This window comes from Eubalaena glacialis, chromosome X (genome assembly GCF_028564815.1).
Source record: "Eubalaena glacialis isolate mEubGla1 chromosome X, mEubGla1.1.hap2.+ XY, whole genome shotgun sequence".
Taxonomy (NCBI): Eukaryota; Metazoa; Chordata; class Mammalia; order Artiodactyla; family Balaenidae; genus Eubalaena; species Eubalaena glacialis.
The window spans coordinates 3,902,153-4,478,868 of record NC_083736.1 but is presented as its reverse complement, the minus strand read 5'-3'; the positions used below and the strand labels follow the sequence as shown (position 1 = coordinate 4,478,868).

At 40.1% G+C, this 576,716-nt stretch overlaps 1 protein-coding gene and 1 non-coding gene across 3 annotated transcripts; both read left to right on the top strand.

The window, feature by feature from the left end:
• Positions 1-49,577: 49,577 nt before the first annotated feature.
• On the top strand, positions 49,578-49,682 carry LOC133082835 (U6 spliceosomal RNA). The gene has a single exon (XR_009699052.1). It is a non-coding gene; the product is annotated as a U6 spliceosomal RNA (small nuclear RNA).
• Positions 49,683-233,477: 183,795 nt separating this feature from the next.
• LOC133081565 (neuroligin-4, X-linked) lies at positions 233,478-489,666 on the top strand. 2 transcript variants are annotated; one of them, XM_061177758.1, is made up of 6 exons: positions 233,478-234,237; positions 361,662-361,721; positions 364,985-365,137; positions 474,735-474,920; positions 478,810-479,599; positions 488,734-489,666. In XM_061177758.1, exons 1-6 carry the CDS (start codon positions 233,766-233,768, stop codon positions 489,581-489,583), a joined length of 2,511 nt encoding a protein of 836 aa, XP_061033741.1. In that variant the 5' UTR covers positions 233,478-233,765; the 3' UTR covers positions 489,584-489,666. The 2 variants fall into 2 exon arrangements, with proteins under 2 accessions (XP_061033741.1, XP_061033742.1); XM_061177759.1 differs by lacking the exon at positions 361,662-361,721.
• Positions 489,667-576,716: the final 87,050 nt, after the last annotated feature.

Genomic DNA, 576,716 nt, shown 5'->3' with positions numbered 1-576,716 from the left:
AATGAATCACTATTTGCTCTTATTCAATTTCACCCCACTTCACTTCATGAATATCCCACTGCTTGGCAACTTCTAGGAAATTGCTTGAAGCTTTTATCGCTGTGAACCTAAGTGCGTATGTTCATACAAATGTAATTCTGCATAAATGCATGATGAATCACTTAATGGAACTCTTTTAAAATAATGGACCCAACCCATGAATCCAAGTGTAATTTGTCAGTGTTGTCATTACCCCACTATTTTCACAATTCCTTTGGTATAAGTTGTTTTTAAAAGACAACACATGGCATACCCAAAACAATCAGTTTAATTGCTTCAGAGGTACGAACTTCCACTTAAAAGATAAATAAGTACTAGGGATATAATGTACAGCATGGTAAATATAATGAACGCTGCTGTGTGTTATATATGAAAGTTGTGAAGAGAGCAAATCCTAAGAGTTTTCATCACAAGGAAAAAATGTCTATTTCTTTAACTTTGTATCTATATGCGATGAGGGATGTTCACTAAACTTATGATGATAATCATTTCATGATGCGTGTAAGTCAAACCATTATGCCATACACCTGAAACTTACACGGTGCCGTATGTCAATTACATCTCAATAAAACTGGAAGAAGAAAAAGGTCTAGACCCTAACAAAGACAGTATTTCCCAGTTTGCTAATGTTTGTTTTACCCATCATCTCTGTGACACTTATGGGCCCCATTACTCATCTCGAACTTTACCAGTGTAACACACTGTACACGTACTGTGTCAACCCACTACCAGGCATGTAGGGAAACTGAAGCACAGGGACCCAATTACTTGTTCAGTGTCCCATGACCACGAGTCTCTGAATTATACCAGAATTCACGGGCTTCGCTTAATTTTCCAACTCTCTTTCCCTTCTCTCCCTTCCAAGTTCTGCTGCCATTTTGATTACCCGCCATATTCACAGGCGTTGCCTCAGAATAAATGTGGCTGTTTCCCAGATCAGAAGCCACATCAGAGCTAAAAAAAAACAAAAATCACCATTGAAGACAGAAGAATAACGCATTGCTACCTCTGAAAACAATTGCAGTTATATTAAAATATGTGGACCATATGGTGTAACCAAAGTACAGAGTGTAGAGAACAGCTGCTATGGAAAGCACTTACTAACTTTTACTGAGGCTTTTCTCCGTGAGTGTCAGATCTGCATATTATTCCCCCCACCACATTTTTATTTTGAAAAACTTCAAAACTATGGAAAAGTTGCAGTGATAATACAATGAACACGTGCATATACTTCCTTGAGTCGCTACTAATATTTACCATTTTCCCACATTTGCTTTCTCCCTTCTATTTCTGCTTATGCATCCTCTCATACATATATCTATATATAAAATATACATAAAATACATACATATATAATGCACACATATGAGTTATATGTATATATACGTATATATATATGTGTGTATGTATGTTCACATCCTTCTGAATCATTTGCACGTAATGACATTTTATCGATAAATACTTTGGTGTGCATCTCCTAAGAACAGAGGCATTCTCCGATGTAATCATAATACCATGATCACATCCAAGACATTTAAAATGGATACAATAATATCTAAAATTTAAAATTTCCATTTATCGCAAAATCTCATACATATGATGCAGAGCACATATACATAAATAATTTGGATATACTTACATATAAACCCAAGCTTCAGTTAATAATTATGCTTGGCACTTGGCTGTCATGTCTTCTTACCCTCTATAAATCCAGATTGCCCCTCTGCAATTCTTGGTTTGTTTCTAAAAACTTGACCGGCTTGAAGAGTCCATGTTCGTGGCTGTTTTGTAGACTGCTTCTCAACCTGGATTTGTCTCGTAGCTTCCTTCTTGTGACTAGACTCAGGTTAAGCTTTTTGGCAAGAGTACTACATAGGGAATTTTGAGCAAATCGCGCCAGGAGTCAGATAATGTTTGTATCTGCATTTGTTCTACGAGATTCTCTTTGAAGATGTGGATACACTCAAATAGGGACAGATGCTGGCAAGTTAGGCTTCCACGCAGTGACTTGTTCCTATCATTCTGTTTCTCAAGAAATGTAAAGAAAGGAAAAGACATACAAGATATTTTAATTAAATCACACATTGGCCTCTAACTGACTCTGGAACCAGATACAACATTTTCGCATTGAAACCTAAAAAATTTAGGGCATCAGTTTAGCCGTGAGTGGAGATCAACTCAACGTGTAGCTCAGTATTAGAAATCTCAGGGTCTCCAGGTGGCTTTTATTGCCCCAAATTGCTACAGTTTTCTGTAAGACCTACACGGCACTTGACCACACCTTTCAGAAGTTTTCAAAACACACAGTATGAGGCAAAATGGGACTTTTCTTATAGACCAACTTGAAGTCAGACAGGTTTATTGGAAGGTTGCTGACTTGTTTCACCTTACAGGGTGGCTGTAAGGATTTAATAATAATGGCCATCTAATGCCCAGCCCACTCCATGGATGAAATCTTGGACTCAGTACATGTGCATCCCTTTTTACAAGGTCAAGCATATATGCTGGGACTTTTTAGCATCTGTAGCATTCACAGAGAGTATGCATGTTATGTTGAAAGGAGTTGTGGTGAAAGAGAAAAGAGCATGCTTGGCTTTCAGAATCAAGCACTAAAGTTCAGAGCCTAGTATCTTCATGTGAATGATGATATAGTCATACATACATTTAATAATGTGCCCATACGGCTGTCAAAACCTTGAATGTTGGACAGGCAAAATCTGGGGATCCATTCACAATATTCACAAAACAAAGAAAGACAACATCAGTGCCATATGATCCAGCAGTCCCACTCCTGGGCATATATCTGGACAAAACTATTGATATAATTAAAAAAGATACATGCACCCCTGTGTTCTTAGCAGCACTGTTTACAACAGCCAAGACATGGAAACCACCCAAATGTCCATCGACAGATGAATGGGTATGGAATATTACTCAGCCATAAAAAAAGAATGAAATAATACCATTTGTAGCAACATGGATGGACCTAGAGATGATCAAACTAAGTGAAGCAAGTCAGACAGAGAAAGACAAATATCTTATAATATCACTTATATGTGGAATCTGAAATATGACACAAATGAGCTTATCTAAGAAAGAGAAACAGACTCGCAGACATAGAGAACAGACTTGTGGTTGCCAAGGGGGAGGGGAGTGGGGTAGGGAAGGATTGGGAGTTTGGGGTTAGCAGATGCAAACTAATATATATAGGATGGATAAACGACAAGGTCCTATCATGTAGCACAGGGAACTATATTCAATATCCTGTGATAAACCATAATGAAAAAGAATGTATATATATGCATAACTGAATCCCTTTGCTGTACGGCAGAAATACAATATTGTAAATCAACTATACTTCAATAAAATAGATTTTTAAATAAGACAACATCAGAAAACTAGTAAGCAGTTAAAGTCTTTTCACCAACAATCTATATTGTAGCTTTATTACTGAGGCACATAGGTTAAATTTAAATAATTGCCAGTATAACATCTGTAGCTTTGTGTTTCCATCCTTGAAAAAAACAGAAATGTTTCCCAATTGTGTCTAGACTTGCCTGTAAATACATACTAAACATGCAGAAGTTCCTACAAGTTTAAAGTTATAAAAATTTGTGTGATGTGATACCTTCTTCCTAAATACTTCTCATCCTGCCTTTATTTTCAGAACCAATTTTTGACTCAGAGATGATCGAGCACTCGTTTAAGTCACACATTAAAACACCCTCTGGACTGGAGATAGCATTGGCTGAATTATTAAAGAGATTGGGAAGAGAAAATACATTCTTTCTAAAGGTCATTTCTAGTGTCACAGCCTTCAGCATGTCATAATTTTAAGTCTTCTTTTCGTTGAAGATTTCCTCTCGGTAAAAATGTCGAATGGTTGGATACAATGGGCTCGGCAATCCTTGTTCAATCATATCTGTTCTTCAGGCAGTAGTGCCTGGGATTCTTTTTCTTCTGTATTGTTTTATTTTCTGATGGCACTCGGGCAGTGGAGTTTTGCATTCCTAATTGAAGGTCACCTTCACTCGAGAATCAAATAGCCAAGAAAGGTTTCAGCATCTTCATATTTTTCAAGAAGAACACTATTTTTCAAGTCACGAGATCGGAATTAGCTTTTGATCTCTAAGCCGTAGGTCTTCATACTACATCAGTTATAGCAAGTTGATGATGGAGGATGGAATGACCTTTCCAGGATGGGACCTTTTCCTAAGGCAGAAACCCATTGTTTTGCTCTTGTTTTGCTTGGAATCAATTCTCCTACTTTCTATAAGCCTTGTGATTCCCACAGTTAGTTTCCATGTTGGAATTGTTTCCATATATTTAGACTGGAATTTTTCTTCATGTGGTAAATCTAGCTAAGACTTTTTCATCAAATAGTACAAAGCCCCCTCCACTCTCTAAAATATGACTTTTTCTTTCATAGGTTCTAAAATTTAGCCATTACAGAATGGATCTTTCTCTGCTAATGCCATCATGAAGGAATAATTTTGCACAAAAGTAAAATTTTCGGTGGGCTGAAATATACTCTGATGAGATCTTAAGGAGACTTTCAAGGATGTGAATTTGATAATTCCTCCCAATACTATCTTTATCTAAAGCCCAGTGTCCTTTATGCTGAAGATTCAAATCCCTGCCCCCTTGTAGACTCAAACCTCTGTATCTCAAGACAGATCTTGGCTCCAACCAAACTGGTCAGATCAAAGCTTCCATGTTCTTTGAGTTTCCCGACCCCGTGCGTTAGTGCCATCAAATACTAATATTCTACTTCTCATAACTTAGGTGACTGGCTTCTGTATTGATTCCTCTCCATCCACTCTGAGAGCCAGCTAAGATAGGAATATTGCCACAGCCAGTGCAGCTGCCCATCTCTTGTGCTTGGTGTTCATGCATTTGTGTGCATGTGTGTGTGTGTGCACTTTCTGTATACATAGCATGCATACATTCCCACAAGCACACACGTGCATCTTCCTCTCCACCACGAAGCCACGTGACATCATGCAGAGCACACAGGTTCTTAAGTCAAGCAAGCCAGATTCTGCATCATAACTCAGCCGTGTGGCGATGTGGCTGCTTCTGCATTTCTCACCTCTAAGAAGTGGATCACGACCCCAGCTTTCTGAGATTGCTGTGGATGTAAATGAAACAATATACATTAAAAAAAACAAAAACTGTGTACAAAACATCATTCCCATCCCTCCTCCTTAGAAGAATAAGGAGCACCCACCTTTGCATCTTGCACAACAGTATAAGGAGGGAAGGAGCTCGATAATTATGTTTTCTTGCATCCATTGATTTTTTTTAAATTGATTAAACATCAACCCAGTAAATTATGCCTCATCAATTTTCAAATTGTGGAAAATGAAATGTCAATCTGTCATCTCCAAGACCCAGATTCTTAAAGTAGAACACATTAGAGTGTTTACAATATCTTTTGACAACTTCCTTTAAAAAGTTCTTAAATCATTGAAAGCCAAGAAATGCATCTTTTCTCTTCTTCCACACCCAGATGGCAAATTGTTCAGTAATTCTGACGATATCTGAGACAGTGCTGGTTTTCACCTCTTCCTTGGATAAATCAACGCCCCCCCCCCCATTTGCCCTCAAGCTACATTGTTTCTTTAAGTTAAAAACTAGTCAAGGGAGGAGAGAGAATCTAGTTGCAGTTTAAGGAAGACCTGGGTGGGTAGAGAGACATTCCTGGAGTGTGTGGAAACAAATGAATTCACTTTACTATTGCAGAAGTGGTCTGGGAAGCTTGCTTCTTCACCAGCTGGGGAGAGGCAGTTAATTTCAGCTCATTGAACTGAGTGCTGGATCTTGCTAAGTGGTGAATGAAACACAGCTCGACTTATCAGCTTTCCCGAGCACATAATTCTCCAACAGAAACGCCAGGTAATTGAGTTGGCGTCGATGGGATGTCAAATCAGTGCTGCCAGAGTTCAGGTATCTACTTAATTTTCCCCAAAGTGGAAACCGAATGAGTGATGAATTTCCTACATATCCGTCCTGGCATTTGGTGTCCCACCGTCCATATTAAGGATACTTGTAAGCGGAATTACATCTGTTTCCATCTCTTCTTTTATTATTAACTATTACGAAGTAAGGGGAGAGATCTTAAATTGTTTTTCTCATGAAATGCTGAATATGCTTCACAAAATTAGCCTTATGAGTATTTTTATAGTAGGCACGGAAACTTTTTGTCTGTGGATCTTATTCCAGATTCGAATTTTCACCCTTAATAACAACGGATTTTTAAATCAGTCGCTCTCTTTAAGTCTTAGTTTCCAATGTGTAAAACGAGCATAGCATTACTCATTGTTATGACTGACTGATATCGTTGTAAACTGTATGTGTTTAACAAAAAGAATCAACATTATAAAGCAACAAAACCAATTAAAGAATGACCCGTTAGACGTTTAATCTTGAAGGGCAGCCTTGGAAGTCCATGGGAAATATCTTCTTTTAACACTAGTGATTTTATTAAAAGTCAACATGGACAACCTTACTTTCCTTTTTATTTTTTATTAGAGTAAGACTAGCTCATGGATATTTGCATACAGATACACCTGCATATGTATAGGCACTTAATTAATAACATCTAGATGAGTGGTCATCAAACTGTAGCCTACAGCCTGTTTTTGTAAATAAAGTTTTATTGGAACACAGCCATGCTCATTTCTTTATATATCATCTATGGCCGCTTTCACACCATAATGACCCAGTTGAGTAATTCTAACACAGACTGTATGTCCTGCAAAGCCAAAAATATTTACTATCCAGCCCTTTCCAGAGAAAGTTAGAATACACACAAGTTTTTCTTGTCAAGATGTTTTTCAGCTGATGGAAATAATGTGGAACATGTTGAGTCATTCAGATAAGGAAAACAGCATGAAACCAAGCTAAATTATTACGATTGTTACTTAAAATAGATCTCCTCCAGCTGGAAAAATTATAGAGACCAAAACGCAACAATCTAGATGCAGCCTAGAACCTAAGTAACTCAACCAGATGGCAGATAAAACCAACCAGGGTGCTCTTTATCTGGTTCAACTTTGTATGTTTTTTCCTGTGTCAGGATGAATGACATTTGATAATGACCTGAGGCCAAAGACAAGAGCAGGGAAAGCACGTAGTAAACATTTTAGATGGTAAACTTACCTCTGATTGAAGACGGTCCTTAAGACGTGTGCTGGATGTTTGCTTTCCTAGGTCCTGGATTCAGATAAAATATAGGTACTTTTTGTTTTCTTGTTTTGTTTTTGTTTGGTTTTTGGGTTTTTTAATTGAAGTATAGTTGATAATACAGTATTAATAATATAGAAGTTACAAGTGTACAATATAGTGATTCACAATTTTTAAAGGTTATATTCCGTTTATAGTTATTACAAAATATTGGCTGTATTCCCCGTGTTGGACAGTGTATCTGTGTAGCTTATTTTATACCTAACAGTTTGTACCTTTTTTTCCCTTTCTCCTATCTCGCCCTCTTCCCTCACCTCTCCCCAGTGGTAACCACTAGTTTGTTCTCTATATCTGTGAGTCTGCTGCTTTTTGTTGTTGTTGTTTATATTCACTAGTTTGTTGTATTTTTTAGATTCAACATATAAGTGATACTGTACACTGTCTCTCTGACTTACTTCACTTAGTCTAATACCCTCCAAGTCCATCCATGTTGCTGCAAAAGGCAAAGTTTCATTCTTTTTAATAGCTGAGTAATAATCCATTCTGTATATGTGTGTGTGTGTGTGTATATATATATGTATTGTATATATGTATTTATATATAATCACATCTTCTTTATCCATTCATCTGTTGATGGACATTGAGGTTGTTTCCATGTCTTGGCTATTGTAAATAGTGCTGCAATGAGCACTGGAGTTCATGTATCTTTTCTAATTAGTGTTTTCATTTGTTTCCAGACATATACCCAGGAGAGGAATTGCTGGGTCACATGGCAGCTCTATTTTTAGTTTTTTTGAGGAACCACCTTACTGTTTTCCATAGCGGCTGTACCAATTTACATTCCCACCAACAGTTTTGGGGGGGGGGGTCCCTTTTCTTCACATCCTCTCCAGCATTTGTCATTTGTGTTCTTTTTGATGATGGCCATTCTGACAGCTGTGAGGTGGTATCTCATTGTGGTTTTGATTTGCATTTCTCTAATGATTAGTGATGTTGAGTCTCTTTTCATGTGCCTTTTGGCCATCTGTATCTCTTCTTTGGAAAAATGTTATAGGTACTTCTGATTTCCTTACAATATATGAAATATTTCTAAACTGATGTCATAAAGGACACAAAGCTCTCCACAGTCTAGAATCCTGGAAGCCTTTTTCTCATTTTGTCCAGCTCCTCTGACTTTGAATTTTCATCATGCTGTATTTGTCCGTCACTGTGCATCTTTGTGTGCCTTGGGATTCTTTGCCCCAGCTCCCCTCCTCTGCATTTCCCTGCTCTGTTGCACATCATAGGGAGGTTGAACCCTGCAGGCAGTGTTTCCCAGGATCCATGCCCCCGGGCTTCCTCCTACATGACACCAACGGGAGATTGGCTGATGGGAGCGAGGGGGAATCCAATGTATTTCTCACCGTTCTCCTGGTGTATCTCCCCCATGACTCAAAATCCTGCCCCTTCCATGGTTGTAGCCTCCACTGGGATCACCAACATCGCTCCTCGCCTTTGACCCTCCAGCTTCAGGGTGGTAGCAGCTGTCTCTTATTACTAGTCTCTGAGTTTCCTCACCACCCCTCAAGATCACCTATGTTACAAATCTCCTCTATTCAATTCCCTCTGTGATACACACTCTTCCTGGATGGTTCCTCATTGACTCACCACCATACTTTAAGGATAGTCATTTGGAAGCTTTTCCTGGGTTTCCTTATAACCCTGGTTCTCTCTGCTCCCCCCGCCCACCAACCTCATAAGCATCTTAAAGGCATAATCAGTGTCTGGCCATCTTTGAATACCCCATAGTGTCTAACTCATAGCTTGGCACGTAATAGATATGCCATAATTATTTGCTGAGTTGAATTCAGTTGAGATGCCTGTGCTGTGGCAGGTCCATACCATCTTTCACCATTAATCTGGCACCCCAGCTCCATCACTCACCCAGTGGATGGATGGCTGAGACATGGAAGAGTCCAAGATATTCTCAATGTGTGGACAGTAGGCTGCTGTAAACCGTTCACCCAGCTCACTGGTATGGCTTGTGGTCTTAAGTTTTCTCCCCACCTCTAACTTCAGGGGCAGGAGGATAAAACAACATCCAATATGGTACTCACATCTGGTTGGCTGATGCAAAGCCCAGCTTCTCCCCCTATACCAAGGAGAGAAATTCTTCAATTATTTATTGGTTACTTTTCTAATTTTGAAGTCTTTTAACGCAGACAATTTGTAATATCAAGCAGAGGAGAGTGAATGGGGTATTCTGCTTCTCTTTCTAGTAAAGGACCTGGTAAATAAGAAATACCCAGTCATGGTCATTGAACTCACTGAAGGTATCACCTATTCCCAGTACTGTAGGTATTTGCTGAAAACATTTATATCTTCTACAAAAATATTATGCTCATTTAATACAGGGACTGTCTAATTGACAGATTTCTTAGGGGGTGCCTTGCATCTAGGAGTCATGGTTTACAAATGGGCACCCTATTTCCAAATATGACCTGCCGTCCATGTCAGAATGCATCATGATTCTGGTCTGCCCTTCTTCTGGTACAGCCTAAGCCATTATAACTTACCATTCCTGAGATGCTCAGTTATTTGAGAAGATAACAGCTTGTTGGAGGAACAGAAATGGAAACATTGAGAGGCAGCTTTTCATATAGTTTTAGAACCACCTGCATTTCATACTTAAGGATTCCCCAGATGAAATTTTTATGTGAAAAGTAAAGACATAGGAAATATACTTCATTCAGCCACATTGATTTTTTTTTTTTTCCTGCTTACATCTATGGGACCAGTGATTATAGTAGGAACAGCAGAAATAAAATGTTACAGATGGCCTTTGCTCTCCAGGACAGCATTATGTAATAGAATCCCCAAGCATGATACTGTACCTTCTTTAGGAACGCAAGTAGAGAATTCTGGTGTGCTTTACATTCTTTCTTCTAGCAAAAGATTCCTACATAAATATGCTCACAAAAAGTTATATCTGTTTACAATATATAGAAGAAACGTATTCAAACATTGTTAGCACAATCACTTCGTAGGATTTACCTTAAAAACCACATTGTCCACAAATGATGAAAAAATCCTTGAGCAGATCAGTCCTATATGAAAGATAAAATGATATCAAAATTTAATGAACCTATGTAAGCAACTTTGTTTGTTTCCAGAGGGAACCTGGGGTACACATGCAAATAGATAATCCACTTAGTACATGGGAGTCATGAATCGATTGAAAAGGTGCTGTAGTGAGAATCAGATGTGTGTCTGGTTCTACAAGCCTCTGGAGATTAACGGGGATGTAATTGATTCACTGTTGTTCTCTGGGTGTCACTTTATTCTTTGTAATAAGAGGGCACTAGGACTAACTGTGCTTCTGTTAGAAAATAGTGGCAGCGATAGATGTGACCACCACACAGGGAAAGTCGAGTTAGCTCTTTTATTAAATTGAAGTATAGTTTGTTTTTTTTTTCTGAATTTTAGAATTTTATTTATTTATTTTTAAATTTTTTTATACAGCAGGTTTAAACTGAAGTATAGTTGATTTACAGTGTTTCAGATATCCAGCAAAGTGATTCAGTTACACACACACATATATATTACACATATATACATATGTGTATATATAAATTGTGTGTATGTGTGTGTATATATTTATTTGTGTATATATATATGTATGTGTATATATACACACTTTTTTCAGATTCTCTTCCATTATAGGTTATTACAAGATATTGAATATAGTTCCCTGTGCTATACAGTAGGACCTTGTTGTTTATTTGATATATGGTGGTGTGTATGTGTTAAACCCAAACTCCTAATTTATCCCCCCCACCCCATTTCCCCTTTGGTAACCATAAGGTTGTTTCTGTGTCATTGAATCTATTTCTGTTTTGTAAATAAGTTCATTTGTGTCATGTTTTCCACATATAATTGATATCATGGTATTTGTCTTTCTCTGTCTGGCTTACTTCACTTAGTGTGATAATCTCTAGGTCCTTCCATGTTGCTGCAGATGGCAATATTTCATTCTTTTTTATGGCTGAGTAATATTCCATTGTTTGTGTGTGTGTGTGCACGTGTGTGTGTGTATAAATAAATATATATATATTATATTTATTATAATATATATATATGTATATATACCACATCTTCTTTATCCATTCATCTGTTGTTGGATATTTATGTTGTTTCCATGTCTTGGCTATTGTGAATAGTGCTGCTCTGAACATAGGGATGCACGTATCTTTTCAGATTAGAGTTTTCATCTTTTCTGGATATACGCCCAGGAGTGGGATTGCAGGATCATATAATAGCTCTATTTTTCGTTTTTTGAGGAACCTCCATACTGTTCTCCGTAGTGGCTGCACCAATTTACATTCCCACTAACAGTGTAGGAGTGTTCTATTTTCTCCACAGCCTCTGCAGCATTTATTATTTGTAGACTTTTTGATGATGGCCATTGTGACTGGTGTGAGGTGGTACCTCATTGTAGCTTTGATTTGCATTTCTCTAATAATTAGCGACGTTGAGCATCTTTTCACATGCCTATTGGCCATCTGTAGAGTTAGCTCTTGACTTACATTTTCTCTTTTAAACCATTCAGGAATTCTGTGAGATAAGGATTGTTATCCCATTTTACAGATGAGGAACAGTGCTCTAAAGCAGGAGTTGGTGAGGCCTCATGGTCTTCATTTGTGACCGCTCAACTCTGCAGCCACATGAAAGCAGCCATGGATGGTACCAATGAATGGGCATGTCTGTGTCCCAGTAAAGCTTTATTTATAACAGCAGGCAGTGGGCAGGACTTGGTCCATGGGTCATGGTTTGCCAACCCCTTTTCTAAAGGTTGGTAAGTCAGACCTTAGTTGTGTTGTTGTGCAAGGTTTTGAACACATCTTGAGTGTATGTTCTTATTCACTATACAATATCCACTGTGAAAACATTGGAAACACAGAAAATTATAGAAAATGACAGTCATGTGCCTTCCAGAGACAGTCACTAATAACACTTTGGTGTATTTCTCTCTCCTCTTGGTTCACCGTATTTTTGTGCCTGGGTAAGATTGTATACTGTTGTATGCTCTTCCTTCACATACATCATAACCAGCTTCCTTTGCTACTAAAATCCTTCCCGAACAGCATCTCAATGTGGAGGTTTTGCTCAGCCCACCAACACCTGCTGCCTGCAGCCAAGGACAGGTTGAACCTGGGGGACAGAAGGTTGCACTTTCGCCTCAAGGTGGATGCTGTAGACTGAATGCTGGCGTCCCCCCACATTCATACGCTAAAACTTAATTGACAGCGGGATGGTATTAGGAGGTGGAGTCTTTGGGAGGTGATTTGGTCATGATGGTGGGTCCTTCATGAATGTCATTAGTGTCCTTATAAATGAGACCCCAAAGAGCTCCCTCACCCCTCCCACCATGTGAGGACACAGGGAGAAGATGCTGTCTATGAACTAGGAAGCAAACTCTCACCAGACACTGAATCTACCAATGACTTGATCTTGGACTTTCAGCCTCCAGAACTGTGAGAAATAAACATCTTTGTTTATAAGCCCCCCAGGCTATGGCTGTGGTATTCTGTGATAGCAGCACAACAGACTAAGATCATGGTCCTAACTGTGAGATGCAGGTCATGCTCCAGACCTCCCTGTGGGATCCGGTTGAAGTACATGTCCATCTGGGACCATCACTTCCACGTTGGACCCTGTCTACCTTGGCTTCCCTCACCCTCTCCCTCTTCTGCTGTCCTGCCCTCCCCCTGAGAGTGCTCCCTCAAAAATTCACATGCACAAGAATCCTTCTTCCAGAAAACCGGACCTAAGACACTGGTTATATACCCTCAAAAATTCACATGCACAAGAATCCTTCTTCCAGAAAACCGGACCTAAGACACTGGTTATATATTTGTATCTTGGTCTTAAAAACCTAATTTCAAGACATCCTAGGTGTAAAATTCTACTTTTTAATTCCCATCATTTCATATTATTTGAAAATGAACAAGAAAAAAAAATTCACTGTGATTTCCTAAGAAAAGTCTAACAAGTTGCTATAAAAGCTTACAGACCTAATCACTTATCTTAGGCATGAGAAGATCCGATGCCGAGTAAGATAATGGCTCTGGCTTCCAAGCATTCGGCAGCATCTGACAGTATGTTGGTAAGCTGTAGCCTTTATGGTTGGGAAAACTAAACTCAGAGGATTACAATACGTAGAATAGCCGGAGACCAACTTAATTTAAAAGTACGCCATGGGAGGGACATAAAAGCAAAGTGTTTAGTTCGTGATCTTCAGTACAGAATACAAAGAATGGTATGTGCTTGGGAGGGAAAGAAAACATTTCTAAAGTTGCAAAGAAACAAGTGTATGTCTAGGTTCTGCATTGAAGCGCCAGGGCAGTCGACCGTCAGAATCCACCGTCTCCCCTCCACGTGGTAACTTCGTGAAACCACCACTTTCCCTGCTCTTAACTCAACCAAGCTGCTTTTTGTCATTGATGTGTGTTTGGTGTAATGTCCCCACATAGAAATATATTTAGCCAAATAACCACTATCACTAAAACCAACCAAAATGAAGGAATAATCCAACTCCTTGACATCTTTCTTAAGGTTTTTTAAAGTCACCTGAAAATACCTTTGAAGTAATAGAAGCATGACTTTCTACCTTTTCAAAACACATATAAATGCTTATCTGGAAGCCAGATTTTTCCCTAAAGGATAAAAGGTCTAAGTGTTTCAAGCCTGTTTGTTGTTCATGGATGCCCTGATCTGTTCAGTGAGACCTGAGTCGGATTTACTCTGATGCATGAATTATCTGTCTTTTGCCTGGAGCGCAGCTCTAATTTTAGTAGACTGCTATAAGGCTGTCAGTATTTCCACATTCCTCTCCTCTTCACGTGTCTGATGACAAGCGCCAGCCACTTCTTGGCATGAGAAAAGCTGTAAATCTCATGCACATCAGTGCTGGTGGGTGTATACTACCAGATTTGAAACCCAGCAGCATGATTCTCTGCTGTGTGCATTGCATTTTTTGTGTGTGTCCAAGCTGTATACTGAGATACCCAGTGTAGAACCTCACAGTTACAAGTTTATTGCTGTTATACTATAGGTGATGGAGTCTCCTCAGATTTCCATGCGTTTAGAGGTAGCCTTCCTAAGAGGTCCTATGTGGTTTGATTTCAATCAGTGATACCTGGCATTGCTTTACTATGGGTGGTCCCCACAAAACTCAACTGGGTCCATCTCTTCCCATCTCCCCACTCAGCCACATCGCAGTAGTAGCTTGAAATCAGCCACAGTGGGAGTAGTGACACCACAGAAACTGGCAAACACTGCAAATCAGTGTTCTCCCCCGCCCCCTTTGAAGAGTCCTTATTAAACAACTGCTATAACATATACACACTACTATATATAAAACAGATAACTAACAAGGACCTACTGTATAGCACAGGGAACTCTAATCAATATTCTGTAATAACCTATAGGGGAAAAGAATCTAAAAAAGATATATATATATATATATATATATATATATATATCTGATTCACTTTGCTGTACACCTGAAACAAACACAACAGTGTAAAGCAACCATACTCCAATAAAAAAAAAGATATTTAATACCGCAGAGACCAACTTCCCAATAAATAATGGTCATTAACATTAAAAAAAATAATAAAAAAATAAATCTCTGACACAGCAAGAATGATGAAGAATAAGGCCAGAAGCAAAAATAGCCTTGCATGGGAGTACAGAAGGTCGGGGATTCTGACCAAGACACAAACAGCTGAAGACCTCACTGCTGATGAATGAAATGGCAAGATGTAAAAGGATCAGATTCCCCTGAGTTACCCCAAAGGGCACATCACTCCAGAGGAGAGAAACAGATGTTCAGGAGGTGCAGCCTAAGGAAGCCCTTGTGGTAAAAACGTGCCTCTCAGCAGATCTGGTGCTATGGTCTTTTCCAATACTCCTGCTTTTCCTGGAGGGTCACATCATAACTTCACAGCATGCACTCATGCAAGCAGTGCTGTCTCTCCGTGCATGGACAGTCAGTTATTTTGAATTATACTGATAGTGCATTATGTGGTTTGTATGTGTTATGCTTATATTTAGTGGATATAGAACTGATTATCATTGACACTTAAAGACCTGCCAGCATCAAGTGCTAATTCCTCTTTCTGAATTTCTTTAAACACTACCTTCCTTCTATTTGCTTTTTCCATTCTGTCCATCTAGACTGTCAATTTTCCTAAAACCAATTTTTCCTTTATTTCTTAATTCTACTTTATATTCTGTTCTTCCCACCTAATCTACCCATAACGAGCACTCCATTCCTAGTTTATGCCTTTGCTTTAGAATATTTTGCATACACCTATTACTATTGGTATATTTCATGTGCTGGCATTCCTTCGCTCATGGACCTGAATCATTCCAACCATCACATCTTCTCCGACCCCCACGCATCCCTTGTATAAAGATCCACCTGCATATTCCAGGAAAATCTCCCTATCCTGAGATTGTTAACTTAATCACATCTCCAGAGTCCCGTTTGCTATGTAAGGTGACATATTTTCAGACTCTGGGGAAAAGGACATGGACATCTTTGTCGGCGGGGAGGGGGAGGGGGGGAGCATTATTCAGACTCCCAAAGAGTGAATTAAAAAAAAACTAAGACATGCTCTGTCTTCACTCACTTTTCCTGGTTTTATGGACTGAATGTTTTTGTCTCCCTCCCCAAGATTCATATGTTGAAGTCCTAATCCCCAGTAAAGGGTATTTGGAGGTGGGACCTTTGGGATTTAATTAGCTATAAGTCATGAGGGTGGGGTCCCCGTGATGGGATTAGTGTCCTTATAAGAAGAGGAAGAGACCAGAGTGCTTTCTCTCTCTACTACGTGAGGACACAGCAAGAATGCAGCTGTACAAACCAGGAAGAGAGCCTCACTGGGAACTAAACCTGCCCACACGATGATCTTGGACTTCCAGCCTCCACAACTGTGAAAAACAAGTATCTGTTGTTTAAGCCCCCAGTCTGTGGTACTTTGTTATGATAGCCTGAGCTGATGAAGACATATGACAAGGAGGAGATGTGTTGTGATTGATGATTTTAACTGTGATTTACAAAGTTTTAGAATGTCTGCTCTGATACCCTTGGCAGGTAACTGCTTTCTCAGAGCTCTACCATGTGTGCCCCCTAATTATGTTTTAAAGATGGGTGTTTAGAAACCAAAGTCTCACAACAATTTTCTACTGCAGACAGGTCCCTCCTGGATGGAACGTTTAAATTAAGATCTACATTTCAACAGGAGATTAAAACACTCCCGTTGGTCGAGCCTGGCCAAGCAGAGGTTCAAATGGGTGGATAGAGACGTTGAGATGTCAAAAACTGTCATTTCCCACCATTTCTAGGTTTACCAGATGTAAAAAATTGTTTTCTAAAGTCTCCTTAAAATAAAATAGTCCATGACAATTCTGCCAACATGTTAAAATAACTGTCTGCTGTGTTTCAGATCAAATTTTATTTATGGAAAGAAGATCTGGTTGGAGTGAGGCCAACATTGATAAAAGTATAAAGCTGGCAACATGTCAGAGAGTAATGACCAAATCTCTCTCTCCCAGGAAAAAAAAGCTTTTTTTTTTTTTTTTTGAGAAATGCTTAAAATATATTCTGGGAATTTTACAAATTCTGATGTTTATCAACATTCAATTTACTTACAAAGTTGTGCCCCCGACTCATTTGGAAAGGCCTTGTAGCTGTTTGAAGAGTTGGCCAGTGTCAGGAAGACTGCCAGAGCTCGGCCCTGGATGTCCCAGCGGGGGTCACGGCTCTGTCCTCACCACTCTTATAAAGTAGACGCACACCTGAGGTAGATTAGGAGTAGAATGGACTTGAGAAGAAGGTTCTAGAAACCCAGGTTTTCATCCCAGTCCTGCACCCAACATCTTTCAGGTGTTCCATCCACTCCCACGAAAAAGGTTTTAGAAGGAAGTTTTTCTGGGGGGATCAGTTTGTCTTGAGAGAGATCAAGTCTTCTGAACTGAGAAAAGGGAGGAGGGATGTTAGAACACCTCTTTTCTCACTCCAAGACGGGACAGTTCTGTAATGGGTGAAAGCATGTTGGAGGTAGAGTATGGAGCAGAAGGGAGATATTTTATATGGAAAGGGGGTAAAGCACATGATTCAGGAAAGGTATAAATCCAGTGAATTCAGGAGAACGCTTTTGTTATGAAGAGAACAAAGTCAGGGCTTTAAAGAGCCAAGGGGTGAACAGGAAGCCCACTGGAGAGGGAGTGCTCAGGGGATAAAGTTAGGGATGCATCCATGAACACCCAAGGGGACCCAGACCATCTTCCTGCTGAGTTGCCTGCTGGGGCAAAGCCAGGAGTAACTGAGCTGAAGAGAGAAGTGAATTAATCAATGTGGGTCGCGCTGAATGGTGCTGTCCAATGGAAATGTCATACAAGTCATATGTGTAATCTTAAATTTTCTAGTAGCCATACTAAAAAAAAAAAATGTAAATAAAATGACATTGATTTTATTTTTGTTTTAACTTTTTATTGTATATTGGAGTACAGGTGATTAACAATGTTGTGTTAGTTTCAGGTGTACAGCAACGTGACTCACTTTTATGTGTACATGCATCTATTCTTTTTCAAATTCTTTTCCCATTTAGGTTGTTACATAATATGGAACAGAGTTCCCTGTGCTGTATAGTAGGTCCTTGTTGGTTACCCTTTTTAAATATAGCAGTGTGGACATGTCAATCCCAAACTCCCAATCTGTCCCTCCCCCCCACCCTTCCCCCCTGCTAACCATAAGTTCATTCTCTACATCTGTGAGTCTGTTTCTGTTTTGTAAATAAGTTCGGTTTTATCCTTTTTTTTTTGATTCTGCATGTAAGCGATATCATACGATATCTGTCCAGTGGAAATGTAATACAAGTCACGTGTGTCATTTTAAATTTTCTCGTAGCCATACTAAAAAAATGTAGGTAAGATAGGTGACATTGATTTTAACAGCATACTTTACTTAACCCAGTGTATCCAAAGTATTATCATCTCCCCACAGGTAATCAATATTAAAAGTGTATTGAGCAGATATTTCACAGACTTTGAAATCAGTATGCATTTGGTCCTTACATCCCACCTCAGTTCAGACTCACCGCGTTTCACGTGCTTCATTGCCTCTTGTGATGAGTGGCCGCCATATTGGAGAGTGCAGGTCTGGTGAACTTGTTACTGTGGCTTGGGTCTCTGCATTTTAAATGTAGCTTCTCTATCAAATCAAAGCCACAGTCAACCTCCATGAGGTCTTGTGGGTATCATGATCATGCTTCCCCACCAATTTATCTTACCTGTTTACTATTATTGTTGTTGATGTTGTTATTGTTATTACTATTTGTTTAAACTCTGGATGGGCAAGAGCAGGGTCCTCTTTTGCCAGTCATCCTGCCCCTCTCTCCCAAGTACTCAGCTTCTCTACCTGATGGCGACACAGTTTCAAATGGTCTCCTTTCTTCCAGTCTGGTCTCTCCTCTTTATTGCCACACTTAGCCGCTCCTGTGAGCTCCATGCACTGGCAGAAATGAGACAAGAAAACATTCGCTGTTGCTTTGAACGTGATAAATGGCTAAGAGACATCCAGATTTTCCACATACAGCAGGCTTGGTTCTCTTTTCTCCATCAAAGAGAGAGAAACGGCATCAAGGGATAGGATTATGGGACGTGTCCCAGCAAAAGTGGTCTCAAGGTGGTGTCCCTTCCCCAGAAACTGCCTTCTAAAGGGGCTGAGGTGTCCACAGCTGAGAAGCCAGCCTCCAAGCACTTGTAATTGCACACAGAATGTTCTTCTTGAGATGTATGTTTAGCTGTTTATCGCGTATGTTGCACTGGGAAGTTGGGTGCAGGTAAAATAAGAAAGACAGCCATCTCCCTGGAGGAACTGATGGACCCTTGATGTGCTCTTGTTTCCTTCACCCACCTCTGACAGACTGAAAACAGTATCTCACAGGACTTATAATTGCTTATTTAATAATTTTATTATTTTAGCAAGCACCCCTTCTCTTCTTCAAAATCCATCTTATTCCCTTTTCTCTTCTGTGAACCATCAGTTCATATCCTTGCCATCTAGTGGTTGTCAGTCTTGTAATGATCACTTCCTAGGTTGGGGACTAAGTTCAGCCCTTTGCTTGTGACGTGAATGGCAGTGTTGCCTTCCTAGCCTGCCGTTTGGGAATTCAGTGTGGGATACAAAATAATGTATAAAAATAAGTGACTTTCACATAGAGAAGCAACAACCAATTAGGAGAACATATGGAAAAACGAACAAAGAAGAATAACTAGAAAACTTTTGAAAAATAGGAACAGTGAGGATGATTAGAAGCCTTTGAAGTAGTATTGTAGTGTATTATAAAGTCTCAATGGTAAAACATGATGTTGTCAAAAAGACACAGAGACAGACCAGTGGAACAGATCTGACAGTTCAGATATAGGCCAAAATGCATTTAGGAATTTTGGACGCCAATAGCTAGCACATCAATCAACAGAAACAGATAAATTTGAATAATGTATTGGGATGTTTGGCTAGCCACATGGGAAAATTAAAAATGATCTATGTCCCAGAGCATACAGAAGGATAAATTCCAAATAGATCAATGATTTAAATATAAACAATTAAACCATAAAGTGTACTAGAAGGAAGGATGGGAGAATTTATAATCTTGGAGTGGGATGATCTTTCTAATTATGGCAATATAAATATGTCACCAAAGAAACATGGATTTATCAAAATTTCTGTGTGGTAACAAACACCATTAATGAATCGTATTAAAGAAAGATTTGGTTTTTCCTTTACTAGCGTTTTCTGGTGTTTCTATGAGATAATTAAATGCACATAGACTAGTCACTGGAAGAGAAAATAAACATTTCATTCCTATATTAAAAATACCAAATGTAAACACCTAGCCATGTCCTGGCCATTATGGTAACCACTAGCTGCATGTGGCCATTTAAATTTTCTTTGATTAAAAAACTGTTCCTCACATCTGCCGCATTTAAAGGGCTCAGTAGCCACGTATGACTAGTGGCTACCATATTGGCTTTTTTATGATTAGAACTTTTTGTTTTTATTTTTTTATTGAAGTATAGTTGATGTACAATATTATATAAGTTACAGTTGTACGATATAGTGATTCACAATTTTTAAAGGTTATACTCCATTTATACTTATTGTAGAATATTGGCTATATTCCCTGCAGTGTACAGTACATCCTTGTAGCTTGTTTCATACCTAATAGTTTGTACCTCTTAATTCCTTGTCTCTTTATTACCCCTCCCCATTCCCTCTCTCCACTGGTAACCACTATTTTGTTCTGTGAGTCTGCTTTTTTGTTATATTCACTGGTTCGTTTTATTTTTTAGATTCCACCTATAAGTGATATCATACAGTATTTGTCTTTCTCTGTCCGATTTACTTCACTTAGCATAATGCTCTCCAAGTCCATCCGTATTGCTGCAAATGGCAATATTTCATTCTTTTTTATGGTTGAGTAGTATTCCACTGTGTGTGTTTGTATGTGCACGCATGTATACATTCATCTGTTGGTGGACACTTAAGTTGCTTCCATATCTTGTCTATTGTGAATAATGCTGCTATGAATGTTGGGGTGCATGTATCTCTTCAAATTAGTGTTTTTGTTTCTTTCAGATTTACATCCAGGAGTGAAATTGCTGGGTCATATGCTGTGTCTATTTTTAGTTTTTTGAGGAACCGCCATACTGTTTTCCATAGTGGCTGCACCATTTTACATTCCCACTTACAGTGTACGAGGGTTCTCTTTTCTCCACACCTTTGCCAACATTTGTTATGTCGTGTTCCTTTTGATCATAGCCATTCTGACAGGTATAAGGTGGTATCTCATTGTAGTTTTGATTTGCACTTCCCTGATGATTAGCATCTTTTCATGTGCCTGTTGGCCATCTGCAGTTCCTCTTTGGAAAAATGTCTATTCAGTTTTTCTGCCCATTTTAAAATCTGGTTGTTTATTTATTTATTTTTTTGATGATGAGTTGTATGAGGTGTTTATATATGTTGGATATTAATCCCTTATCAGTCATATCATTTGCAAATCTTTTCTCCCATTCAGTAGGTTGTCTTTTCATTTTGTCAATGGTTTCCTTTGCTGTGCGAAAACTTTTAAGTTTAATTAGGTCCCATTTGTTTATTTTTGCTTTTATTTCCATTATTGTAGGAGACGGATCCAAAAAAATATTGCTGTGACTTATTTCAAAGAGTGTTCTGCCTATGTTTTCCTCCAGGAGCTTTATAGTATCTGGTCGACATTTGGGTTAAATCCATTTTGAGTTTATTTTTGTATATAGTGTTCTAGAGTATGTTCTAATTTCATTCTTTACATGTAGCTGTCCAGTTTTCCCAGCACCACTTATTGAAGAGACTGTCTTTTCTCCATTGTATAGTCTTACCTCCTTTGTCATATATTAATTGGCCATAAGTGTGTGGATTTATTCTGGGATTTCTACCCTGTTCATTGATCTCTGTTTCTGTTTTTGTGCCAGTACCATACTGTTTTGATGACTGTAGCTTTGCAGTATAGTCTGAAGTCAGAGAGCTTGATTTCTCCAGCTCTGTTTTTCTTTCTCAAGATTGCTTTGGTGGCTATTTGGGGTCTTTTTTGTTTCCATGTAAATTTTAAAATTATTTGTTCTAGTTCTGTGAAAATTGTAGTGGCTACCACTTTGGATACCACTGATGTGGAACATTTCCCTAACTGCAGAAAGTATTATTGGATAGCTGCAGTTATTTGTCCATTCAGTACGTTTTTCTTGAACTATATTCCAAGCCCTGCTCTAGTTGCTGTGGATACAGCAGAAAATAAACCAGAGAGATGCTTGCCCTGGAGAAGCTTAAATATCACATAGTAAGTGCAGGAGCCATATTTAGCATCTGTTTTCTCCATTTTATATCATCTCTGGAGAATCTTGGAATTATCAGTGATGGCTTTCAGAGCAAGCCATGCTATAAAGAAACATATCTGGATGTTAAATATTTGAAAAAAGATAATTATCATTAGAAAAATTGCTCAATCTATTTATCTGGTAAAACTTTCCAAGAGAACATGTGGTAGGTGAAAACTTCTTGCTTCCCTTTACATTAGTTCCTTTGGTGTGTGTGTGAGATGTACACTCATGCATGTAAGATTCCTCAGCTCATCACCAGTGTTTTCGTTGAGAAAGAAGGGAAGGAACTGAGAAAATACTTGGAGATGGTGAATTGTTATAATGCTTCTTGGTGTTCATATTGAATTTGACCTTATGATACCTTCCTTTAACCCAAATAAGTACATAATGATTTAAATACATACAGTTATATGCTTTTAGTCAAAGTGCTCATTTTCTTTTTAAGTTGAATTCAGTTAATCCAAGTGCTTACAAAGTGTTTGTTTTCAATATGTGTGATTATCTGAATTTCACTTTTTCTCTTACGGCCAGTTTTTGTGAACATAAATTAAGTCCTATACAAGTTCCCAGAAAACCAAATTAGTTACTAGTGGGTTAAATTATAAGCCATAGATATTTGGAAGGAAAAGTGTATCTATCACATTAAATATGGATATTTAGGTCAATATCAGAGTTTTATATGTGTCCTGGAAAGTTGTGGAATATTTGTTAAAGCTGAGCAAATAACATTGTTGAACTAGTCCTTCATATAGTGACATGGATTATTTAAATTGCATACTCAAAATTTTAAAATACATTTTGTAAATTTTTTAAACTATTACTTTATTTTGACAAACAGTACACATTACTTTAGAAGGGTGCTGAAAAGAGAAAAAAAGGCAGAAAACACAATCACTCATGACTCCTAAAGTTCTTGAAATAAGTGCCAAATATTTTTTGGCATATTTCCTTTCAAGTTTCTTTTTTCAATGTTCATTTTCACATAATTAAATACACCGTATCTAAAAGTCTCATTAAATAGAATATAACCTAATGATTGCCATTTCAGCTCTTTACCTTAAAAATCTTCATTGCTTATTTCTTCTCAGAATCAAAGCCATGACTTTTGAATACAGGCAGACCTCATTTTATCGCACTTTGCAGATACTGTGTTTTTTACAAATTGAAGGTTTGTGCTAAGCAAGTCTGTTGTTGCCGTTTGCTCACGTCACGTCTCTGTGCCACATTTTGATAATTCTCGCCATATTTCAGAATTTTTCATCACTGTTATATTTGTTATGGTGATACGTGATCAGTGATCTTCACTCTTAACGATTGTAATTGTTCTGGCATTTTTTCAAGCAGTAAAGTATTTTTAAATTAAGGTACGTGCATTGGTTTTTTTAGACATAATACTATTACACATTTAATAGACTACAGTCTAGTTTAAACATAACTTTTATGTGCACTGGGAGACCAAAACATTTGTGTGAGTTGCTATATTGCAATATTCCTTTATTGCCTGTGGTCTGGAATCGAACCTGCAATATCTCCGAGGTCTGCCTTTATATTAAAATTAAGTCAGTAATTTTAGCTGCCCTAATCTAGACGAGGACCTAACATTACATATGAATCAGATTTGGAGGCAGCAGGATTCTTTACCTGAGCACTGAGGATACCAGGGCTTCTTTCCTAAGTCTTCCCATTGGACAAACACATCTCAAGGACACCTGTAGATGCCAAGCTCCTTAATAAGCAAAACTTGGATCTTTCTTTGTCATCACACTGAATGGAATCAAATTAGGTGTAGAATACATCTTTATTATTCATTCTTAGTCTTTAGCATATATCCCCAACGTCCCCTCTCTGCCTCTGCCCCCTCCCATCAGAAAGTACCTGCCTACATTATTTTTTATCTGTTTTCTCATCCTGTTTCTACTCAGAGAGAGGACCACATGTGCTTTTGATTAATTCCATTTAAATATTTGCACGGCTAGCCAAGACACTGGGTAGGCATTTTGAAAGACACCAAGGCAAGCAAAAGATAGCCCCCACCCGCAGTCACGGAGTTTAAATCTAGAAGGTGGTAAAATAGAAGATTGCTTTAAAAATAAAGGATGGGATTACCTACCCCCTTTATCTCAGTGTTGCATATCCCAATTAGGTTGCACGTTGTCACTATTTATCATTCAATGAAGATGAGGATTTGATTCCCAATAATGAGTAGAATGTTCATGTGAGTTCTATTATGTGTATAATTGACCTCAGGCTGATTAGGATTGTAGCCAATTAGGGACAATATAATATTAATGACTTGGGGCTAAGTGATGGAGAAGCTCAGTCTAAATTAGTGAAAACTGTCGATTTCCAGAATGCTCATTTACGAATTAAGTGCTTGCGAAATATGTCCACAGTGCATGAACAGAACATGCTCCTTTGTATTAAATTAATTATGGTCAAACCCATAGCCTTTCTTTTTTTTTCTCACCTGACCTAGGCTAATTTAGCTTGGCGACTCTCAGGTGCTTTTGATAAATATCAGAAGCTTCTGGACCTAATATCAACCCAGTACCTTGGCTGTCAGGTGGTTGAGTCACCACGAAGATCAGCCCTGCCAACAGTACACATGTTCATAGCCCAACAGGCACATTTTCAGGAACTCAAGAAAGTCTCCAGTCTCTGTCTTCAGACACAAGCCCTTTTCACAAAAGATACACATCAAGAAAGAATGATACATATTTTTAAATTTTATTGGAGTCTAGTTGATTTACAATGTTGCATTCATTTCAGGTGTACAGCAAAGTGAATCACTTATACATATACATGTATCCATTCTTTTTCAGATTCTTTTCCCATGGAGGTTATTATAGAGTATTGAGTAGGGTTCACTGTGCTTATTCTGATGAAGGCAGGATTAGGCAAGATTTAGGTTGGTGTGGGCAAAAGTCTCCCTTTGAAGTGTGTGTGTGTGTGTGTGTGTGTGTGTGTGTGTGTGTGTGTCTGTTGGGGGAGGGGCGTGGCATGAGACTGATAGGATTGTAGACCAAGAACATTGTCCTGAGGTACTGGGTACGGAGCTGGCCAGTCTGTCAAAAGCATGCCCATTTGCTTGGTGTATTAGTTCTTTACGGCTGCTCACACACATTGGCACTCGCTTGATGGCTTAAAATAGCACAAATTCATTATCTCACTGTTCTGTAGGTTAGAGGTCCAGCATGGTCTCAGGAGGCTGGTAGCAAGGTGTGGGCAAGGCTTCCTTCTTTCCGGAGGCTGTAGGGGAGAATGTGTGTTTTGCCCTTCCCAGCACATAGAGGCTGCCTGCATTCCTTGACTTGTGGTCCCGTCCTTCATCTTCCAAGCCAGCAGCCACAGTTGGAGTTCTCACACCACATCCCTCTGACCTCTTCTGCTTCCCTCTTCCACTCCCCGCCCACCTGCTACCCCGGGCCACCACACAGCCTGTGGGATCTTAGCTACCTGACCAGGGATTGAAGCCACGCCCTGGCAGTGACAGTGCTGAGTCCTAACCACTGGACCACCAGGGAAGTTCCCTCTTCCACTTTTAAAGACCTTTAGGCTTCTGTTGAGTCCACTTGGATAATCCAGGAGAATCTCCCTATTTTTTTTTTTAAATTAATTAATTAATTTGTTTATTTTTGGCTGTGTTGGGTCTTCGTTTCTGTGCGAGGGCTTTCTCCAGTTGTGGCAAGTGGGGGCCACTCCTCATCGCGGTGCGCGGGCCTCTCACCATCGCGGCCTCTCCCGTTGCGGAGCACAGGCTCCAGACGCACAGGCTCAGCAGTTGTGGCACACGGGCCCAGCCACTCCGCTGCATGTGGGATCTTCCCAGACCAGGGCTCGAACCCGTGTCCCCTGCACTGGCAGGCAGACTCTCAACCACTGCGCCACCAGGGAAGCCCAGAATCTCCCTATTTTAAGGTCAGCTGATCAGCAATTTTAATTCCATCTGTAACCTAAATTCCCCTTTGTCATGTGAGGGAACATTGTCATAGGTACTGGCATTAATATGTGAGCGTCTTTGGAGCCAGGCGTTATTCTGCCTACCACACGGTAAAACCACAGACCTTGTCTCCATCCATCACCAGAGAAAAATTATTTCTAATATGTTTTATGATAAATAAGGAACTTCTTTTACAGATTTCAAAATTATATTTGGAATATATCCTTTATGGATACTTCTAGATTTCTGATACGGGCCTTAAAATGCTACCTTTCCACACGAGGTGGCAAGTAAAGTTAATTTTCATACATAAATATATCACTGCTGCTTATAAAGAGGCATTTTAAGGCAAATTATCAAAAAGCAATGTAACACCGTGCAGTCAATGCAATTTCTACCATGGATTTTATCTCTTCAATTTTATTTGCAAATAAAAGTGTCCAAACCATAGGCTTAAAAAAAATCTCAGGATAAGAGTAACTGGTAGAGAGGTTTAGTGCAACTTCCTTATTTTAAAGATGAGAAATGTGAAAGTGAAGGATTTCAGGTGACCTGCTAGAAGTTATAAATATAGTTAGTGACACAGGTAAGACCTCATTCTTCTAAATCCAAGTCTAGTTTTATTGCCAGAAATAAAAGTCTGTCCCTCATCTCTGATAATAATCTTCAATGGCTTTTCATTTAGAACTATTAAAATTTTTCAAATTAGAATTAGAATTTACAATAACAGGTCTGTACATTGTTTAACTATAAGAAGCCATCATTTGATGGGCTGTGTTCTAAGTTCAGATCTCAGCTAGCGCTTCATTGATTTTATTTAGCATCTAGCAAGATCAAAGGTGAGGGTACTTCTGGATAGCACTGCATAACCCACAGATGCCACTTTCCCAGGAAGATCTTAAAAGACACATTTGGAATTGTGGTAAGAAAGACCCAAATAAACCTGCTGCGCTCCACAGATAATGCTTTCTGTGCTCTTCGGCATGCATTGTGGTTAATTGTACAGAAACATGGGAAAAAAAGAAAGGTTTCAGTCTCCATGGAAACCACCTTGTGTGCTCTTGTGACCAACTTGAATGTCAAACTTTGAGAAACTGAGGAAAGGGTAAGCGATTTTAGATGTGTGTTGTTACTGAAACAGAGAAGACATCGTTACTGCAAGAGATTCTGAAACAATGTGACTGCATGACAAGTTGTGGTGTATATGGTATTGAGATAACCAAACACAGTCTGTCTCTCATACACGCCAACGAAAAAGAACGGCCAACACTGTTTGTCCCAGCAGATTCTCATGTCTGACAAGGTATTCATTCAAACCTCGCTGAGATTTAGGTACAGAATCATCACAGCTTCCAATGCCGTTTTTGTACTTTCTTATTCCAGCTCACCCCAAACCCCAGGCCAGTTCTCATTTTACAGCTGAGAAAACTGAGGAGAGTGGAAAGGATCCATGGCTTTTATCCAGGTTCACGCTAATGGGCAGGGTTCTCACGTAGTCAGTGACTCGAGATTTTTTTCACCTTCTGGCTGAGTTGCATTTGCTCCTGTTTTTCTTACTTTCCCGGTGCGTGTTTCACCCAGTATGGAGCACTCACAGAAGCGTCTGGTCCTCTCGACGCGCAGAATGCTGTCTTACCCTTTGGCTGTAGAAACTTTCTTGGAAGGTCTCTTTGTGGTGCAGGGGCTGCCCCCATTTCACCATCACCCGGCCTCACTGACCTTCTTCTAAAGGTACACGAAAGCCATCTTTACTCTCAGGCCAAATGACGTTAAGACGACAGTCTAAAGTCAACCACATAGAGCCTGCAATAACAGTCCTGTATTGGGCGGCATGTGGTTTCGACTGATACACTCAGTTGGGATGTGTCCCCTAGTTTGTTTTGCTTTTTACTACTTAATTCCCAGTGCTCAAAACGTCAGCACTGTTCTTGAATGAATGAGTTTATCCGGTACGTAGAATTCCCTAGCCCAAAGATAGTGCTTAATAAATGCTACATAAATAGATGGATGAATGGCTGGACAACTGGATGGATGTATGAATAAATGAGTGAATGAGAATAAAAATAATAAAGGATGCATCTGAGGAGAGAGCGCGCTTCAAAGATGAAGAGAAAACCTACTGCCTAGAAAAGGAAAAGGTCGAATTCTCCTAACTTTCGATGTCGCATCACAAACAAGAAGAGTAGATTGGAGAATAAAAGATGGAGACGACATTTCCAGTGTTACAGGTTTGAGCAATGTAAATATTATCGCTAACATCTCGTGTTACTTAATATGAAACATACTACCTTGAAAACTAACTCAGAGCAAGTTTCGTCAGTGGAAATGTAGTGCTCAAGTCACGTTCCACTTTAAAATTTGTCACAAATACAGATGAATTAAAAAGAAAAATAAATAAATAAAACGTACCACCTTTGATTCAGTGAGTACCAGATGCAGTTGGTGTGTCGCCAGTTTTATAACACTTAGGCAGCCTGTAGTTTTCGTATATTCTGCACTGCTTTAGATCACTTACATGCAAGAAAATAGTCTTTCAGGTATGCACAAGGAACTAGTTGCTTTAACTGTGTTTTCCGACATACAAAATCCTACATATCAATTCAGATAGGCTAAACAAATGACAGACCTATACAGTGGGTTCAAACAAATGGTAGAGGCTTATTGAGTGATTCGAGAATTTTTACATTCAACAATTTCAGAAATATAGTGCAATCTTAATTACATTCTCCAGAAAACGGAATGCTAAATTCCCGGCGTCTTCCATGATACACGATCATTTTGTCTAAAATGTGTTTGCTTTCCTGATATTGGACGCCTCTGAGGCTGGCCCCCCTGGCTTAAACTTATAGAGAAAACATGACTAAATAGTGGAGTTCAGGTTCTTGCATCAGTGTGTCAGTAAAAAGCATTACAAAATAAAAGAAAAGCACTCTTGATTCTCCACTTAACTGGTGATAGAGTAAGCCTGTTCTTTGGGAAACAAAGAGAAAATGGTTTGAAAATCCAGGTTCTCCTGGAAAGGGTAATGTCTTAGGTCCATTAAGAAGGCAAGAGATTCAGGTGTTCCGTGCAGTTTTAAAGACATCACTTGAAAGTGGCATCCTGCACTCTCTCCTGCTGGAGGTTGCCCAAGGTGAGCAGATGCAAAGCACTTCTTCTCCATCCCTTGCTGGACCACGTGGAATAATTTCAACTTTCTCTTTTGCTCTTACGAACGCAGAGACTAGTTGACATTCCTTAATTTGCTTTCATAACCCTTGCGAATAGAAAAGGGTTCTTCTTGTCAAGAACTTCCTACGGTTTACTAAAAGGGTTCTAATCTCCCTCCAACTTATCTGCTACTCACTGGCACGCACACCACAAAAGCCCACCAGTAAGTAGCCTGGCAAAGTGATACGGACAACTGTTGTCACCAATAATTTCTGAATGACGGCGTGTTATTTCCCACAGAAAGGCTTTGTGGAGAATCAGTCTTCTGGACTTTCAGAATGAGACGTTTCCATTCAGTAATTTCAAGCTTGGCCAGCTCTTGACATTATTCTCTCAGGTAAATATGAGCTCCAGGAGAGAAGACACGTGAACTCATTATAGGCGAAGGGAAGTTAAAAGGATTTTCCCTTTCCGAGTTTATCCAGCTGGATTTATAGTTGATCCAATAATTGCTTTAATAGGGGTGCATGATTCAGAGCACATCTCCAAGCATCTCTCTCCCTCCGATAGTCCCGTGGAACTCGGGACTTAACGATCTTTCGAGTTATAATCCCAAGGGCTGACCAAACGGGCCAAGGGCTATGCTGGAGACGTTTTGTGATCCTGAGTTAACAGGCAAAGTGCCGGCATTGCTGTGAATATTTGGATGGTAGATTCTTATTTTACATGAAACGGAAGATCTGTTTGAAAGGTCTGTTTGTTAGAGAATAAATTTTTAAGAACAAGCATACCAACTCGATAAGGGAATGCTATGGGAACCCCTGAATGTTCTTATTAATGTTCTTGGCAGTTACGTCCAAGAGGAACTGATTGCTTTGGATGGTGGAGCAAACACTGTGCTTAATGCAAATCCCTGCAGACCATTTTCAGAGCCACTTCAAGGAAGTCTTGACTGTCTTCAACACCTGAATGCCCAGTGTGTTCTCAGGATTACCGTTCTGAAGAGTGTTAGTGAGTATTTGCTATGGATGGGCTGCATTGTGGCCACCCCCACAAATGCATATGTTGAAGTCGTAATTAGGACCTCAGAATATGACTGTATTTGGAGTCAGGGTCTTTCAAGAGGTGATGAAGGTAAAATGAGGTCACTAGGGTGGGTCCTGATCCCATAGGACTTATGTCCTTATAAGAAGAGGCGATCAGGACACAGACACACACAGAGGGACGACCACATGAGGACACAGGGAAGAGGCGGCCGTCTACACTCCCAGGAGAGAGGCCTCAGGAGGAACCAGCCCTGCCCACACCTGGATCTCAGACTTCCTGCCTCCAGGAGTGGAAGACATAAATGTCTGTTGTTTAAGCCGCCCAGTCTGTGGTCCTTTGTTATAGTAGCCTTAACAAATTAATATTCCATAAAAAAATAATCCCCCTTGCCAGGAAAATTTGGGAAGACTGAGTAAACTACACTTAAACACGTATGTTTTTCACGTTATATTCGGCACAGTATTGTGTGTTGTGACTTCACAAGAAACAGTATTCGTATGCAGTGTTTTCCAAACTTCTTTGGCCATAGATCCTTTTACCTTAGATAATTTTGAGAAACCTTTGTTCTAGTAAATATCCTTTTGGAAACATCGCCCTACAGCAAGGAGCTCTGATGAACAGAAATACCCATTTACCCACAAATACCCTCTGTGTGCATATCAAATTTTCCCAGCATCCCATTTTACTTTTCTGGGTGGAATTATTAATTATCCACCAGGAAGAGTGTTCTGAAAAGAGATCCAGTCCTGGTTCTTTCACCAGACACATTTTCCAACATAAACGAAAAAATTGCCTGTACGTTTAAAATGATAAACGTAACGTCTCATATTGTTGTAGTGATTTGAAGTTTACCATATCTTCTTAAAATATTCCTGGATCCCAAACATTTTGTGAAAGGAGGTAGAATTTTTTTTTTAACAGAGAAGGAGATGAAGAAATAAGTGAAACAGTTTTTTAGGCAGCTTTTTGGAGCATTTGAGAGCATAACTTTGGAGTCCGTTCCAGCTACGCAGAAGAGTCTCTCTAGGAAAGCCAGTTAACCCATCTGAATCACAATTGCTTCACCTTCTCACTGAGAGAAAATATAGGACACAGCTTTCCCTGTCAGGATTGAAGAGAGAATTAAAGGAGCCGATAAAAATAATTAACAGAGAGCCTGGTGCAGTACGTGCTCAGTGGGTATTAGGTGTTATTTCTCTTCACCGAGTTTACCTCAACCCATGAAGGAGCGTTACCGCTGGTTCCCAAATGATGTCTTCCGATAGTCAGTCTCCTGTGCTTTTTACTCTATATAATCCCATTAAAAATCGAAGTGTCGTTGATTTCCAATGTTGTGTTAGTTTCTGCTGTATAGCAGAGTGATTCAGTTATACATATATATGTAATGTGTGTGCGTATATACACATATACACACACACATTCTTTCATATTCTTTTCCATGATGGTTTCTCATAGGATATTGAATAGAGTTCCCTGTGCTCTACAGTAGGACCTTGTTGTTTATCCATTCTGTATATAATAGTTTGCGTCTGCTAACCCCAAACTCCCAATCTATCCCTCCCAACCACTCCACTGCTGGCAACCACAAGTCTGTTCTCTAGGTCTGTGAGTCTGTTTTGGTTTTGTAGATAAGTTCATTTGTGTCATTTTTTTTAGATTCCACATATGAGTGACATCATATGGTGTTTGTCTTTCTCTTTCTGACTTACTTCACTTAGTATGATCATCTCGATGATAATCTCTAGGTCCATCCATGCGCCTGCAAATGGCATTATTTCATTCTTTTTTTATGCTGAGTAGTATTCCATTGTATATATGTACCACATCTTCTTTATCCATTCATCTATCGATGGACATTTAGGTTGTTTCCATGTCTTGGCTCTTGTAAATAGTGCTGCAGTGAACATCGGGGTGCATGCATCTTTTTGAATTATGGTTTTCTCTGGATATATACCCAGGAGTGGGATTACAGGATCATATGGCAACTATTTTTAGTTTTTTGTGGAACCTACATGTATGTTTTCCATAGTGGCTATACCAACGTGCATTCCCACCAGCAGTGTAGGAGGGTTCCCTTTTCTCCACACCATCTCCAGCATTTGCTATTTGTAGAGTGTTTTAATGATGGCCATTTTGACTGGTGTTATCACATGTTAGATTTTGGCTAATAGGAACTGATTGCCCGGACCTTAATCATAACTAAGAGAACTGATAAAACTGCTATTCTCATGTACAGATGAAGGTATATATACCATCAGGATCCAAATCAGCAAAACTCTGGAATCCTCCACACATTTACGAGCAAACATAGAAAGTCAAAAATGTGTCTCAAAAAATAGCGATGCCAGAAGTTCCTCAGAGAGACCAGCCAAATTTATTAAGTGTGAAAATTACCTAAACACCGCAGGAAACAAAGTTTAGACTTGGCATGGGAAAGTAGAGTCCCAAATTCTGCCTTATGATCCACAAAGTCTGTAATTCAAATATAATTTTAATTTGTTTTGTTTTACAGTTAGCTTTGGACAAGCATTTTTGAACCTTGGATGAGAGTCCCTTATAGCTTCTACCTACACATCCTGAGTTCATTTTTGTGCTCAAATCCATATTTTTGTTAAAAAACACTATTACAGAGTGTCAGAGGACATGCCTCCTTGGAAACCGGTAGGGAATTCCAAGACACACACACTTTATCATTCAGTGAATCATGGGTATACATTACAAATATAAGCTGCTTTTTGCCAAATTTAAAGGTAAAACCTTTCATGAGGTCAGTTTTTGCCAGAGCAAATGTATGTCAACAGTAACCACAAAAAAGAGAACAGTCATATCGTGGCAGTTCAGCCAGAGCCATCATTTTATACATCAGAGGTTACAGAGTTCCCAGCTCACAGTGTTGAGGTGTTTTTCACAGTATTTTCTTGTTGTTTTTCTTAACGTAAGCTTTTTTTTTTTTTTTTGGAAATAATCATAAGTTCACATGCAGTTGCAAGAAAAAGTAGAGAGAGATTGTGTACCCTTCACCCATTTTTCCCTGATGGCAACTGCTGTCTTTATAAATGTAATTTATTAGCATTTAAAACTGGTTAAATTTTGATTTTATAATTTGAAACAGTCATATCGTGGCAGTTCAGCCAGAGCCATCATTTTATACATCAGAGGTTACAGAGTTCCCAGCTCACAGTGTTGAGGTGTTTTTCACAGTATTTTCTTGTTGTTTTTCTTGACGTAAGCTTTTTTTTTTTTTTGGAAATAATCATAAGTTCACATGCAGTTGCAAGAAAAAGTAGAGAGATATTGTGTACCCTTCACCCATTTTTCCCTGATGGCAACTGCTATCTTTATCAATATAATTTATTAGCATTTAAAACTGGTTAAATTTTGATTTTATAATTTGATTTTATGTTTCTCTTAAAAATTGGAAGACCTGGCAACACGAGGCCTATATTTTCACATGGCCTACAGAGTCTGGTGCTAGGTGATCCCACATCAAATAGGGAGATCTGTAGGATTTTTAACAAGAAGTGATTTTGTTTCTTTGTAATCGCTAATCTCAGGCGGATAGCTTCGTATAAGAATCATGCGTTCACAGTTGACCAGTCGTGTCCAAATTGCCTTTCAGTGTAAGACCAGACCCGTGTTAGTGTGGGGTAAGCTCCATTGCTACTTAAGAACGCCTGGGCATTTATCAAGGCTCAGATTGGTCTGTGTTCTCTTGGTATTCTCTTGATGTCCAAGACTTGAGGGCTCTTCAAACCTGCCCAGTAACAAAAACTGAGTGTCCCAGCAGCCAATGTGATGCCACACACATTGAGAATGACTCTACAGAAATTCCCTAAAGGGATCAGTAAGGAGGACCGCTCACCTGCCTTAGCAGAAAGCGAGTGTCGATGACGTTGGCATGGTTTTGTCATGGGCTAAGGTAGGGCAGTTGTCATCAAGTAGGAGGTGAGTGCCCAGTTTTAATGCTCGGCGACTGGAACATACGCTTTTCTGACAGAGGTGACCATGGGAGTGGCAAGCTTAAATTCCCCCCGGTCCCCGGCGTCTTAGGAATCACAGATGTCGGAACAATCAACTTATAAAGAGCCCTCCTGAGCGTAGCTTATCTGAAATGGCTCAGAGTTGCTTTTTTAGTTCCTGATGTTGGAGGGACCCAACCATGTCAGTCCTCTGGGATCAGCAGAACTCAAGGGCATCACCTATACACTCTGGACACTTGCCCATTCTGTTTTCTTCTTCCTTTTATACTAGCAGCCTACCTTATGGAAGCATCCGTCTTATCTGTGTTCACCCTTCTGTGCTGTCCAGCAGGGAGGCGTCTGTGGGCGTGAGATTTTCTTCCTGTAGTGCACACATGCTGCTTTCTCCTCATGCAGCCCTTGCTGTCCTTAATAAGCCTTGTTACATGGGTGCTGGTGTGGAAGGATGTTTGCTGTGCTACCTGCCTGTTAGACAGACCAAACACGTTAATCCCCATCTTACACGTTCAGCGTCTCTGACGTTTAGCTCAGTGTTGTTGATGGCTTCGAGCATGTTCCTTTCAGTACTAAACGCCGAGGCTTTTTGAACCCGTACTTTAAAGATACCATGGGAATTCCCTGCTGGTCCAGTGGTTAGGACTCCGTGCTTCCACTGCAGGGGGGCACAGGTTTGATCCCTGGTTGGGGAACTAAGATCCCAAATGCCATGCGGTGCAGCCAAAAAAAAAAAAATACAATGTCTTATTTCCATTGACAGATCATCTTAGAACATGTAAGATTTAATTCAGTTGGGCATGTTTAAAACAGAAAAGCATTAATATTCTCAAAATAGAAATAGACTTATAGGGGCTTCCCTGGTGGCACAGTGGTTAAGAATCTGCCTGCCAATGCAGGGGACACAGGTTTGAGCCCTGGCCTGGGAAGATCCCACATGCCGCGGAGCAACTAAGCCTGTGTGCCATGACTACCGAGCCTGCGCTCTAGAGCCCGTGAGCCACAACTACTGAGCCCGTGTGCCTAGAGCCTGTGCTCCACAACAAGAGAAGCCACTGCAATGAGAAACCCGCGCACTGCAACGAAGAGTAGCCCCCGCTCGCCGCAACTAGAGAAAGCCCGCGTGCAGCAATGAAGACCCAACGCAGCCAAAAATAAAAATAAAAAATAAATAAGTTTATTAAAAAAAAAAAGAAATAGACTTATAATCAACCCTAAATAAAGAAGAAAAACATAAACTATAAAGTTGTTTTTTCCTAACACAGACGTTTACATTTATAATTGAAAAATTAATCTGTCCTTAGATTACCCACAGGAATTACAGGGAGCTTAGCTACTTTAAATAATTTTTTAAAAAGCGCTCCAAGGTAATTATAAATAGACAGTACTGGTATTCAGTCTTTCTAAACTTTTGTTATTTGGATTCTGGATCTTTAATTAATTGACTGATATTATTCAATGATAATCCTATTTCATTTGCTCTTCAGAAAATGAAGATATGAAAAAGATGTAGCCCCAAATCCGTAATTATTTCCACTTATTTTGTTTTTCTGCTTTAACTTCAGGACTCACATATTCTATTATGTAAGAGGCCTCATGCTTTCTTTTATTTTGAGCCATTCAATTTTTTTTTTTAACATCTTTATTGGAGTATAATTGCTTTACAATGGTGTGTTACTTTCTGCTGTATAACAAAGTGAATCAGCTATGTATATACATATATCCCCATATCCCCTCCCTCTTGCATCTCCCTCCCACCCTCCCTATCCCACCCCTCTAGGTGGTCACAAAGCACCGAGCTGATCCCCCTGTGCTATGCAGCTGCTTCCCACTAGCTATCTATTTTACATTTGGGTAGTGTATATATGTCCATGCCACTCTCTCACTTCGTCCCAGCTTACCCTTCCCCCTCCCCGTGTCCTCAAGTCCAATCTCTACATCTGCGTCTTTATTCCTGCCCTGCCCCTAGGTTCTTCAGAACCATTTTTTGGGTTTAGATTCCATATATATGTGTTAGCATATGGTATTTATTTTTCTCTTTCTGACTTATTTCACTCTCTATGACAGACTCTACGTCCATCCACCTCTCTACAAATAACTCCATTTCGTTTCCTTTTATGGCTGAGTACTATTCCATTGTTATATGTGCCACATCTTCTTTATCCATTCATCTGTCGATGGACACTTAGGTTGCTTCCATGTCCTGGCGATTGTAAATAGTACTGCAGTGAACACTGTGGTACATGACTCTTTTTGAATTATGGTTTTCTCAGGGTATATGCCCAGTAGTGGGATTGCTGGGTCGTATGGTAGTTCTATTTTTAGTTTTTTAAGGAACCTCCATACTGGTCTCCATAGTGGCTGTATCAATTTACATTCCCACCAACAGTGCAAGAGTGTTCCCTTTTCTCCACACCGTCTCCAGCATTTATTGTTTGTAGACTTTTTGGTGATGGCCATTCGGACAGGTGTGAGCTGATACCTCATTGTAGTTTTGAGTTGCATTTCCCTAATGATTAATGATGTTGAGCATCCTTTCATGTATTTGCTGGCAATCTGTATATCTTCTTTGGAGAAATGTTTATTTAGGTCTTCTGCCCGTTTTTGAATTGGGTTGTTTGGTTTTTTGATATTGAGCTGTATAAGCTGCTTGTAAATTTTGGAGATTAATCCTTTGTCAGTTGCTTCATTTGCAAATATTTTCTCCCATTCTGAGGGTTGTCTTTTCGTCTTGCTTATGGTTTCCCTTGCTGTGCAAAAGCTTTTAAGTTTCATTAGGTCCCATTTGTTTATTTTTGTTTCTATTTCCATTTCTCTAGGAGGTGGGTCAAAAAGGATCTTGTTGTGATTTATGTCATAGAGTGTTCTGCCTATGTTTTCCTCTAAGAGTTTTATAGTGTCTGTCCTTACATTTAGGTCTTTAATCCATTTTGAGTTTATTTTTGTGTATGGTGTTAGGGAGTGTTCTGATTTCATTCTGTTACATGTAGCTGTCCAGTTTTCCCAGCACCACTTAATGAAGAGGCTGTCTTTTCTCCATTGTATATTCTTGCCTCCTTTATCAAAGATAAGGTGAACATATGTGTGTGGATTTATCTCTGGGCTTTCTATCCTGTTCCATTGATGTATATTTCTGTTTTTGTGCCAGTGCCATACTGTCTTGATTACTGTAGCTTTGTAGTATAGTCTGAAGTCTGGGAGCCTGATTCCTCCAGCTCTGTTTTTCTTTCTCAAGGTTGCTTTGGCTATTCGGGGTCTTCTGTGTTTCCATACAAATTGTGAAATTTTTTGTTCTGGTTCTGTGAAAAATGGCACTGGTAGTTTGATAGGGATTGCATTGAATCTGTAGATTGCTTTGGGTAGTATAGTCATTTTCACAATGTTGATTCTTCCAATCCAAGAACATGGTATATCTCTCCATCTGTTTGTATCATCTTTAATATCTTTCCTCAGTGTCTTATAGTTTTCTGCATACAGGTCTTTTGTCTCCTTAGGTAGGTTTATTCCTTGCTATTTTATTCTTTTTGTTGCAATGGTAAATGGGAGTGTTTCCTTAATTTCTCTTTCATATTTTTCATCATTAATGTATAGGCATGCAAGAGATTTCTGTGCATTAATTTTGTATCCTGCTACTTTACCAAAGTCACTGATTAGCTCTAGTAGTTTTCTGGTAGCATCTTTAGGATTCTGTATGTATAGTATCATGCCATCTGCAAACAGTGACAGCTTTACTTCTTTTCCGATTTGGATTCCTTTTATTTCTTTTTCTTCTCTGATTGCTGTGGTTAAAACTTCCAAAACTATGTTGAATAATAGTAGTGAGAGTGGTCAACCTTGTCTTATTCCTGATCTTAGAGGAAATGGTTTCAGTTTTTCACCATTGAGAACGATGTTGGCTGTGGGTTTGTCATATGTGGCCTTTATTATGTTGAGGTAAGTTCCCTCTATGCCTACTTTCTGGAGGGTTTTTGTCGTAAATGGGTGTTGAAAGCTTTTTCTGCATCTATTGAGATGATCATATGGTTTTTATCCTTCAGTTTGTTAATATGGTGTATCACATTGATTGATTTGCATATATTGAAGAATCCTTGCATTCCTGGGATAAACCCCACGTGATCATCGTGTATGATCCTTTTAATGTGCTGTTGGATTCTGTTTGCTAGTATTTTGTTGAGGATTTTTGCATCTATGTTCATCAGTGATATTGGCCTGTAGTTTTCTTTCTTTGTGAATGAGCCATTCACTTTTTGTTGGAAGTAGAAAACTGGATTTTAACCTTTTTACTTGCCCCCTTTTATATTTAGATTGGGGAAACTTACTCTGTTGTAGCAATTATTTATTTCTAGAAAGAACATGTATGACTTTCCTAGGTTATTTTTCTTAACACTAATTAGATATTAAATAATAATAATATCAAATCTAGTAATTGTAGGTAAATCTCATTACTGGAATTTGATCAATTTGTGAATTTTGAGAAAAATAAATGATCGTATTTTCCAAAATAACCAACTTTAATATATCTGTTTATTAATTTTTGAGTCAATAGAAATTTATTAATCTCTTATTATCTTCCTCTTATAAATTATCTTTTTTAAAAATTGAAGTATAGTTGGTTTACAATATTGTGTTAGTTTCAGGGGTACAGCAAAGTGATTCAGTTATACATATATTGATATTTTTAAAGATTATTTTCTAATATAGGTTATTACAAGATAGTGAATATAGTTCTCTGTTCTATAGAGTGAATCTCTCATAAAACACCTTAAATTGATTCAATATAAAATAAATAGAGAAAATCTTGAAAGGCAGTTACTCTCAGTATAAAATATCATGTAGTTATTGATGCACTTCTGTTCCCTATGAATGCTTGTGTTCCATATATTTTCAAAGGAACTTTACTAACCATAGTGTTCACTAATTATGGGGGTTAGTTTCTTTCATCTTAGGGTAAGTATATTTTAGTAGGAATGTACTTATTCAGAATTTACTCTGTTGTACATCACAGTTTAAAATCACGTTCAGGCATATCTAATTCCACAGTGATGATGTTGTATGTACATTTTTTAGAGTCCAGTTGTGTGTGTTTGCTAGAAATAAAATGTGCTGGCCCTGTCACCCGAACCTTTTTAGTTCCATGGTTTGCATGATAACAAGGACATAGGTCATTCACGCAGCTGGGTTTGGTGTCTTCTTGTCCAGGCAAAGAATAGATAAGACCACAATTAATTCACTATTGCCTTGACCAGAACAAAGCCTGCATGTCTTAGGTTGGAATTCTTTGGGATTGCAGGCTCTTGCATTTCTGTGTGGTTTGCAGTAGTTGTTCAGCTTCCTGAGTCCGGTCCACAAGTGGAATAGCTAAAAGGAAAACTCTGACACAGGGTATAGTGTCTCCTGAATGGAACAAGAGTTAAGAGACTGTCTACTAACAGACAGTCAAGCTTGACCTTACACCCTGTGAAAAGTAGAGAGAGCCCATGCTCAAGTAATGACGAAGCTTAGTTATTTATGAAAGTACATTTTCAAATAGTAGTAGTAGTAGTACTGTTTTAAACTGGGGGCTAAGTTAGCAGCATTGGTAGCAATCATGCCATGGTCTTTCTCTTCATCATTTTAGTTTCTCTCATACTTTACCTGGAAATTAAATGATATTTTCTTGGCTGTAAAACACACACACAATAAAAGGATAGAAAACGTGTGTAAGACATGGTTCATGAGTACGTGTTAGAGGAATTGAGTTTGCATAGACAAAAGGGTAAAAACTAGAGAGAGGTATATCTTCCATAAAGTATGGCTCAGGAGGGACACAGATTCCTGGCTGATTCTGTGTTAATTCTCTCTGTTGGTAGTTTTGTAAATGGTCCACCTAAGGCACTTTCCTTTTAACAGCTTAAGGGGAGTAGCAGCGGCAGTGTTGTATCTCCTGGTGGAACCGTTTGCAGGGAGGTTACGCGTCATGCATTTTAACTTACTATGTGAGCGGCTTGGAGGACAGGTGAGGGCAGAGCTTAGCTGCTGGGGATGATTGCATCTTTGTGGGCCACTTCTTCCAAGCTGAGGTTTGGCTACACATGTTAATGCTTCGGGTGGTTTTCCTCCTCCTGAAAACCATTGTAAACTGCATAACCTCAAGGTGGATTTCTAGAATAACAAATGTGCACAGCGGACGCCTGATTCCCCACTGAGGTGGGTGTTGAAAGCTCAGTTCTGTCTTGAGGCTCTCAGAGGAGCACGGTTGAGCTCTCCAGAAGGAGAGGAAAGAGAAAATTCCCGTGCCTCCTTTCTCTGGCTCCTCAAGAAAGAGCAGGTCTGTCGTGTGTGAGATGGGGATCCAAGGCAGCCGGACGCTGAGCTGAGCAGAGCGGCAGCTGAGACCGTGGCCCCTAAGGAAGATAAAGAATATTTTACAATTTCTGGATGAAATAACGTGTATACCCTAAAACCAGTTCCCAGATGCGCTTGCAGCAGCCTGAATATCAGAATAACCTAAGAGCTAGAAAACAAGATACTCATCTTATTACACCAGGATGACCACACCTGAGTCACGAACTGTCTGTTCTCTCTGAGAAGAACCTATAATGAGTCAAAACTCACGTGTTACTGAAGAGAGTAACTCTTAGGCAAGCGGGAGGCTCGAGTCTCTAGAAATAAGAAGAGAAGTCATGACTCAGCACATTTATGGAATTAAGTCATGAGCGTCAGAAGATGGGAAAAATGGCAAGTAGCTGGGTGTGGGGAAAGGGAGTCGTTTGGGAGGGGTTGTAAACTGATGCACACTTTTAACCAAGTATATCTCGGGGTGACAGTGGCCCCCAGCTGTTTGCCTCTGGGGAGTAACTAAGAGTTGATGCAAACGAGCGCAGTTTCCAGGGCAGGAGAAATGAATCTGCCCACCAAGACAAAGAAGCAATAGTCTGAAAGAGAATTCTTCTGCATCCTCACTTTGAATTTGACTTTTGATGGCTAAATTCACCGCTTATTTCCAAATCCCTCTGAACATTTGCCTGGCATGGGGTTTGTAGGGTAGGTTCCTCGGGTAGAAGCATGCGTGAAAGAATAAAGCACATATACAGAAAGTACGCTGTGCCTGACTGCTGAGCGCTCCGTCCCGTGCTCAGCGCAGTGAGATGTAGCTTCAGCTGAAGATGGATGTGACACCGTCCCCGCCTTCCGGCAGGGCAGCCAAAAGTCAGCTCGGGACAAAAGCTGCCAGTACTAGGACCTGATACTTGACAACGTGATAACGTTCTCTTGCTTCCTTTTCTTCCACCCACTAAATGAAAGAATAGCAGCAGATCACACACAGGATCCTTTTCCAGCTCTGAAGTTCTGTGATCATCCGGGGCCACACAGGTGCTAGAACTAGTCAGGGCTCAGAAGAGAAGGAAGCCATGGCCTTGGGTTGGAACTCAAAGCTGCGTAGCAGAGAGAGGGAAGCGAGGAGCTCATTCTGTGGGTGAGACTATGAGCAGAGAGTTAAGAAAGAACTGTTTATGTGTGAGATCCTCAGACAACCTCAGTTCAACAGACAGTGTTCTCCGAGAGGTAAAAAGCCGTCAAGATTGACACACGCATGTTTTCCAGATTTCACGTGGCCTCGGATGACATGTCAACGGGTTAATCCTTGATATGTAGGAATAGGCAGGAAGTGATGCAGTGCAGAGAGCGATTAAAGCTCCCACCCCTGCAGGATTCAGAAAGCAGGATGATGTAGAAATGTGATTTCCTATGTAATGTTCAAATTGTCTATGAGCTTTAAAAGGAGACATACTACCTACCACTGATTAGGAGAGAAATATGTGGGGAAAAGGATGAGGGGGGGATGCCTTATACAGACAGAGACAAGAAATTTAGAAATAGATGTAAAACGTAGAGGTGTACTTTTGGAAGAGGAGAGGGTACCAGTAGAATTACAACATTTAACGTGTCGGGTATCGGCTGAACCAGTACAGGTTCAGAAAGACATTACACCAAAAGCAACCAAGAGAACAAGCAGGGGATATTTGTACCCTGCAAACCACAGGAACATGACAGAAAGACAGGGAGTTTGGTCGGATGGAGCAAACAGAGTAACAGAGACAAAACATGCGTCAGTCTTAGGGGCTTGGGTTTTGGTCCAGCTAGCCCTGCCCTGGGGGGCAGGGGGTGGGATCCAGAGAGGATTTAGGTGGAAAATGCAGTTTCTCTGACCTTGCATATTTAGCCACATTGTAGCCACTGAAACATACCTGTTGCATCTCTGACCACTAAATATGAGGGCTATTTAGATAATCCTTCCGTTGCATGGTGCACACAATTCTCACCAGACAGGAGAAACTGAGTTTTGATATCACGATGTCACCTGCCAAAGTGACTCGTAAAGGCTGAGATGGCTGTTTCCTCCTTACTCGGCGTCAGGGTGTCTCCACCTCGGCACTGCTGACTTTCCGGGTCGGATGCCACTTGTCCTGGGCACTGTGGGATGTTTAGCAGCATCCCTGGCCTCCGCTGCCTAGAAGCCAGTGACAGCCTTCCCATTCCGACAGTGAAAACTGTCTCTAGACAGTGTCAGAGTCCCCTGGGGAGGGGCACCCAGTTACTGCCGGGCTCCCCCTTAGCTGCTAAGCACAGCCAGACGCCTTACATTTGTATGAACGAAAGAATGAATAACCTGTTCTTCCTCCTCATGGTGACTCTAAGCTTTAAATGCCAGGCTCCCCGCAGCCCCCTGTCTGTCCCCCATGACTTTATAAACACAGAGATAATTTGGGAAAAGTCTAGGCATCACATTTTTCTACTGGGTGGCCTTGTTTATGCAAGAAAACCCCTACCCCTTCCATCAATATTTTGGGACGTGAAATTGCAGGAAAAATAGGGTGTTTACAAGTCGCCGTTCATTTCCCTTATAAACACCATTTTGATAAACAGTGTTAAGTCTCTGAAAGACTTGCTTTCCCCATCCTGTAAGATTCTTCCAAGAAGATTCGTTTCAAAGTGGGTTCGGGGACTGTTTTGGGGGGACAGCTTTCCCTCTGAGCCTCTCAGGCGGTTTCTCACACCCATGACGCACCAGCGCAGGAATGCTTTCAGGAGCCAAGCAGAGGCCTGTGCCTCTTCTCTTTCTGGCACCAAGACGCACGAAACCCGAGCGGGCGCGCCCAGATGGCTTTCCGGGCTGTGGGAAAGCTTCTGTGAATGGGCTCATTCAAGGGCATCCATGAAAATGAGGGCACTTTGCAACTGGCAGGGCGTCCAAAGGATTCCAGGGGGCATTCTTGGCCAGGAAAAGGAGCAAGTAAGAAACCTGAAAGCCCGAGGATCCCTCTGCTTATGGGAGGCCTGGAAAGCTCCACCCTCTCCTCTGCCTTAAAAGTAAAGCTGTCCAGGATCCTTCAGACGCCAGACAGCACAACACATCACTTCGCCAAACGTGCCCCTTGAAGCCCAGGCGCCTCTGCTCCCGGGAGCGGCCTTCTGTATCTGCGCATCCCTGGAAGGTGCGCTGCTATTCGCGCATTTACGCACGTGCTCCGTAAACCACGCCCCCCCATCAGTAGGGATAGGATGTGAAAGGATCGTGCGCTGTCTGCTCTGTGCTGGGCGGGGGCTTGCGGGGAGTGGCTGTGGAGATGCTTCCAGAACGAGGGTCCTCTGCATAGAGGAGCGAATGAATGCGATTAAAGGGGTTTTGATTTACGTCTTGAACGTGGAATTCCTTTCTCTTTCAGAGATTATGAGCTCAGTCCTCCCCTTGAAAGAGGAAGATGGGAGACGATACCAAAGCCCTTCCTCCTCCATGCCACTGAGGTTCGTTAGCGTTTGTAAAAGGCTGTAGGGTTGGGTGCCCTCCCCACTTCTCCCTGCCCGGAAGCTGGATGAAAACATCTGGCACCCCAAATCCTGCTCGCGGACCTTGCTTCTATCACCCCTTTGATCCCTGGACCCTTCACGGGCTTAAATGTCATTCGCACATTTCTGATTCCGGCGGAAGACTCCCACCCTCCTCAGCATCCCGTCACCCCTGGCTTCTCCTGGAGTCTCTTAAATCTCATCAGGCATCTTGCTCTGCAGCCTAGGAGGGCCCCTTCGGACGCGCGCGTACCGGTCGCGGTGAACACGTTCTCACGCGCACGTGCCTATCAGTGTTTGCTCTTCTTGGTGGAGACGGTTGGAAACCTTCCATGCTCACCAGACCCTTCGTCTCCTCCCAACAGGAGAAGATCCCCAGAGTGGGCAGACCACCCCGTTGTGATGTCTGGACACCAGCAGGGTTTCCAGGGGCAGTGGGCTGCCACAGTTTTGAGGACAGAGGACCACGGGAGGCCCTTGGCTTTGGGGCAGATGTGTTCAGGGGCTTGAGATTGGCAGCTCCACCCAATGACACTGCCCCACTATTGGAACACTCCAGATTGCCTCTGGGAAAGACTGCCCCTTCCTCTACTCCCTGGAGACTTGTATTTATGGGAAATCCCACGTAAGAATTCTGTGCACAGCAGAGAAAGGTCAGAAGAGGCTTTACTTGTAAGGAATGTACAAGAGCACCGTGGATGTGATGCAGTTTGACAGCCCAGGGTTCCATTTTCATAATTCTATGTCTGTTGCATGTGGTACATATCCGAAACCTACAGCAGAGGGAGGCTGCAGCCCTACATGCAGACCTCTCTCCTACGTAAGTTAGGCTTCCTTCACAACTGTAAAGCAAAGAAACGATAAGACAAATGAGCAGGATTTGAATTCTGGGAAACATCCTGCTTTTTCTTACAATTGTATTATTCGTATATGAGATAAAGTAAGTTTGTTGCAGGGTTTGTTTCTTTTTTTTTTTTTTTTTAAGAGCAAGACTGGTGTAAAAATCAATAAACAGCTGGATCAATAACTCTTTCTGAACGAGACCAGCTGACAGATCAGTATCTCCACGAGATCTTTTCTTAAATGTCAAGTGACCAGTTAATTTTCCTGAACTTGTTGTTAGTTTCAAGCTTCAGGAAAGCCCCCCTTTGGAGCATCTTTGTGTACACCTGTGCACTGTCAAGAGCTTTGCCCAAAATGCATGAAGCCCAGATTTCCCCGTGCTTTCCTAGCAGCCTGGGTTCTATTGAAGTTTGGCCATGGCAAGCTGGTTTTTCTAGAAAGCCTGGAGTAATTAAGTGAAGAGAGTCTGCTCTGCTAACGGGTGCCGAGAAAAAGATTAGATACAAGAAGGTCACTGGTGACCAAGAGGGGCGAACGCTTGCTTAATTTTTAATAGACACCATGCCTCCAAATCATAGCTGCTTTCCACCACTGCGTAGTTCCTGAGACATGAATTGAATAAACGGATGATTTAAGCAGACTGAACAATGGCACCAAAAAGAATACTTTTGTTATTGGTGAGCATGGTTTCAAGATTATAGAATGATGGGGTCTCAAAAGGACAGAAAGAAAAACTATGACCGAATTATTTTTAGATTGGACCCAATTTCTAGGTATTTAGTGAGATGCCAAAATAAATTTTTAAATGTTTCTGCTCAGGTACCATTTCTGCTTTCCATAGGCATTTCTTTGGAAGCTGGAAGCTAAAAGAAATCTTACCGAATAACTGATACATCCAGAATGAGCCTGGGGGCTGGGTCGGGGGGGGGTACTGAAAAGGAAATAGTCTAAGCTATATGTTCAGTTACACACCATTACATCCACCATTACCTTAAAAGGCTAATCAGCCATGTTTAAAAATTAAAATTGTTAAAAATAAAATAGGTTGATAAATATAGAGGGAATGCAGAGTTGGCCGCATCGCATACGGTTTAAGGATGAAGCAGGCTGCTAAGGGGCTCCCGAAATTAGGGCTGGTGGGTATAAGTGAAATGATGACATACGTTGCCATGTGCAGCACCCAGTACAGAGGTGTGTGGGTCTCTTCCAAAAAGTGAATGTTACTGAAAAGAAAGCAGCAACAGCGACAAGAAAATGAGGGGGAAACAGTGGCGTTAAAAAGCCTCAGGAGAGGTGACAACCTGCAATATATAAACCTTTTCTATTATATTAATTTGTATGACATTCCCCAGCCCTGTCTCAGAATCCATGGAGCAGGTGCATCTGAGTTCAAGCCTGGTGGACAAGGGCACAGGTGCATGGGGGATGCTCCCAATAGATGGAGATGCAGGTACGGAAGCAGAGTAGGAAGACAGGGGATGCCCTGTCTGTGGAACTCCAAGTGGGTTCCCGTGGCTCAGTACCACCTCTCACACGTGGGAGGCCCAGACTGACAGCCACTCTGTAATTCTTATGAGACCGTGCCTTCAGGCCATGACCTTGCCCTCGCTTCAATTGCCCCAGCCTAACATGGAAATCGCCATCCCATCCGAGGGAGGTATTTCTCGGACCCTGCAGCAGTAGCAAGACCTGAGAATACAGGCTTTACTGAAAAGCACGGCAGTGAAACAAAATTAACACTCAGGGCACACATTGTGTGCCCTTGAGTTTTGGGTGGTCCTGTCTTAAGGAGCCTGCCATGCAGACCTAGAAACAGTGCTCTTTAGAGAAATGTTTATACCAGGGGTGAGATTCATGGGTTCTGCTGATTGGGTGTTATTATTGAATGGCCGCTAAGAGCAGGAGAGATTCAGCGCCCTTAAATGGTTACCAGGGAGTGGATCTTACCCATCGCAACATGAATCAGTCCGTTGACGGGCACGTACTGTGTACCTTTCAGCTGCGGAAGGCTTTGCAGAGGGTGGAGTATACAAGGAAGCAGAGCCCAGGGACCCTGCCATGCAGGAACCTGCAAGGAGGACGCAAGGATAAGATGAACACACACTAAAAGGCTCACGGACGATGCAGGTAAAAGTTCAAATCCTGTGTTGGGTGTTGCACACAAAAGCCCTGAGCTCATTATCTTTTAACAGCATTCATGAAGATTTGGATGGGTGACTGACCTCTTATGCTTTGAAGGGGGACAGCTTTCGTTTCAGGATGGGACTTCTGGTTTTTTGCAGGATGGGAGAGCCTTGAGATTTCATAAGGCGAGGGAGAATATATAGGGGAGTTGATGCAGGGATGAAGAGTGGAGTGATGGGGCTGGAGGTGAGGAAGCACGGGGCGTCTTTGGGGAAATGATAGTGACTTGGTTAGACAGAAGCCAGAGATGGGTGTGCCCCAGGGCCTGAGAACCAGGAATATTGATGGTGTAACTCCCAGTGCAGGAAAAGACGGACGTCCCATCTCACACAGTCGGGAAGAGAGCAAAGTCAACCTTCCTCTGCCTTTGGTTCCACGCAGACTCTCAAGGGATTGGGTGATGCCCACCCACACTAGGGTCAGGGCGTCTGCTGTACCTCATCCACTGATTCAAATGCTAACCTCTTCCGGAAACACCCTCACAGACACACCCAGGGTTAATGTCTAACCAGCTGTCTGGGCAGCTGTGGCCCCGTCAGGCTGACACATCAGATTCACCATCCGAGTGTCCAGTCCCCATCTGGGTGGATGGACTGTGTCGTCTGAGCTGAGCTGGGGCTGCACTTCCCGACACACCCTTCTGTGTAGGTGTTCAGACCTCCTTCACTTTCTCCTACTCCAGCTTTAAGGCTTTCCTATACATCGTTGCATTTTATTCCTCCAGCAGTTGTCTAGGCTTAAACTAGGTGGTATTTTTAGTACCACCATCACCTCTTTGTTACTTCCTCCTTTACAGATGAGCAAACTCATACAGGGACACAGATAGTAATGGATAAACAGAATTTGGTCTTCTCATGCGGACCTCTTATTCTTCTTACTACACGACGCTCATTATATCATAGGGTTCCTGTGAGCCCTGAAATTACATGTCTGCGTTTACATTTCTTTTTTTTTTTTTTCATTGAAGTATAGTTGATTTACAGTGTTGTGTTAATTACTGCTGTAAAGCAAAGTGACGCAGTTATACACATATATATTCTTTTTCATATTCTTTTCCATTACGGTTTATCACAGGATGTTGAATATAGTTCCCTGTGCTTTACAATAGGACCTTGTTGTTTATCCATTGTATATGGAATAGTTTGCATCTACTAACCCCAAACTCCCGGTCCTTCCCTCCACCACCCCCAACCCCCTTGGCAACCACCAGTCTGTTCTCTATGTCTGTGATTCTGTTTCTGTTTCATAGATATGTTCATTTGTGTCCTATTTTAGCTTCCACATATAAGTGATACCATATGGTATTTGTCTTTCTCTCTCTGACTTGCTTCACTTAGTATGATCATCTCTAGCTCCATCCATGTTGCTGCAAATGGCATTATTTCGTTCTTTTTTTATGGCTAAGATTCCATTGTATGTATGTACCGCATCTTCTATATCCATTCATCTGTTGATGGACATTTAGGTTGCTTCCTTGTTTTGGCTATTGTGAATAGTGCTGCTATGAATATAGGGGTGCATGGATCTTTTTGAATCATAGTTTTCTCTGGATATATGCCCAGGAGTGAGATTGCTGGATCATATGGTAGCTCTATCTTTAGTTTTTTAAGGAACCTCCATCCTGTTCTCCATAGTGGCTGCACCAACTTACATTCCCACCAACAGTGCAAGAGGGCTCCCTTTTCTCCACACCCTCTCCAGTATTTGTTATTTGTAGACTTTTTAACGATGGCCATTCTGACCAGTGTGAGGTGCTACCTCATTGTAGTTTTGATTTGCACTTCTCTAATAATTAGCGATGTTGAGCATCTTTTCATGTGCTTATTGGCCACCTGTATGTCTTCTTTGGAGAAATGTCTATTTAGGTCTTCTGCCCATATTTTGATTGGGTTGTTTGTGGGGTTTTTTGTTGTTGTTGTTACGTCTGCATGTAGAGCACAGTGCTAATGCATAGTATACCTGGAATAAACAACCACTATAGAAACAATTATCAGTTCAGATCAAAATGCTGTTAACAGTCAGTAAAACAGCAGTTCTGTACAAATGAGTAAAGAAGAATTTTGTGAATGGCGAACCTTCATGGAGGCTCTGTTCATACAGATTTCAGTTCAGACTGGCCAAATGTGTTACCTAGAAGCCAAACATATGTGTCTTTTCTAGAAATAATTTCTTGCTTAAACCCTTTCATGATTGTCTGTGCACACTCTCTCAGGGGGTTAAAGTGTTGGGTGAGAGAAGATGTTTCAGCAACAGACATATGTGAATGTTTGAAAATCAGAGCCCCCAAAATAGAGGGAAATTTCTCGGCAAGCACTTTGAGGAATGCATAGCTGTGCTTTAAAGCGCACAGGACTTAAACAGCTCCTGAGTGATTAGAAATTGTCCTTCCGTTACCCGTCACCCTGTTTAGAAAGTTATTAGGTGCTCACTTCGGCAGTGCATATGCTAAAATTGGAACGATACAGAGAAGATTAGCATGGCCCCTGCACGAGGATGACACACAAATTCGTGAAGCGTTCCATATTTTTAAAATAAAGATTCTGAATGCAAAAAAATAAATAAAATAAAATAAAATAAATGCTTAGAGGCAAAAAAAAAAAAAAAGGAAAGTTATTAGGCTGATACCTTAATAAGAATTGTGTAAATAGTATTAGGAGAATGACAAATGGTTTCCTCCAGAAGATTAACGTCTCTGCAGCTAAACCACTTTACTAGTAATTATTCGAGAAATTATCTCTGGAGCAGAACAAAAGTGAAACTCTTTAAGTTACAAAATGTGTTTTATGGACTCTAGAGAAAAAGCACATTCACATATTTGGGGATTTCTTTTGTAATCCTTCAGTGACATGGGCCCTACTGCACAAACGCTCAAAATCATATTTGACCTGGGTGTAATATTCATCCCGCTCCTTGCAGGTTCTGTAGAATATCCTTTGATGCCCATTTTGAATTAAATATGTATAAATGTAAGGCGGGGTTCTGCAAACTACTTCTTAAAGTAAATATTTTAGTATTTTAATATCTTAAATATCTTAAAAGTAAATATTTTAGACATTCAACTTGGTGAACCAAGATGTAAAGTTGAGGAAATTAACATAGGTATATATACAGCCATTTAAAATGTAACCATTTGGAAATGTTCAGACCATTCTTAACTCACCAACCCTTAAAACACACAGATACAGGCAGCTGGCTAGATTTGGCACACTGGTTGTAGTTTGCTAAGACCTATTTTTAAAGTATCAAAAATGGTCTAAAATATCTCATTAGTAGTGATTTTAATTGTAATAATAGCATCCATAATCACAATCACTGAAAGCCACGTGTTAAAGCTTATGGAAACATTTCACATGCGTTACCTTGTGTGATTCAGCCGACCCCCCGCCTCCCAACTATCATTCTAAGTGCTATTCCATTGGGAGCTTTGGGGTGGGAACCGATTTGATTAAACTCAATGAGGACAGAATCATCTTTTGTCTGAGCTATTCATAAAAGGCACGTGGTTTGTGGGATCAGCGGGCACGTGCATGATGGCCAGGCAGCCCTGTGCACTGTCTTCTTGACGTTGCCCTCGACAAGACAGGATTTAGAGAAAAACAACAAGCAATATACAGTACCACGTAATCACAAGGAGTTTCAGGGATAAAAGATGTGTGGCCAGGTTTCCAGTGTGAACTTTAGACTTTCCCTGATTTGCATCGATGATCCTCTACTGAGTAGTGGGTTTTAAAGATCGCTAACAGGTGCAACTTATATCACAGACACTTCTGTGCATTTTTTTGGAAGCCCCAAGCAAAGCACGCCCAAACTCTTCTTGCAGAAATCATCCTCATGTGTGAGACAGTCGACATGGTCAAATGAAGTATTGAGTATCGAAGAAAAAAAAAAGTAGGTCAGGAAACAGTTGCCCTGCTGAACTTCAAAATTGATGTTATAGAGAAAAATAATGGACGAGATGTCCAATGTCATCTCATCAAAGTGCCAGGAGACAGGAGATCAGTAAAGGTCATGGCGGAAGACGCATCACTGGTTTCTGGATGTTGAAGGTGGAGCAAGTTGTAACCCCAAGGTCCGAAGATCGGGATCTCCAGCCTCTTCACCCACCAGCGATCTTCCTGTGGTTGTTAACCTGTTTTCCCCTCTACTCCACACCCAGGAGTTTGAAATTGCACTGGAGGAGCTCTAAGATTCTGGCCAGGTATAACCATCGCTACGACACCTATCTTTTCTCCAACTCTGGCTTTTAGAAATTAGCACACAAATGACTCGATTCCAATTACCTGGTCTGTACTTCTTGAAATACCAGCACTGTAACTATTCCATAGAAAATACCTTGAAAAGACATGATCATTATGGGATGTGCTGAAGGTGCTAACTAGTGTTACAATGGCGACCATATTACAGTACAGAAATATATCAAAAGAACATATTGTACCCCTTAAGTGTACACAGTGTTACAGGGCGATATATTTCAGTGAGGAAAACGCTCATAGAAAATATCTTAGCAAGGGCCTGCTTTTTTGTGTGTGACCTGTACCAACATGGACCAACATAAACCATGAGGATGCTGGAATGACCAATGGAAATCACTTCTTCAGGCGATATCATTTCTTCTTTTGCTCACCTATGCTATCTTTGTACAATGAGAGTGCACTGATCAGTTTTAAAGGGAGTTAAAATATTTTAAATTGTGGTAAAATACACATAACATAAAAGTTACCATTGTAACTGTTTTGAAGTGTACGGTTCGGTGGCATTAAATACATTCCCACTGCTGTGCAACCATCTCCACCATCCATCTCCAGAGCTCTCATCTCACTCAACTGAGACTCTGGCCCCATGAAACACTACCTCCCCATTTCCCCTCCCCCAGCCCCTGGCACCCACCCTTCTACTTTCTGCCTCTATGATTTTGACTGTTTTCAGCACCTCGTATAAATGGAATCATACCACTGTGTCCTTTTGTGACTGTCTTATTTCTCAAGGTTAGCCAAGGGAATTTTGTAAAGCTTGTTTCACAAGACATAGAATTACAGGATACAATAACCCCCATTTAGAAACCTTTAGAACAAGCTTGGGTAGAATTTATTTTTCTAAAATCCAGTGATGGGTTCCTGGTTGTGCAAAGATGAACAACATAATTAAGATGCACGCATTCCTCCTTCAAATGGTGTCTACTTCCTGTAAAAAAAAGAGGTGGGGACAGATTTCATAGTGTAGTCTGGGGATTTAATTAGGAATTTAGTACTGAGAGGGAATGCTTTCCAATTAAAAAAACTAGGGCACAGGGTAATAACAAATAAAAATGATGTAAAACTACTTTGGAAACATACCCTGATATATCTGTGTAACGTGATAATGGTGAGCTTGGTGTTTATGGATCAGTTGCTTCCAATAATAGCCAAATGTGCTCAGTCCAGAACAACAGCATAACATGCCTTTAATGTTGGTATCTTCTTAAATGGTCGTCCCATTTTTGTCCTTATGTAATAGGAAATGCCTCATTAGGCATGCTATTTAAGAAAGATACGAAACGGCTAGAGTTTAGCGGCATCGTGAAGCAATAGTCTTTCCTGAATTTAAGACACAAAAAGAACCAATTATTTTAATTGGTCAATTTGAATACGCAGATGATTAATAGTTCTAAAAATAAAATATACCATCAACAAAGAGAAAAGCCAAGAATCTGTGAAGACTATTCACCCCAAATGTTTATGATTACTATCAAGAATATATTATAGTACACTCATATATATAAGAATATACGTATATTATATGTCTATGACATACAATTGACTTGAAGACCAAAGCAGGGAATAGAGGCTAGGGACATCACATCATCCTAAACACATCCCACTAAAAATCCATAATAATCTCAAACTTGCATTCTAATGCTGACGACAGTCTTGACATATCTAAAGCTTAAAATGACAGTAAATGAATATACATGTTTGTAAGAGTATATAAAAGTACACACACACACAGATAACGACAAATCAAAAAGAAGAAGGGGGAAAATACCTCCATAGAAAATAGGAAATGCATAGCACTTAGAAGACAAAAACCTGAATGGCAGTAACATTCTATGTGCATTACTATGGACAGGGAAACTCAAGTTAAAGCATGAATAAGACTCCCTTAAGTTGGGCAAAAATTTAAGTCAGATAGTCTCAAGCACCGAGGAAATTGTGAAGCAGAAATGGATCTCCGTACTGTTACAGGGCGTGTGGATTGACCAAACCACTTTGGGAAGACTTCTCGAAGCATCAGTTGAGTTGAAGATGCACTCAACTCTCCAGCCAGCTGTCCACTCCACAGAAGCTCAGGCCATGTGCACAGAGTATGGGCAAGAATGTTCACAGTAACTTGCTCGTAATAATGAAAAAATTAGAAACTACCCTCAATGGAATAATTATAAGTAAAATAAATAAACTGCAGTTATAGGTATCAATTTAATGAGTCTCAAGTTGAATGATGAATAAAAGAAGTGACCTTCCGCATGATACCATTTGCTTAAGTTTTCAAAATGAATAGATAGATAGGTGATAGATAGATAGATAGATGATGGATAGATGTAGGTGGGTATGTAGAGAGATATAAATAGATGAGAGACGAGATAGATGATTGAGATAGATGATAGATTAGATGATAGGTAGATGGGTAGATATAGGGAAGGAGAGAAAGAAACAGAGGAAGAAAGAAAAGAGAAGGAAGGAAGGAAGGTGGTTGGATAGACATATACATGATGTATGGATAGATGTGGGTAGGTAGGTAGATCAGATAGATAGAACTAGATGATAGATGATTGAGATAGATGATAGATAGATGGGTAGATATATGGAAGGGAGGAAGGAAGGAAAGAAGGAAGGAAGGAGAGATGGATGGATAGATATAAATAGGTGACAGATTAGATAGATGATAGGTGGATAGATATATGGAAGGAAAGAAAGGAACAAAGATGAATAGATAAATATTGATAGAAAGGTAGACACATATGTATTAGAATGATAAGACAATTCAGGGATCCAGGACACTGTGAAAACCAAATTGAGTTTGCTGGGAAGCGAAGAAGGGAAATGAAATTGAGGGCAGGTACACAGGGGACTTCAAAATACAGTACTTCTCTAATGTGCTATTATGTTTTAAAAACCAACATAAAGAAGGCATGAGGGACTTCCCTGGTGGCACAGTGGTTAAGACTCCGTGCTCCCAGTGCAGGGGACCCGGGTTCGATCCCTCGTCAGGGAACTAGATCCCATATGCATGCCACAACTAAGAGTTCGCATGTCACAACTAAGGAGCCCGCCAGCTGCAACTAAGGAGCCCACGTGCCGCAACCAAGGAGCTGGTGAGCCACAACTAAGGAGCCTGGCTGCCGTCACTAAGACCCGGTGCAACCAAATAAATAAATAAATAAGTAAATAAGGCATGAAGGAGTTATGGCAAAACTGATCACACCATTCTTTCCTCCACCCCCTTCAGAACTCTTTTCACCCCCCTCCCCACACATACAAGGCTGCATTCTAAAAATATCAAACAGCTCAAGTTATCTTTTCAAAACCATCTTTTAGGACAGGAGGAAAATTGCATGCGTTATTTTCCTCGTGTGACATAGTTTCTCCTAAGTTTCAACTGCAATGAGAAATATCCTATTAATAATTCCCTATTTTCCTCTTTCATTCATTTCATGGTTTTTTTCTGTTTAAATGTCATTTTTATATATCAGCAAACACTCTATCAAGCAATAAATAGTAGAGATCTTCCCATTTGAAAATATAAAGTTTTTTTTTTTTAAGGACTAAGGCCCCTGGGAATCTTGGACATATGTTCAAACACGTGGGCATACGCTCATGTACTTAGATAAAGAGATTCAATCGTGGCAGTTGAGTTGCACTGATTTCATTCCTAGCAACAGTTACAGGAGTGTAAGTACCCATTATCCATGAATTGAACAAACCTACATCCTTGTCCATGGTATCTTTTCTATTCTTACTGAGTCACTTTCTTTCCCGTGACCAGATCTTCTAGTCTGGACTTTCTCTTCCTTTCTCTGAGTAGGGTAATCTTGACAGTGGAGTGATGAACATATCTAATGCTTCATACGGTGTAAAGGAGTATAAAATTGGATGTTTCGGGGAGTATGTGTGAGAAGAGAACACAAGATGTCCTGTGACAAGGAGCCTAGAAATGGTGCCGGCTCATAGGGGCCCTTGTCAGGTCATTATTGTTTGAAAATGAAGAATGCAAGAGACTTGTTAACTGCATGTACCATTTATATACATACAACACACATGTGCACATATGTCTATATATATGTCTCTTCTCTGCCTCTTTTTATATATATAAATTTATTATATTACATTTTATATTATTTTATATTTCATATATTATATATATTTTATATTTTATATTGTATATTAACAAATTGATCATTAATTATATTGTAATTATATATTATGTTACATACGTATAATTATAATATATAACATAATATATAATGTATAATTACATATAATATGTATAATTATATTTGTATATAGAATATAGTACACAATAATGTATATATAATAATTGTATTAGTATATTGATTAATAATATTTTTGCACAGAATTTAGAGTGTTTCATATCAGGTAGCTTTCTAAGTATGCTACATTTGCTAACTTCACAATTTAATCTTTACAACAGCCATGAGCCAGAAGTTACTCTTAACACCCATTTTTACAGTGAGCACCGATGCCCAGAGAGGCATCCATACCAAGCAAGAAGTGCTGAGTGCAAGCAGTGTTTTGATTCTAGGCAGTGTGGTCCAGAGATCCTCTCCCAGCCAGCATGTGCTGTCACGAGTCACCACTGGTTTCCACTTCTCCCCAATAGCAAGATGGCATCTCAAGGGGATACAGATATCCACAGAAATCCGCCATGTTGAATTTAGCATTCCAGATTCATCCTCACCCTGTAGATTCAACATCCATTCTTGCTCTTATGTGTACGGAAGCAAACCTCCTCTGTATAATAGTTGCACGTGCACCTCAGAGCCAAAAGAGGATGACAGAAGATGCTCTGTAGATCTTGTTTCTCTTGCTAGGGATACAGATGTTGCAAAGGAAAAACGTTAGATGCCTCTAAGTTAATCGCCAAAGAGAGTCACCAATAGCCTTGGATCTATTTAAGTAGCTCCTGTATGGAACGTTCTTTATGTACTGAATATTTTAAGCCCCGTTATTAGCATCCTCATCCATAGCTACATTCATCATCATTGGCCAAGTAATGGGAAATGTTTTGCTAGCTACCAAAGTGCTGTGTGCTCATTTCAGAACGTCTTGTGCTCTTAATGTATTTCTTAATGATGCTTCCAAGTTGTGATGGGGAACAGGGGCTTTGGCAGTCAGAAAGCCCGTGTCTCATTGCAGCCTTTGCTTCAGGTGGAGACATCTTCGCCCTTCTTAAAACAGACACCGATACGTAAAGCTCAAATGACCAAGACTTCGATTCATTTACTGAAACCAAATGAAACATCAATATCCCTTTTTAGGATAATAATTGCACTTACAGTCACTTCTGAATTTTGTATGAGCAATCACAAAATGGGAGAACAAGAAGATCCTGTTGATACGTTCAGATGTTGAGACTCTGACCAAGGAGCGTCACTAGACAAGAAAGAACGTGTTGCAACTTGAAAGGTGATCCCGCTTGTCTTAAATGGGTGTTGGTCATCCAGGTGAACTAGAATGGCAATACGCGTGTAAAGAATCGTTGGAAACAGCTGGAGTCTTTGGTTGGGTTCCCTACAAGAAGAACCTGAGACGGGAATTTGAGTGCCATTGATTCACTGAGGGAAAAACCAGCAAGGAAGGTGCAGAGAAATGAGAAAGGACCAGCCCCTGGTAAAATAGAGCCTTGGTCTGATATCATGGTGGCAGGGCCCCTGGAGCACAGATTGCACCATCCAGCTTTGAAGCAAGAAGGACCACCATTTGTAGCCCCCATGTCAGGAGGTCTTTGGCTGTGCGGTCTTCAGGGTGGGTAGGTCGGGGGTAACTTTCCAGGCGGGGCAACTTATTCTCCACCAAGGGCAGTTCTCTACAGAGGAGAGCAGCTGTGACCTGTTAATAGCACCCAGTTCCAACGGCTGGAAGAGATCTCCATCGGCCCTGTAAAGATCTGGGCAAGGGGTCAAAACAGCATCTATCCCCCTACTAACTCCTGCAAGTAGAAATCCCTTTAAACGTTCATTTAAAATAATACTTCGCACGCTGTGATTCCTAATACTTACCACTCGGAAATTCTCCTGTGTTAAATTCAGGTTAGGTGATGACTTATGCTGGCCATCATTGTATATAGTTACGGTCATGATTTCTGAATCTTTCACTTATATCCCAACTGTAAGGTAAGGATTTGTTTTAAAAAGTTTTTTTGGTTTTTTGGGTTTTTTTAAAAAAGATTTATTGGTACAGTTTCAAACCCTGGGGTTCCTTTTGCACACGTATTTTCCTGGCTTATAAGTCCTCATACTTAGCTAGAGTTGACGCTTAGAATAATGATTTCTCAATGAGAAGCTGAACTGGATTTATTAGCAGATTTTAGAAATCAAGTGCAAAATATATAGTTTAAACTTCTAAAGCACAGATTTATGTATCCTTGCAATAAATCATGAGAATGAATATCCATAAAGTCCTATTTTTTTCACTAATCCAGTCAACTGCTGGGTAGACATGTCTTGTCTTTTAATCCATTTCATACTCATAATTAGAACTCATTATTTCAGTAAAAATCTGTTGATTTATGGTTATCCTAAATGCATGCATTTGGAGGAGTTTGGAAGCCTGCCCGCATATTAACAGTTACAGAGGAGAACTAATGCAGTCACCACGAGAATGCATGAAAAATGTTCAATAATAATACTGGATCCCAGACGTAAAGGGCAAGGCAGAATTTAAAACAGCCCCACTTCCATTCTCAAAAAGGCGCCACTTAATAATTATTATTAGGAGGGAGTCATTCAGATTTATCATTGTATAATGTTCTATAATGGACTTAACACTTTTATGCCTACGTCTTTATTTCATTCTGACACTAGGAAATAGGCAGGGTGCCTATAATTCTTTTTACCGACAAGTTGATGAAACCAAGGCTCTGATGCTCAAGGCATTACCCAAGGTCACAGAGATAGTTTGGAGATCGTCTCCTTGCCCCAGGTCCTGGCCTCCAGCCTTCCTCAGGCTCCCACCCCAACACGTTTTAGGGTGGACGTGAATGGCCGCTGCATGAGGAAAGCTCTCTCTAGGGCAACTGTGATCTCTCCTTCAATGTCTCCATACACAGAGAATCCTATTGCAGATCAAAACTCTGAAATTTCACTCCTTTGTGTTGGATACCTTCCTCCATCATCCTGGGAGGGAACAGTGTGTAAACAGGTCACCGTCCACACAAAACCCTTTTACAGTTGGTCCAACGAGTCATCCTTCTCAGCCAGGATTCATTTATTAGGGTTGACAGAACCAACAGGGATGCCTGGGGAGGAATCCCATGAGCCTGGGAACTAGGGAGCTGGTTTGATAGCTGTCACACGGTCCGCCAAGAAGAAATATGGATTTAATTTTCCAGAAGGGATTAAAGAATTTGTTAATATTGTGAAACATTAAGGTAACGTTTTAAAATTTTAATCGATGGTTAATGCCATTATGAGAAGGCCGCACACGAGGGGACTGTCAGAGAATGGTGTTCGATATTCTCTGTAAACGACTAACCGTTTAAAGGAGAGAAATGAGGAGGAAAGGAATTGGAATTCGGGAGTGTCTGGGTTAAGAGGAATTTGAACAAGGTGACTGTATAATTTCACCATTCCACTAGGTCTCTTGAGAGAAATGGGGACACAAAAACAAAAGCATAAATTTATAAATTTTATGATTAATTGTTTAAAAAAGTATTGGCTGAGAAATAAATTTTATTGAATTGGTGGAGCTGTATATTAGTTCTCTTAAAAGGGGTTTCTACCCACACACATATCATTAAAAATATTTCTTAACAGAGAGTAATCCTAAGGGTTCTCATCACAAGGAAAAGAATTATATGTATATGTGTGTGTGTATATATATATATATATATATATACATATATGTATATATATGTTTCTTGCATTTTAGTTCTCAATAAAATGGTGTATTAGCCTGCTTGGGTTGCCATAATAAAGTACCACAAACTGGGTGGCTTAAAAAAATAGAAATTTATTTTCTCACGATCTGGAGGTTGAATGTCTAAGATCAAGGTGTCAGCAGAGCTGGTTCCTCCTGAGGCCTCTCTCCTTGGTGTGTAGACGGCCGTCTTCTCCCTGTGTCCTCACATGGTCATCCCTCCTTGTGTATCTGTGTCCTAATCTCGTCTTCTTATAAGGACACTGGTCCTGTGGGATCAGGGCCCACCCTAATGACTTCATTTAACCTTAGTGACTCTATCTCCAAATACAGTTATATTGAGTCCTAGGGTGTCAACACGTGAATTTTGAGGGCATACAATTCAGCCCGTAACACATGGGAACAGTATGTAGTAATGCCCACTGAATGCAGCTACAAAATCTGGGCAGGTAGCTGAAGACCCTGACCGTGAAATGGACAGTGCGTATCTATCAGAATGGCCAAACACAAATAAATAACAGTGGATTTATACTATAGCATTAATGACGAAACTACCATCGCAGACATTCACAGAATATTTATATGCACTTAGACAGTACTATTGAGCCTTCCTTTCTCCAGCACACATTTGCCATATTCCCGATAATGTCCTATCGCTACCCTGAACCTTGCCCTGATGGCTTCACGTATCGTCTGGGTCCTGGCAGCAGCCGTGGCTCAACTGGTATACCAAATAGCCAGTACTACTGGACACCATCATCGGAGACCAGAAAGAGTCCACAGCATCAGCTTCTGCCCCAACACAAGTTGCATTATTAGCCAGCACCCTGCATACTGCCCTTCAAAGGAGATGCTCATGACTTTGCACCTGGAAAGGGTTGGGGAAAGAGGTTCTGCAGCTTGCACTTCAAATGTAACTGTATGTTTAAGCAATGACTCTGCACACCACCTCTGCATTGCACGTAGAACCAGCAAAAAATCACGGCAGAATCTGGGAACTTTAGAGTGGCGCTCAACCCCACCTGTCCTAGCTCATTTTAATGCAGCTATGGGCAGTGTTCGGCATCGTTCACTGGAAATGAGAAGTCTGTAATAGAGACTTCCGCGGTGGTCCAGTGGTGAAGACTCCATGCTTCCACTGCAGGGAGTGTGGGTTCAGTCCCTTGTCAGGGAACCCAAGATCCCACATGCCGCAGTGCGGCCAAAAAAAAAAAAAAAGTCTGTGATGGATGCTAAGTTGAGAAGGATGCTGAGGCAACAGTCAAAATCATGCAAGTTTTGAACTTGCAAAGAGTGTCCTCTGCAAACCAGAAAGAATGGTTACCAGATGGAAAAGGGATTGGAAAAAGCAGAATATCGTGGAATACCCAAGATCAATGGTTCTTAACTTTTGGGGGAATAGATGTTAATTATGATTTGAGAATTTGCTGAAAGTTACTGGTAGCTCCCCAAGAAGAATGCACCTACACTCAACGTTTTGCCTAGAATTGCAGAGTTCAGGCCATCCTGAATCCTATCCATGGATTCCTTAGGACAGTAGCTCTTCAATGATGGTTATAGCACTTTGTTGTTATTACTGTTATTGTGATAATTTAGTGTCACTACTGTCATTTAGCAGGCGGCAGCCAGGAATGATAAAAAGTTCTGCAGTGTCCATAACGTTGAAACAGAACATAATTTAAAAAAAGCAAAAAAGAATGGTACCATTTCCCACACAACTTTGAAATATCCTTCCAAGTATCTGTTTACATAAAAAAGCTCTCCATTATTATCTGCACGTAGAACCTAACTGCATTTTATATCTAAATTCAAGGCGTATTTTTTTTTTTTTTTTTTTGCACAGTTACAATAGGCACTGAATTTTCCAAGAGCACAGCTGCCAAGTAATTAGAGGGAAAATTGTAGTTTATTTGTTTGGAAACTTACCAAGAGTTGTTAACAATTTTAGAAGAATTCCGACACTGCTCATGGTATTTGCGTCACTGGCACAAGCAGTTTAACCCCCAAAGCTTTGGACCACTTCATCGTGTCATATGGTGAAAATACATACTGTATCATCACATATTACTTGCAATTTATTTCTTTTTTATACTGTAATTAGGGAATTCACTGTTATTATTATTATTAAATAATAAGTTATAGCATAATGAGTAAGCGTGCTGGTTTCATAATTCATCATTTATAACCTTTGCAGTCTTGGGCAATTCCTTTACCTTTGTGCCTCAGTTTCCTGATCTATAGAATGGTGATAAAAAACAACTTAACCTCTTAGAGCTTTTGAGAATTAAGTGAGTTACTATTTTGTGTGTAAAGCATTTGTGCCTGACACCTAGTAAACACTGTATAAAGTTAGCTATCAGTATCATTATTATTAGTTATTAATATGAATTAATATATCAATGTGAGAATAAGAGGTGTATTTCAAATATTTGTTATGTAACAGTATGCAAGCAATATATAAAATACTGTCATATACATGGGAGATTTTTGTCTCTTAAGGTTTAGAACAACTGTTCTCAAAATTTAGGTAGACCCATGTTGAGAGGTTTTAGGAAAATTGCCTTGTAGTGAGAGATTTAATTTTTTTTAAAGTCCTACCTTTAACAAGACAGGCGTACTTTACTCCTCTTTCATGAAATTTGTTTTGTTCTTGACGTCATTGAAATGTTCCTCCAACCTAGAACATTCTTCTTTTCTTTGACTCAGTACATGAGTCCATTTCCTTCACATTTACTAAGCGTTGATTGAAAGGGTTGTCATTACGAGAGATGTCTTTTGCCTTCAATATTGAAAAGCCGTTTTGCTCCAACAAAAGAAACTTCCTGGAGTCCCCTGCAAACAATGGCCATGCCACTTTCCTTCACGGGGCTATTCATGAGGTCTGTGGTTACCACGTCTGCTTGCCTCACATGCCACTGGGATTGCAACCTCGCCCGTGAACAGTGTGTTAAAATCAATCATTTTCTTCCTCTGTGTTCTCCTAGGGTCCCCAATGCACCCAGCCTACTAAAATGGTGATATTTCAGCATCTTGGTGTTGCACAGTCTGTCTTGCTGAGAAGCAAATATGATCTTTGATTTCTGCTGGTAAAAGTTGGCAACCTTTAGACCAAAGAGATTCTGAGAAATGGCATGGATTAAATAACTTCTTGTAATAAAAGTCAAATCATGCATTATTTTCTTGGCTCTGTTTTAGGGAATAGAACCAGGGAGTTTTGTTACTTATGTATATTCACCTTCCTGAAGGAATATAGATTGCTTACATTTTTTTTCTTATTCTTTGGTTCTCACCAGCTTAACTAATTCCTATTTGCCCTCCATGAACCCAAATGAGTCTTCTTTATAAACTTTTACTTTTTTTTTTTTTTTAAAGCATTTATTTATTTATTTTTGGCTGTGTTGGGTCTTCGTTTCTGTGCGAGGGCTTTCTCTAGTTGTGGCAAGCGGGGGCCACTCTTCATCGCGGTGCGCGGGCCTCTCATTGTCGTGGCCTCTCGTTGCAGAGCACAGGCTCCAGACGCGCAGGCTCAGTAGTCGTGGCTCACGGGCCCAGTTGCTCCGCGGCACGTGGGATCTTCCCGGACCAGGGCTCGAACCCGTGTCCCCTGCATTGGCAGGCAGACTCTCAACCACTGCGCCACCAGGGAAGCCCATGAGTCTTCTTTAGAATCTGTAAGTTGCAATATAGGATGTGGATACTGTCCTGTGTTTCATGTTCCTTAAAGTGTGTAGATCCACTGTCTTTCAATATCAGGGAAGAGTGAACTCTAATTACTCATCAGAAAAAAAAAATTCCATAGTGTCTCCTGCCCAAGTTCTCATCACACCCATTCTGAAGAATTAACTTAATGAGGATTGATTGAAGGAGAAGTAGCCCACCTACCTTCCAGATTTCTAAAACATCAAGGATTTGCTGTTCTCTGTTTACTTGGACAACATTTTCTTGAATGGCACCAAATGGCAGTGAAGTTTAGCTTGGATACTGTGTCATTTGCTTCTGTTTAGGATACAGCACATGGAGACACGGTGCATCTGCTGGATGAGCTCACGGTCTTGGAGAGAAGAATGGACCTAAAGGTCTGGGAGCATGGAGAATGCTTTACCTCCCCCGCCCACCATGCTGCATGTTAAGTGATGGATCTACTATGAACTCAGTGGTGCCCAATCCTAGCAGGCAGTATCCTAATTAATTGAAGAAATGCCGTGTTCTCCATTCTCAGAAAAAGAGATAATTAAACATTAGTTTACAAGTACTTTACATAGACCATTCTTGAAGCATGCCTTATGTGGCTCTTCTGTTAAGTACAATGAACATTCGGATAGGCACTTTGTGATGAATGGATCATTTTTTAAAATCTTTGTTACAATTAAAACTAATTGGGAGTATGAAGTAAATGCCCATAAAACAACGAACAGTAAAAGTCTCAGTATTTACCTGTCCTTCGGAGCAATTACAAGAAATGCTTCAGGGTATTATTGGGGTCAGAGCTACTTTGATTAGTAAAAAGCCTCGTAAACAAGGATGGACTTGCAGAATGATTTGGATTTACCTCCAAAATAAAGGAGAAGAGAAATTGTTTCACAGAAGAAAAGGATAATATGACCAACGGCACTGAGAATGAGAAGAGAATGTTTTGAGAGACCTCACTTAAGTCAGACTGATGAAGAAAGAGCCCAGTCATTGAGAAGTAGTCAACATGAGTTTGTCCAAGTAGAGTCGTAAAAACTGAAATAGACCTAGAAATCTCAAAATTTGGATCTATAATTGGACAATGGAAGAGCATAGTAAGGTTTGGAGCAGGGTATTGGCATGTAAATAAAACACTTCAGTAAAATTAAACTCAGAAGTCATTGCCAGTAGACAGAAATAAGAAAAAGTCTGTAGTCAATGAAGTTCACTGGGAGGCTGCTGGCATCCTTCACTCAAGAAGGTGAGTAGGAGAAGTAAAGGCAGGACGCATGGGCAGGAAGAAATGTAGGATTTTTGTTCCTACCAATATGGTAGACTGTTTTTACCAAAGCAACATTCCCACTGGAGAATACATAAAAATTCTGGATGAGGCGTGGCAAACATTCTTTAAAACACACAGCAGATTATAAGAAAGTGGAAGTAATTAATTGCTAGGGGGAGAAATGTGACAGGACAGGGAATAAGAGTGTTCAGAGGACTCAAAACTTCTTTGAGGGGATTAGACATTTCCACTTGTAACAAAGGGAGTACACAAGACCTTGGTCTTATACCAAGGATGGAGTAGAAATTGAGATCCCTTTCTGCAGCCAGGAACTCAGAAGGCTCTTCTGCCAGTCAAACATTGCACTAGAAAAGAAAAACCCACCTGCTAAAACAAGGAAGTAAGAAGAAAATGTACGCAGGGGACTTCCCTGGTGGCGCAGTGGTTAAGACTCTGTTCTCCCAATGCAGGGGGCCTGGGTTCGATCCCTGATCAGGGAACTAGGTCCCACATGCATGCTGCAACGAAGAGTTTGCCACAACTAAGGAGCCCGCATGCCGCAACTAAGGAGCCCTCAAGCCACAACTAAGGAGCCCTCGAGCCGCAACTAAGACCCGGCGCAACCAAATAAATAAATAATAAATAAATATTTTTTTAAAAAAAGAAGAAGAAAATGTACTCTTCTGATCTGAAATCCAGGTTGGAAAAATGTTTCCTCCAAGACTTTGTAACTATAGAACTGTTGTTGCAGAGTTTGGGAGGTTAGACCTTACATTTCTTGCACGATTTAAGAAGACCCAAGACAATAATAACATGATTACCTTGAAATGCCCTAGTGTTGTGAGGACACAGGGTGCCTGGCACCTGGAAAGTGACTCTTCCTTAGACGGATGTATGCTCAAAATGAGCATAAGGCTTCTCACAGATAAAGCACACGTTACCATAAGCACACAAACCCAAATTACAAAACACACTAGGGGACAGGCTACTAGGAACAAGATTTAGCTGTAGAAGCAAGCAGCAGGTGAGATCTCTAAGAAATTAATATTTGCACCACGCCCAATAAACTATATCAATTTCCTTCATCCTACTCCCGATAAAATGTTTGTTTTGTACAAATTATAGTAACTTCCTTTGCCCTGTACCTAAAAAATATTTACGCCGTCTTCCATCACACTAGTCCCAATAAACTCTTTGTACCAACTTCCATCATCCTGTCCCCAATAAACTATATCAAATTCTTCCATTACCTTTCTCCAGTAAACTATTTATACCAATTTCCGTCATCCTATCCCCAATAAACTCTTTCTCCTGGGGATGGTTCCATGATTGGGGCGGCTGTACCTTCTGAGACCACATTCTCTCCTACAGCCTCATTGCATCCATTAGCTGCCTACCTTGGTCCGGTCCAGCCATAATTGCTTGGACTACCAAGGTTGGCCGAGTTCTGAGATGAGCTGCTTACCAACCTACTGCCAAGAAGCCAGGCAAAGCCACAGCACCGGTCCAGTGATGGGGACAGAGGGCTCTCCAGTCTTTGAAGGGAAATGAACACCTTGCATGAGAACCTAGCACACAGGGTACTAGTTCAGACCAACTACACAAGACATCGGGTGCTCCATCTTGGACAGTTGTGTAAAGACTCTTGCTTAGATGAAGCAAACGTCCTACGTAATGTTGTGTCTGTAGATAGACATAAATCATCGCTATTTTTCTACATTCCTTGTGATTCATCCTCTCTGATTTTATCATGGTCCTTCTATGCCTACTTATACTCTCCATCTGTTATAGACCCTTCCAGAAATGAGTTCTACATCCTTCCTGCCTGGTGTGTAAACAGTGAGTCCTTTTGTCATAAAGCTATCACCTTCCAACTTGCAGGAACGTGTCCTGGTTCTGGAATTCTGGAATACATGAACAAGAAAATATGTGTCTCCAATGCCACGATTTTATAAAAGTCAGTCATGACTTATTGCTTCCTTAAACTTTCCAGAACGATCAACACTTACCCTATAGCTCCCTAATGACCTTTGTTTGTTTTTTCAATTTTATACTGAATTGGTAGAAGAAAATCAATCTTCTGTTACCCTATCACCTTTCCCAGGGAAAAATTGATGCAAAGGCACCTTGAATATTCTTGAGATTGTTGATTTCGGATCTCGAGTGTTGCAGACATAAATTTTGGCTTGTGATTCTCTAATGTCAGAGGGCCTTGAAATCATATTGTTTTTGTTGTTTGGAATGCATCTTAGATTTGGGACTACTATCAGGTATGTTTCAGATTGGCTTTTAAGTGCTCATGGAGTTTTTGGAAGTTTATCTTTTGCAAAACTTGCTGAAGGTAGTAAGAGGCAATGCATAGCCTAGCTTTCTTGGTCTTTAAGGGTAATGAAACCTGTTTTAGGCGAAAGAAATGCAAAGTACATGCCCAAGAGAGGTAAAGCCATGGATGTTGATGTGCAGGGTAAATGATTTTTAGCAGAGTAGGACTGGACCGATTAAAAAGTTTGAAAACTAGCAGGTAAGATCCTGCTAAGTATATAAAAATTCTTTATGATATATTAGATGAAAAAATATGGTGCAAATTAATGTATGTAGAAAGGTAACTTTTGTGTTGGAAAGGGGTTAAAAGGATTATATATTCATTTTTTATTTGCATAAAGGAAACACTGGATGGGTGCATAAAAATCTTAACCTGGAGAAAACAAAAGTATGAGCATGAAATATCAAAAGAAACATTCATGAGTTTTGAATTATCTGGATGTCTCACTCATTTTAACATTAAGTGAAATTTAAAATTTAAAAAGTGGTATGTAAAAGTGATTTTTAAAAAAAGAGGTAGGTTAAATTATTAATTCCTAGAATTCTAGTGGAAATCCATTACTCGGACATAATTCTGACCACGATGGAAGAATTGATTTAAAACAGTTCACATTTTGGAGTTAGGTACAATTCAAACACTTTGCAGAGTCACTCATACTCATACAAGGGGGAACTTTGAGTGTTTCCACTTGATTTTAGGTAAGCGATCAATTGATATACTATGTTTTTGTAGCTTGAGATTCTCCACAGAAAAATGACTCAGTCAGAATAGATATTCTTGGAAATGAAATTTTGCACATAAAATCCCAATCCTTGAGGCTGCAGATCTAGGAGGTTTCTGACTTTGGCATATTCAAAGACTATGTCCACATTCTCTGACAAGCCCTCAAGGGAAAAACGACAGACAGGCATGGGCTGTGAGTTGGGTGTCAAGAAAGCTCAGTTTCAGAATTAAGGTGGCACTTACATAAATGCTGAGTACAACAGAAAATGTTCATAATTTTATAGTTCTACCAGAGTATTTTGGTAGAATTTTATGGTTCTCCCAATAACACAACCTACTGCTTGCTGTAGAAGACATGGTCTTCATTGCAGGTGAAAAGAGAGCTTAGTTGGTCTACAGCTTCTCTTCAATGGGACTGATTATTAGGCTGGACAGGATAAAACGAGCCTGGTTAGATAGGAGTGGAAGTCAGGGAGCTCTTGAGAGTGGCCTGCCCAACGTTCATCGTCCTTTCTCTCAAACTGAGTGGTCCTCTTGCTTTGTTCTGAGTGGTAATGTCTCCCAGTAGAAGAGGACTGCACGGTGTATCTTCCCTTGAAGCTAAGTGATATCATTGCTTTGGCTTCCACAGGGGTGCCTTGACCTGAAATGGATTTAGCTGACTTCTCCCTTTTATTCTCTCCTTTTCCCTTCTTCCTGCCTGTGATGGAGACATGGCTGGAGCTACAGCTGACATGTTGTGACCATCAAGGAAAGAGAGACCAAGAGAATGGCACCACATGTAACTTTGACATTCCAGGACCCCTGAGCCAAAGTAGACGCGTGTCTCCCTCCAGAATTCTGGTTAAATGACAACAGAAACAGAATTCATTTAATAATCCCATGAACAAGAGCTAACTTTTCTTTAGTGTCCACTCTGTGTCAGGTCTTTCTCTAGAACCTTCTCCTGTACTAATATATTTAATCCTTACAACATCTTTATGAAGTAGATACTGTAATTATGCCCATTTGACAGATGAGGAAATGCAGTGGTAGCCCACATTAGCACAGGAACTAAGAATTTTGTTATATATCTTTGAAGAGCTTTGACCAATGGGAAAGTAGAAAATACATAAAGATGATGTAAATGTAACACCTTCTTTTTTTTGGACCTCAGTTCCAAAAACATACGTGAAACATGAGTCTTGACTCACGACCTACTCTCACCATTAGTCTAGAAATGGCTCATGCATTCTTTGTGTGTTTATAGTCGTCAAAGAGGCAACCACACAAAAACAGAACCTTAAAAATAACCTACATACTGTTATCTGGTTCCCTACCCCAACTCCTTCTATTCCTCTATCCAGGGAAGCGGCTGTCCTCAATCCTGTGTTCATCCTTTTCTTGTTTTCTTTTGTATGTCATCTTACTGCATAAATAAATGTTCGTCATACACACACACATACCCAGAATGACAGAGATGTAAAAGTAAAATAAAAGGCAGTGCAGTGGACACAATAAAACAAGGACAAATCAAAAGGAGGAAGCATCTAGACATCCCTGGAGTAGGTTAGCAGCGTTTGGATGAAGGGGTGATATTTAAAAACTGAACTCCAGAGGAAATTGATGGGGCAGGGGCTTGAGCGGCGCTGGAAGAAGATGGGAAAGTTGGAGAAGAAATAATTAAGTGGGGAGGGTGTGGAGTTACGAAATGAGTTGGCTTATCTGAAAAATAGGATTTTTTTTCCCTGTAAGAAATAACAGAAGTAGGAATAGGGCCACATCTTTATCCTCCTGACGTTGGGTTCTTCCACTTACATGTGGGTCTGTCAACGCCTGTTACTGCTCTGAGCAGAGAATCCCTGAACTAAATCTCTATTTGACCTTCATGTGCAGGCTAGTCGGGACTATACTGATATTATTTCAAGCCATTGGTTCCCATGACAACTCCATTTTCCCCCCAAATAATTTATTCGCCCCCAATTCTACAACATAGCTGGGCATGGCCATTTAACCCAAGGGGCCTTACAAATTATTTAAATCATCTTAAAATGTAATGAGCTCTCATTCACTTAGGCTAAGAACATACTTCATGTGACCTGTAGAAATTATTTTGTTGAGCTGATGCATGTAGGGAGGTGCGATAAAAGCAAACTTCTCTAGCCTCTGAGGGAGTTCTCTCAGCGAAGAATAATTCCTGGAAACATGGAAAAGCTACAGGGCTCTTTCACATAAACGACTTCTTGCAAAATAAGAGCAGTTGCAGCTTAAAGTAAATGTTAGTCGTTTTTCCAGTGTCTGTATCTCCCATATTTATTTTCCTGAAAACTCTGTATATTCTCCTGAGAGAGTGACTTTCACGGTTACAACCAGGAGTAGATGCCTCTCAATTTGCACCCCTTGCTGCAAATCAGACATCTGGACAAAATAGCGCCTGAGAGATTGGTCAAGGATTCTTCCATGAAGTCATATTCTAGAGTTGAAGAGTTCTCTACAATGTTAAGAGGTGCAATCATAGAAACTTATCTTCTTTTCTTCTTGAATACTAAGCCAGCACTTGTTATTTATCAAGGATGCTACAGATTGGCTGTGCTGGGTATGATACTTACTATAGATGTATGTGCATCTGAGGGTTTATTGATTTTATTATAGAACGCCCTGGGTACGTGAACTAGGAATGCATTTTAGAATTCAGATACGCGGGAATCCATTTGAGTAGGGAAGGTAGGTGAGAGCAAAAAGAATCAGCATGTGAAGCTTACGATGGGGAGGTGATAAAGCAGGACCATTGATCTGTGTATTGTTTACTGGATAAGCCAGAGTTATTAAGGCAAAGAGCCCCACTGGTTGAAGTTGCTGTCTTATCTTCCAGGTCAGTACTCTCTGTAGCATAGCTGTGTCTTCGTTCTTCGGATGGTGAACATTTGGCTGTCTGTTCGGGAAATACCAAAACATAGTTCCCATTTGTGGAAAAAAGAAATATAAAATTTCAACAACGTATTACGACAACATTTATTCTAGTTTTATAGGCACCTGCCGTCGCTGGCAGTTGTCAAAATATTGGAACTCAAATATTCGTGGAATGTCTCGCTTGAAAAATACCGATTCTGCGTTTCTTGTATTTTGCTGTGTACATTATTACGCTAGCATAGCTGTGGAGTTGGCTGCTGCTTCTCTGAAGTCCCTTCACATTTGCTTATTTTTTTAAGACGTTTCTTTCTTCCACACTTTTCCCAAAGGATGGGTGATAGTAAATCATTCTGATTTTATTCATTAAATTTCTTGCTCTTCTTAGCTAAGCTCTGTGATTGCATGCTCATAATCTCATGCCAGAATTCACTGATTTTTTCTTTTTACTTTCAATTTTGAATCAAAAATGAATGGTATTGATTCCCAAGCACTGTCATCTACTAGCTTCAGTTGTCAATAAGATGAGAGACTTTATTGACTCTGAAATGAGAAGAAAATTCACAATTCTGTCAAAGAATTTGGAATTTGAGAGTGTGTTACTTCCACTCCCATTAAAATTCTTCACTCCATAATATGGATTGAAAACCCACAATGTCGTTATAAACATTAAACCATAAATTATAACCATTCCATTTTGTGTGAATATGATGTAAATTACAAAGCAAAGATTTTACATTTTATATGAATGTTATGTAAATTGTAAAATAAAGGTTTTACATAAACATTATATACATTATAAAAATTATAAGCACCCTAGTACTGAACATGGGTCTCTGTGGCTCACAAAACGTGATAAGAGGGAACAGGCTTCAGAGAAAGGAGTGCAGGTGTAGCAGCTGGAGAGCAGCATTGCCTTGGGGAAATAATCAAAATAACGTCCCCTTAAAGGCATGGCCATCTAGGGAAAAACGGAACAAGGAGGGAAAATTGATTCCCCTTCCCAACGCTACCACCCCACCACAATCATCCATTAAAAAGACCACATTTTAGAACAGTCACCGTAGAAAGTGATGTAGACCTAGAACCTGTGTTCACAAAATGCCGAGGAACAGGAAGAAAAATCCAACGAAACAACAGTGCTGTCAAATGAAGACAGGAGATGTGAACCAGCTGATGAAAATTCTCACTACAAGCAGAAAAGTAAAAGTAGCAAAACTCTCCAGCACATCCTAATCCCAGGAAATTCCAAGACAACAATATTTCTACAGAACCCCAGTGTGGTCATTGAGCTACCCCCGGTCTGGCAAACTCCTCCGCAGGTCCCCGGTTTTCTGGTTTCCTGAGGACGATCTCTAACAGCAAGGATGCCCCTGCACGCAGCCAGAATTCCAGGTGTCCGCGGTTCCATTGGTTGGCCTTTAAGCCTCTCTTTTTCTGAAAGATGACGCTTCTCCAAACACAAAGCATGTCCAGCATTTGAGGAGAAAATCCAAATATGTAAAACTCAAACTTGTCTCCTGTGGTTTTTAACTAAAACGTATAAAACTAGGCAACAAGGAATCTTACTCCATTCCCCTAATGCTTATCAGAGAAGGAATGTCACAGCTGCAGAGGTCTTGAAAAGGAGATGCCGGGCATTTCCAAAGTAATATTTGATAAGAGGGAGTTTAAGAAGCGAGACAAGGAAGTTATCTTACTTTATTCATTGTGCATCTCTGAATGGATTCTGGGCGATATATGACTGATAATTATAGAATGTTTCCCTGTGACTAATTCCAGTTTCTCTCCCTTTTTGTCCTTTCTGTCTCTTCCATATGAATAGTTCTAACTCCCATTTGTTTCTCTCTCGCTTTCTCTCTTTCTTTAGAAAGTCTTGGTGTTACACACAAACACTGCAGTTCTTTCCCCATGCACGTCTAGTTCTACCAAGCCTTGAGAAGTTCCTGGCTGCCTGGGTAAGTTTCATCATATTCACCCATATTTTACTAAAGTGATGATGGCAAAAGGGAAAGAGGACCCAGTTGAAGGGTGGCTACAGTGATGGGCAAAGCCTCTGGTGATGACCAAGTAAGACCGTAAACTAGGACATTCAGCGATGATGCTGATAGTCGTCGGTGAGACAGCACTTCCGTCATCTTTGTGTGTAATTGATGCTGACATACTCCTGATGGCTCCTTAAATATGAAGTCTCATGGGAAACTTGGGAAAGTAACGTGCAGTAAAAGTGACTCCAGTCACGGCTGGGTCTTCACTCCCTACGGGGAGTTCAGACCTCAGTCCATCCCCTCGTCAGTCCATCAGAGACTCTGACAGTTACTCACATTGAAAGGTTAACTTGAGACTAAAATGACTCTTAGCTCTGATTCTCATCCATATGATAATATGCAAATAGACATTCCTTTATAAGCACGTGCTTTAAAAAATTAAATGAAATCATCATTGAAGACCAGTTTATGATATGCACATTCCAATTGAATTTTATATAAATCTAAATTCTATATAAGTTTTATTCGTTTTACAATACTGATTTAAGACACATTTGTTGAGTGTGTAGTATGTGCTAAGAACAAACTATTCCTAGGGAAACCATACTTTTTTTTAAAAAAAGCCTTCTTTTTTTTTGTAGCTTGACATTAGTTGAAAGTTGTGAGAATGCTACAATCAGCATACCTTCTGTCCAGATTTATCTAGTGTGATATTTTGCCCCATTTGTTTTATTTTTGCTCTTCAATATCTTAGTATATTAGGAGTATTAGTCCTTTATCTGTAATAAATAGTGCAAATATTTTCTCCTCATTCATCTTTGTTTTTGATTTTATTTATGGAATTTTATACCATGTGAAGGTTTTTTTTTTTTTTAATGTAGTCAAATTTATCAATCCCTTCTTTTATTAAATCTGGGCTTTGCATCATTGTTAAGAAAGCCATTTCCCTACACCCAGCTCATAAAAGAATTTTCCCACTTTTTCTCCTAGTACTTTTGTGGTTTCATTTCTTTTTACATTTAGATCTTGGGTCCACTGGGGATTCATTCCTGGGTATGGTGTAAGGAATGAATCTAATTTTAATCTTCTCTCAAATGGCTGAAGACATTTACAATATAGCCATTCATTAAAACATCCATTATTCCCCAAATGATTTGAGATCCAGCTTCATCTGATATATGAAGCTTCTATATATCCCTGGGTCTATTTCTCTTATTTTCTATTCCATTCCATTCCATTCTTTGTTTTTTTGTGCCAGTTCAACATCATCATCATTATAAAGATTTTGTATATTCTAATATCCAGTGTAACTCCACCCCCTTCATAGATCTTCCTTTTCAGTATAAAAACGTGCTTTCTTTTTTCTTTACAGCATTTTTTTAATTGAATATATTTGACGTAAAACATTGTGTACGTTTAAGGTGTACAACTTGTTACTTTGATACATTTATATAATGTACTGTGATTGCCACTGTAGTGATATTTATCACATTACATAATTATAATACAATACTGTTGTCTATATTTATTATACTGAACATTAAATCTCTGTGGCTTATTTACTGCTCATTGCAGGTTCGTAACCTTAAACGACATCGATCTTATCCCCCAACCCCATCCCCCGGTAACTGCCATTTTACTCTCTGATTTTTACGAGTTTGACATTTTTAGATCCCATGTATAAGATTAATCATACCATACTTGTCTTTCTCTGTCTGACGTTATCTCACTTAGCATAATGTACTCAAAGGCCACCTGTGTTGTCACAAATGGCAGGATATCTTCTTTTCTCTTGGCTGAATAACATCCCATTGTTTATATATACCAGATCCTCTTTATTTATTCATCTGCTGATGGGCAGTTGGGTTGTTTCCATATCTTGGCTATTGTGTATAATGCTGCAGTGAACAGGGAAGTGCATATATCTCTTGGAAATCACTGTTTTCATATCCTTTGGGTATATTCCCAGGTAGTGGAATTGCTGGATCATGTAGTAGATATATTTTTAATTTTTTGAGGAGCCTCCATCTTGTTTTCCGTGGTGATTGGGTAAAACATGCTTTTTTAATGAAAACAATCAGAATTGGTGGGACCCTTTAGGTCCAAAACTGCTGTTGAACTTGGAAGCTTAAAAAAAAAAAAACTTCAGAGGCATCAGCCTACCCAAACACTCTTCAATCCACTGACGTCCCTCTGAATGCATTTGTATACATCCGCGGGAATACACACCCATGTTCTATATTTGCACTGTACAAAGGAACAGCACTACCTTGATTTCTTAATTACTGATGACACAGGCTGTTAAATTTTCTCCTCTGTAACTGAACAGAACGAGCATTAGGGTTTTAGGTGGAAATGCTTTAGGATTGTCTTTTATAAACAAACGAAGACATGATAGAGAATTATAAGGCTTGCTGATATTCTATTCCACTGTCGAACCAAGGTAATTTAATGTTCAGTTAATCTCAGGAGGGGGGACATGCTGTCTCATGTAGTCCCCTGTTGCCAATTTATATGTGTTATATCAAGTAATAACCTCATCTGAACTGTAATGAAGAAGAAGTACATATTTCGCCAAACATTCTGTCTCCAAGTAGCCCATATGTCTAGAACAGATATTTCACAAGAATTTTTTAAATGTGTAGGAGAGATTTAGAGTATGTTTTTCGCTGTAAAATATACTCTCTTAAAAGCTCTCATTAGTTTATTACCATAGGTATAATTGATAATGAATTGTTAGTAAATAATTTTGAAAATTCCTTTGCAATTAAGATGCTGTAATTCTTATTTTTAATTGTCCCAGTCAATGGATCATTAAAAGCTTTCTGATAAATTTTCTGTTGACAATGATTAGGAATGCGTAAATGCGGTAAAATCCTGACTAATGGAATGCCACTGATCAAACCCCAAAATATTTTCTTTTTGTTTAAAGAGGTTTATAAGGAACAGGAAAATATTTTAGGGTTTAAAAAAATCAGACCCTAAAAAACCAGGATGCCTATTTTGTACTACTTCCTAGTCTTTTCAGTTTTCTTTACTATAAAAAAAATTGAGACTGAATTTTATTCTGAAAATATTACAAATGGATATATATCATTAATGAATTGTCATTAACATATAGAATGGCCATATTTTCTTTTTTTAAAAAATTAATTAAATTAATTTATTTATTTCTTTTTGGCTGAGTTGGGTCTGTGTTGCTGCACACAGGCTTTCTCTGGTTGCGGTGAGCGGGGGCTACTCTTCATTGCGGTGCGCGAGCTTCTCATTGCGGTGGCTTCATTTGTTGTGGAGCATGGGCTCTAGGTGCATGGGCTTCAGTAGTTGCAGCACATGGGCTCAGTAGTTGCAGCACGTGGGCTCAGTAGTTGTGGCGCACGGGCTCAGTTGCTCCATGGCATGTGGGATCTTCCCAGACCAGGGCTCGAACCCGTGTTCCCTGCATGGGCAGCCGGATTCTTAACCACTGCGCCACCAGGGAAGCCATAGAATGGCTGTATTTTCATTTTATAAATATATCTTAATTTATTTTGTAGAATGATATTAATTGTATTTGATCCAGACACATCATTTTTTAAAAAAAATTTGGGGTCATGCTGCGCAGCATGTGGGATCTTACTTCCCCGACCAGGGATTGAACCCGTACCCACCATGTGCAGTGGAAGCACGGAGTCTTAACCACTGCACCACCAGGGAAGTCCCTAGACGCATCATTTTAGAACATATGGGTGGCATGTAACCCAATAAGGAAAAATACATGTATAAAGACAAGTTAATCTTTTTACGCTTATGACTTACAGAATTGGAAAATTGCTTAGATAGTAGAATAAACCAATAAGAATATGAAAGAGCACATTTTCAATTGGGTATTTTTTCAGATAAAATATGATTAGCCTTCCTAGTTTCATTCTTGTTAAAGATGCTTATTAGATCATAAATGTCTTAAGCCAACAAATGTAAAGGTAGATCAAATAAAAGTGTCCTATGGTACCAGGCTAATTTTGGACAATTTAGCTGCTTATATTTATCTGCACCATATTTTGCACCTGTCCTACTGAGTTTTGAGTTATTCTGTCTTCTGGCCCGTCATCTACAGGGCACTGGATTGGAATTAAGGGATGGATTTCTTGTTCTGAATCAACCTCTAATGATCCCCAATTACCAGTGCCCTGTTTTCTCACCCGTAAAATGACATGTGGGCTGGTCAACATCCAAGACAGTGGATTGGATTTGTCATCAGGTAGAAATGGCTACATCATATTCTTTGCTGAGAAGGAATGAAGGCTTAGCTGGAAACAGTATTGATCATTTAGTCTACATGGGAGCTGAAAGATGATCTAGTGGTGTGCGCCCCAAACACCTGCTCCTGATGACCCTCAAATGTTGACTCTGTGTGTGCGTGTTTGCACGTGTGCGTCTGTGTGTGTGTGTGTGTGTAGAAGGGAAGTTTGCCGTATATGTGTAGATCTATTCCTCAAGTCCCTATTCTGTTCTGTTGATTTGTTTCTCTGTCTTAAGGCCAATATTATACTGTCCTGATTTTTATAGCTTGAATAAGTCTTGAAATCAGGTAGTGAGAGACCTCCAAGTTGGTTCTTCTTTGTCAAGTTTTTTTGTTTTGTTTTGTTTTTAGTTATTCTAGGTTCTTTAAATTTACATACAAATTTTAGAATGAGTTTATCAATTTTGACAAAAAGATATCCTGCTGAGATTTTGACTAGGATTGTGTTGAATCTATAGATTGATTTGGGGAGAGCTGACATCTTGGCAATACATAATGTTCCAACCCATGAACAAAGTAACCTTTTCATTTCTTTAGGTGTTCTTCAAATTCTCTAAGCAATTTTTCTGTAGTTTTCAGTACACAGGTCTTGTACACCTTTGTCCGAATTATCCCAAAGTATTTCATACATTTGATGCTGTTGTAATTGAGGTTGTATTTTTCATTTCAATTTTTGAGTGTTCATTGCTAGTATATAGAAATATAATTTAGATATTGATCTTTCATCTTAGAACCATGCTAAATGCACATAATAGTTCTAGTAGTTGTGTATATACCGTGGGATTTTCTACACAGATGATCGTGTCATCTGCAAATGCAGTTTTAATTCTTCCTTTCCAATCTGGAGGTTTAAAAACTTTTTTTCCTTGTTTTACTGGGTAGAATCGTCAGTGCATTGGGCTGAGAGTGCCTCCGCACACAGTCTGCTGAGCTGAAGTGTCGGACACAGCCATTTCACACGAGAAACCCTGGTCTGAAGGGTGCAAGGTGCAAGGCCTCTGCACTCGGCACCCTATGAGCAAGTGAAACTACACTAAGCACAAAGGAAAAAAAAAAGACTGGCCTCCTCGGAGAGCAAGCCTCAAGTGCAATCCCTCCAGTCCTATTCTTGAACAGTGGGCACGTTGTTTCAAGGGCACTGATGACTTCTTGATACTTCAGTGGCTGGCCAGATATGTAGTTGGATCACATCCTGAGGTGACCCTGGTGGGGCATTCTGTACAGCCGTGCGGCTGACAGGGTCTTGGTGCTCCGGCTGGGTGTCAGGCCTGAGCCTCTGAGGTGGGAGAGCCGAGTTCAGGACATTGGTCCACCAGAGACCTCCCAGCCCCTCGTAATATCAATCACCAAGAGCTCTCCCAGAGATCTCTGACTCAACGCTGAGATCCAGCTCCACCAAACAGCCAGCAAGCTCCAGTGCTGGACACCCCATGCCAAACAACTAGCAAGACAGGAACACAACGCCACCCATTAGCAGAGAGGCTGCCTAAAACCATAGTAAGTTCACAGACACCCCAAAGCACACCACCAGATGCGGTCCTGCCCACCAGAAAGACAAGATCCAACCTCATCCACCAGAACACAGGCACCAGTCCCCTCCACCAGGAAGCCTACACAACCCACTGAACCAACCTTACCCACTGGGGGCAGACACCAAAAACAACAGGAACTACAAACCTGCAGCCTGCGAAAAGGAGACCCCAAACACAGTAAGTTAAGCAAGATGAGAAGACAGAGAAACACACAGCAGATGAAGGAGCAAGGTTAAAACCCACCAGACCAAACAAATGAAGAGAAAATAGGCAGTCTACCTGAAAAAGAATTCAGAGTAATGATAGTGAAGATGATCCAAAATCTTGGAAACAGAATGGAGAAAATACAAGAAACGTTTAACAAGGACCTAGAAGAACTAAAGAGCAAACAGACAATGACGAACAACACAATAAATGAAATTAAAAATTCTCTAGAAGGGATCAATAGCAGAATAACTGAGGCAGAAGAACGGGTAAGTGACTTGGAAGATAAAATAGTAGAAATAACTACTGCAGAGCAGAATAAAGAAAAAAGAATGAAAAGAATTGAGGACAGTCTCAGAGACCTCTGGGACAACATTAAATGCACCAACATTCGAATTATAGGGGTCCCAGAAGAAGAAGAGGAAAAGAAAGGGACTGAGAAAATATTTGAAGAGATTACAGTTGAAAACTTCCCTAATATGGGAAAGGAGATAGTCAATCAAGTCCAGGAAGCACAGAGTCCTATACAGGATAAATCCAAGGAGAAACACACCAAGACACATATTAATCAAACTATCAAAAACTAAATACAAAGGAAAAATATTAAAAGCAGCAAGGGAAAAGCAACAAATAACATACAAGGGAATCCCCATAGGGTTAACAGTTGATCTTTCAGCAGAAACTCTGCAAGCCACAAGGGTGTGGCAGGACATATTTAAAGCGATGAAAGAGAAAAACCTACAACCAAGATTACTCTACCCAGCAAAGATGTCATTAAGATTCAATGGAAAAATTAAAACCTTTACAGACAAGCAAAAGCTAAGAGAGTTCAGCACCACCAAACCAGCTTTACAACATATGCTAAAGGAACTTCTCTAGGCAGGAAACACAAGAGAAGCAAAAGACCTGCAGTAACAAACCCAGAACAATTAAGAAAATGGTAATAGGAACATACATATCGATAATTACCTTAAATGTAAATGGATTAAATGCTCCAACCAAAAGACATAGACTGGCTGAATGGGTATAAAAACAAGATCCGTATATATGCTGGCTACACAAGACCCACTTCAGACCTAGGGACGCATACAGACTGAAAGTGAGGGGATGGAAAAAGATATTCCATGCAAATGGAAATCAAAGCTGGAGTAGCAATTCTCATATCAGACAAAACAGACTTTAAAATAAAGACTATTACAAGAGACAAAGAAGGACACTACATAATGATCAAGGGATCAATCAAAGAAGATATGACAATTGTAAATATTTATGCACCCAACATAGGAGCACCTCAATACATAGGCAAATGCTAACAGCCATAAAAGGGGAAATCGACAATAACACTGTCATAGTAGGGGCCTTTAACACTCCACTTTCGCCAATGGACAGATCATCCAGACAGAAAAGTGATGTGTCTCAGGGAGATCAGCTCGGTGCTTTGTGACCACCTAGAGGGGTGGGATGGGGAGGGTTGGGGGGAGATGCAAGAGGGAGGGGATATGGGGATATATGTATACGTATAGCTGATTCACTTTGTTATACAGTAGCAAGTAACCCAACAATGTAAAGCAATTATACTCCAATAAAGATGTTAAAACAAAAACACCAAACAAAAGGTTCCGATTCAATCTTCAGTAATTTCATAATTTTGTAAGGGTGCACAGAATCATGTAGAGATGAACAGTAACGGATAAAGGGCTTTCACAGCTGTGACTTCAGCCGGGATTGATGAGAAAATGCTACTGGAGGGAGAAAAGGAAAATGAATATTTATTAATAGAATAAAGTGTCGGGGGCTTAAAATCTAAGGAGATCCATCATTTCATATTCAAGGCTGGATGCATTCAAAACAGAAGGTTCCATACAATGACCCCATGGCTGAGCCATAGACCAGAAAATTTCACAGGCGCTTCCGTCATTCGGGCCATGGGGGACTTTCTGGAGATGTTATTCCCGTTTCATCCTCTGTTAACACCACCTGAACAGGGCAACATCACATGAGTTATCACTTCAAGAATGCTATGACAACAGTTGCCTTCACGTTTTAGAATACCCAGAGCTATGTGGTCTGGTCATTCACCCAGAAATTAATATATTATGGCTGCATACTTTCTCTGTATATGGTAGTGACGGTCTCTGTGCTGACAGCTTCAGAGTTATTAGTAAGATTTTTTTCCCTCCCATGACTTCATCTGTTCTCCCCTGTACCTTTTAAGTGCAGTGTTTAGCCAGGCAACAGAACCTCTTCAAATCTTCTTGCATATTTTGTCTCCATAGATCCCCTTCCATGACTTCATCTGTTCTCCCCTGTAACTTTTAAGTGCAGTGTTTAGCCAGGCAACAGAACCTCTTCAAATCTTCTTGCATATTTTGTCCCCATAGATCCCCTTCCCTGTGCTTCTTCTATTTCGGTCAGTTAAGACCCAGAAAAGACTTTCCTTTTGGTGAAATGTTACTCACCGGACCTGAACATCTTAAAAAAATTAAAATTGGGAATCCAAAAAAAAAAAAAAAGTGCTGAGAGCAAACATACTTGCCTTGTTTCTGATTTTATGGGTGAAGAATCCACCATTAAGAATGCTATTAATTGTACGTTTTATGTAGATGCCTTTTATTGTGTGGAGGACTTGCCCTTCTTTTTTTTTTGAGCATAATTTAAAAAATTAAGACTACATTTTGAATTTCAATAATTTTTTTTGAAAATATTAAGATGATCTTTTTTTCTTTTTTAACTGGTTAATAGGACATTGATTTTGAATGTTAAAACACACATTTTTGAAATGATCCTCCTTGGTCACGATATATTATCCTTTTTACACTGTTTTAATACAGTTTGCTAAACATGCATTTAGAATTTCCAACTCTATGTTTATGAGGAATATTGGTCTGTAGTTTCCTGTTCTGTGCTCTGTCCAGTTTTGTACAACAGTATATTTTCATTTTTCCAGTCGTATATGGCAGCATATATATTGTTGTCATGTTTTAGTTTTACATATATTATAAACTTCACAGTACATTCCTATCATTTTTGTTTAAACCATCATTTTTTTTTAATTGGGGTATAGTTGTTTTACTATGTTGTGTTTCTGCCGTACCGCGAAGTGGAGTTCCCTGTGCTATACAGTGGGTTCTCATTAGTTATCTATTTTATACATGTTAGTGTATACATGTCCATCCCAATCTCCCAATTCGTCCCACCCCCCCTTTCCCCCCTTGGTGTCCATACATTTGTTCTCTACATCTGTGTCTCTATTTCTGCCTTGCAAACTGGTTCATCTGTACCATTTTTCTAGATTCCACATATATGTGTTAATATACGATATTTGTTTTCCTCTGTCTGACTTACTTCACTCTGTATGACAGTCTCTGGGTCCATCCATGTCTCTACAAATGACCCAATTTCATTCCTTTTTATGGCTGAGTAATATTCCATTGTATATATGTGCCACATCTTCTTTATCCATTCATCTGTCGATGGACACTTAGGTTGCTTCCATGACCTGGCTATTGTAAATAGTGCTGCAGTGAATGTTGGGAGGCATGTGTCTTTTTGAATTATGTAAACCATCAATTATTTTTAAAGATATTTAAATAAGAAAAAAAATATAGGTTTATCAAGGAGGTACTATTGTGTTCTTCACTCTTTTATGTAAATGCAGATGTCCATCTAATATCATTTTTCTTACGCCTGAAGGAATTCTTTGGACATTTATTGTAGTGCTGGTCTGCTGGTCATGAATTCTTTCTGGATTTGTATATATGTCTTTTCTCCACCTTTGTTTGATTTAAAGATATTTTTGCTGGGTATAGAACTGTACGTGACCGGTTTTGTTGTGGTTTTTTAGTACCTCAAATATGTTTGTTACATATTTAAGAAGTCTAAAGTTATTCTGATCTTTGTCCTTTATACAAAACATGCTTCTTTCCTCTGGTGCTTGTGAATACTTTGTCACTGGTTTTGAGCAATTTGATTATGATGTGTCTTGGTAAAATTTTTCTCGTTTCTTGCACTCAGAGTTTGTTGAGATTCTTGGATCTATATAGGCTTCTAGCTTTTTTTAAGTTTTGAAATTTTCTGGCCATTATTTATTCAAATTATTTTTCAGTCCTCTTCTCTTTCCTTTGTGTATTCCAAACACCAATATATAAGGATACTTGATGCTGTACTACAGTTAATTTATGCTTTTTTTCTGTCTATGTACAGTTGACCTTTAAAGAACTTGAGGGTTGGGGGCACTGACTCCTGGGTAACCCCCTATAACTTTATAATTGGCTGTCCATATCCATTGTTCTGCATCTGCTGATTCAATCCACCAAACATCATGTAGCACTGTAGTATTTATTGAAAAAAAAAAATCCACTTATAAGTGGCCCCCACACAGTTCAAACTCAGGTTGTTCAAGGGCCAACTGTATTTCATTTTGGATAGTTTCTGTTGCTATACTTCAAATTCTCAAATGTTTGAATGTATTGCTACAACATTGTAGATTTTACCACTTTGGAGTGGAGTAGTTATTATTCCTATAAAAATGTTAGGTTTTATTCTGGGCTGTAGTTAAGCTATTTGGAGGGAGATTGATCTCTTCAAGTCTTGCTTAGCACGTTTGGCCCGCAGACCCTGAGCAGTGCGCAGGCTACGGTGAATGATTTCCTTCTTACCAAGGCTGCACCTTCCTCAACACTCTGCAATGTCTTATGGTTTGTGGGATTTTTTCCCTTCCAGCTGGTGGGGACAGGCAGTATTTGTGGTCCTCTGTGAGCACTGAGCAGTGTCCTACAGAGCCCTTTTGGAGGGGTACATCCCCATCCGTGGGTCATATGCATGCAGTGTGTTAGTCACATGTGTTCGCGTGTTAGTCATCTGCTAAATACCCGGCGGGGGGACCCTGCAATCCTTTGGGGTTCTCTGTGCAGCTCTCGCTTCTCCTGCAAACTCTATCCTGACAACTCTCATTGCCTTGTTCTCTCTAAACTCTCAGGTGCATCACCTCAAATCAGGGCGTCTGCTGGGTTCTGCCTGGATCTCCTCCTTGCACCATGACCTAGAATCCCTCTCTGTGCAGCAGCTTCACCATCAAAGCGCTCATCTCATTTATTCCCCATCTTTCTGGAATCACTGTTATCCATTCATTGATATCCAGTGTCCTGAAAGCCATCGCTTTACTTTTTGTTTCTGTTGGGAAAGTAACTCTCCAAGAAGTAGAAGTCTTAACTTACTACACCTCAAGTTATATAATTTCTCGTTAGGAGAAGACCTCTGTAACATTTGATCTGGCTATGAGGATTATTGACCTTCTGTATTCGAGAGCATTTTTTACACCAATAATATTGCCACCTGGCTACTTTCCCAAATGCAAATATGTATTTGCTACTGTCTTCAGGCCCAGTTTCCCTTGGTTTTAGAGAAGGAATGTGGAGGAAGGGTTAAGAGGCTATAGAGTCAGGGTCCAGAATCTGTGGGTTTTGTATCATGGCTCCCAGACTCACCTGCTGTGTTCCACTGGGGAACTTCTCAAAACTTTCCATACCTACATTTTCTTATGCATAATGTAGGATTAACAGTAAAACTGCCTTTTAAGGCAATTGTGAGCACTGTTTGTAAGACATTTGGACCAGTGGCTGGCACTTAATAAGTACCACATATGGTTGTTTAAAAAAAAAAGGTAAATCCAAAAAGGAATTACAAATGTTGCAGGGAAATAATGGGAAAGTACTATCTGTGATTTCAGGAACCATTATGTAGACAAATAGCTCTCTCATTCCAGTTGTAATGGTTTTATCAATAAATTATGCTTAAATCTTTTATAGCATTATATCACATCAGTATTTTTTTAAATGAGTCATCTTGACAAGACTGAAATTAAATCATTAATCTTATTTTTAATTCAGAATTCTAATGGTACTTGCTACTAAATACATAGAGTAATTACCAGCCCTCCAGCTACTCACTAACAAAAGAAAAAAAGAAAAGGGTTTTTTTGTGTTTGTGTGGAAAAAGGATGAACATGTACTTAAAAGGGAAATGTTAAATGATCTGACGGAAGAATCAGGTGAGTGTCCAGAAACTCAAACATTTGGTGGATTCAGGAGAGCACATTTTCTAAGATTTGCTGTTTGAAATTGAATGTATAGCAATTGAAACTGAATGTATTTCATGTGTTTCCCAGGAGGGCAGGACAGAATGGTGAGGTTTCCCAACCATGATGGTATAACCCAAATTTATTTTAATTTAATTTTTTTTAACTTTTTATTTTATACTGGAGTATAGTTGATTAACAATGTTGTGTTAGTTTCAGGCGTACAATGAAGCGATGCAGTTATGCACGTACATGTATCTATTCTTGTTCAGAATAGATGTCCCAATTAGGTTTTTACAGAATATTGAGCAGAGTTACCCAGTCACTTTCTGCCTTGAATCCTTTTGCATATAAAGCTTAATCCTGCCCTCTCCATAACTTCTTTATAATTCCAATTCAGTGGTTATAAAACAGCAGTTATGGATTTAGAGGAGACATGAGTTCAAGGTACTACATCAGGTGATCAGAACTGGACACATGGGTTGGGAAAACAGGGTCCTACAGTAGGACACTTATTTGGGCATTTTCTCTTGTCTGTATTCTGAAAGGTCAGTGTTCTTGGAGCAGGAAGTTTGGGTTTATGTAAGTTCTGATTCGCCAGTCTCAAGAGGCAAGGTGCTGGTTATTGAATGCTACATGAGCTCAGAGAAATAGGAGAAGGCAGGCGTGCCTTTGTCATGTGTCATCTTGACTTTGCTCAGTGGCATTTCCCAGAAATCCTTTTCCTGTATAAATCACCACAAAGGAGATCATCCTTGGCGGGGGGAGGGGTCAGGAGGGTGGGAGGGAAGCAGCCGTCATTTTGCGGGTCACCCCCATTGTCTCTGATCTACTGACTCACCGTGTTGGTGTGAAGCAGCGGCTGGGTCTGCACGTCCTCCACTTTCTCCGGCTCCTCCCACAGCTTCTCCAAGTCACAGGTCAGGCATGGATGTCTGTCAGCTCCCTGAGGAGGGGCCCCACGTTCTGCAGGAAGCCCTCATCGCCAGGGTCAAGGCAGCAATCATGACCAGCGTCGGTCCACCCTTGTGTGGTTCCACTAGTGCTTGTGGGCTCAGCCTGCTTCCCATCCCTCCCACCCGGGGCTCCTCTTGCCTTCCTGACTGCTGCCCTGTGGGCTTCCAGCTCCAGCTGGAAGCATCGGACGCAGAGACAGCAGCCTCATGGCAGCAGCTCGCCCAGCTCTGCAGTGGTGTCAGCAAAGCTCTGTAACAAATCCCTCTAACTGTGTGTAACTCTACAATGCCTGCGACTGGATGGAGAAAAGTATAGCTTATACCTATAATCAGTTTACCTGTATCTATAGGATATACTGGATAGGGAGTTATATATGTGTGTGGTGTGTGTATATATGATGTACACATAAAATATAGAGAATATATGTGATACATAGATAGATGGATATGCCTTATATACATAAGGTTGCCCAGAAAGTTTGTTCAGGTTTTTCCGTAACATCTTAAGGAAAAACCCGAACAAACTTTTTGGCCAGCCCAATATTTATATGGAATATATGTAATATCTATATCTTATGTAATATCTATATCTTTCTATATCCTATATATATCCATCAGTGTACGAATCTACATATCTATAGATATACCTCTATGATTATATATTATCTATCAATATATTGTTGATATTGATAACCATCTATATGTGTATCTTATATCAAAGCTCTGTAACAAAGTTACATGCATTCTATATGGGGTGTGCTTCTGTGATAGCACCCTGATTGATTTTCAGGAATAGAAAAAAAGTAGGAGTCACAGTCAACATATACATAAGCGTCATGCCCCGGCAGTGAGAATAAATACCTTCCTTTCATTGCAGTGCATCTTGACACTCTTGTTAAGCCCACACATCGAATGAAAGTACGCACCGGGGTGGGTTTTTTCTTCCACGATTTCGAAAGAGAAATGATCGCCAGTGGAGATAGCGCTGGGATGCTTTAGTTTAATAAGTAATGAAAAGAGAATTGCTTTTGAGTGTCTGAAGAGTGAATTTTTTTCATGCTAGATAATATTCTTTAGATTCATTGGTTTATAGTCTTCAAGAAACAACAAAGAATAGGATTTTCTTCCTACTCCTTTAAAAGTAAACACATGGTAAAATGAATGCAATCATGAATTATAGATTTGTTTAAAAGAGCCAGAAATTAGATAATGAGAGTGACTGTCTTTAAAGATTTTTATCTTTCTACATTTCTTAAAAAATAAGAGGAAAAAAATAAATAGGGATGCCCATGTCTTTTGATCAGGAAGGAAGTAGCCAGAGGTAGAAGGTGACAACTCAGCGCCTCATATTTCCAAAGAGGGGAGTCGCTTGGCTGGGATTCAGAAAGGCAAATCCCTTTCTTTTCTTTTCTTTTCTTTTTTTTTGTTCTGTTGTTGTGGCAACTTTAAGTCCAAAGTTTGTCTCTCATCTCTGACACACGTCTCATGTGTCCTAACACCAAAGATTGATGATGCTTTAATGCATCATTGATGATGCATTGATGATGCACGACAGTTCCTACAAGACCAGAATAGCTAGTCAGATGTTTAAGAATGGAATCCCCAAATCTTCAATGTTTCAAAGAATAGTTTCCCTTAAAGAGGTGCTTCTCAAATTTTAATGGGCACATGAGTCACCTGGGAAACTTGTCCAAATGCAGATTCTATAATAGATGGAAGAGGCATCCTAAGGTTCTGCATCTCTTACAGGCTCCCAGGCAATGACAATGCTACTGGTCCAAGAGGCATACTTCTTAATAGCAAAACCTTAAAGACCATGGATTCGTAAGTTCCTTAAATGTGTTTCTTTTCTTTTTAAATTTTATTTATCTTATTATTTATTTGGTTGCACGGGTCTTAGTTGCGGCTGGCAGGCTCCTCAGTTGCAGCTCGCCGGCTCCTTAGTTGTGGCATGCAAACTCTCAGTTGTGGCATGCATGGGGGATCTAGTCCCCTGACCAGGGATCGAACCTGGGCCCCCTGCATTGGGAGTGCAGAGTCCTAACCACTGTGCCACCAGGGAAGTCCCAATGTATTTCTTTTTGAGTGAGGGGTATGGTGACTAAATTATATCATAAGTAGTATCTTCAAGACATATTTATTTGCCAGTGTAGGGTGGCACTGCTTTTATGAATGTTTTGAACTTTTTCTCAGCGACTTCACAATAAAGGATTTGGGATTGTGATGAATAGTTTGGATATTCTTTACTTCTTCTACAGCTGACTTAGATGTGCATTGCAAAGCTTTCTTTGTAATTGATGGTACAGTGTGTACCTGTTTTCTTCAATTAAGGAGCCAATTTATCTACCTATCCCCATGCAGAATTTTCAAGACTAGGGTTTAAAAGAAATGGTCACAAAACATGTTTGATTTTGAAACACTCTTTAGTTACATCCCGACACCCCAAAGTGAAATGGAAATTTAGCAATTATTCTCTTAATTCAGAGCCCAAGCCATGTTGAGACCTGAATTATGAGGTAAGGTTATTTTGACACGAAACAAATTAACAGCTGAAGGCTTAAGAAGAAAGCAACAGATTGGCCATAGAAAAAGCAAAGGGGAAGAAAGAAATGTGCTTTATAAAAGACAAAAGACAAAGCAAATTCACAAACAACAGTGATATTTAGAAACAAGATAACAGATAAAGAATAAACACATATGAAATCCAGGCTGCTTTCATAATCTGTTGGTGATTTAAATTTAAAGATAACTCTAAAAATGCCTTTGTAAAGATGGAAGTTCATCATTTGTTTTCTTTGAAAATGTAATAATGCTTCCATGAGTCCCATAATTTCTATGGTATTTTGCAAGCAGTTGGCAGTAAACACAAGATAGAAAAAAAAATGATACTTCTTTAAAAAGTGGTGATAATATTCAAGTCTGTGTAATGGTAATTGGATTGAGGATGTTATTCATTAATTAATTATCCTTTATTTTTCATAAAGGATCACAGAGAGCAAATAACCTGTGATGTATAAATTTTTAAAATATGTATTTTTTTCTTTTTAAAGGGTAAAGAGAAATGAGATTCTAGTATGGTGCCCATTTTGGGGATGCAAGTATGTGTAAGATTTGAAAATCAAAGACGTGGTACTAATTTTCAATTTAATGGCATGACGCCACCTAAACCGTGGATGACGTGTTTGAGCCTATCTTTCAAGCCATCACACTATCCTGCATAACAGCCAAGGTTCCTTCTATGTCTTAATTCTATGGCTTCTCTCCAGTAAGCCTGCGATGGGATCTGAGAATGTGCTTTTATAACAAGTTGCCAGGACCACTTTCATATTGCTGATGTAGAGACCACAGTTTGAGAACTACTGTTTTATATCATAGCATCTCCAATGGGTTGCTTAGAATGTTCTTACCTTTTTCGTGTGTTGGTGTGTGTATGCGGGAATTAATTACCAATTAGAAGTGCTCAATTTTCCTCTTCTTGCTCTTGTATGATACAAATTATAAATACATACCTATGTGTGCTGTAGAAGAAAATAAAGAAAAAAAAAAAAGGAAGAGAAATGGCTTCAATATAAACAGAAACCTTCCGTTGCTTTAGAAATACATAAATTTGTAGCTGAGGCTTCCTATTGAAGGAAGAGCTCATAGAAAAATTTTCAGAGGATTTGTAACCATTTAAGAAAAAAAAGATGCTTAAGATTTGATTACATCTTAAAATGAATTGATGTTGCCCCTTCTAACATACCACTTTTGCTATTAAAACATTCCATTTTCAATGAAGAAATCTGGTATGATTCAAGGTACCATGAAGGACAATCAATTCTTACGTCTCTTGGCCCCAGGGAATTCACAGCAGGGGTTGTATCCAAAAAATCGTCCTGCAGAACAAGACTGAAGAGGCCATGCCCGATGCCGTGTATCTGGATATGTGGCAACGGCCCATCCTGATCCGGACTGATTTCTAGAGTTTCATTCCTTTACAGAAAGGGGAGTTTTCTCATAGGGGGATAGAGACGGTTCATGAATTTACTGGCCTAAAACAACACAACCTTATTATCTTTTTTTTTTTTTTAATTTATTTTTTATTTATTTTTATTTATTTTTATGGCTGTGTTGGGTCTTCGTTCCTGCGCGAGGGCTTTCTCCAGTTGTGGCAAGCGGGGGCCACTCCTCACTGCAGTGCGCAGGCCTCTCACTATCGCGGCCTCTCTTGTTGCGGAGCACAGGCTCCAGACGCACAGGCTCAGCAATTGTGGCTCACGGGCCCAGCTGCTCCGCGGCATGCGGGATCCTCCCAGACCCGGGCTCGAACCCGTGTCCCCTGCATTGGCAGGCAGACTCTCAACCACTGCGCCACCAGGGAAGCCCAACCTTATTATCTTACATTTCTGGAGCTCGAGATTCTGACATGGGTCTCGCCAGGCTAAAAATCAAGGCGTTGGCAAAATTGTGTTCCTTTTGGAGGCACTAAGGGAGAATTTACTGCTTTGTCTTTCCCAGCTTCTAAAAGGTGCCCCCATTCTTTGGCTCAGGGGGGCCTTGCTTCATTTTCATAACCAGCAACAGAAGTTGGATTCCTTCTCACTTTGAATCACCCCCTTGCCCCCCTCTTATCTGTGTAAGAGCCCTGTGGTCACGCTGAGAACACCAGTATAATCCAAGATCATCTCTCCAACTCAAGATCTTGAACTTAATCAAAATCGCAAAGTCTCAAAAATAAATGCAAAGTCTCTTCTGCCATGTAAAGTAATATATTCACACATTTTAGGGATCAGGGCGCAAGTGTCTTTGGGGTGACCATTTTCCTGCCTGCCGCAAACTAAAACATAACCAGCCAGTCTTAGGAAAGAATGAAATAAGGCCATGTCTTTAATCTCATCCCTTTCCCAACAGATTCTAGTAGGATATGGCAGGCTTTGGCAAACAGCAAGTGGATTTGTTTGCTTCACATTATCTCATTAATTCATTTTTGCTGGCTTCTCTCCTGATAAATGGTGTTCTATAGATCCATGAAAGAACTAGTTGGCAAAATTAGCTGTCACCTCTTACCTCATTTGACTTCTATTTTGGATAGAAAAGAGGCTGTTGAGAAGAGGCTGCCTGTAATTTGCTTCGTTCTTATTTTTAATTTATATAATTTTTAATATATAATTTTATATAACTACAGTTGATTTATAATATCATGTTAGTATGTGGTGTATACAAAGTGATTCAGTTTTATATATATATATATATATACACACACACACACATATTCTTTTCCAGATGTTTTTCCATTCTAGGTTATTACAAGATACTGAATATACTTCCCTGTGCTTTACAGTAGGACCTTGTTGTTTACGTGTTTTATACATAGTAGTTTGTATCTGCTAATCCCAAACTCCTAATTTATCCCTCCCCTCCACCTTTTCCCTTTGGAAGCCATAAGTTTGCTTTCTATGTCTATGAGTCTGTTTCTGTCTTGTAAATAAGTTCATTTGTGTCATATTTTAGATTCCACATATAAGTGATAGCTTATGATATTTATCTTTCTCTGACTTACTTCACTTGTATATATGTATTTTTAATCAAAATTGGATGACACTGTACATACTGTGCCTTTCCCTGTTTTCCTCACTTAATATATTCTTATCCTCCATGTCAGTTTAGAGCTCTGTCATTATTGGATGAGTACAGAGTATTCTGTTATATATCTGTGCAAGTGTATATAGGAAATAAATATCCCCTCTCCTTGACACTCAAGTAGTTTTCTACATATTGTGTTGTTTTTTTAAAATTTATTTTATTTATTTATTTTGGCTGTGCCGGGTCTTAGTTGTGGCATGCAGGCTTCTTAGTTGCAGCATGAGGGATCGTTTAGTTGCGGCATGTGGACTTCCTAGTTGCGGCATGCAGACTCCTTAGTTGCAGCGTGTATGCGGGATCTAGTTCCCTGACCCAGGCCCCCTGCATTGGGAGTGCGGAGTCTTACCCACTGGACCACCAGCAAAGTCCCTATATATTGTTTTAACTTGACAAAATATCTTAATGTCTTAAACGTGTCTCCTTGCTTAATTTTTCAAAAATTTCTTCAATAATCTATAACACGTATTCATCCAAGTGGATTGTAAAACATTTCTTCAAGTTAGTACTTTGATACTTTGAATGAATTTGCATTAATTTGCTTTCAGTAGAATTCATCTTTATAATATTAAGACCTTCCTAGACCTGCAGGAGCTATCTCTCCCTATCTAGTCAGGGATTTTTATTCAGTCAGGTCTTTTTTTTTTTTTGTCTTCCCCCTGAGTTAGGAATCCATCTTTCTTCATATAGATCCAGAAACTTATTAATTTTGTTCCTCTTTCTATTTGTAGCTATTGTAACATTTTAACATTATGTTTCCTAATTGATTATGGGTTGAACATAAGCAAACATTGATTTTCTGTTTTATAATAGTTAACGGTAACATTTTTTTAAACAGTGAACTCTTTTATCACTGGGCTTCATCATGAACATATATCATTTTGACTATTTTAAGTTGAGCCTTTCGGTCAAATATTAGACCATCTTCATATATCAGTGATTTTGCTTCTCCTATCAGATGTGTCCCATTATCATTTTCTGAAGAAAAATTGTAAACAAAAACAGTGAGAATTCTTATCATATCATTGATTGACATTAAGGGAAAATGTCTGGTGTTTCACCTTTAACATGACTATACTTTTGAAATTAGTATTTTTTGAAATCATGTTAGGAAGTTTCCTTCTCTTGCTATTTTATTAAGAATTATTAGGTATGGATATTGAATTTTATCAAATTTATTAATGTTATCTAATTTGTGAAGGAAACTGCTTACTCTTTCTGCCATGTGTCATTTATACATTGAGCTATATATTTGGACTTTGGAATATTGACCTGCCTTGCAGTCCTGAAATAAACCATGTTTGGTAATGACATTGTTCTTTTAATGGTCTTATTACTTTCTCTATTCTTGGAAATTTGTAAACACATAGGAATCCTGTGCTTCTTCAAAATTTAAAACAACTCATTACATATTATGACATAATTATCTGACAGCCTTCTCAGTTCCTTTTGGAGTCATTGGTCTAAATCATGGGTCTTCTTGAGTCAATTTTGATAATTTATGTTTCAGCAAAAATAATACCCCAATTCATCCTCAATTCCAAATGTTCTATAATATGTGAAAGATTTTTGATAAGTGTTTTAATTTCTCTATTTGATATATAATTTTCTTCCCTCTTTTTGGATATCTGTTAAGTTTTAAAAAAATCTTTTATAGTTATATATCTGACATTGTATTTTGTCATTTGTTCCCTAGAAAGTCATACCTTATGTGTCTGTTTTTGTGCCACTACCATACTGTTTTGATGACTGTGGCTTTGTAGTATAGTCTGAAGTCAGGGAACCTGATTCCTCCAGCTGTATTCTTCTTTCTCAAGATTGTTTTGCCTATTCGGGGTCTTTTGTGTTTCTATACAAATTGTAAAATTACTTGTTCTAGTTCTGTGAAAAATGCCATTGGTGATTTGATAAGGATTACATTGAATCTGTAGATTGCCTTGGGTAGTTTGGTCATGTTAACAATATTGATTCTTCCAATCCAAGAACATGGTATATCTTTGCATCTGTTTTGTGTCATGTTCAATTTCTTACATCAGTGTCTTGTAGTTTTTAAAGTACAGGTCTTTTGCCTCCTTAGGTAGGTTTATTCCTAGGTATTTTATTCTTTTTGATGTGATGATAAATGGGATTGTTTCCTTAATTACCCTTTCTGATATTTTGTTGTTAGTGTATAGAAATGTAACAGATTTCTCTGCATTAATTTTGTATCCTGCAACTTTACCAAATTTCTTGATGAGCTGTAGTAGTTTTCTGGTGGTGCCTTTAGGATTTTCTGTGTATAGTATCATGTCCTCTGCAAACACTGACAGTTTTAATTCTTACTTTCCAGTTTGGATTCCTTTTATTTCTTTTTCTTCTCTGATTGCCGTGGCTAGGACTTCCAAAACTATGTTGAATAAAAGTGGCAAGAGTAGGCATCCTTGTCTTGTTCCGATCTTAGAGGAAATGTTTTCAGTTTTTCACCATTGAGCATGATGTTAGCTGTGAGTTTGTCACATATGACCCATCTATTCCTGCACCCCTCTACCTGGGCTGCCCGGAGCCCATACCTGCTATGTTGACTGCACCCCCAGCCCCAGTCTCCTGGGTAAACCAGGAAAACCTGCTCCAGGAAAATGCAGCTCTCAGACCATCCAAACAAAAAAGGAATAATCAAAATATATTAAGAGGCAGTTTAAAGAATTCAGTTTAAGGAAGAAGAAGAAGAAGAAGGGGAAGGAGAAGGAGGAGAAGGAGAGGGGGAAGGGGAGGGAGAAGGAGGAGAAGGAGAGGGGGAAGGGGAAGGAGAAGGAGGAGAAGGAGAGGGGGAAGGGGAAGGAGAAGGAGGGGAAGGAGAGGGGGAAGGGGAAGGAGAAGGAGGAGAAGGAGAGGGGGAAGGGGAGGGAGAAGGAGGAGAAGGAGAGGGGGAAGGGGAGGGAGAAGGAGGAGAAGGAGAGGGGAAGGGGAGGGAGAAGGAGGAGAAGGAGAGGGGGAAGGAGAAGGAGGAGAAGGAGAGGGGGAAGGGGAAGGAGAAGGAGGGGAAGGAGAAGGAGAAGGAGAAGGAGAGGAAGGAGAAGAGGAAGAAGGAGAGCTCTTACCGCTGTTGCTAATCGGAGTACAAATCGGCATCATTTTGGGAGGAAAGCTTTTCAGCAGTGTGCTTTAGCGACTGGACAACCGTTGCTTGTCAACACTGTAGATGAATCAAGGTGGCCATCCTCTTACTTGTGAGCGTCATGGCCCATCTCCTAGAAACCCCTGACGTCACAGCTGGGCAGGGCTACAGCACTGTGACATCACTGTGGGCTGGGACCTGCTCCGGCTAAGAGACGAGAGAGGCCTCTCAGGCTTGGTCTTGTCCAGCCCAGCGGAAGGTTCAGGACAGGTGTCAGCTCACCTGCGCTGGGACCTGTTGTAGAAAATGATCATTGTAGGGTACAGGAAGTAGAAACCACTCTTCTCCTCCCGTGGCTGGTGTTAGACATCCATGGGGGCACAGAAATGGAAGAAAGTTCATAGGAACTGTGTTTATGGATGGAGGCTGGTCAAGGAGTTGACACACTCCAGACTGGATTCTCATCAAGGATGTTGATATTGGATTCCCAGAAGGATCTTCACTTCAAATGGGACCGTCCCTTGTGCCATCTGTCATGGCAGTGGGAATATGTAGGTGAAGAGATTGAAGCTGGAAGACCCTTTACCACTAGAAAACAGACTCTGAAGGAGTCCCCCTCCTTCACAAGGTTCATCTCCATATGCAAAGGTATGGTACATTCCTCACAACTTATGGTCTGATCTGGATACATGATCGTTAACTCACGTCCATACATTATTCCTATTTCCTTTTTACCAAACATCCCTTGTCTGTTCTAGCATCCCGTCCGGGACACCTCATTCCATTCAGTCCTCAGTCACCTTAGGCTCCTCTTGTCTGTGACAGTTTCTCAGATGACCTTGACAGTTTGGAGAAGGACTTCTCAGGTATTTTGTAGAATGTCACTCAGTTGGGATTTTTCTCATGTTATAATCAGGGTTGTAAGGTTTGGAAGAAAGACAGGCAGCTACAGTTTTCATTACATCCTAGGAAGGGTACAGTCTATCAACATGATACCACAGTTGCTGTTAAACTTCATAACCTGGCTGAGGTAGTGTGTTAGGTTTCTGCACTGTAAAGTTACTGTTTTTTGTTTAATAATATATTTGATACACACAGAATATGCAAAGAAGAAAGTTATATTAGCTGTAATTGTGCCACTGTTACCTGTTGGGTATATATTCTTTTAGTTACCCCTATAGGGGTAAATGTATCTGTATCTCTGTATATCTATATTTGTATCCAGCCAATAGTTTTCACTTATTTTGTTAATTCATATACTGAACCTTTGGTCTACGTCATTAGCTGTCCTGAAACACCTTCATTAAATAGGTGCCTTGAAGTTCAACTCATTTTTATTTTAACAGTTCTTCATTTGGGGCGTTCAGCTTCTGACCATCTCTTCACTGTTAATAAATAGAACGTGAAGGAACATACAATTAAATCTTTGCCCACATCAGCGATTGTTTGCTTAAGATGTATTTCTTGGAATGGAATTGCTAGGTCAAAGGATATTCATTTGCTTAAAGCCTTTGCTGTATATTTCCTTCCGGAAAGTTTGTAACAACTTGCCTCCCATCAGAAGCCCTTAGATATGCTTATTTCCCCTGGATGACACCAATATTTAATGTTAATATAGTGTGTATATTAATTGCATATATAGGTACATATAGCAGAGAATTATATGTGTATATGTGTGAAATTGGTTCTGTTTCTCTGGAGAGTCCTGACCAAAGCATCCTGTAATCTTTCCCTAAGCTAACCCTAGCATGACTTAGGTATGCCAAGGAATAAACCGAGGGAAAAGACCTGCAGAATAATGAACTAGCATATTTGCCAACTTCCCCATTTATTTCTGAGACCAACTCAGATTGCTGTCTGGAAACCCAAAACACAACCCAGATGTGACTCATGCCCTCTTCTGACAATATTTTCCAAACAAAACCATGTATTGCTGTCAGCAAGTCCAAGCTAATATGTGATTATGCCTGTGTAGGTTGCAGGATGTGTGTACGATTTCAGTGCAAACAGGTAGCTCTTGGGCTGTCACTGGTGCTTCTGATAATTGCAGTACCAGGTCCCCAAGTGCTGCACCAGTTCTTTGTTCATTTCCATGGTGCCTGAAAGGAGAATTTGCCCCATGTGGCTGGCTAGGTAGCAGGAAGGCATTTGGCTGTTATAATGCCACAGGCATAAGCAAATGTGTTTGGGACAAATCAGACTTAAAGGATTGTCAGGAAATTTGCAGGGTCATCATTTACCTTTCCGTTAACAAGCAGGTGTCCTTACTTTCATGTTCACAAGCAGTGTCGCTTTCAAAAATGCCTCCTGGCCCTAAATCTGAAAATGCTTCCATCATGGATGAATAACAGTTCATCTTGTCAACCCGCTTTATTGACTGAATGGATCATTTTCACTTTATAGCTCATGGTAACTCGTGAAATGCCTTCTTTACAAGGAAAATTCTCAGGGAAAAAAAACTCTTTCTTTTTTTTAATATCTTCGAGTTGTTTAATATGATCTAGAGGTCTTGAAACTAAAGACAGAACTATATATTGAATTCTCGCTAGAGTTTGTTGCTGTCTCTTTAAACATTTTTAAAATTGATTTAATTATGGATTGTTGATTTCCAACTGTTGAGAAAATAGTTGATCTCCAGCTTTGAGAAAATAGTTTCCATCCTGGAAATTGGAGCGTTTTTTAACCTAAAATTTGTGTTTAGAAAAGTTTTGAACTGGCATCCTACATCAATTAACTCACCCCAGCTAAGCACCTGAATAGTAAAAATAAATTAAAAATAAATTAATATTAATTAGTGCCAACAGCCCATAATCATACTTATAAATACAGTTTTTATTTTCCGTTGAATGCTCTTTTGAATTCCTGAGCTTTTAATTTTTTTTTAATAACAGATTCAACTTTTCCCGTTTTTGCTCTCTGATGAAAACTATAGGTGATGGTAAGGTTGACAAGCAATTCTGCCAACATCAGGGCAAGTGCAGGAGCACTGAGTGGAGATGAGAACTCTGGGAAGGGGATGAGGAAAGTTAATTTCTAGGACAAACTTCACCACTAAAACACTGTTCTTTACATTAGCTAATAGATGTCTCTGAAACACAGTTTCCTCATTCCTCAAATGAATATATGCTTTACTACTCTCAAAATTGAGAGTTAACACAGACATAGAGAACAGACGTGTGGTTACCAAGGAGGGGGCGTTGGGGAGGGATGGAGTGGGAGTGTGGGATTCGCAGATGCAAACTATTATGTTTAGAATGGGTCAACAACAAGACCCTACTGTACAGCACAGGGAACTGTATTCAATATCCTGTGATAAACCATAATGGAAAAGAATATGAAAAAGAATGTACGAAAAGGTATAACTGAGTCACTTTGCTGTGCAGCAGAAATTAACACAACATTATAAATCAACTAGACTTCAATAAAATAAATTTTTTTAAAACTGAGAGTTAAAATGAGATAATGGTTACAAAGTACTTTGTAAAAAAGTGCTTTATGTTTGTAAGATAGCATTATTGTTTTTCAACTGAAACTGATAAGTGAATTAAGCCACTTAGTATAATTTAAAAATACATTTTTCTTAACCTATTTTCAGTAATTTTTAAGATTACCAATAATGCTGTTAGTATTGCTATATCATGATTAGAATTTGTATTTGAATATCATGGGGTCAATCTTACATCTGTTATTTTTTTATTTTTTTTAGTTTGGGGGAAGCATTAAAATGGAATTTGAATTTTGGTAAATGTCAAATTCTCCTAATGCTCTTTGGGAATTTGCACTTTATTAATGCAAGTTTAAGATCATTTGTTAAATAGTAGCACAGTGGCTATATTTTGTAAGAATGAGTGGTTGTATATATGTCAAAATTTGAACACGGACCATTAACTCGATTTGAGTACTCTTCTTACATGTGTAGAAAAATCTCTGCAGGACATGTCCAAAAAACAAGAGCTAACATTTTACTTAATGGTGAAAGTCTGGATTCTTTCCCCCGAGGGTCAGAAACATGACAGGGTTTTTTTTGGCCACTTCTGTTCAACGTTGTGCTGGACATTTCAGCCAGGGCAGTTAAAGGAGAAAATAATATGAAAGGCATGCAGACTAGGAAAGGAAGAAGTAAGATGATTTTCATTTGAAGATGTCATGATCCTGTATATAGAAAATTCTGTGGATATAAGATCAACATAAAAACTCAATCAAATTTCTGTACATTCGCAATGAAACATAAAATTAAGAAAACAATTCCCGTTTATGATAGCATTGAAAATAATAAAGTGCCTAGGAATAAATTATATGAAAAAGGTACAACTTACACTCTGAAAACTACAAAACATTGCTGAAGGAAAGTCAAGAAGACCCCAATAAGTGGAAAGACATCCGTGTTCATGATTTGGAAGACTTCATATTGTTAAGATAAGCAATACTCACCAAAGTGATCTACAGATTCATTGAAATCCCCACCAAAATCTCCATGGCCCATTTCAGTAATGGAAAAAGTTGACTCTAAAATTCATACGGAATTGTAAGGGACCAGGATAGACAAAACATTCTTCAAAAAGAAGAACAAAGCTGAAGGACTCACATGTCCATCAATGGATAAATAGGTAAACAAGTGTGGTCTATCCATGCAGTGGAATATTATTCAGCCATAAAAAGAAATGAAGAATTAATTCATGCTACCATTTGGATGTTTCTTCAAAGCATTATGCTAAATGAAGAAGCTGGTCACAAAAGACCACATATGGTGGGATTCTATTGATATGAAATGTCTAGAATAGGGAAATCTATGGACATGTTAAGTATATTAGTGGTTGCCTAAGGTTGGGAAGAGGTGTAATGAGGAATTGCAGCCAAAGTGTGTAGGTTTTCTTTTTCAGGTGATGAAAATATTCTAAAATTTCCTGTGATGATTGAGCAATTCTTCTGATGTACTAGAAACCATTGATTTGTACTTTAAATGGGTGAATTGTGTGGTACATGAATTATATCTCAATAAGGGTGTTACCAAAAAAAAACCACCAAAAGCAAAAACCTGCGGAAATCAAAGAGTTCTGTAGCTTGGATCACTTTTTATAATTGATTCAGTTCTCGGTGTTTTATTTTTCCTCTTGTATCCCACAGCTTATATTAAGCTGAGACAGAGGACAAATTCTTGAAACTTCAGCTTCTTTTACTTTCTTAGGATAAGTGAGCCAATTCCTTCCTGCTTGGATTTGGAGAAAAAATTTCCTATTTGAGAGTACGGAGTTCTGATCAACACGATGAATTGATGATGAAATGTGTATAGAGTGATTGTTTATTCAGCGTGCTGTGCTGAGGGCTTTTGATGATACTAAATAACTAAATGAACAAATAGAAGCATCTTTGTCCTCAAATCCTGTATGACTAGGCAAAGAGATATGTCTTGTTAAAAATCTGTCTTTTAATTTCAATATAGTTTATTTTTGAATGCACAAATTGTAAATTTAGAGTGGCTAAATCAATAAATCAATATGTCGCGCAGTTTTATGTCTTGCTTTGAAAGTTGTCTCCGCTTCAGCACTGTACTTGTAAAATGAGCCCTGTTCCCTTCTAGAATTTCTACCCTCATATTTAAATTTATATAAGGAATAAAATAAGCCATAGGTAAATAAATGGAAATGAAAATATCATCTATCTATCTATCTATCTATCTACACACAGATACTATTTAGTATATAGTCTGTGTATATATAGTATATAGTTACTATATATAGTAACAAATATAGTTTAATAAACATATATACTCATATATATGTATGTACATATGCACATATATGTATTTTCCCTTGATGGCCACATCACTATCCCACTATTATTTGTTAAATGTATTCTCTTCCTCACTGATTTAGGATGTTCTCTTTGACATACACTAAATTCCACGTTGTATGTCAATCTACTTATGGCCTCTGTCCTGTCTGTTGCTCTCTACGTATATTCCTGTACCAACATCAAGTAGCTCTAATAAATGTAGCTTTATAATACATCTGAATATCTCGAGGGGCTGGTCCTTCCTCATTAGTCTGAGAATTAGCTTTTCTAGTTTCAAAGTAATCCTGTTGGCATTTCTATTGAGATTGCCTTCAATTTACAAATTAATTTAAGAAGATTGACATGTTTACAATACTGAGTCTTCTTTGTCAAGGAAAAATAACATGTTTTTCCACTTACTTAATTCTTATTTATATGTGTCAACAATGTTTCAACATTTTTCTCTCTATATATTGTACATGGCTTGTTAAGTTAATTTTGAGGTACTTTATTTTTTTGCTTATTTGGTAATATGAGTTATCTTCCTGTCAGTTTATTCCCTAACATATTATTACTCATATCTGGGGAAAATATTGAATTTCTGTGTTAATGTCATAAATAACCATGTTCCTTTAATGTCTTAATATCTTCATTTTTATTTTCCAGTTGATTCTCTTAAGTTTTTGTTATAAAACTAACCCGTCAAAAAATAATGACCTCACCTCCTCTTTTATAATAGGTACATATTTTATTTCTTTCTCCGATGTATTGTGTTCGATAGTAATTCTCCAATAACGTCAAGCATTAATATTCTTAGTCACCATGAAAGCAAATAAAGAAAATGTGGTCTCTCAAAGGCTCAAGACAGGCAAGGTAGAAATGAAACAACAGGCAAATTGGTGAAGCTGCAGAAATAAATGAAAGAATGAGGGTTGGTTGTTCTGCACAAGAAAGAATCTTAATGGTGTTTTGGTTGTATGAGTCTTGTTTGTTCTCTTTTCCTTCTAAGGTGGCTTTCATCTCTTTGGTGGTTTAATTTCCTTATTCCCGTCTCCCCACGTTCTTGCTAGCATCAAGCTTCCTGATGAACGCTCTTGCCAGCAGTATGACCCTGGAGAATTTTCTTAGCTTTTCTGTGTTTCCTTCTCCAAGAACAAGGGGCCCATCATTTTTTAAATTTTTTTATTTTTGGAAATCCAGGTTTCATGTTCAGTTTGCAGGCATGACTCATGATGGGGGTCTGTGGTAATTTTCATATATTAAAGAGAAAGGTTATTATAAAAAAAGAGAGAGAAAGGTTATTTTTTTCCCTCTAGTTTTCATTATTTATTTTCTTTATGGAAATTTTAAGGAAGGAGAGTCTTTACTCAACCACCTTTGGCCAGAAACTTCAATAAATGCTTGTTGACCAAAATGTGTAAGCACATCAATTTTACGTAAACCCAAGGACTCATTAAAAATAGTGCTATCAGAAGTGTAGATTCCTGGCACAAGCCAAATTTCTGGGAGCTTACACCCCCTTTTTATTGGAGTGAATCTCAGGGTTGAGTAATAGGAAAGATAACTCAGATGACCTTGTGTATTTTCTTGCCAACACCACTTCCGATGAATGTGTTTTGGAAACCAACATTATCTAGACAGTGTCAAATGTGTAAATTTTAAAAAGAAAAACATGTAAAGCATGACAGCGACTGTGTTTACTGAATGCTTAGGCTGGGAGCTGTACTGTACTAAAGGAAAGGATTCATGGACTTCATGTGCTAGCTTTCTTTGTTCCAAGTCCTTTGGTGTCTCTTGGGAAACATTTCCTTTTCCTCACGTTAAATGGATCATATCTAGCAGATCAGTTTTGTCTGCAGATCAGGAAAGAACTAAGTGGTAAGATCTTTAGCTCAGTACATTTTTTATAGATTATTGATTCAAAACTAATAGCACTAATTGTTAGTAAATATTTTTAAAGTACAGAACTGCTGTTGAGGAAAGAATTTTCAAGGATATATATTTTTATTTTTTTTTAGTTTTTTTTTTTGAGACTCTGGCATCACCAGACTTTGCCAGTCAGTAAGTCAACTCCGAAAGAGTAAGGGGTGAGAGGGTCTGGTCCAAAGATCAAGATGAACTGAGAAAGGATGAGGAATCAGGGGAAGCAAGACAGAGGTCACAGAGCTCCACCCGAAGCTGGTATCAAGTGGACAGCATTTCTACCATGAGAGATGGAGAGTCCTGGCCATCACCTGCACAACTACATTAGCCTTACATCAGCAGCCGTGTTGTCTCTCCAGTTGACTACGGCTGCTGCATTACCCCTCCACACGAGTGCAAATATATGACCAGAGTCATTGCAAGTCTTGTTTCTGGAATTCCTTATGAGCACCAAGTTCATGGAGAAAACAATTTCCATTTCCACCTCACAGTAGATGACCTCCATGTTTCTATTTAGTCATGATAAAGATGGAGTAGAGTGTAACATTTAAGGAATACTGAAGGGGAAAACTCTTTTTATGGCATCATAGGCATTGACTGGAAAGATGATCATTTACTCCGTGTGAATTTAACTAAAAAGGTCATGGCTGAGTTGAAGACCTCTATGTTTGCACAGGGTAATTAGAGGGGCGGGTGGTGTTAGAAGCCAGGTGGGTACCATTCCATGCAGAAGAAGAAGCCTTTGGAAGGGATGTTCTCCTCCGCAATGAACGGAGACTGGGAGAGTGGAATCTCATCTCTCTTCTGAGGGGAAATGCCCTCAGACCAGTCACAACCTGGAAGGATGTGGAGCCCAGGGGGGAGACAGTAAGGCAAACACAGTGGTCGAAATCAAGGAAAGCTCCTAAAAAAGTGCAGCCCCAGCTTTTCATGGAGGCGCAAAATCTGGGTTTCAGCCTTAAATAATTAAAACAGCACCGAGTAACTCAGAGCAAGGGTAGTCGAAACCTGGTGGATGTACCAGTAGCTGGGTGAGCTCTCTCATTGTTCGCTTTCGTTATTTTCAAAATGGAACTGTGCATATCTCCTTTACAAATTATTTCTGAAGATTTAAATGGACCGTATTTGAGAAGCTTCTGACAGACATCAACGCCTCAGGAAGTAGAGGTGTCTCCTCTCCCGGCATCCTGAAACTTGGTTCAAAAATGCTGGTTTGTTTCAAACCTATTCTTAGGAGTCGCATCGGGTACTTTCGTGATGCTAATTGGATTTTGAAAGCAAACCTGCCAATGACGAGGCTCAGAGCTGATACACTCTCTGCAGACATCAGGCTTTTAGGGCTTTTACCTCACTCAGGCTCTTCCCTCACTCAAAGGGGACGTTCGTAAATATTTAATGGCTGCAAGAGAGATGGTGAATCATTCTTGCTTAAGATGCAATGAGATAATGCTCTCGACCGTGTAAACAGACGGATGAACAAGACATATTTTTCCTGCCTTTGTAGAGCTTTAACTATACTGGGGGCATTCTGCTGGTTCGTATGGAGAGTACCCCAGAACACATTTGAGGAACACCTAACAGGGTGTCAGGGCACATCCCCCTAGGACGGTAGGAAAGGCTTCTTGTGAGGGATGATGTATCTGTGAAGAGAAAGAATAAGGATGGGCCTGGTGGATGAGGGAAGAGGAAAGAGTGACCCGGACAGCTAATATGGACCAAAGCTTTAGGCGGAAGGGACCTTGCTGTACTTTTCTTTTTCGGCTTAAACAATAGATACTCATTTTCTCATAATTCTGGAAGCCAGATGTTCAAGATCAAGATGTCAAAGGCTTGGTTTCTTCTTTTTCTTTTTGTTTCAAATCGAGGTATAATTGACATATAATATCATATTCCTTTCAGGTGTACAACATAATAATTTGATATGTGTATACATTGTGACATTGTTACCACCAGAAGTCTAGTTAACATCCATCACCACACATAGTTACAGATTTTTTTTTCTTGCGATGAGAACTTTTACCGTCTACCATCTTAGCAACTTTCACATGTATAATAGTCTTGATAACTGTAGTCACCATGCTGTACACTACATCTCCAGGACTAGTTTATTTTACTTTTTATAATGTTTTAAAATTTATTTTATTGAAGTATAGTTGATTTACAATGTTGTGTTAATTTCTGCTGTACAGCAAAGTGACTCGGTTGTACATATATATAATTTTTCACATTCTTTTCCATGATGGTTTATCACAGGATATTGGATATAGTTCCCTGTGCTGTACAGTAGGGCCTTGTTGTTTATCCATCCTATATATACTAGTTTGCATCTGCTAACCCCAAACTCCCACTCCATCCCTCCCCCACCCCACCCCCCTTGGCAACCACAAGTCTGTTCTCTATGACTGTGAGTCTGTCTCTGTATCATAGATAAGTTCATTGGTGTCATATTTTAGATGTGGTTAGATTTCTACACATCCCCAGTGTATGATATTTTACCTATGATGAATTAAGATCCAGTGGCATACATTAGGTTAGGTGTATCTTGGACTTGAGTGAATCTTCGAAATCTCTCATATATGTTTACTTTTCCTGAAACACAACTGAATAAGGAAATCAGTGACACTTTATCAATCATAAAATAATGGTTGGAAATGGCCTGTTTCTGTTTTGTAGATAAGTTCATTTGTGTCATATTTTAGATTCCATGTAGAAGTGATAACATGATATTTGTCTTTCTCTGTCTGACTTACTTCACTTAGTATGATCATCTCTAAGTCCATCCATGTTGCTGCAAATGGCATTATTTCATTCTTTTTATGGCTGAGTAATATTCCATTGTATATATGTACCATATCTTCCTTATCCATTTATCTGTCGGCAGACATTTAGGTTATTTTCATGTCCTGGCTATTGTAAATAGTGCCGCAGTGAACATTGAGGGGCACGTATCTTTTCAAACCATGTTTTTCTCTGGATATATGCCCAGGAGTGGGATTGCTGGATCATATGGTAATTCTATTTTTAGTTTTTTGAGGAACCTCCAAAAAACTAAAAATAGAAATCTCCATAGTGGCTGCACCAATTTACATTCCCACCAACGGTGTAGGAGGGTTCCCTTTTCTCCACACCCTCTCCAGCTTTTATTGTTTGTAGACATTTTGATGATGGCCATTCTGACCAGTGTGAGGTGATACCTCATTGTAGTTTGGATCTGCATTTCTCTAATAATTAGCAATGTTGAGCATCTTTTCATATGCCTCTTGGCCATCTGTATGTCTTGTTTGGAGAAATGTCTATTTAGGTCTTCTGTCCATTTTTGGATTGCATTGTTCATTTTTTTGTTGTTAAGTTGTAGGAGCTGTTTGTATATTTTGGAAATTAAGCCCTTGTTGATCACATCGTTTGCAAATATTTTCTCCTAGCAGGACTAGTTTATTTTATAACTGAAAGTTTGTACCTTTTGACCCCCTTCACCCATCATGCACTCCCCACTCCCTGAAACCACCAGTCTGTTCCCTGTATCTATGAGTTTGTTGTTTTGTTTTGTTTAGATTCTATATATAAGTGAGATCACACACTAATTGTCTTTCTCTGACTTATTTCACTTAGTGTAATGCCCTCCAAGTCCATCCATGTTGTCACAAATGATTTCTTGTTTCTCACACTGAATCATATTCCTGTGTGCGTGTGTGTGTGTGTGTATTTACATTTTCTTTACCCATTCCTCCATCAACGAATACTTAGATTATTTCCATCCATAATTGTGTGAGTCTTGAAATATTATTGTGATGCCTTTAGCGAAAGCCTCTCCGACGCCGTGAGTTTATGCCCTGGCTCCAGCACTTCCTAATTGGTGGTCCCAGTTGCATTACCCTCCTTATTGGTTGTAGGGCTTAGAATCCTGACCAGTATATGGTAACAATGTAAGTGTGAGTTCCTGCTCTCATTCACGTGTCCATTCATTCATGGATTTAATGAGGTTTTTGAGCAACCAATAAGAGCTGGATATGAAGGATGTACCAGTGAGGAAGGTCCTGCCGCTGTCTTTGAGGTCCTCACATTTGTGAGGAAGATGCTCTTCTAAATGACCGGTGTGCTTTCTAAGTTCAAGTAGTTAAGAATACCTGAAGTGTGAGGTGAGAGGCAAAGGGCTCCAGGAGGTGAACCTGGAGACGTACACAGGTGAAAGAGTCAACGGTTGGGGTCGGAGAACTACACGGGGATTAGGACAAAACTCCGCATGTGAAAGAAGGGTTGCAATTCTCAGAAGGATGCAAGGAAGCGTTCTTAGTGAATGGATTGGAGTGACAAGAACAGAGATTGTTGGAGAATGACTGCTCTGAGGTACTAAATATAGAATCAGATTGCTTATGAGGAATAAAAAAAGCAACAGGCAAGGAAGCGATAGGCTGAGATGGATGAGTACCATGAGGACATAGAGAGAGAGTTTGTGGAATTCAGAAATGCTCTACCAAGATGAAGATTCGCTTTGTAATGAGTAAAAAGAAACAGCGAAACTTGGAGAGATCAAGTCGGTACTTTGGAAGATAATTTGAGACGCTGTACATGAGTGCAAAGGAAATGGATGAATTTTTTTTTTAGTGAAATGAGAGGAATTTATTTGATTTCTTGAGGCTAAAGTGTCCTCCAGAACCTTACTTTAAACTCCAAATAATATAGTTGGAACTTAGGAAAATAAAGACCAATGGAAGACAGGAAAATATTGAACACGTCATAGAAGACATTTTCCTAAGCTGAGAACATAATTGAGTTTGGTGACTAAGAGGGCTCACCAAGAATTGATGGAAAAGGCAAGAATAATCTGTATGCATTCGAGCAGGAAATATACATGACCTAAAAATTGGAAGGAAAAAATAGATTATCCTCAAGGTTTTTCCACAACAAATACCAAAAGATTATTTAAAAATAATGCAGAGCCTTTAAGGAAAATGGTTGTATGGTGTCATGTGTACTTGCAGTTCATCTGTGAAAATAAAACAAAGTGAGGGTGAAAAAGGGTCAATAATTTAAATGTCGACTGTTGGTACATGTTCAAATAAATCATATCATATCAACTCAATGGGTTGTTATATATCAAAAATAAAGACTGTGAAAGGCATATACAAATTTAGAAAATGTCATATACTATATTAAGTATTAAATAAATTCAATTTGATATAAAGATGACAGAGTATCAAAACATGCTTGAAAAAATTGTGGGATGAAAAATAGGCATGACTTAATAGGAATTTTATGTCACGGAACTTACTATGATGTTTTTCCCCCCGTTCTTAATTATCTGAAATGTAAAGCTTTCCACATTTAGACTGCGTTAATTTAATACAGGAAAATCGAACTTTAATATTTGATTTATTTATGTTTCATTTATCAGCAGTTAATAGATATTTACTCAAGTAGCCTTCCAAATAAAGATCATTTTACTCTCAAGGTGTTCATGCCTAGAAGGGGAATTGGAGGGACTTCCCTGGTGGCGCAGTGGTTAAGAATCTGCCTGCCAGAATACTCTATGACATAAATCACAGCAAGATCCTTTATGACCCACCTCCTAGAGAAATGGAAATAAAAACAAAAATAAATGGGACCTAATGAAACTTAAAAGCTTTTGCACAGCAAAGGAAACCATAAACAAGACGAAAAGACAACCCTCAGAATGGGAGAAAATATTTGCAAACGAAGCAACTGGCAAAGGATTAATCTCCAAGATTTACAAGCAGCTCATGCAGCTCAATAACAAAAAAACAAACAACCCAATCCAAAAATGGGCAGAAGACCTAAATAGACATTTCTCCGAAGAAGATATACAGATTGCCAACAGACACATGAAAGGATGCTCAACACCACTAATCATAAGAGAAATGCAAATTAAAACTACAATGAGGTATCACCTCACACCGGTCAGAATGGCCATCATCGAAAAATCTAGAAACAATAAATGCTGGAGAGGGTGTGGAGAAAAGGGAACCCTCTTGCACTGTTGGTGGGAATGTAAGTTGATACAGCCACTATGGAGAACAGTATGGAGGTTCCTTAAAAAACTAAGAATAGAAGTACCATACGACCCAGCAATCCCACTACTGGGCATATACCCTGAGAAAACCATAATTCAAAAAGAGTCACGTACCACAATGTTCATTGCAGCTCTATTTACAATAGCCAGGACATGGAAGCAACCTAAGTGTCCATTGACAGATGAATGGATAAAGAAGATGTGGCACATATATACAATGGAATATTACTCAGCCATAAAAAGAAACGAAATTGAGTTATTTGTAGTGAGGTGGATGGACCTAGAGTCTGTCATACAGAGTGAAGTAAGTCAGAAAGAGAAAAACAAATACCGTATGCTAACACATATATATGGAATCTAGAAAAAAAAATGGTTCTGAAGAACCTAGGGGCAAGAGACGGGAATAAAGACACAGACCTATTAGAGAATGGACTTGAGGACACGGGGAGGGGGAAGGGTAAGCTGGGACGAAGTGAGAGAGTGGCATGGACATATATACACTACCAAATGTAAAATAGATAGCTCGTGGGAAGCAGCCGCATAGCACAGGGAGATCAGCTCGGTGCTTTGTGACCACCTAGAGGGGTGAGATAGGGAGGGTGGGAGGGAGACGCAAGAGGGAGGGGATATAGGGATATATGTATATTTATAGCTGATTCACTTTGTTATACAGCAGAAAGTAACACACCATTGTAAAGCAATTATACTCCAATAAAGATGTTAAAATAAATTTTTAAAAAAAAGAATCTGCCTGCCAATGCAGGGGACATGGGTTAGAGCCCTGGTCCAGGAACATCCCACATGCCGCGGAGCAACTAAGCCCGCGCGCCACAACTACAGAGCCTGTGCTCTAGAGCCCGTGAGCCACAACTACTGAGCCCGAGTGCCACAACTACTGAAGCCCGCGCGACTAGAGCCCGTGCTCCACAACAAGAAAAGCCACCACAATGTGAAGCCCGCACTGCAACGAAGAGTAGACCCCGTTCGCCACAACTAGAGAAAGCCTGCACGCAGCAACAAAGACCCAACGCAGCCAGAAATAAATAAATTAAATAAATTTATTTAAAAAAAAGAAAAAAGACATTGGACCTGGTTGTCAGGTTGTCACCGGGCTAACTGCATGCATGCCTGCCCACTTCTTTCTTCCTTTTGACACTGTCGGCCCCTGTGCTTGTGTCTCGTGTCTGGTCCTTTCTTCCCTGGTTACCAGCTCCTTCACTGTTTTCCTCTTCTCCTTCCCCCTACTGTCTACCTCTTAACCCCTCCTACTAACTCCTAAGCCTGGGTGTCCTCACTGTGTTGCATGCCATGATCCCTTTCCGACCTCATGTTCCTTCTGCATTCTTACAGACCCAGCTGTCATTCTTCCAGACCTCATTTTCAAAGAGTTATCTAGTTGAGATTTCCGAAAGGAGCATATTACTCGCCTGTCTCGCCCCTGCACACCATTCCACATCTGAGGTATCCAAGCTCTCTTTTACTCTTGGGTCAGATTCCCTCCTCTGGTCCAATCAACAGTATTCAGGGCATTAAAACAACACTCTTCATAGCAGGTCCTTCAAACGGGGGATTGTAGACAGGGCCGTGAGCATGGTAGTCACCGAGATTGAAAATCAATGGATAAAACCATCGACCATTTTAATAACAGACCTTTAGTTAATTGCTAGTACTCACGATGAATCATCCTGTCACCATTTAAGGCATCGCACGGCAAGAGAGCAAAACAAATGCTGGCTTCAAATCACGTCTAGTTCTTTTCTCCCTTTTTTTTCCCCTTGAAACCACTGGATGATTTTTAAAAGCATATGTTCATTAGATTCATGAATTCCTGAAAATAACTGTAATACTCCTTATTGAATAATGCGCTGTATGCGTGTCACTCATTTAATTACTCTAAATATCTCAGGAGGCTGGGGCTTCCCTGGCGGTCCAGTGGTTAAGAATCCGCCTTCCAGTGCAGGGGACGCGGCTTCGATCCCTGGCTGGGGAACTAAGATCCCACGTGCCACGGGGCAACTAAGCCTGAGCGCTGCAACTACTGAGCCCACGCTCTCTGGAGCCCGTGCACCACAGCTGGAGAGAAGTCTGAGCGCCACAGTGAAGATCCTGCGTGCCGCAACTAAGACCTGACACAAATGAATGAATAAATAAATATATAATGAAAGGAATAAGTACTTTAAGAAAAATCTCAGGAGGCTAACGGTATTGGGATCACGGCCAAGTCGTGGCTAGAGCTCAGGGTTCGTTAACTTGCCAAGTGTGGTCCCTCTATGTATTCCCCATCAGGTCACAAACACACGTCCGTATCCTCTGTGCACTCTTGATTATAGGAAATGAAGTTGCTAATCACTTTCCTGGAGAAAGATTGCTATGACTTGGACCTAGCGCAGAGTGAGAGACGGCGGCACCTACTCGAGAGTCACAGACAAAGGCAGAGCAGTAATTAGCCAGGCAAATCAAGATGGGCGTATATTCCGTGTCTTTGGGACACCTTCGTGTGTGCTCAGTAAAATGGGAGTGTGTATGGTAAGTGCATGTGGGTGGCCTCCCATTATTTTATCTTTGCTCTTTCAAATTCCCTTCGTATAGACTTCCCTGGCGGTCCAGTGGTTAAGACTCCACACTGCCAATGCAGGGGGCATGGGTTCGATTCCTGGTCGGGGAGCTGAGATCCCGCATGCCACGCGGCACGGCCAAAAAATAAAATAAAAATTAAAAAAAAAATAAACAACTTCGCTCTATCTACACAGGCCCTACAATGCCATGATAAAGCAAAACCAAGGAAGAACCTGAAGCAACAACAAAGCACTACTTCAGGTTTGAATCATCCCTTGAAGAAAATGTCAATCAACAAATTAGTGGAAATAAGCTAAATGGAATGAGTTTCCCCAGTACAGAGGACAAGGCAAACAACTGGAGATTAAACCCTATGTGCATAAAAACTGTAAAGTAGAACATTGGAGATAATTGTCCAGATAACTCAGACGTTACACAAAAGAGTTTGCCAGAAATAGCAACTTCATATGTTGACCCTGCCGTATTTTATATTGAATTAAAGGAAATAAAACACCCATACGGATATGATATTTTCTTCTACAGGTGACTTAGATCCATTATAAAATGTTTTCTGTAATACAAAGGGCAAGGTTCTGCAATCAGAAAGAACAGAAAGATGAGAGATGAGAAAGTATTTTGAACTTTAACACCTTGTCTACTGCGAACAAAATTGCAACCTTGAGAGAGCTAAGTAAGCCTCTGAGTCCAATTTTATTTCTAACTCTAACCAAAGAATAACACGGCTTTGGGTACCAGCTAACCTGTCTGCCTGCAATAAAAGAAACAAGAAGGGATTTAATGAAAAGATGCTCCATATCGTATGTCATCAGAGAAGTGGAAATTAAAACAAGGGTAAGACGCCGTTACACACCTATTCGAATGGCCACAATCTGCAACACAGACAACACCAAATACTGGTGAGGATGTGGAGCCACAGGAACTCTCGTTCATTGGTAGTGAGAACGCAGAATGGCGCAGCCATTTGAAATGTCACGAATGCCCAAACTACCTCATTCATCTTGGTCATTTATTCCTTTGTTGGCCTTTGACCAGGCTATTTACAACTCTCTACATTATAGCAAATTGATAGCAATGCAAATAATTCCTGCCCAAAGCAATGTAAGTTATGTCCAGTGGAATGCAAGTGCTTCTCACCATGTAGAATTTGCCAGTGCGATGCTTTTTCTTCTGATGTGCCCTCTTGGCTGAGCTACACAACAGCCAGCGAACGCAAGCAGGTGGTCAATTTTACATCCATCTGTAAATTCATTTCGGCATTCTTTATCGCACAGTAGATGTACAAAGCTACAACACGATTGTATGTCTTACTAATTCCCTCGTTCATTAATAAGCTAAATAAGATATTTGGCACTTGCTTAGTTTATATCTTAATGAAAGTCATGAATGTACCTTTCAATTTTGCCGGTATCCTCCGGACCCCAAGCACAAGGGGAATTGGCACTTAGAGAATCTCAACTGGTCCTGTTGTTTCCTCATGAGAAAGATTAGAGGCAGTGTGGGAGAGGTGAGAGAGCTCACCTCAGTGCTGCAGGCATGAAGGAAATAACCAACAGCTGCCTGGGGAAAGGCACGGACACCACAGGCTTCCTGCACTCCTCCTAGGAAGAAAAATATTAAACCACTGATAGAAGGTGCAGCAAAACCCGTCACCCGCAGGGCCCAGGCAAAAACCCTTTTACAGCTGGGTCAAGAGCAGCAGACAGACCCTCGCATCCTGTCGAGGATCCTGTGTTGATAACAAGCAGAGCTCTGCTACCTTCAGGTATAGGGCGCCAACTCTGTCCCACCCAAGACCAAACATCAATGCCAGGTGAAGCCCAAACATCCGTGGGCTGCCATGGAAAGGAAGCCAGGGATGCTGAGAATGTCCCTGGTGCAAACCTTGTGAGCTCAGGACCTGCCTAAATGTGGGGCTGGATGATGAAGACAGAACCCTACACCTCCGTCCCCTCACCCTGCCCATCCCTGCCGTGAGCTTAGCATCTGTTATCACGCAACATCGATGGAATACTGGAAAAAAATGAAGAGCCTGGAGACATCCCCTCTATGAGGGGAAGGAGGGTAGGGAAGCCAAAAGCTGAAGACAAAACAGAAGCCAGGAGAAAGCCATCCAGCCTCCTCGATTCCTGCCTAGCACATAATAACAGCCCTCACCACCAGACAGATTTGAATCTTGTGGTGTCCTGAAGTTATCTCAAACCCAGCTCTCTTCAGCCCCGACATTACAGGGAAAAATACAATTTATTTCCATCTTTACCTGGTCTAGCTTCATTTGCATGTGACCTATTCTTAGAAGGCTCCCCACTTGGTTTCACGCTCTCCTGTCACCATCTTGAAATGCATGATGATGTTTGATCCACGGGCTCCCCATTTTCATTTTGTCCTGATCCCTGAAAATGACGGAGCTGATCCTGGTCTCTGCGAGAGCCACCGTTCAACCAGTTAAAGCACATGTTTTCCATACCGTGATCAGGAAACCCTGAGCGTCTACGAGACCCTTTCAAGGGGTCCTTGGGACAAAACACTTTTCGTAATAACTCTCAGACACTGTTGCCTTTTCTCCCCCCTCATTCCCTTGTGAGTTTACAGTAAAGTTTTCCAGAGGCTGCATGCCATGTGATATTATAACAGATTGAATTCAGAAGCAGATATGAGGCTCCAGCTGTCTTTTATCAAGCTCACTTAGGAGATTTGCACAAACACAAAACAGTGGAGCCCTAATCACTATTTCTTAAAATATCATCATTTTTAATGAAAAATGTAATTTATGTTAGCATACAGAGGGTTCATTATATTATATGTAAAGTGAATAGACTAATAAGTAAATATTTTTAATGTGTCTAGGTTTTCACTTCTACTTTGGGAAATATCGATAAATATAACGGACATTAAAGGTCTTTGAGGTCGTCAATCATTTTTAAGAAGGTAAAGTGGTTCCCTAGGTCAAAAGTGATGGAGACTGCTGACTTAGAGCAGGTGGCTGCCTGCCTGCTCCCTAAAATAAAAACTGGGGAAAGGTTAAATTCTGTTTCGCCGAGCTGATTTGTGTTGACTTTGAGACTCTGTGGATGAGCCCTGATACGACCTTCAGAAAGGACACCTCCCTTCTTGGCTCTGAATGCCCCTTCCTTTCTAAATCTCAGAGACACAAATGCCATGTTCTGGAGCTTGCAGAAGAGTTGCCTGTTTCTGTTCTGTGCTCTCGGAGAAGGTGGGTAGGGATGACAACCAGGCATCAGGACAAAGCACCAGGTGAACCGAGATTGGCGGGGGAAGGGGGCGGGATTTTGTGTGTGGGTAAATGTGGCTTTTTCTGCACACACCCATATAACAGACGATTACAGGTGTTGGAGCCCAGGGCAGGCCACCCCCAAAATATGCCTCCATGGCATACTGATTATTTTGAACTAAAGTTACTTAAGAAATGGCCGATACAAGGGGGGCACGCTGACCCTTCTCTCGGTCTCCCTGAAGTAGGAGAGAAATCTCTCCAGTGAAAGGTGCCCCCCCCCCCACCATTTGGCGGTAGAAGGACACCCTTATCCCCAGAGACAGGGGAATTTGGTTGAGAAGCCTGTAAAACAAACCTTGTAACGTCATTAACTGACCACCGCAAGCCCAAACTCTGCTTAGATTCTTCACTAAGGAAGCACCCAAAGCCCAAGCTTCTTTGTCCCAACACAGGTATAGAATTGGGGAGTCATATGACAGTATGACTTTCACCAAGTATTGGTGAGTGTGATTAATTGTAGTTGTTGTATCAAAGAATTCCATCTCTCAGTGACTCAACCCTGCCAACATTGACTCTCCCTTGGATGCAGAGACGTCTACCGTTTTTCTCTACGTGCGGCTTCTCGTAACATAATGTGCACACGAATCGCAGGGAGGGTTTTGTTGTGATGAAAACTCTGAGCACGTGTAAGATGAGGTTGAGAGTCTGCTTTGTTTAAAATGAGCTCCCGGACAGTGCTGACGTTACAGCCCACGGACCAGATTTTGAGCATCAAGGCTACAAGCAAAGTAATGCGGGTCTCTTTAGCAGATGGTCTTGCTGTGCTCCCAGGAAAAGCAAATGGCGACACTCAGCACCTAACCAGCTTCTGCCACATAGATACTTGCGTGTTAATATTTATTGGGGGTCTTTTTTTTTCAGTGTAGGTGTGTCAGGTGCATGCATTTAGCTTGGAAAGAACATTCTCAGTTGTGAAAACTATTTTCATATTGCTAGTTAAGGAAAAGAGAGTCAAATCTTGCTACCCTTAAAATTGTAAGACCTGTACAGTAGAAACTAACACAACATTGTAAAGCAACTATACTCCAATAAAAATTAGTAAAACTTAAAAAAAAAAAATTGTAAGGTCTGCCCCGTAGAGATTCACTCAAAGTGCATAACATGTTCCATAGTTTTCAGCTACGTCCGGAAAATTCCCTCTAAAAAAAAGTCCATGCGTCCTCTTTGTGCCAACAACAAGGGGTTTATAAGTCTGTAAATGCAGAATCAGCAAAGCCCAATGAATTTGAATGGCTGTACAGGAAGATTGTTTTAATCCGTGTTTGTTCAACTAATTAAAACTTGGTTCTATTTTATAAAACATAAAAATTAAATATGGACGGTCTCTGAAGAGAGCAGTTTACATCTAAATTTTTTTAAGTTAACCTTTCAGTGATTTACATTTTATTTTCCCATCTAAGCCCGAAAAGGTTTGATTAAAATTTTATCTACTTGGCTATCTGCTATTTTATGCCAGTACTATCCCCTTGGATACTTGTCTCTTTTGATGATTCCTTAAAGAAAAACTGCAATGATAACAGACAGATAAAGTTGAAGGATTTTTACAGTCAGGCAGTTTTCTCCAGTTGAACAACTGTTACACTTGCACAAAATTTTGAGTGGGAAAATCCAAAGTAGAGTTTGGAGGGGGGGATGTTAAACTGGGGAGCAGGTGCTGCCTGTATCTCATGATGAGTTTGGAGGATGTACAGTAAGTCCTCTACATACGAACGAGTTCCGTTCCAAGAGAGCATTTGTAAGTCCAGCAACGTTAGCCTAGGTACCCAGCTAACACCATGGGCTCTGTAGTACTGTACAGTAACAGGTTTATAATACTTTTCATACAAATAATACATAAAAAACAAACACAATAAAGAAAACGTATTTATCTTACAGCACAGTACCTGGAAAAGTACAGTAGTCCAGTACAACAGCGGGCATCCAGGGGCTGGCATCGAGGGAACAGGCAAGAAGAGTTACTGACTGGAGGAGGGAGAGGAGGTGGGAGATGGTAGAGCTGACGCATCGTCAGCAATAGGAGACGGAGGGCCAGCTGCAATTTCACTCGTGCCTGACGCTGATGGCACAGGTTCTGGTTCCTTGCTGGAACCAGATGCACGTTCGCATCTTTGAAAGTTCGCGACTTGAAGGTTCCTATGTAAGGGACTTACCGTATAGAGATGCGCAGAACGCATCTCTATACGGTAAGTGCACAAGTGTGCACTTGTGCTGAATGAAGGCTTTCTGAGTTGGTGACACCACTCAGGAGCTCAGAGTTCCTTTTTTGTTTTATTTTTATTTTTTATTGGAGTACAAGTGCTTTACAACGTTGTGTTAGTGTCTGCTGCACAGCGAAGTGAATCAGCCACACGAATACACACATCCCCTCCCTCTTGGACCTCCCTCCACCCACTCCCCCATCCAACCCAACTAGACTATCACAGAGCACCGAGCTGAGCTCCCTGTGCTATACAGCAGGTTCCCACTAGCTATCTGTTTTCACATGGTAGTATATATATGTCAAATCTAATCTCCCAATGCATCCCACTCTCCCCTTCCCTCTCTGTGTCCACACGTCCGTTCTCTACGTCTGCCTTTCTATTCCTGCCCTGCAAATAGGTTCATCTGTACCATTTTTCTAGATTCCACATATATGCATTAATATATGATATTTGTTTTTCTGACTTATTTCACTCTGTATGACAGACTCTAGGGCCATCCACATCTCTACAAATGACCCAATTTCGTTTCTTTTTATGGCTGAGTAATATTCCATTGTATATATGTACCACATCTTCTTTATCCATTCATCTGTTGATGGACATTTAGTTTGCTTCCATGTCCTGGCTATTGTAAATAGGGCTGCAATGAACATTGGGGTACCTGTGTCTTTTTGAACTATGGTTTTCTCAGGGTATATGCCCAGTAGTGGGATTGCTGGGTCATATGGTAATTCTATTTTTAGTTTGTTAAGGACCCTCCATACTGTTTTCCATAGTGGCTGTACCAATTTACATTCCCACCAACAGTGCAAGAGGGTTCCCTTTTCTCCACACCCTCTCCAGCATTTATTGTCTGTAGATTTTCTGTTGATGGCCATTCAGACCTGTGTGAGGTGATACCTCATTGTACTTTTGACTTGCATTTCCCTAATAATTAGTGCTGTTGAGCATCATTTCTTGTGCCTCTTGGCCATCTGTATGTCTCAGAGTCCCTTGATATATATATATTGGAATGTGGAAATGACAGAGCCTATGATGGCAGGATGGAGTGTACTACTCCTGCATCTAGATGTGGTTGTTATGGAGCCTGTCTTAAATCAAGTGGGATGAGAAGTCATATGATATGGGATCCTTTGCTAGCCATTGCACTTGGCACCAATCTAATTACCCCATTGCCTCTCTGAGAAAACCTTCGGCGGTGCAGGAACTCCATTGCAGAAAATCTACTGGCCTTGAAAAGGTAAAATGTGGCTTCCGAATCCTGAAATACACAGAGAAATTTCATTGAAAAGTCTGCAGGACTACAGCAGACCCATTTTCTCCTGAGTAGAATAGTTTTTTGGTTTTTTTGTTTTAACTTAAGGAGTCTGAGGATGGCAATACTGATAAAGGGAAAGGTATTTATTTTAGGGAATTTTTATAAAAAAAAAACAAATGGCTAAATAATTTAACAAGAATACACATAAGGAGGTGGATAGTAGATTGAACTTTATTTTTTAATTTATTTTTTGATTGAAGTATAGTTGATTTACAATGTTGTATTAGTTTCTGCTGTACAGCAGAGTGACTCAGTTATATCTATATTCTTTTTCATATTCTTTTCCATTACGATTTATCACAGGATATTGAATATAGTTTCCTGTGCTATATAGTAGGACCTTGATGTTTATCCATTCTATATATAATAGTTTGCATCTGCTAACCCCAAACTCCCAGACCATCCCTCCCCCACCCCCCTCCCCCATGGCAACCACTAGTCTGGTCTCTGTGCCTGTGAGTCTGTTTCTGTTTAGTAGATAAGTTCATTTGTGTCATGCTTTAGATTCCACATATAAGTGATATCATACGGTATTTGTCTTTCTCCGTCTGACTTACTTCACTGAGTATGATAACCTCTAGGTCCATCCATGTCCCTGCAAATGGCTATTTCATTCTTTTTTATGGCTGAGTAGTACTCCATTATGTATATATCACATCTTCTTTATCCATTCGTCTGTCAACGGACATTAGGTTGTTTCCATATCTTGGCTATTGTCAGTAGTGCTGCTATGAACATTGGGGTGCATGTATCTCTTTGAATTATAGTTTTGTCCAGATATATGCCCAGAAGTGGGATCGCTGGGTCATATGGTGACTCTTATATGTCTGTCTTATTCAGTAGGCTGAGCTCCTATATGAAAAACAAGCAGTGGGCTAGATTTGGCTTGTTGGCCATCATCTGTGGACCTCTTCTCTTGTTGTAGAGTATAAGTGTGTTAGAGCTTGAGTGACAACACTGGCCTTCTGAGCCGTGTCATTGATTGAATCTCCCTTTTATTTTATTTTTTAATTTATTTATTGAAGTATAGTTGTTTTACAGTGTTAATTCCTGCTGTACGGTAAAGTGACTCAGTTATAGATATTCTTTTTCTTTCTTTTTTTCCCATACATCTTTACTGGAGTATAAGTGCTTCACAATACTGTGTTAGTTTCTGAAAAATTAAAAATAGAACTACCATCTGACCCAGCAATCCCACTACTGGGCATATACCTTGAGAAAACCATAATTCAAAAAGAGTCGTGTTCCACAATGTTCATTGCAGCCCTATTTACAAGAGCCAGGACATGGAAGCAACCTAAGTGTCCATCGACAGAGGAATGGATAAAGAAGATGTGGCACATATATTCTTTTTCATCTTCTTTTCCATTATGGTTTATCAGAGGATATTGAATAGAGTTCCCTGTGCTGTACAGTAGGACCTTGTTGTTTATCCATCCTATTTATAATAGTTTACATCTGCCAACCCCGAACTCCCAGCCCATCCTTCCCCCACCCCCTCCCCCTTGGCAACCACAAGTCTGACTGAACTTACTTTAAATGGAGGAAATTCAGGATGGACCTGTATCCGACCAAAGTGGGTTTCATAACGTGACAAACATTAGAAAGAAAGAAAAAAAAAACTACTTCCCTGCTGCTATGTCTGTCCTGAAGAGGAGCTTTTTATTTCTTGGTAATACTTCACACTGATAACATAAAAAGAGGCAACCATTATTGTGACAAAGAATTAAAGACAGCTCAGATCCTTCAGGCTCCTGTGGAAGAGAATTAATGGGAACAAGGGAAAAATAACAGGAAAATGGTACTGTTTTAAAAAACACATGGAAGTCCCCCAACATAGAAAAACCTTAGGTAGCATTCTTTGTCAGGACATTTTTTTTGGTAGGGCATGGACATCATAAAATGCATTCTCTTAAAATCCCAGGCATGTACTAGTAGCAGAGTAGAGTATGTGTCATGCATAATGTGAGTATGCTTTGAAGTAACGTAGGCAGCTTTTCCTTTCTTACACAAAATGTTCCTAAAAATTAACACAACATTTGTTTTTTCTGTTTTTTTTTTTTTAATATTTATTTATTTATTTGGCTGTGCCGGGTCTTAGTTGCAGCATGCGGGATCTTCGTTGCGGCACGCGAAATCTTAGTTGCAGCATGCATGCAGGATCTAGTCCCCTGACCAGGGATCGAACCCGGGCCCCGTGCATTGGGAGCACAGAGTCTTAACCACTGGACCACCAGGGAAGTCCCACACAACATTTGAACATGAGAAAATCAGATAACAAACTCCACGCTGAAAAGAGAACTTCAGGTCCATAAAACAAAAAATGAACACTGAAATATTTATTTTAGGCAAAATCATCAATAACACTAGACCAGCATTTCACACTTTTTTGGTTTTTTGGTGTTCATTTCCGTCAGAATGGCACCCACCATTGGCAAGTCTGAGCCCCAAAAGCTGGAGATTCCATTTTTTCATCTCACTGAATGATGTTCACATTGGTCTTCAATCTCATTAACTTTTTGAAACATGTACGTCATATTTTTTTTTTGGCTCTGCCGTGTGGCTTGCGGGATCTTCATTCCCCAACCAGGCATTGAACCTGGGCCACGGCAATGAAAGCGCTGAGTCCTAACCACTGGACCACCAGGAAATTCCCTGTACTTCATATTATAATACTAACACCTTCATGGCTCCCTTTTCTACCCTTTTAAAAACAAAAAAATAAGGTCAAAAATCAGTAAGATATTTAAAAAACCTTATCGGCATCACTGTACAAGGATGACAAGTCTATCAAAAAGTAACCATTGACTGACTGAGAATTCTGCTCTTTGGGAACACATGGTACTGAAGTGTCAGATGATACAGGGAAACCTATACCTAAATATGTTTTTACATATTTAAAATATATAAATAATACAGATATGTGATCTCTATACAATGCATGCATAAATATAGATGTATAAATAAACATATGATGCCTATGTATTTGGGTATTTAAATAATAGTATTTTAAAAATTCTTCTTAAACAGCGAAGTGTTAATGTTCTGGTTACCAGTAGCATCAAGGGCTATATCTTTTCACACTTGACGAAGGATCTGTATCTCAGCATTTCCCATCAAATTCTCATTGAGTCTTCTTCACTTTGGGTCACATGATGATCTGTGAACCAGTCTCTGTGGTCAGGAAGTATAACCTCCTGGTTGACTGAAGTCTAGGTTAGAAGTTCCACTGTGGAGCATGGGTTGGACTCAAGTCTATCAGAAATGTTGAGCTGAAGGGAAGAAAACAGTTGGTCCCCCAAAGAGAAACAACTGTAGTTACTGGGATAAACTAGATGGAACCAAAACGGGTATCCACCAGACACAACAAATCAGTGACAGCGACAGGGCAAGAATGCATACCCACTGACCTGACATTGAACAGTCCCATGAACAAAGAAGGAAAGGCAAGACATGAAGTGATGCAGGACTTGTGTGGGAAAGGAAAGAAGTGTTGCAGCCACGCTGAGAGCTTGGAAATGTAGATCAAGGCCAGATGACGGAAGAATTGAAAGCCATACTTGGGAGATTAATGATTAACATCCCCCAGCAGAGTGGGGCATTTGTTGCAACGGATGAACCTACACTGACATATCATCATCACCCAGAGTCTGTAGGTTTCATTAGGGTTCACTCTTGGTGCTGTACAGTCTATGGGTTTGGACAAATGTATATAATGACAAGCAGACTGATAACTTTTTTGGTCAACCTCCTATGCTGGACAGACTTTAAGGAAACCACCCCAATAATCCTTGACTTCTTGACTTCTGGCCTTTGTATCCTTGTATCCGCCCCAATGCTTTAAGTGCACCCAGGGTTATGATGTCACTCCTGTGTTATACAACATAAAACTGCATCTTTCTAGCAGACTCTCTCTAGAGACTTTCTCTGTTGCTGACATTGAAGAAGTCGCTGGTCATGCTGGGAGGCCATGTGAGCTGAGGATGGCCCAGAAAAGCAGAAGGTGGCTTCTGGGTGATAACCAGCAAGATGGTGTCCTCTCAAACCAACAGCCACTAGGCAACAGAATCTTACAGTGACCTGCCCGAGCTTGGGAATGGATTCTTCCCCAGTCAGTCCTCCAGATGAGAGCTCAGCCCAGCCCAACACCTCTACGGAAGCCTCGCCAACCTCTACCAAGGGGATTCATCTGTGCCTGAACTCCTGACCTGCAGAAACTGTGAGATCATGCATACACATTAAGTTCGGGCTAAGTCACAGTCTCTTTCAGAGAAGGGAGAGCCCTTTGCTCACTGCCACCAGCTCAGTTCAGTGTGAACCCTGAACACAGGATACTAATGATGTCTTGAATGGAAAGGATGCCTTCAAGAAGCAAAGAAGGGAGAAGTCATGGGTTGGAAACGAATGGCTTTGCATTCTGCAAAGGGCGTCGTCTTGTTTCTAAATGCTTTCTGACGCCAGAGAAATCTCTAAAGTGAAGACAAGTGTAGCATGAACTAATTCATGTTCATTCAATAGATATCAGTAGAGAGGGAACAGCTCTGGACCTGGGCATGGAAGATAAGGGTTAGAACCCCAGTGCTTCCATTTATCAACTGCTTGAAACTGCCAACACAGTTAACCTTCTTCAGTCTCACATTCCTTATTTGAGCAGTGCAGATAATCATATGTCACGGAGAGGTGATTACTCAAAATAGGCAGTGGGCAGGCACCTCTGAAAGCACTGGAGGTTGTTCTCCATATGCTAGGAGCTTGATCAAGGTGATTTCTCTCCCTTTCTTTCTTCCCAGAAGTATTAAGGAGCAGGATTTTTAAAAATATATGTATTTTTATTTATTGTCTAAGAACACTTAACATGAGATCTACTCTCTTAGCAAATTAAATGTACAACACAATGTTGTTAGTCCTAGGCACAGTGTTCTATGGTGGATCTCTTACTTTTTTAAAATTTTAATTTTATTGCAGTATAGTTGATTTACAATGTTGTGTTAGTTTCAGGTGTACAGCAAAGTGATTCAGTTATATGTATACATATATCAACTCTTTTTAAAGATTATTTTCACATATAGGCTATTACAGGATATTGAGTAGAGTTCCCTGTGCTATACAGTAGGTCCTTGTTGGTTATCTATCTTATATATAGTAGTGTGTGTGTGTATGTGTATGTGTGTGTGTGTGTGTGTGTGTGTGTGTGTGTGTGTGTGTGTGTTTTCATCCCAAGCTCCTGATTTATCCCTCCCCCCAGTGTTTCCCCTTTGGTAACTAAGTTTTTGATATCTGTAAGTCTATTTCTGTTTTGTAAATAAGTTCATTTGTATCTTTTTTTCAAATTAGATTCCACATATGAGTGATATTGTATGATATTTGTCTTTCTCTATCTGACTGACTTCACTCAGTATGACAATCTCTAGGTCCATCCATGTTGCTGCAAATGGCATTATTTCATTCTTTTTTATGGCTGCGTAGTATTCCATTATATATATATATATATATATATATATATATATATATATATATACACCACATCTTCTTTATCCATTCCTCTGTCAATGGACATTTAGGTTGCTTCCATGTCTTGGCTATTGTGAATAGTACTACAGTAAACATAGGGGTGCATGTATCCTTTTGGATTATGGTTTTCTCTGGATATACGCGCAGGAGTGGGATTGCTGGGTCATATGGTAGCTCTATTTTTAGTTTTTTAAGCACCCTCCATACTGTTCTCCATAGTGGCTGCACCAATTTACATTCCCACCAACAGTGCAGGAGGGCTCCCTTTTCCTAAGGAGCAGTATTAATCAACTGTAGCAAACCCTCCATTACGGTTCTCTGGAAAACAAGATGAATCTGGGGCATTCTATTCCAGGCATCCTATTGTTTTTCTTATTATTTTTATTACTCTCCTGCAGAAAGGCAACAAATGGTAAGCTCCCTGCTATGAGGGGTTTTCAGTAGAGGGGGAGAACTCTTCATGTCTCTATCTTGATGGCTAGTGGTCTCCCAAATTGCAAGGCACAGTATAACTTGGAGTCATTCATTCAGTCATCCACCCGGTAACGACACAGTTGACCCTCGAACAACGTGGGGCTTAGGGGCAGTGACCCTCCGCACAGTAAAAAGTCTACCTATAACATACAGTTGGGTCCCTGTATCCCCGGTTGCATCCTGGGATTCAACCAACCTCGGATTACTTAGAACTGTAGTATTTACTGTTGAAAAAACAATCCATGTATAAGTGGACCTGCATAGTTCAAACTCATGTTGTTCAAGGGTCAACTGTATATTGAGAACATCATTTGGGCCAAGCATGGTAATAGACTCTGTGGATTAAAAAAAAATAGGAAATTGGCCATAATTCTTCAAAGAATTTCGATTGTTCTGACCCTTAACATTTTCCTTTGATTTTATTGTGTATCAGCAACGAAATTCTGCAGCATACCTGGTAAAGGTCAGAGCAGAGTTGGCCCGGATGCTACGTTAATCTAAGTATCATTCCCAGTTATAAGATGAACAGGAATTTGATAGCGAAAACCCTATCTTCCTAAACTTAGAGGAAGAATTGAAAGCAGATGGTTTGCATATATTCCCAGCTTTTGCTCTGAATCAGTGTGGCCAAATTTTTCATTGGTATTCAGTGTCTTTTCACATTCACATCACTTTGGAATACATGCTCTTTAAGACGATACTTCTAAGAGATTTTTTGCCCATTTTACTAGTAAGTACGACATACCCGCTTTCATCTAACCCCTTAAACTGAACTTTGGATGAATTATGTGTACCTGGGTCAACTTAATTCAATTGCTATCATGGTTCACTCAAGAAGGAAAATGAGAATAATCTATTTTTTTAATGGATGAAAGAAGGTAGAGTTCTGCCCTCAGTGAATTTACATTAAAAACAAACACTAAATACAGATGGGAATTAAAGAAGAAAAAAACACTCGACAAGATCTATTTAGGGACTCTGAAACTCTAAAGCATTAGAAAAAACAGATTTCAAACATGGCACATGTTTTTACTGACACCTGTTTTTGATTCTCACCAAAGTGAATAGATTCCACGGAATGATTTAATTCCAATGATAAGTAAAACTGAGCAAACACAGAAATCATAAATCAGCTCTCTACTCACTAAAGTCCTGTGTTCACTAGAGCATTTCATGTAGAGTTTAAAAGGAATGCACAATGGATTCAACCTCCTCCATCTCCGAAAAATAAAGAAGGTAAATTATCTTGTTTGGAGCTCTCAAGGCACTCCTGGGGGCTTCTAGTTGTTTTTCCAGCCCATTCTGGTTCCATTAATGACTTAAATCCACAGTACAAGGTACCTCGGAGTATATTTGAATGGCAATTTGAGATTTCCTTGTCGTAATAAGATGCCTTTGAGTACTTCCTTTTCATTGAAAAGGAATGAAAGAAAACCTTTTTGAAACCATGGTGAGGGAAGGTTAATCTTGACTTCCAAGCTGTACAGTGCCCCCAAAGTCTGGATTTCATACCAGTGGGTATCCAAGAGTAGACTTAGAAGATGTCAATCCCTCCAAAATTCTCCAACTCCCTTGGCTTGGGGGCTTTCCCCCTGCAGTCTGTCCTCTTCTGTGAACCCAGCCTGGTCTGTCACATCCTCAACTTGATGAGCTCACCATCTCTCTCCTGTTTTACTTTCTTGGAGAATCTGGGCTGTAGAAATGCAGTGAAAACATTTACATCTCACTGTTAGAGCACTAGATGTTAAAACACTCATTTTACAACTTAACCCACCGCTTCAGCGGCACTGCCAAGACTGCAGAGATTAAGTCATAACTCCCAAGAGCAGTGCAGCTGTAGAACTTCATGAAGAAGAAGGGTCCACTGAAATAAACATCTTTTATATTGCTTCTAGGCAAAGCAGCTCATGGTGGATCCGTCTAGAAGTTCGTTTAAAAAGAAAAAAAAAAAATCAAGGAAGCAAGAGTATAATGGCAAAGAGAGTTACCTGATTCTCCAGGTTATTTTTAGAATCATTTCCGTGGTGTGAAAAATAACTGCGGCAAGAATTAATAATGTGCATCTAGCTTCCTAGTAACCCGCCGAGCTTTCCGAGCAGTGGGGTGGCTTCCCCTGCATCGACGAGAGGAGCCTGGTGGAGGGTCAGCCTTGCTGTAACATGTCATGGCTGACAATGCAGAGCAAAAGTCATGTCGTTTTCACCTCTTATTTCCGAGCTTGGGAGTCACTGAAAGAAGGGGGAGCGGTGTGCTGATTCGGGCTGCCAGTAGTTTACAGAAGGGTTTCTCGTCACCAGTTTGGGGTCCTCTGTCTTTTCTTGCAGCCATGCTCAACTAGTATCCCTGTATTCAGCAGTTCCTGTACCTGCCTTTTATTCACTCTTCTCAAGATAAGGTAGAGAATCGATAAATATCAGTGCAGTTTCCTACTGCCCTTTGTCCTCCCGGTGTTCTTCTTCTCCCAAAGCCTGCTTTCTTTGGAGACCAGCCTGATTTCTTTTTGAGCCAGCAGGCAGGAGCTAATCAACACAGTTGTTCCGTGGCCACCGTTCCTTTTAGGGTGTTGCGGGAAAAGACATTACCGTGACCACCAAGCTCTATGTTTCCTAATATTGCGGAAACATTAACTCCACTGATGGGGATGGTAAGGCGCACGTTACAAAAAGAAGTGAGTTTCGTGGTAAAGATGCCAAGCGGGGACAGCCACAGGAAGATGGTAACCACTGAACAGGACACGGGGAGACTCCCAAAGTGTCTTCATGGTGAGCATTGCACTGCTCTGATTCCAGAGACCAAAGCCCTGTTACTCAGTAGGGCTGGGAATTCCAGACAAAGTTCCTCCTTTCTCTGGCTGTGCAGATTTTGTGCTCATAGGTCCTGAAAGAAGCAGCCCGCACACCTGCAGACATCTGCCTACACCCAAGGGGCTCAGAGAATGCTGAGTGGCTTTCAGACTGTTCTCTTTGTTACCGAAAGTGGGGTCTGGCTGCCCGCTGCTCAAAAGCCAATAAAGAGGCAAGGTTGGTAGAAAGGAAAGTCTGCTCTGTTTGCAATGTCAGCACCCAGGGAGGAGGGCAGACTTCTGTCCAGAGGCTGACTCCCAATCCATCCCTCCCCCACGCCTCTCCCCCGGGCAACAACAAGTCTGTGCTCTATGTCTGTGAGTCTGTTTCTGTTTTGTAGATAAGTTCATTTGTGTCATATTTTAGATTCTACATATAAGTGATATCATATAGTATTTGTCTTTCTCTGTCTGACTTACTTCACTTAGTATGATGAGCTCTAGGTCCATCCATGTCCCTGCAAATGGCATTATTTCATTCCTTTTTATGGCTGAGTAGTATCCCATTATATATATGTACCACATCTTCTTTATCCATTCATCTGTCGATGGACATTTAGGTTGCTTCCATGTCCTGGCTATTGTAAATAGTGCTGCTATGAACATTGGGATGCATGTATCTTTTTGAATTAGACTTTTTGTCTTTTCTGGATATATGCCCAGGACTGGGATTGCTGGATCATATGGTAGCTCTATTTTTAGTTTTCTGAGGAACCTCCATACTGTTCTCCACAGCGGCCGCACCAACTTACATTCCCACCAACAGTGTAGGAGGGTTCAAAGGATACAGAGTTTTGGTCATATACATGACAAATTAAGTCCTAGACATCTACTGTACAGCATAGAGCCTATAGCTAACAATACTGTATTATAGACTTAAACATGTACTGAAAGGATAAATCTTATGTTCTATGTTATCACACACAAAAAATAGTAGTAATAAATAGAATGGGAGGAAATTTTTGGAGGTGATAGCTGCGTTTATGGCAGAGATTGTGGCGATGGTTTCATGGGTGTAGACACCATCTCCACGTGTCATTAAGTTCTATATATTAAACATGCACAGGGCTTCCCTGGTGGTGCAGGGGTTAAGAATCTGCCTGCCAGTGCAGGGGACACGGGTTCGAGCCCTGGTCCGGGAAGATCCCACATGCCGCGGAGCAACTAAGACCGTGCGCCACAACTACTGAGCCTGCGCTCTAGAGGCCGTGCTCCACAACAAGAGAAGCCACTGCAGTGAGAAGCCCGCGCACCGCAACGGAGAGTAGCCCCCGCTCGCTGCAGCTAGAGAAAGCCCATGTGCAGCAATGAAGACCCAACACAGCCAAAAATAAATAAATTTTAAAAAGATGCACAGCTTTTTTATGCCAGTCATATCTCAAAGTTTTTTTTTTTTTAAGTTGTCCTGCTGCAAATTTGCAAAAAAGGGAGTTGTCTACCACGGATATGAGTTGGAGAACTTTTTCCATGAAGGGAATTTTGAGTGTCAAATTAATAAAACCTGTCACCTGTGCTGGCACCCTGCATTGTATAAAAAGTCAAGACGTGTGCCTTTTCCAAATGCCTGCGGTGGCCAAGGTGACAAGGATTAGGTGTGCGAAACACAGCTCCCTGCCCTCTGCCCTGCTCTGCTTTTTTCCCCTGTTGTAAGTTGGGTGCCGGGCAAAGGTGCCCCCTCCATGTTAATAACGCTTCCCAAAATAGGTCTCTCAGCCTTGGTCTGAAATACCTCCTATCTCATGGCCGGCTCATAATTCTCCCTCCCTTCTTCCACTTAATTTGAAGGGTGCACGCTCTCCTTTGTGGTCTTGAGAGCAACCCTTTGGAATTTTAAAACTTTGCAGGTGGTCTTAAAGATGTCATCCTTTGTAAGCATCAGGAGCAGCTAAGGACCAACAGTAAAAGGAGTCTCTCTCTGAGCCCTGGTTGCATTTCAGGTTTTAGCCATCCGAATAAAGGAATATGAGGCAACCTTGAGTGTCAGGGAAATTTCCATGACCTTCTTCCCCTGGGCTGGGCCTGTCTTCCAGTTGTCAATCATAGGAGCAAGCTGAAGTCCCCATCATGGGAGTTGGCAGGGTAAAATGTTGAAACTCGCCCAGTTTGCTTAAGTGCCTCCTGAAGATTGGCTTATAGTTGACGGGACAAAAGTCCGGTGTCCATGCAAAAGAGCTGGTATTTTCTTGGTGCCGATGGGAAGAGACCTCTATCCCTCCTGGTCTGGGTTGACTTGTGTGATTCTCCCAATTATAGGTTGCAGTTCCAAATTCCAGCACCTCAGAATGTGACCTTATTTGAAGAGGTAACTGAGTTAAGATGAGGACATAATGGTGGGCACTAATCTAATTGGACTGGTGTCCTTAGAAAAAGGGGAAATTTGGATACAAGGACACAAACACAGAGAGAATGCCTGGTGAAGAAAAATGGGGAGAAGACAGCCATCAACAAGCCCAAGGGCTTCCCTGGTGGCGCAGTGGTTAAGAGTTCACCTGCCAGTGCAGGGGACACGTGTTTGAACGTTGGTCCGGGAAGATCCCACATGCCGCGGAGCAACTAAGCCCGTGCGCCACAACTACTGAGCCTGCGCTCTAGAGCCCGTGAACCACAACTACTGAGCCCCCATGCCACAACTACTGAAGCCCACGCGCCTAGAGCCTGTGCTGTACAACAAGAGAAGCCACTGCAATGAGAAGCCCGCGCACCGCAACGAAGAGTAGCCCCCACTCGCCACAACTAGAGAAAGCCCGCGCAGCAATGAAGACCCAACACAGCCATAAATAAATAAATAAATAAATAAATAAATAAATAAATAAATAAATAAATAAATTTATTAAGCAAAAAAAAACAAGCCCACGACAGAGGTCTGGAACTGGTCCTTCTTCCCAGCCCCCAGAAGGAACCAACGCCCAAAACACCTTGATCCATATCTTATATAATATGTGGTTTATATATATGTAGGAGATAACTCTATTTATCTATCTAAAGATGTATATACATATCACATATATTTATATTACAAACACAAAAGTATATTATCTATTTATGTTATATACACTTTTTATTTTATAGATCACACATAGGATTTATTTCAAGGGATTGGCTCCCACGTTTGCGGGTGCTGTGACATTCAAAATCGTGTGTATGTGTCAGTCCCAATCTCCCAATTTATCCCCCCCGCCACTCTGCTTTTCTTAAAGTCTACTGATTCTGGATGTTAACCACATCAATCAAATACCTTCACAACAACATATAAACTAGTGTTTGATTAGACTACTGGGAACTATAGCCTAACCCAGCTAAGATGTGATGTGATGAATTGTGCCCGCCCCCGCCAAATTCACAGGCTGAAGCCCTACGCCCCAGAACCTCAGAATGTGGCTGTATTAGGAGATGGGGTCTTTAAAGAGGGGATGAAGGTAAATGAGGTCACTGGGGTGGATCGTTATACAATAGGACTGGTGTCCTTATAAGAAGAGGAGATTAGGACACAGACGGACACAGGGAGAAGGCAGCCATCTACACGCCCAGGAGAGAGGCTTCAGGAGGAACCAACTCTGCCCACACCTGGATCTCAGACTTCCAGCCTCCAGGACTGGGAGAAATAAATGTCTGTTGTTTAAGCCACCTGGTCTGGAGTACTTTGTTATGACAACCCTAGCAGACTAATGCAACACATAACACTAACCATTAAACTCTATAACAGACTGTGGGCTACCATACTTAAAATATGTCCAGAATATTAACCACAAACAACAAAGCCTGAACAGAGAGTTTGAGAAGAACAGAAATATACATAAATTTAAATAAGTGAAAAAATTCTCTTTTTCCCTCATAAGGGAAGAAATGCAAATCCAAACGTGGGTGGGAACCCATATTTTTAACCTTCCAATAGAGAGATAACTAAAACATTGATAACACCTAGGAAATGTTTTGATAATAAGTGTGTAAAAGTGTGAATCAGCCCCTTGAGAGGGAAATTTGGCAAAGAAGATTCACACTTAAAAAACAAACAGCACAATGAAAAAATGGGCAGAAGACCTAAATTGACATTTCTCCAAAGAAGACATACAGATGGCTGAGACGCACATGAAAAGATGCTCAACAGCACTAATTATTAGAGAAATGCAAATCAAAACTACAATGAGGTATCACCTCACACCAGTCAGAATGGCCATCATCAAAGAATCTACAAACAATAAATGCTGCAGGACTTCCCTGGTGGCACAGTGGTTAAGAATCCACCTGCCAATGCAGGGGACATGGGTTCGATCCCTGGTCCGGGAAGATCCCACATGCCGTGGAGCAACTAAGCCCGTGCGCCACAACTACTGAGCCTGTGCTCTAGAGCCCGCAAGCCACAACTACTGAGCCTGCGTGCCACAACTACTGAAGCCCATGTGCTGGAACTACTGAAGCCCACGTGCCTAGAGCCCATGCTCCCAACAGGAGAAGCCACCGCAATGAGAAGCCTGCGCACCACACGAAGAGTAGCCCCTGCTCGCTGAAACTAGAGAAAGCCCACGCGCAGCAACAAAGACCCAACGCAGCCAAAAATAAAATTTTAAAAATGTTGGAGAGGGTGTGGAGAAAGGGAACCCTCTTGCACTGTTGGTGGGAATGTAAATTGATACAGCCACTATGGAGAACAGTAGGGAGGTTCCTTAAAAAACTAAAAATAGAACTACCATATGACCCAGCAATCCCACTACTGGGCATATACCCTGAGAAAACCATAATTCAAAAAGAGTCATGTACCACAATGTTCATTGCAGCACTATTTACAATAGCCAGGTCATAGAAGCAACCTAAATGTCCATCAACAGATGAATGGATAAAGAAGACGTGGTACATATATGTAATGTAGTATTACTCAGCCATAAAAAGGAACGAAACTGGGTCATTTGTAGAGACGTGGATGGACCTAGAGACTGCCATGCGGAGAGTGAAGTGAGTCAGAAAGAAAAAAACAAATATCGTATATTAACACATATATGTGGAGTCTAGAAAAATGGTACATATGAACCAGTTTGCAAGGCAGAAATAGAGACACAGATGTAGAGGACAAACGTATGGACACCAAGGGGGGTAAGGGGGGGGTGGTGGTGCTGGGATGAATTGGGAGATTGGGATTGGTATGTATACACTAATATGTATAAAATAGATAACTAATGAGAACCTGCTCTATAGCGCAGGGAACTCCTCTTCGCTGTACAGTAGAAACTAACACAACCTTGTAAAACAACTATACCCCGATAAAAATAAAAAAATAAAATAAAATGCACATGGCTTGTGACTCAGCATCTCCTTCCACTTCTAGGGATGCACTCAGAAATACACACACCCATGTGACAGAGAGATCTATGTTTTAGGGTGCATACACTACAGAACTGTTTCATAATAGTGCAGAAAAACACTAAAATGACCATTGATGGAAGTCCAATGACAGTCATTCATAAATGGAATATTAGGCAGCCATGAAAAAGATTGCCTGTGTGTGTGTGTGTGTGTGTGTGTGTGTGTGTGTGCGCGCATTCATGTGTGTACTCTGTACTAACCTACACTATTTCCAGAAGCTTAGAAGAGAAATTTGTATCAGCCTCTAGAGAACAGTGACTCTGAATCTGCTCTCCAAGAATGTTTAATTCTTGCTTATATAACTGTGTATTCTTGGACTTTTAATTTTCCCATTTGTGCTCTGTCAGTTAAAATCGCCAGTTAAATACTCTTGAATTCCTTCACTTAATACAATGCCATACTGGGTTCCGTTTTAATAAAATAGTCATGGACTTTCTATGGCAGTCTACAGAAGAGACTTGTAAAACACTGGCTTCTGTAGGTGGATTCTGCTCATTTGCATCACTCTTACTGAAGTAGTAATTTAAAATTAAATGCTGCTTCACATGCAAGTCCCTGTATGATAAAGATTAATCATGAGTTCATCTCTGGACAAAGAAAATCTCAACCTTTCCTTGAAGGTATGAAATATCTTTGAAACATCCAGTTCTTAAGATTACCCATCCTAACTTCTACCTTTTACATAAGAAACCTACATCCTAACTTCTACCTTTTACATAAGAAACCTACATTTTGAGGGCTGGGTTAAAATTTGCCATGTCCACACAGACGGTTATATAACTACTGATTTAATTACTGAGCACACTTTTAAACCTGTGTTTTATGCTTATAGATACAGAAGGAATCAGTAGTAGTAAATATGGACCATAAAACTTGGGTTAAATAACTACTAAGGGAAAAACATGAGATCTTAGCCTTGCAGGTTTTAATCCAGGTTCTAAAAATTCTGCCAGGAAGCACGACAAACTTAAAATATTCTCAAGTGCCAACAATTGTCAATGCTGGTGCTGAGGAGACAGGCTGTAATTGTTAAGAACACATGTGAGGAATGTGCAGAAAATAAAGTACTTGACATCTATATAGTCATGCTACATTAAAAAGTGAAGAGTTACCAAGGTGGATAATACAATGATGCAAATTTGAATGCAAATTTGAACTCATTACCTTTGGCATTCAGCAAAGCTTCTTTGATCAGCCAGACTTGGGATAATTTCTAGATACCAAGTGAATTTCGGAGATTGTGCTGCGTAATTCAGGAAACCTGACAGCTTGGCAAGGCGGGAGCAGGATGCTTCTTTCAAAAGTTGAGCCAACTTTTGTCATGGAATCGAGCCGCTCCTTTGCCAAGTTTTGAGCATCCCTGGGCAACCCAGTCACGGCTGAAGTTGGGTCCTGAAATGGTGATTTATGTCTGATTCACTGGAGTTGTGGGTTAACACTGAAAACTCATAACTGAACACCTAACTAACTCCAGGTACCTCAGAAAGTGACCTTACTTAGAGATAGGGTCAGTGAAGGTGTATTTAAATTGGGATGAAGTCATTAGGATGGGCTTAGTCCAATAGGTCTGCTGTCCATATACAAAGGGCAGATTTGGACACAGACACAGGAAGAATGCCATGTGACTCTGATGGCAGATATCGGGGTGATTCTTCTACAAGCCACGGAACACCAAAGATTGCCAGTAATCCACCAGAATCTAGGGGAAGGGCATGGAACAGATTCTCTGGCACAGCCCTGGAAGGAACCAACCCTGCCCACACCTAGATCTCAGACTTCTAGCCTCCAGAACTGAGAGAAGATAAATTTCAGCCAGGACTCGGATATCACTCCAGAACATCTATGGCTGACAATGAAGAAGGAGAAATCGATTTCCTTGACCATGGGCAGAACATCTGAATTGCGGATGAGGCTAAGCTCAAGAAATTTCAAGAAAAACATGCTGGACGTCCCTGGAGAAATTATATTAGAGCAAGACCTAAATTTGAAAGGTTGACACGGACCCCACCGCCCAGCTGTGTGGAAGTTCACAAAATAGAGCTGCAGTCTCTAGAAGAAAACCGTGCTCTTTAGATAAGAATTTAAATGTGCATTCCCAGTGAGATTTTATTATTTCTGGTAGACACAATTTTAGAGAATAAATGCGGCAGTTTCAATGGATGTATGTGAGTTTCCCCTACTGGGAAAAAGGAGAGTATAAAACAAAATATAACCAGAAGACTCACACGTGAGGGTCCGGCAGGAAGTCCAGCATGGTACTGCATTTCTCCTAAAGCTAGCCATCTGCAAAGAGTAGGCACCCAGCCCCAGAGATCTGGCCCCATCTTCCCCAGCCCCTGTCATCAGGGCAGCTGAGTGGTCAGCCTTGAGCTTCTGTATGGGCCCCTCCTGCTGCCCTGTCAGGCCAGGCATCCTTAGGGCCGCCACTATACCAAGCCTGGACACATGCTGGACCCTCAAATTCCCACAGCTCAGCAAATTTTAAGCTGGGACACTACACAAAACTTGATGTTAAAGCAGTTGAGGCTGACAATGCAGGAAAAAAAAAAAAAAAGAATCAGGTTCCTAGGTGCACCTGCATTGCAATTCCATGCTCTGGAATCAGGTGCTGTGGGTCCAGGAGAAACTCCCTGTGACGAAATGCCCCTTGAAGAGCCATAAAAATGTGGTTCTCAGGCCCTCCACTGCAGAGAATGTGGTTGTCAGGGGCTCCAGCTGCTGTGCTCTGAAAGCCATCACCTCGTTTGTATGGTGGCCATACTTCCCCCAGACTGATCGCCCCCTAATGCCTGAGTGTGTCAGGCAGGGCAGTTCTGGGGAGACAAAAGACTCCTCTGATGATCAACTTTGGCTTCAAGACCCCCAAACCGCCTTTCCCAATCTTCCTACCCCTTTCCTCTCTCTTCCGCTGAAAGTCAGACTTTGCGTTCAGCTCTGCTGGGTCTCCCAGCCTTACCCAGATCGTCTGCCATCTTCCCTCACTTGGGTTTTTCTCCTGAAACAATCCTGTCCAGTTGAATCGCGTCTTGTCTGCTTCTCCAAGGGTGCATCTTGGAATCTCCTTCTCAGCGAACCCAGGAGAACCCAAGCATCCTTGTGTTTAAGCACTTCCATGCAAGAAAGCATGTCTGTTTGTTTTTCCAGAGGTGGAGCTGTTCTCCATCAAATGAGAAGTTGAGGCTCCATCAATTCAGGGAGAGGAAAAAAGAGCCTTCAACTTTCAAGTGACTCTTTCTCCCTTCTGGGGCCATGACTGTTTCAAAAATGATTAGGATCCAGTTTGAGTGAAAGCATAAGGCACCCTAGGAATTATTATATCTTTACAGTCGCAAGAGAAGTTGGCCTGTGTTTAACGGATGTATGCAATTCTTTTGGGATCCTCGTCAGGACAAAAGAAAAAAAAAAGGTAAGGCAGAGGTCATACATATCAGCATTTTTAAAAAAGTAGTCTCAGGTGTAGGGACTTCCCTGGTGGTCCAGAGGTTAAGGCTCCGTGCTTCCACTGCAGGGGGCATGGGTTCAATCCCTGGTCAGGGAACTAAGATCGCGCAAGCCATGCGGTGCAGCCAATAAAAATTAAAATTAAATAAAAATTTAAAATGTAAAAAAAAGTCTCATGTTTAGAATTAAACAATGGCTGAGAGCTAAAGAGAAAGTCCTAGCCCCAGACACAACATAGCATGATTTTTTTTTCCTTTCTTCCTTCCTTTCCCTCTCTCTCTCCTTTTCTTTCTTTCTTTCTTCTTTCTTTTTCTTTCTTTCTTTTTCTTTCTTTCTTTCTTTCTTTCCTTCCTTCCTTCCTTCCCTTTCTCTCTCTCTCTCCCTTTCTTTCTTTCTTTCCTTCCTTCCTTCCTTCCTTTCCCTTTCTCTCTCTCTCTTTCTTTCTTTTCTTTCTTTCTTTTTCTTTCTTTCTTTCTTATTATTATATAAGTACATGTATACGATATACTGTTTCACAATTTTTAAAGGTTATACTCCATTTATAGCTATTATAGGATATTGGCTATAGTCCCCATGTTGTATAATATATCCTTGTAGCTTATTTTATACCTAATAATTTGTACCTTTCAATCCCGTACCCGTATTTTGTCCCTCCCCCTTCCCTCTTCCCACTGGTAATCACTACTTCATTCTCTGTATCTGTGAGTCTGCTTCTTTCTTGTTACATTCACTAGTTTGTTGTATTTTTTAGATTCCACATGTAAGTGAGATCATACAGTATTTATGTTTCTCTGTCTGACTTATTTCGCTTAGCATAATACCGTCCAAGTCCATCTGTGTTGCTGCAAATGGCATTATTTCATTCTTTTCTATGGCTGAGTAGTATTCCATTGTATATATGTACCACATCTTCTTTATCCATTCATCTGTTGATGGACACTTAGGTTGCTTCCATGTCTTGGCAGTTGTAAATAATGCTGCTCTGAATACTGGGGTGCGTGTATCTTTTAAAATTAGTGTTTTAGGGGAATTCCCTGGCAGTCCAGTGGTTAGGACTGCACTTTCACTGCCGAAGGCATCGGCTCAATCTCTGGTTGGGGAACTAAGATCCCACAAGCCACATGGTGTGACCAAAAAAAATAATAATAATAAAATAAAATTAGTGTTTTTGTGTTTTTCGGATATATACCCAGGAATAGAATTGCTGGGTCGTATGGTAGCTCTATTTTTAGTTTTTTGAGAAGCCTCCATACTGTTTGCCACAGTGGCTGCACTAATTTACATAAGGAAAGTTGAAGATTTCCTTTTATAAAATCAAGTAACTTGGGAACATAAGAAATTGTCATGAATAACACAAAGGCTAGTCATGCACAAACAATTAGAATTTTTAAAAATTTATGACGTTAAGAGTTGCATAATTAGAGGAGAGCATTATATTTTAGATTTTGGTCGGGGGTCACAGTCAAAGCATTTACAAGCCTAGATGACCAGAGTTTCAATGCCAGAGCCTTAGCAATGATTCTGCTTATCTGTCTGGCTGCTATCTTAATAGCTGCTCCATCAGGGGGACTTGTGTTAGTTCACATAAAGGCCACCGCTCATTTATTAAAAGCTGTTGGCATTGTAATGTAAGAGAGAGAGAAAAAATCAATGTGCTCACTTCAAACATCAATAGATGGTTGAAGTTTGGGGGTGAGTGTAAAAGGCACATAATTACAGAGACTTTGGACGAGTAGAGACCTGATGTTTAAACCTATCACACAACCCAGAGAGTGTCCCATGTTCTGAAAGCATGGCTCTTCAGGGAAGCCCTTCCTGTCTGAGTAAGAGTCCTGTTTGATCTCAGAAGTTGAAAAAGTACTAGCAGAGCAGCATTAACCACTCTGCATGTTCAGTTCCTGGGATAATAATCACAACAATGAAATAATAATGATAGCTTTATTAAATATATACCCTAGGTCCCTCTGGCAGGGCTCTAACAATCAACACTATCTGTATAATGACTCTAGGATGGAGGGGCTGTTATTTACCCCAGTTGATAGATGGAGCAGAGTCAGTCAGAGAGAAGCAAAGGCTGTTTGGATTCAGAACCAAGGTCTTACACTCTCTGCTTCACGGACGTTGTAACGGGATCATTCATGGACTCCTTAACTATTGCTAATTGTGTGACAGTCATCCCAAAACGTAGCAGCTTAAAGCATTTATTAAATTAAATCATCTATCATCTCACAGTTTCCACAGGTCAGGAATTTGGGCACAGCTTGGGTGAGTATGGTGTTTAGGGTCTCACAAGGGAGCAATCAAGCCTTTGGCCGGCTGTGTTCTCATCTGGAGGTTCAAGAGGAGAAGGATCCACTTAACATTCCTTGTGGCTATAGAACTGAATGCTCTGGCCATTTCTGACTATCAGGCAGAGGCCACGCTCATATCCTAGAGGCCAAACTCGTTAGCTCACCGTGTGGGCCCAGCATCAGGACCCCCTGCTTCTTCAGCATCAGCAAGAGAATGTCTCTAAGAGCGTCTGCTAGCAAAATGGAGTGTAATGTAGCATCAGGAGAGAGGGAAGTCACATCCTAAGATCCTGGGCACGCCCAAGGACAGGGGCATATACAAGAAGGTATACCAGAAGATGGGGGGTCATTGGGGGTCTTCTTACAATCTGTCCAACACAGGTGGAGCCCAAGACATCTCCAGTATGGTCTTCAACTTCACCAACCCATGGGGAGAGCCTTTGTCTTAGGGAGGACCCATTCTCTCCTTTAAAACCTTCCATGGGATAAAGTCAGACCCACCCATGATAACCTTCCTGTAGATGAACTCAAAGTCAACTAATGTGGAACTGTCTGCAATCTCCCTTAAAATCGTCCATGTCTAGAAACAAATCTCCTTGACCACCGACACTCTATGGAAGGAGATCACACAAAGTTATGAACACCAGGAAGCAGGAATCATTGGGGTCACCTTAGAAATATCTTGTCTCTCCCAGTGTATTTGAAATGTTTGTGTACAAAATCTGAGAATATAAAATTCCAATCACAACCATCGATAATGCAACAGTTAATAAAAGAAATAGAGATATTCTTCATGCATAAATGACTCTAAAAAATGTTTTACCCAAAGATCCTTTATAAAGACACTATGAAAAGATATACTTTAGCCCAGAGTAATAAACATGATAGGAAATACTAGATTCAATGTGAAAGATAAGGAAAGATCACTATGAGCCATAGTGGTAAATCTATAAATAATATGTGTTAATTGCAAAAACAGTTGTAATACAATACTAAAATTTCATACCAAAAAAAAAAAAAAAAAGGACTTCCCTGGCAGTCCAGTGGTTAAGACTCCATGCTTCCAGTGTAGGGGGTGCAGGTTCAATCCCTGGTCAGGGAGCTGAGATTTCACATGCTGGATGGTGCAGCCAAAAATAATTGTTTTTTATACTAATATCTAAGCTGGAGTAGAAATGCTAAATAATATGAATAAGGAATGGGGAGGGGTAGGTATATGCCTAGTTGGAGTATGTTGCCACCCTTGTCTGGTGCAGAAATAGGATCATCATACTTACGGGCTTTAAAATTCATTAAGAGATTGGAAATTTGAATATTTAAAACAACAAGTAGAAAAAAGTAAGGAAACCAAGCCAACAATGAAGAAAATCACCTGACATCAAGAAGACAGATACAATGAAGGCAGATACATAGTATCAATAGTGTATATCTGTCAATCCCAATCTCCCAGTTCATCCCACCCACCCCCCTTCCCCCTTGGTATCCATACATTTGCTCTCTACGTCTGTGTCTCTATTTCTGGTTTGTAAATAGGATCATCTGTACGAATTTTTTCAGATTCCACATATATGCATTAATATATGATATTTGTTTTTCTGACTTACTTCCCTCTGTATGACAGTCTCTAGGTCCATCCACGTCTCTACAAATGACCCAGTTTCGTCTAAAATAGATAACTAATGAGAGCCTACTGTATAGCACAGGGAACTTTCTCAGTGCTCTGTGATGACCTAAATGGGAAGGAAATCCAAAAAAAGAGGAGATATATGTATACGTATAGCTGATTCACTTTGCTGTACAGTAGAAACTAACACAACATTGTAAAGCAACTATACTCCAATAAAAATGAAAAAAAAAAAAAAAACGAAGCCAGATAAAGGGCAGGGTGAGACACGAAAACACAATTTGAAATAGTAGGAATACGTCAGTATTAATAATAATAATAGATAATAGTAGTAATAATAATAATAATAGAATTACGTCAGTCATCACCATAGATATAAAAGCTTAAACCCCTTCAACATAGTAAAAGGCACACATACTCTGCTTGGATTAAAACTAACTAAATAAAATAACGCATCTCTAAATGATTTACTGGTGACATACCTATAACAAAATGACAAAAAGAGTTTGAAAATGATAGAAATGGAAATCTCACACCCGGAAAAAAAATAACCAAAATGAAACTGACATACAATTGACTTGAAACCAAAAGCAGGGAATAGAGTTTAGGGATATCACATAGTCTGAAAATCATCCCGCTAAAAATCCACAGTAATCTCAAACTTGCTTTCTAATGCTGACAACGGTCTTGACGTACATAAAGCTTAAAATGACAGAATCCCCCAAAGGTATTTTTAAAACATATCTTTAGTGGGAGAATTAAATGCATCTCTGTCAAGTATTGCGAAAGGAAACAAAAAACAAAGCAAAGATAAAACCTGGAAAGTCATAATTAACAAGCTTGATCTAATTGATAGAGTCCCCCAAAGATAGTGAAATATATATATAACAAAAAAAGACGTTATGCATTATTTTTGCAAGGCATCTGAATCATTTACAAAATTTAACCTGTGCTGATCTGAATCACGTGCTACAAAAGAAAGCTCAAAAAAAAAAATCCAAAGAATCAAAACCATCAAGACATCGTTTACTATCCATTGTGCAATTATATTAAATATCAACAATAAGAAAGTATAAAATAGGGAATTCCCTGGTGGTCCAATGGTTAGGACTCCGTGCTTCCATTTCCAGGGGCCCAGGTTCAGTCCCTGGTCGGGGAAACTAAGATCCTGCAAACCGTGCAACGTGGCCAAAAAAAAAAAAAAAAAAGAGTGTAAAATATATACAGAATCTAAATATATCTTAGTGCCACTGCTACATATGAAAACATGCAGGACACACTGGATGGAAGATGGAATGGAGAAAAAAATGTTTGAGTCATTATTAGAAAACGTGGAAGAATGATTTTAAATTCTTGGTTTGAGGACAAGCCTTCTGGAAACTTAAATTCACACATTTCTCAGGGCAATTATAGCGACTACCTACTGTTAATGTTCATACAGACCTAAAATTATTCAGATTTTCTCATAAATTCTGATTTTCCACAGGTTGGCTCATAGTTTCTGGAACATGTTTATCTATATTGAGTATAGCGTAGCATGGTCAGCCTGTTATGTTTCCTTGGGCTCTGGACTTCGAAATCATAGGGAAACAGGGCTGCCCAGTTGTCACTACTTGGATTATTGATTGATTTTCTTCTATGATAGAAGCGTTTGCTCTTCCTTGCTGTGCTTCTAACAAGTTTGCCTGTAGAATCTTCCTTTTCAAAACAAGCATTAGTCTTAGAAACATCTTTTGGGCCCCTCAAACATTGCCTAATCGTCTAGAGAAACCATATGGTACCTGAAAAGTCAGCACCTTTCCTTATAACCTCATCTTATAATAAAAGGAACTGTGAAAATTCAATTAGAAGTCGAAAAGTATTAACCCAGGCACACTTGATTGTAAGTGTGAAGCAATTAAAGAGAAAACAACATTCATTTAATTATTTTCTCTGAAATTAGATTTTCTTCAGAATCCATTTGGTACTTTTCGAAAACATGATTATTTTCCTATCTCCTTTCTGTATCCAAAAATATATTTGGAGAGTGATTCAGGCGTAGGTGGTCCGAACATTTAATAGCTAAGAGAATAGGTCAAATTCAAGTTATTAATTGGAGGATATTGGGTGATAATTGCCATCATGCAGGCCACGTACCTGAGTATTTTCCACTTTGTAACCGCAGAATGGAACTGGGTGTCACCGACAAGCCTGCCCCTAAATTCTCCTGTCTTTTGAGGTCCCCTTGTCATAGGCACCTCTTGAGTGATCAGGGAGCTCATCCCATATTCTGCCTTGGTGGCCCATCACCGTTCTCGTAGGGTCGAGGGGCCTTGCAAACTCTGAGCAGTCAACGCTTGGGGCTGGAGCTGCACTTTACATGGCTTCATTCTCGCGCACAGCCCCTTCCTCAGTAACTTCAGACTGTGGACAAAAGCCAGCGCCTGCCCTATCAGTAACAAAGGATGTTGCAGCCATCAAGCCATCAACCACCGTAGCCGCCCCAAACTGGGCACCCTGAGGGGACTCGGGATGGAGAAAAGCAGGATCCTGGCCCAAGATAACTGAGGTGCGTATCAGAGGAAAGATTTCAGTGAGCCCAACCTCTTGCATCTTCCCATACAGAGAAAAATGCTAAATTCATTTCCTCCAGATGCCTGGTTTCTTTAATCAACAGTAATCTTTTGATGTTCTACCTGGTTTTTGTTGCAAAAACTCCTGTATATCCTGGCTCCCCCCTTACCTCTTAGGGGCAGTCCCTCAGAACTGTTTGAGAGGCTGCGTCTCGGGCTTAAGACCTCAGAAAGTCCGCCAAATAAAACATAATTTTCAACTTTTAGGTTGTGCATCTTTTTTTCAGTCGACAAGACCTTCCAATGGAAGGTGTCTTCCAAGACCATGGAAAGTCTAGGGCATTGAGGAGAGAGGACATCAGGACCAATTCCTATGGAATAAATATTGGAAGTTCTGATCTTAACAATCTTTGGTTGTCCCTGGCAACTCGGGAATTTCATGCTGACCATGAACTTCTGCACCGTCCCCCTCCTTCTATGTGGATGGATGTTCCGCTCCAGCATCTTCCCAAGCTATTCCCCCACCCCGACTCTCATCCCTGACGTATCTTTTCCCAGCACTCGCCCTCTGACCTGTCCTTGGAAACCCCAGATCCTTCAATGATGGAGGACACTTGATTTTTTGCTTTCTTGTGTCTTTGTCTTTCCAGGTCAGGCCCAGAGATACCACCCTTCATACCCGAGGAGGTATTTATTTCAAGGTATTTCCCTAAACCTGGATTGTGAAGGCAGGAATCGTGGCTCTTTTAGACTTTTCTGGTCTCTTGCAACTTCTCAATTTCCAGGGCAGCATGAAGCATGAAGGCATCCACGCAGCACAGAGAAGCATGGGCGGGCATGACTGTGTGCCCATAAAGCTTTATTGGTGGACGCCAGAATTAAAATTTCATATGATTTTCGTGGGTCAGCAAAGATTCTTCTGTTTATTCTTCACCATCGAAAACGTACAATCCTTTCCAAGCTTGTAGCCATACAGATACAGGTAGATGTTAAACCTTGCCAGGGACCATTGTTTTCCAAACCTTGTCTTTAAGGATAAGATTCTCCTTTGCTATGAGTCTCGACACTCGGTATGTGAAGATCACTGCTGGCTGATTTTTTAAATAACATTTAAAAAATTTTACAACCTCAAGAGGAACAGCATTTCTGTTGTACAACCAGAAAAACGGGATTTCACACACATTTATTGTGCACTTTCAAGAAACAACTCCTGTGTGAAATGACATGATAGTAATTCCTCTCTTGCCCAGTTCTGTGGATTTTTCAGCGGAAAACCCAAAGGCACGTAAAGAGAGACCATCTTTGCGCTACGTGCTGTTTCCTGCAAATGCAGAGCCTACGGAAGGGATGTGGCTCGGATATGACTCTTCGATCCTCGAATGAGGAAATGTCTTCCAATCATTGCTAAAAGCACCCCCAGAGAGAAATGGAGTTTGACTATATTGACTGTCCTTCATTCTGACTTTTATAAGTAATTAATGGATACGGTATCATTCGCAAGTTTTAGTTGCCACTACGGGATTGCCCCCGAGGTGAAAATCATTCTGCCGTGCTCTGGTCAGCACTCAATCTTCAATTCAAAGGTTGATGTCAGTTGATAAAGGGGTGCTTAAAGGAACCAGATTTGCCCTAGAAACTTCTGCTTTCCCCATCCTTGGCCTCGGAAACAATTGCAGATTGCAAGCACCCTCTTTCTAATGATCAACAGACAGATGGTTTGAGCATAAATCCATGACTTTGAAAGTTTATGGTGCCAGTCTCTCTTGACGTTTTTGTTTTAAATTATTGTAATTTTTTTATTAATTAAAAATTTTTTTTCATTACCCTTTTATCTTTTGGCTGAAAAAAAAAAATCTGCCCAACCCCATAGTCAACTTTCCTAGATATTTTAGGCACACACATCACTGAGTCTACTGCTGAGGTAACTATGGTGATCCTGACGGTTTATGTTGGAATTGACGGAATAGAGCAAACCCATCCTTCCAGGAAATGCATGTTAATTATGTTAAATGCAATGCCCCACGGAGAATGACGAGGTATTGGGTTGTCAAGTTTTCATGCTGGATGTTTTCTCCACAGAGTGAAACAGGTAGTGCATTGAGAACAGGGTATGCATACAGTAGTCTTATCTAGCCTAACAGCGATAATCCTTGTTTAAATAAATGACTTCATTGTTTAAGGCCCAGTGTAACTATGGGAGAGGTTTCTTCTATTTTTGTCTCTAAAGTTTTTAAAGAATGAAATGGGAGGAAGAAAAGCATAAATGTAGGGTGGGAAATCCCATCACATTCAAAGTGGAGAAAAACGTTCTTAAATTGAGTTCTTCACATCGTTTTTCATATTTGAGTTTCTGGGGGAAAAAGCTTTAATGTGGTTTATTATTCTTTCTATAGTCTTGAAAGCAAAACTTTTTCTAAATGATGCACAACACTGAGTTTAAAAGTTTTGTTTTTTGTTTTTTAAATCATTCAAATTGGTTGAAGGTTTTCTTAATGCCCAGACCAAATCAAAACTGACTTAATGGCCAGACCAAATTGGTTGTTCAATTTCAAGGTCTACCAAAACAAATTGAGTGTGTCTTCCATCCAGATCACTGAAGACCTCTTAGGACAGCCAGTCTACTTCTTTAAAAAACAAACAACACAAACAAACAAACAAAAAAACACCTTAATTTCAGCTTTGGGTAAGCTCTGACTTACCTGGAAACAGAATCGACTGTCTTTGGCTTGAGGTTTTCTAAGATAAACCCACAATACTGTCTTTCAGGGCAGTATTTCTTTGGGCTATGTATGGATTTGTTTGGGGATTAAACACTTGAGTCTTTCAACCCATGGTTTAGTCAGAAGACTCTTTTGAGTGTGAGATGGGACCATAAGAGATCATTTGTCCTCTCCTCCTTATTTTCCAAATCCCAAGGGAAGACACTCTTCCAAATGGTTATAATAAGTTATATATTTGTTTATCTCGATAGGAAGAGGTGCCATGAAAATGCACAGAGCAATGTGGCCACCACCCCCAGTGAGATTTGCAAACCTTAAAATGAAGCTGGGTTCCTGGTGGCTGTGTAGGTTTCAGAAACCTCTTTTCCTCAGCTAAATGCCGCGTCCTTGTATTTGTTCATCCTTAAAACAGGCAGTGCTGCAATTCCCAGGGCAGATGTAGCCAACTCCATCCAAATGGTAACAACCAGCGCAGACTGGGAAAGTCTTGTGGTTCCCAGCTAAAACTCACCCACGTGCATTTGAGGGCACTTCTGTAAATTCAAGTCTGCTGCAAATGCAGTGTTGCCAAGAGGGAACCAATTTGACAGTAGTAAGGAGCTCAGTATTTCAAGATGGTTAAGGGCTCAAGCGTTTGGGAAGCAGTGGAAATATTCCGTGACTGATTCTTCTGGGGGAAAAATGCTGTTACACAAAGGTTATCCACACCCTAAAATAAACACGTACACTGCACATTACCTACCTATTCTTAACACACACAAAGTGCTGCGATAAGCTCATTGACTTTATCACCATACAAACATATAATTCACTGTGGTTCTACACTGTTGTGGAAATAGAGACAAAGTAGCCTCTAGCACATTTTTTGTTTTAAACACATTCGTAGCTTAACTGTAGCTCTCTGATGTTCATCCCCAGTAAAATGGCTAGCCATGCGCCGTGAATCACAGGTAAATGAGAACACATTTAAAGAAATAATAAGCTTGCCATTAAAACCAGCAGAAAGATCTTTGATCTCAGTTATTTGCCTTCCCAGAAATATCCCCCATTGAAAAACCAAGGGCTTTGCACAGCTTTTTAAAAAATGTAACATCATTTCCATAAGTGTTTTTTTTTTTGAATTTTATTTTATTTTATTTTTTTATACAGCAGTTCTTATTAGTTATCAGTTTTATTCATATTGGTGTGTCTATGTCAATCCCAACCTCCCAATTCATCCCACCACCACCCCACGCCTCCATCCCCTGCTTTCCCCCCTTGGTGTCCATCTGTGTCTCTCCGTAAGTGTTTTTAAAACATCAAACTTGACCAACAGAACATTTCTACTGACACTCTATGAACGTAAATATGAATGTCCTTGTAGAAGTAGAGCATTGCAATCTGCATAACAGCCTTGGTCTTCTTGGGGAAAGCCTCCTGCATTTTATCCTCCGCATCACTGAATGGAAGAAATCAAATTTAGCACATTCCTATATTCGAGTTCACCAGTTGTTTCCTGCCTGTCTTTTTTTTTTTTCCACTCATGCAATGAAATAATCATCTATTGCAAATGTTCAAATTCAGTCACGACATTACTTTTACTGAAATGTCTACTTAAATAAGAGAAAGAGGGAGCTATTGTAAGAACTGAATGGTGTAAAAGGTTTTACTAAAATCAACTGCAATTCTGTGTCGTCATTATTAATCCCTTTAAAGTGTGAGATACATGTTTCAATTCCTCTCCATCAACAAAACAAACCTCCATAGTCTCACGGTAAAGAAACTGCTTTTAATTTTGTGTTCTTTAATTATCATTTAATATCGTTGGCTTGTGATTAAAAATGAAAAGTTTGCCAACCCTCAAGTTAGATTTTTTTTTAAATTAATTTTTTAATTTCTGGCTGTGTTGGGTCTTTGTTGCTGCGCCCGGGCTTTCTCTAGTTGCAGCGAGCGGGGGCTACTCTTCTTTGCGGTGCACAGGCTTCTCATTGCGGTGGCTTCTCTTGTTGTGGAGCATGGGCTCTAGGTGCACAGGCTTCAGTAGTTGCAGCACTCAGCCTCAGTAGTTGTGGCGCACGGGCTTAGTTGCTCTGCAGCATGTGGGATCTTCGCAGACCAGAGCTCGAACCCGTGTCCCCTGCATTGGCAGGCGGGTTCTTAACCACTGCGCCACCAGGGAAGCCCCTCGACTTAGACTGACGGATGTAGAATCTTCTCGTGATGACTGCAGTTGAGTCAGAATATCTGCTGTAACCGTGCCTGATTCATCCCCAGCCGGAGCGAGGCAGGTAAACGTCCTCATTCTGGATTGTGTCACTGGGGTAAAGAGCTGTTTCTGGAACCTTCAATACGCAGGGAGCTTTTGTGTGCCTGGAACAATTATCACTTGCATTTTGTCCATTTGGTCGAAATATAAAACTTCTAAAGCAGGCTCTTATAAAATCTTCAAACATCCGTAAAAAGAACAAATGCAATATATAAATTATAGGATGATATTATCGAATACATTGAACTACCAATGCAACCAATAATACCTTTTCCTTAAACCTATTAATAAAATCCCGTGCCTCAGTTGCTCCCTCACCCATATAATCCTCACTCCCATCCTCCAAATCAAAAGAATTTGACCCCATCTCCTTTGGAGAATTGGGGATCTCAGGAGAAGACAGGAAACAATCACCAATCACATTATAACCAAATCTGCATTTTTATTTAAATCTAAATGTGCATGTTCACATGGTAGGTGTGATGAAGTTTGATTTTGAAGAGTTATTAACTTTTTTAATTGAAGTATACTTGATTTACAATATGTTAATTACTGCTCTACAGCAGAATGATTTGGTTATACATATATATATATTCTTTTTTTAATATTCTTTTCCATTATGGTGTATCACAGGGTATTGAATGTGGTTCCCTGTGCTATAGAGTAGGACCTTGTTGTTTATCCATATGTCTGTAATTCTATATATAATAGCTCACATCTACTAACCCCAGTCTCCCTCACCAGCCCCCCCTTGGCAATCATATGTCTGTTCTCTATGTCTGTGAGTCCGTTTCCCTTTCGGAGATAGGTTCATTTGTGTCATATTTTAGATTCCACATATGCTTTATCATATGGTATTTGTCTTTCTCTTTCTGACTTCCTTCACTTAGTATGATCATCTCTAGTTGCATCCATGTTGCTGCAAATGGCATTATTTCATTCTTTTTTATGGCTGAGTAATATTCCATTGTATATATGTACCACATCTTCTTTATCCATTCCTCTGTTGATGGACACTTAGGTTGTTTCTGTGTCTTAGCTATTGTAAATAGTGCTGCTGCGAACATAGGGGTGAATGTATTTTTTTGAGTTAAAGCTTTGTCTGGATATATGCCCAGGAGTGAGATTGATCATATGTTACCTCTATTTTTAGTTTTTTGAGGAACCTCCATCCTGTTCTCCATAGTGTCTGCACCAACTTGCATTCCCACCAACAGTGTGGGAGGGTTCCCTATTCTCCACACCCTCTCCAGGGTTTTTTATTTGTAGACTTTTTGATGATGGCCATTCTGACTGGTGTGAGGAGATACCTCATTGTAGTTCTGATTTGCATTTCTGCAATAATTAGCCATGTTGAGCATCTTTTCATGTGCCTCTTGGCCATCTGTATGTCTTCTTTGGAGAAATGTCTACTTAGGTCTTCTGCCCATTTTTCGATCGGGTTGTTTGTTTTATTGCTACTGAGTTGTATGATCTGTTTATTTTGGAAATTAATCCCTTGTTGGTTGCATCATTTGCAAATATTTTCTCCCATTCCGTAGGTTGCATTTTCATTTTGTCTCTGCTTTCCTTTGCTATGCAAAAGTTTGTAAGTTTGATTAGGTCTCTTTTGTTTATTTTTGTTTTTATTTCTGTTGTCTTGGGAGACTGACCTAAGAAAACATTGGTATGATTTATATCAGAGGATGTTTTGCCTATGCTGTCTCTCTTCTGGGATCTTTATGGTGTCATGTGTTATGTTAAAGTCTTTAGGCCATTTTGAGTTTATTTCTGTGTATGGAGTGAGGGCGGGTTCTAACTTCCTTGATTTACATGTGACTGTCCAACTTTCCCAGCACCACCTGCTAAAGAGACTGTCTTTTTAAATATGAAAACTCAATTACTGGAAAGAATGGTTGCTTTGAAAAAACGTTCTGGGTCCATACTGAAAGGACACAGGTATCAGATTAAAAGGATTTACACAAGACCAGTCACATTCATGTGAATATTTTACATAATATAATAATAAAACTACCTGGAACAAGGTCAGTTTGTGAAACATCATCAAAACCCAAAGAAACTCAGAAAAAGAAAAGTAAAGTCCACAAACAGGTAGTTATGGACAGGACAAAAGGGAATAGAATGGAACTCTTCTATTAATTTGAACAGCTGATGCATCAATTAATTAATTTTTAAGTTCTTGAAGGACATCCTATACAATGAAGGACACCATCTCCTAATTCTCTGCAGGTGTGTCTGACTCAGTTCATTCTGGCTTGAGATCACCAATGGCTCACTCCTTAGGAATTTTGAAACGCGGTTGATAAAGGTAGCCCTCCATTAAAAACTTAATTATATAATCTTAAAATTAAATACATTATTTAAAATGCTAATAAATGCCTGAAACTCATCAGTGACTAATTATTTTACTGCATTTTGGTCTTCTCCATGCTCTTGAGGTTATTAAGTGTACTGTAGCTTCATGGTGGAAATTCTCTATCATAAACACCCCTGAACATCTTCCAGTTTCCAAGCTCTGGGACTTCATGTTCATATAGGAAACTGGCCAAGATCCAAGTATTTCACCATGGAAATCATCAAATGATACACCGGGTTTCCCAGAAACCCGATGGTTAAATATTTTTCAGCATGATGTCATGCTTCACATATGTGTTTTCCATGTGTATAAATTAACGTTTCTTGAGGACCATGCCTTAATACCATTTTTGGAACTCATTCAAGTGTCTCGCAGTGTATGGAGCTTGTACACACTAATAAATTCTTCTTCATTTACTTTTGGCGAGTGGCTATTGATGCTATTTGAAGAAACTAATATATAATTTGTCCCTTCTCTCATAGATTCGATGCCTTGTGGCAGTATTTATCAAACTATTGTTAATTATCCACCCCTTACCCCTAGGGAGAATTTGTAAACATGTTTTCCAAATTTCCCATCCCCATGTTATTTTAATACCATGGATCACAGATATACTCTACATTTGCTTATGGAATATATATACATATACATATATATGGAATATATATATATATCTCTTATTCTGAGTGTATATATAAATATACATATATATAACTTTGAGTGTGTGTATATATATATATATATATATATATGTATATATATTCAAAGAGTAAGATTTTTATTGCCCCTTAAGAACCAGTTTTTACCCCCTTTAAAGTGATACATATCACCCCTGTTGAGAATGCAAATCTTGTAATTTCCATTACTATTTGTCACTGTCATTTCCCATTTCTTTTTTTTTAAATGTTTACTGTTTTTATTTTTTAAATTTTTATTTATTAATTTATTTTTGGCTGTGTTGGGTCTTCGTTGCTGCGTGTGGGCTTTCTCTAGTTGTGGCGAGTGGGGGGCTACTCTTCGTTGCGGTGCACGGGCTTCTCATTGCGGTGGCTTCTCTTGCAGAGCGTGGGCTCTAGGCATGCGGGCTTCAGTAGTTGTGGCACGTGGACTCAGTAGTTGTGGCTCGCGGGCTCTAGAGCGCAGGCTCAGTAGTTGTGGCGCACGGGCTTAGTTGCTCCGCGGCACGTGGGATCTTCCCACCCCAGGGCTCAAACCCGTGTCCCCTGCATTGGCAAGTGGATTCTTAACCACTGTGCCACGAGGAAGGTCCCACAGTGATTGTTTATGGCCAAAAGCATCTCAGGCTGGGGACCCCTCAACCTCTGAGTCTCATCCTCCCCCCACCATTATAGGCTTGGGGGGGGGCTGGCTGCAGGGGCCTGGAGACTGGCCAAGGGAAGGCTGTCCTGGAAGGGGCAGCCCCAAGTGCCCATGGACAAATGGACGGGTCTGAGAGAGGCTGTCCAGGGCTTCTCAAGGGAGAAATGAGATGCATCCTGAAGCCTGGAGGACTTGTGAGGTCCCTGCAAGAAACAGGAGAACTTGCTCGAAGATCTAATCCCTGCTTCCTGCTGCCTGGTCTTAAAAAAAATGTGTGTGTTTGTGTGTGTGTGAGAGAGAGAGAGAGAGAGAGAGAAGAGGGAGAGAAGCAGGAGAGACCAAGAGAGAGAATGAGGGAGAGATTATTTGTCCTTAGTACTATGGAACACACTTTTCATATGAATTAAAAAATATGATCTAGGGCTTCCCTGGTGGCACAGTGGTTAAGAATCTGCCTGCCAATGCAGGGGACACGGGTTCGAGCCCTGGTCCGGGAAGATCCCACATGCCGCAGAGCAACTAAGCCCGTGAGCCACAACTACTGAGCCTGTGCTCTAGAGCCCGCAAGCCACAACTACTGAGCCCACCCGCCACAACTGCTGAAGCCCATGCACCTAGAGCCCATGCTCCACAACAAGAGAAGCCACCGCAATGAGAAGCCCGCTCACTGCAATGAAGAGTAGCTCCTGCTCACTGCAACTAGAGAAAGCCTGTGCGCAGCAACGAAGACCCAACGCAGCCAAAAGTAAAATAAAAAAAATAATAAATTTATAACAAAAAATATGATCTATAAGTAATTTTTATTTTCTTTAAATTGGCCAACTTGGAATAAATATATTCCTCTGTAGTCTTGCAACCCATGTGCTAGGTGCCCCCATTAAAGACTCTTGATCCCCAATTGCTAACAGAGAGGGCTTGTTTATAATCCTTAATCATGCTAGCTATGTTCGAGCTTGACTAGAAAATGGCAGTGCAGTGGGCAAGGGGATTGTGTGGATCTGGGACTTCAACCGTTTCATGTTATTAGTAAAGCCATGTGACTTCATATCAGAAGGCTCATGACTGTAAGACGGGATTAGATCACATTGGCAAATGACTTAATCGTGGTCTACCCAAGGTGGAAATCTCAACCCTCAGGAATGAGATGTAGGAAGACAAGGTAACATCCATCCTTTCCAGTAAATTTCCACTGATGTTTTTGGACGAATCTGCCCAATTTATGAGATGAAAGTGAACTGAAAAAGAGGAAACAAAATTCAACTTTTGTTATATTTCATTTTGTTATATTAAAACTAACACACCTTTTCTTTAACTGAAGTATAGTTGATTTACAATGTGTTAGTTTCAGATGTACAGCAATGTAATTCAGTTATATATATTTTTTCAGATTCTTTTCCATTATAGCTTATTACTAGATATTGAATGTAGTTCCCTGTGCTATGCAGTAGGACCTTGTTGTTTATCTATTTTATATATAGTAGTTTATATATTGCTAATCCCAAACTCCTAAGTCATCCCTCCCCCTCTTTCCCCTTTAGTAACCATAAGTTTGTTTTCTATGTCTGTGATGTTTTCTATTTGTTTTATAACTAAGTTCATTTGTATAATTTTTTAGATTCCACAGATAAGTGATATCATATGATATTTGCCTTCTCTGTCTGACTTAGTTCACTCAGTATGACAGTCTCTAGGTCCATCCATGTGGCTGCAAATGGCATTATTTCATTCTTTTTATGGCTGAGTAATATTCCATTGTATATATGTACCACATCTTCTTTATCCATTCATCTCTCGATGGACATTTAGGTTGCTTCCATGTCTTGGCTATTGTAAATAGTGCTGCTCTGAACATTTGGGTATGTGTATCTTTTCTAATTACAGTTTTTGTCTTTTCTGGATATATGCCCAGGAGTGGGATTGCTGGATCATATGGTAACTCTAAAAAATAGCAAACATTTTTAAAGTGAGGCATTAGGGATAGACATCTAAATGCAGCCTACCGTCCAGTGGACAAGATGTGTGCACATACACAGACACACACACGCCCTCTATGTGCCACCGGGAGTAAGTGGTTTCAGTGCTATCAGAAGGTCAACATGCTTTGAAATGAGGGGAGGTGGAATGATGAATTTTTCTGCAGGAGGATGTGGGGGAGAATGAGTGATTATATCAAGAAATTATACATCCTTTGGAATTGCATAATATCTCCAAGACTCTCACATCCTGATTAGCACAGAGCTGACCAGATAGAGGGTGGGTTCCCTAATCATTCCCTGATGTGACAAATTGTGCAGACATCAAGGGTGTTGATGAGTGTTATTTTCAGCCAGAGCACAGAAAATCTGTTTTGCTGGATGCAGGAAGTACAGATTTGGTTGTCAAGTTCCGCCTCTCCCTAAGTGGATACCTTTTGTCAGCCTTCACGGACAGAAGATGTCCTTCTTCCTCTGGTTCATTCGTCTACAGTGTCTCTCGAAGAGCTGTCCCAACCATGCTGCAAATTGTAAAATCTTTAGCATCTTGGTTCGACTTGATCAACATTCTTTTACGATCCTGATTGCTACAGCTTGTTTACAGCCCTCCACATCCGTATCCATCCATGCATACATGCAGGCATACCTATGTGTTTAAGTAACATTAGCTACCTGTCACAGTGTAACAAATTACCAGATGTAGAGGCTGGGACACACAGTGGCTACAACTGGAGCATAGCTTGGCAGAGTCCTCTGCAACAAGATGTTCATAGGCTGCAATCCAGGTGTCAGCTGGGGCTGGAGTCTCAGGAGAAAACTCGAGTGGGGAAGAATCCATTTCCTCTACCACATGGTGGTTGGTGGGATTCAGTTTCTCACAGGCTGCTGGACTGAGGATTTCAGTTCTTCACCAAGTTTTGGCCAAAAGATACCATCAGTTTCTTTCCTTTTTTTTTTTTTTTTTGTAATTGAAGTATAGTTGGTTTACAGTGTTGTAATTTCTGCTGTACAGCAAAGTGACTCGTTATATGTATAGATATACATTCTTTTTCGTATTCTTTTCCATTATGGTTTATCACAGGATATTGAATATTGTTCCCTGTGCTGTACAGTAGGACCTTGTTGTGTATCCATCCTATATATAATAGTTTGCATCTGCTAATCCCAAACTCCCAATCCTTCCCTCCCTCCCCCCCTCCCCCTTGGCAACCACAAGTCTGTTCTCTATGTCTGTGAGTCTGTATCTGTTTTGTAGATAAGGTCATTTGTGCCATATTTTACATCAGTTTCTTGATATGAAGATATTACACAGGTGTGGCCGTTTTCTGTGTAATTTGGGTCATTCATGACTATTCCAGGAAAACATTATCTTATTACTCTTGTACCAATGCCTTAGAACAGACGTTGATCCCTATTCAAAACTAGTTCATTCGTATTAATATACATCTTCTTCCTGCTCTGGTTCCACATGTATGCAAACCCACATATGTTTACATGTCACGTGCAAAACACAATTGGCAATACTTTCCCTCTCCTCTCAAGGAAGGATAAAAAAAAAATTGAAATGATGATTTTAAAGAAAAGATTCCAAAATAAACCTTGAGCTTGAAAGGATACAAGAGAGCAATGGTGCTAATAATATTTTGGTCAACCTCATGTTATTTAAACTGAAATTATAAACCATGTTCCATTCACCAGAGAAGTTCTATTTCCCTACTGGTATAGCTGGTACAGGTCATTAATAAGACAGAAGGTTCTTTGCATCAATAAACAAAGCACATCTATGCCAGTTCTTATTTTGTCGCTACAAACTTATTTTGTCCCTACTAAACTTATTCTTATTTTGTCCCTACTAAACTTCTTTCTTTTTAGATATAGATTACCTGAAGTATAAGGTATAAAGTAGGAAGTGAGGTCGTGTGTATACACAGAACAAGGATACAAGGACAGAATCAGGAATCAATCAACCATTCTGGGAATATAAACATCTCTATAATGTATTTTATATATATATATATGATGTATATATTTACATATTATAGAGAGGAATTATATATAACATATATATATATATAAAACCCTTTATATGTCATATATAATGCTATACAAACATACCTCATTTTATTGCACTTTGCTTTATTGTACTTCACAGATGTTGGTTTTTGTTTTTTTTTTTTTTTACAAATTGAGGGTTGGTGGCAACCGAGCTTGTAAATAGTTTAGCTTGTAAAAGCTTGTAAAAGCCATGTGAATAGCTTGTAAATAGCTTGTAAAAGACCCAACGCAGCCATAAATAAACAAACAAACAAACTCTATTTGGAGCCACTTATTGGGATCCAGTGTCCTTGGTTTTCATACAAAAGCAGTAGCTAATGGGTTTCTCAGCCTCAATGAATGTCCTGAAATTCAGGAGCTTGAACCCTTTTTAAAAAATCAGGGCCATTTAAAAGTCATTTAGGCTAATCATGTCCAGAGATGAAATAATAACTAGCAAAGGATTTTTAAAAATCAGATGGAAAGTCAGAGCATATTGCCACACAGTATATGCATCTTACATAATTAATGGTGTTTTGGGCGGTTTAAAATAACAGTCAAAGGACAAGGGCATGGTAGGGGCTAGAAGCAGACTCCCACCCAAGAGGATTTCATTTTTCTTTTTTTTCATTTCTTAGGTGCACAAATTGAATTAGGGGAATGTACAACCTTCTTGTTGGAAAATACAAACTTGAACATCTCTCCTCAAAGCTTAGAAAACACTTCACCCACAAAAACCGATGGGGTCCATCTCTGTGTCTCTTGTAACTAAATTTCTATAATGATATTTACATGTATGAAAAGGTACCTGCTAGGAAACTAGTATGTGAAAACCTCATTTAAGTGATTGACATTAACCTGGAATTCATGATAATTCAGGTTCAACTGGTCTGAAGTCTACTTTGTATCATTGAAAGGACACTGTTTCTCAGGAACTTCGGAGTATAAAGTAAGATGGAATGAGACTAGCTAAGCAAGCTACCTGGCTCACAGTTAGGTACCTTCAACTTTCAGAGCCCCTACCTACTCCATGTCTATTTTTTTTTTTCCCCAGACTTTGTTCATTTGGAGGGATTCCCCACCTCTGCTCTCCAGTTCCCCATGAAAACCTTGTTTATCTCTGAAGAATTTTCTCATCATCCCTACAGGAAGCCTGCTATGCCTCTCATATGCTTCTAAGATGGCACAGACCATATACTACCTTGGATTTTAGTCATCGAAGAGGCTGATTTATCACCGCCTTAGATTTTAAGCACCTTACAGGTTATTCATATTTGTATCTCCAATAGTATGTGGTAATACAAAGTAGTATATATTAGTATTGCACTAAAAATTATCCTACATAATCATAGTTCTATTTTATTTTTCCCATTGTACTAATAGAGCCAATATGAGTTAGTATTGCCTGATCATCTACCTGGCTTAGGCAGCATTGCATTTAGGGTTGAACATGCCAGGCACATGGGAACACGAACGTTATGTCAGAATGTAGGTTAGAATCGTTCAAGGTTGCTGCACTCATCGCAGGGAGCTATGGTACTTTATAGATTATTTCTCAGGTTCCTTCCTGTTCTCGTGAATCAAATCCACCCCCTATAGCAATGGGTCCTTCTCTGGACCCTATTGTTTAGTACCTTTTTATGACATGTTTCCCCAACTCGCCATACTCCATAATTAGATTTCAAATGGAAACATGAAGAATTCTCTCTTCCAAGAATCCCGGATTTAAAACTTTATAACTTTTTTTTTTTTTTGCTGTATTAGCGTACAATCTGTTCTCCCAATGGTTAAGTTGGGTTCTTGCTTTTCCTGGTGTTTTGTGAGGAAGTCGGGATTAGGGGAAATTATAAACTCATAAACGTATACATTCACTTTTTCTTAAAATAATACTGTGGCTCTTTAAGTACTTTTAAAAAATCTCAACAGGGTCATTCTTCCTTCCTTCCTTCCTTCCTTCCTTCCTTTTTCTTCTTTTCTTTGTTTCTTTCCTTCTCTTTCTTTCTCTCCTTCTTCTCTTTCTTTTTTAAATTTTTAAACATTTTATTTTGTAACTGAAGTACAGTTGATTTACAATGTTGTGTTAATTACTGCTGTACAGCAAAGTGATTCAGCTATACATATGTACATTCTATTTTCTTTACATTCTTTTCCATTATGGTTTATCACAGGATATTGAATGTAGTACTCTGTGCTATGCATTAGGACCTTGGTTTATCTTCCTTCCTTTCTTTTTCTTTCTCTTCCTTCCTTCCTTCCTTCCTTCCTTCCTTCCTTCCTTCCTTTCTTTCTCTTCCTTCCTTTCTTTCTCTTCCTTCCTTCCTTTCTTTCTCCTTCTTTCTTTCTCTTTCTTCCCTCCCTCCCTCCCTTCCTTCCTCTCTCTCTCTCTATCTGTCGGTCTCTCTCGCTCCCTCTTACTCAGGACTTCATTTCTCTGGGATCCATCCTTGCAGCAGTCTCAGAAAATGTATCTTTGCTTTCTGTCTTGTGCTCCTCTGGCGCCTTCTTCTCATTGCCACCAGAGCAATTGCCCTAAAATATAAATCTGATTATTCCTCCCCTACCCCCTGCTTAACATATGGTATTGGTGCCCCACTGCCTGCTGGATAAATTCCAGCCATTCAGTATGGTATTCAAGACCCTCCATAAATAGGTCTCAGAAGAATTCTTCACCCTCTTGTCTTCTTTCTCTTCTTTTCACACTCTCTACCCTGCCCATACCACACCCTGTGTATTCCAGATCCCCACATACAGGTTGTTGCTGCTGTGCCTTTATCCATGCTGTTTCCATGTTTTTTCCCCCAACTTCTGCACCTGATGCATGTTTATTTACCATTCTGTTACCTATTCCAAGCTTGCACTGCTCACCGCATGACAGGCCAATAAATCTGGAGAGGAAGTGTTGGGGCAACAAATAAGGACTTTATTCGGGAAGCCAGGAGACTGAGAAGTGTCCCAAAGAACCATCTGACCAGAGTTAGAATAGAATCCAGGCTTCTTTTTTAACTAAAATGGGAGGAGGTATGGCTGATTGTGGTCACAATACAATGTTCCAAGAAAACTTCAACAATTGTTACTTTCTTTCTATCTTTTTTGTTTGTTTTTTGTTTTTTTTATTTATTTATTTATTTATTTATTTATGGCTGTGTTGGGTCTTCGTTTCTGTGCGAGGGCTTTCTCTAGTTGCAGCAAGCGGGGGCCACTCTTCATCGCGGTGCGCGGGCCTCTCACTATCGCGGCCTCTCTTGTTGCGGAGCACAGGCTCCAGACGCGCAGGCTCAGTAACTGTGGCTCACGGGCCTAGTTGCTCCGCGGCATGTGGGATCTTCCCAGACCAGGGCTCGAACCCGTGTGCCCTGCATTGGCAGGCAGGTTCTCAACCACTGCGCCACCAGGGAAGCCCTCTTTTTCTTATTTTTTTTTTTTTTCTTTTTTTAATCTGCACGGGCCACGGCTTGTGGGAATCTCAGTTCCGTAACCAGGGATTGAACCCAGGCCACGGTAGTGAAAGCGCTGAGCCCTAACCATTGGACCACCAGGGAACAACCCACAATTGTTATTTTCTGTTCTGCAACTTTTTATTATGCCTTTAAAGGTCAAGCCTGGGAGGCAGAGCCCTGAGAACGTGCTGTCATGTATATTTCAGGCTCTAGGCAACGTTCTTTTACAAAAGGTGCAGAGCCAGCCTGACTAAGCACAGACAACAGACCACGAAGGTGAGAGCTAATGGAACAGATTGAACAGGGAGTCAGGTTTGTTCTTCTCTGCTACGCTTCCTTCTCTGCTGAGAGCACTCTTTCTCTGAAGACTGTTTTCTCCATCATTTCCATCTGCATGGATGCCGACGAATTCATACATCATAGGTATTTTCACACCTTCTGGTGATCATTTTTTTCTTACGCTGTTGGCGCCCTTATCCACTAGACTGTACGCTTCTCCAAAAAGAAATGGATGTGTGTTGCTCACAAATGCATATTTAGTGCTTACGATTATACCTGTGCTCAAGAGACACTTGATAAATTTAAATCAGTGAATTCACACCTTCTCGGCAAAGCCAGTGACTTTCTGGCCTGCTCTTAAGTTATTGTGTTTAACTCAAGTCTCTGCTTCTAAACTCTACTTTGGGAAGAATAGATGTCTCTCTCTCTCTCTATATATATATCTGTGTATATCTATCTATATTTTTGTGTCTACAGTTATGTGTGTTACTAATTTGGGGGAAAAACTATACTTATTGGCGATACTATTATGTTACTGGATCTTAAATAATTATTAAATGATAGAAGAAAAATATATATTTATATAAAACATATGTATGTTTCTTCTATTATTATATATTTATTTTGGGTATATATATTGTATATATAACAGTGATGAAAATAGCATGCTCTCTGTACCTGTATGTGTGATATATATAGACATCTTTTTGGTGATGCATGTTTTCGTGCCTATTATCTCATTTATTTGTCCCAAGGAACCACAGAGAGCTATTTTAATCACTGTTTAAAGGATCTATTCCCTAAGGTTCACAGAACCTTAACAGACTTTCCAACAGGTTAAAGCTAGCAGGGTTAAGACACTTGATCTGAAACTAGGTCTCCTAAATCAGTGTATATCACCTTCCCCACTATTGGCTATGTTCCCCAAGAGTCCTTCTCTTAAAACTCCTGAGGAATCCCTAATTGTGCCATCACACCAGATAATGACAGCAGATTGGATGCCTGAGTTTGCTGCCTAAATGCAGAAGCAAGTGTGAGGATGTCCTATGGATAGAAGACATTATGTTTTTCCTTTAATAAATAAGTCCATAGGCCTGTGAAATAAGGTTAAGAAAAGCAGACATTTATTTGGAGCTTCTTGCATGCCTAGTCCTGTATCACATATCACATCACAAGGATATCACAAGGTGATTACTTTTGTCTTCTCCACGTTACAGAGGCAGAAACCCAGACGAAGTATTTAAACACACAGCGAAGGTCATATGCCACTTGAACCCAAGCAATCTAGTTTGAGAATCTGTGTTCAGACTGCCACAGCACTCTATAGCCTTCCCTGATTTATCAGAGAGGAGCTTCAGACATCACACAATTGACAGCCAGCTCCCTCTAACCCAGTGATAAATACCAGGTCCTATTACCAAATTCTGAGTTGGCTGAAAAAGATGAAATCCTGGATCCCAAAAGTGAAGAGGGGTATTTCAATAGAACTGGCAGATGCTAAAAACTTCTTCAATATTTTATTCATCAAAACCACTACTGTATAAGAAACAAACAGGGGCTTCCCCGGTGGTGCAGTGGTTAAGAATCCGCCTGCCAGTGTAGGGGACAGCGGTTCGAGCCCTGGTCCAGGAAGATCCCACATGCCGCGGAGCAACTAAGCCCGTGTGCCACAACTACTGAGCCTGCGCTCTAGAGCCCACGAGCCACAACTACTGAAGCCCGTGCGCCTAGAGCCTGTGCTCGGCAACAAGAGAAGCTACCACATTGAGAAGCCCATGCACGGCAACGAAGACCCAACGCAGCCAAAAAATAAATTAAAAAAAAAAAAGAACCCCAAAAGGTATTAACCCATCACCTGGGCATAAAAGAGGTTCTGTCCTTTACAGGTCTTCATTCTAATTTTGCTAATTTATCTATCTATCTATCTATCATTGTTTCCCAGTACAAGCCGAACCATCCAGAAACAGTAACACATTTGTCAGCCTGACCCCCGGGGAAGAGCTTGCACTGCTGGCACTCACCCTTGGATAGCACAGCCTTAAAGGGTTAAGGGTGTTTGCAAATACGGCAGCGTGTTTGGTGTCTCTGAAGGGTATCTGGAGAAGCCAGGGAAGCAAGCTTTCCCGTGCGCTCTGGCACGGTGGCCCAGTGAGACGCGCGCTCACCTGTTCCACCACCCCGGCGGCACCGGAATCTCTCTGTTCCAGCTGGTTTGCACTGGGATTAGCTGCTCTTTGCATGCGCTTGTAGCCGTGGATGTGGTTTCTGTAGCGATGGGGCCGACCGCGGGGATCTATTGGCTGCTGGCTTTGTGAATTTCATTCAGTTTGGTCCAATAGCAGAGGGGGAGCTGGGAGCCATCAGGACCTCTCGCTTCAATCTCGCTTTTTCTTGCAGACGGGTCTCTGTCTCTCCATACAGAGCTCTTATTCAGACGTAACGCTGCCCTTCCTGCTCCGACTGTGTTCCTATTCCTTCTTCCCCATCAGACTACGACAGAAACAACGAATTTCCTGCAAACGGCAGCGTCGGTGGTCCTCGCGTTTCTTCGGGGGAGCGAATCCAGTTGGGATTCGAGAAAGCCAAGGCGCTTGGACTTAGTACATCCTCCTGAATCATAGCCTCGGTCCCTGGAAAAATCTGGATGCATAAAAAGAACACTTACAGCCGATGCAGCTTTTCCACGGCTAAGGTAGGTGCCGTTTTAAGATGTGTCTGTGGGTTTTTTTTTTTAAAAGCCTATTTAACGTTTTGACTCGTGTGTGCTTCCCAGCAAAAGATGATAAGCCCGACTGCTAACGTTTGCGCTTCACTGCATCCGACATTTTTAAAAAAAAAATTTTTTTTTTTTAATTTTGAAAATTTGGATAGGACTTTTTCTTCCATCGGTCGCTCCGTTTCTTAGGTGTGGGTGGGAGTGTGGACATATATGTACGGCGTGTCCTGTGCAAGCTTCGTGCACATCTCTACAGAAACAGTACATTTTTTTTTCTTATGACTTAAAAATATTGGGACCACCGTGCTTTGGAAGCATTTTGCTGCAATCAGCTATTTGAACGGCTCTGGGGCCGTGTGTGATGTGTTTACAAAATAGCGCTGTGTTACCTACAAATAAACAGAAGAGTGTGGCGGACACAGGAGGAAAAAAAATACATCTGCAGTACAGGGAGAGAAAGAGCAAAGTGCCAGATCTCTGCAAAGCAGGACTGGCGGGGAAGCCAGAAGCACTTCTGGAAACTGTGAGCCACCACGGGCTTTTTTCTCCTCCTTCTTTAAGGAAACTGTCAGCTACCACCTCCCGGGGTGCGTTTTTTTGGGTTAACCAGAGAGAAAAAAGGAAAACAGGCTTGGCTGGGTTTGCATTAAGCGATTTTTTTTTTTTTCTTCCCTCCTTCCTCTGCTGGCCTTGGCTAAGATGACGGCTTGTGTGATGCACGAAATAACGCACGTGATTGATTAGGACCTGGTTGGGCTTTGCTGGGGAGCGACCCGGGCGCGCTGGAGACCCCGGGTGAAGACGACATAGCTTAGCGCCGTTTCTGCAAAGCTGGGGAGCGGGCCACCTGCCCTCCCACTCCCATCCGCCCTTCACCCGTGCGTGTGGGCTGTGGGAAGGCAAGCGGCGGGAGATGGAGGCGGGGGGGCGGGGAGGAGTGAGGGCGGTTGGTGGTTTTGCTGCTTCGGGAGCCTTTGGGTCTGGCCTGGACGTCTGCGCGGGGCACGCAGCTGCCGCCCGAGCACCGTCCCCGAGCTGCTCGCTTCTCCCCGAGGACCACAAAAGTTGGTAGCTGCGGGGACCGGCGCTGGGCGCCCTAGCCGGGGTCTCCGGGGATGCGGACCCCCGTCGGTGCCCACGGAGAACCCTCGTTTCGGGAGCAGAGCCCGCGGGGCGCACGGCGGGCCGGTCCTCTCGCCGGAGGCGGGGGGCGGAGGTCCGGGGACTCGGTTCGGATGTGCGGACCACCCGCAGAGCCTTGGGCCACGTAACAGACAACCCTCCCCCCTCCCTCGCTCCATCCCCCCCCCCCGCCGTATCCCAAAGCTCGCAGCCGTCCCGCGCTTCAGATCCCGCCCGCCTCCCACGCTTTCGCAGCCGATTTCATCCCGACCCCCGCCGCCGCCCCCTGCCCTTTCCCGCGCGGCTCGGCCTGACCCCCGTCCCGCTCCAGCGGGCCGAACCGGCGTGCCGCTCGGCTGCAGACGGCGCGGGGGTCGCGGGCCGGCGGCGGCCGGAGGAGAGGCCGAGGTCCCGGCTGCACCCCGACCCCAGCCCACGAGTGTTCCCTCCCTCCCGCTCCGGCTCTCCGGGAAGCCCGCCGCCTCTTCAGGGCGCGCGGGCACCCTTCAGTCTCCCAGACGCCCCCTCTTTCCCCGACCGCACCCCTCCCCTGCCCTCCCCCGGCTTCTTCGCCCCTCCGAGAACCGGTAGGTTCCATTTCTCCGCCCGGCTCTCCCGGGCAGCCCCCCGGGCGCTGCGCCCCCGGATCCGGGCCCGGGGCCCCGCGCATCCCTGGGCCCGGCGCACCATTCCGGCGCCTGCCCGCCGCCAGACACAGCATATCCTTTCTCCCCGAAGCGGCGGGGGCGGCAGCCGGGGGGTCCCCCCGCGCACCCTCGGGGCCTGGCCGGGGCCGCCCTGGGAACGGAAGCCCCCCTCGGAGGGCGAGGGGCGCCCGGAGGACGTCTTCTGCCTCCCTCCCGCCCCTTTCCCTTTTCTGTTTTGTTTTTTGTGTGGTTTTTTTTTTTTGGCTGCGGGTTTTCTTCTGGTGTGCCTCCCTTGTCTGAACCGACCAGCAGGTGCGGGCCTCTTTTCGTCTATTTTTGGAGCCACGAGGCCGCTCTCTCGGGCCGGCGGGAGGGGGCGGGGCGCAGGAGGCCGCGCCGGGGGGCCGGGGAAGGCGGCTCGCGCCCGCGCGGGGAGCGCGCGTCGGCAGTGGAGCCGAGCGCGCGCGCGCCTGCCGGAGCCGGGCCCGGCTCGCCCTCCGTCATGCGGACCCAACTTGGGAGATCTGGGGTGAGGTGTGTCCGGTGGCGGGTGTCGAACTCAGCAGGTACTGTTCTTGCGAGCACAATCCACAAGGTGGTAGTGTGGATGCTTCCTTCGATTTCTTTTTTTTTTTCCTACTGGGTCAGTGGCGGGGAAACGGCTTTCTGTGCTCACAGCCTAGGCTGTTTGAAGGGTCCCCTGGCTGACCCGGCTTCCACATCCTGAGCGCTCTCCGTGCAGCTGTTTTGTGGTGCGAGGTGGTACGAGCTAGCTCCTTTTCGGAGTCAGCCTTTACCACGATTGGAGGGACGGGACGCAGAGGAAAAAAAGAAAAGAAAAGAGAAAAGAAAGTTTGGGGAGACTTAGTTATCTGAGGGAGCAGAATTTCCAGTTTGTGTAGGGTTCTGCAGGCAACGTAGGAGTGCGTGCATAAGGCATCGTCGGTAGGTATATACTTCAGCTAGAAATTAACCGGGGCTGCAAGACCTGACTTTCCATCAGAACAAAGCAACCTCAGCTGCTAAGAGAACGGCGTGGTTTGAATGGCGATGCTTCGCGTTTTTCCTAGAGAATGAGAGAGCCTGGAGAAAGGGTCCGGTGGCACAGAAATCTGCATCTTTCTGGGGGCAGATTGAGGGGGTGGGGAATTTTTCATGCCTTTAGTTGCCTTTAGTGGGCTGTGGAAAGAGGTTAACAGCCAGCCTTGAAAATCCTCAGGGTAGATTTCCCCGTGTAGATGCAGCAGAAGGTGTGTGTTTGTGTGTGTGTATGTGTGTGTGTGTGTGTGTGTGTGTGTGTGAGTGTAGGGGGAGGTGGGTGTTTTGGCACAGGGCTGCATTCATCCCTTATTTCCAGATTTTAAAAATGTGGATTTTAAAAATGCATCCCTGAAGTAAGAACATAAGAATCTCACGGAAGACTCTGCAAATATTTATTTATTTTTCTAGATTAAAACGTCAATATTCTATTACCCAAAGAAATGTACTTGGAGATATATCTCTCTATATATCTATATCTATCTCTCTCTATATTTATAGATATATATATGGCAATTTTAAAGAATATTTTCCTTGACATGTAAGAAAATCATGAGGGCCAATAAGTAGCAAGTGGAAAATTACTTCATCAGTTTTAAATTACTGGATTAAAATGACAGGTTTAATTTTTTGGAAACCGGAATGATTTCGAGCAGGGAGTTTAATGATCATTGCATTTTCATACTAATGGCTGTGCTTTGATGCCGTTTTCAAGGTGTTTTGACACGTTTTTCTTTGGTGGTAGAATTGTTGCTTTCCTTTGTAGTTTTTTTTTTTTTTTTCCCCTGAATAAAAAGAGTGCTGAATGTACATTTGGCCCTAAACCCAGCTAATTTTTACCCAAATCTAAAAACAGATATAAGATACTTGATAAGTGACGATTTGCTACATAAGGTAGATAAAGCAGGTATTTCCATGCTATGAAATTTATAAGTGAATAGATGTGGGCAATGTAAAAGTTCTTTTTGGGGGGCCTGGAATGTAGACCCGCAGTAAGTATGTGGGGTGTTTCTTTATTTCTGAACTTGGCCTTTTCATGTTTTTTCCTTTGTAGTAATTTGTGCAAAGCCTCTCGGTCTCTGTACAAAGATGACAGTGTCTCCTCTCTATACACATTACGTTGCTTTCAGAATGTGTAAGCATCTCTTTAAGAGCTCTTTAGAATATTGTGCTTTGATGCCTGGGCCGCAACAAAAAAACCCAGAGAGGGTTCTCACAAAAGTAAATATTCAAGTGCACAGAGTCTGGCGTGGCTTTACTGTTCTTCCGTTTTAATTGGTACTCCAGACTCTAAACCTTTCTTGCACAGCTAGGTATTGTCAACAGTACAACCTGTTGACAGAATTTATGTGATTCCAGTGAAGCCACCGTATGAAAATATTTAAAGCCCTTTAATGCCCTCACTCTGATGACAGCCTTCTCTGGTTAAAATATACTTAAATTCCAAACCCGATGAGAGCTGATTTTTGTATGTGAAAGTCAAGGGCAAGGAACAGATTTTTAATATATCAACCACAACTGTATACTCTCTATAATGCTCTTGATCCTTAACAGTATACATTTATTCCCAAATGAGAAAAATACGCTCAGGGTTTAGTGTAAGTCAGTTGCCCAATTTAAAAAAAAAATATCCTGGATACTGTATCTTTTCAGAAGAGGCACCTCATTTTCCGCTTAATTATGTTAAAAAATTCTAAAACAGACTAGGCCTTGGATGAAGCGACAGCTGATTTCTTAAACTTGTCAGCTACCAGTTTCAAATCAGATATTCCGCTTTGGGCCGGATAAGGGGAGACAGTGAGAATCTCAAAATTGAGCCCACGTGGTTCTAGGCAATTAGGTCATCTGTTGTGGGCTGCAAACCATTCATGGGCCATTCACGCCATGAATATTTTCCAGTTTTGTCATTTTTCTCTAAACAACCTACATTTGGCCTTTCAAAGCCTCTTCTGTTCTGTGCTCCGTGAGTGGCGGGATGGGAAACCCTTCCTCCTTTTTCTTGGGGACGGGCAGAGTAGGACAGATGAATAAGGGAGAAAAAAACAGTGGGACCGCCTAGAAGTTTGAGGTTGGCCATTTATAGGCTTTGAACAAATATCTCTGAGAAGGATTTGTGTCTGCAGTGGGTATACGACACAAAAAGGAAATAAAGGGCTCATAAAATCAGCACATGAGTGGAGAATAGCCAGGCTACTTAGGGCTCTGATTTCAGACTTCAGACATTCACTGTTGAGATCACCTGCCCCAGGTGTCTGTGGAACCCCTGAGCGCCACCTGCCTGTGGAAATTGGCCAGTTTCCAGAATGAGCATCTTCTCTGCACCCGCCCCCGGCCCCGCGGCACCTCCCAGAAGGGGTGCCTGACCCAACACGAACCAAACCCCAACAAACGTGAAATGTATAGTAAGGTGAGGTTTTATTGAATTGATTCCAGAGGAGAAAAGAGTAATCGTATTAGGGAAGAAATGAGGAAGAATAAACCCTACAGGGCCTCACTGGAGGCAGATCTTTATTTCACGATGGTATTAATGAAATGGCATGTGCTTTCACAGCTCTTTGGAAATGAAGGGAAAGAACCCAGAGTTTTGTTTGGTGGTTTTATTTAAAATGTGTGTTGTATGAATAGTGATTTACCAAGGTAAAAGAGCGCTCTCTTTTGGATGGCAAGTGGACCTTCTTGGTTTGATGTGTTGATATCGGTGATCATTTTGGTTTCCAGAGGCTAATCCCTGATTGGATGATGAAGTCATCCTTCGATCTCGGAGTCATCGTCCCAAGGGTATGTTTTTTTATTTTATTGCTTTGTGGTAAAAACATGTGATACGAGAATCCACTATACTGTACACTTAAACACACGTTTAAGTGTACAGTATAGTCCTGTCGACGGTAGGTCCAATATTGTACAGCAGATCTAGAAGATACTCATCTTGCTTTATCTAAACTTTACGACCTTTGATTCGTAACTCGCCATTTCCCCCTGACAACCCCCATTCTGCTCTTTCTTTCTGTGAAATTGACTCTCTTAGGTTTCTACAGGCATCCACCCTCATCCCGACTCATCTCTCATTTTTCTTTTTTAATTGGAGTATAGTTGTTGTGTTTCAGGCGTACAGCAAAGTGATTCAGTTGTACACATATATGTGTATATTCTTTTTCAGATTCTCTTCCCGTATAGGTTATTACAAAACATTGCGTGTAGTTTCCTGTGCTCTACAGGAGGTTCTCATTGTTTATCTATTTTATATGTATATAGTGGTGTGTATCTAATCCCAAACTCCTAATTTATCCCTCCCCCACTTTCCCCTTTGGTAACCATTTTTGCTTTTGTTTTGCTGGTTGGGACTTTTTTTCCCGGGGGGGGCGGTGATGGGGGAAGAAGTCATATTTTGCCAAGTGCACTTCTTTGAAATGGGGAATTTCACCTCCGATTTTTCTACATGAAAAAGAAAGTTGGTTAAGCTTTTGGATCCTTTAAAAAAAAAAAAAGGAATCAAAGTGAAAGAAACTGTGATGGGCAGTGACGAGAGGTGTATTAACCGTGAGTTGCTGTTTATTTCTGCGAAGCACAGAAAAGATCTCTGTGGTTGTGTTCTTACAGCTGTGATGGGATTTGCACATGGTGTCATTTTCCGGGTTTCATCTATCAACATCACCAGTGTTTGGTTTAGACCCGTGGCAGGGATGTGGATTATGTGACCTTGACGGTCAGCCAGCTTTGGCTACTCAGCCTGCAGCATCAAACTGTGGTCTCAGAAACAACCAATGGGGATGGGGGTGTGCAGGGCATTGGGGAGGTGTGTGTGTGGAGACCAGAACCCACTGAGATGGAGTGCCTATAGTGTTTTCAGTTTTTTCCTACTCGAGTACCCTCTGTGAATGGGCCAGGTGGTGGGCAGCGATGAATTCATTTTTAAAAAAATTAATTTGATTTACATAATTCTATTAGTTTCAGGTGGACAGCATAGTGATTCCATATTTTTACAGATTATACTCCATTAAAAGGTATTTCGAAATAATGACTATAGTTCCCTGTGCTGTACAATGTATCCTTGTGGCTTATCTGTCTTATACATAGTAGTTTGTACCTCTTTTTAATTGAAGTGTAGTTGATTTACAATGTTGTGTTAGTTTTAGGTATGCAGCAAAGTGTATTGTTTGTCTTCTATGTTTGTGAGTCTGTTTCTGTTTTGTAAATAAGTTCGTTTGTATCCTTTTTTTAGATTCCACATGTAGGTGACATCATATGATATTTGCCTTTCTCTGTCTGACTTACTTCCCTTAGTATGATCGTCTCTAGGTCCATCCATGTTGCTGCAAATGGCATGATTTCATTCTTTTTATGGCTGAGTAATATTCCATTGTATACATGTACCCCATCTTCTTTATCCATTCATCTGTCGATGGACATTTAGGTTGCTTCCATGTCTTGGCTATTGTAAATAGTGCTGCTATGAAAATTGGGGTGCATGTATCTTTTTGAATTAGAGCTTTTGTCTTTTCCGGATATATGCCCAGGAGTGGGATTGCAGGCTCACATAGTAACTCTACTTTTAGTTTTCTGAGTAGCCTCCACACTGCTCTCCATAGTAGCTGCACCAATTTACATTCCCACCGACAGCGTAGGAGGGTAGTTTGTACCTCTTAATCCCCTATCCCTGTCTTGCCCCTCGCCCTTCTCTCTCTGCACTGGTTACTCGTTTGTTCTCTCTGTGAGTCTGAAGAAACACATTTTTTCAAGCAAATAAAGTATGTCACTGTTAACTGCTTTTCTCACTCGGATGCGTACGCCCTCATGGCCTAAAGGCATGTGGTGAGAAAGGAAGTGTGTCTGTGTGTGTCTGCGTATGTTTATACGCATAGGTGTGCCCGTATGCACCAGCATAACCAAGAGCAATCTCATGCATCAAATGTTTTTTCTCAGCCACGGCAACACATTAGATCAAAACAAAAAAACAAAGTACCAAAATGAAAAATGGGATTTTTGTCTTGGTCATTTTCCACTTCTTCTCTCCATCGTTCACCAAACGTAAGTGATATTAGAAAATTCATGGTGTAAGTTACCTGAGATGGACCTGCAAAGACTCCTCATTGGAGGGGGAAGACATTAGTTTACAGTGTTGTGTCAGTTTCATGTGTACAGCACAATGATTCAGTTATACATACGTATACATATTCTTTTTCATGTTCTTTTCCGTGATGGTTTATGTCAGGATACTGAGACCTAAATAATTTGAGAGTGTATGTTGAGGGGCAAGCACCTGCTTTCTCTAACTTTCCTTGAAGCTTTCCCTTCTGACGTGAGTAATAGTTTCTTACAAGGTATCATTGTCCAGGTCCAGGGTGAAATAATCTATGTGGTAGGAGTGATAACACGCTGCCCTTTTATGTCCATCCATATTCCTCCAGGTTACATACTGGGATGGAGAAATTGACAATTTTTGCAAGGATCACACTGGACACTCTTTTTTAAAAAGGCGAAACTAAATAGCCCTTTTGTCTGCCTGGTAGGAGATGCAAGCCTTTGTGTCTCTCGGTAAGTAAGGGCTCTGTGGAGAGGCTGTCGCCATCGAAAGCTCCTGGCGCAGTCGAAGAAGCATCGTATCAGCACAGCAGACAAACCCAGAGTTCACTTGCCATGAACACCGAGAAGCTGGAAGTCCCCAAAGTTGAGAAGCTCATAATAGTCTCTTTGTGGTTTGGGGTCCCTGCCTTCCCGCGGTCCCTTTGCATCCCAATTTCACACGGAGCACTCATCCACGGTGCACCTACCAAGAAGCACGGACACACCCCAGCTCACGGGAAAGCCACGGCAGCCGTGAACTAATGCCAGAGGATTTCCTGTCCTGGGTTGTCACTTTGCCAATGGGCTCAGGTTCTTTGGAAATGGGATTGCACGTAGACTGCAAACAGATGTAGTAGGTCCCTGACATGTCAGTAGGCTGGCGTGTGGACCCAAGTGGTCTCAGGACAGTTAGAGCCACAACATCACAAAGCTATTTCTTGCACAGGGTCATTTTATTGGCAGATCATATCTAGAAAGACTTCATCCTCTAAACTAGCTAAATTTCATTTAAATATGTATGTATATAATTATTGCTATGTTGTACTTATATATTTATATAATTATGTGTATACACTATACATTTTTTAAGTTGAAGTTTAGTTGATTTACAATGTTGTGTTAGTTTCAAGTGTACAGCAAACTGATTCATATATATATATATATATATATATATACACTTTTTCAGATTCTTTTCCCTTATAAGTTATTACAAAATATTGAGTATAGTTCCCTGTGCTATACAGTAGGTCCTGGTTGGTTATCTATATGTAGTATACACTATGCATTTATATATTTGTATTTGCATACAATTTATATAATTGATGAAAGACTCATCAAAACATGCTTTATTTTATTTTATTATTTTTTATAAAAAATATTTATCTATCTATTTATTTATTTATTTATTTGGCTGGGCCGGGTCTTAGTTGCCGTGTGCAGGATCTTCGTTGTGGCGTGATCTTTAGTTGTCATATGCGGGATCTCTTTTTTTTTTTTTTTTAGTTGCGGCATGCAGGATCTAGTTCCAGGGATGGAACCCGGGCCCCCTGCATTGGGAGCGCCTAGTCATAACCACTGTGCCACCAGGGAAGTCCCAAAACATGCTTTATCTTAAAATTGGAAAGCCTTTATATAGATAATGAAAAGAATTCATTTAGCCATGTAACGTATTATATAAATATAATTGTGTATTATGTAATGTATATACATATTTAACTTATATAAGAAATCAATATATATATATAAAATTAATACAAGTAGAGACTACATATATAGATGGATGTAGAGACTACATATATAGGTGGATGAAGAGATAGTTTGATGTGCATTTTCCAGAAGAAACTGTGTCATATCTGGTAAGACCATTTCCAGGCTGGTCCCCAGAATCTACATTTAATGGTTCACAGAAACTACCTCTTCGCCTTCAAGTGAAGTTCAGGAGTTATTAACGTTACTATGGTAACAAGCATATTCCAGCCCTCACTGAAACATAATTAGTTGATACTTAGTAAGCAACCTCATGGCAGTGGAAACATATGTATCAAGTCAAGCCCTATATCTTTCCTGCCTGGATGAACAGGCATCTTCTGGCCCTAGAACACAAGACCCGAGAATCTATCTCAGCAGGACAGAAGCCACAGCAAGTCAGTGCTGCCCACCACGGGCACGGGTTGCTGGTGATGGCCGCCATGGCTCTCCATCTGAGCATCTGTGGGCTAGATTCTGTGGGCTAGATTCTGTCGGCTAGGTGTCTTGTGTGGCCTTGCTCAAGATGGGAAGTCAATATGGTAGGCTCGGGAATGGAGCTCCTTAGTCTTGGCAAGAAAGAAATTCGGTGACTGAGGTATACGCATCTTTTTCTGGAAACTAGCTTCTGAATCCTATTCCTTCTTTCATTCATCACTTTTCTTGAGCGTGTCCAAGTTGCAGGCTTGGAAGGAAATTTAGCCCTGGTAATGTTGAGATGATTTAGGCATATATCGCCTCAAAAATCCTTGCCTGTGTGTGAATGTTCATAAATAAGTTGTTAAGATATTTAGTTCACATGTGTATCACCTCTTCCCGTTTTCTGGTATGTATTACGGACTTTCCTTCTTTAATCTCTCCCCCCCTCCCTCTCCCTTCCCCCTCTCCCCCTCCCCCCTTCCTCTCCCTCCCTCCTCACTTTCTTCTGTTTGCTGACCGATGAGAACTCAGAGGTCCTTAAAGGCTTAAAGGATCAATGAAGGTAACTAGATAGAGGGTAATTCTTTCCATCAGTCAGGAAAGAATAGAAAAATGAAATGGCAAAGAAGATTTTCCAGGACAATTTAATAGAATTCTTCACATGCCCTATTTGTTTAGCTGCTTATATTTTTAAAAGTTGTCAAACCCTATATTTGTGAAACATTGATTTTCATTTTAAGTAAATTGTGTGAGTGAATACATATTTAAACAGATTACTTTGATTCAACAAAGAATTGAGGGCCCATCAAATATTGTTTCTTTTAAACATAAGGTAGTGGATCTAGCCTCATTAATTAATGACTGTATCCTATGGTTGTTATAAAAATCAATAAGCAAGTTAGACATTTCAGCATTTTTGTGATAATGAAAAATATCATGGATTCTGATGTACCGGAGTCTCAAAGATTGTAAAATCACAGATAATGTTCTCAAACTCCACCACCCCTCGTATAATCTATTTTTCAGCTAGTTAGGGTCTTTGTCAGGAGCTCCCAAATCAGGGATTGTCTGTTTTTAAAATTTATGTTACTGAAGTATAGTTGATTTACAACGTTGTGTTAATTTCTGCTGTACAGCAAAGCGGTTCAGTTATACGTATATATTCAATCTTTTTCATATTCTTTTCCATTACAGTTTATCACAGGATACTGAGTATAGTTCCCTGTGCTATACAGTAAGACCTTGTTGTTTATCCATCCCATATATAATAGTTTGCCTCTGTTAATCCCGAACTCCCAATCCTTCCCTCCCCCAGCCCCCCTTCCCCTTGGCAACCACAAGTCTGTTCTCTATGTCTGTGAGTCTGTTTCTGTTTTGTAAATAAGTTCATTTGTATTATTTTAGATTCCACGGAGTGATATTATATGATATTTGTCTTTCTCTTTCTGACTTATTTCACTTAGTTTGGTAATCTCTAGGTCCATCCATGTTGTTGCAAGTGGCATTATTTCATTCTTTTTTATAGCTGAGCAGTACTCCATTATGCATATATACCACATCTTTGTTAAGGGATTCTCTTTTAGAGAGGCTCCCAGATCAAATAATTGGGAGCCTCTCTAATAGCTGTCATACCCCCGTCTTAACTTTTACACAGAAAACAGACACATTAAGGACTTGAAGAGCCTCACACTGATGGATTCAGGAGGCATAGCATAATTTGAGATTCTTTGTAACAAGTGTTACCCAAATTACCTAACTGGAATCACATAGCAGGCTTCTATGATATCTTATTGTCACAGAGGTAAGGGGATCTAAGATTACTTGAAAGTGTTTAAATTGCCAAGGTAATCTGGAAAAATGAACTTGTTGGTATTTTTTTTTTCGTTTCATTCACTTATTCAGCATTGATTGAGGGCTGAGACATGGGGCAGATGAAGAAGACCAGGTTGTTTATCTTTCATGTACTATCCATGTGACAAAGCCCCCCAGGAAAAATAGTGTGCGGGGGATGGGTGGGCACGACAAGACAGGAACCAGACTCAGAGTTAACAACAAAGAAGTTTTCTATCAGAATCTCCCTTCTGGTGTGTGTGTGTGTGTCTGTGTGTCCGTGTGTTGTACTGTGTGTGTGTTGAATTTCTCATGTTCTATATCCAATGTTAAGGAAAATAACAACTTAATTCAAATCTTTTGTAAATAGTTGAAGGCAAGTCATTAGGGCCATATAGCTGAAATATTGAGAAGGTAGGAAATTTTATAATTTTCAGCTGGAGATGACATACCTTCAAATTTTTAGCTTCTTCAACAGCACAGGCTACTAGGGTTAATTAGCAAAGAGATGATTTGATAAAGGATGAGAGGATTAACCAGGGGCTTTGGGGAAAAGAAGGCTACGTGTCCTAGTGGATGCCCGGATGGCACCTGTATCCCAGCCCTTAGCTAGCAGGCTGGGTCTGTCTGCATTTACATCGTGTATCATTACCCGCGAGCCAAGCTTATGCTGGAATAGTTCAGGTCACAGTACAGAAAATTACTTGGAACTGGTACCCCTGGAGGATCAGAACCATGGAAAAGGAGAGGACATTTTGAAAACAAAAACCAAATACAGAACACAAGGCAAAAACCTTCCTTAAGGATTGATCTTTGCCTCTTAGCACAGAGTTGAGGGTTAGCAGTTGTGATGTCACCCAGCAGGCCAGGCAGGAGAAAATACTTCTCCCTGAATACAAGGGTCAGGGAAAAGTAACAGTTACACAAAGTTAAATAGTAGCTAAAATGAGAAGACAAAGGAAGTTATCAGACAGAGAAGCTATGATGGCAAAACAGAATGGGGGAGAAATCTGAGTTTTAAGAACATAAAACCAACCAACCTCAGTGAAAGGGTGATAGGTAGGTGAGTTGTAGGTGCATCACAATAAAGCTGTTATAAAAATACGACAATGGAGGAGAGTCTTAATGCCTATCCTGGGAAAAATCCCATCTCAGCACACGTCTTTGGACAATTTCGGTTCATGGTGGAAATCATGGAAACAGCAGCATATTATGGGGAGAAACGCGTACTTTACACATTGCTTCGCTTCAGATTTGTGTGGAGGTGTTTCATGATGATTCTGCTAAAACAATTTCACAGATAAAGTGATGTCCATGAATTTATGTGATGATTATATTGATTGAAAAGTCTCCCTTTGATGAATAACAAGAATCAGCTATTAAAATTTATCAAAATTATATTAAAATAACAGCAGTAAGCATGTGTAATAATCTCACAGGTTTTGGGGTGTTTAATCTGATCACGTCCAAATTGATAAGAAATTACTCAGTTCTATGAATATATGTATAAAATATCAGGATACATGTTGGCCGTTTGTAGAGCCAGCCAATTTCTTGTTCATTTAGATGTGACCGGATTAAATCAATAGATGTATGTCTATATATAATTTACACATATAAATTATATGAACACATACATATATATTGACATATGTATAAATATTAATAGCTTACTTTTTATCGTAGCACATGTCTTCCTGAAGATTTAAATGAAAAGACAATAGTTGTTCTGCATTGTGCAATACCATAACAGAATCAGCAGAAAAATCCAAATGCATTATTTGTATTGACAAAACTTGACTGTTAACAGTTCTATTGCTAAATCATTCCAAGATGTGTATTTACCTTTTCTCTCTTTAAATGTCACTGAAGGAAGAGAAAAGTAAAAGGGGAAGGAATTTGAAAAATTATATTTAACTGTGAACTGTATCTCCCCTCCCCTACCCCCAGTATGCTGTTAATTTAGAGAAATCACAACCCAGTCTTTTTTTTTTTTTTTAACACTGGAATGTTAGTATTTATTTATTTAACAGGGTCTTATGAAGGTAAAATGGAAGAAGGGTATTGAAATTGCTTTGGAGATAAACCTCCTTTTGAAAATGCCCCAAATGCGATTAACATTTTGATCAGGTTCAAGAATTAAAGAACACAGTGTTTGTTTTCATTTGCCAGGATTGTTGTAACAAAATACCACAGATTGGCTTAGACAACAGAAATTTATGGTCTTACGGTTTTGGAGGCCAGAAGTCTGAGATCAAAGTGTCCATAGGGTTGGGTCCTTCTGACCCTGTGAGGGAGAATCTGTTCTGTGCTTCTTTCCTAGCTTCTGGTGGGTGACTGGCATCTTTGGTGTTCCTTGCACAGCCCAGTCTTAAAACCCACAGCATCTAATGGGGCCTGAGGGCATCCCTGAAGCGTGGAGCTGAGCCCAGGGGAGTTTAGTCACACCTAGGTGGGCATCCCTGGATTTACTGGTGCTGAAACAACTATCTATTCCCAAGCGATGGTCCTCACTTCTTCCGGTTTCTCTTGAGGGTGGCCTTTCTTCAGAGGGAAGTACCCACATGTTCTACGGATGTCACGGCCAGGGTAGGGGGGCAGGTAGCTCCCTGTGGGTCTCAGTGGTGCTGGGATTCTCACCGGAGCAGATCAGAATGAAACACAGCTGTTTCCCTTCCTTCCTGTTCCCCCTCTGGTCTGATATCCTTCCAAACCTACTCAGCAGGAAAAACAAATCCTCTCTTCAAATTAAAAACAGTATTCAAGCAGATACTATACATTTTTTGGGGGGCTGTTTCAGCTCATGGGGTGGGGAGACGGAAGATGATGATAATTCTAGGAAAGTGTGCCTTTTTATCCACCTTTAACTCCAGGAATATAAAAATGAGCTTAGACCATGATTGACTTGCCTATAGTAAATATTAAAAAATATAGTTGGTTGGGATATTTGTGATAAAATAAGAAAATACCTTAGAGTCACAGGTTATGAGGATTTGAAAGAAACTGAATAATCATTTGTATTCATTCATTTACACAGAAGGAAACTGAGTCCCACAGAGGTCCAGTGATTTATCCCCAGACCACACAGCTGGGCAGTACTTTTAAACACTATTCTGGAAATGAAGATTAAATACCTGAAAGTTCAGGATTTGATATCTCTATTTTTGCCAGTTTTATGAGAAGCATATGAAATCAGAGGCATCATCAAACACGTTAATAAAGCAAAGCACATAATTTCATTTTCAAAAGCTACTTTTCTGTATCTTGTGCCGCAGCGATTGCAAAAGAGAAATCTTTTTGATGAAAAGAACTAGGGGAGGACACAGGAAAAAAAAAACTCCAAAATTGAAAGCAAAACTTGTTACTGGAAACTCAGGTTTTTGGTTTTTTTTTCTGAGTTACTATGAAAGCAGCTTAGCTGCCTCTGGCCTTCCTTGTCTCTTGATTCTTAATTATTATCTGTAAGAACCCAATGCCTCTCCAGTTTTTTGAAATGTTAATTAATTGCACTTGTTTATTATACCTTGCCATGTTTCACACATTTGTAGGAAGGGATGAAACTTTTTCAGGGATGCTGTCTCCTCTCTCCCCATAGGGTTTTGTTGTTGTTGTTTGTTTTTTTGTTTGTTTGTTTGTTTTTGGCGGTATTGGGTCTTCGTTGCTGCACGAGGGCTTTCTCTAGTTGCCGCGAGTGGGGGCTGCTCTTTGTTGCGGTGTGCGGGCTCTAGGCATGCGGGCTTCAGTAGTTGTGGCACGGGGGCTCAGTAGTTGTGGCTCGTGGGCTCTAGAGCGCAGGCTCAGTAGTTGTGGTGCACGGGCTTAGTTGCTCCCTGGCATGTGGGATCTTCCCGGACCGGGGCTCAAACCCGTGTCCCCTGCATTGGCAGGCGGATTCTTAACCACTGCGCCACCAGGGAAGTCCCTCCCATAGGGTTTTGTCCAAGATGAGAACTTTGTAGCTTTCATCTCTGCAAACGCTAGTGGATTCTACTTCTCTGTTCATGTCTTTCTAGTCCGTTGAGATAGACTCAAGAGGAAAGAAACATCTACCATCCCCTAAATTTTAAAGACAACCAAAGGGTCCTAGAGGCAAAAAGCACCCGGAGCCCCTCTTTCTGGTGAACATAGGGGTCTTCATCTGCATGGAGGGAGAGAAGGCAGAACAGGAAGGTCAGTCAACTCACAGGGGCTGGTCTGTGTCATTTCACCTTGAGGAGTTTCCAGGGCAATTGTTGACTCTCCAGTAGGGAGGTGACTCGGTAAAATGTGTATTTTTATGAGGATTCACCTGTATCCGAGGGCTGATCCAAAGGGAAACAGGCATTAGGATAAGTGGATGCTGACTTACCATGAGCATAATATTCTACCTTATGCATCAACATGGTCCCCTCCTGACCCCCATGTTTTTGTTTTTTCTTTTTAAATATTTATTTATTTGTTTTTTGGCTGCCTTGGGTCTTAGTTGTGGCACGTGGGCTCTTCGTTGCACTGCACGGGCTTCTCTCTAGTGGTGGCACTGGGGCTCCAGAGCCCGCGGGCTCATTACTTGCAGTGCGCAGGTTCAGTGGTTGCCCCACGGCAGGTGGGATCTTAGTTCTCCAACCGGGGATCGAACCGGTGTCCCCTGCGTTGCAAGACCGATTCTTAACCAGTGGACCACCAGGGAAGTCCCCGTGACCCCCCCCCCCCCGTATTTTTGGATAACGGTTTGTTGTAATGTGCGTCCAAGAAGCCTGGAGTGTTAGTGTCACAGCTTTGTGTACTTGCTTTGTCATGGCCCTTTTATGCTTTTTTACTCTTACCCACCTAAGAACTTGAGCACAGAGCTAGGAGTAAAGATCTCTCTGTGTCTGAGACCCACTGTTTTTCCATGATGCTTTAAAGTAAATACACTTGAGATGAATCCTTTCTCACTTCAGTAAGAGGCATTTTTAAAAATTTTTAACTATGTTGTTTTTGCTTACATGGGGCTTTGATTCTGCAGGAGGAAAACCAGCTGATTTTTCCACTGGACAGAACATTTCAGGGTGGGAAGTTGGCATCCCAGCCTCACTGAGATTATAATGCTCACGCCGATTCTTCCACGTTGATTAATTGCACAAAATAGAAACCTATTTTCTTTAGGACAGTTTTGCAATACAGGCAGACCTGGTTTCATTGCACTTCACAGATACTGTGTTTTTTGGTTTTTGTTTTTAACAAATTGAAGGTTTGTGGCAACCCTGTGTCGAGCAAGTCTCTCGGTACAATTTTTCCAACAGCATTTGCTTACTTTGTGTCTCTGTGTCATACTTTGGTAATTCGCACAGTATTCCAGACTTTGTCATTATGACTGCATGTGTGATGGTATCCGTGACCCGTGATCTTTGATGTTACTGCTACAGCTCTCTGAAGGCTCAGAGGTTGCTGAGCATCTTTTAGCAGTAACTTATTTTTAAATTAAGGTCTCTACATTGTTTTTAAAGACATAATGCTATCTCACACTTAATAGACTACAGTCTAGTATAAATATCACTTTTATATGCCCTGGGAAACCAAAACATTTGTGTGACCTGCTTTACACAAATGGTCTGGAACCGAACGTGCAGTATCTCCGAGGTATGCCTGTACTGTTTTCATTTTTAAAAATACACTTCATTAAAAATAGTTCTAGACGTACAAAACACCCTGTAAAGAAAGTACAGAGAGCGCCTGTTTACCCCATATCCTCTTAATGTCTTATTTTACCATGGGACATCTGTTGGAACTAAGGAACCAACACTGGCACAGTACTATTCAGTAAATGCCAGACTTGATGTGGTTTTCACCAGTTTTTACCTAACGCTCCCTTTTTGTTGTAGAATCCCCTCCAGCGCAGCACGGCACATTTAGCCGTCATGTTTCCTTCTTCTCCTCTGTTCTGTGACCTTGTTTTCCATGATTTTAACAGTTTTGTGATATTATGTAGGAAGTCTCCCAGTTGCAGTTTGTGTGATGTGGGGTACATTTCTGGAGGAGGGAACCCGCAAAGGTCAGTTGCCTTTCTCGTCCTGTCAAGGGCACAGCCTATCAACATGTTGATGTTGACCTTGATCCCCTGGCTGAGGTAGTGGGTTTTTCCACTGTCGACTCACACCACCTCCCTCCCCCGTCACCTTTTCATAGTCTGTTCTTTGGAAGCCAGTCATTTTAAAGTGCCTCAAGGTGGGGAGGTGGGGCGATTCAGCTGCGTGTCTTGGATGATGGAGTATTGACGTCAATTATTTAGAATTCCTCTGAAAGGGAGATCTGTCCCTTCTCCCTCATTCATTTATTGATTCATTGAATCATTCCTTTATATCTGTCGGGACTCATGGATATTTATTGTATACTTGGGATACTAACTACATTGTAGGATTACAATCCAATACTATGTTGCTGTTTGTTTGTTACTTACTGTACTTTGTTGCTATTGCTTGGACACCTAAGAGTCTTTTCATTTTGGTAGTTGCTAAATGATGCTCCATTGTAGAAGGACTAGGGGAAAACTCCCGTCCAGGGTTTGGACGTGGGGGGAGGATTCTGTTCTTGGAAGATCTGGGGCAGCAAACGTGACTCTACTGTTTGCTTGAGACTCTGGCTTGTGTGGGTCAGCTCTGCTCACCCCGCTGGCCCGGGGGTATTCAGCTTACAAAACGGCCGCCTTCCATCTGGAAACCTCAGCCGACTGGCAGAGTCCACAGTGTTTTGCACGGTCCCTCATCGCATTAATCTGTAGCCCTCCTGGGCAGCAAGCAAGGCGCCCTTTCCACAGCTTCAGAGCGGCCTGGGGTTCACGCCTTCTCACAGCTCATCCGAATATTTTTCTAGCAAAAGGCATAAAGTTGAGGGAACGTATTCCTGCCCAGATTTCCACTGGCACCCCGTGGAGATTAGATTCCGAAATGCCCATAGGCGTGTGCCCATCTTTTCACCATGATCGATATTTAAAAAAGTGATCTCATCCTCTTAACATTATGGTGTGGGTTTTAATATAAAATTGTAATATGCACACAGGTGGTTATCGCTTAAGTGTATCTTAAGAAGCCTTCTCTTTTAAATTCTATGGGTCCATTTTATGAATAAGTCATCAAAGCACACTGTAGCCTTTTCAAGGAGATTTTAAGGACAGTGTGGTTTTCTTTACAAAGAAGGGAAGAAGAGTGTTATAGAAATACAGAAGTTTGGAAAAAAAATGTAAACATCAATCTTCGTTCCATAAACCAGTGGTTAAACAGTAAACAACTTGTATAATTTCTCTCAGAATTTTTCATATATTTTAATATTTTAATTATCTGAATATTTTAATATTTTAGTTATCTATCTATATGTACATCTTTATCTGTATGTGTATATAAATATATGTGTATATATATGCATGCATATTCCATCAGTATCTATGTATCTGTATCTTCTATCTCAATCTATATCATAACCATATCATATATATAACTTTACGTATATCATGTTGTTCCTACCTGTATTTATGTCTGAATTACATCCATCTTTCTATCTCTATCCATATCTTTATTTATGTACGTATTATATATCTATTGGGTTGGCCGTAAGATGATATGGAAAAACCCAAACGAACTTTTTGGCCAGCCCAGTATATCTATGCCACTCTGAACTTTACATTTCCCAAAATATTGTAGCAAAAGCCTCTTTAGGATTGTTGCAGGTCTTCATAAGCATTATTTTTCATGATTAATTCTCTCAGGAGGTTATGTCTTAAATCATTTATTTTCTTTTCCATTATAGGTTATTACAAATATTGAATATAGTTCCCTGTGCTGTTAGTAGGTCCTTGTTGTTTATTTTATGTATAGTGGTTTGTATCTGCTTAATCCCATACTGCTAATTTATCTGTCCCCCCACTTTCCCCTTTGGTAACTCTAAGTTTGTTTTCTATGTCTGTGAGTCTGTTTCTGGTTTGTATATAAATTCATTTGTACAGTTTTTTAGATTTCACGTGTAAGTGATATCATATAATATTTGTGTGTCTCTGTCTGACTTACTTCACTTAGTATGATCATCTCTAGGTCCGTCCATGTTGCTGCAAATGGCATGATTTCATTCTTTTTTATGGCTGAGTAATATTCCATTGTATATATGTACCACATCTTCTTTATCCATTCATCTGTTGATGGACACTTAGGTTGCTTCCATGTCCTGGCTATTGTAAATAGTGCTGCTATGAACATTGGGGTGCATGTATCATTTCGAATGAGAGTTTATGTCACTTCCGGTTATATGCCCGGGAGTGAGATTGCAGGATCATTTGGTAGCTGTATTTTTAGTTTCTTAAGGACCCTCCATACTGTTCTCCATAGTGGCTGCACCAGTTTACAGTCCCACCAGTAGTGTAGGTGGGTTCCCTTTTCTCCACACCCTCTCCAGCATTTTGTACACTTTTTGATGATGGCCATTCTGATCTGTGTGAGGTGGTATCTCATTGTGGTTTTGATTTGCATTTCTTTAATAATTAGCGATGTTGAGCATCTTTTTGTGTGCCTGTTGACCATCTGTATGTCTTCTTTAGAGAAACATCTGTTTAGATCTTCTGCCCATTTTTTGATTGGGTTGTTTGTTTTTCTGTTATTGAGTTGTATGAGCTGTTTATCTTGGAAAATAAGCTCTTGTCAGTCACATCATTTGCAAATGTTTTCTCCAATTCTGTAGGTTGTCTTTTCATTTTGTCTGTGGTTTCCTTTGCTGTGCAAAAGCTTTTAAGTTTGATTAGGTCCCATTTGTTTATTTTTGCTTTTGTTTATTTTGCTTTCGGACACTGACCAAAGAAAACATTGCTACAGTTTATGACAGAGAATGTTATGCCTATGTTTTTTTTCTGGGAGTTTTATGGTGTCATGTCTTAAATTTAAGTCTTTAAGCCATTTTAAGTTTATTTTTGTGTATGGTGTGAGTGAGTGTTCTAAAACTTCATTGATTTATATGCAATTTCCTTATTTTTTAACAGGTAGAGTGTTTATATAGTTTTGCACCTATAACTTATTTTCAAAGCCATACATATAAATCCCACATTCTTCATCGAAGGGACATTACTTATTTTGTTTTGTAGATTTGTGCATATTGTTTTAATTCGTAAACTTGTTTTTCTTTTGTCTTTTTTTAAAAAAAAAATCTTTTGTATGTGCTTGAAATCTTATGGAATCTTTTAATGTTGAAGAGTTCAAGTACTTGCAAGAAAAAAAGGAAAGAAAATGGAATAATGAATCCCATGTACCCATCACTCACCCTCAACAATTATGAACGCCTAGCCTAAGCATTCCTATTTAATCTCATCCTTTTCCCCCATTCTCATTATGGCACTGTGTAATTCATCTCACGATATGTCAGTATATTGCTTTAAAATAAAAGAAATAATTTTTTCCCACATAGCTGTTGTATCTTTACCACTCCTAAAATTATCAACAGTTCCTCAATATCACCATCAAGTCATAAAAGTCAAAGATGATTTTTTTTTTTTTACTAGTTTGCTAGCTCACTCGAGGTCTGTGCATCGCAGTAGGTTGATTTATCTTTTGAGTTTCTTTTCAAGGGCTTGTGTCCCTCTCCATCATTTTCATGCAAATTCTTCTTGAAGGAACTGCTCTTTCTTTTTACTCTCTATGAAAGTAGGTTATAGATTCAGCAAAATGGAGTACTCAAGTTATTTTTAAAAGAACCTGAGTGTTTTCTGTAATACTCGGTCTTAGCTTACCAGCTCCTTAGGGAGGAAGCCTGCCTTACCTGAGGCAGTGCTGTCCCCAGAAGGAAAGCTGTGTAAATATGGCCAGGTGTGTGTGGGTGCCCTCTGGGCTTACTGGACCTCATTTAATCTGGTACCCCTAGTGCTGTGGACAGGCAAAGATGGAGAGGGGGGAGGGTAACCTTTGTTCCATCATTACACAGGCGCGCACACACACACACCCCTGCAATTTTTTCCCCTTTGCCAACTCATACTTAACCAAATTATATCAGTTTGATTGAAGTCCGTGCTACGTATCATATTTACAAAAATAAAGACCAAGCAGTAGCAACCTAATCTACAAAATTATAGTTGGACATCATTCTCATGCTGCCGTAGTTATGCCCCAGATTAAGACAGTTTAGGCACAGGTGGCTGACCAAGATGGTCTCTCATCACTCTTGGTTTGTTTCATCCTTATTCCCCCCACCATTTTATTGAGATATAATTGATACATAACGTTGTAAGTGGAAGGTGTACCATGTGATGATCTGATACAGTTATATATTGTAAAATAATTACCACCCTAGCATTAGCTAACACCCTGGTCGTGCTGTATAATTACGATGTCTTTTTTTGTGGTGAGAACATTGAAGATCTACTCTCAACAATTTTCAAATGTCTAAGACATTATTGTTAACTAGAATCACCATGCTGTACATTAGACCCCAGAACTTATTCATCTTCTAACTGGAAGTTTGTATCTTTTGACCACCATCTTCCCACTTCCTCTACCCCCCAGCCCCTGGCAACTACCGTTGTGCTCTTTGGTTCTAAGTTTGTTTCATCCTTTAGCGCAATGGCATAGACCCTTTCGGTAAAAGACTGCATATTTGAGAAAAATGATACTTATTAGATACTTAACTTATAGAGCAAAATAAAATGAATGACATATCAACCCTTTTAAAAAATGGTCTTGCAAGAAACAGCAAGATATGCCCTACACATGTTTGTACGTTTGTGTGTGTGTGTGTGTGTGTGTATGTGTGTGTGTGTGTGTGTGTGTGTATGTGTATGTGTGTGTGTGTGTGTGTGCACACACATGCTCATGCTTCAGAACTCAAGTTCCCATAACATAGATTAGGGATATTAAACTACCGTTGCTAGAAGATCATTGGAGTCTATTACAGAAGGATGCTTTAGAGAATTTTGCAATCTAGTAGGTGCCGTATAATATTTAAAATGTGATTTGATTTACTCAGATATGGCAGGAATACACCTTTCTTATGAAAGATGTATGACCTTGGTGCTCTTGATATTGGGGTGGCTAATTCGTTTTTTTTTTTTTTTTTTTAATTTTATTTATTTAGTTAGTTTTGGCTGTGTTGGGTCTTCGTTTCTGTGCGAGGGCTTTCCCCAGTTGCGGCGAGCGGGGGCCACTCTTCATCGCGGTGCGCGGGCCTCTCACCATCGCGGCCTCTCACGTTGCGGAGCACAGGCTCCAGACGCGCAGGCTCAGTAGTTGTGGCTCACGGGCCCAGTTGCTCCGCGGCATGTGGGATCTTCCCGGACAACGGCTCGAACCCGTGTCCCCTGCATTGGCAGGCAGACTCCCAACCACTGCGCCACCAGGGAAGCCCCGCTAATTCGTTTTTGTGGGTAGCTGGCCTGTGCGTTGTCACACGCTTAGTCGTGTCCCTCAAGCCTCTAGGTGTCAGTGACACGTCCGTCCCCTGGGGGTAAAAATGCATCAAAGTGAAGGACCTCTGTTATAAAATGAGTTCTTACACAGGGAATTTCATTGTCTTTGGGATTCTCTTAGCCCATATGTGTGCTGGGTGTGATCAGAACACTTGGGCCAACTATTCACAATGAGAGGTAGTAACCGTATTATTTTGGAAGCTCTTTTTTCATAGAGTCGACTTTACGAATTGTGTCGGTCGTAATGAGGGTGATGTTTGGGGATAGTGATTATCAGGCACTTTATCACAGAGGAAGATGGAATTGATTTATGTAAGGCAGAGCTTTCGAACAAATCAAAGCAGAAAACAAGCACAGAAAAATCCTCGATAGGTATCTTTCAGAACAAAGGGCCGAGCGAAATGCAGCTAGCTTATCTAAAATTGGGCAAAATCGCATTGCAATTGGAAAGCTCGGTAGATGGGGAGACAGTATGTGAACATTTGACGCCCAGAATATGATTTGCAGTTCTATAGATGAGCACAAATTGGTGAGAGCTGTCCGTTATTGAGAAGTTATTGGCATCAGTGGAAACGGTAGAAACGTTCTGTGCAGAGAATTTCAGACTCCTTGAAAATGGTGTTATGTTTTCTGAACTGTTGCATTGATGGATTAAAATTAGATCCTTCAACATAAGAAGACTTAATATTCTGTGAGTGAATACAGGATGGATTTGTATGGAAAAATGTGTTTTTGAGAAATGTATTATTAACCTTAGAGGCTCAGAATTAATATCACTCACCCCAAAGAAGGCAGTGTAAGATTTGTCATAAGTGACTGCATATTAGGTTGCTTTATATTATTGTTTTAAATTTCAATAATAAATGAGCACCGTTTGCATTTTTTATGATAAAAGGATTATGCAAAAACAGTGATTTTTATTCAGATGGTAATAAAATAGCAGTACATTGCCGTGCTTCATTTAAACTGCTGATATCAACTCCATAATTGTTCCTGAAAGTCTGGATGAGATACCCTAACTAACGATTAAGAGTTTGATTCTGTAAAATTGGATTGTGGAGATGTATGCTGTTCTTTCTTCCTTACACATTTCTTCAGTATTTATGTTTGCTACAATGAATAGTATTTCATTGTATTCATTTCATAGTTCCTAAATAGAAATGTTTTACTTTTCCCTGTCTACATTTTTAAGACTGGGTTATACGTTTGAGATGTTGGTGCCATGGCTACAATGTTCAAATTAATCAACGCAACAGACTTAAAATAAGTGTCTGCTCCACAAGGAAAGAGGCGAAGAAGCTGGGCTCCAGGAAAATACAAAGAGACAAGGAAAAGTAAATTTATTATGCACTTATTGCAAAGAGCTTTTGATACCTGTACGCATATGGTTCCCACATGCAATCTGGTGACAGCCTCACGTTTCTGGTGGATGCATGTGTGGATGTGAATTCTGCAGATAGCACACATTCTGGCTTCATGCAAATGTGTAGAAGGTGGTTTTTGTATAAAAAATACAATAAATACCTGGTTGAAGGTAAATACACCCAACCAGTCATCAGAGTGTTCCAATTCCACAATTCCAAATGTGTGTGGGAGGTGCGGTGGGGGGAGGGAGGGAGGGAGGGAAGGAGGGAGGGAGAGGAGGAGAGAGAAAGAGAGAACTAGAGCGGTGTTCATAAATTTCTTTTCAGGTTTAACACTTAGAAACTAAAGCCAAAAATTCATGAGCCCGACCATCTCATTTTACAAATAAACCCAGTATGGTGGGTTGAACTGTGTTTCTCCAAGAGATATGATGCATTCCTAACCCTGAGGACCTCAGAATGTGAGGTTGAAAGTAAAGTCTTTGCAGATGTAACAAAGATGAGGTCATCGAGTCGGCTCTGATCCAATACGACTGGGGTCCTTTTAAGAGGGGAAACTGCAGCGAGAAGACACAGGCATGCATAGTGGGAGCCAGAGTGAAGGCAGAGTCACACGGGGAGAAGACGGCGACATGAGTGCAGAGGCAGAGATTGGAGGGATTCAGCTACAAGCCAAGGAACCAACCCAATGGATGGCCAGCAGCCACCTGAATCTAGAACAGACCAGGAGGGACCCTCCCCGGGAGCCTTCAGAAAGGAAGGAGACCCTGGGACACCTTGATCTAGGACTTCTGGCTCCCAGAATAAATTCCTGTTGTTTTAAACCATCAAGCCTGTGGCCCGTAGTTACAGCAGCCTTAGGAATCTCATACACCAGCATGCAAGGCTCTCTATAGGATTCATCCAAAGCGCCGCAGCCGGTTGGGGTAGAGCTGAGGTGAAGTGCAGACCCGTCAGCCAGCTTTGTGCCTGTTCTCAGCCTGCTCCTGTCTCTCCGATACACTCCTCCAGTCGGGGCTGGGTGCGGGGGGACGCTTGTCTCCCACGATCACCTCCGTTTCATCCAGACTTTAAGGATGCTGCTGCATCCTAGCACAGCATCACACCTTCTGGGACGGCGTGGGACCCCCTTTTGAATCACAGTCCTTGGAAGGGAAACAAGTTCCTGCCCCTCAACTGTAAAATGAGTGGGTGGCACCCATCTCCATGTCCTTTCCCGTTCTAATTCCGCCTGAATCGAGAGCCATGATCATTGTAATTAAGACTCTTGATGTGAATACGGCTCGTTTTACACCATAATTAGCGAGACCACAGGCTTCAGGGATTTTTCTCAATAAACGTCTTTGTGACCCGGTGAAACGTCAGAGGCAAACTGGGAGGGGGGGGGGGTTTGCAACTCAGAATTGTGTCATTTAAAACAAATTCATATTGGCATATACACACTACTCCATATAAAATAGATAACTAACAAGGACCTACTGTGTAGCACAGGGAACTCTACTCAACACTCTGTGATAACCTATATGAGAACAGAATCTGAAAAAGAATAGTTACATGTCTATGTATAACTGATTCACTTTGCTGTACCCCTGAAAGTAACACACATTGTAAATCAGGTATACTCCAATAAAAAAAAAAAAAAATACAGAGCAAATAAATAAATAAAAGGAAAAAAAATAAAGCGAATTCAGAGGGATGGACCTCTGAGTGACATGTAGCCTGTCCAAAGCCTGGATCGTAAAACACAGGGTGGCACTTATGTTAGAAAATCGAAATGGCACAAAAATTGAAACTGGAGGGAGGTACGATTCGTCGTATTTCGTCTTTGCCTCTTTTTCTGCTGTGTCTGGCGCTGAGGAAATATAGGGTCCCACGTCCGTTTGCCTCAGTATATTTTCCGCTTGTAGCTTGTGCATTGTAAACAATTAAGCGAGAGAGCAAGCATTTTGTCTTTCCCCTGCTTGTGTGCACAACATGACATACTGTCCAGTTATTCAGGCCTTCTCTTTTCTTCTCCCTGAGGAGGTATTTCTTGACCTCTATAAAGTGGCTGAATGGGAACTTTAAAAATCTCCCAATCGGCATGAATGTCAGAACCTTTAGAAGCACGATCGTATGTTTAATACATGGGGCATTGAGTGTCTGATGCCTGGCAGGCTCTGGACTTCCCGTGGCGGTCGGTAGGTAAGAGGGAGACACCAGCTCCATCACGGATAACGTGGTCTGTTGGAGGAGCATGGCACTTCTCAGGTGATGACATACGTGCAGGTGACATCATTCCTTTAATGAAGGTGGCGAAGTCAATGTGTACAGAGCCAGGAGAACGGGAGGGTTCCTGGTAGGGTATGCTGCCTTAGGTCTGGTTCACGGGATGTCTTCGGAAGGAACTGAGACCACCAATTGGGAGGGTCTTGAAGGGATGGTGGGAGAGGGGAAGACTTGGGGGACAGAAGCGGGTAGAGTTCAGAGCAGGTGCTGAAAAAAACCTAGGTGATGTGGATGAAAGAGTTGGCTTCTGGTCTCCTGGTTTTGCCTGATTGCTGTGTCCTTAGGTCCGTGGCTTGGGGGTCAGTTCCCATCCATTTTATAATCTGACCTCAGAATAATACTATTGGAAAGATTATTCCTGGAAGGAGGCTTCGGGTCTTAAATCTTTATTGCTTTTGGAGCAGATGATGGAATGGAGTGTTTCTCCAAATTCAGCATCAGTATCCCCTGGGGGGCTTGTTGAACACAGACCCCTGGGATCCACCCATCTGAGTCTCCGAGTCGCCAGGTCAAAGGTGGGACCCAGTATGTTCCCATGTGAACTTGCTTCTGCTGGTGCAGGGGTCACACGGTGAGGACCACTGCATTCCAACCCTTTCAGGTTGTATGTCCACAGGCATCCTGTTTGCTTTTTGACGGCCACCTCCTATGCTGGTCTTTCCTGTTTGGAAGGTGGTATTAAAATCTCTGGGTCTCCTCGTTTGCTTTTGGCATTCAGACTTGCTCTGGATTTACAGGTTATCTTTATGTTCTCAGGTCCCCGGACCATTCAAGCCAATGCATATTTATTGGACGTCTACCATGTGCTATGGACCGTGAGGGGTGTAAAGATGAATAATAACCCCCATAAAACCTCATCAGAGGCTAGACGTTATTTATTCCTCCGTGGCCTCCAAATGCTTGGCTCGTAATTCAAAACAGTAGAGTAACTTGAAGACAGTGATTGTTTCCCGTTTCAGGGATCCAAGAGCACTTTCTGTCTTAAAAGTTCTGGTCATTCTGGGCTGCGTGGAGCTATTCCTCCTTCAGAGAGTGAGAAACTGAATGGAGTTTCTCACCATGCATTTCTCATCATTCATTCATCCATCCATCCATTCATTCATTTGATAGCCATGTGTTCACATCTTATTTTGAGAAGGTCACTATGCTAGATACCAGAGAACATAGAAACATTGATAAGATTCAACCCCTGACCTGATCCCAGCAAGATCACATTCTTAGTAGAGAAGACAAAATAATCCTTGAGAACACCTACACCACAAGGCAAGCACATCCTACATGCCGTGAGAAGGGAAAACACACAGACCTTGGGAATATAGAATCTTATTTTCCACTAGAAAACTGGTATCACGTAGGACAGTTCCAAATTTGCCTATGGCCGCTTAAAGAATGACCCCAAACTGCCAATATTTCTTATCTCATACATTTTCTGTAAGTCAGGGATTCAAGAGCTGCATAGCTGGGTGGTTCTGATGCAGGGCCTCTCAGGATGCTGCCGTCCACTTGCGGACCAGGGATGCAGTTCTTTGAAGGTGTAAGAGAGCCTCACGTGTGCCCATCAGCAGAGGGCTTCAGTTAGCTGTCCCGTGGGCCTCACCTTAGGGCTGGTCACACGGCATTGGCAGTGGCTTTCTGGGCAGTGAAAGAAGGGAGAGTAAGAGGGAGTGGCTGAGAGGAATCCTAGGACCCGCCGTAGTCTTTGATACCTTGACCTTGGAAGACACACATGATCACTTCTGCCGCACACTACCGGTCACACAGTCCAGACCAGGTACATTGGGGAAGGGGTCAACGGGAGGGTGTTGATACACCTTGGGAGCTAGGCTAGCACCAAAGCTTTTCCAAAGGAGATGGCTTGTGAGCTGCATCTCAGAGGATGGAGAGGATTTTTTCAAAAGGGCAAAGGGAACAGTGAGTAAACACATGGACGCAGCAAGTGTTGAGTGAAGGGATGGATTGAGCGCGCTTTCAAGTGCCTGTTGCTGGGTACAGACAATTAAACTGAAATCAGAGCATTGTAGGTGGTGGAACCCAATGGTCAAGCCAATGGATGTTCTTCTGTAGGCTGTGGAGAGCCCTGTCAGGGCTTCAGCAGCGTGGAATCATTTATGGAACGCCACCTTTGTGCTGGTGCATATGATTGAGGCAGGTAGCAATGTAGGTAAACATTGACGACATCAGGCTAATAATGTACATTAAGGTGGAATGATGGCAGAGACTGCGGAAACAGAGAAGGTTTCACATTCCCCAGAGGCGCTGGGAATATGGTATTGACGGGACCTGGCCTCCTATTGGACAGAGAACAAGCCAAGGAAGTAACTGTCGGAAGTTGGGGTGATATTTTAGGTACTTTAACAAAGGGGAGAGAGAAAGCTCAGAAGCCAAGGAGGCGCTCATCATTGTCAGATGCAACATCCTCACGTCGATGACACTGATGGGGAACGTGCTATTTTCTGGTGATTATAATGAAATGGATAGACTGTAAAAGATGATCATTATTTATTTTAAATAAATTTATTCATTTTTTTTTGGCTGCGTTGGGTCTTTGTTGCTGTTCCTGGGCTTTCTCTAGTTGCGGCGAGCGGGGGCTACTCTTCGTTGAGGTGCGTGGGCTTCTCATTGCGGTGGCTTCTCTTGTTGCAGAGCACAGGCTCTAGGCTAGCGGGCTCAGTCGTTGTGGCTCGTGGGCTCAGTCGTTGTGGCTCACAGGCTCTAGAGCACAGGCTCAGTAGTTGTGGCGCACGGGCTTAGTTGCGGGATCTTCCCGGACCAGGGCTCGATCCCGTGTCCCCTGCATTGGTAGGCGGATTCTTAACCATTGCGCCACCAGGGAAGTCCCAGATGATCATTTTTTAATCCTACCTATTCTCTCCCTCTCTCTTTTTCTTTTTCTTTTTTTTTTTTTTCTTTGGCCACGCTCTGCGGCACGTGGGATCTTAGTTCCCCGACCAGGGATCGAACCCGCGCCCCCTGCAGTGGAAGTGCAGAGTCAACCACTGGACCCCCAGGAAAGTCCCTAATCCTACCTATTCTCTTGATAGTCTTTTCCTTTTGAAACTGGTCTGACATTTTCATTATCAAGACCTTCTCAACGGCTCTAATCGTCTTTCCAAAATCCTATGGGTGCCCTGACACATATGCCCTGAAGGGACTCTTAAGAAGGAACATTTCTTTATTTACCCTCACATCCCTTCTGCTTTCTTTTCAGACAGCACACCTGGACCCCATCAGTTGCCCTCTGGAGGGCCTGACCATCAACAAAGCCCTCTTCCTCCTTGGAGTTTCTCTGTAGCCTCTGACATGTTCATTGACCCTCCGCTAAGGGACTTTATCCTTCCTTGAATTCCAAAACTCTCTTCTCTGGCTTTCTTCTACTGCCTCTCTATTCCTTTACATAGCTTTTCTGACTTTCCTGCTTCTTCAGGTCACGTTGCTCCTTAAATTGCAGCTTCCAGACCATCCCGCATAGGTTTGCACCTACCCCTGGTTAACAATGCCTTCCACCCCGGAGACCGCCACGTCTCTACTTTCTGCTCTTGTATTCCCCTCTCCCATATTGCTTGGGAAAAACTCTCCTGATTCTTTTACTCATAGAGTCAACAATACTTCTGACAACAGATGTGTGCGGTGTTCCCCCCCCCCACCCCAGGTGCCCGCACACCAAGCTGTTCTCTGTGACACCAGCTGGGTGTCCTGTGATTCAGTTCAGTCTGACACTAACAGAGAGTTAGTCCAGACCCCACAGATTAAGGACTCACCCGATGGCCCCCCTACCCACACTTCAGAAGCCAATTGCAGGCAGTGGGTCCCCAGCTTACCCACAACTTTTCTCTCACTTGGCTCGACATCGGAGAGTCTCATAACTTCCTCCTTGGATTCCATCATCTGCTAGAACAGTTCATGGCACTCAGGGAAACGTTTCCTTAATGCTTTCCCGGTTATTTTATAATAAAGGCTATGATACAGGATACAGGTGAACAGCCAGATGAAGAGATACAGAGAGCCAGCTGTGGAAGGAGCCTGACAGCAGGAGCTTCTGTCCTCGCGGAGTTGGGGTGCACCAGCCTCTCCGCATGGGGATGTGTTCACCAACTAGGAAGCACCGTGAACTCTGTACTTTGGGGATTTTCATGGACGCTTCGTCACGTGGGCTTTATTGATCATGGACTCAGTCTGAAGTCCATCTCCCTGTCCAGAGTGTGGATGGTGAGGCCGAAAGTTCCAAGCTTCTAACTATGGCTTGGTCTTTCTGGTGCTCAGCCCCCATCCTGAAGCCACCCAGGACCCCACCAGGAGTCATCTCATTAGAGCAAAACACACCCCTATCGCCCAGGAAATTCCAAGGGATTTAGGAGCTCTGAGTCAGGAACCAGAGTCAAAGACCAAATAGTAGGGCTTCCCTGGTGGCACAGTGGTTGAGAATGCCCCTGCCAATGCAGGGGACACGGGTTCGAGCCCTGGTCTGGGAAGATCCCACATGCCACGGACCAACTAGGCCCGTGAGCCACAACTACTGAGCCTGCGCGTCTGGAGCCTGTGCCCCGCAACAAGAGAGGCCACGACAGTGAAAGGCCCGTGCACCGCGATGAAGAGTGGCCCCTGCTTGCTGCAACTAGAGAAAGCCCTCGCACAGAAACGAAGACCCAACACAGCCAAAAATAAATAAATTAATTAATTAATTAAATTTTAAAAAACCAAAACAAACAAACAAACAAAACCAAAAAAGACCAAATAGTAGAACAAAAGATGCTGCTAGTATTCTTATCACTTGGGAAATTACAAGGGTTTTAGGAGCTCCATGCTAGAACAGGGGGCAGGACTTGTATGTATATTTTCCACTATTTCACGCATAACCACCCTTTGTCTATCACATGAGGCCACGATTCTGTTCCACTCACTCACTTTGACATGCATTATTGGCAGTCCTCTTTGGTACTCACCAGTTTCCACCAGGGGAGCTAGACCACCTGATACTTCCTAGCTGTGTGAATTGCAGTAGCTGATTTTTTCACGTTTCCGTTTTCTCCTCTGTTAAGAGGGTTATATGAGAGTACCTACCTCTAGAGATGTTTGCAAAATAAGTTACTGAAGCATCGAATGTGCCTTAAAATAGAGGCACATAGCCACTAGAGGCAGGCTTTTCAGATTATTTGTCTTTGACCTTATGTTCCTCCTTCTTAGCCTAAAATATTGCACAAAGAATGGCTTCGTATTATGCTTAGCATTCACTCCAGATTCCTTTCAGTGACCTGTTTGGCTTTGCAGAATGAGCTTCCTGCCTACCTGCAAGCTCCGTCCTGCAGCGTTCTCTGATGACGGCACTGCTGGTCTACCAGTTGTCTTTAGGTTTCCAACTAAGCAAATTAGGACACGGCCTGTGCCACTCCCCCTGCCCTCTTCCCACTTCGAGTGGGCTGCACGCTCTATCCTTTTCATATTTCATCTGCTGTTTACTTCCTTCTCTGTGCTCACCCACACTCGACTGCATTTTTCCTTTTTGACCACGTGTGGTGTGTGTTTAAATGTTTTCCGGCTTTTCCTTAAAATGTGTGTTTCATGAGTCCAGCCTAGATGGGGTACTCATTGGGTATTTGTTGAAGAAATGAGTAGTTGTTAGGCACTCTATAAATATTCATTGAGGGAATGAGAACATCAAATCTTGCATGTTAGCAAGTGTTAGCAACCGAGGCATCACAGTTTTTTGAGACATGTAGCCAAGTCAGAGAGACTGAGAGAACACCTTTGATTATTGAATCAGTTTGTGGTCGGAGGAGTTGGTCTTTCATCTACGGGAAGATGGGGTCTTTCTTGATGGTTCAGGTTGGTTATAGGCTAGCATGATTTACTGAAATGTATGGGTCGTTCAACATACTTACGTGATTTGTTTCTAAATGCCTATTTATCTTTTAAAATCTTTGCCAGTCTTCACATCCCTAGAATTTGTACACATTTTTTTCCTGTATTTTTTTCTTTTAAAGACAGTGTCATAGAAAAATTTCCCGTTCTAGTCCATGCCTAGAAAATTCAGAGGCATACATTTTAGGATTGTTAAGGATTCTGGACCTTGACTATTTTAAGTCTTACATGAAAGCTGTAAATATACTCTGTGGCACTGTTTGTTTCCACTGTTCACTGGATGATGACATTAGTACTTTTTAATTTTGTTGTAAAGATTTGCATCAAACTTAGAAACGTGGACAGGAAATGAATTTCTTGAGAGTTCATCAGAATTCTGGGGTGATTCGGGAGGAGTAGATCTGTGTAAAGTTGATTATCTGTATTTTCAGTTACTCACTTTAAATTCTCAGGAAAATTTTTCTCTGTTTCTCTCCACCCCCCAGATTTTCCTAATGCTAAAAATTAAACAATTTGAGCATTGCATAAAATTGGGAGCAAATCCAAGACAGAAAACAGATGTTTTATTAAATATGCATCTTTTCAAAAATGAATGTGGTTTGGAAGATTGTTCTGTTTGAGAGAAAGATAAAGTCTGGGTTAGATAAATTTGGGTGCAAATTAAAGTGATTTATGTTAATTGGAACATTTATATATACATCTAGACATATCCAGGACAACCCTGCTAAAAACCTACCGATAAATACTCTTCCCATCTGAGCATGCATTTTATTTTATTTTTTTAGCTACTCATGAACGTCTATCGAAATTAAACTTATTTCTCCCATTTTTCTTTTAGAAATGTAGCAGGTCATTGTGACTCAAAAGACAACTAAATAAATGATGAATGATAGTAGTTTTATTATTTTTTTAAATTTAAAATACCTCTGAAATATCTTTAGGATTTAAAAAGTAGTTTAGATTTTCCTGTTTTTGTGTATGTGTGTGCAGGGCTAGATGCAGACATTGGTCATGAGTGATGTCGAAACCTTGGGACCCCTTAGGTGTAATCCTGGCACAGACTTCGTGAGGACCCTGGAGAGTCTAGTGTAGCTACCATCTCCTTCTTTTCCTCCTCTCTCTCCTCCTTCAAAGCCATCTTCCATGCCATATACTAAGAGTTTCCCAGAGCTGCTACCTCTTCTGAGCATGGCCCTCTCTATTCCTTTATCTCTGGATATAGGAGCTCCTGCAATTATATCCAAGTCCTTGCCTTGATGACGTTTTCCCCCAGGAGACCACAAGCTCCTTGAGAACAAGGACTGTGCCACATTCATCTTTGGAATTTCTTTTCTATCGTCATATCTTGTGCACAGCCTGTGTTCAACGCACATTCGCGAAGTGAAATATCTTAGGATTTCTAGACAGAGTTGACTATACGTTATTTAGGTACCAGAGAATAAAATCATATTCGTAACCTATTGAAGAGTCCTAACTCCATCAATGTCCTCCTTTATGAAAATATTTATACGCTTTCACCTTATGTTCTAGGTATCTGTTTGACCTACTACCCAGGGCGAATTGGAATGGCTGTGAATGTCTCTATGAAACCCCAAGTCTTTAGTTGTAAAGGTGAAATTACATGGAGAGGCTTCTTTGAAACATTGTCATAGCGTGGAATAGATCATTCTTAGCTTCTACGTCCAATATTCCACCAAAGGTCTGTATGCTTTGACTAATGTATTCTCTGTATGGTAAAATTCCAATAAAATGACATAAGATATTTATGGTAATGTTTGCTAATATGTTGGTAACTCATAAATATTGGTTTGCCTTGAGTATTTAATATCAATCATCTCAGGCAATATTTGTTTTTACAAGAAGCTTTTATAGATGAGTTGATAACATACTAAGTATAGCGTAAGTCTTCACAAATGGTCTGTATACGGTAGCGTGTAGTTTCACATGAAAACAAATCATAAAATGTAATTTCTTATTAATTTCCAAATAATCAGCTATCTGTCATCATATTTATCTGTCTTCAGGACTTCTGTAATAGGTCATCCAGCCCAAATTTACTGGTAACATCAATAGTGTTTTAATCTAGAGAATTGAGCCTTTAACCTTTGAAATATCTTATTAGCCACACGACTCTATCTTATAACTTAGCTTCCATGAAGCAAAGCTTATTACCTCATAGACCCCCATGAATCATGTTGCAGAAAACAAATGAGAGAAATGAAGACGTGATTACTTGAACATAGGTCAGTGTTAGTGATCAGTATTCTGCTTGGATAACAGTCATTAGCAGCAAAATGCCATAATAGGCGGGCGTAATAAATGGTCATTGCCCTTCTCTGACCCTTTGGTGTTTGGAGGTTTCTAATACCCAAAGCCGTCTGGGAGAATGTTATGTTGTAAATTCACACATGTGGGGCTATCCTTTGAGAAGAAATCAAAAAAAAAAAAAATTAGAATGTATTTCGCCTTGCATAGCAGGAAAAATAGTAGAATTGTTACCAAACACAAATTCGTCTGCCCTATGCGCAGTGAGGCCAAACAAACCGAAACTTCGGAGTTTGGAGCAGACAGAGGTTTACTGCAGGGCCGTGAAAGGAGACAGGTGACTCCTCTCCAAAAAACCCACAACTTTTAGCAAAGCATTTTTAAAGGCCTGGTGAGGGAGGGGCATCCCAGGGTGTGTGTTCAGCTTATGCACAGTTCTCTGATGGGTTGATGGTGAGGTCACAGGGCAGTGTCACAAGGGTGCCAGTTGGTCTGGGGGCTGTGTGCTCGTGGTCATCAAGTAGTTAATTTCTTCCATGTGGTGGTTTTTAGCATCTGAAAAAGCTCAGGAAATAGGCATGAGATACTACGACCTAGGTACTTCAGAGAGGAGCTACAGCAGGAGATATGGGGGAGGGGTCTCTGTCCTGGGGAGGGGTCTCTGTCCCGGGGAGGGGTCTCTGTCCCGGGAAGGGCCCCTAGGGTCCTGCTCCGTTACGGAATCTGTGTTGATGGTAGTGACCAGGGCCCAGTAAGAGAAGTGGAGTTGGTGAGATAGGCAAGCAGGGTGGATGGAATCATTCCTGACATGTGAATTAAACCCTACAGGATGTGAATATTTTGTTCCACCAGTATCAGATTTGCAAAAAAAAAAAAGGAAACTCATGCACATACTAGTTACTGAATATTCCTCTCTCCCTTGTGCACCTAAAAAACACACACACGAAATCCAGCAAGCCAAGAGGCAAAAAAAAACTCACCCTAAAATAATAATTCAAATACATGTTTCTCAACCCTATCCCAAGGCAGAAAAGAGTCATCTACCAGACATAACTCACTAATTTTTGTAGACCTCTCCTGACACACACCTAGTTAACTTTGCAGCTGTGAATTTGACAGCGGCCTGTGGGTGTGAGCCAAGATACGACCTCTGATCAAGTGAAACAGAAACAGAGCCAATTTCGAAGTTGTGATATTAATCATGCAGTGTTAGAATAGCTAATATTACGTGAGTGTTTGCTGTATGCATCACTCATGCAGTGAGGCTGTCTTTGGTCCTGATACCAAATAACCTTTTTGTCCCCGATGAAAACTGTGTCAGGTGCAGATTCCCACAGACTGGGGACTGAGCCTGGGGAAGAGAAAAGATATTAGTGGCTCCCCCTGAGACAATGTACGCTGATAGCCGAACTACCTGCTTTGAGCCCTACCCCACCCTTGGCAGCTCTGTGATCCTGGCCAGTTCGCTAATACCTCCCGGATTTCATTTTTTCAAACAATGGAGATAACGCTCCCTTTTTTGCTCACTGAGAAGATTAAAAAGAGTCTGTATGGGAATTACCTGGCGGTCCAGTGGTTAGGACTCAGCGCTTTCATTGCTGGGGGCCCCGGGTGCCATCCTTGGTCCGGGAACTACGATCCCGCAAGCCATGCTGCGTAGCCAAATAAATCAATAAATAAGTAGAGGGTCCATGTATAAAACGGTACGTTAAAGGTTCACCCACCATGTACATGTTATCTGTTATAACAATTCCTATTCTATTTGGATGAGGAGGCGGCTCGATTCTGTGAAAAGCGTGTGGTCTTTGAACTCAGGATAGACGTAGGTCTGACTCTGCCTTATGGCTTAAATGGATCGTGTGAGCTAACGTCTGAATATCAGTTTTCCTAAATGCAAAATACATGCTATGATACCTACCCTGCACGGCTGTAGAAGGGTCAGGAATAATGAATGCAATTAAGATGGTTGGTACATATGAAGTCATTTCCACAAATATATTTTAACCAACAATATTTACTGTATAGCACAGGGAACTCTACTCAGTGCTCTGTGGTGACCTAAATGGGAAGGAAATCCAAAAAAGAGGGGATATAGGTATACGTATGACTGTTTCACTTTGCTGTACAGCAGAAACTAACGCGCAACATTGTAAAGCAACTATACACGCCAATAAAAGTTTAAAAAAACACAATATTTATGAAGTAGTAACTACATGTGCTATCAAAACCATAATTAGACTATGACCCTCCCTTCCTACGACTTAATAATGGACTGACTCATTAGCTATGAAACCCAAACATTTTACGTGCTTGGTACTAATATTCCTTAAGGGTTGAAATGCATTCAGTGGTTTATCCTTTTTTCCCGCTCACCATCCTTCCTAGAGATGTAAAATGATGAGTGATTAAGTGGGTAGTCTGTCCAAATATCTCACAAGGAGTCACTTGCTTTGTTGTGATCCTCTCACTCGTAAGTGGAAAGAAGCAGGGTTGCTTGAGAGTCATCCTTTAAAGAGAAGATTCCATGGTGAGATGACAGGAAATGTGCCAAATGGTCCTAGGATGAGTACTGATCAGTTAGAGTTTTGTCGTACGAGAGCCGAGAGAACGAGGCAGCTTGGATCTTGCCCATCTGACCCACTGCTGTAGGGAAAAAAAAAAATCTCTGCCGGCTGAGGATCACTTCTGCAAACAAACGACGTCTAACATACTGAGTGGCTTTCGCAGATTAAATTGTGCAAGGATTTTAAATTCTTAATTTAAATAAACTACATCGAACGTAGACATGGACTAAATTGATTATTCATCTTCGACGAAAATTTAATGGTGGCCAGGTGAAGGCAGGTGAGAAGTAGATTGGTGACCTCCAGCTGTCTCGCTTTATTCTGAATTCTCAAATTGCCTGTGGACTCAAGTGGTTGGATATAGAATCTACAATTTGCCATAACTGTGTAGGTGTCCTTTCTTGACTAGTTGCTTGAATTATTAGGGAATCAGTTAAGAATTACTTTATGACACTACTAGCTAGTTTTTGTAATTACCCAAAAGAAAGCTTAGAAGGAATGTAACAAGGGTTTTGAAACAATGGCACCAACTCTTTTACTGAGTGTATTTCTCTCTCTCTGTGTCTCTCTCTGTGTCTCTGTCTGTCTCTCTCTCTCTGTTTTATTTTAACAGGGAAAAATGTGCTGAGATGGAAAAGAAATCAAGTAGATTTCCATGGTGGCATTTTTAAAAGCATCTTCTTAGAAGGACAATGTAATGGTAAGTAGGAAAAAAATAATCATTGATCTCCACTGGCTTATTTTGTGGATGCATTTACAGCCTGGTTAATTCAAATCTGGCGGTGCTTTCAGATTATTTTTGTGGTAAAAATTGTTTTCTTTTTTAAAAATATCTATTTGAAATTCACCAAAGTACAAAGCAGAGATTTCAAGCTCATTGGGAGTATACATACTGGCATGCTTTGTGAATTTAGGATTTCGTAATAATTATTTGTTTCTCCAAATAGCCACAGTGCAGAGTATATCTCATTGATGAGACAAGAAAGTCAGCCCTCCTTCTGAAATTCACCCTCATCCCCATTGGCCACTGAAAACCCACTTTCTTCTACAGTAAGCATCTCAAGCCACTGGGGCCTTTGAATGGCCTCAGCATTTCATTTTATCACTTTTGTGTGTAGCCCCTGAAGAGTGCCAGCCAAAATATCAGACGTGCTTCTAATACAGGCTGTGGGCCCACTGAGGCCATGGGATCCTTCTCTTTCTCTGAAAGCCAGAAATAGAGCATAGCCCAAGGAAGGGGAAATGGGTAGAATACTGTGACGATCTATGTTTGTGAGCATACATTAATGAAGATATTTTACAAGTCAAAATTGGGACCCTTTCCCCCCATTTAAATTTCAGAAAGGATGTGTTTTAATATATTTCAAGTAAATGGTTAAGACTTTTCATGGCTCAGCTGTCAATTCAAGCCCTGCTGAGGCCGTTTATATGATTACATGGATTAAATACTGGCTATTTACCTACTTTCTTACCATTTTGAGTGCCGTAACTCCTAAACATTTTTCGAAATTTAGACCACCAGTGGCTTTTGAGTATCTCTTTACAGTTAACCACCTAATTTCCCTATTTTTACTCTGTAACAAACTTCTCCACCTTTCCTGGATTCTAAAAGATTGTCAAGGTCACGTCCTTCATTGAACTCCTATTTCTAAAAACTAGATTTCCAAACTTCTTTTCCTATTTCCTGCTATTAAAAAAATGCTAGGTTTTTTCCCCCCAAAGATAATATGTAATGAATAAAGAAAGACTACTACTGTCCCCCTTTTTGTGGTTAACATGCAAATTTGGAAGATGAAACAGATGAGGATATACAGTTCAACAATCCATAAGAGCATATTATGTAAATCCGTTTGTCTTCTGAATTTCGAAACCCCCTTTTTTTTTTCATTGTCATTTTCTTTTTTCAATCTGGAGGAGCATTAATATATAACCAAGGCATGAAGGTGCACAAGTATTTGTGCAACTTGTCGCACCACCAGCCTTTCGAACAACAAGCCTATGCAGCCTTGATTGTAATCATTTCAGGAGCTGCCGTGCAAGGAGCAGTCAGTTTAATGTAACCAGCCCATCCTGGTTCTGAGGAGAAGTGGTCGTCGTGTGTCTGGCATCAGACTCAGAGCTGTAGACAGCACAGCTCTGAATATGACAGCTTGGAATATGAAATCCTAAGGGAATGTGATATAAAGTGCACCATCGGGGGAAGGAATTGAGAACTTATGAACTGGGGAAGACTCCTTATTGTTTTTTTTTTTTTTAATTTAATTAATTTATTTTTTATACAGCAGGTTCTTATTAGTTATCTATTTTATACATATTAGTGTATATATGTCAATCCCAACCTCCCAATTCATCCCACCACCACCCCCCTCCCCGCTCTCCCCCCCTTGGTGTCCATACTCTGCATTTGAAAGCACTGGGTGTTTATCCATCTGTGCATTTGTGCTAGAGTCTAACTGCTTCTCTGATAAGGGGAGCCCTTTGGAGTGCCAGTTTTGGGGTGGGCTTGATGAGTGGTGATGCTATGTTGGAACTTTATTGTCTCCCAAGGACGGCTTGGCCGAAAAACTAAAGACAAAATTTTGAGTTTTCCTTTCCCAGAAACCTCAAGACCCCAAGTGACAGCTAAAATCTCTGTGACTCTTTAACCGGACTGATTGTCATTTACAAGGGGTACAGGGTTCAGTGGGGAAACACAAAAACCTGTGAATCAGGGCATTTATGTTGTTATCTAGGTTTGCTGCTCATTAGCATGTTTTCGATGGTCAGGCTTCTGACATGTTTAAATAATAGCGATGTATGTATTCATTCCCTTATCACTATGAAGAATTTGTGATTATAAATGAAGAAAAACATCTGTCTAGGAAGCAGAAAGAATTCATTAAGCCTACTGAATAGTTAAACATTTCAACTTATGCCCGTTGGATCTAATTTTCCATACACCGTTGACTGAACCCTTTCTGGTTTTGTAGCCCTGTTAAAGGAAATGCTTTGCAATGGATTTTCGTGGTCATCGGGGATGCTGTTGGTGAACTGATGTTAGACATTCCTTAATTTTTTCCCAAAGATGGCTTATTAGTTCAGTTCAAAACTGACAACCAAGAACAGTGCCTTTCATGGCACTCCTGGAACCATGATTTTCATTTCTAAGTGAAGGGATCGAGGGATGAACCAGAATTAGGATGTTTGGTATTTTATGTTTGGACTGAATTTGCTAGTCTATTGAAGATCCTGACACTCAGGGTTATGCTAGGGGCTAATACATTCGAACATTGAGGTAGTTTGTTTATACGCTACTTAGTTCTGGACACACATTGTCCAAATGAATCTTTTATTAAAACATTTTATGATTCCGAGGGACACAGATCAGTTATGTAAATCAATTTGGTATGGTAACTGAGTTATAGACTTAAATACAATGTTAAAAATAATAATGTTAAATAATATAAATATAATATAGATAATATATAATTATGTATAATATAAATATGTTACAAAATATAACAATAGACTAATATAAATAGAAATTATTTGGGGGCCTCCTTGATCCTTTTCTTCTTAACTATTATCCAAACCCGTAATATTACCTTGTACCAATACTACACTGCCTATTTTTTCTCCTAGTTTAATGCTTCCTTTCTGCCGAAAAGGTATATGTTAGACTGGAAAAAAGGGGCAAATGTATCGTTAAAGAGATCATCTTGCACTATTTATAATTTTTTTTTTTTTTTTGGCCATGCCACGTGGCATGCTGGTTCTTAGTTGCCCAAGCAGGGATCAAACCCGCACCCCATGCAGTGGAAGTGCGGAGCCTTAACCGTTGGACCGCCAGGGAAGTCCCTATGCATAAGCTCATTTTGTTTGATTTTTGGAGGCGATCAATAAACTCAGTCTTGAGTAAGTGACCATGGAACATGACCTAGGCTACGGTGAGCCAGCTGTGGCCTGTGGGTGACTCAGTTTTCAGGAGTAGCGCCTTTTATACGACAGTGCCAGAATTGAATGGTTGCAGGAGAGATGGCATGGCCATCATTTGACCCTTTACATCCTTTGACCCTTTACAGTGAGTTTGCTGATCCATACTTAAGGCCATGACCGGATTCTTTGGGGAGTTGGGAGGGTAGTTCATGGCGATTATTTTGGATCCACAAATTGGTAACAAATATTAACATCTAACAAATTATCAATACTATAGATATCTTCTTTCATATTAGGAGTTCTATGCATGCACTGCTACAATCTCATACAGCAGGTGTTTGTAATCTGGAATCTGGGATGCATGCATCCCTGGGGTCTGGGAGCTCCCTGGAAGTTTACATGTGACCGACTGTATATGCAGCAGGGGGAGAACCCATGGCCATCCACAAGAAAGCGTACATGGTGCAGCCACACTGATTAGCGTGGGTCGCCTCTAGCTGTTGTAGTGATAGCTTCCCATGGCTCTCGGATCCTTTAGGCTAAGGTTCATAATTACGTACCTTGACCATGGGGAACCATCTTGACTGGTTTTGCTGTGCCTTTGTTCATTTGTTTCATGATCTAGAGGAAGGGGGGGATGCTTGATTAAGCACAAGTAATTACTGTCATTTTTTTTATTCTGCTTCGCTCAACTTTTTTTTTTTTTTAATTAATTTATTTTATTTATTTATTTTTGGCCGTGTTGGGTCTTCGTTGCTGGGTGTGGGCTTTCTCTACTTGTGGCGAGCGGGGGCTGCTCTTCGTTGCGGTGCGCGGGCTTCTCATTGCCGTGGCTTCTCTTGTTGCGGAGCACGGGCTCTAGGCGCACAGGCTTCAGTAGTTGTGGCGTGTGGGCTCAGTCGTTGTGGCTCACGGGCTCTAGAGCGCAGACTCAGTAGTTGTGGCGCACGGGCTTAGATGCTCCGAGGGATGTGGGATCTTCCCGGACCAGGGCTCGAACCCGTGTCCCCTGCATTGGCAGGCGGATTCTTAACCACCGCGCCACCAGGGAAGCCCCTCTCCTCAACTTTTTAATGAAGTGCATTCCATACCATTAAAACCAGGGAGTTCACTGATTCCATTTTTGTGTGTGTGAGAGCATTTGCGAGGCAGGTAATTCTGACTCAGCACGCTTCCTTGAAGTGGGTAATTAATATCAAGAGGGAATGGAATTGTTTTGTCTTTCTCTGGCAGGTTGTTGAATGTCACACACTTGGGTGTGCTGTGGACCTGTAGTAAATATTAACAAAGTATATTTTTGTTGTAGATGATTAAGGATCGTTTGCCTAAACATACGCCTTTCATATGCCCTACTTCTTTCCCTCTCCACGATGACTGCTGAAATAAGATTTTCCGTTGTGTTCCTAAATATTTATTTAAGCATGATGTGGGGCAATGGGGAATATGGAACACTTAGGACTTCAATGAGGCAGCATGTAACATAATCTACATGAAAACTGTTAGCGCATGGGACTGGAGAAGTGGTCCTATTCCCTTACGTGAACCTTCCCAGGGTCCTTCTTGGCAGGCGATTGGAAATTTAAGTAGAGAAAATTCAGTCTTCTTTGTTCCTGTCACAGCACAAGGCATGTAGAAGATTCTCAGTAAATGCTGGATAAATGCAGGTCAACACGCTTCACGCTGGAGTTTAACAGGGACAGGTGCTTCCTGGAAACCAGTAGCCATAAGGTCTAGCTCGGGCTGAGGAGCGCAAGTGGGCAAGTGACCTTGGACTACTCCCCTTACCCCCTCCTGTGCCCTCAGCCTGCGTGATGCCAGCTTTATCCAACTATAGAAGGTCCTGTCCTGTGCAAGACGTTTCCCTGCACATTGGTCCAGATCTGCCCAGCCTCTGAGTGCATGCGGCTCTTTTCCATCGTGCAGAAAATCCTTCTGGGACCCTTTCATATCAGATGGAGAAAACAAAGTCATTCCGGCCCATGTAGTCATGCTTTAGGAAACCAGACATCTTCTTTTCACCCAGGGATGAATCGGTATTATTTTACTCCTTGCATTTTGTGAATCTGGGTGGAGAAGAAAATATATGCCGTGTCTCATGACATTTTTCTACGGGTGATAACAACTTGGAAGCAGTGGAGTGTTGATTCTAGAGATTTTTTTTTTTTTCCTGCTGTTTGTTCTGGTCTGGTTAATATGCATGGAAGGAAATAGAAATTATTTAGCACTGACTTATCTGTAATTAAGTCTTCTAAATGAACTATGATTTTTAGCTGATATATTTTCTTCTCAATTACTTAGAAAATTTAAGCCTTCCTTGGGGAATGGTTAGTCTTTCACTTGTCCTTTTAATGGTAATTGATTGGCTTGTTCAAATTATGCTGTTCTGGGAAGAAGGTTAACAGAATCTGGCAAGGTAATAAGCAAATGGCGTCCGACGAACGAAGAGCACTCTGCGTCCTGGATACGTGTCCTGATTAATTTCTCACCTTCCCAAAGTTGCAGGTTCATCATGAGGGTAAACTTGCAAATGGGAAATACATCATCAGCTACAGAGTTTAAATTTCCTAACAGGTGTTCCTTTGCTCTGTTTTGCTGCTGGTATTTACATGGAGTCTTTTATAATCCATAGTTAATTAAAAGTCTCAACTAATTTAATTCTTTCGATATTGTAAGTTATATTTTTAAAATATTTAAACCAAGTACTTGCTCAAAAAGCAATGAATGAGGGTAAATTGAGGCTGAACGTGGAATCATGGTCATTTGTTATTTTATGCTTGGAAACGTCAGATTATCGTTGGAGCATTTTATTGAAACCAATCCCAGTAGTGACCATTGTTTACTGTAGCTTAATCTTCTCAGGTATTTTTAAATCATTACCATTTCAGTGGTCAAGTCTTTGAACCCATCTCTGAAATGATGTGACGTGAACCATTTAAAAAATTTTTTGAAAGGCGTAAAGTAACACAGAATGAGTGAGGATCCAGGGATATCTGACCAGAATTGAACTGATTTGAGGATAAAGTCCATTTCATTGCATTGCCTTTCAAAGCACAGAGACGACAGTGGAAGTCATTTCCCACAGTGGTGCCATCTTGTTTTTGCACAGCTGAAGATCAATGAACTGATCTTCTATCTTCAGGATAAATTGGAATAATTCTTTTTCATGTTGAAATGGCTAAACTGCTTTGGAAAGAAACATCAAAATGATGTGATGTTTCAGGACTTAGGGAGACCACTCTAAAGCTCTGATGGTGTAGACTTTCTCGGAAATGTTTTCCGCTAGCTGCTGGTTGAGAATCTTTCTGCAGGTTCTTTCTAAGGGCTCCTCTACTGGGAGATGCAGTGTCAGTCTTTCACATCTGAAAGGCACCCTCCTGAAGCCTCACCGCTACATCTGCTGTATTTTTCTCAGCCAGTCTTCTTGAAGAAAGAAGAAGTCAAAATGCATTTTCCTCACTTTCCACTCTTTTTGCAATCTATTAATTTCCTACTGCCACTGTAACTGGTGATCTCAAACTTAATGGTTTGACACACAGGACACATCATTAACAAATTCAGTTCTGGAGGTCAGATGTCTGGGGCAAAGACCAGTGTCAGCAGGGTTGGTTCCTTCTGGAAGGTGTAGGGGAGGATCCATTGTGTTACCTTCTCTCATTTCTAGCGTACCTTGGTTCATGGTCCCACATCCCATCACCACCTCTCTCTGCTTCAGTTCTCACATTTCCTTCTCTGACTCTGGCCCCTGCCCCCTCCTTTGAAGGACCTTGTAATTCCACTGGGCTTGCCCAGATAACCCGGGGGCATATCCCCATCTCAAGACCCTTAATTTAATCCCATCTGCACAGTCCATGTAAAGTTCTCTGCCAGAGAAGGTTGTATGTTCTCAGGGATTCTGGAAAGTCAGAAGCGGATGACTTTGGAGGGCATTGTTCCACCCGCCACACTTAGAAGGCTATGATCCTGTGAGTGCCAGGAGATACATCTCACCTGTCACCTTCAAGGACCTCTACACCATCCATCTCCTTCATTGGCATGCTCTCTCCTCCATTTCTCTCTCTTTTTTTTTTTTTTGGCTGTGCCCTGCGGCATGCGGGATCTTAACTCCCTGAGCAGGGATCGAACCTACAGCGCCCCCTGCAGTGGAAGCTCGGAGTCCTAACCACTGGACCGCCGGGGAAGTCCCCCCTCCTCCATCTCTTTGACAACATTCTTGTTTCTCATTTTCCCCCCTTCCTAGCATCCTCTTCACTTCCTTTCTTCCCCACGCCCCTTCCTTCTTCTTTGCTCCTCTCCGTTTGGAATCTCACCCTCGGCCCTTGATGGAGGCTGTGTGTACGAGATCCTCACATGTGTGAACAAAGACTGGGGGCCTTTGGTAACTTGACCTCAGGCTCCCCTCTCTACCCCATCTCTGACATCCCTCCACGTACACTCTGTCCCAGGCATGTCAGAACCTTCCAGACCCAGCCCTGTTCCATTTCAGACCTCCATGTCTCTTGCAGGAATGCCCCGCTTTCCTCCCTCAGCTGACCGTTCTTGCAGCTGGAAAAGTTCATTTCAACCTTCTGATTCCATTTGCACCTGGACATCACTTCTCAGGGAAGCCTTCCTCCTCCCCTAAAATCCATTACTGAAGAGAGCATCTCTGTGATAATGGGGTCCCCTGCCTCTTTAATGTCTCACTTCTCTCCTAGACTAAAAATCTAAGTATTGGAAATATTTTATATTGCTCTAACCCTCACCTCATCTGACACAGTGTCCCCTACACAGTGAAAAATTATTGATCAAATTAATGTTATGATAAAATAGTAGCGACGAAGACCGTGTTTAGAGGTAATCTCACTGCGCCGCCGTCAATCTCTTACACTTTTATGTATTTGTATTAGTTCCGTAGTACGTGTATCTATGTAAATTATAATAGATTATTGAAGAAGTCACGATCCCCTTGAGAGTTCTTTGTGCCTCCTGCTAAAATTGAGCAAGTCTCTACGGAGTTGTCAAAAGAGGGCAGGTGTCCAAATGACCGGAGCGGTCCTCATTCCCCACGGGTTCGTCCTCATGTTCCTGAGCGCTATCGATGCCCCAAGGGAGCTGAGAATTATGTTCCATCCTGAGCGCAGAGAATGATCGTTGCTGTCACTCCAAGGGAATGAGGCAAAATATCGGTGTCTCCTAAGGCAATAGTGTTTTCCTCCCAGAACGCTTTGCCTTCACTTTACTTAAAGAAAAATGTCGGCCAGGGTGGGGGAAATGAACGGATAACCTTGTGCTGGTGGATAGGACTCTGCTCCAGGGAAGATACTAAAGAGTCATATTTTCAAAATAACATCGAGAGATGAAAGTGAACTTTAAAAAAAAAGAAATGCTGTCAGCAATTTAGACCTTCTGAAGGTCATGTGGAGAATAGCTTAACTGGAGTTATTGCAGCTATGAGCAGTAACTTTTTCTTTTTTGAGGAATGGCCTAGCCAAAGATTCTTTTTCTTAACCCAGTTCTGCTGCTAACTTTCTTTTTATAAATAGTAAACAGACATGTCCGATGTTAATGATAATAAACGGACACATTACATTGGAACACGTTCATCTTAATTTTGTATCCTGGTGTGGTTTTTTGTTTGTTTGTTTATAAATTTATTTATTTATTATTATTATTATTATTTTTGGCTGCGTTGGGTCTTCGTTGCTGCACCGGGCTTTCTCTAGTTGCTGTGAGCGGTGGCTTCTCTTGTTGTGGAGCATGGGTTCTAGGCACGCGGGCTTCAGTAGTTGTGGCATGTGGGCTCAGTAGTTGTGGCTTGAGGGCTCTAGAGCGCAGGCTCAGTAGTTGTGGCGCACAGGCTCAGTTGCTCCGTGGCATGTGGGATCTTCCCGGACCAGGGCTCGAACCCGTGTCCCCTGCATTGGCAGGCGTATTCTTAACCACTGCGCTACCAGGGAAGTCCCTGGTGTAGTTTTATAAAGGAAGGTTTAGTTGAGGCCTCTCCCATGTGGAAATTCACTTAGTCCTTTTGTGCTCTCGAAGGGCTCTTGTTTTAATTTCTAAACTGAACTTATTTCCTAAAGCTACACATTTTTTTTGAGCTAAGTATTATTATTATTCCCAATTTACAGATAAGGGAGTTGAGGCCCAGAGACGTTAATCAACTTTCCCAAGGGCACACAGCACACAGTGGTGGAGCCAGGATTGGAATTAAAGCTACACATTTAATTTTCTAAGACAAAAGGAGGTAAATTTACTTAAAACTTGAAGGGCTCTTAGAGTCCGGACATTAACTTATCAGTCATTTCCTATGTGCTCTTAAAAAGGTAGCTGCCGGGCTTCCCTGGTGGCGCAGTGGTTAAGAATCCGCCTGCCAATGCAGGGGACACGGGTTCGAGCCCTGGTCCGGGAAGATCCCACAGGCCGCGGAGCAACTAAGCCCGTGCGCCACAACTACTGAGCCTGTGCTCTAGAGCCCGCGAGCCACAACTATTGAAGCCCGCACGCCTAGAGCCCGTGCTCCGCACCAAGAGAAGCCACTGCAATGAGAAGCCCACCCACCACAATGAAGAGTAGCCCCTGCTCACCGCAACTAGAGAAAGCCCGTGTGCAGCAACGAAGACCCAACACAGCCAAAAGTAAATAAATAAAATAAATAAATTTATTAAAAAAAAAAAAAGGTAGCTGCCTTCAGCATGGTAACTATTAGATGACAGGGAGTAATACGGAAATGTCTCTGGGAAGGAAGAAAGGATCAAAGGGAGACCACATCCCAGCCCTGTATGGCAGGAACAAGCCACCTCTTTCTCCATCTTCTTTTTTGCCCATGACATGAACCCGAGCTTTGCTCGCGTCCCTGTGATTTGCAATTGCTTTTTAGTCCTGAGAGAGAAGCACTTGCTCCCTCCAGCTGACGGATCTGAGAGGTCGGGCTTCAAGTGCCCAGTGGTCATGACGGATAAACCTGCCATCAGTGGCAGCCCTGTAATAGGGTGTGAACCCAACACGGATCACATTGGGACATTACAGTCAGAGCACCCTCGTCCAGTTATCAGACCAAGGCGCCCCCTCATGCACACCACGCGATTGCTCTCCTTGTATTGGAATGCCACAAAATTTATACAAGTAGCAACATTCTAAATTTTAGCCTACTATCATGGTTTTAAAAAATGAGTTACTCTGAGCCCTTGACACTCACAGGAGATGGTTGACATTTAGGATACTCCAGTCCCATGTGTCTGGAATGATCTTGATGGTAAGATGACATGACCTGAAGCCTTATCCATTACCCTTGAGTTTATTAATACTTTGTAACCTTGGTGAGCAAAATCTGCCTTTTTCTCTTGTCATGCTATAATCAGTGGTTTGGTGTCTTTTAGTTATTAGTCTGTGGGAGCTTTCTTAGCTCAGGACTTAAAAAGATTGAGTTGATGTTCTGTCTTTGCCAGTCCCATGGAATTTAGGTTTCCGCCATTTTACCTGAGTTAGTAAACTGTTTTAGCGCATGTGTGCATGTGTGCACACACACACACACACACACCCCACACCACACCACACACCTACAAAGATAAATATATGCTTAGCATTTCTATATTTTACCCTTTTTTAGAAAAAGACATTGAAGGAGTGTTTTCTTCCCAAGCTCTTTTGGATTCCAAGCATGATGTGGAATCATGTGCACCATGGTTCTGATGGTGGCTACCACTACGTTGCAATACTTTATTTCAAATAAATGAGTCAGTGCCCACTAGAATAATTTTACATGCATGTGTTGCTTGACAGTTTTCAAACTTGCCTTCATCATCATGGTTTTATTGGATTCTGGGAACAGGTTAGGCTGGCATATCTTGTCCATTTTCCAGGAGTAGATCCTGAGGTGTAAGGGCTTGAAATGGTTGCTGGAAAAAAGTCACCGTGGGCTCCTTTTCAGTGATTATCTTGTCCATTGTGTGCAGAAGGATCCTAGGAGATGGTGCCTTCCCACAGGGAGTTGAGAGTGACAAAATCAATATATTAATGCAGATAGGAATCCACCTGTATTCACAGTAAAACTTATTGTGATACTTAGTCAAGTATCAGAACTCAGTCGGTGAACATGATCACATTTAATCACGCTAAGTTATGTCATATAAGCAAGATGGGCTAACTACCCTTCTTAAGATGTTTTTCAACATGGAATTCTGGTAATGTATCCTCATCTGTACCACAGCCATTAGTTTTGGAGTCACAAGTTTTCTGCATTTGTGTGACCAAAAGATGGGCATCCGTGCTTTATTGCAGGCGGGCACAGAATCCACAGTAATATCTGAGAACACATAGGGAGACAGCTAAGACCTACCTATCTCCATGAAACAATCTGAATTCTGTCAGCCTCAGTCATCTTCCCACCTTTTAAATGCTGGGTGTATGAAATTTAAAAGATGCCTCCTGGTGTTCTTTACAAAGTTCTGGAGTTCTTACTATCAACCAGCAATTTTTTCGTGTTGAAAGGACATGATTCTGCCTGCGTTGTCTGCTGTGATTTGACCATTGACTAGAATTATTCATAAATCTTGATCACACATCAAGGTGTTATGCTTGTGTCATCAAAAATTATGATAAACAGTATTATTTTTTTAATTTATTTTTTATTGAAGTATAGTTGAATTACAATGTTGTGTTAACTACTGCTATACAGCAAAGTGATTCTGTTATACATTTACATACATTCTTTTCCATTATGTTTTATCACAGGATGTTGAATATAGTTCCCTGTGCTGTACAGTAAGGCCTTGTTGTTTATCCATCCTATATATACCAGTTTGCATCTGCTAACCCCAAACTCCCACTCCATTCCTCCCCCACCCCCCTCCCCCTTGGCAACCACAAGTCTGTTCTCTATGTCCATGAGTCTGTTTCTCTTTCATAGGTAGGTTCATTTGTGTTATATTTTAGATTCCACATATAAGCAATGTCATGTGGTATTTGTCTTTCTATGTCTGACTTGCTTCACTTAGTATTGATAATCTCTAGGTCCATCCATGTTGCTGAAAATGGCACTATTTCATTCCTTTTCATGGCTGAGTAATATTCCATTGTATATATGTACCACATCTTCTTTATCCATTCATCTGTCGGTGGACGTTTAGGTTGTTTCCATGTCTTGGCTATTGTAAATAGTGCTGCTGTGAACATAGGGGTACATGTATCTTTTTGAATTAGAGTTTTGTCTGGATATATGCCCAGGACTGGGATTGCTGGATCATATGGTAGCTCTATTTTTAGTTTTCTAAGGAACCTCCATACTGCTCTCCATAGTGGCTGCACCAACTTACATTCCCACCAACGGTGCAGGAGGGTTCCAAATAGGGTATTTATTTAAATGAATCATATAAGGGGAAGTGTTTGCCCCCGTATCATCATTTCCCCTTGGACTTTGCCACCCTAGCATTCTGCCTCCTGAATTTAGCCTTCTCTCTTTGGGTTATCAGTCATAGCAGAGGCTAACAATTACATAGCTCTTCCTCTGTGCTAGGACCTATTCCAAGTGCTTTTTTTTTTTTTATAAATTTATTTATTTATTTTTGGCTGCGTTGGGTCTTCGTTGATGTGCGCTGGCTTTCTCTAGTTGCCGCGAGCGGGGGCTACTCTTCGTTGAGGTGCGTGGGCTTCTCGTCGCAGTGGCTTCTCTTGTTGCGGAGCACGGGCCCTAGGCACGCAGGCTTCAGTAGCTGTGGCACGCGGGCTCAGTAGTTGTGGCTCACGGGCTTAGTTGCTCCGTGGCATGTGGGATCTTCCTGGACCAGGGCTCGAACCCGTGTCCCCTTCATTGGCAGGCTGATTCTTAACCACTGCGCTACCAGGGAAGTCCCTGGATATTGCATTTTCTAGAGATATAAATGAGATTCTGACTCAATTTTTTAAAAAAAATTTATGGAAGTATAGTTGATTTACAGTGTTGGGCCAATCTCTGCTGTCCAGCAAAGTGATTCAGTTATACACATATATATTCTTTTTCACATTCTTTTCCATGATGGTTTATCCCAGGAGATTGGATATAGTTCCCAGTCCTTCCCTACCCCTTTTCCCCCACCTTGGCAACCACAAGTCTGTTCTCTATGTTTATGCTGACTCAATTTTTGATTAAAGACCCCTGGGCTGAGTGAAAACACTCATGGCCATTATGAACCCTTTACAAGTAAAATGAACAGGAGAAGATACAGCTTGTGATCTTGAATTGATTGGATGACAAAGATGGCAGAAAGTGAGGAAATTCATTGAGGAAACGTCAGAGCTCAATGTTGGCAAATGTATTTTGATGAGCATCTAATATACCTACCCTCATTCCTGATTCCAGATAATTTGTCTGTGTAAATTTTCACTTTTAGTCCTATTTCTTACTTTTTTTGAGGTTGGTTTTATTTTCCCCATTTAGAAAACATATTTTTATCAGAGTATAGTTGATTTACAATGTTTGGTTAATATCAGGTATACAGCAAAGTGATTTATATATACATATATCCACTCTTTTATTTTTTTTAAGATTCTTTTCCCATATAGGTCGTTACAGAGCATTGAGTAGAGTTCCCTGTGCTATACAGCAGGTCCTTATTAGTTATCTATTTTATATATAATAGTGTGTATATGTCCATCCCAATCTCCCGATTTATCCCTCCTCCCCATCGTTTGGTAACCATAAGTTTGTTTTCTACATCTGTGACTCTATTTCTATTTTGTAAATAAGTTCATTCATTTGTACCTTTTTTTTTAAGATTCCATATATAAGCGATATCATATGTTATTTGTCTTTCTCTGGCTGACTTACTTCACTCAGTATGACCATCTCTAGGTCCATCCATGTTTCTGCAGAAGTCCTATTTCTTACTTGTTTAAAAATTGTTTTAATCCTTTTTTAAAATTTTGTTTGGCCATGCGGCACCCGGGATCTTAGTTCCCAGACCAGGGATCGAACCTGCGTCCCCTGCAGTGAAAGCACAGAGTCTTAACCACTGGACCGCCAGGGAATGCCCTTTTTTTTTTTTTATTAGAGGCATCTTTGCCAGATAAAAATGAAGAAAAGAAATTAAATGCTTTAGGATTTGATATGTACATGAAAAACATTACATCAAGCTATTTGTTCAGTGACTTTGGAAAGCATTTAATTCAGTGTAATGAATTCTATTTCATGGAGTGCATTCTCCCTACTTCAAGGTGGTTTAATACCACCTAATTTGTTTTTTATTGAAGTATAGTTGCTGTACAATATTATATAAGTCACAGGTGTACAACATAGTGATTCACAGTTTTAAAGGTTATACTCCATTTATAGTTATTATAAAACTTTGGGTATATTCCACGTGTTGTGCAGTATATCCTGGTAGCTTATTTTATACCTAATAATTTGTTCCTCTTACCCCCCTCCCCCTATCTTGCTCCTTCCCCCCCTCCCCTCTCCCCACTGGGAACCACTAGGTTATTCTCTATATCTGTGAGTCTGCTTCCTTTCTGTTGTATTCACTAGTTTGTTGATACTACCTAATTTTATGCCACCCTGCCATTTATATGCCGTTTATATTAAATCCAGGTCCTTGTATAGTGGTGGTTTTCTCAGAGTAAGAAAGATAAATGACTTCCTTGGATGGTGCAGAATTTGGATTGAACACACATATTTTTTTAATCCAAGTTAGATTGAACGCAAGCATTTTTTAACCTCTTTTAAAACTCTAAGCTCAGTTGATCTTCCGTTAGGCCAGAGGTTTCCATCCATGTGGCAAAGTACTATTTTTCCCCCTGCTGCCAAGGAAATAGAAGATGTTTATTTGGAGGAATTGAATGCAAGAGAGAAGGACCCAGGGACTTCAGAATTAGTTGAGTGAGGACTCAGTCTCCAGACAGAACAATTAGGGAATTACATACATTCTGCATCCCAGTGGCAAGTGGTATCCTACTGCCCCCTACTTCCCTCCCAAGTTGAAAGCCCCTAGACTTGTCCAAACACGTATGGGAGGCACCTTTTTATGGGGAAACTGAATGAGCAGTGAAAAGAATTCCATAAACAGCATTTGAAAGCCATTTGAGTAACTTGCTTTTTCACTGTGTAGAAGTCCACCTGCTGAGGACCACAGCCTACTGACGCAGAGCTTATTCGTCGATGAGAAAAGATAGCCTTACATCCTGGATATTTTAGGGTAGCTTCCAATAAGAGAATCTTAAAAAAAAATGAACAACGGAAAAAAGTTATCTGGAGGAAACATACACAGCACCAACTAGAAACGTGAAAAAAGAAAACAACCCTCTCATCTGTAACTTGTGGGAGATATGCTAAAATATCAATCCTTTAAAAAAGTGGGAATCCTATGAAAAAGTAACATAATAGCCAAATTTAAAAAAAATGGAGCCAGACATAAATATGAAGATATTTCCTATGGATAAAACCTGATGGAAAAAAAAGGAAAGAAAGAAAATTAAGTCTCAATCTAGGAATTCATCATCCAAACAGTGGTTCCAGCAAAGGGTGACAAAGAATAAAAGGGGCAGAAAAGACTTATAAATAATTTTCATTTTCCCCCCATCATTGAAAGATCTAAGCTTTCACACTTACGTGGCACATTGGATGCCCAGCGTGAGAATGAAATGAAATTCACGCCTGAAGCACACTGCTGTGAAATTTCAGAACAGCAGCTACACAGAGAAGATCCTAAGAGATTGGGATCCACAGAGCGGTTGGACGGGCAAGTAAAAAAAGAGAAAAACCCCCGAATAATCAATAGTTAGAATGCCATAGGCCCTTCAAAGTCTTTCCCAAAGATTCAATGACAGAAACTTCCAGAACCCTAGATAGAACTGATTTCCGACCTAGAACTCCACTCTGAGCCAAACTATCCATGTGAGGTCAGAGTCTAGAATTTGAACTCATGCATGGTCTCCAAAGATCGACTTTTCATGCCTTTTTTTCTCAGAAGGCCGTGTGATAATGTGTTCCTTCGAATAGCAGAATACATAGTGAGTGGAAATGGTTTCCAAAAAACAATGGACTTCACAGAAAATAGCCAGAGGAACTCAGTCCCCAGTGAATTCCGGGCGGAGACTGGGACACAAAAGGATGCTCCAGAGAGACATCAAGGAAAAAAAATAAAGGAAATGAAGCATTTGATCCCGTGGAGACAGTCCTTGAGATGAGCATTAAGAAAAATGAAGAGTAGATTCACAGAAAGTATGAAAGTGAAACTCTGAGGCTGTAATTGTCTCCAGTTAAAACAGGTGATTCAAAAAAGAAGATTTTGTTAGCGTACAGAGCTTGGTTCAAGAGTGACCATTAATTGCACGGTTACAATGGTGTTTGTACTAGAAAATGAGATAAGCAAAAGTGTTGGAACTGTATCGGGAAATTTAGAGGCAAATAGGATGGATCATCTCTAGATAGTATCTAAAAAAGACTTGTCAAGAAAAAGGAGCAAATATTTTAGAACTATGATGGGGCGTATTTTAAGAAGTAAAGCTGAGACACCTGAAAGTCTTTCCCTCCTGAGGTAGCCATGGTGATGGGGAGCGGGTGGACCTTGGGGCAGGAATTTGCTGTTTGATGCTATTGTTGCTGCTGAAATAATACTTATAGTTTGGCTTTGAAGACAGCACACGAGTCTTTCTTTGTTGAAACGAAATTTTTCTAAAGGAAAAATAAAATAAAATAAGACCCAAATTTCCCAGGATGTGTAGGTGGATACCCTTTTCTAAAGCATCGTTTGGCCAATTGGGTGACCCATTAGAATCACCTGGAGGATTTGATAAACACCAACACCTGTGCCTCGACCCGCCCCCAGCCCAGAGACGCTGACAGACGCGGTCTGGAGTGCAGCCTGGGTAGTAGAATTTTTCACTTCTCCCCGAGGATTCTAATAAACAGCCACCTTTGAGAACCAGAGACCTACAGTAACACAGATTCCTGCCTCTTTAAAAATCACATCCACGGTTCCCTTCACCGAGGTAAGGCGCTTTCCCTTAAAAGATAAAATGAGGATATAACCTGAGCAAACTTCATTACTCAGTTGTTTTTTATTCCTTATTATCGGATGTGTTCTTTATAGAAAGGCAGTCATTGCTGAAAAATGACCTAATGCTTCTCTCAAAAAGCCTTTCATTTTTTCTGGTTGTTTTCTTTTTTCTTTCTTTTTTTTCTTTTAAACTGAAGTCACAGAATGTTCTCGTTGTGGAGCGCTTTGTCTGTCCTACAGGAAGCCCACTGGGCTGGTTCAATGGCACCGTTGCGATTTAATTGTTCCACTTTTTCCTGTTTCTGGAATGGCGCATGAAGTTGAATTAAATACAATTATCTCAGTTTGTGTTTCCCGGGCAGTCGGTCATCCTAAGTGGCTCCTTGGAGGAGCTCCTTGCATTCCTCTGGTCTGATTTCATGAGGTCCTTTCACTCGGGAGTGAGGGACATCATTACCGGCCCTAGAAATGTGTTCAGTGGTCAAGCATGCTTGCATGGAAGGCAAAATTCCTTTCAGTATAATCTTGCCTTTCCCGAGCTTCTACAGTGAGGAGTATTTTCTACCAATCAGCACTGGCCATTATGAATAGCATGCTTTATCTTTTGCAGCTAGTATAGCCTACATTTCTTCAATGCACTTTATACGCGATAAATATCAGGCGGGGTGTAGGTCTCTATATTATTAGCTGAGAAGCCAGGGGCTCACCAAAGTGTTTATTTTTTATTTTATTTTTTGGCTGCAGCATGTGGCATGCGGGATCTTAGTTCCCCGACCAGGGATCGAACCCTTGCCTCCTGCATTGGGAGAGCAGTCTTTCTTAACCACTAGACCACCAGGGAAATCCCCGAAGTGTTTATTTTTGAGAAGTCCCTTTTATCCCAGGAGTAGCCCACTCACGAAATTCGTGCAGTGCTGACAGAGCTGGCTTTGTGATGTGATCTAATCCCTGAGTCTCTTAAATGATGGATGTCACTAGAACTTATGTACTTGGTCTTCGGTTACAGACATCTGTGTTCCCTCCTGCCTTGAGGTCCTGTCCTATGATCTGGAAAACCAGCCTATTTCCAGGAGACGGTCCTCCTTGGATGCAGGGCTGTGTCTCCATCCTGCCTCTTCTGATTTGCCTTTACCTTTTTTGAAGAGTTTGGGCTTCCTAACTTTACTCTTAGAATATCCTTAAAGCTAATGAATCTCTGATGTTCTTGAGTATATTTTTAAAAGCTCTTAATTTGTGAGTAAAATTAAGCATCAAAATGGGCCTCCTCGGAAGGAGGCTTCTAATTTTAATCTAGTCTGTAAAAATCTCAGGGAAAGCAGCCACACACACACGTACGCACACACACACACATACACACATACACACGTACACACGTAAAGTTTATTTGTTAATACATATTGAAGGCAGTTATCTGAGCCGCCATAAATTCAGTGTGTTTTCCTAATGACCTAATTAACTCAAAGGACATTCTTAACAGAGGCAAATTGTTTTGCATGTGGTCGTTTTAAAACCTCTTTGACGCAATCAGCCTGTGCTCCTCCAGTATTTGAAGCTGCAAAGGAATTTAGTCTTCAAATGGCACCCTGGTTGTTGGTAAATTTCCACTCAGGGGAATTTGCCAGATGAAAATTTAACATCAAGGTTTTGTATGTGTGTGTATCACGTCCTCTTCGTGATACCGTCAGGGGTGGGCCAGTGGAAAAGAACATGCAGTAACAGAGACTAGTTAAAGGATAATTAGACGTAGGGGAAATAGAACCATCATGGCAGAGGATTTAATTGGGTTTAATTGGGTTAAGAGGAATAGGCCAGAATGAAAGAATAGCTCTTAATAGGAGGTCTGAAAATAGCCAAGGAAAGCATTCATCGCAGAAAAAAAAAATCTGTGGCATCTCATTATTGTAGTGAAAAAAAATCAACCTTTTTATATCCTTCTCTGTACAGAAAGAGGTGAAGGGAAGAAAGAAATCTTCCCACATATACACTGAAGAAAAGCAAGGGAGAGTTTTCAGGTGCAAAAGGGAGGTGGTACAGGTTATAAGTCAGAAGGGATAGACTTACCTTTTTAGAGTTTCAGGATTTTGCCATTTGTTAAACACTTTGGAGCTTATGTAACTTTGAGTCTTCCAGCATCCTTTGTCTTAGAAATGGACCATAGGGAATAGGTAGGACACATAGAGAAGCAGTGGGTTTATGCACGCCTCCATCAATGCTGTTCATCCCTGGATTTCTTCTCGATGGCTTTAATGAGTTCAGACTCTGGTTACCCAGCATCCAATGGCAAATTTTTTTTTATGGGAGTATAGTTGATTTACAGTGTTGTTAGTTTCAGGTGTACAGCAAAGTGAATCAGTTATGCATATACATACATCCACTCTTTTTTAGATTCTTTTCCCATATAGGTCATTACAGAGTATTGAGTAGAGTTCCCTGTGCTATACAGCAGGTCCTTATTAGTTATCTATTTTATATATACTAGTGTATATGTGTCAATCCCACTCTCCCAATTTATCCCTCCCCCCTTTCCCTTTTGGTAACCATAAGTTTGTTTTCTATGTCTGTGAGTCTATTTCTGTTTTGTAAGTGAGTTCGTTTGTATCATTTTTTAAGATTCCACATAAAAGTGATATCATATGATATTTGTCTTTCTCTGTCTGACTTACTTTACTTAGTATGATAATCTCTAGGTCCATCCATATTGCTGCAAATGGCATTATTTCATTCTTTTTTATGGCTGAGTAGTATTCCATTGTATATATGTACAACATCTTCTTTATCCATTCATCTGTCAGTGGACACATAGGTTGCTTCCATGTCTTGGCTATTGTAAATAGTGCTGCAGTGAACACTGGGGTGCACATATCTTTTCAAATTATGGTTTTCTCAGGGTATATGCCCAGGAGTGGGATTGCTGGATCATATGGAAACTCTATTTTTAGCTTTTTAAAGAACCTCCATACTGTTTTCCACAGTGACTGCACCAATTTACATTCCCACCAACAGTGCAAGAGGGTTCCCTTTTCTCCACACCCTCTCCAGCACTTGTTGTTTGTAGACTTTTTCATGATGACCATTCTGACCGGTATGAGTCCAGTGGCAAATTAATTAACTTCTCTTCTTCTGACTCTTTCCCTTCCTCCGTTCACTTGTGGTATTTCAAATGGAAACTCACATTAGCTATCGTGTTCTATGTATCTAGGATTAGAAAGACGTGTGAGTTTTCAACATTCCTTTATTCTCAAGTTTTAGGTTTAAAATTTAAGCGGCTTTGGTTCAGAAAGAGGGAAGGACCCTGCCTTTGCTGGAATCATTCCAGAGGTGAAGGGGTGCCCTGGCCTTGGAGTTGATCCCTGCCTCTTCCGTATACAAGTGGTGTAGATAAAGGATGAATTCCTGGTCCCAGTATTCCTGTCAGTCACTTGTTGTGGGCATAGCTTTGACCACTAGGGAAGCCAGGCTGAGGTGGTGTCAGGTTCCAGCAAAGGTCTATGGGGAGGGATGCCCAGGAAGACTTCCCTGACCTGGACAGATGTGACCACAGCAAAGCAAGACCTTCAGGTGGAGGTGTCATGCCTTGTCACGGGGGACTTAGGCTAAGGGCACTTTTTCCGAAGGGAGGGCAGAAGAGCCAGAAAAGCCTTGATACAAGATTGCTGAGTGGTTGATCTTTTTTCACTCAACCACGTGTACCTTATCCACCAGCAGAAAGCCCTTCTATAACCAGGTCAGGGTAGCTGGAGATGCAGGCGGTATCAGTAGTTTGGCAGTTAGTCAAGGGATTTTAACCATGCCTACTCAGGGTGTGTGTGTGTGTGTGTGTGTGTGTGTGAGATCCCTTTGTCAGTGTGGGGAAAAATATACACCCTTTCTGAAAATAGTATTTTAATTCATAAGATAAATAACCTTAAAAGGAAACCAGTTTTATTGACATAGTTATCAAGATATTCTTTAAATGTGCCGTAGTATTTTATTATTGAAGTATAGCCGATTTGCAACATTGTGTTAATTTCTGCTGTACAGCAAAGTGACTCAGTTATACATATATATACGTTATTTTTCATATTCTTTTCCATTATGGTTTATTACAGGATATTGAATATAGTTCCCTGTGCTCTATAGTAGGACCTTGTTTATCTGTTTTATATATAGTAGTTTGTATATGCTAATCCCAAACTCCTAATTTATTTTCCCCCCTTTCCCCTTTGATAACCATAAGTTTGTTTTCTATGTCTGTGAGTCTGTTTCTGTTTTGTAAATGAGCTCATTTGTATCATTTTTTTAGATTCCACATATAAGTGATATCATATGGTATTTGTCTTTCTCTGTCCGATTTACTTCACTTAGTATGATCATCTCTAGTTCCATCCATGTTGCTGCAAATGGCATTACTTCGTTCTTTTTCATGGCTGAGTAATATTCCATTGTATATATGTACCACAACTTCTTTATCCATTCATCTGTCGATGGACAACTTATGTTGTTTCCATGTCTTGGCTATTGTGCATAGTGCTGCTGTGAACATTGGGGTGCGTGTAGCTTTTTTTAATATTTATTTATTTGACTGTGCTGGGTCTTAGTTGCATGCAGGATCTTCATTGAGGTGGGATCCTTTTTTAGTTGCAGCATGTGGGATCTAGTTCCCTGGCCAGGGATGGAACCCGGGCCCCCTGCACTGGGAGCATGGAGTTTTAACCCCTGGACCACCAAGGAAGTCCCTGCATGTATCTTTTTGAATTAGAGTTTTCTCTGGATATATGCCCAGGAGTGGGATTGCTGGATTGTAAAATGTGTCATAGTATTTTATGTGCTTCTTTTTTGTATATTAAGTAACCAGATCTAGTTAGAGGCTGATAATTGTCACAACTGGAAAGTAGTAGTGACTGTAGACAGCATTTTGTGATATCTGCCATAGCATTAACTTGATAAGAAAATATGTGACTTCTGTTGGGGCAAAGTTACAGGGACTTCTCCTATTACTGAGTGTGTGTTTGTGTGTATGTTACACCTACATTCATAATTGAAGCAAAGCCTAAATTTCAATTCACATTTACTGAAAACAAAGATGTAATCTCTCTCATCTGTTCTAGTTTATAGAACCCCTGGGTTCTATTCAGGGGCATCTGGGTGGGAATGGGAATCACGGACTCTGGGTAGAGAAACTGAATTTGGAACTGGGTAGAGGAAAGGATTTAAAAATTTAGTTTATTCAGCTTTTCTTTTTAAAACCTGCATGTGTAGGTAGGAATTTTGCCAGAGGCTGGGGATGAGAGAGTAATTAGGCTCCAATAGAGAGGGTACAGTGTGAGAGTCTTTGCGTGTGAAGATAAAGTAAGGAATCTAGTGGATTAGAATCTTCCCTCATTTTTATTTAAAAAAGTAAAGGTGTCAGGAGCAATGATAGTTGAATGCTATTTACTGCATTTATTGGCACAATAAATTTCATTTGCATGAATTTTACTTTTGTTATAATGCTTGTAAGGCTTTGGGGGTAGATTAACAAGGAGATGCCTTTGAGTCTTGACCCTGACTCTGTCTCTTGACTACAGACTTCTTATTCTTTCCTCCCTTTGTGAATTCTCTCCTTCCTTTTGCATCCCTTTTCTTCCTTCCTCTGCTCCCTCTCCACACTATCGTGAGACACAAAGGTTTTCAGGGAAGAACCCTCGCCTACATTCCACATCTTGGATGACCCAGTCAATTCCTAGAGATGACCTAGAGATTCATCAGGTAGTTTCTGATGCTAAGACAGGAAACCTCTCTGGAGTGTCTCAATCCCTGGGAAAAGGGTTGGTTTTCACACATGAATCTTCCTGTTTGAGGAAGGCAGAGGAAACGTGCTGGGGAATGGGTGGAGATGGTGGTGGTCAAGACAGCAAACAAACCCGCCTCTTCTGGGAGCTTAGAGTCGTGCTTGGTGAGTACAGTGTGTGGGAACAGGATTGTTTAATCACCCAGAGTCCTACAGTGTATAAGCACATCAGCTCTCATCACTTGAAGTGACTCTACACCATCAGAAACACATGCGAGAAGAATTCCAACTGTCACAGTGAACATCACACTGAAAATAGTAATTTCCAAGATACAGGGTCTTCCATATACGATGAAACAGCCTTCCCCATAAGATGAAGTATGCTTTAGGCAAATAGGATACAGGCTTCACAGGAAAAGTGGGACACTCCAGCTGGGGTTATATAAGCTTGAGCCAGTCCTTGAGTCATGGATGGTGTCTCGGGAAACATCCTGAAGACACTCTCTATTGTTGGACCCTGTACAGTTCATCGGTAGAGGCTATAAACAGCCGTTTCAAAGCTACTTATTAAAGACCCAAATACACACACTTATCATTATCACCTGAAATGGTTCTTGATCGTTGTCTCCTTTGGGAAGACTTGGTTCTTCTCATCCAGACTAACCCCGAAGTGTGCAGGTGTTCAACCATCGATCGGCAGGCCCACCATCTGACTGGGTGAGGTCCCACCACATCTAAGGTACCAACCCCGGGTCAAACTGGGCTGTCTATAAAGGGACTCCTCTTTTTTGCTCACACTAGTGGCTTTCCTTTGCAGGAGAACTCACTCAACTTCTTGTCATAAATATCTCCTTTTGGTGATCAAGATTACTTCAGCCCCCGTTATACAGCTCTGGGAACGCCTTTTATAGTGAATGGTATTAAGAGTGCTTCAGATGAACCTATCTATGAAACAGAAACAGAATCACAGACACACAGAACAGACTGGTGGTTGCCAAAGGGGAGGGGTTGTGGGAGGGATGGAGTGGGAAGTTGGGGTTAGCAGGTAGATGTAAGCTATTACATATAGGATGGATAAACAACAAGGTTCTACTGTGTAGCACAGAGAAGTATATTCAATATCCTGTGATAAACCATAATGGAAAAGAATATAAAAAGAGAACATATATATATATATATATATATATATATATATATGCATAAATGAATCGCTTTGCTGTACAGCAGTAATTAACACAACATTGTAAATCAGCTATACTTCAATTTAAAAATGACTAAAAGAGATATCATAAGCAGAAAGAAAAAAATAAAGAGTGCTTAACATCTGGGACTCCTTACTTTACTTGCAGAGATCTCACAAATAGATCCTCGGAAATGGATCTGTACCTTAGTTTTTAAAGTTAGGTTCCATCAAAATTGACTGAAACTGGTAAAGTGCCACAGACTAACACTTTTTATTCTTGTGTCAAAGGGCAAACCCAAGACACTCTGTCTTCACGATGAAGTTCATACAGGCAAAAACCATAGGGGCTAAATCATGGGCCCCACAGGAGGTTTATGTTGGGGGTACGAATGGAGTTGCTGGTAGGGGGGTTTACTATGGTACCCACAGGAGATCAGCTAAGGAGAGCATCGTGATGCTGACTTGCCGTTTTTCTGCCTTTCTTGTCCAGGTTCCTTATGACTTCCTTCGGTATCTGTCTCTTCCTTTTGATTGAATAACCTGTGTTGAGGACCTTGTCTTTCCCAAGTTTAACTATTAATCATCTGTGGTCTTTGCCTTTCAACTGCTCATCGTCTAGCAATGAATGTGAATTGACTCTGAAATAACGTGTGTTCCTTCTGGTACATCTTTCCCACTGTCTGTAAATCTCGGTAGGCTTGTATTCACATTCTTCAGTTTCAGTCCGTCACGCCTCTGTTACCATCTGACAGAACCCCTCAGGGCCAGCTCTCTCTACATATCTAGAAGTTTCAATGCGTCTCTTAGACACTCCATCCCAAATTCCAACCTGCAGAAGCCCACAGTCCCACAGAAGTAGGGGTTGGGAGGAAGTGGACCACGCATTTGCTTAATTGTAATAATTTAAATACAGGCTTGACCTCATCATCTGGAATGTAGACTGTATTCAGATGGGAGTTTGATTATGTATCGTCATATTGATCAAAGTGGGTCACAGTGGAAGCATTAAAACCTCAGGAAGTAGTTATAATTAGCTCTCATTTCTTTGGGGAACACTTCTTGTTCCAAATGTATATTTATTTACATATACATACATATGCATATGTGTATTTATATATATATTTTTATATATATATAGGTATATGTGTATATATTCACACACACGTATATGCCCATATACCTACGTGCAGTACTATCCTTAAGTTACATCCTATGCTGTGCCCATTTTATAGGCAAGAATGTGGAGGCATTGATGGTTTACAGCCTTCAGTGGTTGCTGATGGCGTTGAATTCTAGGCAGCCCAAGTCCAGAAGGCACTTTCCTAATCCTTGCCCATACTCCTTCCAGATATTTAACAGCTGGATGAGTAAATGTTGCGATGCCCAGCGGTGTGTATTTGAGCCTATTTTTCAGATTGCTCACACTTAGACCGAACTATCTAGCCATGGGTAGTCGGCCTCACGTATAATATGTTTTATTGATCATGTACAACATGAAGGGCCTTGCACAAGGTGCTGGAGAGATCTACAAAGAATGGAGAAGGCATAGTACCTGAACAAAAGGAACTTAATACCTCAGTGGGTTGGTTTGGAGACATACACACACGCACACGCACACACACACACGTGCATCATATTATATTATTAGTTTAGATGTAGATATGTGTATATTTTTAAACTATATACATATAGTTATATATATGTATGCATAATTTCCAGTACAAACTCTTGCAAAATAACTCCATATGGTCAGATATGAGAAGGCGGCAATGGATTATTTGTATAGCATAGTGAGTACAAGGAGTGCATGAATGTCGGGGGAAACAAGAATTAATATTCATTCTGAATCTGGGTGTAGAATTCAGGTGAATGTAAATCTAGTGACGTTTTTATCCTGCCCATAGAGGTTTTGTGGTCCTGAAGAGTACATTTTTTAGGAATAGGGTTGTAAGCCTGTTTTATCTGCTTCTGGCACCATACATCTTCCCGTATTCTTCAGTGCCAATGGTCTCCCCTGAATTATGGCTTCCTACCTCATTGGAGAACTTTCTGTTCCCACCGCTTCCCTATTTCATGTACACTCAGTTTTGAGGGTAGCCGTCTGTGGTTTCAGAGGATCCTCAGGATGAAGGCAACCGAAGACGGCACATCCTCCAGGTCCTCATGGCGCGGTCCAGGGACCTGAAGCTCTGGGCGCTAAGTGATGGGTCAGAGGTCGCCTGGCTAATTAGCGACCTAGGCAGTAGCATCTTAGGTGACCTGACTCTAGTTTTAGCGATGCCGTCAGCCACTGCTGCTTTTTATGGATTGTGTGGGCGGATGGCCCATTGCCTTGGGCTTGGCATGTAACCTTGGCGTTGATCTTTTTCCTTCCCTTTTAACATTTCAGATATTTTCATTTAAGATTTCAGATACTTTTTTAAGTGCTTGGGAAAATAAAGTGAGGGCAAACCTATATAGACATGCATCTCTTGATGGAAATCTTCACTGTGAAATAACCACGCTCATAAAATGTGCACTACATGGAAATATATAAATACCCACATAGAAGCTAAACAAATATACATACGGCCATACTAGAAAATAGAACGTTACCAGTGTCTTTGTATCGTGAATTGTGAATTGTGACCCTGGATAGGAGTTAACTGTCCCAGCATTTGGTTTTAATAATGCCCTTCCTGTTTTTTGTATTTCAGTACAAATACAGCTCTAAGTAATGTACTGTTTAGTTTTATGTAATATCATATCAGTAACATCACACCATATGTATTCTTCTGTGACTTGCTTTTTATTTGGGGGATTTATCCATTTTAACTTACAGATCCGTTTTTTATTTTTCACTGTGTGTAGTATTCTGTTTTAATATGCCAACATTTATTTATCCGTTCACCTCTTCGTGGATGTCTGGGTTTTTCCGGTTCTTTTCCTGTTATGACTACGGCTGCAAATGGAAATGTCTGTGTATGTCTCCCGACGTGAATATTCAAGAAGCTCTATGGGACAGATACAAACTATTTAAACTATATAGTTTGTGTATATGTGTGTGTATGCTTTTCTACACCAAAGTCTTCTGCATGCTCGACTTTCCTCTGTGACACAAAATTTTTTTCCTGTGTGGCCACTCTACTTGTCACCGGCATGGCATGGGAACTGCTCCACATCCTTGCTCAACACTTGGTACCATTGGGCTTTTGCATTTTCGCTAACCCTTTGTGATCTCTCCTCTCTTTGACCAGTAACCAGTGAGGTTACCAGTAACCACGTCTCTGGTCCTGTGTTAAGACCCTCAGCAGATGTGAGGACTTAGTGTATGTGGAATCTTGGAAAGGGAGTCACCACAGGTGGCATTGAATTTACCTAAGTAACTAGAAAAAGGATGGTACTAATTATTGAACTGTGGAACAAAAACATGGAGACAGAGGAGCACAGAAAAGAGATTTTTCAGAGACCAGATGTCTTGAAGACATGACAGTTTGACCTTGATGATCTGTGACTTGAGTTTGGTGAGAGAGCTCCACACAAACTCTGGACATATTTGCAGATTACTTGATTTAGATTTGGGAATCATGTTTGGTAATAAATAGTTTTTTAAAAATTAAACATGTATTTATTAAATTTTCTGTTAAGTGTTGAACATTTTTCTTTGCCCTAGGGCTATAGTGATCAAAATAGATTTTTTGAAATTTATTTTTTATTGAAGTATAGTTGATTTACAATGTTGTGTTAGTTTCAGGTGTACAGAAAAGTGAGTCAGTTTTATATATATATACATATACATATATATACACAGACACACATATATATATACATATATATATACTGTTTCAGATTCTTTTCTCTGATAGGTTATTACAAAATATTGAGCAGAGTTCCCTGTGCTATACAGTAGGACCTAGTTGTTTATCTATTTTATATACAGAAGTGTGTATCTGTTAATCCCAAACTCCTAATTTATCCCTCCCACCCTTCCCCTTTGGTAACCATAAGTTTGTTTTCTATGTCTGTGGATCTATTTCTGTTTTGTATGTAAATTCATTCGTATCATGTTTTTTTAGATTCCACATATAAGTGATATCATATGATATTTGTCTTTCTCTGTCTGACTGACTTCACTTAGTATGATGATCTCTAGTTGCATCCATGTTGCTGCAAATGGCATTATTTCATTCTTTTTGATGGCTGAGTAGTATTCCATGGTATATATGTACCACATCTTCTTTATCCATTCATCTGTCTATGGACATTTAGCTTGCTTCCATGTCTTGGCTATTGTCAATAGTATTGCTTCGATGAACATTTGATTTAGATTTGGAAATCATGTTAGGTATTAGTTGAATTAGACACAGAAAGTCAAGCATTTAATGAGCTTTTAATACGTGCCAGTCCCTGTGCTTGCTTTAGATGTACACACAATGAATAAGGAAAAAAGCACCGCTTTTAGGGACACTTTCATGAGAGTATAATCTTCAAGTGGGCAGGAATTCTGTCTCATCTCCCACTATGTCCCAGTAACTTAGAATAGTGATCTTTATGAAATACTTACTGATCTATGACTAAGTCTTGGTGTTTTATTTCGGTGACCACTGTAGATTCTGTTGTCCACATAATTGCTCTAGAAAAAACATCCGTGCTTTATTCCTGATCATATCTCTGGCCTACATATCCATGGTGTATCTTTCTATCCAATCAATCCTTTTTTAATTGAAGTATAGTTGATTTACAATGTTAATTTCTTCTATACAGTAAAGTGATGTAGTTATACATATGTATACATTCTTTTTTATATTTTCCATTATGGTTTAATACAGGATATTGAATATAGTTCCCTTGTTGTTTATCCATCCTATATATAATAGCTTGCATCTGCTAACCCCAAACTCTCGATCCATCCCTCCCCCAAACCCCTCCCCCTTGGCAACCACCAATCCATTCTCTATGTCTGTGAGTCTGTTTCTGTTTCATAGGTAAGTTCGTTTGTGTCATATTTTAGTTTCCACATGTAAGTGATACCATATATTTGTCTTTCTCTGTCTTACTTCACTTAGTATGACAATCTCTGTGTCCATCCATGTTGCTGCAAATGGCATTATTTCATTCTTTTTTATGGCTGAGTAATATTCCATTGTATATATGTACCACATCTTCTTTATTCATTCCTCTGTTGATGGACATTTAGGTTGTTTCCATGACCTGGCTATTGTAACTAGTGCTGCTTTGAACATAGGGGTGCATCTATCTTTTTGAATTATAGTTCTGTCCAGATATATGCCCAGTCTGTCCAGTGTCTTGACTGGACCACATATAAGCCATTAACTCTTTTTCCTGGGTTTAGTCTGGGTTCTGGCTCTTGTTGCAAACTCCTGTTCCTACAACTGTGGCCCTGTTGTTTTCCTGAGCCATTAAAGTTCAGTATGAGAACAGAAATGGTGACAGAGGTGATGGAGTTGATGCTTTGAAGCCCCCACTGGACATACAGCCACCTTGAAGATAGTACATATGGCATCTTCACTCTGTAATTATTTACATCTAAGCTTCTTGGTTCAAAGGGTTGGATTTTGTTGGGATCTGGTTTTTAGAACTGAAAGGAAGTACACGGATAGATGTGCGGAGAGCTAGAAGATTTGACAAAAGACACAGTAGATTGTGACTGTGCCCATGTGGGAGATAAAACCAAAGCCAGCATATTAAAAAATACACAAAAATATAATAACTGGCTGATTGCCAGCATCAAGGAATCTTGAATAGGGATTGTGTGTGTGCATGTGTGTGCGTGTGTGTTGTCAGCCCATGTGCAGAGTGTCGAGGTTGTTCACGTAGGTGACAGGTGCCCTGGGCCACCTCACGGTAGACATCTGTGCTGTAGGATAAAAGATGAACCCTAACCCCACTTGGGTACCATGAAACGTTGGTGTCCTCTCCAGAAACAAAAGAAAAAATAAAACCGGGGAGGTCTACAGGTTGTACAGTTTGGGGAATGGCTAGTCCCCAACGGCAGACTTTCTAGGAAACAGCGTGGAAGGATTGTTGTACAAGCTCATTAATTTTACCAGCATCTACTGTTCTTGGTTTCCTGATGCTTTGTGATGTGAGATGAAAGTGAATCTTCCAAGTGCCTCTTGTTGTCAGCAGACTATTGATAGCAGATAGCGAGTCCCAGACCTTCGATGGAGCTGAGAGTCACATCAGGGGAGGTCTGTTTCCACCTCATTAATCCTCTCGTGTTTTTTTCCTTTCTTTTCTTTTCTTTTCTTTTCTTTTTTTTTTTTTTTTGGAAGGTGCATCCACAGAGTTCTGTCTTGTAATGTATTTCGCAGCCACAGAAAGGTGAGGCCGTGAACACCCAGGAGACATGATTTTATTCCTTGGAAGGCCAAAACACCCAGATAAATTTGATCAGGGCTCACCTAAATTAAATACGTATTGTAAAATTAAACCAATCTCAGTTTGATCTGCACTTTGGAAAGAAATTTTTTGCAATTTTTATTTTGACTCATAGTTTAGCATGCTAAGGAGGTGGAGCCAAGTCTTAATTACAACCTCATACGGAATGACTGTCCTGTAGAGATCATTCGAAACTACCTAATCAAGTTATAAATCAAGTCGAAACGCCACTCTGAGAAATTAGTCTGTGTGCAGCTTTTGCAGGGAGAACATGCTATCAGGGCCTTCCTCACTCCCCAGTTGTATGTATGCAGTGAAGTTTCAGTTTTTGGTCTCATGTTTTTCATTAAAATTTTTTTCTTCAAGAATTTCCTTTGTAGTATCTTGTTTTTATTTTGGAAAAATTTGAAAAATATATAAATACATATTATAGAGAAAATAGATAACATTTATAAATATGTGTATTATACATATCCTAACGGTACACATATATTGTGTGTAGCTATAACAACATTTCACTCCTTGTAAAATTATTTTCAGTGTGACGTTTACATGAGAAGTCTTTGTTTTGTCCTCCCCAAAATAAATTTATAATGATTTTTAAACGAAGATGAGGATGCATGTTTAAAATAGGTTTATTTGTTAAATCTTCATTGCTAAAACTTTTACAGTTGCCAAATATTTGAATGTGACACACACAAACACACACATACACATATATATACACACACACACACACACACACATAAATCTAGTGCCACTGATGATAATTTTCAAATGTACCCACAGGTGCTTAGTCATTTACATGGCCACCATAATCCCATATTTGATGATTTACACCCGTGGTTCTTACCTTGAGATGATCTTGCCCCCAGGGGTCACTTAGCAATGTCTGGAGATATTTTTGATTGTTAAAAATGAGAGGCGGGTGCTACCAGCCTCGAGTGGGTAGAGAGCAGAGGTGCTACTACACACCCTACAGGGCTCAGCACGGCCCTCACCACAAAGAGCAGTGTGGTCCCAGTGTCAGCAGTGCAGAGTCTGAGAACCAGTGCTCGACATTGGCGGTATTCCATTGTGCAAACTGCCAAATTCCAAAGCATCGGGAAATAAGATAGCTCGGAACGTATGATGATTTTGAATGCCTAGCCTGGACTTCGTGAGTGTCCAGATACCCCCCCCCCCATTCCCCTTCTCTTAGGTCCGGCTGGTTCATGGTCTCTCTCTGGCCCTCAGAACCTTGTGGGGAGGTAGGCTTGATCATACAGGTGAAGCATGAAGTCTGCGTGTGCCCTCACTTCCTCAATCTTAACGAATATGTGACACAGAGGTGCTGCCATCCACATGGAGCTGGAGAAATGATGGAGTGGACCAGACTTCCTCAAGGCATTCACGTTGTAAGTCCTGGGACAGATCCGCCAACTGAATTCTACCTTTGTGGAATTCTGTGGTCCAGGGACTATGTGATGCCTTGTGTGGACCAACTCAGTTAATTCCCAGAGAGTTAGAAACAAATAAGTAAAGAGAGGCTCAAAGAATTTAAACTACTTGCTCTATACCTGCTTCATGCCAACCCTGGGCTGACTTCAGTGCATTTTGTCTCTGTACCTGGGAGTGTTTTGAGCAGGTCTGTGTTCAAAATCCCAGCATTTCATGGATATTGAGGAGACCTTTTCTCTGCCCTGCCCCTTTGCTCACTTGTGGCTCAACCCAGCCCCACAGAGGAGGCATGACACGCCATCTACTTAAAGCTCAGAGAGGTTGACTCACTTCTCCAGCTCACAGAGAGGTAGCATTTGGGGACCCAGGTCTATCAGAATCAGAAATTACTGGCATCTCCTATGACCATGACGAAGGCTTGAGAAGGAAGTACTGATGCTGGTTTTAAACCAGAAGGGCTTTCAGGAAAACAAGATTTCAGACAAGTCAACACCTCTTTCACGTTTTTTGTCGTCTCTTAATTATTCAGCAATTGGATCATGCTGTGGCAGAAATCCAAATGTTGTCTCCAGTACAAAGATAGAAGCAAACACATAAATCAGCCATTGGGTGTGATGCGAATTTTCACTCTCAATGCTGCCATCCCGTGTTGTAGTGCATTTTCATCCAACTCTGATTAACTTGGCCCAGGATGTCATGGATGACAAAATTTCCCCCAGATGTATTCTAGCTCCGTGATAGATCTGGCTCAGATATGTTTCATTAGAAAATAAATGATCTGTTTGACATATTCTACTCAACCATTCCCTGAAATGAAATGCATAATTATATTCTAGTCCAGAAAGACTCTGAATAACCCAGAATAATCTGTGTCCTTAGAAACACATCTGTCTATTTTCGGCTGAAGAATCGTATTTAAAGGTAGAGTCCTGTAGCGAACAGACTGGTGGTTGCCAAGGGGGAGGGGGTTGGGGGAGGGATGGAGTGGGAGTTTGGGGTGAGCAGATGTAAGCTTTTATGTATAGGATGGATAAACAACAAGGTCCCACTGTGTATCACAGAGAATTATATTCAGTATCCTACGATAAACCATCATGGAAAAGAATATATAAAAAAAGACTATGTATATGTATAACTGAATCACTCTGCTGGACAGCAGAAATTAACACAACGTTGTACATCAACTCTACTTCAGTAAAAAAATGTTGATTAAAAAAAAGGTAGAGTCCTTGCAACAGCTCATGAAATGTTTTCTGTCTCTAATGCATCATTTATAATACTCACGTGCGACATTCTTGAATGTCATATGAGCAGTGGTTATCTGGGGAGAGTCGTCATGTGATCCCCATAGGGACAAATTGAGGTGGTCTCTTTTTTTTTTTTTCATTTTGGTGGCTTGCAGGTCTCAGTTCCCCGACCAGGGATTGAACCCACGGCCCTGGCAGTGAGAGCGCCGGAGTCCTAACCACTGGACCGCCAGGGAATTCCCAAGGAGGTCACTCTTTAAAAGTTAACTCCTCCCAGACTCAATAGGAAGATGACTCAAATGTACCAGAAGATTCTTAAATAGGCTGCAGGGTTTACTCTTGAAGGCACGCAGTGCTTTACATGAAAATCGGGATTGCTGTGTCAACACTCTTAATTATGAATGGTGTCTTGATGTGACAAGCACTACGACATGTACTTGAGATGCCCCATCTTGTTCAGTTTCTTACAAGGAAGCTGAGATTCGGGGCGATGATGTCTGGAGCCCACAGACACGTGCCACTGCGTAGCCCGAGAAGGATGAGTATCCGGTGTCAGTGCTCTCTCCATTGCATGTTGCTCCCTTTGTGGTCGCTGGTAAATAGCCACATGGCATGAAGCCAGTCTGGTCTGGATGCACACTTCCCTTTACCCACCTTGGAAAACGTTTAGAGCTCCACTCCTAATACCTTAGGAAAAAGTGACAGTTTTTTTTTACATTTATTTATGTATTTATTAGCGTATTTATGTATGAATTTATTTAAAAATTTTATTGGGGTACAGTTGCTTTACAGTGTTGTATTACAGTTTCTACTGTACAGCAAAGTGAATCAGCTGTACGTATCCATATATCCCCTCTTTTTTGGATTTCCTTCCCATTTAGGTCACCACACAGCATTGAGTAGAGTTCCCTGTGCTATACAGTAGGTTCTCATTAGTTAGCTATTTTATACATAGTCGTGTATATATGTCAATCCCAATCTCCCAACTCGTCCCACCCTCCTTCCCCCCTTGGTAGCCATACGTTTGTTCTCTACATCTGTGTCTCTGTTTCTGTTTGGCAACACTCTTTGACATAAATCACAGTGATATCTTTTTTGACCCACCTCCTAGAGTAATGAAAATAAAAACAAAAATAAACAAATGGGACCTAATTAAACGTAAAAGGATTTGCACAGCAAAGGAAACCATAAACAAGACGAAAAGACAACCCTCAGAATGGGAGAAAATATATTTACTTTATATTGGAGTATAGTTGATTTACAATGTTGTGTTTCAGGTGTACAGCACAGTGATTCAATTAAACATATACCTATATCCATTCTTTTTCAGATTCTTTTCCCATATAGGTTATTACAAAATACCGAGTATAGTTCCCTGTGCTATACAGTAGGTCCTTGTTTATTTTATATATAAAATGACAGTTCTCTTAAACATCTGAGAAACAGTGTTTTGGGAGTGCCTATCCATTGATGGGCCAACATTATCAATAATAGTGCAATTAGGAGACATCAGTACAGTTATCTGTGCAATGTGTGTAACTTTTGGCGGTGTGTTTGTTCATTCAACAAAGACTTGAGTGTTTCCGGAGTACTGGCATCGTTCTCGCTGATGGGACTCACTGTAGAAATTAAGACAGGCGATTATCTGGCGAAATTCTACTGCCCGCAGATGCCGCTATACAAATTCATCGGTGAATGAGAATTTCCTTGCGTGATGTTGGGGGTTGCATGGAAGACACAACAAACGCCATCGGTGGCAGTGGTCTTGCCTTCCTTATCCTTGTCTGCTTTTTTCTCCCATTAGGCTGACCGCTCTGCCTTGGAGTTCTCCTAAGTGATCGTTGCCCCGGGGAGGTGTTGGACGGTCACCGCTTCCTTGGAGCCTCGCACGGGCTGGAATTCGGCACCAGGATTAAGAGAGGGCTGCTGTCCCGTGATGGGCTGCCGAGAAAACCGCCGGGTTTGTTGTTAACCTTGGGCTCTGTCTATGACCCATCGGAGAGGCTTCCTAGCAAGCCCTTCCCCTCTCCAGGGTTTTGGTCCCTGGAAAGCCGTCTCTCTCTGCAGGCTCCCTTCACAGCTTGCTTTGCTTGGAGTTGCATCGCACGGACGCCCGCGGATGTGGTGGTGAACCATGTCGAGACCCCAGGGACTGTTATGGCTTCCGCTGGTCTTCACCCCGGTCTGTGTCATGGTGAACTCCAATGTCCTGCTGTGGATCACCGCCCTGGCCATCAAGTTCACGCTCATCGACAGCCAGGCGCAGTATCCTGTGGTCAACACCAATTACGGCAAAATCCGGGGCTTGAGAACACCGCTGCCCAATGAGATTTTGGGTCCAGTGGAGCAATACTTGGGGGTCCCTTATGCCTCGCCTCCTACTGGGGAAAGGCGGTTTCAGCCCCCGGAACCCCCCTCCTCATGGACTGGGGTTCGGAACGCCACTCAGTTTGCTGCCGTGTGCCCCCAGCACCTGGATGAGCGGTCTCTCTTGCATGACATGCTGCCCATCTGGTTTACTGCCAATCTGGATACTCTGATGACCTACGTTCAAGATCAGAATGAAGACTGCCTTTATTTGAATATCTATGTGCCCACGGAGGATGGTAAGTACTTATTCTAAACAGAAAACACCTGCTTGCTCAGCCTCAAATTTGCCAAGAGGGTTGTATAATGTCCTGTGCATGATATTTTCTATAACCATTCATTTTTTTTTTCGTATTCAGTTATCTCAGTACCGTACCATTTGTTCGACTTGAATTTACGCAGTGTCTAATCGATGGAGAGTATCATAATTAATGACTTAATTCTTTCCGTATATTGCCTTTTTAGCATTGCTGTAGTCTTTATTTGCAGGTGATAACCAGTGTGAGCATATAGTCTTCTATGTTATACCTGAATCATCTGTAAAGGAATGGATCTATTTGTTTTTCTCTTTCTGACTTACTTCACTCTGTATGACAAATACAGTATGCTAACACATATATATGGAATCTAAGGGGAAAAAAAAAAAGTCATGAAGAACCTAGTGGTAAGACGGGAATAAAGACACAGACCTACTAGAGAATGGACTTGAGGACACGGGGAGGGGGAAGGGTAAGCTGTGACAAAGTGAGAGAGTGGCATGGACATAGATACACTACCAAACGTAAAATAGATAGCTAGTGGGAAGGAGCCGCATAGCACAGGGAGATCAGCTTGGTGCTTTGTGTCCACCTAGAGGGGTGGGATAGGGAGGGTGGGAGGGAGGGAGACGCAAGAGGGAGGAGATATGGGAACATATGTATATGTATAACCGATTTACTTTGTTATAAAGCAGAAACTAACACACCATTGTAAAGCAATTATACTCCAAGAAAGATGTTAAAAAAAAAAAAAAAAAAGGAATGGATCTAGAGAAACTAGTAGAGTTAAGAACATTAGCCTGCTGACGTGGGCACCTGAAAATTATGTAAGGAATGGTTCCTTTGGCTTTAATGCCTTAAGATATTAGCACTTTTTGAGTCTTAAAAGGAACCACTGATTGTCTTAAATACACAAGCAAGGGATATTTGATAAAACAATTGGACTTGTTTGTTTAGAATCCATGTTGTTGATATAAATTTGGACTTTATTTCCTGCCAATATTCACTGCAATCAAATGGCAAATGTGTGTCATCAGATGATTCTAACTACGTTAGAAAAATGATTTTCTTGCTTAAACAAAATGCCCCTTTTCTCTTGGATAACACAACAGTGAAAATCTGTGAAAACAATCATGTCCCATATATGAACTTAATCCAATACTAGTAAAACTCGGATATCTCCTTGTTCATGTAGCCCTCAAATTAAGATGTTTGCTAACCAGACCAACCAGACTCAAGGCAGTCTACAATGAAAGTCCATTTGTCATTTCTTGTTTGCATGTGCTGTTTTTTATACAAGGAGAAGGAAAAACATAGAATGAAATCTTCCTGGAACTTAAAAAAAAGTAATTGAGAGGAATCATAGCCATCACTGTCTACTATAGAAACTGAAGTGTGTCCTTGTCCTTGGTAACTTTCATGCAGACATTTCTTTTCCTTTTTTTGCCTTTAATCCTTGGGAGATGTTTGTCAGTGAGCTTTGGCTGAAAGTCTGCCATAAACGATGACATTATTCAGTGATCTCCAAAGTCAGATCGCATCTGCCATATTGTTCTTGCTCCGTGCAGATGCAAAGAGGTGGCGTGGGTACCTTTCTTGAGAAACCAGGACCGGGGCGTCTGTTAGGGAGATGACAAAGAATGCCCAGGGAAAGTGAAAGGGTTGAGCTTCATTATGTTAGTAGCGGCTGGCATGTGGCTATTGTCACTATGGTGACAGATCTCACAATTACCTTGTAAAGTCTAGGTCTTGAATAGGGTTCAAGGGGTTAAACTGACACTGGACGCCTTACTTCCATGCCCTGTGCTGAGCTGCCCTAGTGCGCAGTAGCCCGCAGTAGCTGCTTGGTGCATATGTAAGAGGATGGATAACCCCGCCCCAAACCAATTAGAGTTCTCATTTCAAAGCCACCTGGGTCGTGGTCTTTCTCATCATGAACTATTCAAAGAAAGGAATAAAAAGAAACGAAGACAGGGTGGTGGAAACAAAACAGGGTAAAGGATTAAAATTGCTTTCATGGGACTTCCCTGGCGGGCCAGTGGTTAAGACTTTGTCTTCCAATGCAGGGGGTGCGGTTTGATCCCTGGTCGGGGAGCTAGGATCCCACATGCTTCACGGCCAAAAAAGAAAACCAAACAAACAAACATAAAACAGAAGCAATATTGTAACAAATTCAATAAAGATGTTAAAAAATGGTCCACATCAAACAAAAATCTTTTAAAAAAAAAAATTTGCTTTCATGATAAATTTGATATGCTGGTGTCTCTGAACCGGTGACTTTATAGCGTTAACCTTCCAAACAAGGAATGCACTTCAAATAGAATGCCTGCTTCTGAGAGGTCGGGGTACAGTTACACCGCCCAGGAAGACAAATCAGTAGCTTCCTTGATGACAGACCCACAGATGTGCAATTGTGTGGATTGAACCAATAAACGATTCGGCCGTTTCTTTGTGGTTCAGGATTGAATAGGAATTTGGGAATAGAAACACGTGAAAAAAGGTGCCGAATAGAGAAGCAATCTAAATTTAAGAATAAAGGCAGTGCTACCTGTTGATTCCTCTGGGCTTTTTAGCGCACTCTGGCACGCGATATCTCACACCATCTTGGCGGGAGAATCAGAAATCTAATAGGGGCTGAATAGGTAACTTTGATCTCCCTACAATAGATAAATAATGGAATTTTGCTGGTGAGGGAAGCTATATGCCCGTGTGTTTACAGAAACAGAAAGTCACAGCCTGTTGGGTCAGGAGTTTTGAGGGTTTAAAAATAGATGATTTGCATCCATTTGTGAATCAACATGGAGGTTTAGATATTTAATTATTGGTTATTACTAAATGAATAAACCCCACTTGTACAATAACACATGGAAATTATGGCGTCATGCTGATTTCTCCAAAGACCTTGCTTTAGGGCATATCTTAATTCATAACAGTGCGTTTCATTAAATGTGTGCACAGCAGTATGGGCTATTTGGAATTCAGTATTCCACTTTGGTACTCCGTTATTTTTTTTAGATTTGTCGTGATGCATTCATCCAACGGTGTGGCCATCTGACTTCCCTACCAATGATAGTTCTGAGTCCCTATCCTGTGCTAGTCAAGCTTCACATGTTGGCATGGCAACAGAGACAAGCATGCTTAATTTCGAGAGACACACAGAGACTTGTTGTAGGCAGAATAATGCCTTCTCCAAAGAAGGGCACGTCCTAATCCCTGGAACCTTTGAATATGTTACCTTACAGGGCCAAGGGGATGAAGGTTGCTGATGGAATTGAAACCGCTAGGTGGCATTTTCAGGCGGGCTCTGAGGAGCTCCGGTTCTTTATGTCTCAGTGCAGAAAGAATTCAGCGAGGGACTTCCCTGGTGGTCCAGTGGTTAAGAGTCCGTGCTCCCAATGCAGGGGGCCTGGGTTCAATCCCTGGTCAGGGAACTAGATCCTGCATGCTACAACTAAGACCCAGCACAGCCAAATAAATAAATAAATATTAAAAAGAAAAAAAAGAATTCAGCGAGAGGCAAAGTGATAGATAAGAAGTGATTTATTAGAATAGGACACTTGTGAGGCTTACAAGAAGGTAGGTGAGAGGATGCCGTGCACCACTGAGAACTTAGTGGGCTGCAGTTTTATAATCAAAGGAAAAGTGGGGAGGGGGAGAAGACCACCTTCTTCCTCATTCTTGGGTAGACATCAGGCTTCCATCCTTAGCTCCTCCTCCACAGCAGGCAGGGGAGTTTTCTTGTCCCCCACATGGTCAAGCTGGGACTGTCATGGCACAATGGAAAAATTATTTCAGATCTCAGTACAGTGAGGGTCTTTCACTTTGAAATGTCACCATTCCATAAATTATTGTTTTTTATGTCTGCAGAGAGCATGTCCTAGCATGTCCTAGCATGTTAACTTACTGAGCTCACTGGGCAGGATGTGGGTCTCATGCCACCATTTTTTTTTATTGTTTTGGGGCATGTCTTGTACTTCTGTTGCATGGTTTTGTTGCTAATAAGCCTGCTTGGCTTTGTGGTTCAGCACGCCTGCTTTCTTGAGTGATCATTAACTTACAGGGTCTCCCATACTTTTTTCTTTACGTACAGTCCCCTAGTGGGATTAACTATTTAATTACCTACTTTGTCCCTTTACTCTGTCCCTGTTGTTATGATATTTGCTTATCCATTGACTTTAAGATGGAGGGAATATATTCTGGTTTATCTGGGTGGGTCCATATTTAATAACAAAAACTCTTTGTTGTGAATAAGGAAGCAGAAAAGGTGATGAGGGCCAGAGGGAAGCAATGGAAAAAAGGCACAGTGGCCATTGCTGCCTTCGAGGACAAGGCGGAGCCAGGAGTCGAGGAACCCTGAAGCCTGTCAAAGCTGGAAAAGACAAGAAACGGGTTCTCTCCTTGAGCCCCAGAAAGAAGCATAGCCCTGCCCACCCTTCAATTTTAGCCCAGTGGAACTCTGACCTTCAGAACTCTAAGATCCTAAATATCTGCCACTCGAAGCCACAACATTGGTGGCAATTTGTTACAGCGACAACAGGAAACTCATAGAGTTTTGCCAGCCTTTAATATAAATACCCTAATTGAAAACAACATACACATCACTAAAGAGTTGTTCTGAGCTTTCTGAGTTACTACCCATTCTGAGATGCTAATTTGTTTGTTACCCTTTCGACCTCCAGAATAACTGGTTAAAAAAAAAACAGCACACACACTCATTTTAACACTGGGTAGTTAAAATTTGCTGCTTTCCCTTATATATATCAAGGAGGGACTTCCCTGGCAGTCCAGTGGTTAAGACTTTGCCTTCCAATGCAGAGGGTGCAGGTTCGATCCCTGGTCGGGGAGCTAAGATCCCACATGCCTTGTGGCCAAAAAACCAAAACATAAAACAGAAGCAATATTATATCAAGGAGACAAAGTTGGTTCCAGTTGGTGGGTGGATATTTTGCAGACTTGAGGTTTAACCTGTACAAAGTAGATGCCCAACTTTTGGTTCCTCGTTTTAGAACAGATTTATGGCAACTCTTACTAAATGTCATATTCAAAAGATACACTGATTTTACACAGGAACATAATGAACGGGCATTTAAGATTTCCCAGCCATCTAAAACAGATGTCCAGAGTAGGTGTCAGTGAATGGCATAGAGCAAAACATCCAAATGGTCCTCTTTTCTCATCTGTCTCCACAAAATGTCCCTCACGATGGCAGCTGTACCTCTAAATGTCTTCTTCTGTGTTAGCAAAATCTTTTGGGCTCCCCATTCCTTCCCTCTAGACCTCAAGATCTGATCTGTTATGGGGAAAGTGATTCTCTATCCTTTTAAAAAATAATTTATTGATGAATTTATTTGACAGAATGTCAGTTAATTCTTACCCGCCCCCGGTTTTATTGAGATGTAGTTGACATACATTGCTGTACAAGTTTAAGGGGGACAGCATGATGGTATGGCTTCCGCATATTGTGAAACGATCACAGTAGTTTCAGCTAACATACGTCTTCTCATATAGGTACGAGAAAAAGAAAAAAAGGAAAAGATATTTTCCTTGTGATGAGAAGTCTTAGGATTTACTTTCTTTACAACTTTTGCTGTATCTCATAGAGCAGTGGTAACTAGAGTCATCAACGCTGTACATCATACCCCTAGTACTTGTTTGTCTTGGAACTGGATGTTTGTACCTTTCAACCCCCTTCATTCAATCCCCCATTCCTCTACTTCCACCTCTGGCTGCAACAAATCTGATCTCTTTTTCTACGAGTTTGGTGGTTTTATTTGTTTTTTGTTTATTTTTTATTTTTTCAATCAATTTTTTTATTGGAGTATAGCTGATTTACAATGTTGTGTTAGTTTCTGCTCTACAGCAAAGTGAATCAGTTATCCGTATACATAGATCCACTCTTTTTTTAGATTCTTTTCCCATATAGGTCATTACAGAGAATTGAGTAGAGTTCCCTGTGCTCTACAGTGGGTCCTTATTAGTTACCTGTTTTGTATACAGTTGTGTATATGTTAATCCCAATCTCCCAATTTACCCCTCCCCCGCTTTCCCCCTTGTTGGTAACCATGAGTTTGTTTTCTACATCTGTGACTCTATTTCTGTTTTGTAAATAAGTTCATTTGTAATATTTTTTTAAGATTCTACATATAAGTGATATCATGTGTTTTTTGTGTAGATTCCACATAGAAGTGAATACAGTATTTGCCATTTTCTGACTAATTTCACTTAGCGTAATGCCATCAAGGTCCATCCACGTTGCCACAAATAGCAGGAATTTCCTTTTTTTATGGCTCAGTGATATTCCATTATGTATCTGCACCACAAATTCTTTACCTGTCCATGCAGAGATGGACACTTAGGTTGTTTCCATTGCTTGACTGTTATGGAGAGTGCTGCTGTGAACATGAGGGATGCAGATACCTTTTCTGTACCCTTTCTAATGTCAGTTTGGTTCACTCCGTCAGCTCAGCTTGGAGGATTGGTCAGGAACTTGCCTGCCAGGGTGCAAATGCCAGCCTGTTCCCTTACCAGTTGAGTGATTATGGACAAGTTCCTTGGCTAGTACATGCCTCAGTTTCCTTGTGTGTAAAGTAAAGATGAGCTGGGAGATTTAAGGTATTAATCCATATGAAGTGCTTTGTCTGGTATGTTGTACCTGTAACGACTCTGTCATCTGATGTTAGTGGAGCATAGTTAATACTAGAAAAGAGAACCAGAACTTTTCAGCTAATTTGCATATGCATATGGGTCTAATATAATGTCCAGTACATAATAAATGTGTATTGTCTATAACATAAGTATTTACTGTAGTATTGGAGGGGTCAGCTTAAGAAATGGGGCCAAGCATCCATCACTTCTGACAGTTCCTAGTATGGCTTTAACAAAAGGGAATTTTGAGGAATGGCATTTTTAAAATAGAAGGTATAGTTGATTTACAATGTTGTGTTAATTTCTGCCATACAGCAAAGTGACTCAGTTATACATCTATATTCTTTTTCATATTCATTTCCATTTGGTTTATCACAGGATACTGAATATAGTTCCCTGTGCTCTACAGTAGGACCTTGTTGTTTATCCATTCTATATATGATAGTTTCCATCTGCTAACTCCAAACTCCCAATCCAACCCTCCTCCATCCCCCTCCCCCTTGGTAACCACAAGTCTGTTGTCTCTGTCTGTGAGTCTATTTCTGTTTTGTAGATAAGGTCATTTGTGTCATATTTTAGATTCCACATATAAGTGATATCATATTTGTCTTTGTCTGACTTACTTCACTTAGCATGATAATCTCTCGCTCCGTCCACGTCGCTGCAAATGGCATTATTTCAGGAACGGAATTTTTTTTTTAGAAGAGCAGAGTATTATCTTGTTCTGCTTTATTCCTAAGCTTTATCTTTTTTAGCCTGAGTTGTCAAATGGATTTTTAGCATCCTGTTTGACGTACAGAAATTAATCATCAAGAAAGCATTAAAATTCGTTTCTTGGAAGAGGATCTGAGAACATCCAACGACAATAGCACTATTTTTTTCTGTGAGATAACGGAAAAATTAATTGCCTTTCTCTTTTCGTCAAGTCACAAATAGTTCAGTTGTATGCAGAGTGGCAAAGTCTAGTTCAGTTGTAGGCAGAGTGGCAAAGTTGTGTGCAGAGTGGCAAAGTTTAGTTTTAGTGGCAAAAACTAAAAGTTGACTAAGTTAACACAGTGAGAAAGATGTTTTAGCCAATCCACATCAGCACACAGCTATGTGAAAATCATTAAATGCTTCCCATTTTCATCTTTCGGGGGATTTTTGACGTTGTGTAGACGTGGCTTGTAAGTGAAGATAATTAGGAAAGATTATTTAATAAATAGCTCCCTGACAAGGATTAATTGAAAAGAATTTAGTATTTTGTGAACACGATTAAACTAGAGTAGATTTCTGACAACATGTGTCTCTCTCCCAGCTTAAGAGATTCACCAATAGAAAAATAATCCTGTGGTGGGTTTAGAAATTATATATATTATGAATAATGCTATTTGGTTAGTATGCCTTATACTTGTTTGAGTAAATCAGAAAAACTGTTCTCTAAAGAAGAGAATTTCCCCTTACACTTGTCATTTTCTAAAACATGAGTTTCAACTCAATTCCGTTAGCAATTTATAATTTTTTTCACAATTAGAACAAGTCCAAATGACTTAGGATGTATTAAGAAACCCCTTTGCTAGGCATGTGTATTATAAGCATTACAAACAAACTGTTCAAGATAGAAAGTTGAGGTGCAATTAGTCCGCTAGAGTATGTGTCGGTGTCCAGAAATCTCCTCCTTGTTTACTCGTGCAGTCTCGCCCCCAGGACATGTAATAGCTTCATTTGTTGCCAGAGACACTGCTGGTTTGGACACTGTTGTTTATTTTGCATACTGTCTTGGCAAAGCCTTCAACCTTTTTAATATTGAGTGACCTCAGTTATGAATAATAATAGTACTGTACCTCCTGTGAATGTTACGGTTATAGTGATTTTGGAGTAAGCTACTGTGTAAGAAATGATTATAAAATAGAAAAGATCAGTATGTTCTTATAACTTTAATTTTCGGGTAATTCAGTGTTCATCTCATCACAGTATCTGTCATCCGAAGACTGAAGTTCCTTGGGTGCCAAGATGGGGAGTAGGTTCCTGTGTATCTAGTCTGTTGTTTGGTTTTCCTAAACCAGGCTGTCTTCATAAAGAATTAGTTTCATGTTTTCTCCTTTACGGTTAAGAATCCTTATTCTGTGTGCGGTGACATCCAAACTGCAGTGAAAGTGAACAGAGCTGAGAATTCGTTAGCTTTGGAGTTGAGGACCATGGGGGATTTGTGAGGAGTGCAAAACAGCAGCCCTGCGTAAATAAATCAGACCTACAAATCACCCAGGAACTCACAGGCAACTGAGGCAGAGAGAGAGTCTGAAAGAGAGTCATCTATTCATGTGCTAACCACCTGTTAAGACAAAATGAAGACGAGAGACACGGTAGTCTCTGTCTTATTAATTCAATCGAATATTCTATTTAGGCTTGGCGAAGTAAGTTTCCACAATTGGAAACAGAAAAAAAAAAATGAAAAGAATTTTTCTTGTTAGATTTCACATGTCTGATTATTTTGAGTGGTTATGACTGGCATTGGTGTATAGTTTGTGGTGTGTGTCTGTGTGGCTGTGTTTGTGTGTAGGATGTTGGAAGAAAGCCCACAGGAAAAAACATCCGTAATTCCTTTAAGATCCACTGTGTTACAGTTTTCTGGAAAAAGCCAAAAAGCACATGGAGATGACGAGACTCCGCCTTCCTCTCTGAATTCCAAGCACTCTGAAGTTTCCCTTAATCAAGATGCTCTCTCGTCCGTTGTGAATGTGGTTGTGTGTACAATAGTCAAGTTTGCCCTGGGGAGGACAGTGTGTTCCCATCAGAAAGAGAGGAACTCTGAAAGTATTGATTTGTCTCAAGCAAAGGAGCTTTTGTAGTCGGTTTCGACACAATCTGAAAATTACATGTTCCGAAACACTCCTATCAGTTTTCTTTAAAATGTATGCTTTGAGCTATGTTCTGTTCTATCTGTTTTATGCATGACATAATCCATCATTCCATCAAAAAATGAACGTATTCACCTGACATCCCATCTACCTGCTGTGTGTTCACTGTAGTTCTAACCCCAGCCAGACAGTCTATGGATCTCCAGATCCCAACTCTGATTCTTTGTGTGTTTTCTTCTCTCCTCCATTCCTTATTCTCTTTACAACCTTTTTAGGTGATTCATTGAAAAATATTGAGAAATCACTATTTGCATTTAACATATGCAAGGCTTTGGGTAAGTCCAAGAGGTGATGTAAAGAAATGTAAGCCCTTGGATGGGAAAGTAAATGAGTCCCAAGAAAAACTAAAGTTTCAGAAACGGATCAGTAGGCACAGTGAATTCAAGCAGGGAATGCTTTAAGTTTCCACGAAAAAAAAAAGAAAAGAGTTTGAAAGTTATGTTTTCCATTGAGGATCCATGATGGAAAGGTTTCCACCAATCTTGAGATGAATATCCAAGGCATATACTCCTGTGTTGTGGAGTGAAGAAGGGCTTTCTGAATCCCCAAAAATGAAGCTTCTTATTTGTTGCTTCTCTAGATGGACCAAGACATAAAAAGTACAAAATGGGGAAAGAGGGAGGGATAAAATCATGACAGAACTATAGGAAGGTGCTTTGATGGTGTAGTTTAACATGCAAAGTACTCACCTGGGTATTTTTTGCATTGTTATATTTTTGACATTGGAGGATTCATAAATGGAATTCCATCCAAAGGAATGCTAATGCATATTTTTCTTCTCAACAGGCTGTGCAATAAGGTTAAATCAAAGAACACGAGCTTCCTTTCTTACCAAATTCAGATGTACTTATCGCCTGGAATTTTTTAAAAAAATCATTAAAAGCTTTACTGCTCCCCCCAAATTTTTACCTAGTGAAATACTTTCATAACTCTATATTGTATAATGTGTACATCCAGATAACTAATGTGATATGGCTATAATATTTTGTGTGTTTTAAAAAAGTAGTTTAGATTTAAAAATAGAGTATTAAACCTTAGAAAACTGTATCTTCCCTAAGAAAATTACACTGGTCAAAACATATTAGCTTAGATTAGATATTTCCTTCTGAGTTTAAATCAGATAATGAGATCAGATTCCACTGTAGCACATCGTACAAGGATGTTTGCATCTCATGCATTTTTTTCAAAGAAAGGGATTGTGGTACATTGAATATCCTACTACCCAATCATCATATTACCTGGGGGTGAGTGATGGCATCAACTAGCACATAAATCACAGAATTGTGAAATCTTCCACGTAGAAGGAGCTGTGGGACCCATTTCACCCAGACTTTCTCAATGCAGTGTTCCTCTGGTCATTAACCCCCTGAAGCCCTAAGCAGAGATGAAACATCCTTCTCCGTATTCCTAGAGCTTCACTCCAATCATTTTACAAGGCTACACCCCTAGGAGACTGTAAACCTTTGAAAGAATTTGTGAACTTAATGAACCATCTACTTGAATGTATGGATCAAATGGACGACGGACAATTCCTGGACATGCAGCCCTTTTTGGACCTGGCCGATGAAGACATTTGCAGGTTTGTAAGGGAGTTCCTTTCACCGTTGGAAAGGGCTGGTGATCTATCCATGTGCCATCTCTACCAACAGAGCTAAAGCAAAGCCAACTGGATTCCTTCCTCTCCCAGCCTCTTGTTTTGGAAATCTTTGAAGACAAGATATTATGTTCCACTTTGTCTCTTGCAAGCATCCTCAGCAGGCTTCATTTCCTCCTGCAGATGCCTTCAGGACCCTCTCATCCTCCTCCCTAGCTGACCGTGGAGAGCCTATCAGTTGAGTGTCTTACTCTTAGGTGGATGTCTTGGTACCAAGAATTATTGCCGATGTCAACCCATAGGCATGCATTTGCTCTCAAATCATGATATGTGTTGTATATACCCGGAGTTCATGTTAGTTTTTTTCTTTTTTTTTTTTTTTGGCAAATGCCTTCAGCTCTTGGCTCATCTATATTGAACCTGAAACTGCATGTTTTCATAATTTTTTTTAGAAAACAGTAATATATTTTACAATACGAGTTAGAACATGAAAGAAAATACGATCCCTCTGCTTCCTACAGCAAACGGATCGCATGCACCAGGACGAAGAAATTTGCAGCTGAGGCTCGGATTTTCTCACAGGACGTCGCCTGCACAAGAATTACCAGCTGCAGCCCAGCCAAAATCTGTTTACTGCATGTTTCCCTGAAATACAAAGTCCCGGAGGTGTTACAAAGGAAGGAGGTGGAAAATTGTGACGGAATGGCCAACACAGTAATGGGTTCCTAGTTTGGGGAAAGCCATAGGTTGCCTGATTTTAAATGCAGTCGTCTTGGGCTTCCCTGGTGGCACAGTGGTTGGGAGTCTGCCTGCCAACGCAGGGGACGTGGGTTCGAGCCCTGGTCCGGGAAGATCCCACATGCCGCAGAGCAACTAAGCCTGGGCACCACAACTACTGAGCCTGTACTCTAGAGCCTGCGAGTCACAACTACTGAGCCCACGTGCCACAACTACTGAAGCCCACGTGCCTGGAGCCCGTGCTCCTCAACAAGAGAAGCTACCACAATGAGAAGCCCGCGCACCGCAACAAAGAGTAGCCCCCGCTCGCCGCAACTAGAGAAAGCCCACGTGCAGCAACAAAGACCCAACGCAGCCAAAAATAAATAAATAAATAAATAAATTTTAAAAAATAAACGCAATCATCTATAATTTGATTTAATGGAGGTAGAATTATTTCCAAGAAATTAATTAAATTTCACAGGTTGGAAAAGAGTTCAACATCTCATATGCCTTTCTCTAGACTTAGGGGGAAATGAACTTCCTCTAGCATTTTCTTCAAATGAAGATTGTGTAGTTGTTTTTATTATTACTATGGTCATGATTTAAATTAGATAAGCTATGAGAAGGTACTATGAGGAATTTGGGGGTTTGTGAGATATGAAATGGTTATTCTAAGACTACAGAATATCAGCCGGAATCTTTTAAAGACTTTTACAGACCATGCCTTGGGTATGTAGTCTTCAGACTTTTCTCTTGTCACAGGTTCTGACTTGACCTGAGTTATGGGTAGAATTGTGTCCCCCGCCAAAAGATATGTTGAAGTTCTAACCACCCCCCAATACTTACGAATGTCACCTTATTTGAAAATAGGGCTTTTGCAAATGTAATCAAGGTAAGATGAGGTCATACTGTATTTGCAAGGACCCTAAATCTATTATGACTTGTGTCCTTATAAGACATCATATTTGTTAAAGAAAAATAAAAAAGTTCAATTTAAAAATGGGCAGAAGATCTGAGTAGACCTTTTCTGAAGAAGACATACAGATGGCCAACAGGTACTTGAAAAGATGCTCAACATCATTAATCATCAAGGAAATGCAAATCAAAACTACGAGATATCGCTTCACACCTGTTAGAATGGCTACTATTGAAAAGACAAAGTGTTGACGAGGGTGTGGAGAAAAGGGAGCCCTCCTGCACTGTTGGTGGGAATGTAAATTGGTGCAGCCACTATGGAGAACAGTATGGAGGTTCCTCAAAAAAATAAAATAGAACTACCATATGATCCAGCAAACCCACTTCTGGGTATTTATCCAAAGAAAGCAAAAATACTAACTTGGAAAGATATCTGCACTCCCCTGTTCATTGCAGCACTATTTACAATAGCCAAGATATGGAAACAGTCTAGTGTCCAACGATGGATGAGTGGATAAAGAAGATGTGATATATATATATATACAGTGGAATATTATTCAGCCATTAAAAGAAGGAAATCCTGCCATTTGCAACAATGTGGACAGATCTCAAGGGCATTATGCTAAGTGAAGTAAGTCAGACAAAGACAAATACTGTATTTTTCACTTATATGTGAAATCTAAACACCCCCCCCCCAAAAAAAACCCCACAAAAAACAAGCCAAGCTCATAGTTACTGAGAACAGATTGATGGTTACCAGAGGTTGGGGTTGGGAGTGGGAGAAGGAAAAAAAGAGCCCTGTAAGTCTCACTTCTTTCATGTCTAGGACTCCATAAAAAGAAAAAACAAACTTCCAAGAAGCCCTACGTTCTCTGTGAAGCTTTGCCCATGGAATCCAAGTGGATGTTTTCCTCAGCATGTCAGAAAGAAACTAAATCTTTCCTTCCTAGGAAAGATAGTCAAACACATCACCAAGAACACTTTGTCCTTCTTGTCTCTCTCGGGAAAAAGGCTCTGAAAAGTAAGAGACTGGATCTTAGAATCTTAGCACAGGTGTTCACACCTACACTATGACCAAATGGTGAATTTAATAAATAGGTATTGAGTGCTTAAATTGGAAGAAGGAGGAGAAGGAGGAGGAGAAGGAAGAAAGAGGGAGTAGGGGGGGGGAAGAGGAGAACAAAATGAAGACAGCAGAGATTCCCAGGGAGGAGACCATGGGAAGAAGGAGGCAGAGACGCAGAGATGGGAGAGATGCATCTCCAAGCCCAAACCCACCAAGGATTGATGAAAAACACCAAAAACTCAGAGCTGAGACAGAGACAAGGAACAGAGTCTCCCTCAGAGCCTACAGAAGGAACCAACCCTGTTGACTCCTTCATATTGGATATCTGTCCTGCAGAACAGTGGGACCTTTAAATTTCTGTTGATTTAAGCCACCCAGTTGGCAGTCATTTGTTCCAATAGTGCTAGCAATCTTAATACAACGTGGGCTTTGTATTTTCTGTCTTTACCTCCTGCCTCGGCCAGAAGAAGCTAGAACAGCTGTCGTCCACATTCACGGTTCCCCAAACCGTCTCTGTCTTTGGGAAGCTCTCCTGACACCCTCGTGGTCTCCTGGATGTCTTCTCCCCCTCTCCTCACCAGAGGAGAACATCTTGGCTTCCCATCCCCCAAGGCAGTGGTTTTCCAAATGGAAGATTCTATGCATTAATGATGCAGAAAATGAACTTGACATCCTTCTCCTGAACTCTCGTTCCTGAGGAAAGACTGATCCTACTCCTGCATCCTATACTTCCTTCTCTTCTTTGAGAATCAACTTCAGGCCATCAGCAGGCCCAGCTCTTCCCTCTGAGACATCTCAATCCGTATCCGTCAGGCCCTAAGTGTTCTCGTCTTTCCCTGGAAACTTCCAGGCCTCACCGCCACTTGGTGCAGACGTGTGTGGTGGACTGACTCAGCGAGGCCTCGCATGAGCCCGGCGTCCTGGTGGCCGTGCTCTTGTAGAGTTCCCTCTGCTTGAGGGTGGGCGGGACATCGGACTTCCCTCTAACCAATGGGATATGATGGAGGGGATAGGATGTCACTGCCATGATTACATTGCATTGGCTTGGAATTTATGTCTTACTAGCAGATCATTTCCGTTGCCTTTTTGGTTTTCGTGCTTTGTTGGAACAAACTGCCATGTCGGAAAGATCCCCATGGAAGGAAACTGAAGGCTGCATCTGATCAACAGCCAGCAAGGAACTGAAGCATTCAGTTCAACAGGCTGCAAAGAACTGAATCCAACCAACAACACCATGAGCTTGGAATCTGATCTTGCCCAGTCACTCAGATTTCAGAAGAGACCCCAGCTCTGGCCAGCACCTTCGTTTGAAGCCTCATGAGAGATGCTCAAACAGAGAACCCAGTTGAGCTGTACCTGGATTCCTGATACACAGAAACTGTGATAAAATAAATAGATTGCTGTAAGCCATTTAGGTTTGTGCTCATTTTTTTATGAAGCATTCATAAAAGCATGAAGCATTTTTATGATGCAAACGTGGTAGGTAAAATAAATGGATTTCAAAAGTTGGCCAAATTATAACTCAAGTCCCACTGGTTGGAGGGATGTGGATTTTGAGCTCATCAAACTGGTTATTACTTAGAAATGTTTAGATGGCAAGTGAAGTAAATTCAAGTTCAGTTCACTTAAGGGGAAAAAGGGATTCATTGGGTCTACGCACTGAGACTTCTAGCAGTGGCTGTAGCTTCAGAGCTGGTGCTCTCGGATCTGAATCATTGCCATTAGTCACCGGAAAGGTTGGGTCCATCTTTTTTCTCTATGTTGACTTTCTTCTCAGAAAAATGAAGAGGCTGTCTTCATTTGGTGGCAAAAAATGGTCACCAGCATTTCCCTGTGACGTCACCATTGAACCTCAGAGAAGCGCATTGGCCTGGGGACGATTTTTTTTGACCCAGCTTGGGTCACAGGCCAACTATGAACCAATTTCCATAGCTAGAGGAAAGAGTCCCTTGGATTGGCATGGCCTGGGTTAGGTAGACATTTCTGGATGGGTGAGTCCAGCAGGAATTAGCTTAGGGTAGATTCAGAAAAGACAGTTCTCCAAAGGGAAATTGAATGCTGAGTAAGGAAAACTCATTGATGTTCATTGTTACTCCTCATATTCGGGGTAGTAACCAGACAAGAAAGAGAAGTATGGCTTAATGGGATAGGAAGTGAGCATGGGTGGCAAAGCCTTCCCTAGACTGTTTTCTTTTCAGCCAAAAGAAGGACCTAGAGATTTGAAAATGAGAAACCTTGCTTATGCGGTGTTACTGCTGTTTTGTAAGCATCTGGACCTCTTGGTGACGTATATATAAAGTGACAGGAACATCCAGCCGATGAGGAAATTTACGTTGAGACATGATCCACATTGGGCATCACACTCCAGAGACACTTCTGGGTCTGGAATGTGTTCGCTGATGGCAAAATCAGGGGTAACATACGCTGTAACTCCAGATGGAAAACTTGACCTGACATGGGGCAGACTGGTTAGGACAGGGTGGAACCTCATCTGCCCACCATTTATTTTAAGAGTTCTAGCTAGGGACTTCCCTGGTGGTCCAATGGTTGGCACTGTGCGCTTTCACTGCTGGGGGCACGGGTTCAGTCCTTGGTCGGGGGACTAAGATCCCGCAGGACGCTTGGTGCAGCCAAAAAAAAAATAAATTCCAGCTAAAGGGTTGGGTTTGCTAAAGGATCAGCCAATTTAGGGAGTTGATCTGGCGGAAAGTGAAATTGTATTTGAACGACTTTCAGCCTAAGCCTTTAATGGGAAAAGTTGCAATGGAGGGAGGTGGGCGGCTGTTGGGAAATTGGTTGACAAGTCAGTTCATTTCCTCCGTTCTCTGTTAGGGGATTCTGCAAGAAGCACAGGAGGTCATACCCCGCTGCTGCTTGCTGCTCATTGAGCTTTTTCTGTGAGGGTTTGAGGTGGGCGGCTCCTTAGGATGGTGGTCAAACCTGGTCTTCTGTTCCCTTGCCACTCTGTAAATCCAAGCGGGCACCACTAGTAACCTTACATCACTGACTTTCTTTGGCTTTGTTTGTTAACATTTCCTACTCTGTGGGCCCTGACATTAACACATACACAGTGTTTCCTTGGATTCATGCATTCAGTGAATTACTTATTGGGCAGCTTCTAATTGTCAGGCCACTTTGCTGAATGTGGTCCCACCCCTTCTCTTGCAACTACAGAGGAGAAGATGGACAGCCAACTGGAATCACTATTAAGTAGAATCGACGCTATGATGTCGCAAGTTGGGGAGATGTGGAACTATCCAGAGGGACACGGGCTCCAGGCTCACAGGGTCAGAATACGCTAAGGAGGAATTGGAAGGACAAGTGATTGACCGAGTGGCTGTGGGGAGCATGAATCACGTGTTCAAGGATGGGGCCCAGAGGCTGATGTTCATATTGATTCTCTGAGCTGAGCATTGTTTAAAAGACCGAGTGAGTGAATTGGAGGTCTTTGCTCAAGCATCCGAAGTGCAGCTACTGTGATCAGTTAATTGCACGGCAACGTGCTCTGTCATCAACTGAGCTACCGAGAATATCGACAGATGTGCTCTTACGAAAACTGAGGAGCCCAGCAAGGACAAGTATTGCGCTAAATGAGGGCCTCACTGCCTTGCAGAAAACGTGAAGCAGGAGTGGACGGTATAACTCAGAGGCTGAGTGCCTCTTGCCACTGCCTCTCTCTGCAAAAAAGGTCACCCAATAATTGGCCCATTTTCTGTGGCTACTGTCACACTACAGTGGCAGGGTTGAATAGCTGCAAAACAGGCCATATAGGTTAAAAATCTAAAGTACGTATTATCTTGTCCTTTATAGAAAAAGTTTGCTGACCTTTGATGTAAAGAAATACCTTCATGAAGTCATTTGGGAATCTCCTAGTTAACACACAGACATGAAGGGCAGAGTCCAGAGGTTCATGCTACAGAGCAGTTGTTCCCAAACTAACCAGGAGGTTTTTCACATGCAGATTGCTGGGCTTCATCCAGGCCCCCACTGGCTCACTAACCTGGGGGAGTGGGCCCCACGAATCTGCATCTTAATGACCCTGAAGATGATGCTGACAGATGGGCCCCAAGAATATGCATTGCAATGACCCCAAAGGTGCTGCTGACAAAGATCTTTTCTATAATAGTCATGAACAAGATGTCTTTATATATAATAATAATAGTCCTGTTGTGTCACTACTTGAATATCATATGTTTCATGATATGTGAAATTGTATGAATAATAGGCACAGAAAGGACCTCAGAAAATTCGACCTGACACATTTTTAAACCAAGTCTAAACAAATACTCCTTTCTGCCATTAGGAACAAAATAGGAAAAAAACGATGAAATAATTAAAGAAACCATGGTCCAAATAGGCTACCCTCGGGTAACTTTTTGAAGTGACCTCCTAGGGGATCTAGTTGTAAACTGTATCTGTAGGCAGTTTAATTAACGGACATGCAACAAGGGTTTATTTGGGTGGATCTTTAACATCAAATCAGTTTAAATAAAAGACTAACATCCCAGTGACCAAAGTGAACAACCAACCCATAGATGAATAAATACAATAATCGTAGTAGTAGTAATAATAGTAGATGATTCTGGTGGTAGTGATGCTGGTGATGATGCTGAGGATGAGAGCAATGAAAAAGAGGATGGTGATGATAACGATGATGATGGTGGTGATGATGGTGATGATCGTAATTTTGATGATACTGATGATGGTGTTATTGATAGCAATGAAGATGGCGATGGTGATGATGGTGACGAGATGAGGGTGACGGAGATGATGATACCGTGATGGCGATGATGATGGTGGTGATGATGGTGATGATCATAATTTTGATGATACTGATGATGGTGTTATTGATAGCAATGAAGATGGCGATGGTGATGATGGTGACGAGATGAGGGTGACGGAGATGATGATACCATGATGGTGATGGTGATGATGATGGTGGTGATGATGGTGATGATCATAATTTTGATGATACTGATGATGGTGTTATTGATAGCAGTGAAGATGGTGATGGTGATGATGGTGACGAGATGAGGGTGACAGAGATGATGATACCGTGATGGCGATGATGATGGTGGTGATGATGGTGATGATCATAATTTTGATGATACTGATGATGGTGTTATTGATAGCAATGAAGATGGTGATGGTGATGATGATGACGAGATGAGGGTGACGGAGATGATGATACCGTGATGGCGATGATGATGGTGGTGATGACGGTGATGATCATAATTTTGATGATACTGATGATGGTGTTATTGATGGCAATGAAGATGGCGATGGTGATGATGGTGACGAGATGAGGGTGACGGAGATGATGATACCGTGATGGCGATGATGATGGTGGTGATGATGGTGATGATCATAATTTTTATGATACTGATGATGGTGTTATTGATAGCAATGAAGATGGCGATGGTGATGATGGTGACGAGATGAGGGTGACGGAGATGATGATACCATGATGGTGATGGTGATGATGATGGTGGTGATGATGGTGATGATCATAATTTTGATGATACTGATGATGGTGTTATTGATAGCAGTGAAGATGGTGATGGTGATGATGGTGACGAGATGAGGGTGACAGAGATGATGATACCATGATGGTGATGATGATAGCAATGAAGAGGTTGATGGTGATGATAAGGATGATGGTAGTGATGATGCTGATGATAGTGATGATGATAATTTTCATGATACTGATGATGGTGTTGATGATAGCAATGAAGATGGTGATTTTGTGTTGGTAATTGTGGTGGTGGTCATGGTGATGATGACTGTGATGATGGAAATGATGATAATGACAGTGAGAGGGGTGAGGAGGGTGATGATGATGGTGATGGTAATGAAGATGATAGTAGGTGGCATTCAGTGAGTGAGCTTGTATAGCAGACACTTTGCCCTAAAGCTTGGACATCTTCTATCAATGAGGACACCTAATAGCACTCCAAAATACCATGTCACAAATGAGGAAAGTGAAGCCGAGGGTGGTTCATACTTTACCTAAACTGGCCAGTTTGTAAAAGGAAAAAACCAGAATTTGGCTTTAAAAGTCTGTCTGACTCTTGCCTATGTAATTTCCTTAAGAGTAATTAAATGTGCTTTAATAAAAGAAAACATGGTTTCACCTATAATATCAGCAAAGATGTAATAAAACAATATTCTATGCCAAAAGTAATGTGTATGCATGACTTTTTTTTGTTGATTTACAATATTGTGTTACTTTCAGGTATACAGCAAAGTGATTCCATTTTATATATTTCAGATTCTTTTCCATTATAGGTTATTACAAGATGTTGAATATAGTTCCCTGTGCTATAGAGTAGGTCATTGTTGTTTATTTTATGTATAGTAGTTTGTATCTGTTAATCCCAAACTCCTAATTTATCCCTCCCACCTTTCCCCTTTGGTAACCATAAGTTCGTTTTCTATGTCTGAGTCTGTTTATGTTTTGTAAATAAGTTCATTTGTACAATTTTTTAGATTCCACATATAATTGATGTCATATAATATTTGTCTTTCTCTGTCTGACTTACGACACTTAGTATGATCATTTCTAGGTTCATCTATGTTGCTGCCAATGGCAATATTTCATTCTTCTTGATGCCCGAGTAATAGTCCAGTGTTTGTGTGTATGTGTGTATATATCACATCTTCTTAAACCAATCGTCTGTTGATGGACACTTGGGTTGTTTCCATGTTTTGGCTATTGTAAAAAGTGCTGCTATGAACATTGGGGTACATATATCTTTTCGAACTAGAGTTTTCCTCTTTTCTGTATATAAGCCCAGAAGTGGGATTGCTGGATCATATGGTAGTTCTATTTTTAGTTTTTTAGTTTTCCACAGTGGCTGCACCAATTTACATTCTCACCAACAGTGTAGGAGAGTTCCCTTTTCTCCACACCCTCTCCAGCATTTATTATTTGTAGACTTTTTGGCCATTCTGACCAGTGTGAGGTGGTACCTCATTGCAGTTTTGATTTGCATTTCTCTAATAATCAGTGATGTTGAGCATCTTTTCATGCGGCCTGTTGGCCGTCTGTATGTCTTCTTTGGAAAAATGTTTACTTGGGTCTTCTGCCCATTTATTTTTTTTTACTGTTTTTTTTTTGATACTGAGTTGTGTGAGCTGTTTGTATATTTTGGATATTAACCCCTTGTTGGTTGCATCATTTGCAAATATTTTCTCCCATTCTGTAGGTTGTCTTTTTGTTTTGTTGATGATTTCCTTTGCTGTGCAAAACCTTTTAAGTTTGATTAGGTCCCATTTGTTCATTTATGCTCTTATTACTTTTGTCTTGGGAGACTGATTCAAGAAAACATTGCTATGATTTATGTCAGAGAATGTTTTGCCTATGTTCTCTTTTAAGAGTTTTATGGTGTATGCATGACTTTTCTTGGTAGGCATTTTTGTAAATTGGTATATGCAAAAGCATGTTTTTTGGAAAAGCAACATAGCGTATGTGTGAAAAGAATAAAAATGTCCATAACTTTTGAACCAGTAGCTCTGCCTCAAGCAATCCACTTTAACAAAATAATTTTTTTAAATGCTCCTAGAGATTTATGGCTAAGAATTTATGATAGGGGAAATAAAAGATAAATAAAACAGGTGAGAGGTAATTTATGATATATTCATGGAATGAAGTACTGTAGCCTGCTTTCACTTACCGCATGTAAGTACATGCTTACGAATAACATCTAAAGTACGGGGGCAAGTTGGCTATTACCAGAGTCGAGGGCAGAGAGCGGAACCAGTCTGCCTTGAATTCTTCTTCCTTTTGGACCACAGCTCGTGCATCCAGGCTCTGTAGCATGGACCTGTTTGGAGCCCATCAGGGCCCTTCTGTGGCTAGCACATCCGGCCAGGGAGCCTGCCCTGGCACCAGCAAATCCAGAACTTAGCAGGTGATGGATGGAAGCTATGGAAAATGGAAGGTGGTAGCTGGGGACACACCCACTCCTGACAGTTGACACAGAGGGGTCTCCTTGGAACTCCTTGACCGTGAAGGAACAGGGAGCTGAGGTGTGTGTTCAGAACCTGCCTCAGGCATGGGTAGCTGCATGTCCTGAGACACACCGTGGACGAATTACAGACCCATTCCTTCATTTTCCCATGACCTCTAACACTCATAATCCACGGCTCAATCAGTAATATCATCTTTAGGTTCTAAATGGTTAGATGATTATATAATAGATGTCAGACTTTGACGTGCAAGCTTTAGGAGTGAACCCAGGGCTGGTGTGTTGGACCCGGGGTTGCTATGAGGATAAGAGGATATTCAGCGGGCACTATTCTTTCACATTTTAGAGATCCGTACATCCTCTGTACCCGGGTTAATGTGTGGTGCACGGGAGACTTGCCTGTATAAATATATGTCTCCCATTTCATCCGCAGCCCTCTGCACGGGGGCCGGATCACTAAGGTGAGACCATCTCAGTGTGGAACGGGAGCGTGACCTCACTCTGCTCTTTGTGGAACACATTCTTGTCATCTTTGCAAGAATTCTTCATGTAACTTCATCGCAGAACAATGAACAACAGCATCAAAAAACCCTACACGTGCAGAGTATGCATATGTAGGTCTAATATTTTTAGCACATTCACATTCCTCATGGATAAATGCATACATTCCTAAAACGTTGGTGGTGGCAAAGTGATTATGACCTCCGCGTTCAGCCACTGTTTCTCCCACCATTGGCACCTCTCAGCCTCAGCGCTACTGCCCTCCTCTGTCGTGAGCGGCTGTCCCGGGCAGTGTGCACGTTCAGGGGTCTCCCTGGTCCGCACCTGCTGGAGCGCTTGGGACACGCTGAGGACAGAGAACAGTGTGATCCGTCAGATGAATTCCCGCAGAGGCAGATTGCAGCCGACTTGCAGGAGATTTCCAGCGGGGCAGTGAAGGGGAGAGCGAGCCCAACGTTGCCTGACCACGTGCGCAAGTGCCGGGCACTACAGCAGGCGTGTTTCACGTATGATCTCCTTTATCCTCTCTGGGCATTGTCTTGTTGACAGCCAGAGTCCCATGACGGAACGTTTATTAAGCAGTCAGATGACAAACTCTGATTTGCATTTGGAGATTAATTACTCACTTTCTTCACTCGTTCATCTTGGCCTCAGCTGACATCTAGATGGTGTCATTTGATGTATTCTGCAGAGAGGTGATCTGTCCCATCGTTCTCTTGGCCTGAGGCCTGAATTTCTGACCATGAAAGACTTACTTGTTTCCATTGTGGCACCTCATTTCCAAGGACCGTCAGAGAAGTGAGAGTGGATTAGATCACCCATCCAACAAGTTGACGGATGGGTTAGTTTATCTGATGATTAGTTTGCCGAGCTTCTTTATCCAGACATGGAGCATTTAGAGGAGGAGAGAGTGCATACAAGAAAAATAGGAGACTGTTGTCTCAATTACTTTTCATTTTTAATTTTGGCATAGAAAAGTCTATTGGAAGATATTATATATGGTTGCTTCTGCTTCCCAAGTTAGGTTATAAAAATTTTTTTGTGCTGCTGTCTGTATCAAGCGGTGTAGCACGATTCGAAGGGAATATCTATAGGTACATTTAAAAATAAAAGATCAATCTTTCATCCTTGGTAGAAAAAATAATCTATTTACTATTGCATGGAACGTAAAGCAGAATTTAGCTGTTGCCATTAGGAAGTGATAGAGAATTACCCAAGAGCTCCTTCCTCTATGCCATGATTATAGCTAGAAGGAAACATCAAAAAGAAATACTTTGGCCCTTTTATATACAACTGGTACAAAAATGTCCCCATATCAGAATACTCTAAAGAATTCACCGTACAAAGAGAGTCTTCCACCACCATTAACAAAATTAGTCAGTGGTCAGTATCACGGGATTTGTGGTACATTTTATATTGTTCTTGATTAGATTCAGAAACGAACAATAAGGCCTAATTGATGAAAGACAGCCTGTGATTTTGTGCTTTTAATATAATGGCCTCTGGCCAGATACGGACAAAGGGAAGAGGGATTGATTTGTTACTTTAGATTTGTTACTCCCATCCTGCTTGAAAATAGCGATGATTTACAGTTTTAATATATTTTTCATGCACAATTAACATCATTGTTGCCAGATTTACAGAAGAGCCAGGAGAGTGGAGCTGCAGTGATTTATTAGGAGTGCATGAAACAGAATTAATGGCACCAGCAGCAGAGTTTAGTGGGAAAAAGCTGAGGCACAGAATCTTAAAAATGAAAAGAAAGCTTGGTTGCAAAAACACGTCCGCTTTAGGTAAGCGTCTGGCCTTAGTGAATACCTCTTTTAACAACAGCAGCAATAGTGAATTCACTGAGTGCTTTTCTCCATTTCAGAAGGTTTCTCGTGGAATTTCAATATGGTAAAATATAATGACACTGTTATGTGAGGGACTGAGGCAAAATCCCATTATAAAATGGACATTTCTAGAAACAAGTGTGGCATGGGGAATATTGTAAAGATTAGGAAGCTTTTTTCACAATTGGTATAGAAATTGAATACCATACATTTGATAGTCAAATAGGTTTTTTTAAATTGAAGTATAGTCGATTTGCAATATTGTTAGTTTCAGGTGTACAGCAAAGTGATTCAGCTTTATATATATATAAAGCTCTGTGTGTGTGTGTGTGTGTGTGTGTTTATACTTTTTTCACATTCTTTTCCATTATAGGCTATTACAAGATATTGAGTAGAATTCCCCATGCTATACAGTAGGTCCTTGTTGTTTATCTATTTTATACATAGTGGTGTGTATCTGTTAATCCCAAATTCCTAATTTATCCCTCCCCTCTTTGATAACCATACATTTGTTTTCTATGTCTGTGAGTCTGTTTCTGTTTTGTATATAGACTCATTTGTATCATATTTTAGATTCCATGTAGAAGTGATGTCATATGATATTTGTCTTTCTCTGTCTGACTTGCTTCACTTAGTATGATAATCTCTAGGTCCATCCATGTTGCTGCAAATGGCATTATTTCATTCTTTTTTTATGGCTGAGTAGTATTCCATTGTATATATGTACCACTTCTTCTTTATCCGTTCCTCTGTCAATGGACATTTAGGTTGCTTCTGTGTCTTGGCCATTGTAAATAGTGCTGCTGTGAATTTAGGGGTGCATGTATCTTTTTGAATTAGAGTTTTATCTGGATATGTGCCCAGGAGTGGGATTGCTGGATTATATGATAATTCTATTTTTAGTTTTCTGAGGAACCTCCGTACTGTTTTCTATGTCTATGAGTATATTTCTGTTTTGTAAATAAGTTCATTTGTATCATGTTTTTAGATTTCACATGAGTGATATCATATAATATTTGTCTTTGTCTGACTTACTATCTCTAGGTCCATCCACTGCTGCAAATGGCATTATTTCATTGTTTTTTATGGCTGAGTAATATTCCATTGTATACAGGCCCCATCTTATTCATCCATTCAGGTGTTGATGGGCACTTGGGTTCCTTCCCCAAATAGGATTTTTAAAACATTTTAGTATTGAAAAATTGTCAGTCTTGGGTGTTTGTGTATGATTTTGTTTTATATTTGCTTTGTGGGGTTTTTTTGGGGGGAGGGAACTCTTTCATTGGATCTTGAAATGTTAACATACATTTTTGCCACAAAGTACTCTGCACAGACAGATTTCTTCAGTTTTTCACCCACCCTTGGTGGAGACCCAGGAAGCAAGCAGAGTTCTCTTTCAGGCACAGAGATGCAACTCCTACACTTGCCATCTGTTATCTTTTAGTGGAAAGAGAGAAATGTTGCAAAAAATAAGGACAAGGTAAGGCAAGGACCTTGCTAAAAAGCAGTCTGCTACCTGTGAATGGAATGTTTTGGAGGCACGAGTATACTTAGGGATGCCTATTTGTCTGTGTAGCTTGTAAATGTAGACAGGCGACATCACACATCAATAAATGGATTCAACTAAGCTTCTTTCCAAAATGCCTTCTCTGCCTCTCTGACCTCAAAGCTACCTCCTGTCTGTATGGGAGGTTATCTGCCCTTTGAATTGTTCTCCATCCTTTCCTGTTTTCATTAGGTGACCTGCTTCCCTTCTAAACCGACAAGTAGGACTCTACCAACAGGCAAGGGTTGTATTCATCCTTATAAATCTTTGGAGTTGCTAATGACCGAGGCATGCAAAGTATAACTGATGCTAATTATCTGTTAAATTGACATAAATTTCTGCGTAAATATCAGACCCGTGTTTTCTTTTTCTGTCTGGAAGGAGGACTTCAGTTTTCTCTGCAGCTGTGTACTTCATGGAATCATTTCCTCTTCCACCCCATGAGCTGCGGATAGGGTGAAATGCCTACACACGCAGTGCCGGAGGGTTTGCGCATTGTCATAATCTTCTGGGGAGAAAGCATGGCAATAGGTAGCAAATGCTAGGAATGTGTGCCAGGAATACATTGCACGACAAGGAATTTTATTCTCAGGAGGTAATTGGACATGTGCAGAAACATGCCAGTATCAGGGATTTTCATTGCCAAGCGCTTAGGATAGCAAAAAGAAAAATAAAATGGATGCAACAGTTTTTAACAGTCTATAATTTGTTATGTAATTATAGATACAATATAAGCATGGAATACAAGCCATTAAAATTGCATTATAGGATAATATTTAGTGATAGGGGAAATATTCAGAGTGTATTGTTTTGTAAAAGCATCTTAATAGTATTATTTTCTATTGCACTTGCAGTCTTTTTAAGTTACCCTGTATAATCTACTCCAGGACTTCTCAGTTTTATTTCTTATTATGACAAGAATAGAAAACGATGACAGGGTGGCACATTATGTATTGAGAATATTTACAGTGGTGTAAACAGGAGAGGCTGCCAGGGGTAGGAGGAGCCTGCCAGGCGGCTGTGTATCCTTCAGGCCACACCTGCCTTCATGACCCCATGTCTTGGTTCTCCAGCTAAGACATACAGGGCGCAAGGCGCACAGGTGATCATGGTCTGGTTTAAAAGGTCAACCGTCGATAGTTTTCTACAGTACAAATATCTTCCCCCAGTTCCCTCCCATCATTACCAATATTTCTGATGCCCTCTGTTGAAACAAAAATGAATAGTTTCGATTTAGTGACGAACCCTTGACGATTTTTTTTCTCCCTTACCTCTTTTTCGAAGTAGGACATATTGAAGAAATTCTCATCTCCCCTAAGATCACAAAATTGTTTTCCTGCATAATTGTCTAGGAGTGTTAGGGTTTGTCCATGCATTTTTTTAAATTAATTTTTATTGGAGTATATAGTTGCTTTACAATGTTGTGTTAGTTTCTACTATACAGCAAAATGAATCACCTATACATATACATATATCCCATCTTTTTTGGATTTCCTTCCCATTTAGGTCACCTCAGAGCATTAAGTAGAGAGTTCCCTGTGTTATACAGTATGTTCTCATTAGTTATCTATTTTATACATAGTATCAATAGTGTATATGTGTCAATCCCAATCTCCCAATTCCTCCCCCCAGTCCATGCATTTTTAATCTAAACAGAATTTATTTGTATGTATGGTGTGAGGTAGGGATCCAGTGTTATTTTCCTCCAAATCGTGAACCAATGTTTTCAACATATAAGATAAACAATGTATCCCTTCCCAATGATTTGTGGTGTCAGCCTGGGTCCTGATAGGGAAAGATGACCCACATAAAAAGGAGTATATAAAAAGATGGGGGCAGGATATAGGGAAACCAGCACAGGGTCATGCAGTAACCCTGAAATAGCTATAGTAGGGAGCCCTTATGTGAAGTTACAAATACCCACTGACGTTGTGCTAGGCATACCTGCCAGGAGGTCTTACATATATAGGGTACTCTCTCCTTCTGCCCTCCAGATTGCCTGCTAGTATCTGCCTTGGCTGAACCCAGGGGAAGCCAGAGGCAAGAGTGATTCCCTGTGGGTTCAGGGCAGAGAGCCCTGTGGAGCTGAGAGAGAATAAATTTCAAAAAAAAAAAGTCTGCCAAAAATAACCCAATAAAAACGAACGTCCACCACATGTACATAGGGCAACCTATGGGTTTTGTATTTGGTCCCATCCATCAGTCAGTTCCTGCAATAGAGCAAGATGTGAATCAAATAGAATAATCTATTTTTTCTTCTTTAATGTTCTCTTTCCTCTTTGTAAGATGTTTATTCTTTCACATACAGTTGAAAATCAATGTGTCAAATTCTGCAAACTTCTGCTGTCTTTGTTGTGAGCTGTATTGAATTGAAAGATTAGTTTAAGAAGAACAGATACCTTTCCAAATTCATGTAGTCCCATCCATAAACTGGCATAGTTCACTACTGATTGAATTCTAACTTTAGCTTTATTAAAATTATGTTAGGTAATTTATTTTCTTGGTAAATATTACCTTATTTTCTATGTCATTTTCTGCTCCTGGTATAAAAGAATGTCTTGACTTTTGGTACGTTGATTGTATATGGAGCAATCTTTTTGGATTGTCTACTATTTGTAGTGCCTTAGCTATTAAAGTGCGTGATTTCCAAAACAGTGATCAAACTATCCACAAATAACGACCGTTTTCTCCCTTCCTTTTGAATATTTATACTTTGGTTGCCTTTATTCCTTGTGTCATTGCATTGACCCTGGACACCCAGTGTTGTATTGAAGTACATTAGTGCAAACTTATATCCCTGATATCCCTGTTCATGATTTTATAGGAAATGAGTCTAACACTCTTCGATAAATAAATGTGATTTTGGCTAGAGATGTTTTACAAATGGCTGTTATCAGATAAAAGAAATTACCTTTGATTTCCAGTTTTCTACTAAGCTGAAAAATTTTTTTTAAAGTATACATAGGTAGTGAGTGTTGTAAACACATCTTGGCGTCTCTGCAGTTGATTACATGATTTCTCTCTTTTCTTTTTTTTCTAGTCACCTGATTTAATAATATATTTATTTTGTATTAGTGCATTTTGGAAACAACCCCATTTTGATCATAATGCAAACTTTTAAAAAATTGCCAGTACTCTCTTAAATTTGGTTTGTTAATATTTCACTTAGGATGTTTACATCAGTACATTCATAAGTGAATTTGATTTATAATATTATTTGAATTTGATTTGATATTGTTGACTGAAAAAACAATGCCCAACCTAAAAGTTAAGAGTTATGTTTTGTTTTATTCGGTGGACTTTCTGAGGACTTCAAGCCCCGGAGACAGTCTCTCAGGTAGCTCTGAGGGACTGCTCCAAAGAGGTAGGGGAGGAGTTTTTGCAACAAAATCCAGGTAGTTGGAACATCAAAAGATGACTGTTAATTAAAGAAAACCAGACATCTCAAGTTAATGAATTTAGCACTTTTCTGTGTATGGGGCGAGGCAAGAGTCTGGGCTCATTGAAAGCATTCCTTTGATCTGCACCTCAGCTACCTGGGGCCAGCATCATGTTCTTTCCCATCCTGAGTCCCCTCAGGGCTCAACTTGGGGCGGGGGGAGTGGGGCTGTGCTGTATTGGCTGAGGGCTTGATGACTACAGTACCCCGCGTTTACTGATATGGCAGGCGACATTTTTCATCCACACTTTCTAGACTTGGTTTTCTGATCTCACACAGTCCTTGTTTGCTTTCGATACCTAAGTTAAACTAATCTTACGAAAATATTTTGGCTGCTTCCTTTCATTTTATATTTTCTGAACAAAATGTCAATAGAAAGGCATACTAGAAATTGCCTGAACATTATCTTGGCTGGTGAGTTTTATGTGGGAGATTGTTTTTATTTACTTCATGTTATTAATAGTCTTTAGCTAGTTTATTTAAATCTATTGGTGTGTAAGTTTTATTAGTATGTTCTCAAACATCTATTTAAATTTAGGTTTTTTAGCAGGATTGCTTGTATTATTAAAGTTTTCTTTGTTTGTATTTTTACTTTATTTAGGATTACTTACACTGATTTCCCCCTTCGTTCATTTATTTTCATTATTTCTTGATTTTCCTCGAATAGTGTTACCAGATGTTCACTTATATTACTAAGCTTTTCAATAAATTACATTTCATTTTCATAATTAACTCAACTGTTTTCTTGTTCCCTATTTCACAGATTTCTACTCGTCTCTGTCAGACATGATTTTGTTATTCACTTGGTGTTTATTCTTTTATTGTCATTCTAGTTTTTTATTTGCCTCCATGGCTCATTTATTTCCAATCTTTCTTATCATCTTGTAAATGTATTTGAAGTTTTAATTATCCCTGTAAGCATTTCTTTAGACCTGTCAAATATTTATAGTTGATGCCTAAGTTATCATTGAATGACAAGTATTTTGTATCTTTACTTTAGCTTAAAGGTGTACACACAGACATATTTAATGTCCTAACACTTTTATGGGATGTTTTAAACTATTGGTTTCTAATTCTATTGAATTATGGTCAAAGAATATATTGGTATATCATGCTGCTTCTTTAAAGTACCACTTATGAGTGGAACATTTTGTAAACATTCTGTGTGTGCTTGAAAGCCACACACATACACACATACTCACATACACCGTGCTATACACATGCATATGCATATTTACAAATACGTGTCTGCGTGTGTGTTTTGAGGGGCATAGATTTCCATATATATCTAACAGATTACGTTTTCTCTCCTAATGTGATCGGTTCCAAGAAGGTGCTATTTTAATTTCTTGTAATATTTTATTTTTCTTACATTTATTTTATCTTAAATGTTATGTATTATATAATAATATTATACATTAATATATAATAATATATTATAATAATATATACTAATATATGTTATATGTAATATATAATATAATATTAAATGTAATATCTATAAATATATAATTAAATTATGTATTATGTACTATATAGATAGATTATAGATTACATATATTTATAATGTATAATTATCATAATATTACAAATATATTTAAATAATATATAAATATGTTATTTAATAATATACCTTACATATACTTCATATACATGTATAATATATATTATTTACTTTTCTACACAGTTTCAGGCTTTATTATGAGGGACTTACATAAATATGTCATTTACATCGGGACTTACGTAAATATGTCATTTACATCTTTTCTCTCATCTGCTCCTTCCCCAGCATTTAATATCCCATCCTGACATTTATGATTTTTTTATCTGATATTAAATTTGCATCCCAGGTATTTTTTCAATGAATTTATCTTATACCCTATCTTTTTAGTCTCTTCTATCTCGTTTACGTAGCCCTTGGTTTTAAATATATCTACTGTCAACAATTGGTTGAGAAAACTGCTTGTAATCTTAATGTATCAGTTTATCCCACTTTTATTTTTGCAGTGACAGTTCTTCTAGAGCTTATAATTCATGTCATTTTTTTGTATAGTCTGTTTACCACGCTTGCCTGATATTCATTTGTTTTCTTTTCTTTTCCTGTTTCATTGTACGACTCTGAGTTTCTATTGCTAACTTCATTGTTATACTGTTTTTTTCCTCTGTCTTCTTATAGGGTGGATTCATCAAGTTTTCCTCTCCTTACTTGAAAGTTGTAGTCTGCAATTAGATTTTAACCTGAGACCTATAACTATTCTTAGTATTACCTGTCAAACGTTTCAATATTCACAATTTTCCCCGGAACAAGATACAGACTTACTATGTTCTTTGCATGTCTGTCCTCAATCCCCCTGCACCCCCAACCATGCAGGATGCTAAGGGAATTTTGTCTCTAAGTGACTGTTTTCTGAGGCTACTAATGCTATATGTTTACCTTTATTATAATGCTTTGTTCTGGACCCATGTCTCTCTTTGCAGAAATAAATCGTTCCAAGAGTATTTTCAAGAGGGCTTAAGGCAGTAAATTTTATAAGACTTTTGCAAATTTTGTTTTCCTTTTCATTTAAAAGATGCTTTCACTGGATTTAAAATCCTAGGCTTCCTTCCTCTCCCTTTAACTTGTAGAAAGTAATATTCCACTTAGATCCTGTGTTGCCGTTTCTATCCTGTGTTGGTGTGAAGAAGCCCGTATTACCGTGATTTCCCTTCATTTGCACATTATTTGCTGTTTTTCTCACTGGAAGCTTGAAACATATTTCGTGTGTCCTTAATGTTACTAAAAATCATGGTAATTGGTCCAGAAGTTGATTTTTCGGTTTGATTTTTAAAATAAGCTCGTTCTTTAACTTGCGAGTTTTCAATCCTAAGCCTTACACATTTTTCTTTACTGCTTGGAAAGTCTCAGCCAGTTATTCCTTTTTCTTTTCTTTTTTTTTTTTTTTTTTGGTCTTTTTCTTTATTGAGGTAAAATTCATGTAAACATAAAATGAGTCACTTTAATCATTTAAAAAGTGTACAGTTGAGTGTTGGCCATTATTGCTAATAGAATTCCTCTCAGCCTTTTAATATGTCTTTTTATGAATGTCCTCTTAGATGATGTGTATATTTGTCTTCCATATCTTGGCATATAAGGGATTTTTTTCCCGTTTCTCCATCCCAGATGCCTTCTGGGAAAATAACTCTGTCTTTTGGCTCACACATGTATTCACTGGCTGATTTCGCTGAATTCTTTCATTTCAGCCAATTCTTTGAAATTTTCAGTTCACGCATCTTACTTTTCTTGCCCGGTGTCTCTTTTGACCCCCTTCATAACTGTTACTGTTTCTGTTGCCATTCACTGGGGGGTATTTAATATACTTTTAGTGAATGCCTTATATTTATTCCGGTCATCCATCTTTCTAATAAATAGATGATTCTATTTGTTTGTCATGTTTGTGCTCCTGACTGGCTCCACAATATTTCCTATGAGTTTATCATGTATTTCCTTGGGGCTAACAGATACCTTGGTGGGTAATTTATATACACTGACTACGGAAAAGCCCTGCTCTCGATTTAATGCCTCTGGGTATATTGGAGAAGGGAGAGAGGTCCCCCTAGGAGGGCCTCTGGAATCCTCTTTCTGGCTCCTGAACCAAGGACTTTGTACTCTTTTCTGCCCTCTCCCCTCTCCCATCTACAGGCAGGTTCTTCTCTGAGAAACCCACAAAGTTGAGTCATAAATATGCAGCCTGCTGCATGGAGGGCATGGGGAGAGAATGCTCCAGTGTTTCACTAGCCTGATGTTTTAATTGCCATCAGGGCCGGATTACATCTCGGAGACAGAGTTTTGGGTGAAGTAGAAAGACATAGTTTTATTGCTTTGCCAGGCAAAGGGGGCCACAGTGGACTGACGCCCTCAAGACTGTGTGTCCTGCCCTGGAGGGTGTCGTGAGAAGTCTTACAGTGTTCAAGGAGAAGGGCGTGGTCAGCTTGTGGACACTCTTCTGATTGGTTGGTGGTGAGGTCATCGGGAGTCGGCATCATCAACCTTCTGGTTCCAACCGGTCTGGGGTCTGCGTGCTGGTGGGCAGCATGCAGTTAACTTCTCCCGCCCGGTGGAGGTTTCAGTATCTGCAAAACAGCTCAAAGGATGTGGCTCGGAATATGATCTGTAACCCTGAGGAAGAACTAAAGGTCCTTGACTTTGTTGAATGGCTAAGGTATTATTATTCTGTCTTGCTTGACTGTTTTCCTGTCTTTCTGCATCTTCTCCCTTCTCTGATTAAATGTATTCTTTGACTAAAGTTTTTCTACAGACAAAAGGCAGGACACGGGCGGGTGTGTATTCTGGGAAGGCCTTGTAGGGTCCTGCTCAGTTACAACTCCAGTGGGAAACCAAATGTCTACTGAGTTCCCGGGAACCTTGGGACCTTTGGTTTTCCCAAGTCTGCCCCATGAATTTCCCGATTCAGGATCCTGATGAGAGGAAAAGCCATGATCCCTACACCCAGCGAGAGGGAAAGATGAACACACAATCCAAAAGCTCACCCATCTTTCTCACCTTGGGCGGCTCAGGTCCTAGGCACCCCCTTCATGTCACCACAGAACGCAACTGCTATTTATTTCTCCAAGCGTTTCTCAATTTTGGTAGTGATCTCAGAAGAGGTGAAGAGTTGGATCACAGAAACAGAGAAGGGAATTGAGGTGGCTTGTTCAGAAGATAGAGTGGAAAGTTCTGTGACTGAAGTGGTTTTGAAGAGTGGTTTTGCCCTTTCTGTAAATAAAAAGAAGCAGTTTCCAGATGTCTTAAAAAAAAAAAAAAGAATTGATTCTGGCTCCAAGAAGATTCTCTCGCAACGTCTTGTTGCATCTGCATCTGTTATTGTTAACTTGTGGGCCAACAGACCTGCAAAAGTCTGGGGCTTTTGGATTGCCAACAGTTTCCATTGCATTAGAACCTGACATGCCTGTCTTATGTCAGGGTGTGTTTTTATCGTTGCCCTACTATTGGTGTCTGCGTATCCTGCACTTAATGACCTGATGACCATCTCAAAGACCTGAATTGAGACAAACAATGCAGTGGGCTTTAGTCATAAGATAATCACCACAGAAAGCATTTTGAATATTCTAGAATATTATACGTTGAAACCCAGGTGGTGCTTTACAGTAAGATTTCTCCTACCTGAAACCCTTAGGGTAATACACTTTTTATTTCAGTTAGGTTTTTTTTAAGAGGCCTTAGCCCTTTAAACAGAACTTTCCCTGGAATGTGAAGACTTTGGATGAAGCTTTTTGTAATTCATTGAAAGATAGATTCATGCTTCCTTAGAGAGAGGTGAGAAGATAGAAGACCCAGACTTGTTGACTGAGGTTTGTCATCATAGATATTATTTACTGTGGGTGATGCCTGCAGGACCAACTGTATTCTCTGAAGTTCCTTGGGCATGTGTTGCATGGCATCAGACAATTGCAGATTTGTCATTCTCGTGCCTGCTTTGTATTTGTTTTCTTTCTTCTTCTTTGCTTTCATACAAGTGCTTACCGCTCTCTTCCCAATGTGATCTGTGCCCCCAAATCTGATCAATAAGCTCACCAGCGTCCCACTTGAAACAGAATAAAGAGGGACTTCCCTAGTGGTCCAGTGGTAAAGAATCCGCCTTCCAATGCAGGGGACGTGGGTTTGATCCCTGGTCGGGGAACTAAGATTCCACATGCCACGGGGCAACTAAGCCTGCACGCCGCAACTACTGAGCCTGCACGCCTCAACTGGAGAGCCCACGTGCTGCAAACTACAGAGCCCACACACTCTGGAGCCCGCACGCCACAACTAGAGAGAAGCCCACGCGCCACAACGTAGATCCCACCTGCCACAACTAAGACCCAACGCAGCCAAAAAAAAAAAAAATGTGCAGGGGAAATGCAGTGAGGGAGTCCGATTTTGAATACCCTTGCTCTTCTGAGGCCCGGCATTCAGCAGGTGAGATGCCTTCTGAAAACCTCAGTTATCTGACGGTAAAGAGAAGCTGAAAATTGTGCCTACCTCACAGGGCTTTTTTGTAAGGATTCCTGAGATAATTTGTGCAAATTCGTAGTACAGCGCCTGACTGACTCATGGGAGGTTTTTAATTAATGCCACCAGTTACTAACTTTTTAAAAATTTGGTTGAAGTATAGTTGATTTCCAATGTTGTGTTAATTTTGCTGTACAGCCAAGTGATTCAGTTATGCATATATATACATTCTTTTTCATAGTCTTGTCCATGATGGTTCATCACAGGATGTTAAACATAGTTCCCTGTGCTATGCAGTAGGTTCTTGTTGTTTATCCATCGTATATATACTAGTTTGCATCTGCCAGAAGTTACTAATTTTATGAGCAACGATGAGCCTTACGATGACTTGACTGCCCTACTAAGGAACTCAGCCGCTCCCATACTGTTCTTTCATTCAACTGACTCTCAGATTTTTTTCTTGTGTTCCAAGTAAGTGCCAGGTATAGTGCTGGGGGCTGGCTGAGTGAAGGCAACTAAAACAGTGTTTGCATTCAAAGTGCCCATCTTTTTGTGGACTGGCCTTTCTCTGTCCTGCTCAGAGATGCCCGTTTGTACTCTAGATGTTGATTCCTGCCTCTGTTCTGTATAGTGAAGCTTAGGTAGCAACTTTGCAAATCAGTAACAGGATACAATGCTTATTATTTTTTTTTTCCTGGGGATTAATTAACTGCTCTCCTCTTCACTTAGGGCTGTTTCTGGAGTATTGCTCTCCTCATAATACATATGCCAGCACTACCAACGGTAACATAAATACAGACGGTCCCAACGTGACCATGGTTGAACATGCAAAAACTTTTGGAGTTTCTGATAGTGTGAAAGCGATCCTCATTCAGTAGAAACCATAGTTTGCAGAAAAATTTTGGACTTTCTGATAGTGTGAAAGTGATCCCCATTCAGTAGAAATCATACTTTGCATGTTGGGTTTTCCCAGACTATCACTATGCAGTCTGGTGCTGTCTCGTGTTGCTGGGCAGTGGTGGTGAGCTGTCAGCCATGTAGTCACGAGGGTAAACAAGAGATACACTGACAACCCTTCTAGACCCATCCAACCATCCTGTTTTCCACTTTCAGCACAGTATGCCGTGAATTACATGAGATAGTGAACACTTTCTTGTAAAGTGGGCTCTGTGTTGGTTGATTTTCCCAACTGTAGGCTCATGTGAGTGTTGTGGACGCATTTAAGGTAGGCTGGTCTAAGCTATGATGTCGGGCAGCTTAGGTGTATTCAATGCATTTTCGACTTCTGATGTTTTCAGCTTAGGGTGGGTTGATTGGGATGTAACCCCATCATAAGTTGAGGCAGATCTGTATAACGGTACCCTCATCGTATCTTACAGAGGTCACATTTTCATAACTTTGCAAACCCTGATAAAGCAGTGTACAGAATTAAAATTCTGGCCATATGTAGATGCTGAAAATTTTTGCAAAAAAAAAAAAAAAATCCACATTTACACCATGTCTTGAAACTATGTAAGGTTTGGCAACTCTGGGCCAGTGGTTGACTGGGGATGAGGAGGGGGTGTTTCCTTCAGAGGCAGCATTCCCTTTGCCACATAACCACACTCCCCACCACTCCCTAATGTGTTCCCAACACTCAGGTTGAATGTGTGTTGCCTGATTTTTTCCTCCTTAATTCTTACCTGACTCTTGTATTTCTTGTGAAAATATCTCTGAATTTATGTTTTTCTCATATGGCTGTTTTGCACTAAAAAAAAAAAAAAAATCAGTAATTCAACACCAAGTATTGACTCAAAAATTTTCATATCCACCAGCTTGCTTCACTGAGTACAACATTTCTCTTGATATTTTCATCGAGACCTAACATATATATATATAATTAAACAAGTAGACACTGAATATGATTAAGATCCCTATCTTCCTATATCTTCTGTCTATGAGCTACTTTATTCGTAAGCGTAGACCTTCAGTTAATCATTCACCAAATATTTATTGAGCACCTACTATGAGCGTGGCACTTTCCTAGGTAGTAAAATATTAGACTACAGTGAACAGTGTCTTTCCCCTTCTGGAATTTAAATGAATAAAGAAAAGAATATCTAGTATTTTCAATAGCGATTCACGCTATGGAGGAAAATAATGCAGCTTAAACGAGGCGGCATAACACGAATGGGCTGACACGTTGTTGCTTTAAGTGCAGAGGTTGGCGGAAGCCACCCCGAGAGGTCTGAAGGAAGTGAGGGAAGAGCTTTCTGGAAGTAGGGGACAGCATGTGCAAAGTCCCTGAAGAGGTACAGACCATGATGTGTCCTAGGACTATCACGGGGACCATGTGGCTGGAGCTGCAGGACTGAGGCGGAGCAGTGGAGATGCGAGTAGGCAGATGCCTGCCATCAGACCGTGCACGACCCTGCAAGCCATTGAATGGGCTTTAGTTTTCCAGTGACGGGGATGGGAAGCCTCGGTGCAACTCTGGTCAGAAGAGGGACAAGCTATGACTTACATTTTTCTTGGAGCTCTGTGAGTTCTGGTTGGAAAATGAGCTCTCAGGAGGTGTGGGCACACGTAGGGAGACCACTTGGGCGGACCTTGGCATAATGCAGTCAAGAGATGATGGAGGTAGGGAGCTGCCAGGTGAGGTGTTCGGATTCTGGGAGTGTTTCCAAGGAAGAACCAATAGATGGATGATGGATGTGAAATGAGAGACAGCTCAAGGCTGACTCTCCGTCCTCTGTCCAGAGTAACTGAGAGGATGGGGTTGGCATTTCCTGAGGACAGGGAGATTGTAGGAGGAGCAGTGTAGAAATAAGGGGATTGATTGTGTACAAATTAAGGACAACCACAAGACGTGTCTGATTGGTACCTGGCTGTAGGAGTGTGGACGGGAAGCAAGAGGCATAGGCTGGAGATGCTCATTGAGGAGACGTCAGAAAGTAGATGGGATTTAACGTTACGAGACCGAATCAGGTTTTCAAGAGAAATGAGTGTAGAGAAGCAAGTGTGGTCAAAGAAAGAGGAAGAGGAAGAGAAGAAAGGAAGAAGAGGAAGAGGGAGAGAGAGAAAGAGAAAGAGACACATGGAGTCATACTGCTTTAACCCCAAACCAACAGCCCAATTATTTGCAATCTGAGTGGTTTCTTTGATTTCTGTTGGTGCCACCCCAGTGATGGGTTGGTGTCAGCCCTGCTCCCGTTCCACGTTGGACTCATTCCAGAATCCAAGCTGGGGGAACCATCCAAATCCAGGAAACTGCACTTGTGGCAGAGGGGAAACGTGCAACCATCCTTCAAGCTTCTGCTTCGGTGTGGGGTGTGCCACGTCCACGCACGTTAGGTTGCTCAGACAACATGCCCCTCCTCTGGGGAGGTTCTGCAAGGAGCCTGGCAGTGGGTGTTGATCGAGACGGGAACAACAGATTAGGTTCCGGCAGGCATGCAATGATGCAATGCGTGCGGTGTTTGAGGGAAAAAAAAAAAGGATTGACTGTGCTAAGTGCTGCTGATGAGTATAATGGTTTGAGGGTCACGAATGACTGACCACGGAGCCTGTTGCTTGAAGGTCATGGTGACCTGGCAGGAGCTATGTCACTGATTTGTCAGGGCTAAAGTGTCTTTGAAGGGGTGAGCAAAGAGTAGAGAACAGAAACTGAAAGCAATCCGTTCAAGGGACTGTGCCGTAAATGGCAGCAGAGAGATAGCTGTAGGGAAGGGGGGTTGGAGGAAGGGAGATTTTCAGAGGTGAAAAAGGCTAGAGCAGGCTTGTGTGATCAAGTAAAGAGAGGAGGTTAAGATACAGGGTGAAAGAGACAACTGCAGGGTGACGTCACTGAGTTCGATGGGATGGAGTGGGGAGCTCGGAAAGAAGGGGCCTTTCTGTGCATGCCCAGGAAGGGAGGGGACTCTTGGTTGAGATGCAGGAGGTTGGGCTGGCAGGAGAGTGGAGAAATGTTCTTCTGACTGCTTCTGCTTTCTCAGATCTTCAGCTGAGAGTGAGGCTGTGGAGGAGCTGGTGAAGAGGGTATAGAATAGTCCTCTAGGAGATGGGTTGGTAGAGCACACTGTGACAGGCTCTGGAACATGCCTTGAGATGAGGTCTTTCTCCAGCCACACCCTCCTGCGCAGGTGCCGGGGAGGCAGGAGCTGGATGGAACCAGCAACAGGTGATGCTTTGAGAGCCATCCAGAAGGATGGATCAGGAAACCTAACCAAGATGTGGGCAGAGTCGAGGCAGGGAGGGGAGGGGAAAGGCTAGGATTCTTCTTTTCGTATTGGTTACTTATGTATTTATTTAATTATTTATATTGGCGTATAGTTGAGTTACAATATTACATCAGTTCCAGGTGTACAACTTAATGACTCAATACTTTTGTAGTTTACATTCCATTTAAATTATTATAAAATGTTGACTAGATTCCCTATGTTGTATAATCCATTCTTGTATCTATTTTATACAGAGTAGTTTGTATCTCTTAGTCCCCTACACCTATCTTACTCCCTTCCCTTCCCTCTCCCTACTGGTAACCACTAGTTTGTTCTCTGTATCTGTGAGTCTTTTTCTGTTTTGACACATACCTTTGTTTGTTTTATTTTTTAGATTCCACATAGAAATGATAATAGAGTATTTGCTTTCTCTGTCTGACTTATTTCACTAAGCCTGATACCCTCTAGGTCCACCCACATTGTTGCCGATGGCACACTTTCAGGAAGGGGTAGGATTGGAAGGTACGGAATGCAGGTGAGCTTCTCAGAGTGACTGACTGATGCTGTTAAACTGATGCATTAGTGCAGTTGTTGGGGTAGAAATGTCCTCCTAAAATAACAGAGAAAAGTCGTGATGTTGTTACGTGGAAAAGCCAACGCCACAAAATTACACCAAAAGGTACTAAGAAACAAATGCATTTAGTCCATTAAACCACAGTTATAATGTTTAAACACACACAGAGCTAGAACAATGAAGTGTGCTAATTGTAGAACTACAGAGCCCCAGAATCTGGACAACTTGGCATTTAGTAAGGCTTGATAAATATTTGTTGAATGAGAGCGAGTGTGTGAATCCAACTTCTGTTCTTTCATAGTGTTTATTAACTTCTTTATTACTTGTGTAAAAATAACCCTAACTCAACGAGCAAACAGACAAGGTAAAACTGTAGGGGAGGGTGGGACCACCCTACTGTAGACCCTGTTCTACATCCTAACAGCTTACAGGAAGCCACTGGACATCTCACCCAGGTGGCATGCCTTGGGGCGGGGAGGTCACATGCTCAGATGTGCCTGATGCAGGGGCGATTCTGAGTGTTGCCTGGAAACATTCTGACGAATTCCAAAATGCCTTCCGTGGCCTCCTAGCCTCCCCACTTCTCCAAACATTTCTCTCGCTACGGGGACCATCCATCTCTGTGCCTTTTTTGGGGTCTCTGCACGTCCCTATTCTTGAATGCTTCTTCCTAGTATTTACTGTTCCAGCTCCTACTCCATCACTGGGATGCTAGGTCTTGGGTTGACTTGTCCTTTTGTCCAAGGAGACTCAAAGCCCCTGAAAACATAGGCGTGTTTTCGCCCAGCTTCGCCTAAAATAGCACAGATGTTCCATAAGCTCTGTTAGAGAAATGCATGCACTGAATGCAGATTTCCTTTCCAGCTTTTTATCAAAAAAAAAGGACACATGCCATAGCCTATATTTTCAAGACCCAGCATGGCATGATTTTGTTCTCCTTTGTACTGCTGCAATCATGTAAAATTCATCCCTTTTGCTCCCAGCCCCACCTCCCCTCCTAGTAATCAGTGTGTCCTGGAGGACCTGTTGCTGAATTATTAAATGGTCCTCTCTGCCGCTCGCTCATAAAAGAGCACACTCTTTCATCACAGGGTCATTATCCCTCAATTTTTTTTTTCTTCCCAGAAGCCACTTAGAGATGAAGACCCACTTTAGAAAATGGGTTGATCTTCAAAACTAGGTTATAGATGGCAACAATTGTAGACATGGTGACTGGTGTGCATTTCTGTTAGGGATTGTTTTTCTGGATTGAATGAAAGAGAGAACATGTCATGTAGCAGTTTATCAGCAGGGTTTGCGTGGTTTGCAAGATGAAGGTGACGCTTTCTGAGAAGGCAGACATTTAGAACATGGGCACGGATGTTTACTGAACTTCCTGTAGGATAAAGTAATTCACAGATTCACCAATACGTTGTCCATCTGCAGTCAGCACTGACAACTGTACCAAGTATCTTCATTTTAGTAATTGTATGTATGAAGGAAAATATTCTGTGATTTGATATTTAGTTTCCCTGACACTACAGTAACAAAGCAGAAAAGTCAATAATGAACAGAAGAATTCAACTTCAGTAGTTCAGGTTATCAAATTTTGGAGTGTGTGTGTGTGTGTGAGAGAGAGAGAGATTGCCAAATTGGATAGGAAGAGATTTTACAGAGGCTAGCTCTTAAGAGCTTTCCATTACATTAGAGGTTTAACTTGGTTGTAACACCGATGGCATATGTCAGGGAAGATGGGAAGATGTGGCTTAAAAGTCAGCAGCACCTGGTAATGACCCAGATGGGAATGGGTCAACACGATGCTTTTGTCTCAGGTTATAAACAAGAGCTGAGCGTTGGGATTTGTCTCAATAATTAATTCCATAAGTAAATGTATATTCAATAAATAAACAAAAGCGATGCATATCCTGCTGAGACTATTCTTTCCTACACGCTTCTTGCCAAAAGCAGTTTAAAGTCTCTGAAGCTTTAAATCTGTGATTGTGAAACAGGGGAGAAGAAACCGAGGGAATATGAAAATGCTGACCACCTTAAGATTCATAGGTTTAAGAGAAGCAGCTCTAATTCTGTGAAAATCTACAATAGCTCAGATCTGAGGGGAGTCTTCAAGTCTATCTGTTAATCATATCATATGTATTTTTTGAGAACCAAGCATGTCCCAACCTGAATTAAGTAACCCTTAGTGACCTGGTCAGAGCCAGGGTGTTCGAAAGGACCCTGATGATGCTAGATGCTATAAATGTGGGTCTTTTTTATTCTTTCAGAATTTGGGATTTATTGCAAAGTTGTAAATTCCTCTAGGTTTTTTTCCCTGTAATACTTAGTAAGTTTAAAAATGTGAACTACCGATTTCCTTTATAAATACTTTTTTTCCACTACTTTCTATTTTTAGGTTCTTCTTTTTTACTAAAATATTCAAGTTTAAAATTTAAAGAAATATGTTATATATAAATTGAAATATAAAATTGAAATATATTTCTTTTAAGTTTTTATATATGTGAATTACTTTCCTGAGAAAACAATATGTAAGAATTACACTCCTGAGAAAATATTGACAAAAATTGTTTTTAAACTAAACTTTTTTTTTTTACAGTTGAGAATGAGACTTTTCTTTTTATTTATTTATTTATTTATTTTTTGGCTGTGTTGGGTTTTCGTTTCTGTGCGAGGGCTTTCTCTAGTTGCGGCGAGCGGGGGCCACTCTTCATCGCGGTGCGCGGGCCTCTCACTATCGCGGCCTCTCTTGTTGCGGAGCACAGGCTCCAGACGCGCAGGCTCAGTAGTTGTGGCTCACGGGCCTAGTTGCTCCGCGGCATGTGGGATCTTCCCAGACCAGGGCTCGAACCCGTGTCCCCTGCATTGGCAGGCAGATTCTCAACCACTGCGCCACCAGGGAAGCCCTAAACTAAACTTTTAATTCTAATTTTAGATTTACAAAATTGTTATGGAGACACAGAGTTTCCATATACGACCCTGGATTCCCTTATTATTAGCATCTTCTAGTACTAACGTACATTTGATACAATTAAGGAATCTGTGTTTATACAGTGTTACTGACTGAAGTTCACACATTTTTCAGGTTGCTTCAGTTTTCATCATTTGTGTGGTTCTGTTCAAGGATCCCATAATGCATTTAGCCTTTATAGCTCCTTAGACAGCTCTCGGCTGTGACAATCTCTCCTTTGCTTGTCTTTTGTGACCTTGACAGTTTCGAGGAGGACCGATCGGGTATCCTGTAGCATGTCCTTCCATCAGGGTTTGTGTGATGTTTTCCTCATGCTTAGACTGGGGCTGTGGATCTGCAGAGGAAGCCCACAGAGGTGCACTGCCCTTCTGGTCACATCGCATCAAAGGGGGTATACTGTCCTCAACGTGACCTACCACTGGTGGTGTGACCTTGATCACCTGGCTGAGGTCATGTTCCTCAGGTTCTCTGCTACGAAGGGACTTTTCCCCCTTTGCCTGCTGTCCTCTTTGGAAAGAAGTCGGTACTGTGCGGTCCACACTTCAGGAATGGGACTTAACGCTCTCTCTCCTTGAGGGCAGAGTATCTTCACATGAGCTAAATTGTTTGAAGTTCTGCTGCCTGAGAGATGTGTCCATTTTCCCCCATTTATTTATTCAGTCGTTTACTTCTGCAAAGGTGGACCCAATGGGTATTTATTTTATACTTGGGTTATAATCCAGTATTGTGTCATTTATCTACAGCAGGTTTTAAGAAATAATCTGGAAACGAAAATTTTTTATATATGTATATTTTTTTCTGGTCCATGATGGTTTATGATAGGATATTGAATATAGCACCCTGTGCTGTACAGTAGGACCTTGTTGTTTATCCATCCTATATGTAACAGTTTGCATCTGCTAATCCCAAACTCCCACTCCATCCCTCCTCCACCCCCCTCCCGCTTGTCAACCACAAGTCTGTTCCCTGTCTCTGAGTCTGTTTCGTACATTAAGTTCATTTGTGTCATAGTTTAGATGTGGTTAGAGTTCTACAGATCCCCAGCATATGATATTTTGTCTGTGATGAATTGAAGATCTAATGGCATACATTAGGTTAGGGGTGTCTTGGACTTGAGTGCGCTTTCAGGTATTTTTTCTTTCCCTGAAACACAACCGCATGAGGAAATCAACAGCACTTTGTAAATCACAAAGTAACAGTTGGGAATGGCCGCGGGATGTGCATCACGATCTTTTTAGGGCTTTACCCCTCTTGTGGTTATCATGAGGTGCTTGGCTTTGTTAAGTGGAATAAATACAGGGACCACCGCGCCTCCCCACTTTTGAAAGTTCACTTTACACCACCGTGTTTTTACGGAAGACCTACACCAGAACCTGTTTTCGCTAACCTAAAGAAATTCGAGGGGGATTTTCATTTTTGAAGGGAAAAGGCGAAAAGCAAAAATGGCATTCAGCGTGAGCAAAGGGGCAGCGTGCTCCCCAGCAGCCAGGGGGCGCCGCCGAGCACTTTCCCCGGGGGACCACGCTCGGCATCTCTGTATCCCAGCATCCAGCCGCCGTAACCTTGAACTGTGTCTGTGCACGTCTGTACTTTACTTCGGTTTCTCGTGTGCATCCCTGAGCAAGGTGTGTCCTGAGGACCTTGCTTCTTGGCTTTGTGCCATTTCGGCTTCTGGAAGGTTCCATAGGCGAGCTCTACTTTTGGAGAGTGGAGGAAACCTGTATTTCCGCTCCCACTTTCCCTTTCACTTCCACGCCCAATCCCTGCAACGTCTTTATTCAGAATTACACCCAACAGGAGACACTCGAAGATTTGGGAACCAGGACTCCCAAAGGCACACGGAACCTCTTTCTCTTGGCTGGACATTAGGAGCACCTCCAAGACCGAATGCATTTCTTTCCTTCTTTCCTGCCAGCGTTTCTGCCCAGATGTGCTGCTCCTAATGCGACTGGTACTTCTGACTCCTCTTACCTCTGTAGAACCCGGGCTTTGAAGACGATGCTCTTCACTGCTGCTTCGCTACTTCAGGATTCTACAGTTAAATGTATTTCAGGAATGAAGGTTCCCTGTGGCTAGAGCAGCACATTAGGAAGTACCAACCTGCCAGGGGTACCTGCCGGTAAGATGGGAGCCCAGTTATGGGGGACTCACAGACACCCAGGGCTCTGATAGTTCAGCTGTACACATGCGAGGGTCCCCAGCATCCTTCCTTGTGAGCTTTCACTGTTGGTGGGCAGGATTCTCTTGCGCAGGGAGTGTGAGGGCAGAGGGACCTCGGCAGGCAGGGGAGAGCGCTGCGATGCCTTTCCATGCCAGGGCGCTCTGGAAGCCGTTGTCTGCACTACATCCTTCCAGCTCCCTCTCCCAAGATTTGCTCTGCATCTGTAAGCAAAGCTTCTGACAATGCCATCTATCTCAGCAACACACCTGTCTGCTAATAGAGATATTGCTGTCATTCCCCAGTGGCTCTTGGTCTCTTCCTTGGGGCTGCACGTTTACCTTTCCATGTGGCTTGGCTGAAGAGAGTATAGACATCCACAGCCCTGCATGTGGTGGAGTGAAACTTTGGAGTTTTCCTTTTCTGCTTCAGAAAAGTGTTTTCTCTGCTGCTTGACTGGCCAGACCCAGGACACGTCTACCCATCCGGGGATGCTGGAATCTTATTTCTGAAACCTTCTCTTTGGGGTGTTACTACTCTCTTTAGGAGACCTGTTACCAACGGATCCGGAGAAGGTTTGCAGTCACAAAATAAAACATTCCTTTCAAAAGAGAAATATACAGTAGATTTATCTGCGGTGTTGGCACATTCTACTTCTTTTTTGTTTGGGTTGGGGGGGGGAGGTTTGGCATCATTTTTCACCCAGACTGCTTAGAGAATAAACCCAAAGTGCACGTGTCATCCACGCACGTCTGATGTTTGCCACTATTGAGAGTCTGGGTTTATAATTGATGGGCCCAAAAGTTAGAGATCAGGAGACTTAAAGGAAGAATGAATCGATTAATCAATTCCTACATTCTTTTTGTTCATTAGGATTAGCCAGTCAACTAATACAGGAAAACCTGTTGATATTTCCCATCATTACGAAAGTTGGGTCATGTCCTGTTTAACCCTATCCTCTGTGTACTTCTTGCTTTCCTTCCATTGGCTTCACCCTTACATAACCCCCTTCTTTTATGTGACTCAACGCTTTGGGCCACACGTACAGTATGCGGCCAGGTGTTACTTGATTTTGGAAGGTTTATAACATTGTCAGTGTGATGCATCGGGTGTTAGAGTTCTTGATAGAAGGGAAGAGAGACAATAAATAAATACTAGTTTAAAACGAGGTTGGTCTCATGCTGCTTTTAAAACAACGATCTGCTTGGGAGCAGCTAGTAGCCACATCTGAGCTGATCTTGGAGACAGCCTGCAGGGCTTCCTAGAGGAAGGACGATTTTGGCCAAAACCTGAGAGATGAGAAGGGAGCGAGTACCAGGCAATAAAAACACACACACTGAATTCTGCAGTCAATACCTTGGATGGTCTGGAAAAGGGATTTCTCCATCTAAGCATTGTTTCCTCTGCTCTTTTGTTTTAATTTATTTTTTCTGTTTCTTTTTAATTGAGTTAAAGATTCTTTAAATTCTAGAGTGCTTTACAATTTTCAAAGGTTTCACACACGATTTCATATAATCCCATAATAACTCTTTTTTTCTCCCTACCGCTATCTTGCCCCTCCCTCCTTTCCTCTCCCCACGGGTAACTACTCGTTTTTCTCCATCTCGGTGAGTCTGCTTCTTTTTCGTTTTATGCACTAGTTTATTGTATTTTTTAGATTCCACATATGAGTGATATCATATGATATTTGTCTTTCTACGTCTCACTTACTTCACTTAGTATGATCATCTCTAGGTCCATCCATGTTGCTGCAAATGGCATTATTTCGTTCCTTTTTATGGCTGAGTAGTATTCCATTGTATACCTGTACCACATCTTCTTTATCCATTCATCTGTCGATGGACATTCAGGTTGTTTCCATGTCTTGGCTATTGGAACTACTGCTGCTATGAACATTGGGGTGCATGTTTCTTTTCGAGTTAGTGTTTTTGTTTTTTTGGATATATACCCAGGAGTGGAATCCTATTTTGCACACGTGCACTAACAATCTTTTTATGAAACAGTGACTCCCAGTGCAAGTTCCACAAAAAGTGAACGTACACTTGCATTTTAGTGAAAACTGATTAGCCTGGAAGTTCAATTCAAAATGAGACTTGGGTGTTTGACGTGGCTACGTGGCTGTCACTTCGGAAATCCAATCCTTCTTGATTTTTTATTTTCATGGCAATCCAGAAAATGCTGGCTTGAGTATGTTCTTAGCCCAGGTTCCCCTAAAAGCAGAAGCCTAGGGGAAAATGTTGCACAAGTTCATTGTGAATAGCATGTCAAGCGTAGCAATGAGGGACCCAGCGGCGTGATGCCGGGAATGAGCGAGACAGAGTGAGGTTTGCCCCGATTGAATGGCTCTCACTAGACCCAGGGGGCTGTCTGCAAACCCATCTGGTGTGTGTCTGAGGACCTTCCCAGGGGAAAAATGGAGTGACCGTTTCCTCAGCAACTTTCCTCTCTCACGAGTCCACTGGGGGCGATCTCCCCCAAGCCTGTTGGGCAGGTAAGTAGGTTTCCACAAGGGCTCCCTGGGAGTCATCAGAGGAACCTCAGGGCTTGAAGAGAGAGACAGGTTTGCAGGTGCGAGATGTGCTTGCACCTCCAGAAATCTGGCTGAAGCCTGGGCAGCCTCGGTTACCACAAGAATGGCTGGAAGAAGCCGGGTGGCCAGGAGGTAACCAGTGCCACCCTCCAGTGAAGCCAGAGCTCTGCTTGCTGTGGTTGAGCGAGGCTCAGATGTATCAAAGTCTAATAGATTCTTTGTGTCGCACTCAAGCTCACCATAAAGATGCTTTGTGTTGAGTTCAGGCTCATCATTGACTTGTCCTTAGACCCATGGGCCCCTCTGTGAGTAAGGAGAGGGTAAACAATAAATCCACACTTCAGAATTTAGCTCGTCTGAACCACAGTGACTTCCAAGAATTCTTCAGTTTCTTCCAGGTGTCTGCACGTGTTTTCAATGGCAATTCTTTGATCTGTCACCATAGCCTTCTGGTTAGGGAAGCAATGCTTCTGGCCCTGGGAAGTCGCCAAAGCAGCTCCACGTTTTAGACAGCAAGAAGATCAAAAAAGCCTATATGAGAAAAAGAATGGATACATGTCTATGTAACACTGAATCACTTTGCTGTACACCTGAAACTAATGCAACATTGTTAATCGACTGTATGCCAATAAAATGAAAAAAAAAAATCAAAAAAGCTTCCGATATTTCAGCAGATCCCTTGACAGAAACGAGAGACAACCTCACTTTGAAGGAGTGACTTGAATATGGCCAAAAATAATAACCAAGCAAGCCCAGCCTTAGATAAACTCCTTCCTTTCAAGGTGTTCTAATTTCCAGTTTGTCTTAAAGAGAAATGAAATTTCTGCCCGAAGATTGAATGTTTCACATGTCCTCAGAAACGCCAAGAAACGCGTTTTCTGTTCCCGTTCCTTGTCACCGTCTCTCGAAGGAATCAGGGCCCTGATGAACTGACTTTCAGGGCAAGTAAACAAGGCTCTTTTGAGTCCGTTGGTACTGACATAGGAGGAGATGGTGTTAAGGAAATCGATTTCCCGATGGGCAGCATGGAAACGAGACGTGATGGGATGTAAACCCTGGTCTTCTTTTTTTTTTAATTGACGTATAGTTGATTTACAATGTTGTTTTAGTTTCAGGTGTATAGCATAGTGATTCAGTTACGTTATATTTTTTTCAGGTTCTATTCCATTATAGATTATTACAAGACATTGGATATAGTTCCCTGTGGTATACAATAAATCCTTATTGTTTATCTGTTTTAGTGGTGTGTATCTGTTAATCCCATACTCCTAATTTATCTCTTTGCTGACCATAAGTTTGTTTTCCATGTCTGTGAGTCTGCTTCTGTTTTGTAAATAAGTTCATTTGTATCCTTTTTTTAGATTCCACATATAGGTGATATCACATGGTATTTGTCTTTCTCTTTCTGACTTACTTCACTCAGTATGATAATCTCTAGGTCCATCCATGTTTCTGCAAATGGCATTAATTCATTCTTTTTTTATGGCTGAGTAATATTCCATTGTATATATGTACCACATCTCCTTTATCCATTCATCTGTCAGCGGACACTTAAGTTGCTTCCATGTCTTGGCTGTTGTAAAGAGTGCTGCTGTGAACATTGCAGTGCATGTATCTTTTTGAAGTAGCGTTTTCATCTTTTCTGGATATATACCAAGGAGTGGGATTGCTCTATCATATGGCAGCTCTATTTTTAGACTTTTAAGGAACCTCCATACTGTTCTCCATAGTGGCTGCACCGATTTACATTCCCACCAACAGTGTACAAAGGTTCCCTTTTCTTCACACCCATTCCAGCATTTATTATAAGCCCTGGTCTTCTGATTCCACATCTAGTTTTCTGGATGCTGCTAAAACTTAATCACAGAGAATAATGAACATATTACTGTAACAGCAATAACAACATCAGCTACCATTCCTCCAGGGCTTCCTGTGTTCAGTACACTTACAACCTGGGGAAGTTGGGGATCACTCATTCAGTCTATTTGAATGGTTAACCACTGGTTTGGGGTCCTCTGCTACGTGTGTCTTGTCCTTTGCAGAGGTGAAGTTGAGGCTCAGAATGGTCCTATGTTCTGTTCAGGGGCTCAGATGCAGGAAGTGGTGAGGCTGGGATACCTGTGCTCCTGACCACTGCTGCTTCCCACCCCTGTGTGTGTTTACAGCATGACTGGAGAAAGTTCATATTGCCTAATTAATTACTCATATTCATCATAACAGATCTCATGCAGCGTGCACGGCTTTCCACTGTCAAAGTGTTAAACCAACTTCGATGATCATAACCTAAAGCCCTTTTTCTAAATGGGACGTTCTTGGGTGCTTGTTTTGCCTGCTTTCTTAGGACTGGCCCATGGAGATCAGGAGAGATATACCTCCTGAGTCCCTTGTGCACAATTTGAGATCAAAACCCATTCAAAACGTGAAAATGATCTTATAACTCATTTGGGGCAAAACCGACCTGACAGATGTCAATTGACGGTCTTTATTTTCCAACTTGTGGTGGACATTTAGACAGTTTGCTGTGGAATTATCAATGAATTTGATTACGGGGTGAGGTTCCAGGTTCCTCTAGGGCTGTTGCAATTATGCATGAAAAAAGTGAAAAATTCTAAATTCCCTCCTTTTCCCCCAAAGCATCTTCATTCCCAAGGGTTTTAGATCACCGGTGGTGGACCTGAGGTACCAGGTCCAGCGTCTTGGTGGTCAGTGGTCAAGTGGACATAAGATGTGCAGAAAGAGGCAACAGAGCCTGGAAATCATGCAGTAGCTGCAGTAAGAAGTCATATTTACTGATTTCCAAAAGGTGGCAAGTAACGTGTCTCCCTCCCTGAGTTCTAAGGACTAATGTCTGGGCGGTGTTTATAGAACATTATGCAAGCTGAAAATTAGAAGTGGCACCCATCAAGATAATGACATTTCCTTGTGGAGAAAGGTGTGGGATGAGTCTCCACGTGAGTTCACTTTGTAAATTAAGCTCCCGCTTCATTGTTGGGAAGGATATCCAAGGGATGGTTCTGGGATTCCACGGCAGTTAGAGCAAGATGATAATTTCCCCATTTGCGTTAATTAAGAAAATAATAATTTAGTTAATGAGACAGGTGAGACGATACTTTCTAAGCACCAAGGAGTGTTGGACCCACTTATATCTGTTCACATACAATATTTATTTATTTAATTTTTTTTTTGTTTTTTCATTTTTTCCCCCAACATTTCTCATGAAGCTTTTCAAACATACAGAGAAATTGAAAGAATTATACAGTATACACTCATACACATACTACCTAGATTCTACAATTAATATTTTGCTATATTTGCTTCATTATCTGCCTCTCCACAAACTGGCTTTTAAAAATGCCAAGTTATATGTTGCTTACAAAAGACACATCTGAAACAAAACAGCACAGATAAGCTAAGAATAAGAGGATTCGAAAGTCATTTGACTTTATCCAAATAAGGTGAAAACTTAGGTCCACACAAAAACCCACCCACCGATGCTTACAGCAGCCTTGTTCATAATTGCCAAAACTTTGAAGCGACCAGGATGTCCTTCAGTAGGTGAATGGATAAACAAACTGTGGTACATTCACATAGTGGGATATTATTCTTTGCTCACAAGAAGTGAGCTTCGCTGAGTAAAAGAAACCAGTCTGAAAAGGCAAAACTGTGAAGAGAGTAAAAAGATCAGTGGATGCCAGAGATTTCGGGGGGGGGGGCATATATAAGGGGAGCACAGAGGATTTTTAGGCCATTAGTCTATTTAAAACACGCTCATCTACAGTCTTAACGCAAGACTTCTTTGAAGACACTCTTTTTGGCTCGTGGTTTGACTTCCTTAAATCACAGCAGCTTAAACATTTTATTCCATAGTCTAAGCTGTGTATGGATGGACTCACACATATGAGGCTATTAGTTAAGTTCCTATAAAACGGAGGTAGACACTCGCAGATATTTGTAAACTAACGTTGATTAAATGCTCTAAAGTAATTTGGTTTTGTTAATCCAATTTCTGCCCCGACTCACATGCATTATCGCTCCAGCTCAGGCAGCACAGATGTCTAACAGTTGCGTTTCGTGCCTACCCTTTTCGATTCACCCACTAGATCTGTTGGTTCCGTTTGGGTCAGTGCGTGAGGGTCTTTGATCCCGCTTCCATCCCCCTATAAGTTGTTTTTGTACCTTGCCCGCCATGCAGGTGGCTCACGACTGTCTACTTACCAATGACAGTGCGTGCCCCCCGGAAATATGTAGAGAACCAGGGGTGATGGGAACTCTGGGTCTCTCCAGCTGGTCTCTCATCGCTCTCCCTTTAACTGTGCATTCCTTCTCTCTTCTTGTCCTAACACGAGTCTCATCATGTAAACATCCCCAGGAGAAAACCAGGTCCTGAAGGCATTCCTGTGGGTATTTTTCTCAGAAAGACCTGCAGGATGCAAGTGAGAGAGAAAAGGAGGAAGGAGACAGACACGTGATGAATACGCTCAGATATAACCCTCCCAGGCTAACTCAGGAGCACATGTAGTTAGAGATGACCCACCTGTGAAAGTAGCAAACAATATATTTCTCCGTATGTAATACTGTCTGAAGCCTTTACGGAACGTTACAAAGAAAGCTAACAACTTTCACAGCCATGCAATAGGTTCTCTTTACTCATTTGGAAACATAAGGTTTCTTCGCTGTATTTCTAGAAATGTGTAGGTACTTGCAATTCCAAGAATGCATTTAAGCTGGTTATGAATACATAGAAAATAAATGTGCAATTTTAATAGTTTGCAGAGGAGGTGAATTTTAGGATAAACGCTACAAGTTTCGGAATCTAAAGTGGAGATCTATGTAGTATCTGAAAAACATTGAATAGATTTTAAAGTGAGTAGGAATGTATACACACACACACACACACACACACACAGCACTCATACACACAAATACATACACGCATTCCCGCGTGCATGCACACAGAGCACTCCTACACCCATTCCACTCAGACACAAAGGCATCACACACACACACACACACACACACACACACACACACACACCCCTTACACAGATACAGTCCATAACTATTGTTTTCTGATAGGCACAGAATTCTGGAATAAGTGTAGTATACCAACCTTACGGTTTGGGTAGAAACACCCGAACAGTTCACATATTGTAGACATAGTGTGGATTTCCCTGTAGTGCTGGAGACTATGAAGTATTAATGTTTACAAATAAAATTGGATAACATTTTGAAATAAAATAATGACGGATTAAGTGTTCACATTTTTTAAAAAATTTATTTTATTGAAGTATAGTTGATTCACAATTTTGTGTTAGTTTCTGGTATACAGCAGAGTGACTCAGTTGCACATATATACATTCTTTTCCATATTCTTTTCCATGATGGTTTATCACAGGATATTGAATAGAGTTCCCTGTGCTCTACAGTTGGACCTTGTGGTTTATTTGTTCTATATATACTAGTTTGCATCTGCTAACCTCAAACTCCCAATCCTTCCCTCCCCCCACCCCTAAGCATTCACGCCTTGCAATCCAGTTTCACGGGTGTTGAGCTGTAGTGAGAAGAAGCAGTTAGCAGGTGGCCTCCTGTAACTGTATCCTGCAGGAGACCACTATGTCCGGATGGTGGACCGCCTGTCCGTGTTGGTGATGGTGCCCGCATTCTGCGTCAGTGCTGTGTTAGACCTGGTTGGGATGGTTCCGTCCGTTGTAAGGCAGTTTGGCAGATGTTGCAGGCAGTGACACTGGACTCGTGAACTTTCCCTGCTTCCTGAGTCTCAGACCATCCAGAATGATGTGGAACCACTTTTGTTTTTGCCTCAGCGCCCTCACCCTTTTGGGAGAAGCGTTTATCTTGGATACCAGTTACCCTAAGCTGGATTTTCAGCCTCGAAGAAGGGTGAGGGAAAGTTGGAATCTGTACCAACTCTCAGGAACTGGAGGGAAGGATCAATCAGAGTCCGGGGCGTCCTCCAGGGAGAGAGGGAGACAGCGGGCAAATCACCCGACCTCGTAGAGCGGGCGACCCCATGAGCTTCATGATGTCATTTTGTTTTCCTTTGTTTTGTGTCGATAAGTATTTTATGTGTGTCACCAAAGTAAGTAAACCTTAACATTCACCTCAATGAATATCTACTCTCTTGGGTTTAGTATCAGAAAGCCTTCAAAGGAAAGGGGTCTCGGAACCCCCGACTCACACCCCCTGGAGGTGAGCCTTGCATACTTCCAAGAAGTGCTCTCTTGTCTTTTCAAACCTTAATAATTTCCAAAAACAGCAAGTCCGCAGCTTCCTCAGACAGCAAGTCAGACCCTTACGTGATGTCAACTGAGGGACTTGCTGAAGATCAAAGTATTTACTTACAGAATTGGTTGACTATCTTGGCCCTGTCTAATAAGTAGCCTCTCTGCATGTGAATGAGTCTTTATACATGTACTGTAAATTTAGATGAGCACATGAGTTACAGGGCTTTGTTAAGTAACCTAATAACACTATATACACACACATATGTATGATCCTGTATGTGCATGTATATATGTATGTATGTTTACATATATACTATATGTATACATATGTATATACAGGATTCTATATTTGCATATATATTATCTCATCTACAAACACATACATACGTGTGTGTGTATCTATCAATCCATCCATCATCTCTATCATCTCTATCTATCTATCTATCCATCATGTCTGTCTATCTATCTATCTATCTATCCATCTATCCACCTATCTATGTATCTATCTAGGTATCTATCTGTGTATCTATGTATGTATCTGTCATCTATCTGTGTATCTATCCATCCATCCACCCATCATCTCTGTCTATCATATCTATCTATCTATCCCTGAATATTTGATGTGAAAGTAAGATTACCGTGACAGACGTCATGTGAGGGCCCTGTGTCAGCCACATCAACCTTCCCTTTTAAAAGCTCTGCTGATCTTTTCTTTTCTTTTTCTTTTTTTTCTCACTTAGCTGTATGCCCCTCTTCCTTTCAAATGCCCCCGCTGGATGACACAATTTGCCTGCTGCCTGGGACTCCTACAAGTCCCTTGTCTTCTGAAATACACTCAGTCTCTAGTCTGTGTCAGGTGTAAAGATGTCATTCATGGGGATGATGTAGAGTAAGATCAGGAGGAAGGTGTTCATATTTCCTGAGAGAGATCACTTTATTGTATGCGTATGTCCTCTCTGCCACTCCTCCCCAGAATATGAACTCCAAGATGATAGGGCTTTGTTTTCTTCTTCAATACCGTACTTGTGGTTCCTCGTCCATATGAATCACCTAATAAATACATGTGGAGTGCACGGATGGATAAATGAATCATAATATTGTCATCGCTATGGTCTGGCTGATGTTCCTCTACCTTGATTCCCCTCCCTGCTTTCCAGTATCTCGTTCCCACACGTAAAGACTGATGGCAGGACTTCCCTGGTGGTGCAGTGGTTAAGAATCCGCCTGCCAAGGCAGGGGACACGGGTTCGAGCCCTGGTCCGGGAAGATCCCACATGGCGCAGAGCAACTAAGCCCGTGCGCCGCAGCTACTGAGCCTGGGCTCTAGAGCCCGCGAGCCACAACTGCTGAGCCCACGTGCCACAACTGCTGAATCCCGTGCACCTGGAGCCCGTGCTCTGCAACAAGAGAAGCCACCACAATGAGAAGCCTGCACACCACAAGGAAGAGTAGCCCCCGCTCGCCGCAGCTAGGGAAAGCCCGCTCCCAGGAACAAAGACCCAACGCAGCCAAAAAATAAATAAATAAATTTTAAATAAATAAAGAACTCTTACTAGTCACAATAAAAAAAAGACAATGCAAATTAAAAAAAAAAAAAAAAAAAAGACTGATGGCAGATAACTCCTCTGTAAGATGCCTTTTCCAGCTGCTCCTGGGTAGAGATAAGTCTCCCTCCACTGAACTCCCGTTGACCTTTATGTGCATCTATACATTATGCTGTATTTTTTAACACTCCATCCTTCCAGATGATTAGACCTGATTACTTGAAGATTCTGGCTTTGCTTTCATAAAACCAAAGCATGAGCCATTCACTGAGATTTTGCCCAGCACGCAATGAACGAGGTGTGGAAGGCATTCACCTGACTTAAAAGGTGACAAAAACAAAGCTCAGAGAGACTGATGAAGCAAGATTTTTTTCCCAACAAGTAAGCAGAGACGAGTCTCTTCCCTTCATATCGACTGCATCACAGGGTCATCTGATCATTTTTCCAGCATCCTTTACTTCCTTCGTGTGGAAGTCTTAAATACTGCTGACTTATTCAGTTCAATCCAGGGCTACAGATATTGATTGAGCACTTGCTTTGCACAGGACATGATGATGTCAGTCGTTCTGGATGATGTCACAGTGGGCAGGAGACTTCTTATCCCCATCTACTTTGAAAGGCGGTTGCCTGGTGATGGATTCATGGCACGGAGTACTCGAGGGAATGAACAGATGTGTTCTGCCATCAGGGAGAGTGATCAGGAACCAGGTAGAGAGGAGGGAAGAACAGAATCATTGTGACAACCACAAAAGTTATGGGAGGAAACGAGCCAGGCTTTTGTGCATTTTTGTATATTCTTCAGAGCCACTAAGTGCTCAAACCTTGGTAGAAATTGATAAAATAAAACTTGCTGATGTGAGTTGTCTGTCCCAGAATATTACACCAGCTATAACCAAATCTGAAATTAACCCACGGTTACTTCCGATTGATTCCTTTGCCCACCAAAATGTCATGAACGCCTCCTATGTGTTCTCTATGGAGCTACACTCTGAGAATAGAACGTTGAACAAAGCAGACATAGTTTCTAATTTAATGTAGCTTGTACCTTAGATGACCAGGGGTGATTTTGCCCCCAGGGGACACTTGGCAATGTCTTGAGATAGTTTGCATTGTCATCTAGTTTACTACTGGCATCTAGTGGGTAGAAGCCAAAGATGCCACTTCACATCCTTCAAGATACCAGACAGTTCCCACAAGAAAGAATTGTGCAACCCATAAAGAAGGTGTGGTACATGTATACAATGGAATACTACTCAGGCATAAAAAAGAATGAAATAATGCCATTTGCAGGAACATGGATGGACCTAGAGATTATCATACTAAGTGAAGTAAGTCAGACAGAGAAAGACAAACGCCATAGGATATCACTTATATGTGGAGTCTAAAATATGACACAAATGAACTTATCTACAAAAAAGAAACAGACTCACAGACATAGAGAACAGACTGGTGGTTGCCAAGGGGGATGGCAGTGGGGCAGGGAAGGATTGGGAGTTTGGGGTTAGCAGATGCAAACTAGTGTGTACAGGATGGATAAACAAGGTCCTACTGTAGAGCCCTGGGAACTATATTCAATATCCTATGATAAAGCATCATGGAAAAGAATATAAAAAAAGAATGTATATATATATATATATATATATATATATATATATATATATATATATAATGGAATCCCTTTGCTCTACAGCAGAAATTAACACAACATTGTAAATCATCTGTACTTCAATAAAATTTTTTAAAAAGTGAGGACCAGCTGACCCCAAAGGTCAGTAGCACCAAGGGAGGCTAAGAAACTCTAGTTTTGGAGGAAAAATAATCAACTAATTACCCACAAGGATAATTACAAACTTTAATAAGTATTTGGTGCCGGTGGGGCTCATTTCAGGGGTCTGGTCAACAGGACATGCGTTGATAATGAGAAAAAGAGGGAGGCCAAAGGATCGCGGTGGGTCATCAGGGTAGGAAGGTCTTGGTGGCAGACAGACTGGCATGTACAAAGACCCTGGGGTCAGAGAGGCGCTGGCATAATCCAGGATCTGAGAGTACAGGTGTGGTACAAGGGCAAAGGTGGAGCTGGGCAAGAGGGAAAAGTAGAAAAGCAGGGAGGGGTCAGATTTTTAAATTTTGCCGGCCATTAATAGTGTAGGGCACAGACATGATTCTTTGAACTCCTGTCCTCTTTCCTGTACTATTCAGTCTTTGGATCAACATTTTTTGTTGTCTACGACCATCTAACCCAATGAAAAACCTTGGGGATATAGAGGCAGCTAGAAAATGCTGCCTGTGTCAGGGAGTTGGTATTCTCAGAAGGCCTTTGCTGGGCCGGATTCATGAATCTCAAATGCATGTAATTTCCTCCTCATACCTTGTGCTTTTCTAGCTTTCCATTGGTTTCTTTTCTTCCCACATTTTTAGGTCAGCGTGATTGAGTCCTCACTGTGGAAGTGTTTCCTTTTTCTTCTTTTTCCTTTCCAAAGTCAGATGGCAAACAATCAAACCTTGTCAGTCATGCGTTTGAAATGCTAGATGTTGATTCTTCAGGTGGCATCTTGCTAAGAGTTCTGATTTGAGGACTTCTGTCATTTTTCTGAAGCCTGAGGTTGAACTGATTAGAGTTGTATGTGATTGCTAAGCTGTCGTGTGTGAGTGCCTCTCTGAACTGATGCGTGATGTGGATTTTTTTTCAAATTGAGAGTGTCCGTGATAAAGTCATCCTCTTAGAGTACGTGAAGGTCGTGGGACATATTTGTGGCAAAAGCTCAGAGTTGACTGTGTTTCTCTTGCCATTTTTAGCTTTTCACTACCTCTTCCCCCATCTTGTTAAACTACGTCTCTCATTTTGGGGGTTCCGTAATTTTTTGCTCTAGGGTCAACATAGAGAGGCTAGCTGGTTGGGATTAGGGCGGGGGAATCTCCAGAATCCCAATTGTTAACAATCACAGCAATACCATTAAGACTTTCTTGTTAGATTTTATTTGTCCTATGGCTTATGTTTTGGAACATTAAGCATTTTCAAAAGAATAACCAACAAAAACGTAATTATAGGCTATTAATTGCTTTCCTCTTAAGATCTGGAACAAGGCAAGGATGTCCACTCTCCCCACTGCTATCTGACAGTGAATCAGAGGTCTTCACCAGGGCAGTAAGGTTAAAGAAAAAAAAAAAAAAAAGAAGAATTCCATATATGCAGTTGGGAATTACACATGTGCAGTCAACTTTACGTGCAGATGACATGTTTGTTTATATAGAGACTCCTAAGGCATTTACAAACAGCTAAAACACTAAGTGATTTTAGCAAGATCTCAGGATTAAAGATGCACACACATTTTTATTTCTGTATTCAACAAAAAACCATTGGAAAATGAAATTTACAATAAACTATTAATCATAGCAACCTAAAGGATAAAATATTAGAAATAAGGTTAGCAAAATTTGTGTAAGACCATATAGGTTTAAAGAATGTATATTATTTTTAACAAAGAAATGGGATTTGGGGATTTTTAATTAAAATGGTGATGACTAAATAATTTGACAACTTTTAAGACTGTTGAGCCTTCCAATTCATTAACATGCTTTAGCGCTGTATTTATTTAAATCTTCTTAATTTTTTTGAGCAAATCTGTCATTTTCAATGTAGAAATCTTGCCCATTTTTGTTAAATTTATTCCTATATCAAAATGTATCCACACAATAAGACTGCAATTCTGAGACATGTATAAACCATCATCATATTCCTGCTGAAAATAAAATTAAACTAATAATACATCTTAAATTTTATATCTGAAAATGATGTAAAATTAGATAAACTAATATACTAATATTATTACTGAATTTGTCTCTTCTGAAATATTAATCCCCAAATAACAGTCATGTATTTAATGTTTAAAAATCCTTATTGAAACCTGTCTTATAAATCTTATTTTGGTTTTTATAGCAAAGGGCCAAATTCACTGTACCCCCCCATTTGTATAGATTTTATTTTTTTATAATGTTGAACAATTTCTATACTTTCCCAGATTTCTACCATGTAGAATACTCTTTTCATGGCTTTTAATTGACTATTATTCTTTGTCTCTCCACCTAGCTCTTCCTTAACCCCTGATATCTTGAGTCTTTTGCCTTTCCTTCTACATTTAGACCAATAATTTCAAAAGAAACATTTTTCATTCAAGTATAGTCAATTTACAATGTTGTGTTAGTTTCAGGTGTACAGCAAAGGGATTCGTTTATATATGCATGTATGTGATTTATATATATGTGTATATATATATGTATCTTCTTCAGATTCTTTTTCATTATACATTATTACAAGATATTGGATATAGTTCTCTGTGCTACATAGTAGGACCGTGTTGTTTATCTATTTTATAAATATATAGTAATGTGTATCTGTTAATCCCAAATCCTTAATGTATCCATCCCCCACCCCCTTTCCCCTTTGGTAACCATAAGGTTTTTTTCTATGTCTGTGAGTCTGTTTCTGTTTTGTAAATAAGTTCATTTGTATTATTTTTCAGATTCCACATATAAGTCATATCATATGATATTTGTCTTTCTCTGACTTACTTCACTTAGTATGATCATCTCTAGGTCCATCCATGTTGCTGAATATGGCAGTATTTCATTCTTTTTTATGGCTGACTAATATTCCATTGTATATATGTACCACATCTTCTTTATCCATTCTTCTGTCAGTGGACATTTAGGTTGCTTCCATGTCTTGGCTATTGTAAATAGTGCTGCAGTGAACATAGGGGTGCATGTATCTTTTCAAATTAGGGTTTTTGTCTTTTCCGGATGTATGCCCAAGAGTGGGATTGCTAGATCATATGGTAACTCTGTTTTTAGTTTTTTAAGGAACCTCCATACTGTTCTCCATAGTGGCTGTATCAATTTACATTCCCACCAACAGTGCAAGAGGGTTCTCTTTTCTCCACACCCTCTCCAGCATTTATTGTTTCTAGATTTTTTGAGGATGGCCATCCTGACTGGTGTGAGGTGATACCTCATTGTAATTTTGATTTGCATTTCTCTAATAATTAGTGCTGTTGAGCATCTTTTCATGTGCCCCTTGTCCATCTGTATGTCTTCTTTAGAGAAATGTCTATTTAGATCTTCTGCCCATTTTTCGATTGAGTTGTTTTTTTTGTTTTGATGTTGAGTTGTATGAGCTGTTTGTCAGTTGCATCGTTTGCAAATATTTTCTCCCAGTCCATAGGCTGTCTTTTCACAATCATCCTTTCTTGAAGTAAATACATCTTAAAATCTATGCTATCTTCTGTAGCCCTATATTATACAGCTCCATAGACTAAAAGGACAAGTGTCTTTGAAATCAGCATTTTATAAATTCATTCAGTTATACCATCTTTGGTCACATTTTTATAGAACTTTTCAATATCCCAACTGCTACATAACTGTTTCAGTGGTATTACTCGCTTCATAGCAGGTGGATAGCGTGAATCCGTCATTAATAGATGAGGTAACCGTGTGTGAGGTGAGTGACTCACACGAGGTCTAGTTAATGCACTTACAGCTCAGATCCCAGTGATTAGACAGAATCTTTCCATCCTTTATAGGAATCCAGCTGCTTGGGAATAAGGAAAGCATTCTTGAGGTGTATTTACATAACTAGTAGAACATATGAGTTCAGGGATTAATTTTATTTATAACTTGATTCGGAAACCTCCTTTTTCAGGGTCAGAACTGGTTGGCTTTAGCCAACCATTTCTGAAACGTTTTCTTTTTGGTAAGATGACACTTTCGTGGTTGTATGGTATGTGCTTGCTTCTCTCCAGGAGATTTTGGTGTCAGACAGACAGAGGCTCTCAGCAAATTAACATTTTTGACCTTAAATTCCTCACATAATGACGTACATTGTCCATTCTTCTACGAGAGGCATTTGGGGAGTCTCGGGACACATGAGCTTTCCTTTTCAAAACAGAATGCCGATTGCATTGTCCATTCAATCCTTGTGCTGGGAGATAACTTACCGGCATTAATGTTTTTTTAAAAGATGCGTATTCTAAAGGTGAATTCTGGGCATGACACGGTAAAGGTTGACATTGACTCAGGGGACATTCCAGAGTGGATTTTTGATGCCAGTGATTTCAAATAATGTGATTATTGTTTCCATTTTCCAACTCCAGCTTGGCTGCTAATCCCTGGGAGAGGCTAGCTCTAATATGCAGGCAGTGTGGCTGGATGAGAAGGGAAGTACCCATGTTAATGGACCATGACTACACAAAAAAGAGTGTGAAGGAGGGACTTCCTTGGTGGTCTAGTGGTTAAGAATCCGTCTCGCAATGTAGGGGATGCCGGTTCGATCCCTGGTCAGGGAACTAAGATCCCACACGCCGTGGGTCAGCTAAGCCCGCGCCACAACTAGAGATCCCACCCGCCACAACTAGAGAGAAGCCCGCGCACCGCAAAGAAGAGCCCCCGCGCCACAACGAAAGATCCCGTGTGCCACAACTAAGACCCGATGCAGCCAATAAATAAATAAATATATATATATATTACCAAAAAAAAAAAAAAAACACAGAGTGTGAGGGAGATTGAAGGACTTGCCCTTTGACAGGCTTTGACTATGTTAGATTCGCAGCTGGTTGACCTCTCTGCTCTCCAAACCCTCACTAGGATGAGCTTTTAGTAGCAGCATCCCATTTGGAGTCAACTAGACGTGTCCCCTGCAGTCTGGATTTGTCTGTGAAGCTTAGCTTCTTCCTGGGCTGGAAGACATAAAATAATTGTTGTCTTGTATATATAGACAGTTGTATTTTACTTTTTCACTTGTGTAATGAATAATTAGCTTCATGGTGAGGAATATTTCCAGATGTCTATCTGAAACTCCAAATCATTGGACATTGGAGATTCCATGGCCAGATACAGATGCTACACACAGGGGAGGTGTGGAGCCAGGCCAGGGGCCATTGGGATTTTTCCACCTATTTCTTTCCCAAATGCAGGGCTTATCAACATGGGTGCTGTTGACATTTGGAGGGGGCTGTCCTGAGCATTGCAGGTTGCTTAGCAGCATGCATGACCCCTACCTACTAGATGCTGCTGCCCACACCTACTCTACCCCCCAGTTGTAACAACCAGAAATGTCTCCTGTCAGCTGAGAGGGCAGTGTTTTGTCCTCTGACACGTGGAGCACCAATAATCTATTGAATTCTGTTATTATTCCTTAGCACACATTGGTACAATTGGTCTAAAACCCTACATGATCATGAATTTCTTTGAATAATTATTGATAGTCATTGCAATTATATGACATCATCTCGAAAGGGAAAAAATCTCTTCTTTACAGAAACCAGACAATAACACTTCATATTAAAAAAAAAAACAAAAAACAACTCTTTTAGTCTTTAAGCAATGAGGATTGTGAAAAGGCTCCCTCTTCTTTAAGGTGGCCATTGCTTGAAAGGCAAAGTGCCATCTCTGAGTGTAACAAGCACGGATTTGTGCATTGCATTGAGACATTGCATATTGAACCTGTTCCTTTTCAATGGTGTTGTCATCCTCATGCCCATCTAAAAACCTGCTTCAAGAGTAGAGAGTGACAGGTATTCTCCAGAGTAGAACATTACCAATGGAGAGTGTGAAGCCTGAGTACAATGTACTCAAACCTGGAATTCAGAGCCTCTGTTTATGCACTTGTCAACATTACCTTAGTTACACACACACACACACTTAAAGCCTTAGCTACTTTTTTAATAGAATGTAACAACTAAACCTCATAAATATGGAACACTGCGCCATTTTGGATGTTCTAGTAGGGCAAACATATCCTAGGAAATAATACTCTACTGAAAATTTGAAGCCATTACCTGTTCTTTTTGTTTAATTGGATGCAACTTTTTTCATGAACACTCTACGCCTTTACACGTGGTCCACCTCAGGTTGCATCCTGGAAGTACACACCCTGACTTGGTAACTTCACGCTCCCTGGCCCCGCCTTCCCTCACATGTCAACACAGACACGCACAGCTGAGGATTCTTCCACAGTCCCTGGTAAGGTTCCTTCACCTTACTACTGGACATTTACTTTTTGATACGTTTAAAAATTAATTTTGCAAACCATGACAATGTACTCCTCACAAACTTTTCTTGTTATCACAAACCATGACAATGAACCCAGTAGTATTTATATATTTTTGTGGGAAAATCCTAGACCTGGAATGGCATTTTAAATCTGTGTAGATATTGCCAAATTTGTATCCACAGAGGTTGTACTGATTTCCATTTCCACTGTGAGACTGCCTGTTGACCCCTTACCAAATTTATGTCTTCAAGTCCCTGACCACAAAGAGAAATGACTTAATGACTTAAGCTATTTAATCCTGAGATCGATTCCCTGGGCTCTTCTTTGTAAATGTCCTACAGGATATTTGCTTCACCCATCATCAGGCATATTTGAGATGAAACGCATACCCTCTGTAGCATCTCCTCCATGCCTACGATGGAAATCTCCAGGAGGGTGACTTACTTATCATGGTTTGTGTAAGACTTTCCCATCTTTAACACTGAAAGCCCTGTGACATGGGGAACGCCTCCGTCCCAAACAAACTTGGGTATATGAGGTCATTCTAATTTTAGGTCTGGTGGAAGCAGCAATGGGTCCCTACAGCTTTGAGATAAAGCTGTCTGAAATTCGACAGTGACTTTCAACTCTCTTCTCTTAGATGCCCTACTTCATTTCTAACACTTTGAGGTAGAGCAATGATAAAAATAAAATATTCTTTAGCAAAACTTACATGTTATGTGACTCTAGAAAAACCTGTTTAACCTCTTGGTGTCTCAGTTGTGGTATTTGTAAAATGAGAAAAGAAACCTGCCTTCTCTGAGGGTTATGCTGACAGTGAATGAGACCATGCCTTAAATCACTTTGTATGGCGCACAGTCAGTAGAATATTGATTAGAACTAGAATTGTAAACTTTGGTAACTTTCACGTAAGAACATTGGAACGTGTTTGATGTTTATTTACGACTAGGGTGAAAAAATGGATGGTCATAAAAAAAGAGTATTTTATTCTTTCATTATTGGCTTTATCTTCTCAGTAGGGTATATCTGTTATTTGTGAACTATAAAACACACTAAGGTCACCCCTTTCAGTGCTAGGATGTGTATGTATAAATGAATAATAGGAAGTATCTACTTCGGGAAATATAGTTCAACTTATTCAAGTTATTAAATGCACACATGTGCACATGTGTGTATTTTATATATATATATAAAATAATCACATATATATGTATATATGTGTGTATATACACACACACACACACATATATATATATATATATATATATATATACACAAAACCAGAACTTTCTAAATACTTACCTAGGCATTGAAGGAATGTTGAAATAATGTCTCTTCTCCGTTCTTTCTGTTTTCTCATTCTGGAACTTCATATATCATACGCATTCTCATTTTCACACGTGTCCCCTAATTTCACTTTCATATTGTTAATTTCCATATCTCTGCTGTGTTTTGTAAGATTTTCTCAGATTTATCTTCCATTTATTCTCTTTTCTACTGTGTCTGATCTTCTCTTTGACTAGTCCATTGATTGGTGTTTATTTCAACAATTGTAGCTTCCACTTGTTTAATTTCTACGTGGTCATTTTTCAAATCTTGTCTTTCCCAGTAATTTCCTACATCTTGCTTATCTTTTTACGTTCCATCCTTTATTGCTTTAAACATTTCCTACATAGCTGTTGATGTTTTATATACGATACTTTAAAAATCTCAGTGCTCTTGTGCTCAGTGATCTCTGATTGTGAGTTCATGTTTGTTTGCTCTTAATGTATGGGAACTTTCAGGACTCCATTGGTGATTCTTTCCCCAAACAGGTTTGCTAGTCCTTCTGACGGGAGCTCGAGGGTGAGATTTGAGCCTGTTTGGGGATCCAGCTTCTCCACCTTGCTAGAACGCCCCCCCCCCCACTCCTGTCTTACTGACTTGACTAACCTCAGGAGCCTGCTCCCATGCCCTGATGTCAGTGCAACCATGGACATGCTCTCTCATGGCAAATCCCCCTTTCCAGTTTTCTCATTATTCAGGACACTCAAGTATTCTTTAGCCCATGCTGCTGGGACAGCATATGTCGAGGAGATCAACTTTGGATATTTCCCTTATGTGAGAAAGCCTGGAAATTCACTAACAACATGTCTTACCCAGGTGCAATTGTTCTACAGAGGGAAGTTCTCTTGGAGTGTTGTTTTATCTGCTGATGATGTAAGTGGAAGCTTTTCATTTCAGAAAGTTTCACCATATCAAGAAAGAAAGAGAAAGAGAAATAGAGAGGGAGGGAAGGAAGAGAGGGAGGGAGGGGAGGGAGGGAGGAAGGAAGGAAGGAAGAAAGAAAGGGAGGGAGGGAGAAATAATGATGTTTATCCTAGCCAGGTGTGAAAACCAGTTCTCATAAGCTCTTACCCTATGAGCCACTTATTTTTTTTTTCAAAGAGAATTGGACTGTCTCTTACCCTGTAATACAGGTCCGTAAGAGAATAGGTTTCATGAAAAGGGATTTTGTGGTATTAAGCAGTTGGCAGGAATAGAGCTGCATGTTGTAATGATGAATATTAATCTCAAATAGGAGCTTGAGAAGAAAAATAGCATTAAAAGGGTAATTCCATTTTTTTGTAGGTGGATAAAACTCATCCAGTATTGATTTTGCATAATGCCTAAGTTCTAGGAGCAGATATTCGACCATTAACAGCATCTCCTTTAATGTCCTGTAAAGAAGGGGCATTTGTAGAAACCAGATTTTTGTGTCCATATATGAAAATGTATATTCTTTTTGTGAGGGTTGTGTTTTCTGGAACATAAAGACAAGAGACATAAGAACGAGTCTTACAACAGTGAGGATGTCAAGTCACTGACTCTCATTCTTGACTTTATGTAAATAGAAGGTCTTGAGGTAGGAGAATCTTGGAACCGGCAACACTTGGGGCAAGTCATTGATCTCACAAGGTATTAATGTCCTCACAGTAAAATGGAGATGAAAATTTCTGGTTTTCAGAGTTACTTTTAGGAATAAATGATCTGTTTTTTACACATATCAGACTATCATAATGCCAAGTTGTTTGTCCTCTTCTCTCTCTCCATTTCCCCATTCTCTCTCCATCTGTTCCTTCCTTCCCTCCTTCTTTCCTTCCTTCCTTCCTTCCTTCCCTCCTTCCCTCCTTGCTTCCTTCCTTCCTCCCTCCCGTCCTTCCTTCCTTCCTCCCTCCCTCCCGTCCTTCCTTCCTTCCTTCCCTTCCTCCCTCCTTCCTTCCTTCCTTCCCTCCTTCCCTCCTTCCTTCCTTCCCTCCTTCCTTCCTTCCCTCCTTTTTCACTTCCCTCCTTCCCCCCTGCCTTCCTTCCTTCCTTCCTTCCTTTTCCTCCCTCCCTCCCTCCGCCTCCTCCCTGTGATACTAGATTTCTCAGCCTTGGCACTACTGACATTTTACCCTCGATATTTCTTTATTATGGGGGGAAGGGCTACTTGTGCATCGTAAGATGTTTAGCACCATCCCTGCCTTCTACCCACTAGATCCCCATAGTACCCCCACCTTGAGCTATGAAAACCAGTAACGTCTCCACATATTGTCAGATATCCCCCGTGGAGTGAAATCATCCCTATTTGATAGCCCCTGCTCTAAAATATACCATATATTATAAACATCCTGCTTTAGATATTTCACTCACTTTAAAGTTGTAAGATTATAAGATGTTGGTATTTTTACGAAGTTTCTAGAGATGCTCTTTGATTGAATCTTAAAATCTTACTTCCACCACTGATGGAAAAAAGAGGAAATTGTATTGCTATTTTTATATCCCCTCATATAGCAGCATAAACTCGGTGTTTTATGGGAATGAGCATGCGCCTTAATCTAATTATATTAACTACTTTTACATCTCTTAAAATGAGGCTGTGATAAGAGAAAAAACATGGGCAAAAGTAAATTGGATGGTAAAGATATGGCATTATAATTATTCACTGATTTTTCCATCTCAGGTATGTGATACTGACCTTATACTCTATTTTCTGGTAGCTTCTTGGAATTCTTAAAATGAATATAATTTTAATTAGTTTTTCTCTAAATATATTAATAGTGGAATATATAATCGATATTAATAGTGGAATCTATCTGCCTATTTATCTATCTACCTACCTATCTATTGATTTTTATAGTAACAGTGGAATATGGGAAGACCAAACACTAAAAGTTCAGCTCAACCCTAAGATTATTAGAAATATTGACAAAGTAAAAACTAAAATTAGGTTAGAACATGTTCCAGCTTCATGTCTCCAGGAGAGATGATCCTAGTGCAGAGAGGAGCTGGTCACCTGGACCAGAACGGCCAAGAAGGGAAGTGGATGGAGTCATTTAAGAGACATTTTGGAAGGAAATCTGAGAGGTTTAATGATTTACTTAGACTTTGGGAAAGGGAATGGAAAGTTAGGTTGAACCTCCCCTTTGTTTCCGTCTAGACCACCTCCTAGCACGGGAAACACTTCAGATGGAAAACATTGGACGATTACAACAGACACAAGTAGAGGTTCACATCAAAAGTGTTCCTTTTCTAAATTCCTGTCTGAACTGAGATTTAAAGAGCATTGTCCTTAAATCGTACCAATGTTTTCTTAGGTCAGTCTCCCAAGGCAATAGAAATAAAAGCAAAAATAAACAAATGGGACCTAATCAAACTTACAAGCTTTTGCACAGCAAAGGACACCATCAACAAAACGAAAAGACAAGCTACAGACTGGGAGAAATGAGACCAACAAGGGATTAATTTCTAAAATATACAAAGAGCTCATGCAGCTCAATATCAAAAGCAAACCACTCAGTCAAAAAAATAGCCAGAAGACCTAAATAGACATTTCTTCAAAGAAGACATACAGATTGCCAACAGACACACGAAAAGATGCTCAACATTGCTAATTATTAGAGAAATGCAAATCAAAACCACAATGAGGTATCACCTCATACCGGTCAGAATGGCCATCATCACAAAGTCTACAAACAATAAATGCTGGAGAGGGTGTGGAGAAAAGGGAACCCTCCTACACTGTTGGTGGGAATGTAAATTTGTGCAGCCACTATGGAGAACAGTGTGAAAGTTTCTCAAAAAACTACAGATAGAGCTACCATATGATCCAGCAATCCCACTCCTGAGCATATATCTGAAGAAAACTATAATTTGAAAAGATACGTGCACCCCCTATGTTCATAGCAGCTCTGTTTACAATAACCAGGACATGGAAGCAACCTAAGTGTCCATCGACAGAGGAATGGATAAAGAAGATGTGGTGCATATATGCAATGGCATACTACTCAGCCATAAAAAGGAATGAAATAATGCCATTTGCAGCAACATGGATGGACCTTGAGATTATCAATACTAAGTGAAGTAAGTCAGAGAAAGACAAATACCATATGATATCTCTTATATGTGGAATCTAAAATATGACACAAATGAACTTATTTTTGAAACGGAAACAGACTCACAGACATAGAAAACAAACTTACGGTTACCAAAGGTGAACAGGGGTGAGGGAGGGATAAATTAGGAATTTGGGATTAGCAAATGCACACTACTATATATAAAATAGATGAACAACAAGGCCCTACTGTAGAGCACAGGGAACTATATTCAATATCGTGTAATAAACCATAATGAAAAAGAATATGAACAAGAAAATATATATATATGAATCATTTGCTGTACACCAGAAATCAAAACACTGTAAATCAACTGTACTTCAATTTAAAAAAATAAATTAAAAAAAAGCATTGTTATCTACCACATGCAACCTCATGACTTATGATTTCAGAAGCTATTGCCTTTAGGGCAAGCGCCCTCTAAGAGTCATGCTTGGTGCAACATATTACTCAAGGAATAATGACTTAAATATGGTAACATCAATAATAGTTAATGTATATATGACAAATAATGAAATAAATATATATTATGAAAATCTGTAATAAATGCTCATAAGAATGATACGTATTTGAAAGGAAAATCAGGGAAGTGCTAATGATTTAGGGACCTTGGCAAACTTTGATGATTATACGATGTTGAAAACTTTTTCCATCATGACAGGCGTCCTCTCATTGCAAAATATTACTCAGTAGTAATATTTTAAGTAGGATAATATCAACAATAAGCATAGTATGTATAACAAATAATATAACTATATAATATATAAATGTCACATAATAATATAAATGATAAATAATAATTTAAAATAGAATACCTAAGGGGGTAACAGTTAATAGAAAATCGTAAAACATAGTACAGAAACATGCATGTTTTGGGTTGTCTAAATTTTACTGGTGTGCTACTGTATTCGTGAGGATACAACCCAAAGAACTCAATGCAAGCTTTGAAAATGTGATATTGGAACTAGGATAAAGGAGATACAACACATTTTTCATGGTGAGGGGTGTGATCCCCTGAACTGGTTGGATGGTAAAGCCAAACAGCTGTCCCTCTCCATCACTAATGCCCCGTGATGTGTGCATGGCGTTGCCATGGGTTATATCACTGTCTCAGGTAGGATGAACCCCGATGCTATGTGACATAATCATTGTCACCCAGTGAACATTTCAAAAAGGAGAAGTTCCCTCAATTATACTCTTGGAGGAAATAGTTTATTTACTTCTTCCCTGTATAAGCAAAGCATTTTGATCATAACTGAAAGATTGTTTGGTAGTTTTATTATCCTTTAATCTCACATCTCATTTCTGTGATAAAACAAAGCCAAGGCAACAGACGTGTATGCATCGCATTCTAGGTACCAGGCGTGGTGTAGGGCAGAGAGTTTGGTCATAAGACAGATCAAGACAGTTCTGAGGCTGAGATCCTCTTGTGAATGAGAAGTTGCATTATACGTTGTGTGTGAATCCATGTAACAAGAGTTGTGGAGACAGACAGGAGGCTCCATACGTTATCTTCTCAGATTTGATGGCTGAATCAGGTTTTGATGAGCCAGTGAAAAAGGGTTCAGTGGAAAGAACAAGAGTGCAAACAAACAAACGGGGTGAAGTTCCCATGCTGGCCATGAGCAAACCCAGGGTGGCACATAGTTCTGGGCAGTGGGAGGATGGTGGATCCCGAATGGGAAAGTAGGTTTGGGCAGGATGGTGCATGCCCTTTCATGTCATATAAGGTGCTGATCTTCTTCCTCTGATAAATGAGGAAATGAAGATAGTTGAAACATTTTAGATGTAAAATTCATGTTTCCTGGACTTTTATGGGTCAGTATCATGACAGATGCTCCTGTTAATTTGAAGGATCTGTGGCATTACTTGATACATGCTGTACATGCTTTACTTTTGTAAGGTAATATCTCTTTAGTTTATTTCTTCTGGAAAGCAGTAATTTAAACCTTTAACTTGATTGGCTACTAAGAAGCATCAAAACAGATCTTAGGGTACTGTCCTGCCAGTTACCAAAAGAATGACTTATTTCTTTATGCTGCATAATGATTATCTTTGAGAATTTCCATCCCTGGGATTCTTGACGTTGCAATAATTGTTGTCATCATCAAGATGGTTGCATTTCATGGTCAGGTTATAACAAAACAAAATCTCAGTGCCTACACTGATGCTTTAGCTTCATGAACTGAAAGTTAAAATACATGAAAGAAATAATGGATAAACATTTTGGAAAAAAATGATTGTCAGGATGTGTTTTCCTAGAAAACTTAAAAATTTTTAAATAGTTGTGTTTTCCTTAATTTCACATGAAAATTCACAGTTTAGAATGCATGTCCATGTTAGTTTATTTTTTCAATATTTCAAAAAAAAGATTATTTTATTTATTTATTTTATACTCAGAAAGATAGGGCTTTTTATCTTATTTTTTTTAATTTTTATTTTATATTGGAGTATAGTTGATTAACAATGTTGTGTTAGTTTCAGGTGTACAGCAGAGTGATTCAGTTATACATATACGTGTATCTATTCTTTTTCAAATTCTTTTCCCATTTAGATTATTACACAGTATCGTTAAATTACTTTAATACCAAATCCATATAACCAGAAATCTATTCTCCTTAAAGAAACTGTAGTTCAAATAATTGAGAAGCACTTCTTAATACTTCATTTTAGGTCATTAATTCTTAAATCACCACAATTTTTACAGTTAAATTATTTTTCTTTCCTTGTTAAGTGTACCCAAATGTAAATGGCCAGACGTATTCCTTTTCTTCATTGTATGATGTGAATTGTTCTCCCATCGTTTGTAAAGAGATGTGTTCGTTAATTTAAAATCATCATCTATGTGAACCTGGCATTAGATTCAATATCTGTATATTTTTATATTATCATCAAACATATTCAAAACTCAACAGCATCTATCATTACTTTGGTTAAAAAGCTACATATAAAATAGTAGCTTTGGTGCTTGGATGGAGAAGGTGGAAGATTATTTTTTCCTTTCCAGTTTTAAATCCCTAAGGGTCACTGATGAAAGACTTACACAAGCCCTCTTTAGTCACCTAATAGCATAAAATAATTCTGTTCTTAAAATGGCGATAGAGGGATTTGCTTGGCTTATACTACATAACACCATATTGAGAGCTGATTTCCTTTTTATCACGGATCAAGTCGTGTGGTATCATGCAGCACCGTTCCTGAATAAAAGCAGAGGAAAGCACGCTCCCCGACACGGTGCCATACGTGTGCCTCCTGTTCCCCTTGATGGAAAACTGTTCACATATTGATGGCTAGTTTCAGGCACCTTGATGGTCTTATCATAAACTCTAGCCATGGACCGTGAAAAATGGCATCTGCAAGGGCGTCAGGATACAAAGTGAAGACCGTAACATTTCCTCTTGGCATTTGCTGCTATTGTTAAAAAGGTCGGATGTGCAATTTAAAACGTTCCATGCGTGGAGCGTGACAAATGTCACATAGAAAACGAAACTGCTTTAGTTGGCATTTTTGGCCATTTTTCACCTTTCCCCTCTCATGGATTTGCAAATTTTGGCTTGTGCAAAATACCTGCCCCGCTGTGAATTGTAGACGGAGAAATGCTACCGGGAAGATATGGAAGTTGTGTGTAGATAAGAACAGCAAATTGAGAATAAAAGCAGGAAATTAAATAGCACCAAAAATATATAGAGGAATAACTTGCAAGTGACTCTGTCAGAACTATTAGGAAGGTCATAGTTGAAGAAGTAAAACGTGTAAAAGTCATCAGTAGAAATGCCCGAACCCATTCATATTTAAAGAAAGGCAAATCAATTTTGTTTTATTTTACTTTATGCTATTATACTTTTGCCTAGCTTAATGGCAAAGCTAAATTCATTTATCTGTGGGCGTGGTCAAATGAGCATTCTCACACTTTGCTAGTTGGGTGGATGAACTGATGGAGAATTTTGAAGGAAATTGGGTATTACATATTAAAATTTATAAAGAGACTACTTTTCTCTCCAGCAATTCTCTCCCAGGAATCTATCCTATATCATTAAGTGCAAAGATTCACTGTCTTCATTCATTAGAGCTGCTGTAACAAAAATACCACAGACTGGGGGGTTTATAAACCACAGACATTTATTTCTCACAGTTGTGGAGGCTGGAAGTCCAAGATCAAGGTGCCAACAGACCTGGTATATGGTAAGAACCTGATTCCTGGTTCACAGAGACCATTTTCTCACTGTGTCCTCACATGGTGGAGGGGGTGAGGGAGCTCTCTGGGATCTCTTGTTTAAGGGCACTAATTCCATTCATGGGGGCTCCTCCCTCATGACCTGACTGCCTTCCAAAAACCTCACCTCCAAATACCATCACACTGGGGATTAGATTTCAACATACGAATTTTGAGGGGACACAAATATTCAGTCTGTAGCATGCATGGACCTCAGTGTCCATTGAGACTGAAATTTCTAGGGAGTTGGCGCACATCTGCGTGCTTCTTATAATTGCAGCAGCATCCAGTCTGTTGGACAGATTCGCTCTGAGCTTTATGGAAATGTAGTCCACCCTCCAACAAGTAATATTAATAGTGGTGGTGACAGTCATACTAGTTAAAATTTTTTTAGTGCTTCTGTGAGTTTCCTGGCTTGCTTTTTACAGCGCTGCTGTGAAATAGCCCATGTGAATCTGTGTAACATCCAGGAACCCATGTAACAACCCAGACAACTAAAAGGGAAAGAATAGATACATGTCTATGTATAACTGAATCACTTTGCTGTATACCTGAAACTAACACAACATTGTTAATCAACTCTACTCCAATATAAAATGAAAAGTTAAAAAAAAAAAATAAAGACACTGGAACTAAGAAATGACAGAGAACGCCCAAGCAGAGTGCTGCTTTTCTAAAACCCCCCAGGCTACCCTCACCCTCTTCCAGGTTAACCTTGCAGTGTGTGGGCTGCTCCTTAACCCTGCCCTTTGCCTGGCTCAGATCCTTTAAAGAAGAGCGGTCCTGAGCTGTCAGTCACCCCTGAGAAGGGGCACCGTAAATCAGCATCGCTAGCTTTCTGAAGTCTGGCTTGATCCACATCATCAACCAGAGCATATTTCAGGCCCTGCTCTGTGCCAGGCGCCATGTGCTTCAGTGGTCCAGCAAGCTAGGAGCGTCTTCAGAGACGGTATTGAAAATGTTGGGAAACATTCCCCGAGCCTGTGTTAACAGAGTCTGTCCAGACTTGCAATGCAGTGTGAACTCTGGCTAGGGGAACCTCAGATAACAATAAATGCCTGAAACCCCGCCTATAACATAAATAGTTGGGGCAAGGGTGCTTTCATCATACAACTAAAGGATGAGGGTCCTTCTGTCCTTTAACAGGGATTTTTTTTTTTTAATATTTGTTTATTTATTTGGCTGCACCAGGTCTTAGTTGCAGCCTGCAGCATCTTTAGTTGCGGCAGGCGGGATCTAGTTCCCTAACCAGGGATCAAACCCGGGCCCCCTGCATTGGGAGCGCAGAGTCTTAACCACTGGACCACCAGGGAAATCCCTAATAGGGATGTTGAAACATTGGTGTTCTGTCTCTGAAATCAACATTGACTCAAAGGAACTAGAAAGAATGGACACATATAAGCTTCTTGATCTCTATTTGGAAGATTTCAGCCATTTCCCATGTCCTCATTAGGACGTTATCGTTCCTCAAACTTCTGTTCCTAACGCCTTCCCCAGCATTGCATCTGAGCTGTCTTTATCATCGCCCTGGAGATCATCACTGAAGTCCAAGTTCTACTCCGAATTCTTTTTTTTTAAATTTTTATTGGAGTATAGTTGACTTGCAATGTTGTGTTCGTTTCAGGTGTACAGCAATTGACTCAGTTATACATACACGTATATCCACTCTTTTTTAGATTCTTTTCCCATAAAGGTCATTACAGAGTACTGAGTAGAGTTCCCTGTGCTCTACAGTAGGTTCTTATTGGTTATCTATTTTATATATAGTAGTGTGTGTGTGTGTCAATCCCAATCTCCCAGTTTATCACTTCCCCACATGTTTCCCCTTTGGTAACCATACATTTGATTTTGAAATCTGTGAGTCTGTTTCAGTTTTGTAAATAAGTTCATTTGTATCATTTTTAAAATTAGATTCCACATATGAGTGATATCATATGGTATTTGTCTTTCTCTTTCTGACTTACTTCACTTAGTATGATCATCTCTAGGTCCATCTATGTTGCTGCAAATGGCATTATTTCATTCTTTTTTATGGCTGAGTAGTATTCCATTGCATATATGTACCACATCTTCTTTATCCATTTCTCTGTGGATGGACATTTAGGTTGGTTCCATGTCCTGGCTATTGTAAATAGTGCTGCAGTGAATATAGGGGTGCATGTATCTTTTCGAATTAGTGTTTTCATTTTCTTTGGACAAATGCCAGAAGTGGAATTGCTGGATCACATAGTAGCTCTCTTTTTAGTTCTTGGATGAACTTCCATACTGTTTTCCATAGTGGCTGCACCATTTTACATGATGACATATCTTTCTCCTTCCATTAATAGTCATATTCTTTGAAATCACAGTTTTCACTTCATTCTTCCTCTTCCAGTTCCTCCAAACTGGCTCCTCTCCCCCATCTCGTGCTAAATAATCTCATTGCAGCATGACCGGGAAAGTTTACACTGCCAAACCCTGTGACAACTCCTTAGTCATGGTCTTAAAAATCTCATTTTTATGGGCACTTGTCACTTTTGCCCTGTCTTCCCTCCTTGGTTTTCATAGTATCACTATGTTCTGGTTCTATTCCGCAATTCTTTTTTTTAACTTATTTTATTGAATTATAGTTGATTTACAGTGCTATGTTAATTTCTGCTCTACAGCAAAATGACTCAGTTATACAAGTATATATTCTTTTTTTTTTAATAAATATTTTTTCATTAATTTATTTATTTATTTTTGGCTGTGTTGGGTCTTCATTTCTGTGCGAGGGCTTTCTCTAGTTGCGGCGAGCAGGGGCCACTCTTCATCGCGGTGCGCGGGCCTCTCACTATCGCGGCCTCTCTTGTTGCGGAGCACAGGCTCCAGACACGCAGGCTCAGTAATTGTGGCTCACGGGCCTAGTTGCTCCGCGGCATGTGGGATCTTCCCAGACCAGGGCTCGAACCCGTGTCCCCTGCATTGGCAGGCAGATTCTCAACCACTGTGCCACCAGGGAAGCCCTGTATTCTTTTATATATTCTTTTCCACTGAGGTTTAATACAGGATATTGAATATAGTTCCCTGTGCTCTACGGTAGGACCTTGTTTATCCATCCTATATATACTAGTCTGCATCTGCTAATCCCAAACTCCCAATCCTTCCCTCCTCACCCCTCCTCCCCCTTGGCAACCACAAGTCTGTTCTCTATGTCTGTCAGTCTGCTTCTGTTTCTCTTCCACAATTTTGAGAGGTCCTTCACTTTCTTCTGATTTTATTCTTAAATATTGGCCTCGCCCAGATTCTGTTCTTGTCTCCATTCTCCTCTTGATCTTTCATCCCTGAGTGTTTCCTTCCATCCATTTAGCTTCAGCTGCCACCTCTGTGTGAACGATTCTTGTCTCTATTTGCAACCCAGACTACCAACTTCATTTCCAGTGTTTGCATCCTTCACTGCTCTTAGAAGCCTCTCTTGGAAGGTTCCATAAACCCTCCAAACTCAACATGTCCATATGTCTGACAGATTATTTTCCCCTAAAACCTATTCCTCTCTGCACCCTCATGTTGGTCATTGGTACCCAATCTATCAGCATGTCCAAGATATGAACCCAGTTGTGTTTTACTTCTCATGTAAACGGCCATCGATATGCCATCATTTCTACCCTGGGAAAGATCCCTGAATGCGTGCTCTCTGCTCGATGCCCATGGGGACTGCTGTTCTTCTAGTTTTCATTATCTCAGTTGGGTGGCTTCTTAATTTGTCGCTCCTGCGCCTCCAGTCCATCCTCCATGCTCCCATCATAAGCGTCTTCCCGCTTCTCAGAGCCGATGACTTCATTTCCTAATTGGAGACAAATCATGACTGAATCTCTCCAGTTGCTCCCTGTTTACCACCTGGGAGAACCCTTGCACAAGACATAAGGAGCTTTACAATATGCCCGTGTCTCCCATTTCCAGTTGGGTTCCCTCCACTTTCTCCCATCTGCCCTGTGCTCTTGTTCCTCGGAGCAAACAGCTCACAGGCCCCTGAGCACACCCTGCTCTCCCATACGCACCCAGCCTTCCTCCTGATGAGCTTTACTCAGATGTCCTCACCCCACTCTCCATCTGGGAAGCTCCCAGTCATTTATTAAATCCAGTAAAAAGGTTTTTTCCTGTTCATTTTTTTTTCTTTTTTTGGAGAGAGAAGAGGGAGGGAGGGAGGGAGGGAAAGGAGAGAGAGGCAGGAGAGAGAGAGAATTTTTTTTTTTTTGGAGACAGAGATAAAGGGGTTGTGTGTGTGTGTCTGTGTGTTTTGATGTATCTTTGTGTTTCTGATGCTTAGCTCATTTATCTTAAATATTTCTTAGCAAATAATATCTGGATTCACAAATGCATGAGAGAGATCATTTTTTTGCCAAATTACAGAATATTAGAACCATAGGGTCCCCTCGGGTGAGTTCAGGCCAAAAAAAGGGGAGGGCGTGTGGAGTTATTTTGGAAAATTATTCAGTGAATTATTAAAATATTTATTTGTGTGAAGTGTTGAGAATTTAAGAGAATGAGACATGAATCGTGCAAGCCTTTACGCATCATAGCAGAGGTGAAGAAACATAGGGGGTCTCTTGGTTTTTCTTCTCAGTCTTCAATAAGAATAATTCCTGTTGGGGGCATAATCCAAATGTTGGAAAGTAACGTTTCCTCATTTCTCTTGCATCACCTCGCATTTGATTCCTCTTGGGATTTGTTCCAGGTTTTTGGTTTCTGGTTTCTAGAACATGGGCAGGAGGTGGAGTTAATGATGAAAGGAAAATATTTGCTCTAATGAGATGGCGTCATGCCTTCCAGACCCGGTGTCCTTTTGTGCCCTTTACATTGTGCTTTTAATTGAGTGGTTTGCCTCTGGCATGTTTCTCAGCCTCCTTCCCCAGGGAAGCAAATCCTTTCCTCTTGTCGGGACCACACTGTCCAGCAGACCAGCTGACTGGGAGGAAGGTCTTGCCCAGACATACCTTCTCACCCTGATGCCTGGACTTTACCAACCTAGAGTGATTCTGGAACCTTCCACCACAGGGAACAGTATCAAGTGGTCCATGGAGTTTGGAGGTAGCATTAGCCACCTCTCCACCATGAGGTAGACCAGCTGTCTTGTTTGCTGCTCTGCCCACCTTGTATTTTGTTTCTGTTAGCAAAGAAAACCTGATAACCACACTGTTTAAGTAGAATTGTATTGGGTTGGCCAAAATGTTCATTTGGGTTTTGGCCAACCCAATACATAAAATAAAAATTAAAAAGTTTTATTCTAACAGTCTAAATGCAGAGTATATTTACCATATTAATTGGTGGCAGTCTGTTTTTATTTTACTTTATCAGATGACCTTTTTTTAGCAAGCTAAATGTTTTTATTAGACTCAACAGACACCTAATTGCATTTCAATAAAGGCAGTCAGAACAAATATAACCTAGCAAAAAGGAAAATAATTGCAGACTACATACCTGTTGCTTGTGAAAGTGTGCATGTAGGCATTGGGTAAAGAGAATTACTGTTACATTCACAACTTTCTGTTATTTCATACTGTAATGTCAGGTGACTTTTTGCTTTGGTGGTGACTCTTAGATATATTCTTTTTTTTTTTTTTTGACCACCTTTTATCTGCCTTCTTTTTTTTAAATTGAACTATAGTTGATTTACAATGTTGTGTTAGTTTCAGGTGTACAGCAAAGTGATTCAGTTATACGTACATAAATAGCTATTTTTTTTTCAGACTCTCTTCCCTTATAGGTTATTACAAAATATTGAGTATAGTTCCCTGTGCTATACAGAAGGTCTTTGTTGGTTATCTCTTTTATAAATAGTAGTGTTATCTGTTAATCCCAAACTCCTAATTTATCTCTTCCCCCCACTTTCCCTTTGGTAACCATGTTTGTTTTCTATGTTTTGTGGGTCTGTTTCTCTTTTGTGTATAAGTTCATTTGTATCATATTTTAGATTCCACATATAAGTGACATCATATGATATTTGTGCTTCTCTGTCTGACTTACTTCACTTAGTATGATCATCTCTAGGTCCATCCATGTTGCTGCAAATGGCATTATTTTATTCTTTTTAATGGCTGAGTAATATTCCAGTGTATATACGTACCACATCTTCTTTATCCATTCATCTGTCGATGGACATTTTGGTTGCTTCCACATCTTGGCTATTATAAGTAGAGCTGCTGTGAATATAGGGGTGCGTGTATCTTTTCAAATTATGGTCTTCTCCAGATACATGCCCAGGAGTGGGATTGCTGGATCATGTGGTAGCTCTATTCTTAGTTTTTGAAGGAACCTCCATACTGTTCTCCACAGTGGCTGTACCAACTTAACATTCCCACCAACTGTGTAACAGGGTTCTGATGAGTTGATTATCTTAAAAGTGATGCAGATCTGTGCACCCCTGACTGTAGACTGTGATTTCCAATCATCTCTAAAGATCCTGTAGTCTAACTCTTATCATAAACGTGTGGATCCTACCTATAGACAAACGAGTAGTTGGTAGCCGGGGAGGGAAGTATTATGGACAAGACTCTGGTCTGAAATCCTTGCCCAAGATCTTCCCATCTGTCCGTCTACTGCACACTTTTTCTGTCTGTGAGATTTGAAACGCTCGGACAACTGTTTATCAAGGCTTCAGTATGACATCAAATACTATAATCTTGTATCAACTAGGTCAATTTGTTTTCTAAAGAAAGGCACCGTGGTTGTTATTTTCCTAGGGAGAATTTCCAGGCTAAATATATTCCTTCCAAATAATAGAGAGTTTGCTTTTATTCTCTGTGGCCTAAATGGCTATCAGTAAACACACCGACCCCTTGAGAAGACATTTAGATCAGAAAAGAAAGATGTGCTACTTTTATTTATTTATTTTTATTAAAGTATAGTTGAATTACAATATGATGGTAGTTTCAGGTGTACAACACAGTAATTTGATATTTTTTATAGATTACACACTATACAAAGTTCTTAGAATATTATTGACCGTATTCCCTGTGCTGTATGTTACATCCCCGTGACTTATTTGTTTTACATCTGGTAGTTTGTACCTCTTAATGTGTTCATTTGGGTTTCAAATTTCCACTTAGTCCTAAAAGTCTGACACCATGAACCTTTTATATATCACCTTTCAGTCAAACTGAAGATAATTTTACATCCTTGGAACTAGATGTTGTCAGCTAAGCCCCATGGATCCCCAGGGGGCCTAAGAAGCCCCCCGAACATTTATGGCACTTCAGTAAGTGAGAATGTATTTTCCCTTGAAAGGAATGTCTCCTCAAAAAAGTCTGTGACCCAGAAAAGGTGAAGAATCTCTGACTTGGATTCTGAACGTCAGGACCACTCACTTGAAACATAAGACTTGCTTCTTGGTACATATGAGATTGAACTGTATGGAACTGACATTTGCTTGGACCTAAAACTCAAATATTTTCACGTTCACAGGACTCATACTATATTTTTCATACATTTGCATCATCTCCCCTCCTAAATAAGTAGGTAGCTCCTCAAGATGACGTGGGGATATATCTGCTTCACCCAACTCGTTGTAGAGAAGATGGCCTAGAACAGAGAGCCTTTTCACCCTGAGGAAAGAGTACATTTGAGTCAGATGGATCTTGTTTGAAATCTCCCCTGTGTGATCCAGGGTGAATTAATGCAACTCCCTGGAAAACTGGGATAATAAGACATCATAGGATTGTGGTAAGCATTCCCTGAAGCTGTGAATTTTACAATAAATATAAGTTCCTTTTTCCCTTTGTGTGACAAAGATGACATAGAGAATGATGCCAGTGGTCTCCTTGGTATTTTAGACAGATAAATGCAACTCACATTGATTGTTTAGTATGTGCCAGATACGATTAAGTGTGTTAGGATATTTATTCTCATATGAAACAAGGGTTTATTTAATTGCAACTGTGTGCCCAACACTGAGGACAGAGCTGGCCTTAGCTCCAGTGGCTCCCTGCTGTCCTGACTTGCATGTTCTGTTGTGGGGAAATGAACTTGAAAAGGTAGACTCAGGACTGTAAAGTGGGTCAGGTGGTCATAAGGAACTCTTGTGATTATTAAGGAAGGATGGGGGTTGGCAGGGCTTGAGGTGGAGCTAGATTAAATAAGGAGGTTAGGACGTGCGTCTCTGCTAGTTGGCTTTTGAGTAGACAATGAAAGGCAACCTTATCTGAATTTTCATAGTAGGGCCAGAAAATGAGATGAGTACATTTTATAGACATGGAAACAGAAAATTAGGGCAAGGAAATGACTCAGCAGTCTTCAGAGTAGGGCTGGGACTAACAGCTTTTACAGCTAGACTCTCTGGCTACTGTGCACATACAGTTAGCATCATACCTGCAACCAGGATAAAAGAACAGAGCACACCTCAATTTTCTTTACAAGGGCATGTCCACCATTTAATTACCTCGTTCAGCTGCCCCCAAACCATTTGTAAGGGAGCAATAGAAAAACACTCCTGAATGGTTTCAATTAATTTAAAAATACTCCGTACTGTACTTGTAGTTTGTTATTAATTAGGAAATGCCCCTGAATCTCGTCTCAGTGGCTGGGATCATTGGATAACACAGCGAACATCGGGGATGATACTTTGTTATGAGAATGTAGTTAGAGTTGCAATGCTTTGTAGTCATGGAAACAACCCTTTCCCTTCATCCCCCGTCACAACCAACATGGCAAGGATGGACATACTCAGTAGTGAGTTGCTAGAAGTCACAAGAGATCAGAAGTTAGTGGAGAAGGACCAGGAGAAGAGTACCTTATAACGGAGACAACACACATGCATGGGAGCAGGTTAAATGAACCTTTTGGAGCCCCTCCACTTATTGAACCAACCAACCAACCCAATCCAAAAACGGGCAGAAGACCTAAATAGACATTTCTCCAAAGAAGACACAGATGGCCAAAAGGCACATGAAAAGATGCTCAATATCACTAATTATTAGAGAAATGCAAATCAAAAACACAATGAGGTACCACCTCACACCAGTCAGGATGGCCATCATTAAAAAGTCTACAGATAACAAATGCTGGAGAGGATGTGGAGAAAGGGGAACCCTCCTACACTATTGGTAGGAATTTAAATTGGTACAGCCACTATGGAGAACAGTATGAAGATTCTTTAAAAAACTAAAAATAGAGTTACCATATGATCCAGCAATCCCACTCCTGGACATATATGCAGAAAAAAAATATAATTTGAAAAGATACATACACCCCAATGTTCATAGCAGTACTATTCACAATAGCCACGACATGGAAGCAACCTAAATGTCCATCGACAGATGAATGGATAAAGAAGATGTGGTACATATATACAATGGAATATTACTCAGCCATAAAAAAGAACAAAATAATGCCGTTTGCAGCCACATGGATGGACCTAGAGATCGTCACACTGAGTGAAGTAAGTCAGACAAAGACAAATATATGACATCACTTATATGTGGAATCTAAAATATGACACAAATGAACTTATTTATTGGGTTGGCCAAAAAGTTCCTTTGGGTTTTTCCATAACATCTTACAGAAGAACCCAAACGAACTTTTTGGCCAACCCAATACAAAACAGAACAGACTCACAGACATAGAAAACAAACTTATTGTTCCCAAAGGGGAAAGGGGGTGAAGGAGGGATAAATTAGGAGTTTGGGGTTAGCAGATGCAAACTATTATATGTAGAATGGATAAATAACAAGGTTCTACTCTATAGCACAGGGAACTATAGTCAATATCTTATAATAAACCATAATGGAAAAGAATATGAAAAAGTATATACACACACACACATATACACATACACATGCACACATACACACATATATATACGTAACTGAATCACTTTGCTGTACCCCTGAAACTAACACATTGTAAATCAACTATACTTAAAGAAGAAAATTTGAAGAAAAACAAATTTCAGCTTGTGATATGAGTCATGATGAGGGAACTAAGAACTGAGAGAGTAACTTATGTGAGTAATGGGGATACTTAACATTGCCTGACCAGGGAAGGTCTCTATGAGGATGAGGAATTTATGGTGATGGGTGAAGGACAAAAAAATAGCAATGCAAAGAGCAGGGCAAATATATCCCAGACAAAGATTCTGGGCTACACATTTGTCTTTTCACCATGTGAAAGAGCCTTGCAAGTCTGCTGAAATTTAATAAACTTGACGGTTAAGAGTTCAGGGTCACTCTACAGAGAACCCTACTTTCTCTGTGGCTCTTGGGATTAGAAAAGGTGCATTGCTGTAAATCCCATTTGCAGTTTCCAAAGCTGGTGATGGGCTAAGACTAAGAGCATCTTATCATTTGCCAAGCAAAGAAAAGTGCAGTGAAGAAGTGTCTTCCTACAATTCCTTGTCTTTTCTTAAGCCAGACTTCGATATTAATTTCCATTTTGGTTGAGTGGGTTGGTGGTTGGATAATTAGCTCAGTTTTTCTGAAATAAGAAGAAGGTGCATGAGAAAAAAAAATAAAGGGCATTTCCTATTTAATGCTAGGAAAAAAAGTTGATTAGATAACATTTTAAGGAGGAATGAGGTGATATTGGTGTATAAAACTGTAAAATTTCAGAATGTAATAATATTGATGCTAAAGTGAATTATGAAATAAGATCATATAAAAACATATTGAACCACATTATATAAATTTCTCTCTATGCGTTAGTTACCAGAATGTGAACATAAACATTTTCAAACACACATCGGTGCAAATGTCAGGCATGGCAGGTGGTACATCACTTTTTATATTTAAGAGGTAGGTGGAAGTGAAAGGAAAAAGGTAAAAAAAAATGTTAAATTTAGAATTTTAAGGAAAGAACATATTGGTAGTATGAAAATATTTTTAGGACTTTGTCCTTTTAGGTTCTGATCACAAGTGATGCTAAAAATAGTCCCTCAATTGTTTTTGGCGTCCGTTCGAAATAAATGCTAAACACCAAGAAGCAACAACATAAAGAAGCAAAGAGCATTAGCCAAAGGGACTTCCTTTCTCCCAGTTTTCCTGTGTCGAGGAAATAAGAAAGACCAATAGGGTTAGTCTAATTGATTGGTATTTTATGTCAGTGGTGAAATAATGAGTGTGCTTGAATACACCCAGCATTTCCATCTGCAACTTTCTTCCAATCACATGGCAGACTGTACTGTGTGGTAAAGTTTCACGTGGAATTCATCTGTGAGTTGGTGAAGAGAGGGTCCCAACTCTGGCCCCAGAGCATTTATTCCATCATCGATCGACCAAGCTTAGCTGCTAAGAAATGAGCAGAACTGGACCATTCTACACATGTAAGACATTTGCTTCCATGAAACTCTAAAACGGTACATCGGAACCACCAGAAAAATTGCCAGATTCAGTCAAAAGCTCTGTCTTCCTAAAGGATACTGCATTAAGCCCTTTTAATCTATTTTGGGGTCATGTATGTGTTCGGAGTTGTTGCAATCATGGCTGACTTTTTTTTTTTGGCTATGCCTCGCGGCTTGTGGGATCTTAGTTCCCGACCAGGGATTGAACCCGGGCCCAGGGCAGTGAAAGCACTGAGTCCTAACCACTGGACCACCAGGGAATTCCCAACAGTCATGGCTGAGTTTGATAGGATTGATGTAACACCAGTTTATGGGGCTATTTATTAAGCCATTTTTGTTGCACTGTATTTACATTGTAAGAGACCTATGATGCTAAACATTAATTCCCCTTGTGATAGTTTGTAAAGGGTAAGCAAGATCTGTTCTTGCTTCCCCCAGACACTCATGCTAAACCAACCTTTCAATCTGTAGTGTAGATATCATGGTATCCTATTGGAATTAGACTCATGCAGAGATTTTTGCAGGTAGAGCTGGTGTGTCTTGGAGACTGATTTTAATGATGAGAATTGGGAGGGAAAGAAGGAGCTACATCCAGGAAGATTTCATGTTTCTGGCTTGAGGAGCCATTCCATGAGAGAATGAAAACCACTGGAGTTACAGGTTGCTCCTACAGTGACCTCAGTTCTTATCTCTCCTCCCTGGATTCTCCTCCTGCTCCCGTTCAAGTTCCCATCATCTTCCTTCTGTGTGATTGCCACGTCTCCCTCTCTGGAACCTCCATCTTCAGTGACTCACCTAGTTATCTTTACAAGATGCAGGTGTGGTCCCTTTCTTTCCCACTGGAAACACTTTAGTGCTTTCCCGCTCTTTATAGCATCAAATTCTGTCTACATCCCTGCTGAGCAAGTCTGTGAAGACCAGGGCAGCCTCCAGTGGACCTTGGACCCCTTTCTTCAACATTCTTAACAGATGCAACCTTCTCTGTGAAGGTCTCTATCTCCACACTGGTCAGGGTAGCCATGTCAACTCAAGTGTATCTTTCTCAGTAACTTCCAAAGGCGTTGCATTTGTGTTGCATTACTTGCTTCCTTGACAGTCTTGCCTGTACAATTATGGACTGCTAGGTGTGTCAGTCCGGTGCCTGGCATGCAGCAAGCTCTCCAGAAATGATTCTTTAGCTACTAGAAGTCCCTTTGCTATCACACTTTTTCCTGAGCATCTTTCCTCTGTACCTTTACTGTTGGTTCTCCATGAATCAATATGAATAAGAGCTCTGTCATCGTACAGACCTAGGTTTCATTCCCGATTCCTGATTTCACTGCTTTTTCCTGCATGGTCAAGGGCTGATACCTTCCTCTCTCTGATTCTCAGTTTCTTCATCTGTATAATTGTGATACTTGTCCCTACTGTCTGCCATGGCTGTGATGATCGAATGGGCTCAGACGTGCAAAGTATCTGCGGTAAAATGATAACAAGTCCTTCATTCTGTTGCATGAGAATCTGACCTTCATTAGACTGTCTAGTTCTGTTTTCCTTTCCACCAGATTAAGGGCATGGCAACAATGATCTTGGCCACTTGCCATACCATGAAGATGATCACCATTTTGGTAAATTACATCTGGACCGGGAGGAACCATAAAGAACAAAAAGAATTCACAGGGGATGCCACAACCTTAGACTTCTCTGAGGGCATTGCCTTCTGTAACTGTCAGGTTCCCTATGGGGTCCTGGAATCTCTGCTCATGGGGTATCTGTAGGCAATCTTGGCTCCTGTGAAGTCTGGGGTTTCCACGCTAGGGAGAAGCTAAGCCCCATGGATTCGGACCTTGTAGAGATCTTGTCTCTTTGCATCTGAGTTGTCACCTGTGAGTGAATAGCTCCCAGATGCCTGCTGCAGCTCTGCTGACCAGCTCAGCTTCCTCTCCTGTGTCCTTCTACGTTGGCTGGCATCCCAGTGACCTTGGATGATCGTGTTCAGTTGAACCCACGAAGATCCTCAGTGGGCATTCAAGAACACCGAGCAGAGTCTCTGTCACAGCATCCTGGCTTAACAGTTAGTTTTCTCTCTGATGCCTGTTCCCTTCTGGAGAGACCCTTTAGTTCTTCCTCAGTAATCACTTTTTAATCTCAGCTCAACCTTGACCTCTTGCAATATTCTTTCTTGATCTTCTTTCACCCCACACTTTGAAAATTTTTTCATCTGTCTCTTCATTTTACTCTTTCCTAATTGATGACACAGCTTCTTATATACTGTCTCATAACCGCCCCTGATTCATCTCACCCTTGTGTGTTTTCCTCCTCTGCTGTAATCATGAGGGTAGAGGGCATGTGTTACCCATCTTTCTTCTTCAAAGCATAAAATACTGTGATGGCACAATAAATTTTCTTTCATGAGCCTCCATCCTGTTTTTGTTTGTACACAGTGACACAAATTTAGCAAAGATGGCATAGGTCCTCTGGGTAAAATTTCACCATCGGGGACAATGCTAAAGTCCACCAACAGTCTTAAGTCTAATTCTAATTTATACTAATTTTGAAATATACGAGTTTGGTGCTATTGTTGTCATTCTATACGAGGCATTAATTCATTCCAACAGCAAATATTTATTGAGTTCCAAATCTGTACAAAGCAGTGCAATGGGTGCCACTGGGGAAGAATGTAAAAAACTCACTTTCTACTGTAAGGGACATAAGATACAGATGTCACTAACTCTAGGATAGGGCAAGGGGATGATCTGGACTCGTGCTGTGGGGATACAGGGGAGGCTTAATGCTGCTTAGATTGTAGCACTAGGAAAGAAGTCATAAACAGGTGCTGTTTTAACTGGTTTCTAGCAGAACTGTGGGAGAGTGGCAGAAGAAGAAAGCATGAGACGGGCTTTGGGAAGGACCAAGGGGTCTTTATTATGGAGCGTGGAACGTGTTCCAGGACGGAGCAGAGCGTCAACCTGGGGCCAGATTTGAGAATGGTCCGGAGTGCGCTGAGCGTGAGAGTTAAGAGTTGGGGGCTGATCTGGGCTGCAGGTGTGACTGGCCCTAGTTGCTGGAACGGCGGCTCTGCCAACACCGAGTAGCACGGACCAAGGTGGAGGAGAGGGAGTTGGAGACCTCACTTTAACATCTTAGGGCAGGGATTCCCTGGTGGCGCAGTGGTTGAGAATCTGCCTGCCAATGCAGGGGACACGGGTTCGAGCCCTGGTCTGGGAGGATCCCACGTGCCGCGGAGCAACTGGGCCCGTGAGCCACAACTACTGAGCCTGCACGTCTGGAGCCTGTGCTCCGCAACAAGAGAGGCCGCGATAGTGAGGGGCCCGCGCACCGCGATGAAGAGTGGCCCCCGCTCGCCGCAACTGGAGAAAGCCCTCGCACAGAAACGAAGACGCAACACAGCCATAAATAAATAAATTAATTAATTAAAAAAAAAAAAGATCTTAGGGCAGAAGTTCAGTGAGGAATGAGGCACGAGTAACAAAGGATAAAAAGGCAGCCGTGAAAGGGAGCTGTTTTCTCTGCTTGCTCTGCTGGAGTATAAGCTCTGCGGTACGAGCTAATACACACAAGGGTGATTCCAAAGGTGGACTCAACGTGACCTCAGCGAGCGGGAGGGAGGGGCAAGGGCAGATGCTAAGGGGAAGCGAACACACAGACTCATGTCAGGAGGAGGGTCTCGAATTAGCAGATAAGTGGACATAAATTGTAAAGCTAACCGAAGGCTAGAGAAATGGAGGCGTCCCCTAGAAATGGAACAGTTGGAGGGCTACTATTCCCAGTTCAGAATCTCTCACACCTGTGGTCTTAATTAGTTCCGTTTGTTTTAAAGGGAAAGGACAAAGACAAGCTGAAGATAAATATCCCTGACATCTAGGTTGTGCAGGCAGCCAAAGCTCCCTCAAACATCAGGGAAATCTATGTCCAGCTTTCTCTCGCGGTCCCTGAAAATGAGAGGACACGTAAGCCCTCCACACCATCCGTTGGACCCTCGTACTTGTCTCTGCTCATGGGGAAAAGGGGGGGAAAAAGGACATGCGTTTGCTGTGGACGTTTCTGTAGTCTGTTGAGTAGTCGTCGGCTCTCTGTGGTGCTGAATTTATAATGGAGATGTCGCATTGACAAGCCTAATCCTTGGGCTGCTCCAAAGGCTCCCTGGGTGCTGCCTTTATGCTCTCAAGCAGCCAGGCTAAAAAGCACTCTCCAAGTATGTCCATTCATGATGTTGGGCAGGAAGTCTTGTTGTCCCCGTTCAAATTCAGATCTTGCTTGTGACAGAGCGAGGGCAGGATTTCAACAGACATTCAGATATTTCGCCAGCCACATGAAGCACGCAATGCATGTAAGTGATGTCATGCTGTATAAAAAGGTACAGAGCGGCTGGCCGTGTCCAGAATTAGGACGATGTCAATCTGATGAGGGGTTCCCTCCTCTCCCATCACGATAGCGGGAAGAAGAGCAAAACTGCAGACATGCAACTTGGCTGCATCTTCAGTTCACATCTTCCTCACAGTAAGAACAGTTCTCATTATTGGACAACTTTTGCTTCACTGCTTTTAGATGTTATTCTAGAACATTTCACTGTTGTTATAAAGGCTTTAACTTTCAGCTTAAGCTAGTCTTAACGGGGCATACTTTTCCCTCCCTCCGCCACCAGTGATCCAAAAAGACCACGAATACCAACTCTTGGCTACAATTATTACCTTTTTTATTTTTTAAATTGAAGTACAGTGGATTTACAATGTTGTGTTAATTTGTGCTGTACAGCAAAGTGATTCGGTTATACAGATATATGTATACATATATATATACACATACATAGTAAATATATAAACTGTAAATAGTTGTTTCTGCTATTTACCTGCCCTGTTAATCTGGAAACATCTCAAGAATGGGGGCATTGTCTCATTTTAACAAATAGTGTGGTCTCAGGCGCTTAGGGGGAAAAAACTTAATGAATATTAAGTTTGAGTTTGTTGATGATTGTAGTGGCTTTTTATTGTATTAGATTCATGCCTATTTCATTCCTGCATCATTATTTTCCATCAATGGAAACGACAGTTCTGCTCAGTTACCCTCAGTTATCTTATCTTAGGCATCCAGGAAGTTTCCCTCCATTTTGCCTTTCAGTATGATACACGATAAAATTATTATAAATTTTCACAATGAAGCTTCTCACCTCACCAAAGGGCATGTCTTGTTACGATCGCAAATAACATCCATGTAACGGATGTCATCTTCTCTAAAATGATTAAAGATGGTTTATACATTCTCTTTCTGAATGAGCTACTGGATTATTTGATGCATTTCCCGGTGATTTTTTTAAACTGTTGGTGCTTTACTTAAATTTTCAGTTTTACTTTCTGGAACATTAATCTTGGAAGCTTGAAATCTACAAGAAAATAGTACTGATATTAATTAGTGATAGTTCACCTTTCTTTGTAACAGCAATTTCTTTTGACAGTTGTTAGTACTTTCATAATATTATTTTCTGGTCTGGATCTTTGTTGTTATTTAATTTTTATTCAACTTTTTGCTTTCGTAAGTCTTGTCCCTTCAAGGCTCAGCGCCAGAACTCTCCGTTTAATTCCTTTACAGCTCACTTAGCACTTAAGCAGGATACCCTTCCCTACTGGATGTTAGATACATCTGTGTCATTTGACTTTATTCTTCGCGATGGAGCATTCATTTACATTGTTGCTTTCAGATGAAGGATGTGACGAATTGGAAAAATGATCGAATCTTAGTTCAGTGACATTTGGGCATTACAGTGGCATTTCCCATTTGGAGCAAAACAGTCCTTAGAACTAGACGCATCTTGGTCGGCTGGCCCAATACACCCTCTCGACCTGCGTATATTGGGGGGGGGGAGCGTCAGAGATGCATGGGGCCAAGGAGACTTCTGGGGGCTATTTCTCAGGAAGCTTCCTTTCTTCTAATAAAAGGGACACAGACATCTTGCACCAACTACCTCCCTTCCCTTTACCTGGATGTAGGTGACCTGCAGGGTCATCTTACATCAGGAGCTGCAAGCGTGAAGACAGGGTAAGACTCAACACCAAACATGGCGGTGTCACGAACAAGAGAGCTGACCTGGGCTCCTGTAGGCATAGTTGAGCAGCCGATCCATAAACATCTCTCGCTGGCCTTCTCATCAGGTAAAAAAATGTCTCCTTTCTCTTTTATAAAAGTCCTCTGGGCTTTCCAGTACACGCTGTGTAATACTTCTTGTCTGTGATTGTGAGCTTTCCTCAGAGATGAGATTTTATGTGCTAACATAAACTGTACGGTAAACACAAAGAGACTGGATTTCAAAATACGGATCAGAGAGAGGGCCAAATGCCATGAATATGTGGATGGATTATGGGGGATTTGAAACAGGATATTGCTTTTGTTTTAGTTTTTAAGCAAAATAAATGGAGCCAGAAGACAGACCATTTCTCCTCTCTTTAGCTTTGGAGAAGAACAGAATCTAGCAGAACATGGAAGAGGATTGTCACTGCAGTGTTCATTTAAATGAGTGATTCCAGCATGAATGTGTGTGCCATCTGTATCCATCTGTGTTAATTTTTTTTGCAAACAGAATGAGTTAGACCTCATGAAAGTGATAAAAAATAATAACATGAAATGCAGATCATCTCAAGTCCTCCATCTATTGCCCATGTGAGAGGAGAGGGCAGAGGTCTTTGATACGGCATCACCGGATTGTGGGAGCTAGTCTACCCAGGCATGTGCTCAGAGATATGCCAGGACCTGGAGTGTCACTGGATTGTGAAGGGACACACAACATTGCAATGGAAGTTGACTCCAGTGAGCTCAATCTAAGTGTAACATTGGAATGAAGGGATCTACAAAGACAAAAGCTTTATTATAAGCGTATGTGTGTGTGTATGTACATGTGTGTGGTCCCTCTGGGGTCAAGGTGCCAGGAGAACACCATAATATGAAAATAATAGTGGTGAAAAGGTAAGAGGGAAGAGAAGGAACAATCAAAGCAGGAATGTAAAGATGAGAAAAAAGACAAGCTGGGAAGAGAATGGGCATCTCTGAAGGGTACGAGGACCACAAGGTCATTGCAAACTGTCGACATGAACCAGGGAAGTTGAGACTCACCAGAAGGCCATGTCCACTTAAGGATGAACACTGAGAACTGCTGGGCTGGTGTGTGGGATGGTTGTCAAATTACACGTCTCCTGAGATTTCTACTTAAGCAAAGTTGTATGCATTTGCTTGTTTATGGTCTTCACTAGTATTTAAACAGTGAAAGTGACTGTTAACAGGGTAGACCCATGTGGGAGACCACCAAGGATCTGAAGAGGGGATGCAGAGGAGAAAGTGGAGATAAATCGGTAGGTCTGAGAGTGACATTAAAGTTATGGCCAGAAGATCGACAGAGGAAGAAAAGAAAAGAATTGCAAATGACAAAAATTATAGGACACTGAGCATCTCAAAAGTAGAGGAAGTTCATAAGGAAAGGTAATCACTGAGGAAGAAGAAAATAAGAATTAAGTCGCACTGTTGACTAGAGCAACCCTGGGTGTGAATGGCGAATATCATGCCTAATTCTACGCCATGTTAAAACACAGATACTTTACTAAAACCTCTTATCTTTACTAAAACCACAGATACTTTACTAAAACCTCTTATCTGTCATGACATTAAATATTAAACCTGGTACAGATGGTGTCATTTAAAAAATGAGTAGTATACTTAATAATCCATTTTAAGATTATGATTATAATTTGTTGAGACCATCTACTGTATTTACTCGGTGAACATATAATCAAATTGGATGGTGAAAAATATTTGGCATGTTTTATTTTGTTGTTTTTTGCGGTTGTTGTTGACATTTTAAAGTTAGAAATGTAATTATTTGAAAAGCAGCCTTGACAACAACAAAAAAATAATCTTGGTGTGTCAAGAAGTGCAAGATAAAACATTTAGGCACCAAATCATTGAGGCCACATTTTCTGACCCGTCTTATGTGATTTGGATGGAGAGATTTTTTTTTTTTTTTAAAGAAAGTACAGATTCTATTTTTCGGGCACCAAAGCCACATTTCCAGAGGTTATATATGGAAATCAGCTTTAAAGAGGAAACTGTGTCTAAATCTTCTACCCTCCCCCCAAAAAACTTGGATGATAAAATATGATACAAGTGATCATTGGGAATTCCCTGGCAGTTCAGGGGTTTCGGACTTGGCACTTTCACTGCTGAGGGCCTGGGTTCAATCCCTGGTCAGGGAACTAAGATCCCGCAAGCCATGTGACGTGGCCAAAGAAAAAAGTGATCATTGTGTGCAATTCAGTGCCCTGTTGTCCTTTCTTTTTTACTTTTGTGTATTTCATAAAGTTTTGAATTAAAACGTAGTGGCTTTTAACTGGAAGCAATTATGACGTTTTCCTCTTTGCTGATCCATTTCTGTCTTGGTAGTTTTCATCCATCTTTTGATTGCCCTGGGTATATCTGCCTGCTTCGTCTGCACACCCTGGCATCTTTTGTTGGTTACACCATTGGGCCCTGTTTCCACATATGTCCCCACAAACACAAATGCACACACACCTCACCTAAAGATGCCACCTCTCTCTCCCCAGTCATGGTCTCTGTCAAGCTCGGAGCACGCCCCTCCCTACCTGGCGTTAAGATGAGATGATTATACATGTGTTTCCCGGAGTGGAATGCCTCCCAGGAAAAAGTCGTAACGTCTGTCCCGGAAACGGTGAGGAATAGCAGAGGTTCCTGTGTTTCAGAGGCCATGTGGACATTTGTCCTCCTGTGAAAGACAGAGGTTGGCTTCATAATCATTGAAACACCTTTCCCAGGAAAGCTTCACTCCCAATCTGCAGGACAGCAGAGAAAATGTTGATCAAATCTTGGCAAATGTGGATCCTGCTTTTCAAGAGCCTTTTAGGACTCTTCAGATTTCTGGAGGGAGGAGTTGGGGGTAGGTAGGCACAGCATGGGGTGGAGGTGACAGAAATAAAGGAACAACTGTTAGAAAACCAGAGAATGGATACAGTTCAGCAAATTGTTAGATGTCTGTGCTGAAGGAATGTATTAGATTCACTGATGATATCTAAAAATAGGACAGAAATAGGGAAGAAATAAAAGGAAATATAAGTTCACCTGTGACAAAAACAAGCCACATGAGCACATTACGTCAAAGCCACCTGCCGCCCTGGAAGCAGCCGTCTGAGTCATGCTTCAGTAACCTTGGAAGGACTTCTCAAGTATTTCTGTATTTGGTGAAGCACATCTGTACCTTTTCTTGAATTGTCCTTCAATGATTATCTCTCAACTAACCTGAAATTTTGACTTTTCAAATAAATTGGTCTCTAAAATTTTTAAACATTCATTTTTATGCTTTACACATTGGTATAGCAGTGTATGATTCCCAAACAATATTCACAGTATACTATCTTATGATAATTGATTTTTACTATCTGTTCTTTCAACTAATATTTTAGTGCTTATCATGTGTCAGGTATTGTTCTAAGCATTGCAGATGCATCCATGTACACAATAGACAAAATTGCCTGCCTCGTGAAATTTATATTCTATGCGGAGGATGGAAAATAAACTTAAGGATTAAATACGTTATGTATTATTTGGGGGAAGTGATGAGTGCTGTGAAAAGAATAGAAGAGGACAAAGTAGATTAGGATTGCATTGGAAAGTGCATTTTTAAGTAGGGTGGTCAACATACTCCTCGGTGAGAAGGAAGACTGTGAGTAAATAATTGAAGGAGGTGAGGAAGGAAGCCAGGATGATGTACATGAAGGGTGTTCCACGCAGAAGGAACAGCCAGTGCAAAGGCCCTGGGGTGGGAGCATTTCTGTTGCATTGGGGAACACCAGTGTGAAAGACGGGGATCAAAGTGGGATGAGGCCATGAAGAATTTTGATTTTAATTCTGAGAACAAAAGGAGAACACTTAGAGGGACTTAGCAGAGGAATGATAAGGGGAGGTGTGGTTTCAAGCACCACCTTAGCTGCCTTGTTGGGACTAGCCTGGAGGGGCAAGAACAGAAAGCAGGAGATAGGTTAGAAGGTGAACACCGGAGTCAACATGAGAAATTATGACTGCACATCTATGATGGGAGCGGTGGAGATTGGGAAGAAAAGTTGTTGGATTTTTTAAAAATAAGATTTGCAAATGATTTGCATGTGGAATGTGGGGGAAGGAAGGGACTCCCAATCTTTTTGACCCAAGCACAAGATCCCCACAAATGAAATTGGAGAAAGATCTGGTGGAGAGAATCTTGAGGATTCGGTAGGGTTTGGAAGTTCAAGTTGAAAATGTATATGGGACATCAGAGAAGAGACATCCCACAGGCAGGGGGATGTCAGAGTCTGCGGCTCAAGGGAGAGATCTGTGTAAAGAGAAGAATGTTGGACTAGTCAACGTAGATGGTATTTCTTCCTTTTTTGGCTGCACTGTGTGCCTTGTGGGATCTTAGTTTCCCAATCCGGGGCCACGGCAGTGAGAGTGCCAAGTCCTAACCACTGGCCCGCCATCGAAGTCCCAACATAGATGGTACTTAAAGTCACAAGACTGAATGAGGTCGCCAGGAGAGTTTTGGACATACAGGAATGAAAAAAAAGTTCACCAACACAGCAAACCAGAGGCTACTGGTAACTTTTACTGGAGCTATAGAAATTTTGTCAGACTGTTAGTTACAGAAGCCTGGTTGTAACAGGTTTAATAGAGAATCCAAGCAGTGGAATTGGAGTCAGGGTGTATAGACAGCAATTTTGAGGAGATTTTCTATAAGAGAGCAGAGAACTAGGCAGTCCTTGGAGGGATATACAGACCCAAGAGAAAATGATCGTATTTCTCTCAACTTGGAAGGTCTCGCAGCATGTCTGCAGGCTGTCGGAATGATCTAACAACATCTTGTATCAATCTGTTTGGTATAAGTCATGCTGCGTTAACAGATATCCCTAAAATGCCAGTGACATTTGACCGCAAAGTATTATTTCTCTCTCATGTTACATGTTCTCTAGGGATTGGTTGTGGCTTTTCTCCGTGTCTCTATTCTAGGACACAGGCCGAGGGAGCAGACACATTTCAGACTTTATGGCAAAGGGGAAGGAAAACATGGTGGAACCACATCAGAGTTCTGAAGGTTTTTCCTTAGAAGTAACACTCGTAAATTCTACTCGTTGGCCAAAGCAAATCAAATAACTATATCTGATGTCATTGAGGTGAGGCAGTAAACACTCTTCCCAGGGAGAGACACTGCAAGGCATGGCCACCCCTGCCATCAAGCAGATGGGGGTGTATATTCCCACCCAGAGAGTTAGAAAGCACTTTGAAAAATAACACAGTATAACAATAACGCAAGAGGAAAACAGCTGTCATATAGCAAGAGAGGTGTTTTGTTGTTGGATTGACAAGAGTTGATGGGATTTGTTGTGTGATACTTAGCCTTAGATGGTGACCCCACTCTTCCCTATAGTGAAAGGAGGGAGGCACAGCAGCTGTGGTAGTTACTGGTATGTGGGCAAATGGGTTGATGGAGATGTATGGATATTTTCTTCAAATTATTGTAACTTTTTCATTATAGTTGGACGGAAGCTCATACACCAACCATGAAGATGGGACCAGGGGCATCAGAGATTGGAGGACGCAGGAAGCAGGTGTTAGTGATTTAGGGAAACTTGAAAGGAAATTTATTAGGGAAATTTAGTATGATCTCCTGGTTGAACCTACTGCAGATTTTTGGTCAGTAATTGAAAGTGAGACCAGCCATCCTGGGTCTACATTTTCCTTCATTTTTGCTCACCAGCAAAGGTGTAGGTGTGCACTGGATGGAAAGTTGGATTTCACTAGGTTTAGGGTTTTGCCAGACAAAAATCAAGATTTGAGAGAGTGATGTGTGGGAATTGGGGTTTATGCAAGGTTATGCGTCTATAACTGGAAGAAGGAATGATCGGATATCGCTCTCCCCATCTTGGAAATGACAAAAGAACGAAACAAATGTATTTGCCAGTTTGCACGGGACTTTGGAAAGAGTTACTAGGTTGCCTTTTTCCCATATAATTCTCCATGTGTAAGTTAGAACGCCTTTCAGTGTTTGCCCTAAAATGTGAACCATGTAGATTCTTGGAACGAAAGCAATAAATAAGAGAAAGGGATGAGGATACACTTTTGTATTTTCCATAATTAGAGAGAGTGGCCACAGCTGTTTCTGCACACCAACGGAAGAAATTTGTCATGGGTTCGATATGTGCCCCAGAGTAGTGTGATGAAGGCAGCTATATAATCAGTTAGGTGACTGCTAAATTAGTAGGTGATTGGTTGAAATGCCTTGACTCAGGAAAGAGTCCTTGTGCCATATATTGTGGAGACAGAAAGAAGCAGAAAATGTGTATTCTCAGTAAAGAAGTGGCCGGCTTAAGTTCTCATCATTTTCGGTCCAGATCTTATCTTGGTGTCTCAGCTGAAGTTGGCCTTCGTCACAACTCATTGAGTGTTGTGACAGTGAATTATTATTTAGCCCAAACTGTCTGTTGAAAATATATCGTGCTGGGCAGGTGAGGCTTAGAAAAGGAGCGTAGATTTCCATGCAGTTCACCAGAAGCGTACAGTCTCGTCGGGAAAACCAACAAGGCTGCAATTAGGGAATAAGAGAATGTATAATTAACCACCAAGCGTGTGTGGGGTACATAATTAGAGAAGAAGGTGACACAGATAGTTTAAGGTGCTGATGGTGGTTTTTAGACAATAATGGAAAATTGAAGAAAATATCATCCATGTGGGCTGAAATTGTCAGGGGGTGTTTTGTGTTTCTCTTGCATTGTTACCCTCTAACCAGTGTTAGCTGAGTTTCATATGATTCCCATAAATGGTTGTTTCTTAGCTTCTCTTCCTTTACCAGAGAATTGCTCCATGCTCTAAATGGAGAGATTCATTCATAGATAAACACATGGGTCATGAATTTCCATTTCACTGGTAGGTAAAGTAGAGCTACCAACAAAACCAAATCATATTCACTGCTTTTCTGACAATTGCCCAACTACATTCTTAAGTCCACTGTGGTCCCATGCATATTTTCGTGCCAATTCCAAAATGTAATTCACTTAGATCAGTAATCTCATATGAATTCCGTGTTTTCTTCTCTATATTTCCATGATTAATATTTCAATAGAGCAAAGGTCAGGGATTTGGGAATTACACTAATACTAAATCTTTAATGATTCATCCTTTACTAGAGATACACACATCCATCATATTAAATCCATAGCACGTTGGGTTGTATATTCTCACTTGTCTTTTATTATTTTTAAGCAGGTTATGCAGTTTGCACAGACTTCAGATGGACAAAATAGCTGAAATAAAAAGTACAGTGCTCATAATTTTTCTTGTATGTTTAAAATCATGTTCAGTGATTTTTAAAAATAAATTTATTTATTTATATTTATTTTTGGCTGTGTTGGGTCTTCGTTGCTGCACGCAGGCTTTCTCTAGTTGCAGCGAGCGGGGGCTACTCTTCATTGCGGTGCGTGGGTCTCTCACTGCGGTGGCTTCTTTTGTTGCAGAGCACGGGCTCTAGGCGCGTGGGCTTCAGTAGTTGTAGCTCGCAGGTTCTAGAGCACAGCCTCAGTAGTTGTGGCTCATGGGCTTAGTTGCTCCGCAGCATGTGGGATCTTCCCGGACCAGGGCTCAAACCCATGTCCCCTGCGTTGGCAGGCAGATTCTTAACCGCTGTGCCACCAGGGAAGTCCCATGTTCAGTGATTTTAATTACAAGTAAACACTTGTATCAATTGCCCAGTGTCAGTCTTTTATTTTTTAAATAACTGTTAATTTAATAGGTCTTTTCCTAAAAAAGAAAACATAATACTCCCTTTGTGTCTCATATACTAAAAATAAAAATTTCTAATAATGAATGGGTCATTTTTATAAACCTGCAAAAAACACAAGTAGGCAATTCAGTAACAGGATTTTAGCAAAATACTGTAACTATTTTGTTGCATATTCCTTTGCTTTTGTTTTTTGCTCAGGTAAATAATTTTCATGGAGTTTTTAATGATCTGTTTGTAGTAAATTTAGGAGTATATTCATTTTCTTTTTTTAATTTTCTTTTTATTTTTTAAATTGAAGTATAGTTGGTTTACAGTGTTGTGTTAGTTTCAGGTGTACAGCAAAATGATTCAGTTATACACACGCACACACATATATCCTTTTTCAGATTCTTTTCCGTTATAAGTTATTATAAGATATTGAATATACTTCCCTGTGCTATACAGTAGGACCTTGTTGTTTATCTATTTTATGTATACTAGTGTGTATCTGCTAATCCCAAACTCCTAATTTATCCCTCCCCTCCTTTCCCCTTTTTACCATAAGTTTGTTTTCTATGTCTGTGAATCTGTTTCTGTTTCTAAGTAAATTCATTTGTGTCATATATTTTCTTCAGTCATACAGTTGAATACCTTGAACACATTACATTGTATTTTGTGTATGTGGATATCAAAATTGTCTACAGCAAATGGCAACTGTTAAAAATTTGTCTTAGAGGTGAAAACTGTAATTTATCCCATATCCAAGCTGTCAGTGCTTCAATTTTTACATGTATGTATGTATATACACATACACATACTTTTAACGTAATAGTTCACTTTTAGTAAATGAAAGACTTCTTTTTCTCTTTATTGTGACTGTAACACTTGAAAATCTGCCCCATACGCTAGGATTCTGTGTTCCATTGGACAGTTTCCATATGTCTATAACATCTTTTTGTGGTATTTAAAAATTTAAAATGTTCATTACCCCATCTATGCAAGTTTTATCTTGTGATGGTGAGTTGATCAGACTGATTACATTGGGAACTTTTTAGGTAAGAACTTGAATTTGTCTGACTAAAATCTTATAGTGCGGTGTAGGTGAGTTGCTTTTGGCTCGTCTGGAGGCTTGTTTTTTTTTTGTTTTTTGTTTTTTTTTTGCCTGTCACTATTCATTCTTTTATTTGCAAATAAGTCTTCTTTGGTGGTTGTTGTTAATAGTTCTGTCAATTTATGTAACATCTTCTGTTAGGTAACATCATGTAATTAATTACAGAAAAAGTTAAGTAGATTATTTTAAAATTAGAACATTGAGCCTACATGGAGATGCATGAAGTTAAATTAGCCTGATGATCTGCAGCAGTGATCCCATGGTCATAAAGTCTGTGATTCTTATATATATACCTGTGCATTTTAATGAACTTTGAATATGAAAAAGATACCTCTATTTCTTTATCTCTATCATCTGTCTGTGTGTCCATCCATCCGTCCATCCATCCATCCATCCATCCATCCATCCATCCATCCATCCATCTATGTCTATCCGTCATCTATCTATCTACCTATCTGTCCACCCACCCACCCATCCATCCATCCATCCATCCATTCTTCTATCTACCTATCTATCTATCCGTTTATTTATCTATCTATCTATCTAATCTATCCATCCATCCATCTATCCATCTAGGCACTTTGTAATTTAATCTGCTTGATGAACAGTTAACATGGCATTTACTAATTCTTATTCTAAATAATTTGGAATCTCTTAATGGTTTTCATCTCGACTCTATCTTTCTTCTGGGTGTCTGTCTAGGCATGTTGACCTTGGTATGCTTGAGAATCATTGGTTATCCCATGACCCCTGTGCAGCCCTCACTCCTTGAACCTGATTCTGCAGAATCAAACTCTCTCTCGACAGCCAACCAAACCGATTTTCCTTTGACTGGGTTTCTGGAGCCCTTTTTCCAAAGCTGGCAAAGCACCGCTGCTTGGTCTAGGCAAAAACCCACTACACATGCACCTTACTTAATCAACATTATGCACCTGCTTTCTGGCATATTTCGTGTTTTCCACTATGACCCTGTGAAGACATGTTCCATTTTTTCAAATGACCTGAAAGTTTTAAGTCAACACCATTGATAATGCTAAGTGTCTTGTACTGTTGTTTCTGTTTTCCTTTGCTGCTTCACTTCATTAAATCTGTATCATTAAAAATATTCACAGCATCACTGAAGCCACTCCCCAGTAGCTAAGGAATGTGTTGCTTTCTGGGCCAATCCAATTACCGTTGACATTTGCTTGGATTTAGAGGGTGTGCGTCTCTTTCTGCTGATTTTTGTCAATAGCCTCCTTTTCTTGGAGACGCATGAAATATTTTGTGACTTTGTATCCAAAGCAGTGCATGTTAGATTCATTAATAGAATTTATTTTCACAGTGGACTGGTCCCAATCTGCTCTGTTTTGTTCAGCCTGTCAGCTCATAATATCTGGCTGAAAAGATGCTCATGCATTGTTGGCTCATGTCCAGTCATCTCTTCCTAATTGTTTGGTTTCAGAGCAATAGTGCACGTCACACGTAATCATTTCTCTGTCCAATTAATACATGTTGCCCCACCATTCTGATAGGGAGGTTGACTCTTCATCCTTCAGCCCACAGAGAACAAATCAGAAAACTTACATGATGTACAGCAAAGTGATTCAGTTATATATATATATATATATGTATGTATATTTTATACATACTTATATATATATGTGTGTGTGTGTGTATTCCTTTTTAGTTTCTTTTCCATTATAGGTTTTTACATGATATTGAGTTCCCTTTGCTAAAAGTACACCAGAAACTAACACAACATTGTAAATCAGCTATATTTCAATAAAAATTTAAAAAGACACTTGCATGACATTGAAGTTTGCTTCATTTTAAATCTCTTAGGCTAAGTTTCATCCCATGTCTCACTTATCCATATTTCCACAGCACGAGTCTGACCACTTAAAATTGTAGCTCTTTACTGATGGAATAAAAACGCTTCGTTTGGGTTTAGTAAACTAGGGATAGGTTATGAATAACAAAATTACTGCATCCTTCATTCAGGATCTTGTTGGCATGTGAGAAGCATAACGTTGGCAGCAGGCTGTTTGCGTCGGCACGATCATCCTTTCGAATAGGACTGGCCTAGTAAGGTGGGCAAAGGAATAGTTCCATTTGGCTGGATTTGGACCCAAGATGGCAGGGCAAAAAAGGCCAAATGCCGTGTGCTCGAGAGCTGTAGGCAGTAAAGAGTTTTTTCCTGCTCAGCGAGGATAGCTACTGGCCAACAGCCCTCTGTCGTTGTAGGGTGTGTCTGCCTTAACAGCAGAACAGCTGACCCTTCCCACACCTGAATGATGTGGGCCGATGCCCGTTGGCAAACTGAAAATGTTCGGTTGATGCCATGGGAGAACCACAGAAGCCTGCAGAGGAAGGCAAGCCTGGCAGTTTTATCAGGCGTGGAATCAACACGGAGATCCACACTCAAAACGCAATGCCTCGGGGCTTCCCTGGCGGCGCAGTGGTTGAGAATCCGCCTGCCAATGCAGGGGACACGGGTTCGAGCCCTGGTCTGGGAAGATCCCACATGCTGCGGAGCAACTGGGCCCGTGCGCCACAACTACTGAGCCTGCGCGTCTGGAGCCTGTGCTCCGCAACAAGAGAGGCCGCGACAGTGAGAGGCCCGCGCACCGCGATGAAGAGTGGCCCCCGCTCGCCGCAACTAGAGAAAGCCCTTGCACAGAAACGAAGACCCAACACAGCCAAAAAATAAAAATAAATTAAAAACAACAACAACAACAACAAAAACCCACAGTGCCTCTTTCGCTGCTGTTTCCAAATGTGTACCTTTGCCCCCATCCAGGAATTCTAAAAGGATGGCTGGAAGAATGGTTTTTGATCTATGGTTCAACGTGATGAAATTCAGAATGCAGCTTACCTTGTTATTCCTCCAAAAAATATGTGATGTTCTAATCGGGGGACAGACATTAAAATTGCTGTATTAACTCCCTTTTGAACAAATGGCAGCTAAAATTATTTTATTTGAAAATAATCTTTAGTTACTTCCTAACTAATGCCAACGGTGCATGGGATCTATTGACTTTTAGTACCTTCTGCACGTCCCTTAATATAGATCATTTTTCCCTTTGCAGATTGCATTGTAATACAAAGGCGGTCCATCCTAGACTAATGATAAAAGAAACGGCAGCGTTCCAGGTGAAACGTAAAACATGCATGGTACTGCCTGGTGCCTGGAGCCATTATATCCTGAAGCTCCGTTTTAATTGCAGTGAAAGCATCCCACCGAAATAGAATATTTCTGCTTTAAATGGCTTATTTAGCTTGCCATTTTGGGGGAAAGCTTCTTCAGTAAAGCATGGTGCCAGGCACGGAAAGATTCTTTGGTCAGGGGCCAGAGTTCGTTTGGATTATGTTTACGAGATGCCGTTGGAAAATTTGGTGGTGTTTTCTAAATGATCTTCAGGGCAATGGGATTATGCTGTACATCTGAGAAGTTGCCATCTCTCCCGATGGAAACGTAGCGTCGTACACCTGTAAATACAGGAATTAGACCTTTAAAAAAAAAAAAACACCTCTTTTCCCCTTCACTGACATGATGGTTCTGTGCCATCTGAGTGGCAAGGAACCCACTGGCCCGGCTCCCCTTGTGTTTGGCCGGGGATGCTTGCAGCAGCTCTGCAGTGCCCCAAGCCAGCAGGCTTCTGGAGTTCCAGTCTGCTGCATGAACAGCAAGTGGAGACACACCGTCTTCCCAAATTGCTCACAAGCTGCTAAGTGAATGATTTGTGTTCCCTTTGAATTCATGCTGTAAGCGAGAATGCTCGCTTCTCACCGAGTGATTGCGCTCTGTACCTTCGGAGGCATCCTTACTGAAGCCTCCCATGTTAGGCCAGATTTCTATGTTTACAGACCAAAAGGGCATAGGGGGGCTTGGCACATGAGGGGACACGCAGGCTCCTGGGACCTTTGTCTCCTTTCTCAACCTCAGTCCCAGGCTTTCCAGCCTTGACAATTAATCTCCCGTGGACTTTGGGGTGGGTGGGTGTCTGGGTGAGGATAGTGCCTTGGGCGGGGGGGGCAGGTTCTTGAATGCTGATGGTGGGAAGTGAATGAAAAAGCAAAGAAGGCAAAGAAAAAGAAGCAAGGCACACCACGCAGGGTTTTCAAAGCAACCAGGAAAACTCAGACGGGATCCAGTGATGCCTTCCATGTTTCAGCCGTGTTATAATTTAATATGTCAGTGGCTCATATGGAATTTATGCCTTTGCTCAGAAATCACTGCACGGTGGCTATGCCCCTGATCTGTTATGCGTTTAGAAGCAATGGCTGGATCGTGGAATATGCAGTGTTCTTTAGTTCCAATCAAGAAACACGCACATTGCTCTTTGGCCCATGGACATTGGAGGTGGCCCATGGGGTGTGCTTTGAACAGACGGGGATGCTTGCTCTGGGGCCGCTTCCAGGCTGCAGGAGGGCAGCTGACAGGCAGGCCAAATGCCCCAGCACACGGCTGGGCTCCAGATGGCTGGCTGGTGCCCCCTGGCACTCCTTCAAGTCCTGCCGTCCTTGGGTCTGTAAGAGAACTCCCATTACCTGGAAATTGAGCGAATGCATGGGGTTGGCTCAACAAATTCCTTCTACAACTTGAGATGCGCGGTCAGAGAGAAGAGATGAAAGAAAGACGCCGTCCACTTAAACGAAGGCCACCAACGCGGTAGCTTAGAACAACGTCCACAAATTCTCTCATGGTTCCTGTGGCCCAGGAATCTGGGCACCTCTTAGCTGGGTCCTCTGCTCAGGGTGACACAGAGATGCCATCAAGGTGTCAGCTGGGCTGCCGTCCTTTCTGGAGCCCGTGCTGCTCTCCCAAGCTCGCTCACGTGTTGGAAGGATCCAGTTCCTTGTAGTTGTGGGATGAAGGGCCCCCTTTCTTACTGGCTGTCACGGAGGGCTGCTCGAAGCCCCTTTCCTACACCCCTGCTTGCTTCTTCAAGGCCAGCAGGAGACTATTCTGCTCCAGTTGGTTAAGAAAGAATCCGATCCAGCATGCCCTCATCGAGCACATGGCACCCCATCCCGTTTCCCAGGTAATGTCCCTACTCAAGCGATGACTCTTGCACTATCTTTGCAGACCCAGCTCGTTCCCAGGCAGCTGGGATTGCAGGAGGGCAGGACTCCTTAGGGGATGCCTTAAGGGATGTTCACCTCACAGTTGTTAAATGCCTGGCATGTTCGTTTCCTGGGGCTTCTACAACAAATGAGCACAAACTTGGTGGCTTAATTTGACGGAAATGTATTCTGTCACAGCTGAGGAGCCCACAAGTCCAATATCGAGGTGTCTGTAGGGTTGGTTCCTTCTGGAGGTTCTGAAGGAGCATCTGATCCAGCCTCTCTCCCAGCTGCCAGTAATTCTTGGTGGTCCTGGGCTTGTAGATGCTGCACATCCTTATCTGCCTTCATCTTCTCTCCATCTTCCTCTCTATGTGTCTCCCACTGGCCTCACCTCTTCTTAGAAGGACCCCAGTCATTGGATTTAGGGCCCACTCTGAACCTGGGATGATCTCACCTCCAGATCCTTAACTAATTCTATCTGCAAAGACCATATCTAACAAGGAGGTCACACTCTGAGTCTAGGTGGATATGAGTTTTGGGGATGCTTTGGAGCTCACTGCAGTGACCAAGCATTGCCCATGGTCTGATGTTACCCCAAAAAACCCTCTTCTCTCATCTTGCATCAGACTCTCCTGCCCCTTTTCTGAAACCTTTTTTTTTTTTTTTCCCACTTTTCTTTTGGTCTTCTTAATTCCCGGTTCAGCTCATAGCTCCTTTACTTCTTCAGTGGAAAATTTCTTGACCACCAGAGGAGACAGGGTCACCAGGATGTATGTATGTCATATATTCATTCACATGGTGCCATGTCTGTGCATCACATTGTCACAGGAGGAATTTTTAAATGGGGTGTGATTATTGAATTAATTGTTGCATATTCCAGGAGACGATGGGCTTCATAAGGGCAAAGGCAGTGTCTCTGTGTGAACGTTCTCCCCAACCCTAGCATTTTAGAATAAATGGATTGCAGGAAACCCCAACTTGCCTTCCTACAGAAAGCATTCTGTCACTGTGATTGGGGATAAATGGAGAGTCTCTGCCACTCCTTTAGAACCATGGATCTGGGGTCCATGAAGTGTTTCCAACATGGGGATTTTGCATTAGCCATTGAAGGAGGAATAATCCATGGTATGAATTGAATCCATGCACAGAAGTGTTTCTGTAGTGTGGTCTGAATGTGTCCCCTTCCAAATTTCATTTGTTGAAACCTTAACTCCCAGATTGATGTATCAGGAGGTGGGGTCTTTGGGAGGTGATGAGGTCATGAGAGTGGAGCCCTTATGAATGGGATTAGTGCCCTTATAAAAGAGAGCCCAGAAGGGTCCCTCACCCCTTCCATCATGTGAGGACTCCGCAAGAAGATGGCATCTATTAACCAGAAAGATGGTCCTCACCAGCCACTAAATTTGCACTCACCTGGATCTCAGACTTCCAGCCTCTATAACCTACATGGGAAAAGAATTAGAAAAAGAATAGATATATGTATTACTGAATCACTTTGCTGTACACATGAAACTAACACAACATTGTAAACCAACTTTACTCCAATATAAAATACAATTTTTTTTAATTTAAAAATAAAAAAATTTTTTAAAGAGAAAAAAAATTCAAAGTAGAACTCTGAGAAATAAATTTCTGTTATTTATAAGCCACCCAGTCTGTGGCTTATAAATAAAATATATGTGTGTGTGTTTTATAATAACATTTTCTTTTGCATATATATGTATAGATAACATTTGTTTCTGTTATAGCAGCACAAACAGACTAAAGTAACATCTCTGAGGAAGGTAACATGTACTAAGGTAAATGAAACAGAGAACAATTGTCCCCCTGAACATCATTAGGCATATAGCACAATGACAGTATCATACCCTGAATTCTACCACCGATTATTTTTAGATTTTAAAAAATTATTTGGCATTAATTTCCCCAATGGAGTAGGTTAGTAAGATAATTTGTGACTTTCCATAGTATCTTTACTTTCTCCTGTTACTGCCTGAAATTTTCAGTTGTGTTTTTTTTTTAATATGACACGTGATTTTTATACATGGTTTCTTATTACAAATAATGTTTATTTGACATTCTTACTTTGTTTCATAAGAAATCTAGAATGATGATTCTTCTGTGTATAATTTTCAGTACCTCTCTGCCATGATTTCCCCATCCTTAACCTTAATTCTGACTTGATTCTCCTTGAATTCTTGAGCTCGATGGAGTTTCATTCTCCTCCGTGTGTTCCATTATTGGAGCATTTCTTCATATGAATTTTACAGAATGCCCTCAGGGAGGATATAGTTTCTTCAGACTTGCATCTCAGAAAATACTTTCTCACAGGACAGCTTGGCAAGGGTTTTTCTGCCAAAATATGATAGATCTGACTCCATTAACTATTCCAGAGAATTCTAAGGTGAGAGAGATTTTTGTTTTCGTGTTTGTCATGGTCCTAAAGACATTTTGGGGTGCTTATCACAAGCAGACAGACAGACCCCATATTGTATGAAGAATATAGAAGCGCATTGGAGCGCAGGATGGGGGTCCATAAGAAGTGTCACAGGACCAAGAACCAGGAATGGGTGGACCACCACCGCCTAGAATGCTCTCTGCCCGTCCTGAGTCTGATGCTTCCTCATGGCACCTGTACCCACATGACTCTTCGAGCGTTTCTGACTGGCCGGCTCCTTTGGCTCCTTTGGGAAAATGAGTATCCCAGCATGTCTGCACACCTGACCCTCACATCACAGCCAGAAGTGCGGGGGTGGGAGTGGGGCAGGGAGGGCCAGCATAGCCTTTGGCGTGGCCCACCTCGACTGGGATGCGGGGACATGCAGGCCAGACGGATGCCTCCAAGGATGTCTGCCGTTGCACAGAGGCTATTTGTGTGCTCTTCTCTGGGATCCTTGTCATCCTGTTTGGTTTTCTTTGCGTCACTAATTTTGAAGAAAGTTAACCAGGCTAGGTCTCCGCGTCTACCTCTTTTCATGTATTATTCTGGAAATGACAGGGCTGTTAATCTCAGGAATATGGTCTTTAATCTTTAATCTATTGGAATTCCGCACAGATCTGGGTCTTCCTCCTGCGTCCTCCCTCTTATGTTTTATGTTCTTTACGGGTTGATTCCTTTTGCTTTCTTCCTGACTTACTGACACTCAATATCATTTCTTCTTTGAGTCCCTTCCTTTTCTGACCATATATATTTTTTAAATTTAAATATATATAAATATGTATATTCCCTAAGTGATGCTAATCTTTATTTAAATGTATATGTATACATATGTATGTGTATGCACAATTATATATGGTTATATACATACTTCCTGAGTGATTCAATTATTTATTTAAATGTATATACATTTGCTTTTATCATTTATTTTTATTTATTTTATTTTATTTTTTTAAATTAGTTAATTAATTTTTTGCTGCGTTGGGACTTAGTTACTGCGCGGGCTTTTCTCTAGTTGTGGCGAGCGGGGGCTACTCTTTGTTGCGGTGCGCGGGCTTCTCATTGCAGTGGCTGCTCTTGTTGCGGAGCACGGGCTCTAGGCGCGCGGGCTTCAGTAGTTGTGGCACACGGGCTCAGCAGTTGTGGCTTGCGAGCTGTAGAGCGCAGGCTCAGTAGTTGTGGCACACGGGCTTAGTTGCTTCGTGGCATGTGGGATCTTCCCAGACTAGGGCTCGAACCCGTGTCCCCTGCTTTGGCAGGTAGATTCTTAAACATTGCACTACCAGGGAAGTCCCTATCATTTATGTTTAAATTATATAAATATATATATATATATACACACACACACACACACACACACACACATACATACATGTTTGTATACCTATAAATATACAGGTGGACCTCAGAGATATTGTGAGTTTGGTTCCAGACCACCACAACAAAATGAATGATGCAATGAAGCAAGTCACACAAGTTTTTTGGTTTTTCAGTGCATATAAAAGTGCTGTTTACACTATAGTGTGGTCTATTAGGTGTGCAGTACTATTATGTCTAAAAAAATGTACAGACCTTACAAATAACTTATTGCTAAAAAATGCCAAAACAATTACAATAGCTACCTCAAAGATCACTGATCACAGATCACCATAACAAATTACCAAAGTGTGACACAGAGACACAAAGTGACCAAATGCTGTTGGAAAAATGGCACAACAGACTTGCTTGATGCAGGGTTGCCCGAAACCTTCAATTTGTGAAAAATGCAGTATCTGCAAAGCACAAAAAAGTGAAGTGCAATAAAACAAGGTATTCCTGTATAATTTTTAGTAAATGATAAAAGTATATGCCTATATATGTATGTGTATATACATTATATGTGTGTGTGTGTTTGTGGCCACTCATGGCCGCTTTCAAAGAATGTCGTTGTAAAAGCTACGGAATCATTTTTGTGCATATATATAACACAAACATCGTATTAATAAGTGCTTCCTTTCTTTATTAGTAAATGTATTTCAGCTCAGAATAGGAACCTAAACGTTATAGTCTCACAAACATGCTCATTGTCTTTTTACATAATAAATATTTAATTAATCCAGAATTAATTTTATCGTACGTTGAAGTTTTTATATTTCTCTCTTTTCAAATACTTAGTTAATGGTACTTTTTGAAAAGAAAGACTTTATCATACTCATTGTAACATTATTAGTAGTACAATAAATAATATAATGAGAGCAGCAAAACCTTATACCTTATTTGAGCCAAAATTATTCACACTTGCAAGTTTTGTTAGAATCAACATTAGAATAATCTTGTTCAGTTACCCCCAAATTTCGTTACTAATAAGTTACTTTGAAAATATATTAATATTGTTACTCAGTTTCTGCCACTGAATGCTTCCACATGTGTACAAGTCTTCTTTTATATCTCTCATAATTTTGTATATTTTATACAGTGTGTTAAGTTATATACATCTTAAGGTTATTACTAGATGGTTTATTATTACTACGAAAAGTATTTCTTTCTAAACATGTTAATATTCATATGTATAGAAGTTGATTTTGTGTATTGTATTCATCCAGTTAGAACTAAGAAGTCATCCATTCTAACTTACTTAGTTGATGATCTAAATTGTTTTTCTCTGGTTATATAATCTTAGGCAGGAATCACTCTTCCTCTTTAATATTTTCAGAAAATTCAGCCTTTCCCAAAGCTGTTCCCTGCAATGTTACATCAGCTCCTTACTAACTGGATTAAAAAAGGATTCCCTGTCAAAATAGATATTGCCGACCCGCTAATCCTTTCATTAGATATTTTAATTGTATCAAATGCTATTTGCCATCCTGCAAATACTTTTTTCTCCTTTGACCGTATTCCATTGCTTATCGTTTGACTTTTCTCCCTCCACTGTGGACACCAAGCAAAGTATTACATTTCTTCCTGTGGATCTGGTCTTCAACATTTGTGGAGTAACCCTAATTCTTTATTGGATTACAACATACTTTTCTTTCTTTTTTGTTCAGTTTAACATTTTGTGTTGTTTATCAAACTGGTTGCCAGAGGACATCACCATGTGTGAGGTTACTTTCTAGTTCATTGTTGCCATTTGTGTTACGTTTTGGGTAGAGAAGGAAGAATCCAATGGGATCTTCTGTGTTTGGAGACTCTGAAGGTCTTTACACCTGAGGAGACACCTATGTGGTTCTCGTATATTGTATATCGGTGTCCAGTTCCCTGTATTCAGATCTAAGGTACAGATTTGTGCCTTTTTCCTCCCAAAGAGTCTGCATTTTAATTCCTTCCCTCCACTTGCTATTTCTTCCCATCAGCCTTTATCACCTCAGCCTTTTCTTTCTATCTCAGACTGGTCCCTTTTCATGCCTCTGAACCAAGGAAACTGCATCTTATTTTGCTCCGTGAAAAACTGCAAACGGTTATCTCAGTGTTCCCATGGAGTCTTCCAAAGGCTGTGCTTATCTTTTGTTCCACGCTGCTTTTATTTCCACACAAAACACGTACTGTCTTTCACTTTTTCTCTTTCCTCATCTTGGAGCAAGTCAGGATTTACCCAGATAAGGTGTCTGCCAACAGAAGGGATATATATGTGAAAGGTCCTTTCCTTTGCCAAGGGTCCAGAGGTCCTCGTCATTCACTGGGGGTGGTCCCAGAGCACCTGCACACATCCCTGGGGGTTCCTTAGAAATGCAGACCCTTTGCAATTGTTGATGTGTTTGACTCCTTCTCAAATTTCTAATGTGATATTCATCTCCAGGCAGTATGGTCCCTTACTAAGACAGTCTCAGTACGTGTTAACATTCAAATACTCTGTACTTGCTGAGTGTGTGAAAAACTTCACTGGGCATCTAAGACTTTTCCTGAATTGTCCAACTCTGCAGCAGTTAGCAACTGGCCGTTTCCATGCACCAACCCTACCTCTTTGCTGTTTGTTTTGGTTGATGTAAAATTCGTTTAATTTGAAGGTATATATACAGATGTTGGAGTGAGGAGGTTTCCTGAAATAATGACCAGTCAACCCCCTGAGGTAGGAGCACATCTCCCCAGTTTTGTGGTTTGTACACACACTATTCTTTGTGATAGGTGGCTGAATTCAGCGGGAGAGGAGATTTCAATGATTCACTGATTGATTTCCTATAAGGTTTATAGAATGATCCCCAGTGTCGTAATGCCATCAGAAGATTCCTCAGTAGTGGACTGAATTCTCTTCAGTGTCGTTAATGGGTTCATAGAAAACCCACCAGAAGCAGCCTTGGATTTTCTGCTGTTGTGGATTTGCTGTGACATCCAGATCTTCTTGTTTGTTTTCATGAGTGTTTAAGTTGGGGAATTTGCATCTGAGGATGCTACCTGGACACCATATCAGGAAGTCGCTTCTTTTTTTTTTTTGGACCGTGCCCTGCATGGCATGTGGGATCTTAGTTCCCCGACCAGGGATCGAACCCATGCCCCCTGCAGTGAAAGCATAGAGTCTTAACCACTGTACCAACAGGGAAGTCCCTAGGAAGTCACTTCTTTAGAGAGGTTCCTGCAGAGAAGTTTCATCCAAATCATAAAAGCTGGTTGGGATATTGACCAGCAAGCAGATGGAATCATGGAAGCCAGAATGGCTTTTCTTGGTGAAGGATGGCAATTGATTGTATTTTAACACTATTTACTATCTTCTTATTGACTCACTTCATGCTGTTAAATATTTTGAGCTGGACTTAGTCATTCCCTATTTCTTCAACTGAAAGTAATAATAATAACCAAAATCCACAACCTGGAGAGATTTTCATAAATACCTGAAACTGCATATAATTACCAAAGAAATGAAATCATTAGGCTCGCAATGACTTTGTCTGTGGCTCTCAAAATATCATGCTTTCAAAAACGAAACTCATTTAGCATAAATCTGTAAATACCTAGGGAGATATTAAGCTTACGTCTTGGCCTGAAGCAAATGCTTTATGGATTTACAATAGAAGGGACTGATTGGCTTAGAGTCATTAAGCCTATGGGATTAATTTGTATTAAAGAAAATCCCATCCTGCAATCAGCACCCAGTACTATTTTCTGAAGCAATATCATGCTAATGTAAATATACAAGAATATTAAAATGGAAGTAAATCAGAGATTATCGGAATGTGTTTAATAAAGCTGGGTCATATTTTGTGATCACGCTGTTTATGTAGATTCTGAGTCCTTGGGGGCAGTGGCTTGAAAAGCTTAAGAATCTCTTTATCGGTAACAACTAGGACTGTATTCAAAACACGAGCGTTTTTTTTCAAGTTCAGTGCCACAATCTTGCCTAAAGAATGGGCTTTCCTTGATAAAGGATATTCTGATAATTAAGAGTTCTACCTCTAGTCAAAAGGGTCTCTTTGCATGTACTCTTTCCTCCCCATCCCTCCTTTGAAACTCAAATTCCGACATCTGGTTCTTGCCTTTCCCAGAACAAGAGTTGTCTTTCATCTACATAGTTATTTAGATATAATTTTCATTTTCTTTACTAGACCAGTGGTCCTAGGATGTCATCATTGGCTTCTTCATCTGTGGGTCATAATTTATTGGGTTGGCCAAAAAAGTTCGTTCGGGTTTTGGCCAACCCATTATTTGGGGGAGCAAAACAGAAATCACTTTGTCAGGGACTAACCTACCACCTTGCATAAAATGCTTTTCACTCTTTGCTAAATGGTGACGTTGCATTGCCAGGATGGGTTTGAGTTCTGGGTTTGAATCCCCAGACTGTGGCGAGTTGATTTCCTGGACCAACTTACTATCTGTTTTGGGGTACAATTGTCTCATCTCTATGGTTGGGGCAAAAATAGTTGCTGACAAGTTTTCATATGGTTACAAAGTATATGGACCAGTGCCCTGCATGTATTAAGCCAACATGGCAATTTAGTTAACCATAGCGTCCTACTGAAATAACCATTGTAGTAATAGGAGGACCAGTACGGTGAGGGTAAGGAGAGCCATGTGGTAATTTTCACTCTGTTACTGGCTAGCATGTATTATAGACCCAGCTATATATGTAAAGCCTGTTATGTAAATATTAGCTGGGTCACCAAGTAGTCGTAGCATCTTTTAGGCAAGTCATCCTCATTTGATCTCCTTCAGCTTCCTGACCTACAAAATAAAGATGTCAAATAGAAGGAACTGGGACTCCTTGGAGAAATGTCTGATTCTAGAAATGGGGCAGAAAAGCTACAAGATGATCCTGAAGCATCTTACCATGCCAGGAAGCAAGGCAGTGCTTAAAAAACAAAGAAAAAACCCACACCGTTGGGGGTATATTGAAGGGGTACAGAAACCAACTGAAAGAGTGCTGACTGGCCAAAACTAGAACAATTTGAGGAACAAAATTAAGTACTGTTGTATTAAAATACATACAATCCCATACATACATACATACAATCCCATATGGTCCTACATGACTGAAAAAATAAACAGGAAATATGAGTTTCCCATTGCTGCTGTAACAAAAGACCACATTGTTACTGGCTTATAATGACACAAATTTATCTTAGAGTTTTCAAGGTCAAAAGTCCAAACGGGGGACTTTCCTGATGGTGCAGTGGTTAAGAATCCGCCTGCCAATGCAAGGGACACGGGTTTGAGCCCTGGTCCGGGAAGATCCCACATGCCGCGGAACAACTAAGCCCGTGCACCACAACTACTGAGCCTGCACTCTAGAGCCCACGAGCCACAACTACTGAGCCTGCGTGCCGCAACTACTGAAGCCCGTGTGCCTAGAGCCCGTGCTCTGCAACAAGAGAAGCCACGGCAATAAGAAGCCCGTGCGCTGCAACAAAGAGTAGCCTCCGCTTGCTGCAATAGAGAAAGCCCAGGCACAGCAACGAAGACCCAGTGCAGCCAAAAATAAAATAAATATACAAATAAATAAATTTATTTTTAAAAAAAAGTCCAAATGGGTCTCACTGGGCTAAAATCAAGGTGTAGGCGGGATTGAGTTCCTTTGGAGGATCTAGGGGAAAACTTATCTCTTGATTTTTTTTTTTTTTTTTAATTTATGGAGGCCACCTGCATTCCTTGGCTCAAGGCACCCTCCTTAATCTGCAAAAAACAAAACAAAACAAACAACAACAATAAAACCCACCAAACAGTTTAGCATTTTCCAATCTCTCTCTAACTCTGATTGTCTTCTGCCTTCATCTTGCACTCTGAAGGACTCTTGGGATTCCATTGGGATAATCCAGGAAATTTCCTTATTTTAAGGTCAGGTGATTATCATCCTTAATGGCATCTGCAAATTGAATTCCCTACTGCTGTGTATAATATCATATTATCAGGTTCTGGGGGTTAGGGCGTGGATCTCTTGAGGAAAGGGTGACATGATTCTCCCTACCACTGGGGAGAGAAGACACACCTCCCATGCAGAAGCATTCCAAATAATTTATGGAGATCCTCTCCCTCAAGGCATTGGAGCATGAATCTCTACTCCTTAGGTTTGGTTCTGCATGCTGACTTCCTTCCAGAGATTCAAAAATTCAAGGAGGAGAAAAGAGTCGCTTTATTTATTTATTTAAAACATCTTTATTGGAGTATAATTGCTTTACAATGGTGTGTACGTTGCTGCTGTATAACAAAGTGAATCAGCTTTACGTATGCATATATCCCCATGTCCCCTCCCTCTTGCATCTCCCTCCCACTCTCCCTCTCCCACCCCTCTAGGTGGTCACAAAGCACCAAGCTGGTCTCCCTGTGCTATGCGGCTGCTTCCCACTAGCTATCTGTTTTACATTTGGTAGTGTATATATGTCCATGCCACTCACTCACTTCGTCCCAGCTTACCCTTCCCCCTCCCCGTGTCCTCAAGTCCATTCTCTACGTCTGTGTCTTTATTCCTGTCCTGCCCCTAGGTTCTTCAGAACCTTTTTTTTTTTAGATTCCATATATATGTATTAGCATACGGTATTTGTTTTTCTGACTTACTGCACTCTGTATGACAGACTCTAGGTCCATCTACCTCACTACAAATGGCTCAATTTCATTTCTTTTTATGGCTGAGTAATATTCCATTGTATATATGTGCCACGTCTTCTTTATCCATTCATCTGTCGATGGACACTAAATCACAGGCAAGATCCTTTTTGGCCCACCTCCTAGAGAAATGGAAATAAAACCAAAAATAAACAAATGGGACCTAATGAAACTTAAAAGCTTTTGCACAGCAAAGGAAACCATAAACAAGACGAAAAGACAACCCTCAGAATGGGAGAAAATATTTGCAAATGAAGCCACTGACAAAGGATTAATCTCCAAAATATACAAGCAGCTCATGCAGCTCAATATCAAAAAAAGAGTCACTTTATGATGGAGAAACCTGACAAATGTGACTTTGGCCAGGTGATCAAGGTCAACATACACAGTGAAAAGTCATATTGAGAACATGCACCCTTGATATGATGTGATGAGGACACTTGACCTCCAGACTTCCTTCCCCAAATTCATAACCCCAGTCTTGTCATGAAAAACGTCAAGGAAAAAAAACCCAAAAACCAACTGTGAGGTATTCTACAAAGCACCTGGTGAGAGCTCTTCAAAAGTGTCAAGGTCAGAAGAAACAAGAAAAGTCTGAAGCTGTCATAGCCAAGAAGAATCTATGGAGACATAATGACTAAAATAGAATGTAGAATCCTGTGACAGAAAAAAAAAAAAAAAAAGGACATTTGGTAAAAATGAAGGAAACCTCAATAAAGTATGGACTTCAGTTAATTATAATATTTCACTATTGGCTCACTCATTATAACACATGGACCAGATGTTAATAAGAGAGGTGTGAGGTATATGGCAGCTCTCTCTACTGTCTTTACAATCTTTCTTGACATGTGAAACTCCCCTAAAATCTAAGTTTATGAGAAAAAAAAAAAGAAAGCAAAAAGTGCAGATCACAAACCCTCGTCTGTAATTCCCAAGGATGCTTTGAGCATCCCAATGTCCTATATCCATGAAAATACTTTGAAAATATCTTGCATTTAAAATCCAAATGGGATTTTGCTTAAAAAAACATCTTGCCTTCCATGTCATCAGTCTTGAGTCATATAGAAAACAAGTGATTATGATTCGCTTAATGCTGACACAGCACTGTGTTGGCACCTCCCTGATCAAGGTCTTCCTCTGCTAAGTGGTTTTGGTTGCACAGGAAAGAATCTATATACACCTGCCATCCTTGGGGACTGTGGGGCATGTAAGTGACACGCCCGTGTAATTGTCATGCAAGGCACAGTGTCATCAGGGACACCCACGAAACATTGCTGGGACACATGAATCAAGAGGTGGTTTCCTCCTGTGGAGTAGACCCTGGGGTGCATGCCATACAGTTGCTGGCACTTGCACTGGGTGTTCTGAGGTTTTCAAAGTTAGACAGTGAGTCTCAGGAGGGAGATTTAGATGGATCACAGTCTCAGAATCTAGTAAGAGAACACTGCATGACCAGAATCTGGGAGGCAGAAACATGCAGTAAATACTTGGGGAGCCATTAAAACAACACCACCTGGCACTCATATGAACCACTGGCTGTGTGCAAGGCAGCGCTTACATCTTACTAGGGAACCAGCAGATTTGAAGGAGCCTTAGGCAAGGTATTTCTGGTTAAGTGATTCTTTTAAGCTCCTCCTTCAGAAAGTTCCTGATGATTGGATTAAAGGAAATAGTATAATGTTTTCCTAGTCTTCATTATTTTAGGGTGTAATCATGGTAGTGTTTTGCTTAGTCACCATAAATATTTGGGTACTTCATATTCTATGTTGATGTTCCCATTTTTTTTATTCCACTCTAGTCATACGGTAGTTAGTACCAAGTACAGGAATTTAATTTTCTATAACACGGAAACAAAATTAGGGTGTTAATAGGAAAAGGAGGCATGCACTTTTAAGGGAAAACCGTCACATTGGCTTTGGTTTACAAATATCAAGCATGCCAGGGAACCAGACACATTTCTGATCTAAAACGACCTCTTTGATGGAGGTGTATGTTGGGGTGTTAGGAGGCTGTGTGCCAGTCTTCGTGTACACATGGCTGAGTGTGTGTGAGTGTGTGTGTGTGTGTGTGTGTGAGAATGAGTGCTCTGGTGGTGCAGTGGCAAAGAATCCACCTGCCAGTGCAGGGGACACGGGTTCTAGCCCTGGTCCGGGAAGGTCCCACATGCCGCAGAGCAACTGAGCCCATGCGCCACAACTGCTGAGCCCATGTGCCACAGCTACTGAAGCCCGCGTGCCTAGAGCCCGTGCTCCATAAGAGAAGCCACCGCAATGAGAAGCCCGCGCACCACAACGAAGAGTAGCCCCTGCTTGCCGCAACTAGAGAAAGCTCGCGTGCAGCAATGAAGACCCAACACAGCCCAAAAAAAAAGAAAAAGAAAAAGGAAAAGGGTTGAGAGTCATTTCCCTTAGGTTTGTTTTCTGGTTGACATCTCTGTTGTTTATATCAGTACATCCTTTAGTTTCTAACTGAGCAGAACAAGGGACAGCTCTATGGTGGCCAGTCAGCTAAGTTCAAAAGTGGATAAAGTGGCCATAGTCCTTATCTGAAGTAATAACGGTCATACATCCCAAAGACTCCTCAGTGACTTGTGATTCTCAAAAAAATATATATTTCTTGGGGCCTTTAACTGGGGTCATATCATTTGCATCTTCTGGCTCCACAGAGGCAGGCATTGAAGAGTGGGATGATTTTGTACAAATCTAGATTTCATTTGATTTTGAGGACATGATTGCCTGCTAGGTCCCCATGTTAGACACAGAGTCAAGGAAAGCCAAAGACAGCTTGACTGATTTGCCTGGTAAAGATAGACAAGCCACTTTTGAGGCAGACAGTTTATTCTTTTATTTTATTTATTGATTTTGTTGAAGTATAGTTGATTTACAATGTTGTGTCAGTTTCACGCATACAGCGAAGTGATTCAGTTATACATACTTATATATCTATCTTTTTCAGTTTATTCTTTTACCTAGACAGAAAAAGGAGAATAAGCTAAAGGTTCCAGCTCCTCATAATTTTTGTCCTCCACACCAAAAACTCACATAGAGATTTCACCCATTAGTCAGTGGTGTATGTTCTGGCTACATAAAGAAGCTTTTGATCACAGTTAACACTAGGAAAACAACTGAAAATCTTCCAGATTCTCTTGGCAAGAATATGTGTGTGTATTCTCTCTCTCTCTCTCTCTCTCTCTCTCTCTCTCTCTCTCTCTCTCTCTCTCTCTCTCTCACACACACACACACACACACACAGGTTTATTGTTTAATTTTTTTAATACAACTATATTTCAAGAGGTGTCTCAGGGCAAACCAAAGCCAATTTCATTTTCAACCCGAGTTTTCTGAATAAAGATGCATAAAAAACGTCAAGCATAATTCAATACTAAATTAGTTCCAGTTTTAAATACATTGTCATTTAATCTCAAACTCACAGAGACTGTTAGGGGGGAATACATTCTATCAGGTAAAAGTGCTAATAAAATTGGGGGAGATTGATGTGAATCTAATTGGATTTGTCTGTCATTCCTGTGAGCAGAAATATTTCAGTAGCACAGTTCATAACAGAAAATGCTTATGGGGGCTTCCCTGGTGGCGCAGTGGTTGGGAATCAGCCTGCCAATGCAAGGCACACAGGTTTGAGCCCTGGTTCGGGAAGATCCCACATGCCGTGGAGCAACTAAGCCCGTGTGCCACAAGTACTGAGCCCACGTGCCACAACTACTGAAGCCCGTGCTCCTACAGCCCGTGCTCTGCAGCAAGAGAAGCCACCACAATGAGAAGCCCGTGCACCACAACGAAGACCCAATGCAGCCAAAAACAAAAAAATGCTTATGGAAGTCTGTGCAATGCCCTGAGATTTAAATAAGAAGCATAGACATATATCAGACACCTATAAAGTTTTAGATTTATTTTGATTCCTACCAGGCAAAGTGTGAAATCAATGCTTCCTAATTCCAGCTAAACAAGAAAGGAAAATTATTATTCATATTTTTCTCTGTCTGTCTTCCAAAGCCAGTCAGAGAAAAAGAAAACATACCCCACCCAAAAAAAGAAACCACTGCTTTTATTATTCCCATTATTGCAGTGAGGCATTTTGAAGTGCCAGAATGTTAGAAAGAATTAGACCTATTTTTACTGTAATCACAAAAATATGCCTTTAATTTTCCTGAAATGACAATCCAAGGTAAATTAAGCGGCAGAATTCTTTTTTTCCTTTTCTTTTTTTAAAGTATAGTTGATTTACAATATTGTGTTAGTTTCAGGTGTACAGCAAAGTGATTCAGATATAGTATATGTATATAAACATCTATATTTTTTAGATTATTTTCTATTATAGGTATTACAAGATATTGACTATAGTTCCCTGTGTTATAAAGTAAATCCTTGTTGCTTTTCTATTTTATGTATAGCAGTTTGTATCTGTTAGTCCCACACTCCTAATTTATCCCTACACCCTTCTCCCTTTGGTAACCGTAAGTTTGTTTTCCGTGTCTGTGAGTCTGTTTCTGTTTGGCATACAGATTCACTTGTAGTATTTTTTAGATTCCACATATAAATGATATTATATAATATTTGTCTTTCTCTGACTTCACTTAGTATGGCAATCTCTGGCACTTAGTATGGTAATCAGTGTTGCTGCAAATGGCATTATTTCCTTCTTTTTTATGGCTGAGTAATATTCCACTGTATACATGTACTACATCTTCTTTATCCATTCCTCTGTTGATGGACAGTTAGATTGCTTCCATGTCCTGGCCATTGTAAATAGTGCTGCCTTGAACATTGGGGTGCATGTATCTTTTCAAATTAGAGTTTTCTACAGATATATGCCCAGGAGTGGGATTGCTGGATCATATGGTAGCTCTACTGTTAGTTTGTTGAGGAACTTCCAGACAGTTTTCCATAGTGTCTGCACCAATTTACATTCCCACCAACAGTGTAGGAGGGTTCCCTTTTCTCCACACCCTCTCCAGCATTTATTGTTTGTAGACATTTTGGTCATGGCCATTCTGACCGGTGTGAGGTGATACCTCATTGTAGTTTTGATTTGTGTTTTTCTGATAATTAGCAATGTTGAGCATCTTTTCATGTGCCTATTGGCTATTTGTATTTCTAGAAAGATTCTTCTTAAATAAATATTTGCTTTGTGTTGCCTGATGCAGATTTTCCTGAGTAGAAAAGCCCTTGTTTCTTTTTCAGGGCATCTGTTGGCCATCTGTATGTCTTCTTTGGAGAAAAGTGTATTGAGGTCTTCTGCCCATTTCTCCATTGGGTGTTTTGGTTTTTTGTTATTGAGTTGTATGAGCTGTTTGTATACCAAATCTCAGCTTTTTAAATCATCCTTTATTTAGTGCATGGTGCTTTGGGTTGGAAATTTTGAGTGTCCTCAGCTGGGAGGTTCTCGTGTCTGGGATCAGCTTGCAGGTCACAGGTGCCCATTGGACAAGGTCTTTCTCAACAAGGATGCTCATCTGTGCTTGACTGGCACACCTGGTTTATGAACTCCACAGGTATGGGGAACTTGGGGTCCCAGGCTTGGAACTGGTCCATCATCATTTTTTTTCTGTTGGGAAAACAAATCATAAAGCCTTTCAAGATCCAAATGGTGGGAACACAAACTCACAAAATCAGGAGGAGGATTGTAAAATTGGGGAACTTTTGCCAATCAACTACATCCTATAACTCAGTGATTCTATATCTCTTTATATATTCTGGAGCAGACATCTTCAAATTCAGAGATAGCTTTCTGAACTTTTTTCTCAAAGTATAACTCTGCTGATGACTTTAGGGCAATAAACTTCCATACACTCCCCTTGTAGGTGTTCTTTTTCCTAAGGCTTTCTGGTCACCAAAACCCTTCCCCCACGTTATGAAAGAGTGGCCTTCAGGACTGATCACAAACGTGACCGTCCGCATTGCCATGGCATGTATTAAAAAAAAAAGAGATAAATCATTCCAAATGCTGGTTTCAGGGAATCACTTTGTTGAAGGTTCCATTAGGCAAGCTTCCCAGATGTACACATATTTTTGTTAGTCATGTAACTTGGTCTTGTTTAGATATTCTGATTTCAGGGAGAAGCAAACATGAAGGAGTAGGTCAGCTATGCTGTTTTCTTCAAGTGCAGAAGTTGAACTTTTCTGTAGGTGCCAAGTTTTCAAGGGGCACATACATTGGATGGACCCACAGATAAAATGTTTCATGTTGTCTTTGAGATTCACTGTGCTAATTAATGTGAACGTGGAGGTTAGAACATATGTTATGATTTATGTGTGGAGAGTTTGGACTGAAAAAAACGCACAACCTAGAAGTTAAGAATTATGTTTTCTTTGGCAGACTTTCTGAGAAGTTAAGTGTGGGAACAGCAACTCAGATAGCTCTGAGGGGCTGCCCCAAAGAGGTAGGGGAGGAGCCTGGATGTATAGGAGTTTTTGCAACAAAGACCAGGTAGTCAGAACATCAAAAGATGACTGTTAATTAATGAAAACCAGACATCTCAAGTTAATGAATTTAGCATTTTTCTATGTATGGGAAGATGCAAGAGTCTGGGCTCCTTGAAGTCATTCCTTTGATCTCACATTAACTCTCTTGGGCCAGTTTCCAACTTGTCTCCATCCTGAATCCCATCCGGGTGCCAGTGGCTGAGGGCTTGATGCTGCAGCATCCTTTGTTTACTGATATGGCAGGCGACATTCTTCATCCACAAGTGTTTATCTCTGTTACAGCCCATCATCAAGGTGTAGGGGTGACAGAAGAGGCATCCCAGTGGGGTTCCTGCCCTGCTTCCCTCTCCTGGGGTCTTGATTGCCCCTGCTCCCCTTCCCCTCCCACTCAGAGCAGCCCACCTCCTTTGCTTATAGAAAGTGAGCCCTCACCCTAGCTCACCCATGCGTGCTTACTTATTGGTACCCACCACGTCCTCAGCAAGCAAGCACCTTCCCATCATAGACAACTCCCAACCAAGAGAGTAAATGGATGAAGACGTTCATCAGCCCCATCGGAGTCATCCTGTGCAAGTCTGTCTCAGATAGGAGTGACCTCCTTCAGGATGGGTGTGTCTGCCTCAGCTGCCTCTCCTCCCCTGGCCGGGGCCAGTGTACTTGAAGTGTCAGTACATGTTTGCAGGAGGAATGGGTGTACCAGTGAATAAACTAATGAGGACAGCTTGAGGTGGGGCAGGTCCCATTCAGTTCATTGCTGGAGTGAGCCCGGGGTATCTTAATTGCTTGCCGGTCTCCTACCAGGATTGATTGCATTAAAGAAGTAGTCCTCTGTGGCCCAGTGACTAGCTAATCAATCACATACCTATCTGTGATGGCCAAAAAAGCATTTATCTCTCCCATACCCCAGTATACAACTTCCTCTGTATGGAAAACAATGCATTTAGCCAGACAGGTTCTTTTTAAGATATTTCCTTGAGATAACAAGATAAAGTAGGACTTGGAATTTGCCCTTGGAAGGGACCAAAAAAAAAAAAAAATCAATATGAGCTGATAAATACATTTCAATAGGATATCTTGCATTAGGAGCAGTAATTGGAAAGGTTTTTTTTGGGTTCTGTCATTTCTTTATATTGTGTAGATAACGTGATCACATAACACCATTGGTGACTTGATTTCATGATTTGCATACTTTGGTGGCACCATAACTTAATGTATGTTAAAAAGAACATTTTATAAAATTAGTTTCCTGCCTCAAAATGTTAACTGCAGCATCTAGAGGTTTTCCATAGACTTTTATTTTCTCATTGACTCTGGTTGGTCTACGTTTTCCAAATTGTCTACAAAGGGTTCCTATTACATTTATGATACAAAGTACTATTTTAAATAGTTTGACTTTTGAAAATGATGTAGATAAAGCACTAAAAGGGAACATCGGAAGAACAGGTATAAAAAAACATGGACATCCTTCAGGACTTGGGACATTGAGATATTTTATTTATAAAATCATATTTAAATTTTAATAATGGAATATATTTGTTTGAAGTTATTTCAGCATTCCCTTTAATATTTAGAGCCATTTCCCCACAGAGGTTTGCTGGAGATGCTAATTATTAGATGTAAAGGAATATTGTTCTGGTCTTTTGGGGACCAGGAGAAAACTCATGGCCTGTCTGGACTTTGAAATGCCTTTTCGGCAGCCACAGGATGGGTTTACTCTGGAATAAATTACAGCAGAATCTTTTTCCCTGTGTCCTCTAACACCTGTATTTACATAGTTCATGATTGTAACTAAATTAGATACTCAAGAGAACTCAGTTGGGTTTTAGGCCATTTAATTAGTTATAATTGAGAGAACAAATATTGCAGCAGCTTATGGAAAAAGAACAAAAGGTGGGAAATTAAATATACATAGAACATTAAAGGTGATATCTAATTATGTTTCTGGGTCAGACTCTGCTCTATAAAATTAATTTAAAATTGTAGTTTGGCAAATAATTTCCATCAAAATCTCAGCAGGTGTTTTTTGCTTCTGTTGACAAGCTCATTGGAACATTCGCCTGGAGTGGCGGAGCACCTAGAAAAACCAAACTATCTTGAAAAAGCAGAAGAAAGTTGGAGGACTTGCCTTTCCCTGTTTCAAAACATGCTCTAAAGCTCGGAGAGTGGGATACTCATGTGGATAGAAATATAGAAGGGGGGACTTCCCTTGGTGGCACAGTGGTTAAGACTCCAAGCTCCCAATGCAGGGGGCCCGGGTTCCATCCCTGGTCAGGGAACTAGATCCCACATGCCAAAACTAAGAGTTCACATGCCACAACTAAGGAGCCTGCCAGCTGCAACTAAGACCAGGTGCAACCAAATAAATAAATTAAATAAATTAATTAAATAAATATTAAAAAAAAGAAATATAGAAGGGGATATAATTAAAGAGTCCAGAAATAAACCCTCACGTTTATATGCAATTGACTCGCAAGAATAGTGTCACAGCAATTCACTGAGGAAAGGAGAGTGTTTTCAATACATGTTGCTGAGACAATTGGATAAAGGATGCATTTCAAACCTTCCCTCATATCATATGCCAACATTGACTCAAAATAAATGAAAGATATAAGAAGTAAAACTTTTAAACATCTAGGAAAAAACATGAAATCTTCAGGGCCTTTCGTTAGGTGGAATTTCTTAGATGTGATATCAAAAACACAAGCTTTAAAAAAAAAAACCAGTCGATAAGTTAGACTTCATCAGAATTAAAAAATTTTGCACTGCAGAAAACACCATTGAGAAAATCAAAAGAGAAGACACAGACCGGGAGAAAAGATTTGCACATCATCTTTCTGGCAAAAGACCTGTCTCTAAAAAATATAATTACAGTTCAAGAATAAGGAACAAAGAACCCAATTTAAAAAATGGGGAAAATATTTGAATAGACATCCCGCCAAAGAAGATAGTAGAGGAGAAGATCCTTGACATGATTAAGTCATTAGCGAAATGCAAATTAAAACCGCAGTGAGGCACCGTCTGACATCTATTAGGATGCATATAATCAAACAGATAATAACACGTCTTGGGTGGGAGGTGGAGAAATTGGAACCTGCATATACTGCTGATGGGAATATACAGTGATGCAGCTGATTTGGAAAACAGTCTGGCAGTTTCTTAAAGTGCTAAACATACATGTGCCATGTGACATAGCAATTCCACTCCTTGATATCCAACCAAGATAAAATATACATCCATAAAAAATATTGCATATAAATGTTCATAGCAGCGTTATTCATACTGGCCACCAAGTGGAAATAAGACAAATGGCGTGGCAGTCAACAGATGAGTGGATAAACAAAATGCGGTGTAGCCATACCGTAGACTACTATTCATCTGTATGAGTAATAGGAATGAAATACTGATGCATGCTACAACACGGATGGACTTTGAAAACATTATACTGAGTGAACGAAGCAAGACACAAAAGACTACATACTATATGAATTTATTTATAGGAAATGCACAGAAATGGCAAATCTAGACTAAGTCACTAGTTGACTGAGACTGAGGTTAGGAACATCAAATGCCTGCAGTTGGACACCAGCAATCATTTTGGGGTGAAGGAAATATTCTAAAATCGGATTACGCTCATGGTTGCACAACTCCATACGTTGACTAAAAAAACAATCCTTGAACTTGACACCTTGGTGAATTGATTTTATGATTTAAAATTATACCTCAGTAGAGCCCTTAAAAATCACACTTGGTTGAACAAAGGAATTTGGTAGAGAGTCAAAGAGACTACCCTGGATTACCATGTAATCAGTGATGTATCTAGGTTATACCGATTTTCAAAGCATTGTGAATCTTTAGAACATCTTCCTCCATCTTTGGAGGGAAGTTTCCTTGAATACTGCCTCTCCTCCTGCCCCGGGAAGAATTTCAGATTACTCAAATTTCACACATTGATGGTGAGCCTGAAGACATTGAGCATTGGGTCTTGGGAAAGAGCTCTGGCATTTAACTCACCCCAGACCTTGCAGAATGGCCTTGGTTTGGGTTTGAGCCAGGCCAGCGGTCATGCGCCTGAGTTTCCAGCTGCAGCTGGGAAGACAGAAGAGTTTTACAGGAAGAAAATCCAGAAGAAGGCAGGGATATTAGGACAGGGTCATGGGAAAGGCAAAGTCCAGGTATGGAGTCCTAATTAAAGACCTTTCTTTATGCCGACCGCTGTGAGAAGGCTGGTGCTCAGGACAGTTGGTCAAACTTTTTAAAGGGACACATTTTCTGGGAAGGAATCAACTTCATAAGACATTTTCTCTCCCCTAATCCATTGCATGTGTTTTGACTACGGCTTTATTTTTCTAGTGTCTTCTCTTTTTTAATGAAAGAGGTGACCTGTTTCTCTACGAACTTAGAAAATCTTCAAAAAATTGAAATGTTTTTCAGAAATGAGAAGGACTTTAGTTCTATCATCCGTGTAGCCTGTTTCTCTAAGAAAGGCATTTCGTATACGCTTCTTAACATGATTTTGCCATAAATTCAGCCCATGAGATAGCTTTGAAATAAGTTTTATATTGATAAACTCTGACCAAAACAACCCAAAAGACAATGGCGCTAATTTGGTGAGTTTTTTTTTTTTTTTTTTTTTTTTAGTTTGTTTTAAGTTCTTTCAGTGCAGTGGAATTCTTGGACGTGAATTGATTTCCATGTTAAGCTGATGACTATAATAGGCAGACACGTTAGTGTCATGGTACTTTCTAAAAGATTGGACTTGAACGTGCCGTAAGGAAAAATGGTGGTCTCTTAGAAGACTCCATTCTACTTTCAAGTAGATGACATGAAACTAGTAGTAGGCTTGAGTTTCAAAGGGTCTTGGGCATTTCTTTTCCAAGCTCTTGTCAATGACTTTAGATTGGTAACTTGAAATTGTCTACAGTGGGAAAATTTAAATCTCAAAAATCAACAAATACAAGGAATCAGGTTTCCACCTACCCTCCCAGTTTTGCTTGTTTATCCGCATGAAATTGACCATAATCAACCCCTATTGAGCTATAAAACCAGCAACTTCAGATCTTGGTTTCAAAATATGTTTAAGCCCTTCTGAGGTATGTAGAACTGAAGGAGTTTTTCCAGCTACAAGTGTTGTGGGTGATAGTGACTAAATTTCCTCTCCCTTAACCCATGTATCCGTGGAGGAAGGCAGAGACCATTTGAATTGATGGCCACAATTCGAGTTATCCAGAACTGCCATAGGCATACCTGTGGGCTGTGCCTGTCTATAAAAAGAGGGCAGTTGAGCTAATTAAACAACTCAAGTGGTATTGAATGTTTTAGCTTCTTATATCTGGAAAATAGAAAAACCAAAATGGCACACTGCATACAGAGAGCATAGGAGAGTTTTGGTTTTTACCTTTTTTCCGGTTTTGTTTTTTTTTTTGGCGTGGTTAAGGGACCCTCTGTTCATTTTGCCTACATGGAAATTTCAAGGTGGTTTATGTTTCAGGTCATCCAGGTAGGTGACTTCATTTATTTATTTATTTATTTTTACAAATAGCAATAACATTCAAGCAATATTTAATAAGTGTTTCAAACACAGAAAAAATTATTTATACTGTTTTATCTTGACTTCAGAAATACTTATTGAAAGTGGTAGTTTGTTTACAGTAGACAAAAGGAATAAATAATGTGCAGTATTCTCTAGCTACTGGGGATAGGTGAGTCTTCATGATTTAAATAAAGTAGCGACATTTCTGATTTTTATTATAAATGTTGTGCTTTTAAGTTCTTATGCATGAAACTAATGTTGGTTTTAAGATATTTTGATTAAAGTTCTTTCATGTTTATTGTTTAAATGTGTTTCTTCTTACATTATGGAATTTCCTAAGCAAACTGTATCAGTGACATTTCAAAAATGTATCTAGATTATAACATGTTAAAACTAGAGGAACATTTGAATACTTCGTATGCATTTCTTTATAAAATGTGAGAAACCCTTTTTAAAATAATTTTCTTTTTTTTCAACTCACATTAGTTTTTTTTTTTTTTTTGCAGTAATATCATTTTAACCCCCAAACTGCATTTTCACAGAGTATCTAATATTTTTTGCAAGTAACATTTTGAATTTGTTCTTCTTGACATATTTATGTTTATATGCATTTTGCATCTCCCTATTTCACGTTTTTGAAATCCAAATGTAACAGATTTCAACTTTTTGTATGACATTATTTTTTTTTCTTTTACTGGGTAGTATCTCTCTTTCTTCTGACTTTTTTGCAAACCTGTTGTTTTTGAATTCTCTTTTTTCCCTTTATTTTCCTTCTCAATATGACACCAGGAGCCAACACAAAGAAAAACGCTGATGATATAACCAGTAATGACCGTGGTGAAGATGAAGGTATTTTTTGTTTTTTTCAAAGCTCGACCTGGGTGCATGATTTTATATCTATCGTTCTATTTTTTTTTTTTTTCATTTCAACCTGTTTTTCTTCCCTTATCTGAAGTGAGTACACTTTTGTGTGCTTCTTTATTTTCTTCTTGTTTGGAAACCACTGTCATTTTTAATCCCAATGACCATGTAGATGACTGCAAATCACCTGGGAGAACATGTATAAATGTTTCTCAGTATGAAGTGAGTAACAAAATGCCATTTACAAGGAAACTCTTTTTCTTTTTCTTTTTTTTTTGGCATGGTCACAAGAAGAGGAAATGAAATTTTAAAACATGCATGTATGCTTTCTTTTCTTCCTTCCGAATGTTATTTCATAATTTTGTATTTTGGAGCTTTGGTCTTCTTAATTTCTTCTGTGGACATTGAGACACCTCAGTAGAACTTTTCAGGGGGCTGGCATTTCCGTTTTTGTTTGTTTTTACTGTTGTTTTGTTTTTTTTCCAAACATACTGATTCCAAAATAGGGTTTTCAAAGAATCTTCTCTGGCTCACAGTAAAATACATGAAAAAGTGTCTTAAAGAGATGTTTCTTTCAGAACTGCCTTTTAGCAGCTTTAAAGAAAAAAAAAAGGGGGATTGGAATTGAAATTTGTCAAAAAGTTAGATCTATGCATCTTTGTCTTCACACCACAGCTGCTTTAAGAACATTTTTCCCAAAAAAATGTGTAGCTGCTGTGGAGAGTTTCTTCTTGAAGGATCTCAAATTGTTTGACAGATTATACACTAGAAGTAAAGTGATTTTTTTTTTAAAAGATGGACGCTCACATGACATCTAAACCATCATTAGCACGTTGTATCCTCTTCCTTCAGCAGAATAAATGGTTTAGAAGAAAAGAAAAAAAAGAAATGTTTAAAGTCAGCCTTTGCTGGCTCTAAGGCTGTGTAGGCTGGGGGAAAACATGTTTTTCCCATCCAAGTAGCAAAATGCATGGACCTCTGTTTATTTACCTTAAAACGTTGAAGGCCCTCGATGAACCTTTGGTTCTCTGGCTGAAAGGCAGTTTAGAGTGCAGTGGGGAGCTATCCTTGCTGGGAAGCAAAACTGCCCTCAAAGTCCCTTTCTGTCACTTGCTTGGTTTGCCTGCCCTCTTTGATTTTTTTCATAAATCAGTGGCTCTACGAGAAAAGTTTTGCCAGTGTTGCTTTTTCATGCCCGCTGTTCTCTCAACACTACTGTTAGTTAATTTTTTTTTTTTAACCTGCGTTCATAGGGTTCTCCCTGCTTCTAATAACCCTCTAAGAAAGTTCTTCTGATGGCCTTGGAGTATCATACCTGCACCTGAATCAGCAGCTAGCCTCTCCTTTGTGAGCCCTCAGAACACCTGCAGTTTTATCCGTATCCCTGTATAACCAACTACGGGTGTTAATTTGCATCTTGTTCTTCTCTGGCTCTTCAGTGTATTATTCCCTTTTGATCATTAGGATCTGTTTTCACAGTGCTCTCCAGTCACCTTTATTACTGTTAACATGACGTCTAGTTTTCCTTTAATACCAAGAAACTATGATGATTTTTTTTAACTTTGAACGAATCTGGCATCTGGTTATTTCTACCTCAACCTCATGAGAACTTGGTTCTTTGTGTCTCGGAGGTAAGAGCTGTTAACCTAACGTTTTCTCTGAGGGAACCCCGTAAAGCAGCCCTCAAAATCTCAACTTCTTCCTTTCCCACAGTAGAGTAGCGTGCAGCCTACTGCAGAATGGTAACATAAATAAGGGCTAACACAGCAAATCAGAATCCAGAGAGAGGGGTGGATAGTGTAAAACGCCAGACCCCTATAGGGGCAGTGATTTATTTAAAAATTCCACGTAGCATATGATGAGTGAAGGATTAAAAAATGATTTTTACTTCCTATTTAAGTTTTACAGGAGAAAATAGTGTCCTGCGGTGGATTAAATATCTGCAGACACATGGTCAGCTTGACACTTTTTTCTGCATTTGACTGTGACCACTGGGTTTCTTTTGCCTTCTGGATGCTGTATGGTGGCACCCAGGAGCCTGTTTTGAGATCATGATCGTAATTCATTTTATATGCAGCCACCATCCAAAGGGTGGTTTGTTTCCTTAAAATTCCTTTCTGATAGTTCAAAAGTGTCTCCATGAATTAGGGAAAAAAAGTTTTTATTTAAGAAAAAACGAAAATAAATGTACATGGATACATTTGGTTTTCTTTTGATATACAGATATTTAAATGACACACACATATATATGTATATACATACATAAATATCCAGAAATCATTAGAATCGAGGTCAGGATTCTTCAGCATTAAAGGTAAGCCCAAGGAATGATTTACACCAAACAAGTTATTTAATCACAACTTTTCAGAAAGTAGGCTCTACAAACGGACATATGGTCTCTAAACTTCTGTTGTCACAGAACATTGCAAAATAGGATTTTCACATTATTGTTAAATAAAATAATAATGACTCTGGGTACTCTGGTTGCAAATCACAATGGGAGTTTATATTCCCTGTAGAAATATGTAGCATTGCCAAACTTTCATCTTGAGGTTGGAATCTTGTGCCATTTTTATTCCAGCTCTCCTCTCTCTCTCTCTCTTTTTTTTTTCTTTTTTTTGTCACTTAAGTTGGGATATTACTGCAATCAGTTAATTAGAGAAAAAACACTTGCTTGGACATTTTGTTTTGTTTTTACACATTTCTGTCCTGTTGATCATTTTTAACCATTTATTTGTTTTTTGTCATCATGTGCCCTGTATTGAGAGCTTACGGTTTCATTACTAGTTTTATGTTCTCGTTGTTAAGTTGAAAATGAATCTATAAGCTCATCTTTGACTGAAGATAGAAGTTACAGTAAAAATAAATTATAATTTTGACGTTGATTTCACACTTACTTAGATGATAAAAATATATTTTGTAATAGATGCCCTTCTAGGGTTTGAGCACTCTTTAGGGAAGACGTATTTCATCTCCATCCTTGCATTTTTAGTGCTGTAGATACATACAGAAACCTACACCTGCATACACGTTCCTTCCAATGCCTGCATCATTTCTATGAGTAGAAAATATAACAACATTGACCATTTTCCGTAGGCCATCTTACCAAGAACATACCTAATTTAAAAAGGCCCATGCGATTGATTCCAATCTAAACTAGGAAAAGTCACCCACGTCCTTTGCCCTTGATTTAGCATCGGTTAATCAACATGATGTTTTATTGTGTTTCCTTACTTGGCTTTCTTTTCCAGACATCCATGACCAGAACACTAAGAAGCCAGTAATGGTGTACATCCACGGCGGGTCTTACATGGAGGGCACAGGCAACATGATTGACGGCAGTATCCTAGCAAGCTACGGCAATGTCATCGTGATCACAATTAACTACCGCCTGGGGATTCTAGGTGAGTGATTCCGTCTTGCTGATCACCGCACAGGAGGCCATGAGGAAGTTCTGCTTTTGGTTTTGGGCTCGTTGATTCCAACTGTGTTACTCTAATTCCTAGAAATGTCTACTACACAGAGCTCACTTCATGCTGCAAGATATATTTGTCCCTTAACATTCGTGCAGTGCCATCTGTTTTTTTTGTTGTTGTTGTTGTTGTTGTTGTTTAAAGTTTGCACTTTTTAATCCAGGAATTTCATTTCCTAGGATCCGTCTCAAACAAATGCAGCCTCCAAGGTCATCAAATGAACATGATATTTTATTGAAAGCACTTTTCTTTCTGTGGGCTTAGCCGACATAACCCTGTGGAATGAACACAGTTTGGAGACGTGTCTGATAACGCATTTGGTAATAGGTGATAACTTGGTAATGGTAGATAATGGCCATAGACATTAGCTTTCTTTTGTGGTTTTGTAGGTGTGTTAATCAGTTAATCGTTTGTCGGAAAATCTTTTACTTAATTCCTTAATGCGTTGTCTGTGTCTGTTGTATCTTGAAGAGTTGCTTGTCTGTTGCGTTTATGTGAGATGGAATACTCCTATTTGAATTTTGTAATTTGATGGTTTTTCATCTTATGTGCATTTTATGATTTACGATGAAAGGACATTGGCCAAGTGCATAGGAATTCAAGAGCAGCTCTCCGTTGTTTCGGTGTTAAATTCGTTTTTCCCCAACTGGGGGTTGGAAAAAAAAAATAACATATTTTAAAGTTAACATCTTGAAGCTTACCTTCTTCTGTGGTTTTGCCTGGTCTTGGTCAGTTCATGAATAACATTCCTAGCCTGTGCAACAACGTTCGTTTTCAAGGCAAAAATGCATTGAGAGGATATGCAGAAAATTGAGTTTACAGCAGGGTGGCTATGAGAACGAGATCTGTATGTCACAGGACGGTTATAGTAAAAAGTATGAAAAATAAAATGGACCAACGGACCTGTTTCAAACAAGAAATGTTTTCTCCAAAGAGGCAAGTATCACTAAGACTATTTTATTTTCAACTTGACGTTTTAATTTTGTTTTGAGCATCTTATTTCATTCACTACTGAAAACATTCACCTATAGAAGACCCTGGAGTAAGGGGATAGGTTGCAGATGACCTTCTAATTTAGAAATGCACATCACCCACAGATGTTTGCAAAGTTGGGCGTTTTGGAGCATCGATAAAGTACTGGAAATTTCAGGTTTTTAAGATGAAACACAACAAAAAGCCTCCGAGTCTAGAGCCTTCTTGTTTTGTGGTTTTTATTTCCTTTTCTTTTCTCGTCGGTGCTAGGAGCCAGATCTTTGTGGAATGATTTCCGTTTGTGTTGCACAGCGAGGATGGCATGCCTCTCTGAATGTTTTTCAGAAGCCTCTGGCTAGTTGCTTTGGCTACTGGTGTTTGAAACCGGAAATGTTGTTTCTTGATGTTTTACAAAAGGTCCATTCTAAGGAAGAGGTGGGCAAAGGAAGCCACGGGCCAGGGCTTGCTGCTAGCAGCCCTTTCAAAGAGGGCAGTGTGGGCGTCCCTCGGTAGCATCACCAGCTCGGGGCGCTGCTTTCTGAACAAAGCAATGGGCTTCGGGTGAGTCCTTGCTTCAGTGGAATAACAGAGCGTCCTCCTGCCTGCACAAGGTGGTGGTGATGTGACTTAACAGGTTAGATTTCAAAAGAAATCGATTTTCTCCCCCGTTTAACGCCAAACTGGTATTAAGCAGCTTTACACAGTGATCTCTTATCTATTTGGCCCATTTGTGAATCCGGAAAAGTACTGTGGGAATTATACACACCTTCATTTTTTTTTTTAAGAAAAGAAGAAAAACAAAAGCTTGCTTTTAGAACTTTTCTCATTGAACAATTTTAATTTTACCTTTTGCTGCTGAGAGTTAAAAAGAAAAAAATCTTGGTAAGATAACAGAGGGCTGTGAGAGTTATGGCATGGAAATAAAAGAAGCAATTTAGCATCTCCAAGCCAGTCTATTTACATTCCACGAATGAGTTAGTGTGAAGCTCAGCACCACAGACCCCCTTTTATCTGATGGAGTGCAGTGTGCCAACTTTGCTGATTATACAGGGCGATAGAGATTTTTTAAATGGGACTTGGTTTATTGTTATCAGGGATCTTGCATAGGCTACCGTCCTCTGGAAAACTGTGCGGTGGCCATTTACTTTTTGCTTGCAGGAAATCACTAGTATCACTCTCGAAAAATATTTCAGACCCTTGGCATCCGGATATTTTTAAAAAGGATCCAGTAAAATGGTACAGCATGCACGGTGATGATCATCTCCATTAGCACTCTGATAGGAATAGATGTTTTTACCAAAATGTTGAAACAGTGTTTGAGGTTTTTTTTCAAAAGGAATAAATTCATAAATGCTATTTTTCTGCCCAAGGAATAGAAAAGCATTGTTTGAGATGATTACCGTTCTTTTACAGAGTAACAAATGCTGTTTTCCTACCCAAAAGAAGGGTTTAGAAAGTTGGATGATGGTCAGAGGGAAGCAGGAGGCTGGCGTGGAAAGAACATAGATTTTTATAATGAGATAAAAATGAACTACTTGGTGTCTGTGGTGTGACATTGAGAAAGTCAGCTGATTTTTTCTGAGTCTCTCTAAAAGGTGGTCCCATTCTCTCTCTGGCAAGGTTATTGTACATACCATATAAACGTCCAATGGGTTTATGTACGTGAAGTTTCATAGCCCAGAACTAGGAGCCAGTAAACCCAGACAGGTGATAATTTCCAGTGTTATTAATAGCCTTGGACATCTTATTACCATCACTGTTGATCCACTGAAAAAAATTGCGACTGGCCAAAACGGTAGTATCTGTCAAATACTGACGTCTAAACGGAACCACCTTAATTAAACAAAAGCGATGATAAGACGCTCGTAATAAGGGACAGATGACAGGATCTCCGCACGTGCTTTTTGAACAATGAATATTTTCTTTAATCAGAACTGCGTCACACAACCTTGCTAGCCATTGAGCATGTAATTTATTATCTAATCCAGAACACTTTGAAAATTGTTAATAATACTCTTAATAAACTGGGATTATTCCAGGCAAACTGGGATGTACCATCGCAGCTATAAAGTAATTATTCATACCCACACAAGGTCTAATGAACAAACTGGTGGTCCATTTATTTTCAAAGGAGACCTCTTTTTAAAGAATATTTCCTATTCGTCCTGCTGTATACCTTTGTCATTAGGAAAGCATACACAGCTAAAACTTGAGTTCTATCAAATCTGCCTCTATTTTTTTTCATGATGATTGTTCAAAGACCATTGCTATATAAGAGGAATCTCCTCGCTGAGGCTTATTGTTGGAAATACCTGGAATTTATTTATGGGTGGCTCTTACCTTTGCTTTCCTTCATTAATCGTCTCTAATTTGCATCTTCAGTTGGTTAATTAGACCTCCATTCAAACACTGATTTTAGTTTAGCTCAGAGGGTATTACCTTTTTGGTTATCCTATGATTTGATGCCTCATGCAGGCTTTAAACTATTTTGCTTTGAAACAATCTTATCTGTATGCTTTAGCACCAAACTCATGGAGAGCCTGCAGTGTGGCCATCACTGGACATTGTAGATGCTCCTTCATTTAATCCTCATACACTCCCTTGGAAGGGTTCCCTTATCTTACTTTTGGGGAAACAAAGGCTCAGAGGTGATGGGATGGACTCACAGTGGTACAGGTTGTAGGGATTAGAGCCGGGATTGGAACCCTGGTCTAACAGTGTGAATTAGGTGAACTACCTTAGGAAACAGAGTGCAAATCTTTGTATCAGATTCAGCTTCTCTAATCGCACAAAACGTCAGATGTGCCTATGGTTGATCTAGATACAAAATTGCGATTCGATGCTTACACTGTATTTTTATGTTCCTCAAAGCGGGTGCTTCATCACTGATGCATTTTCATCAAATCATCATTGATGGTCTACTATGGTGCATGGTGATGTGGTATTGGCCCCACCGATGGCATTTGTAAAATCAAAGCTCTCAGACACAGTAGATCTAAGGCTTTATCAGCTAGTCAGGTGTCTAACCTCTTACGCCCATTCTGTTGCCTTGTTGCTGTCTGTGGCCAATAAATGGAATTAAGACCATTGACCCAGAGAATGACTTTGAAACCGCACAACCCAGATTGGGACTTGAACCCATGGGCCGGGACTCAAACTCAGCCAGAACCCACATTGGGACTTGAACCCACTGTCTTTTGATTGAGATCACACACCTGGTCTCAGAACTGAACGAAGCTCAGGTTCTTTATGTCTCAGTGCAGAAAGAATTCAGTGAGAGACAAAGGGATGGGTAAGAAGTAGATTTATTTAGAGAGATACACATTCCATAGACAGAACGCGGTCTGTCTCAAAAGGCGAGAAGAGCCTTGGGAGAAGCACCCACCACAGACAGAGTATGGGCCATCTCAGAAAACGAGAGGCCGCGAAATATGGGGTGGTTAGTTTTTATGGGCTGGGTAGTTTCATGGGCTAATGAGTGGGAGGATTATTCCAAGTATCTTGGGGAGGGGGTGGAGATTTCCAGGAATTGGGCCACCACCGACTTTTTGGCCCTTTATGGTTGGCCTCGGAACTGTCCTGGCGCCTATAGATATGTCATTTAGATGCTAATGTATTACAGTGGGCATTTAATGAGGCTCAAGGTCCACTGGAAGTCAAATCTTCCGCCATCTTGGATCTAATTGATTCTAATCAGTTTATGTCAAATCCTTAAGGGCTATGGCATTCTTTTAGAGGTTGTGCCCTATCCCCTTCCCTCCCATTTCAACTTCAGTGGATTTCTCACCTGACAGGTATCTTATAGTCTTTTGAAATGTTGTCCATAGGTTTACATAACTGACTTTTTCAAGGATTAAAAAAGCATCAGAAAGACCTACTCATTTTTCAAAAAGTGTAGCTACCCTCAAAGTTTTTATCTCAGGGAAGGTTGTGTAATGGTGTTTCTGAAGTTGCCTTTCTCTTTAAGGTTATTAATTGCGTAAGACTACTTTCGTTCATTGGTGTCATAACTTTAAATGTAAGATGGAAATGGTTTGAAATAAACACACAGCAGGAAGAGCATTTGAATGAAAGGCACATGACTTGAGCTCTATGCATGCTGTAATGGTGTGGCCACGAGGCATTCTGGTCTCCTTTGTGGGGTCTTGGTCTCCATTGAAATGGAAGGTGGGTGAGCTGGCATTTGGAGGAAGCCCTTTGACATCAGCCAGAGCAGGTTCACCTTTACCTGTTTGATATATTGCTGTTCCATGTCAGATTCCGTTCATAAAAGGGGTCCGGAATCATTGGAGGAGAGGCTTGATACCTGCCTTCAAAGAGCTATGATCTGAATTCCATGTGTGCACAAGCAGTTTACATCAGGGGTATTTAGTGATTCTAACATGCCTTACGTACCTCTGCTGAAAAATGTCAATTTCCGATTTACATTTCTCTTTCACTTGGGAGTTAAAGATGTTTACTATTTGGTACTTTCACCATTTTTTCCCCTAAGAATCCTTTTTTTTTTTTTCTTCTTCTTCTTTTCTTTGTTTTTATCTTTTACTACAGATTTTCTTTTTTTTTTTAATTAATTTTTATTGGCGTATAGCTGATTTACAAATGTTGTGTTAGTTTCTGCTGTACAGCAAAGTGAATCAGTTATACATACACATATATCCACTCTTTTTTAGATTTTATTCCCATATAGGCCATTACAGAGTATTGAGTAGAGTTCCCTGTGCTATTCAGTAGGTTCTTATTAGTTATCTATTTTATATATAGTAGTGTGTATATGTCAATCCCAAAGTCCCAATTTATCCCTCCACCCCAATCCCCCAGTAACCATAAGTTTGTTTTCTACCTTTGTGACTCTTATTTCTGTTTTGTCAATAAGTTCATTCGTACCATGTTTTTAGATTCCACATATAAGTGATATCATATGATATTTGTCTTTCTTTGTCTGACTTACTTCACTCAGTATGACAGTCTCTAGGTCCATCCATGTCGCTGCAAATGGCATTATTTCATTCTTTTTTATGGCTGAGTAATATTCCATTGTACGTGTGTGTGTGTGTGTGTGTGTGAGTGTGTGTATACACACCACAACTTCTTATCCATTCATCTGTCTATGGGCATTTAGGTTGTTTCCATGTCTTGGCCATTGTCAGTAGTGCTGCTGTGAACATTGGGGTGCATGTATCTTTTTGAATTATGGTTTTCTCCAGATATATACTCAGGAGTGGGATTGCTGGGTCATATTGTAGCTCTGTTTTTAGTTTTTTGCAGAACCTCCATACTGTTCTCCATAGTGGCTGTATCAATTTACATTCCCACCAACAGTGCAGGAGGGTTCCCTTTTCTCCACATCCTCTCCAGCATTTATTGTTTGTAGACTTTTTGGTGATGGCCGTTCTGACCGGTGTGAGGTGCTACCTCATTGTAGTTTTCATTTGCATTTCTCTGATAATTAGTGATGTTGAGCATCTTTTCATGTGCCTCTTGGCCATCTGTATGTCTTCTTTGGAGAAATGTCTTTTTAGGTCTTCTGCCCATTTTTTGATTGGGTCGGATTTTCTTTTAAATTACTCATGGAACACATCTTCCTTATCAAGTCAAAAGTTCATCAAGGTATCTATAAAGAAAAAAATATCGTCTTTCCTTTCAAGGATCTCCATGCTACCCCCTAAGTCCATCCTCTTCCCTCTCTGCTCAGATTTCCCCTGATCAGATTTGTGACCGGGAAAAGCTTCCTTTATCCATCCTCAGAGAGAAACTGCGCGTTATTTAGGGATGGAAGAATGCTGTAAGAAGCTAAATGGGTAGACAGGAAGGATGAAATATTGCACTGAGGGAAAAGATAAAGTGGAAAAGTACAGGAAGTTTGGGAGAAGTGTGAGAAAATGGGGGGCAGAGGCCAGGCACTTGATGTGGGACCAGTCACAACCCCAGAACGGAAAGAGGGTGGGAGGAAAGATTGAAAGCCCTTAGAATAAGACCCTCTGTGGTGGGCGGGGGAGGTGATCGGCCAGCCTGGCAGCAGGCTCCTGGACTCATTTCTGCAAAGCTCCCTGATGTGGCTCAAGACGGACTGAGGGTTAGAGGGAGGTATATCCCCTAGATAACACAGTCATAGGATGGACACAGTGCATGGGGGAAGGGAGGGTTGGCATAGCTTCCCTGATCCTAAAGTTATGCAAAAAAGAAAATAAACAAGATGCTTCCCCCTTGCCCTGCCCCGGCCAATGTCTTTCATCATCTTCATCAATAGCTCTCTGTGCATTTAATACTCATTCGGAAATGCTGTAATCTGGTCTCTGTTGTTACTCATGTGTTGATAAGAACCAGAACTCTGGACAAAAACATCATAGCCAGGTTTTGTATCAATGATCATTTACTTGGGTTTTCCTCTTCTGCCTCCTGGTGGCTAAAAATGCCCATTGCATTAATTTGATTTGTTCTGCGATTAAGGAATTGGCTTGGTTGTGGATGATCCCTCTTGCCTCTGGGATTTTGCAGGCACATGGCGGGGGGTAGATATGGAAGCCACTGTGGTGGAATAAAGACCCTGACATGAGACAGATGCCTTTTATGCAAAGGTTGATATGAGAACAGAACAAAGAGGGTCCCTCGCTGTGAGGTGACAGAGCGCCACAGAGGAAAGTAAAAGTCTGCAGCAAATAAAGACAATGTGAAAGGATGCGGGGTGGTGATGAGGAGGCAGAAAAGACTTTTTTTTTCAATCTCAAATGCACAAAATTATTGACTAGCATGTGCCTTATGATGGAGAATTTCCTTGATCTCTTTATGAACGATTCAGAATTTCTTAAGAGAAGTTGGCCTGTTACTTGTACATGCATAGCCATTTTTGGAAATCACAATGCCCCGATACACTTGATGCTCGGATACTCTTTATTATATTTAATAAGTACATATTTTCCAGTTAATTGATTCCAGGGTGTCATGTCAGTAATAATCACACGGGGTATACATTTTTTTAAAATGCTCTTTTCCTGGACATGTTTACATCCAAAACAGAGTCTCTTAAGATGATCCATTCTAAATGAAAGAAACCTCTTTCTCTGCTTTGTGTGCTTTCCTCATTTTGCTTCTCACCTAGCAAAAGAAGGGTTGATCATTTTTCGTTGATTAGGATAAAGTGGTGTCTGTCTTCATGGGGAAAAACACACATAAACATCACTCTAAATGAAAGGGAAGGTGTGATGGGCATTTGAGTATGGGGCAGCGGAGAAACTGGAAAGTTCCAAGGAGGAGTATTGAATTTAAGAGCCAAGATACATTAGCTTGATTGGGGTGAGCTGGATATTAAGTCTCTGGCAATCATTCCATCAGATAAATGGTTTTTAAACAATGCCTGAAAGAGAAATACCTGCATTCTTCCTATGTACCTTTTCTTCCTTCCCTAGATGTATTCAAGGAATTAATCCTTCCAAGTCAGATCATTGAAAAATCTCTAAAAGGCAATCAGAGTGGGCCTTTTAAAGCCCACAGAGGCTGAAACACTCCAGGACTATACAAATTGTGGCCTGCAGATCATTTTTCTTTTTTTTTCCCCACACATTTGCCTGAAAGTGTGGATTGCATGTTTTACAGGAAGCATGGAATGAATATGCACATGTCCACAGTCACCACGGCAGTGATACCGCAAAGGGCATATTCTGTTCTAATATAACTCTCCTAGTTTTGTCCAATCATACATCAATCAGTCATGGGCTTTATGAAAATAAATCCTTGGGGACATAAGGATCAAAGTGAATGTCTTAGGGATCAAAACGTAATGCAGAAACGGCAGATACACCGTGCATTTAACAATGTAAAATGTATTTTTCAAATAAGATTACATAGTAACATATGGATTGGGTAAGTCCCATCTAATGGGTAGGGCAGTTTTTCCTTTGATTAAAAAAAATAATAATAATAGCTCTTTGGAAAGAAGTGTGCAATTCTCAGTATAAAAAATCAGAACTATTTTAGAATGGTAAATGCAACATTCCTCTGACATAACAGCCATTAGACATGGATGAGCTGGGGTCTTCATGCAAATAAATCATTTGCAAGACTCTTGATCCCTTTAATTATTTGAGACTGCAGGCACTAGTTTTTGTTGTATTCAGTACAGAGGCTTTTATTCTAGGCTCCGATATTATGGGGAAAAAGGCTGTGTCCTGTGCAGTGGGTCTAGTCATCAACAGGCAGCTTGAATACATGCATTATTATAAAGATACACATTTCACTATAGACAGAGGTATGAGATCATCTCCCAGAGAAACACTATCAATTCTACCAGAGACACCTAAGATTTGTACCGGAGTTGGGAAAACAATTTTGGAGTAAAGAATTGTTTCCAGTTTGGATTGAGAAATGTTTTCTATCTCTCAAAGTGGCTGCTACATCTTTACTAATATATCTTAATAATGGTTTAGATGACTCAGTTGTGCTTTTTCTTAGGCATATGACAAATAGATAGATAGATAGATAGATATTGATATAGAGATAAGTGTATATATATATATATATATAAAATATGTAGATATATATAGAGAGGTAGGTATATATTATGTAAAGATACACATAGAGATAGGTGTATATATATTATAGAGCTAAATAGAGATAGGTATATATATGATATATAGAGAGACATATATGTAGAGAGATAGGTATATATATGATATATATATAGAGAGAGATATGTGGATATACATATATATATCCTCTTGTCCCTTCTTTATAACATAAACTTATAATACCATGTAGAAATATCACCCATCTTTCCCTGTAATACTTCTTTGTTAAACCAGGCATAAGAGTTCACATCTTTCCAAAAAAGAATCTTGTGCAAATGGCCTTATCCATTTCTACATTTCTTTTTTCCCCATGCTATCCACTTTTTTAGTTATATTTATTTTAGTCGTATTTATCTACTTCTCCCCCCTTTATCTCTAGTTAGCTAACTTCCTCCATTTTAATCATAGTTCATCAACACGGTTCTCCTGAGGGCCACTCATACATTGTAAGCCTTTTCTAGGACAATCCGAATTCTTTCAGTGGCCTTTGCTGTGTCCTCATTTTTCTTCATCTTCTTGTAAATGACCCACTGGTTCGTCTCCACTCCCACCTTTCACTGTCTGTGTCCTTTATTTAAAATAGTTTATATACCATGTTGTGCCTTTAAAGTGTACAGTTCCATGGCCTTTAGTATATTCACAAAGTTGTACCACCATCAACACCCCCTAATTTTTGAATGTTTTCATCACTCCAAGGAGAAACCCAATATTTATTCTTCTCAGTCTCCAAAGACTTAGGCAACCATTAATCTACTCTCTCCCTATGGATCTGCCTTTACTGGGTATTTCATACAAAGGGAGTCATATGCTGTGTGCTCTTTTGTGTCTGACATCTTTCACTGAACATGGTGTTTTCAAGATCCAGCCACGTTGTAGCATATATCAGTACTTGGTTATTTTTTATGGCCAAATATTTATTCCATTGCATGGATATAGCATGTTTTCTTTATCCATTCATCTTCTGATTTGTATTTGGTTTGTATCCACTTTTTGGAGATTATGAATAAAATGCTATGAACATCCATGTACAAGTTTTTTGTGGGGATATATGTATTCGCTTCTCTTGGGTACAGACCTAGGAGTAAGATTGCTGGGTCGTATGATAAAGCTGTTTAATCAGCTAAGTAACTTCCAAATTCTTTTCTAAAGTGGCTGCACTATTTTACATTCCCACCAGCATAAGGGTTCTAATTTCTCCACATCCTTACCAACACTGGTTCTTGTCTGTCTTTTTGACTACAGCCATCCTAGTGGGTATAAAGTGGTGCCATTTTTGATGTGCATTTTCCTGATGGCTAATGACGTTGAGTATCTTTTCATGTGAGTGTTGGCCATTCGTATATCTTCCCTGGAGAAATGTGTACTCATATTCTTTCCCCGTGTTTGAGTGGGGTATTTACCTTTTTAGTATTGAGTTAAGAGGGTTTTTATGTTTGTTTGCTTGTTTTTTAAATGGCGTGTTCTGGACACATGTTCCTTAGCAGATACAGGACTTGCAAATATTTAGTCTCATTTTGTTTTCTTCCCACTTTTTGGATGGTGCCCTTTGAAACACAAATGTTTTCCATTTCGATGAAGTTCAATTTATCTCTTTTCTTTCTGCCTTTGCTCTTTGTGTTGCTTATATGAAGTCTTCACCTAACCTAGGCGCTCACCACTTTATTCCTATATTTTTTTCTAAGAGTTATACAGTTTTCGATCTTGTTTTAGACCAGATCCCTTTTGAGTTAATTTTTTAAAGCATTGTCATGTGGTTTTTGTTCTTTTTTCTCTTGCTATATTACATTAATCAATTTTTGACTATTAAACTGCCCTTGTATCCTGCAGTAAATCCCCGCTTGGTCATGGTGTATAATCCACTTTATATGCTGCTGAACTTGGTTTGCTAGTATTTTTGAGGATTTTGTCTGTTTGTTTAACTTCTGGTTCTGGGGAAAGAAATGACCTCTAATTCTAAGTGTATTGTCGATTTCATGGTTTCTGGACCTCTGCACTATTGACATTTAGAATGGGTGTCTCTTCTTTGTGGAGGGTTTCTGTTGTACACTGTGGGATGTGAACAGCATCCCTGACCTCTGCCCTCTAGAATGCCAGTAACACCTCACAGCCCACAGTCATGACAACCGAAAATGGCTCCAGATGTTGCCAAGAGTGCCCTGGTGCGGAGTGGGTGGGAAGCATCAACCCGGCTGAGAACCGCTTACCTGATTTGTACTTCCCTTCTCTGAGAGCGAAGGGGCACAATGGCATTCTCGTTTTGTACCGAAAAATCCACACTCCTTTCTGTATGGTTTTGTTTCTTCATGTGCATGATGTTTACTTCCTGTAACCGATTTCTTAGCTCCTTGCCGGCTGGGGTCATAGCTCACATTGTCTTTGTCTACTGAGAGTTTACCAGATAATAAACGTCTTCTGGATGATTTCTCCTGGCAGTGTTCTGGCCTTCACATTGCAGAATGAAATCTCATTCACAAAGGAGAGAGTATATTAACTTCAACATTTTTTTTTTTTAATTGCAGAATGAGTGAACTCCTAGTTGTCAACATCCAACATCCTAATTTTATGGAAATCGTGTTTATTTCCACTTCTGCAGCTGTTGCTTTTTCGCAAATACTAAAGGTTTCATCTTCCTCGAAACATGTACTGATGCTAGTGTCATCAGCAGAGGATTTATTTTCATTCCATGTAGGTTAGCTTGAATGGAGACAGTTTTGCTGGTGGCGTGCATTTGACCTTGAATGAAAACTGAAGGTTTTAAACAGTATTTTAAATCTGCGTATCTTTATATTTTTATCAGATTTTGACAGTTATAAAAACAAACCAAAACAGTAGAGGTGTCTAATAGAGATTTTTTTTCTTCAACTCTTTGCATGGGTATTTCAAACAATTATGATCATTCTGAACCTTTAAAACTTCCCTGCTAGTTTTAAAAGAATCAAAAGCATTTTTCCTCATTGGCTACAGAATATATGCCTTTGTTCCAGCAATGCATAGGACCGTATCTCACATCTTCTTCTTAAATTACGAAGCTGTAAATGTAAAGCAAAAACTGTTGCTGTGCTGTTTTCTCTCCACATTTTCCCTCTCTTATGAAATCCAATTACAAATGCGCCTTGATGCCCTATCTGGGAGTTGCAAGGTAGGCACAAGCCATCTCTAAGTGGAGGCTCCTAAAAATTAACAAAGAAGATTCATGTGGGTTTTTAAGAAGGGATTTTAAATACATCTCAAGTTTTAAAGTGACTCCTGGACTTTTCAAAAAATGAGCGACCTTCTTCTAATGCCTCGCCGTTACTTTTCAAATTCAGTGGCTTTACACACTGCCCTTTAGAGCAGCTTTGGTTTGCTGGAGTCCAGGATTTGTGAGGTGGTGTTATTTGCTTTTTATTTTTACACTTGCTCCCTGTTACTTCAAAGAGATCATTGAACACTCTTTTCTGGTTTTAGACACAGGTGAGTGATGATTGTTTCTTGCACAGAGACTTAACCAGGTATTGTTGAAGAATTTGGTACCCTTGCTCTCTGATTCACGGATGCCGGCGTGACCCTCACTAGTGGTGGGACCTGCACTCTGGTGAGGTCCAACTTAGAGGATGGATAACAGGACAAGATGGGGAACAAAGATGCCTAAACCCCATGAGACCTTAACCCACTGCTCACAGAGGGGTGATGTTTTTTCCAAAAGGTGACCTCATCTTATTGCTTTACCAGCAGACTCTTTGGCCAGTGAAAATAAAAGTGTCCATTATAAGGAAATGAACTTTAGATTTTAAAAGAAAATTTCCTAGGATACTTCCAGAGAATCCTACTTGCGAAGCAAAGATATATATTCCTGAATTGGGGATGGTAGTTGTTGGGAGAGATTCATTTGAATGGAAATAAACTTCCTTTCCTTTTGGCCAACAATTATACTCTTCTTTTCTCCAGATTGGCCAAATGATTGGTTTCAATATAAGGGGGTAGTTTGGGCAAGATTGCTAGTAGTGTCTGTTACGACTGGCCCAATTCATTAATCTTCCTTCCTTAGTTAATTTACATGGAGAGCCTCTTTACTCTGAGAGAGTTATTTTCCAGTTTTATTGAGATATAATTGACAAAGTAACATTATATTCCTTTTAGGTGTATAACAGGACAATTTGGTATTTGTCTATGTTGCAAAATGTTTAATGCAATCATTTTAGTTAACATCTATCACCTCATAGTTACATTTTTTTTTCTTGTATGAGAACTTTTAAGGTCTACTATTGGGAAATAAAAGTTTTGGCACACGTATAAATTTAGAGTACATTAAACATTTTAAGATAGAGGTGGAACTGTACACATGTATTATTAGTCATTGGAATTTAGTATTTCTTGAATTTGCAGTGGGATTTCTGTCTATTAACTTTTGAAGACATCAATGGTGTAAAGTTAGTAGCACTAGCCTTTTATCGTTTCTCCTGAGGCCATCTGTTTGAAGTTCAAATGTGGGAACTTTCCTATCCTTCTGTGGGAAATAAAGATCACAACAACTCAAAATGAGTAATCACTAAACCGATGTAGTAAAGAGATCTGTGATGTGCATAGTACCTAAAAAGTAGGATCAAAATATTTAATGCAGAAGACAGTAGATTCACCAATCTACCAACCCATCCATCAGTTCTTTCCGATGGTAGGCTCTGTATCAGAGTCCTGACTTAGTGAGCCAGAGGTTAACATTTTGGGTTTCTGGATCGTGGAGGAGATGGGGGGTGGTCTTATAGGAGGGGCAGCAAGCAGGAAACCTTTCTCAGGGCTCCGGGCAGCAGCATTTCACCAACCAGCCGAGAAGTATTTCCTGATGTTAGCGTTCCGCACTGCAGCACTGGTGCTTGCCAGGTGAGTCACTTACGTGTACGTGACAGGTAAGGTGATACCTGCCTTACTTCCACCTGGCATTAGTGCTCATGGATTCATCTTACTGAACCAGGACATGAAATTGCAGTTCCTTATCCATGTTTAGCAATATTTCGTTCACTGATTGATTCTCTATCCCCTTGGAATAACTAGGTATGGGATCCACTTAGACTTTGAGTCTCAAGTCCAAATCTCCATGAAAGTTAAAATGTAACAAGAGAAGTAATAGAAGAAAAGTACAGAAGGAGACTTATGATTCAGGGGTGTCTGTTCTGTTAACAGAGGGCAGATGAGACTGCCTGAGGTCAGGGTTGAGGAGAGCTGAAATAGGGACCTCTGGTGTCTACTGCATCGTATGCATTAAAATGGTTAATTTTGTGTTACGTAAATTTCACCTCAGTACAAGACAAAAAGTTTGAAGCTGGCACATGCCTCATTGAGCTCCCCTCTATAAAACTGTGTAAAAGGAGCCCAGTTTGAAGCCAGTTCTTAAAAGGAGCATATAAACAAACCAAACAGCAAATCAACAGGACATGGCAGCACACACCACATTTTATTACGGGGCCGAACTTGACCTTTTACAACCCCAGTGTCTCAACTTGAATTCAGAGCGAACTTGAGTTGCTAATTCTATGCTTTTGACCAGGTAAAGACCTCATTTTAAGAAATTTCCCTAAAACTGCAAACTTGTGGAAAAGAGAGAATGTTATATGTATCCATTCAGCAATTACATGTTATAAGCATACTAGTTACAGGGATCTTGGGCTCATATCTGTGTGTTTTATTTTGCATTTGCCTCCACTGTTTTGTTAGCAAGTATTGTTCTAATTTATGTAATGTTTAGAGTCCATATAAATATAAATCATTCAGAGTTTGAGGAAAAAATTAACCACTTATGATTTGCATTTACCACTGTTCACCTCCCACTTTAATTCCTTCAGAAATAACAAAACCAGTTGCTAAAGTAGTGATTTTAAATACTTACCAATATATGCCAATGGAATACTTGTTGCTGTTTCTGAAGAAAAGAAATGCAGCGGCATCCTTAGTGATTATTTAAAAAATAAGGAATATTCTTTAAGGGAAAGAATTTCAACTTATCTTTTTGGTAGTCAGTGGTCATTCATTTCTGTTTGTATTGTAACCTGTTAAAATGATGACTTAACAAAGAGAAGGGAAATTAAATTTGCTCGTTATTTGTTAATGCCCTATGATTTCTAGTTACAAAGGCATGCTTAAGCCCCATGCTAAAAAGAGGTGAATAAAATAGGACAGGGTTCAAATAAAATTCATTTGGGAAGGTAAATATGTTTTCAGAATGATTAAGTCTTTTGAGATCCCATTTTGGTGTAGTTTTCTACCATTTCTTAATGTATTCTTCATAACCCCCAAATTATTCAGGCTTTGAGCCAAATGCCGAGATGTTATTTACTTTTGCTTGGGTTGTAATAAAATTTGGGACTCTTAGTGAAAAGATGATTTTCATTAGTAAAACTGTTATTGGGCATTTAGAGTTGGTGCTTATTTTCTGTTGCTTCTCCAACCAGTGGAAATCTTCCTTCACTTTTCTTTCCCCACACTACAATGAGAGACCAAAGGGTGGCCCTATTCCCATCCCTTAAACCTGTCATTTTCTTATCCTCATTAACCTGTGGGCTTGAGAACCATGCAAGGACCTTTCCCAGGAGAACTGGCCAGGGCTGGGCGCTGAAGGTGACCAAGAGCTGTGTGATGAGGGCTCCAAGTCAGACCATAAATGCTGCCCTGTTCAGGAAGACAGGGAACACTGCTTAGAGGTGCACCATCTCAGATGCCTTTATAACACCTAGGACTCTGGGCACTCACATAACGGGTATGCCGTGTGACTTCAGCCATTTGTTAACATGACCTTAAAGGTCCAAGAAATGTATCAATATCACCTGACCATTTTTTGGGGGGCGGGGGACTCATTTTAGTCACAAATGCAGCACACCAAAATATTGATATATCACATCGTGAGAAAATGCGGGTATGTGCATCTTTACAGGATCTCCATCATAGCTTCTCCTTAAAGTTCCCAGTATAATTCTTGCAAAGTAATTGTTTTAAAAAAAGTTTTTAAATGTTTAGGTAGTTCGAAAGTAAAATGTAATTTTAAAAGACTGCTCAGTTGTTATTTCGGTCTTTGTGACATTGAGTGGTTCTGGTAACTTGACACCCTTGATCCAAATGCCATACTTGCCAAATTGCAATCTTGACCTGACCGTGGCAGCATCTAATATAAATCCTGAAACATCTAGTTACATCTTGATACTTCCTCTTGACCTTCTTCTTGTCTGGCTACAGTCATCCACAAACAGCTGTATTCTTTAAATCTTCAGGGACATGAAACATTGAAATCTGTGCAGAAAATGACCATCAGGGTTGTCTAATATCTAAAAAGGGTGTGTTTTCGTGTAGAAGGTGGTGGAACCCGAAAGAATGGGGGAAGACACCCCCGAGTGTGTAAGCCACGTACCTCATTGGCCCCAAGAGATTCCTGTTTTGTTTTTTAATTTAATTTTTATTTTATATTGGAGTATAGTTGATTTACAATATTGTGTTAGTTTTCACGTGTACAGCACAGTGATTCAGTTATATGTATACATATATCCATTGTTTTTCAGATTCTTTTCCATTATAGGTTATTACAGAATATTGAGTAGAGTTCCCTGTGTATACAGTAGGTCCTTGTTCATTATCTATTTTATATATAGTAGTGTGTATATGTTAATCCCGAACTCCTGATTTATCCCACCCCCCCTCCTCCTTTCCCCTTTGGTAACCCGAGATTCCTCTTTTAAAAACCCAAACCCTGCTGAACCAGAAAGAACAAACAAATTGGCTTGATGTTGAGTGACAGGAAAAGAAAAGCGTATCTTTGCCCCCTCCTCCCTGTCTTCCATTTCCTGTCCCACCCTTCACATCAAATGAAACACTGCTGTTTTCACTTCCTCAGTGTACCTTGTAGTATTTCTGGGAGTAGATGTGCCTAAAATCCTGCCCTCTCTTTTTGCCTAGGGATACTTTTGGTCTCATATAAATAGACAGTATCCAGTTTGAGAAACATGTAGCCCATTGTAACAAGTGTTATCTTTTTATTCCATCAATTTTATAATGTAAGTGTATTTGCATTTTGAGTGAATATGAATCCAAAAGAAAGACAGCAATTCATTGTCAGTAAAGATGTTTTTGTCTATATACTTTTGGTGTGCAAGACAATAGTCCAGGTTTCAAAAAAATATTTAATTTTTTAAGTCTCCATTCATGCATTTAACACAAATTCCTGTTGAGTTCATACCACGCACATGCCAGGCTGGTTAGAAGCAGGCAACTGATGGCAGGTGCTCCCTGATTTTAGGACACTTCCAGCTCAATGCAGCAAATAAACAGACAGTTCCTAGTAGTTCCTTACAAGTTCCTTAACCAATTAATTTTATATGTCCCACATCCTTTAAGTGAGTGTCCATGGTGTGAAATTTGCCTTTGCTTTAAGATTAAAAAAAAAAAAAAAGAAAATCTAACAGCTTCCACTATAAGAAAATAGAACCTAATGTATTGCATCTTGGATTTGTCCTTAATTTCATTCATAGGGTTTTGGCTCGTCCTAAGTTGAATTAGTAACCAGTTTGCCTTCCCAAGGGCTCTGGCAGGACTTGGTGTTTACCTCAACATACAGGTAGTGGGTTTAATATTTAAAAGCCAAGACTCTCCAACAGCTTCCAGGATCAGGTCATTCTCCTTGGTTCCGAAAATGGTTTGGGGTGGGGTTTTTTACCCCTGAATGCAATGCTTTTCCCTTCAGCGTTCTCAGATCTGCACCCAGCGTCTCTGCCTTCCTCAGGGCTCTCATTCTACGGCTGAAAATCTTCTCAAAACTATGATCGTGATCCGTGAATCAGCAATTTTCTGTAAGAAATTTGGGACTCTCTTTTCATGAATGTGGCCTGCCTCTTTCTAAGCATAATAAAAAGCAATTTTAAATTATGCCTTTCTTTTCAAAAATTTATTTATTTTTTAATGAAGTAGAGTTGATTTACAATGTTGTGTTAGTTTCAGGTGTACAGCACAGTGCTTCAGTTATATATACGTACATATAACTACATATGTGTGTGTGTGTGTGTGTATTCTTTTTCATATTCTTTTCCATTATGGTTTATTACAAAATATTGAATATACTCCCTGTGCTATACAGTAGGTCCTTGCTGTTTACCTATTTTATATATAGTAGTGTATATCTGCTAATCCCAAACTCCTAATTTATCCCTTCCCCTCTTCCTCCTTTGGTAACCGTAAGTTTGTTTTCTATGTCTGTGAGTCTACTTCTGTTTCATAAATAAGTTCATTTGTATCATATTTTAGATTCCACATATAAGCTATATCATATGGTATTTGTCTCTGTCTGACTTATTTCACTTAGTAGGATCACCTCTAGGTCCATCCATGTTGCTGCAAATGGTAAATTATGCCGTTTCTTAAGTGAACTATGTTAAGTGAACCCCACGTATTTCTGCTGGTTCTATATCAACTGTAGGCTCTGTTTTCTTTTCTCTCCATTTCATTTAGTTTGTACAGTTCACTGGGTAACATCTGCATGGCTAAAGGCTCTTGCTGATTTATGTTTGCAACATAAATCTTGCTGGGGTTAAAAAGCAAGGTTTAGGACATTTTCTGGCTCAGAAGTAAGGGGATTCATGTGGAAGTCATTTCATAGGTAAGATCCTGGCTTGCTGTGGCAGGCAATTTCCCTAGATCAGACCTCCTCTGAGGTGTCCTTACATATGATATGAGTCAGCACTCAATATGTAATAAATGCGTAATACCTGCCAAGTTGTGACAGTTAGCTCTTCAGACGCAACCCATATGTCCCATCCATCACATAAACTCATGGAATACCTGTGAAGGGGCGTGAAGAATATATGTATGTAGTTACCACACTGTATTCCAAAGTAGAATTGATCTTTGGTCTTAGAATTGTCTATCTGACCTAAAGAGAAGAAACGGTCAGAACGAAGAAATTTTGTTGACTATACTGTTTATTGGCCATAAACAAATTTTATTGATAATGATCTGGGTTCTTGGACTATTTAATCAATAGGAATTGATAAGAGGTCAGATGAGGAATTCAGGGAAGGCTTACTGGGGCTCCTGCTGCAGCATGAGGGAGAGAACCAGTAATGGGGGGGTGGTGAGCTGATTCCTTATATGGGGGGGAATGAGCTGGTTCCTTATATGGGGTGAGGGTAGGGAGGGTGGATCCAGAGGGTGGCTTAGGGGGTCTGCCCACCCCCTTGGTGGTGCCCTTTGCAGGGATCATACACAGGACCCTGCTTTTGCTCCCAGCTTCTCAGAAGTGGCAGTTGGGTTTTTGGTCTTTTTGTATCTTGTTGTCCATAATTTGCCCCAGCTGCACAGGCATGCAGTTATTTTTAGTCCCTTCTAGTTTCTTTGTATCTATTGCTGGAGGAGACAGTTGTCCAGGTGCAAGCCCTCCTATAAAGGGTCCCAGGTCCCAGCCTGCCTCATTATTAGAGGTGTTTGGTTATGTAGATAAGAATGAAAAAAATCCTACTCTTATTAATATGCTTTACTAAAAATAACACAGTAATAAAAAAGAATTTCCAAAATATTTATGTTTTTTTAGAGAAAGATTCCAATGAATTGCAAAAAGGTTAAAACAAAAACAAAAGGCCCAAAGCCTTCCACTCATCAATAACTATTACAGAATTCTTGATATAAAAGCTTTTTAGGATCTGTAAGTTTCAATATTTAAGTATATTCCAAATCAATACATTAGAACATTAGAGTTTATATTCTATAACAGCCAGATTAAACCAACCTCTTTAGGATGACTCTTCCTTGCTGTTATACTTAAATGATTTAGGAAAAAGGGTTTATTTCTTTTGATGTTTTCCACCTTCTTGGAGGTTATGATACATAGTTAAATCTAAATAGGAAAATCTACTGCCTTGGGGATTTCATCACCGTATAACACTAAGAGTAATCATTATAATGATGGTTCCTACTCTTTCCCTCAATCCTATTGTAAAGGTCTTTGCTTGTGATGCCCCATTCATTACGCAAGACCAAAATAAAGAAAAGATGCTACTTTCTTCCCTCTACCAAACAGTACAGCAAGGCACAGAGGGCTTGAGTGCATTCTTGCTGACCACCTGGCTAGTAATCTTTGGAGATATGGTTGGAAGTGTTACTGAACTCAAGTTTGTGTGCCTCGTGCACGGTGACACCAAACAAAGTGGAACATCAGAGTTGGGAGCAGAGCAAGGTTTATTGCAGGGCCATGCAAGGAGACGGGCGGCTCGTGCCCCAAAACCCTAAACTTCCCGAAGGGCTTCAGCAAAGCATTTTTAAAGACAAGGTGAGGAAGGGGCATGGTTAGTTGTTGCAAACTTCTTGGTGCTGGAATCCTTTGCTCTTGCAGCTGTCCACACAGGTCAAGTCACGATGGTCCTGTAAACCTCCAACAAGACACATGGTATTCTCTGCTCTGCAACTTTTTATCTCTCTATGAATGGAAAGTTACACCTTTAAAGTTACACCTTTAGAAGGTCAGAACCCTGAGAGTGGCTCTCCTGTATGCTTCAGGCTAGAGGCAACATTCTTTTACAAAAGGTGCAGAGCCAGTGTGACTAAGCACAGGCAACAAAGCACAAAAGGAAAAGGAACGGATCTAATATGGAGTCAGTTTTGTTCTTCCCTATTACAGAATCCAGTTCCAGAGCCACGTGGATAACCATTAAGATTTGTTGCCTCAGTGGTTGATATCCACCTGGATCTTTTTTAGGTAAAAAAATTCTAAAATGTCAGGGTTTTTATATCCCTTTTCTAATTAGTCAGACCATTGGGCTTAAAACCACAGAGGTCCTGGAGGATGTAGAGGTGCCCAGTGTGTATTAATGTTAACAGTAGCATAGCATCCTCTGCAGTGTTGATGGTGAAGTTGTGGGCCACGGAGGTCACACATTCTGATTCAGTTAAGTGCCCAAATATGAGAGGAAGCTTAATATCAGTTAGAGAAAGCAGCGTGAGATGTCCTCAGCAAGTTGCACGATGTGGGGTGAGTTGACGGCTGTTCACGAAAACCCTGTGTCTCTGCAGACAAATAAATATTTTCTTGTCCCAGGCACAGAGTTGATTGGACTTGGGGATGCAAAAACTGGCTAACATCTTTCTCCAGTGACTGCTCTAATAAGGGTAATACCATTCTCATCATCCACTTGGTAACTTCCAAGGACTTTCCCCAACATTTGCGTGTATTATCATACTTCATTCTTACAAAGATCCCATGAGGTTAAAAAAGAATGAAATCATGCCATTTGCAGCAACAAGGATGGACCTAGAGATGGTCATACTGAGTGAAGTAAGTCAGACAGAAAGACAAATATCATAGGATATCGCTTATATGTGAGATCTTAAACAAGGGTACAAATGAACTTATCTGCACAACAGAAATAGAGTCACAGATGTAGAAAACAAGCTCATGGTTACCAGGGTTGGGGTAGGGATAAATTGGGAGTTGGGACTGACATATACACACTACTATATATAAAATAGATAACTAATAAGGACCTACCGTATAGCACAGGGAACTCTACTCAATACTGTGTCATGACCTATATGGAGAAAGAATCTAAAAAAAGAGTGGATACATGTATATGTACAACAGGTTTGCTTTGTTGTACAGCAGAAACTAGCACGACATTGTAAATCATCAATACTCCAATAAAAATTAAAAAAAAAAATAAAAAGATCCCATGAGATCATTACTATTCTCTTTATTTTCCCAGGTGGTGTATCCCTGCTCTTAAACAGATACCACTAGATACACTTCTACCTGAACAAAATTGGGTCCACTGACTTTTCAACAAGAGAGAATGCAAACCATAGGCGGTATTTAGTAACAGGGGTTTAGGAAGGACTTAAAGGACATGGGCTTGTGTTAAGTGATTTTAGGAACGATCCAAGGAAGCTGGATGTGGCTTTGGCTTCCAGACTGTTAGAAAGTAGGGGTAATTCTATGACAGGTTATCTAAAAAAGAGGAGAAGTTAGATGGAGGCGGATGCTATCATTACAAAGAACCAATGAATGTCGCTCTGTGGTTTAGCGTGACGTAGCGGTCCCACGACATGGCTGATGTTCCCCAGGAGAACAACACAGCCTGGCTGTGCCAGCCACGCCGGTGGCCAGCAGTGCTCTGGCTTAGGTGGTAACATCTGGCCAGAGGCCAGGTGTCAGGGGCTGCTGTGCTCTTTCTCGGGTAACCGATGATGAAACAAACCAAATACTAAGGAAGCAGTGCTGAAGTCTCAGCAAAGACTGTCCAGTGGCATCTCGGCTATTAACCTTCAGATTTCCTTTAGGAACCTGAGTGCCAACGTGTTATTTGCAGAAATGAGACATCCTATACGGTCAGTACCTTCTCTAGAGGAATGCAGTCTTAATCAGACTGTTCTTTAGAATTTCAGGAAGCTGGACAAAAGAGAGTCGTGTAGCTCACATGCAGGGAGACACCTCTGTGGCTGATCGGCAGGTGCTGTGTCTATTCTAGGGTGGAGAGAATGTCTAGTAGGACAGAATTCCGTGTAGAGCCCAGACAACCGCTCCCATAGACCTTGCTTGGGTGGGGATGGTCAACACCAGTGTCTCTGAATTTTAGTTGAATTGTTATACTTTCTTTGGCTGGTTAAGACCCGTCCACACTGAACAATTTTTTTCTCTGATTTGAGTAATTGCAGTCAAGTCTTCGAAGGTCAATGGTACCCAGTTAACTGCAGAACGATAGCTTTCTCTGCTATATAGCTGAATTCCATAGAGCAACCTGTGACCCCCATTTCTTGTTTCCTTCCAATTGGAGCTATATAACTTGTGAGCTGTACTGGGGAGAAGGGTCTGAAATTCACCAAGAGCTGGCAACAAGAATGCAACGTGCAGGGACAAATCGTGTAGCTGAAAGCCCAAGGAGAACATTCATTCACCTGCATTGCTTCTTGAGTTTAAAGAACGGGATGGAATGCCAAAGGAAAATACGGGCAAAAGATAGCCTGCAATTTATTTGCAGTTGTAAAGCTGTGAATTTTCACAAGTTCAGCATTAGTTTTCTAATGTATGTGATTCTAGTTTTTGAGATCCAGCAAGTATATACAAAGAAACTTTTAGTTTATCTAGCAAATGAAGCCTATGTTTTCTTGTTTCTGATGCGTGAATACAGCTCATTTTTGATAAGGTTTCAAGAAAGGCAATAACTTTCTGTTTATTTATTTTTCTTTTTAAACTGAAGTATACTTGATTTACAACATTGTATTCGTTTCAGGTGTACAACATAGCCACTCAACATTTTTATAGGTTGTACTTTGTTTAAGTTCACCACAAAATAATGGCCACATTTCCCTGTGTTGTACAATATATCCCTGAAGCCCATGCATTTTATACTTAATAGGTAGTACCTCTCAATTCCATACATCCCCTCCCACCTCTTCCCCAACCCCTCCCCACTGGTAACCACCAGTCTGTTCTCTATACAGACTGTTTTACATATACATTCATTTGTATTATTTTTTAGATTCCACATATTAGTGATAACATACAGTATCTGTCTGATTTACTTCACTTAGTATGATTGTCTCTAGGTCTATCCATGTTGCTGTAAATGGCAGGATTTTATTCTTTTTTATGGCTGAGTAATATTCCACTGTATATATGTACCACATCTTCTTTATCCATTCATCTGTCGATGGACATTTAGGTTGCTTCCTTATCTTGGCTATTGTAAATAGTGCTGCTGTGAACATTGGGATGTGTGTATCTTTTCCAATCAGCATTTTCATTTTTTTTCAGATGTATATCCAGGAGTGGAGCTGCTGGATCATATGGTAGTTCTGTTTAAAGATTTTAAGAGGACCAGGTTGGGAAAGAAGCTGATGGACTGATTTAAGATTTTTAGATACAGAACTTTATACTTAGGTTTCTTTAGGTTGATAATTAATCCTGTGGCCTTTAAACCACAGCTGGGAGTGTTTACAAAAGCACAGGAGTGTTCAAGCTGCAAGCAGGGCTGGCAGGCAGATAGCAGTAGTGGGCAAAGAGTAGAAAGAAATATATATGTATTTCTTCTCTTGCGGAACCAACCACACCTGATTAACCAGGAAAGCTCAATGGGAGAAGTCAGGGCTGGGTCCGCTCCGTCCTGGGGCCTAGTTGGATGTTTGTTTGCTTTAAAGCTCAGTGCTAGAAAAAGCTGCTGAGAAGCCTTGCCCATAAAAGGGAGAATGTTTGTGAATAGAGGGCAGAGACATGCAGTAATTTCTATAGCACCGAGTAGGCAAATTGTACAGATTTTTCCACAGAATCTACTTCACAGGGATATATGTACTTGCACTTTATTAAAATGGAACCGTGGCAATTTAAAATGTGCCATTTTAGCTCTTGGAAGAAAAATCCAATATGCTTTCATTGTATGCCTGAATCGTTGGGGAAGTCTGGAGAAAATGTTTCAGCATCTTCTCCAAACATTTTAACATATGTTTGATACAGAAGCATTTTCATAGGTTGCTGACACATGATACAAAACATGATACAAACATGACACAAAATCACTTTCATGTCTTGGGATAGTGTCAGCCAAGAGTTCTTTACAAATGGCGCTAGTGCTGAGAAATGTGTCTGGATAGAAGTGTTCTTGAAATAACTCTAGGGGACGTGATAAGATGCACAAGCAAGTTTCGTATGCTGAGTGTTTGTGAAATATCAGAAGAGCTGCAAAGAGCTTCAAGATGTAGTGTCCAGCAAAGGTAGATTAAGGCAGCTGGAAAGTGCGTCTCCCCTGCTTTATGCCTTTACCTGTGGTGAAATTAGCGCCGTATTATGGCCCCATGATCTGTGTGGTGCTGAGCAGTTGACTTAACCTCTCTGGGCCTCACTCTCTCTTCTGTAAAGTGGAGACGATCAGAGAACTCCTCTGATTATTTGTTTTTCTTATTATTTATATATTTTATTTATTTTTGGCTGCCTCAGGTCTTAGTTGTGGCACACGGGATCTTTGTTGCGGCGCGGGGGCTTCTCTAGTTGTGGCATGCGGGTTTTCCCTCTCTATTTGTGGCATGCGGGTTTTCTCTCTCTAGTTGTGGCGTGCGGGTTTTCTCTCTCTGGTTGTGGTGTGCAGGCTCCAGGGTGCGTGGGCTCTGTAGTTTGTGGCACGCGAGTTCTCTCATTGAGACGACGCGAGCTCAGCAGTTGTGGCGTGGCATGTGGGATCTTAGTTCCCCGACCGGGGATCGAACCCACGTCCCCTGCGTTGGAAGACAGATTCTTTACCACTGGACCACCAGGGAAGTCCCTCCTCCGATTCTTTGTGAGTGAATCAGAAGGTGCTAGTAAAAACGCCTGCCACGTGGAAAGGCTAAATAAATGCTAGCGATTATTAGCCATGTTTTACAGATGTTCAGCTGGGATACGTCATGTGCCCAAATCATATACCTGGTTAGTGGCTGTCAAATGGAATTGAAGTTCATGTGTAGCTGAAGCTCTCCTTCCTCTCAGTGCTCTGAGGCCGATCATACAGCATGGAAGTCATTTCTCGTTTTACACTTTGAAAGAGGTCACTTGTCCCAACTGGTCTAGATTTAAAAGACTTTATTCTAGGTAGTTCTTTGATAACTTTTGTTTTAATCCCATTCTCTCCCCCAACTTCGGAACCTTTCCAGGTTATTTTACTTTTTCTTGATTCAATTTAATTTATATTTTCCTGTAAGATAAAGGGGATTTCAATTAATCTTTAATTGGGGAAAGACTCCCAAGCCAGAAAACCAAAAGAAAAGTTTCAAAATAGGCTTCCAAATTAAAAAAAAAACCAAAATAACGAGCAATGTATATTATATGATCATGATTTCATAGTTTTTTAAAGTATTTATTTATTTAAATATATATATATTTTATTGAAGTACAGTTGATTTACAGTGTTGTGTTAGTTTCAGGTGTACAGCACAGTGATTTGGCTATACATATATATACATACGTGTGTGTGCGAGTGTGTGTGTGTATATTCTTTTTCAGGTTCTTTTTCATTATAGGTTATTACAAAATATTGAGTAGAGGTCCCTGTGCTATACAGTAGGTCCTTATTGGTTATGTGTTTTACATATAGTAGTGTGTGTATGTTAATCCCAAACTCCTAATTTATCCTAACTTATCTGTCTCTATTTATCCCCCTTTATCTCTCTCGATTTCATAGTTTTAAATACCATATATGTGTAAAAAAAAGACTGTAAGCTATATAGCCATATATTCACAGATGATATCTCTGAGTGAGAGTTAATATTTTGCTTTTATCCTTCTTTGAAATTCTCTGTAATTAGAAAAATGCAATACTTTAAGAAGCCCCACACATGCCCTTTGGGAGAACACTCCCAAGCGCCGATATTGGACTGGGCGTGCATCCGGTCCTCCCCTGTTCCCTGCCTGCCCTTCTCTCCCCTGGTTCCCTCGACCGCCTTCCCACACGGGGTCCATTCCCAACATCCCCCTGACTGGGTCCTTGCTATTCTCCGGAAGCATCCCTCTGGTGTCGGTCCTCCACTGGGCCAGTGGGGTGATGCCCTGACAGCATCACCCAGCTGGTCCCCAGCTCAGAGCCCTTCCTTGCTCTTCTGTTGCCGCAGACTAACTTGTCATCTCCCCATTGCATAGGAGAACTTCCAAGAGCCGGCTGCAGGGAAAGAAAGTAATGGTTTTGGGCGGGGATGTCCTTTTGGTTAACAAATAAAGGATAGGCGGCAGATGTTAGGGGGTCTCAGGCGATTGTGGAAAAAACACTTGCTCAGGCAGAAGACTTGGAAACTTATACACACACACACACACACACACACACATATACACACATGAATGTGTATACATATATGCTGTAGATATGCTATATACATGCTAAATATACATAAATACATATACATGTATATATGTAAATACATAGCATATACATGCGTGTATATATTTTTTCTAACTTGTGTATATATAAATATATATAAAATTCCCCAAGCCTTTTTATATATGTGTATATAAAATTTACATATATAATATTTTGTTACAAATAGAATGTATATACTGATATTTATATCTATACATACATTTTATATAATATATAAATATAAATAACATATCCATGCATATGTATTTTATATATTATATATTATACATATATATATAATTTTCACAGAGTCTGGCTCTGTTATTTTAACACAACCCTCTCCCTCACCCTACCCCTCCCCCCAAAAAGTGGAAACTGAAAGAAAGGGAATTTCAAGTCCCACATGACTTTTGTAGGATCAACAAACAGGGCTAATGGTGACCGCATGATCATATTACACAGTATTTCCTTTAGGGCTTTTCCAGAAACACACTGTGTGTTTAAGAGGACATTATTTTACTTATCTGTGTTCTTCCAATGTACTGCCTCACTTTCCATAAAAAAAAAAAAAGACACGGGTTCTTATTGGTATCTCTGCAGGGCAGGCCCACACAATTCTGTTCCTTGGGCAGTGCTCCTGAACTTGTGAATATCTCTCATGACCTCTGACCGAGCTTCAAAGCAATGGTTGTTCATTATCTCCTGAATTGCTTCCTGCAGCCATGGGCTCTGTGGGATTAGATCCTTTGCCCTCTGTTAATCTTCCAGGACTTCAGTGACCCAGGTGGACAGAAAAGGGGCTGAAATCAAACTCAGCAGCAAAGAAAAACACCCCAGAGGCAAGGACGGAAGAGAGGCTATAATCACAGTTGTCAAAACCGGACTCTTACCTTAAGGGGACTCCCTGGACTTCAGGCTCAAGAACTGAGCTTCGGGAACACCTTTAGACATCAGATGAGCTTTATTGATTTCATTTTGATCTTTTCTTTATATCCACAGAGGCGCTGTCTTGAATGAGTCAACTGGGTCCCCCTTTTGAGGGAATCCTTTCAGAAGCATCTCTGGCATTGCTGTGATGGCAGAACTATTCTTTGTTGGTGACAGGATACCTTTAGCTGTCTATCCCTTTGACATGTTCTAAAGAAACCTGTTCCAGGCTTATAAAAAGTTGAAATACAAGACAGGGTTCCTTCACAGAAATATAGCCGTATGGATGGTGCTGCCTGCCTGGATTTGTGTATACAGCTGGTGCCCACTGACCTCCTCTGGGATTATGAGCTAGAGATCAAGGTCTCAGAAAAGAAGCCATGAGGATGGACGTTGGTACAGGTGTTGGGGGATCCAGCAGGGCTCTTGCTGTCAAAAGAATGCAATGTTTTATTTTCATTTTAGCCGCACCCTATATCTTAGCCCTGCCTGATGCTAGCCCCTGCTCAATAAATCACTTTTTTAAAAAATCCCACAGGCCTTATTTTATTTTTTAAACAGAAGCCCCACTATAAGCCTTGCACTATGCATACAGTTAACATTAGTTGCCTAAGAACTTTGCTTTATTTAAATCACATCGGGAAGGAGGAGGTGGGGTGGGGAGAGGATTAGGCAAGAGAAAAGCAAAAGCATTTTATTCTACCGCCTTCCAACGCTACTTTGCCATGAATCATTTATCATCTCATTCTCTGACCTTCTGAACTTCCTCTACCCCTGTCCTGCTTTATGGTCAGGTGGAATTGAATCGATAGATGTAGGCAGAATTTTTTAAAAGCGATTTCATCAAAAATTCAATCTGACACTAACGTATTAGTCTTCAGCTCCACGATAGACAATAGAATCTCATTGTTTTATTTTTCTCATCTTTTCGCATCTGGATGGACTCCTCCTTTTTTTTTCTCTCTTTCATTTGCTTCCTCGATCATAGGGTAAGTAATTACACCTAACCTTTCAGGAATTCAGGTCAGGGACAACGGAGCAATGAATAATGTAGCTTCTTTGAAGTCGCTCCTCTTTGGTGTTTTACGTGGAGGTCCTCAGAAGTCTACCATCACGGCCGCTAAACGTTGTGTCCCTGCCTTGTCTTCAGCATCAGTTCATTTGCCAACTGGTTCCCCGACCGGCATCTCACCAGGAGACAAAGCCCAGTCTGCCCGTAGTTCCTAAACTCTGGCCAAGTCTTGCAGTTGGTCAGCGTCTTGCCAGGATGAGGTCAGATCTCTCCAGCCCCTCACAACGGGACTCCATTCCCACTTTGCAAAATGCATTAGCCACTGCACTACATTTTTTTTTTTTTTTTTTGCATTGTAGGTGAAAAATGTCAGACATAATCAGCATGCTTTGATTGAAGCTCTTCCAGAGGGTTGCTACCCAAACCTTCCACCTCTCTGATTTCTCCCTGATTCATCTGTTTGTTCCTGCGCCCCACTCTTCTTTTATAGTATCAGACTGCCTTCTGCACCCAGAAGCAGTTTTTTTTTTTTAATAGATTTATTTTATTTATTTATTGGCTGCGTTGGGTCTTCGTTGCTGTGCACGGGCTTTCTCTAGTTGCAGCAAGTGGCGGCTACTCTTCATTGCGGTGCGCGGGCTTCTCATTGCTGTGGCTTCTCTTGTTGCGGAGCACGGACTCTAGGCGCGTGGGCTTCAGTAGTTGTGGCACGCGAGCTCAGTAGTTGTGGCGCACGGGCTTAGTTGCTCCGCGGCATGTGGGATCTTCCCGAACCAGGGCTCGAACCTGTGTCCCCTGCATTGGCAGGCGGATTCTTAACCACTGCGCCACCACGGAAGCCCAGAAGCAGTTTTGCACACAAGGTTCCTCAAGCAAAGAAGAGACCAGTACGTTCATGGAATGTTCTTTTCTGTTAAATAGGATTCATGCACTTCACCAAGGGATTTACTTCAGTTTACCAAGTGAGGTGGAGAAAGTCTTGTAAAAATGCAATGAAATTGAGAGGGATTATTAAAAATATATACCTATTCATTGGAGGAACAGTGGCAAAGGAACAGTATCAAAAAGGATTATTAAAAGAACTATAAAATATCCAAATATGGGGTGCAGCCAACATCAGGACATTCCAAGCTCCTGTGTCATGATTTTCATGTTGCAGACAGGTCAGAATGGTCTACAAGTCCCGTTGGGGCCACTGCATTCTATAGGGCATGGCCGGGAGGTCAGAGGCTCTTCCCACTGAGCTGACACTCTCATGGTCCTTCCCCGTGGATTTGCCATGTGTTCAGAGAAGGAACCCAGGATACGTAACGTCATCCTTATATTACTAGGTCTCAGGGGTAGGTCTGCTGGCAGGTTTCTCCATGGCAGAAGACAGAATGCACCCACCAGGTTGGTCGTGGTTGACGGATATATATAATCTTTACCACTGTTATGTTAAGAAGACAGTTCAAAACAAAATAAGATATTCAAGGGACCCCACGGATTGTCTTATTCCAGCCCTCAAAGCTTGGTAGGTGTCTGGGTAAAATACCCTGTTAGTAGTTCATTAGCTCTCCAACCTCCTATGGGTAGATTTCCACCCTATGGGTGGGTTCCAGTAAGGTGCAGACCAGCGCTATTCAGTATAGCAGAAATGGGAAGCAATTTTATTCTTTCTACAGCTTACATTTCGATCCACTCTGTGTAATTCTTCCTCATTTTTGTCTGAAATACCTGGCAAGAGGCATAGCAGTTCTGGCCACTCAGAGATGGTAATTATCCAGTTCGGTCTATGGCAGTGTCTCCTGCAGTGTAAAGCTTTTTCACTCTGTTTTCTTGGGCCAACCCCAGACAGGAGAACCATTCCATAAGAAAGGAGAGTCATGTTGGCCCCTTTTCTCATCAACAGTAGACAAGGAATAAGAGAAAAAAGCAAACTCTGACACAGCCAGTGGAGTTAAAATCTGATGCCGCTGTCTTCTGGGAGTGGCAGGTGTCCAAAAGGCATTTCTGGTTTCCAAGGTCTGGTGGTGGGTCCTACCCACCGCAGTTTGTTTGACTTGGGTTAAATCACTTGTCTTGAACTCTCACATCCATGGTGGATCTAGTCTCTTGCACTTACCTGGTTTCTAGAAGTAGTCCTCTTTCTATTTGACCACAGAACACTTCTTCCTAGGAGGTCCATCACCATCACAGCTCACAGGGGCCCTCTCTCCACAAACCCTCTGGCACCTTCAACCTCCACCATATTGTTTTCTCTGCCTGATAAGACCGGTACAAGGCTGATGGCTTAGGACGGCAGAGCCAGCCTCAAGTCTCTCAGCAGGTATTGCATCTTTGGACCGTCTCCTTGATTAAGAACCGTGGTTCTCCACCATGGCAGTTGTGCCCACCCACTCCACCCCTGCAGTGATGGACAACAAGGGGAAACAATTCCGGTTGTCACTATGAGAGCAGAGAGTGGTACAGGCATCTCTGGATGGTGGAGGTGAGGCGTAATGATCAGTTTCCTGCAATGCACACGGAAGCTCCACCTACAGACTTACCTGCTTCAAGAAGTCAGCAGTGCCGACACCCTCTAAGCCAAAGCATTGTCTTACTCATTTATGAGACAGTTATTCCAAGCCATTAGGTCTCACTGGGGACAAGTTTGCCTGCAAGGAGACGTTTGGCTTTGTCTGGAGATATTTTTGGTTGTCACAACTAGGTGTCGGTCATGGCATGTAGAAAGGGTAGGGACCAAGGATGCTGCTAAACATCCCTCAATTCACAGAACAGCCCCCAAGAGTAAAGAAGCATCTCTGCCCTAGTGTCACTAGTGTTGAGAAAGCTTGGTTTACAATATGAGGATGCGTATGGGGGTGTCCATTAAGCTGTTACTTGGGGACGGCGTTGAAGATTCAGGAACCAAGAGCACAATTTTTAAAGCCACACTCCCTGATTAAGGAATCCCAGCTTAGGCACTTGTGGCTCTATCTGTGATCTTGTGCAAGTTATTCTTTCTGTGCCTCGAAAACCTTTGTTTGTTTCTCTAAGCCTCATGAGGTCCAGCACTAAAGATAAGCAGATTATAGGTGTCAGTGCAGTTGATAGGAGTGCCTGAGCAAGAGTGGCCACTTCGGAAGTGTTATTCTATTAATAGCTCTCTGTTTCCAGCTCTGGGACTTCAGCTGAAACCTAGGTAGCAGGAAAAGGCTTGTATGAGGATCCCTTGCACACAAACCTCTGTCTCTCTGGAGGCAGTCCATCTGTTGTCAGATAATCCGGCGCATCGAGATTTATTAAATTTCTCTTTACCTTCCTCTGTTCGTTAAACAGTATCAGATGGCAAGGCTGAAAGTGAAGGTAAAATAAAGCAGCAAGAAGCCTGTCTTCTCATTGGACGTGCAATGACTAGTGTCTTCATCACTGAATTCAATTATAACTCATTGGCCTTATCAAGCCACTGTCGATGTTTCCTCGTCTTGTAAGGATTTCTCATTGATGGCTGGCATCGTGCACTTGTTTCTAGTTATTAGCATGGATGGATAGCATCTCTTGTCTTTGTCTGAATACTGTATCCCAAGGAAGAGATCTTATTTTCTAGCAGGTTTCTAGACTTGACCTATTTCCATCGTGTTCATAGAGAACACGCTAGCCCATGGAAACTCCCAGCATGGCTGTCAGCTGCCGGCACCTTAGGGATGCAGGTCTGCCTCTCCTTTTAGAAAGAAGGAGGACATCCGAGGTAGGGAGAAACTTCTCCACTCTCCCCTTACTTTTCTGGCCTCTGAGATGGAAGATTCCAGCATGTCTGCATTGATTAAGCCGTGAGGAAAGCAGACAGGAGGCGGTCCCTACAAAGAACGATGTCTCCTCCTCCCTGGCAAAATAAACCAGTACATAAATGACCACTTCCACTTTCTTCTGACTTTCCTATAGAAGCTGGATGCCAGCCAATCTCACAGGTGACAACCTCACAGGGAGGAGATGGTCGATGCATTTGTCTTCTTGGTGCCAGCCCGCTCAGATTTGCTGTTTCGGTGGTAGGCAAACTAGGTTATAACCCAAGTAAGGTCACTCTTGTTGCAATTCAAAATTTTAAAAAGTGTGTACACAGGCCACCTGCGGGCGTCTTTGGTTGTACAGTTTGTGCACTGTGCAAAGGCAGGAGGCCAAGGGAACAAAAGAGCCTGACATTCAGCCCTAGAAATGCTCTATAAGCCGTGTACCTGTGGAGCTGCATTCCCTGGCTGGAGGTGTACCTAATTCTAACTCACCTAGTCATGGGTGCCTCGTTGGCTAAAGGCTCCCCTCCCTTACCCTGCACCTACCAGACTCAGTGTGCTGTATGTTAGTGTATTAACAAGCTTATTGTCTGTGACCCAACTTGATCAGTTTGGATTCAGCCTTATCCTCAGCATCTAAATCAATCCTTGGAACCTTGAAGGACTTCAGCAAAGATTTGTTGAATAAAAGAATAAATGGTTGAATTTCATCCTTTTTTATGGCTAAGTAGTATTCCATTGTGTGAATGTACCACATCTTCTTTATCCATTCATCTTTCGATGGGCACTTGGGTTGTTTCCATGTCTTGGCTATTCTAAATGATGCTGCTGTGAACATAGGGGTGTATGTATCTTTTCAAATTAGAATCTGCATCTTTTACGGTTATGTAAGTGGCAGAATTCTTTTATACTGTATCTGTTAATCCCAAACTCCTAATGTATCCCTCCCCCCATCTTTCCCCTTTGGTAACCATAAGTTTGTTTCCTATGTCTTTGAGTCTGTTTCTTTTCTGTAGATAGGTTCATTTGTGTCATTTTTTAGATTCCACATGTAAGTGATATCATATGGTATTTGTCTTTCGCTGTCTGACTCACTTCACTTAGTATGATCATCTCTAGGTCCATCCATGTTGCTGCAAATGGCATTATTTCATTATTTTTTTGTGGCTGAGTAATATTCCATTATATATATATATATGTATATATATATATGCACACACACACCCCACATCTTCTTTATCCATTCATCTCTTGATGGACACTGAGATTGCTTCCGTGTCTTGGCTAGTGTAAATAGTGCTGCTATGAGCATAGGGGCACATGTGTGTTTCCGAATTAGTGTTTTTTGCCATTTGCAGCAACATGGATGGCCTTGGAGGGCATTATACTTAGTGAAGTCAGACAGAGAAAGACAAATACTGTGTGATATATATGTGTGGAATCTAAAAAATACCACAAACTACTGAATATAACAGAAAAGAAGCAGACTCACAGATATAGAGAACAAACTAGTGGTTACCAGTGGGGAGAGGGGAAGGAGTGAGGGACAAGATAGGGGGAGGGCATTTAGAGGTACAAACTACTATGTATAAAATAAACAAGCTACAAAGTTATATTGTACAGCACAGGGAATATAGCCAGTATTTTATAATAACTATAAATGGAGTATAACCTTTAAAATTGTGAATCACTATGTTGTACACCTGTGACTTATATAATATTGTATAGCAACTATACTTCAATTAAAAAATGGTTGAAATAGCAAGTGCACGGAAGCCAGAATGAATATGTCCATTTGTCTTGCCCTGCTTTTATATATAATTCTGATCCTGCTTCTCTTTCTTTGTTCATAAATTATTATTTTAATTTGTTTAGTTTTTCTTTTTTGAAACATGTGTGATCTTGGGCTTAACCTTCTAGTATCAAGAAATTTCAGTGTGGCATGGCTAGGCATGAGTTTTTAATTTTTTAAGCCATATGGAGGCTCATTTCCTGTGGTACTGGGAAATGTTCTGGTTTTTTTGGTTTTTTTTTTCCTTGGCAGTTTCTTCCCTTCTGTTTTCATACTCTTGTCTTTGAAAAATCTCCCAAATTTGAGAAGTCAGATATTTAAACTATTTAATTATTTTCTCTCTCACATATGTTATCATTTTTGTTTTTTGCATTACTTCCTAGAAAATTAATTTTCTGTTTAATTTTCAATTTCAGCTAGTATATATTTTTAATTGAAAAATCATAAAATTTGGGGGGACTTCCCTGGTGGTCCAACGGTTAAGACTCCACGCTTCCAATGCAAGGGGTGCTGGTTCGATCCCTGGTCGGAGAGCTAAGATCCCACATGCCATGCAACAGCCAACCAAGAAAATTTTTTAAATTTTAAAAATTAAAATAAATAAATTTTTAAAAATCATAATTTTTAAATAAAATAAAATGCTATTTCTTACATTTAAAATATTTTAAGAACATTTTAGGGATTTTTTTTTTCGTGTCATCACAGTTTGTTTTATAGATGCACCATTTTCTCTTATTCTCATAATGTGCAATATTTTTATCAGGGATTATTTGAGTCTCCATTTCCTCCAAAGTCTGGTGTTCAGTTGTTTGTTCGTTTGTCTGTTTTTAAGGACTTTACTTGTTAAGGGCATTTTTAGGTTTAGAACAAAGCTGAGAGGAAGGCACAGAGAGTTCTCCTAAAACCCCTGTCCCCTCACATGCACAGCTTCCCGCATTATCCACATCCCCCGCCAGGGAAGCACGTTCTTGACCGAGGAGGAACCTGCAACGACACATCATCACCACCGAAGGCTCATAGTTTACCTTAGGGCTTATTCTTGGTGGTGTACATTCTATGAGTTTGGACAATGTATCCATCATTATAGTATCATACAGCGTGGTTTCACTGCCCTAAAAACCCTCTGTGCTCACCTGTTCATGCCTCTCTACCCGCTAGCCCTTGGCAACCACTGATCCGTTTACTGTCTGCTTAGTTTTGCCCTTTGTAGAGTGTCGTATAGTTAGAATCATGCAGGATGTAGCCTTTTCAGGTTGGCTTCCTGCACTTAGGGATACACATTTAAGGTTCCTTCATGTCTTTTTTCTGGCTTGATAGCTCATTTCTTTTTAGCAACGAATAATATTCCATTGTCTGGATGGACCACAGTTTATTAATCCATTCACCTACTGAAGACAATGTTAGTTGATAAATATTTTAATAAATAATAGTAAAATATTGAAGGTTTATAAGTGTTGATTGTTACATAATTAAGCTGATATAATTTAGCAGGCATATCAGAAACTGTACCCCAAAGGGGCATGATTATATACAAATGAGTCACTTCAGAGCCACCACTCTAATTGCAATTAAATAAGATTGCTGGAACCTATTTTGTTTCTACTCGCTTTAAATTGCTTGAAAGCCCTTGGTAATTTATTTTCAATATCTTGCTATGAGGCAGCTCTTAATCCTGAAGGAGGGATTTATATTTGGAAACAGCCAAGGTTCTCTTGAGTACGATCAATTTTATTTCAATTGAAATAAAATTGTATGATGCAATTTTAATTCAAAAGCAAGGTACAGCTATAAATAAATGTGAGCTTGATTCAACTAACTCTTAAGGCACATTGAAAAGAGCAAATCAAAATGCTTTCACCTAAGTGCCAGCCATACACCTTTCCAAATTGACTATTCTGAGTGACGGCATTCATCTGGAGCTGTGATTTGCGCCATGCTTATTTTTAGAAAGCTCATTTTGCAGCCTCACCTTTAAAGGTCTGTTTAATGAAGTGGTTCCTTTTTCATGTATCTTCAACCTAATTTTGGCCAGTTACACAGTTGCCAATAACCCATCATGGTACCTGGTCCATGTTAAAACCTAGGTAATGTGTCTTCTATGGAACTAGGTCATTTTTTAAAAAAATGTCTTTGAGGGACTTCCCTGGTGCTCCAGTGGTTAGGACCGTACGCTTTCACTGCTGAGGGCGTGGGTTCAGTCCCTGGTTGGGGAACTAAGATCCCGCAAGCCGTGCAGCATGGCCAAAAATAATAATAATAATTTTTTTAAAGTCTTTGAATAATTAAAAATTTTATAACATCATTCCCATAGAAATAACTCTGCATATTTCATGTGGCTAGATACATTTCTAAAGATACGGTAGTCATTGCTGTAGACTTTTTGAGACTACTAATAAATTATCACACATGCAGACATGCAGTCAGAAAAAATAACTTTCTCATAAGCCTCAGGCCATGCTACCGATATCAGTATACACATGAGATGTATAGATAGTCCAGTTTATGTTGGAGTTGGACATCTGGGAATGAATAGACTCAGGGCTCTCAACCAGCTGCTGGTCTTGCAGGAAAATGTGCCAACTTAGAGATGCCTGAGGGGACTCAGGGTGGGAGCTTTCCCCAGACCATTCCTGAGTAACTGGAAGAGGAGGACAGAGTTGCCACTTTCAGTGTTCCCCGTTAGCATGAATGGCTCTCAAGCGATGTGGCCATGTTTCTAACGGTATCTTCTTCCATGGCAAGATGGACCATTTAAAGGCACCCATCAGAAGGTACCCATAATGGAGGAACACACAGATATGGAAGGTAAATTGGTCAACGTTTATGCTGCAGCTCAATTTACGCTCCCTTAAAAAGAAAACAACTCTGAAGCAAGACACACAGAAAAGGTCATAAGCATCAATATTCTGTGCAGTGTAAAAACTTAAAGCAAATATCACCATGACCATTAGCCCTGCCAAGCAACAGAAAGTGGCATCTGCTCTCTTCCGGTTTTCATGCCTTCCCCACCCAGGTGGGAACCATTATTCTGACCTTCATGCAAATCACTTTCTTGCATCCTTTATATTTTTCCCACCAATATAGGTATCCCCAAATCACATAAATTAAACTTGACATGTTTGGGGACTTTAAATAAATGGAACTTTCTGTTCTTTTCTGATGTGTCGTCTTCATGCACGATTGTGTTTTTAAAGTCCCTATGTATTGTTTTATGTAGGTCTACTTCCTTCATTTCAATTCTTCTGTAGTATTCCATCGCATGACTATATCAGAAGGCATTTGTCCATTTTATTGTTAATAGATGAGTGTATTATTTCCAGACTTGGCTATTACAGTCGTTACTGTTTTAACAATTCTTTGAAATACATCCTCACTTCTTATGCGAGTGGGTCTTCTGAGGTACTTACCCATTACGGAATCACTAATTTAAATCTTCACTTCGAGATTAGATAAGAATGAGCTGTTTTCCACATGGGAATAAATGTTTTCACCAGCAATGTGGAATCTGCATCAACATTTGTCACTCTCAGAATTTTATTTTCTTTTTCAAATCTAGTGAGTGTACATGGAAACTCACTGTGTTTTTATTTATGGTTTCCTGAGGTTGGGGCATTTCCATATATTGACCTGCCATTTTATTTCCTGTTTGGTGAAGTGTCCTTTTTTCAATTTTTCTATTGGGTTATCAATCTTTTTCTTATCGATGTTCTTTTTAAATTTTTATTGAAGTATAGGAGATTTACGGTGTTGTGTTAGTTTCTGCTGTACAGCAAAGTGATTTAGTTATACATACACATATATTCATTCTTTTTCGAATTATTGTCCCATAGAGGTTATTACAGAATATTGAGTATAGTTCCCTGTGCTATACAGTAGGTCCTTGTTAATTATCTATTTCATATATAGTAGTGTGTATATTTTAATCCCAAGCTCCAAATTTATCCCTCCCCTCCACGTTTCCCCTTTGGTAACCATAAGTTTGTTTTCGAAAACTGTGAGTCTGTTTCTATTTTGTAAATAAGTTTATTTATGTCATTTTAATTCGATTCCACATTTGGGTGATATCATATGATATTTTGTCTTTAACTTACTTCACTTAGTGTGATCATCTCTAGGTCCATCCATGTTGCTACAAATGGCATTATTTCATTCTTTTTTATGGCTGAGTAGTATTCCGTTTTGTGTGTGTGTGTGTGTGTGTGTATACACACATCTTCTGTATCCATTCATCTGTTGATGGACACTTAAGTTGCTTCCATATCTTGGCTGTTGTAAATAGTGCTGCCGTGAACCTTGGGGTGCATGAATCTTTTCAACTTAGAGTTTCTGGATGGATGTCCAGGAGTGGGATTGCTGGATCATATGGTAACTCTATTTTTCAGTTTTTTAAGGAACTTCCATACTGTTCTCCATAGTGGCTGTACAACTTACACTCCCACCAACAGTGTAGGAGGGTTCACTTTTCTCCACACCCTCTCCAGCATTTATTATTTGTAGACTTTTTAATGATGGCCATTCTGACTAGTGTGAGGTGATACCTCACTGTAGTTTTAATTTCTGTTTCTCTAATGATTAGTGATGTTGAGCATCTTTTCATGTGCCTGTTGGCCTTCTGTATGTCTTCTTTGGAGAAATGTCTATTTAGGTCTTCTGCCTATTTTTCGATTGGGTTGATGTTTTTTGTTCTTTTTTTTTTTGATATTAAGCTGTATGACTTGTTTGTACATTTTGGAAATTAATCCCTTATCGGTTGCATCATTTGCAAATATTTTCTCCCAGTCCGTAGGTTTTTTCATTGTTTATGGTTCCCTTTGCTGTGCAAAAGCTTTTAAGTTTAATTAGGTCCCATTTGTTTATTTTTGTTTTATTTCCATTTCTCTAGGAGATGGATTCAAAAAAATTGTTGCTGTGATTTATGTCAAAGAGTGTTCTGCCTATGTTTTCCTCTAGGAGTTTTAGAGTATCAGGTGTTACATTTATGTCTTTAATCCATTTTGAATTTACTTTTGTATATGGCATTAAAGAATGTTCTAATTTCATCCTTTTACATGTAGCTGTCTGGTTCTCCCAGCACCACTTACTGAAGAGACTGTCTTTTCTCCATTGTATATTCTTGCCTCCTTTGTCATAGATTAATTGACCATAAGTGTGTGGGTTTATTTCTGGGCTTTCTGTTCTGTCCCGTTGATCTATATGTCTGCTTTTGTGCCAATTCCATGCTGTTTTGTTTACTGTAGCTTTGTAGTATAGTCTGAAGTCTTGGAGGGTTATGCCTCCAGCTTTGTTCTTTTTCCTCAGGATTCCTTTGGTAATTCTGGGTCTTTTATGGTTCCATATAAATTTTAGGATTATTCTAGTTCTGTGAAAAATGTCATGGGTAATTTGATAGGTATCACATTAAATCTGTAGATTACTTTGTGTAATATGTTTTCTAGAAGTTTTTCCATTTCTTTTAAGTTTTCAAAGTTATCAAAATACGTAAGTTAATAATTTTATCTTTCTGTGTCTGCAACCATATAGTGGTGGTGTATTCTTTTTTTATTCCCAAAATATACATGCCTTCTCACTTTATTGGTATAACTCATCAGTTTAGCTCTTTCATTACACTCTCCAATGAAGCAACTTTTGTTTTTTCTTCACTCTACTGTATGTTGATTTAATTCATTAATTACTGTTCTTATTTTTATTATTTCCACCTCATTAATCGTACTGTTGTTTTATCATCTTCTTGAAATAGGAGCCTATTTTATTAATTTTCAAATATCCTCAATTTCTAATCTGTTAATATATACCTTAAACTTGGCTCAAGAAATGCACTAGCCATTTAGCATTTCTTACACTTACAAATTAAGTAGGTGATATTTTTTCATTCACATAAAATATTTTGTAATTTCTCTCATTGGTTTTCCTTTGACTTAGGAATTATTTTCTGAGACAATTCTTTAATTTCCAAATATATGTATTTTTCTCAAGGTACATTTTGAGATTTTATTTCTTGTGAATGTGTTTTGCATCCTTGAGGAAAGTGTTCATTTTGCAATAGTGATTTGCAATAGTCTACATACATAATAACTCAAGTTGTTTATTTTGTCCACCTGTACTGTAATTTTATTGATAATTTGCGTGTTCCATCAGTTACTAGAATAAGCTCATCAAGTTTTCCCAGGATGGTATGGATTTTCTAATCTATTTTACAAACTTTTATTTTGTGCATATTTTGTGCCTAACTGTAGATCCACTTATATTCACATTTAACTTTCGATATATTTGTGCTTAAATCTTCTGTTCCAAATTTCTGCTTTTACTAGGACACTTTTGTTTTTTCTCCACTCTTGCTTTCTTGTAAATTACTTGGTTTTTATTCCTTTTTAATTATTCCATTTTCTTGCTCCCTGCCTTCCCCACTCTGTGGGGAGATAAAATATACTTTTCCTGTTTTCTCTTAGTGGAGAATGTTAGAAATTACAGCATGGATCCTTAATATAATCACTAACTTGAATTAATACAATTGTTACCGCTCTGAAAATACTACACAATTAATATATTTTGATGCCATATTCATCCATCTAATTTACCTGTTATAACTCCCATTTGATTTTGTGAGTTTTTTAGGAATCTTATAGGAAATGTGTGTTTATTTAATATAGTCAACATTAATTTTGATTTCCCCAGTTATATCACTTTGTTCTTTATTACCTCTTGTGCCGCTAACTTGATCTGTGAGCATTCGCTTTAAAAAAATATAATGATGATCTAAAATAGGTTTTCAGGGCAAGGGAGCTGTTGAAAACCTCAGTTAGCTTGCTTAAAAATATCTTTTTCATACCCTCTTCTTGAAGAATATCCTCGCTGAATTTTAATTTGCAATTATGCCCTACGGCCATCAGAAAAATGATTCTGCTAGTCTCTGGGTTCCATTGTTGCTATAGAGAATTTAGCTGTCAGTTTAAAAGTTACTCCTTTAAAAATGGTACATTCTCTAGATCTAAATCTCAGGAATGTCTGCCTTCAAGGTTCTGCAGGTTTACTATGATGCAACTAGGTATGGTATTCTTTTAATTTATCCAATTATAATTTGTTAATCATCTCAGCTTTTGGAGTGGTGTTTTACTCAAGTTCTGAGAATTCTTAGTCATTACCTCTTCAAATATTGCTGCTATGTTTTTTTTTTTCTTTTCTCCTATTGGTAATCTAATTGCACATCTCTTAGACTTTATCTCTGTGACTCCATTTTTATCCTTTGTTTGTTTGTCATCTGATTTTATTTTCAAGCTTCATTCTGCATTATTTTTTCTCCTGACCTTTATTTCACTAATTGTCTTTCATTCTGTATCTAATGTGTCATTCAACCAGTGCACCAAATTTATAATTTTGTTACATATTTTCTTTTCCCTTCTAGAATTTGGTTCCTCCGTCTAATTTCCACATTTTTGAAGTTCTCAATTTTATATTTTCTTGAGTATATTTTCCTAGTTATCTTAAATTCTGCATCTCATATTTCCTTTATCTCAATCGCTCCTGGGTCTGTTTCTCTTTCTTGGTTGTCGATCTCATTGTCTGATACCTTCATGTGCGAAGTATTGTGACTTTGAGTATCTTGGAAATTCTCGTTTTGCTTTCCCTATTTCTAACTCTCTTTTCTATATTCTCTATCTTTTGAAAATCTTTCTGTGACACATTCTGGATAATTTCTTCTCACCTTTCCTCAAGTTCACTCATTTTCTTTTCAACTTTAGCTGATCTCCTCTTAAGCTGATCCATTAGTTCTTAAATTTTTTTTCATTCTTCTGATACTCTGATCTAGAATATCCACTTGGCCGTTTTTGTTTGGTTTTTTTTTTTTTTTTTTTTTTTATTGTTGGCTGCATTGCGTTTTCGTTGCTGCACGCAGGCTTTCTCTAAAGTTGCAGCGAACAGGGTCTACTCTTCGTTACGGTACATGGGCCTCTCATTGTGGTGGCTTCTCTGGTTGCGGAGCATGGGCTCTAGGCGTGTGGGCTTCAGTAATTGTGGCGTGTGGGCTTCAATAATTGTGGCATATGGGCTCAGTAGTTGTGGCGCACGGGCTTAGTTGCTCCACAGTATGTGGGATCTTCCCGGACCAGGGATTGAACCCGTGTCCCCTGCGTTGGCAGGGGGATTCTTAACCACTGTGCCACCAGGGAAGTCCACTTGGTCTTTTAAGATATCTTTTACCCAACTTTTGAATCATTTCTCACTCCCTGCAGAGTTTTGTAGTTCTGTGAACATTGTTTTTTAAAACTGGGTTATCATATAGGCCCGATAATTACGCTATCTTAATTATTTGCAGAGAGTCGTCATTTTAGTGACTGTTACTTCTGCTTCATTCTTTCTTTATGTGCTTGGTCATCTTTGTGAACTTGACATGGTATTTGTAAAGAAAATTAGTGATAAATTGATACAGGTTAGTGGTTTCTTCCTCCAGGGCAGACGACCTGTGGATATTAAAATTCTAGGATCTTTCATCCATGAAGACCTGCTGTTCTCTCAATTTTCTAGATGTTGTGGAGGTGGGCTGCAAGCCCCTGCAAGTCTGAGTTTGCATTTGTCTCATACTTGCCCTGAGGGTGAAACCCACAGAGGGAGGAAGATATTAGGGGGTACTTTATCAGATTGCACACTTTCTACAGAGACTGGGCTTTGACCCTTGCCCCCTTACACAACGTTGTCTTCCAGAATGGAGAATTCTTTAGGGCAAAGCTGCTTTGTCTGTGGGCTGTCCTACTCGTCTACCTACCTGGATCATCACTTCCTCATCAGTGTTGGTGCTGTAATCTCCAAGTATGATTTTAGCATTGAAATTTTTCAAAATATTTTTCTGATCATGCACATTTTAATTTGCTCTCAAAAGGGGGGTTGGTTTGAATTCCCAAGTCTGTTACTACTTAATGTAGATGTCTGATTTATTCTAATTTTAACGTAAATGAGAAGGTAGGAGATACCGATTTATAGAGACAATGCAAAATACTGTATTAGAGCTATATTCTCTTAAGAGTAGTTCAGAATTCAGAGTATAACTACTTTATTTTACAGGCATTGAATAGCCAGTCTTATTCCTAACAACTCAGACTTCAAAGAAATTTCAGACAGTTAATCATCATTTAACAAGACAGCACATGCAAGTTGGATTTTAATTAGGATTTATGTTACTGCTAGAGTTATGGATGAGAGGATATTTTCATTAACATTTCTCTGTGAAACACTGAGTCATACTCTCAGTTTTTCACAAGTTTCTTTCTACTTTGCAGTCAATATTTGTGTGTTTCCTGGGAACTAAGAGTTTGACTCTGTTGGTTTATTTGAGAGTGTTTGATCTTTTAAAATGCGTGATGAAAAGCCATTTTAGATATAAACTCATGGGTGTTTTAAATAGAAATTACTGAAGCCAGTGTTTCATTTAAAATTCAGGTATTTAAATTTTTCCCATCAAAATGCTCTCATTCGTATTTGCATAATTTTATGTAAGATCATTGACCTTAAAGATTAATGACAGAGTAATTGCCAGCTGTTCCTGAGTGTGTGTGTATTAAATGTGTCATATGGCAATAACAATAGGTAATTTGCAGAGTTAGTATGAGAAATAGTGAGACAATGTATATCCCAGGACCTAGCAAGCTTCATTGTATATATTAAATAATCAACAAATAATGGTTTTATGATTGTAGATCTACTGATCAGTCCCATAGCAGTGAATTTATGTTTGAAATCCAAGCAGAGTATAAAAGAATAATGGTGTATTTTATGCCAAAAATTAAAATTTATTGGGATATTAACAATAATATATTTTTCTGGGAATGCAAATTAGGCTTTTATATTGATGATTTTCAATATTTGACTCTGCTGGGAATCCTTTCACAATTTAGTTGCCTTATTTGGAATGCAAAGCAACTTCCAAATTTTTCAGTATTGAGAGTTTAAAAGAATTTTTTTTAATTGAAGTATAGTTGATTTACAATATTGTGTTAGTTTCAGGTGTACAGCAAAGTGATTCGGTTATACATATATATCCATCCTTTTTTAGATTCTTTTCCATTATGGTTTATTAAGGGATAATAATGATATGTTTATCATTTTATATATAGTAGTTAAGGTATCTGTTACCTTAGAGTATCTGTTAATCTCAAACTCCTAATTTATCCCTCCCCCTGTCTTTTCCCCTTTGGTAACCATAAGTTTGTTTTCTATGTCTGTGAGTCTGTTTCTGTTTTGTAAATAAATTCATTTGTATTATTTTTAGATTCCACATATAAGTGATAGCATAGGATATGTGTCTCTGTCTGACTTTCTTCACTTAATATGATAGTCTCTAGGTCCATCCATGTTGCTGCAAATGGCATTATTTCGTTCTTTTTTATAGCTGAGTAGTATTCCATTGTATATATGTACCACATCTTCTTCATCCATTCATCTGTTGATGGAGTATGTTTTAATAGCAGTGAATTTCAATTCAAATTAGTGAAACACACACACCAAATGAACACACACCAACATGTAAAACATGAAACTTGTAAACTAGCTCAGGGGAGCAAGTGTTGAACTTTTATCAGGTTTTCAATGAAAAGCAGAAACAAGAACAACATAAGATGTTATCAGAATGTTAACAAACACTTTAGAAATGGAGAAATTTCAAAATGTTACTATTTCTCAGGAAAATTTCATAGCATAACAGTTTTCAACTATCTGTGATGGATAAGTAGTTTTTTGTTTTGTTTTGTTTTTGGTTGTTTTTTTATTTCCAGTCCATCACGGAAAGGTAATTTGATATATGAATATGCAAACTATATAGTGATAAATCTGACAAAATATGTGCAAGGTCAGTGCATTGAAAACTGAATGAACGAGTGGAATTGAATGAGTGGTTATTTCTAGCCTAAAATTGTATAATGTGAACTATTAAAATAACATAAAGAGAGTCTACTAAAATGTAGATAAATATTTTAAATACTAAATCTGAATAATGCAGTTAATTTTTAGCTTTAAATTTTCTATTTTAGTACCATTTTTAAATCAAGAAAAAAATTAAAATATAGCATAATGTTGCTAGTATACTTGATCATATGATTTTTTTTATTGAATTTCTTTTGAAAAGTCCAGTTGCAAGTATTTACTGAGAATGGTTTAAGTGAAAGAGATTCAGAAGTTTGTTTTAACAGTTTAAAATCTTTGAAGGATAAAAATATGGCACAAAGCAGGTGATTATCAGGAATCTCTTAGAAAATGTTTCTTAATTCAAGAGCATCTAGATTATTTTGAAATTATTTATTTATCTAGGAATATTTGTTAAATTTTTCAGTTAAAAATCCTACCTAATATGTTAGTGGATACATATTTGTATCTCTGCCAGTTTTTCTTTTTTCTTTTTTTCTTCAGCTTTATTGAGGTATAAAATTGGCCAATATTTCTTTATTTCTCCCTGATTCTCACTCTCACCATGAAGTCTGGCATATCTAGAAATTAATCAATAGTGAAACAATTTTATTTTCATCTCACGCTTTTCTGTATAATCTATGTAATTAAACAGAGAATAAATTAAATTGTGTAATTATTTACCTTTTAAAAGGCAATTTTACTTCCCTACTTATGTTGCATATTGGGACAGAAATGGATCTATGGAAAAGTGTTGGGCCTTTCTCTTTAGTTCATACGTTCATGTGAAGTTAATATTCCCCTACATGAGACTAATTTTGAGAAAAGAAATGTGGATCTGCCTTAAAATGTGTTTACTAACATTCATATTCACAAGAAAGATGTGAGGCAATGCTCTTGGACACATTAAAAAAAACATTTGAATGCCACAGGCAGATGGGAAACTTTCAATAATTCTATGAAATTGTTCATATTTCTTTTATCATCCTGAGAAAAACACATGATCGGAACCTGCCATCATAGGGCGTGTTTCTATGGAAGCTGAGAACCAGGAGACATAGACAGATTGTACTCTTTATCTTTCTGAAAAGGCGATGGAGACTTAGAATGAAGTACTTTAAACATACTAATGCAGAGATCTTCAGAAGCAAAATCATTTGTGAGGTCCAAAGTAAAGAATGTTGGGATTGGAAGTGCTCTGTTCACTTTCAAATGCTATGATATAAGCAGCTGAGCCATGAAAGGGGATTGTTTATTTTCTGAGCAACAAGAGAGCAGAAAAACACATTAACCAGGGACTTCCCTGGTGGCACAGTGGTTACCAATCTGCCTGCCAATGCAGGGGACACAGGCTCAAGCCCTGGTCCGGGAAGATCCCACATGCCTCGGAGCAACTAAGCCCGTGTGCCACAACTACTGAGCCTGCACTCTAGAGCCCGTGAGCCACAACTACTGAAGCCTGGGAGCCACAACTACTGAAGGCCACGTGCCTAGAGCCTGTGCTCCGCAACAAGAGAAGCCACCGCAATGAGAAGCCCACGCACTGCAAGTAGAGAAAGCGTGCATGCAGCAACGAAACCCAACTCAGCCAAAAAAAAAAAAACAACACATTAACCAAAGGGTAAAAATCATCAGTGTATATTACTCCTTCTCCCAAAATGAGTAATTTCACAGCAGGAGAGAAGCATACTTGTAATGAGAGGTTCCATTACCACATGTGTTTTCTCTGTCATATGTTTTCACAGGATGGGAAGCATGAAGAACCTTTGTATTTTTCTTGTGTTTTCTCATTTTGCTAGAAGATCCCTACCTCTGCCTTTACAGGTTTGATCTTCCAGTCTCAATATGGTGCCCTTTGGTAATTAGGCAACATAAAGTCACTTTGTGTCTACCTAAGGGATACAGTCATGTGTTTGCAATTTCAAATGTAGCATCATAAAAGTAGACTGTATGTTTCTTGGAAACATTGTAATTACTAACTCAGGCTAGATATCTACAAGAAGATGCTCTTGCTTTGAAATCCCATGGTAATCCATAGATGTTGCTTTCTGTTTACCAAAGTTTTCAATTGCCAGTCCCTCCTTTCTTGGCTAACAGACCTTCCCAAAAGGGACATTTCAGTTATGGGGTCAATAAAGAGGGAGGGATTCTGCGGCTGGGAGGCCCTTGTTGCTTCCGTTAGAGACTTGTCCTAATATAAAAACTGAGATACAAAATACGAGGTTTCAGCTAAGGAATAGAAATTAGCAGGCTTTGTCTTTTAACATACAACACTCTTTTGTCAAGCAAGTTATATGATAGTCTTTCTGAACAATTGTGGAATATGAATTCTGCCCAAGATGGCCATGTAGAATGACAGTTGCATCTTCATGTTTTATTAAACTATAGTAAGTCTTCTTTGTACAATATCCTTGCAGTATTTCAAGGGATTTAGATGCAATGGTGGTATTCTCCCCAAACCCACGCTTTTTCTGCTTTGGTGAATTTGAATTGGTACCTGCACAACTTAATTGTTTTAATTCTTGATCCTTGATAATCCTGCAGAAGAATTTTTAATTTATCATTAAGTCAGTCAGTGTGAAGTGAAACTCATGGGTTCATTTTCTCTTTAAATTTCCTCTTTCCCCCTTTCTTGCTTTCCCTGAATCCTCACTGGCTCTTATGTCTCCTCCCATTATTCATTTCAGGACTTTATATGCAGCCCTCACTTGTCTTTCTTTTTATGGACCATTTCTTCCATTGCATCCACAGATGTGCTTCAGAAATCCGAAGCTGAACGACTTTTCATCTAAGTGCACCAGGTGTTTGTTTTTATTTCTGGAAAGTTCATTGTACCTGTGGTTAAAAATCCAATATAACAGAAGGCATACAGGGAAACACAGGCATACCTAGGAGATAATGCAAGTTCAGACTGCAGTAAAGCATGTCACGTGAAGTTTTTGGTTTCTTAGTGCATATAAAAGTGTTTACATTATACTACAGTCTGTTATGTGTGCAATAGCATAATGTCTAAAAAAATAATGTTTGTACATTAATTTGAAAATACTTCATTGCTAAGAAATGTAAACCATCACCCGAGCCTTCAGAGAGTCATAGCAGTAACGTCACAGATCACTGATCACAGACACCATAACAAATATAGTAATAATGACAGCGTTTTAAATATTGAAAGAATATTCTACTTGTATGTGGAATCTAAAAAATAAAACAAACTAGTGAATGTAGCAAAAGAAGCAGACTCACAGATACAGAGAACAAACTAATGGTAACTAATGGTAACCATCAGTGAGTGGAGGGAAGGGCGGAGGGGCAAGACAGGAGTAGGGGAGCCGGAAGCACAAACTATTTGGTATAAAACAAGCTACAAGGATATATTGTACAACATGGGGAATATAGCCAGTATTTTTTACTAACTATAAATGGAGTATAACCTTTAAAAATTCCAAATCACTGTGTTGTACAGCTGAAACTTATATAATATTGTACAGCAACTATACCTCAATAAAAATTAAAAATAAAAAAATCTAATATCCAGGTTCAAATTTAGTTTCATTTAAAGGTGATAAAGGATAGAATAAGCAAGAAAATTAGAAAGTAATTTTACCCCAAAATATATAAACATTGTGTACAAAACACTTTCTGGTGAATTAGGTAATCACATAACAAAGTTTTTTCATTATAAAAAAATAATGACAAAATTTGAAATATTGCAAGAATTACCAATATGTGACACCAAGACAGGGAGTGAGCCAGTGCTGTTGGAAAAATGGTGCCAGTAGACTTGCTCCATGCAAGGTTGCCCCAAACCTTCAGTTTGTTTTTTAAAAAAATGCAGTATCTGCACAGCACAATAAAGCGAAGAGCAGTAAAATGAGATATGCCTGGATCTGCCAGCCCTCCAGCACATCTTTCATGCAGTTCTCAGAGAAAACTCCACTGTTTTTTTGTCTAGAGGATCTCCTTCCCAAGATAAGTCTGCATAAATAGCATTTAAATGCCAGTGCAATACACCATCCTTTACATTTTGCCTTTTTCGCTTAGTAGCATAAAATTGAGTTTGCCTATTTTGACACGTAAGAACCTACCTCATTTTCAGAAATGTTCCATGACTGTCCAGTATATGGACATACCGTAATTCACAGACCAGCCTGCCGTGGTTGGACTTTTAGGTTCTTTCCAGACTCTTGGTGCTCTAAATCATGGTGCAATAGAAACAGAATTCATGCATCTTTGAGTAGGATTTGGATTTCGTATTTATTTTAAATTTATACAGGTACTGGAATATTGAATTTAAGAGGTTTAACCAATTTAGCTTCTAACCATGGTCTATGAAAATACATCTCAACCAAGTTCTTGCCAAGGGAGTATTATAAAACATGTAATTTGTGTCCATAGCAGGTCAGCACACTTTAGGTAAAAGGCCATATAGTAAATATTTTAGACATGTGAGCTATATGGTGCCTGTCATAACTACCCTGCCATTATGGTGTGATAACATCATAGATGACTTGTCAGTGAACACATATGCCTCTGTTCAAATATATCTTTATTTACAAAAGCAGGTGGCAAGCCATATTTGGGTTGTGGACTGTAGTTACCAACCCCTGGTCTATCCAATAGAACAATAATAATATTTTTTTCAAAACAAACAACTTTTTATTGAAGTATAGTTGATTTACAATGTTGTATTAGTTTCAGGTTACAGCAAACTGATTCAGAATATTTGTGTGTGTGTGTGTGTGTGTGTATATATATATATATATACATATATATATGATTTTCCAGATTATTTTCCCTTATAGGTTATTACAGAATATTGAATATAGTTCCCTGGGCTATACAGTAGGTCCTTGTTGGTTTTCTGTTTTACATACAGTAGTTTGTATCTGCCAATCCCAAACTCCTAATTTATCCCTGCCCCATGCTATCCCCTTTGGTAGCCATATGCTTGTTTTCTATGTCTGTGAGTCTGTCTCTATTTGTAAATAAGTTCATTTGTGTCACTTTTTTTTTAGATTCCCCATACAACTGATATCATATTTTTCTTTCTCTGTCTGACTTGTTTTACTTAGCATGATAATCTGAGAATCTGTCCATGTGTTCAAGCTACATTTAGGTATCGTTATCTGTTAACTATCTATACCTTTGCTTATTTTCCATAATGTAAGTGAATTTTCTCTTATTGGTTTGTGAGAGCTCTTTATATATTTGAAACCTTATCATGTTTGAATTGTAATGATCTGTTGTCTCAGGTATTGGCTTTCCTATAGCTGGCTTTCCTATAAATTCCTATTTTACATAGAAATAAGTAAAAATCATTTTATGTCCCTTTGGTATGTGGGACATAAAAAATTTGTGCCTCATATTGGTGTTCAGTTTTACACTCTTCTAAGGGTTTTCAACCAACAATGTTTGATGTGCTCCTTGTCATATTCCTTTGAGATGTGTTCTAGTTTTAGAGATGGAAACTGAGGTTCAGATATATTTAGTTTGATAATCTGAGCAAGATTATCAGTTACAAGCATAGCACTGAGGCTACAACTCAATTTTGGACTTCACGTGTAGGTTTTTCTTACTCCTTGTTTCTCCCAGCCATAGCTGCTGGTTGCCATAGGGATTAAAACCGTCCCTCTTGTCACGCGTCCTTCTCCCCTGGAGGTACAGCTTGACTCCATCCCGTGACGGTACAACCCTGCACAAATCCTGTCTTCTTCCCAAGTCCACTCCCCAGCCATCGTGTCCTCTTGAAAACCCTTCCCTTCTGGCAAAGTTTTCTTTTCTTCCACTTACCTTTCCTCCTATGTGGCAGTGACAGTGACAGACAGTACGTGGTTGCTGACACAAATAACAGCAGGGATTTGGAAACACTTGTTGATACGGTTACCTGAGGCGAGATAACACAGCACTCTCCCACACAGAAGTGAGGTTTTCTAGGTTTCTCACCATTCCCCTGGGACAGCCAGCCATGGGTGTTACCACCTACACCGACCATGGTTTCCTTCGGTCCTTCCATTTCTATTTGGTACAACATCCTTTCATGTGTATGTCGAGCTCGTAATTGACAAGAATCATGTATTCAAGTTTTCCCAGAATAGGCCGTAGATACAGTTGAGTAACTTCTACAGTAGTTATTAATTTTACATTCATTTTAATACTTCGCTGTGGTTCTTTCATATGTTTAGTAAGGGATTATTGTTTAGATGTGTAGTAGACTTTTTTTTTTTTTTGGATTTTTAGTGACAAATCTTTTCTTTCTTAGTATAAGAAGGATAGCACTAAGGAATGAGTCTCAAAATACCAATTTTCATGCGTAAATGCAAAACTGCAGAAGGAGTGTGGGAAGGCACAGAGTAACTAGATTTGGGGAGATTGTTTTCCTTAGTTAAATCAATATGATAAATGGGGTACACGTTCCAAGTTATTTTCTCCTGGCTTGCTGGCTTGCATTTGTGTTTCAAGTCTGAGGACTTTGTAGTGAATCAAGTCAATGGGATGAGACATTGTGGACACACCCATACCCCCGCCCCCCGTCCACACACACACACACACACACACCAATCTGAGTCTGGGGTGTTAAATTTTATATTACTTCTGTGTACTAAACATTTTTATCATTCATTAGATAGTGTTTATTGAGACAATACAGTGCTATAGATTACCAGATTACCATTCCCTAAAAGATGTTTCAAATTGCTCTCAGAGCAAAAATCAATTCATTGCCTTTAAGGATGTGCTTGCATCTGGCCAGAAAGATGAACATGGAAATAAAACAACTCTTAAAGTAATGTCCTGCTTCACTTTTTCTACCTACGAAGAACGGTCTTTGCTTTCAGGACACAGTTTATGATGATTCAGTTAATAGTTTCACCTCTCTGACTCGGGACAGGAGATACTGAGGAAGCAGCATAGCGGGGCGGCTGCACTTAAATCCCAATTCTGTCAAATATAATTTCCCCAGAGTCCATTGTCTCTGTTGTTGTGTGAATCACGCCCACATGATTCGGGCAGCTGAGCTGAAGTTGATTACAGAAGTGTGTCATCCCCTTGCAAAACAGGAGAGTGTCATTGAAGGAATTGTGACTGATAGGACTCAAGGCTTGACATCACTGCCCGTGCCCTTCTTCTTGGCTGAATGAACATCTATCTTCCGAAAGCATTTCTGGGAAGGAGAAATTAAGTCCATCATCCTCGGATCCGTCATGATTTGACCCTTCTGTTAGGAACAGTTTCAAAGTCAGAGGGGAGGTGATGATTCACACCCATGACTGCAGGTTTCCTGTAGCTGAAGAAAATCATTGCTGATCATGGCAAGCACAACTTCGAGGCTTTCGTTAAGACCCAGTGGACAGGAATTGTGATTTTTCTGAGCGCCTGAAACACGGGGGGAACCTCAGCAGCTGGTCTACCAAGCGTGGAAACAGGCACAGATGGGGTGTGAGTTAGAGAACTGTCCTGGGGCTGGTCTCATGCAGGGTGCCTAGGAAGAAGATGCAGCTCTCCAGCCCTGGAATTATTCACCCGAAAAACTGTAGCATCGCTCTGCTGAGAAGCTCTGATCTGGCGACTGATGGAGTCAAAATGTCTCGGCACCGGTGATTTGGGGCACTTGATGAGAGACAGAATGATGAATGGTTTGCCCGTTACTTGGAAGGTTAAACTAAACCTCTGCCTGGCCTGTGGGGTCTCCCATGATTATTTCTAGTAATAGAAATTTTATTTCTAATAATGATTTTGTTTCCAGTAATTATTAGTTACTTCTAATAACCATCAATTATCTTCTTATAATTCAGCTCTCTAGCCATGGGATGGGCTTCCCCAGGACACAGAGAAGGACACAGTGGCCAAGATGTGCAAAGTGGATTCTCATTTTGGAAGAAGATTTGAATTGCACTAGGTCTGTGGTTCTTTGGCATTCTAAGATTGTTTAAGTCCCCCGTCATCATGGTTCCTCATTATTGCCAATTATATTGATTAAAAATTGACTTAAGGTATGGTCCTGCCTTCTAAAGGTGAAAAGCTGCAGTGGGAAGCAGAGGCTTCTGGGTAGGTAAGAGACACACATTATTCAATATAAATATGTCACTCAAATTACTTAAATGTGGTAGGTAAAGAAGAGTGCATTTCTTAAGGTAAAGCTGAAGGAGTCTTCCTTATTAGAGCCAGAAAAGAAGAAACAAATATCTAAAGAAGAGACAGAATTTTAATAAACTGCTTGAGGGACATAATAAGATGGCTATCGAGAATAAGGCATTGTAGGTAAAAGACCTCATAGGAAACCAGGAATGAACATGGTGGAGGCTCTCACGGGGAATGCTTTGGCTCCTGGAGAGAAGAAACTCTGCTTGAGACCAGTAGGAAGTAAAGCTTCTAGAATTTAGTTATTGTTACCTGGCTAGGACCTCACGATAGGTGTCCATTTTCTTTCTCAATCATTCTAATCATTGTAAGCACTCTGTGTTTCCATGGAGCTGGTACCCGTGTCCATGCTGGTTCTGGAAAGAAGAGGTGGATAGAGCTCGTGGAGAGGAGAAGTCCATGAAAGCTTGGACAGCACTGGGGGTTAAATGGATGAGGACCCCATTGGCACAGCTCCAGGTGGTGACCCTGCTGCATCAACAGTGGCACGTCCTGTGTGTCCTCTAAGTCCCTCTGAATCTGAGGGGCTGGATCATAAAAGGTCCAGAAAACTTTCCATTAAAAAATGCACCTTTGGGGACTTCCCAGGTGGCGCAGAGGTTAAGAATCCACCTGCCAATGCAGGGGACACGGGTTCGAGCCCTGGTCGGGGAAGATCCCACATGCCGCGGAGCAACTAAGCCCATGCGCCACAACTACTGAGCCTGCGCTCTAGAGCCCACGAGCCACAACTACTGAAGCCCGCGAGCCACAACTACTGAAGCCCACGCGCCTAGAGCCCATGCTCCGCAACAAGAGAAGCCACCACAATGAGAAGCCTGCACACCGCAACGAAGAGTAGCCCCCGCTCACCACAACTAGAGAAAGCCCGCACACAGCAACAAAGGCCCAACTCAGCCAAAAATAAAAATAAATAAATAAAAAATTTTAAATATCTTTATTGGAGTATAATTGCTTTACAATGGTGTGTTAGTTTCTACGTTATAACAAAGTGAATCAGCTATATGTATACATATGTCCCCACATCTCCTCCCTCTTGTGTCTCCCTCCCACCCTCCCTATCCCACCCCTCTAGGTGGTCACAAAGCACCAAGCTGATCTCCCTGTGCTATGCGGCTGCTTCCCACTAGCTAGCTATTTTACATTTGGTAGTGTATATATGTCCATGCCACTTTCTCACTTCGTCCCAGCTTACCCTTCCCCCTCCCTGTGTCCTCAAGTCCACTATCTACGTCTGCGTCTTTATTCCTGTCCTGCCCCTAGGTTCTTTAGAACCTTTTTTTTTTTTTTTATATTCCATATATATGTGTTAGCATACGGTATTTGTTTTTCTCTTTCTGACTTACTTCACTCTGTATGACAGACTCTAGGTCCATCCACCTCACTACAAATAACTCAATTTCGTTTCTTTTTATGGCTGAGTAATATTCCATTGTATATATGTGCCACATCTTCTTTATCCATTCATCTGTTGATGGACACCTAGGTTGCTTCCATGTCCTGGCTATTGTAAATAGAGCTGCAATGAACATTTTGGTACATGACTCTTTCTGAATTATGGTTTTCTCAGGGTATATGCCCAGTAGTGGGATTGCTGGGTCGTATGGTAGTTCTATTTTTACTTTTTTAAGGAACCTCCATACTGTTCTCCATAGTGGCTGTATCAATTTACATTCCCACCAACAGTGCAAGAGGGTTGCCTTTTCTCCACACCATCTCCAGCATTTATTGTTTGTAGATTTTTTGATGATGGCCATTCTGACTGGTGTGACGTGATACCTCATTGTAGTTTTAATTTGCATTTCTCTAATGATTAGTGGTGTTGAGCATCCTTTCATGTGTCTGTTGGCAATCTGTATATCTTCTTTGGAGAAATGTCTATTTAGGTCTTCTGCCCATTTTTGGATTGAGCTGTTTGTTTTTTTGATATTGAGCTGCATGAGCTGCTTGTAAATTTTGGAGATTAATCCTTTGTCAGTTGCTTCATTTGCAAATATTTTCTCCCGTTCTGAGGGTTGTCTTTTGGTCTTGTTTATGGTTTCCTTTGCTGTGCAAAAGCTTTTAAGTTTCATTAGGTCCCGTTTGTTTATTTTTGTTTTTATTTCCATTTCTGTAGGTGGTGGGTCAAAAAGGATCTTGCTGTGATTTATGTCATAGAGTGTTCTGCCTATGTTTTCCTCTAAGAGTTTTATAGTGTCTGGCCAATTTGTTTTAAAATGCACCTTTATTTGTGTTTGTGTGTTTAGTGTGAATAGAGCTTTCACCTTTTTTGGTTTTGAGATACAGTTTATTTACAATGTTGTGTTAATTTCTGCTGTATAGCAAAGTGATTCAGTTGTGTGTGTGTATATATATATGTGTGTGTGTATGTATATATATTCTTTTTCATATTCTTTTCCATTATGGTTTATCACAGAATATTGAATATAGTTCTCTGTGCTATACAATACGTCCTTGTTGTTTATCCATTCTATATACAATAGACTGAAAAATGCACCTTTAAAAAAAAACCTCACAAACCATTCTGTTGGAGGTTTGGAACTCAGATTTAATTAGCTCTTTGGGAATGACTTTGATTAGTCAGAAGATTGAATTCATTCATCTGAGTTTATTCTCTTTCAAATAAGTTGCAATTTTAGATAAACCGTACTTACACATACTCAAAGTTGTAGGAAGAAGTTTTCCTTGATTGTTTAGGATCTGAAAATTAAACTGCCAAAGACAAGAATAAAAGTAGAACAGCATAAGATCGAGTTAGTATGTGTTTTACATGACCCGGGAGCCTTCTTAAGGAAATGAAGAACCAGAGAAACAGACCTGAGGACTTCATGCCAGGTTTGTTGAAGGATGGACAGCCGTGGTGGGATATGGTAGGTTAAGGAGTGTGAGGTGAGTGAGGTAAACTGGGGGAAACTTAGCAAGGCCTGTTAGGCTGCTTCTCACGTCCCCTTGTCTTGGAGATAAGGACGCTTCTTCCTCCTGGTACAGGGAAGGCCCCTCTCCCGTGAGGGTGTTATGACCTGTTTCAGGGGAGAAGGGGGAGGTCTGAGTGACCTTCCTGCTTCTGCCTTTTTCTCAGACTCCTTCACCTTAAAATATTCACTGTACAGAGGTGCCATATTTGGGGGTATCATGTCCTGAACCCCATCGCAATCAAAGATGACACTCCCAGATCCAGTTGGTACAAACAAGACGAAGAAAATAACAGGACGTGGAAGCAAGTTGCAAATACGCAAAGCCATGTTGAAAGCATGTGCTTTGATGGAGGAAGTGGGGAGAAAGATGATCAGTTTCCCACTAAGCTTATTTTCTATCCTAACGTCCATTTAGAGTGTCAATTCCCATTTCGGTCCCTTTCAGAAAGGAATGAAATGTCTAGGACAGTAGGGCACAGTGAACTGAGAGTCAGAATAAAAATACCGCATGAGGGATTTTGCTGTTTCCTTTTACCGTGATTCATTGATTCCTTCATTGAAAAAAATACATCTATTGATCAGCCGCTTAGCTTGTGGCTTCTCCTCTCAAAGACTCAGGTCACAGTCAGATGTGGAGGCATATCCATAAATGGATTTTTTTTGTACTCGGGAGGTGAGCACGGGATGAAATACTCCTTGACATCCAACCCAGGTTGGAAATCAGTTTTCAGGGCTGTCAATTTCAGAACTTGTAGAAGTTAAGTACATAAAGAGGGGAAAGGCGACGTGGTATGATGGATGCAGGGTTGACTCATTAGCAAATCGCACGTCGTTCACTCCCCGGGGAATAGGAGGAAGTAGGAAAGGCTTGACCCTACAGGGCTGACGGGTACAAAGGTTAGGGTGCCATCTTCCCTGGGTGTCCACCACGTGCTTTTCTTTGAGTGTTTCTGAGGTTTGCAGGACAGAGAGCCAGTCTCGTCTCCTTCTCCCCCAGGTGTGTCAGGTACGGTGCTGCTGATGCAGGTAAAAATAACCCTTTCTTAAAACTGATTTCCCAGCTCCTGAGATTCAACTCCCTTGAGCAAGGCTGAGTGACAAGGAGGCTTCCTGCCCACAAGGCGAAGGGAAACAGAGTGACTCAGTTTTTATTTTTATTTTTTTTTCTGAATTCCTTGAGCTTTTTGTAGCTTTAGGTCTCTTGATTTTATCAGGGTACTCTCATGTGCTGCTACAGAAACAAATACAGGAAAAACCAGACAGGGACCGGGACGCAGAGGGAAAACAAACATCTTTCTTCTATCCTACGTTACCCAGGGCTTCCACGATGAAGCATGGTAGTGCTTTTAGATAGGTGATCTTTTAAAAATGAACTGGGCAGTGAATATTTCTAAAACGTTCTACTGACAGTCATCAGTTTTATAATATTTTAAAATAAATCCTCAGTACATTTTGCTATAGAAATTCATATTTCATCCTGGATCATGTTACTAGAAGGTAATAAATGAATGGCCCCCTATGGCATCAAGCCTACCCTACATCAGTGGTGAATACTCAATACTTTCTCCCCCGTGACAAAGTGGCCTCATTCTGTCAGCTGACATCGTCTTGAATTTTTTCTTATGCAGCAGACTGAATTTATCCCCGGTTTGATACGGATCTTTATTGCCTTTGCAGCCATCAGCCTGCCATATTTAGGGTTATGATGAGAAATGTGTAGTGATACTGTGTTTTTTGGAAATAGTAAAAATGGAAATGATCCTACAGATTTTTCATCCAGTTTCAGGTGTAGCTTTTATTACATGGTTACCTTCTCCCTGCCAAGTTGTAAGGCATCAAGTTTCCCAACAAGCTCTTCTGATTTCCAGTTTGTGCCATGGCTAATTTCCCAAATGACCTGAATTTATGTTCTGGCAATTCAGTGGAACCTTGGCATTTTACTAAATGATGGATCTTCTCCTTTAGCCACTGAAGCCATCTTAAAGGGGTCATTTCAAACTTAAAATTTTATATATTGCTGTCATACTTTTATCTTCTTGGACATCACACGAAAGCATCTTTGCAGAGTATATTTGAATGTGACGTAAAAGCCTGTAGACATTTGGCTGTATTTATTTGGTCTTAAGTGTATTTATTTGTTAATGATAACTGACCATTGGGGTATATGGCGAATCACCCCTATTCAGAATTCTAAAGTATAGAGTCCTTACTGGCTATTCCACTTATGCTCTAAGCATAACATTTACACATTGTCCTACAAAGTATACTCTCTCCATGAGTTTTCATGACCTGTGAGGCATAGGAATAGATCAGCTTTGTAAAGAAGCCACCGAGGATGCCACGACAAGTTAAGCCATGTCAGTAGAAAATCAAAGTGATTAATTTACTGAGTGTTTACTAATATTTAAGTTAAGCTGATGCATGACTCAGCATCTGACTCATGCTCAAATCTGCTTCTTTCCTTTGCCAACTGTCTGTAGTATTTTATGTGACAGCATATTAAAAGAGCAATAAAAGTATACCACAATTTACCCTTTCGAGAACTCCAATTAGCACATGTTGCCGGATGCTTTTTTGTTGTTGTTGTTTTTTAACCACTGTGAAGAAAATGGCAAAGCCGTAGCTTTTCAGTTTCTCTGGAGAGGCTTATCAACGATCAATAACATTTGTAAGGATCCCAGCATGTGGCTTGTTTTTCTTTAGCCTGTGGCACATCCCCCCTCAGGGCCCCTTGCCGCCAATGAGGCATTACATTTTATTAACTGAAAAAGATGGTAAATCTGGCCTAGTGATACTGGTACTAAGACCTGCTTCTTGGATTTTTTGTGGGGTTTGGGCGACACACAGGTAATTTTTCCTGTCATTCAAACTGAGTGACACTGTAAAACGTCTAAGCCATCAAATACACGTCTGTTTAGCGAGGGTCCTTGCTACATGGAGTTGTAGAATATTTAGTTTGAAATGAGGTTTCTTCCCGAAAAGTTCCACATTGGGTCAGTGGCTTACCTTGTCCTTGTGTCCTTTTTATCACTTTCGTAATGCAAGTATCCCGATCAGAGAAGCGGTATGGCTGGCAAGCATGATGTTCTATCACTCATCTCCTGCTGCCCTGATTTCAGCACCAGCCAGCGGACAGTTCCAAACTCTGCATTTCATTATCATCCTGTCCCCACCCCCCGCAAAAAAGGGGGGCCTTGGTGGTTTTCTTTGCAGTACTCGCTGTGAAGCCGTTGAGGACCACAGTACATGCAGGCACAACCCAGCAATGCAGCTGAAATAATGCCAGCGGGGTTGAGGGGTGGCTCAGGTAGAGAAATGCCTCGCTCAGTCTCCTGTCAGACAGTAGGACAATTCTTTTTTTCTTTTTTAACTTTACTTTTTATTTTATATTATTTTTTTGGCCACACCACATGGCATGTGAGATCTTAGTTCCCTGACCAGGGACTGAACCCAGGCCCACTGCAGTGAAAGTGCAGAGTCTTAACCACTGGACAGCCAGGGAAGTCCCTAGTGGGACAATTCTGAGGTGTGTTCTACAGAGCTGCTCAGAGGTTTTCCACGGGAACTGAGCTCCAGTTGGCCACATTGGAAAAACACTCATGCATGCTCCTTTTACGGACTTTAACCCCAACCAAATAAACCACTTGCACGCTGGTGCTTTTCTCACGTGCTGCTTTTAGGGTAACCTTCAATAAGACAAAGTAGGGACTTCCCTGGTGGTCCAATGGTAAAGAATCCGCCTTACGATTCCGGGGGTGTGGGTTCGATCCCTGGTCAGGGAACTAAGATCCCACATGCCACGGGTCAACTGAGCCCGTGTGCCACAACTACTGAGCTCACGTGCCTCAACTAGAGAGCCTTCGTGCTGCAAACTACAGAGCCCACGTGCTCTGGAGCCTGCATGCCACAACTCGAGAGCCCATGCGCCCTGGAGCCTGCGCGCCACAACTAGGGAAGAGAAAACCCGCACGCCTCAACTAGAGAGAAGCCCACACACCACAACGAAGAGCCTGCACCCACAACGAAAGATCCCGCGTGCCTCAACGAAGATCGCACGTGCCACAACTAAGACCTGACGCAGCCAAAAGTAATAAAATAAATAATTTTAAAATAATATATATTAAAAAAAATAAGGTAGACATAGGGGTTAGAAGTTTGATGTGTGATGCTTGCATGGTCTTGTCCTATGATGAGTATGAATCATCAAGTTTGCCCAGCACTGTTCTCATTCCTTTTTCTCTCTCATACACCATTCAATTAGTGTTTTAGTCTCCTCAGCCTGCTATAATAATACCACAGACTGGGTGACTTCTGAACAACACAAATTTATTTCACATGGTCCTGGAGCCTGAAAAACCAATTTCAAGGTGCCCACAGACTTGGTGTTTGGTGAGGACCACTTCCTGGTTCTCACCGTGTCCTCATGGTGGAAAACATGAAGGAGCTCTCTGGGCCCTCTTTTATAAGGGCACTAACCCCGTCCTTAGGTCTCCACCATCATGACCTGATTACCTCCCAAAGACCTCACTTCCTGATCGTATCAGATTGGTGGAATAGGAAAGGAAAACTGTTTCCTTCCTTCCTTCTAGGTTCTTCAGCTGATCTAATAATTATATTAACATAAGACAGATTAACAGGAGAAAAATTTTGTACATATGGAAGCCCCAAAGACAGGAGACCCAAAGGCAGTCAGGTAATTGAGCCTTCTATGCCATCCTGAGCTAAGAAGAAAGGGGGAAGGGGAAGGGGGCTCCAAAGGGGAGGAATGCAATTCACAGGAAGGTGAGAAGAACAAATGTTTGCTAAACAAATGTTTGCCATGCCGTGCCAATAAGCCATTCTGATATAAAAGTTACCTCTGTGACCTAAATGGGAAGGAAATCTAAAAAAGAGTGGTATATGTATACATATAACTGATTCACTTTGCTGTACAGCAGAAACTAACACAACATTGTAAAGCAACTATACTCCAATAATAATGAATAAATAAAATAAAAGCCTTCTTCTGCCTGGGCAAACCAGTTTAAAAAAAAAAAAAAAAAGACCTCTGCTAATATCACTCTCCTGGTATAGGGCCCCTGCCCTGTCCAAATTCTTTTAGGCAGTTAAAGGGAAGGTAAACAGCTCTTTCTCCTGATTCTGTTGAGCCTTGTCTGTCTTCACCTCAAAATAATTCATATGCCAAAGTGGTGTATCTTGGAGTCATATATTCTGCTCCCCCTGGGGGGAATAGGTTTTGGTATATGAATTTTACGTGGGACACAAACGTTCAGTCTGTGGCAATTACATAGGAGGTTGTTAGACGGCATTTCAACTAATCCCTGCCCAGCTCTTGCTTCAGTTCAGCATATGTATGTCTTACCCTCGTGGTCCATATAACGTAGCTGCATGTAATTGATTGAGACCTATTTGATGTTCTGTGTATATTAGATAATTTCATAAGGGTACTGGGGAAATCCTCACATCTTTGTAAAATTGAACTATTATGATGGAAAGTCTTATCTAGAGAATCCTGTCTTCTTTTTGAAGTTGCATAGCATTAATGTAGCTACACGTGTTAACTTACATTTTCGTACAAAAGACCTACATCTAAAACGAAAACCAGTGGCTGGACTGTGTTTTTTGGAGAAATTAATTTGCCAGTTTAACCTTACTTTCCCTTTCTCCTTCTGTCACTCTTTGGGTGGCAGCCCATTCTTATTTTATTTGTAATCCTTTTAGACTACCTAAGGCTAGAATAAATTATACCATTCTCTGCATCCCGTATAATGACTTACCTTAGTAACTTTGCATTATATTTTAATGATTTATGTTGGATAAGTCCATCACCCAAATGTGGTAACAGCCCTCTAAATCAAGAATTCCTCCAGGGAAGGGATTTCCTCTCATTTATTTTTGCATGGTTGGCAAGTTATTCAGAACTGGGTACGCTGCCCACCTCTGCCAGTGTAGATGGTATTTCCTGAACACGCTATTAAAGGCACTTACTTAAGGTAACATTTATCTTATTTTTGTTTTTAAGATATTTATTATAGAGCTCAGGAGATGTTATAAGGAAGCTATGGAAATCCATACACTCTTCTACTGTTTTTATTAAAATACACTCAAGTATGCTTTTGGTTCTACCACTTTTACTTTTGCTCTGTTATTCTTTATTCAGAAAATGTATGTAGTCATATTTAATTATCTTACAATGTATTGGGCAAAGTGTGGCTTTGGATTCTCTGGAAGTCTCATCTCTGACTTTATGTGATCTTGGGAAAGTCACCCAATATATCAGAACTTGGTCTCTTGAGTCTTAAAATGAGTGTGGAGAGAACATATTTCCTCTAACCTTCTAGGTTCTTGGCTGGGACCCTTGTAACCAAAGACAGATTAATAGGAGAAAATCAACCAGAAGTTGTTGAACATGTATGCCTTATGTTTACGTGGAAGATGCTCACGAGAAGTGAGTAACTCTGTGGAGGTGGCTTAGAATTGAGGCTTAAATACCATCTTCAGCGAAAGGCAGATGCTGGGAGAGGCCAGTTTTGGGGAGGTGACCAGGAAAATTAAAGTGGGTACATGTAAGGTTAGGCAGATTTAAGTGCCTTCCTCACTGATGAGAGTTTCTTGTGATAGAGAAGCATCCTTCCCTTCCCGGTACAGAGAGGGAAACACCCTTACAAATGGAAGTTTCCCTTGTAAATGTAAATGTCTCTTACAAAAGAGTAACTTCTACTCTGTTTTCAGACCTTCAGCATCTCCTGTTTCTCAAAATAATCAGCTCAAAACAATCCATATGCCCCAGAACACATTTTGGGGGTGGCCCATTCTGCCACTTCTTAAGTGCAATGACCCTGGTCCTACCTACCTTATAAGGTGATACATGGAATGATCCATCCCATTTGCACGTCTTTGAGTAGAGAGTCCCGGTATTAGGCATTATTATAATCCATTTGAATCTCTATTTCCTCTTTCTATGGAAACATATAATATATAAATATTGATGTGAAATAGTATGGATTATTTTATTGGCTGATTTGGAGAAGCACTGTCTTTATTCATCTCATTGTTTGGAAACTCCTCCTCCTAAGAACTCAAGATAAAATGAGTTTTTGATTCACATTTACATGAACATAGACACAGAGAAACTTGATGTAGAGCAGAAGGGGAAGCAGGTAGAAGGTGGCATGGAGTAAATTGCGGATGGATCTTCCAAGTTCCTCTTTGCTTGGCTTATCCCATGTCTTAGAGAGGTGACGCATGCCTACTCACGTATCCATAGTTGACATAAGCCTATCCTTAAACACCTCCTTTGAGTGGTTCAATACATATTTTATGTTGTAAGACGTTCAGGTGATAAATCCTCCTCAAGGTACCTCAGAGGTTCACAAAAATGTAGAAACATGGTTAAAGTTTGAAATGACTCATGTTTTTCGGTATCCATGGCAAAGAACTTCTTTCCCAAGCTTAATAGGATTTCAAATTGACGTTGACATTTTAGTAAATCAGAATTAGCTTTTTCTGTTTAAACTCCCGTGTCTTATGTAAATGGCTGTGCTGACTTTTATGGCATTGAATATTCTAGAAAATGTCATGGAACCTAGTATAAAACAAGTTAACATTCTCATTTTTACAGCTTAAAGGGATATGGTGTTAAAATATAGATGTTGATAACCATCCAGCCTCTGCTAGCTTTTCTGTGCATGCGAATATCAAATTCAAGAATTTAGCAGGTATGAAGGCATATCTATCCCTATTGAGAATAAAGGTGAAATTGTGAAGGCATTACATAATTTACTGTAATAAGAACTGCTTTAAAAGTCAAAGATTCTATTAACGGAGTAACAATAGGTTTCGACTGAGAGCTTCAGAAGCTTTTCATTGCCATTATTGCATTACGTTATTACACGGCTACCAAAATATTTGTTAGATTCTGAAACCCAACCTCTCGTTACAAAAATCATTATTTAACTTATTTTCGCAAAGAAGACTCTCCAGCGTTACTGTACATTTGTATACCATAAAATCTCCCTCCTAAAGTCTAAAGTTTGTTATTAGTGTGAAAATAGTAAGCATTTTCAGAAGAAAATAGTTTAAAAATGATATTGTAAGTTACGAAAAATGCTGCAGTAAAATGTAAATTCAACCAACCGGGTAGAACATTTATAGTCATTATGAACTAATGGTTGGACCATATGACCAGGCTCAGATGGCATCCTGGCTAGAGAAGATAAGAAATGACATGGGTTTTTTTGTTTGTTTTTTTTTTTTTTTGCAATGAATATGCACTGATTTCCAAAAAAAGGTCCCTGCCTGAGAGACTCTTTTATCTGAAATTCCCCTCAATTTTGTCATTACTTTAAAAATCATGTCTTTGGAAGGTTACTGATCAATGTGCTCCATAGAAGAGATAGTAAATTAAGCCTCTCACACATACTTTACATTATTTTACTATGATGTATAAGAGACAACAGCATAATCAAGATAAATTCTTCCTTCTCAATCAAAATGAGGCATCCTTTGACCTTCCCATAGCTCATTATTTCTCACTCACATTATGGCATTGTTAGGTGATGTTCTTTAAAATATCCCTTTAAAATATATTCAGTCCTAAGCGTGTTCAAACAATACAGAAATGTGCACAGTGAAATTCCTCCATCACTGTGTACCGTACACAGTGAAATTCCTCCATCAGTATTTCCTGTATATATATCCACTTCTTTCTTGAATCACATACAGCTTTTGTACCACCACACACACACACACACACACACACACACACACGCATTTATACACGGCTTTCCTTTTAGTGTCTTTTCACAAAATTGGGATCACATTATTCATACTACTGTGCCACTTGCTTTATTCGCTAAAATCCACCTCTTATGGAAGTTTACAGAAGTAAATCACTTTTAAACAACTGCAGAAATATTCAACTGAATGTATCATTTATTTAGCTGCTTGTCTGTGTTAAAAGATAGACTGAGGCATATTAAAATTCTGAGTTTATTTGAGCAAAAATTGATACACATAGGGCAGCATCCAATCAAGCAGACAGAAAGGAGCTCTGAGGCGCTCTAGAAAAGAAAAGGCTTTTATATCCAGGAGCAGAGCAAGGAAGTTATACTGGGCAAAGAAGTGGGTTGGTTATTGCAAGGTTACTTTCCTTTAAAATATGTTAGGAGTCTATCAGGCGAATTACCTAACTAGTGCTGATTGAATGGTTTAAGATTCCATTGCTGGCAGAGCCAAGACTGTAGTTAAGTCTTGACTGGGTGACCTGGCGAGCATAAGTGACTCCATTTTGGACCTGTTGTCTTGTTTTTAACACCTTGTTTGATCCCTTGTGTGAGGGCATGTATGGACAACATTGCAATGAAACCCCTCCCTTTATACTTCTGTACTTCGTGAGAATTCTGTAAATAATCTGATTGAGACCTAACCCTCTCACAGTGTCAGTGACACGTTACAACGTCACTGGAATAAATTGGACATACAGGGCCCATTAACTCAGGTCTCCATAGGTAACCCTTTTCGTTACTGACAAAATGTAGACTGATCTTTCTCATGCAAGGTTGGCAGTGCCTCGGAGTAGCAATGTAAATCATAATGAAACAAGCAAACCACTGAGAAACTAACAAAAACATTCCTTGAGGGTCTTGAGCCCCAAATCCCTAAAATATTTCATATTTAGGCTTTCAAAGAGGATCTGGCCATTTTCTTTTTACAGCCTTGCCTTATGCCTTGTAGTTTGTATGATGTGAAACTCAGGGTATCTGTTACAATTGAAAGGAAAGTTGAGGTAATAAAACAAAAAACAGCATAGACAGTACGGTTTTATCCGTGTGCTAATTATTTTAAGGAGGATACAGTTATTTTAATGGCGTGTCCACACTCCAGGGGTGATCAGCTAGCCCTGCATCAGAAAATTCACACCCTAGGTCTTCAGCTCAGCTGCTTGTAATCAGCGTACCAGAAATGCATTGTATTCGTGAAATGAGTTGCTTGTTAAGTCGGGATAAATGTAAGGATGCACTCTCGCTGGTGGGATTAAAAATATGCAAGATAGGTGGATTGGCTGAAATATTTCAGAGACCATCTCCCCACTTGCATGATCAGGGTATACAAATCCAGAGCCGTCTGTAGCTTTGACATGGTCCTACACCCGTGGCTTGAAGCCCCACTAGTGCTGTGCAAATCCACCGACTAAGGAAAATTCCTCATTTCCTGATGCCTGTAGAGTTAAAGGACCACCCCTTGGGCTGTCCTCAGAGAGGTGGGAGTTAAAGGAGCTACAAGATAGAGGTTGGACCTCTTGAAGGTTCATAGGACAATTCACATCAACTGTTCTGTGTCTCTGCTATGAGCATCTACTAAATGATTGTATGTATGACTGATTTGGGTTCAAGAGTTATAGGAGGGGAAGAATAACTTACCATCACCTCCTTCGTTTGGGGGAGTTCCCGTTACCTATCAAAATGAATCTAGGAATTTGCATAAACAAATTCGCTTAGGGAGCTTTTTGCATCTTTGACTTTACGGTTTGACCTGGGGCTGTCCCAGGGGCTAAACAGAATGAAACTCAGCCAGGTTACATAAAATTGCACTGTACTGTACTTCTTGCCTTTCCACAATCTCCTTTCTGTATAGGGAAACGGTGCATGCATTTGCTGCAGGCAAATCTTAAATAAATCATGAGGGAGTGAGATGGGTAATAAAATTATGTGGAGGGATAGTTTAGGGAACAGATAAGACAGGAGTATTGAATGTGAGCCAAAATAATACAAGTACTCATGTTCCATTACAAATTTAGGAGGCCTGATTACGTTGGAAAACCATGTTTAAGACTGTGCTAATGAGGTGTCAAGCGTTCAGTATGATGTGTCAGAGCCACATAGAGTCCATGGTCTTAGCATTGCTCCTTAGACCCCAGGTAGCAAAAAATACCTCTTTAATCACTTAATGACACTGAAACAGGAGGACAGGAGGATGCAATGTTAATCATTCCATAGGTCTAGTCATTCTGCATTTTCTTCCTGAATCTCTACTGCCTCTGTTTAATGATAGATGAAAAGAAATATGGGTGGATGGATGGGTGGATGAGTGGATGAATGCATGGGTGGGTGGGTGGGTAGATGGATGGATGGTAGGTGAATAGGAGGATGGGTAGGTGGGTAGATGGATGGATGGATGGATGGATGAAAGGATGAGTGGGTGGATGGGTGGGTGGATGAGTGGAGGAATGGGTAGGTGTGAGTGGGTAGGTGGATAGGAGGATGGGCGGGTGGATGGATGGTTGGATGGATGAATTGGGTGGATGTGTAGATGGATGAAAGGATTGATGAATGGATGGTGGGATGGATGGATGGATGCATGCATGCATGGATGCATGCATGCATGGTTAGATGGATGGATGGATGGTTAGATGGATGGATGGATGAATGGATGAGTGGATGGATGGGTGGGTGGGTGAGTGGATGAATGGGTAGGTGTGAGTGGGTAGGTAGATAGGGGGATGGGCGGGTGGATGGATGGTTGGATGGATGAATTGGGTGAATGTGTAGATGGATGACAGGATTGATGAATGGATGGTGGGATGGATGGATGGATGCATGCATGCATAGATGCACGGTTAGATGGGTAGATGGATGGTTAGATGGATGGATGGTTAGATGGATGGATGGTTAGATGGATGGATGGATGAATGGATGATGGATGAGGGGGTAGATAGATAGACAATAACACTGATTTTAGGGAAGATAAAACCTATTTAAACTCATTCTAATACATTTAATAGTGTACTCTTTTGTCCAGAAGTCTGTAAAAGTTCTGGAATTATTATTACCCCATCAAATGCATTTATCCTCTTGTAGAAACTTTCAACTTTTTCCCTCACTGCTCTGTGCCCTCCACTATCAGCAGACCCTCAGTTTGAGGGGGTTTCTCAGCAGTTGTCATCTGACTGCATTTCACACATTCATGAGATGTCGTATACAAGACTGGTTTGATAGAAGCTTTTCCTTGTGGGAGAGAAGGAAAAAAGTGTTATTATATTAAATGTATGAAACAATTATCACCCAATGCTAATAAATACCAGGAAAAGACCATTTAAAAGAAACTCACTTAAAAAAAAAAAAAAAGGACCAATATTTTACTTCCCTCCAACATGGGGGAAAAGTTGGTCTTAAATGCTCTTGGGAAGATGAAACTCCATGGAATTAAGCCCCGTCTCCTCTTTGGGAAAAGTTAAGTTACACATGAAACTATGTGAAAACTCTTAGACAACACAGAGGGACCAGTGCTGTTTGATCACTGTAGTTGACACGGATTGTTTTTCAGATGTGACTTGTGACTCATCCACGTCTCTGTTTGTCAGTAGCTCACCTGGTGATTCCAGGGCTCCAGTTAAATTCACAAAATCCTGAAATCTTTGCAAGATCTGCGATTTTACCTCACCACTACCTTGCTCTGTTTGGTCCACTCACGGGACCTGGAAATCAGGCAGAGCTGACCCATGGCTGTTTGGGTATATACATGGGAGATACCGGGGGTGAGGGGTGGAATTAAGGATGTTTGAATGAATATTTCACATCACGACTCATTTTCTTCCTAAATAAATAAATACTTACTGGGAGGGCTTTGATCCTGAGCCTGTCAATGCCAAGGCAATATCCTCACATCGTATATGTTAAACGTGAGAGTGACTGAACCCTTCTTGTGTGAAAAAATAGATAAATCCTGAACCTGGCGCTTCCTCTTCCCTCTGGTTTCTCCCTGCAATTATGATGCTAAAAATGGGCATTGGAAGCAACACTTGAAAGCAGGGTCCATTCCAAACAGAGGGAGTCATAAAGCGCATGTTAATATTTTACTTATGTGCACATTCAAAGGCAGGCGGTTATAGAGTGTGTTGGATTTTTATCATTAACTGGCCTTTGTTAAACACCAAGGTTCTAGAGGGATGCTTGTGGAAGTTTGAGAAACTGGTCCTGAGACGTCCCTTAGAAATGAATGATTTCTCTCTGTTTTGTCTCCGTCTCTTTCTGCCTCTGTTACTCTCTCTGTATGTTTTCCTCTCCATCCATCTGCCCCCTCTCCCCTCTCTCTCTCCATCTCTCCCCCCCCACCCCCTCATTTTACTTTATATTCCTTTTTGCTTTAATTTAATAAATACTGAAATACTTCAGATTTTTAAGATTGGTCTTACTGGAAATGAGAGTCATTTTTTGCAAGTTAATGTCATAACATGCATTTCTGAAAGAACAATACTTTCAAAACATTTTTAAATGTTCTGATGAAATATCTTTCTGTCACTATTTGGCTATTTTGTATTACATTAGGTTACTGTATTATTTCAGAACGCTTTTTTGATTCTACCACTGGGGACTGTTTTTTATTTGACTGGAATGGTTACGGAGACCCCTTTTTCCTCTGAGATATTAAGCCCAAGCCTAAATTTTTTTTTCTTCCCTTTGTGCCTAGAAATTACCATTCTTTTCTACTGGTTCAGCAAATACTTTACTTCCTAAAGAATATATTTCCTTTTGTGATTAGATATGTTTTAGATGAAACTGAAGCTTTAAATATCCATTTGTACAAGATGGGGGTTTGAAATTCTCATTGGTGATCGGATTCGTTGATTTTCTAACCTGGCTGTGGCTAAAATCAGTGAACTATTCCTTTATCAGTTACTGATAAATAAATAAAGGACTCTCTTTTGGTGCTAAGGGGATTGCTGTCCCACAATCTGGTTACTTTGAGTGAAACCCTGAAGCGTTGCTGGATGATAAGGTTTGCGTGATGATAAGCCGATCATGGTAGGGTGCACTTTAGATGTTTGCAAAGCCCAATGCACCTTTGCGAGTTTGTAAACTTTGTTTTAGAACAATTTTATGTTTTTCGAGTATTGGATTGAATTAATCAATTAATCAAAATTGATGACAGCGTCTATGACTTATTTTACGTTCCTGCCTTTTCATGTTTCAAATCAATCACTGACAAGATATCTAAGAAACACAGGGACTGACTTCTGGTGGGGATCTGAAGATACTAGCTGTGGTAATATTCTTTGAAGCTGGATCTCTCGTTGTGATCTTTACAAGTGTTGTGAAGTTAAAAAATTAAAAGCAGATATTAAATAGAAGAGATAAAGGAGAGGACACAAATGATCCCAAGGCCCTTTGAAGTGGTGGATTCTGAGTTAGGCACAGACAGCTGCTATTTCTTTTAGAAATCCACTCTCAATTGAGGAGAATGGTAAAGGGTAGAGGGGAGGAATTTAGCTGGGAATTGCCTATACCATGGGCTGATTCTTCAGCCCTTTCTATTCCCCCAAATATCTCGCGATCTTCCTAAGTACCGATTTTTCTCTCTAAACCTCCCAGATAATTGAGGGGAAATGGAGTTCAGAATTTGGGTTTTCACAACAGCTGTCTGCATTGCCAGGAATCCCTGGCAAACAAAACGCCAGTGCTGTCCTCTTCTTCGAGCTCTGGGATACGGGCACAAATTATGACTTTATTCAACTGAGCACATATGGCCAGAATCCACCAGAAACTCTCCACAGCCCAGTTTGTTGAGAGAAGCGTGGGCTTCTGTCTAGTTGTGACGCACGGGCTCCATAGCACGTGGGCTCTGTAGTTGCAGCTGGCGGGCTCTCTAGTTGTGACACGTGGGCTTAGTTGCCCCGCAGCATGTGGGATCTTAGTTCCCTGACCAGGGATCGAACCGGCGTCCCCTGCATTGCAAGATGGATTCTTAACCACTGAACCACCAGGGAAGTCCCAATAACAGAATTTTAATTTGTCCCCTGTACGATGCTCAATTAATTGTATGGGACACCTCGGTTAGACTACAGTACCTAGTTATTTAATCAAACAGTCATCTAGGTGTTGCTGTGTAGATCATCTTGTGGATGTGGTTAATATCTAAAATCAGTTGATTTCAGTAAAGCAGATCACCCGCCATAATGTGGGTGAGCCTCATCTAATCAGTTGAAGCCTTAATTACAAAACCTGAGGTTTCCCAGAAGAGAAGGAATTCTGCCTCAAATCTATAGTGTCAACTCCTGCCTGAGTTTCCAGCCTGCCAGCCCACTCAGGGGCAGGAGCCCATTCTTTAAAATAGATGGCTTTAATCAACTTCACCAATACAGGCTAATACATTTAACAGAGACCTTTGATACACCTTGGTACCACTTGTATTTTATACTTTTCAGAGAACTTGGAATAACTTACACTAAAATATAACTCATTGTCTGGCATATATGTTCATACAAATGCACAGGTCAACTCAAAAAGAGATCTAACAACAACCCAGTATAAAAATAGACAATGCATAGAGGAAAAGAGACCCAAACATAGACGATCTTATGTTGGAAACACCATCCTTCTCACACTCACGCAAGAACCTTGCTGCCACTATGACCCCACCATTTCTACATCTTCTCCTTCTTCCTGTCCTACCAGACATACCTGGCAACACGTAAACATTCTCATATTCATCCCATTTGCAAATACTTAACCACACTTTGGTCACCTGCTGTGGCCGCATATCTTTGTGCCTGTAGCATCAGTCTCCTGGAAGAGTTCTCCCCGTTCACTATCTCAATTCCTCTCCTTTCCTCTCTTGAATCCACTCCAATTAGTATATACACCCCACCACTCCATCATATTCCTCTGGGCTTTCAGTTGCTAAATCCAGAAGTTAACCCTCAAGCTTCACCCCACTCCTTCTGACAGCGCTTGAGAAGCCCCATCCTGAAGCATTCGGAAAAGTAGCGAGGCTGGACTTTGTTGCAGGAAATGTTGGGAAGGAATGGAGGATTCCACAAACATCTCGAATCACGTGTTGCTCACGCCCTATTCTCCCAACAGACAGACGAAGGAGGACGGGGCTTAATTTGTCTGAGTTCAATGCCCTTCCGCCTACAAGGCAGGACAAATAAGATGCTTCCTGTTTCTAATTTTCATGGTCCTTCTGACCAGTTGTCCAATTGCTCAAGCGTCAGAAAGATGAATCAAATAGCTTCTTTGGGATTCTGGAATAGAAAAAGGAAAGGAAAGGGGTCAGATTCTGGTGCACTTTTGGACTGGAAGTTCTTGTGTTTTGTTTGTTTTTGTGGATGTCACTTATGCTCGCACATTTTTTTTTTTTTTTTGGAAGTTCTTGTTTTATTGAGCTGTAAATAAATAAAACATTCCTGGTGCCTAAGAATTTGGGGCAGGTAATACTCCTATGAAGTGAGAGAGCATCTTCTCGTAAAAGGATAATTAGTGCAAAACACTGTGAGTCATTGTAACATTCACGATCAAGGAAGAAATAAACATATTATTTTGGACATAGGGGAATGCTATTTACTGAGGGTTAATTATGATTCTCAGAGATTATTGTGATGTGCAGTGAATAGAAACACAAGGAAAAGGAAGTATAAGGACCACTCTCAATTTGAGCCTTCTTACACTCACCTCGGGTGGAGCTGTCCTTTCTCCATCCTCCTTCCTGAGAATGAAAGAAGCGTTTTGCTAGAGTGAAGGCAGGTCAGAACACATACTAGTCGCTTCCATGGTTCATGGTTCACTCCAGCACCCTGTAGGTCTACGTTGTATGCAAGCCATGGAAAAGCAAGACATCTCAGAAACACAAATTTTCTCTGGAGTAGCAATGCCCCATAGATATGTCCTATGAACTACATGCATAATTTTACATTTTCCAGTAGCAACATTAAAGAGAGTAAAAAGAAACCAGTAGGATTAATTTTAAGACTTCATTTAGTTTATCCCAGAGTTTCCAAAGTGGTAGCTTAACATGGAGTAGAGACAAAACTATTAATGAGATAGTTTGCATATATTCGCTAAATATTTGGTATCCAGTGTGCATGCCAGTTTGTGCAAGCCACATTCCAAGGACTCCATAGCCACACGTGGTTACGGCTACCATGTCCGAAATCACAGAAAGAGAGTCTGAACATTTCCGCCATCATTAATCATCCCTTCTCCTTTACCGGTCAGCCACACACCATCCCGATGGGTTACTAGACCTCCACTCCTGCCCCATCAAGTCCATTGCCTCCTAGAAATACCACGTAACGTCTCAAGCAATGCGTGATCAAAACTCATCTGTATCTTTAGATCAGCGCTACGATTGGACACTCATTCCTAACACGTGGTTTTCAAGACTCAAAATGGTCTCTTCCTTGCTCAGCTGTTTTGCCTCTTCCCACACCATTGCCCCTTCCTTCTCTGTACTCTAGGTTTTCTGGACTAAATCTCCACTGCCCTGCACTTTGACCTCACGTCTACGATGATGCTTTTGGTCTCTAGTGTGTATCTGGCTTCCGTTCCTGGTTGTCAGTGCCATGTTAACGTGCACTGTGCCTGCCTTGTTCACTCTCCAGCCAACCGCCATACCTAGAAGGGGGCTCAAAACACAGCAGATCCAATACTCCATCAACGGTGTTGAATTCGTGTATGAAAAATTACATCTACAGGTGAAACAGGTGGTGCAGATGTATACTCCTGTGTCTATATATTTTTAAGAACCATGAACGAATGTCAAATTCCATCTTTATCCTCGTTACTACTATAGAAATGAATCTACAGTATTTAAACAGCGATGTGGTTGAACTTTATGGTTAGTGAATAGGTTGGAACACAGATGATTACTTGATGGAGGCTTGAGTTTTATTCTTGATCGACACCCTATGTATGATTTGATGTGTAATGTATGCCTTTGGGCGATTGGAAGGCCAGACACTCATCTGTGCTAACTCTCAAGTTTCCTGTTTATAAAGGGATGACTTTAGAATAATTCGGGGTCTTCAGTGGATACACTGGTCCTTCTTGCTCCTGGCAGACATCACTGTTTGATCGTAGCATTTAGTTTATCTGAGTCAAGAGGCGAATTCTTCTCAAGGTGGCACTCTGTTTATAGCCCCTACTAACCATCAATTGGCATCACCCCATGGGATTAAACGGATTTCATACACTGGGTGTGATAGATAGAAATTGACAAAAATACTCATACTCAGCTGTCTTTCCATCTTAGCGATGGAGTCTTTGCATCTTCTGCTGGCCTCATTGGCTTCATTCACCGGTAGAAGATTCTTGAAGCAAGGTGCTGAGACTTCCAGGGCTGGGTCGTAAGAAGCCATGTGGGGGCTTCCCTGGTGGCGCAGTGGTTGGGAGTCTGCCTGCCAATGCAGGGGACACGGGCTCAAGCCCTGGTCTGGGAAGATCCCACATGCCGCGGAGCAACTAGGCCCGTGAGACACGGGTACCGAGCCTGCGCGTCTGGAGCCTGTGCTCCGCAACGAGAGAGACCGCGACAGTGAGAGGCCCGCGCACCGCGATGAAGAGTGGCCCCGGCTCGCCGCAACTGGAGAAAGCCCTCGCACAGAAACGAAGACCCATCACAGCCAAAAATAAATAAAATTAATTAATTAAAAAAAAAAAGAAGCCATGTGGTTTCTGCTCAGACCACTTGTATACTGGCTCTTGAGACCAACCCTCTTGGAACCCAGACACCAGAATACTTGCCCCCGTCAGTAACCTCAGCTTGCACGCTCAGTTGACAGCCAGCATTAACTGCCAACCATGCAACTGCACCATCACGGGCAAGCCACCTACTTGAGCCCCTAAATGATTCCATCCCTAACTTCTAGCTGACTAGAACCCAAGAGATCTCAAGAGAGAACTTTCCAGTTTAGCCCAGTCAATCCACAGAATCGTGAGAGAGAAATCACAAGCTATTGTTTTAACCTTCCCATTTTTGGGCTGGTTTGTTACACAGCGTTAGCTAAACCAGAAAAAAGGAAACCAGAAGTGAGAAGCTGTTGTAACAAACACATAAAACAAAAACATGTGGTGTCAGCTTTGGGACTAAATGGTTGATAGAAGCTGGAAAGGTAAAGGGCTTGAAGGACAGGGAAGGGAATTGGAGACTGGCAAAGTGGGTTGAATCAAAAGAACCCTATGAAAGACTCACTTATTCAGACTCCTACAGGAAAAAAAAAAAGCTTTTAGCACTGTACCGTGTCACATAAAATATTTGTCTTTTAAAATAGAAAGATGGCTTCCCAATGAACATATTTATCATTAATAGTTCCTAAGGACCGTAGTAGTTAACATGAATTTCAGAGGTATATGTTATTTATCATCTCAGTCTAATATAATTTCCATTGTATAGCAAAAGGTCAGGGATGCAATTATAATAATAGATTCTTTTTACTTCTTTTTCTTATGCTTCCATGTAAATGGTCAACACCAGTTTTTTAAAAAATATTTATTTATTTAGGCTGCTCCGCATCTTACTTGCGGCATGCGAACTCGCAGTTGCAGCATGCAGGTGGGATCCAGTTCCCCGACCAGGGATCGAACCTGGGCCCCCTGCATTGGGAACATGGATATTTACCCACTGCACAAGCAGGGACGTCCCAACAGCATTTTTATTTTGACTTACAATCCATGCCTTTTCCATTGTTTGAGTCATATAGAGATTGATTTTTACATTATGAATTTTGCAAAACATATTCCCACAGAAAGTAACAATTTATAGAACATGCAGGTTGTAGCTGTCTTTCATTTCAAAGTGAATTTCTAACTAGTTTTCCTTCAATTTTATTACTGTGCATCTGTCTACTTCCTCTTTTGTTCTATTCATTCCCAACTATTCCTGAATGTTCTAGTAAAGTTGAAAAATACTCTTCAAATTCTTTTTGGTCTCTCCCTGACTAACAAGTATTTAAGTTACATATTTATCTCATTGTCTACTTACAGATACGTATTTCCATTTTCAGCCTCAAATTAGTCTAGAAAAACATCTGCATTTGAAGGATAAGACATATATAAAGAAAGGGCATCTATGTCTTCTTGCAGAAAGTGTATTTCTTTTCATAAATGTGTATTACTTTCCTATTTGACCATCTCAAACACATACACACGTGTGTTTGTAAATGATACGGATTTTGTATTATATATATGTGTGTGTATATATACGTATATATATATATGAAATACCATTAACTTCTGCAAAATAACTACTCCATCAAAATGTCATCATATCCACATAGTGTATCTTCTTCCCCCACAAGGAACACATTCTCTGTCCCCAATATCAAGCCATCCCCAGGGTCTAACAATCACTTGAAGCTACTTCTGTTTCTCTAAAGGATTTCAAATTTCCTGTTTTCAAGCTTTTCATGAGTTTGCATGCATCTGTCTACTTAACTCTTTTGTTCAATTCATTCCCAACTATTCCTGATGTTCTTGTAAAGTTGAAAAATACTCTTCAAATTCTTTTTGGTCTCTCTCTGTCTAACGAGTATTTAAGAATTTTCATGTACCTCAGACCTGGAACACTTTGGAATCTTGCCCTTATCCCTCTGAATCCTTGCCTGATCCTGAATGATATTTATATGCTTTGGTTTAGCCTTAGAGATACTCTCCTAAATTTCAAATTATTTTTTTTTCATGCTTACAAGTCGCTCAGTCTTTCTGTCTCCTCACGTCTTACTGCGTTGCTGTGCTTCCTGGGCCTGATTGAATTCTTTATCAACCATAGAAGCTCCACTTACTGATTTATTCCTCTATGCACAATACTGTCACGCTCTCTTAGTTTTATTTTAGGGCATGCTCAAAGACTGTAAAAAAAATATTGGGGTCGTCTAATGGTATTCAGTGCTTACAAAAAGCATGAGTACATTTTTGAAAAATAATTTAAAAGGATTAAAGTCGATAAACAGATGTCTAATTGTCTAGGCAGTGGTTCCCAACCAGGGAAGTTTGCCAATATCTGGAGACATTACTGGTTGCCACAGCTAGATGGAAGAGGAGATGCTACTGACATTTAGAGGATAGAGGCCAGGGATGCAGCTAAACATCCTATATTGCCCAAGATAGCCCCCCTTGACAAGAAATTACCCATCTCCAAATGTCAGTGATGGCAAGGTTGAGAATTGATGATGCAGGATAATATGGATTAGTACAAAGTACAGCTAGGAACTGATTTTTACCTTACATGGTTCATGCCCAATTTAAAAAATGATCATGGGAAGAAATAAACCTTTGGTTATATGTTATTCACAAGTAATATTTTGCCCATGTGCTTCTGCAATTTCTCTTTGGAGCACAGAGCTGGATATGGGGTGAGGTACTTTCCAAAATCTTCCATGTTAATGACAACATGGCACCCACGAAATCTTTCCTGATTCATCAAGAGTGCCATGACCCTGAAACCGTACATTTTTGTGTGTATGCTCTTGCATTGTAATGTCAAATACCTTTTCACCCTCTCAAAACTCCCTTCCAAACTGGATCGCTCCAGGCAGACCAACAAGGCATTCAGGCAGCCTACTTTCTTCTGCTGGGACCTTTGGCAAAATGAATCATATGGCACTTTCCCTTTCCAAAGCAGATGCCCTTCTCTTTTATTCTGGGAGCTTGAATCACGCCGTGCATCTGCTGTTTCCAGTGACTTCGTAGTGGTCCTTCCTCAGAATGGTTTCTTGTAAGGATTCTTGCTGACGTAACCCATCAGTCTCACTGCCGCCTCCAGTCTTTTCTATAAACCGTTGACTGCTACACCGCATTGCCACGCTCTTTATGAGCTTCCCTTTGCCCTCGACGTGGCATTTATCATTACTTACTCTGACTCCTGCATGTTGGACAGTGAAAAGAGATGCCCAGTAGTTACTCAAATCTGCCTCTAATAGGAATTTTGCCGATCACATCAAATGCTTGACGTACGATTAGCATCGCCTTCAACACGGTTTTCCAAAATAATTAGTCCTCCTACATTTATAATGGAACATGAGTATTTGTACCATTTTGGTTCATATTCCACATTGCTGTCTTATTGGTTCCCTCAACTCTCCCTCCACATAAAGGTATTATTATTACCTTCATATTTCACATGACAAAAGAACGTTTCATAACCTGCCAGGAGTTCTCACCTGGGAATCAGCAAAACTAGGGATCTGGCATCTGTCTTCTGGCTCCAAATTGATTGTGCTTTGCGTGCTCTTTGCTATAATCCTACTAAAAATAACCCTCAAATAGAGCTCCAATAGCGTTTCTCCCTTGGCCACTTTCTTCTTTCAGACCAGAGGGGTTTCCAAGGTTGGGGTGATCCGTTGATGTAAGTCTCTTTCTAATGGATGTGCTTTATTCCTTTGTGTCTTGATATGAACAGGGCACCGTCAGGGTCCTCTTGGGTGGCGGGGTGAGGTCAGCTGCAAAATGAGAACATAAAGCAGCTCACTGGTTCACAACAAAGAATATCTAATTGTCTCAAGGGTTTCGGAACATTATCCTTTGGAGCATTCTGCAGAAGTTAGGGAAGCTTCCTCTGTCGGTTAGACCGACAGTGAATGACTCTTTGGCTTGGAACAAAACAGATTTCACAGGCAAATCAGGTGATCTGAACTCCTCTTGCTCACTCAAGATTAGGGGGGTGATGTTGAAGGTGGGGTGCCCCCAAACTAGGTGGGTTTCCTCATTGAACTTCTGGGTCACCTCCATCAAGTAGAGAAGATAAGGAATCAATGCACTTATAACCTTTACGGTCAGAGAAGGTGCCTACAGATGCATTTTCCTCTCAAATCCCCCTGTCCTATTTGAGTCCCTGTAGATATTATCTGGGGATTATCAGTTAGGCATCTAGTAATGAGACAGTTCTATCCCTAAACAATTATGGCAAGCTGCCAATATTCATGTTATATCTTATTGGGAAGGCATAGTGACTTAGTAAGAATTGATAATCCTATATGTTTAAATTCTTTACCTTTGAAGGAAAAGTCATCACCCACTGGGTACTGAGAGTCTCCGACTCCATGGATTATATATTTCTGAGCATTTCCGCATTTGTTTCTCCACATCCCATCCTTTGCAACTTCAAGGTGATCTTTGGGCTCAACTCTGCTTGCATTTCCCTGTATCCATTTCCTAGGGCTGCTGTAACAAAGAACCCCACACTCCATGGCTTCAAACAACACACATATGTTATCTCCCAGTTCTGTAAATCAGAAGCATGAGTGGTTGGCTGGTTTCTCTACATTAAGCATCGCAAAGCTTAAATCAGTGTGTGCACTGGGCTAGATTCCTTACTTGTGACTCTATGGGACAAATCGACTTCCAGGAACATCTGCTTTGTTGGCTGAATTCAGTTTCCTGGGGTTGAGACACTCATTTCCTTGATGGCTTCTGGCTAAGAGTCTTTCTCAGTTTCTTGAGGACCTCACCATTTCCTACATCCTGGACCCCTTCCTCTTTCTCCAAAGCCACAATGGCGGCACCGAATGGTTTGAATCACTCTGACGGCCCTTCTGCCTCTTCTGTCCTTGCCCATCTTCCCTGGCATCCCTCTGACGGATGGTCCTACCTCTATCTCCTGCTTTTAAAAGTCATGTAATTGCATTGGACCCACTTAGATATGCCAGGGTAGTTTGCTTATCAACTGCCTAGTGCCCTTAATTACATTTGCAGAGACCCTTCACAACAGCCCCTAGATTCATGTTTGATTGAATTACCGGGGGAGGGGGGCAAGACTCTTGGGAGGGCATCTTTTACAGTTGTGCTTACCACCTTCCCCTATATAAACAAATGTTGACATTGCTTGAAATACCCTTGGCACTGACTTAGGGCACCCACCAGACTAGCCTAGACGCTTCTCACTGTGAGGGATCTCCGAGAAGAGCCCAATCGAGGAAAGTACTGCCATATTTTTATGCACTGACCCAGTCTAAATAATAATTCTCAGGGGGCACTGCCTACAGTCACAGGACGGTTGTTCTCCATGCTTTTCTGTTGTGACTAGACACCATCCCAACTGTTTCTGCCTTCTTATTTAAAAGACTCAAAAATCCTTTCACCCCTTAACTTTGTTGTCTCTTTACTGTCTTTTTCTCAAAATTCTGCTCCCTGAAATCAACTGACTCAAACGATATGGTGGCAATGATTTAAATATTTCTGTTTAGGGGACGATTTTCACCTCATCTTAAAGCGACTTGGTAACGGAGGGTCCTTGAATTCCCACCTTGTTTCCTCTGTTCCTTTGGATCATCCCAGGTTACGACTTTTCCTTCATCAGTTTTCAGCAATGAATCCAAAGGTGGATACATTTTCATAGATCAGCCATTTGGCAACCTTTGCATTTTTAATCAGCTTGCAGTCACATCAAAGAACAAGGCAAGACCTTGGGATATCACTCTGTTCTTTGGAAGTCTTCTGTTCTTAGGAAGAAAGTTGCACTGCCTTTTTTCTCAGTCTCTGCCCCAGATGTCTGTACTGTTAATATTTACCATGTTTTCTCGCTGCAACTCAGAGTCAGTGCCCCGTTATCTTGCATCTGTACCCTTACCTGTTTTATTCACAGTCATTTTGCAACCTGAGACAGCTCTGTAAGGACAACTCATTGTAAAATTCTATCCGACCTACCCAAGTTTCCTGATATTTGTTTTCCTTATATTTCCTCTGCCGGTTTTGGTTCTTAGGTTATTCTGGTACATTTGTTGTAATTTCTTAGGAAATGGAGCTCTGGGTGGGAAATGGTCTTTCTTCACCTCTCATAACTAATAATAAATGTTAGCATAACATCCAGACCAACGTTTTATCTTTGGATCTGAGATTTCCATTGCCTTGTGCCATCTCAGACTTTGCAAGTAAGAGCCTGGCTTTGTTGATTTAGAGATCTAGTCCTTATGTTTTAACAGCTTCTCCAGGGCCAGGGTAGGTTATAATGGAGTCATGGAAGAAAGGTAGTTTAAAGTAATTTCTGATTGCAGATCTCATTTTGCTCAGCTCTACAAAAAATTGTTTTTCCTAGAAAATAGAACCAAGCAGTGCCACTGTGTTATATATTCCTCTTCGTCTCTTGAATGTTAATGGAAATACTCTGCAGCACCAAATCTTCACAAGGACATGATTCTACCATTTCGTCCCATTTATTAACAGTACAATAGCTATTAAGCCATTTTACTAAAGGCAACAAAATTAGCTTCTTACAAGACAGTAAATTGAAGACAAACTCTAAGAAAGGGTTTGACTCATCTATTTAGCCCTCAAAAATCCTCTCAAATTGCGGTTCAATTAAGAATTAGCCTAAAATAGACATTTTAATAAAAACGTGGTTATAAGATATGGAAGTGACTTTTAAATCTGCCCCTGGTATAAGAGAGTCAAATACATTTAAAGTTACAGGTGCTGATTGAATCTCTGAAAAGTATGGCTTCATTTCCACAAATGAGTATAAGAAAAAAGTTATTTTTCTTACACGAAATGCAGCCTGGACTAGAAGAAATGTACGAGAAACAATGTATTTTGGTGTATTTAACACTGCAGCAGTGTGGTCTCAGCGCCCTGCAGCTGGCTGAGCCAAGGTAGGGAAAGTGATGAGGTGACATTTTGGATTTTTCCCCACCTACTTGCTCATTGTCTTCCATCCGGCCTTCAGAGCTGTCTTACCAGGGCAGCAAATGCAGGTGTCCGGGGAAGACTTAAAAAAATTAGCATCTAAGCAGAAAGAGCCTCCAGGTACTTAAAAATAAGAGAGCTAGCCGATACACCGCATCCTGTATGCTTCGTGTTGCTAAGTCAACCCAACTATTTTAGGTGTTTCTTCTGACATTTTTTTTTTTCCTCGTGTTATTTTAATTTTGGAACGTCACTGGGAGCTGAGCACGCCACAGGGCATCCTTATCACTTGCATCATTATGACTGAAAACCATAATGAGAAAAACGCACGGAAAACGGGAAAACTTAACAACCGATGCATATTTGTATGAGCCTGAAATATTGAAAGAGATCAAGCATATGATAATTAGGCATGGTAGGGGAAAGGTTATTTTTAAAAGTAGGGTTTTTTTGGTTTATTTTTGGGGCAGAAAAGTATCAGGAAAGGGATGTTCTATAAATATAGTAATTTAGCCAGTTGACTTGATGACACATGGATGTTTTGGCCTATTTGTAGCTAAGAGCAAATTGAGCCTCTTCCTAGACCAGGCCATTGGGAGCTACAGAGATTGTGTGTGTGAGTGTGTGAGTGTGTGAGTGTGTGTGCATGCACACACGCATGAATAACCCATCCCAGTGGTCAGATTTTTCACAATATTCCTATTGTAAATATTTTGGCACTCCTCCCTCTGCATATTTACACACTTACGTAAAATATTTCTGAACTTTCCCTTCCTCTGTGTGCAGTGTTTTGCAAATTTCCTATCAAATCCTGCAGCTCCCCTGAGTTCCTTGACTTGCCTGCTCCTGTTGTATTGAGGCACTAAACCAAGCTTGAACATTTATGTTGTGACACACCTGTCATCCCGGAATAGAAATTTCCTGGGAGGACTTCAGAGGTTTGGACACATCCTGCCCGCTAGAAATAAGGGCCGAAGGAGGCGGTCTTTAGCAAAGGACCTAAAAGGCACTTAGAAACATCCTTCTACATATTTTCAGATAAATCCTGATACCAGGACACTGAAAATGCATTTATAAATTTATAAATTATAAATTTTCTCTTCCCATTGATCTATGACCAGTTTATGTTAGCAGACATCATTTGAAACCCAAATGATGTCTTTGAGTACAGAAAAGGTCATTTATTAGCATTGCATCCTGTCCATAAATGAACAAACGATTGAGTGAACAAATCAGTTATATATGCATGTATGCCTGTACATATGTATAGATACTCACATATACTCATTTATACATCTTGTTGTTTATATATCTAGACAGAATGTAGGCACACGTGCAATTACATAGACATGCAGAAAGGTAAAATATATTGAGTTTGTGTTGAGGGTGATGGAAAAGTTCTAGAAGTAGTTGGGGTGATAGTTGCACAACATTGTAAAAGTATTTAATGCCACTGAATTGTACCTTTAAAATGGTTAAAATGGCAAATTTTCTGCTATGGATATTTTACCACAATAAAAAATATACTGAGTTTGAATTTGCATCTGCAAAAATCCAAACTCAAATGTGAAAACTCCCCCTAAACTAAATGCAGGTTATTGACCCGACCTCTAACCTTTGACACTTAACTCTAACTCCTCCCATTGGAAACTTGACCTTTGACTCTTGACCCCTGATCTGAACACTGAAACTTGACCAGAACCCACATCTGAAATTGAAACCTAACACCAACCCTCACCAGCTCAGGACTTTGAACCCTTGATTCCTGACCTTTGAGTTGACCCATGACCCCAAACAGTGAATGTGGACCTAAACCTAAACCCTCAGCCAAACCCTAAATGGAAGCTGATTATGAATCCTAATTCTACCCAAACTTGAACATGAATCCAAACCTGAACAAAAACCCAAAACCAAACCAAACCCCTAACTTTAATGTAAACCTTTGAATTGACCCTTGACCCATGACCAAAACCCTTGACAACTGACCCTTGAGTCAAACACCAAACCCAACCTTCAAAGAGAGACTCTGACCCCATGGCCTTTGATCCTAGTCATGACCTTTAACCTCTGCCCCTAACGCAAAGACGATACTTTGATATTAACACTGACCTCTGACCCTAACTCATCATCCAAACACAGATCTAGCCTTGCCCTAATCTGAACCTGAATCCATATTCAAAACATATCCTAACCCTGGACCTTTGATATTCAGCCCTTTACCTTCTCCCCCTTGACTCTTGACTTTGAACCATTAACCTGTACAGAAATCCAAACCTGTTCTCAAAACCTTTTTCTCACCTGAATCTTAACCCAAACCCAAACTTGAACCCAAACCCTGACCCAAAAACCACACATCTGAACCCCAAACCCATCCCTAACCCCGACATGGGCAGATGAGTGTCTGGGTCCTGAAGGGTGGATGTGGGATTTGCAGACTTGCAGCCCTACAGATACCACAGACTCAGACAGACTCTCACGTGCAGTTTTGGAAAAAGGTTCAACCACTAGAGAACCAGGTGTTAAAGGTTCATGGTCAACCTCTGTTGGTACAGAATTCAAGGTGAAATAGACATGGCTTCACCTGTGATCTTCCCAGTTACATACTTGTGTAATTCTGTGATGGAGAGATAGTTGTGGATGTTCACATCCCTGAAAATCCATTCTTTCAACAAATATTTATTGAGTACCAGAGGTACCACCTGGATACCGCCAGGAGCAAAAGTGACCGAGATGCCTGGCCCGGCAGAATGGACATTTTTGTAGTGGACATAGATAACATTCACTCAAATCCAAGATTCACTCTACATTGAAGTCCTAACCCATGACCAAACATTTCTGCCAATTTCTTACAGAGCATGAATGGAGGCTCCAAAAATAACATGTTTATTTCTGGAGCCAATTTTCTCTACTTCTATATACGGATGGCTTATTTTTCACTTTGGGTACCAACATGAAAAATTCAACTACTTCTCAATTTATACAGAAATCCACTCATCTGTGTGTGTGTGTGTGTGTGTGTGTGTCACTTGGTATTTATTAGATTTAACTTAGGATTTGAGGAGAAACTGAGAACACTTTATCATAGTAATGGGAAGATAAACCTTTCAACTGGAATATCTCCTGGCCCTTTTGGTAACTACCTTTTGGGCATCCTACAACGGGAGATTTTGTTCTGGATGTTTCAACTCATCAAACTGGCCGATTTGCTGAAGCATATTTATAATCTATTCTTCTTTTGGAAGTCACCCTCTGCCATTCATGATTTAGGCAAGAATACAGTGTAAGTCCCTTCTCTCCCTAAGATGAGTTTTGCTTCTCTGCATCAAAATAATAATAAACTTATGCCTTTATTAAGATAGTTCTGCATACACAACGGAATCCTTTTAGAAGGTGTATCATCTCTCTTAACTATTCTTGCCATTTGAATAATTATTATTTGCCAATTCCAGGAGCCCAGTCAATAGGTCAGAATCTCCAGGAGGTTTAGTCCGGGACTTTCTTGCAGAAACATCCCAGGTGTTCAGCTGTGTCTGGAAACTGCTGGTAAAATTTATAATAAGTAATAAATTCTCCAGACGTGGCAACTGAGAATGGTAGAACATTAGTTTTTCTAAAAAGTTGTACTAAATGCCTTCATAAATACTAATTGAGACTTAATTAAGATTCCCTTTTTCTAGTTACTGAGAAAAAACATTTGGCAGAAGACAGGGAAGAATTAGAACATCATTTTCTTCATTCCAGATAAACCATTGTTTAAACTTAAAGCCACTGGCTTCTCTGGATTAGAAAATTTAAGGTTGGTGATTATGCTGATTGTCGCACTGCTGAATTTGACCTGCAATACAAAAAGGATTTATCTTTTTTTTTTTTTTTTTTAATATCTCTAGCTGCTTCATGGAGTCCTGGAACCAGCTTTTTAAGACAATTTTAATCTTTTTTTTTTCTTTTCTATTATTAGAGAAGGTTTCATCCATGGGCATGAATAATTAAACAAACATCTTTGTACACACCACCTAAAATAAACTTAGAACTCAGTGAAGATTTTTGGATCCCTCCCTTTCCTCTTCTAAACTGTATCCCTTTGGCCCTACTAGGAGAGTAATAACCTGTCTGAATCTTGTTTATCATTTCCTTCTATTGCTACATTTTACTTACACAAAATTGTCACTACCAGCACGACCCTATTCATATACTAAGGGTAGACTGTTTTCGATAAATTGGATCATTGTATATTAGTCTTCACCTGGCATTTTTCATGGAACACCATGTTTTTGGTGTTCAGCCAGGGTGATGGTTGAAGCTGTAGCTCACTTACGCTCACTGATAACACAGAACTCCATCATATACTTACCTTATCATATATTTCGCTCTTTTTCTGAAACCGGAAATTTATTCCATATTGTACTTTGGTAAACAGGGCAACTATAATATTTCGTGCATACCTCTTGTTGAAATACTGCAGAAATGGCTTTATGGATAAATCGATTTACTGTATGTGCTATATTGTATTTGCATATTTTAAATGTCAAAAACTCTTTAAATGGTTGGGCACATTTGTCCACCCAAGAACAGTCTATGAGTTTCCATTGTTCTTTATCTTCAGTTAGACTAGGTATTGTCTAAATTTTATTTTGTTTTTCTAATCTTGTGACTGTAAACTTCTATATCTTTTTCAAGGTTTCATTTACATACAAAATCCACTGATTTTTCAGTGTACATGTCCATGAGCTTTGAAAAATTTTGGACAATTTTTAAATAAAGTTTTTTGACCAAAAATTTTAACAAGTAGTTTTATAGTTTCTCCATTTAGAGCTTACAAAGCTGTATAGTTTCTTTTATATCAATATTTTCTAACTTTGGTAATGACATCTTAAAATAATATTTTTCCCCTAAACTCTGTTAGTGATACATAAAAATAATATTGGCTTTTGTATGTTAATACTCTAGATATATTGTCATATGTTATCATTAGTCTTAATAATTTTTAAATTGTTGGGTTTCATATGTATTAGAGAACATTATATCTCTATAATATTGTAATAATATAGAGAATCTTCATTTTGTATCACACTTTTTGTTTGTTTTTCTTACAGAGCTGACTAGGGCATCTGAATATAAGGTTGAATAGAAATGAGACTGGGTATCTTTGACTTCTGTCTTTTGGCGAAAAGCTTCTAATGTTGTATCATTATGTGTAATATTTGGAGTAAGATATTGATCAATGACCTTTTTCAGATTAAGCAATGTTTATTTCTCTTTCTTAATTTGATAAGATGTTTGTAAATTCATAAATCTGTTTCACTGAGGCATTTTCTTCATCTCTTAAGATTATCTTTGCTTTCTCTTTAACCTGTTCATGTAGTAATCATAATGCAGTAATGTAACTGAATATATTTATTTAGTCTGCTGAGATTTCTACATTGGTCTGTTCCTATAATTATGTCTCATGTAGAAGACATTTCTCTGTAGGTCGCGTGTGTGTGTGTGTGTGTGTCTGTGTCTGTGTCTGTGTGTGTTTGGTAACTGCTTCAATATTCGTGTTTATAGTTATATTTTTGCCTTTAAGATTAAATTCCCTTTAGGGGAATAAACCCAACCATTACTGCATGCTGTAATTGTAGATTTGCTGAGAGCTGAGACCAGGTCAAAGTCTGTGTGTTTCTTTTTCTTTTTTTAATTTTTATTGGAGTATAGTTGATTTACAATGTGGGATTCGTTTCAGGTGTACAGCAAAGTGAATCAGTTATAAATATATGTATATCCACTCTTTTTTTTAGATTCTTTTCCTATATAGGCCATAACAGAGTATTGAGTTCCCTGTGCAGGTTCATATTAATTATCTATTTTGTGTGTTCCTTTAAGAGTTTAACATGCAACAAATGATTGATGATCCCTTTGGTGAAGTAAAAACCTATTGGGAAGAGCTTCTCATTCAAAATTTAGCTTTAAACTCTCTGGGAAAAGCAGTGCCGGGAAAAGGCAGCTTCAGTTGCTTGCTTTCCACCAGCCCTGGGAGTGCAGATGGGTAGGACATAAAATAGGACACGCCCACACGTGGCCATAAGTGGCTGGTGGACCTTCCTGTTTTTAATCAGTTTCTCAACCCAGCCCAGCTTTTCTCTGTCCTCACAGGGTCCCACTACCTGATTGCTCTTCAAGGTTTCTTTGTCATGTGGGGAGGAGGAGAAGGGACGGGGAATTAGACAGGGGTTAGCTCACGGCATCGATGGGGAGAGACAGGAGTCAGCCTCAGACCTTCCTCCCACCTGACCTCTTTCTGTTACCATGTCTTCTCTCTGCCAGAAATTGCAGCCAATCCGACCCGCCATTTATAGGGTATCACCAACCTCTTTTCTCTCCAGGGTGGCTTACACATTGCTGACTTTGTTGTTATTGTATTTTCTTTCAGCAAATTCATGCTTTGTCTTAACTTCTGTCATACCTCAAAAGTAGACTTTTGGGGAGAAAGCATCATTCCATGCTGTTCAATATCTCACAAGGAGGAGAAATGTCTTCTTTTATCATGATTTTTCCTGTCTTGTGTATATTAAAGGGAAGAGTCAAAAGCCTCCAAACAAATCTGCACCCTTCTCCCCAAGGAGTTTTGAGTAGCATGGAGTGAAACATGATGAGATGTTTCCCTGGCAGGGAGCTCCTTTCATCCCTGTAGACCGAATGGGTTGTAGTTAGTTAATATACATCAGCGTAGAAGATTACCCAGAAAATGAACTGTACATCCTTATTATTTATTCACTTGTCAAAAACTTCCTAAAGGGCTTTGATCTGTTTCTCAAAAGAATCCCACTATGCCATGGATGGTTTCTAAATGCTCAGGTTTAGAATTTCACATATCATAGCTATGACTACAGATACAAACCTATTTACTTATTCGTAATGACAGTTACGCAGTTTTGACAATCAAGGGAGCATATGTTAAAATCAGCTGGTATATTTTTGATTGCCATATGATTTTTCTTTACTGAAGTATAGTTGTTCTGCAATGTTGTGTGTTACAGGTGTGCAATATAGTGATTCACAATTTTAATAGTTATACTGCATTTATAGTTATTGTAAAATATTGGCTATATTCCCCATGCTGTACAATATATCCTTGCAGCTTATTTTATACCTAATAGTCTGTACCTCTTAATTCCCTACCCCTACCTTATCCCCCTCCCCTTCCCTCTCCCCACTGGTAACCGCTAGTTTGTTCTCTATATCTGTGTTTGCTTCTTATTTGTTATATTCACTAGTTTGTTGTGTTTTTTAGATTCCGTATATAAGTGATACCATACAGTATTTGTCTTTGTCTGACTTATTTCACTTAGCAAAATGCCATATGATTTTTTTAACAAACGGCTTGTGATGAGCTCTAGAGGGCATACTTGTCCCGTTCTGTCTCCTTCCCTGCTCCCCCCACCCCCCAAAAAAAAAAAACAACTATAGGAAACCATTGGTTTGTGGGGAAATATGTAACTTCTTTCCATATGAAAGGGCAAAAAAATATAACATCCCTTGAGTTTGGATTGGAATGATGGAGCATTTCCTGCAATGAGTGTATAGCCCCTCATGATGGGTAGGTCATTGAGCTGGAAGTTTGAAGAAATTTGGCAAAATAGGAAAAGGAAAGGGTAAAACAGTAGGACCAAGGACCTTGGAATACATCAGAAAATACAGCAAAGGAGGAGATAGGGCAATTGAAAAGGTGACCAATATGTTTGGAGTAAATTCTTTTTATCCTGCCATCTAGGTGAAACCAGTATTCCTGGATTGTCGAATATTTCTTCTTTACAGAGGTGTCTCTTTCACAGCTCGATCCCATAGACCTCATACAAGTGTCTAGACGTAGACTCCCAAAGGCAATTGCCAGATTCAGATGGTATCATCTGGAGGAGGGAGTAGCCTGCTTTCCCAACAGCACAAAATACAGTCACATTTATTCATAAGTTTGAAGACATCCTCACGCACGTATTTTATCTTGTTTGTGGAACTATAGTCAGTGGTTGGGTCTATCAAGTGTCTTTTAAATATATTTATCCGAATCTTTCATTTGGGTTATCGGTATGACCATATAGTTATAGACAGGTACTTATAGTTATGGTCAAAGGCACTATACGCAAATGCTTTAGCATTTTTTAGCATCTCCTGAAGAGCTTGTTGAAATGCAGATCCTTGAGCCCACCCCCCCAGATTTGGATTCAGTAGCTCTGGGGTGTGACCTGAGGATTTCCATATCTCACTGGTTCCCTTATGATATGGTCACTGCAACTTCTTAGACACACTTTGAATAGCGCTGCATATAACCCTCTGATATCATAGGAATTGTGAATTGTCATCTGTTTTGTATTGCTGGTCAAGTGCCAGTTAATTTTTTGTTGTTGTTGCTGATTTATAATATTTATTAAATTCCAGGTAAAGATAGTAATTCAAGATTTTTATAGATTATACTGTATTTAAAGTTACTATAAAATATTGGCTCTATTCGCTGTGCTGTAGAATATATCCTGGTATTTTATTTACTTCATACATAATAGTTTGTACCTCTTACTCCCCTCCCCCTATCTTACCCCTCCGTCCTTCCCTCTCCCCACTGAGAACCACTAGTTTTTCCTCTATATGTGTGAGTCTGATTCCTTTTGTTATATCCACAAGTTTGTTTTATCTCTTAGACTCTACAAATAAGTAATATTATACAGTATTTGTACATATGCTCCTTGAAGAACCAAGTTTTGTTGTTGTTGTTGAGGTATAGTTGACGCACAATATTATATTAGTTTCAGGTGTACGACATAGTGATTCAACATTTTTATAGGTAGTACTCTATTTAAAGTTATTATAAAATATTGACTATATTCCCTGTGTTGTACATTATATCCTTATAGCCAGTTTATTTCATGCATATTAGTTTGCACCTCTTAATCCCCTACCTTTATCTTGCCCCACCACTCTTTCATAAAATCTGTATCTGTATTATATTAGCTAAAAGTTAATTTATTCCAGCCTATAATTATAAAGAGATGCCTACTTAGTGATTTTTCTCCTATAATTCCCTGATTATACACACCTGCTTAAGTTCAATCGTATAGAATATCAATGTAGCATAAGAATACATGTATATATTATAAAACATTATGATGTATAACAAGGTATCTACAGTCTCTATTATCTATACTAATACCTGTATATTAAACAAAAGTTAATGTAGAGTCATTTATTAACAAGACTCACATACATTTTGCTTCCAAATGGACAAGCTTGTATCTCTAAAACAAAGCTTGACAGACAACAAGCATTGTGTTTTCCATTCAGCAGATTAATTAGTAGCTCAAGGGAGTCAACTTTATGACAAGGCTACGGTGACATTGTTGGAAGGGGTCCCCCTTTCCATGTAGCCAGCTCCATCCATGTTACATGGTTGCCAGCGGAAGGTAAGGCTCCCAGGGGCTTCTGCAGAAGACCAGATACAGCGCTTTCAGCTGGAAATCATTGCTGTAGGAGGTATGCCACGCATTCTTGCTAAACGCATAATTGCTCAATCCATGAACAACATCTCTAAAGGTCTGCTATGCGCCACCTGTTGAAAATAAATGACTCTGGCTAGCAAACAGTCTAAGATAAGAGTACACCTTTATAAATTTAATCACCTCTGCCATCCTATCAGTCAATCCCTGTACCCTTCTAACACTCAAATCACCCCAATACTGGAAACCTGAATTTTGGGAAGGTAGGGGGGCCACCTGTCACCTGTTAAGAGGACATTTATTTATCCGTTCAATATTCATGTAATGAGAGCATCAAATGGACATAATATGAATATGGAAACATATAGTTTATAGAAGTAACCTGATTGAACAGAGAAGAGATAGTAAACAAATAGTAGATGAAAATAACAAGATTGTATATATAGCTTTGAAAGAAAACACTAGAAGCTTAATGTTTTTTTAAACTGAAGTATAGTTGATGTACAGTGTTGTGCTAATTTCTCCTATATAGCAAAGTGACTCAGTTATACACATATATACGTTCTTTTTTAATATATTTTTCCATTAGTGTCTATCCCAGGAGATTGGATATAGTTCTCTGTGCTGTACAGTAAGACCTTGCTGTTTATCCATCCTATATATACTAGTTTGCATCTGCTAACCCCAAACTCCCAATCCATCCCTCCCCCACCCCACCCCACCCCCCCCCCTTGGCAACCACAAGTCTGTTCTCTATGCCTGTGAGTCTGTACTAGAAGCTTAATCTTATATAAGATACCTATTAAAGAATTCTGAGGGGAATTAGTTTTCATCACGATTTAGTGGGAGGACAGTAAACAAAGTCTGGGCATTCAGGAAAGTTTAGAATGGGGCACTGTGAATAACTGAGAAGCTGCGGATGAAGGTCTTCGCTCTAGAGTTGGAGATGGGTGATCAAATGAAAAGGAGAAGATGCAATAAACATTTTAAAGGTAAATATCAACTCAGCCCAAATGTTCACCAAGTTCTGAGATTTTAAAAGGAGAAGCCATGGCAAAAATAAGAATTCAGATGTTTTCAACCTGTGTATCTGGGAACACGGTTGTGATGGGGACACACGAGGTAAGAAGACCAGTTTGTGGGAAATAAAGATGTTTAGCTCAATATGGGATACCCTGAGGTTGTAGAAAGTAGGGCGCCTGAGTGGAAAAACTCTGCTCTGCATAGGGAAATTTGAACGTGGAGCCCATGTGATACCCTCAAGATTCAGGGTGGAGTTGGTATCAGATTGCTGGTGGTGGAAGCAGGGGAGATGTGAGTCCTGTGGGTTCCTGCAGTCACGTTGTAGTACCTTATTGAAACATTCGCTTTGCTGCTGCAAGAATTAATGTAAATTCCCTTTTACCCACTTTTATGCTCCCCTCGGTACATTTAGGAGCAAACGGACAAGAAGAATATCCATTCACCTCTACTGTCCATCTGTTAGAAAAACGTATAAAACAGAAATATTTGCTTTAGGCTGAGTTCCAAACTTAATACTTAGCGATGTTTTTCTTAAAGTTTGTTGACACATGCTACATCTCCACACACAACCTACTCCCAGATTTGATCGAAAGTTGGCTGCAGCAACTCAACAGCAGTCATCTTAGTGCATTTTCGTTGCTTCCCGAAACTATTCTGAGACCTCAGAGCGCCTTAGGTGTGAACTGTTGGTCTGAATTCCATTTTGGATGGTATCTGCTTTCCTTAAAGTATAGTTTATATTCTTTGAACTATCTCTTTGCTGGAACAATACAGCTTCAGTGCTATAAACTGAGAATGTCAAAGGGCATAAAGAAAAAAATTATTTTAACAACATAAAACCAGTGTAAATAATTTGGTGTCATATATATATATATATGTATGTATGTGTATGTATGTGTATCGGTATGTGTATAAAACAAGGAAATGAGAAACACAAGGACCCCAAAAGTCAACTGGAAGGACCCTTATTAGCCAGAATGGGAGAATCTCAGCATCCATAAGAATAATGGGTGTAGTGAATCGAAACGCAACAAATGTATCACAATCCATGTTTTCATCATGATAGTCAATATAAAAAGTCATTGGTTGCAAAGAATTCTTAAAACTCAACACTAAGAAAACAATTAAAAAATGGGCCAAAGACCTTAACAGACACATCACCAAAGAAAGATACACAGATGGCAAATAAGCATGTAAAAAGATGCTCCAGATCATGTGTCATCAGGAAAATACAAATCAAAACACAAATGAGATACCACTCCACACCTATTAGAGTGGCCAGAATCCAGAACACCAAGAACACCAAATGCTGGTGAGGATGTGGAACAACAGGAACTTTCATTCATTGCTGGTTGGAAGGCATAATGGTACAGCCACTTTGGAAGACCGTTTTGCAGTTTCTTATAAAACTAACGGTATAAGAGGTCTAGCAATCATGCTGTTTGGTATTTACCCAAAGGAGATGAAGATATGTCCATCCAAACACCTTCTGAGGAATGTTTCTAGCAGATTGATTCATAGTTGCCAAAACTTGGAAGGAACCAAAATGCTCTTCAGTAGGTGAATGGATAAATAAACTGGTCCATCCAGACAGTGGACTTACTCAGCAATAAAAAGAAATGAGCTATCAAGCCATGGAAAGACATGGAGGGATCTTAAATGCATATGACCAAGTGAAAGAGCCAGTTCTGATAAGGATGCATATTGTAGGATTGTAATTCTGTGACCTTCTGGAAAAGGAAAAACTATGGAGACAGTAAAAAGAACAGTAGTTGACAAGGGTTAGGGGGAGGGAACAGTGAATAGGCAGAGCACAGAGGATTTTTAGGGCACTGAGACTGCACTGTATGATACTATAATGGCAGATCCCTGTCTTTATACATTTGTCACACCCATAGAATGTACAACACAGAGACTGAACCCTCATGTAAACCATGGGATCTGGGTGATAATGACAGGTCCACGGAGGTTCATCGATTGTAACAAATGCACCATTTAGTGGGGATATTGAGAAAGGGAGAGGCTGGGGGGTGGGGCAGAGGGTATATGAAAAAATCTCTGTACCTTCCTCTCAATTTTGCTGTGAACATAAAACTGCTCTAAAAAAATAGTCTTCCAAACAAAACAGCTCATTGTTCGTATTGCCAGGGCACAGCCACTTTCTCTGAACACCAGTAAATTTAAAAACAGAATCATACTGCTCCCTCCACTCTCCCTATACCTACTGAATTTCAGAGCAGCTGCAAAAGTTGATGAGTGAACCTGGATTTCTAGATAATGAATGCAGAGGAAATCAGGACAAGAGGCAATCACCAGTTTGTGAAACCCCAAATGAAGTCACAGATCTAGAAGATCATCACCAAGGGTTTGTAAAATATCAGTTGAAAAACTTAGTAGATATTTTCTTAATAAAAGTTGGCATTAGTCACCAGCAATCATCAATAACCCTTAAGATAATTAAAAATAAGGCCATTGGTCTTGGCTAGACGTGGAAGCAACCTAAGTGTCCACCGACAGATGAATGGATAAAGAAGATGTGCTACATATATACAGTGGAATACTACTCAGCCATAAAAAAGAATGAAATAATGCCATTTGCAGCAACATGGGTGGACCTAGAGATGATCATACTAAGTGAAGTCAGTCAGACATAGCAGCAGCATTTACAATAGCCAGGACATGAAACCAACCTAAATGTCCATCAGCAGAGGAATGGATTAAGAGGATGTGGTACATATACATAATGGAATATTACTCAGCCATAAAAAGGAGCGAAGCTGGGTCATTTGTAGAGACGTGGATGGACCTAGAGACTGTCATACAGAGTAAGGTAAGTCAGAAAGAGAAAAACGGATATCGTATATTAACGCATATATGTGGAATCTAGAAAAATGGTACAGATGATCTTATTTGCAAAACAGAAATACAGACACAGAGAACAAATGTATAGATACCAAGGAGGGGGGTGGGATGAATTGGGAGATTGGGATTGACATATATACACTATTGATACTATGTATAAAATAAGAACCTACTATATAGCACAGGGAACTCTGCTCAGTGCTCTGTGGTGATCTAAATGGGAAGGAAGTCCAAAAAGAGGGGATATATGTATACGTTTAGCTGATTCATTTTGCTGTACAGTAGAAACTAACACAACATTGTAAAGCAACTATACTCCAATAAAAATTAATTTTAAAAAATCTCTACCACTGGGGATTAGGAATGAGCATTTCTTAAAAGATCTCTAGATGTTTAATGCGGGCAGGGAGGGTAGAGAAGAAAAATCTTTTAACCCAGTTTACCAGGTACGCAATATGGAGCCGGGGCAAGGAGGATGATTAAAAAAATCTAGATGAGAATCAGCTAGTTTTCTTATAAAAATAACTCATTATTAATCAACTGTTTGGTGTTACCCTAGGCTTTTAAAATAATATGAGGGTTTAGCCACGGACCTAACTCAAGAAGCCAGAAATGTCGGTAATTGAAAGAAAACTCAGTTTCAGCAACACAAATAAAATGAATTTGTTAATTATAAGGTGTTTTGTATAAAAATGTTAGGTGTTATTTGAAGTTTCTATTTAAATGTGATGGTCAATTAAATTTTTTTTTTCCATTTTATTCCTTCCCTTGAAAGCATTTCAATGTGTAAGAGTGTAGAATTTAGCTATGGGAAAAAAAATGTAATGGGATCGACGTAATGGGATCTTTCTTGGAAACGGAACATCATGCCACATTTCAGTGTCATGCTGTTGAAAATTAGCCATGATTCCACATTCAGCAAATTGCTGTGGATAGAGAAGCATCTTGGCTGACGCAAGAACTCACTAGGTTGGGGAATAGTAGTTGATTTTTAAACCAATCTTGGATAATTAGACGAAAAGTATTCCGTTTTCCATCATTTGCTGTTCTCTCTCTTAAAGTAAACGCATTTCACAGTTGCTTTACTTACGTAAATGTAGGTTACAAAACAACGTCCACAATAACAACAAAATAATGTGAAGGGGTCGGACAAGTTGAGTGCTACGGTGGACGTTTTAAAGGACTCTTCATTGGAGAAATGGATGTTCAGGTCTCTTAGCCAGCAAGGGCGTGTTATGGAACCAAAATTGAGTCCACTTGCCTGACATGCAGTAAAGCCAGTCTACTGACACCAGGTTGCGGTGAAGGAAAGTACATTGTTTGTTTCAGGTGCCAAGCAAGGATGGGCATCTCGTGCTCAAAAGACCTGAACTCCCTGGTGGATTTTAGACAAGGCTTTCTTTTTATCAATTTTTATTGGAGTATGGTTGCTTTACAATGTTATGTTAGTTTCTACTGTATAGCAAAGTGAATCAGCTATACATATACATATAGCCCCTCCTTTTTAGATTCCCTTCCCATTTAGGTCACCACAGAGCATTGAGTAGAGCTCCCTGTGCTATACAGTAGGTTCTCATTAGTTATCTGTTTAATACATAGTAGTGTATATATAATCAATCCAATCTCCCAATTCATCCTGCCCCGCTTCCCCCCCTTAGTATCCATAAGTTTGTTCCCTACGTCTGTGTCTCCATTTCTGCTTTGCAGATAAATTCTTCTGTACCATTTTTCTAGGTTCCACATATAAGTAATATTATACGATATTTGTTTCTCTTTCTGACTTACTTCACTCTGTATAACAGTCTCTAGGTCCATCCACGTCTCCACAAATGACACTATTTCATTCCTTTTTATGGCTGAGTAATATTCCATTGTATATATGTACCACATCTTCTTTATCCATTCCTCTGTTGATAGACATTTAGGTTGCTTCCATGTTCTGGCTATTGTAAATAGAGAAGGCTTTTTAAAGGCAGCATTAGAGGTGTGGGTTGCAGAGTATGTGACCAGCTTGTACACAGTTCTCTGATTGGTTGACAGTGAGGTAACAGGGTGATGTTTCAGAAATCTCAGTCATCAACCCTCTGGTTCCAACTGGTCTGGGGTCTGCGTGCTTGTGGGCAGCATGCAGTTAACTTCTTCCTCCTGGTGGGGTTTCGGTATCTGCAAAACAGCTCAAAGGACGTGGCTCGGAATATGATCTATAGCCCTTGAGGAGGAACCAAAGGGCCTTGACTTTGTTTAATGGCTAAAGTATTATTATTTTTTTGTCTTGCTTGACTGTTTTCCTTTGTTTCTATATTTTCTCACTTCTCTGATTAAATTTGCTCTTTGAAGGCCTAGGAGGCTAAAGCTTTTTTGCAAATAAGAGGCAGGGGATATCAGGGAGGGATCTGTCCCTGGGAAGGTCCCACAAGGTCCTGCTGGGTTTCAGGCGGTAGTGGTGTCTCAGACTGATTTGCTGCTCTAATAAAATACCACAGACTGGGTGACTTATAAACAAGAGACATTTATTTCCCATAGTTCTGGAGGCTGGAAAATGTGGGTTCCAGAGTGGTCGAGTTCTGGGGGCGAGGGAGGACCCTCTCTCCGGGTGCAGACTGCCGACTTCTTGAAGTCGTATCCTCGCATGGCTAGTTCTCTGGGGTCTCTTTTATAAGGGCACTAATCCCATTCACGGGGGCTCCAACCTCACGACCTCATCACCTCCCAAAGACCCTACCACCTAACACCATCACATTGGGGGGTTAAGATTTCAACATATGAATTTGAGGGGAACAAAAGGATGCATTCCATCATTGCAGGTGGGAATGGTAGGGGGTGGCATTGGTCATTAATACAGGTATCACACCTACTTAAGTGGACTTAGCCCAATGTGTAGGTAACACATCTTATGGACACGTGACTCAGTGGGACCTACTGCTTCATAGTTAGAGAGTTTCTCTTTGGGGTGATGAAAAGTTTTGCAGAAAGGCAGTGGTTGAACATCATTGTGAATGTAATTAATCCCATTGAATTGTACACTTAGAAATGATTAGAACATCAGAATGTATAGGGATACACACACGCATACGTATATATGTTCATTTGATTTCACTCAATTTAAGGACTGTTTGAGGCAACATCAGAATATAGTACCCCATGCATTTTTTTCCCAAAAATAAAAGCGTCCAGATTCCAGCTAGAGACACAAAAGGAACAGAGACTTTCCGGTACTTGAGCATAAAATTGGTCACAATTTCTGGCAGATGAAGCAAAAAGGAAAGAGAGAGAGACATACTCGGTTCCAGGATTTTTGTGTCTGGCTAGAAAGAACTTTTCCCTTTTCTTCCTGCCTCTTTATGAAGAGCAGTTATAGGGTTGCTGATAAAAGAGGAGGCAGTGAGGGAAGGTTCCATGCCCTTTTTTCCTGCTGAGGCTGGCAGGTTCACCGATGACATTAAGAATAACATACCAAAGTCTGCAGTGACCTCCCTGACCAGAGACTCTGCCCCTTATATTGTGACTGCCAACTGTCTTGAACCTAGAAAAAAACGAAAAGAGAGCAAACATTTTCTCCATTAAGCTTCAGAGAGAAAACATCCCTCCAGAAGCATTTTAGACTTCTGACCTCCAAAACTGTAAGATAAGAAATATGTGTGTAGGGAGTTCCTTGTGGCCCAGTGGTTAAGACTACACGCTTCCACTGCAGGGGGCACAGGTTTGATCCCTGGTCGGGGAACTAAGATCCCACATGGCGTGGTCAAAAAATAATTAATTAATTAATTAATTTAAAAAACATATTTTAAAATGAAAAATAAATTTTAAAAAGAAGATAATAAAAAAAGACATATGTGTGTATTAAACCACTAGGTTGGTGGTAATTTGTTACAGCAGCAATAGGAGACTCATACTACATACATTATTTAGTTTTTATTTATTGTCTGTCTACACACACTAGAATATGAGTTTCAGGTGGTCAAAGATCCAGTTTTATCTGCTTCATAAATGGTGGCTTTCTCTTCACCATAAGGCCAAGCAGCGCCTGGAATATTCCAGACACCCATGAAGTTCTGTTGAATGAGCTGTCAATTAACCCCATGTGCTTGTTAATATTTAATCTTTATTACATTTTCATCATCTTAAAATCTGTACTTTTCCCACCGTCGACTCCAGTTCTGGTTCTGCTTTTGCTTTTCGGCCACTGCAAGGTAAATGATCATTTGTTGAACCCAAGGGTTATGGTCAAAATTTAATGGACCAAAGGTGGCTCTTCGTGCCTTCTGTGTATGAGAGAGTTGATGTCTTTGACTCTGGAGAACTGCTTTGTTGAAGCACAAGTTTGTGAGGTGTAAAAAGTTCTTAAATAGAAAATTGGCACAATTAGAGTTGTTTAACATCTAATCTGTAAGAACAGAGAGTTATCTTCTTCTTGAGATGAATTTGCCCATATCGGTTTTGTTCTGTGACCCATTTAGTGTTTTTTTGTTACGTTACTTCTTTCAGGGAGGAGGCTTAATTCCTAACATCCAAATTTCTCAGTAAAGCCTTCCCTGCATCTCCATGTGCCCCTAGGAAAGAGTTATCAAAAATGACAATGGCAGTTATAACAGTAAATATTCGTACAGTAAGAGAGACAATGGGATTTTGTAACTGCTCACAAATCAAAAGTCTGTCCTGTTTCGTGGACACAGAATTGCAAAATGTCATCTCAAGCACTTGGTGAAATCCTCTTCCAATTTGAAAGCATACAGTTTCAAAATTAGCTACCGTTTGGGGTCTTGTAAGAAGGAAAGGTACTTTAATGGGGCTTAGAAAAGGCGTCCCAAGTATGCATTGTGGTCGAGGACAACAGGAGTTTGAGAGTCATGGGCATGTGAACCAGCCATTCTTGGAAAGAAAAATAGCAGAAATGTCCCCAAAACACTGATCTTAGGAGAGTTATAAACATAATATATAGTTACTGAGAACAAGGCAAAGAGCATGGTCAAAGCATTCAACTAAAGGGACAGTTTTCGTGTGTGATACATGGACGGTATATACACACTCATTGCTGGGAAATATCACCTTCTTTCTTCAATAACTTTTCCGAACTGAAACTAAACATTCTATTGGGATTTTAGCTCTTTTATGGGTCATTCTATTCACTTGTTGCTAATGTGTTATATCCTCTAAGATCGTCCCAGTGGTTTTCTTAATTAAAACAGTCTTCTTTATTTTTTTTTTCTACAATGTTGTATTAGTTTCAGGTGTACAGCAAAGTGATTCAGTTACATATTTTTTTTCATATTCTTTTCCATTATAGGTTATTACAAGGTATTGAGTAGAGTTCCCTGTGCTATACAGTAGGACCTGTTGTTTATCTATTTTATATATAATAGTGTGTATATGTTAATCCCAAACTCCTAATTTATCTCCACCCCCCCCTTTCCCCTTTGGTAACCATAAGTTTGTTTTGTATGTCTGTGAGTTTATTTCTGTTTTGTAAATAAGTGCTTTTGTATCAGTTTTTTAGATTCCACATATAAGTGATATCATATGATATTTGTCTTTGTCTGACTTATTTCACCCAGTATGATCATCTCTAGGTCCATCCATGTTGCTTTAAGTGGCATTATTTCATTCTTTTATATGGGTGAGTAGTATTCCATTGTATATCTATGCCACATCTTCTTTATCCATTCTCCCAAGGCAATAGAAATAAAAACAAAAGTAAACAAATGGGACCTAATCAGACTTCTGCACAGCAAAGGAAACCATCAACAAACAGTCTTCTTAATCATGTTCCAAGTTTCCCAGAGAAAACCAGCGTTGGAAAGCTTGGGAATATTTCTGGACACAGAAAACATTATGTGAGTTAGTAGACCTCACTGGCGTTTGATAGAGATGAAAAAGAATGCGTGGTTTTTATTACATTCAGTTGTTGTGATCATCTCATGGATAAATGATAACAAACCAGATTAATTCTTGTCTGCCCATGGACGATATCCAACAATAAATACTAGGAAACCCCACTACCATCATGCTTGTTTTGCAACTGAGGATAAAACAGAGCGGCCTACTTTATTAAATTTGTTCACTTTGAGAGGAATTATCCAAATCATGTTTCACATTTGTAACATAGAGGTGTATGTCATCTTTTTTTTCTTAAATGCAATTTACAGTGCCCTGAATACCATATAGGTACTAAATATATATCTTATGTATGTTTCATAAATATACTGTGTTGGCAAAAAGTATGACTTTCAATCCTAATAGGTTTTAAAATATTCTTATTAGAAACAAATTGAAGCTCATAAATGAAAAAAAAGATTTCGTGTAAGTTTTTAAAATATCTATGGAAATCCACTCTAATGTATCATTTTCCCTCAGCTTTTAGCACATTACTTGGGTCATTGTGGTATATCATAAATGTTGTTTGAATAAGCATCTCCATAATTTTCCCAGCATGAATAAACCTGCGATATACATTTTGCATTGCCTTTCTCTTTAGACTTTAAGCACCTCATAAAAACTTAATAAACAGACTGTAAAGAAATATCTATCACCTTCATGCAAAATTATTCACCAGCCACATTTGCAGTCACAGAGCACATAAGGTTTATCGTCTGCATAATCTTAAAGACAAAGTCTAAGTAGACCAGTAATCCATTTTCCCTACGGACCCATTTTATTTATCAATAGACGCCTCTCCTCACTTGCTATATGTAGGTGAAACAGAAATCAATAGCAGCGTTTCTCGTATCAAGGAAATCAGTCTAGTCGGTGACTGTTTTTAAACACATGCTGTCCATCAGACACAGTGCAATTAGTTCCCGGAGCTATGTTATGTGTTGGATACTTACTCTTCTCAATTCCACAGCTGAGAAAAATGAAGCTTTGAAATCTTTTATTTTTTATTTTTTTTAATATTTTTTATTGAAGAATAGTTGATTTACAATGTGTTAATTTCTGCTGCACAGCAAAGTGACTCAGTTATACACACATATACATTCTTTTTCATATTCTTTTCCATGATGGTTTATCCCAGGATATTGAGTATAGTTCCCTGTGCTCTACAGTAGGACCTTGTTGTTTATCCATTCTGTATATACCAGTTTGCATCTACTAACCCCAAACTCCCAGCCCATCCCTCCCCCACCCCCTCCCCCTTGGCAACCACAAGTCTGTTCTCTGTGTCTGTGAGTCTGTTTCTGTTTTGTAAATATGTTCACTTGTGTCATATTTTAGATTCTACATATAAGTGATATCATATGGTATTTGTCTTTCTCTTTCTGACTTACTTCACTTAGTATGGTCATCTCTAGGTCCATCCATGATGTTTCAAATGGCATTATTTCCTTCTTCTTTATGGCTGAGTAGTAGTATCCTGTTGTATACATCTACCTCATCTTCTTTATCCATTCATCTGTCGATGGACACTTAGGTTGCTTCCATGTCCTGGCTATTGTAAATAGTGCTACAATGAACATTGGGGTACGTGTATCTTTTTGAATTATGCTTTTGTCTGGATATATGCCCAGGAGTGGGATTGCTGGATCATATGGTAGCTCTGTTTTTAGTTTTCTGAGGAACCTCCATACTGTTTTCCACAGTGGCTGCCCCAACTTACATTCCTGCCAACAGTGCAAGAGGGTTCCCTTTTCTCCACACCCTCTCCAGCATTTATTGTTTTAGACTTTTTGATGATGGCCATTCTGACAGGTGTGAGGTGACACCTCACTGTAGTTTTGATTTGTATTTCTCTAATAATTAGTGATGTTGAGCAGCTTTTCATGTGCCTACTGGCCATCTGTATGTCTTCTTTGGAGAAATGTCTCTTTAGGTCTGCTGCCCATTTTTTGGCCAGGTTGTCTGTTTTGTTGTTGTTGAGTTGGATGAGCTGTTTGTTTACCTTGGAATTTAAGCTCCTTGTCAGTCACGTCATTTGCAAATATTTTCTCCCATTCTGTAAGTTATCCAACTTACAAGTTTTTGCACAGTAAAGGAAACCATAAACAAAACGAAAAGGGCTCTGAAATCTTGGGTAATATGCCCGAGGCTTTCCTGTAGATTCAAATCCAAGGCTGACTTGACTGATTCCAGTACAAGCAATAACCGGGCTACGGACCTGCGGGCAGACACCCTTCCTATAGAGCGGTCAGTTCTATCATAGAAACTCACTTAAAGCAATTTACTGACTTGAGAGAATTGAGACCCTTAGGAAAATTTTGAAAAGGGGCCCGCATTGGTGGAGGGAAAGAGATAAAATGGCAGTGCCTGTATCTGCGGGTGATTCCTGCTTAAGGGGTTGGACCAGGGAGGTGACAGAGCTGGTCTCCAGGTGGCACTGTACCCCATGGGCAAATAGTGGGGTTTGATGTGAGGCCATATCTACAGGAGGAAGGCAGCTTACAGGATCCCGGCAGCCCTGTAAAGAACATCCTAGGAAGAGATGGAGAAGAGTGAATATACAAAGGCAAAGAGAGATAGAAAGGCAGGGCATATCCCAGGGGGCAGTTACGTGTAATGTGGTAGATTTGTAGGCTAAAGGGCGTGTGTGGAGCATGTCCAGAGATGTAGAGATGGGACCCCAGGGAATGGCCCTGGACATCCCACTAATGCATTTGACTTTAAAACAAGCTTGCTCTGTGTGTGTGTGTGTGTGTGTGTGTGTGTGTGTGTGTGTATGATTGCTAAAAAAGCAGTTACAAATTGGAAGAAAAAGCACACAGATATTTAAAATTAAGAGTAAAAATCACCTGTAGCCACCTTCCTAGAGAGAAACGCTATGAACTGCTTGATTTCCTTTCAGAGTTTGTATTTCACACACCCATTTGAAGATGTTCGTAAAAATCGGATCATAAGACACAGTATTCAGCAACTCACGGTTTTCTGTGAAGAGAACTTGGATGTGGTTCTGTGTTTACACATTTAAATACTCTGTATCATTTTATACACACAAAGAGCCTCCCGTTATATGGATTCAGCCAACAGCATTCATGCAACAAATCTCCTATTCATGGACGCTGAGATTCCTGTCATCCTTATTTTCAAAATTATAATCAATAAGAATTGATTGGATTCTTACATGGCTATTTCTATTTGTAGATCCTTGCATGACTTATTTCTGTACATTCAGATAGAGATTTTTTATAGAAAAAGCATTTATGGAAATAGAACTGGTGGGTCAGAGGGATTCAGATTTTCATTTTCATGAGTTTTGTCAATTTGTGTACATTGGGGAGCGCCATGATTACATTGATACTGTAGAAATGGATTGGAAGCAGTAAGGTTGAGGCAGTGGATTGGAGCTCTTATCTCGGACACTGTGGGTACAGAATCCTAGGGGTGATGATGTGTATGAGCTATTCAAGAAATCAAACCAAAAGGATCTGGCGGCCAGTAGAGCTTGAGTCATCACCAGATCTGGAGAAATGATCAAGGGTGAGGGTTGGAACCACAAAGAATCCAAAGTTGGCTCAAAGGGGGTTTGGTTCCAGACTGGCTGTTGCCAAATTTTCATCATCATGAAACGTGTGCCAATTATCTTCACCTTTTCATTGGCATTGTGTAATAAATAAACGGTGTTTATCACTTTGTATTTTGTTTCCAGAATAGAACTGGTTTTAGTTTTGTGAATCCGTATAATTTCAACTAAAGTACTTTAAGATGTCTGTGCAGCGTCATTCTAAATCATTCTGTGGGGATAGAATATGCTTTATGAAAACAGTGCAAGGAATCCCACTAATAACATCATGGGCCCCAGGTTTGGAAACCGATGCTGTAGAAATCGTGTGTCCTTCATAAGCATCTTCAATTTATTCTACTGACATTGGAAATAGCACTGTGTGATACTGCGCTGATGATGAGATACCATAGAAGCAGCATCAGTTATGACTCGTGTCATTTTTAAGGAAAATGAAAACTAAAAACAGACACAATTTCAATTTGCTTTGCCTATCACACCTGCAGAATTTGAATGTATACCCCCCTTCCCTTTCATCCTATACTTTAGAATCTGTGCCCTTTTGTTAAGTCATAAATGGTTCCAATAAGAAAACTTCACTTTCACCTTGTAATAAACGCAGCCAGTGAATAATTTCCTATAAATATCAAAGAATATAGATGTGCATTTATTGGCCTGTTTTTCACATTTCTACCTCTGCTGTAATTCTCATTACACAGATTTCTGTTTGGGCTCATTTGTGTGACCTAAAGTAAATTCTGTCTAGTCTCATTGAAACAATTTCATATAAACATTTCCTTTTTGCTTTTACTCCATTAAATTAAATATTGTGTGTACGAATACACACACACACTCTCAAATACACACACACACTCAAATACACACATATGTATGTGTGTATGTATATATATATGTGTGTGTGTATATATTTATATATATGTCTGCACACATATATATACAAATATGAGGGAGGGATTCTGATATAATAAAGGCTAGTGATTTGCTGTATTTTGCAAATCCTCCTGCTACTCCAAAGAAACCAAATAATCAAAATAGGTCATTATGCAAACATATACATATATATGCACACATATATAGAATTCTTTTAGAAATATAGTTGAGACCCTAGATTAATTCTGCGAATTACAGGTGAATACACACCCTGAAAATATAAAAGATATTTTTCTATATTCACTTAGTAATTATCTTCTGTTTAATGGTCATCAAAAAAAATGCTACTGTGCTTATGTAATGAATTATTTCCTAAGAGATAAAGTCCTTTGTGGCATTGAAGTCATGTTAAAACAAACCAAAATCCAGCCACGTCTGACCCCTCTGGGTTTCTTACTGTTGACCTGAAGTGGACGGAAAACCATGTGGCCCGGAATCGTTCTCCTAAACCCCTGCAATTCAAATGAGCGAGAGACATTTAGATCATGATTAGCTACCGTAAAGCCCTGAAACTTTCTATTCTAGAGCAATATTAAGACCAAATACAACATACGTGATATTCATTTCATTCAACATGCAGGTGGGAAACGGGATTTTGGTTTTTTAAGCATCTTTTCCATGAACCAAGTTTTAAAATAACCACACAGCCCCTCAGCTTATCCCGTGTATTTGTGTGTGTGTGTATTTTGTTCCTTCCACTACTCTGAATGAAACTCAGCATCAGTCTAGTCATTAATCTGTCTGAATTCAAATGGTCTCTTTTGTGCGTCTCTTTCATTGTTCAGTTGTGTGTGGGGAGTGGTAACGGCTTACTGCTTTACAAGCTTCAGTTCAGAGACAGTAAATCTCAAAAACCAATGTTTCATCAGCTGAAATGCTGAGAGGATTTGGGGTCCAAGAATGTTTGTCCATGAAAGGAGCTGTTTGTTTAAAATCACTGGCGTTAGCCAGTCAAGGAAAGTTATGTGCTCATCTGGGAAACTGACTTCTGCGGATGCTTCAATGTTTGGTAATGTGTGTGTGTGTTTCCCAGTTGATACGCTGCTATCATGTTGTTGTTCATAGAGTCCCACGCTAGGAAGCCCACACACATCCGATGTCTGGGTTATATCGAACACCGTGTTTTGACAGTCAGAATCGGAAAGGAATATGCTGTCATAGGGAACATAAAATGACTTGCATTCATTCTGTCCCTGCAGTGGGAACTCTGACCTGCTTATCATTTCAATTTTAAAAAAGAACCAAAAAAAAAAAGCAATCCCTGGATGTTGCAATAAATGAAGATTCCACGGCAGACGCTATGGAAACACCAGCTTCCAAAAAACCCACGTGTCTTTGCTCAAGTTCAGAGACACGTGGAGAGCTGTTTCCCTCAGGACTTTTGGAAGGCAAGCAGAATTGCCAAGATCAAGGCTTTCCATGGGCTGCTCTTAGGAGAAGTCAGATTTGCCAGGGTATGGAAGATTAATGAGCCCACCCTTGGAGAGGTTTTACAAGTCATGTTTTGCTGGGGACGGAGGGGCTCTGATTTCATAAAGCCTCGCGATTTACCATCTGTTGCAAATCCTCCCCAGAAACAGGAAGCGACTAGGTCATTCCGTGAGAGCAGAGAGTAGGAGGGCGGTGGACAGAGGAGGGATGAGTTAAAAACAGAACAGTTCCGCCAGAAAATTCCTGGAGCCTTTAGAAATGAACCACCTCTTTCCTGAATGCGGGAAGAGAGGCTTGTCTTACGGTTCTTACACGGTACCCAGGCTGCCATTATAAGCCTGTTCCGTCCATAAAGCTGGCATGAAAGAGGCTTTTCTCCCAAGCAGGGCGCGATTCATTTTATGAGAAAGCATGTAAAACGTAAGAGGGATGAATGTGGAGGCCCCAGAACATTCACGGGCATGAAACACTAATTAGTAATTGCTAATTAAACAAGGAGGGCCTGGAAACATCTGAGCACCCCCTCTCATCATAGCTAATCTCACATCCATCCCCAGGAACCTAAGACGGGAGTGGGTTTGTGCGATGTGCCCTAAATGTTCAACCTGGCAGTTGTCATCTTGCATCTACCTGTAGGGCTAGGCGATCGTGAGTCCCGATTATTGTGATTTTAGAATAACAGCAACAATAACCCTTCTGGCTGCTTTCTTTTGAACCAGACCATTTCTAATCCCCTCCTGGCTCCCATCCCCCATTTCCCACAGGTACTCAGGCAAGCTCTGGAAGGGAAGCTTCATTCTCCTCAGTAAGTGTAAGATCTCATCCTTTATGATTTTGTTTTAGGTTTTGAGAAGCCGGTACTCCGAGAACCTCTTGGATTGCCGTCAGCTTTGCTTAGGGATGTGTTTGAAGGCATTGGTTCTCATTTCTGTTATTTTAGGGCTTGGATCAGTCTGTCTTCATATAAACACTGCGGCTGCTTTCCATGGTTATTGAATAAGCATTCGTTGAAATGGGTGAACGTCATGACCCTTGGAATAAAGAAATGGTGCAGAAAGGAAAAATATCATAATTGGGGATTTGGTGTAGGGGCAAATAAGAATGGGAAGTGGAAAAAACAACAACAACAACAACTTTTTATGACTTTTTTTTCCCCCAGAAGGCTTATTCAAGACAGATTTGGACATAAAGTTGGATTAAAGTTTGTGCAAGTATTTAAGCTTGGAGGATGCTTTATAAAATATTCATAGTTTTGAATCTGAGTGGGAGAGTGTCTCTTCCACAAAAATGACTTCAAACATCAGAGGAAAGCAGAGTTTCCAGGTCAAGATCTTTTTGCAATGTGAGAGGAACAGGGAATGAGATAGATCTCGAAAACTGATCACTTTGCCACAATTAAATGCCCGTATTGCCTTATTTGCAGCTTTAAAAAAAGGAAGAATTTAGAATTTGATGCCTTGAGTGAAATCTAATTGCTTAATTTACAGAATCCTCCTATTTTTTAAAATAAAATGTACCAGCCCATGGTATTTTGGGGACAGTTGGGGAGATCTGAATATGCACTGGCTTTTGGCTGAGATTAAAGAATTATAAGTTTCTGCTTGTAACTGTGATATCTTCCTTATATAGAAAAATAGAGATGCATCCTAAACTATTTAAGTGTGGCATGACATGATGGCTATAATTCACTTTGAAATTTAAGCATTAAAAGGAGTTAAATGAAAATATTAATGAGGAATTCAATGGGGAAAAGCAAACCTATACAGGTTTTATATACAGTGCACACAATCTTATACACAGATGCCAACACACACACTGTTTTGCCCTGAAAAACTTCTTTTAGGAGTCTTTTTTGTTTTCCCAAGGAAAACCAACATATACACAGGAGTGATAATTTAAATCTAGTAAAGTGTATAGGTTTCTGATATTGTCGTGTACTGTAAATATTTTAGATTCATTTCGCCTTATATGTTAACCCCATACAAACCCCCAGATGAGACACTTTATTATAGTGTCAAAAGAAACAAAAACCATTGTAACTCTTATTTACACAATATACTCCTTTCTGCCATGGAAAAGGTGCTACACTGTTGCTTCTCATACATAGGAAGGAAATGTGAAGAATGAACAAAAGTAAACCATGGAATGTCTTTCCAAATAGCAGCGATGTTGACGTATATTTTGTAGGTGACAACCCCACATCTCCTGTGTTCTTTCGCAGGGTTTTTAAGTACCGGCGACCAGGCGGCCAAAGGCAACTATGGGCTCCTGGATCAGATCCAAGCATTACGTTGGATTGAGGAGAACGTCGGGGCCTTCGGTGGGGATGCCAAGAGAGTGACCATCTTCGGCTCTGGGGCGGGTGCTTCTTGTGTCAGCCTCTTGACCTTGTCTCACTATTCAGAAGGTAATGAAAGCATCCCCACAGTGGGAGGGAAGCCTGGGACCCAGAAATGAACCCATATTGAGTTCTTCTCCAAGGTGCATGCAGGGTGGCCATAGTCTCTATTGAAACCTCCACAGAAAAATCCCCCAAATGACATGTATCCACATCCTCTTCTCTTAACTCAGCTTGCTTTCTGATTTTTTAAATTGAGGTATGATTGACATACACCATTAGATTAGTTTCAGGTGTACAACATAACGATTCGCTGTTGATATACAGCGCGAAACAGTCACCACAGGAAGTCCAGTTAACATCTGTCACCATTTAGTTACAAATTCTTTTCCTTCTGATGAGAATGTTAAGATCTCCTCTCTTAGCTACTTTTAAGTATGCAATACAGTATTATTAACTATCTTAACGATATATTTTTCTCACTTAGACTTACGGCAAAGAGCCGTTGCTTACAATAATTGGAGGAAAATGACTTCTTTAGAAATGCCTACACTCTGCTTTTGCCTGTCTGAGTTTATTTGGACAACTTTAAATTTTATTAACTTCAATTTTCATCTTGGGAGAAGAAATATGAAAGGGAATCAGTATATGGATGATGGTTACAGATTTTTAGATTTCGTGATAAACAAAGCTTGTAGCCATATAGTTATAAAGTCACGTCTTTGATGCAAACTAATTCAAGTTGATTCCCTCTGGTCCATTGGTGATGGAGGTTCCCAGCAATATCAGATGAGAGATTTTTAAAAGAAAAATCAACAGAAATTGGGTGCCGTGGGCCTGGAGGCACCTTAATAACTTCCTGGCTCTCCCTTCAAAAATGGAACAAAAATAAAAACAAAACAAGAAAATGCAGCCCTGGGACACTTTGGCAAGTACAAGTGAATATTCATAATAACAATCTGAATCATCAAGGTCGTGTTATGTTTCCTTCTGTGTCATTGGTTGGTTTAAGGATTTACCACATCTATTTGAACCATTTTTACGAAAAGCACCTGAAACTTTAAAGGAATTATTTTTCTTTAAAGAGTCTTATATTATCTTTCTTTAAAATACCCTAAACATGTTAAAAAAAAAAAAAGGGAAGTATCATCGTGCCATATGACAGCATCCCATTTTTTTCCTCACTTCCTACACTATCGTGGACAAGTTGCTGACTCTTTCTGTGCCTTGATTGCTTCATTAGCAAGATATGATTGACGATGATTTTTAAGTCTTGTGAAGTCTGAATTTCTTGATTCTTTATTTCATAATGGCTGAGGAGAGGTAGAATGAAAAGCTTATGTTTGTATTAACCCTTTATTAAAAAAGGAAAAAGTGAGTAAATTAGATCATTAGTGGTAACGATTCCTATAGCATTTTAGAAAATACCCGTATTTTCCCATTTCTCAATGGATATAATCATGGTTCTCCATTTACAAAATAGTCAGGACCAACTCTAGTAGTAATCAAACACATGTCAGCCAAAACTAATGGGGGAAGAGTGTTAATTCCTTAAATCAATAGATCAGAAATGACTATGGTAATGCTTTGCATCATTTCTGCAAAGTAGCTCTCTAAAATCAACCCAGCAATAGAATCAAGAATTAATGAACATACCCAGACTGTTGGCCTTAGCAATTTCACTTGTCATGATATAACTTAATGAAATCAACATACACATGGGAAAAAGGTGTTTTCATGGAGTTTTCTACCACAGCATTCTCATAGCAAAGAATGAAAGGAAAAGCTACAAGACCAAAAAGACAAGAACATTGTAAATGACACATGCATTTACTCGAAGGAACAATAATTTGTTTTAAGAATTGTGCTCAAGATATGCATTAACCTGGGAGACATGATATGAAGAGCTCATTCAGCAAACCATCACCTTGGCCGGGTACCACATTCCCTTTGACCCTGTCATGGACAGGGATGCCATTCCAAGCATCTCTCAGATCCTGATGGAGCAGGGAGAGTTCCTTAATTATGACATCAATATACTATGCAGATGTTGGACACAGTTATACACAACAGACCAATGGGAGGGAAAGCACCAAGAAGGAATGGTACTAAAAATATTAAAGTAGCTCCTATTTTATAGTATGAATTATAGGTGACTTTTTCTTTAATTTTTCAAGTTTTATCACAGGTTGTATTACTTCCCTACCAAAACATACATACACACACACATACACACGGCTACCTCAATCACGGCCAACAGTTATGACAGAGAGAAAAAAATGTGTAACTTCTAGCAACATTTTTCTAATTCTGGTTGTCTTCATTTATGAATGTCTTTTAATAGATCAAATATGGACATCGTTTCCTTAAGGGGCTTTAAAACATTCACCTTGAGAGCCAGACACACGAGTCAATACCTGCACATTGCCAACAGAATGGTAAACATTGGGAAATTGGCCCCAAACGAGCTTGATGATGTGTTGGGCAAAGCCAGATCTTTTTTTTTTTTTTAATTTTTTTTTTTAATTAACTAATTAATTAATTTATTTATTTTTGGCTGTGTTGGGTCTTCGTTTCTGTGAGAGGGCTTTCTCTAGTTGCGGCAAGTGGGGGGCCACTCTTCATCGCGGTGTGCGGGCCTCTCACTGTCGTGGCCTCTCTTGTTGCGGAGCACAGGCTCCGGATGCGCAGGCTCAGTAGTTGTGGCTCACAGGCCTAGTTGCTCCACGGCATGTGGGATCTTCCCAGACCAGGGCTCGAACCCATGTTCCCTGCATTGGCAGGCAGATTCTCAACCACTGCGCCACCAGGGAAGCCCAAAGCCAGATCTTTTTAAACAGCTCAGTCTTGTGTGTCATCTGTAGGCAATCCTCTAGTCTTTAGCACATTTTCCTGACTGCAGTCATGTTTCCTTCATCCTTGATTGCTTGTATGACCTTAAACATCGACAGGGCATGGACTTCTGGACTCCCCGCTGAATGCTTTTATTCTCCCAGTGACTTATGAGGCATCAGAGCTAGATCATGCTGGAGTTCAAGGAAACGACAGGAAGAGATAAGGAATAGAACACCATGATCTTATAGCCTTCCATCTCATACTGCAGTAGTTAAAAATAGACTTTTATTTACTTCTGGACATGCATGTACTAGACTGATCAGATAGGAAATTTTAAGCTACACAGAATTTTACTCATAAAACAGCCCAAGATTTTTCAAGTTTCTCACCAAACAGACATGTTTAAAATGTGGCAGAATAAATTGTACAAAAGTCTGGGCTTTGAGTGGATGCAACTTTGAAATTAATGATTTTTTTTTTGGAAAAAAGATACCTTTTAGTGGGGCATTCAAGTGAAGTTTTTTTTAGGAATAGCTACTTTAATGAATTTATTTTAATTGCGTGTTTTTAGCATCTTCGGTATATGGAGCGTGGAAATAAAAATGCATTCCAGAATTTATACTCTGAAACTGATTTCAGTGGATCTTCCCCCTCTAATAAAATGGTACCTGGTTTTGCCAGTAAGAGAAAACAGCCTTTAACCTCTTATGGCCACAAAGCATATTTTTAGAGGCTGGGGGTTGTGATTACTCTGAGACTCTTTATTTATGACATCTGGGGATGGAGACACTAGTATTACACAAAATTGGGGAAGGAGAAAGAGGTTGTATGTTTTTAGCACTGCAGCTAAAGTGTAAATGCAGTTTCGTTTTCTAAACTCTGTGTGCGTGTGTGTGTGCGTGCGTGTGTGTGTCTGAGAGCATCGTATAATACCACTGTCCAGCAGGAGGGGGAGGGGGAAGAACGAGATAGAAATGAGAGAAAGAGATGCCGAATGCGCTGAATGCTACAGTATCCAGAAATTCACATGCCCGAGAGACAATCAGAGCCTTCTTTGCTGAGTAAAAGCTGCTTTTCTGTCTTTCGGGTTTTCATTTGCATGCCCACAATTTTGCACCTGCAGGTCTGTTCCAGAAGGCCATCATCCAGAGCGGGACTGCCCTGTCCAGCTGGGCCGTGAACTACCAGCCTGCCAAGTACACTCGGATATTGGCAGATAAAGTCGGCTGCAACATGCTGGATACCACGGATATGGTGGAATGCCTTCGGAATAAGAACTACAAAGAGCTCATTCAGCAGACCATCACCCCGGCCACGTACCACATCTCCTTCGGGCCCGTCATTGACGGGGATGTCATCCCCGACGACCCTCAGATCCTGATGGAGCAGGGAGAGTTCCTCAACTATGACATCATGCTCGGGGTCAACCAGGGGGAGGGGCTGAAGTTCGTGGACGGCATCGTGGACAATGAAGATGGCGTGACGCCCAACGATTTTGACTTCTCGGTGTCCAACTTCGTGGACAACCTTTACGGCTACCCGGAGGGGAAGGACACCTTGCGGGAAACCATCAAGTTCATGTACACGGACTGGGCAGATAAGGAGAACCCTGAAACACGGCGGAAAACCTTGGTGGCTCTGTTCACCGACCACCAGTGGGTGGCCCCTGCCGTGGCCACCGCGGACCTGCACGCGCAGTATGGCTCGCCCACCTACTTCTACGCCTTCTACCACCACTGCCAAAGCGAGATGAAGCCCAGCTGGGCGGACTCAGCCCATGGCGATGAGGTCCCCTACGTGTTCGGGACCCCCATGATTGGCCCTACCGAGCTCTTCAGCTGCAACTTCTCCAAGAATGATGTCATGCTCAGCGCAGTGGTCATGACCTACTGGACGAACTTCGCCAAAACCGGGTATGTTCTTCTCCCCATCAGGTTATCGTTTGTCCGGTTCCTCCCTGTAAGTGTGGTTTCCATGACTGGCTAGACTGCGGTGTGCAGGCATGCACACACAGTAACAAAAGCAGTCATTCTTCCCCCCCCAGCATCTAGGGAGACCTCATTCTTTCTTTACCCCTGAATTGTTTTCTGTCAAGTCAGATTTTTGCTAAGGTGCTAGATGCGTATTGAAAATTCTACACTTGCTACTGGGGTCAGATTTAGATATATTTGGCTATTCTATTGAAAACTGATCCTGGAGTTTCAAATCTAGATAGGACCTTGTCTTGTTTGGTAAATAATAGGGTTATCAAAATACATGTGCCACATGGAATGCATAGCCAAGGAATGAAATAAATCTCATAATAAATATATAGAAATACTATATGTGTATATAATATATATATTATATATGTATATGCACATGTAATAACTCATAATCTCATAACCGTAGAGAAATCCCGTGTGTGTGTGTGTGTGTGTGTGTATGTAAGATATATATACACATATGTATCTATATACACGCATAGGATTTCTCCATTGTTGTGAGATTTATTTTCTATATATACGTATACATACAACATATATTTACTTTGTTTATATATGAATATTTACACGTGTTTATTTCATTAATATAAATTTCATACATGTGTGTGTATTTATCGTATATCTATCTATAGACACATATAGAAAGCTCATTGGCTAAATATAGTAGGAAATATACAAGAGTTACATATACAACAGGGTCCACCCGTATTCCACTGAGCAGATTCTCTGCAAACAACCAAAGAAAAGACTCCCCAGCATCTTAAGGAGCTACAAATATCAGAGCATCTTTTCATTTTCTCTTGTCGAATAACCTAATTGTGGAAATTAATGAGATATCATTCTGTTCTACCTGCCTGTGCTTCTGTCATTAACCTTGAGCTTCTTGTACCGAATTTACAGTGAAGATGCTCCCGGCTCTGGAGGATGGAGAATCTTGCTGTGGGTCGCTGGGGGGTGGAATTAGGCCCCATACTGAGCCTCATGTAGCTCTAATGAGAGGATGTGGGGATGCCGGGGATGTGTAGGGGGTTAGCAGGTATCATTCTTTACAGTGATTCCAAATACTCTGGTGGGAAGTGGTTTCATGGTTTTGCAGTCTTAGGAAAAGTGTGGCATGTTTCTTGAGTGGAAAATATGTTGTACGGATACCCACTTTGGACCGTCCCATTTTACAAGTTTGACCTAAGAAAGACAGTGGGGGTATGGAGACGGTACAACCGTGCCGGGGAGAGATGCTTGTCTGTCCCCAAAAGTTTCTTTTTTCGACAAGTAGGTGATTGAGGTCACCTCAGCAAGCATTTTTAAGTAACCCCTGTTTATTAGATTCCTAGGGCTGCTGCAACAAAGTACCAAAAATGATGTAGCTTAAAACAACAGAAGTGTATTTCACAGTTCTGGAGGCTAGAAGTCCACAATGAAGGTGTCTGCAGGGCTGAGTTCTCTCTAAGACCCATAGGGGAATGTTTCCATGCTGCTTCTTAGCTTCTGGTGCTTTGCTGGCAATGTTTGGTGCTGCCTGACTTGTAGCTGCATCTCTCCAAGCTCTGTGTCTGTCATACCGTGGTGCTCTCCCAGCACGTCTGTCTTTATATGGCCATCTTCTTCTTTTTTATCTTTATTGAAGTATAGTTTATTTACAATCTTGTGTTAATTTCTGCTGTACAGCAAAGTGATTCAGTTATAGACGTATATACATTCTTTTTCATGTTCTTTTCCATAATGGTTCATCACAGGATATTGAGTATAGTTCCCTGTGCTGTATAGTAGGTCCTTATTGTTTATCCATCCTATATATAATAGTTTGCACCTGCTAATCCCATACTCCCACTCCATCCCTCCCCCACTCCCCTCCCCCTTGGCAACTACAAGTCTATTCTCTCTGTCTGTGACTCTGTTTCTGTTTCGTAGATAAGTTCATTTGTGTCATATTTTAGATTCCACATATAAGTGATATCATATGGTATTTGTCTTTCTCTTTCTGACTTATTTTACCTAGTATGATAATCTCTAGTTGCATCCATGTTGCTGCAAGTGGCATAATTTTGTTCTTTTTTATTTTGGCCATCTTCTTATAAGGGCACCAATCATATTGGTTTAGGAGTCCATCCTGCTCCAGTATGACCTCATCTTTTTTTTTTTAATTTTTATTTTTTGGCCGGGCTGCGCGGCTTGCGGGATCTTGGTCCCCCAACCAGGGATCGAACCAGTGCCCCCTGCAGTGGAAGCACAGAGTCCTAACCACTGGACCGCCAGGGAATTCCCACTATAACCTCATCTTAACTTGACTGACTACATCTGCAATGACCCTATTTCCAATAAGATCACACTGTGAGGTCCTGGGTGTTAGGACTTAATCATATCTTAATTTGAGGGGGAAACAGTTCAGTGCGTAACCCCTTTTAAAGGCAGGACCAATGCCCAGTTGTGTCATAGAACTCAGATAGGTAATGCCTGCCCTTGCAAAGCGTTGCCTTCTTTTGAAGCAAAAATACTCACAGGAGCGTTTCCCACATCATGGCCATGCCTATCGACTACATCACCATCCAAACCTATCATTAATTCCATAACATCTAAACACAAATCATGACTTACTTTTGTTAAAGCCACCTACTTTCTTTTTCTCTCACGTGTTTTGGGAATAAACTTTATATGATTTTCTTAAATGGAAAGCTAGGATCATTCATCATCAATTTAACTGAACCATTAAAGAAAACTACGAAATCCAAATAAAGCCATTAAATTCTCGTTAGCTGCTCTTGCCTGCCAAAGGCTCTGAGATGGATTTTCTCTTGTTTAAAAAAAAAAACAAAGAAAAATTAAAGGAAATTAATGTCATGAGATGGTAGAGAAATGCTAGCACCAAACCTGTAGGTCACCAGGACCTGTCAACGACTAAGTGAGGATTGAAAATGTTGAGTGTTCTTTAAAACGTTTTTTAAGATGTTGAGTGCTTTTTAATTTCATAACTCTATATTCCTAAAATCACTTTGCTTAGTGCCTGTGGTTCACGCCCCTCATTTGGGGAACACAGTGGTGGAGATGTAAAATAGCTTGGGCTTAATCCCTGGCCGAGTATACTCATGTGGCCACTAGTGGTGCGTGTTTAGGATACTTTTGGATTTCATAAAGATGCTAAAGTAGCAGATGGGGAAGGAATAAGGACTTAGCTTGGAGGAATAGCCGCCATCTGACCAGAGTCCATGTAGAGATCTCACTGTGGTAACAGGATATCGCTAATGGATGGCCTCGGATGTCAGTCTGAAAAATCTGGATTTATCCAAGCAGGAGCTCTTTTTATTTCTGTGGTCCATGTGGAGCATGGCCAAAATCATACTTGGGGATGTTAATGCAATGAGTTTTCACAACACATTTGAAAGGTCGTTGGAATGACTCAAATCATCTTTCTTTTTTTTTTTTTAATTAATTTTATTTATTTTTGGCTGCGTTAGGTCTTTGTTGCTGCACGCGGGCTTTCTCTAGTTGCGGCAAGCAGGGGCTACTCTTCGTTGCAGTGCACGGGCTTCTCATTGCGGTGGCTTCTCTTGTTGCAGAGCATGGGCTCTAGGTGCATGGGCTTCGGTAGTTGTGGCACGTGGGCTCAGTAGTTGTGGCTCACGGGCTCTAGAGCGCAGGCTCAGTAGTTGTGGCGCACGGGTTTAGTTGCTCCATGGCATGTGGGATCTTCCCAGACCAGGACTCGAACCTGTGTCCCCGGCATTTGCAGGTGGATTCTTAACCACTGCGCCACCAGGGAAGCCCTCAAATCATCTTTTAAGGAGTTACTCAGAACTTCCTCTAACCTGCAATGCAATGTGCAATTTCAAACGTAAGTCAGGAGGATCACATTTCAGTAGCTTATGGTTTAACAAAAAATGGGGAATTGAGCAAAGTCTAGTGATTTAGGTGTTTGCCAATGGATGATATGGCTTATGAGGTGGTTGCTAGTTATTCACTGATTGATTTTAAATAGGGTAGTGGCATGATCAGCCCTGTGTGGAGGAGGATTTCTTTGTCCCTAGGGGGCTGCTAAAGTGGTCCAGCTGAGGAGAATGAGGCAGTATGGTGCCAGTAAAGGAACAGCATGGGATCAAACCATCTCTCATGTCATTAAGGGTCTCATACCTTATCTGATGCCAACAAGGGAAGAGCATAGGATAAACTATCCCTGATGTCATAGTGTGAGGTGAGATGCTTAACTCTGCTCTCCAGAACACATACTCAGGCAATGACCCACAGAATATGATGGAATACACTTGAGTACCACCCACTGCTCCCTGTAAGCAGTACAGAGACAGGAGTTTGGTTATAAGAGTATCCTATCGTATGTCTAATCGCAACACATGGCTGAGAAGAAAGGATTACGTTGTGTCAGAACATGCTTTGCCGTGGTCGCTGGGTGGAACTTCACATCTGCTGCCCCTTGTAAACAGCACCCCGATGATCCTGACTATTCATACGTTTGCTGAGATGAGGTGAACACTGGGGCTTCTTTTTATATGACCAAAGCTAACAGTTCTGACCTTACATGTAGGCTTAAGTGTAGATATATCTGGTATGCCAATTTTTTGTTGTTGTTGTTAAGCACAGAAAACATAATGTGGGGATGGTGTGTGTGGTAGGCATGGAAGGAAGGAAGGAAGGAAGGAAGGATAGAAGGATGGAAGGAAGGAAGGAGGGAAGGAAGGAAGGATAGAAGGATGGAAGGAAGGAAGGATAGAAGGATGGAAGGAAGGAGAGAGGGAGGGAAGAAGGAAGGAGGGAAGGAAACAAAGAAAGAAGGAAAGAGGGGGAGGGGAGGGAAGGAGGAAGGAGGGAGGGAGGGAAGGGGAGCAGAGGAGGATGTGTTCGTCGCTAGGAGACTGTTTCAACAATCCAGGTGGGAAGACTAACCCAAAACAGCGCTGGGAAAGGACAGTGAAGCCAGGACATTAAGTATTAGGCTAGAAATAAGGCTACTTGGAGAGTTTTGATAAATGAGAAGTTATGTCTGGGAAAAATTAAAACTAATCCCAAGGTTTACGAATGATTACACAGATTTAAACTCTTTGTCACATCCAACCTCTTTGGGAATAGGTGGGAAGGTGTTGGTCCTGGCCACTCAGTAGAAATCAGGAGCTCATTGATCAAGGACCAATGCAATTTGGGTTCTGTGTGGGGAGAGGTGGATAAAATGGGTAGGATGAGGGTCTCTACAGAAGATATGGCTGTGAACAGTACCTTCATCATTCTGTATGGAAGGCCTCGGAGGCTCTTGGAATTCAGAGATGGGAAGGCCGTTGGCCGATAAGCCAATGTATATTATGTAAGAAAAGCAACATATATTCCAATATGTCGAAATACATTTGTGTAGGTCGAGTGGGTGGGATGACGTATTTTTCATTGGTTTTCAGATGCCATCTCTACTTTTGATTTTGCTCATATCCTGTGATTGATTTATATTTCAACTTTTGCTCAATCTTTGCAAAAATCAGGAAACAGACAGGAAAGATGGGTTAGACAGAGTTGCAGTCAAAGCCTGGTTTTAAAAGTGACCTTTATTGCCCCAGAGTATTTTAAGCTCAGTGAAGGAACATCTCTACCGGTTGTATAGGACGGACTGAACACATACTTCTTGGTGCGGGGGGTAGTTTTCTTCTTAGAGGTCTAGGGACAAATAGTCAGCCACGACATTGTTTTAGGGGTAAAGAAAACCTTATACCATCCAAAGGAGCATATCAGAGGGTTCACTGCTATTTTTAAAGAGATCATGTTACCCATCTCTCGCAAATAAAATGAACCACAAGACCTTGGAGACGCATTTAACCAATCCACTTCTAAGATGATATCGCAAATGAAATATGACAGGTGAAAATGTATGTTTAGGTGACGAGGAGTATGGATAGGTATTGAGGTTTTTACTAGAGAAAGAAGGTGTGTCTGTTTCATTCTCTCCTTAATCATTATCATCTTTAATTTTACTCGTGGGAATTAAAACACGCTGTGTGCTGAAGCAAAGTCTAAACAACAAGGCAGTGGTATCCCACATAGAGATCTTACTGTCTTTGGGGAGTTTGACAAGGGAAAATGATGAGCCTTTCATAAGCGCCGTGAGTTTATCTTGGTTTAAGGCTTCTGACTGTGCATCTCCAAGAGCTTTGATAGATTGTATCAGGCTAAAGCATACTTACCGGATTTTCAAAATCCTCTATTCTCTGAGAACAAAATAAATGTGTTTCCTTACCTTTCAAATGTACACCGAATTCCATAAAAAAAATTGATAAATATCCTACACGAACAGACAGTCTCTTTCTTAGATGCCCTCTCTTCAATAAAAGGTCAGTACAACTAAAAGACCCAATTCCGTGAAATCGGATCAATGCAAACATAGTATGAATCCTCACTCCCTTTCGTTGCTTTTAGAACAATAAAAATCGATGACAAATTTCTCCATGACAGATTCCAATTAAATAGGAATTTTCCAACAATGTATTTCAGAAGACTCAAATAAAAAAACATGAGGTGCTATATTAAATCCAACATTTTTCGAAAACATATAAGAATATAAAAATGAATTAAAAGCAGATTATTTTAAAGTATATAAATGTTTATAAATGAACACATAAATAAGAAAGCTCATAGTATTAAGACCTATAATTTTTTATATTTTATCATCTCACTAATAAGAGCACAGCAGTTAGTGTGTACTCAGTTACGTGGTAAAATTTCTCTGTCCTGCATACCACATATATAATCATATCTATGATCATATATATACCTATGCATCTATATATATATATGTGTGTGTGTGTGTGTATAATATGCAGTATGTACTGTTGTATACAGTATACTTTTATACAGTATATGCTATACACAGTGTATAATATACTGTATGCACTGTGGTATACAGTATATTTGATACAGCATATACTATATACAGTATATAGTGTACCATATATGCTATGATATACGTAGTATATTTTTATACAATGTATACTATATGCAGTGTACAGTGTACCATATATACTGTGGTATACAGTATATTGTTATACAGTATATACTATACACAGTGTATAGGATACTTTGATACAGCATATACTAGATACAGTATATGCTGTACCATGTACGCTATGATGTACACAGTATACTTTTAAACAGTATATACTATATATAATTTACAGTGTACCATATATACAGTATATTGTTATGCAGCATACACTATATCTAGTATATTAGTATACCATATATACTGGTATACAGTATACTTTTATGTAGCATATACTATGTAGAATATATAGTATTAGGTATATTCTGTGGCTATATACAGTATGTTATTTATAGTCCTCTCTCGCTAGCAATTTGTAAGTATTCTAATTTATGCATTGCAGAGAGGGATACTATTTATTGAGCTCTTACTACATGCCAGGAATACTGTAGTTATTATTTAACCTTTCTCACTTCCTTTCCATCCCAGTATTCTTATCCACTTTATAGATGAGGAAGATGAGGCTGAGAGAGGCTTAAGGATTTGCTCAAGATTTCACAGCTTGTAAAGAGGGAGAGATGCAGAACTTAATGTATGGAAATGATTTTGACAGCCTCAGACTGAGGGTTAAAGTCCTTCCTTTGGCAGATGCATCTGTTGGTCAAGTGCATCGTTTGCATCCTGCACACTACTTGGGAATGTCTGTAGACTTTAAGTCTTCCAGTGGGACCTTCTGGTTCCCCAGTCTTCTGATACATGAGCAAACAGGCAGTGGCTGAAGGCAGCTTCATAAAAGTGTTACCTGGAAAGTAGAAGTTAGAGCACCTGGAACAATAGATCTGAGCAAACTGGGTCTGCACATCGTGTATGAATGTTCAGTGTCAACTAGGTGACATTATGTCATGCACGATCTCACATTTTCCAAACCAGTACACATTAAGATGAAACCTGTTTTACAGCTCACTTTACCAAGCCTAGAAAAAAATGGAAGAAATGAGAATATGATATCTTTGCAGGGTGGGGGGAGGTTGTTTGTTATCTTAAAAGAGTTGGTTGCAAAGATGTTTCAAGTACCATGTTTTGTGGAGAATCTTTCAATTTTGATGATTCTCCTTCTGCCTGTGCCCACTTATGTAAATTATAGGAGACTTCTTAGGTTCATAGTTGCCATGCACACTTGAAATCTATAAAAACCCTCAATTTCTTGCATCGTGTGGTACTTTTCCTAAAATCCTTAACTCTGCATATCTAAAAGCACCGTCTTACCAAACTTCTTAAATCAACGGAATGTTGTTTGATCTTTACGTGACTCTGTCTTCAGGAGGTTTCCAAGTACATACATATTTCTCTTTCTGAGAGAGAACGAACAATTGATGCATAATTCTATTTATTAACATCTTGTAATTACAAAAGCCAGTTTTTATTTGATTTTTAACATACATTTTAGTTGTAACCGCAATATATATTCATTTACCTAAGAAACAATTCTTGAGGAAGAAAGAGAATGGCACAAATTTTGGACCGTAGCCTCTAAATCAGGATTTCTCAGCCTCAATACTATTGACACCTGGGACCAGGTACTTCTCTGCTGTGGAGGGGCTGTCCTGTGCCCTGGAGCATATTTAGCAGTCACCCTGGCATCTACCCATTCATGGCACCACCCTTCACTTATAACAACCAAAAAACATCTCCAGAAATTACCAGATGCCCTCTTGGGGGCAAATCACCCCTGGTTGAGATTTCTGACTCAAAAGTAGTTAAACTTGAAATGCTGAAAATTTTCCAAGACACATTTTTGGTTTCCTTCTTTATCATGGAAGATAATTGGATGCATTAAAAAAATGTAGAAGTGTTAGGAAAATGCTATCATACTGCCATCAGGAATTATTTTTAAAATAAAGGTAAGGGGATTTTAAAGAAAAGGCAAAATGGTAGCGCGTCGGGATTAAAACACCATGTATTTGTTGCTACTTGAGTACTTTGTGCATATCAATAAACACATGAGATTATCTGATTGTAATTTCATTGTATTTGATTAAAATTTACTTGGGAAATGTGGAAGAGTGTGACCTTTCTCTTTTTTTCTCCCTTCTGTCCCCAGTGATCCTAATCAGCCAGTTCCTCAGGACACCAAGTTCATTCACACAAAACCCAATCGCTTTGAGGAAGTGGCCTGGTCCAAGTATAACCCCAAAGACCAGCTCTATCTGCATATTGGCTTGAAACCCAGAGTGAGGGACCATTACCGAGCCACAAAAGTGGCTTTCTGGTTGGAACTCGTGCCTCACTTGCACAACTTGAATGAGATATTCCAGTATGTGTCCACAACCACAAAGGTTCCTCCTCCGGACATGACCTCCTTTCCCTACGGAACTCGGCGATCTCCTGCCAAGATATGGCCCACGACCAAACGCCCAGCGATCACTCCCGCCAACAACCCCAAACACTCCAAGGACCCTCATAAAACGGGGCCGGAGGACACCACTGTCCTCATCGAAACCAAACGGGATTATTCCACTGAGTTGAGCGTCACCATTGCCGTGGGGGCATCCTTACTCTTCCTTAACATCTTGGCGTTCGCGGCGCTGTACTATAAGAAGGACAAGAGGCGCCATGAGACACACAGGCGCCCCAGTCCCCAGAGAAATACCACAAATGACATCGCTCACATCCAGAACGAAGAGATCATGTCCCTGCAGATGAAACAGCTGGAACATGATCACGAGTGTGAGTCCCTGCAGGCTCACGACACGCTGAGGCTCACCTGCCCTCCAGACTACACCCTCACGCTGCGCAGGTCCCCCGATGACATCCCACTTATGACACCAAATACCATCACTATGATTCCCAACACACTGACGGGGATGCAGCCTTTGCACACGTTCAATACCTTCAGTGGAGGACAAAACAGTACAAATTTACCCCACGGGCATTCAACCACTAGAGTATAGCTTTGCCGTCTCCTTCCCCTCCCTCTGCACCTCCCCTCAGCCACATCGAAGAGAGAAAGAAAGAAGCAACATCTCCAAACAAGGAATGTTTGGCTTAAGTCAAAAAAAAAAAAAAAAAAAAAAAAGGGCAGCCACTGTGTCCTTGCAGACCCTTTCCATTGGCATTTCCCAGTACAACGAGATCAACTTCTGACCCTACGAAATGTGAAACGTATACATTGCTGTTACAATACTGCTTTAAGATCTCCACCATCCAGCAAACTTTAGTGCAACTAGGACATCGAAGTTTCAAGGACCTGGATGTTTCCAATGTGACCATAGAAGCTGACACTTCTGGAACTCAGCCGAGGACACATTTTTTTTTTTTAATTACAATTGAAATAAATAAATAAAAGTTCTTTTTGTGCCATACGACGGATGGCTCTACTTAAGTGAAGAAAGAATCTATGGGCTTCTACCCAGCATATGGAGCTGTAATCCAGAGAGAAGGAAAAGTAGAATTTTATTAAAATAAAAGAACTGACTATGCAGTTACATACGTAGAGTTCTGTGCCAAGAGATGTTTTGCCAGCCTGAACTCTATTTAAGAAACTTTGTAAAAATAAAAAAAAAAAATTGTATATAGCTGTGTGTTTAAACAAACACATGCAGAGAGAAAAACAAAAAAAACAAAAACAAAAAAAAGCTTTTATTGGTGTTTTCAGTTTGAAAGAGCTTTTAGCAAGATTGTGCTTTCCATTGTGGTCTGTATGTATATAAATCGATATATACATTAATCATATCACCTCTGTCTCCTCCAGGACAAAGGAGGATTTTCTTCTTAATTCCTTGTGGCCAACAGACATGGGGTTTTCTAACATGTTTCATTTGTAGGAGGATGTGATTGTCACACAGCGGACCTAGACCGTCTGTTCGACTAGGCTCTCTCTCCCCTTTTTGGGCTGGAAAGTGCATGCGACAGCATTCTTAGGAGACCGTTATTTTTAGGAAAACTTTTATTTTTGTGTGTTAAGGCTTCATGAAGTTGCAACCCCAGGATGGATCCCCAACGTGGAGCCTATTTAAAGCTTGTTGAATTAGAAACACGCACATGCAGAGTGACCGCGGGGGAAAAACAGAATACAAGTCTCGTTCTGTAGCTCTGGTTCTTTGAATCTGTTGAGGAAGAGTTGCTTCCCATCCCAGGGTCCTGCCAAAAAGGAAAAGAAAGCTTGTCTTTGGTAGGGCCAAGCTCTGCTGAGTCAATACAGCTCTGTATTCCCCAGCAGCTGCAGAAGGGTTTGGCTGATGAAATACCTGCTCAGCTTAGCTAATCAGATTGAAAGAGGGCATGTGTCTTTCCTTTCTGTTTAAGCAGTAAGTCCCTTATTTATCAGTAAGCAGGGATTTTTATTTTTTATATCATTTATGGGATAAAACATATGCTTGTCTGAAACTATTACCTTTTGTGGATTTGTGTATCAGTCACTGATCCATGAATATTACAGAGAGAAAACAAACAAAAGGATAGAACATTAAAAGTGCTTTTCATGGGTTTTCCGGGAAGTTAGGATGGCTTCACTGTCAAGATAACACACAGAAATATTCAGTCATTTTAAATTGGTGAGACAGGGATGAGAAGTTTGTCCCTCTGGCACTTTGTCATTTTCTCATCGTCCTTTTTAATTTTACTTAAGGAATATTTTGCAAGTGTCCTAAAGTGGAAGGAAAAAATAGTAACCATGGTGACTTTATGTTTTGTCTTTCAAAAAGTATTGCAACACCGGGAAATAGTAGCCAAAGATATTTGAAGATAATGTCTCTGGGCATGGTTCTCATGGAAACCCAGCATTAAATGTCTTTGCCAAGGTGGACATTCTCCACAAAGATAGTCCAAATCCCTTGTCTCTTTGTATAATCTTTGATTATTGAACCCCTAAACTAAAACTGTAGCAATGTCTATCGAAGTGTTTGAAAATGGCCCCCCTAGAAAAAGAGAGTTCTTAAAAAAATGCATACAGATCATCCAATAAATTCTGTTGTTCATCTTGGTTTAAGATGTGATTCTTAAACCAATAGTGATTCTCTGTATATACATATGTGAAATATAATCCCAACTTTGCATAGAGTGAAGCATCACTCCTGCAGCTAGAGGTGTCATGGGTACGATTTTTGTTCATCATTTTTTAAAGCTATTGTCAGGCCACTTCTGCAAGCTGTGTATTACCCCAGCTAAGCTACGACGAATAGGCTCTCCAGGAAACTACAAAGGACGTGATGCTTGGCACCAATGTGGGTCCGGTATGTTTGTAATGTGAATTCCAGTATTTGTTTAGTATTTCCAATTGTCTTCTGCTAGCAATATGCACAGTAATGTATCAGGCTTGTGACATTTGGATAAGGAAAAAAAAAAAAGTTCTTGTTAAGTGAATAACTTTAGCTTTTACAAAGGATTATGATCAAAAGCAATTTAATACACCTTAAATGATATTTCTACATGGAAAGAAGTTATAGAATCTTCATAGAGTTCTATGAGAATAAAATATACTTGCTATCTATAAAAAAGAGAAAAAAAATAAGAAAAAAAAACATAAGTTAAAAAAAACTTTCCTAGGCTTTTATTCTTGACCTTCACTGGCACGCAGGGTTTAATGGTTTCTTGGATTATTATTTTGCGATTTTGTTTTTGATTTTGCCTTAAGTAATGATAGAAGATATACATGGCTGGACACATATGTATAAACTTTTCAGCAGCATTTTTAATAATAAAATATCACAGTATTTTCTAATGCTTTGTGCAAATAATTACGCGTCCATTCTTTTTTTGTAGGTGGCCTATCATATTTATTTATTTTTCCTTCTTTAGATGTCTTTTTCACTTTAAAAACTAAGTGATATGTCTGACGTAGGTGATAAATGGCACACTCAATTGGTAATAGATCAGTTTCTTGTGGTTTGTCCTCGTGAACAAGTTTTGTGTCCCCGCTAGGGATTTTCTTCTGGCCTGACATTGGAGAAAGGCACTCTGGATGGTGAAACTCATAACAAGAAGATGTTTCCTGAAATGGAACATTTGGGTTTATTAACTTCAGCCACTGCTTCTTCTTATGTTGCTAGGTTTTGAGTTGTGTTTGTTGTCATGCCTTAAATCTTTCTAATAGAGAACCTTATTTGAGTAAGTCTCTGACAGCAAGAAATTTATTTGAATACAACTGGAGAGGCAGAAAATTACTACCATACCGATGAGACCTAACTTGTCCAGTCCTCACATGCACCTGGTCATTCCTTATCTTAACAGTCACGATAGCCCTAAAGGGCAGGCACCTGTATTATTTCTATTTTAAAACTGAAGATGTTGAGAATCAGAAACATTAAGCTACAAGGCAGCAACAGAACTCAGATTCAAAGGAAGATCGTGTGTTCAGAGCCCAAACTCTTCACCGATGAAGGATGCAGCGAAAATTTCTAACTCAAGTTCATGGATGTCATGATAATATTAGCTAATTATCAGATAAAGGAAAACAGCAAAGACTGTGAGTGCTATATTCAAACTCTGAATTTTTTTTTACATGTTGGACTCAGGTCGTTTGCTGAATGTGATGTACACAGGATATATATATACACACATATATACGTACATATTTATATATTACATACAAATAATAAATATATTAATAATATATTGTGTATTTATAATTGAATTATAAAAAATATTCAAATATATAAAGTATAATTATATTTTTATAATTATATAGATACATATATAATATATTATTAGCTATACTATATGAAACATTTATATACATTTGTATATAAAATAATATAATACATAATATACCATATATGTGATATAATATGTAATATATATTTTATATATTTAAAACATACATTTTATATTACACATATATTGCAGATATGTGTATATATCATATGTCATGTTATATATATGTATTATAATTCTAGTGCATATGAGTTATATTATCTCATACAAAATATGTGTTTATATACATGTAAACATTTAAATAACTTTTATAAATATGTAAATAATATTTCATGAATACATAAACATATGTCATATCTATTTAATGGAAATGCCATTTTCATAGATTTAAAATTAGATCTCTAGCAAATTTTTGAAAGAGGGGAGTCATTCCTTTTTTCATCATTTGATGCATTCTGAATGGCCATTCTGAATAACTCAACGAATGGTAAAAATGTGTGCATTCATTCATTCATCTATTTATTCTTTCTGCAAATGTTTACCAAGCTTCTCCATCACCCCATCTCTGTGCTGGGGCTTCTGTTAAAAATGAAAGAAGAAGCTCTCTCCATCCTAGGACTCCAAGTGGAGGGCAGGGAAGTACAGCCAGGGAACAGCAGTCGGTGCTGGAGATGGTACCCAGGGTGCCAGTGGGAGTCTAGACACAGCCCCTTAACCTCGTCTGCAAGGGGCGGGCAGTGCTCTGTAGGAAGCTACCCCAAACCACATCCCTCCAAGTACGTGGGCATCCACGCAGACAAACCAATGATGGTGGATGCTTCGGGAGGGCAGAACTCCACACCCTCAAAGTGAGAAGACTCGGGAAGTGTGGGGAACCATGGCTTTTTTTTTTTTTTTGTCCTGGCTGGAAAATAGAAGGTGTCACCAGGAAAAGTGTGAGGAATGAGGCGAGCAGCATCCAGTTGATAACATGCCTCAAATCACAAGGCATGCTGTGTGCACCTTGTCCTGAGTTCAAGCAGCGGACGGTAAAAGATGGCACAAAAGTGGTGTGAGCATATTTGCGATTTTTATCAGTGCTTCTCAAACGTTGTTGTTCCAAGGATGTGCCGACATCAGGCTACAGGGCAGATTCTGATCCAGCAGGTATTGTGTGGGCTGGAGTCTCTGCATCTTCAACAAGCCTGCAAAATGGTGCCAGCGTTGCTGGGTCCCAATTATCCCCAACTATTTTGGGGAGCGAGATTCGAGAGTGTTCCCTCCAAAAGCAGTTGTGGGGATGGTGTGAATGAAGTGGGGTGGCACTGGGTGCAGTGAAAGCAGCTGGGTAAGCAGATAGAGCAGTCTGTTTGAGAAATTAATTACTATCGTCCTTTCAGGGGAGATGGGACAGGGTAGGAATGATAAACCCAAAAAATAGATAGATAGATAGATTGATTGAATAGATGATTGACGGACAGATATAAAGGATGAACAGTTGGATGAATGGATGGATACAGATACATAGATTATAGATAAACAGATATATGAATGCTAGATGGATAATGATTGATTAATATAGAGACATATGGATGGATGGATACATAGACACATAGATAGTTGATAGAGATGATAGATGTAAGTAGGTAGGTAGGTAGATATAAATAGATGATAGTTGAGATAGATGATAGGTAGACAGATGGATAGATTTATGGAAAGAAAGAAGGAGGGAGGGATGGAAGGGAAGGAAGGAAGGAAGAGAGGAAGAAAGATTGGATAGATAGGTAGATAGATAGATAGATAGATGGAATAGTTTTATAGTTGCATGTTCCAGAAGTGATAAAGCACCACTATCAGAGATGACCAAGCCCATCTTGGTGGAGCTGAGTAACTTACATGCAAGGACGGTGAGTCATCTGGGTCATTTTTTGTGGTTGCACACTGTCCTTGTTTCCGTCTTATCCCCACGTGCTTGCGGACGACTTTCATCTCCTGTTACCTCAAATTATTTTTACGCAGTGGGGCCCATCCCACTTAGCCATTATCAGGCTAGTTACTAGCAGTCAGATGGCAGAGCTGTTTTTTCTTTCCCACAACTTCCTCCAAATGTACTCATCACCTCCCCTTTTCTGGACTGCCTGATTAGAAAAAAAAAAAATCTAGATTCTGCTAAGGGAGGAAAATGGTACTTTCTCTGCAGGTTCTTATCATCTTATTTAAAGAAATGGATATATAGGGGCTCCCCTGGTAGCACAGTGGTTAAGAATCCACCTGCCAATGCAGGGGACACGGGTTCGAGCCCTGGTCCGGGAAGATCCCACATGCCGCGGAGCAACTAAGCCCGTGCACCACAACTACTGAGCCTGCGCTCTAGAGCCCGCGAGCCACAACTACTGAGCCCACGTGCCACAACTACTGAAGCCCACACACCTAGAGCCTGCGCTCCGCAACGAAGAGCAGCCCCCGCTCGCCACAGCTAGAGAAAGCCCGCGTGCAGCAATGAAGAGCCAACACAGCCAAAAATAAATAAAATAAATTTTAAAAAAAGAAATGGATATATAGAGAACGGTCTTTTACATGTCTACCTTTCTATAAAGTGACTATCAGCCCAAATACTTGCAAAACCTACAAATAACTGTTTTCTCAAGGCAAGAGCTTTAGGGAAAACGGGGGAGATTGAGGGCTCTTCCACATTTGGCTGAAAGGGAGGTCTTCAGACTAGTTCCTAAGGTCATTAGCTTCTAATAGGATGGGACTGAGAGCTGCTGGAAACAGAAGAATGTCCACGGGGTTCAGCTGGGAGAAGCCCAGAAAGGAAAATTATTCTAAGCGCTTCGTCCCAGGGACCAGTAGAGAACTGTGCGCTTGGGTGTTTCCACTGATGTAGGAGGGAAATGGAGAGATGAATTTCTGGAGCCCCAAAATACAGCCCTAAAAAATGTCCCATAAAACTGGGAATTTAGATGGTGCCTCATTCCAAATATTAGAAGCATTATTACGCTTCAGTGGTAACATCTGTCAAATCTTTACGATTTGTTTATGAACACAGCTTGAAAACAAATATCTCAAGGCATTCCGTATTATTGGATTTTAGGTATTGTCAGGGATTATCTTAGGGATTATTTAGGTATTATTTTAGCTGTTACATAGGCAATGTTGAAATTACTTTTTCCAAATTATAATGACAGCCAAAATATATAACACTTCCGGGGGATATGTACTACTTACAGAGAAACTCTTACAGCAAGTGCTTAGAGATGTTTTAAATTATTGGGTCAGCGGTTTAAAGAGCAATTACAGGCAGACCTCATTTCATTGCACAAATTAAGGGTTTGCGGCGACCCTGCCTATCACTGCCTATAAGTCTATAGACAGTCTATAACTCTATCAGTGTCGTTTTTCCAACTGCATTTGCTCACTTGGGGTCTGTGTCACATTTTGATAACTCTCGAAATATTTCAAACTTCTTCATTATTATATTTGTGATGGTGTCTATGATCAGTGATCTTTGGTGTTACTGCTATGACTTGCTGAAGGCTCAGAGGATGGTAAGCATTTTTTAGCAATATTTTAAAATTAAGGCCTGTGCATTGGTTTTTTTTTAGACATAATGCTATTGCACACTTAATAGACTATACTATAGTGTAAACATCACTTTTATATGCACTGGGAAACCCAGAAAAACTCTTGTAACTCGCTTTATTGTGATATTTGCCTTATTGCAGTGGTCTGGGACCCAATCCACAATATCTTCAAGATCTACCCATACTTGTTTTGAATTTTAAAACTTTCAAATGATAATCAAAACATGCTGTTCTAAGTAAGTTAGATGTACTAAGTCACTTCATCTTTATACCACCCTCCTAGAGTAGATGCTTTCATGTTACCAAAGGGAGCAGTGAAACCCAGAAGGTTCAAAGAGTTCCTCAAAGTCGCAGTAAGGAAATAAAATAACCAGGGTTTGAAACCAGGTAGTTTTTTTCTATTCCTCGTCAGTACAGAAAAAAATATGTCCCCTGTAGGGATTCTGAAAAATCTAAAAGAAGAAAAAAAATCACTATCATCTTTCTATGCCTCGAGAAAACTGAAAGCCTTGAATTTTAAAATGCTTTTAATGTACACCTGCGGTCACACACCCACCCCACCGACCATCCACACTGGTACACACACTCTGACCACCTTCAGTGTGCTTATCGAATTTTGTAGAATGTCAGTTGATTTAAAAACACAATTTATCAATTTCACCTACTGTTTTAGTTACGATTTGGAGGTTCATTTGGGGTCGTTAAACATTTGGAATCTCATTTTTGCTGACATAACATTTTAAAACGCCAGCGGTGCCTGCCTCTCACCTCAATGGGTAAATATAGAACGTGAAACTCCACATCGGAAGGTTAGAAAATCTAAGGAGATAGAGTTACATGGGGAAACATTGTAAATAATTTATAACATAGGAGAGGAAGGCGTGCCGGCTGCAGCATGTTGGCCAAATGCCTTATAAAACCAGCTTTGGAAAGATGTGAAAGCAGGGAGAAACCTATTCACAGCCCAAGATGTTCGTGGGCCTGCCACCTGCCCATGTGGCCTCAGCACGTGTTTTGTGAAGTGTCTGTTATAATAACCTCATGAGTCCCAATGCACTGATGCATCCACATGGGACTGCAGGAGGAACCCATTTCCCCAGACTTACACAGTGTCAGAAACCTTCGTTATCTGATGCGGCTGCAGTCTCCAATCCCACAGTTCTGTTGCAAAACTCCTTCTGCGGTCCTCACATCTTTGGAAGAGCATGCAGACCCCAAGTGAGACCAGATCCCAGGTTCTGTAAAAATGAAACAAACAAACACACAAAAACCCTACTTTTGTTTAGTGTTGTCATTTAGGAAGTGTAATGCCACCTTTAATATCTCTCCTCTATTTATATGCAGTGTTTTTCCCACCCGACATCTGCAACTCATGTTTCTATGAGCTGTCACGTTTCTACTAGAAAAAGAATTTAACAGGACCTATGGTCACCTTTGACAACCTTGAGCCCCATTTTTATTATAGACCTAAATGCTACCCATCAAATAACAAGATTTCACCCTGTTCTTCCAAATTGCTTTTCGATCACATTTAAATGTATTCTACATACCGGCAGAAATAAGGCACACACTGACCTTTTAGGATGTGTCTCTTTGTCAGTTTGGGGGCTTCTATAAGATATTATGTAATGTGGAGAGCTAAAGTTCTGTATTTTGAATTAATTATCAGGATGACCAGGGAAAATAACAATTTATATCGTGTCCGCAAAGATTATATGCAAAAGTATGTGAGCATTGGCTGATCTGTGGGTGCTAGCAAAACACATGAAAATTCCCTTTATAAAAAAATGGTCCCCGGAAATATTATTCCAGTATTAGGCTCATGAGAGAAATGGACAATTTTGACTCCTCTGATGTTGAAGAAGTGGTGTGCAACTTCAATATTATGCTACCTTTATAGGTGTTTAGTGTCCAAAATCGGAGGAAATGTCACCTTCAGCTGTGGGGCACGAAAATCAAATGTTGCATGTACCTTTCTCCTCATAGGAGCTTTGAGCTCCTAGATTTACAGCAAAAATAATTTAGTAGAAAGAGTGTCCCCTTGGGGGCCGAGAGTCCTAAAATGGATGGATTCTTGTCTATACCAAAAAGTCACGGGGTACCTTATATATTTGTTTAACATCTTTATTGGCGTATAATTGCTTTACAATGGTGTGTTAGTTGCTGCTGTATAACAAAGTGAATCAGCTATACGTATACATATATCCCCATATCCCCTCCCTCTTGCGTCTCCCTCCCACCCTCCCTATCCCACCCCTCTAGGTGGTCACAAAGCACTGAGCTGATCTCCCTGTGCTATGCAGCTGCTTCCCACTAGCTATCGATTTTACATTTGGGGTACCTTATATTTAATTCTTTCATTTACCATAACATGCTTTATTGCTCACTTACATTGAGAGAAATGTTGGAACCACATAATGCCATATTTCTATGAAGAAGCACCAGAAATTGACTTTCATTATATAATCTACCATATGATTAATATAAAGACCACAGTAATCCTGTAGCAAATAAACAGTGTATGATTTGAGCCGTGCTACCTTTCTTCATCCTAGATGGGTGGACCCCTTACTGAATTCCGTACAGTTACATGCTGTATCAACTGTCTTGAATTCAATATAATTTAGGACAGCAGTTCAATTTCATGCATGTTTTAAGTTACTTCTCTTATTTCCTTTAATAGAGAGGCAGATCATGCACTGTCTGTGTGTGTGTGTGTGTGTGTGTGTGTGTGTGTGGGCAGGGTGCTTGTTTTCTCCACTTTAATGACTATAAAATGTTCATTTCTTTACCCCCATTTCCTCTCCCTTCATTGGTATAGCCTGTGAATTTCTCAGTAAGGAAAGCTCAATGTCTCCATTACAAAATAAGAATGATTAATATTAACCACAAAGATGATGACCAGATCACGGAGAGCCCCTCACAAGAAGAACATAAGCGGAACACAGAGTGGGCATGTTTGAAATATAGGAAGGCAAAGCGATTCAGCCATGTTACATTAGGACCATTGCAAGATCAAGCCAATGCAAGATGTGGTAGAAAACTGGTAACCCAGGGAGGAAAAGTTGGGGCAAAGCAGACAGAGAAGATTCTGAAAAGAGAGCATTTCTGATTGAAACGTCCTCTTCCAGGTGCAGTTTGTGTATCTATGACAACCCTAATCGGACGGGTCTCTTTTCCTTGTAATAATGTCACAAATCAAAGATACACCATCCTTATACAGACAAAAATTCTTTGTTTTTGATGTTCACAGATTTCCCAACTCCTCCCTTACCTATAGACTTTGTTGCATGTTTGAGCACTTTATTAAGGATATCATGAGTTCCGAGGATGGACACATAAGAGAGGAAATCAGAAATGAGTGGATGACGGTGGTCCTTTGTCTTTTCAATGAATGTGGCACTCTTTCTTTTGAATCTCTTAAGGGGATTTTTCTCACTGAATATTCTACTTCCACAAAACCCAAACCTATACTTCTAGTCTCTGTGCTTCCCAGCGTTTTTCTCCGTCGTGCAACACATCCTATTTGGATAGTATCTTCCTGTTTATTTTCTTTTGTGCCGCCATAACAGAATTGCCTCAGCAGGGAGTTTTACAGGAGGCATACTTGTAAATTTGTCATGAACCCTATTTTGTGTCAGCCTAAAATTTTAATGATTGCTCCATCAGACCAGTGGTGCGTCAAAATGACACGGAAGCAAGGTGGCTCCTGCCCGCAGTTTCCAATAGCAAGTCCAGCTTGGGGTGGCAAGGCTGCTTCTCCCAGCCAGGTGAATCAGATCGGAAAGGACCCTTAATTTATAGAAAAGGACGTCTGTCAACAGCACTGTGAAAAGAAGTATGTCCAAGAGACAATCGAATGCACTTTGAGACCTGAACAGACCCCCGCTTGGATTTTAATTTTCAAAAACCACGTATTTGTGGCTAGCCTATTGCAAAGAAGATATAGTACCAAGGGTCAGGTGTTGAAATAATATAAGTTTCTCTGTAGAATATATGCAGAATGTCTCTTTCCGTGCTGCGCCTTTTCATTCTAAAGCCAGCTGCTAGCCTGTCTCCTTTGCAGAGATGGTGGGGACAGTATGAACTCTAATGAGCTAACCAGGGGGAAAAAAAGAGAAAAATGCACTTCACTGCAGCCTCCTATTGACGCCTTAGTGCGCATCAAGCTATTGGTGGAAACTACTTTCCAGCCTAAGATGAGCACAAAGGCTGCGCTCCTCTTGGTTGGAACAGATGATGATGCCAACAGTGGTCTCGTCTGTGTTTCTTAAGATACGTGTGTGTTTCTTAAGATATGTGTGCAGAAAAGTCAATGGCCAGGCACGTTCTTGCAGAATCGCAAATAAAGGCAGCAATTTGAGGACATATTTTTTTCCTTTTTTTTTTGATTGAAGTATACGTGTTTTACCATATTGTGCCAACATCTGCTGCACAGCAAAGTCACTCAGTTATACACATAGAGACATTCTTGTTTTATATTCTTTTCCATGATGGTTTATCACAGAATATGGAATACAGTTCCCTGTGCTCTACAGCAGGACCTTGTTGTTTATCCATTCTACATGTAATAGTTTGCATCTACTAACCCCGAACTCCCATTCCATCCCTCTCCCTCCCCCTCTCCCCTTTGGCAACCACAAGTCTGTTCTCTATGTGAGAACATACTTTTTTTTTTTATTTTCAGTGCATGACCACAGGAGATGCGTTGAGTAAAATAAAAGCCATCTTCCTGTATAAGCAATGGGAGTAATCTGCATTCAACCTCCCAAGGGAAAGTCATGGAGCTTTCTGCTAAGGAATCCTGTTATGTTAACCTGCAAGGCATGCGTCTAAATAAGAGGGAAGCACCCAGGAGCCAGGGACCAAAATCAGGGGGGCTAGAGCTTTGTCCTTCACTGGCCAAGTGAAGGTCAAGTGACCTTAGACAGGTTACTTAATTTCTATGTGTTTATCTGCTACAAAAGGACAGGGTTTGCACCTCAGGGTCCAGTTAGAGATAAAACAAGATGGCAGATTTGAGAATTCGTTATAAATGCATACAAATCTCAAAGGGTCCGGGGTAATCTAATTCTCTTTCGAGTTTGTTCCCAGGCAATAGTTGGAGAAAGATGTCACTCTATCCTGCTGACTTCTAGGAACTCTGCTGAACAACCTGGCAGCATTCGTGTTTTGTTTTCTCTTTATTCATCTGGCGTCTTTACAGCTAAGACACAACTAGGTCCTGTGGGGATACATGAGACAGAAAAGCACATGCCTTGTTTATCTCTTAGGAGATGGCGCAGACACAGCATAAAGAAAAAGAGAATATTTTGAAAATAATACTCAACTGGTATTTACAGGAGGAGAGAAAACGAAGAGAAAGCTGCATTTAGTAGGTGAGGTGTGTCTCAGACGTGATGCTTCTCATCTTAAAGGAAGCAGATGTGAATGGTAAAAAGAAAGCACTCAAATGTCCTCCCATGGTTATCACACATCTATACACACACACTACGTTAGGATGTCTGAATCCTAATAATCTCTTTGGTGTGTGAGGGGTGGTTAAAGAGAAGGGATGACATTGATTTTGGCAATTTTCCAAGATTTTTACAGAACAAAAAGTTATTGGAAAATTTTCCTCAAGTTTCTTGATCAGTAGGAAGTCTTAATATATATCCATGTGTAGTAGTAAGTATAATATATATGATACACTTATAATTTATATACACACCTTCACTTCTTTCATCAAGAGACAATATTTTGTGAGACATTATAAAAGATATGTATATATGTATATATGCACATATATAGGTGTATATATTCTAGTATTATACTGGCTATTAAAAAATATATATATAATTTTATTATCTGTGATGGCTATATATATAATACAAAAATACTATATATCTAATACAAAAATACATATATACTATGTGCATATATAATATAGGATATATATAAAGATGTAGTATATAATAAATATTATATATATTACATACATATATGCAGTATATATATATACACACTCAACTGTTGGTGGGGAAAAAATGTCTATAGGGCATAGAAACGTTTTTTTCACTTTTATTGGGGTATAGTTGATTCAACCTTTTCTTTTGAAACACACCAATTATATACTTTTTCAGATTTCCTCTTATAAATGCCCATCCAGTACTTGAACATAAATCTTTACTTTTCTTGGACTAGTTGATGAAAGATCTTTATGTAAACACAATCTGTATCGTTCATTTCAGCGTCATTTAAACCGGCAGTCCTAAGACAAAAGAAGGTTGTTGGGACGTGAGCTTGGTCTTTTCATGTGAGCATCGTGTGGGCACTAGAGGTCTCGATAATGTTGCTATATGCCTCCGTGAAAGACAGACAGCACCAGCTTAGACATAAGTCGACACCCAACGGGGCAAAGCCCTCATAAGCACGTGATTGTCCCAGCAGCAGAAAAGCCATTACTTGCAAATGTAAAAAGGTGATAGTACCGAGGTCACTTTTCCTCAATCCAGTTGGATTGATATCTGTCTTGTCTTTTGGAGGCCAACTTCTGCTTCCGGCTTTAGAAAATATTTTTACTAGATTTTAAGGAGGTACTCAAACACACACACATGCACACACACACTATATGATGTAGGGCTAAGGACGTGTGTGTGTGTAAAATATATACGGTAGATGGTAAATATATACTATGTATGTTTGTATGGATGGAAATATATAAATATAAATAAATGTATATTATATATTTATAAATCTAAATTTTATATCTCTATATCTATCTCTATATCTATATCTATCAATATCTATCTAATCTATCATCTATCCATCTCTATCTTATCTATCTTTATTCTCTAATAAAATCCTGTATCAATCATCTATCGATCTATCATCTACCTATCATCTCTATCTATCTGTCAATCTATCTTTATCTATCTATCTATCTATCTATCTATCTATCTATCTATCTATCTATCTATCCATCCGTATGTTTTACGAAGCCATTAAAAGTTCTTTCTATGAAGCTGACCAGGGTCGTTTGCAAAGGTGTCACTAGAAGAACATTAGACAGGATTTTCTCATCCATTCCCTTCTCCTCTCCTTGTGACACAATATTTTGTGAGAGGTGAGAGAACTTGGTCTCAAACCACACTGATTCCCATTCCAGCTCCCACACTGACTAGCTGTGTAACCTTGGATACCTGACGTATATTCTCCATTTCTTCCCTCCTATGGTTTTAGGATGGTAATATAAATCATGACATATAAATCATAGGAATATTATAAATATCTTTAGGTTTCCTTCTTTTTCCAGTGCAGTATCATCAGAAAAACTATACATTTTAACAGAGAAAAAAACACAAATGAATGCAACGTGGTCCACGAAACCACAAGAGTGGCCCAGTAGGTGGCGCCATCCGCTCTGTGTCAGGACTCACAGCAAAATCTTGAGAGAAAGTCAGGGAAGGACGGTCAATGGTGTGACATAGGCAGTGCCCTGTTGACCTGAAATGCGACCTAGGGGACCAGGCTCCCCACCAGTATTCCCAAAACCTCTGTTAAAGCACTCATCACCATCCTTCCTATGTAGCCTCATGACAGTCAAACTTATCTGAAAGAGGAAGATCCTCTGGTCTTGTAGACTCCCTTCCAGCTCAATGACCACTTTTTTCATTCAATCTCCCAGAGGAAACAGAAGCAAAATCCCAACCTAGACTTCACTATCAATCAGCAGCGAACTAGAGCTTTCGACAAGCGTCTATGAACGTCTATTGAGTTAATATCCTTGGATTCACACTACATCGTCTGAAAATTAAAAAAAAAAAATCTCCAAAATATTACATTGGGAATTTGTGACATCTCAGGTGGAGAAATTTCCACTGCTTCAGATACAAATTGGAGAATTATTATTGTATTTGGTTCTTGTAAAATCGGATCTAGGAAAAGATGGTAATTATTTCAAAAGGATGGGCAGAGGAATATACACAAATATATCATTCTCAACCATGGTTCTTGAAAGAAGTGAATTATGTGATGTAAATCCCTCAGTTGGGACTTATGGGCTTTGTATCATATAGGTCATATTCTGTAAAAGCTCTAATGCCTAGTTTCTACAATGTTTTTTGTTGGAAATTTCATTTGAAATTATATTTTATCATGAAGTTTATTGCATGGCACCACTAAAATAATTCTGTTCTGTATTAGAATATATTGACACTCAGCATCCCTTATGAGATGTTCTTATTTTCACAGGTGAGGAGAACTTACGTCCCAAAGTGCTAAATGATTTGTGTCAAAAAGCTGTTTCTTAAAATTGGTCTATTCCAGGGATCTTTATTGAGTGATTTTTATGTGTCTGATTTCCTGCGTGCTTCTGGGACACACTCAGTTTCAAGTAGAAGCAGAGCTTACAGTTTAGCTGAGAAGGTAAATAATATGAACCAGGAAACAGAGCTGCAGTTTCACACTGTGTTTTGTTTTGTTTTGTTTTTAACATCTTTATTGGAGTATAATTGCTTTACAATGGTGTGTTAGTTTCTGCTTTATAACAAAGTCAATCAGCTATACATATACATATATCCCCATATCCCCTCCCTCTTGTGTCTCCCTCCCACCCTCCCTATCCCACCCCTCTAGGTGGTCACAAAGCACCGAGCTGATCTCCCCGTGCTATGCGGCTGCTTCCCACTAGCTATCTATTTTACATTTGGTAGTGTATATATGTCCCTGCCACTCTCGCACTTCATCCCAGCTTACCCTTCCCCCTCCCCGTGTCCTCAAGTCCATTCTCTACATCTGCGTCTTTATTCCTGTCCTGCCCCTAGGTTCTTCAGAACTATTATTTTTTTTTAGATTCCATATATATGTGTTAGCATATGGTATTTGTTTTTCTCTTTGACTTACTTCACTCTGTGCGACAGACTCTAGGTCCATCCACCTCACTACAAATGACTCAATTTCGTTTCTTTTTATGGCTGAGTAATATTCCATTATATATATTTGCCACATCTTCTTTATCCATTCATCTGTCGATGGACACTTAGGTTGCTTCCATGTCCTGGCTATTGTAAATAGTGCTGCAATGAACATTGTGGTACGTGACTCTTTTTGAGTTATGGTTTTCTCAGGGTATATGCCTAGTAGTGGGATTGCTGGGTCATATGGTAGTTCTATTTTTAGTTTTTTGAGGAACCTCCATACTGTTCTCCATAGTGGCTGTATCAATATACATTCCCACCAACAGTGCAAGAGGGTTCCCTTTTCTCCACACCCTCTCCAGCATTTATTGTTTGTAGATTTTTTGATGATGGCCATTCTGACTAGGGTGAGGTGATACCTCATTGTAGTTTTTTTTTTAAAAATAAATTTATTTATTATTTATTTATTTTTGGCTGTGTTGGTTCTTCGTTGCTGCACGCGGGCTTTCTCTAGTTGTGGCGAGCGGGGGCTACTCTTCATTGCGGTGCGAGGGCTTTTCATTGCGGTGGCTTCTCTTGTTGCTGAGCACTGTCTCTAGGCACATGGGCTTCAGTAGTTGTGGCTCGCAGGCTCTAGAGCACAGGCTCAGTAGTTGTGGCGCACGGGCTTAGTTGCTCCGCGGCATATGGGATCTTCCGGGACCAGGGCCCGAACCCGTGTCCCCTGCATTGGCAGGCGGATTCTCAACCACTGCGCCACCAGGGAAGTCCCCTCATTGTAGTTTTGATTTGCATTTCTCTAATGATTAGTGATGTTGAGCGTCCTTTCATGTGTTTGTTGGCAATCTGTATATCTTCTTTGGAGAAATGTCTATTTAGGTCTTCTGCCCATTTCTGGATTGGGTTTCAAACTGTGTTTTGAATTGTACAGGACCTGATGATGGAGTAAAATAGGTGTGTGGGGTGCATCCTCGGACAGGAGCTGCCTGGGAAACAGAGACAGTCTGATCAGAGCTGAATCCTGCAGGATGAGAAAGACCCCATCGTGCAAATGTTTAGGGATAGGAGGGAGGAAAGGTGTAGACAGAAGGGGATAGATTGACAGGTCAGGACCTTTATAAGGACTGAAGGAAGATTTGGAGGGCTGGAATGCAGACGGAGTAGGTGGGTTAAAAGGTGAGGCTGTAAATGTGAGCAGGAGTGAAATCTGTGACCTTGTGGTTCTGGTGAGAGATGGGTAGATTGCTGTCAATTCACAGGGTAATGACTGGTTTTAGCAGAACAGTGACATGAGGCTTACATCAACAGGACTCCGTGAAACTTGGCAGAGGGCAGAAGCGGAGTGGGGAGGGCAAGGCGCGTTGTGAGATCAGTTTCAAGCCAAGGAGGGGAGGGGGAAAAGAGGTGGCTTACATGAAATAATACAGAAGAGAAACGATGGCTCCTGTGTTTGTTGTGGGCATAGGAGGCCATGGGCTTGCCCTTGAATAGACAAGGGCAGATATGGAAGAAGCCAAAAGTCTACTCTTTGGAAAAAAAAAACTGAGTATGATTTCTTGTCATTAGGAAGGGAGGAAAGAACTCCAGGGAAGAAATCAAAATGCCTTTTCTGGACATGAAAAATGCAAGAACCCGTGATATATTTGAGGGCCTACATCAAGGATTTGACACCAGAGCTCAGGGGAGAGGTGAAACTGGCAAATGTCAACAGTATATGGTATCTAATCTGGGAATGGATGCTTATACCCAAGACAGAGGTGCCTAGAAGTCATTTCTTTTTTGTTAAATTTTTTAAATTTAATTTTTATTTTATTTACATCGGAGTATAGTTGACTTACAATGTTGTATTAGTTGCAGGTGTACAGCAAAGTGATTCAGTTATACATATACATGTATCTATTCTTTTTCAGATTCTTTTCCCATATAGGTTATTATAGAGTATTGAGTAGAGTTCCCTGTGCTATACAGTAGGTCCTTGTTGGTTATCTCTTTTATATATAGTAGTGTGTATATGTTAATCCCAAACTCCTAATTTATCCCCCCGCCACCTTTTGTAACCGTAAGTTTGTTTTCTATGTCCGTGAGTCTGTTTCTGTTTTGTAAATAAGTTCATTTGTATCATTTTTTAGATGCACATATAAGTGATATCATATGGTATTTGTCTTTCTCTGTCTGACTTAGTTCACTCAGTATGACAGTCTCTAGGTCCATCCATGTTGCTGCAAATGGCACTATTTCATTCTTTTTATAGCTGAGTATATTCCATTGTATATATGTACCACATCTTCTTTATCCATTCATCTGTTGATGGGCATTTAGGTTGTTTCCATGTCTTGGCTATTGTAAATAGTGCTGCCATGAACATAGGGGTGCATGTATCTTTTCGGATTATAGTTTTGTCTGGATATATGCCCAGAAGTGGGATTGCTGGGTCATATGGTAGCTCTATTTTTAGTTTTTGAGGAAACTCCATACTATTCTCCATAGTAGCTGCACCAACTTACATTCTCACCAACAGTGCAGGAGGGTTCCCTTTTCTCCACACCCTCTCCAGCATTTGTTGTTTGTAGACTTTTCGATGATGGCCATTCTGACCGGTATGAGGTGGTACCTCACTGTAGTTTTGATTTGCATTTCTCTAATAGTTAGCGATGCTGAGCATCTTTTCATGTGCTTTTTGGCCGTCTAGAAGTCATTTCTAAAGAAGCACCATGTTCAGTTAGGAGGGCGAGGAGGAGGATTTAACTTTCTGAGGAACTGCCAAATTGCTTTCTGTAGCAGCGACCCCATTTTACATTCCCACCAGCACTGTTATCAGGGTTCTGATTTCTCTACATCCTCTCAACACATCATCTTTTTTAAAAAAAATAAATTTTAGCCACTGTGGGTTTGAAGTGATATCTCACTGCAATTTTGATTTGCATTTTCCTAATGACGTTGAGCATCGTGTTATATGTTTAGTAGCCATTTTTATCTTTCCTTTAGAGGAAAATCTATTCGATTCCTTTATTTTCTTTAAAAATTGGGCTATTTGTCTTTTGATTGCTGAATGAATCTACCTTCAAAGTTTAAAGTCTTTAACTACTTGAAAGGTAGTTTTGGTGGGAGAACAAACTGATTGGAGTGGATGGAATAAAGATAAAGCAATGGGCATGGTGATAAGATATGAACACCTGAAAGATGTTCGTAAAATATAGCTGGATATCCATCTCCAATCCTGATTACTCTGTTCATTCGTAAATCAAATATGTCTGTTTTTTTTTTAAGTTGTACACTGGCCTGACTTTTGGATCATGGGTGGAATGGAAAGCAGAGTTATTAATACCTGCCATATTTTGATGTAGTTTTGGCTTGGAGAGAAACCAACAGTGCAAGCTGTGATTTTACCGTAGAATAATGCATGCTCGCAAGAAAATAATGTATTCTAAAATGCTTTTATTCTATTATCACGGCCATGGGTTGATTCCTTTAACTTAGTAACTCTTTAGAACAGTATTTTTTTTTAATTTTTGAATCTTATTTAATTTATTTTTTTATACAGCAGGTTCTTATTAGTCATCCATTTTATACACATCAGTATATCCATGTCAATCCCGATCTCCCAATTCATCAATTCATCACACCACCATCCCCGCCCCCCCGCCGCTTTCCCCCCTTGGTGTCCATACGTTTGTAGAACAGTATTTTTGATCTCATTGTTTGCTACTAGGGTGTAGCCCCAAAGAAACCATTGCCCCAACCCCCTGCACTGATTGACAAGACCCGTAAGTCTGACCTTACGTCATTAACAAATCATCCTTTTATGAGAAACTGCCTCCTTATTAGCCCTCTGCTAATTTGCAGAATTACCGGGAAAAAATTCTCCTATGAATTAATTTCTCCCATTATTTTCTAACTTCCCATCTTCTTTCTATCACGTGTATCAACTTGACCCATTTAACGATTTCACTCAACTAACTGTTCGCAATGTAAGCTGACTTTTCTTTCTGCTATACTAGGTTTATACTCTGCAATCTGGAACCCTGTGCTAGAGAAGTTAACTTATCGCTCAACATCTATTTATATTAATGAGTCATGAATTATCCCTCTTTCATTGTTTTTATTGGTGTAGAATTGGAAAGGAAAGAGTTATAGTTGTTTCTGCCATATGAAGATTCCTAGAACTTGGCCACCCTTCTGAATGCTAAATTTTCAATGAAATCCAGCTTAACTAATTTGTGTTGAAATGTAAGACCAACCTTCCTCATTCTGCCTTTTGCCATAGCTGAAAGAAACTGCTCTCTTCTACGCCCTTAATATCTCTTCTTATCCTCATGCTAAATGCCAGCGATGACATTTGTGGTCTCCACAGATAGATGCCACTGAAATATAAATGAGAACAGAGTCTCCCTTGCTATTTAATAGGCTAAACCGAGTTACACCTGCTTGTCGTAATTCAGTTCTATATGATTTTCATGTAGTGAGTGCTTTGAGCTTGTTATTGCAATAATGAACAAGAGACTTACAACATCAAAGGAAGGAAGGAAGATATCTAATGTTTTATTTAGTGCTATCCCCGACCAGAGTACGTCTGATTAAAGGAAAAAAAAATCACTATTTGCATAAGTTTGTTCCCGAATATATTCATAGCCTCGCAAATGAATGACGCCTCTTGTTGATTGAAAAGATCTAATTAACAATAATTTTATCAGATGAAGATTGTGGTCGATTGATTTGCACTCTAGAGAAGTTCTTTCCCAGCAATAGTAGCAGTTACGCCAACCTAGCCCGCTCTAGCTGCTTCCTTGATGTGACCTATCTTCCAAACCCAGGGGTGGGGACCCAATTTTTTTTTTCCAGTGCCAAAACTATCTTGATTTCTCCCCCAACTTGGAAAGGAGCTCCAGAACAAAAGGTTCAAGGGAATGACCCAAGTGACTACAGGAATTCAGCAAGGCTGCACTGGCAAACAAAATACTCTGAATTCGGGGGTTTGCTTGTGTCAGGATTGTGGCTAATGAACCAAGTAAGAGAGAAATGCAATAGAAAATGGTCGAGACTCAGATGTTGGAGCCAATGATGAGACATGTTTTTGATTCTTGGAACCCATTCCCCAGTTATGATTTACCACATTGGATAGTTACCTGATAGACTTTATTTTTCCAAAACACCTGCCTCTATCATCCTTCTACCTGAAACCCATGATTCTCCCTGCTCTCGTGCATCCTTGTGAGTTGTTATCTCTTGCTGTGTCACAAATTACAACATATGTGTGACATAAGACAGCACACGTATTATCCCACAGTTTCTGTGAGTTAGGAGTCCAGGGATGGCTTAGTTGGGTCATCTGTCTTAGGGTCCCTCACGAGACTGCCATCAGAGTGGTGGCCATGACTGAGGTCTCCTCTGAAGGCTTGACTGGGGAAGGGTCCATTGTCAAGCTCAGTCAAGCTGTGGGCAGAATTCAGTTGCTCATGAGCTGTTGGATGGAGGGTCTCAACTGGTGTCATAGACTACTCAGGCTCTTAACAAAATACCATAGACTTGAGGGGCTTAAACAATAGACACTTATTTCTCACTGTTCTGGAGACTGGGAAGCCCAAGGTCAAGGTGTCATCAAGGTAAGGTTTCATTCTTTGTCCTCTTATCTTGACATGCAGCTGGTTACAATCTCCCTCTGTGCTCTCATGATCTCTTCCTTGTGTGCATTGGGAGAGGGGGTGGCGGGGAGAGAGAGAGAGTGCTTTGGGTCTCTCTTCTTATAAGGATAGTAACCCATCATGGTGGCCTCAACCTCATATTAGGTTTAGACCTAATTATTTCCCAAAGGCTCCACCTCAAATACCATCACATTGGGGCTTACGGCTTCAATGTATGCATTTTGGAGAGGACACAAACATTCAGTCCATAACAATTGGCCAGAGGCCACCCTAATTTCCTTGTCACTTGGACCTCCTCAAACATAGTTGCATATTTCATCAATGCCTATAAGTTAAGAAGGTGATAGAGTCACACAAGATAGAAGTCAGATCTTTTATGAATTAATCACAAAAGTGACATCCTATTACTGGGAAATCAGTGGCGCAGCCAACACTTAGTGTTCACAAAGATGTGAACACCAATACTTGGGGATCATCAGGGACTCTTTTTTTTCTTTTTTTTTTTTAGTTTTTATTGGAGTATAGTTGATTTACAATGTAGTGTTAGTTTCAGGTGTACAGCAAAGAGAAACAGTTATACATATACATATATCCACTCTTTTTTTTAAGGTTCTCTTCCCATATAGGTCATTACAGACTATTGAGTAGAGTTCCCTGTGCTATACAGCAGGTTATTATTAGTTATCTATTTTATATATATAGTAGCATGTATATGTCAATCCCAATCTCCCAATTTATCCCTCCCCCCGCCATAAGATCTGGTAGCCATAAGATCGTTTTCTACATCAGTGACTCTACTTCCATCAGGGACTCTTTTAGAATGAGTCTCCCATGGGGAACTTCCCCGACCCTCCAGCTCAATACTCTCTGGCTGAGGTTTGTAATTGAACAAGAGATGAAAGATGCTGCCAGTTTATATCTGCTTCTTAGCCTGGCATCTACTATGGGAGTAGCTCCAGAAGCCAAGAAGATAACCAAAGGGCATATGAAAATGATGGAGTCCAAACCACACATATGTAATTCAGAATTGGAAGACTGTGAACCATACCTCTATGTAAAATGCTATGAAAGATAGTAACTGATCGATTCTGCCCTTCACCCTCTCCAGATTATATCTTTGCGATTGTTTCAAAATATTTAACACTTTGTGAAATTTACTATTAATAATACCAATACAAACAAAGCCCTCCCATTTTTCTTTTTCTTTTTTTGGTTGCGCCGTGCAGCATGGGGCATGTGGGATCTTAGTTTCCTGACCAGGGATGGAACCTGCACCCCCTGCAGTGGAAGCACAGAGTCTTAACCACTGGACCACCAGGGAAGTCCCAAAGCCCTCCCATTTTTAACAGTTACTAAAAATGTAGACGAGAATACCTATGGTAATGAAGATAGAAAAACATTTACAAATCACTGCAAGAAAATGAGAAATGCTACTTAACCACTATCAGTTCTTGAAAGAAACATTGTTTATCCGTCTTCATGTAAAATTTTCAGTGACGTTTCAGTCCTTTGTAAGACTATAACCAGACATCCCAGTTCTGAGATAATTCAAGTTAAAAACAAGTGTTAGAGTGACACTTTCTCTAAAATCCATGTCCTGTGATTATGCTGTGGCACACTTTTCTTATGCATTTTATTAAAGTGATTATTCACTCTTTTAATTAATGTAAATTTCATGTCAGTTATAGCCATGCAACTATCTCAGTGCCACTTCTATATTCCTACATAGTGAATATGAACATCTTTCCATCTTGACCACGTATATAGTTTGTTGCAGTCTACTGAAATGTCAAAGTTTTAAAATTTCTATTTAGAAGGTTACATTTCTACCAAATCATATAATGAAGAGTGCCTATCAGCTGGGGATAATATATGTCATCTTCTATGTTCTTCATTAGCATCAAAAGTGTTCTATGGTTGTGCAGATACACATGAGCTGAGGTTTGTCCACAGAAAACTGAAGGGTGGTGTTGTTTTTCTATAGATTATTTTCGTATTTATATAATGAAATGTAAAGGAAGTCTATTGGGTTATCAGAGAGGTTACCACTGACTTGCAAATCAGCTCTAAATATTCTATCTGGTTCTCTAAGAGTTCAGGTGCCTCGTGTACCATGTCTTGTCCCAATGCCTTGCCCAGCCTGGGCCATGCTAGACTCTTCTTCATCTATTGTGCTAACCAGAAGCATCTGCAAGGAAAAATAAAAGTAAGAAGATGTATTTTCCACTGTTGTTACTTCTGGATGAAGGCTTTATGATTGTATAATGATATAATCTAACATGTACAAAGTCCAAGTGCAATGACTTAACAGTCTGGGAAATATCACATTCTTTCTTCAACATGTTGAGGAAATACAGTAATTATTATCAGTATCTGTCTGTGGTTTTCAATGAAGAAATTGGTTTTCATTTATATTTCTAAGGAACAGCCTCAAGGAATCATTGATGCTGTGCGTGTCCTCCAAAACCGTTCAATTCCTTCACATGTTGAAAAGATGTTTATGATAATGCTGTATTTTCCTTTGAAGTCCACAATTCCACTCAAGTAAACCAGAGTCATGATGAGGTCATGATTTCATCTTCTCAATAAAAACAAGAAAAGCGTCTTAACAGGCATCGATTACATGCCTGAAACTTTCCTTCTATTTTATATCTAGTCCTTACTATCTTATCATATTGGGATTATTAACTTTTTCATACTTCTGAGATCATAAATATTCAGAGAGATGATCTATGTCCTAAAGTTATAGGACCAATTTGAGATTGATATTAACATCTACGGCACCTCAAAATTGTTGCTCTTTTTACAGTGGTAATTCATTTCCTTATTACTTAGTTATTGTTTCAGGCTTCAAGGTGGATGACCTTAATGAGTATATTTTGAGTCCTATGGAAAATACTGCATTCACATCTGTGTTGAATATTCATTCAAATACCAGAATTTAGAGTGACTTAAACCTCCTTTTCTTCCCAATGATGAAACAGCAAACTAAGAGTTTATATATATATGCAAAGGCTGAGTTGGGAACAGATCTGTTCAGATCTGTTGATTTACTTAACACCCTCTTAATACCTAATACGACCTTAATATTGTCTTTATTATACAAACAACTAATCTTAAATTATGGCAGATTTTTTTAAATCCCAGAATTATAAGATACAGGAGTAACCAGAAATGGTGCATACCACAAAATCCACAGTTAGAAGATAACTATGAATTATGCCAATTTCAGTTCAAGCTTATAAATTTCAGAAGATTAAATGACAAATCAAAAAAGTTTCTTGGGGCTTCCCTGGTGGTGCACTGGTTGACAATCCGCCTGCCAATGCAGGGGACACGGCTTCGAGCCCTGGTCCGGGAAGATCCCACATGCCACGGAGCAACTAAGCCTGTGAGCCACAACTGCTGAGCCTGCGAGCCACAACTACTGAAGCCCGCATGCCTAGAGTCCGTGCTCCACAACAAGAGAGGCCACCACAGTGAGGGGCCCACACACCTCAATGAAGAGTAGCCCCCACTCGCTGCAACTAGGGAAAGCCCGCGCGCAGCAATGAGGACCCAACGCAGCCAAAAATAAATAAATAAATAAATAAATAAATAATTCTCTTTAGCTAGGCAGAGAAATAGTCAGTGTTGATCCAAGCATGAAAAAGCCTCAGTGAATTAGAATGTTGCTGTCCTATCAGATATTCATGCTGAAAAATACAACAAGCATCAAATGAACAGCTCAAAGTCTGAGGAAATCATCGCCAGAGAAAGAAGCAATTTCTTTGGACATATTAACGATTTAGATTATAAGGATGTCACTCCTTCTTGCCAAAGGGGATATTATATACAGTGTTGATATATAATGAAATTATTACAACACTATCAATGAGGCTGCTCCTTGGATGCCATAGAATGAATGGCAAACGACGTAGGTCCTTTGGAAGGTGATGAGGTCATAAAGATGGCACCCTCATGATGGGATTAGTGCCCTTGTAAAAGACATCCCAGAGAGCCCCCTCATACCTTCTACCGTGTGAGGACACAGCGAGAAGATGGTATCCATGAAACAGGGAGAGGGGCCTCACCAGACACAAAATCTGTTGGAGCCTTGGTCTTGGACTTTCAGTCCCCAGAACTGTAAGAAATAAATTTCTGTTGCTTATAAGCTACTCAGTCTAGGGTATTCTGTTATAGCATCCTGAATGCACTAAGACAGTGGGGGTCATTTAAACCTATTCATCTCACAAATTTGTATATCAATATAAATATTTTTATTGAAGTATACTTGATTTACAATGTTGTGTTAATCTCTGCTGTACAGCAAAGTGACTCAGTTATATGCATATATACATTTTTATATTCTTTTCCATTATGGTTTATCACAGGATATTGAATATAGCTCCCTGTGCTGTACAGTAGGACCTTGTTGTTTATCCATCCTATATGTAATAGTTTACATCTACTAACCCCAAACTCCCAGTCTATCCCTCCCCTTCCCCCTCCCCCTTGGCAACCGCAAGTCTGTTCTCTACGTCTGTGAGTCTGTTTCTGTTTCGTAGGTAAGTTCATTTGTTTCATATTTTAGATTCCATATATGTGATATCATATGGTATTTGTCTTTCTCTTTTTGACTTACTTCACTTGGTATGATAATCCCTAATTGCAATTATAAATATTTTACTGCAGCTCTAGGCTAATAGTCTCTTAGGTTCTCAAGTAGAGAACTGGTTTCCCCAGTCCCTCTGACTCCCTCCCTGTGTTCTCTCAGAAGCATCCCTCTAATAAATCTTTTGCACATTGAACTCTGTCCTGTCTGCTTCTCCACATACCTGGACTAACATACAAGCCTGAATCAAGATTACTTTTTTAAAGCAAAGGAATGAGGACAATCTCAAAAATAGATGAGAGTTTTCATTCGTCCTTCAAATTATGTGTTGCGTCCGTAAGTTTTCATGGAAAAATAGAAAGAGTAGTTCTCTATAATTTTAATAGTTTTATTATGCAAGAAAAGGCCCCGACTGTGGGGTATCCTTTGTTTTGGCCTTGGTTTTGACATCTATCACAGGCATTCTCTACCTCACGTGAAATAACATCCCTAGGAATGTCTCCAACATGACTCAACACAGCTCTACTCACTTTACAAAACAGCAGGTACCTAAGATTCCATCTGAAATGTTCAGCATCCTCTCGAATTTCAGTCCTGTGCCCATTCTACTGCCTAAAATACATTGCCATGTGAATGCTTTGATGTTACCTCAAATTCATATAAAATTGAACTCTTTAACTTCAATGGAAGTTGCACTCATGTCTCCTGTGTCTCTACCCTAGTAACAGCCCTTTTTCCCACAGGCAATGTCAATTTATCTCCTGTGGAAGGCGTTCAGGGGAGCCCTGAACTGCTTGACCTGCAGCTCACAATTTTCTTTTTTTCTTTTTTTTTAAACATCTTTATTGGAGTATAATTGCTTTACAATGGTGTGTTAGTTGCTGCTGTATAACAAAGTGAATCAGCTATATGCATACATATATCCCCATATCCCCTCCCTCTTGCGTCTCCCTCCCACCCTCCCTATCCCACCCCTCTAGGTGGACACAAAGCACCGAGCTGATCTCCCTGTGCTATGCGGCTGCTTCCCACGAGCTATCTATTTTACATTTGGTAGTGTACATACGTCCATGCCACTCTCTCACTTCGTCCCAGCTTACCCTTCCCCCTCCCCATGTCCTCAAGTCCATTCTCTAGTAGGTCTGCATCTTTATTCCTGTCCTGCCCCTAGGTTCTTCAGAACAATTTTTTCTTTTTTAAGATTCCATATATATGTGTTAGCATACGGTATTTGTTTTTCTCTTTCTGACTTACTTCACTCTGTATGACAGACTCTAGGTCCATCCACCTCACTACAAATAACTCAATTTCGTTCCCTTTTATGGCTGAGTAATATTCCATTGTATACACGTGCCACATCTTCTTTATCCATTCATCTGTCGATGGACACTTAGGTTGCTTCCATGTCCTGGCTATTGTAAATAGAGCTGCAGTGAACATTGTGGTACATGACTCTTTTTGAATTATGGTTTTCTCAGGGTATATGCCCAGTAGTGGGATTGCTGGGTCGTATGGTAGTTCTATTTTTAGTTTTTTGAGGAACCTCCATACTGTTCTCCATAGTGGCTGTATCAGTTTACGTTCTCTCCAACAGTGCAAGAAGGTTCCCTTTTCTCCACACCCTCTCCAGCATTTATTGTTTGTAGATTTTTTGATGATGGCCATTCTGACTGGTGTGAGGTGATACCTCATTGATTTGCATTTCTCTAATGATTAGTGGTGTTGTCACACGTGTTTCTGAGTTTGCTCCTCTCTGGTTGGTGGAATTAAGTCAGTCTGTGCTCAGACGTGCCTAATCAATCACCTATTTAATGGATGAAACATGCTAGGCATCAGTCTCTTGACCCAACCGGGTCATTTGCTCAACCCTTGGTGAGAAGGGGGAAAAGATTCCTAATTAAATATTGTAACTAGATAAAAGCCAGTAGAATCCCAAAGGGTGGAGGGATGGTTCCAGAAAGAAAAAGAAAAAACATTCTCTGGTATGTAAAATAATGTTAACTTTGTTATGCATCCTTGAAACTCATCACTGGAACGTCTTCAAATGGAATTCCAAGTAAGTCTTAACCCCTGACGATTTTGGAATGCAATTTAGTGAGAATTGAACGGTTTTTTTTTAGAAATTAGGAAGAGTCAGCATAGACTATCTGGACGTTGATGAAACTATTAAAGCTTCCTTTGAAATACTTTGCACTCATGTTTCTAGTCAGTAGGACTGGCGTTCCAACCTTTTTTATCAACAAAGCGATCCCTGTTCCACCTTCAGAACTTATAAAAACAAAATCATGTTGAGATTGTAATTTTTTACATCTTTTTTAGTTGGGGGGGGGATGTATGCAAACTAAGACCCATGGGCCAAATCCAATCTACCAACTGTTTATATAAATAAAGTTTTATCAGAACTCAGCTATACCCATCTGTTTACATATTATTTATGGCCACCTTCTCACAAAGATGGCAAAGTTGAGTAGTTTGCACGTAAATCCAAAAGTATTTACTATCTCACTATTAAAAAAGAAGAAAAAAGATTGCCAATTGCTATCCAGATAAAACGCAGTTCCAGTGTTTTACTTTGACCAGTGCTTGTCAAATGCTGTAGTCCAAAACGGTGGTGGTAATTTTTGGTCTAACAGAATTTTGCTCTGAGGGACAAAGGCTTGAGAAATTAATAAATTATTTTATTGGACAGAGTGATTTTTTTTTGAACCCAGAATTTCAGAAGTTACATTGAGGAAAGGAAGACTTACGTTTTACCTAAACACAACACAATGTCTCAAAGACCCATTTCACATTCATCTGATTAACACAGCATTTAATGGCCCTGGAAATAGTTCAGGTTTATCACATTACATAAATTCCAGCTGTTTTCTACTATTTGTCCATATGTATAACCACAGCTGGGTCCAATCAAGTCAAGTACAACCATTAAACTAGCCTCTAAAATATTGTAAAAATAGAGAAAAGAACAAGACATATCCTCGAAATCATTCCTCTTGCCTTTGCCCTTAAAAAGTGATTTTTCTCTCAAACCCTCCCAAATCACTTACCACTAACCCCCTTAGCCAATATTTATATTCTATCAGTGCTCTTAGATCTTTTTGATCCAAAAACTAGTCAAGTTTTGGCTATATGAACATGTTAGTTTACATTAGTTTAAGCCTTGAAATCAATTGTTTGGCTACATTTTATAAGTTTTCCCTTGACAGTAGTATTCAGATTTCGTTATGTGGGTTTTAAATGTACAGTGTATACACTTGGTGTCTTTTTAAATGATAGTAATCCCTAAAGTTAATCTTAATTTACTCACCAAATAGGGTTGTCTGCATTTTTAATTTCCTAACTGTAGCATTACAACTTGACTTATTTGACTGGAAATTTACCCTAGCATAATTATTACCTTTTATTTATTTCTAGTTACATTTGCTCTAAATTTTGTGTTCTAATGGGTATTTTATATTGAATGTTAGACTCTCTTAATTCTTTTTAACATTTTCCTTATAAATGTACAGCAATATTTCTTTTTGTAACACCTAGCCAAATGCCATATCTAAGTTATAGGTGGTGATATAAGCAGCTCAGAAGATTCATTTAAATAGCAAGTAACTGGGTCATTAAACTGAATTATATTCAGAGATATAGAAATTAGTGCAGGAACCCAGGGCTAGCAGTAGTGGGGCTGTCAGCATCTCTCGGCCCAAGGAGTTAAAGAAAGAGAGAAGTTATTCATTGGGTGGGTCAAGCTGTGATGTGACCTTCTGAAAAACCATGCTAAGGCCACTTGACTGATTCAGAATCAAGAATCCCATTGGAATTACCAACCTGTCTTCTAGCTTTCACAGGAGCCTAGTGATTTTATCCACACAGTTTAGCCTCAAGGGAGAGGGAAGAATAGGCAATGACTCTGAACAGGCAGGTGAAAGATATTTTTCATAATTCTGGTATTTCTCAACTATGAACCTAACCCTAAAGTGTCTCAAAAATTCATGACCCTATCCTTGGATCCAAGGATCATTATTCTTGGTGTGAGCCATTTTCAGAGGTCTCATTACTCTTTCTTGAAATGAGTTAGGGAGTGAAACCAGTAGAAAGTTTGAATAACTTGTATTGGGGGTTTTGGGGAAAAGTATGAGGAAATAGCCTCTCTTCTGCCACCGGACATTATTGTGTGTACTGTGTATGTGTTGTATTCTTCTATGATATGTGGTATGATGTGTAAGATTGGGACCATCATCTTGAGAAAGGAAAGAAACTAGCTTGAGGATCAAGCTGACAGAATGGAAAGATGGAAGGAGTGTGAATCTTTGCAAATAGTGTTGGGTCTCTGGATTTGTCACTCGGGAGCTCCCCTGATTTGGCATGTAATACTTTGTGAGATAATCCATAGTTCTAATACTCAAAGCCAATTTGAACTGGTAATTTTTGTTTCAGCCAAAGACACTGCAGTCTGTACAAGTTCCATTAATGGAGTTATGTGTAATCTGGGTTGTAAGTTGAGACAAGTTCCTGGAGCCCAGATTGCTGGGAGTCTTGAATGGAAGGAATTTTATGACGAGGACAAATTGAAGTCCTTAAACATTGGAGTGTCGCGTAGAAAGGAATACGTATTGTGAGATGAACTAAAGGAAACTGAGACAAAATGCAGAGAGATAAGTGAAAGCATTTATGCAATAATTGAAAATTCAAGTATCAAGAACCTGATAGAGGATGCAAATCTATGAAATGGAAAATAAGACAATGGGATAAATTCACTTGAAAATAAGAAACCACAAGACAGAGTGAGTGGGGCAGGAGCAAAGAAAGGAAGGAAAAGATTAAAAAAATTGTCCACAATTAGGTCTTTCCTTAAAACAATTCAATTTCTTAATATATTTTAAAGAAAGCATCTAATTTATAATTCAGATATTGTTGCAACTCAAATTATCAATATTTCAAAAAAAAAAACACATTCAGCTTCGGATCATTTTATTTCAAGGATTATTAATGCAGGTAAAATTCTCACAGTCAATAAATATGGATTTGATTAACAGAAACAGCTTTTCCAAAAACAAAATAAATTCCCAAGAAATTAAGTATCCTCAATGTTCTTAAACTATAAAAGGAAGATATCAGTGAAGTTATTGTTCATTTTTTTAAACTCATGGTGGAAAACAGTATATGGCCAGACATTGTATTGAGCACCATGTATGTAAGGATGAAAAACACAGGGACGGCCTTCAAGCCATATACGATGTAAAGGTTAGGAGCCAACAAAGAGTTGAAATACAAAATAGAAAGTACTGTAATTTAGGTGCACCTGGGTGTGAATGGACTACAAAGAAATGTCATCTAACCAAGCTTGGCGGGGGATAGTAGAGAGGATCAGGGCACAGCTAATGGAGTAAGAAACCTAAAGTGTGTTTTGAAGAATGACAGTGAATTCACAAGGAGAAGGGAGCCCATCAGTATGACATTCTTTTCAAGAATGAAGTTGTCTGCCTTGGGCTACTGGCATGGCTGAGACAGAAGTTAGTTGCTCCAGAAGGGAGCTAGGTAAGGCTACAGACATAAGCGTGGTCATATCAGAAGAAGCTTGTTATTCCAGAATGAGATGCCTTATCCTTTTTTTCTCCGCTTTTGGTTACAAATGAGACTTGGCTCCTCCAAAGTACATGTTGCATGTAGTTTCTTAAACATTTGGAATGCTTCAGGAGCATCTAAGTAAGTACCATTTGTTCTAGCTAAATCAACCCATTATTTTTGCCCTGGGGCTTGTGTGACCAAAGGATTCAGGGTTATCCCTGTTTTCAACTTATTTTTTTTTTCTAGCCAGGAAATTTTAAAACGCAATTTTAATATTGTGGTTTCCTTCACCCCAGATTGAATTTAATCAAAGACTTCTTACGCTTTCATGATTAAAAAAAAAAAATCTCTGTGTGTGTGTGTCCAATAAGTGATTCAACATTTATGAGAGTTGATAAGCCCATCAGGGTCAATAAGAGCAAATTACTTGTACATATGTTAATAGGAAATTATTTATGCAAGTTTGATTTGTGTAAAGTAAACCATTAACATTTACATATTTAATTTCATCTTCAAGTGATACAGTTCTTTAAATAAGATCTGTAATCCCAAATGTTCTCACTTGTTATTTTTGCAAAGACCAGATTGAAATTTAACCATCTTCATCCTAAGTCAGTGGACTGACAGAGTAAACCAGCTCTTAGAAATAAAATTAAACTGAAAAATATTTTAATACCCCCCTGCCAAGTATGATATTATAATATTAATGAAACTATTCTATGTTTTCCTAAAAAGACATCTATGAGTACAACTTTTCTACTCTGTCCCGATGTAAAATCACATATGGATGCACTTTGTACATCTTCTTTGTGATTAGAAAGTATGAAACCATAGTTGTGCAATTGCATGGATTCAAAAATCGGCAAACGTGTTTGTTTTCTTTAATTTTTCTACTTAGTTTTTGAACAGTCTGAACCTTGAAAGGATTTATCAGAAGATGAAAACTTTGCTTTTACAAAAATTTTTGCTGCCATTTGAAAACAGGAATCACTGGTCTTCAGTTTAAGAACTTCATGGTTCCCTGAATGATAAGAAATTATTTTTTTCTGACATTTCTGAAGGTATCGGCAAGGTTCGATAAGATATCATTATTTAAGCAGCAATTATTAGCATCCTTTGAGTCACAAACACCTGTGAGTATCTGATCAAAATGATTGACCTTGACCAGAAAAATGTGCATATGTGCCTTTGCACATAACACAATTTCAGGGATTTTTAACTCATATATGGATGAGTGGTTACGAATGCCTCCTTCAGAAAGTAAATTATCCTCAGAGGAACAAGCTGCCTTTCTTAATTTGAGAGAAAGAAGAACTTAAAGGGAGAACTACCAGCAAAGATTCACAATGAAAATGATATCTTACCAGCATTTCCTGAATCCCTGTGTATTAAGGAAAATGATTTCCAGGCAGAAGAATTTTTCATGACCTTAGTGTTCATGAAGTTGTTATAAGAATAATATACAATTCTGAATGCTCAAACAGAATTTTCTAAAGCTGGACGTTTCTTAGGTAGAAATCTTAGGTAGAATCTGATACCAGTGGATTCTTTTTTTGGTTCCTGGTAGGTACCAGAGTGATAGGCTGTCTTTTTGCTGTGCTGATGTTGGATTTTAGACTGTCTACCAAGTTCTGTTTAAGATATTGAACCAATAGATAAAATGTCTATTGTAAGTAGTTTTAACCGGATTCCACTTTACTTTGGACCATTTTGATATTGTGTCCACTTCCTTGAGTTGTTTCGTATTATAGCTTCTCACCATATTAAAATCAGATACAGTTAGATAATTCAGTTTCAGTTAGTTGGATTAGCGTGATGGTTCAAAAGCAATAATTAAATGTATCCCTCTTAGAGTTGACCAGCACACCATATGGTCAATGATCTCCATGATTGTGATGCAGAGTTATCAAGAATACATGAAATTAAACTGGAAGGAAGCCTAAATGTCCATCAGAAACATTTTGTTCCATGAAAGAAGCCAGATACAAAAGAATACCTACTAGGTGATTCTACTGATACTAAGTTCAAGATCAGGTGAGACTAATCCATGATTATCTTGAGATATAAAATTTTTTGGAAGTGGCCAGGAAGAACCTTCCTGGGATGATGGAAATATTTTATATTTTATTCTGGTTGATGCTTCCATGGATACATCTATTTGTCCTAATTCATGAAGCTGCATACTTAAGATGTATGCATTCTATTGTGCATATATTGTATCTTATTGAAATTCCATTATTTTTTAAAGATAATAAGTTAGCATCTGCTAAAATGTATCTATGGAAGCAGCAATTCCACAGGGTTTTAATAGGTGTAATGCAATATATTTCAGGTATCAAATAATACCCAGTGGGATTAGTGTGCCCGACAATACAATTTGGGAAACACTCATTTAAATGGCTCTGAGTATTTAAAGAAGATATTAAATTATAACCTAGTTTTTAAGACGTGTTTCCCTTCAAAATGGTTAGATTTTGGAAAACTGGCCTGGGTGGAAGAGTTCACTGATGAATGATTAAAAATGACACATTCCTGCAGAAAGATGGAGGAGAGATTTTAGATTTTACTGTTTGAACTATAAAACTCATTCTTTTTTTAAAATCTATTTATTTATTTATTTATGGCTGTGTTGGGTCTTCGTTTCTGTGCGAGGGCTTTCTCTAGTTGCGGCGAGCGGGGGCCACTCTTCATCTCGGTGCGCGGGCCTCTCACTGTCGCGGCCTCTCTTGTTGCGGAGCACGGGCTCCAGACGCGCAGGCTCAGTAGTTGTGGCTCACAGGCCCAGTCGCTCTGCAGCATGTGGGATCTTCCCAGACCAGGGCTCGAACCCGTGTCCCCTGCATTGGCAGGCAGATTCTCAACCACTGCGCCACCAGGGAAGCCCATAAAACTCATTCTTAAAGTAAATCTCAGTGAACAGAACTGATCAAACGGTGGTACAAAATGTCTTTATTTGCTTCAACCACTAACTTAACAGGACATATATAATAGACTGGTATAAAACAATCTGGTGGTTTGTTTTCTTAATGATGCTACAAAAATCTATTTTCCTCTCTTAAAATTCACTGAGAACTGCACACACTCTGGCACACGAAGAGGTGATTTGCTGATTCTTTACATGGACACCAGTAACGACACACCTAGAAATGTATGACATAATGAAATGTCATATAGTGCATCATACATATCGAAATGCATGGCATGACTCAGCTGCTAATCGAATTTGAATATCTTACCTATGTCGACTGAAGAAAATGCACAACCTAAAAATTGAGATTTATGTTTTATTAGGCGGGCATCCTGAGGACTTAAGCCTGGGAGGAGCCAGGATATATAGGAATTTTTGCAACAAAAACTAGGTACTTGGAACATTAAAAGAATACTGTTTTTTGTGGGGTTTTTTGCCTTGTTTTTTTAGTGCAAGCATTTTTATTTTTGCAACAAGCACAATAATGGTACTTAATTGAAAAGCAGTGAGGACAGACATATAGAGAATATACGCAAGAAGACCCACAACCAAAGAAAGATGTCATATTCTCTTCCTTACATTCCTTTGACCATGGGCAAAATCAGCAGGCAGTTCACTTCTGCCTTTGTGTAAAGCTGACTGGGAGATGAGAAACAGTGTAGAACCTACTACATTGAGAGTTTTAAAAGATGACTGTTATTTAAAGAAAAACCAGACATCTCAAGCTAATGAATTTAGCACTTTCTATGTATGGGAAGATGCAAGAGTCTGGTCTCCTTGAAATCGTTCCTTTGATATGCACCTTACCTATTGAGGGCCAGTACCGTGCTTTTCTCCATCCTGAATCTCCTCAGGGTGCATAGCTGGGGGAGGCTGCAGTGACTGATGGCTTGATGGCTGCAACATTCTTTGTTTACTGATGTGGCAGGTGACATTTTTCTGTCCATACCTACAACATCGTGAGAGCCTAGAAAAATACTATCTTTCCATTTTGTAGACATCTTAAATAAGTGTAATTATTTGGGGAGAAAAACGTGAAACTTTCAACTCCTTAGCAACTATTATATAACATTGTGGGTCTCCTGAGAGCATTTTAAATTGGAGGATTCTGTGATATGATGGGTTAACTCTGTAGTGGTTCATTTTTTAAGCCTACTCATTTCATGAAAATTCATGGAGGTGGATTTTTTTCCCCTTAAACTCTCAGTACATGCGAAATCTGAAATCTTCAAGGCTTCCAAATGAGACCAAAATGCTTTGCGACACATTCTCAGCAAAGCCATGTGGGGTGAGGAGCGTGACAGACCCTTTTAACTTAATGATCTTTGTGTTGCCCCCTGCCTCTTGTCTCAATAGATTTTTCTCTGACATTTGTAACTAGGACTGCAGTTCCATTTTTGTCTGCCACAGGTACATAGGTCTGTTATTTATACCAGCTACAGCCTGCACTTGGAAAGAGGTCAGGGATCCATTCTCCCTGGAGTCTAAACACCCAGCTTACTCAGAAGTGATTAGTGATATCATAGTTGTCATCACAAATCCAACAAGAAGTAATTTAAGTCCTGTGGCTTGTTTTAGCATCAAATTAGAATCTAATGAAATATATGAGGCTGACATTGCTTGAATAAAAGTGTGATATAATCTAATAGAATTTGAATTCTGGAGCTAAACTCCTTCCCACCAATTCCCACTAATTCCATCCATCTTTTGGCTATGGGTTGACCCATAGAGACCATAGTCATCTTTATTGTTTTTTTTAACTCCTAAAACACAGCAGATCATGCCAATAGGTAAAAGAGTGTGTTTTTTGAATCATTTGAAGAAAAATATAAACCAATGAAGAATGGAAACTTCCCCAAAGATATTGGTAGGATTCCGACTGGATTTTTTTTTTTTTCCTATTTGCAAGCTATTTCTCATTCTAAAATCTCAGATGCATCACAGTAGGTACACTCAATTTACCTTTGGTTCCTAAATAGAATTTGTACTAGGTATTAAACCTTTTTTCTTTCATTGCCTTGTGCTTGAGAGAGGTAATTTTCTTGCAGGTTTTATTAAAAGGTATTGAACGTTAGGGGACTTCCCTGGTGGTCCAGTGGTTAGGACTCAGTGCTGTCACTGCCGTGGCCCCGGGTTTCGAGCCCTGGTCTGGGAGCTAAGATCCCATAAGATGCAAGGCGTGGCCAAAAAAAAAAGTAAATAATAATAATAAAAAAATTAAATTAAAAAAAATAAAAGGTATTGAATGTTGGATTCAAAAACACATTTTTATTGAGATGCCTTTTGACACCCAGAAAATGCACTGATTTTAAGTACTCAGTTGGGTGCTTTTTGTCAATTTATGTATTTATATAATAATCACCTGATATATGCACAGAATATTTCTATTATTCTAGAAAGTCCCCGTATAGGACCATTCCCCATCCATTTACTCCCCACCAGAACCTAGCTTCTGTCGCTCTGGAAAAGTTTTCCCTGTTCTTATACTTTTTATTAATTAGATAACATTATATGTTTTGTCATTTTTTAAAACTCAATATAACATTTCTGAGATTCATCATGGTGTTGTGTGTATCAACAGATAGTGCATTTCTATTGCATGTTAGTACGGGCTTGGACAAATAGACTGTTTAACTTTTCTCCAAATGTTGGACATGTGGGTTGTTTCCAGGTTTGGGCTGTTACAAATACACGTTCTATAAGCATCTGTGCACATATCTTTGCGTGGACATATTTCTTCATGTTACTGGGACTTGTTGAGTTGTAGGGTTGACACACTTTTAACTTTGTAAGAAAATACTAGTTTTCCAAAGAGGTTGTCTAATTCTGTACTCCTTCAGCAAAGCAAGAAAATTCCAGTTGTTCCCAGTAATCACCAATACATGGAATCATCAGTCTTTATAATTTAGACTATTCTGGTAGATATGGTTTGAATTTAATGTTGAGCAAATTTTCATACGGTTATTGGTAATATTTATGTATTGAATTGTGAATTACACGTTTTAGTCTTTAACCATTTTATTGCATTGTTTACCCTTTATTGCTTGTTTGTAGGAGTTTATATTATATATATATATAATATTTTATATATATTGTGTCTAATTTTTATCAGTCTATGGTTAGCCTAAATATTTTCACAGTGGTCTCTGTGGTAAGCAGAAATGATCAATTTGATCAAATATAATTTTTCCATTTGGTGTTTTATGGTTGGTTGTTTTTCTGTCCTGTCCAAGAAATCTTGCTACACTACGGGTAAAGTGAAATTCTTCTGTATTCTCTTCCAGAATCTTTCTTTTAAATTCAGGTATATATCACATTTAGAATTAATTATTAGCTGTTGTGAGGTACAAATCTAGGTTCTCTTTTTTTTCAGTTTACTAAATGATGTTCCAGTATCGTTTACTGAAAATGGTGTATATATGCTTGAGTCTATTCCTAAATATTCTATTTCTTCCTGTGGTATACTTATCCATCTATCTCACTGTTACAGTGTTACTATACTGAAAGTAATGTTATAATATCTCTTGATGTCAGATGGTGTAAATCTTCCCTTTGTTCTCATTTTTCAATGTCATAATATAACAAACTTTTTATATGTTGCTGGATTCAACTGCCTAAGATTTTATTGGGCATTCTTGCCAATAGATTCATGAACTTACTGTTCTATATTGTTGCTAGTTATTCATTTTATCAGGTTTTGGTATCAAGGTAATGCTGACTTTTAGAACAAGAGGAAAAGTGTTCATTTTCTTTTTCAAAAGTGTTTATGTGGTATTAGTGTCATATCTCCTTTAAATATTTTAGAGAATTTACCAGTAAATCTATTGGCCTGAAGGGAGTTTTTTATGGTATTTTAAAATTTTTATGTTTCAGACTAATTTGGTAGTCATATATCTGTTTGAATTTTATTTCTCCTTATGCCAGTTGTGATAAATGGTGTTTTTTTTAGGAAATGTTTATTTTTATCTACGTTTCTGCATTCATTACCATAAAGTTATTCATGGGGTGCCCTAATCATCATTTTCACATCTATTATCCCTTTACCATTTCTGGAATTAGTAATTTGTGTTTTCTGTGTTTTTCCTGATCACTCTTCATAAACGTTTATCAATTGTATTAAATTTTCAGAAGAAAACATTTAACGATCTTGATACCTCTATTTTGCATGTTTTCTAAAATATTAATTTCTACATTTGTTTCTATTATTTAATTTCTTCAACTTTGGCTTTATTTTGCTCTTCTTTTTTACCATGTTAATGTCAAATCTTACTTTGCTGATTTTATGCTTTTCTTTAAGTCCAAGTACAGTTTAGCTCCATCACACACATAATGATATGTGGTCTTTTCATCTTCAGATGTCAACATTTTCTAACTTTCTTGTCATTTTGTATTCATTCTCTGGGTTTTAAAAAGTATTGTCTTAACTTCCTAATATATGAATTTTCTCTGTTTCTCTTTGTCTCTCTCTCACACACACACACAGACAAAATGCACAGACATACCTCATGCTTTGTTAAAGTGCCTTGGACATTTTCTACATATTTAACTGCAACTGATATAAAATTTAATATCCTTTTAGTCAGCAAAAATACTTAATATGATTGCAACACTTTAATGATTTTTGAGGTTTATAGTAAGGCATAGCACATCATGCTAGCAAATGTCCAGGTGCCCTTGAAAATCAATATATATTCTAAACGATCGAAAAGACAACCTTCAGAATGGGAGAAAATATTTGCAAACAAAGCAACTGACAAAGGATTAATCTCCAAAATATACAAACAGCCCATGCAGCTTAATATCAAAAAAACAAACAACTCAATCCAAAAAATGGGAAGAAGACCTAAATAAACATTTCTCCAAAGAAGATATACAGATTGCCAACAAACACATGAAAGGATGCTCAACATCACTCATCATTAGAGAAATGCAAATCAAAACTACAATGAGGTATCACCTCACACCAGTCAGAATGGCCATCATCAAAAAATCTACAAACAATAAATGCTGGAGAGGGTGTGGAGAAAAGGGAACCCTCTTGCACTGTTGGTGGGAATGTAAATTGATACAGCCACTATGGAGAACAGTATGGAGGTTCCTCAAAAAACTAAAAATAGAACTACCATACGACCCAGCAATCCCACTACTAGGCATATACCCTGAGAAAACCATAATTCAAGAAGAGTCATGTACCGCAATGTTCATTGCAGCTCTATTTACAATAGCCAGGACATGAAAGCAACGTAAGTGTCCATCGACAGATGAATGGATAAAGAAGATGTGGCACATATATACAATGGAATATTACTCAGCCATAAAAAGGAACGAAATTGAGTTATTTGTAGTGAGGTGGATGGACATAGAGTCTGTCATACAGAGTGAAGTAAGTCAGAAAGAGAAAAACAAATACTGTATGCTAACACATATATATGGAACCTAAAAAAAGAAAAAATCGTTCTGAAGAACCTAGGGGCAGGACAGGAATAAAAACGCAGATGTAGGGCTTCCCTGGTGGCACAGTGGTTGAGGGTCTGCCTGCCAATGCAGGGGACACTGGTTCGATCCCTGGTCTGGGAAGATTCCCACATGCCGTGGAGCAACTAGGCCCATGAGCCACAACTACTGAGCCTGCGCGTCTGGAGCCTGTGCCCCACAACCAGAGAGGCCGTGACAGTGAAAGGCCCGCGCACCGCGATGAAGAGTGGCCCCCGCTTGCCGCAACTAGAGAAAGCCCTCGCACAGAAATGAAGACCCAACACAGCCAAAAATAAAAATAAATAAATAAAAATTTAAATAACAAAGTATAGCATTGTCTAGAGTCTGTGCATGTACTTTAAAAAAAAAAAACGCAGATGTAGAGAATGGACTTGAGGACGTGGGGAGGGGGAAGGGTAAGCTGGGGCGAAGTGAGAGAGTGGCATGGACATATATACACTACCAAATGTAAAATAGATAGCTAGTGGGAAGCAGCCGCATAGCACAGGGAGATCAGCTTGGTGCTTTGTAACCACCTAGGGGGGTGGGATAGGGAGGGTGGGAGGGAGACGCAAGAGGGAGGGGATATGGGGATATATATATGCATATAGCTGATTCACTTTGTTATACAACAGCAACTAACACACCATTGTAAAGCAATTATACTCCATTAAAGATGTTCAAAAAATAAATAAATAAAGTTCCTGGATGTACTGTTACAAGAATGTCAATTAGGTATATTTTATTGATCACATAGTTCAAATCCTCCATATTTTTACTGAATATTTGTTTGCTCTGTGCTACTAAATGTGAGTGCATTTTTTCCTTTTTTTCCATTTACAGCAGCATTATTTCCTACATTTCAAACCTCCATCATTAACATCTTTTTTATTGCAAGTCTGTAAGAGAGCAATTCTTTCAGCAATTTATAGTTTTTATTCTTTTGTCTTCCAGGCTCCCTTGTATAAGTGGAATTGTTAGATTGCATCCTTCTCATTGTTTCCCTGAATATAATGTGTCTTTATTCTCTGGCTGCTTTGAGGTTTATCTTTGATTTTCAACAGTGTGACTGTGCAGTAGCCAGTATAGTTTTCTATGTATTTATTCTGCTTGGTGATTGTCAAGCTTCTTGCCTTATTTGGGTGATGTATTTTATCAACTTTAGAAATTTTTTGGCCGTTTTGCTTTCACGTGTTTATTCTACCCCTTCTCATGTCTCACCCTTTTCTGAAATACCAATTATACATATGTTATAGCATTCGATGTTGTCCATCAGATGTCAGATGCTCTATTTGGTTTGTTTTCCACTCTTTTATTTAAAATTTTTGTTGACCAGTTTGGCTACTTTTCTTGTCTATGTCAAAGGTACATATACTTTTTCTTTTGCTATTCCAGTCTCCTGTGGAGTGAATCCAGTGAATATGTCATCTTTCATACCATAGTTTTTAATTTCCAGTATTTCTTTTTGGTGCCTTTTTATAGTTTCCATATCTTTACCAAAATACCTACTTTTTTTAAAAATTGAAATATAGTTGATTTACTATATGTATATATATCTATTTTCAGATTCTTTTTTCATTGTAAGTTATTACAAGGTATTGAATATAGTTCCCTGTGCTATACGGTAAATCCTTATTGTTTATCTTTATTTTTTTTGTTTTGCCCATGCCACGCATCTTGCGGGATCTTAGTTCCCTGACTAGGGATTGAACCTGGGCCCTCAGCAGTGAAAACACTGTGTCCTAACCACTGGACCACAAGAGAATTCCCTTGTTTATCTATTTTATATATAGTGGTGTGTATCTGCTAATTCAAACTCCTAATTTATCCCTCCCCACTCTTCCCCTTTGGTAACCATAAGTTTGTGTTCTATGTCTGTGAGTCTATTTCTGTTTTGCAAATAAGTTCATTTGTATCCTTTTTTAGAGTACACATATAAATGATATCATATAATACTTGTCTTTCTCTGTCTGACTTATTTCACTTAATATGGTAATCTCCAGGTCCATCTGTGTTGCTGCAAATGTCATTATTTCATTCTTTTTTATGGCTGAGTAGTATTCCATTATATATATATATATATATATATATATATATACACACACACACACACACACACATACACCACGTCTTCTTTATGCATTCATATGTCAATGGACATTTAGGTTGCTTCCATGTCTTGGCTGTTGTAAATAGTGCTGCTATGAACATAGGGGTGCATGTATCTTTTCAAATTAGTGTGTTCATCTTTTCCAGGTATATGTCCAGGAGTGGAATTGCTGTATCATATGGTAACTCTATTTTTAGTTTAGTTTTGTTTTTTAATTAATTAATTTATTTATGGCTGCGTTGGGTCTTCGTTGCTGTGCGCGGGCTTTCTCTAGTTGTGGCGAGCGGGGGCTGCTCTTCATTGCGTTGCATGGGCTTCTCATCACCGTGGCTTCTCTTGTTGTGGAGCACGGGCTCTAGGCGCGTGGGCTTCAGTAGTTGTGGCGTGTGGGCTCAGTAGTTGTGGCTCGCTGGCTCTAGAGCGCAGGCTCAGTAGTTGTGGTGCACGGGCTTAGTTGCTCTGTGGCATGTGGGCTCTTCCTGGACCAAGACTCGAACCCATGTCCCCTGCATTGGCAGGCGGATTCTTAACCACTGCACCACCAGGGAAGCCTTATTTTTAGTTTTTTGAGGAACCTCCATACTGTTCTCCACAGTGGCTGCACCAGTTTACATTCCCACCAACAGTGTAGGAGGGTTCCCTTTTCTCCACACCCTCTCCAGCATTTATCATTTGTAGATTTTTTGATGATGGCCACTCTGACTGGTGTGATGTGGTACCTCATTGTAGTTTTAATTTGCATTTCTCTAATGATTAGCAATGTTGAGCCTCGTTTCATGACCCTTTTGGCCATCTGTCTGTCTTCTTTGGAGAAATGTCTACTTAGGACTTCTGCCCATTTTTGGATTGGGTTGTTTGGGTTTTTTGATATTGAGCTGTATGAACTGTTTGTATATTTTCAAAATTAAGCCCTTCTTGGTCTCATTGTTTGCAAATATTTTCTCCCAAATGATAGGTTGTCATTTCTTTTTATTTGTGGTTTCCTTTGCTGTGCAAAAGCTTTTAAATTTGATTAGGCCCTATTTGTTTATTTTCCTGTTTGTCTATTTTCATTCTTTTGTTTATCTTCTACATTCGTTCCATCTATCTATCTATCTACCTATCTATCTATCTATCCATCCATCCATCCATGCATCCATCCATCATCTCCCCCCACCTCTCTTTCTCCCTCTTTCTATCTTAGCTATTTTAAATACCCTGTCTGATAACTTTAACATCTGGACCATCTGTGTGTCTGTTTTCATTGACTATTTTCTCTTTTAAGCACAAGTTACACATTTTTATTTCTTTGGATGTCTCATGATCTTTATTTTGCATATCAGTTATTTTGTATAAAAGAGTGTGAAATACATAATCTTTTACTCCAGGGAAAAAACACACCCTTTTTTTTTTTTTTTTCTATCAAGCCCTTGGAGTATGGGGCCATGCCAATATGACCTGTAGTTTAGCTAACTTTATGCTTTTTGAAGCTTTGGTTGGATTTAATTTACTAATGGCTTCAAGCATTTTGAAAGCATGCTCCAGGCTTTCTTTTCAGCATCAATTACAGCTGAACACTGGCATGATTTCATGCCATGGGTGGTCTCTCTTGTTTACTGCCCAGCATCAGCCAGCTTTTCGGTTTGCTAAGGGTTTTCCCTTTGTTTTCTTTCCCTTTGTTTTCTAGTCCTGCTCCTATATTTCTGTTTTTGAGAGACCTCTCTTTGTATTGAGGCTCTTCCTACAGCCTTTAGAAGGCAGTTGCTTCACAGTGTGTGAAGACCAGGGATGCTTTGGAGAATTTCTGTTAGGTCTCATCCCATACTCCTGCCTTTGGAATGTGGCTACATAGTACCTGGGTGAGCCTGAATACCTCGTAGAGGATATAGAGCAACTCTCTTGCCCTGCCCCAGATAAGTATGTGTAGCAAAAACCTGCTGTTAAGAGTTAGCGGGGAGGGATTTCCCTGGTGGTGCAGTGGTTAAGAATCCAGCTGCTAATGCAGGGGACATGGGTTTGAGCCCTGGTCCGGGAAGATCCCACATGCCGTGGAGCAACTAAGCCCGTGCGCCACAACTACTGAGCCTGTGCTCTAGAGCCCACGAGCCACAACTACTGAGCCTGTGCTCTAGAGCCCACGAGCCACAACTCCTGAGCCCACGTGCCACAACTACTGAGGCCCGTGAGCCTAGAGCCTGTGCTCTGCAACAAGAGGCCACCACAGTGAGAACCCCTCACACCGCAATGAAGAGTAGCCCCTGCTCGCTGCAACTAGAGAAAGCCCACGCACAGCAACGAAGACCCAACGCAGCCAAAAATAAATAATTAATAAATAAATAAATAAATAAAATTAAGAACTTAAAAAAAAAAGAAAGAGTTAGTGGGGAGACGTGGATAGACCTAGAGACTGTCATACAGAGTGAAGTAAGTCAGAAAGAGAAAAACAAATATCGTATAATATTGTTTATATATGGAATCTAGAAAAATGGTACAGATGAACTTATTTGCAAAGCAGTAATAGAGTCACAGGTGTAGAGAGCAAACTTACGGTTACCAAGGCGGGAAGCGGGGGTGGGATGAACTGGGAGATCGGGATTGACATATATACACTACTGTGTATAAAATAGATAACTAATGAGAACCTTCTGTATAGCACAGGGAACTCTACTCAATGCTCTGTGGTGACCTAAATGGGAAAGAATTCTAAAAAAGAAGGGATACATGTATACGTATAACTGATTCACTTTACTGTACAGCAGAAACTAGCACAACATTGTAAAACAACTACACTCCCAAAAAAATAATTTAAAAAAAGGAGTTAGTGGGAAATGCACAGTTCCTTTGGGACACACCCACATACATGGTTATGTACTTATACATAGATTCATACCTGTGAATCTACCGTGAAGTCTTTTGTATTTATGACATTAGGTAAGGTCCAACAAATGAATATTGAAGGTCCAACAATGGAAACCTTTCCCTCTGTTCGTAGTATTATATAACTGAGCAGTATAGAAGAAAGAGGCTCAAGTTTCCCACAATAGACCCTTCCATTTCCCAGACTATTTTGTCATCCCTGCTCATTCAAGTCTCTGTAAAGTTATATTAATAGGTTTTATTCAAAATTCCTATCTTAGGAAAGCATTCAGTCCTTTGTAACCTCACATATTAAAATGTCCAAACAATTATATTTTTACAGTGATGGCAGGTGGCAGTATTTGACTTTATAAATTGAAGGATGCACGTGTAGAGTGAAGATAACGGTATTAAGAATTTTCTGTTGAAGAAGAATCTCTTGGGAATGACAGTGTCTACGATCCTTTCTATTGAGGAGCAGGTGGAAACAATGCCCTCCTGGCTCAGACACTATGAAAGTGAAAAAGACATTTTCCCCAAGACCAGAGGTTGAACTGATGTCTCCTCTGTGCAGTCGCCCACTTTCTGACATTCCTAACTGAATTCCCGATACTTTATACTTTCATTGTAACACAACCATTGCCTAATACTCTTCCTTGTTTGATGAAATTTGCCTAGCCAAACATCCATCTGTGGTGTTTCTTAACCTGCTGCTGTTAAAACATCAACGATTATCATTTAGTTTGCCCTTTCTTTGAGTGATCCCTTCAGGGAGGGTTCATTTGCCTGTTTCTTCCAGTTCTAGGCCGAGCTGAGTTGCCTCATGGCTTCGGCCAGTACACATCAGACACTTGTCTTTCCTCCTGGAGGCTGGCTCGCAGTTGCCTGAGGGATTCCTTGTCTACGATGGCCTGGATGGAACAACTTGTCTGGGGGTGACCAGGGACAGCAAAGATTCAGGAGACAGAAGGAGAAATAGACTCCACCTCCTTATAGAAGGAATATATATTGAAAGGACATGGATACAGAAAAGGATGAAAAAGCATGACCAAGATTATAATCAATCTACCAGGCTGTGTACCCCCTTAGACCAGCTGGTATTCTTGACCAACTCATACCTTTCACTTCTGTACTCCCTACCTCTTTTCCATTCTCTGGTTCATCCCAGATTTCCCTGTTTATTCTAACCTCTCCCTGGTGTGAAACGTATATCCCTACTAGTTCCCAAATATGATTTTGTGGTTTGCAAGTTTCCATTCAAAGGGCAATCTTCTCAGTGATGTTGTCCTTGTAGTTAATACATGATTAAGAGTGAAATCATTCAGGTGGATAATTTAATTCTGTTGAAGAGCTGGCGGTTGGTCCTCAAAAATGACCCTTAGCTCTCACACATGAGCTGGTCTGCTTTATGCCCTAATCACTCTTTCAGTTGTTAGCACGTCGTAAGTTAACAGTGAAGTACGATTTTCAGCGGACTCTAAGTAGTACCCATGTAAGAGAGAAATCAAGCTGGACTTCGGTGCCAATTTTGGTCTTATTCATAGGCTAGTAGCTGAAGCATTGTTTACCCAGGTTGATGTTCAGTTGAACGTTATACATCACTAACTTCTTGCTAGTCCTGGGATAGGTGCCTCCTTTCTGTCTGAGGAGAATATTTCTTAAAGTTGTGACATAGCTATCCAAACATTCTTGGGATGCAGGTAGGTAAATCATTCTGTTGCAGATTTTTCAAGGACCGTTTTCATATCCTCTTGAAAAAGAGAAGCTCATGCCATTCAAAAATGCATGGTTTGGATGATTTAAATGGTCAATGAGTTAAATTAGAGATTCCTTTGATGCGTTTGGAGAAATCCTATTTTTCTTTCTCATGTTGACAGATCTTGCCTTCCGAAGTAGACTAAAGGATTGAGTCGTTGACTGGAAGACTTTGCCCAATTAAAGATGGACTTACATGGAGGGTGGATCCAGGGAGAGGCTAACCTCTGTCTTAAGAGCAGTTTTTTGGAAAAGGGGATTAAGTCCAGGGAAAATTGAGGAGGGGATGCTATAGTCTAATACTTGCTTTCTCAGATAATGTTTCAGACGACCTAGTGATGTTTTCTTTAAGAACTTAAAAGCAACAGCTGGCAAGTAATAGAAGGAAAATGGAACATTAGTATGACAGCCATTGCTGGCCCCAATTCTGAAATCATGAAAAGTATTCCCATTAGGTGAGCTACTTACATCAATTTACTGCCTGTGCCTCACAGAGAATGCGTAAGCCTTTTCTCTTTTCTAAGACCTGATTTTTATAAAGGCCAAAGCTAAAATGGTTGACACACACTGGAGCATTAAGAAGACTTGAGATAGATTACACATGCATTAATTTCGCCCGTAAGATTTACTGGAAACACAATTGTAGATCCTGGTCACTGACGTGCTTTCCTGCCTTGAAGTGGCCACTTATTAGGGCAAAAGTGCAGGTTGATATTCTATACAAGGTACTAAGAGTAAAGGCCACTCCTTGAAAATATGTGTAAATTACTTCCAAAAACATTTATGGTCACTTTATTTGTCACCTTTGCCATCAGTTTTTCAACCTGACCTCACTTCTGAATTCTGAAAAGGATGGTCGACATGGGCTAGTCTGAGCCACTCTGCTCCAGCCTGTAACTAGGGTCAAGGCTGTAGTTTGTTTCCGGTATGTCCTTTCTGTATTTCTCCTGGAGCCCAGGCGAGAGGTGGCAGTGGCATACCACTGGAACTCAAGGATAATTCTACCAGTGCTGGCCTTTTTTTCATCCTTACATGACAAGGTTGTGGATATAAAATTCATGGCAGAGAAGTAGAAAAAATGGGACAGATCATGGAATCTTACATAAGCACTTTCTCATGTAACTTGGATGATAAAATATTCACTGATCAACGAGAGTCAAACATACATTTATGTTCTGAGAGATGGATGGATAAGGGGACATCACAGAGGATTAGGATGAAGTCACTGAGTGAACTGTTCTGAGTCAAGCATGAGACAGAGAAAAGTCCAAGGAAGGGGCATTGACCCAACACTTCCATGGATCTAAACATGAACACGTGCATTGATGTAAAGGGAAAGGAGGATTTCTACAAGAGAAGGATGTACATTTACACAAAATATGGAAGCTTAGAGGTAGAATGACGTTTCAGAAGGAGCCTAGGATTCAAAGTTGGAAGATGAACGTTGGGATACTAGGTCTGCCTTCATCAAATAATTCCACTGAGACTCAGTGTTTTTCATATCAAATGTCCATGAGAATAGTAAATCTGGGTGAGATGACGCTCTAGGGTTTACATACTCTAAAGCAGGATTCACAATTTGTTGGAGGAACTGGCAAATTATACCTATGATACTGAGACCCCTAGAGCTTCATGAGTTTGCTGAAGTCACTCTGAAAGTTAATGGAATATCCAAAATATGGAACTGATGCTTCCTGATACCTTTAAAGAAGGCAAATGATCATACCTGGAACTCCTGATAATTCTAGAAAATACCATGTGTTCTGCTTGCCAGGACTTTTCTTTACACAACTTTTAAGACAGAGTGTGGGGACTTCCCTGGTGGCACAGTGGTTAAGAATCTGCCTGCCAATGCAGGGGACGCGGGTTCGAGCCCTGGTCCGGGAAGATCCCACATGCCGCGGAGCAACTAAGCCTGTGCGCCACAACTACTGAAGCCCACGTGCCTAGAGCCTGTGCTGTGCAACAAGAGAAGCCACCGCAATGAGAAGCCCGCGCACCACAATGAAGAGTAGCCCCCACTCGCTGCAACTAGAGAAAGCCCGCGCACAGCAACGAAGACCCAACGCAGCCAAAAATAAATAAATAAATAAATAAATTTATTAAAAAAAAAAAAAAAGAAGACAGAGTGTGAGTACTTTGTCTTTAATCTCCCACTGTATTGATTTGGATGTAATTCTGTGACAAACATCCTGCTAGTATAGTCTGGTGCAATTTACCATTTCTTTTGTTTTTCTAGCTTCACGGAGGTATAATCGACAAATAAAAATTCTATGTGTTTAATGTGTACAACATGATGATCTGAGATACGTATCCATTAGAAATGATTACCACAATCAAGCTAATTGATGTATCCATCACCTCACTTAGTTACAATGTTTTCATGTGTGGTAAAACCCTTGAGATCTACTCTTTTGGTAAATTTCAAGCGCACAGTGAAGTATTATTAATTATAGCCACCATGCTGTACATTAGATTGCTAGAACATGTTTCTCTTGCATAACTGGAACTTTTTATCCCTTGACCAATATCTTCCCATTTCTACCAGCCCCCAGCCCCTGGTAACCACCATTATACTCTCTGCTTCTCTCTGTGGCTCAATTTTTTTTAGATTCCACATGTAAGTGAGATCATGCAGTATTTGTTTTTCTGTATCTGGCTTATTTCACTTAGCATAATGTTCTCATGGTCCCTCAGAGTTGTCACAAATGTCAGAATTTGCTTATTTTTGAAGACCCAATAATATTCCATTGTGTGTGTGTCTATTATCCATCATCTATATATATCTATGTTTCTAAGTGTCTATCTATCTTATCTATCTATCTACTATCTATCTTATCTATCTGTGTATCTACCTATCAATCAACCTATCTATCTCATCTTTGCTTTATCCATCCGTCCATCCACAGACACTTTGGTTGTTTCCACATCTTGGCTATTGTGAATAGGGCTGTGATGAACTTGGTAATGCAGGTACCCCTTTGAGATTCTGATTTCATCACCACTCCTTCTCTTTTCTTTTTTTAATTAATTAATTTATTTATTTATTTTTGGCTGTGTTGGGTCTTCGTTTCTGTGCGAGGGCTTTCTCTAGTTGCGGCAAGCGGGGGCCACTCTTCATAACGGTGCGTGGGCCTCTCACTATCGGGGCCTCTCTACTTGCGGAGCACAGGTTCCAGATGCGCAGGCTCAGTAGTTGTGGCTCATGGGCCTAATTGCTCCGCGGCATGTGGGATCTTCCCAGACCAGGCCTCAAACCCGTGTCCCCTGCATTGGCAGGCAGATTCTCAACCACTGCGCCACCAGGGAAGCCCCCATCACCACTCCTTCTTAACCCCTTGGTATTAAACCGTCAATCTTGCTAGATCAGACGATACACCACTTGCATATAGATCTGGGATATTAATGCTTTCCTGTAATGGATAGTTGCCTCTGATATCTTTCCTTAAATGTTTGCCCAAACCTTTTAGAAACACTGCGATTGCTAGATTGCTTTGGAGTTCAGCTGCATATTATACCAGTCTAAATGAAGTTGCTTGCAGTGGACTAAAGAATGTGGTAGAACCAATTGTTTTCTGCATTTTTGTAAGAAGCATTTTCAACTTCATCCACTCCTTCCACTTAAAATGACTTTGAGCATCATTGCCTACTTTTGTGACAGCCGACGTGCATTTTCCAGGTGAGACATTTAGAAATGACTAACCTTGCAGGTGGATGACAGGACATGTTATAAATGAAGACAGAAAAGTGCCACCTTTCACATTTTTTAAAATTTCACACATGTCTCCTACAAACCTGAGAGTTAATTAGACTTTCATTTTGTCAGCAGTTTTCTTTTTCCAGGAGAGAAGCAAATTTGAAACTAAAGACAATGTTCTTTTGGCAACTTCCAGAAGGATGGGAGATTTCAAAGTCTTGCATCTTTTCAAGACCCCTCTATATATGAATGTGTTCATGATGTATGAATTGCAGCTGGAAAAATTAGCATTAATGGATAGATTTCAAAATTCAACTGAAGATATTCTAAAGGATGCATTTCTTTGTGTTCTTACTAAATTGGAGGACGGTAAGGCCATATGGAAAAAGGATATATTGTATATAATATACAGATATTTCCAGATAACACATCCTATTATCAAAAACAAATCTGCATAATGGAAAAAAGATAAAGTGAGGCAAAGGGCTGTTATGTTGCAGAAAAAATAATTAGAGTCAACTCAGGTAATTATTGTCATCAGATATAAATCTTCCAATGTGAAAGGAATCTTAGAAACTGTTTTATCCAACCGACTTAATGTATAGATGAGAACACTGAAGACAAAGATTGTGTTGTATTTTTATTCTCAATAATAAAAATAATTACTGTTCAGTAACTTTTTCATTTTCTAACTGTATTTCTCAAAAAGTTATGTTTAGTAGGGAGGAGAAAATTCCATTTACATAAGTGTGTGAATGCTGGAAAAGCAGGATCTTTCATGCAGGATATTTAGGAGATTTTAATATTCTAATGTATATTGCAAATCTATAAATCTTATTTGACCCCAGAACCTACCCTCACCTTCTTCCCCCAGAGAATCTCATTAAATGAGTGTTCTGAGTCATAATACACTTTAGAAAGCATGGATGTACGTTATACCCTTACTCCATCACGACCTTCCCTAGAGAGTGACAGCTTCCAATGGACCCATATTACTTCTACCCCTCCAGACTATGTCCCCGAATGGTCCAAGATGATGAATCCACAGGACATCCTTCAGACTACACCTCTTTTCTGTCTCGGATGGACAGATCTGTTCATGATCCTTAAGAAGATAGAGTGTTCCTAAGCTCCCTGAGAGGGCTTCGAATGGATGGATTCAATAGGAAAAGGAATATATATATACCACTTGAGAATAAAAAATGGATTATACTTATATATTTATACTTTCTGAAGGAAACACATCATGATGTCATGATGAAATATATATATATATATATATATATATATATATATATACACACACATATATACAAATATACATTATAAATATACACATAGGGACTTCCCTGGTGGCGCAGTGGTTAAGAATCCGCCTGCCAATACAGGGGACACGGGTTCGAGCCCTGGTCCGGGAAGATCCCACATGCCGCGGAGCAACTAAGCCCGTGCGCCACAACTACTGAGCCTGCACTCTAGAGCCTGCGAGCCACAACTACTGAGCCTGCGCGCCACAGCTACTGAGCCTGCGCACCACAACTATTGAGCCCGCGCCACAACTACTGAAGCCCGCGTGCCTAGAGCCTGTGCTCCGCAACAAGAGAAGCCACTGCAATGAGAAGCCCACGCACCACAAGGAAGAGTAGCCCCCGCTCGCTGCAACTGGAGAAAGTCTGCACGCAGCAACGAAGACCAACACAGTGAAAAATAAATAAATAAAATATTTTTTAAAATAATAATAAATAAATATACACATATTTGTATATATTTGTACATGTATACATATAACATATAAGTATATATAATTGCTCTAAATATAGATAGATATCACTGCTACATAGACACCATATCTATATAGATATCCCATTGCTATTGCTATATATATTACATATAATGTTTCTATATAAATATAAATATGTATTTGCTTATATGTATCTGAACTGTCCACTCACCTTCTACTCACGTGGGCTATAGAGCTTGTGCCTGGATGTAGTTACCCAGATGCATCCAAAAAAAGACAAGGTTTATACCATTGACTCTCTAAATCTCTTTTTTTTTTCTGAAATATTTTCTTGAACCCAGCTTCGTCAATCTCATTAGTTATAATCCTTTTCCACTTTGATTACTAGGTGTGCTTACACTACCATTACCTGTGAAGCAGTAACCACACCTGTAACTGGCATCTCAAAGGGAAAGAAGAAAAAATTGGACAAAATAAACAGAGAACACAAATTCTTGAGGTGAGACAGCTGTCTCACACACGTATCTGATGACCTCGAAGAACAAGGAAAACAGCACAATTTCACACTTTAAATATGATTTCCTGACATATGATTTTTTCATCAGGAAATCATATTTAAAGTGTTAACAAACACTTAAGTATTAAAAGTCAAAACTTAGTAAATCAAAGTAAAAATTAAAACAAAATCAAAGTAAAAATTAAAACAAGTACATATTGAAAAGATACAACATTTATTAAGAAATATTGATACAGCTCTATCATCATAGGGATGGATCTTAGTAACATTATCAAATGTTAAATATAAAAAACATAATCCATCATCCTCTTCAATAATGTTTTTCATCTGAAATATATGGTAGTAGGAAAATGTAATTGCATTTTCTTCCTGCTCACCATGTGTTAAAAGCACTAATAATAAAAAAAAAAACAACCCAGAATGTTAAAAACAGATTTGGGTTAAAAGGGGTAAAGGTGGTAACACAAGTTAATTATCAGGAAACTCTCAGTAAATGCCATTTCTCTGCAATGCCCATTGCCAATTTGGAAGGATCCCTAATCCACTGAACTTTTGTCAAAACCCAAATTGCCTGGAAGGTTTACGGAACTGTTATCAGGGATTAGATTTCCTTGAGAAGTTAATATAGTAGATCTTGCCTCTATAGTAGATCTTGCCTCTATTCTTCTGTTTAATTTGAATTATGATTCCCGTTCTTGGAAAGGAAGTTAAGGATTATTCCATAATCCTAGCTACCAAATTCCATCCAAAAAAGGCATTTCAATGACATCTTACAATAAATTGATTTTCTGTTTCAATTAGATGTGATTACGGGACTTTGGTTTTGTGAAGGAAACATCCACAAGATTATTGAAATTGGATGCTTATTTACTTTCTCAGAAACCATCACTGAATCTATTAAAGGTGGGCAAAATCACTCGAAGACGTTTTAAAGATCTATTTTTAATTCTGTACTTCTTTTGGATTCTTTTTTCCTGCTGTTTAAACAGATATATATGTATTTATTTCCCCTTGTTTAATTTCCATTTCACATTGGTTTTCTTATTAATTCTGTTTCTGAATTTAATTAACATTTTACATTTCTTAATTTCTTTCCTGGATTTGGGTAATTTTGTCTTATTAGCACTTCAAAGTCAGATGGAGAACTCCAAGCAGAGGCCTTAATTGCATGAATAGTTAATTTCCTGTTACAGACAAACTCATACATAGTAAGTGGTCTTTAACCTTTTAGAAGTTCACAGGAAAATTAGACTGTGAATGCCTTACATCCATTTTTACATATTAATTTTCTCCAAACATCCATGAAATAATAAAAGAAGATAATATATATTGCTGTCATTCAAAATAATCAAAATCTGGTGCGTTTGCTAATACATCACAATTTTTTAAGCATCTGTTTCCCTAAGACTTGTAGATGAGAGCTATCTATCCCAGTTCAGGTTTGGTGAGATTTGTTGTTTGCCCTTTCTGGAAGAATTATCAACGTATTTTTTTCATTTAAAAAAAAAAAGGGATGATATATTTATTTTAGGAACTTCCTTTAGGAAATGATGGAGAGAGTGTGAAGGTTTTTAATGAGAATATTCACCACCAGCCCCACCACCTTTTATAGCTTATAAAAAGGATTCTTCAACTTTCTAAATTGATAGCAATAGATTGCTGGATAAATTATTTGTAATATATCCATATATATATATTTCCATCAATTACTATGGTTGGACAGAAAAATATTTCATAGCAAAGGGGAAATCGTTTATAGTATCAATTGAAAAAATGCTTATTTCAAAAAATGTGTACAGCATGTAAATATTATGGTAAAACATCATATAGTATGTATTTCTACTTGTAGAGAATGATTGGCAGTATATAAAACAAAATGTTAAGAATAGATATCTCTTAAAAAAAAAGAATAGTTATCTTTAGGTAGGCAGGTTATTTTTTTTTTTCCTTTGGGCTTTTTGGTACAATATGGATTTTTTGACAGTGTCTATGTTTATATAACAAAAGAATGAAATTGCATTAAAAATATGTTTTTGGAAATGTATATTGCCACTATTTTGAACAGCTTAGAGTACAGTTACAGGATCGTGGGTCTAGAAACATAAGTTTGTATATTGTAATTTAACATACAATGACAACAATATTCACTTTTTCCTTAGTATTTTCACAGTCAACTTTGCCTTCCTGGTCACGGATACCTGGAGGGTGATGAAGGGGAAAAGATGATGCACAGTTGAAAACCTTCCAGATTAAAGGTAAGAAAGAAAAATCAGAGTCGTATCAGACTGGAGATACACCACAGAGAAGAGGTAACTATTAACTTAGACTCTACTGCAAAGCCTATGAACCTGAAAAATCACTCCCCAAGCTCAAACAACTTTTCTTTGCTTTCGTTAATATTCCTTTGGACTTCTCATCTTATACACTATACATGTGGCTTTCAGAATATCCTTAAATGGGCCTGGAATGGTTGCCAGGGAGTGATTGGCAATGAGATTTATTAAGGAAAATCTCAAAGACTTGGGAGAGCTTGATATGGAGAAGTTACTATGGACTGGTGAAAGAGGCGATGCTCTGCTCCTAATGCATCCCGTCTTCAGAGTGGTGTACTCATCCCTCTTTGCTGGAAATTTTGGCTGCTGGCGGCTCCTAGCTTCATCCCTTCCTGAGAACTACCCTAGACTGCAAGGCATTGCCTACCCTCAAGTCTGTACCTCTCCCCAAGGGGTGGACCTTGATCCATGATTGGTTGGTGTAGGGATAAAAGCAGGTAGCCACTTACTTCAATTTGGGAGAACTCTGGTTGGCCATTCTAGCCCCAGAGCTTCCCATCAGGTAGGCTGAACCTATGTTGCAACTACATGGCAGGGTCTAGAATGTTGATCAGTCTCAAGACTAGCTTGAATTTAGCAAGACTGATTCATTAATGGTACTGAGTTCTTCCACCAGGATCAACAAAAGGCATGGTTGTCTCTCTTTTGGGGGATGTTACAAGACCTTGATGACCATTGCAGAGATCCGTTTGTTCATAAGGGGCTGAAAAATAGGGATACTTTCCTTATGCCCATCTTTCTTAACTTTTCACTTGGAATTGATCTATAAAGGAGAATTTCCTTCACCAATTGTGCAGTTACTAGAAAGCAAAACTGTCTAAGACTTCTAGGACGGTGTCAAAAGGATTCCAGAGCCAACTTGAATGGGCTCCCACTGGCTAAAGATGACACACTCTGACCATTAATAAGGATAGCAGTTTTAATGTATTAAAATACAAATTTTATTGCATGTATGAGTTCATGATAATGCTAAAAATAGCCACACTGATCATCTTTAGAAAGTACTTGAGAATCCGCTCATGACTTTGAAAACTAGTAAATAAAGGTAAAGAAACAAGCATGTATACTACTTTTCCTATAAAAACTCAAGCTCAGATTGCTCAATGGAATTTTAATTTTTAAAAATTCAATTATTCAGGTTTTCATTGAATCCCTCTGAGATACTTCGTGTGCAAACATAGATCTTCAGTTTCCTATATAAATCTGTTAACCACATATATTATTCATGTTAGTGTAATGTGCTCACAGTGAAATAAGATGAGAAAAAAAAAACCACCCTAAAAACCAAAGCAACCATGGTGCATTTTAACAGTGGTATGGAACCCACTGGGCTGTTTTTGTTTTGTTTTGTTTTGTTTTACCATGAAACTCCAATAGCTAGTCAAAGTTGTGTTTTTTTGTGTCTGGAGGAAAGTAGTTTTCCTACTTTGTTGGCTGGTGGCACATAGTATATATCTTTGGGTATAACTTCAGAAGAAATAAAGATAGTGTTTTGGAGCATATTAACTTCTCATTATTACCTGTGGTGTGAATTATTTCCGCATGATTCCAATGCCTCTAATAGGAAATAAAGTCCAACAAAATAAGGGTGAGATGAAAGAATCCAATGAATAATGACAAAATTAAGTAAATATGAAATAAATTATAACCACCCTCTTAAAAATACAAATGGAATAATTTCAGATATCATAATGTTAACTTCCAGCTTCATTTATTATGTCCTGTGTGAGTTCCTAAATTTACTCAGAAGCAAAATGAGCCATCATGGTGATTACAGCTCATGCCATATTTTAAAGAAACCTTACTTTAACACGAATGGACATTTTAAATCGGAGGGCAACGGATACAATGATGGAAGTTTGGGAATATCACTGGAACACAAATGCTCTGAAGGTCTGAAGTCCCACAGGTTGCAAATCAATGAACAGGACAAGGATAATTTAATAATATTCCAGGCATTGTTCCCAGAGTTCATCATTTTTTCTGCTCTCCACTGGAAACACACCAAAGGAAAAGAATCAGGTGCCAGAAGCACAAAGTATTCTACAAACGCAGGCTAATTAATCTCCTTGTCACTATTGTCATGAAAGGCATTACTGTTTACTGTTGAGAAAAGAGAGTTGGACCTTTAAATGCCTATACTTTTAAATACCCATCTAGTTTTATAGCACGGAATGTAACCTGTAATAACAAGGTCATAAAAATGTCGGTCAGAACAGGTGCTGGGATTGAAAAAAAAAAAAATGCCCATCGATTCCTTAGAGCTGACTTAGGATTTCCTCATATGTGGAGATGGTGATTTGAGTATGTAGGAATCTGTTTTTATATAAATTATTTTTGTTATCTCCCCAAAGAAACAGGGGTGAATTATAATCCCCCAGATTTAACAGCCAGTTAGTCTTGGGTTCCAAGTCGAATGCTGGCACTTACTAGCTGTGGATTCTTGGCCAATGGACTAAACTCCACCTATTTTTTTGGGCTGTTGTGAGAATTTGACTTAATGAAGCTAAAATGCTTGGTACAATGTACCTCTTCAATAAAGTGTAGCTATTACTCTGTGGCCGAGGCCCAGGACTGGCAAAGATTTGAAAATGCATACCTGAACAGAGCTTTTTAAAGGGCCCTCCGCTGCCGTATACTCTTTTAACCATTCATTTACTCATTCACACATTTATATAACAAATTTTAGGGGCTTCCCTGGTGGCGCAGTGCTTAAGAGTCCACCTGCCAATGCAGGGCACACAGGCTCTATCCCTGGTCCGGGAAGATCCCACATGCCACGGAGCAACTAAGCCCGTGTGCCACAACTACTGAGCCCACGTGCCACAACTACTGAGTCCGTGTGCCACAACTACTGGAGCCCACGTGCCTAGAGCCCGTGCTCTGCAACAAGAGAAGCCACCGCAATGAGAAGCCCACGCACCGCAACAAAGAGTAGCCCCCGCTCGCCACAGCTAGAGAAAGACCGTGCGCAGCAATGAAGACCCAACACAGCCAAAAAAAAAAATATGAATAAAATAAATAAATTTTTTAAAATATTAAAAAAAAAAAACAAATTTTAAGCATTGCCCCTAGCTGAGCATAGAGATACATGACAGATACATATATTTTTTTCTTTATTGAGGCAAAGTGACTCAGTTATACACATATATACAATTTTTTTTTAATATTCTTTTCTATTATGGTTTATCCCAGGAGACTGGATACAGTTCCCTGTGCTCTACAGTAGGACCTTGTTGTTTATCCATTCTATATATACTAGTTTGCATCTGCTAATCCCAGACTCCCACTCTGTCCCTCCCCCAACTCTCTCCCCCTTGGCAACCACCAGTCTGCTCTCTCTGTCTGCGCTAACTCCTTTTGTTTTGATTTTATTCTCTTCAATCACAGGTGTGATGACCATTTTAACTCTACAGCAATTCTGAAGACCAGGAAAGTTCACGGCAAGCACGCTCTGTTGGATGTGGAGGTCTCCGCTGAGTTTCATTATGGTGTTTGCGTCCCAAAGCTCCCTCCCTCTCACCCCGATACCTGATAAAGTGCAGCTGATTGATGAAGTCATCTTTTTAGGCCTGCCGTCTGGGAGTCAGGGCCCAGACCCATCCCCAAAGGTAGCATGACCATTTATTTACTTTATTTATATGTTACTCTAAACGCTGGTCACGCTCAATAACACTTCTTAAGTACGACATCCATCCAGAAATATGATTACATCAAAACCTGAGTCAAGAACATAGGTTATTTTCAGCTACTAGGGAGTTAAAATTCACCTGTTAAAATCAAAATGTTGCTTATCTCAGGAAGACTTAATAGTTTAGCAATTCATTCCCTGGGTGTTTTTTTCACTCCTTCTTTTCACAGAACTTCACCTCAACGTACAGCTTTCAGCATCACCTATGTCTGATCCTTTTCCTGTCAGTTCTTCTAAATTATTATTTTTTTTCTGCAACCCTGTGACATCACTTTTTGTGCATCCCTGCTGCTCTGAAATTTTTCTAGAGTAGCCCATCCTAGCAAGAACATACCATAACTCAACATTTTATAGCTAGACTTCTGAGAGAAGCCGGGTCATTAGTGTAGAGACACAAGCAATCTGATTCTTATCATTTCAGAAAATGATAAAATTGGAAGCAATTTTTTTCTTGGTTTGCATCAATACTTTTATAGAAGGGTGTCCCTCTTGCTGGATATGCTATCTACTGCTGATTTCTTTCTTTTTTACTCTTGAACAAGAGTCAAGAAGACTAGTTCCAATTTTAGTTGTTTAATAAAATGGATGTGTTTCTGCAAAAATGTTTCCTTTTAAGAAGCAGGGGACAATTTAGCTTTTATGTACATAGTTTTTTAAAATTTATTTTATTGGAGTATAGTTGATTTACAATGTGTTAGTTTCACGTGTACAGCAAAGTGATTCAGATATATATATACATATATATATGTATATATATATATGTATATATACTCATGCTTTTTCAGATTCTTTATCCATATAGGTTATTACGGAATATTGAGTAGAGTTCCCTGTGCTGTACAGTAGGTCCCTGTTGTTTATCTATCTTATATATAGTAGTGTGTATATGTTACACCCAAGCTTCCAAGTTATCCCTCCCCCCATATTGCCCCTTTGGTAACCGTAAGTTTGTTTTTGAAATCTGAGTCCATTTCTGTTCTATGAATAAGTTCATTTGTATAATTTTTTACCAGGGACCTTTCCCACTCATAATTTTCTTATTTCTAGTTGTAGCCTTTTCTTTTCCACCTAGAGAAGTTCCTTTAGGATTTGTTGTAGAGCTGGTTTGGTGGTGCTGATTTCTCTTAGCTTTTGCTTGTCTGTAAAGCTTTTGATTTCTCCATCAATATATTTTTAATTTCAATATATTTTATATTATATATTTAATACATATATTTTTAAAATTAACATGTTGGCTTAGAAAAAAATGATATCACAAATGATCAGGGGTGATTAACCTGAACACCCTTTAATTTGAAAAATGTGTTACTGCACATTCTATTGTGTATTCTCAAAGTCACAGAAGAAAGACCAAGACGTTGTATCATTCTGGAAAATCCACGTATTTCCCAAAGAGGTACTCTTTGCTTTTTTTTGTCATGCTTCTGATGTATCAATCATGGAGAAAAACGGGAAATAGTCTCACTACTTAAATGCATAAAAATATACTATGGATTCATGACTAATTCAGATGGACTGAAGCCACGGTCCCTCTCTTCAGGAGAACTGGAGACGTATATTGTGTATAACATTTAAGCCTGTCCCCTCTCTGCTTTTAAGAATTTCAAGATTAAATTAATGTCCCAAGAAGGGCAGCTTCTAATTAGCCCCTTTCATTCCAGTTAACCAGAACACAATAAATCCTCCCTTCAATTATGTTAATGGAATCCCTAGGGGAAAAACCATCCGGACTCTGCAAAGAAACCCCCTCACAGCAGTGACTTGTCACTGCTTCCTCAAGGTACATCAGCTCCTTCCGATTTCCCTGCAGCACTTCCATTAATTTTGCAGTTGGGGTCAAGTCCTTGGCAAAACGAAGTTTCCGGCTACGCTGGGTTACCATCACCTTGCTGTCTCTCTTTAGAAGCCATTCATGGAGTACAAACATAAGTTCATTACTTTGAAAGAATTGCAACCTTGAGACTTATTTGAAACTATAGTAAAAATGGTTCCCCTTCTGAAATAGTTGCCCAATACAGACAGACCAACGCTAGTGGACACTACTTCTGTCACCCCTCCGGATTCCCTTCATGGGGTCATTGTACGTAATCACCAGCTGCCCTGAGTGTTGACTGCTGATCACACACAGCATCATTCTTCTCCAGAAAAACGTCCTTCTAGAGTGTTCCAGCTTTGGTGCTATTGGCATCCGAGGCTGCATCATTCGTGGTTCTGGGGGCTGCTCAGTGAATTATAGGTTGTTGACGAGCATCCCCATTCTTCACACTCCAGAGCTCCCTGTAGGATCAGGGTGGAGCTGAACTCCAGCTGAAGCTACAGTGTGCTTTAACTTCTTCCCCTGCAATGTATTTTTATTCTTAGGTTTTTTTTTTGAATTTTTGAATTTCATTTTATTTATTTTTTTCTACAGCAGGTTCTTATTACTTACCCATTTTATACACATCAGTGTATACATGTCAATCCCAATCTCCCAATTCATCCCACCACCATCCCCCCCACCACTTTCCCCCCTTGGTGTCCATACGTTTGTTCTCTACATCTGTGTCTCTATTTCTGCCCTGCAAACCAGTTCATCTGTACCATTTTCTAGGTTCCACATCTATGCGTTAATATACGATATTTGTTTTTCGCTTTCTGATTTACTTCACTCGGTATGACAGTCTCTAGATCCATCCACGTCTCTACAAATGACTCAATTTCATTCCTTCTTATGGCTGAGTAATATTCCATTGTATATATGTACCACATCTTCTTTATCCATTCGTCTGTCAATGGGCATTTAGGTTGCTTCCATGCCCTGGCTATTGTAAACAGTGCTGCAATGAACATTGGGGTGCATGTGTCTTTTTGAATTATGGTTTTCTCTGGGTATATGCCCAGTAGTGGGATTGCTGGGTCATATGATAATTCTATTTTTAGTTTTTTAAGGAACCTCCATACTGTTCTCCATAGTGGCTGTATCAATTTACATTCCCACCAACAGTGCAAGAGGGTTCCCTTTTCTCCACACCCTCTCCAGCATTTGTTGTTTGTAGATTTTCTGATGATGCCCATTCTAACTGGTGTGAGGTGATACCTCATTGTAGTTTTGATTTGCATTTCTCTAATAATTAGTGATGTTGAGCAACTTTTCATGTGCTTCTTGGCCATCTGTATGTCTTCTTTGGAGAAATGTCTATTTAGGTCTTCTGCCCATTTTTTGATTGGATTCTTTGTTTTTTTAATATTGAGCTGCATGAGCTGTTTATATATTTTGGAGATTAATCCTTTGTCCGTTGCTTCGTTTGCAAATATTTTCTCCTGTTCTGAGGGTTGTCTTTTCATCTTGTTTGTAGTTTCCTTTGCTTTGCAAAAGCTTTTACGTTTCATTAGGTCCCATTTGTTTATTTTTGTTTTTATTTCCATTACTCTAAGAGGTGGATCAAAAAAGATCTTGCTGTGACTTATGTCAAAGTGTGTTCTTCCTATGTTTTCCTGCAAGAGTTTTATAGTGTCCAGTCTTACATTTAGGTCTCTAATCCATTTTGAGTTTATTTTTCTGTATGGTGTTAGGGAGTGTTCTAATTTCATTCCTTCACATGTAGCTGTCCAGTTTTCCCAGCACCACTTGTTGAAGAGAGTATCTTTTCTCCATTGTATATCCTTGCCTCCTTTGTCATAGATTAGTTGACTGTAAGTGCATGGATTTATCTCTGGGCTTTCTATCCTGTTCCATTGATCTATATTTCTGTTTTTGTGCCAGTACCATATTGTCTTGATTACTGTAGCTTTGTAGTATAGTCTGAAGTCAGGGAGTCTGATTCCTCCAGCTCCGTTTTTTCCCCTCAAGACTGCTTTGGCTATTCGGGGTCTTTTGTGTCTCCATACAAATTTTAAGATTTTTTGTTCTACTTCTGTAAAAAATGCCATTGGTAATTTGATAGGGATTGCATTGAATCTGTAGATTGCTTTGGGTAGTATTGTCATTTTCACAATGTTGATTCTTCTAATCCAAGAACATGGTATATCTCTCCATCTGTTTGTATCATCTTTAATTTCTTTCATCAGTGTCTTATAGTTTTCTGAAGACAGGTCTTTTGTCTCCCTAGGTAGGTTTATTCCTAGGTATTTTTTCTTTTTGTTGCAATGGTAAATGGGAGTGCTTCCTTAATTTCTCTTTCAGATTTTTCATCATTAGTGTATAGGAATGCAAGAGATTTCTGTACATTAATTTTGTATCGTGCAACTTTACCAAATTCATTGATTAGCTCTAGTAGTTTTCTGGTGGCATCTTTAGGATTCTGTATGTATGGTATCATGCCATCTGCAAACAGTGACAGTTTTACTTCTTCTTTTCCAATTTATATTCCTTTTATTTCTTTTTCTTCTCTGATTGCTGTGGCTGGAACTTCCAAAGCTATGTTGAATAATAGTGATGAGAGTGGACATCCTTGTCTCGTTCCTGATCTTAGTGGAAATGGTTTCAGTTTCTCACCATTGAGAATGATGTTTGCTGTGGGTTTGTCATATATGACCTTCATTATGTTGAGGTAAGTTCCCTCTATGCCCACTTTCTGGAGAGTTTTTATCATAAATGGGTGTTGAATTTTGTCAAAAGCTTTTTCTGCATCTATTGAGATGATCATATGGTTTTTATTCTTCAATTTGTTAATATGCTGTATCACATTGATTGATTTGCATATATTGAAGAATCTTTGCATCCCTGGGATAAATCCCACTTGATCATGGTGTATGATCCTTTTAATGTGTTGTTGGATTCTGTGTGCTAGTATTTTGTTGAGGATTTTTGCATCTATATTCATCAGTGGTACTGGTCTGTAATTTTCTTTTTTTGTAGTATCTTTGTATGGTTTTGGTATCAGGGTGATGGTGGCCTCATAGAATGAGTTTGGGAGTGTTCCTTCCTCTGCAATTTTTTGGAAGAGTTTGAGAATGATGGGTGTTAGCTCTTCTCTAAATGTTTAATAGAATTCACCTGTGAAGCCATCTGGTCCTGGACTTTTGTTTGTTGGAAGATTTTTAATCACAGTTTCAATTTCAGTGCTTGTGATTGGTCTGTTCATATTTTCTATTTCTTCCTGGTTCAGTCTTGGAAGGTTATACCTTTCTAAGAATTTGTCCATTTCTTCCAGGTGGTCCACTTTTTTGGCATAGAGTTGCTTGTAGTAGTCTCTTAGGATGCTTTGTATTTCTATGTTGTCTGTTGTAACGTCTCCTTTTTCATTTCTAATTTTATTGATTTGAGTCCTCTCCCTCTTTTTCTTGATGAGTCTGGCTAATGGTTTATCAATTTTGTTTATCTTCACAAAGAACCAGCTTTTAGTTTTATTCATCTTTGCTAATGTGTCCTTCATTTCCTTTTCATTTATTTCTGCTCTGATCTTTATGATTTCTTTCCTTCTACTAACTTTGGGTTTTGTTTGTTCTTCTTTCTCTAGTTCCTTTAGGTGTAAAGTTAGATTGTTTATTTGAGATTTTTCTTGTTTCTTGAGGCAGGCTTGTATTGCTATAAACTTCCCTCTTAGAACTGCTTTTTCTGCATCCCATAGGTTATGGATCATCGTGTTTTCGTTGTAATTTGTCTCTAGGTATTTTTTGATTTCCTCTTTGATTTCTTCAGTGATCTCTTGGTTATTTAGTAACGTCTGGTTTAGCCTCCATGTGTTTGTGTTTTTTACGTTTTTTCCCCTGTAATTGATTCCTAATCTCATAGCACTGTGGTCAGAAATGATGCTTGATATGGTTTCAATTTTCTTAAATTTACTGAGGCTTGATTTGTGACCCACGATGTGATCTATCCTGGAGAATGTTCCGTGTGCACTTGAGAAGAAAGTGTAATCTGCTGTTTTTGGATGGAATGTCCTATAAATATCAATTAAATCTATCTGGTCTATTGTGTCATTTAAAGCTTGTGTTTCCTTATTAATTTTCTGTCTGGATGATCTGTCCATTTGTGTAAGTGAGGTGTTAAAGTCCCCGACTATTATTGTGTTACTGTCGATTTCCTCTTTTATAGCTGTTAGCATTTGCCTTATGTATTGTGGTGCTCCTATGTTGGGTGCATATATATTTATAATTGTTATATCTTCTTCTTGGATTGATCCCTTGATCATTATGTAGTGTCCTTCCTTGTCTCTTGTAACATTCTTTATTTTAAAGTCTATTTTATCTGATATGAGTGTTGCGACTCCAGCTTTCTTTTGATTTCCATTTGCATGGACTATCTTTTTCCATCCCCTCACTTTCAGTCTGTATGTGTCCCTAGGTCTGAAGTGGGTCTCTTGTAGACAGCATATATATGGGTCTTGTTTTTGCATCCATTCAGCAAGCCTGTGTCTTTTGGTTGGAGCATTTAATCCATTCACGTTTAAGGTAATTATCAATATGTATGTTCCTATTACCATTTTCTTAATTGTTATGGGTTTGTTTTTGTAGGTCCTTTTCATCTCTTGTGTTTCCCACTTAGAGACGTCCCTTTAGCATTTGCTGTAGAGCTGGTTTGGTGGTGTTGAATTCTTTTAGCTTTTGCTTGTCTGTAAAGCTTTTGATTTCTCCATCAAATCCGAATGAGATCCTTGCCGGGTAGAGTAATCTTAGTTGTAGGTTCTTCCCTTTCATCACTTTAAATATGTCATGCCACTCCCTTCTGGCTTGTTGAGTGTCTGCTGAGAAATCAGCTGTTAACCTTATGGGAGTTCCCTTTTATGTTATTTGTTGTTTTTCCCTTGTTGCTTTCAATAATTTTTCTTTGTCTTTAATTTTTGTCAGTTTGATTACTATGTGTCTCAGCATGTTTCTCCTTGGGTTTATCCTGCCTGGGGCTCTCTGCACTTCCTGGACTTGGGTGGCTATTTCCTTTCCCATGTTAGGGAAGTTTTCGACTATGATCTCTTCAAATATTTTCTCGGGTCCTTCCTCTCTCTCTTCTTCTGGGACCCCTATAATGCGAATGTTGTTGCGTTTAATGTTTTCCCAGAGGTCTCTTAGGCTGTCTTCATTTCTTTTCATTCTTTTTTCTTTATTGTGTTCCCCGGCAGTGAATTCCACCATTCTGTCTTCCAGATCACTTATCCATTCTTCTGCCTAAGTTATTCTGCTATTGATTTCTTCTAGTGTATTTTTCATTTCAGTTATTGTATTGTTCATCTCTGTTTGTTCTTTAATTCTTCTAAGTGTTTGTTCTTCAATTCTTCTAGGTCTTTGTTAAACATTTCTAGCATCTTCTCAATCTTTGCCTCCATTCTTTTTCCGAGGTCCTGGATCATCTTCACTATCGTTATTCTGAATTCTTTTTCTGGAAGGTTGCCTATCTCCACTTCATTTAGTTGTTTTTCTGGGGTTTTATCTTGTTCCTTCATCTGGTACATAGTCCTCTGCCTTTTCATTTTGTCTATCTTCCTGTGAATGTGGTTTTCGTTCCACAGGCTGCAGGATTGTAGTTCTTCTTGCTTCTGCTGTCTGCCCTCTGGTGGATGAGGCTATCTAAGAGGCTGTACAAGTTTCCTGATGGGAGGGACTGGTGGTGGGTAGAGCTGGGTGTTGCTCTGGTGGGCAGAGCTCAGTAAAACTTTAATCCGCTTGTCTGCTGATGGGTGGGGCTGCGTTCCCTCCCTGTTGGTTGTTTGGCCTGAGGCGACCCAACACTGGAGTCTACCCGGGCTCTTTGGTGGGGCTAATGGCGGACTCTGGGAGGGCTCACGCCAAGGAGTACTTCCCAGAACTTCTGCTGCCAGTGTCCTTGTCCCCACAGTGAGCCACAGCCACCACCCCCCCGCCCCCGCCTCTGCAGGAGACCCTCCAACACTAGCAGATAGGTCTGGTTCAGTCTCCCTTGGGGTCACTGCTCCTTCCCCTGGGTCCTGATACAGACACTACTTTGTGTGTGCCCTCCAAGAGTGGAGTCTCTTTTTCCCCCAGTCCTGTTGAAGTCCTGCAGTCTAATCCCACTAGCCTTCAAAATCTGATTCTCTAGGAATTCCTCCTCCCGTTGCCGGACCCCCAGGTTGGGGAACCTGATGTGGGGCTCAGAACCTTCACTCCAGTGGGTGGACTTCTGTGGTATAAGTCCTCTCCAGTTTGTGAGTCACCCACCCAGCAGTTATGGGATTTGATTTTATTGTGATTGCACCCCTCCCACCGTCTCATTGTGGCTTCTCCTTTCTCTTTGGATGTGGGGTATCTTTTCTGGTGAGTTCCAGTGTCTTCCTGTCGATGATTGTCCAGCAGTTAGTTGTGATTCCAGTGCTCTCGCAAGAGGGAGTGAGCGCACGTCTTTCTACTCCGCCATCTTGGACCAATCTCCTGGCAATGTCTTGCTTCCATTACTTGCTTACAATCTTTTATGAGTAAGTCATTTGCATCAGGTAATGCCTCACAGGAATTCTGCCCAAGAGAACAGTGTATTTCAATATCTTCTTCCTTCTCATCCTCCTCATCATCCAAATAGGCACTATCACCAGATTTTACATCACATATTTTACACATGTTAATTCTTATCTACATAGCATGTCTATACCTTAGAACAGGGGACATTAGAAGGATGAAGAAACCCGCCCATGGGCTTATGGCTGATTCGTGACACATAGGAGGTGACTGGGATCCACATTTGAAAAATAATTCTGGACATAAGCACTGCCAAAGGGCTGTGCAAATTCTAAAGTGCCCTATCCATTAGCTGTTCATTTTGCTACCTGACAATGGGCACATATTTGGTTGAAAATGAATTACACGCAGTATTTCCCACAAATAACTATCTTGATCATCTCTTCCTATTTAGATTCAAGTAGTATGCAAAGATGATTTCTAAAGACAAATACCTGTTTCAAGACAGAACAAGAATTCATTGGAGGAAATATATGAGATATGCATTACCATGTGTGTGTGTGTGTGTGTGTGTGTGTGTTTGTGCTCCCATAAAATGGATTGAAAACTTCAGCAAGGAGCATATGGTTGCACGTGAAAACATATGAATATCCACAGGTCTGAAATCTGTGCCCATTTTTTCACATTCAGAAACTCCGGGGTGGTGTTTTTGCAGAGAGACTGCCCAGTAATTAGTTTTAGGGTCTGAACTGAACCCTTTGTTTGCTGTGATTCTGTGCAAGAGGTCTCGAGGTCCACAAAACATCATTACATTTGAGCTCCCAGCCCCCTGGTTTAATTCACCATGCAGAAGTGATCTCTCTTGAATGGGAAGGTAAATGAGGGTTGAAGTCATCTTGGTTCATGTTTTAATATCCAGGCTCATCTCCCCCTTTAAGATCCACAAACATCCGGCGTAACTGACTTGCTACATTTCTGCGGCGAGCAAGCTCTTAGTATTTCTAAATTCTACACAACCTCCTGTGCTCATTCGACACTGTTCCTGGACCAGCATATTTCTGTTTGTTCTCTGCCACGTTTGATCTGATACCACTGTATCTTTATTTTGAGAAAGAGATTTTATTTCTAATAGCGGGAGATAGAGTTATAACATAAAGTATGGTCATCCAGGCCATTATTTCAAGAGTATGGTATTCCAGCTTCAAATCATCAAATCTGGAATATAATTCCTCATGGTCAAAATTGGATAGAACTCTGCTAGCCTCCAGGTAGATATCAGTCCTGCGAGGCAACCGGTGCAGCCTGGAGAGATTGCATTTTATTTACTGAATAGCGGGCCATGCTAGTGTTTGCCCGGGAGAATCATTTACAGATGCCTCGTAAATACATCCAGCTGCTGCTTTCCCTAAGGCAGCCTCGATGCAGGGAGGGGATGGAGAGCAACCAGCTGAGTCACCAGCAGCTGCAAATCAGAGCTTATTCCCTGGTGAGACCCTGCGATTCGGGGCCCCTAGAAGAACTCCTGGATGGTTTTCTCTGCCCAGAGAGGCTTAAAATGAGCACATTTCTCCTGACCAGAAGGGGACTGCTCTCTCCATGTCCATCCAGATTGCAAAGGCAGTTGGGTTCTTCGAGGGGCCCTCAGAATGCCCCAAATGGCTTCTGGTGTGCCCCATCCCCTGTAGTTTTGGTCAGAATGTTTCAAACACTCTGCAGATTTTGTGGAAATCTTTCCTGGGACACGTGCATGCTGAAGAAATAGGCAGTCATTTCGAGAGTGAATTTTCTTTATATAGCTGATGTGTATGCAAATAGCTGATAGATAGATAGATATAATGGATGGATGGATAGATAGACAGATAGATATAAATAGATGGATTGATAGATGATAGATGGATCGATATAGATGGATATATAGATAGATAGAGACAAGATAAGATGGATGGCTGGATACATAAGATGGACATATAGATAGATGATTGATAGATTATATATATAATTACGTATATAGTTAAATGTTTATAGTTAAATATAACATACTTAAGTTTACTATTGATGAGTGTTATAATTTTGGAATATCAGTTAAAGATCAAAAAGCCATGAAATTGGCTAGAATTAATTAATCATAGAATTATTATTTGGGCTAAATTTAAAACTTGCCCTTCATTCAACAGAACGATTTTCAGTGTTTTTGAAAGATAACCTTATGTGGTTTTGCAGACTTGCAGACACAGAAGAGATCGCTTCCCCGTGGGCAGTTGGGCTTTAGGAGTGTGGAGTCCACGGTAGCCCCAAGGGAAGGGGCCGTTACAACAGTCAGCGCATCTCAGAAACTCATTTCCAAAGCCAGGGCCGACGAATCATGCCACATCTGGACACAAATGTGCAGGTATGTCTGTTTTTGTTTTTGTTTCTCTCCCGTGATTAAAAATATCTTCCCAGAGAGTTTTCTTCTCTTCCCTCCTGACTTCCTACCTCCTGCCTCTCATGTTGTTTTGTCCCCTTCTTTCCTCTTCCTGTCCTAGAAAAAAAGGGGACTTTTAATTACACCACGTACAAAACATAACGCTAGGGAGACACTTTGATGATCCTTTGACTGTGGTCACGGTCAGGAGGACGAATTTGCCCGCATGCGAAGTCAGCGCCCTTTGCAGAGAGCGCTAGACACTGCACACGTTCCGTGTTCCAGTCAAGCAGCCTTCGCTGGGAGAATTGCGAGAATACATTCAACTGAAGACTGTAAAAGTGAATTATCCTGTTAAATTATTTTTAAAGAAAAAAAAAATCCATTGTCTTTCGTTTTGTTTTAGTTTGTTTTAGTAGATGTCACGTTCACGTTCGTGTTTTTCCACGCTGGGGAGATGGTGGGAGTGGATTCTGATTCATGCAAACAGTTCTTCTAAGGAGATGTATCAGTGATATTAGATGCAGCGTTCAAAACCTACCTCATACACGACACTGAACAACTAGGGAAATGTGTACATACCTTTTTTCTGTAAAACTAAAATCCTTTTTTTAGATTCCACATATAAGTGCTGTCATGTGATATTTGTCTTTGACTGATTTCACGTAGTATGATCATCTCTAGGTCCATCCATGTTGCTGCAAATGGCATTATTTCATTCTTTTTTATGGCTAATATTCCATTGTGTATATGTACCACATCTTCTTTATCCATTCATCTGTCGATGGACATTTAAGTTGCTTCCGTGTCTTGCCTATTGTAACTAGTGCTGCTATGAACGTTGGGGTGCATGTACCTTTTCAAATTATGGTTTCCTCCGGATATATGCCCAGGAGTGGGATTGCTGGATCATATGGTAAGGGTACAAATGAACTTATCTACAAAATGGAAATAGAGTTACAGATGTAGAAAACAAACTTACGGTTACCAAGGGGTAAGGGGTGGGAGGGATAAACTGGAAGATTGAGATTGATGTATACACACTACTATATATAAAATAGATAACTAATAAGGACCTACTGTACAGCACAGGGAACTCTACTCAATACTCTGTAATGACCTATATGGGAACAGAATCTAAAGTAAGAGTGGCTATATGTGTATGTATAACTGATTCACTTTGCTGTACGCCTGAAACTAACACAACATCGTAAATCAACTCGACTCCAACAAAAATTTTTTAAAAACCAACTAAAATCCACCAGAATAGTCTGATTAGTGAACATTTCAAATGCATTTATCCACAGAATCATTTCTGATCCCCACGTAGACAGTTGCTGCTCTCAACTGAAAAAAAAAAAAAGCACAACCTGAAAGTAGAGAATTATGTTTTATTTGGTGGACTTTCTGAGGACTTAAGCCCGGCAAGCAGCATCTCAGATAGCTCTGAGGGACTGCTCCAAAAAGGTAGGGGAGGAGCCTGGATATGTAGGGGTTTCTGCCACAAAGACCTAGTAGTTCCAACATCAAAAGGTTACTGTTAATTTACCTAGAGAAAACCAGAAATCTCAAATTAATGAATGTAGCGCTTTTCTGTGTATGGGAAGGTGCAAGAGTCTGGTCTCATCGAAATCATTCCTTTGATATGCACCTTAGTTCTCTGGGGCCAATATCCTGTTTTTCTCCATCCTGAATCCCCTCAGGGTGCCCAGTTGGTGGCGGCTGCAGTGACTGAGGGCTTGATGGCTGCAACATCTTTGCTTGCTGATATGGCAGGCGACATTCTTAGCCACACTGCCCGTAATATTTCCAGACTGGCGTTCAGGGGGCAGGAGTCGTGGAAATAGGACTAAAATAGTTTATAAAGGAGGAAAAGGATATTTTTATCTAGTGATTTTGACAGAGGCACTTCTCAAAAGCCACCGGTCCACTGGATTTAGTATTTTGGTCAACATCACACCCCTTGACTAGGGAAAATGAGGACCGTTTTTAAAATATTGCTTTTACAACTGAGCTGAATAAATATATCATTAAGAAAGAAAAATCTTAGTGTCTTCTGTCCTGCCCCCTGACCCCAGGAGAACTTTCTGCTTTAGAACATGAAACAAATCAGTGATGCCTTTCGCTTACCTTGAGGGGATGGAAGATATGGAGTTTATAAAATAGACCCTCCAAAGAGAGGGTAGGGAAGGAGAATGCTGTAGCTGTGGGGAGACACCGTGGTTTCCTTGGACACTCCTCCAGTGCTTACTGATAATCCACAAGCTAAGACAAATTCAAAGAGGCCGGTGGTTAGCCTGTCTCCGACAATTACCGAGAGCGCATCACATCAGCAGGACCCTTCATGTCAGTTCTCTTCTTTGGTTAAGTTGTTTTTATGTATCTTTTCCCTTGGATCATTAAGTTGGGACCATGCCTTAGTTTTTATAGGAAAAAGGGAGACAGGTATACCTTCTTTTTTAAAAATTTTTTATTGAAGTATAGTTGAATTACAGTGTGACTCAGTTATACATGTATATATATATATATATATGTACACACATACACATATTCTTTTACATATTCATTTCCATGATGGTTTGTCACAGGATATTGAATATCATCGTTCCCTGGGCTCTGCAGTAGGACCTTGTTGTTTATCCATCCTATCTGTACTAGTTTGCAACTGCTCACCCCAGACTCCCACTCCATTCCTCCAGTCTATCCTGCCACCCCTCCCACTTCCCCTTGGCAGCCACAGGTCTGTTCTCTGTGTCCCTGATTTTGTTACGAAACAAAGTATATCTTATTGACCCATAATAAATCGTTGAGTAGGGACCCTGAAGATGAGAAAGATCCTCATAAAATGAAAACTAGAATGCTGTATTATACAGATAGCATGGATCAAATGATTCTAAAAGGACACAGAAAGCCGGGGTACAGATGGGTATGGGATGTGCCTCTCAGACCTCAATATGGTGCAGCCAAGTGGATTCCAAATGCAAACGTAGCAGTGGGATTTTCTCCCGATTGGATTGTATGCTGAGCCAAGCGCACGTGACAGAAAAATCAAGGGCTTTGTTGCCCGGTCCCTGGGTCTCCCTCCTCTGTGGAATCTCAAGGCTCAGGGGAGCACAGGCTGGAAACCACTGGTGGAGGGAAGCTGATGGCAGTCGGTGGCAAGCACAGCTGCATTCGGATCAGGCCCCAACTCACCAGTTCTCCATTCCCAACTTTACATCAGTTCTCTGTGCTGTGTTTTCCTTTCCAGTAAAACCAGGATAGTAATATCTCCAAGAGTACAAAAACTATAGAATGAGGTGAAACATAGAAAACACTTGGTACGTAGCAGGCCCTTCGTAAATAAATGCTGGTTTATTTTAACGGGGCACTTTGGGTCCGCCCCAGTCCCTAACCTCAGACATCCTTTTTCTGTTAGAAGTCCATCCGTGTGCATATCCAGGCAATACAGAAAAGGCTCTTTCTGCCCAGTAGATTGTGAACACATTGGGGTCAGCAAAAGTGCTCTTTTCATCTTTCTGTCTGATGCATTTGGGCAGAATGGAAATGCTCAATATATCAGGTTAGAATGGAATTGTCTCATATAATTCAGAAAGCTGCATTCCAGGTGGCCCCATGCGAGGGTGAAGCTTGATTCATTGTGGCACACATGCAAGTGTACACATATGTATGTGACGTGTGCATATATGTTTTATACAATGTGTATGAGTATGTATATCCATACATATTGCATATACATACATACTTATGTATGTAAAGCACAAATATTTGTATTAAGTATAAATACATATTATGCATAAAATAGTTATATTTATGATAAATAAATATATCCAATGTGTCTAGACATACATTTTTTTATTGAAGTCTAGTTGATTTACAATGCTGTGCCAGTCTCTGCTGTACAGCAAAGGGACTCAGTTATACACATAGAGACATTCTGTTCTCTTTTTTTAAATTTTTAAAAAAATTTTATTTAGTTAGTTACTTTTGCCTCCGTTGAGTCTTCGTTGCTGCACGCGGGCTTTCTCTAGTTGCAGCGAGCAGAGGCTACTCTTTGTTGTAGTACATGGCTTCTCATGGCGGTGGCTTCTCTTGTTGTGGAGCATGGGCTCTAGAAAGCAGGCTCAGTAGTTGTGGCGCACGGGCTTAGCTGCTCCGCGGCATGTGAGATCTTCCCGGACTAGGGCTCGAACCCGTGTCCCCTGCATTGGCAGGCGGATTCTTAACCCCTGCGCCACCAGGGAAGCCCCTATCATAGGATATTGAATATAGTTCCCTGTGCTGTAGGACCTCATTGTTTACCCATCCTATATATACTAGATTACATCTGCTAATCCCAGACTCCCAATCCCTCCCTCCCTCCCTCACTCCCCTTCCCCTTGACAACTGCAAACCTGTTCTCTACATCTGTGAGTCTGTTTCTGTTTTGTAGATAAGTTCATTTGTGCCGTATTTTAGATTCCACATATAAATGATATCAGATGATATTTGTCTTTGACTGACTTCACTTAGTATGATCATCTCTAAGTCCATCCATGTTGCTGCAAATGGCATTATTTCATTTCTTTTTATGGCTGAGTAGTATTCCATTGTATATATGTACCATATCTTCTTTATCCATCCATCTCTCAATGGACACTTAGGTGGTTTTCATGTTTGGGCTATTGTAAATAGAGCTGCAGTGAACGTAGGGATGCATGTATCTTTTCAGTTTATAGATTTGTCTCAATAAATGGCCAGGAGTGGGATTGCTGGGTCATATGGTAATTCTATTTTTAGTTGTCTGAGGAACAGGCATACATTATATACATGATCTGGATGAACATCTGTGTTTCCCCAAATTCATATTTTGAGGTGCTAACCCCCCATATGATGGTATTTGGACATGGGGAGGTGATTAGATTTAGATGAGTTCATGAGGGTGGGGTCCTCACACAGGATTAGTGCCCTGATTAGAATAAATATATGTGGTCATGAATTATAATTTGTCCTACAATCCACTCAAGCCATACAGGGGCAGGTAGCCCTCTCTGAAATCAGTGTTTCTCCTACCATGGAACTTAAACGACCTTTTAATTTCTTGTTTACCTTCTGTCTCCCCAAATACCATTAGGAAAGGGACTGGTTCTATTTTAGTCATCTAATTCATCAATGGAACTCAGCTAAAGACCTCACAGACGTGAGAACCTCAGTCAGTTTTTTTCTGAATGGAGAGAGAGAGCTGGAAGGCTAAGAACTAGATTTTAATACCTTTGCTCTTTTTTGGTTTACTTGAGAGATAACTGACATATCACATTATATTTGTTGTAGGTGTACACTGTCTCAGTTTGCCCTCTTATTAATGGATTAATGGGATGAACTCTGCAACTTTGGAAAAATTAGGAAACCTCGCTTACTGTAATTTCCTCCTCTGTCCTCTGAGGGATGAGGACAAATTATAGGAACTTGCAGATTCCAGCTGTACTGCTCCTGGCCCCCCAGCTCCACATGTGTGAACCATATGTGTTGACAAGCCTGAGGTCCTGAGGCAAAGCAAATAGTGCTGATTCTTCCTTAGGTAAGTGATGTGATTCTGTTTCTATGGGGTTGGGTGGTTGATGGAAGCACAGGAGTTGAGACTTTTGATGGAGACGGAGTGGGGGGTAAATGTTTGTGGTTTGCTTTGGGTGGTTTATACCAGATTATGTGTGTGGCTCTGTGTGTGTAGCCTAATATTTGTATATGGACATCTAAATCTGTATCTATTCTCAAGTTGCTACAAAATTCCCAAAAGAATACCATCTTTCATTTTAAGCAGAGGAATGCTAATATATTGTCTGGGTCAGAAAAATTAATATAGAACAAAAGCAAATATTTCCATAGGACTTAGGGAAACTAGGACGAATGCTAAGGAAACTTGCTAATAACTCTTTAGGAGGGACATGCCAACATTTTCCCAAATACTCGGGGTTGATTAGTAAAGGGCACTGTGGGCCAGAGTGGACCACATGTAACAATGTTCTCTTACAAGTCATCTCATTAATTTATATATATATATATATATAGTTTAACTTTTTATTTTATATTGGAGTATAGCTGATTAACAATGTTGTGATAGTTTCATATGTACAGCAAAGTGATTCAGGTATACATATACATGTATCTATTCTTTTCCAAATTCTTTTCCCGTTTAGGTTGTTATATAATATGGAGCAGAGTTCTCTGTGCTATACTCAAGTCATCTCATTATTAATCAAATCTGAACGTGTTACTGCGAGCAAAAATGATTTAGATGGAATCCATACCCGTCCACTTCACCTGAAACCCATGTCTATTACAAATGCTAGATTGGGAGGAAGCATGAAAGATTAAGAGTTTCCTTTAGTTCTCCTCTGGTCTGAGCAGTACGTGATGGCAGAATTCCAAAGTGGAATCCTAAAAGTCTTTGCTGTTTCCAGGGGATGTATTGAAGGAAAGCTCCCCAGTGCCCCAGAAAAGCTAGCTGCATAATATCCCGAAGTCTGGCCACATCTTGGAAGGCAGGACAAGTAGTGTAATTCCTTCGCCTCTAAGAAAGTGAAGTTGCTTGATTCCAAAGAGCCGGGGAAGCTATTTGTATTGGGGAGCTGTTTGATGGGCCCATTAGTATCAGAAGGGCCTCTGATTTTTATCAACACTGTACACGCCTCTCATTTCAGCTGGACACCCCTGTCCTTATCTTTGATCCCCGACAGTGAATAAGCAAGTCCCAGGGAACGGCCAGCCATGAAACAATTTATATTCTGCAAAGAACGTACAAGTATTTGATTCTATCAGTGCCCTCAGACAGAGGCTTAAAAATGAAGTTTGTGTCCTGTTATAAATCTCCCTTCACTGCTCTCTATTTATCAGCTTTCGATTATTTTTAAAAAAAGATCATCCAAGTAAATGTTTAAGTTAGGCAGGTAACGACCCGAGTCTGATTAGTCAGTTTTTCCGTTCCCCCTCCAACAGGATACATCAGACCTTAAAATTCCGCAAACACACATTGACATGATCATTGTCTTAAAACGCCATAAATGAACACAAACAGCACAGGAATCATCTTTGCTGGGGCTCTTTCTGCCTGACACATTTGAATGTCATTTTCTGCCCTTGAAATTCGTGAGCGTTTTATGAACAAAAGGAAAGTACATTTGAGACTGGGTAGAAAGCAGTGCCTCTAAAGCACATGTCTGTACAAGAAAGGCCACCTCTGAACTCTGTCGTGGAGATTTACATACTGAAGTATGAAGATGATCTAGTGACAATTAGACAATTTGTACATAAATACGTCATGACACGGGGTATGAAATTAGAGAGGCAGAGAGGGAGTAATAGAACCTTTTGTCCTGCCACCGCTTGGCATCCTAAGACAACGGATTTGATGGTGTTTTTGGAAAAATCCACTTTATCTGTGCAAGAAAAGGAGCCTATATATCTACATATTTTTGTTTGCTTTTCGGGTCATGTCAACAATAAGAATTTATATGTGTGTGTGGACGATTCTGATGTTCTAGACCTTAAGCACATTATATCTTATCTATCTGGTTTTATAAAAGCATATGTATATATAAAAGCACACACACATATATATTTATTTATTCAGAATAAACAATGATAAGAAATGCATATTGGAAGTATTATTTTGTTTCTTTCCTGAAAAAAAGAAAACCCTGATGTTTCTTGAGGACATATGTAATATTTGTATATTTTGAAAGAAAGTATTTTCTGCTATTAAAAGAGATGGATCATCACGAAGATACTTGACATATTAATCCTCTGTAGGATTAATTCGAATTGAGACTTATGAATCAACAATTAATATGGAAGTTGAAAGGAAAGAAGGAAGGGAGGAAAGAAGAAAACATGGAGAGTTGATGAATAGAAACCAATAATTTTATGTCTTCTTACTTCTCTCTGCATCAGAACTCCAGAGCAATGCAGTGCGTGAGGCAGGTCTTGACATATATACACTAATATGTATAAGATGGATAACTAATAAGAACCTGCTGTATAAAAAAATAAATAAAATACTAAAATACTAAAATACTAAATACTAAAATACTAAAATACTAAAATACTAAAAAAAGAATTTGGGATGATGGGGGGTGGGGGAGTGCAGTGTAGTATATGGAAAAGACTTGGTTCTTTAAAAAAATTTATTGAAGTAGAGTTGATTTACAATGTTGTATTAATTTCTGCTGCACAGCAAAATGATTCAGTTATACATACATATTCTTTTTCGTATTCTTTTCCGTTATGGTTTATCACCAGATATTGAATATAGTTCCTTTGCTGTACAGTACAACCTTGTTGTTTATCCATCCTATATATATAATAGTTTGCAAGACTTGGATTTTTGCAGAAGCTCTGGGCTTTACTGGTTGTGTGATTGGGGCAATTACTGGGTATCTTTTTTTTTTTTTAATAGATCTTTATTGGAGTATAACTGCTTCACAGTACTGTGCTAGCCTTGTCGCACAACAAAGTGAATCAGCCACATGCAGACATACATACCCATATCCCCTCCCTCTTGAGCCTCTCTCCCACCCTCCCTATCCCACCCCTCTAGGTCGTCGCAAAGCACCGAGCTGACCTCCCTGTGCTATACAGTATCTTTTTGTCTCAGTTGTTCAACAGTAAATGGAAGAAAATAATCTCTCCCTCTCATATTTGATGTGTAGATTCAAGGGGATATTTTCATGGTGTCTAGAAGAGTCTAGTGCCTTTTAATTATAGCCAGCTAAGTTTTAGTCCTTTATTGTACTTTCCTTATAATTTAGAAACTGTATTTGATTGAATTTGAATAATACCCATTCCCTGTACCTTTTTTCCACTCTTTTTTTTTAATTGAAGTATAGTTGATTTACAATATTGTGTTAGTTTTAGGTGTACAGCAATGTGATTCAGTTTTATATATATATATATTCAGATTATTTTCCATAATAGGTTATTACAAGGTATTGAATATAGTTCCCTATGCTATATGGTAAATCCTTACTGTTTATTTTATATATAGTGGTATGCATCTGTTAATCCCATACTCCTAATTTTTCTCCCCCTTTCTTTCCCCTTTAGTAACCAAGAGTTTGTTTTGTATGTCTGTGAGTCTGTTTCTGTTTGGTAGATAAGTTCATTTGTATTATTTTTTAAATTCCACATATAAGTGGTATCATATAATATTTATCTTTATGTGACTTACTTCACTCAGTATGATAATCTCTAGGTCCATTCATGTTTCTGCCAATGGCAATAATTCATTCTTTTTTTATGGCTGAGTAATATTCCATTGTATAGATGTACATCTTCTTTATCTACTCATCTGTCAATGGACATTTAGGTTGCTTCCATGTCCTGGTTACTGTAAATAGTGGTGCTATGAACATTGGGGTGCACGTATGTTTTTGAATTAGTTTTCTCCGGATATATGCCCAGGAGTGGGATTGCTGGATCATATGGTAGCTGTATTTTTAGTTTTTTTAAGAAGCCTCCATACTGTTCTCCACAGTGGCTGCACCAATTTGCATTCCCACCAACAGTGCAGGAGGGTTCCCTTTTCTCCACACCCTCTCCAGCATTTATTGTTAGTAGACTTTTTGATGATGGCCATTCTAACAGGTATGAGGTGATACCTCATTGTGGTTTTGATTTGCATTTTTCGAATAATTAGCAATGTTGGGCATCTTTTCATGTGCCTATTGGCCATCTGTATGTCTTCTTTGGAGAAATGTCTATTTAGATCTTCTGCCCATTTTTGAATTGGGTTTTTTGGTTTTTTGATATTGAGCTGCATGAGCTGCATGTATATGTTGGAGATAAATCCTTTGTCAGTTGCTTCGTTTGCAAATATTTTCTCCCAGTCTGTAGGTTGTCTCTTTGTTTTGTTGGTGGTTTCCTCTGCTGTGTGAAAGCTTTGAAGTTTGATTAGGTCCCGTTTGTTTATTTTTGCTTTTGTTTCTATCATGCACATTTTCTCTTTTGGCACAAGGTGATATTTATTTCTAAGTAAAACTACCTTTGTTTTAAACCCACATTGCTGGCAATCCTGTCAGATAAAGTGAGGACGGAGTAAAGTGTTAAAAAGTCCAATATAGTTGTTTAGTTTCTTGAAATGAATTCATTTCATTCCATGAAATGATTGTTTTCTCTTTATAGTCTTCATTTCCTACCTTTCCTTCCTGTAATTTCTGAGAAAGTACTAGCTTTGTCTCTGCCACATGAAAATTTCAAAATATATATAATTAAATCTGTTTTAATTATGTATTTACTTGAGGAAATATTTAGATTTCTCTCAAAAAATAGTGTTCTTTTTGTTTTGTTTCCTATTATGACTCAAAATATTGAAATCCTCTAAGATTAAGATTATACATAAACATTTTCAAAAAGAATTTATGTAACTTACAATTCAATTCATCTAACATTTGAGTACCTACTGTGTGGAAAGTTCTGTGTTATAAGACAAGTGGAGAAAACCCCTGTGTAGTTTCTGCCCGATTGGTTGATGGACATTGATGATGGCATATATAAGTGATGAGTTAAAATCAATTATAAAAATAGACATTTTGGGACTTCCCTGGTGGCACAGTGGTTAAGACTCCACGATTCCAGTGCAGGGGACCTGGGTTCAATCCATGGTCAGAGAACTAGATCCCACATGCATGCTGCAACTAAGAGTTCACATGCCACAACTAAGGAGCCTGGGTGCCGCAACTGGAGAGCCAGTGAGCTGCAACTAAGGAGCCCGCCTGCCGCAGCTAAGACTCAGCGCAACCAAATAAATAAATAAAATAATAATTAAAAAAATAAAGTCTATAAAAAATAGACATTTTATACCAGATATACAAAAGGAAAAAAGAAGCGACTAAACCTTGGAAGAGGTGGGTATAGATTCTTAGGGATGTGAGCATTTTATCTGAAAAGTAGAGGCAAATGAAGATTTGAAGAGAAAGTGAGACAAAGAGATTCTAGTCTGTGATAAACCATGAGTCAAAGCATCAGACACTAAAGTAAAAAAGTTGCACACACAACTTGAAATCATGCGTTATGCTTGGGGTACAAAATCAGAACTGAGTGAAGATCTTCTTGAAAGATCTTTACTGGTGTAATCACGTACCCTTATTCTGTAATACGAGGTGATCATCACTACTATAATTACAATGATTTATTGCTAAAAATATTTTAGGCTCATCTAAAAAAAAAGCAGATACAGAAGAAGGCAGAATTAAACCGAGATGATAAATCTGAAAGTGAGCCAAACAGATACGTTGGAAAGAAAAACGAAAGATCTTTTTTTTAAAATATATACTTTGATAATGAGAATTAAACATAGTGTAGAAGTGTCTAAGAAAGAATCAGGAAATTGGAATAGAATGGTAAAAAAGAAAAGAAGAGAAGAACATGAAATTTATTATGAAGGAATTTGCAGAGAATGGAGGACAGAGACAAAAATAGTCCAGCTATCAAGCAGAAGGTTAGAAGCAAAATAGATGAATACAGATGGTATGAAATATATCTATTTGGACTCTCAAAGAAAGAGTAGCAATGTATGAAGAGCTGATAGGAAATATGAGTGGTCTATGCAAAACTGTACCCAAAACAATCAGATTCAGTAGTTCACAAGTCTTTCTCACCCACCCTGGGCTGTTTGAAGGGTTAGCCCTAATGACTAGAAGAGTTTTCCCAAATGTTTCCCACCTGGTTGTCTGAAGAATACAAAACATTCAACGAAGTTACCAGGAAAATCAAGACACAGGAAGCTCTAGCTGTCTTTGACCAAAGCTACCCATAACTTGGTTGAGTTTATGGTACCCTTACCAAAATTTTCTTGCAGAAATCCAGGTTCCAAGAAACCTGAACAGTTCTCAGGTGGGATAACAAGGCAGTTCTAAGGAGAAAGGGGATGTATATGTTCCTTGTTGAGACCAGTAGTCTTAGGGGAAAGAGCATCTTCAATCCCAAGTAACAGAACCATCTGACAGAAGCCTAGTGATAAAAGGAACTATCCCTTGTCTGACCTATGTAGCCAAAATATCACCTTCCTTGGCAAATGCAATCACCTCTTTTGTACTACCTATTTCCTCTTACCCTTCATGACTTTTCTTCTTCTTTTTTTAAACCACCATATGCACAGGTCACATTAGTTTAGTGTTTACAGATCATACATTATTGAAGACTAGGTCATACATTTTTGATCAGTGATTTCCATTCCTTTATTTTTTCCCACCCTCTCAATCTGAGCTGTGGTTTTTTCATCCCATTAGTCATTTTCTGATATTTCCCCTGAGGCTAAAACTTCATTTTCCAATTCTTTTTTTTTTTTTTTTTTTTGGCTGGGATTTCATTTTCTGCTAGTTCAGCTTCCCTGAAACCATAGGATAAAATTTAATTTTTAAAACCTGACCTGTTTCTATGATTTCTTTCATCCCACTTGCTTAGTTACAGGCTGTCTTCGAATAATACACCTTGGAGGTGGATTCCACAGGAAATGAGCTGCTATCTGGATAATTAGGAAGTATAGTCATTTCTATTGAATAACAGTATTTAAAACATGCTATTTATATGGGGTAAGAATCGCAACTTACACAACTGCACAACAGAGTAAAAAATGTTTCTAAGATGTATCCAGTGAACATATTCCAATGTATACCAATGAACTGATTTATCAGGCTACACGGATTTCAGTCTTCACCATTTATCCTCTTTACTTCTGGTGATCATGGACCATGATCCAGGAAGAAATGGACCCTTATCCAGGAGGTCATGTACCCTTATCCAGGAGATCATGGACCCTTATCCAGGAGATCATGGATCACTATCCAGGAGATCATGGACCGTTATCCAGGAGGTCATGGATCCTTATCCAAGAGGTCAATGATGCTTATCTAGGAGTTCATTGATGCTTATCTGGACCAGCTGTTAAACATGCTGCAGCTTTAACCGTGGCTTTCACCATCAGGTTACACCATCTTTCATGGACCTCCAAATCTGATGACATGGATTCTTCTTCATTTCTTACAGTCTTTATTTTGCCAACAAAGTCCTGTAACTGGATCCATATCACGTTCCCCATAATTGGACCCTTGACCCGACAAACTCTCTGGTTGCCCAGAGATTGGCTTTGTCTGATGTGTCATCTGTCAAGTCTCAGCAAAAGCATTTTATCCCCCCAGTGAAATCTCCCTTCATCTCCCTCATCTGTCTACTCCCTTAGAATCCTGGGTCATGACCAGTTGCTTACCTGTGTGCTTCCCTTACTAGGCGGGAAGCGCCCCACCCTCCCGGGAGGGGTGGGATACCTCATCTGACATAGTGTCTTCCCGGTCCCTCATGGACGTAAAGCAGCGCCCGGTGGATGCTGCCAAAGAGTTATTGAATAAAGTAATGAAATGTCCTATTTTATTCTCCACATTTGGGGTTTAATTTAGACATAGGAAATCCTGATTCTAATGCAGTTTTTTGATTCTTTTTTCCTATTCTGATGGGATGGGCTATTTTAGATTTACGTTCTTGGATTCCATGCCCTGGATGTAGTTCCCATTCTTTTATTCTGAATTTGTGTGTGTGCTTTTCCCCTACTCATCTTGGGTAAGGTGATAGCTGTGAACATGCTGGAGAAGGGCAGTGCCTGAGCCTCAGGGCTTCACAGCTGCTCTAACCGTGGGAGTAGCCGTGGACAGTCTCACGTCCTCGCTGTTCCAAAGTCACTCCCCGAATGACTTCCTGGGCTGCTTCATTGTCCCCCTTACAGCTCACTCTGTTTCTGTGGTTTTCTGAGATGAACTGAGTACATTTTTTTAAAGCTACTCCCAGATTCACGGCATGCATGGCCCCCAGGGTTCTTTTTCTCTGCCTGCACTTGCATCCTTCTATTTAGAGTGAAATTCTCCTACCCCGTGCCGCTGATCGCTTTCTGCACCCTTGTGCACGGAGCATCCTGGAATCTGCACCCTCTCCCTGGATGCAGAGAAGCAAAAGCAGAAACGAGTGGCAGATACTCTGGGTAAAGAACCACCCCGTGTCCTGCTCTGGAGGGTTGGAGAAATGTTGCACGGTTTGTTTTTGGTTTTGGTTGTTTTTTTTGTGGCGGTGGTTTTTAATTTAAGCCTCGGCTTTGCGTAAATGGCGAGAAGCCTGTTTTCACTTCTTCTTAGGTGGCGTCCGTAGCAGGGGTTGAGCAAATACACGCGGCACTCGGGCCCTGTGACCTGTTTCTGTAAAGTTTTACTGGAACCCAGATTCCCCCATTCTGTTGCCTGTGGCCGAGGTCTGCTTTTATCTTATCAGTTCAGAGGTGATCACCTGGCCCCCAGAGCCAAACACACTGATAATCTGTCCCCTTGTAGAAAAATATGACAATCCTTTTTCTAAGTTGCAAGATGAAGCTGGGGTTTGCTGTGAGCAAAAACCGTGTAGGTTTTCTCATTTGTTTTGCTTCCTGTTCTGAATTCTTCCCAGATGTGTTCACACCGGGTTCTCTGTCGGGCCCTGTGACCTGTTTCTGTAAAGTTTTACTGGAACCCAGATTCCCCCATTCTGTTGCCTGCGGCCGAGGTCTGCTTTTATCTTATCAGTTCAGAGGTGATCACCTGGCCCCCAGAGCCAAAAACACTGATAATCTGTCCCCTTGTAGAAAAATATGACAATCCTTTTTCTAAGTTGCAAGATGAAGCTGGGGTTTGCTGTGAGCAAAAACCGTGTAGGTTTTCTCATTTGTTTTGCTTCCTGTTCTGAATTCTTCCCAGATGTGTTCACACCGGGTTCTCTGTCGGGCCCTGTGACCTGTTTCTGTAAAGTTTTACTGGAACCCAGATTCCCCCATTCTGTTGCCTGTGGCCGAGGTCTGCTTTTATCTTATCAGTTCAGAGGTGATCACCTGGCCCCCAGAGCCAAACACACTGATAATCTGTCCCCTTGTAGAAAAATATGACAATCCTTTTTCTAAGTTGCAAGATGAAGCTGGGGTTTGCTGTGAGCAAAAACCGTGTAGGTTTTCTCATTTGTTTTGCTTCCTGTTCTGAATTCTTCCCAGATGTGTTCACACCGGGTTCTCTGTCGGGCCCTGTGACCTGTTTCTGTAAAGTTTTACTGGAACCCAGATTCCCCCATTCTGTTGCCTGCGGCCGAGGTCTGCTTTTATCTTATCAGTTCAGAGGTGATCACCTGGCCCCCAGAGCCAAAAACACTGATAATCTGTCCCCTTGTAGAAAAATATGACAATCCTTTTTCTAAGTTGCAAGATGAAGCTGGGGTTTGCTGTGAGCAAAAACCGTGTAGGTTTTCTCATTTGTTTTGCTTCCTGTTCTGAATTCTTCCCAGATGTGTTCACACCGGGTTCTCTGTCGGGCCCTGTGACCTGTTTCTGTAAAGTTTTACTGGAACCCAGATTCCCCCATTCTGTTGCCTGTGGCCGAGGTCTGCTTTTATCTTATCAGTTCAGAGGTGATCACCTGGCCCCCAGAGCCAAACACACTGATAATCTGTCCCCTTGTAGAAAAATATGACAATCCTTTTTCTAAGTTGCAAGATGAAGCTGGGGTTTGCTGTGAGCAAAAACCGTGTAGGTTTTCTCATTTGTTTTGCTTCCTGTTCTGAATTCTTCCCAGATGTGTTCACACCGGGTTCTCTGTCGGGCCCTGTGACCTGTTTCTGTAAAGTTTTACTGGAACCCAGATTCCCCCATTCTGTTGCCTGCGGCCGAGGTCTGCTTTTATCTTATCAGTTCAGAGGTGATCACCTGGCCCCCAGAGCCAAAAACACTGATAATCTGTCCCCTTGTAGAAAAATATGACAATCCTTTTTCTAAGTTGCAAGATGAAGCTGGGGTTTGCTGTGAGCAAAAACCGTGTAGGTTTTCTCATTTGTTTTGCTTCCTGTTCTGAATTCTTCCCAGATGTGTTCACACCGGGTTCTCTGTCGGGCCCTGTGACCTGTTTCTGTAAAGTTTTACTGGAACCCAGATTCCCCCATTCTGTTGCCTGTGGCCGAGGTCTGCTTTTATCTTATCAGTTCAGAGGTGATCACCTGGCCCCCAGAGCCAAACACACTGATAATCTGTCCCCTTGTAGAAAAATATGACAATCCTTTTTCTAAGTTGCAAGATGAAGCTGGGGTTTGCTGTGAGCAAAAACCGTGTAGGTTTTCTCATTTGTTTTGCTTCCTGTTCTGAATTCTTCCCAGATGTGTTCACACCGGGTTCTCTGTCGGGCCCTGTGACCTGTTTCTGTAAAGTTTTACTGGAACCCAGATTCCCCCATTCTGTTGCCTGCGGCCGAGGTCTGCTTTTATCTTATCAGTTCAGAGGTGATCACCTGGCCCCCAGAGCCAAAAACACTGATAATCTGTCCCCTTGTAGAAAAATATGACAATCCTTTTTCTAAGTTGCAAGATGAAGCTGGGGTTTGCTGTGAGCAAAAACCGTGTAGGTTTTCTCATTTGTTTTGCTTCCTGTTCTGAATTCTTCCCAGATGTGTTCACACCGGGTTCTCTGTCGGGCCCTGTGACCTGTTTCTGTAAAGTTTTACTGGAACCCAGATTCCCCCATTCTGTTGCCTGTGGCCGAGGTCTGCTTTTATCTTATCAGTTCAGAGGTGATCACCTGGCCCCCAGAGCCAAACACACTGATAATCTGTCCCCTTGTAGAAAAATATGACAATCCTTTTTCTAAGTTGCAAGATGAAGCTGGGGTTTGCTGTGAGCAAAAACCGTGTAGGTTTTCTCATTTGTTTTGCTTCCTGTTCTGAATTCTTCCCAGATGTGTTCACACCGGGTTCTCTGTCGGGCCCTGTGACCTGTTTCTGTAAAGTTTTACTGGAACCCAGATTCCCCCATTCTGTTGCCTGTGGCCGAGGTCTGCTTTTATCTTATCAGTTCAGAGGTGATCACCTGGCCCCCAGAGCCAAACACACTGATAATCTGTCCCCTTGTAGAAAAATATGACAATCCTTTTTCTAAGTTGCAAGATGAAGCTGGGGTTTGCTGTGAGCAAAAACCGTGTAGGTTTTCTCATTTGTTTTGCTTCCTGTTCTGAATTCTTCCCAGATGTGTTCACACCGGGTTCTCTGTCGGGCCCTGTGACCTGTTTCTGTAAAGTTTTACTGGAACCCAGATTCCCCCATTCTGTTGCCTGTGGCCGAGGTCTGCTTTTATCTTATCAGTTCAGAGGTGATCACCTGGCCCCCAGAGCCAAACACACTGATAATCTGTCCCCTTGTAGAAAAATATGACAATCCTTTTCTAAGTTGCAAGATGAAGCTGGGGTTTGCTGTGAGCAAAAACCGTGTAGGTTTTCTCATTTGTTTTGCTTCCTGTTCTGAATTCTTCCCAGATGTGTTCAC

Coding starts and splice junctions, on each gene's coding strand:
- LOC133081565 (XM_061177758.1), top strand. CDS start 233,766: ATGTCGAGACCCCAGGGACTGTTATGGCTTCCGCTGGTCTTCACCCCG. Junction 234,238..361,661: donor CTATGTGCCCACGGAGGATG/GTAAGTACTTAT, acceptor ATATGACACCAG/GAGCCAACACAAAGAAAAAC. Junction 474,921..478,809: donor CTTGTCTCACTATTCAGAAG/GTAATGAAAGCA, acceptor TTGCACCTGCAG/GTCTGTTCCAGAAGGCCATC.